General features: G+C 38.9%; 2 protein-coding genes and 2 pseudogenes across 5 annotated transcripts; 1 reads left to right on the forward strand and 3 right to left on the reverse strand.

Moving 5' to 3' along the window:
- Positions 1 to 38,256: 38,256 nt before the first annotated feature.
- On the reverse strand, positions 38,257 to 215,854 carry TTC27 (tetratricopeptide repeat domain 27). Its single transcript, XM_080812875.1, has 20 exons — positions 215,518 to 215,854; positions 214,208 to 214,385; positions 213,678 to 213,807; positions 206,525 to 206,665; positions 202,727 to 202,829; positions 190,569 to 190,733; positions 187,921 to 188,054; positions 181,314 to 181,426; positions 176,640 to 176,706; positions 153,051 to 153,164; positions 127,693 to 127,788; positions 123,089 to 123,211; positions 92,643 to 92,870; positions 73,634 to 73,732; positions 70,069 to 70,121; positions 64,855 to 65,020; positions 47,869 to 48,066; positions 46,493 to 46,604; positions 42,637 to 42,737; positions 38,257 to 38,496 (listed from the first exon to the last, which is right to left on the reverse strand). The coding sequence occupies exons 1-20, from the start codon at positions 215,603 to 215,605 to the stop codon at positions 38,374 to 38,376; spliced, it is 2,532 nt and encodes an 843-aa protein (XP_080669001.1). The 5' UTR covers positions 215,606 to 215,854; the 3' UTR covers positions 38,257 to 38,373.
- Positions 215,855 to 230,406: 14,552 nt separating this feature from the next.
- BIRC6 (baculoviral IAP repeat containing 6) lies at positions 230,407 to 465,103 on the reverse strand. Of its 2 annotated transcripts, none has more exons than XM_080814319.1 (74): positions 464,775 to 465,103; positions 434,005 to 434,186; positions 431,597 to 431,734; positions 422,827 to 423,020; positions 420,014 to 420,125; positions 417,970 to 418,052; positions 414,273 to 414,495; positions 414,034 to 414,194; positions 409,111 to 409,169; positions 402,748 to 404,142; positions 396,976 to 397,125; positions 393,735 to 393,960; positions 390,403 to 390,563; positions 389,206 to 389,337; positions 388,590 to 388,721; positions 386,177 to 386,355; positions 385,037 to 385,170; positions 384,119 to 384,280; positions 383,890 to 384,021; positions 382,897 to 382,994; positions 381,345 to 381,492; positions 380,158 to 380,291; positions 373,301 to 373,435; positions 366,492 to 366,679; positions 365,382 to 365,705; positions 365,044 to 365,143; positions 362,908 to 363,122; positions 362,523 to 362,731; positions 361,522 to 361,868; positions 360,701 to 360,920; positions 359,858 to 359,991; positions 358,998 to 359,135; positions 357,342 to 357,469; positions 353,643 to 353,774; positions 352,592 to 352,807; positions 351,518 to 351,701; positions 350,715 to 350,870; positions 347,556 to 347,689; positions 346,744 to 346,897; positions 344,918 to 345,034; positions 342,561 to 342,715; positions 341,928 to 342,054; positions 339,664 to 339,774; positions 337,470 to 337,603; positions 335,328 to 335,455; positions 330,959 to 331,521; positions 329,803 to 329,978; positions 328,320 to 328,416; positions 327,986 to 328,180; positions 326,853 to 327,053; positions 323,511 to 323,790; positions 322,368 to 322,624; positions 322,005 to 322,113; positions 319,381 to 319,602; positions 317,405 to 318,185; positions 316,008 to 316,151; positions 315,435 to 315,564; positions 309,896 to 310,027; positions 307,758 to 307,925; positions 306,352 to 306,525; positions 305,252 to 305,448; positions 303,535 to 303,835; positions 300,583 to 300,800; positions 296,260 to 296,424; positions 294,869 to 295,037; positions 274,949 to 275,159; positions 261,221 to 261,366; positions 260,429 to 260,539; positions 253,982 to 254,199; positions 252,178 to 252,339; positions 249,331 to 249,408; positions 242,286 to 242,474; positions 237,265 to 237,399; positions 230,407 to 231,559 (listed from the first exon to the last, which is right to left on the reverse strand). In XM_080814319.1, exons 1-74 carry the CDS (start codon positions 465,097 to 465,099, stop codon positions 231,380 to 231,382), a joined length of 14,655 nt encoding a protein of 4,884 aa, XP_080670445.1. In that variant the 5' UTR covers positions 465,100 to 465,103; the 3' UTR covers positions 230,407 to 231,379. The 2 variants fall into 2 exon arrangements, with proteins under 2 accessions (XP_080670445.1, XP_080670444.1); XM_080814318.1 differs by having other exon boundaries at positions 373,289 to 373,435.
- On the reverse strand, positions 348,421 to 349,669 carry LOC308349861 (large ribosomal subunit protein uL4-like; annotated as a pseudogene). Its single transcript has one exon. The product of its transcript is annotated as a large ribosomal subunit protein uL4-like (transcript).
- LOC308349290 (glyceraldehyde-3-phosphate dehydrogenase-like) lies at positions 427,252 to 428,233 on the forward strand (annotated as a pseudogene). The gene has a single exon. The product of its transcript is annotated as a glyceraldehyde-3-phosphate dehydrogenase-like (transcript).
- Positions 465,104 to 480,814: the final 15,711 nt, after the last annotated feature.

Below are 480,814 nucleotides of genomic sequence, written 5' to 3' on the forward strand. Positions count from 1 at the left end.
AGAAAGACAAAAAGGCAGAGAGAAAGAGAGAGAGTAGTGGAGGACAGTGACCAGCAGGGTTGGGCTTAGCCCTTCCCAACTCTGCAGAGTGTGAGGACTTGAACTCTTATCACAAATGTGAAATTTTCTAGATCAGTCTCTACAGTGTGCTGGTGGAGACACTTCACCCAAGATACCCAGCATGGATGTTAGAGAAAGACCAAAAAATGCTTATTAAGTTTTCTGGCAGAAAAATCCCCTTGATTGAGGAAAATTTTTCATGTTATCATTTCACTATTGTTGTGTGCAGTGAGCTGTGTCTTTATTTAAAAACAAAGGCAAAACGTTGCTTGGATAACTGGCCCATGAACTTTGCTCCAAAGAGACTTCGCAAATGGAGAAAACTCACTTCAGGTTTTCACTCCAAAACTTACCAAATAGATGTGCTTTCCCTTATAAAAGGGGACACGGTATCATGCTGTTTACAGCCCAGAGCACACTAATGGAGCTTAGATAAGAACCATCAGGATCTTAATCCACAACCACCGAGTACTCAGAACCGTATTGTCTTACTTAAGTTGGTGCTTTCAAAATCCCATCATCTCTGAGTGGCTGTGCAGAGAGGAAAAGCTCAAAACGCAATCTCCCCAGCTGGAGACTCCAGTCTCTCTCCTTGGTATCCCCCCGGGCCGTCGCTCAGCACCAGGCTTCCAGCTGGTACCACACAGACACAATGATAGCACCGACACCAGCCCGTCCTTGGCAGGCTGGGAGGGATTTCCGGAAAAGGCATTAAAAGTCTGTCTCCAAAACTTACTTGAAGGTCATCTTCACCCAGGCTGGGAAGGTACAAGATGGGGTTCTTTTGCGGGGAACGCAAAGAGAATTTTAAGAAATTCCCTTTAGCAGCTATAAAAAAGATTAAGATCCATCGCTTTTCTCTCTCTTCCAAATTAGTTCTTCCTGGAAATGTAAACAGATCCCCTTCAAGGGCCTAAAACAGAAAAGGAAACAGCTTTTTTCTGGAGTTGTCAAGCCATTCACATATGCCTGGGTCTAATGTGGCTAAATGGGGTGTGCGTGTGTGTGTGTGTGTGTGAGAGAGAGAGAGAGAGAGAGAGAAACCTATGACTGTCTCCCGGTCTGATGCCCCCGTCCTCAGAGCCGTAAGAGCAGAGCAGGAGATGCCGTGAGGCCCCAGCTGGGCCAAGGCTCCCTGCTAGGTGACTGTTAGCCGCTGAGGGCTCATAGCTGGGCCTGTCCCCAGGCCTTGCCCTTGGTTGAAGCCAGCGGCCCAAGGTTATCCCTCCCTAAGAACAGCCACCTACAGTGACCAGTCCGTGCGGGGGCGCACAGGCCAGGCCACCCCAGCTCTCTGTAGGATCATGCTGCCCCTCGTGTTGCCCTGCATGGTAGTTCACCTTCTCCCTCTGCCCCCCCTCGTGTCCCAGCTGCCTCATCGGTGTGACCCCTTGAGCATTCCCTGCAAAATTCCTGCTCGCAGACCTCCATCTCCATCTTCCCGGGTCACCTAACCAGGGACGCTGAGCCGGGACAGAGCACCTGTGACGGAGACATCAGGCACTAACCCACGAGGCACCTCCACAAGGGGGTGGTGTTTGCTTCATTTTACAGGTGATAAAACCCAGGCTCAGAGATACGGTGCTCTTTGCCTAGGATCACACAGCACGTAGTCCACAATTCAACATTTGGACGCCGGACTTCAGCCTTAAATTGCACATAATTCACTACTCTACTAGGCTCCCAGTGGTTCTGATCATATTTTTATGGAGGGTAAGTTTCATTAAAATAAAAACCGGGGGCACCTGGGTGGCTCAGTGGGTTAAAGCCTCTGCCTTCAGCTCAGGTCATGATCCCAGGGTCCTGGGATCGAGCCCCACTTTGGGCTCTCTGCTCAGTGGGGAGCCTGCTTCTCCCTCTCTCTCTGCCTGCCTCTCTGCCTACTTGTGATCTCTGTCAAACAAATAAATAAAATCTTTTTAAAAATAAATAAATAAAAACAATAAAAACTGTATTTTAGAGATGAATGGAGAACATCTATAAAGGGGTAACGTGAGGAAGTATAAATAAATAAGAATAAGTAAGAAGTGTTGTTTGGTTAATAGCACTGTACTAATGACAGTTTCCTGGCGAGGATGACAGACTGATTATAGAAGACCGGGGGACCCTGGGGGGCAGGTACAGAGGAACATACGCACCATACTGTTTTTGCACCTTCTTGTGAGTCTAAAACTATGTTCAAACAATATGTTTAAATATTATGTATAATTATATTATGGGTAATAATATGTTTAAAAATTTCTAAAGCAAAGAAAGAATGAGATGTAAGAGATTCTGATGTCTTAAAATGCTCCTTAAAAGGGGAATTTAAAAGGTATTTCAGAGTAATTGCTAAAGAGTGATCTTTATCAGCTCTCAATAAGAAGTTAATATAAACACTTGCCTATGACCCACTGATGGCTGAGAGACTTTTCCCCCTTTAAACTAATGATGTAAGATTAGGGCGGGCCCTAAGTTTCTTTCCTCATTGGAGCTTCAAATAAAACAACCTGCTAGACCATAAACCCTCTCCCCTAAAAGAGTGGAAGAGAATGCTTTTACGACACCTCTTTTTTTCAGGAGGGATTCTAGGCAGAAACAAGGGTGTGATCACCCGCATGCTGCGTTGTTTGCCTGTCCTTACCGTTCTCTCCGGACCTCGGTGGCGGGGAGGGGGGGGGGGACACGCCTCTACACATTCACCTGGCCTTAGCCTCCCACCATTAGAACCTGAATCCCTCCTGGACCCTAAACAAAGGGACCAACCAACCAGCAGGTGTTGTCTCCGTAAGGCTGTGGCACACAGGGCAGCTGTCCTGGAAGCCAGCTCAGCTCCACCCCAGTGAACGCTGCCCAATATGGAGTGGCCTTAGGTGTGGGGGGTGAGGAACCGGATGAGACGTGGGGGGAAGGGGCTGATGAGTGGGTTAAAACTCATGCTGGGAGTAGAATGGTTACAACCTGGAGAGGGGGCAGCACAGGTAAAGAGAGGCACGAAAGAGCATGGCCCAAGCCCGTTCATTAGTGTCTCCGGTCACCTCACGAGAAGAGCCTTGAAGTCGTGGGGAGCTGTTTTGCTCATGGTGGCATTTCCGTGTCTTCTGAAATTCTAATTTTTATTTGAAAGTCCAAAACTTATCTTTGGCAACAAGTACCGACAGTTATTTTCTTTGCCATGGCAAGCTCTCTTAATTCATTTTCAAGAGAATTTCTGCCAGCTACCCAAGTCTGAATAACCACCAGACGTCTGTCTGTCACTTGCTCCTTCAAGTAAATATGGTGCTGCGTGGACAAAGCAGCTCATTCAGCCCGCAGTGTGTGTGCACAAGGGCCCTTCCTTGAGACAGCCCTCCTGCTCCCATACACTCGAGAAGCGTCCAATGTGTACTCCCCATCTGATCACACAGAAATTTAAAAATACGGGCCTTCACAGGTCATGAATTAACAATTTTACTGCCTAATCAAAAGCATTCATAAGGGAACCGGCTCTTTTATGAGTACATGATGATGAAGAATCCAGTGTCTAGTCCTAAAGTTTGGTGTCATTGCCTTGACCTGTCTGACCCATGTCACTGAGCATGATAACTTCGAGGTTCATCCATGTTGCCACAAATGGTAAGTTTTCCTCAGGTTGCTTCCATGTCTTATGAACAGAAGAGTACAGGTATCTTTTCGAGTTAGTAATTGTGTTCTCTTCAAATAAATACCCAAAAGTGGAATTACTGGATCATGTGGTAATTCTATTTTTAATTTTTTAATTTTTGAGAAACTTTTAGTTTTTTGAGAAACTTCCATATGGTTTTCCATAGTGGCTGCACCATTGTGGCTGCACAATTTACACTCCCACCAGCAGTGTAGGAGTGTTCCCTTTTCTCCATTCTCGCCAACACAGGTTGTTTCTTTTCTTGTTGATACTAGCCATTCAAACAGGTGGTAGGCAGCATCTCGTGGTGGTTTTGACTTTCATTTCCCTGATGATGAGTGATGTTGAGCATCTTTTCATGTGTCTGTTGGCCATCTGCATGTCTTTTTTGGAAAAATGTCTGTTCAGATCTTCTGCCCATGTACTAACCAGATTGTTTTTCTGCTACTGAGTTGTGAGCTCTTTATATACTTTGAATACTAATCCCTTATCTGATATATGATTTGTGAATATTTCCTCCTATTCAGTAGGTTGCCTTTTAATTTTCTTGATGGTACTATTATTGTTGTTGTTGTTATTATCCCCTTTTAAAGATGAAGAAACTAGGATTGAAAATGAAGACATTAAATAACTTATACCACATACCTTAGCTAGGCAGTGACACAGCCAGGCCAAGCACAGATGGTATGACTCCAGAAAGACTAGTTCCCAATGAGGAAGAGAGATACTATCTGCTTCCAGTTTGGGAAATCCCAACTGGTCCACCTCAATCACATGCCCATCCAGGGACTGTTAGGGGACACATGGCCACCTCCAATGGGGATGGCTCCAATCACAACAGACCACACAATGATACTACTCAGCATGAGAATGATCTATGACAATTCTCAGCAATGTAGATGATGGGCTTCCTAACATAATCTTGAACAAAGGCAGACCCCAAAGAGCATGTACTATAGGTTCCATTTACATAAAGTTCAAAAACAAGCAAAATAATTATGTGCTGTTAGAAGCCAGGGTTGTGTTCACCATTCTGGGGGTAGTTAGTGACCAAGGATAGGGGGAGGGGCAGGGGAGGATGGTAACATTCTGTTTCTTGATTGGTCATGCTTTGTAACAGTTCATTAAGCCTGACGCTTGTACACTTTTCTGCAAGAATATTTTTTACTTTCATTAATTTTAAATTTTTATTAAATCTTTTGTGTAAAAAAAAAATTGGAAAACTAGGACAAAAGATCCACAAAGGAGTGTCATTTCACCCGAGTGGCAAGTGGACCTCTCAGGCTGGATAAAGATTTATGTCCCACATCCTAATGGGTACTTGGAATAATAGTGAAAACCCAAGGATGGGGGCGCATCGTGTTTCAAATGGTTTTAATGAACATTTGTTCAAGTTTCACTCATTAGCATTAGAAAGCAAAAAGAAGGGTCCAGAACACAGAAGCACCCTGTGCATGTGCCAGCTTTTTCCAATGAGGCCGACAGGGAGGCTGCATGGGCGCTGCCCACCCCTGGCCACCTTGGGGATGGGTGGGCACTTGGCAGAGCAGACAGAAGGAGCAGAGCACCGTGTTTTCCTGTAGCTGGAACATTCCTGGGAGCTCTGCCGTGCTTTATAGGTTATAGATGGCTTCTCAACCTTTTAAACCCATGCCCCCTTCTTTGAGAGATGTAAATATCTCACACTTTCCTTTCATGTTACTTGAAATTTCAAAATTAATTAAATATTATGACCAAAAGCCAAGCCAAGCCACAGGACAAAGTGCTGCTTTGTTTTCGAGTGGCGTGCACAGACCCCACGAAGCCCCAGAGCGTGGGTTCTGACCCTCCCCTCCGCTCCTCTTGCCCCCTTGAGAAGCCTCAGTTTATAAATTACAGGCCTTTTCATTTCCTCCAAGGTTTTTGATGAGAGACCTGGGGATGCGGCCACCAGGTGGAAGCCGCACTCAGCATTTATGAGCTCGTGGTGTGGCTTCCCAGAGGGATGAGGGACGAAGCAGCAGACGGACCTGCTTTGCTTCTAATAAAACCCACAACTCCTTACTTATTAAATAAGCATCATTTCATAGCGATGGCTAATATTTATTGGGTGCTTCCCATGGGCCACACACAGTGCGAGGTGCTCCCCCCCCCTACCCCGCCCCGCTCAGCATTGTATCCCTCGATTCTTACCGCAACCCCAGGGGAGGGGGACATCAGCATCTCTGTTTTGTGGCTGAGGAAGCCTAGACTCCAAGTGATGCTGGGCCTGCCTGAGGAAGAGGAGGATCTGGAATGGGAGCCCCAAGGCACATGCCCCTGGTCAGTAAGTAGGCCGTGAACTCTCTGGTAGAGCTGTGATTCAGCCCTTGCTGCTCAACGCCAGAAGCCCTGTGTGTGCACCTCCAATGATGAGAGTAACGGGCCATTGCTTGGACCCAACTTCTAACCAGCGGGTGAGATCAGTGGGTGAAAATGATGCCAAGGAACCCCCAACCAGAACGAACTCACTATGAGGGGAGAGGGGTACCAGCTGAGTGACCTCTGACCCCAGGCTATACCAGGACCTTGATTGTCCAGGGATGACCTATGATGGGGACCCATACAGTAGGGCCTCTGAGTGGTGCATTAATGACTGGTGAGAGAGCCAACCAAGTAGAGACTGAGCCCTGGTCCTGGAGGTGGAGCCATCTGCTGTCCCTGCCCCTCCAACCCTGAGAAGCTGCTCCTGTCCAACAGGGCCTCATAGCCACACCATGCAAAGCCAAGGGCTTCTGTAAAAACCCCATGTGACAGTGAGGCTGATCCCCCAGCTCCTGCAAGGGCTGAAACCCAGGATGATGCTCTGGCCATGGACAACACTGGGCATGGGTAGTGCAGGGGGACCTCAAGGCCCCCACCCCCACCCCATAACCCCCACCCCCTGTGCAGAGCAGTGCCCAGGCCTTGTCCAGGCCCACTGGGTCTGGCTGGAGCTCTGGCTTCAGAGGCGACACTAGGATGCTATTCCAGGAGAGGAAATAAGGATGTAAAGGTGGCGCAAGTTGGTAGATGATGGTTGAGAGTCCTACCACTTTGATTATTAAGAGACATAGGACTTCTTTGTGGCCTACGATAATGAAGGGAGATAAATAGTTCCCCTATATTCGTAAGTGGATTTGGCTTAGGCACCTCCTTGTCAGCTCCACGAGGAGAAGCTCAAAGCTAATTTTTTGAGGGCCGGGGGTTCCTGCTGCCAGAGGGCTGGCACAAAGCTGAAGCCGGTCTCCCCATAAATGAAGGGCCTCGTGCAGTACCAGGGAATGAGCCAGCAGCACCCCTCAGAGCCATGAAGGGCAGTTCCAGACATGGGGGCCATCCACCTGCACGTGCCATCCTCAAATGCGACCTTGCCTGCTTTCCCGCCACCACTTTGGTCCTGACCCACCAACACTGCCTTGAGGTTAACCCCATTCCCTCCCAGACAGCAGACTGACTCCAGAACACTGGGGCTCAGGTCTGTTCTCTCAGAACTGGACTGAGCCTGGTTCCTAAACCTTGGGGAAGACCAAATGGGATGGATCCGGCTTGAGGACCGGCTGCCTCTGGGCGATTATCTTTCCTTCCTTGACTTCTCCTCTTTTCTATCCCAAACACAAAAGGGAGGCTTCTGTAATAATGAAGAGATCTCCTACCTGAAACTAGGGCAGCCACTGAATTATCTCGAAGGGATGCTCTCCCCTGAGCAGATTCTCCTTCGAGACTTCGAGAGCCACAAAGGCGTGTTCACACACCCTCCTGGGAAGAAGGCCGCGGTCTGGACAGGTCTCGCGAGAACCTAAAAACCACACACAATCTAACCACACGCCAGCTTCCTGCCACATTTAGCAGGAGATTTAAAGAAATAAACATACTCTGAAACAATAGGGTTCTCACAGATTTTGAACGCTTGTAAATCACTTCCTAAAACTAGCAAAAGTGAGTTACTCCAGCTCTTTGCTGCTCACGACGTGGGCCTCAGACCAAGAGTCTGAGCCTCACCTGGGAACTTGTTAGAAACGCAGAACCTCAGGCCCCGCCTGAACCTGCAGATTCAGAATCTACATTTTTACAAGATCCCCAAGTGGTTTGTGTACACATTAAACTTGAGAAGTGCGGCTCTAACTCACCCAGAGTCCTTTTTCCCTGGCCAGAGTGTTCTGCTGGACCCTTGCCACACACATTGTCAGATGCCAGAACCCTCCCCACGTGGCCACAGATCTCCGTGGACAATCCCCACCTCCTGCACTGGGGCCTGCCTGGTTCCTTCCAAGTGCCTTGCATTCCTCGTGTTCTCTCTACACCCCCGGTCACCCCCAGCCTACTCGTGACATCACATCAACTCTTCTGATCATACTTCCCTACCTCAATATTCAGATTCAGCCCACCATCTCCTAAGTGATGTCCAGTCTCTCTGGTGTAAGATTCATGGATCGATTTCTCATCCTCTCATCTCATTGTACACCCCTTCCATGCCCTCCACTCCGTTACCCTTTGCAGATTTCTGCTTCTGTGTTTTGCAGGCCTTCAACACAGCAATTTATCTCCACTATTCCAAAGCTTTGGTGTCCTTCAACCCCGGGTCTCCTTTCCAGCTCAACATAAACTCCTCTGAACTCCCCCATCAGTATTTTCTTCCTTAGCGCAGTTGTCTGTCTCTGCCTTCTATTAATGCTATCGGTATACATGCCTTCTGTCCCCTGCTAAGTGTGAATGCTTGTAAAGCAGAATCATGCTTTAATCATCTTTGCTCCTAACAAATATGTGAACATACAGTTAAGGTTGATCAGACAGTCAAACCTCAAACATGGAACACACAATTCAGTGGCCCCTGGTTTTCCTTATTTTTATAAGAACCTCAAATATGACCGCATTTAATATATAGTTAATAACTGGCCTTTACAGAAAACACCAAAATTTCTTTCCATGGAGCTTTCTTGGAAAATCTAAACCATCTGATCCCTGAAGAGACATCCAACGGGTGGTAATTGAGTAACGAGCGTACGAGAACACATTCCTTTTCCTTGGTAGAGGGACATGTTAATCCTTAGGTCTCCCCTCTACGTAAGCTAAACATTGACTTTTGACAAGAGATAAGCATGTGGTTTGAAACTAACAGCCCAATGAAAGCAGGAATTAAGAAGAGAAGTTCCAACGTCAAGGAGACCATGGGACGGGGCTGGGAGTCACTGACGCTGGTTTTCCGGCGTGGCTGGAGGAATCCCTTTGTTGCTTGTAGTCACACGTGTACCCATCAGACCTCAGAAGCGAATGTGCCGACTGAAGGCTCCTCCTCCCACACTCATTTAAGTGCTGCCAATAACAAGCTGCCCCTGAAAACTCGGGCAATTTTCAAGCCGTGGAGTGTGTTCTGACAGATGAAGGAGGAACACCTACCAGATTTCAGCTGCAAGGAGAAGTGGGGGGAGGGGAAGATGGTGGGAAAGCCATCCTCGATCTGATTTGTGCTCAGTCTGCCTTCACAATTTAAAATCAGCCGTGTTTTCCCGTGACCCTGCAGAGGAGATTGTGTTTTGGAGCTCTAGGACACAGTTACCTCTGAAGCTTCTAGGCCTGGGACAGCTAGGGCTCAGGTCTATTCTCTCAGAACTGGGCTGAGTCTGGTTCCTGACTTGGGCGAAGACTAAGTGAGACGGATCAGTACCCACGCCTTGTAAATATTTTGGAACACGGGGCTGCCTCATCAGCTTGAACACTCCCATGGAAAACTCAGAAGAACACCCTTAGTCCACAACGATGAGCAGACCAAAACATCAGATTTTCAAAATCACTAAAGTCTTAATAAAATAATTAAGTAGAAAGTATTTGCTTTATCTTTTTTTTTTTTTAAGAAGATTCTTAAGATGCTAACTTCTTTTTTCAAACAACGTTGCAAAGCTTTAGCCTTATCTTAGCAGTAGATCTCCTGGGAAAAGCCAATAAACAAAACGCCTTCAATATTTTGTCATTGGAAATTCAGCTAGAAAAACAAAACTCAAGCAGTTTTAGTGTTTGGTCCCTGAATAGACTCTGGTTTTGATTATAAACACGATCAGTTTCAAAGATCTGTTTCTAGACGCCAAACATATCCAGGAGCTAGGAGAGCCAAATGCCCTTGCAGACGATGCTCTAGGAAGCAAGGGCGAGGAAAGCCCCACGTGTATCCTACCTGTAAGCAGCTACCAGCCGGGGAGGTTCTGGTTAATTAGCAAGGAATTGTTTCCATTAAAACCTTAATGGAATTCAAATCAGCTAAATTAACAGCCGGAGGAACAGCCACCACTAAATTACATTCCACTGTTTCCAATTAAGTTGGAAGCCTTGGGTGCGGTAACCACCAACATTACAAATTAGGAATCTTTGCCAAAAATGAACTCCTTCGATTTTTTTCTCAGACCGTCAACAACCTTTGCTAATAGAATTAGCTCACTGAACGTGTGTGGAGAAATGGAGTTTAGCAAGCCACTTGAAAGTGTTATTCATTGAAACATTTCATGCCAAAGGCTGTGCGTGGGACAGGTAAGACCTGAAATACAAGCGTCAGAGGGGAGACCACCACATAAGAAGAAAGCAGTGTCTTGTTTATGGTTTCCAACCCCAGCACACTTGAGGAATCCCTGGCCTGCTGAAATCCCAGAAAAGAACTCTCAGACTGGCTAATCACATTGAACCCTTGGCTCCTCTGCCACTGTTGGTAGCTTTGGGTTACTGAGGTCAAAATAACTATGATGTCAATATTTATAAAGTAGCTTATAAAGACTCTTATGTGCTCTGATCTCTAAGTGAAGCATCATTCTTGGGGAAAAGGAGAGAATCTTTGTTCTGTAGTAACTGTAGTTTGAGTTACAAGGCTGTCAACGGACCACACTGCAGAACTAATTTGTGTTTTTAGGGGCCCTGGAAAGGCTCTGATGCCCCCAAGCCCATTCCTTTCCTGCTGGTATGTGTCCAAAACTGTGCCATTATAGATTCATGGCATTGGACTGAGATTCTTGCTAATGCCACCCGCCCCTACCCTTGAAAGGCGACACTGCTATCACTGTGTATGAAGTACTTAAGCAGGACCCGTACAAAGCAAACTTAAGAAGCGAGTGAGGTAACTTTCCGATTCCAACCTTGCCATCCAGCCTGTCCCACCCGTCCGTCAGTCAACTTCCATTCCTCCCACCTTGAGTCTTAATTAGGCTTTGAAATATCTCCTTTTAAAAAAAAAAAAAAAAAAAAAAGAAATATCTCCTTTTATCGCAACATTGAATATCACATCTCCCAAGATCTTCGTTTATACTAAGATGTAAATGATTGCTATAAATTTAGTGTGTTACTGCTTCAAGGGGCTTTGTACTTACTGAGATGCAAAGCCCGAACATGGAAGATCTCCAGCCAAAGGAGTTTCAGGAAGCAATGGGCTACATGCCCAAAACTGTCTGCTCTTTTGATCTATCATCAGATTTTGCACAAGGTGGATTTTGGTAGCTGGTCTCCCAAGATGATCCCCAACGAACACCTGGTATTCTCTGTGATGTAGTCCCACAGGGCTCACCTGGGATCTGGAAGAGTTTGTGAAGAATTGGCACTCATTCTTATTTAAATGTTAGCTAGAATTTACCAGTGAAGCCATGTAGCCCTGGCCTTCATCTGTGGGAAGTGTGGTGGTGGTGGTCTTATTATTATTATTACTAATTAAATCTCTTTATTATAATCATGTCACCCAATTCCGTATCATAAATTTATGTATTGGGTCTACACATTACACAAATATAATTTTATTATTATTGTTTATTTGTTTGAAAGAGAGAGAGAGAATACAGAGGGAGAAGGAGAGGGAAGAAGCAGACTCCCCACTGAGCATGGACCACCCCCCCAATGCCGGGCTTGATCCCACAACCCTGAGATCATGACCTGAGCTGAGATCAAGAGTTGGATGCTTAATCGACAGAGTCACTCAGGCACCTCAATATTATATACATATATGTATATCTCATATAGAGTACATATGACATATGTATGTAATACATGTACATATGCATATATGTAATATATACATCTGTATATACATCTCTAAATAGTGCACATCTGATTGGTTCTGCTTCTCTGGAGTCAGAAGTGGTTCTGAACCAAACATTAAGATAGCCTAGCCGCTTCCACTAGTGCACTTTTAGGAGTCCTGAGCTACCGTCTGAGAAACCACAAGCGGAAGAAGAGGACTTGACAGCATATGGCAGTGAGCGAGGCCCAGATATGAGCCTCCAGATGACTCTGGCCTTCGCCAACACCTAATGGAAACCACAGGAGACATCCCAAGGGAAACAACAGAAGACCTGCCGCACCGAGCCCAGCCAACACACAGAGATAATGAAACGGCTGCCGTTATATGGCGATAGGAAAACAACAAAAACCACCACGAAGAACCGTTATAACCACTGGAGCCACATTTACATTTTTTTTTAAGATTTTATTTATCTATTTGACAGAGAGAGAGATCACAAGTAGGCAGAGAGGCAGGCAGAGAGAGAGGGAGAAGCAGGCTCCCCACTGAGCAGAGAGCCCGATGCGGGGCTCGATCCCAGGACCCTGAGATCATGACCTGAGCCGAAGGCAGCGGCTTAATCCACTGAGCCACCCAGGTGCCCCCACATTTACATTTTTGTTCTTTATTGCTCGCATCTCGGACTTTCCATTCAGGATAACTTTCCTTTTGCTCTAAAGTATAGTCTTCAGAATTTTTTTCTAGAATTTTTTTTCTAGCTTGTATCTGCTAGGAGCAAACTACTGCTTTTGCTTATCCGAAAATGTCTTTAGTTCACCATCATTTTTAAAAGATATTTTCACTGGGTACGAGTTCTAAGTTGGCAGTTGGGAACCGGGAAAAGAGGCATTCTCTCTTCTACTGTGCACATGAGCCTGGGGGCTGGAATGTTGGAGTAAACAATGCAGGTAATGGAAGCCATCTTGCCAGCAGGTGGTTTAAACCCATCTGATACTGGCGGTAGCATAAAGGAAGAAGGAAGACAGAGCAGGTCCTACGACCCGCCCTGAGCTCCTGCACCCAGACACGCATGAAAGTTTACCCCTGGACTTTAGAGTTCACGAACCTCCCCCACTGACCATGAGAACACACAAACTCTTCCTTTCCTTAAACAAGCTTACTTGGGTTTTCAGGAACTTGCAACCAGAAGTCCCACTCCCAGTAGAATCAGTAAAGGACCTGAGTTATATTTTTAAATTATTCTGGTTGAATAGACTGTATCCTACTTGACTGTGGCTCAATTCTGGGACTGAATCATCGTGGCTTTAAAAACATTACAATAACTTTACGAGCAACCTGCTCAATTCACACGTTGGCTGGCTTTCATCCTGATGGAAAAGGTCCTACAAGGGAGTATCTGTCTTGGATGCTGAGATGGACATTTGCACGTAGGAGCTCTACTGGGGAGTGTGCTCTCCGAAGCAACGCCTGTTAGGGAGTGAGGAAGCAGGATGGGACAGATGCTGAGGTTGAACACTGAGGCAGTCCCAAGAAAGGCTCCTGCCGATCCCTTGGAAGCTCTGGAGCTGGGCTCCCTTCGGAACTGCCCTGAATGGAGGGGCAAGCACTGGGCTCTGAACCCTTGCATCAGGCCATTCTGGGAGAGGTGTAACTTCGGTCCCTCCGTCATGGCTGTTCTAGGAGGGAACTCAGCTGTGAGGCTTCAGCAGCCAGTCTCCTCAGCAGCTGGGAGAATGAATGCCTTGGCTGGGAAGGGGGACCTGGAGGTGCCGGCAGCCTCCGTTTCAGTCCTTGCTCATTGTACAGCCTGATTCAAATCCTCATCTTCCTGGCTCCCAAGTCCTAATCATCCCTACTGCACATCTCTGTGACCGCCGCTGTCAGGTTGGTGGGTCCGTTCTGGGAAAGCTAAGACCCTGTCCCTCGGTCCAGCTTCAACTGCCAATCAGTTTTCATCCCACTCATGGCTGGAGTTCATCACGCAGGACAGGCTGGAGCAAGTAAACAGACGCAGCTACTACTGACAGGGTTTTCTTTTTTCTTTTCTTTTCTTTTTTTTTTTTTTAAAGATTTTATTTATTTATCTGACAGAGAGAGATCACAAGTAGGCAGAGAGGCAGACAGAGAGAGAGGAGGAAGCAGGCTCCCTGCGGAGTAGAGAGCCCGATGTGGGGCTCGATCCCAGGACCCTGAGATCATGACCTGAGCCGAAGGCAGAGGCTTTAACCCACTGAGCCACCCAGGTGCCCCGACAGGGTTTTCTGCCCTTTGCATCCCCCGACCCCCCACCCCCGGTCGCCAACTAAGAAAGGGATCGTATTGGGTAGAAACTTAGAGACAAAATGAAGAGAGCAAAAATCGTCATGGGAGTCTTTCCAGCTATACCAAGCACAAAGTGTTTTTATGCTCTGCCAACTAGCTCAGACAGAATTTAAGGAGGAAAAGTTATTAGTTAAGGTTGAAAGGAAATTGGCAAGAAAAACGTATGGCCGGAGGCATCTTCATTCAAGAGTAGAACTGAATGTCCTTTCAATTAGCATACCTACGCTCCAGAGCCACCCTGTCCCTCACTCTTTCCCAGCCCTGCTCTGACCTGTGTTCTATTTCTCTCTTTCTCTTTTCTCCCCCAAGCCTCGTGCAAACTTAGAATTTAGTCTTTGGCTTGGTATCGTGTTGGATCTCTGTGGGTATGTGCTCCCTCCTTCTTCCTGGGCTCTGTTCCCCGCTCCACTCCAACCACTGAGGGACGGGCTGCCTGTCTTGGGGCGGGGGGGGGGGGCAGTAGGGGGGCGTGCCCTTGACCTAGCCCTTCTTCAGAATATTTTGGCCTGGAACCAAGGAGAGAGAGGCAACTCCTTTTTACTCCCTTTACTAAAGCCAGGTCTCTCAAGGGTTATGTGTTCTGCTGTGTGAAAAAAGAAAACAAAAATCCAAAGGCAACACACAGACAAAGGGAGAGAAGGAAGCGTGCAGGGGGTACACCACCCCCTGGGGCAGGGCCCTCAGACCGACCACAGCCTTGCCCCACTAGAGACTGGTTATGTGAGCCCTACCTCTGCCCCTTGACTCAGGCTAGCCAGGAGTGGATTTCCATCTTCAGACTTCTAATACATCGCAGATTCACTAAAAATAGGCGGAGCTTTGAGAGAATATCTGGTATAGCCCTCTGACTCCAGGAAAATGATCCTGAAAATGAGGAAGGTGGCTATCATTCTGAAAACTCCCCAAGGAGGGGCGCCTGGGTGGCCCACTGGGTTAAGCCTCTGCCTTCAGCTCAGATCATGATCTCAGGGTCCTGGGATCAAGCCCTGCTTCGGGCTCTTTGCTTGGGGGGAGCCTGCTTCCTCCTCTCTCGCTCTCTGCCTGCCTCTCTGCCTACTTGTGATCTCTGTCAAATAAATGAACAAATTAATTTAAAAAAAAAAAGACTCCCCAAGGAAAGAAGGCCTGCTCTTTCTTTCATAGAACGTATTCAATAGTTAATTAAACTTAAGATTGAATATTTCTTTCTTTCTTTCTTCTTTTTTTTTTTGGCCACCAGGTCTTTTGAAAGCTCCCTCACGAGAATTCTCCGTCACCTCAGGTCAGCAGGTAGGTTCAGGAAGCACCGGCGAACCTTGGCAGGCCCTTGTTTGCATGGCCCGTGGGGTGAATCTGTTCCTCATGTTCCCTCCCCAGAACTGAATCCTCCGGATCTTCCCTTAGAAGACTTTCTAATTCAGTGCCTGCACTGCCCAAGATGGAACGTCATGGGTAACTGGCAATAGAACCACTTAATTAGCTGACAGGAGGAAATAGATCAGCACTGTTCCTGTAAGCAACCTCTTTTCCTTAAATACAGAGATTTCATTGTCCTGTGGCTTTCTTCCCAATACATTTAAATACATTCTACATAAGACCTAATTCCATGCTTGCTTTTCATACTGTTTTATTTTTCCTTCTTCTTGGGACCGCTTTGGATACCTTAATCTTTCTCAAAATGTGGAGTCCTCACCTCAGAACGGTATGTGGGTAAGACCTTGGGCAGCAGCAAGGGGAGTAAGGACTTCGTTCTCAACCCCCGTATGCCAGGCCATTAATACATCCAAGTACCAAGTGTGGGTTTAAAATAACCTGGTGACCTTTCCTTCTACTCTCCTAGGACTTTCTAAGTCAAAACATGTAGCCCCGGGCTCCCTGACAGTCTCTCAGGAAACGGGTACCACCTTGTTCATAAATGGACATCACAGCCACTTGCCTGCCCCTTCTATAGTTCTCGTGTCTCCCACGCTAAGACAAGGGCTCAGTCCGGGACTGAAAATGCTGCCATTCTTCTAGGGGGCCCGCCAAAGGCCCAGAGACCTCCTCCAGAGCCTTTGGGTTTTTTGAGGAAGTATACTCAGAGCCTCTGATGGGTCCCTCGTTCTTTGGGGACTAGCCAGAGATGGAAGAGACCTGTTTGGGCGGCTGTGACCCCCAAAACAGTAATTCATAATTTCCTTCAGTTGAGCGTTTTTGATGCATCTTTGAGTGTCCTTTCTGTGCTAAGACTGGGCCCTTCCTTGTTCCCGGGAAGGAAAGCTTGGGAAGCCTTAGTGAGATTCGGGTTTCCACAACCCTCCCATCTCCTACGCCTCCACCAGTTTTCTCCACCCATGGTGAGGAGGAGGGTCACAGTCGTCAAGAAGCAAAAGATGGTTCAGCCGGGAAGACTGAGAGCGGCCATTGGCTTAGGCAGTACCTGATGATTACGGGAGCCGATCTTGGTAATGTAGTCTGCAGAGATCAGGGGTGGGTTCAGTTTCTTTGGTCCAACAAGCTCCTGGGAAGTTAAAAATGCCTGAGGCATGTGAGTATCTGACAGCCATTAACAAAGGCCCCCAACAAAGCCAAAAGAACGACGTGACCAGTGACATTCTCAACCTCCCCAACACTCTTGGTACAGAAGGGCTGGGAGAAATGCAATCTATTTTAGGGGCTTTGTCAACGACAAAAATAATAATAATACATTGGATTTCCACTTAGATTATGTATCTAAAGAGCTCCTGGGGGGGGGGGCGATTATGAAATCGTTGGTAGCACAGTAGGCCGGAGGTCAGTGTGGGACGGCTGGCCCTGGGAATTGGGAACTCCTTCTCCTTCCTCACTCTGGCCCCTGCTACAGCTGCCGCCAAGATCTGTGAGCCCTTGTCATTTATTATGTTGAGTTTTCTATATTTGGAAACACTTTGGGGGAAAATTTTCCACACTTAGGAAGTCATTAACCCTGCGTCTCTAACACATGCATTCCTCCATGCCCTTACTTTATGCACTGAAAGGTTTATTGTTGAGAATGTTCATTCTGGACGCAGCGGAACTAAGGCGACGCGGGACACCCCCTCCCCAGAGGTTCTGGTCCCTGGTGTAGGAAGGTAGCAAACTGCAGACTGAATGGTCTGCTCCAAGTGGTGTGTTCTGTCCTTCTTGAGGGTCATTTGCTGTGACTTGTAGAAGGAGAGGTGGAGATGGGCTCTTTTTCAGAGTTGGGGTAAGTGTCCTCTGTGCTTCTACAGCAAGGAGTCGCCCAGGTTCTGAAAGGGTTCTGTCTTTCTCTCCCTCGTGCTGGGAAGGAGCAGGTCATATGAGGCACTCATACAAGCGAGTCAGGAGGGATTTTATAAATGACAATTTCTGACTTATTCTCCCGATGAAAGAAAGACATTAATTTCAGGAAAATACAGACAAGAAAAAGCATCTTAAAGAAATGACTTCTGATACCCAACTAAGGCCACATCTTCTCCAACATTCACCTGCGCAAGGACAGTATTGAAAGTCATCACTTCCTGGGGGCTCAGGTGCTGCCTGGGGGGCTCACGTCCATCCTTCTGCTTGCTCCCCACCTCTCTACTGGTCACTTGGTGGGGTCCCCAACATGGGGCATGGACAGAGTGTGGGCTCACTCTGCTGTGCGATCACCCACGAGCTGTGTGATCTCCAGCAAGCCGGTGAATGCCTCTGGGCCCACACCTGTCAACTGTGGGCAATGGGTTGTCTGCGACTCCGTGAGTCAGTATACGTAAAATGTTTCCTGCTTGCTCCCTGTGAGTGCACAGCTCAGTGGAGTCATGGATCGTCTCCTTTTTAGAGAGACGGAAACCTGTTCAGAGAATTCAGAGACTTGGCTGAGGTCCCACGAGTATTAAGTTATTCCATGACAAAGCCCGGCGTGAAACTTCAAATGTCTTCTGACTCCAGGCCCTTTATGATATCACATACGTGTGTGTGTGCGTATGTCTATCTGTGTGTGTGTCTATGGGTCCGCGGGGGGCGGGGAGGGAAAAGAGACCCCCCTGCCCCGTCACTCTGCCCCTTTCGCTCCAACTCCATCGCAAACATCTTTAGGTCACTGTGTAGTAGATACTCCAGGGCCCGGATGTGCCCTGGACCTAGTCTGAGTCAGCAGGCAGAGGCCTGTCCGGCTTCAGTCGGAACTGTGGCGCTCAAGCCATAAATTCACCAGAATTCCCCAGAGGTTGGTTCTGCAGACTCTGAGTCAGGAGGTCAGGGTGGGGACAGCAATTCTGCATTTCTCTCTCTCTCTCTCTCTCTTTTTTTTTCTTTTTTAAGATTTTACTTATTTATTTGATAAAAAAAATTTTTTTTTACTTATTTATTTGAGACAGCACGACAGAAAGAGAGCACAAGTGGGGAGGAGGGGCATAGGGGGAGCAGAGAACCCGATGTGGGGCTCCATCCCAGGACCCTGGGATCATGACCTGAGCCGAAGGCAGATGCTTCACTGACTGAGCCACCCAGGCCCCCCAGGCATCTGCATTTCTAACATGTCCCCAAGTGATGCTGGTTGCTGCTGGTCTGGGACCCAGAACACAGCAGCAGGTTTTCAAGAATGTTGGCCTGTGAATGGGCCTTATCCTGCCCCTTCCTCCTGCTGACTTTTTTCTTACACCGATCCCCTCCAAACTCCCCTCACGCCCTGCGTCCAAAATTCTGAGTCCCTCACAGCGATGACAGAGCTCCTGAGGCGGGTTCTGCTGAAGCACGGGTGGGCCCACCGGTAGTGCTCAGTCCCAGCATTCCCCGTCCACTTTCAACCACAGGGACTCTGCACAAACCCTCCTGGACTCCCGCTGGTCCACGTCTGAGACACGTCAGGGGGGCCACCTGTGTTTATGAATTCCAAAGAAAACGAGTCTGCACTCTGTGCCCAGCACTGGGGGTGGCAGGAAACAAACATGGCGGCAGCGGGGGGCACATGGCGGTGAAGGAATCATCCACGTCCTCCAGGAGGCCCAGAGGCTCTGAGCTCATCCCGCAGAAGTCTCTGCAGGCCTGATGTCAGGGACAGCTACACAGATCACGACTCTCCCCGCTTTTCCATCTGGCACCATCTGCAAGCTCCTCCCTCAGACAGGACATCCTTCAGAACTAAAGAGGAGGTGACACCTGACAACTCCACAGGAGTCCCAGGTAGGGCCAGAGAGCTTGACGGACACACAAGGAACTCTGGGTGTGGCAATCTGCTTGGGGGTTTGGGTCATGTGAGTGGAACAATCCCAGCTGCCTCAACCTCATAAAGGAAAATTCTGTCTTAAAAAAGTCTCTCAGCGTGATTTTTCCATGATGTGACCAATTTTTCACTCAGTTGTTTATTCCAGGTGATAGCAGGTAGGTCCTGACAAAATAAGAAGGGTGGGGAGCATCACCCCGGGAACGAAGAGTCTCTTTCCTTTCTGCCTCAGGACACACTCGGTCCCCAGCAGGTGATATCTGTTGGCGCTGCTTGAGTTTGCTGCTATTTTCACCATTTTAGAATTAGCTCCCTGTCTACTGGGAATTTTCCAGGCTGACATAAATCTTCAAGCCTCATACTAGCCTCCGACTCACTGCTACCTCAATTAGAACCAGTGAAATATTTGGAAATTCCCATGGCCTCGGCCAAGACCTTAATGGGGTGGGTTTTAAAAAGTTCTGGAATCCCTTCCTTCCGTGCCAGCCAAAGGCACATTTCCCTGGGCACCACATGACACCCCCCTTCAAAATATAAGCCCCCCTGGATTGCGGGTCCCTGTAAGCCTGCCCAGTCAGGGCGTAAGAACACTCGATGCACAAAATGAGCAGAGCAGGGGGTCATGTATTAGAGCTCCACCTGCCAGTGCTGGGGGCACTTCCTGTTATCAGATATCTGAGAACAGGGTCAGGTCTGGTCCCTCCAAGCCCTTGTGGTCAAGACAGTGACTCAGAGCCAGACAGCTGACCGCAGGGCCGTGCCTGCCGGGATAGGAAGCGCACAGCTGGGAGTCGGAGGTGAGGTTCAGGTCAGGTCCGTCCTCCTCACTGTGTGACCTCTCTGAGCCAGTGTCTCTTTCGAATGAGGATAGCACTACTGCCCCAACTTACTCTCGTGGGTTATTGTGACAGGAAGGCAACACATTTCAAAGTGGTTAGAAAGCAGTCGAGTGTTACTCCACGCATAGAATCTGGGCTTATTACGGAGACGAAGTTCCACGAGACCATATATACGCACGTATGCACACTGTGGTGTTTCAGGAAATGTTTACCAACTGGTTTCTACAGAGGAAAATGCTCTTTTTTGCATTTGCCAGCTTCCCTGGTGTAGACCTCAGAGTAGCCAGTGCGACACCTGAAGGTCAAGTTGAGAGGAAATGGGCCTCACTGACCACTGTGTGCTGAGCTGAGCCTCCTCTGGACATGTAAACCTCCATTCATGTATTTTATCCCCTATCATCCGAGGCTCTTAGCCTAGTGCCTGGAAGACAGGGGCGCTCACCACCTCTCCTGCTCATGGTTTCACTAGACGCAGGTTCTCAGGTGGGGAAATGGCAGGCACACACCCCTTGCGTGGAATCAGAATTGTGCAAGGTGCAAGGTGCAAGGTCCGGGGTGACTGTGAGGCACAGCCCGGGGGAGGAAGCCCAGCACAGGGGCTGCAAACTCCACAGCAGTGACTGCATCCTGGTTTGGTTTGTATCCTCCTTTCCAGAACAGCACTGGATGCTTCTCTCATTCTCTGTAGCCAGATCCACCCAGAAAGAGGTCAGGTGTGCAGAGATGTGTGAGAAAGAGGCCCCTACCTACTGCCATTTGCACCAGCGGGTTTCTGCACTGCTCCCTGCTCCTCTGCACATCACCCCTACTGACCTGTGTTTCTTGGAAGGCTACCCACGTGCGTGTCCCAGCCCCATCACTCATTCTGCCTGTGCTGACTCCCTTCTCGGCCCTGTGGGGCCTGCACCCCCTCACTCCACTTCTCTGAGTGATTCCCTGCAGACCCTCGGGCCCTGGGGTCCTTGCCTTCTCCCCTTACCAAAAGCCTCCGGGCCCGATGCACCCCACTCATGCAAGGAGTGGAGGGTGTGAGTATGCGTAAGCCTGTTCCCCTCCCCCCACCCCCACCGCGCCCCCAAGTGTCCTCTCATCCGGTAGCTCTGCCCTAAGACAGCATACAGCCCTCATAAAGGTCCTTTGAATAAAGGGAAAAAAAGTCACAGAGAAGGCATGATAGGAAGGGAGGAGAGGAAGGCATTCCAGGTGAATTAATTACTCCGGGAAAGACCCAAAGTAATTGGCGCTTCCTTGGCCTAAATACAAGAGCAAGGGAAAACTGATTTTTAAGCCAAAAAGGTTCACATCCTCATCCATCACTGAATATGTGTTCCACCCATTTTTATGTTCTCTCTCAATCCTGCCAATATAAACTACCAACTCCCTTGGCTTTCTCAAGGTAAGCGGGAGAAAAATGAGACGGTGGTGTTCTCCCAGAATGGAACAAAAATGTCCAATCACCTGTTTTAGGTAACAAAGATAATGACCAATTTCCCTCTGCTCAGACAGAGAAGGCTACCAAGGGTAACACTTGCACTTGCTGCGAGAAAGGGGCCACCTACTTGTCCCCAGGGTCCTCGTAGGCAAACTCAACCTGGGGGCGCCTGGGTGGCTCAGTGGGCTAAGCCTCTGCCTTCGGCTCAGGTCATGATCCCAGGGTCCTGAGATCGAGACCGCATTGGGCTCCCTGCTCAGTGGGGAGCCTGCTTCTCTCTCTCCCTCTGCCTGCTGCTCTGCCTACTTGTGATCTCTGTCTGTCAAATAAATAAATAAAATCTTTAAAAAAAAAAAAAAGAGAGAGAGAGAGAGAGAAAAAGAAAGAAAAACTCAACTTGATGACTAAGTTCCTGAACTGAAAATCAAATGTTCTTCTTATACACTCAGAACAAATGTGACTTCCTATTTTCTTCAATTAAATTTTTTTCTTGTCATAAAATTAGAATATATTTAAGGAAAATTAGAAAATAAATTTGAGCACACACATACACAAATGTAACCATGAGACGATGGAGGGATTGACTAACCCCAGTGTGGAGTCATCTTGCCACAGTCACGCGAAGCAGACGTCACTCTGCACACCCCAAGCCCCCACAAGGCCATATGCCACCTATACCCCAACAAAGCTGGAACGACCTCCTTGATTTAAAGGAAAAGAGGGAGGGGATTCGCATTTGTGAAGCACCTCGTAGAGCCCTTATGAAGACAGTGTGCTTGGCACAGAAGTACGAATCCACACACAGCCCTGTGAAGACTGTCTTTTCACCCCATTTTACAGATGAGGTAACCGCACACGGAGCCTTAGGAAATGCGCCCACGGCCACACAGTCGATGAGCAGCAGAGTCACAACTACCACCAGCTGTGCCCGGCTGCAGCCACCGACAGAGACATCGGCTGTAGCTCTCACTGTGACCATTTGACTGTAGGCCTTCCACGATGAACCCAGCAGGAGTCATCAAGACCCCCGAAGGAGGCAAGCACCCATCCTCTCCCTCCCTTCTCCCGTCCGATGGCCCCCTCGTGGAGGTGAGGCACAAGAAGAGAGGCAGGGAGGAACAGGGAAGAGAAAACCAGTGACCTGACAGGAATTCTTTAGTTCACAGTGATCGGGTCCTAGGTCTACAGGCCTAAGATGCTCAGAGGAATGATGTTTGCTCTTTAAAAAACACCACCAGCAGCCACAAAAGATTAGAGGCAAGAAGTGATTGTTAAATTAAAACGGAAGGTGTGGCGTGTGCTGGCCGTCGGCCTTATGGTCCTTGGGTTCCCCTGGTCCCCAGGAATCAGGCCCTGGGGGCCTCACCGGGCCGCTGCCCCCACCGCCCTCCTAAGCTCCTGGAAGGAAGGGAGTGTCCCGCATTCATCTCAGATCTCGCAGGACTCGGCAGAGAGCTACTGGCAGAGAGGGAGCGTTCAAAAACAGCTCTGCTGAATTGCACCTTCTGTTTTTCCACCTTTATTCCCAGGGTGACCTTCCAGCACCTGTCAGCTCCCCTGCTAGGCTTCCCTGCGCTTCTAGGCCGAGCGTCCCCACCCTCTGGCTTGTGTGCCACGCAGCAGGGTTTCAGTGCTCAGAGAATTGTACTGAGAGAACCTATGTTCTGAGTCAGACGAGGCATCCTTTAGGCCAGGGCAGTCTGTGAGCGAGCTTTGCACCCTAAGCACCCAGCACGGTGCCTGACACACAGGAAACGCTTATCCAATAACCCGGATGTAATTGGTTACATCCAATAACCCGGCAAATGTTGGTGAAAAAAAATGAGTCTCTAACATCTGAAATCTTTAAATGTTTCAAGCAGGAGGGCTCATAATGACAAGGCGCTGCCAGACTGGTTACAAAGAGGGTCTTCACACGGTGTCGGTGGCTTGGTTCCTAACGGCCCAATTTGTGTATCTGGGGAGTTGAGGATCCATTCAGAGCATCATTAGAGAAAAGCATCTAGAATCGCCTGTGACTAAATAAGGGACTGGATATAGAGTGTTCAGCATCGTAAACTCACAGCCTTACCAAGGGAAAACCAAGTGTACGGCCATCACTGTGAGTGGAGCTTGAAATGGGCAGGGATCCCACATTGCCTGACCAGGCTCCTTCCAAGTCTCCTGCCCAAAGCACAGCATTACAGAAAGCTGGGGCTGGAAGCTACAACCTCCGTTTCTTTACCACAGGAGACTTTAACCATCTCATGTCCATGGGGACTCTTTGTGTGGAGACAGGCATGCCTAGTCCCCCAGCCTTGTCCAGCTCTAGGGTCCCTCCTTAGCACCACTTCTCTGAACCCCCTCTCAGGAAGGCTGCACAGTCTGCCTTTCAATTATATTCAACCTCACACGCATCAGAAGACCACCACCTCTCCATGCCCAAGGTGACACTCTAGGTGTGGGAAGGGCCACACAGAGAGTGATGAACAGTTTGTGCTGTCACGGAGACTTTAGTCTCACATAGGAGACCAGAGAAGGCAGAAGCAGAGATGGGATGGAAAGCAAAGCAGGATAAAGTTGAGCACGTGCGAGGTACTTGAAGCAAGGCCAAAAGTGGTGTGAGGGGATAGAGTAAAGAGACAGGGCTCCGGGGTAGGGTAGGGTAGGGGTAGGCGTGTGATCTTGGAGAGGCTCCATAGAAGAGAGAGGCCTTCCACAGGGAGACATGAGGTGGTGGAGGGAGGGGGGCACTATGACGGGCAGGAGGAGAGAAGACAGACATGGGAAGGGTCGGGCCACAGTGTGGGAAGGGTGACAAGGAGCCATATAATGAGGAGAAAGCCTGGAAAGGTAGTCTGGGGTCACATCATGGGAGTTTGTATTTCCTGGAGCCTTCTAGAAGGCCTTTAAGTAGAGGAATGACATAACTAGAGCCACATTTTAGACCAGAGACTTCTTAATGTTTCCTCTTATGTGATCTGTTGGTTCACAGATAACTCTCTAAAGAAATGACTGATTTCAATACAGTATGGGGTATAACTGTATGTCCGCCTACTATCTTAGAAATAGCAATGGAAACATTTTCCAAAGTGAATATTAAGTGAATATTTACGTTATGGAAAGAAAAATGACAGGTGAAATCTACTGTATTAGTGAACCCTTGCTATATAACAAATTGCCAACATAAAGCACACATTGATTATTTGACAGTTTTTGTGAGACAGGAATTCAGGGATAGCTGAGCCGGTTCCTACTCCAGGTTCTCTCATCAAACTGAAATCAGGGATTTGGTTGGTCAGAACCTCACCTGAAGGTTCAACCGAGGAGGAGAAACACGTGCTTCTCAGCTCAAGTGTTTGTTAGTAGGATCGTTTCTGGAGGGTTGTTGGACCAACGGACTTCCTCAGAACCCTTGCTTCCTTCAGAGCTTTGCCACGTGTTGGCCTGAGGCCACCCTCAGTCCCTGACCACACAGACCTCTCCAACATGGCAGCCTGCTCTATCAAAGCCAGCGAGGAACAGGATCTGCTGGAAGTCAGAAGCCACTACTTTATGGAACCTAATTATGGAAGGGACACCCTTCAATGTTGCCAATATTTTATAAGTGAGGAGAAACTAATTATTGAAAAGAAGGAGATTACAGAAGGCCATGACTATCAGGAGGCAGCCTCCTCCAACAATCGTGGAGGAGAGAGAGGGACCCTTACCTCCGTGGACCCCTCTTGCTGCGGGCCACATCTATGTTCTCAGGACGAAGCTCAGCCAGTCTGCTTTTATCCAAGTCCCCAGACTCAAACGCAGGCACTGCAGAAGGAAAGACACTCTTTTGTTCTGTCCAGATGAAATAAGATACTCTTCATTCTGTCTGGGTCAGACCCCTCCTTAGGATTGCCTCTTTCACGTAAAGAATGTACCAGCTACATTCCTGAAGATGAGAAACCGAATGTTGTCAGGGCTGATTTGTGATTTTTATGGTTCTCAGAGGAAGAAAGGACAGAGAAGGAAGGGTTTATCTGGATGCACGTAACAGAGGACAGTAGGTTTGGCCGGGTCAGGAGGTGCCTAATAAAGCACAGAGTCTTTGAACTGGAAGTCACCAGTTTATTTAGGGTTGCCCTGAGATGTTCCCTTAAAATATGCCTTTTTGGAATTCTTCCAGAAAAGCTTAAAACCTTAGGGTTACGTTTTTTCTGTAGTGTGCTGGGTTTTGATTTATTATTCCCTATCAAGCTGCGGACGAGATTTCACTTTTATTTATTCAAAACCCATCCAGGCACACATAAGTACTCTCCCTGACAGTAGTGGTGCGGCAATCCTGTCAAGATACGACTATCGGGATTCCTGTTACAGCTTTGAGGGAAATCACCACCCCAGCCAGAGCTGTGAAGTGGGTCGTCTCAAGGCCTTGCTTATTCAACTTGGCCATCAGACATCAACAGGGACTTTTTCCATCATACTGTGGAGCCCAGAGGAAATGCCACAGGATATTAAACATGTCAACACCATGCTTTTCAAGAGGATATGTGAGAAGCTGGCTTTGGTCAACAAGATGGCCACACTCTATCAATGACTCAAAACTGGCCGGTTTCCCTTACATTAGTACCACACTATTTATCCAGAGAGCAATATGGGACGAAAGGCACAGGATCTTAACCGTGTGAGACAAAAGAAATAAAGCATTTAGAGCATAGTGTAAAAGTATCCACATTTTTGTCTTAGGGTAAAGCCACCGGAGGGTTGTAAAATGTTATATTTTGTTTAAGGTGTTTGTGAGTGGGGGGTGGTAGTTAAAGTTACACAGGGTAAGTTTCAGTTTGTGATGCCAAATTTTGCCTGAAAGAGCAGTATGCTCTCTCAAAAGTCAATTTTATGATTTGCAAGGAAAAGGAGTCAGGGCTCCTCCAAGAAAGGAAAGGCCCAAGAAGTAGAAGAGTACAAAGATCCAGAAGAGCCAAACAGACACTCAGGTTCACATTAGGGGGCCTACACTGTTCCTAATATTTTAAAGCTTTTTACTACGAACTGTAACGTACGTTCAGAAAAATGGATAAAACAAAAATGTACAACTCAATGATTTGGCGAACGAACCATGTCAGCCATGACCACAATTAATAAAGGCTACTGCCAACCCCCCCAGAAGTCCTTCACGCGCCCTCCCCGGTCATCATCCCATGTGCCCACAAGAGTAACCACTGTCTTCTGTGGTATTCAAGTCCTTACTTTCCTTCCCAGTTTTAACACCCCAGCATGGACCATTACGTTTTATAGTTTAATTTCATCTGCTTTTTCAGTTTTATATTATATACATGGAAACACGCTGCACGCATTTTTTCCCCCTCACATCTGCTTCCTTTGCCCCACGTAATGTTTGAGAGATTCACTCACAGTGTTGCTGTGGTTTAGTGCAGGACATTCATTGTCACTGATGCGTACAGTTCCACTGCATGGCCATCCTGCCATTGATGTACCCATTTCACTGTGGGTGGATATTTGGAGGGATTCCACTTGGGGGCCATTATGGATAACGCTGCTATGAACGATCCTGTAGGAGAGTTGGCGTGCATGAATGCACACCTGTGTTTGTCTACATGCATGTTCACCGTAGAGTAACACTGATGGGTACAGGCTATGCTTATCCTCAAAATTAGTAGATATTGCTCAACTGTTTTCCAATTTTTATACCATAATCAGCAATGTGTAAGACTTGCTGTCAGTCCACAAGCTCACTGACACACCGTCATTTCAATATTAGCCATTTTGTTGAGTATGTGCCCATCTCCTTGCGACCTTAGTTTGCATTTCTCTGAGGACTGAGTCTGAGCATGTTTTTGTAGTTTTATTGGGTATTTGGTTATCCTCTTTTGTGAAGTGCCTCATTTTTCACTTGTTTTTTTTTCTTCTTAATAGTTTTTATTAATATTCTGAGTCCATATCCTTTTCCAGTTATATGTATTGCAAATATTTACACTTACCTTTTAGCTTTCATTCTCCTTGTCAGGTCTTTTTGATGAACAGAGCTCTTAATTTTAATATAGTTCAAAATTGTCTTTAAATTTCCTATGAAGTTAGTGCTTTTTTGTATCCCAAGGGACACTTTACTTTCCCCAATGTCATGAAGATATTCTCTTATATTATCTTCTAGAAGTGCTATTGTTTCATATTTAGGTCTACAATTCATTTAGAATTAATTTTAAGAAAAAAAAGAATTGATTTTTATGTATGGTGTGAGGTAGGAGAGGTCAAGACTCACTTTCTTCTATACAGATATCTAAATAACCCAACACTATTTATTGAAAAGATCACCCTTGCTCTGGTGTTTGGCAATGCCACCTTTATCATAAGTCAAGTGTCTGCATATGTGTATTTCTGGTCTCTATGTTGTATTCCATTGGTCTATCTGTCCTTGCATCAATATCATACTGTCTTAATGACTGTCATTTTATAAGTCTTCATTTCTGATATATAAATCTTCAACTCTGTTCTTCAAGATTGTTGTGGCACTCTCAGCCCTTGAATTTCCATATACATTTTAGAATCAGATTTTTAATGATATCTGCCATAATTTTGATTAAGACTATTTGGAATCTATAGGTTGATTTGGGGAGAAACATCTCTGCTATACTGGGTTTTCCAATTCATGAACACAGTATTTCCCACTATTTATTTATTGAGGACTTCTTTAATTTTCCCAAAAGTGTTTCAGTTTTCTACTGAGTATATAGGATATTTAAAAAGATTAATTCCTGGGGCGCCTGGATGGCTCAGTGGGTTAAAGCCTCTGCCTTCAGCTCAGGTCATGATCCCAGGGTCCTGGGATGGAGCCCCACATCGGGCTCTCTGCTCAGTGGGCAGTCTGCTTCTGCCTCTCTTTCTGCCTGCCTCTCTGCCTACTTGTGATCGCTCTCTCTGTGTCAAATAAATAAATAAAAATCTTTAAAAAAAAAAGATTAATTCGTAAGTATTTTAATTTTTCATGCTATTATAAATGGTGCCATTTAAATTCTTTTCCTTTTCAAAATCCCTGCAGGTTGTGTGTATGTGTAATTTGGGAAGTTGATTTTTAAATCTATATGAAAATTCTGTATGTGAAAAATCAAAATTTTTCACCCCTTCTGAAGAAATTTCAGTTGTTAACTCTTCAAATGCCCTTTCCCCATTCTCTTTAATATCCTTCTGAAATTTTTATCAAAACATCCTTCTGGAATCTATGTCTTCTAAATTCTTTTCTTTTTCTTTTTTTCTGGTATGATGGGCTTCATTATTTCATTCCTTCACGAATCGTCTTCAGCTCTCTTTGAGAACCAGTGGTTCTCAAAGAGAGTGATTTTATCCATCAGGAGACAATTACTAATGTTAGAAATATTTTTGGTTTTCACACCCGGGAAAAGCATGCTACTGGCATCTGGAGGATAGAGACAAGAGATACTAGTAAGCAACCCACAATGCACAAGACTGCCCCCTACAACAACTACCCAGCCAAATGTCAGTAGTATCAAGGCTTAAAGCCTAGGTTAACCTAACTACTAAATTTCCAATTTTAATTATTATATTTTTCATTTCCAAAAGTTTAATATGGTTCTTTTTCAAATCTTTCTGAAACTCTGATAGTCTTCTATGTTCAAAGTTGGTTTTCTTTTTTATTTCCTTAAACATAAGAATGTACTTTTCCTATATCCTGTAATTCCAACATCTGTGGCCTTTGTCAATCTTACTCTGTTTGTTTCATCTGATTCTTTTTTTTAATTAAAGATTTTATTTATTTATTTGTCAGGGAGAGAGAGAGAGAGCACAAGCAGGAGGGAGTGGCAGGCAAAGGGAGAAGCAGGCTCCGTGCTGAGCAAGGAGCCCAATGTGGGACTTAATCCCAGGAGCCTGGGATCATGACCTGAGCTAAAAGTAGATGCTCAGCTGACTGAGCCACCCAGGTGCCCCTCAACTGATTCTTCTCCACGGTGCCATACCTACTGGTGCACTTCTGATATTTTACTACATGGAGCCTTTTTGGGATAGTGCATTGAGGTCTATGTTCAAAGCATTTTCCTTTAAAGAGATTTATTCTATAAACTATCTGGTAGCACATCAATCTGGGTGAGCCAAATACAAATTTTTGGCTTTCGGCCACCTAGTATATATGAATTCCAGTGTAAGAGCAGACTTACAGTTAGGAATGATCAAAAAGGAGATTTTTCTTTTTCCCCTTAACCCAGACCCAAGCCTGAGAAACACAAGTCTTCCACCAATGTCCCTCTATTGAGTGAGTTTTTGTTGTGACTGTTGTTCTACTTTTCATGGAGGATGGTCTTGGATATAAAGGATCCCTGAGCCAACATCCCACTTCGATGGATCCTGGGTTTCTCCTCAAGTCTCCAAATATGCGTTTATACCTAATTTCACTCCCTCATGAATTAGTATGTGCCTGCTGGACACGCACCCCATTTGGCATTCACTAACCACTCTCAATTCATGCTTTATGGCCACCAAGAATGTCCCTATTTCTCTACCCATTCAGCCACTAATTTTTTTAAAGATTTTTTTTAAGATTTTTATTTATTTATTTGACAGACAGACATCACAAGTAGGCAGAGAGGCAGGCAGAGAGAAAGGGGAAACAGGCTCCCCGCTGAGCAGAGAGCCCGATGTGGGGCTCGATCCCAGGACCCTGGGATCAAGACCTGAGCTGAAGGCAGAGGCTTTAACCCACTGAGCCACCCAGGCGCCCCTTAAATATTTTTTTATTATTATTTATTTGAGAGAGAGATCACAAGCAGGGTGATGGAGGTACAGGGAGAAGCAGACCCCTCACTGAGCAGGGAGCCCAATGCAGTACTCGATCCCAGGACCCTGGCAGGACCCTGAGCAGCCAAAGGCAGATGCTTAACCGACTGAGCCATCCAGGTGCCCTCAGCCACTCATTTGAAGGGAAATCTCTTTTTTTAATTAAAAAAAAAAAGAAATCTCTAAAAAATGCTTTATCCAATATATTTAGTTGTTCTAAATATGTTCTAAATATATTTAGTTGTTCTAAATATCCAATATACTTTGTTGTTTCTTAATCTGGCAATTGAAACTGATATTTATTTTACTGTATTTTGCTCCAAATGTATGTTATTTAGTAGCTGTAGTAATTAACAATACTAGATAATTATTCATAATGAAAGTAACAATACTTTATGCAGAGACCTTCAGTTTTCAGTGCATTTTTTTTTCATTTAATCTTTACCATCAGTCTATGACAAAGCAATCTAGGTTCTGTTTTCATTGTATAAAGCTCAGTTATGTCCAGTGATTTTCAAATAAGTATCAGAATCACCTTTGGAGCTTTTAAAATATATTCTTCTCAGGGCTAATGGATCAGAAACCCCAGGATTTAAATCTAGGATTTTATGGTTGTCTTTTTTTTTTTTTTTAATTCTTTAGATGGCTCTGATTCACAGGCCTGGTTAAAAAAAAAAAAAAAAATCCACTAGACAACTCAATGAACACAGCTAGGGCTTGAGTCCAAGTAATTAATCACTCTTTCCTCTCCTCTCTGGACTGATTTTGAAACCAATTGATGTATACACTCTGAACTCCAACAGATGGAAATCAAAGTGTTCATTTTATTTTTTTGATGTGTTATCACACGTGAGCCCCCAGATACTTTGCCTGCAGTGTAGCTCTTGGACGGATCCATAAAGGGAGAGTTTGGAACTACAGAGCAGATGCCTACCTCCATCCAGAACTACAGCCCCATTAGGAAGAGAGAGAGAGACAGGTCAGCTCTCAGACAAGCCTTAGCCTGACTCAATGGGGAGACTAATGGGGAAAGCATGGGAGAGAAGAGAGCACTCTCTTCTGTTCGGAAAGTCTTGAGACAGGCAGACACACAGGGAGAGTCAGCCTGGTCTAGTTCCTTCCGTCACGCTTCCGGCACTGGATGAAATGCAGAGTAAAGAGAAGCTAAATTGTTCCTGCCATTCTTTTCCTTCCTAGGACGCCAACTAGAAATTCTCTCTTCTAGGGAAAATTAGGGAGAGGGGAAGAAGTGTATCTGACAGCACTCTCCCATCAGCACCATCCTTAAAACCAGGCGAGAGATGCCTCAGCCCTGAGCCATTTGCTTTAAAAGGTCCATCTCTCATCATCCTCCAGACGCCCCTTGCTCATAGGACCAAGGGCTACACACCCACCTGTACTAACCTCACCTTCTAGACCACAGCTCAGGTAGAGCTGCTCAAAAGCCCAAAGCCTGCAGCCAGGGTGGCACGGCCTTACCCCCAGACCACACTCCCGAGGGCAAAGTGGCCTTGGGTCCACACACTCCTAGGTCTACAGGATGGCATTATGACTATCTCTGGGTGGCGTGACAGACTGAGACGGTGGCTGGGTGTGCACCCCTGTGCACATGAGGCCCCTGCAGAAGAAGGGCCGCTGAGAGAGGGCTGGCTCTCCCTGCACCACCCTCTTCTGTTCTGGAATTCCAAGGTTTTGAGAATTCTAAATCAAGATATGCCTTTCCAAGTCACTATATAGGAACATTTCTTAAGATCCAAAGCATAAAGCAAATTTTCACAGTTTCTTAGCTTGATTTACAACTTTTAAATATTTAGATATGTGAGCCTTCATCTGCACTCTGGGTCTGAGCCCCGCCAGGTTGAAGGGATGCCTACTTCCATGTGCTTTATTAGAAAGCTTAATTAAAAATTTTTTTAAAAGCCTATCTCTTGTTGGGTTATGGACATTGGGGAAGGTATGTGCTATGGTGAGTGCTGTGAAATGTAAACCTGGCGATTCACAGACCTGTACCCCTGGGGCTAATAATACATTATATGTTAATTTAAAAATTAAAAAAAATTTTTAAAAGCCTATCTCTTTATTTCAAGTGCACACACACACACACACACACACACCAGCAGGAAAATGTTAACATGGTTATTTTCTACAAGGGTGGGGATTTGGGTGATTTGACATTTTTCTAGGTGGTTTTTTTTTTGTATTTTCTAACTTTTCCACAATGAACATGGGCTGGAACACTTGTGTAACTTATTAAAGGGGAAGGTCAACATGGATCAGGGCACACCCCCCCCCCAGAATAACCTCTATCTTACTGGTTATGGCCAGGGGACCCAATCGAGTCCGTAAAGCACACTTTAGCTCTGTGGCGGATACACACTTCTTGTGTAAAAGAGAATTGTGGAAGCAAAAGCAGGTTTTCTGGCCAGACAGCTATAAAAATACCAAGACAGCTTTATCAACACTGGCACCAGACATCCTATAGGCCAAACTGATTTCGGTCAGTAGAGCGACGAAGGGCACACGCACAAGGCTGGAAAAACTTCTGCAACATTGTCTCTCAGACCACAGGGTTGTGACCCCCGCGGGGATTATGGAAACTGGAGCCAAGCAGCTGGATGCCCCCGTCCAGGGACTCCACCGGTCCCTGGGACCTGAAAGACCATCCACAATGCCCCTTTCTCTGGATCCTAACAAGAACGAATTGTGCACAGTTGCTCACAAAATACTCCCCAGACAGCATCCAACACGACGCCCACAGCAACTCTGTCTGGTCTGTAGGGCAGTGATTTGCATTCTAGCGCTGGGGAAACTGAGGCCCAAAGTGGTTTCAGGGGCTCAGGTGTGGTCACAGCTAGGAAGTGGAGAGGCGGGAACTTCCATCTGGGGCAGCTTTGCCCTGACTCACCTCGTCCGTCAGTACCTCGGGTCGTCCTTTTCCTGCCTGCTGCTGCTTATCACCATTTCGCTTTCCTTTTCCTGGCACGGGTCCAACTGGAGAACGCGCGATGATATAAAAATCGACCGCCTCATCAAAATCCATCCCATTCTCACCGTCTTCCCTTCCCCCATCCACATGTGCAGCCCAGAAACGTGGGGAGGCTGAGACCAAATGAAGACATGACTTCGGTGTCATGACCCGGCAGCACTGAATGTCATCAAGCTCCCCACTGAAGAACAGAAAAGATGGTGGCCGTGCTTACTCTCAGTGGTTCCTGGACACTCTGACATGTATTCCTGTTAAACTGTCTCATTTGCAAACCACTTCTACAGGGCGCCTGGGTGGCTCAGTCAGGTAAGCATTTGCCTTCAGTTTGGATCATGATCCCAGGGTGCTGGGATCGAGCCCCGCTTCTCAGCAGGGAGCCTGCTTCTCCCTCTGCCTTTGCCTCCCCACCCTCCTGCTCATTCTCTCTCTCTCAAATAAATCAATAAAATCTTTAAAAAAAAAAAGAAAAGAAAAGAAGAAAGCAGTTCTACATGCATCTTCCGATCGATGTGGTCCTAACATCTCTGTCTGTGGATGCTGACAGGCTACAGAGTGGTTAGGGCTTCCTGAAGCCCCGGGGCAGCGCCGGCTTCGAGCAGCCCCCCTCGGTTCGGGAGCGGCAGTAACTTCTGCACATCCACAGATACCGACGTTCACGTGAGCCCTCAGTCTGGAAAAAGTTAGCAATGCATGGGTTAGCTCCTTAACAACATTACCGTGATTTACTTCCTCCCACCCCTTTCTGGCAGTAACACCACCGGAGACTCAAACATGGCTGATCCTTACCGTTCAGAAGACCTCTTTTAATACTATCAGTTTTCCGCCTCAAAGTCCTTGGCAGGAGTCCCCTTCCATAGATCACCCTGCTGGCACAGGGCCGAGAGATGGTGTGGTTGATTCACAGGTCACTGCGGTTTATAAGAAGTCAGAATAATAAAAAGGAAGACAGGTCTGACATCATGGGCAAGGGGAAAAATGTGAGCGCTGTGCTAAGTGAATTAGAGCTAGCTCTGAATGATGCGGGAGGGGTAAAGAGCCCAGCCCAGGGATAAGGTCCACATGAAAAGTCCAACTGCTCTGCTGAGTCTAAAAAGCTCAAAATTGACATTAACTTATTTATCCGAAAGCCAAAGGAAAAAAACAAAATCTGCCCAAGCGAACTCCTTATTAATCACTTTATTAACGAGGGGGAAAGAGGAGGGGCTTTATGATAAAGCAATGAGGACACAGTGGGCACAGGCGCGCACACACACACACACAATGCACACACAATTGCTCTTGAATTGGTTTTGCTACAAGCCGTGTATACAGGGTAAAGAGTACCTCTTTGTCCACTTGAGCTACTGCAGTTAAAAAAAAATAAAAGAAAAAATTTCAAGATAAGCTTGGCTTTATAATTCATTTGCTGAAAACCTAATGCAGCTACAATTATTATTAGGCCTTGGTCTGCGAAAGACTCTATAAGAGTTAAAAGCAAGCCAGCACTACCTTGAGCCCATAGGGATTACTCTTTTATTAGTATAGTCTTGGGATTAGTGGAAATGTCTGTCTAATGAATGCAGCTACTATATTTGAGCACATGCCTGAATAAGCTACTTGTTGATTGAAACCTATCTATTTATAAGCACTTCTGCACGTTGTGAAAAATCCATCTGTATCGCCACAGCATGGCGCCCGCCCTTTGAATAAAGGCTCTTTGCCATTTCACTATCGGGCCTGTCGAGTGAACAGGCAGAAAGGAAGTGTGTTGCATCTACTTAACAGGTTTTATTCCTCACTCTTGGCCTGTAAAGTAGAGTTACCTTATCTAAACAGTGATTTAGATTGATGTGGATGTTAAGAAAACAGAAGTGGAAAAAAGTACTTTTCATGAGACTCACCCAGGGTTCTAACTTGGTAGATTTACCACAGTTTGGATAAATGGTCGCAAAGAGCCCAAACTAGCCCTCCCTTTGCTTATGTCACAGTCTTTGAGTGGCGTCTGGAATGTAGGTGCATTTACTTACTATACCTACTCGGTATCATTTCTTCCTTAAATTTCTGCTTATGAATAGCACCCTGATAGCACGTCCAACAGAAACAAGCAAAGCATGAAGAATAGCCTTGATACACAAATAAGTCAATGCTCTCAATGTTTGGGATCCTCCTTACCACACTGAGGCTCCATCTGAGGAAAGGCCAAGCACTCACCATAGAAAGGAATCTCAAAGTCCAACTCAAACTCCAAGTCCAAGTTCTGCAGTTCTGAACCCTACGAGCACTTGACACACGCCCCATGGCTCTGCTTCCTGGACTCAGCATCAACTCCCTAAGCTTCCTGAGTTTGAGGTTTGGGTATAGAGAAGGTGTTTCTTACTCCATTGGGGCTCCACTCCTCTGCAGTTATGGCCCCCATTTACTATGTGGCTTCTTTGGAAACAGGCTAATGAAACTTTACTAAATTTTTTAAAAAGATTTTTATTTATTTATTTATTTGACAGAGCTCACAAGTAGGCAGAGAGGCAGGCAGAGAGAGAGAGGAGGAAGCAGGCTCCCCGCGGAGCAGAGAGCCTGATGTGGGGCTCGATCCCAGGACCCTGGGATCATGACCTGAGCCGAAGGCAGAGGCTTAACCCACTGAGCCACCCAGGCACCCCTAAATTTTTTTTTTAAAAGGACTATAATAAACTTTACAGACCACAGGCTATTAAGAACTGAGATTTCACAGAATTTCTCTCCTTGAAGAACTTATAAACAATGACAGGCAAACATTCCAGGCATCCCATTGTGATAAAGAGAAGACAGAAATCAGCTGACCCCTGGAAGCTTCTTCCAGCCCTAACATAGTAAGTACAGAGAGGTCTGGCTATTTCTCTTTCTAGAGTCTGTGAGCTTTAGTTTCCCAGTGGTATCACAGACCTACGTAGTACCTAGCAAGAGCTCCATAATTTGTAGCTATTGGCAGGATTATTCATTCATGCTATGGGAACTCAGTAAAGAATCACATCTTTTATATTCTTCTAGCTGATGACACATAAAAGTAATGCCAAAAACAAAAGTAGTGATACTCAAAAACCAAAGCTGAAATTTATAAAAAGATGTTTGGAAATAGCAGATATTTAAATCATAATATAGTAATACAAAGCACCAGAGACCCTCTAGTAAGTGAAATACAGCATTTTAAAGATACCGTGTTACACTCTGCAGCTGGGTGAAAGTGCTCTAAGAGATGTTAACAGCTTGATGGAAGGTACTATTATCACCACACTCACTTTCCAGATGAAGAAATTAAGCACCTGAGTGTTAAGTATTAAGTGTTAGCCGGTGAGGTTTTGATAAAACCCCAACTTTTCCAACCTTACCATAGTACCTCCCCATACATTTTCTTCAGTTATGTTAAACATTCACATAAGTAAGATTATTAAACATAATTAACAGGTCTATGTCTTTAAAAGAAGACATTTGAGAGCTCTCCTTTTTGTGGGATCATTCCAAGATAAAAGACGGTGTAGGACACTGTCCTGGAGAATTTGACTCAACATAGCATTTGACAACAGGCCTGGATGGAGACGATCCTTTTGTGACTTGGTTTGTGATAACTCAGACTCACTCGTGTCTTTCTACCTTGAAGCCAAAGGAAAACAAACTGAGAACTAAAAACTTCTAATCCTTGGAAACTCTTCTTCAAGCTTCCATTTGATTCCTGAAATCGTTGCCCTTCCAAGTATTTGTCTATCCATCTTCCATTGGGGATCCCAGCTGGGTACTGATAAAGAATTCATCTTAAAACCTCACTCAGGGGCGCCTGGGTGTCTCAGTGAGTTAAAGCCTCTGCCTTCGGCTCAGGTCATGATGCCAGGGTCCTGGGATTGAGCCCCACATCGGGCTCTCTGCTCAGCAGCGAGCCTGCTTCCCTTCCTTTCTCTCTGCCTGCCTCTCTGCCTACCTGTGATCTCTGTCAAATTAAATAAATTAAATAAAATCTTTAAAAAAAAAAAACCTCACTCACTCCATCCATCCATCCACTCATCTACTCTCCAACAACTTCTGTAAAAGATTTGAATGGACATTTAATGTTAACTCAGGCTACGAGCTCACTTTACTGGTCTTTCTCATAGCTACTATGTCTCCTATAAAACATACTGCTTTAGGGCAGACATTAACTTTTTTTAGACTAGTGTACTAGCAAAGAGAAGCAGCTGGTTAAAGAAAGGAAAAGCATTGGTAAGCATTTGTAACTAAAATTGATCCATCAAAGCTTTTGAAGACTTTTTTTTTAAATGTTCAGAAAACTTATATTTGTGGAGTATGCATTTTTAAATTTCCAATGGCAGTTGAAACTCACAAGGAAGCCAGAGGTAAAAATTATTCAGATTTTATAAATGAGAACATAGATAAAAAGCAAGGGTCCAATGACTTATACATGGGACCCAAAACTCAGCAACCCAAGCCAGGGTTGGCTTGGGTTGGCTCAGTTGTTGCCTTCAGTATTTGTTTCCACAGACATTACGAAGAAAGCTTTTTACTTTGGCATTTCTGTAATATGGCACCATTTGTGGCTGTCTTCACTTATAATAACCTTATTAAACAACCATTTTTAGAGCTGGCAGTCTACAAAGTGAGGAGAGTCTGTTTAGTAGTGGTTAATGGCCCAATCAAAATTTGAGTTATGTCACTTTTTTCTTGCATTTTCTTGATTTAGAAACTAACATATGCCCACATTTCTAATTTAGCCAAACATATCTTTCTGACACAAATACAAAGTCTCAAGAAGGAAAAAGATTTTTGCCATTCAATCTATCCTTTTATCATTTTTGGATAATCATGCAGCCGATCTAATGATTCCACAAACTTGCAGTGTGCCGATATTTTTTCCTGTGGCAGACTAAGTCTTTCCAAAGGATGATCTAATTCATTTTAGGCTGAGAGAGAATAAACCCTATGCTAAAAAAGAAACTATAATTTTTTGCTCTTTGTGCTGAAATGCCTCGGCACAGAATACAGAAGAATATATTGAATTCAACAGCAAGTAAGCCTAAAGAAACAGGGAACTTTTAATTAATGTACTTTGGAAGGTCCAAACATGTAGAAAAACACAAAACAAAAATGTTAGCCATTAAAGAGAATTTTATTTTTTAAAAAAATCATTATCTTGTGTTTCAGATACACAGGTATAAGAGAAATTCAGACGGTGAAAGCTCCTTTTCCAGCTGCTGTTCCCAGGATGGTCAGTACTGGTTTCGAAACTGGTTGCTTAGGCCTTGCAGCTCTGTGACGAGGGCGTCTATCGCTGCTGCTTCATCAGCTAACTCCCGGGAAATTTCTCCACTTGCCACATCTATAAAAAGTTGCTACAACATAAAGAACAAAGCAGAACTATCAAAACAATGACAATTTCTTTAAAGTAAAATAGGTACAGAGGATAGAATTAAAAATTCCCTGTATCAGGGCGCCTGGGTGGCTCAGGTCATGATCTCAAGGTCCTGGGATCGAGCCCCCGCTTCAGGCTCTCTACTCAGTGGGGAGCCTGCTTCCCTTCCTCTCTCTCTGCCTGCCTCTCTGCCTACTTGTGATCTCTCTCTCTCTCTGTCAAATAAATAAATAAAATCTTGAAAAAAAACAAGATGCTTCTTTAAAAAAAAAAAATTCCCTGTATCTAATAATACCACATGATAGTAACAATGGTTAGTGTTTGTTCTGTTCACCAAACTGGAAATGCACAAGCTGCAAAGTTAAACCAGGCATCGAAAACATGCCTGAGCTGGCAAATTCAAATGAGCTCTGCTCTTCAAAATGGTTGCCCTGAACACTGGTTATTCATTTTTTAAAAAAAAGATTTAATTTATTTATTTGTCAGAGAGAGAGAGAGAGAGAGAGCCCAAGCAGGGGGAATGGCAGGGAGAGGGAGAAGCAGGCTCCCCGCTGAGCAAGAAGCCCGATGTAGGACTTGATCCCAGGACTCTGGGATCATGATCTAAGCTAAAGGCAGAGACTTAACCAACTGAGCCACCCAGATGTCCTCTGGTTATTCATTTCAATGTTATATGATGGTTTCAGGATGAATGGACATTCTTCATCCAAAAAAACCCCAAATCTATTCATTGTGTATACAAGCAAAGTGAATATATTTTATATTCAAGCTCATACACACCATACCCCTTATGCTAATTACTGGACAACTAATTATTGCTTAGGACTCAGAGGCTGCAAAGATTATCAGGATTTGGTAAAAGCAAAGAAGCCCAGCATATTAAAGTAAAAATAAACGTTCCCTCTTCCTGTAAAAGGACTTGCCTTGGGAGGCACACTGCAACATACTTTGATAAAGCTGCCATAGCGGAGGCATTCTGGAGAGCCTCTCTACCCGGAACCGCCTGCTAAGCCAGGACAGGCACCCAAGAAAATGAACTTCAGGATTTTACGACCACACTGTGTATGTGTGGATGTGTTGATCAGAAATTTAATTTACTCAACACACTGTCTTTTTTTTAAATTATACTGTTTATTTATTTATTTATTTGAGAGAGAGAGAGAGAGAGAGAGTGCGCACATGCGTGCAAATGGTGGGGTGGGGATGGCACAGGGAAAGAATCACAAGCAGACTCCATGCTGAGCGCGGAGTCCAACACAGGGCTCGATCCCACGACCCTAAGATCATGACCCAAGCCAAAATCAAGAGTGAGCCGCTTAACTAAATGAGCCACTCAGGTGCCCCACTATTTATCTTTTCCATCAGACATGACTAGATGACTTGCTTACCATTACCATATGACTATTTACTATCACAACCATAGATGATAGGACAAGTGTTCTGATGGTTGTTCTAAAGAGAGCCCCAGAGATGTTTTGAGTGATGGTATGATCACTGGGACAAGCTTAGAGTTTCACACAGTGATTTTTAGAGCCAAGAGCATTCACTGAATGCAGGACTTCATCAATGTTCAGCAAAGATCTGTCACATTACCGTGGAGTCACACCGTGCACAGCACTTCATAAGAGAGTGACTTAAGAACTGTTACAATGTGATCAGTAGAGAAAACACCTTTTAGAAAAGTGACGTAGGGTGCCTGGGTGGCTCAGTTGGTTAAGCAGCTGCCTTTGACTCAGGGTCCTGGGATCGAGCCCTGGATCGGGCTCCCTGCTCAGTGGAAAGCCTGCTACTCCCTCTCCCTCCGCCTGCCACTCTGCCTACTTGTGCTCTCTACCTCTCTATTAAATAAATAAATAAAATATTAAAAAAGTAACCTAGACTCAGATAGCATATCTGACTCAGATAACATATCTCAGATAGCATATCCTAAAGAGGAAGGAGAGAGAAACTGGGGCTTAGAAAGAATGGATTATTTGCTGAGGATCCCAAAATGTGCAAGCAGTAAAGTCTGTCCTGTTTCCAGGATTTCTGGCATTTTCCCCAACAGCCCTCATGCCCACTGCAGCAGATCTGTGCAGTGACCCCAGTAGGCGGTGGGTGGAGGGGGGGGGGACGATGCACTGGATGATGTCAGGTGAGTCTCTAGGCTCTATGTGTTTATTTCCATGAAATCCCTCGCCTGGAAAGAAAAGATCAGAGATTGGTACAAACCAAGCTTACTACAAACTATTTAATAGAGCTATCCGATTTTGTTTTCACTATTTAAAGTGCTCTAAAAAAGTGTTTGGGGGATCCCAATTCAGCTGAGCAAACCCAATCTGTTTAAAAAAAAAAAATTGGAAAGGCATATGCTCTACTACAAAATCAGAGACTCCCAAATATTCTAGCAAAAACATGGTTTCAAAGGAGGTGTGGGGAGGCAAGTTTTCCCAGTTGGGATCTAATGAGAACAACATCTAAACCTAGATGATGCTCTGAGGCCTCCTTTTCAATGTCGGGGAATCTTCCACAAAGGGGAGACAGGCAGTACCTGCACAGACTAGACTACTTAGGTAGGTACAGATTTATGTAAAATTATTAACTTACAAGAAAAAGCTTTGCACAGAGATAAGGAAACTAGTAGAGAATCTCCTGAGAAAATAAACAATTGTAGGTAGGTTAGTGATCTAACCAAAACTCGGAAACCTAGCCCCCCATTTGAGAGGGAAAGTCACAGGAAAAGCTGGCTACCCTGACCTTCTTTGAGCGCTCGTGCAGTTTTCTGAGAGATACAAAATTCTGAAGTTATCCTACCAAACTGGGAGGAAATACAGTTCTTCCTGGTACGGTCGGGTTCCAGTTTGCAGATTAAAAAGGATAGTAAAGCAAGTTAATATTCTGAAGAGGCAAAAATGATGCCCTCATCTGAAAAGATCAAGCAATTAATAAAAAGCCATACATACTCTGGGAAGGTTTTTACATGTGTCCGGAAGTGACCTTCACCTACCATAGACTTGCTCTCAGAAGTGTTAGAATTCATTTGCAACCCAAGATTAAATAGTGAAGGCAAGCAAAAATGAGAAAAGAAACCACCGAATCGTGCTAGAAACTATATTCCTTGGGGCGCCTGGGTGGGTCATTTGGTTAGGGGCATCTGCCTTCGGCTCAGGTCATCACCCAGGGTCCAGGAAACAAGCCCTGCTTCTGGCTTCCCTTCTCTGCTGGGAGCCTGCTTCTCCCTCTGCCTGCTCTGTGCTTTCGAAATCCCTCGCCAATAAATAAATAAATTAAGAGAAAAGAGGAGAAAAAAAAAGGAAAGAAAAAGAAAGAAAAAAGAAAAGAAAAAGGAAAGGAAAGGAAAGGAAAAGAAAAAAAAGAGAAAACTATATTCCTTTACGGTTTGCTTCCAGAGGTATAATCCACACCTGACCACGCAGATCTCCCAAGCTCCGCCCCATACCTGACCGGCCACAGGCAGACACTCCGGGCTCCAAACCAGTTCCCTCAGGGATTCCCAGGCGTCCCTTGCCCGGCGATAGTTCACAAGGTGACATTTGTAGATCGACGGTAAATGTTTCCGTTGTCAAGCCTGAGTCACTCACCTACCTTAGTCTTTGTGAAACCCATATACCACCTACTTAATATTTGTCTCTAAATCAACTTTTTAAACTTAAATAGAAGTCTTTCTTTTTCAGAGGAAACATTACATTACTGTAAGTGAAAAATAAGCAGTAACGTTCATGAAGATGTAGGTCTGAGGTGCTAGTTAAACTTTTTCTAACATGTGTTGAAATAAATATACATGAAAATCAAAAGTTCAGCCAAGTGCTATCAGTGGCATATATGCCACACTCTGGAAAAAGTGACAATCAGGAGAAGAGCATAGTTTTAATTTAAATTCAAGAAAGCAGTAGGGCTGCGTTATTAACTTCAAGGACTCCCGAGTTACCCAGGTGAAGGGTGGTCTAGCCGTGGGACCGATAATACCCCCACCAGTACAACCGACCACCTGGGGGCCGACGTCTAAACCGTCACGTGGCCCGAATATTACCCCTGATGTAAAGGAAGATTTAAGAGCAGCCGCTCATGGCACAGAACGTCTTTCCGGGGGCACCGGGGTTAACTCACACCGCACTCTCACCTTTGCCTTAGATGACAAGCCCTGCAAATTGAGTCGAACTGAGGAAAGCACCTGCACAGCCTCCTGGGGACTGGACTTGTTTTTACTGTGTTTTATAGCCACTGCAACATAAATATGGGAGAAAACATGCGTTAAATGCTGCTAACGATCATTTACAAGTACCCAAAACAAGTACTTGATTAGGATTTTACAGTACAGACTTCGGGAATATTCCCACACGGACAGATTTTGTTTTGGTAAAAGGACAACAATTATGTGCATAATTCCCCGCACTGTCCTTCTTCACACTTACTGCTAACCAGAGAATTCTGAGAGGAAGTAGGTGATTTTTGGTAAGTTGCAGATCACTGGGAAGAGACTCTAAACACACACACACACACACACACACACACACACACACACACACGTGAAATTACACATAAAGAGACGAAATCTAACTGAATACAAGGTACATGGAGGGCAAAACCAGAGGGAGCAGATCTTTCGTGTGGCTCCCCAGGAAAGGCATATGCTCTACTAACAGGGACTCTACTAACAGTCCCTAACAGGGACTCACAGTTGCCAATGACACCAGCCCAGTGAAGTGAAGTATTTACAGCTCAATTTTCACTGCATTCTCCTACTCAGGGTTTACTCCCCATTCCAGAGGAAGTGGCTTCAACAACCTACGTGCTTGCGTTCGGCAAAGTGACCACACCCGGGCTCTCAGGTGGCTGAGTGGCGCTTGGCATCAGCAGGGAGTGGGAGAGAACCAAGTCACTCACGCGTGACAACCCCGCCCCCTGCCTCCCACGTGCCAGAGCCCATCTTCCTAAATGGTGAAATCACGCTAGCACAATAATCCTAGCAGAAGGCCTCGCTATTAATGCTTCGTAAGAACAAGTGAAGAGCTCTGTAAAAACACAGCACCTGACGTCTCTCCACTGGTTTGTGTTTTTGTTCTTCTAAATTATGCTTGCCACAAAGCACACCGATGACCAGATCCTATTTTAAAACTACATGAAACAGTGCAATGCTGAAAGTCGCTTGGTACCCCAGACCTTAGACCAGGAATGGAAAACGGGTGTCTCTCATGCATGTAAACTCTCATCAACGGGTGGGGATTGCCTGTGCCTGGCAAAATCACTGTATCATTAATGAATATCTTCCATGGTTGGTGAGAACCAGGTTTGACATTCTCATTTCAAAATAATTATTAGACTTTGACGTTTCTCAGCTAAGGGTTGAAGCAATGCACGGTCACCAACAATGTACAACTTGTCTTCAAAGTGCACAGTCAACCTGGAGAGAGTGAGGATTATGACATCTGTGTCCCTGAGGAGAAGAACGTTGTAACTACCACAGCTGGGGTCGCTGGCCTGTTAAATACGTAGGAACGTATCAGAAACAGCCGTGACTCTTTTTTTAAATCCTTATTTTCATTCTGGAAAGAAATTAAGAAAAAAATAGAGCAAAAAGACAAAAACACTATTACACCCCTCGCTCAATCCCATTTCCAAAGAGTACTAGAGACAAAGGTAAGGGTTCTAGAAAGGGAGAGAAATAAAATGCTATTTCAAATCAGCAGGAAATCCAAGAGAGCAGGCAGATGCTAAAGTGCATTAACTATTATTTTGAAAGTCCCTGGATGGCAAAGAAGGACCCAGCTTTTGCCCACCCTTTCCCAGAAAACAGAATAGCAGAAACTGTAAATGAATAGCCCCCAGACAATACAAATGGGTACACAATGACAACACTGTCACAGAAAGGTCTCGAGCCCTATGTACAGAGATTGCAGTGTCTTTCTTCCGAAGTACACGGCTACTCTTCAAAATAGCAGCCCAAAAGGGAGAAAATCATGCGGAGATTTTTTTTAATGTTACATTTCTGTTTTCAGAATGTTGGACAACAGTGTTGGGGAGAAAGATTTAAAAAAAAGAGAGGATAGAATAACAAAGACACCCAGCTCATTCCTCAACTGAGTACTGGTCTACAAAAGCAACAAAGAAAAGGTGAAGTTTTATCTTCATAAATCTAAAATATCACCAGAAACTAAAGCTGAGCATCCACACACAGATGCTTAAAATGCTTCGGGAACACCAACGTCTAATTTGTTAAAGTCAGAAGGAACTTAGAAGAAGAGAAACTTGTTTTTCTCCCAGAATTGCCATGATGAAAAAATGGTGCCCAAAATAGCTTAAAAACAACTTTTAGTACAAAATGAGGATTTTATTCCCATAGTACTTATTTCTTTACCCTGTGCATTGATATTTGACAGGTTTAATAGCATCACTTAGTGATAACAGAAAGTATCTTGGCTTTGACTGTTACAAAGCTAGCTGCTCACAGAAATGTTTAGGGTTGGTGAGCTCCAGTAGATAAGATAAATTCTTCCAAGGAGATTGCACCTTGCTGTAATTATGTACATAATACACCCAGGTATGGGTTTCCTCAAACATGGTACTGTATTCACAAAGGTCACAGGCATCAGGACTGAACTCCATCTGAGCCCACCCACCATGAGGCCAGTACAAGCCGCATGAACTGCAGCCACATTCCACAGGTCTATCAGCAATGACCTCCACCTTGCCTACTCTGAATTTCAGCTGGACAGAGTTCAGCATGTCTCCCTGATCTGTCAAGGGGTAGACGGGTCAGATAACTGGATATTTATATCCTTTTTGTCAGTGATATCAAAGAATGTAAGTAGATTATCAACTACTAAGCCCATTTCTAAACTATTCGAATATTCTGTGACTTCTTTAGAAACGCAAACTTTACTCTTGTTCTCCATTTTTTTCTTTTTAGTTTTGAGTGCCTTATCAGACAGCTCAGCTCCTCTACCCTAGAAGGAATAGAGTTGGGGTGAGAAGGTCAGGGATTTACATTTCAACCAGGTGCAAGATACTTTTAAGTGTTTAAATACATCTTCATTTATTCTTTCTAACAAGAAGGTAAGCATTACCCCCATATTACTGATGAGGGAACTAAGGCTCAGAGGAGGTAAGTGATCTACCCAACACCACACAGCAAGTACACAGCAGAGCTGGTTCTGGAGTTCAGGTCTCCCTGATTTCAAGGGTCTGCCCTTGTTGGTTCCCCAATACTGTAACTGTTAGTTGCCAGAAAAGTTAGAAGAGGACTTTAGGATAGGTTCATAGCTCTGTGATTCAGTTCTTAACACAGTGGCTTATTTCAACTGCATTCCCAGGGCATCACACATCCATACTCAATTCTAAATAGAAAAGTGCATTATTAAATTTAACTGGCATATTTTTCATTAGTGCAAATAATGAAAAGGGGCCTTTATCTGGAATATACCCAACAGGCATGCAACCTTATATGTAATGTTCTCTCTCCCCTCAAATATCACCCACTTAAATTTCCCAAAGGCAGGGATAGAATTATATTTTTTATTTCTTTTGCATATGCCATAGGTCTTTGTACATTGCTATTGTCCAATAATCTATGTATTTTGGAGAAAAAATATTTTCATTTATAAAGGAAGACTACAAGTCAAGAAATGTTAGCAGATTTCCTTAATTCTACACAATCAACACAAACAGACGGTGTGCTTAAAAGTCGGACACAGCTGGGAAGGTCCTTCCCATCTTGAAAGCTCCTAATACTGGTCACTTACACTCCAGCGGTACTTACGTCTCTGTCCTTCCTACCATCCCAGCCTCTATTTGCTCCTATTGCTCCAAAGTGCTTACCCAGTAGCTGGTCTTATAAAGATTCGCAGCACGGAATACGGCAATTTCCATATAACGAAGTAATCTGAACTTATCTGCAATGGAACTTCACTTTTGACAAATTCTGTTTCAGTAAAAATACAGTAAGACGTGGCAGGAATATCGAACGTTACATCAAGTACCATGTGCGAGTCCTAAGGCTCTGTGCACCACTTCCTTAAATGATGTCATGTCTTTCTCCCAACAATTGGACTGTGTGTCACACTTGTATGCCTTAGAGAGATACTGGAACGCCTGAGGACAGAAAAAGAGCAGTGTTCAGAATAACAAGGAGAATTCACATTTCCAACTTGGTTTCCTGGAGGCCATGTGGAAATAATTCCAACTTGAGAAACACGCATCTGTGTTATGTAGCACGATCTTTATTATTCTCATCAAAGAAGGGGTACAGACGCAATCAAGTGGACGTATCCGGACAGAGAAACTTCCCTCCAAACAGAGAAACAGAGAGGCCAGGTTTGGAAACCTAGAAGAAGGGCACACACCTTTGCTCAACACCCGCAGCCATCAGCTTAAGAGCCCGGTTTAGAGAATGAGGCATGAACTTGGTAGCACCTACAGAATCACCAAGAGGCGTGTGTACTCACAGAAGTTTAAAACACTTTCACAGCCCCAGCCCTGCAGATTCTTGAGGGAGAAGTCACCGATCAGAGAATTCATACTTCCCTTGAGTCCATACATGCAAGAGCACATCATTCAAGAAGAAGCGGAAGGACAGAAAGTAGGAGCGTGTGCACGCGCGCGTGTGAGCGCGCGTTCTCCAGGCCGACAAGCAATGGTGGAAGCCGGCTGGGTGGACTGCGGGAGGAGAGATGGCCAGGAATCCCACAGACGAGCTGGACTGCAGTGAATTCCAAACTCACGCAAGGAGTACATTTGATTTGTTGTGGATGTTTTGAAAAGAACAGAAAACAATGATTTCAGCCTTGGAAACTCTGGGGGCTCCTTTGGGTTCTGCGATAAGAGGCCAAAGGCATAAGTTGAGTGTAACTGGTGCTCTCGTGCACTTTCAAGAAAGGGGCAGGGTAACCTCTGTAAAGCCTTTTGTGTTTAGACTTCAAAGCTATCTCGTGCCTTTTTCTCTTTCCCTTCCACAGCCCCCATCACAGATCTAAACCCTGTTTGGTCGCTGCGCCTCATCTACCTCAGTCTTCAGCAAGGAGCCTGCAGAAAGGGCTGAGAGCAAAGCATGTGAACAGCTGCTGCCCACAGCTCTAGTGGGGGGAGCAGGCTGGAGAGACCCTTTTGCAGGAAATGGAGAACAATTATGTAAGAAAAACTCATGGAAAGAAAAAAAGATGAATGCTTACAAGTCTTAACCTGCCCGCCATTCAAAGTGCTTACGTTAAAGATTCCGAATAAAGATTCAGAAAACCTGAGCATATCCATCTTCCTTTTCGAGCTAATTTAATTCTTCCCCCAACCATCAAAGGAGGAGATCTGCTACACGTAATTCAAACAAAAGGCAAGCTCCCGCGAGGACTGAAAGAGGACTTACCTTTTCAATTTCATCAGGCTTTTCACTCTGCCCATTTCCATACACTGCGGCATACAGCCTCCAGATTTCTCCATCATTCGTCACTCTTGAAGTCACTCTGCCAAGTAACTCCTGCAGCTTTCCTCTGAGGGCAGTTGCAGCATCTCCACTTCGATCGGTTACCCCGTCAACCACTGCCCTGACCAGAATTTTAAGGACCTTAAAAAATGCACAGAACAAACGGTAAGCTAGAAACAACAAAAACAGTAACAAAAAACAGGGGGTTACCAACACTATTATCAAGGACAGTGATGGTGAAAAACCTCCAGACCCACTGGAATAGCACCTTTACACTTTTTAAAAATAAACATGGGGGCACCTGGGTGGCTCAGTGGGTTGGGCCTCTGCCTTCGGCTCAGGTCATGATCTCGGGGTCTTGGGATCGAGGCCCGAGTCAGGCTCTCTGCTCAGAGGGGAGCCTGCTTCCCCCCTCTCTCTCTGCCTGTCTCTATGCCTACTTGTGATCTCTGTCAAATAAATAAATAAAATCTTAAAAAAAAATAAAAGGGATGGTCTATTAAAATAGCTACTGTCCAGTACAAATAAAACCTACTAAATGAGTAAAATACTTTGCTTTCTCTGGGATCAGACAATTGGCCCAACCTCCCATCCTCTTACTTTACCCAGAGGAGGAGATGGGGGAGAGAACTTTAAGCTTTCTTGCCAATAAAAATGGAGAGTGGCAGTGCAGGTGCTGGAGAAGAGCATATGTGTGGGTATTTGGTGGTGTGTGAAGGGAACAGAAGGGTAAAAGGGTAAGGAGGGGGCGCGACTAGATTAACAGGGGCCACTAGGACGAAGGGAACTTCAGACAGGTAGATACCAAAGCCTCTACAAAATTCACATGCAGATGTCACAAGAAGAGAGTGGGACCTTGAACAGGAGTGAAAGCAGTGACAAATGTCTTCATACTCTCTACCTATATGTTCAGCATCCAGTTAAATGAGCTTACAAGAAAGTTCTATAAGGAGGAACAGATAACAGAAGTCATTCCTGGCCATGACAGATATTGCCTAAAGACATTCTGTTGGTTAAAATCAGATCACAGATAGAATCCTAGGGAACACTACACTTAAAGGAAGGTAAACAGGGGTCTATGCATAAGCAAGACTAAAAAGGAGTCCACGGAAAGACGGGATAAAGTGACGTCATGGAAACCAAGGAAGGAGGAAGTACCAAGAGCACAGCTACAAAGTTTAGGGATGGAAGACTCAGCTGAATTCAGCAATTACAAAGGATTAGTGACCGTACCCAGAGTTAAAGCCAGAAGAAAGGCAGGAGACATCGCGATTTCAGACAAGAGGCTTACAAAGAGAGAGAAAAACATGAAAACCAAGACAACTAATAGCATCATAAAAGACAGAAAGTAAAAAAAAAACCCCAATCATAGTAGCCCGTAACACTCATTTTGAATATTATATGTATGGGCATAGAATGTTAATAGAGAATATTTATTTAACCAAAAACTTTAATGTAAATATACTGGGAAGATAAGAAAGAGAAGTAGCACTTGGGGTGCCTGGGTAGCTCAGTCAGTTGAGCATCTGACTCCTGGTTTTGGTTCAGGTCACAATTTCAAGGTCATGAGATAGAGCCCCACGTGGTCGAGCTCCACGCTCAGCTCTCTCCCTCTCCCTCCCCCTCTGCTCCTCCCCACCACTTGTGCTCTTGTGCTCTCTTAAATAAATAAACGAATGAATGAATGCATGCAGGAATGAATGAATAAGTAAAATCTATTTTAAAATATATCCTTTAAAAAACAAAAAGAAAGAGAAGTAGCAGAGATGTTGATATAAGGGAGTTAGGTCCTTCATTACTATAACAGTCAACAGATAATACCTAAATTTGGTTAATAAAGAGTAGCAGTGTATATATTATGAAATACAGAATGTACAAATGGCAAAAGAAACACTACATACTACATACTAAATACTATATACTCCTTTAGAGAGCAGGACCTTTAGGACTAGAAAGGGGTAGAGCAGGAAGCTGCTATATTTTGTTATAAGCCTTTGACTACTATTTAAGTTGTGTGTATGTATGTACTATTTTCATAAAATAAAAATCTAATTTAAAAATAGAATAAAAATAGAGAAAAGGCAGGAATAAACATTTAAAAATTGGTAAAACTGGAATGAAAAATGAAGGCAACATGATTACTGATTTATTAGACTTTAACATAATGTCCTTGGCATGTGCAGGGAGGGGCTATTGATAAAAGGGCTGGTGAAGGCTTTGGGAGAGCCGCAAGGCAGTGATCTCACTCACTCATGCTCCAGGGGCTGGTTACACAGGTGTGTTCCCTTCATGCAAATTCTTGTATTTACTTTACTGTATTCTTTTCTATACATAGACTGTATTTTAATAAAACATTATTTTAAAAGTTATTTCCTGCAGTTAAGAAAGCCATATACACTAAAAGGAATAAACAGAGTGATTAAAATACATTAACAAATGGAGTTAATTTGTAAACCTAAAAAGTGGTCTTAGAATGATAACAGGATAACTTTTTAAAAACCATTAGAGTACTTTTATAATTTACTAGTAATATCCCCATTTTCCTCCCACTAACTGGTGAGAAAAATCACATTCTAGTTATTCAGACCAACTACAAAACAGTAACTTTGAACACATATTTAAACCCTTCTTTCAAAAATTAATACTTAAAGAAAAAAAAAGGAAGAAAGTAAATATTTGTAACTTAAAAGGAGAAAAGCCTGTTGCAGTAAAGTTTCTCTGATTAAGTGAATCACCAAGCAATACAATTTCCTCTTGGGCAGTCTATAAAGTTTATCAGCATCACATTCCTTTGCGTTACTAAAATCTATAGAATTTGTTGCTGAAGTCCACTATAAATGCAGGGACTATGACATTGGTAAACAGCAGTGATGAGAACGGGCCTCCAGTCTACTACATCACAGAATGGTTGTATCAAGGAGTCAACGTAAAATATAAACCTATAAACTATTATGATGATCATTGATCCTCAACTTCCTTTACTCCATCAGAAGTGGACAGCAAAACCCTCATTGTTAGCTCACTCACCATGTGCCCCTAAATTTCCTTTTGGCTCAAAAGAGACCTAAAGAAAAACAGAATCCGTCACCATGGTAGCTGCCCTCAATACCTCCCCACCACCTCCACCATGAGCATCACTATGTGCCAATTCCTGCGTGGAGCACATGACCAACCTGATCGCATTTGGTTCTCACAGGAACCCCAGCAGGCAGGTACTTCACTCTCCCCACTTTACAAATAAACTCAGACAAGAAAGGCAAAATGTACTTTCTCTGGGTCCCATGGCAAGTGAGGCACAGAGAACGCCAGTGGTATCTAACTCCCGACCTTTGATGGAGATGATGGGAAGACAATAATGGTAGATAACACTTCCAAATATATATGTAAGAGAGCAGAGACACAGAGAGACAGAGACGGTGACAGAGACAGAGAGACGAAGAGAGCATGTGAGCATGCTCGAGAGCCAGGGCCTCTATGAAGGCACAATCCTCCTGACAGTCCTGTGAGGAAGGTGCTCTTATTATCTGCATTCTGCAGATGCAGACACTGGAGCACAGAGGAGTCAAGTAACTTGGCCAAGGTCACACAGCTGGGGAAGGCACAGTTGGATCTGAACCCACAGTCCAGGTCCTGGATCTTGCCTCAAGCGTTCGTTGTGTTCATTTACAAGGTACAGCTCCTTATTCCTGTTATTTTTTCCCTTCTAATAATAAATTCTTTTATACTGGAAAAACTTCTCTTTTATGAAATATGTATACTAGTGACTTTGATCATTTCATTATTTCTTTGCCAAATCCTGAATAGACCAAAACCAAACAGGTTTTTGTAGTTTTTCTGTTTATTTTTGTTACATCCCCAAGACATCAGAGCTAATAAAAAATAGAAAGGGAAAAGAAAATTCCCAAACACAAGCACTACTAACACTGCAGTGAATTTCTTCTAATTTTTTACAATGCATAAATCTTTTAATACTATGTAAACAGTCTTATCTTTCCTATTATGTCATGGAATTTTTTCATGTTTTCATATACTCTTTAAAATAGATCATTTTAATAGATTCAAAATATTCCACTGAGTTGACAGACGGCAGTCTGTTTAACAATTTCCCTGTAGTCAGATAAAGAGGCTGCTTCCATGTCCTGCCACTGATGTTATTACTATGATAAATAACACTTCACTGCGTATCTAGGCTAGATTTCCAGAACAGGAGCACCTGGCTGGCTTATTCGGTGGAGCATGAGATTGGTGATCTTAGGGTTGTGAGTTCAAGCCCCAACCTGTGTGTAGAGGTTACTTAAAAAAATAGAAAACTGTTAAAAAAAAAAAAGAAAAGAAAAGAAAAAAAAAATTCTAAAAACAGAAGTCTAGAATCAAGGGAGTAAACATTTTAAGACTCCGATGGTGAGTCTGATACTTTCTAAAAGGGCTAAATCAAATTAGATCCTATCAGTGGTATAAGAAAATGTGTCATTTCATTGAATACAACCAGCACTGGGCAGATCATTATCTTTTAAATCTTGGACATTTTGTTCTACTAAAGGCATATGCAGCAATTTTTTTGTATTTTCTTTCTTTCATTAGTGCACTTAAATCTCCCTCTAAACGTTTGCTGAGTAAACGTATTTCCTTTTAAAGCTATTTAAATGTTTTCTTAATCTGTATTGAACTCACTTGTTTCCAGTGTGAAAACGGCTTTACTGTTAATCTTCATTACGGAAACAATACAGCCCACAAGCTGATGCACTAATCCACTGCCGGCTCCTCTTTCTGAACCCAACACCATACACGGCTTGAGAAAGGAGAGAGCGGATGAACCTGAGGCAGAAGCAGCAAACACGTGAGAATGGGGGAGAAGGCAGCGGAGGGTGGAAGACGGCCGGGTGCCAGTGTCCACAGGTGGGCGCTCTACATGCCACGTGCCATCAGCACGGAGACACTGCCACACCGCAGCGCCAGCCCAGGGCAAGCCGGGGACCTGCGGGCACAGCTGGGCAGAGCCCCGGCCGCCTGGCGGGCCCTCCACCTGCGGCGGTGGTTAGAGGGCTACTTGGGAACACGGGCACGGGAAGAAAGCAGCGCCTGGCAGAAAACCCGGAGGTTCCCTGAGGAGCCAGACCACCTGCCGGTGGTGGGAGGTGGCTGTCGTGAAGGCACCCAGGTTCCCCTAAGGTCCAGACTCACATGGAGGGGCACCACTTAGGCCCTCCCACCAGCACGTATTACCAGTGGAAACCCAAAATCCCCCGGGGGATCATGAGCCAACGGAGAAAAAAAGAAGACATCTGTAAAGTGCGGCCCTAACGAAATAAAATGAATGGTCTACATGAGAAAGATTTAAATGGTCGTGTGGACGAAAACTTGTTACCTTGTCTCCCTAATACATACCCTCGGGAAGAAAAGAAGGAAAACCAAGGTGACGGCGAGACCCCAGGGGTAGTAGCACATGCGGGGAAGGAAACAGAGGTTGGGCTGAGCCTGGAGGGGCTGTCACCAAAAGGGGCTCGTCTCACTGGCTGTCACCAATGGGACGAGGAAGCCACAGCTGGTAAGGTAAGAAGCACGAAATTCTGGAAGACAAGTGAAAGAAGCATTTTGTGGAGGGAGATCTGTGGGGTTCGACATCGCCAAGAGGCTGAAGAACTTGAGGACTGAGGAGTGTCCCCTGGAAGTGGCAGTAGGGACCTTGCCAACAGGGCAGTTCAGCAGACTGGGAGAGAACGCCTCATCGGCTTGGGCTCCAAAGAGGCCAGGAGGAGGGCAAGTGGAGCCCATGGAAGGCGCTTCTCCTCCAGAGCTAAAGAGCCGCAGAGAAATGGGGTGGCGGCTGGGGGATGTGGGTGTGCACAAGTTACTCATGCGCACTTGGAAGGCACTGAGGACGTTCACAGACTAGAGCAACAGATAAATGCACTCGGTAGTCATGTCCCACTTGTCATGCAGCACAAGTTCTAGAGGCGTGTCTTAATCACAGTGATTATAAGGGAGGACCAACTAGGCTTTTTATCTGAAAACTAATCCTAACAGTTTACTCCAAAGATGATTCTTCAGTCTGTTTACTTTCCTCAGGTTCTGGACACCCACGTGGTAATCTAATGAGAGTTCAGAACCCTCTTTCCAGAATGTGTATATCCACATACACAAGTCTTTTTCACAGTGTTGCTAATCATCATATCACAATCTCCTAAAACCTAACAGTGGATCCTTCTTAGAAATTCTACTTTGTAAGAGAGAGACAGAAAAACCAAGACTCTTTAACTACAGAGAGCAAGCGGATGGTCACCAGAGGGCGGTGGCGGAGGGAGATGGGTGAAACAGGTGATGGGAATGAAGGAGGGCACTTGTGACGAGCGCCCGGTGCTGGACGGAAGTGCTCAGTCACTGTATTGTACACCTGAAACTAATGTAACACTGTATGTTAACCATACTGGACTTGAACAAAAAAGAGAAATCCTAGTTTGTCCACCATGGTGGGGGATTCTGGGCTTCTCTCTCAAAATTGCATATGACTGAGTTCTATCTGAAAAGCTTTATTAGTTTTCTATCCACTCCCTCCCTATTCGTACTATCTCCTTCGTCACTTCCAGATGTTCAAACATCTGGTGTTGCTGGCTAATGGCAAGGCCTTCACATGATGAGCGGCGACATCTCTGGCCTTGGTGTCGCTCTGTGCACGTCACCTCTGCCACCACAACCGCCACCAGGGAGGTGAAGCTGGGTGTCGGGTGCACCGCCGGCATCCACCAACCCCGCTAATCTCACAGGCACTGCCTTCTCCCTGAAAAGGGAGCAGAACAGTTGTGGCAGGTCAGCTGTGGTGAATTTGCATCCTCCCCAAATTCATGTCTAAACAGAACTTGACAATGCGATCTTCTTTCAAACAGATATAATTTGTGAATATAATTAGTTAAGATGAGGTTATACCAGGGTTAGGGGTTGGGGTTGTCAGGGTTAAAAAACAGACAGAGGTTATACCAGATTCGGGTGTGTCCTAAGTTCAGTGACTACCATCCTTCTAAGAGGAGAAGGTAGTGCAGAGGCAGGGGAAGAGGGAGAGACCGGAGCGACGCCACCACAATCCAAGGAATGCCAGGAGCCACCAGCACCCAGAGGAAGCAAGGAAAGACTGTTCCCCACAGCCTTCAGGGGGAGCACTGCCTGGCCAACCCCTTGATTTCAGCCTTCTTTGCTCCAGAGTTGAATGGTGAGAATATACTCCTGTTGTCTGGAGACACCATGCATGTGGTAACTTGTTAGAGCAGCTGCAGGAGACTAATTCGGGAGTCTTGAGTAGAAAGACCCAGACAATACAGGAATCACTGAAACAGTCTCTCCCCAGGGCATTTCCCCAGCTTCTCCTAATCATCTTCCAGGTTCAGTTCAAGAAGCACCAAATGAACAACTGTCACCTCACAGCCTGTCCCTTCTAGGGATGGTGACCTCTGGCACCCCACTCCAATGGCATCCTTTCCCCATGTGTAGAAGTTTTAAATATGAAGTCTCTCAAACTTTTCTTTCCTGGGGTGTGGCTTTTGTGTCACGATTAAAAATGGTTTCTCCAACCCCAAGCTTGTAAAAAGTATTTGCCATACTTTCTTTTCTTTCAGTGCCTTTATGGTTTTAACTTTTTTGGTGATGATGATGATGATGAAGATGGAAGCGGCCACACTCAGAACACCTGTATGTGCCAAGCGCTGTTCCAAGCCCTTTCCACAGATCAACTCATTTACTCCTCACAACAGTCCTCGAGAGGCAGGCACTATTTTCATCCCCATCTTACAAAAGTGAGGCATAAAGTGATTAAGTTCCCCCAGGCCGTACGGCTGCAGGCAGGCAGAGGTGGGCTGCAAGCCCGGACTGTCTACCCCCAGAATCTCTGCTCGTATCTACAATGTCATCCTCGTTCTCAAGGCACTCCAATTTAAATATCTGATCCAACTGAATTTACTTTGGTGTAAGCAGTGAGGCAGAGCTTAGTTTTTTATCCCAGATGCTTGGCCAACTATCCCAATACATATTGAATATTCTATTTTTATCCCACAGACTTAAAATGTCATCTTTATCATGGACCACATTCTCATAACTTACTTGAGTCTGTTTCTGAATCCACTGTTCTGTCACATTTCACTCCTGTAGCAGATAATAGCTCTTTATATAATAAGGGTATTATTAGCTTTTAATCTTTCTTATTTGCTACAAATATTCTGTCACATACTTTTTAAATGTGGTCATAAAAATTCTTTCAAGTTTTCTTGTACTGCTTTAAAGTTCAGAAAATTTGGGAAGTATCCATTTCTATTCCCGATTTTTTTATGAGATGAATAAAGAGTATGCGTATAGTTAGTCCATTTGGAATTCATTTGATGTATCATAAAATAATCTAAGTATATTTTTTAAGCCTGGAGGCTTAGAAGGATTTCATTCTCATCGCTATAAACAGCCCTAAAGCTCCTCACATCGTCCCCAAACCAACGCCAGGCCCCGGATGCCCTGCAATGACCTCTTAACCCTCACTCACATCTCTCATTCATTTAGGTGAGCCAGAACTTTATTCTCTATCCTGAGCCTCTCTCTCCCCTCTGTCCCAGACTGTGCCTAGGGGATGCGGCAGCAGGGAATGACTGTGGGGAGCCACCTCCAGACCCTGAGGAGAGTTCATGTTTCCTCACATGGACGAACAGTGATTCCATCGTACATGCTGAGAAACCCCCACAAAGAGAAAGCCCAAACTATCCCCTTTCCCAACACTAACCTTGGAATCCTTGGCCAAGTCTCACCAAAATCTTGGCCGAAAGCACAAGGTGTTGGCCCTTTGCATTCTGGAGGTCTTCAAAGCCCGAAGGGATGGGATTGCCTGAGGGCCGGTCACAGAAACTTCCAGGAGGGCTCCAGGCCAGGAGTGAGGCCATTTTCCGCCTCCCGGCTTGGCTACCTCCCTGCTCCACTTGGAGCTCTTCACAGGACTTGCTCTGTTTCCTGGCCTGATAACCCTGACCCTTGGCTTCCCCAAACCTTGGTTATTACAGTGAAGTAGGCAGTTTAATATTTGTTTTTTCACGTCTTCAGGGGAAAAAAAGAAATGTCTTCGAATGTGGGAAAGGCATGCCCAGGCTTTTAGGTTAAAAAGACCAGACTTTGGGCTTCAAGTCCTGGCTTTACGACCACTTGTTCACTCTGAAACATGAGACTTACTAGTTCACCTTGCTAAGCTGCAGATACCTCAGCAAAAAAAATGGAAATAATACCGACTTTACGGATATAATTTGTGTAAGATCTGTCCATGCCCTCCCCTCTTTTCTTTCAGGCAACAGCTAGCCACCACTCGCCGCAGGACCGCAGTCTGGTTGGCAGGCTGCCCCAGTGCCCGTCAACACCACCTCCCCCCTTCCCAAAGAAAACACCAAAGAGAAATCCACACAAAGAACAACATCAATATAAAAGAACACTCTGTGTATGATTCTCCGTATATGACATTAAAGACAAACCAAACAATAACGATGGTGCTGAAGTCAGAAAGCAGTAGCCTGGCCTGGGGGGTAAAGAGTGGTGGTACAATGGACTGGAAAGGGGCCGAAGAGGACTTTCTGTGGTGATGAAAATGTACCTTGTCTGTTTTGGGTATTGGCTATATAAGAACACAGAATGATCCAAACACATCAACTAACACTTTAGATCTATACATTTTAATACACATAAATTATGCCCCAATTTTTTACTGACTGAGCCACCCAGGTACCCCCCATGCCCCAATTTTTAAAAACTTTGTCATATATAGTTCACATACTCACTTATATAATGTAGAAATGGGTTTTTTTTTTAAACATAAATCTTCCCATAGACTTCAAGACATGATACAAAGAAGGAAAACAGGCATACCTAGATGTGATTCCTGTCTTTGGTTCCTACTATAGCTACATGGCTGGTCAAATTATATAACCTCCTTATGTGTCACATTTATCCACTGTAAAATGAGAAATATTTAGTATCTACCCGAAAATACTGAATGCCCTATAAAAGATAACCCATGGTAAGTGCCAGAAACATAATGAGCACTTAATATATGTTAATCCCCTTCCTTTCCTCTTCCATTTATAAATAGCAAATGAGGTGTAATACTGCAATACTTAAATTCTTTCCCTGAAATGACTGCCCCAGTCATCAAAGAAGGGGAGTAGGCAGGGAGAAGGAGAAAAAGAAAAAAGAAAAAAACTAACAAATCAACATTAGAATTTACCTTGAGGAAAGAAGCATGGCTATACACAAGGATTTATCTATAAGGATACTCATGGCATTATATTATATTATTATTATACTCATGGCATTACGCAGGAATATGAAATTTTATTTTATTGTAACTAAAATATATACAGCCTAGACATAAACATAAATATGTACTATGACAAAAAGTATTTCTAAGTTTTACTAGGCTATGCATTAATCAAAATCAGGACATAGAAAAAGGAGAAAGTGATAGAGATAGTACTCCTTTTATTACAAATACTGAAAAATACAGAATAATTTGTAGCTAACTTACTGCATCTGTATTAAAAGGATTATAAATTTACACATGTACACACACATAAGAGAAACAACTAAAATGACAATAACCACATTTATAAAGAACTATAAATAAATTAATTTTTTTAAGCAAACTAAAATAGAATGAGGTCAGGTAGTGTCAAAGATAGAATATCAGAGTTTTTTTGAAAAACACCTGTTGTGTAGCATCAAATGAAGTAAATTTTTTTAGCCAAGATAAAAATATTCCAGAAAACCTACCAATTGTCTTAGTCCACACTAATTGTAATAAAGCATGATGACAGACAGAAATATTCCATGAAGCTAAATACGACCAAGTCCATCAATAGCCTTTAAGTCTGTCCTTCCATGCTGATGACATCACTACAGAGCGATTCTCCCCACACCTGCCAGATACTAAACACTGCCATCAGCATTCTAAGACACTTGTAAGGAAAGCCATTAACAGGTCCTGCCACATTATCTCACTGTGACTATTTCTCCATTACACAGGGTGCTCCAGATGATAATTTGGCCTGAGCAAGTTGCTGGTTATCTGGACGTTATGTTCTCAGTAATATTTCTCCAAATCCAAATGTAAACATTAAGCTAAGAGCCTTAAGACATCTTCAAAAGTGCCATTCAAAGAGCTCTGTTTACAAGCAATATTTCTCATAACAGAAACAGTTGCTGGGAATCCTGTGTATCAAAGGCGGGGGGGGTACAAAAAGGAAGTCTCAAGAACCCCAAAGCTGCCCTTGTTTCTAAAACCACTGAAGTCTTATAGAAACTAATTTCAAACTCACTGAAGTATTCATGTGCAGATGAAATAGTGCTGTACAAAAGGAGGAATGTTTCATATTCTGAATCTGAGGAACAAAGAAAGAGTGAGAGGAAAACTAGATTAAAATACTAGCTGGCCAGAAATTGTTTAAAGCTTATTTTCCTTCCAGTGCAGTTAATGCACAGTATTACCCAGACTCAGGTGCACATTATAGGGGTTCAACAGCTCCACATATTACAGTACTCGTCATGGTAAGTACACTCTTAATCCCCTTCCTCTATTTTACCTATCGCCTGACACATCCCCTCTGGTGACCATCAGTTTGTTCTCTGTAGTTAAGAGTCTGTTTTTTCAACAGGTAGAAAAGGCAAAGAACAAAACTGTCTTTAAGGAATATCAGTAGATCTCCCAGGGTTGCGTTCTATGACAAGTCATCAATTTCATCTTCCACTTAGTGATGCTGTCTTTGGTGTTCTCCATTCTCCTTGTCAGTCCATCTACACATTTTTATTTTAAAAATCAATATGCTGAATTCTAAGACCTTTCACTGATTATTTTAAAAAGATATGTTATACACTCATTTCTGAGTATATAAATTTTACTTATTAATAAATTCTTGTTCTGGTTGATCATTAAAAAAAAAAGAGTCTGTTTTTTGATTTGTCTCCTTTTTTCCCTTTGTTCATTTTTTTTTTTTTTTTGCTTCCTAAATTCCACATACGAGTGAAATGATACGGTATTTGTCTTTCTCTGTCTTATTTCACTCAGCATGCATTACACTTTCTAGAATCCATCCACGTTTTTGGAAATGGCAAGAGTTCATTCTTTTTTATGGCTGCATCGTATTCCATCGTGTGTGTGTGTGTGTGTGTGTGTGTGTGTACACACAAATACCACATCTTCTTTATCCATTCATCTATCGATGAGCACTTGGGTTGCTTCCCTAATTTGGCTATTGAAAATACTGCTACAATAAACACTGTTGTATCTATCCCTTTGAATCAGTGTTTTTGTATTCTTAGGATAAATACCCAGTAGTGCAAATACTGAATCACAGGGTAGTAATACTTTTAACTTTTCGAGGAAGCCTCATACTGCTTCCCAGAGTAGCTGCACCAGTTTGCATTCCCACCAACAGTGCACGAGGCTTCCTCTTTCTCTGAATCCTGGCCAACACTTGTTGCTTAGCTGGCCATAAATTTAAACTAAATCCTAGTAATTTTCTTTAGAAAACCAAAAAATTGTCACTTTAGTTCAGGATTAGAATTTTAAATGGAAATCAGAACGTGATTTTTTCCATGGGTAAAAATTCCTCATGATTAGATTTGCTGGAAGGAGTGAAAAGCTCCATGAACACCAAAATATGTTTGAAAAATCTAAGATAAAAGTTCAATCAAAATATCTCAATTTGTGTTACAAGAAGTTTGCGGGGGGGTAGGGTGGGGTTTCTCTTAAGACTTTTTTTTCCCTTTTCTGAAAAATGTTCAAAATGCATCTCTATGCATTCGGAACTAAGGTTGGATAAATGGAAAGAAAAAAAGTAATCCTTTGTTATAGAATCATTCTTTACATTAAATAAGCTTTGCTTCCTCTTTAGGTCTTCATTACAAACTTAAGAAAAAACATTTTTACTTCAAAATGAACTGTATTGACTGAGAATTGCCCAGAATTCCACAGAATACACTATTGTGTGAGTCTCTTCTTTTTCAAGCAAGGCTACTGAAGGATTTCTAAGCATGTGTTCTTAATTTTCCAATGAATTAGTTTCAGTATACAACATGGAAAATCAACAACTGAAAGTTTCATCCTCAGAATCAAACACAGGTTATTTTTGCCCGAGTTTTCTCCTTGGTATCTGTCACTGTGACTACCAATATATTATTCTAAATATCACTTCTCTCCTATACAGTTACAGATACTCAAATACACCAGTATTATTCTAGACATGTATAAGAATTTATTTCCATCCTGAGAGAGAAGGAGATTCCTAAGCTGGGAATGGTGGGAGGAAAGTAGAGACAGAAGAAAAACTCAAGATTCTCAATACATTTCCAGCTAACTTAATTACAAGAGACTGGAATGATCAAGGCTAAACCTATTTTACTCTAAATCATCTTCAGTAAAGCAAATGTTTCAATTTGTCTTGCCTTTCTTTTGGAATAGAGTCCTCTCGGGTCCAACATAGCTGATGACATGGCATATTTGATACATGTAAGTCAACTGAAATCAGCAATATCTTGATGACTTTATAATTCTTTATGATGTGGAAATAACAGCTTTCAGAACACTCTTTGAACAGTTATTTTGTTTGATAGCATTAGCTTCCTTAAAACAATGCAGGAAGATACATATATATGTTCCAGAGTCCAACACAGCTTATGAATGTCCAAATCTATCCCATAAAGCCATGACGAGAAATTAGTTAATACACATCAAGTGCTTAGAATAGTGTCTGGCACACAGCCAGCCCTCAATACATGTTAATTATTACAACTCTACCATGCCCCACCTTGACCTGCTTTATGTGCCTTGAAAAGCACAGGAGAATAAGTGAGAGATAAAACAGAAAAGACCCCCCCCCCCACTTTGTGCTCATGTACCATAACCACCCAAGTCCATCTCTCACAGAAGAGGGGCCTAAACCTCTTCTGTTGGGTTCCTTATAAAAAACCAACTCCAAGGGTGCCAAGCATAGAAGGATGATCAGTATTTTCTCAATAAAATCCAAAAAGCCAGTCTGGTAAGTCAATTATTACTAATCCTTAGCAGATCTGAAGGATTGCTGTGAGTTAAAATATAGATTCAGAGGGGGAATTCCACCAGCAACAGAAAGGAAAGCAGATCAGTTAGAAAGCAGGGACACACGAGAGAAGATCAATGGGATGAGTCTGACCGAGGAGTCAATTCTCAGACACCTCAGGCAGACATGACATCCCCGGCAGCAACGCCGGCAGGGCGACAACTTGGGAGAATCAACCCTTCCAGGACTTCGCACCCCTTTCTGATGTGTGTGTGGTTTATTCAGCCGAGCCTACAGGACTCCTTTAGGGTCCCTTCCTGCTCTTACGGTTTGTAATTCTAAAGAGTGCTGGGATTGAGCCAGCGGTGGGTGGTGTCTAAATGAGGAGTACCGGATTTGAATGTTTTGTGCACATTTGTAAAATGTGAAAGAAAAAGAACCCAGAATTTATTTCAAGTATAAAATGGAATAAACTCCCAATGTAAACTATTTACATTCCCTCTGAGACTATAGGAACGGGCTTCAGAATGCTTTCTAGTAAAGAAGGATCTTTTTTAAAATTACAGTTGAAGTAAATAGGAGACGGGCACTTTGGAATCTCTGCCCCATCCTCAGTGGTTTGGTAACATACCAAGATCTGTTCAGAGCCTCATCCGTACCCTTTGTCCACAGGCTAAGTGTAGAAGAGAAAAAACTGCCTCCACTGAGAATTTCAGCTCTGTTTACAGGACTGGCAGGAAACCATGCAAATAGATTTGCCAGGGTTCCTAGCTTCTCTTGGATGTAAAATTCAGCTCTGCCTCCATTCATGTTTTAATTGATCTTTATGCTATAGAATTCAAGTCCCTTCTTTCTATAATGAAAGGTCAATATACAGTATTTAGAAAGGATAGAAGGGTAAAAGAAAAAGAGAGCTGATTTAAAGGGGTCAACATATGTCCTGGAAGTAGGTACATCTTTCTACTCGAAGCCAAAGATCTTTCAAGTGAATGGTCCAGAAGCTGAGCCTTAAAGTAACATGGCCAGTCATATGGTTGGGCTTGCAAGACCATGCATCCAGGTCGAGGGCTGGGGCTATAGGACAGGGCCCAAATAAGGTAAATTTTGGAACAGCTGGAGTACAGACAATACTATGTAGAAATAGTAAGGTATTGTCATATGTCAGATGTTATTTTTGTTTTTTCATAATTTCAACTTCATCATTTTATTTTTTTTAAAGATTTTTATTTATTTATCTGACAGAGAGAGAAACAGCAAGAGAGGGAACACAAGCAGGGGGAGTGGGAGAGGGAGAAGCAGGCTTCCTGCTGAGCAGGGAGCCCAATGTGGGGCTCAATCCCAGGACTCCGGAATCAGGACCTGAGTCGAAGGCAGATACTTAACGACTGAGTCATCCAGGTGCCCCTCAACGTCATCATTTTAAATAGCATGTGCTGATTAATGCAAATAAAGTGTTGTATTTTCAAGCCCCCTGACTTTGTAACCCCGAGGCATCTACACAGCCTTGTCTGTGTACAATCCTCAACCACAAGATGACAAACACAATGGCTTCAAGTCTCCCATGTTTTCTGAAAGGATCTAATATTTTTTTGTACAGTGTTAGACTTAACCATTCTGACTTCATCTCACCAAGAGGACCATTTCACTAAACACTGCAAAGAAAACGTTAGTCTTCATTTCTGTATTGTTCAAAACATCTGAAAGTATGTAATAAATGCTTGTTCAATGAGTGAATAAATGAATATGGGATTTACTCCAGCTATTACATTGAGATAACCAAAGCAATGAATCACAACAAACATCATTCTATTTCATTTCTGCAAGCTAACTGTATGTACATAAACCACATATCAAATATTCTTAACTGAGTCACAATAACATTCAGTCTGTGACTACACAGACATATTTGCTATGGGAATGCCAGAATATGTAACGAAGAATATTCAACTAGAGGAAAAAAACACTCAATTTATATATCACATGTGTTTAACAAAATTTTCCTATGTATCATCAAGGAAACAATTTGTATCCCTCAGATGATTCTGGTCACCGATTCTGATGGGACACACAAGCGTGCAGGGTTGGGAGGTTCTCCAAACTACCAACTCAATTCTGACACTATTTCCCCAGAGAGAGCATCAGATCCCACAGACGGAGGTCTCAGTCCTGTAAGACTGCCGATCCCTCCTCCTCCCCACTCCAGATGCCAGCCCCGGGTCCAGGTTGTCACTTGTACTTTATAGACTGGAGGTTCCAAAACCCACCCTTTGGATTTGATTAATCTGCTAGAGCAGTAAGTTCACAGAACTCTAAGAAACATTTGACTTACTAGATTACCGGTTTATTATGAAAAGATGTAACTCAGGTACAGCCAGACGGGAGAAGTGCCTAAGGCAAAGTATGTGGGAAACGGCATGAGGCTTGCACGCTCTCTCGGGGTGCACCATTGTCCTGGCACCTCTATGTGTTCCCCAACCCAGAAGCTCTTCGAACCCTATCCTGTTGGGGTTTTATGGAAGCTCAGTTACACAGACACGACTGATTAAGTCACTGCCATTGGTGACAGAGTTCAATTTCCACACCCACTCCCTTCCCAGGAGGTCATGGGGGGAGAGGAGTGGAGGTTATGGGAATGAGAGTTCCAACCCTCTAATCACATGGTTGATACCCTGGCAACCATCCCCATCCTTAGTGCTTTCCAAAAATCACCTCATTAACACAACTCAAGACACCTTTACGGCTGTCTTTGCTTAGGAAATTCCAAAGGTTTTTGGAGCCCTGTGCCAGAAACCACAATCAAAACCAAATACATATTTAGTCAATATCACAATCATATAATCAAGCACTAACATCAATCACAAGTTGAAAAAACAAAATATGAATATTTTACCTGAACGTCTTTGTATTTGTCTCGTAAGTCCAAGAGCCGGTGATAAGCTTTAATGGCTTCTGAAAATTCCCCAACATCAGTGCTAGTGAGAATGTAGTTTTCCCAGATCTGCCAGTGTTCATAGTTGCACTTGAGAGCTTCTTGCAAAGTTCTAAAAGCTTTTTCTCTATTGAAGGTCAGATTTTAAAGAGAATAATAATGAGTAATCATAGCTAAAGAAACCATAGCTTCAGGCATAAAATGCTAATGTGAACGTCCTGTCAGTCCTTAATCATCCATGTTAGTAAATAGAATTTGAGACCCAAACAACCCCAAACCACCTCAAATTTCCCTACAAAATTTTTTAAAATTTTAAAGGAGCTTATACAAGACCAATGAATCACTGCCTCTGAAACTAATAATACACTATATGTTAATTGAATTTAAATTAAAAATAAATAAATAAAATAAAAATGTTAAAGGGGCAAGAAATTGCAAAACATAAACAGGTAGAAATGAAACAAGGACAGGGAGATGTAAATAAAAACCAGTTGGAAATTTTGGAATTGAAAGAGACATTTGAAACAAACAAAACCTCAGTAGGTGACAGAAAACTAGACTGTACACAAGGAGAGAACTGATGACTAGAAAGCAATAGTGAGAAATCCACAAGGAATGCAGATTAAAAAATAAAAGAGCAATAAGGAGAGGAAAGTATGAGAGGTAAGGCTCAAACATACATTTGATAGACATGCCACCATAAACAGATACAGAAAATGTCAGGACAAGGTATTTGAAAAGACAGAGCTGAGCATTTCACACAACTGAACAAAGATGGAAATTCTATGATCAAAAGTATATTTTTGTGGGATGCCTGGGTGGCTCAGTAGGTTAAGCCGCTGCCTTCAGCTCAGGGTCCTGGGATTGAGTCCCGCATCGGGATCCTTGCTCGGCAGGGAGCCTGCTTCTCTCTCCACCTTTGCCTGCCTCTCTGCCTGTGTGCTCTCTCTCTCTCTTTCTCTCTGACAAATAAATAAATAAATAAATAATCTTTTTTTTTTAAAAAGTACATTTTTGTACCAAACATTATAAATAAATATAAACAACACCTAGGTATATTGCATGAAATTGCCAAACAAAGATAATCCTAAAACCTACAAAAGAATGACAATGAGAATGGTAGGTATTTCATTAGCAACAAAAGATATAGAAAACAACAAACTGGTACATGTAAAGCACTGCATGAAAATAATTGTCAAGCCTAAAATTTTGTAACCAGCCAAACTTACTACTCAAGAGTAAATGAGAAGTCAAAGACTTTCAGATGTACAAGGACTAAGTTTATCATCTACTGTCCCTAACTTAAAAGAACTACTGAAGGACCCTCTCTTGCAAAAATAAAAGGGAATTCAGACAGAAAGAAAGGGATACAATAAATGATCAATGGTGAGAACAGAAATTGATGAAATATGTCATTATATTTAACAAATTATTGAGAACAAAAATTACTAGTTGTTTGTGGAAAAAAAGTATAACTGACCATAGTCTCTGAAATTAAATAAGAAATCAACAGTAAATAGCTAAAAATATATATGCCTGGAAACTTAAAGATGCACTCCTAAAAAAAAAAAAAAGAAGAAGAAAGAAAAGAAAAGGAAACCACAGTGAGGGAACAAAGAGACTCATATTAGAAAATAAAAAATATATATATTTTTAAGATTTTTTATTCATTTATTTGATGACAGAGATCATAGGTAGGCAGAGGGGCAGGCAGAGAGAGAGGAGGAAGCAGGCTCCCCGCCAAGCAGAGAGCCCGATGCGGGGCTCGATCCCAGGACCCTGAGATCATGACCTGAGCTGAAGGCAGAGGCTTTAACCCACTGAGCTACCCAGGTGCCCCAGAAAATAAAAAATATTTAGAACTTTGAAAATACTATATATCACCAACTGCAGGATGTAACTAAAGCAGTATTTTTAGAGGGAAATTTGTGATCTTAAGAGCATTTATTAAAAAAAAATGACAATAAACTAGTGAAAACATTCAACTTAACATTATAGAAAAACACCAAACTCAAGAAAGAAAAAAATAATAAATTAAATATAATGAAAGAATAGAAATGATTAACAAAACCAAAAGCTGGCTCTTAGGAAAAAAATGAGACAAATGTGTAACTAAATTCCATTTAGAATAAAAGAAAATGGCACAAATAAGATCAGTAATTTTTGGGAAAAAAAAAACCGAATGCTATGAACAAATTATACAAATGAGCTAAAGAAACAGAAAGCCAAATAAATCAATTAAAATTAAAACAAAGGTAGGCAATTTTACAGAAAAGGCATACCAAACCATCAAGGAATTCTTATACAAGCCACTTCAGAAAAGAGAAAAAGACTATAAATACTTGATACCAACAAAGGAATCAACAGAACTTCACGTCACCTTTTCTAGAAGTTTAACATCTCAGCAAACAAAAAGATGCTTAATGCTTTGCTCCCCTGTCTGGATGAGATTATAATTCCTTTACGGAACATGAATATTTTACTGGACAATTACAGTAACCTTCTTCAAATGTATGCTGTCAATCTCCTTTTCCAAAGCCATTCTGAGTTTGTTAATTTAGGACTACCAGGTCCACCTCCATTTCCTTGCTGAGCCCCACTGTTTCAACGAGGCATCTCCTCCTCCATGACTTTAAGGCAAATTTTGGAGGGGATAATGGAGATTGTTCTGGCCATCCCAGGCCACTGCTCTGAGAATCACTCCATGAAGCATTTAATCAATTTCTAATATACCTATGGTACCAATCACAATAACATCCTTATAGTCAAGTCCTTTTTGTCTTCTCATTAGCAGTCAATTCACTGCAGTTTAATTTTTTTATTCTCTACATTAAACAATTTACATAAAGTGGTTATGGAACCTACTGATTCATTTATTCCTTGGCCCACCACCTTTCAGAGTTAAAAATGAAGGTACCCTTGCTGTAACTCTTCTTCAAATTTAGCCTTAAACTGTTTTGGGGGAGAGAGAGAGAGAGAGAGAGAGAGTGTGTGTGTGTGTGTGTGTGTGGTGTATCTTTTTCCCTTTCTTGGTTCCACTCCCTACGCCCACCTCCCACGTAACAACAACTGCCCTCAGCAGCCATAGACCGAGACTGCAGTCCTCCCATCAGCATGGGGGTGGGTGAGGTTGGCCTGCTGGAAAAGAACTTGACAGGCAGCGATCTAGGCAGGAGGACTATCCTTTGTCCTACATGTCCTCTCATCCGTTGACCACAATCTCCTGGCCTTGAAGTTTTTGCTACGAATTCCTTTTTCCTAAGTGTGGCTTCTTCGTAAGGATCTTCAGTTCAGGATTCACTTATCGAGCCCACAATGGTCATGACACTGTGCTATAAAAGTTAGAGAAAGATGGAAGATTTTCCCAAAGGACTGGCAGGGATACGATGCCTGGGGAACCAGATGAAATAGCAAAACGAGCGTGTTAGTGAAGAACCCCGGGAGAGCAAAGGGACAGACAAGATGGTTTAAAGGGTCCCTCTACGGCATGGACAGGATTCTTTTGAGAGAAGCAGTCATAATTTACCCCCGAAGTAACAATCTCATGAGTCAAAACCGAGCTATGTCTGGAACTGCAGCAAAGAAAGGAAAGAGCAAAAAGGCAAGAATAAAGCGGTGATTCACCTTTGACCTTACAACCCCACTTTTACACAAAAACCTATTTGTGGAGTTGCAGGAAGACAAGAAAGCACCAAAAAGAAGTTGAACAATGCGCCGTACCCCCTATGAGGGAAAGCGGAATTCTTAGGGTTAATGGGCTGGAAAACAAGGTAGAGTATCAAAAGCCTCACTACATACAGAGTTATCAGGGTTACCAGAAAAACCCACTGAGATCACTCTACAACTATGACAGGGATTTCCCCTGCCCCTTGCTTTAAACCAAAAGGTCCCTGGGGGATTTTAACACAATCACTTGCAATCAGGAACATAATACTATTTTCCAAAGAGCGCAGTAGAAAAAACAGTACTTTATTTATGTAGCTTGTCATCCAAGAGCAGCAGAAGTATTTCAGTGTAATGTGGATTTAATGATATCTTCAGAAGTATCTTGTGAATCCACAAAGAAAAATTAAATTAGGATTGAAAATAAGGCCAAATAAAAATGGAAACAGATCCAACTTCTCCTTCATTTGCTAAAACTCTGGCAATACCAATCCTTGCTCTTCCCTTTCTTCGGCTTTTTATGGCCGGTCAATAAGGCCAGTTGGTTGTCCCCTTTATAAATTGGCATGTGCCCCTTTTTTTCCAGACTAGTTATCTCCCGCCTGGACTGTTACGAAAGCTGTCTCCTGACTGGGTTCCCAGCCCCCAGTTTCCTCTCCAGTCTGTCTCACACTGCCACCAGATAAATCTTCCCCAAAAGCTTCTTTCTTCATGAAACTGCCCCCATGGAAAGCTCTGGCATCTTACTGCCAACGGGACGGTCTCAACTTGTTAGTCAGATCATCAGAACACACTGCAATTTGACTCCAACCTTCTCTGTCTCTACAGACCTCACTATAATCCATGGCTGGTGTAGGTTACTCGCTCTGCGTGTGATCACATTTCCCTTTCCCTGAGAGGCTTTCCTCTGTCCCATCTACCCCTTCTTCAAATTTTAGCTTGAGCCCAGCATTCTCTCAGAGGCCTTCCGGAACCAGGACCGTAATCCTTCTCTCTTCTGAGACCCACACACAGTGTCTGGCATAGAATGAGGGTTCTACAAATATCACGTACGGTTATTATAGCTCTCCTTCTATTTCCCACTTGATATTGACCATGCACGACTTCTAAAATAACACAGCCTGATATTTTATTTTTTAAATCTATAATTCCTGAAGACATTGGTTCACATTTATATTTCTCAGTAATACCCAATACACAGCAAGCAATCAAGAAGAATCCATCAATTGAGTTGACCAACTACAGGTATGCATCCTCTTATCGTGTTAATGGAATTTAGAACACAAAACTTCAGTATCAAATGAAGATTCCAAATAATATTTCTTATTTTATTACACAGTAAATGCTTTCGAAAAATAAACCAACATTGAAAATTCAAATGGCTATAGTAAGCCATTGTAATTCAAAGCTATGGATGGGCCTGGGGGAAAGGAGTAAAGGCACTAAGTTCAGTGGAAGAAAATCTTGTTCATTTTGGAAACTGAGTTATTCATATTTGTTTGATGTACTTACTTTTGTTTTAATCGGATATAGGAAGTTGATAAATTGTTCCAAGCTTCAGCATTCTGAAATGATAGAGAACTCAGTTATAGGCTATTCTCATTTAGGTAATAAAATAGTTCCTACCACCCAAAGTATAACATGTTTTTCTAGTCCAAGAGGTGCTCTTTACAATCACAACTTTCATAAGGTATGTTTAAGGTATATGAGAAAATGAAATAAATTAAACTTAACTTTATAATTTAAAACAAAAGTACTCAACAAACTGACATAACTATTATAGCACTCAGTTGGAATTTAGCTAAGATTTTATTTCCAAATTTAAATTTCCAAAGTAACTGGATAATCTGCAATATAATTTACACAGTATATAGATTTGTTACAAATCCAAGGTGATGCAGAATATTATTTATCATATCTTAAAAGCCTTTGCTATTTTACCATCATCCTTCATCAGATAGGAGAAGAAAGGAGTATGTGTTCTCCAGTGTTATTTCTAAGTATTTCATCAATCAAACGTATTTCTCTACCTATTCCTCTGTGCAATGACAAAAATAAAGTTATAAATGCTGAATGATATGAATTATGTTTGTTCCTCTCTGTTCAGCTCTTTATAAAATATAGAGTATACAGTTTTCAAGTTCATATGTGTGATTTAAAAATTAAGCGGCAATGGACCTCTGCTTGCAGACATTGCATAGCTAGTACCAGACTAGGCTTATTACCATAAAAAGCTACAAGATGGACAAAATTTAGGGAATTGTTTTTGAAAAGTCACACAACAAGCAGCATAAGGGCTATGACCCTTGAGAGATGGTAAACTGAGAGATGTCTCAACAATCAACCTATACCTCCATCTAGAGGCACTTTCAAGGCTCAGCACAGAGAGGTAGAAACCAAAAGAAGCACAGCAAGTCTTGCTGGGATTAAGAAAGAGACCAAAGTTCAGGGCTCAAAAGCTCACCAGAACTTGCAGGGCAAAAAACAGGGAAGTGAGATCTGTGCAGAGAATAAGCTCCAGAAACATCAATAAGCTTCTCCTTAAGACCTTGGCTGAATATTAAGCTATATATGTACCAGGTAAAACTTGAGGCCAGGCAGAGGGCAACTACCAGAGAGCCATGAGCTGAAATGGAAATTCTGAAGGACACACAATGCTAGGAACTCTTTAAGTTCTAACCAACCGAAGTGGGGAACTCTTACTGTTCACAAATGGCATTAAGTTCAACCACCAAAACCACCAAGAGCTGTACTGTATCTTAAAAGAAGGGTGATTACAACCCTAGAATAAGGACAATTCAGGACCAACCCTAACAAAGGTTTAAAATAAAACTAATCCACAAGTAAATTAGCCAAATGCTAAAATAAAGCTCTACCTTCCTTAAGGGAAAGTAACAAAACCCAGAAACTCAACAACACAGCATCCACAATGTGTAGGATACAATAAAAAATATTGGTAGAAATGCAAACGAACAAGAAAATGCATCCATAACCAAAGAAAAAAAATCAGTCAATAGAAACAGACCCAGAAATGAAAGAGATGTTGGGAGTACAAGGACTTGAAAACAGTTATTATAAATACAAACAAAGATAGGAAGAAAACATGAATGTAATAAGGGAACAACTTGGGAATCTTAGCAGAGACATGAAAACTATAAAAAGGACCAAAAGAAAGTTTTTGAACTAAAAAAAATAATCATCTGAAATGATGTGTAGATTTTTTAAGTTGAGAAATAATATCAGATTATTCTCAGGTGTACAACATAATGATTTTATGTATGTATAAACTATGAAATGATCACCGTAAGTTTAGCCAACATGCACCACCACAGGTAGTGTGATGAGTTTAATGAACAGATTTAACAGCAGATTGGACATAAATGTAAGAGCTAAAACAATACAACTCTAAAACAGAAGTAATACTTCATGATCTTAAATCTGGCAACGGATTCTTACATATGACACCAAAGACATGAGCAACAAAGAAAAAACAGGTAAGCTGGACCTCATCAAAACTAAAAACTGTGGTACTTCAAAAGACACTATCAAGAAAGTGAAAAACAATTTACAGAATGGGAGAAAAAAATTTCAAATCATATATCCAATAATGAGGACTTCTATCCAGGATGTATAAAAAACCTCCTATGACTCAACATAAAAACAACTAACCCAATCTAAAAAGTGGGCAAAGGATATCAGTAAACATTTCTCCAAAGATGAGACACAAATGGCCAATAAGCACACGGAAAGATACTCATTTCTAGCCGTCAGGGTGATGGAAAATGAAACCACCACGAGATGCCGCCTCCTCAGATGACTTGAATCAACAAGACAGGTGATAGCAAGTGCTGGTAAAGATCCTGAGAAACTGGGACCCTGCACATCTGCTGGTGGGTATGTAAAACGGTGATTCAGAAAACAGTCTGGCAGTTTCTCAGAATTCTGAACACAGAGCTAACGTACCCAGGAACTCAGTACTAGGAGGTAAGTATCCAAGAGAAACAGAAACGTATGTCCACCTAAAAACTTGTAAATGACTGTTCATAGCAACCTAATTTATCATAGCTAAAAAGTAAAAACAATCTAAATGTCCATCAACTGATGATCAAACAGGTAATGTGTGATATACCCACATAAAAGAATATTATTTGACCATAAAAAGTAACAAAGTACTGATACATGCAACAGCATGGATGAACTGTGAAAACACATATCTAAGTGAAAGAAGCCACGAAAGACCACAGAGCATATGATTCCATTTATACAAAATGTCTAGAATAGGCAAATCTAGAGATAGAATGTACTTTAGTGGTTGCCTGGGGCAGGAGGCGGAGGGTGGGGAGTGGAAGGTGTTTGGAAGAAATGAGGAGTGACTGCTAATGAGTACAGGGGGTTCTTTTTACGATAATAAAATGTTCTGAAGTTGATTGTGGCAATGGTTGCACAATTCTGAATATATTAAGAAATCCTCCTTTAAATGGAGGAACTATATGGGATGTGAATTATTTATCATCTCAGTAAAACTATTAAATATTAAAAGACTGTAAATTAAAAGAACTTTCTAGGAATGCAATTAATATAGGCAGCACATGTTACTGAATGACAAAATAGATGTGATATTTTGCTATGTACCTCAGTTAAGTATAATTTTGCCTAAAAAACTGTTGTATCAAAATTATTCCCATAAGTAACTTAGCTATTATAAGAAACTTATTTCTAGATTTATAAATCATTTACCTTAAGGTGTGACCTTCTGTCAAAGGTATACTTTCTTCCAGCACAAAAGGAACTGCTGTTCTTTCATTTTAACATAAAATAATGGAAAACTGGAATTTTTTGCCTTCTTTTATCTTTTTTTTTTTTTTTGAGATCTACCCTCTCTACAAAATTTTAAGTATACAACACAGTACTGTTAACCACAGGCTCCATGTTGTACAGCGAATCTCTAGAACTTACCCATCTTGTAGAACTGAAACTATATGCCCACAGGAATTGCTATTCTGAACTACAGTATAATCCAAGTAACTCAGAGAATATCGAAGGGCTGTGAGAAGGAAAGCAGACCGAGCAAACTCACGTCGGGTTCTAGAGTCACACAACGCTGAAATGCCTTCGCTGAACCTCTGTAGTCTTCCAAGGCCAAATAGGCACAGCCAAGAGAAAACCACACCCCCAGCTGCAAGGATAAAAGGTCAAAGTTATTCAAACACATAGAGATATTTATAGGATATTTATTTTACACTTTACATTCATTTCCATTTGGGAAGTGGTGGCAGTGAATTTTTTCACACAATTTTCAAAACTAATACAACACCAAAAGCATGTGCAGTATCACTGCACATCTTTTCTGAGAAAGACCGTTCTTTGTGTTAACCAAACACCATGAATGCCCATCCAGAGCTCTGTCTATAAATCCTCACACTATGAATGCGGGATTAATCTAAACTTTTTACTGAGTGTCAGCTATCACAGTACCAGCAGATTCACAAAGGATAAATGTATGACAAACTTGAGAAGGAGAAAAACTCTTGCTTTCATCTTCAAGTCAGACCACAAACAATTCTGCAGTTTAACCATGAGCAACTCACATATCTGCTTAGGCATGCCTGAAAATAATTTGGAGAAAGCAGGCTGGGAATCTGGATTACCGAACAGCCGTTGAAAATGGAAAGCCCGACTTGAGTCAGCAAGATGTGTTAGCAGAGAGATTTAGAAAAAAACAGGTGAGTTAGGAAGTAGCTATTGAAATTACAACAGAATTCTTCATATCACAGTGTTTCCTTAAAATTCAATAGCTTCTATCAAAAGGAAGATAAAACTGATAAAAATTCAATGAAATTAGTCAGAAATGCAGCTGTGGGGGTCAAGTTTGCTTTCCTTTCGGATAGTTAGTAAGGGCAGCAGAAGGCCGCTGAGCTGCTGGCTGACTCGCAGGACAAAGGCAGGGAGCCGGCAGACAGGTTTGGTGGCACCCTTCAGGGTGGGAAAGGAAGTGAGGTGCTCTGTTATCTGTCCTTCGTGGAGGCAGTGGGGAACGCGGCCCACACACCCCTCCTCCCCCAGCCATTTCCACAAAACGTGTTCCATATGGCTAGTTGAGACCTGAATGGTTTTTAAGCAGATAAAGTTTTTTAGCCGATAATTAGAGATAAGGCTTAGAAAGCAAACATCCTCGGGCAATTTAACACTTTGCCTTGAATTCGGGAGAGGCTATAAATAACTGCTATCAGGAGCCTTTATGGAGAACAGATTTTGTCTGAGGGATAGGTACTGGCTGAAAAGGGGGTGGGTGTGTGTTTGGGGGGAGGAGGGAATGCTAGAGATACCAGGTTGAAGTGAAGTTAGAAGTTCACTTTTTCAAATCAAGGGACTACCAGAAACTGAAAAATGACCTCATCACACCTTCCTTCTGTCAATTATTTACAGAATGGAGAGACCAAACCACCCTCACTGATGATACGTTCTGAGTGGGCCTAAAGTCTGATGCTAACTTATAAACGATACATAAAACAAGCTCTCTAACTTCTAACCAAGGTGCAAGTTTCAACATCTGTGTGTTATATTTCATCAGATACAAGGTACACCTTTTTTTTCACCATTTAACATCTCTGAAATAGATCTGACCCCTTGTCAGAGTTTATTGGAGGCATTTTTTATAAAGGTGGCACTTAAAATAAATGTGCCTGTTACAACTGATGGCATCTTTTATCCCATGAATTGTGGTCACAAGTTTACTTGGAAGGAGGGATACCTCACCCTGGGACTAAAGCAAGAACAATGATAACTGCCCTCAAAGTTCTCTAAACGCATGTGTCGTGCTTGCTCTCGGCAAACAAACTTCCCACAAAACTATATCCCATATGTTGTTATTTAAAAAAAAAAAAGCAAGTGTAAATTCAAGATGTAAATAAAGAGCTTTCTTTTTCAATCCACCTGTAAAGACAAAGGTTACAAATGTCTAAAATTAGCAATTACTCACAGCTCTAAAACAAGCTGGTGATAAGATTACTATTTACCTTTAAGGTTTTGAAACAAGCCAATGTTTTCTAACCAGTGTCTTAAAACCAAAATAAATTTAATGAAAATCAGGCAGATGACTTAATTTGATATATAGTATTATGGCTCTCTTTTTTTTTTTCACTCTTGGCATTTGTGTTGTTGTTTTAATAATTTGCATGTGAAGGAAAATTCTAGGATCATTAATTGCTAGTAGATTCCATCTGTTGATAAGATATAATTACATAGGAGATGAATTTTGCACACACCCTATTCTTTGAAATCATGAAATGGCTTTTTAAAAAACAAACTCTAAGATCTTCTAATTGCTTTTGGCTGACCCACTAAACCATAAATAATGTATTCATACCTTGCTTTTCCATTGAGGTCCTCAGAATTTGGAGGATTAAGGAGAATATTTGGTGCCTCTTATTTTTTTCATTTTAAACTATTACTTAAACTATTACTCTCAATAGTGACTAGCATCTTGATTCAGGTCATGCTCTTAAGAACAGAACATCATAAAAGAAAAAAATCAAAAGCCTCAAAAAACTTCTCGGATGATTCCCCAAATTAAAATTGTGTATGCTTAAAAAAAAATAAAAATAAAAAAATAAATAAAATTGTGTATGCTTGAATCCCAGAGACCTCTACCTTCCAGTCAAGTGCAATCACGGGAGGATATGATGTTAGCGTCATCGCATTTTCTAGAAGCCACATTTAAAAAGTAGAAGAGAACAGATGAAATTAATTTTAGTGACATTTTATTTAACTCTACAAATCCAAATAGTCTCATTTCAACATGGTATCAGTATGCGGAATTATTGAAATATTTTATATTCATGGTTCCCATACCAAGTCTTTGAAATCTGGTATGTATTCTGCACTTACAGCACATCTCAGTTCTGACTTTAGCTACATTTTAAGTGTGTTCAACTGCCAGACTGGCTAGTGGCCACCACACTGGGCAGCACAGTTCTACACTGTTTCTACAAAACATTGACAAAGACCCCAGCATGTCTTGCATCCCTCCCTCCCTTCTTTCTTCGGTAAAAATCTAGCTCCTTGGGACACGTGGCTGGCTCGGTCAGTGGAGCATGTGACTCTTGATCCTGGGGTTGTGACTGTGAGCCCCACACTGGGTATAGAGATTACTTAAAAATAAAATCTTTAAAAAAATCTACTTCTTCTGGCTGAGACCCTCCCTTAGGCTCCTACCTTTCATATACTATAGTCTCTCCTATTCCTCTCTATACAATAGCAATCAGAATATTAGCACTTAATGAGCATGTACTACGTGTGCCAAGAATGGATACCAGGCGCTTTCCACACGTTACCTCATTTCTTCCTCACAAGAGCCTCGCAAGGTAGTAAACAGTACCCTCATTAGAGAGATGATAAGGGGTCACAAAGTCAGTCAGTGACACAGGAGAAACCTGACCCAGTCAATGGGAGTGCAGAGCCCAGGTCTTCTCCACGTGGCCACAGTGCCTCCCACTGTACCATTCTGCCCACATACAGCCACGATTGATGGCTATACCATCCTTGTCACCAATACAGTGAGAGAGGAACAAAAGAACTCAGTCAACAGGGGCTGGAAAACTCAGCAGATCAATTTTTTAAGAACTGGAGTCTATCTACCCCCTCAAAGCTCTCTTTAGGCAAGTGGACACTGATGAAGCACAAGAACGGATGACCATATTCAGGTGGAGGGAAGAGCTGAAAGGCAAACCTCTTATCAAAGAGACTGGGCAGTAACAGAGACAGAGAATCATCAGGCAGAGAAGCTGATTGGGATATCTGTAGAGCTTATTCCAGGGCAAACTGAAGGCAGGCTACTTATTGGCAGGGCAATCACCCTCAGAAGCTGACAGTCTAGCTTGTTTCTCTGAGGGAGCCAATACAGAAACACAAAAGCAGGACAACTACTTATTTTGAATGTGAAGATATATGAACTTAAAGAATAGTTTTAAATTATTTTAAAAATAGGGGCGCCTGGGTGGCTCAGTCGTTAAGTGTCTGCCTTCGGCTCAGGTCATGACCCCAGGGTGCTGGCATCAAGCCCCATATCAGGCTCCCTGCTTGACGGAAAGTCTGCTTCTCCCTCTCCCACTCTGCCCCTGCTTGTGTTCCCTCTCTCGCTGTGTCTCTGTCAAATAAATAAATAAAATCTTTTAAAAAAATAAAATTATCTTAAAAATAATTAGCAAAGGACAAGAATGGTTGAGAACGAGGTTTCTGTCTGAGTTCCCCTCACAAAGCCCCCTGGAAGAACAGTGGAATAGAGGGGAAGACAGGTGAGTGGATTTGAGAGGCTCGGGAGTAACTTAACCTCTGAGTCTCAGGCACCCAATTGTTAAATGGGGATTTGATGAAGCAAAAATTCCAAGGCTCCTTCAGACCCAAGATCTGAAAACCCAGAGGTGACTGGGTTCAAAGGTACATTAGTGCCATCTAGTGGCAAAGTAAGTACCCTGATGATACAAACTGGAGAAGCAGCAGGTTTGAGGGGTACGAGCCATTCAGTTAGGAGCCTTAGAAATCAATTCAAATGAGGCAGAGAGGAAAACAAGGCATGGAAAGGAAGTAATTTGCTTCAAGCCACACAAAGGTTCCTGGTTCCTGGTGTGCAATAGGTGTGACGAAGACAGAAAGCACAATATGTATTAACCTCAGTAATTAAAACAGAAATTAAACCATTAAAAAAAAGAAATTAAATAGTTTGCCACTCTGAAGGCTAACATACACTAAGCACCACTAGGCAATGGGCTTGGATTATTTTTACAATTAAAAAGTTAATTTTTACAAGAGTCTTAAAGCACATCTGCAATAGGCCCGTGTGCTTGTATATTACAATTTTCTTTCTTAAATGATGAATCTATTACTCAAATTTCCTTCCTCTTCAAGGTTTCTGCAGAACGAATGGTCAGCAGCCTCACACTTTTGCTAGTTTTCCTCACAGGACTGACTGAATTGTTCGGCTATCACGTACAATGGTCAACACGTTAGAAGCAATCCTCAAGGCCGCGCTGCACTCTCCATCGCCTCCTCTCACGTCCCTGACTCATTCCCATGACCCCAATGTAGATAAGTGGTTGAATGTGGTTTCCTTAAACAGGAAATGACCCAAGACAAATCCAAGAGCGATACCAATGTTCTTTGGTGACAGCTTTTCCTGAAGTGATGCCTGGGGCTCATATTCTTTTAAAATTCTTTTATAACCAAATTTCTCATTTACTGAATAGGCAGTTCTCCTTCTAAGGAAACACACATCCTCAGCTTCAAGCTTCTCTTTTCTCTCTAAAGGAAAAGCGTCCTCTATTGCGGTGTCTTGTTTAAACTAGAGAACCAAATAAACTTTACACAGACTTTTTTCCTTTTTACTAGACAGGCTATTAATTGTTTAATGCCCTCCTCTTACTCCTCCCCTCAATTTGGTTACCACCGGTATTTGCCCGCTCCTTCCGGTGAATACGCAACGTGAGGTAGTACAAGCATTCACATGTCATCTGCACGTGAGACTCTCCTGCTGGGTGTATCTCCCTTTTTCTCGGCTACAGATAATGGGGCAACGCTGATTTCCTTCCACTGCTATTCCCGCACAGCAACAGGGAGGAAAGAAAGAAAGTCCATGATGTACCATCCATGCCTGAGAACCAAGGGCCTGGAAACCTCTAGACACTGCACATACATTGGCTCGAATGTCCCCTGCGGCACGCGGAGACAGGTATTATAATCTCCACTTTACAAGTAAGGAAACTGAAGCTCAGAAACATGAGGTGACCGACCTACAGTCTGTTCTCTGTGGCCACCAGGATTCAGAACCAGGTTCCGGGCGCCAAGGCTCCCGGCCTCCCTGCTGCCCTGGGAGTCACAGCTACCACCCAGATGTTCACTGCAGCGCTCGTGTTTCCTGGCAGTTACGCAAGTGAGACTTTAAGAGGTTCATTTTTTATTGCCTACCAATATGAGAAAGGAAGAACAAAAAGGAAAGAATCTCTTTTTTCTCTACATATTACTCACATATGTTCATTCTGTCTTCTCCATCGGAATGTAAGCTCCAATTCCTCGAGTCTTTCCACCAGAGCTAATACCAGTTCACAACAGGAACTCTTTTAACCCCATTTCCAATAAAAACATTTTCTTTCAAAAACTTTGATAATGTCAAAAATGGACCGCTACGGATCAAGGACGAACATAATTCCAAAGATAATTACCAACTCCGCAAGAGTCTTGTGTCACATGTGGGGCCTTCTGTATAGAATGGGCTGGAAGGGTTGCCTCAGACCCTCTAAAGTTCCGCAGCCCTGCAGAGACACTCAAGGCCATGTGCTGGATCATTCCAAAACACCCAAGTTAAAACCTCTCTTTGCTCCTGATGAAAACCCCAGTAGTTCTTCATTAAAGGAAGAAAATAATTCAAATGACAGTTTTGTGTTCAAACCTTTCCATAACTTCTTTTTTTATTTTTAAGACTTTATTTATTTATTTAACTTTAGGTTTTATTTATTTTTAAGATTTTTATTTATTTCTTTAATTAGAGAGAGAGAGAGCCAGCTCATGAATGGGGGAGGGGCAGATGGAGAGAATCTCAAGCCGACTGTGCCGAGCGTAGGGCCCACTGAGGGGCTTGATCTCACGACCCTGACACTGTGACCTGAGTGAAAACCAAGAGTTGGACACAACTTACTGAGCCAAGCAGGCGCCCCTCGTAACTTCTAACCAGACCTCAACCAAATTCACCATTACTTCCTAACATAAGACAATGTCCTCTACAGACAAGAGGAAAGAGCTTAAGAGTCAGTGCTCTGGAACCACAAAGTCCAGGTTCAAATCCTAGCTCCACCTATTATAAGCTGTGGGAACTGGTGCAAATTACTTAACCTTCTGTTTCTTCATTTGTAAAATGAGGGTAAAAACAGTAAGTACCTCAAGGATTGTAGTGAGGATTAAAAATACATTAAAAATGCTTAGACTAGTACCTGGCACCTAGTAAACACTTGATAGTTAGCTGCTATCATCATCATCATCACCATCATCATTACAACTGAATAAAAAATAAACAGTGAAAACCAACAGTTGTCAAGAAATCTTTGTTGGCTCCACGGCTGGTTTTTGCATCTGCTAGTCTCCTTTCCTAAAACATGTTTTTCCAACTTTGCCTCCCATCCAAATCCCAACCATTCTTCCTAGTTCAGAACATCTGCATTGGGGCACCTGGGTGGCTCGGTCATTAAGGGGATCCCTTCAGCTCAGGTCATGATCCCAGGGTCCTGGGATCGAGCCCCCCATCGGGCTCCTTGCTCAGTAGGAGGCCTGCTTCTCCCTCCCCCACTCCCCCTGCTTGTGTTCCCTCTCTTGCTGTGTCTCTCTCTGCCAAATAAATAAAACCTTAAAAAAAAAAAAAAGAACATCTGCATGAGGCCTTCACATCCCCATTCATACTGCCATCACTAGGCATCCAAAGCATGCTGTCTATTTACTCTACTCCCTGGCCACATACAAAGTTATTTCTGCCGCCTCTCCTCAGTTAGCCCATAGAAACCACAGGAGGGCAAGAGGCCATGTCTTAACACAATTCTTCCGCAGCCTCCTCAATACCTCAAAATGGTTTACACTTACATTCCAGCTTAGACTACAGAAGATGGTTAATAGAAATTGCTATCATAATAGTAATCCTCTCATCTTCTTTCCAGTGTCATTAGAAGCATTATTCCTTTTCCAGAGCTAATACCTTCATCTCTTCTGCTCATTTCACTCTTCCTTAGAATGATCTTCCCTAGTCACCTTTCCCTGTCTATGTAACATTTACTCTCTCCTCCACCCGCTGGATTCACTTTCTCCTTTATCCACTGCCCTCAACCATGTAAAGGTCTCCAGTATCCTGCTAAGATTTACCTGCCTCTTCTGCCCTTGTACATGACATTTTGACTCTTATCTCTTCGACATGCTCCCAGTATGAACAGTCTATCCATGCTATATCCTTCTCCTCCTGTGCCGCCCACTCTAAACCTCCTGAAGCTGGTTCTGAAGGTCATTAGTGAGCTCCAAATCCAGTGACCTCTCCTTGGCCCTCTCTGGACTTCATCACTACAATGTGACATTACTCACTAACACTTTTTCCTTCAGTTTCCATAAATCCCTTCCTTGAATCCCTACCCCTCTGACCAAGACTCTGGTATATTTTGTTTGAATCTTTTTTCACTGGTGCTATTTCTTCTACCTTCCTCCAGCTGCTGCTCAAAGGTCAGGATTTTGCTCAGTGTTCTCTCCCAAGATTTTGTGTAAAGAATTCATTCACTTGCATAGCTTTATCTTACTTCCACAAAAAAAGCCCCAAATCTGCAAGCTCAATTCTGGCCTTCCTACTGGGCTCAGTCTCTTACGTCCAACGAACAATCAGCCATCTCTGCTTAGATACAGTGACATGCATTCATAGTGAATATCCAAAATCACATCACCTCCTGTAAAAGATATTTTTCCTTCTTCTGAAATCTCTGTATTTTATCAACAGGGACATCTTCCTTTTTCATCAGACAAGTGAGAAAACTGGCATCCTCTCGGATTCCAAGCTCTCCCTCTATCCTGCCAGTCCAAATGATTAAGTCCCAGGAGATCTCCCCCTGTAATGAGGCTTCAACCTGTTCTATCTTTCCACTCTCACTGCCCACTCATCCGTAACATTCATTCCTTATTTAAACTTCCTATAATACCATTTTTGTCCTATCACTCTTTTATTCAAAACCACAACAGACTTCCACATCTACAGGGTTAGATAATCCTGAAGAGGGACATGTAGGTCCCTTCACAGTCTAGTTCTAGCCATATCACTCCCTGGTGGAGTCCCTCCACTCTCCACTGACAGGATGACACAGCCAAATTCATTCCCACATCCGTGTCTGTACGTGGTAGGTTCTCGATAATGCTAAGTTAGGCAGCCATGTAATATACTGTCCAAACTGCAACATTTTTGAAAATGAAACAGAGCATTAGAAAATAATTAAAGTTACATATCTTTAAAAAGGCCTTATTTATTGACCAACAAATTGTTGAGCAACAAAATTGGTTTTATTGTATCAGGGGACCTTTGAGATTGTTCTATTCAAAATGAAAAATAAAAATATGTTAAGGCAAAAATATTTAAATGCTGATTACCTGAAATTTAGATATAACAAAAGGAACTTAATCAAGCTATGCATCTGCACATTTCTGTAATATATTACAGAATTAAAATAACTGAAATTTTGTTAGTAGATATTCATAAACTTTAATCATTTCCTTAGTCATACCTAATCTAATATCGTATCACTGTTCTTTTTCTGGTTAATTCCTGTTTTTGATACGATCTTAGCACTTAGAATTTTCTCATAAAAGTACCTGTCTACTCCAACATTCTTCATTGTTAATTGTCATTATTTATTATTAATACATTTAATATTACTAAAACTAATCTTATTAATACTGAAACTTCTAAGTATTTTTCTTAGGAATTGTCTTTTGGCCTCTGTTTAGAGGGCTTTTTTCCTTTTTTTTTTTTTTTTTAAAAAGTAGGACCCTGGGATCAAGACCTAAGATCTTGGGGTGCCTGGATGGCTCAGTGGGTTAAAGCCTCTGCCTTCAGCTCAGGTCATGATCTCAGGGTCCTGGGATTGGGCCTGCATCGGGTTCTCTGCTCAGCAGGGACCCTGCTTCCTCCTCTCTCTCTCTGCCTGCCTCTCTGCCTACTTGTAATCTGTCTGTCAAATAAATAAATAAAATCTTAAAAAAAAAAAAAAGACCTAAGATCTTGAACTAATATCAACAGTCAGACACCTAACCAACTGAGCCACCCAGGCGCCCTGAACAAATATTTTTAATAAGACAAAATTCATCAAATAAGTTGTCTCTATTTATGATTCTTTGTTAAGTTTCACTAGATCTAGAGACTGCTAAATTATAGGCCTAATTCTAATATAAAATATAAATTTATTGAATTAAATTCAAACCTCAATAAAAGTTTCCTGCAGGGGCACCTGGGTGGCTCAGCTGGCTGCGTCCAACTCTTTTGATTTTTGGCTCAGGTCATGATCTCAGGATTGTGGGATTAAGTCCGGCATCCGGCTCGGTGTTGGGCATGAAGTCTGCTTGAGATTCTCTCTCTCTCCCTCCCCCTCTACCCCTCTCCACTCCCTCTACTTAAAAAAAAAAAAAGAAAAAAGCTTCCTACAAATTATTATTGATGTTTTAAATACAATGGTATTATGATTACTTTTTTTTTTAAAGATTATTTATTTATGTGAGAGAGAGTGCACAAGCAGAGGGGAACAGCAGTGTAAGAGAGAGAAGCAGGCTCCCCACCAAGCAGGGAGCCTGATGTGGGGTTCAGTCCCAGGACCCTGAGAGCATGACCTCAGCTGAAGACAGATGCTTAACCAACTGAGCCACCCAGGAACCTCATTATGGTTATTTTATAAAGTCATTTCTTCAGAGATACATACTCAAACATTTAAAAATTAAATGCTTTGAGGGGCACCTGGGTGGCTCAGTCCTTAAGCGGCTGCCTTTGGCTCAGGTCATGATCCCAGGGTCCTGGAATCACGCCCCGCATGGGGCTCCCTGCTGAGCGGGGAGCCTGCTTCTCCCTCTCCCACTCTCCCTCCTTCTGTTGCCCCTCTCACTGTGTCTCTGTCAAATAAATAAATAAAATCTTTTTTAAAAATGTAAATGCTTTGATATATTGATTTGTTTCAAAATAATATGGGGTAGAGTTAGGGAAATATTGACGAAATAAAATCAGCCATAAGTTAGTAATTGTTGAAGCGGTTTATGCATATGGGAAGGGGGCTCACTATAGTAGTCTCTCTGCTATTTTATATTTTATATAGTTGAAATTTGCTTAATAAAAGATTACAAAGAAAAGATTCCTCCTAAGTGAATGTTATAAATTGAATTAAACCCCCAAAATTCAAAATGTTGATACTCAACCCCCAGTGTGACTATGCTTGGAAATAGGACCTTTAAGGAAATAATTAAAATTAAATGACATCATAGAGGTGGGGCCCTACTCTGATAAGACTTTTGGTGTCCTCATAAGAAGAGAACTACAGGCACACAGAGGAAAAAGCCTTGTTATCCAAAAGCCAGGAAGAGAGACCTCACTAGAAATCAACCCTGAAGGCACCCTGATCTTGGACTGTTATCTTCCAGAATTGTAAGAAAATAAATTTGTCATTTCAAATCACCTAGTCTGTAGTATTTTGTTATGGCAGCCCTAGCAGACTAATACAGAAAGATATTCAAAATTATAACTTTACATTTCAAAATTAAACCCTGAGCTCTCACTATTCTTTTTTATGGAAAATTTCAACATCTTCCTATTTGAAAGTGTTGCCTTTAATAATTGCAATTTAAAAATTAAAAATTTTTTAAATTTTTAAAAATTTTTAAAATTGCAATTTAAAAAATTACCATTTACTTAAAACTGTTTTTTAAAAAGCTGCAGTTTTTGGAACTTCATTAATTAACTACATAAAGATTTCCAATTGATTATGAAAACAATACAGCCAAGATGCAAAAAACTCTTTTTCTTAAAAGTTCGTATCATTGTAGGACACCTGTAAAATAATTCTTCAAAAACTCAAACATTTTGGGGGCGGGGGGAGAACCCTCAAACATTTTTAAAGTCCACTTGATGGGAAGAAACAGAAAAGTATATACTGCTACACTATAGAAATTTTAATTCAACATCAGATGTGTCACAAGAATCTTATAATTCAATTCTCAAACTGTGTACATGAAAATATTTGTAAACGACAACAGCCAGTTTTTATATCCATTAGTAGAAGCCTGTTTGGACCACATCATGTCTACCACTACAGCCAAATCCCAGTATATTCATGTTCCACAGGTTTTCTTAATTTAGAAAGAGCATTCTTTTTACCATGTTGCCTTGTTTCACCAAAATTTATAACCTTATTATCGCCACTAAAAAAGTAGTACTTTAATCTGTTACATTAACTTGTGAACTGAATTTACAACAGCATTCAGAATAATGTCAGATGTTTCACCTTTAAGAGAATGAATTTCCAAGAATTTTACTTTGAATCCACTAACTGGATGGAAGAAATTAAAGCATTATGTGAACAGAATTAATGACTTTTCTATTTGAAGCATCTGCTGTCACTGATACTAAACTGATGAATTCAACTGGTACTGAACTAGTTCTACTTAAACTGATGAACTCAACTGGTACTGAACTAGTTCTACAAAATGAGCTAGCACATTAACACCTAAGATCTCAACTTTTCATATACGTACATTTGTGCTCATTTTCATTTGCTCTAGATAAAAAGTCAAGCCTCACAGAATGACATGAAAATGCATCTCCTATAGCCACATATTAACTCATCAACTTTGGACATGACTTCTTAAAAAAAAAAAAAGTACTAACTTTTGACGTAAATGTTAATGTTTCTTCAAAAGACATAGGTCTTGTGGTTTTCACGTTGTCAGTGATGCCACCATGGCCCCTGAGGTGGAGGGTACATGTCAACTACATTTTGTGCAGGCTCATTAACTCTCTTGGCAAATGAGAACTAAGTTCCTACTGTCCTCTAAAAACACACTTTTTTGGTTTGTTTGGTTTTTGAAGGCGAATGCTGCCAAAGGGTTTATTATAAACTATAAAAAAGTTACCAAGCCACATAATGCAAAAATAATGGTACATTGAAGCCATATGATAAGTGATCAAACCACGGCAGCAAGAGAATTCAGACTGTTCCCCATGCACTTATTTATGGCAGGCCTGCTCTGCTCTGCTCGCCATACGTCTAGCCTCTGATTCCCCACATTTCCCACTAATCCTGCCAACTGGTAGCCAGGCAACGTCATGCCTCACGGGGGCCGCAGCTTGGCACATATGTCTGATATATACCAGGGGGCTTACAAAGACACTGGCTCCAGTATTTCTCCTACTACCACCCAGAACCCGAAGAAGGTGGCGGTTCTCAGTACCTGTGAGCAAGCACAGTAGGTTGTACCAGCAAGCACCCCGCATGCAGTCCTTAAAAGGGTAATGTCAGCAACCCGTGTCCGGAAAGGGTTGGAAAGAAACAGACAGGCTGTTACTAGTCATTTTCAGATCTTAGCAAGGCCTCAAATATAATTAATACTAGATGAGCTTATGGCAGAAGATGGAAGTACAAAGTATATGTCTGTGAAAACCACTCCAACGGCTGTTTATGCAACAATTAATAATACTTCATTTAGAAATGAAAAATCTTGAGACAAATGCTAAACAGGATGGCTTACCAGGATAACAAGCATAAAGTGGCCATTTATATTTAATGAACACTCAAACCCATGGCTTTCTTCATGCTCTCCTCCCTGGGAAGTCAGTTCCCCTTCTGAACATCGACCCACCTTCCACCATTTGGGGCACACTTGAGCTAACTCCTGCCCCATCTCCAGCCGGGCCTTCCCTGACCCCATCAGTCCTTGGCGACCCCCCGCCTCCTCTCCACTCTAGCTGTTCTGCCTACATGTGTCTCTGGATGTAATCACTGCAGTAATATCATATAACCCTACAGAGGCGGATGACCAGCTCAGTGAGGAGGAGAGTTCAGGAAAATAAATGGGGGGTAGAGGGTGCATATGCTGGGGAGGGGCTGACAAAAGAAAAGGAATACGGTGTTGGTACTGAGAAAAAATAGTAAGTTGTATTTTCCTTTTTCAGAGCCACACCTACTGGTTTGATATCTGAGCAATATCCTTGTTTTCACTTCTTTTTTTTTTTTAATTTTTTTTTTAAATTGTATTTATTTATTTGACAGACAGAGATCACAAGTAGGCAGAGAGGCAGGCAGAGAGAGAGGAGGAAGTAGGCTCTCCGCTGAGACAGCCCGATGTGGGGCTCGATCCCAGGACGCTGAGATCATGACCTGAGCCGAAGGCAGAGGCTTTAACCCACTGAGCCACCCAGGCGCCCCCTTGTTTTCACTTCTTACCTAAGAGTAGGGGATAATGGGGGGGGGGTGCCTGGGTGGCTCAGTGGGTTAAGCCTCTGCCTTTAGCTCAGGTCATGATCTCGGGGTCCTGGGATCAAGCCCCACATGGGGCTCTTTGCTCAACAGGGAGCCTGCTTCCCCCTTTCTCTGCCTGCCTCTGCCTACTTGTGATCTCTCTCTCTCTCTCTGTCAAATAAATAAATAAAATCTTAAAAAAAAAAAAGAGTAGGGGACAATGGGAATAATAAGGAGACACAAGGATTTCTGTTTTAATCCTGGTCCTGAGACTGCAGATTGTGCTTGGGGGGGGTTGGCTACCACTTCCTCCCACTTTCTTCGGCTTCCAACAGCCCACACACTCAAGTCTAAGGATGAATCTCAGTCATTTCAGAAGTCGCTTGGGAAAATGAAACATGTAGGTATGAGTGAACAACAGCCGGCAATCTCAAAGCACAAATGGAAATGGTACACACGTCTTCTGGTTCTCTAACAAATGCACCGAAGACAGAGCATTTGGTTTTGCAGATCCTCCCCGATATAAAACCAAACACTCCTATTTTATACCAATGTGGTTTCAGAAAATCACTGCAATGCACAAAAGCCATTCAAGCATCACTGTCATTTCACCTCAAGTTTGTTATTAAACCTGTTTGGAAATGGCTGAAAGAAGAGGATATATTTCCTTAAATTCCTTTTTCTCTTAAATTCCGTTCTATTTTCCTTCTGTCCCAGGACTTAATGGAGACGATGGCATGTAGGAACGCTCCCTCTCGAGAGATAGTTCAAACCTGGATCCCATGTACTAACATCTATAGGGTCCAAGTTTGCATCCTGTAGTAGTTCTGTACAACTGGAGCATCACACGCCTGCATACTTCGGCATGGCTCACAGCCTGCCTCAATTGGATCCATATGACAAACTACAAAATATCCTCGCATAACATCTGTTTGTGCTGTGACGCTGCTTTGAGCAACTGTCATTTCTTTGTCTTGCTAAGTAATTAATTCAAAATTATATAATGAGACCATCAAGCCCTGTCAAGTCCTCCCTCACAGATTCCCTCATACCCATCCCGTTTTCCTCTTGCCCCTGCCACACTGATAAGAGTCACGCTAGGCTAGGACTGGCCTCCCAAACCTGTCCACATCCAGTATTTCACACGGCCTCAGTGCTGCCAGGACAATAAGCCTAAATTACCTCCATGCAAACCACATTCCTTCATTCAAAATAAAGCCAAACACATATCAGCCCTTCAGTGGCTCCCAATCTGCTAAATAAAAAGCCAAAGAACTTAGCCTCACATTTAAGACCTTTTATAATCTGGCTCCAATCCAGATTTCCCACTGGAACTCCCTATTCCCTTTTACTCTCCAAAACTAGCCTATTCACTAACTCCTCTGTTCCCCCCAACCTACACATACACACACACACACACACACACCCCTTCTCTTCCTGTTTCCAGGGTTTTGCTCATACTGTCCACCTGCCTGGATGCCCTCAACCACTGCCCTCCTCTTGGCCTATTCAAGTATGCCCTCCAAAGCCAAATGCAACATCTTATCCTCACTATCTACCATCTTATCTCTACTACCTCTTTGACCTCTATGTAACTAGGGCTTTACAAGTAACTCACTTGCTATTTCTTTGATGCCTTGTACTCTTGGCTAGTTTTGCTCATGTTTGCTTCATTATTTTTTTTTTTTAAGATTTTATTTATTTATTTGACAGATCACAAGTAGGCAGAGAGGCAGGCAGAGAGAGAGAAGGGAGGAAGCAGGCTCCCTGCTGAGCAGAGAGCCCGATGCGGGGCTCGATCCCAGGACCCCGAGATCATGACCTGAGCCGAAGGCAGAGGCTTTAACCCACTGAGCCACCCAGGCGCCCCCCATGTTTGCTTCATTAGACTGTACTAGAGGGTATATATGAGCCTCTCTGGTGATCTGCTGCTCCTGTGTCATCCTCTGACTCGGAGCTATGTGCACAGCAGACAATTAGTATCTATATTTGATTGACGAACTGGTTAAAGATATACATTTTCTCACTCAACAAATAATTATTGAATCCCAATACGTGCTAGGCACTGTTACAGGCGCCAGGAAAATATAAACGAGCCACACAAATTAAAAACTTCTGCCTTCATAGGACTTACATTCTCGGGAAGGAGAAATAGAATTTTCTTTTCAAAGTAAGCTGTAAAAATGTTAGAAAGTGCTAAGTGCTCTAGAGAAAAATCAGGAAAAGAAAGGAGTATAAGGCAGGGTGGAAAGTGGGCTGTGATTTTACATAGAATGATGGTGGAAGGCCCCTATGAAGAAGTAAGATTTGAGCAACAACTTGAATGTGACAATAGAGTGAGGTATGCAGATACCAGGAAGAAAGTTCTGGACAGCTGGAGAGCAAGTGCTAAAACCCTGAGGCAGGAACTCACCTAGAATATTCAGGGAAGAACAAAGAGGCTAATGTGGGGTAAGGGGTGGTGGGTGGTGGATAGGAGGAGTTAGGCTAGGAGAAGCCCTGCCAGCCTTTTCAGGGATTTGGGCTGATATCACTAGGGAATGGAGCAGAGGAAAGACAAATCTGACTCACATTTGAAAGGATCCACTTGGATGGTCATTGAGAATAGGCAGATGGGAACAGGACAGAGGAAGAAAGACCAATCGGGGTAATTTAGGATGGGGATGACCTTGGGAACAAAAGTCTTGAGGAGGGGTAGAACAGCATCTCAGACACAAGATGTTAAGTTGGAGTGACACATGGGGAGACTGAGGGAGCAGTCAGACAAAGGGGTCTAGAGTTCAGGAGAGAAAATGGGGCTGAAACCCACATTGGGGAGTTATCAGTGTACAGACGGTATCAAAACTATGGGAGCAGATGAAATCCAGGGAGCCACTCTAGACAGATAAAGTCCAAGCACTAAACATAGTAACCCACCAAGACTGAGAAGGAGGAGCCTGTGAGGCAGGAGAAAAACAAGGAAACCATGAATGCGTCTGTTGGGAAGAGACTGTGTGCTTGAGAGAGTAATCCATGTTTGTGAGGAACATGGCATTGACTTAACTTAGATTACAGAGGCTAAGGGAGGGAGTTTATTTTCTCACTCCTTAGGGTAGCCGTGGTTGGGCAAATTCTAGGCAGGGGTGCTAAGATAAACAAGGATAGGATACAATTTTCCTAAAAGTAAAAATAAAAATTTGACAACACAATATCGAGTTCTGTTTTCTACCAGGGCCCAAAAAAAAGAAAAAAGAAAGAAAGAAAAAAGCCTCGCGATCATCAAATGAGAACACGGTTTGTCAATCTTGGCACTACCAACATTTGAGCATTTGAGGCCGGATAATTCCTTTTCCTGGGGGGCTCTCCTGTGCATTATGGGATGTGTAGCAGCAGCCCTGGACTCTAACCACTAGATGGCAGTAGTAGACCCCTTCACCTCCCCGTCACAAAGTGCCAAATGCCCCTGCAGGGCCAAATCCTCCCCACTTGACAACCACCAAGTTAGAGCAAGAGGTCCATGAAAGCCAAATCTCAGTATACTTGAAACATCCTAGCTGCTGAACGCATCTGTTAATTTCTGCTGATCATTTAATTCTGCTGATAATCTCTTCCCCAGACTTCTTAACAACCGGCTGATTTGGGAGGTTCTCACTGTATTCATTACCCAGAGTGAAGAAAGCAAGCAAGTAGCTCAAAAAATGTACTTCTAATTTTTTTCAATATAAAAGATATGCCCCAAATCTACCCAGTTCAAAAATGATCATCTCTGCCCACGCTTGTTCATAGCAGCACTATTCATAAGAGCCAAGAGGCAGAAGCAACCCAGTGGTCAACCAAAACAGATAAACAAAAGGTGGTATATCCATCACAGTGGAAATTCTGACACATGCTGCAACATCGACATTATGCTGGGGAATTTGCTAGTCATAAAGGGACAGATACTGTTATGAGTCTACTTATCTGAGGTACTTACAGGAGTCAAATGCAGAGAGACAGGAAGTAGGATGATTGCCAGGGACTAAGGAAAGGGGAGAACAGGGAGCTACCATTCAGTGGGCACAAAATTTGAGTTCTGCAGGATAAAAAAAAGGTGTAGAGGCAGCGGGTAGTGATGGTTGCACAACGATGGGAATGCACTTCATGCTATGGGACGGTACACTGAGACATGGTGAAGATGATAAATTTTATGTTATTTGCTTCCTACCACAATTTCCAAAAAAAAAAAAACCAAACAGCACACAGGCACTGCGGTCAGACTGTCTTAAGTTCAAATACTGACAAAATGCCCAACAAGGTATCTGGGTCATAGTAAGCTCCTCAGTAAACAGGAGGAGCTGATTACAAAGTAGTATTTTCACCAGAATTCTACCAAGTCAGTGTGCATGTCTGTCAGGACCCATGGTTGACAGTAATGTGTGCATTTGATTGGTGAAATAGGAAAATAGTTATAAAGAAAGCATGGTTTAAAAAAACAATGATCATTTCTTACAATAAAATCATTTTACCAACTGAATATCATTAAGCATGAAGTAAGGTTAATTTCTTCCCCCTCAAAATTAGGCTCTCTCCTGTGGATCTGTCTTGTCACTTATTTTAAAGATCCAGACTCTTTTTATACTATTTTTTCAAACCTCAAAAAAAATTTTAAACATTAAAAAATGTGTATATATATAGACTTTTTCTTAAATGATCAATAATCCATTCTAGATGTTACCCTGTTTATATGAGTTTTGCTTCCATTATTGATTTCCAAATCCCCTGCCCAGTCCTACAGGGGCTGTAATTCAGACTCCCATTCATTTCATCCTAACATATCTGCTGGAAACAGAACCTAACTTTCACAGCTGCATGTGTATTAAGGACAGTTAAAGGAAAGAAATAACAAAATAAAACAGATAAGTCAATAACAGAAACACAACAGAAAGCATCTAAAAGAAAACCAATGTTTTTGATGACGAGCAAAAATCAGTGATCAGCAGAGGCTCCCTTCTCAGCTTGCAAAGCGAAGCTCACCAGGTAGGAGGACAGGAGACAGGTACTCGTTCAGTTAGAAACCAAAGCAAAGAAAAACCTAAGTGCCCAGAGCAGATGGGGCTTTCCTAACGGTCTCACCTGCATGGGGTTGATCTTCACCGAGCGCTCAAAGCACTCCACACATTCTCTGAACTCCTTGTTCCGCAGATGAAGGAGGCCTTTGGAGCGCTGGGCCCGAGCGCTGCGGTGGCGAGACAGCTCCCAGGCCCGGTCGTAGCAAGATTGGTCTCGAAGGACATCTCCAAGCAAGCAGTATAAACTCGGCGTTTCTTTTTTCTCCAGCTCTTGCCTAAGGATTTCTTCTGCCTAGAAATAATAAAGAAATAACTGAATTGCTTAGAGTGACAAATGGCTATTTTTTTTTTTTTAGCACATATACATCTTTATCCCACAGGATCCAAATGTTTGTTTTCAAAGTTTGAGATAACCCACTTATTTCCTGCATCTGAGACACAGGCAGAATAAGAGAAAACAACTATGGTACAAGTGAAAGAGAGGAACAAGAAGAGGCAAATGCTGCTTTACTGGCGTCTGGAATTCTCCAGAATCCTCCAGGAAAGAAAGGCACCAAGGAGAGGTGAGAGCAGCCTCTTGAGTTCACCTCTACCCAATAGCAATGAAAAGTAGGTTTTTCCTTTTTTATGTTATTTACCTATTGTTTGTTTTGTTTTTCCTTTCTTAAAATGGCATGCTCAGGGAGCCTGGGATTGCTGAAATATTTATAAAAGAAGGAGGGGGGTACAACTTCATAGTCACTGCTTTTTCTCATAGATAAAACTTGCCATCATGAGGTCGGCTTCCAGACAGTCCACTCACTTTAGGAATTAAAGACCATCCTCAGTATATGGCACAAGCTTGGGTATAACTCGCAAAGGTCCACCTCATCAGCTGAACTAATTCTGGACTTGTTACCCCTACTACTCCACGTCCCCCCTGCCCCTTTACCCCTTGTTTCTGATCAGTTTCAATAGCATGCTAGCAGCTCTGCTTTCCATCCTCACACACACACCTTCCCATAAACAGCAGTGGAGTCACCAAAGATGCCAAGACTGCCAGGAAGCCATCCTACTGTAGTTAACATGATACTTTAGGATTCGTGATTTATGTAGCTGGCAATCTTAAAGTCGATATAGTTGATTCGCTTTAGGCTGCACACTGCTAGAATTCTTAAACAGTCCAATTTTTGCAAAGTCTTTCTAAAAGATGGTTGCATATGGCACTGTATGTTAACTAAAATTTAAATAAATTTTTTAAAAAGGTGGTTGTGCTTCTCAAAGCATCTTTGGATGCTAGCTCCTCTGCACCTCTGCAGGGGTTATGGGTTATGTAGGCTTTTTAGGCCTAGTCTGGAAACAGAACCAGATTTTATTAAACAGTTTCCAAGGAAAAAGAGTTCTAAATCCCAAATAGCCAAAATACATGACATTTTCAAATAACATCCATGTAATTCCTCTATAACAGATGACACAATAGCTATTGCTGTATTTAACCATAACTCTGTAAGGTCATCTAAGTGTCCAACACATGTATATCTACAAATACGCCTATAGTATCCAACCGAATTATGTGTACCAGACTGCAGCCATGGCAGGATTTTTGCTGAAATGATCTTACAGTGTAGTTGAAGGCATTTCTCCTGGTGATGTGGCATTGAAACCTGATACCCACACCCTCCCAGAAATTCTGAAGGCTACCCCTGCAGAAAATAAATATTTGTGACTAGCTATCTGATCTAGTTGGATTTGAAGACAAGAGGAGCCAGCAATCATTAGCGGGTGTAACACTGGTAGTCCATGATGTCCAGGGACGAAAGAATTTCTTAAATTATCACCTGTGGGAACTCAGAATAAAGCACCAACCTAATATAAGGCTTCTGTGAATTATGTGATAGGACCCTGAGGCTACCAGATTGTGAGGTGAGCTGGCCGCTTCTAAGTTCACTAAACAGCTCAACAAAGAAAACAATGTTCAGTATTTTAAATCCTCAAGGTCAGAAAACCAAGGAATGTCTATGATTCCTAAAGGAACTTCTTTTCCCTTGTACCTGCCAACTTAGGACAGCCAAAACTCTGATGTAGACATTGCTCCTGCATGACTGCTGACTGACAATACAGGACAAAGTCAGTTTCACTAGATCTGTGTGCAAGTTAAGGCATTTGATTGGGTTAGTCAATTGTTTTAGTCATTCATTTTTCTCCCTCTATTGCCTTTTAGCTATAAAAGGCATTTGATTATTTTTCAGTGATTGCTCTGGTGCTAATCACGCACATCTACAATTTGTCAAAGTTCATTTAGAGTTAACATTGTATTACCTCACCTTTTTCATGTCACAAGTGGCCCAGTCAAGTCCTTCCTAAATTTCTGTTCCACAGAAACAATGAAAGAGAAGTAAGTGATTCCTGTTGTTTTCAGCCACTAAGTTTTGATGTGGTTTGGTTCACAGCAATAGTAACTGCAATGATTGTTTAAAACAGGAAGGTGATTGTTTAAAACAGGAAGGTTACTCTAGTACTACTCCCTTCATCTTGGTCAGGAGAAGAGGCCATCGATCATGAAAGAGAAAGACCTAAGGATTTAACTAAGGACACTGGGGATGAGTCAGATAATAGAAATCTCCAAACCCTACTGAGTTTCCAGTACCAGTGAGGCGGTCCTCCCCTATCTGTTAAGACTCGTGCTACTTTGCTTAAAGACAACAGAATGACTTACTGCACCTCAGGGAGGTACCCTGCGACAGAATGCCAAATCCCTTCATATCTTCCCTTTCCATACCTTATTGCCTCCATACAGGTAAGTAGACTTACACACGAAGAGAAACACAAGATTTCATTATTTTCTATAGGGGAAAATCTTGGATCGTGGGGAAAAAGAGATTCAAAGGGGGAGAGACCATAGATAAATTGTGGATCATGATTATAAGCAATTAAGGTACTCATCAGAAATTTCTGATTCACAGGACTAACTCAAGCAGCTGACGATGGTTCTAAATTATTTGCTCAACTGCCGGACTAAAACCTGGACTCAAATGTGGCCAAAACTAAGCTGAGATGCTAGGAATTCATGTGGAGGAAAGAGTCCAACAATTTAGGAAGAAAAGGCTGTTGTCAGTTTATTATTTACAACCTGTTCACCCATCCCAATGTCCTCCAAGAGGGCCCAGGGGATACTCCTTTCATCTTGGCATTGAGAAATACATTGTATACGGAGTATAAGCGTTCTTGAAAAGTGCTATATAGATGTCCTGTGTAAGCTGGGGGAAAACTTGGAGATCCCTCAGTTGAAATGAGCTTCCTGAGCTCAGTGGGGATTATCAGAATTCAAGGTAACAGACAGCTGATAGCACTTAACCCCTGGAAGCAAGATGAGTGCAGTTGCTTGCAACAGTCACAGCCAGAGTAATAACGAAAATAGTGCAACAAGAATGGACCTTAGGTGGTGGCTGACTGACCAAGAAGCCTTAGGACCAAATTATACGTACAGCCAACTAAGTCCAAACTTGATCTATATAACATTAAAAAAAAAATCTAGGTTTGGACACCAGACATCTGACCCAAGTCACCATTCTAAAACACTATTTCTCACCCAACTGGGAGAGAAATCCTTGAGGGATTTCAGAGTTAGAGCCTCTTTAAAAAATTAAGGAAGGGGAGTGGAGGAGTCAAGATGGCAGAGAAGTAGCAGGCTGAGATGACATCGGGTAGCAGGAGATTAGCTAGACAGCTTATCTAACCATTGTGAACACCTACAAATCCAACGGGAAATCAAAGAGAAGAAGAGCAACAATTCTAGAAACAGAAAATCGATCACTTTCTGAAAGGTAGGACCTGCGGAGAAGTGAATCCAAAGCGACGGGAAGATAGACCCCGGGGGGAGGGGCTGGCTCCCAGCAAGCGGCAGAGCAACAGAGCACAAAATCAGGACTTTTAAAAGTCTGCTCCACGGAGGGACATCGCTCCAGAGGCTAAACCGGGGGGAAGCCCAAGCGGGGTCAGCATAACCCCAGGTCCCGCGGGGTCACAGAAGGACCGGGGGTGTCTGAGTGCCACAGAGCTCACAGGTATTAGAGCAGGGAAGCCGGCTACAGTGACAAAGCCGAGGAGTGAGCTCTCAGCCCGGGGTTACCTTGTGCCAGTCGCAGGCTGGGTGGGCTCCGAGCGCAGCCAGAGGCCACAGAGATGGAAGCGACCGGGCGCTTTTCTCCAAGTGCCAGCAATTGACTGCTTTCCTACAGGTGTGACCGCGGGCCAGGGAGGTGGGGCGGTTGGTCGCTTTTGTCTGAGAGCGCACTGAGGAGTGGGACCCCAAGCTCTTGGCTCCTCCAGGCCGGAGATTGGGAGGCCGCCATCTACATTCCCGTCCTCTGGAACTCGGAACTCTACGGAAAGCGCTCAGGGAACAAAAGCTTCCAAAAGGAACCCGAGCGGATTACTTAGCCCGGCCCCTGGCAAGGGCGGTGCAATTCCGCCTGTAGCAAATACACTTGAGAATCACTACAACAGGCCCCTCCCCCAGAAGATCAACAAGAAACCCAGCCAAGACCAACTTCACTCACCAAGGAGAACAGCGGAATTCCAGGGGAGGAGAAAGCAAATCTTATCTGGATAAAATGACAAGGCAGAAAAACTCACCACAAAAAAAAGAAACAAGAGGCAGTACCGAAGGCTGGGGACCTAATCAATATGGACATTGGTAATATGACAGATCTAGAGTTCAGAACGATGATTCTCAAGGTTCTAGCCGGGCTTGAAAAAGGCATAGAAGATATTAGAGAAACCCTCTCCGGAGAGATAAAAGCCCTTTCTGGAGAAATAAAAGAACTAAAATCTAACCAAGTTGAAATCAAAAAAGCTATTAATGAGGTGCAATCAAAAATGGAAGCTCTCACTGCTAGGATAAATGAGGCAGAAGAAAGAATTAGTGAAATAGAAGACCAAATGACAGAGAATAAAGAAGCTGAGCAAAAGAGAGACAAATACTGGACCACGAGGAGAGAATTTGAGAGATAAGCAACACCATAAGACGACACAACATTAGAATACTTGGGATTCCAGAAGAAGAAGAAAGAGAGAGGGGAGCAAAAGGTATATTGGAGAGAATTACTGGAGAGAATTTCCCTAATATGGCAAAGGGAACAAACATCAAAATCCAGGAGATGCTAAGAACGCCCCTCAAAATCAATAAAAATAGGTGCACACCTCGTCACCTAATAGTAAAATTTACAAGTCTTAGCGACAAAGAGAAGATCCTGAAAGCAGCCCGGGAAAAGAACTCTGTAACATACGAGGGTAAAAACATTAGATTGGCAGCAGACCTATCCACAGAGACCTGGCAGGCCAGAAAGAACTGGCATGATATATTCAGAGCACTAAACGAGAAAAACATGCAGCCAAGAATACTATATCCAGCTAGGCTATCATTGAAAATAGAAGGAGAGATAAAGAGCTTCCAGGACAAACAAAACCTGAAAGAATTTGCAAACACCAAACCAGCTCTACAGGAAATATTGAAAGGGGTCCTTTAAGCAAAGAGAGACCCTAAAAGTAGTAGATCAGAAAGAAACAGAGACAATATACAGTAACAGTCACCTTACAGGCAATACAATGGCAATAAATTCATATCTCTCAATAGTTACCCTGAATGTTAATGGGCTAAATGCCCCAATCAAAAGACACAGGGTATCAGAATGGATAAAAAAACAAAACCCATCACTATGCTGCCTACAAAAAACTCATTTTAGACCCGAAGACACCTCCAGATTTAAAGTGAGGGGGTGGAAAACAATGTACCATGCTAATGGACATCAGAAGAAAGCTGGGGTGGCAATCCTTATATCAGATAAATTAGATTTTAAGCTAAAGACTATAATAAGAGATGAGGAAGGACACTATATCATACTCAAAGGGTCTGTCCAACAAGAAGACCTAACAATCTTAAATATCTATGCCCCTAACATGGGACCAGCCAACTATATAAACCAATTAATAACAAAATCAAGGAAATACATCAACAGTAATACAATAATAGCAGGGGACTTTAACACTCCCCTCACTGAAATGGACAGATCATCTAAGCAAAAGATCGACAAGGAAATAAAGGCCTTAAATGACACACTGGACCAGATGGACATCACAGATACAGAATTCAGAACATTCCATCCCAAAGCAACAGAATATACATTCTTCTCTAGTGCACATGGAACATTCTCCAGAATAGACCACATCCTGGGTCATAAATCAGGTCTCAACCAGTATCAAAAGATTGGGATCATTCCCTGCATGTTTACAAACCACAATGCTCTGAAGCTAGAACTCAATCACAAGAGGACATTTGAAAAGAACGCAAATACATGGAGACTAAACAGCATCCTTCTAAAAAATGAATGGGTCAACCAGGAAATTAAAGAAGAATTGAAAAAATTCATGGAAACAAATGATAATGAAAACACAATGGTTCAAAATCTGTGGGACACAGCAAAGGCAGTCCTGAGAGGAAAATATATAGCGGTACAAGTCTTTCTCAAGAAACAAGAAAGGTCTCAAATACACAACCTAACCCTACACCTAAAGGAACTGGAGAAAGAACAACAAAGAAAGCCTAAACCCAGCAGGAGAAGAGAAATCATAAAGATCAGAGCAGAAATCAATGAAACAGAAACTAAAAAAACAATAGAACAAATCAACGAAACTAGGAGCTGGTTCTTTGAAAGAATTAATAAAATTGACAACCCCCTGGCCAGACTTATCAAAAAGAAAAGAGAAAGGACGCAAATAAATAAAATCATGAATGAAAGAGGAGAGATCACAACCAACACCAAAGAAATACAAACAATCATAAGAACATACTATGAGCAACTCTACGCCAACAAACTCGACAATCTGGAAGAAATGGATACATTTCTAGAGACATGTAAACTACCACAACTGAACCCAGAAGAAATAGAAAACCTGAACAGACCCATAACCAGTAAAGAGATCAAAACAGTCATCAAAAATCTCCAAACAAACAGAAGTCCAGGACCAGATGGCTTCCCAGGGGAATTCTACCAAACATTTAAAGAAGAATTAATTCCTATTCTCCTGAAACTGTTCCAAAAAATAGAAATGGAAGGAAAACTTCCAAACTCATTTTATGAGACCAGCATCACCTTGATCCCAAAACCAGACAAGGATCCCATCAAAAAAGAGAATTACAGACCAATATCCTTGATGAACACAGATGTGAAGATTCTCATCAAAATACTGGCCAATAGGATCCAACAGTACATTAAAAGGATTATTCACCACGACCAAGTGGGATTTATTCCAGGGCTGCAAGGTTGATTCAACATCCACAAATCCATCAATGTGATACAATACGTTAATAAAAGAAAGAATAAGAACCATATGATACTCTCAATAGATGCTGAAAAAGCATTTGACAAAGTGCAGCATCCCTTCCTGATTAAAACTCTTCAAAGTGTAGGGATAGAGGGCACATACCTCAATATTATCAAAGCCATCTATGAAAAACCCACTGCAAATATTATTCTCAATGGAGAAAAACTGAAAGCTTTTCTGCTAAGGTCAGGAACACGGCAAGGATGTCCGTTATCACCACTGCTGTTCAACATAGTACTAGAAGTCCTAGCCTCAGCAATCAGACAACAAAAAGAAATTAAAGGCATCCGAATAGGCAAAGAAGAAGTCAAACTATCACTCTTTGCAGATGATATGATACTATATGTGGAAAACCCAAAAGGCTCCACTCCAAAACTGCTAGAACTTGTACAGGAATTCAGTAAAGTGTCAGGATATAAAGTCAATGCACAGAAATCAGTTGCATTTCTTTCCACTAACAAGACAGAAGAAAGAGAAATCGAGGAGTCAGTCCCATTTACAATTGTACCCAAAGCCAAATAAATCTAACCAAAGAGGCAAAGAATCTATAGTCAGAAAACAATAAAGTACTCATGAAAGAAATTGAGGAAGACACAAAGAAATGGAAAAATATTCCATGCTCATGGATTAGGAGAACAAATATTCTGAAAATGTCTATTCTACCTAAAGCAATCTACGCATTTAATGCAATCCCTATCAAAATCCCATCCATTTTTTTCAAAGAAATAGAACAAATAATCCTAAAATTTATATGGAACCAGAAAAGACCTTGAATAGTGAAAGGAATATTGAAAAAGAAAGCCAAAGTCGGTGGCATCACAATTCCGGACGTCAAGCTCTATTACAAAGCTGTCATCATCAAGACAGTATGGTACCGGCACCAAAACAGACAAATAGATCAATGCAACAGAATAGAGAGCCCAGAAATAGACCCTCAACTCTATGGTCAACTAATCTTCGACAAAGCAGGAAAGAATGTCCAATGGAAAAAAGACAGCCTCTTCAACAAATGGTGTTGGGAAAATTGGACAGCCACATGCAGAAAAATGAAATTGGACTATTTCCTTATACCACACATGAAAATACACTCAAAATGGATGAAGGACCTCAATGTGAGAAAGGAATCCATCAAAATCCTTGAGGAGAACAGAGGCAGCAACCTCTTTGACCTCAACCACAGCAACTTCTTCCTAGGAACATCGCCAAAGGCGACAGAAGCAAGGGCAAAAATGAACTATTGGGATTTCATCAAGATCAAAAGCTTTTGCACAGCAAAGGAAACAGTTAACAAAACTAAAAGACAACTGACAGAATGGGAGAAGATATTTGCAAACGACATATCAGATAAAGGGCTAGTATCCAAAATCTATAAAGAGCTTAGCAAACTCAACACCCAAAGAACAAATAATCCAATCAAGAAATGGGCAGAGGACATGAACAGACATTTCTGCAAAGAAGACATCCAGGTGGCCAACAGACACACGAAAAAATGCTCCACATCACTCGGCATCAGGGAAATACAGATCAAAACCACAATGAGATACCACCTCACACCAGTCAGAATGGCTAAAATTAACAAGTCAAGAAATGACAGATGCTGGCAAGGATGTGGGAATGCAAGCTGGTGCAATCACTCTGGAAAACAGTGTGGAGGTTCCTCAAAAAACTGAAAATAGAGCTACTCTATGACCCAGCGATTGCACTACTGGGTATATATCCTAAAGATACAAACGTGGTGCTCCAAAGGGGCACGTGCACCCGAATGTTTGTAGCAGCAATGTCCACAATAGCCAAACTGTGGAAAGAACCTAGATGTCCATCAACAGATGAATGGATAAAGAAGATGTGGTATATATACACAATGGAATACTATGCAGCCATCAAAAGAAATGAAATCTTGCCATTTGCGACGACGTGGATGGAACTAGAGGGTATTATGCTTAGCGAAATAAGTCAATCAGAGAAAGACAACTATCATATGATCTCTTTGATATGAGGAAGTGGAGATGCAATGTGGGGGCATTGGGGGGAGGTAGGAAAAGAAAAAATGAAAGAAGATGGGATTGGGAGGGAGACAAACCATAAAAGACTCAATCTCAAAAAACAAACTGAGGGTTGCTGGGGGAGAAGGGACGGGAGAGGGTGGTGGGGATATGGACACTGCGGAGGGTATGTGCTATGATGAGTGCTGTGAAATGTGTAAACCTGGCGATTCACAGACCTGTACCCCTGGGGATAAAAATATATTATATGTTTATTAAAATAAATTAATTAATTAAAAAAATTAAGGAAGGAAGAAGGAAGGGAGGAAGGAAGGAAGGGAGGGAGGGAGGGAGGAAGGGAGGGGCGGGCCAATACTGATGAAGAAGGACCCCACTGTAACGTAACTATCATATAAACTAATTCTTCCCTTGTCATCCCCAGACATAAACTTTAACATTTGCCAGGTAATTCTTTCCTGGGGGAGAAAAAATACCTGTCTTTTCAGGATTGGTAAGTTCTTATTTAATGCTATTCCTCTGGGACCCAGAACATCACCATGATGAGTCAGTGGGTTTATGGGAGTCAGTAGGTCCCATGGTAGGCCTAGTAAATCATATGTACCGCTATGTCAACTTGCTTCAGCTGGAAACTATGATTTCCCAAATCCCTTTCCCTTCAGACTTTGCATTACAGTTGGTCAGTGGGCAATCTGTTGGGGATCTGAAAGGCAGAAGTAAAGCAACAGCCTTTACTCTTGGAAGGTGGTTGTGGTTAATTATGGTGTCACACAAGATGCAAAAGATGCCCCTTAGATTCCAGCTTGTCCTTTGCTCTATGTATCCAGCTTATGCTTCTGATTGTGGACCCTGTCAACCAAAAGCAGTCCCAGGAACACCATCAGACATTTCACTGGGGACCCACAGGACTGCTAGCTACGTACAGACAACAGCTTTCCACAGATCTCTCCACAAGTTCCTCTTTCATGCTTCCATTTCAATGGCTGGAAGGCCTCAGCTTCTCCAATTCCCTGGTAAGTTCTGACTTAGCCACTATGCCAGTGCTTCGTGTGGTCTGGGAAATGATTTCTTTCCCTGATAACTTCTCTTCCCTCTTCCACAGCTTTAGTTCTCCAGCTCTCTCCATGTCTGCATAAGATCTAATTCCTTTAATATGCCCCTTGATGACATCCCAAAACTACACAAAGTGGCTCTGCTTCCATCAACAAAACCTGAATGGTACAATTTTTTTTTTCATTTTTGTCTTTTACACTCCTTATGTGTCCTCCCATTTGATAATGATTTACATATTGGTTTTTATCCAATATGCATTAAATGTATTATCTCAATCCCTATAGTTAAGTCTGAGAGGTAGACATTAATATGCCCATTTTTAATACAAAGAAATAGAAGCTTATATTCCTTGGTCAGCTGGTCATTCCAAAACCAAGAGATACTAAGTTGAAAAATGGGACCTTAATTTCAGGTTCCATACTTTTCCTATATTCCACGGGTGGGTATCAGCAAAAATGATGGTCTAAGGACCTCTGAAAATTCCCTACTCCATAAAAGCAACAAGAAGACTAGCAAAAAGTATTAGAATTGACTTTTTTGGTAACCCTGGAACTGATCCTTGATAACCCTGGAAATCAACCAAAAACTTGAAATAATCCAGACAATGTTTATTCTACCCCTCCCCTAAAAAATGCTGATATCTTGGTAAGATTACCAAGTTTGTGTGATTTGAACTTGCACCATTCTTATTCCATTCTCTCCAATTCTGCAGTAGCCTTGAAAACCAACAGCAGGCAATCATGGTGATTGGTGGCCTGGCAGCCACCAGCGGGAAAAGAGTGGGATTAGAGCTCTTCTGAAGTCTCATTTCCAAGGAACTGTCATTATCTGACCTGGCTGGTGGTCGCCTGGAAGAATCCACCTGCAAGGTTGTCTATGACTGAGTTTATCCAGTGATAAACCTCTGAGTTCATCCAGTGAAAAGCCTTTGTCAAAAACAATTACAACTGGTTAATTTTATAGCTGTCTCAAGTGGTAAATAAAATGTGGGACAAACAACAGGCTAACCAAAAAACTTAAAAATGAAAAAGGAAGTAAGGAGTACCTAAGGGCTTTGAAAGGCTGCAACGTATTCATGGGAATCCAGAAGGCATGTGTAGGGTGCTGCACATGTTCAGGATAAGACCCGAGAAAGCCGTAAGCTCTCACCTCAGGCTGACTCAGAGGCTTCGCACCAGAAGTCAGTGAAAGCTAAGACAGGGCTGTTGATTGCCTGCCTCAGTGTTAGAAGCATGCTCCTATACACACACACACACACACACACACAGAGCCCATCAGCAAAGACTGGGAGACCTGTTGGTTCTGGCATTCAAGGAATATTCTGTCCAATCATTAGTTGACCATTAAGCTAACGAACCTGAGACTTCAGTGGCTGCACAGGACAAAGAACATAGATTTTACAGAATTAGTCAAGAAATATCACTATACAAACGAACAAAAATCACAAACAGCAATAACAAACTGATTTCTAGAGTTGTCACATTATATTATTTAAAATGTCCAATTTTCAACAACAATTTATAAAAATATGCAAAGAAGCAAGAAAGTATGGCCATAACGTAAGAAAAAAAGCAAGAAATAGAAACTCACTGAGGATTCCCAGATGATGGGCGTAATAGGCACTTAAAACATACTATCTTAAATGATCCCTCTGATCCCTCTTACAAGGACTAAAAAAATAACACAAACACACACACACACAAAGTAGTGATACCTGCCTGGCTCAGTAAGTAGAGCAGGCAACTTGACCTTGGGATTGTGAGTTCAGTTACTTAAAACTAAAATCTTAAAATAAAATTTTAAAAAAAGTAAAAATGACAAGGGAATTAAAATGGCACAGTAAAAAAAAAATACCCATTTAACCAAAAAGGCGGCAGTAATAGGGAAAGAGAAAAGACATAAGACATATAGAAAATAACAAAATGACTAATATACATCCTACATTATCAGTAAATAAATTAAATGTAAAAGGATTAAATACAACAATCAAAGGCAGGAATTGGCAGAAAGGATAAAAAAATGATCTAACCAAATGCTTTCTACAAGAGACACACTTTAGATTCAGACACACAAAAGGGATGAAAAGGAAGGAAGGAAGGAAGGAAGGAAAGAAGGAAGCAGGGGGTTAAGTACACTGGAACCAAAAGAGAGCTGGAGTGGCTAAATTAATAGACAAAATTCACCTTAGGCAAAAATTGTTAATAGGACAAAGAAAGTATATTTTAATGATAAACATTCAATCCATCAAGAAGACAAAACTATGGGGCGCCTGGGTGGCTCAGTGGGTTAAAGCCTCTGCCTTCGGCTCAGGTCATGATCCCAGGGTCCTGGGATCGAGCCCCGCATCGGGCTCTCTGCTCAGCAGGGAGCCTGCTTCCTCCTCTCTCTCTGCCTGCTTCTCTGCCTACTTGTGATCTCTGTCTGTCAAATAAATAAATAAATCTTTAAAAAAAAAAAAAAAAAAAAAAAAAGAAGACAAAACTATAAGTAGACATTCACCTAACCATGAGACCCAAATCACACGAAGCAAAAACTGACTTCTCTAAAGGAAGACATATACAATTCATCAATTATATTTGAAGACTTGACTTTCCAACCTTGGATAACAGATATTACAGTTATATAGAAGAGAGAAATAGAAGACTTAAACAATGTTATAAACCAACTAAGCCCAAAAGACATCTAAAGAACATTCCACCCAAAAAAAAAAAAAAAGAACATTCCACCCAACAGCAGCAGAACACTCACTCTCCAGGATATTCTACATATTAGGCTGTAGACAAGAATCAATGAATTTGAAAGGACTGAAGTCATACTTAGTATGTTCTCCAACTACAATGGGATGAAATTAGAAATCAGTAATAAAAAGAAATTTAGGATGGGTATCGAGGAGGGCACGGCTGAGATAAGCACTGGGTATTATACTTAACTAATAAATCATTGAACACTACATCAAAAATTAATTATGTACTCTAAAGCTAACTGAGCATAAAAAATAAATTAAAAAAAAAAAGAAACTTAGTAAGTTTAATAAGTAACAAATTCATGGAAATTAAATAACACAGTCCTAAATAACTAATAGGTCAAAAAAGAAATCACTGGGAAATTAAAAACATTGAGATAAATGAAAACATAATATGACAAAACTTACAGGATACAGTGAAAACAGTGTTTAGAGGGAAATTATAGCTGTAAATACCTATTTTGAAAAAGAAAAAAGATCACAAAGCAATAATCTAATCTTTCACCATAGGAAACTAGGAAAAAAAAAAAAGAAAAGTAAACGCAACCCAAAGAGCTGAAGGAAGAAAATTAGAAAGATTAGTGTAAGTTAAAAAAAAAAAAAAAAACCAGAAGTTGGTTCTTTGAACTGAAATTACTAAAATCAGAAATTAAAGATGAGAAATTACTACCAACCTTATAGAAATAAAACAGATTATAAGGAAGTACTATACTCCACAGGCATCCAATACAAAAAACAGGATCCAGGGTCCAGAACATCAGGTCATACCCTTTAAACACCTGCATGACCTAAAACTACCATTCTACAAATACTTACTCTACTTCTAACTGCACTGTAATATAGATCGTAAAGATCATGTTGTATGTCCAAAGACATACGACACAGACCTAGTGCTGGCAACCTTGCAAAGACAAATATACAAGTGAAAGATTAAGTAATAATCATGAAAATCTTCACATTTGAAAATGCTAAGTTACTGAGGATTTCAAGTACTTCCTTCACCAACTTGTATCTATCTCAAACTCTTACAAAAATGAGGAACACAGAGAGTGAGTGGTATGCAACATCTTGTTACCAAACAATATCAATTCTGGGTATTCTATTCACTGGAACATGGGTCTCAAGGGCCAAAATGTGGTAGATTCCTGAAGAAATTAAGAAACACAAGAGCAGCTTCCTGGGCAAGATGGCAGAGGAGTACCAGACTGAAATGACATCAGGTTGCAGGAATTCAGCTAGATAGTTATCAAACCATTCTGAACACCTACAACTCAACAAGAGATCAAAGAGAGGAAGAGCAGCAATTCTAGTAACAGAAAATCGACTAATTTCTGAAAGGTAGGATGTAGGGAGAAGTGAATCCGAAGCAATGGGAAGATAGACCGCAGGGGGAGAGGCTGGCTCCCGGCAAGCAGTGGAGCAATGGAGCACAAAATCCCAACTTTTAGAAGTCAGCTCCACTGAAGGACATTGCTCCAGAGGCAAAGCGGGGGTGGAGTCCTCACGGGGACAGTGTGGTCTCAGGTCCCGCGCGGTCACAGAAGGATCGGGGGTGTCTGAGTGTAGCAGAGCTCACAGGTATCAGAGCGGGGAAGCCGGCTACAGAGACAGAGCCAAGGAGTGAGCTCTCAGCTTGGGGTTACCTTAAACTGTGATCCAAGGCACAGTCAGTCCACTGCTCTTTGAGCAGGGACCCCACAAGTAGCAGATCTGGGGAGACACCCCTGGAAGAGCAGAGTGGCAGATCAGCTGGGTTTGGAGACTCCAAACGGGGCTGTGTGCCAGAGACATAAACTCTCGGTCACAGGTTGGGTGAGCTCGGAGCATGGCCGGAGACCAGGGAGACGGGAGTGGTTGAGGACTTTTCTCCAAGGGCGTACTGGGGAGGGGGGCCCCGAGCTCTCGGCTCCTCCAGGCTGGAGACTGGGAGGCTGCCATTTTTAGTCCCATCTTCCAGAGCTCTATGGAAAGAGTTCAGGGAAGAAAAAGTCCTCAGAGCTAACTCAAGCAGATTACTTAGCCAGCCCCTGGCGAGGGCAGCGCAATTCTGCCTCAGGCAAAGACATCTGAGAATCAGGACAACAGGCCCCTTCCCTAGAAGATCAGCAAGAACATCCAGCCAAGACCAAACTCACTGATCAAGGAGAACAGTGGAATTCCAGAGGAGGGTAAAGCAAAGCATGGAATCCATGGTTTTCTCCCCATGATCCTTTAGTCTTGCAAAGTTAAATTAAAATTTTTTAATTTTATTTTTTTCTTATTCTAATATTTTAAACTTTTCCTCTTTCCTCTTTTAACATTTTTGTAACTAGTTTATCTTAACAATACTTTTCTAAAAAAAAACTTTTTAAACCTTCATGATTATAGTTATATTTTATCCTTCATTGTATTTAACCTTATTTTTTTGTATACATATAGAGTTTTTTTCCTTAAAAATTATGGGAGACAATTTCTCCTAATAGATCAAAATATACCCTAAACCTAGCACACGGCTTTGTTCAAGTCTCTAGCCTGAGCACATTCTCTCCCACTTTTGTTTTTCTTTCTTTTTCCAAACAACTTATCTTATTAATTCTTTTTTTAGAATTTTTTTAAAATTTTCATCATATTCCATCCCTTCAGTGTGTTTACCCTTATTTTTGTATATATATAAGTTCTTCTTTCTTTAAAATTTTTGGAGGTAGTTTCTTCTAAGAGACCAAAATATACCCAAAATGAAGTAGGTGGCTCTGTTCTACTCACCAGTCATACACATATAATTATGTGTATTATAATTATGTATTATTACATTATATAAATTATAATATATATATTATATATATATAATATATACATGGGTTTTTAAATTTTTTACCCCTTTTATTCTCCCCCCCCCATTTGGGGTCTCTTCTGATTTGGTTAGCATACATTTTTCTGGGGTCTTTGCCACCCTTTTAGTATTTTACTCTCTCGTTCATATATTCTTATTTGGATAAAATCACAAGGCAGAAAAACTCACCACAAAAAAAAGAACAAGAGGCAGTACTGATGGCTAGGGACCTAATCAATACAGACATTGGTAATATGTCAGATCTAGAGTTCAGAATGACGATTCTCAAGGCACTAGCTGGGCTCGAAAAAGACACAGAGGATATTAGAGAAACTCTGTCTGGAGAAATAAAATCCCTTTCTGGAGAAATAAAAGAATGAAAATCTAACCAAGCTGAAATCAAAAAAGGAATTAATGAGGTGCAATCAAGAATGGAGGCTCTTATTACTAGGATAAATGTGGCAGAAGAGAGAATGAGTGATATAGAAGATCAAATGACGGGGAATAAAAAAGCTATGCAAAAAAGAGACAAACAACTACTGGACCATGAGGGGAGAATTGAGAGATAAGTGATACCATAAGACAAAACAATATTAGAATAATTAGGATTCCAGAAGAAGAAGAAAGAGAGAGAGGAGCAAAAGGTATATTAGAGCAAATTATAATAGAGAATTCCCCTAATATGGCAAAGAGAACAAGCATCAAAATCCAGGAGGCACAGAAAACCCCCTCCAAATCAATAAAAATAGGTCCATAACCTGTCATCTAATAGTAAAACTTACTAGTCTAAGTGACAAAGAGAAAATTCTGAAAGCAGCCCGGGAAAAGAACTCTGTAACATACAATGGTAGAAATATTAGATTGGCAGCAGACCTATTCACAGAGACCTGGCAGGCCAGAAAGAAATGGCATGATATATTCAGAGCACTAAATGAGAAAAATATGCAGCCAAGAATACTATATCCAGCTAGGTTATCACTGAAAATAGAAGGTGAAGGAGAGACAAAAAGCTTCCAGGACAAACAAAAATTAGAAGAATTTGCAAACACCAAACCAGCCCTACAGGAAATATTGAAAGGGGTCCTCAAAGCAAAGAGAGAGCATAAAAGTAGTAGACCAGAAAGGAACAGAGACAAATACAGTTAACACTCACCTTACAGACAATACAATGGCACTAAATTCATATCTTTCAATAGTTACCCTGAGTGTAAATGGGCTAAATGCCCCAATCAAAAGACACAGGATATCAGAATGGATAAAAACACAAAACTCATCATTATGCTGTCTACAAGAAACTCATTTTAGAGGCAAAGACACCTCCAGATTTAAAGTGAAGGGGTGGAAAACAATTTACCATGCTAATGGACATCAGAAGAAAGCTGGGTTGGCAATCCTTATATCAGATCAACTACATTTTAAGCCAAAGACTATAATAAGAGATGAAAAAGGACACTATATCATACTCAAAGGGTCTGTCCAACAAGAAGATCTAACAATTTTAAATATCTATGCCCCTAACATAGGAGCAGCCAACTATATAAACCAATTAATAACAAAATGAAAGAAAAGCATCGACAATAATACAATAATAGTAGGGGATGTTAACACCCCCCTTGCTGAAATGGACAGATAATCCAAGCAAAAGATCAACAAGGAAATAAAGGCCTTAAATGACACCAGATGGACCAGATGGACATCACAGATATATTCACATCATTCCATCCCAAAGCAAAAGAATACACATTCTTCTCTAGTGCACATGGAACTTCTCCAGAATAGATCACATCCTGGGTCACAAATCAGGTCTCAACGGTACCAAAAGATTGGGATCATCCTACTAAAGAAAAAATGGGTCAACCAGGAAATTAAAGAAGAACAGAAAAAATTCATGGAATCAAATGAAAATGAAAACACAACTGTTCAAAATCTGTGGGACACAGCAAAGGCAGTTCTGAGAGGAACGTATATAGTCATACAAGCCTTTCTCAAGAAACAAAAAAGGGCTCAAGTACACAACCTAACCCTATACCTAAAGGAGCTGGAGAAAGAACAACAAAGAAAGCCTAAACCCAGCAGGAGAAGAGAAATCATAAAGATCAGAGCAGAAATCAATGAAATATAAACCAAAAGAACAACAGAACAAATCAACGAAACTAGAAGCTGGTTCTTTGAAAGAATTAATAAGATTGATAAACCCCTGGCCAGACTTATCAAAAAGAAAGGACCCAAATAAATAAAATCATGAATGATAGAGGAGAAATCACAACCAAGACCAAAGAAATATAAACAATTACAAAAACATATTAAGAGCAACTATATGCCAGCAAATTTGACAATCTGGAAGAAATGGATGTATTCCTAGAGACATGTAAACTACCAAAACTGAACCAGGAAGAAATAGAAAAACCAAACAGAACCATAACCAGTAAGGAGATTGAAGCAGTCATCAAAAATCGCCCAACAAACAGGAGCCCAGGGCCAGACGGCTTCCCAGAGGAGTTCTACCAAACATTTAAAGAAGAATTAATACCTATTCTCCTGAAACTGTTCCAAAAAGTAGAAATGGAAAGAAAATTTCCAAACTCATTTTATGAGGCCAGCATTACCTTGATCCCAAAACCAGACAATGTCCCCATCAGAAAAGAGAATTACAGATCAATATCCTTGATGAACACAGATGCGAAAATTCTCCTCAAAATACATTAAAAATACTATTCACCATGACCAAGTGGGATTTATTCCAGGGCTGCAAGGTTGGTTCAACATCTGCAAATCAATCAATGTTATACATTAATAAAAGAAATAACAAGAACCGTATGATACTCTCAATAGATGCTGAAAAAGCATTTGACAAAGTACAGCATCCTTTCTTGATCAAAACTCTTCAAAGTGTACGGATAGAGGGTACCTTTCTCAATATCGTGAAAGCCATCTATGAAGAACCCACAGCAAATATCATTCTTAATGGGAAAAAACTGAGAGCTTTTCCGCTAAGATCAGGAACATGGCAGGGATGTCCACTACCACCACTGCTATTCAACATAGTACTAGAAGTCCTAGCCTCATCAATCAGACAACAAAAAGAAATTAAAGGCATCCGAATCGGCAAAGAAGAAGTCAAACTCTCACTCTTTGCAGATGATATGATACTTTATGTGGAAAACCCAAGACTCCACTCCAAAACTACTAAAACTTGTACAGGGATTCAGTAAAGTGTCAGTATATAAAACCAATGCATAGAAATCAGTTGCATTTCTATACACCAACAATGAGACAGAAGAAAGAGAAATTAAGGAGTCGATCCCATTTACAATTGCACCCAAAACCATAAGATACCTAGGAATAAACCTAACCAAAGAGGCAAAGAACCTATACTCAGAAAACTATAAAGTACTCATGAAAGAAATTGAGGAAGACACAAAGAAATGGAAAAATGTTCCATGCTCATGGATTAGAAGAATAAATATTGTGAAAATGTCTATGCTACCTAAAGCAATCTACACATTTAATGCAATCCCTATCAAAATCCCATCCTTTTTTTTCAAAGAAATGGAACAAAGAATCCTAAAATTTATATGGAACAAGAAAAGACCCTGAATAGCCAGCAGAATGTTGAAAAAGAAAGCCAAAATTGCTGGCATCACAATTCCAGACTTTAAGCTCTATGACAAAGCTGTCATCATCAAGACAGTATGGTTCTGGCACAAAAACAGACACATAGATCAATGCAACAGAATAGAGAACCCAGAAATAAACCTTCAACTCTATGGTCAACTAATCTTTGACAATGCAGGAAAGAATGTCCAATGGAAAAAAGACAATCTCTTCAACAAATGGTGTTGGGAAAATTGGACAGCCACATGCAGAAAAATGAAACTGGGCCATTTCCTTATACCACACACAAAAATAGACTCAAAAGGGATGAAAGACCTCAATGTGAGACAGGAATCCATCAAAATCCTTGAGGAGAACACAGGCAGCAACCTCTTCCACCTCAGCTGCAGCACCTTCTTCCTAGATACACTGCCCAAGGCAAGGGAAGCAAGGGCATAAAGGAACTATTGGGACTTTATCAAGATCAAAATCTTTCGCACAGCAAAGGAAACAGTCAACAAAACCAAAAGACAACCGAAAGAATGGGAGAAGATATTCACAAATGACAAATCAGATAAAGGGCTAGTATCCAAAATCTATAAAGAACTTACCAAACTCAACACCCAAAGAACAAATAATCCAATCAAGAAATGGGCAGAAGACATGAACAGACATTTCTACAAAGAAGACATCCAGATGGCCAACAGACTCATGAAAAAATGCTCCACATCACTCGGCATCAGGGAAATACAAATCATAACCACAGTGAGATACACCTCACACCAGTCAGAATGGCTAAAATTAACAAGTCAGGAAATGACAGATGTTGGAGAGGATAAGGAGAAAGAGGAATCCTCCTACACTGTTGGTGGGAATGCAAACTGGTGCAGCCACTCTGGAAAACAGAATGGAGGTTTCTCAAAAAGTTGAATATAGAGCTACCCTACGACCCAGTAATTGCACTACTGGGTGTTTACCCTAGAGATACAAATGTAGTGATCCAAAGGGGCATGTGCACCTGAATGTTTATAGCAGCAATGTCCACAATAGCCAAACTATGGAAAGAACCTAGATGTTCATCAACAGATGAATGGATAAAGAAGATGTGGTGTGTATATATATACTATGGAATATTATGCAGCCATCAAAAGAAATGAAATCTTTCCATTTGCAACAATGTGGTTGGAACCAGAGGGTATTATGCTGAGTGAAACAAGTCAATCAGAGAAAGACAATTATCATATGATCTCTCTGATATGAGGAATTTGAGAGGCATAGTGGGGGGTCATGGGGGGTAGGGAAGGAAAAAATGAAACAAGATGGGATCAGGAGGGAGACAAACTGTAAGAGACTCGATCTCACAAAACAAACTGAGGGTTGCCCGGGGAGAGGGGTATGGAGAGGGTGGCTGGGTTATGGACATTGGGAAGGGTATGTACTACAGTGAGAGCTGTGAAGTGTGTAAGCCTGACGATTCACAGACCTGTACCCGTGGGGCAAATAATACATTATATGTTAATACAAATAATTAAAAAAAAAAAAAAGAAAGAAATGCAAGAGCAGTGATCTTGCTTGGTCTGAACCAGCCTTTTCTTTCCTCAAATTCCTATCCCACATTTTTTATTAAATAAATGAGTTCTTTCTCCTTGAGATCTTTTACCTCTTCATCCTGCCAACAGAATGATCTTTCCCAAGGGCAAAGCTCGTAGGCAATATATTTCCTTTCTTCAATTAGTCACCCTGCATTCCTCAGTCTTCTTCCTCAGCCTCTCCAAAATGCTCTATTTGCTCCTCCTCCCTCCACTTAGCCACTCAATTTATGTAATTTATTATCAAATAAAAAACTGTAAAAGATATGCCCAGTGAACATAAATAAACACAAGGGCTTACAACATCCCTTTTGCAACATCAGAATGTGGGTGGGCAGAAATCTTCACAGAATGCAAAAGGTTTGGTATTCCTGGCTATGGGCTGCTACTTCCCTATGGGAAAATAGAGATGCACGTTTTTATAGACTACAAGAAATTTGTCATCTAAAGATCTATTAAAAAGGATAAAACTGGGTGCCTGAATGGCTCAGTCAGTTAAGTGTCTGACTCTTGATTTTTGCTCAGGTCTTGATCTCAGGGTTGTGAGTTCAGGCCCCATGTTTGAGCCTACTTAAAAAAAGGTGGGAGGGGGGCACCTGGGTGGCTCAGTGGGTTAGGCCTCTGCCTTCGGCTCAGGTAATGATCTCAGGGTCCTGGGATCGAGCCCCGCATCAGGCTCTCTGCTCAGCAGGGAGCTTGCTTCCTCCTCTCTCTCTGCCTGCCTCTCTGCCAAATAAATAAATAAAATCTTAAAAAAAAAAAAAAAGATTGGGGGGCACCTGGGTGGCTCAGTGGGTTAAGCGTCTGCCTTTGGCTCAGGTCACAATCTCAGGGTCCTGGGATCGAGCCCCATAGTGGGCTCTCTGCTCAGTGGGGAGCCTGCTTCCCCCTTCTCTCTCTTTCTACTTGTGATCTCTCTCTCCCTGTGTCAAATAAGTAAATAAAGTTTTTAAAAAAAAAAAAAAAAAGGAGGGGCACGAGGGTGGCTCAGTGGGTTAAAGCCTCTACCTTTGGCTCAGGTCATGATCCCAGGGGTCCTGGGATCGAGCCCCGCATTGGGCTCTCTGCTCGGCGGGGAGCCTGCTTCCCCCTCTCTCTCTCTGCCTGCCTCTCTGCCTACTTGTGATCTTTGTCTGTCAAATAAATAAATAAAATCTTAAAAAAAAAAAAAAGAATAAAACTACATTCCCAAACACAAAAAGGCATACATAAATGGGCAACTGGCTACAACTAAACTGGGTTGCTTGTGGGAATCCTGTTAGCTGCAAACCCCGAAGACTATTTCTCTACCCAAATACACACACATATCTAGGCTGTTACAACAATCTGTTTTATTCTGAAACTGATTATTATTCTAATTATTATTCTAATCATAACTAATTATTATTCTTAATACAATTTTGTGGCAATAACTACACCAAGTGAATCTCAGTATAAAATGACGTCAGCTGAGGCTTAAGTAGAACCTACAGTTATGGCTGAATTCACGCTCCCCCTCCTGATAATGGCACTGGTAAGCCACGCTGCTTAGAGCAAGGGTCCCACACTCAAATGCCCAGAGATTCTTGCCAGTTTTTGAGATTATGAAGCAGGCTGGGGAGTGAGCCCATACAAGATGGAACCAGGGCTGAACTCCACCCACGTAGTACAATGATGTGGGAACGTGGCCTCGTGTTTCCACATTGTTTGATCCTTTAAGAGAAGCCAAACAAAATACTTCTAGCAATGTCAGATTTAGGGTATTAAATTTCCACCTTTAGTGGACAGCAAGTGTGCGTTCTCCTGCCCTGCGAGCATTTAGGGGCCATTAGTCAGAAAGGCAGTTCAAATGCGAGCAGTGCTTATAAACGTAGGACTCTGAGTAAGGTAACTAATATCTTGAGAGTCTGTTCTTCATTTGTGCCTCACCTACAAGAATGAGGTGTGAAATCCCCTAACTTTTTGTCCGGCGCACAGTAAGCCCTAAGTGAATGTTTGTGTTCTTTCTCAACTCTCTCCATTGGAAAACCAGATTAGAAAGTAAGATGCCTGAGGTTTCACTGCTAGAAAGACAGAAGTAAACAGAAACAGCTTCTAGGGGTATTACAATTTTCTGTAAATAGTCACATTGGTCGACTGTGTATAGTTCCTCCCACAGAAGAAATACTGTTGTCAACTGCTGAGTAAGTGATTATGTACCTGAGTCGAGAGGACTAGAGGAAGTGAGGTCAAAGTGGAAAGCTTCTGACCACTACAAAGTTAAAGTTAAATTTTTCCGCATAAGCTAATTTTAACTAAACATCAGTTTTTTTTATGAAAGTGTGTAGAGAATCATGGGAGGAGATCCTAGAGATCTCAGAGAAAAAATCTGTACAAGATACAAACTGAGTGGACTACTGCTTTAGAGAAGGACAGCAGAGGGAGAAATATTTAGCTCTCAATATGATGGCCAGATAGAATCTGGAATCTGGACATAATTCCATCTTAGCACCTGCTCTATTATACTAAAATATTCTATTCATGTGGCTCTGTAGTATCAGGCTATAAGCTCCTTGGAGGTAAGTTCTGCCTCTTACTTCTCTTTGGTATACCACTGCTGAGCACACAGCAGGTACTCTGTAAGTGTTGGATAAATTCAACTGAAAATCACACTAAAGTCACAAAAGGCTACTCATGTTTCCTAAGGATCTTCAGATTCTAAAGACATAAAACATTCTTCCCATTGGGAATAGAGGGAGAACTCCTTCAGGGGACATGACCCAGCTGACATCAATACTGAGGATGACTAAGATAGGACATACCTAACAACAAGTTAGTTCTAGTGAACATAGAGGTCATACAGCAGAACCTGAATTTCACAGCCCTTATAACTCAAGTGGTCATACCTAGGAAATGGTCGCACCTAGGAAATGACTTGTTAGGACTAAGAACATTGAGAAACAACTTTTTTTACCGATATGTGTAAAAATGAAGTTCAATCTCTGGTGAAAAGGGAGATAGGGGCGCCTGGGAGGCTCAGTGGATTAAAGCCTCTGCCTTAGGCTCAGGTCATGATCCCAGGATCCTGGGATCGAGCCCCACATCGGGCTCTCTGCCCAGCAGGGAGCCTGCTTACTCCTCTCTCTCTGCCTGTCTCTCTGCCTACTTGTGATCTCTATCTGTCAAATAAATAAATAAAATCTTTAAAAAAAAAAAAAAGGGAGATAAAACAGTTCAGGAAAAGTATTCATCCTCCAGTCAGAGCAATCATCAAAACCAAGTGCCCTTGTTGGCTGTGATGTATGCCCTGATTTTGTGAATGAGCAGAAGTCATTAATAACTAGAATGTGTGACAAGAGTGGCCTGGTCCTCATCTGATGTGACGTCTGCTCAGTAGAGAGGGACTATGAGCAGCAACCAGAAGAAGCCCTCCTGGCAAAGAGTGGAGGCAGGAAATGAGCTCTAGACCCAGATACAGCGCTAACTACAATAAGTGTCTTTGAGGACTGCAGAAATGACAGCATCAGGCTTAACGGCTAGAGGCTTGTTCCGAGAGGATGGAAAAAAGGCAGGCTAAGAATTTAAGGTCCCTCTAGTAGTCAGATCTGGCCACTTGACAATAGCTTTAGGTTTTAAAAAGTGTGTTTGTGTGATTGTGTGCATACAACTCAAACAACTTTGGGTGTCATTTATTCCAGTCTTCTCCCCAGTGGCTGAGCAAAAATGCATCCTGATGTTTGCAATTATAGAGGCTGGCTCCCAAAGACAGGCAGAATGGGGGCGCCTAGGTGGCTCAGTCGGTTAAGTGTCCGACTCTTCGATTTCCGCTCAGGTCATGATCTCAGGGTCGGGAGATCAAACTCCGCACTGGGTGTGGAGTCTGCTTAAGATTCCCTCTCCTAGCAGAACGGCAGTTTGCTCCTCGTCTAAATTCTGGTCCTATAAGCAGTAAATGAGAGGTGAAAAGCGCAGAACCCTTCATCCCACCCCAGTAGTTCGCCCCCCAGTAGCCTTCTTCTGTGTGGCGGTGCCTGGTCCTATCTACTCTCTCACTGAGCCAAGAGCTCACTAATTGCTTTTTACATTGATGTGTCTGACAACACCACACTCTAGCTTGACTTTCCAAAGGGAACTTGCCAACATAAATAATCCAGGTCCAAGATAAAACAGAATAATTAAAAACAGGCCTAGTTATCCAATTAGCTGCTCATCTCCTAGTTGCATTACCAAGTGACAGAGTATATTTTGCCTCTTTTTCTCATTCAAGTGGGCACAACAACAGGTTTTGGCTTAAAAACTGAACATCTAATTTCTATTTTTTTTTTTAAGATTTATTGTGTGTGAGAGAGAGAGAATGTGTGCATATTAGTGGGGGGAGGGGGGCAGAGGGAGACGGAAAGAGAATATCAAGCAGACTCTGCACTGAGCACGGAGCCCAAAGAGGGGCCCAGTCTAACAACCCTGAGATCAAGACCTGAGCCGATACCAGGAGTCAGCCGCTCAACCGATGCGCCACCCAGGCGCCCCTCGAACATCTAATTTCCAAAGAACGAACAACGGCCCCAGTGAGAGGCAGGTATGGAGAAAGGAGTGTAAGTTTAAGAGAAAAGGAAGGTCTAAGCTCCGATTTCAAAATGTGCCACTTACTAAGGCTAATCAGTAAAGTGGTAAAAATAATTCAGACTTTGTATGTTGTTACATTAAAGAGATTATTAGAGTAAAAGATTAAAATGGGAGGGGAGAGATCTCCTAATTTGTTTTTAGAGAGAGAATACATGGCAGGAGTTGGAGAAGTTTCTTTTGTCATATATAAAGTGCAAAGGCAGTATCTACTTGGAGATTTGCTTCAGTGCAATAACTATTCATAATGAAAGACTACAGGTCATTTAGCAAATATTTTGAAGACTTACCATGTGCCATGCCTGTGCTACGTGTTGGGGAGACCTCTGTAAGTACTATAGCTTATATACTATATAAAATAGCTTACAATTTATTAAGTGAAGTAAGTCGGCAAATGGGACATCACAGTAGTTTGGGTGCCACAGGAGCCCAGGGAAACACCCCAAATCTGAGAGGGAGGTAGCCGGGAAAGGTCACTATGGAAAGTAATCACCAAAGAAAAATTTGAAGAATAAGTAGGAGTGAGCTGTAGGACAAGTTCTAGACAGGCAATAGCATATACAAAGGTCCTGAGGTGAAGCAATGCTGCAAAGTCAAGAAATTATAAGTAGTTTCAATCTTGTGGAACTTTGAGCACAACCTCAATGAGCAAGTACTAAGGGGGATGAAGCAGAGATAAAAGAGTAAGGGGATAATGCAGTTAGCAGCATAAGCAGGCGTCAGATCATCAAGTGGTCTATAAACCATCCACGCTAAAGAGCTTAATCCTGGAGACAAAGGGAGTTACTGAAGAGTGGGAAAGACCTGATCAGATTTATTTTTCAGGAAGATCACTCTGACTGCAGTGTGGGAAAAGAGTGTGGGAAATCTTTTACATCACATAAAGAAACTAATTTAGAAGAAACCTTCGCCGAGGTGCCTGGATGGCTCAGTCAGTTGAGCATCCGACTCGTAGTTTCGGCTCAGGTCATGATCTCAGGGTCCTGGGATGGAGTCTGAGTCAGGCTCCATGCTCCTCGAGGAGTCTGCTTGAGAATTTTTCTCTCTCCCTCTCCCCCTATTCCTCCCCCCAGCTTATATGCTCTCACCCTCTCTAAAATAAATTAATTAAAAAAAAAAAAAAAAGGAAACCAGGGTGCCTGAGTGGCTCAGTCATTAAGCATCTACCTTCAGCTCACGTCTCCTGGGATCCAGCTCCACATCAGGCTCCCTGCTCGGCGGGAAGCCTGCTTCTCCCTCTACTGCTCCCCGTGTTTTGTGTTCCCTCTCTCGCTGTCTCTCTCTGTCAAATTAATGATAAAATCTTTAAAAAAAAAAAAAAAAAGGAAAGAAAAGAAAAAAGAAACCTCCCTCCCACCTCCCCGCAAAACCCAAACCAACTGCTAAAAGAATCTCAACTGTTTTAGAAATAAAACATTTACTTGTAATGTAAAGGAAAAATTTTAAAGAGCTAATGGCTACAATGATCTGCAAACATAGCAAAATAAAAGATAAAGCTATGTAATCTCAGGTAAGCTTGTTTGCTAGGAACAAGAGAAAAAAAAAAGAGAGGTCCTCCCCTTACCATTCCATTCCCTTTATGCCTACCTCCAGCAGGCAGTTCATACCAGCTCAATCTTTGTCTTTCATTTAGGGACCAAATTTGTGCACCAAAACAAGAATTTGTCCATAGGCTTGGGGAAAGTGCTAGAAGTGTGCCAGACAACTTTAAAAAACTAAATGTTAAAAAAAAAAAAAAAAACTAAATACTAACAGATGAGAACTAGTTCTGATCCCAAGGTCAAGCAAAATTAATCAAAGCTATTTTGCCAATGGTCATTAAATAATGAGAATTTCTGTTAAGTAGCGACGAAATTAGAAAGTCTGAGACCCCACAATAACAGGGTGCAAGCACCAGAACACGATAATTAGAATTAGATACTTTCTTGAATTTGCCTTTTAAAAATAAATTATGCCATTAAGCACTAAATGCAAGGATTAAAATTTCGCAAACTTCTAGTTAAATCAAATGTGGTGACAACTACTGGCACATGACCAAATACTAAAAGAATCTCAGCTGTTTTAGAAATAAAACATTTGCTTCCAGCTTGAAGGAAAACTTTTTAGGGTCTCTGGTTAAACTGATCTGCAAATATAGCATAAGAATAACAGGTAAGGGAAGTCTTTTATGTGACAAATGAAATGCTAAATCAACCTTTAAAATAAAAAATTGGGGGGATGTTTGGCTGAAACTCACAAAAGACTTTAGGACAAGGTAAATGACTACACATTCTTAAAAATTAAGATAAGTACATTTTCTAAAATAATTAGAAACATGGAAATTAATCATTTTCATAAGACAATGCTTAGAAGATCATGTGCCAATTAAAAAACAGTAACACTACAATTACTTTAGAGGAGAGAGTCAAATCTATTCTTTGAAAGGGATCAATTCCTTACTTTTTTCTTCTGCAATTAGAGAAAGTCTCAGTTTTCCACACTTTCTAAAAATAATTACATAAATTTAGTATTTCAAAACATGCTTGGGAGCTTGGGGGCTTGGGATTCAACAACTTAATTATTTCAAAAATCACTATTTCCAAAACTACTGTAATTTTATATACAGTGCATTCATTTAGTGACCAGTGTAAAGGACTAGCATAGTGAAGAATGACACAATGGGAAACACATCAGATTGAAAATCAAGACACTCATTCACCCACTTATTCCTTTGTTAAGCAGCTGAATCCTGCTTTAGTGCCAAGCTTACAGACAATAAAAAAAAAAAAAAATTTAAATCCTCAAAGAAACATAATACTATATTTCATCAAATTTGGGACACTATCAATCATAAGACAAACTTCTAACTAATAAAGAAAAAATGCTTTCAAATAAATGATGACATAATGCCTTGAATGAATCACATCAGCATCTCATTGCTTTGATATTTTTAAATTCTATTCAGAAAGTCTGGTAATTTTTCCTGCCTTCAATACATTGCTTGACATTTTAAATAGCAGAAGTTTATACACACACACACACACACACACACACACATCTCTCTACAAAACACAGCTTCATCTACTAGGGGTGTCCTTTCTTGGCTCCCATAAAGCACTTAGTTGTTATTTTTGAAGAAAAGCAAATGAAATTTTGATGATTTCCCTAAAGACAAATGCTCACTTCACAAATACAAATTTACATCTCTCTACTTTGTTTCTGTCCTTTTCTGTGTATTCAGTGACTTTTTTGATTCAATGCCAAATCATAACAAAATCTTTCATGAAGATATTCTAAATGGCAATTATATCTACCATATGTAGCAATGATACCAGGTATATAACTGTTGAAACGACAACACTAAACAGAACTGGGACTAAGTGTGGACAAGCACAGGCAATGACAATCGGTCCACACGGCCACCTGACAGCCAGCAATTGGAAGATACCATCAAGTGTGAGACACATTCCAAATTCAGAGTGAAAAAAATGTATCTTAGAGTCACAGCAGTGAGAGCAGCCAACACACATGGAGGGCTATGAGGAAAGGACCATTCTACCTACTTGACAGATGTTACATCATGAAAACCCGTACAGAGGTAGATGAGGAAACTGAGTCATGGGGGGGGGGCAGGCAGGGGTAAGTTGCCCAATACCACAAAGCTAGCACGTGGCAAGGCTAGCAAGGGGCCTCTGGAGTTAATAATCAGGAACCAGCTTTGTGACCTGAGGCAAATCTCTAGAGATGCCTTTCCTTATTGCCAAACGGAGGGAGCTGGAACAGATGATTATGGAGTTCTTTCCCGGGATGAAAATATTAAAATTCTATAATCTTCTACAGTAAAACTTTATTCCCATGCTGGCTTCTCCTTACACTAATACAATGCAAACCTTCACTGCCGTAAGTGATTAGTGAAAGGAATGTAACTTTTACTACTGGTCTAAAATAAGACATACTTAGGAAGGTATTTCAAAAACAGACACACATGTACTTGTACCACTATTTCTTTTTTTTAGGGAGATGGTAAAAAGTTGACTATAGAAATAAATGAGCCAATGTGTGAGTTTTACTCTGCTTGTGTACTACACTTAGGATAGAAATTGAGTCAATTCAAAATTTAATCCAAAATTAACATATGACTTCAATGTGTCAGTTTCAACAGATACTCACAATGCAGAACTCCTTATTCTTTAAAAATTTTTTTCATTTATGATGGGGAAAAAACCAACAAATTAATAACAGATACAAATATTGCAACATTTTTCCTCTTGAGCCAATTTAAGGGTGGAATTAAATGTGCATTACACACTTGACAACTCTTCTGCCCTAAGGAGGGTGGGGGGCCACACCCTTGAGATTTCCTTCTAAAGGCCCACCCAACTGCTCTCCCTCCTAGGTAACCCTCCCTTCAGCCCCACAAAGTGATCATCAGGCAACCCAGTGATGCTTAAAAGAATTCATAATATTTCACATGGAAGTTGTCCTCAGGAAGAGAGTTAGCAAAAGAAAGAAATCAAAATACAGAGTCTTTAACACTGCCATTATTCATCCCCAAACATCATACGTCATATCAGTTTTGGCTTGCTTTTCTCTTTTACCTATACACGTACATGTACACTCATAAAATTATTTGCCCCAACAAAAATCAGAGAAAACATTAAAAAGATTTCTGGCAGAAAAAGTGAAAAAAAGAGAAAGTAAGTGAACTACCAGCAAAAGTGGGCTTAGAAAAACAAAGCAAGCGAGAAAGATGCCCCAAAATTGAAGGCTCTTATCAGTACTCAGAATATTCCTATTACGTACCTTCCCGTGCTGCCCAGCTCTCTCGTAACAAATGACAACATCCTCCCACATTTCCAGCTTCTCAAATACCTGAAGGGCTGAACTCGTGCATCCCAGTTCAAAGAGAAAACTTGCAAGTTGGCGCTAGAAGAATCAAGTTAAAATAATGAACATTTCTTTATGTAAAGAAATTCCTGTTTCACTTGTGGGTGCGCTAACCTGCCATTTTAAGGGTCTGCTTCCTGTAATAAATACATCATTTCTACAATTCCACCTCATCTAATTAGAAATTTGCAATGATTCAATCTTTACCTTTACTTTAGCAAGTTTCTTTATATAGGGTAAGGAATTAAAAAACTCTAATATAGGAACTTTTCAAAACACTCAATGTATCAATTTTTTCCTAAGAACTCAGAAGAACTTAAAAAGCAAAGAAAGTCAGCATTTCTTTCTTACCTGCAGATTCTGTGACCATCTCTGGATTGTAAAGCTGAGATGCAATAAATCAACTTTAAAAACTCTAGTTAGAATGCCTGGTATCAAAAAGATAAGTGTTGGTGGGGATGTGGAGAAAAGGGAACCCTCGTGCACTGCTGGTGAGAATGTCAGCTGGTGCAGCTACCATGGAAAAGAGTACGGAGGTCCTCAAAAAATTAAAAATGGAACTACTGAGTGATCCAGCAACTCCATTTCTGGGCATTTATTCAAAATGAAAATATCACTTGAAAAAATATCTTCAACCCCATGTTCGTTACAGCATTATTTACAATAACTGAGACATGGAAGCAGCCTAAGTATCCACCAAAGGATGAATGGATAAAGAAACTGTAGTGTGTGCATACACACAACACACAACACAACACACACACACACACACACAGACACACACAGGAATATTACTCAGCCCTAAAAAAGAATGAAATCTTAACATCTGTGACCAACACAGATGGACCTGGTAGGCTTATGCTAAGTAAAATAAATCAGATGGAGAAAAACAGAGTATGATCTGACTTACATGAGGAATCTAAAAAAATCAAATTCAAGAAACAGAACAGACTGGTGGCTTCCAGGGGTTGAGGGGTAGTAGTGAGAGAAATGCGTGAAGGTGGTCAAAAAATATAAATTTCCGGGACGCCTGGGTGGCTCAGTTGGTTGAGCAGCTGCCTTCGGCTCAGGTCATGATCCCAGCGTCCTGGGATCGAGTCCCACATCGGGCTCCTTGCTCGGGGGGGAGCCTGCTTCTCCCTCTGCCTCTGCCTACCACTCTGTCTGCCTGTGCTCGCTCGCTCGCTCTCTCTAACAAATAAATAAATTTTTAAAAAAATTCAAAAAAATATATAAATTTCCTATTATAAGAAAGTTCTGAGGATATAATGTACAGCCTGATAGCTACAGTTAATAATACTGAATTATATACTTAAAGATGCTAAGAAAATAGATCTTAAAAGTTCTTATCACAAGAAAAAAAATCTAATTTTGTGAGGAGATGGATATTAATTAACTAAACTCATTGTGGTGACCATTTCACAATATACAGATATATAAAACCATTATGTTGTACACCTAAAATTAATACGTTATATGCCAGTTATATCTCAAACTGGGAAAAAATGAGATTGAACTCAAATAATAAAAACCCTAAGCAGTTGACATAAATGATAGAAATCTATACATTAGCACTTGTGTACTTTATTCATGAAAGCATCTCTGGGTCTTCCCACTCAGATCTACCTGGATTTATTTAGAATACATTCCAAAAAACTTAACTACTTTATTTCCCAGCCTTGGCAGATAAAAAAGGGGGCAAGTTGTGGTAAGGTTACTGAAAGTTAAACTATTAAAAAGTAGATTTATGGGGCTTGGGTGGCTCGGTGGGTTAAAGCCTCTGCCTTCGGCTCGGGTCATGGTCCCAGGGTCCTGGGATTGAGCCCTGCATCGGGCTCTCCGCTCTGCGGGAAGCCTGCTTGCCCCTCTCTCTCCGCCTGCCTCTCTGCCTACTTGTGATCTCTGTCTGTCAAATAAATAAGTAAAATCTTTAAGAAAAAAAAAAAAGTAAATATATTATGGTTTATAAGTGGTCCATCCTGCAGGAATGGAAAAAATACTAGAAAGGTTTAAAAAGTGAGGTTCAGAGTGGTTGGGTGGCACAGTCAGTAGAGCATGTGACTCTTGATCTCAGGGTCATGATATCAAGGGCCACATTGGGTGAAGAGCTTACTTCAAAAAAAAAAAAAAACGTAGGTAAAGTTCTTGCATAACGCATGGAGAATGCATTGTTTTATATTAGTGGAGAATGCACTGTTTTCTGTTAAATTTTACTGCTCTTTCAAAATTCAATACATATTTAAGAGTTAAGAAGCCAATGGATATGGAAAATCTAGGTTGACAAAATTAGAAAGTAAAACAAAATATATCTGAAAGTTATAAGCTAATATTTTTTTTTAAAAAATAAAGGGAATGATCTAATTCTTCAGTATGCCATGGATCTGGGGGTATTTGGCTATTTTAAGTTATTTGTACATTTTAAAAAACTGAACATAGCATATGGGAGCTGGAATAAACCTTAGTGCTCACATGGTAAGTAGTTTAATCTTTTCATTTAATAGATGAAGAAAGTTATGGCATCTATGATGTTAGGGCTAGCTAGAGGTATTCTCTTTTTATGATAAATTACGCTACTAGACTCCTATTTTTATCTTTAAAAATAATACATAAAGATATGGTCATTCCCTATAATGAAAGAAAAAACAATTTAAATTGTTAATGAAAGACGATGTTTATCTGCCTAAAGATCCTAAAATCCACAGCTTCCTAAACAGATAAACATTTTGGCTAAATTCAATTTGAATAGTATTTAATTTTCCTAATGCTTCTATTCAGAGATAGACTGAAAGCTATACCCTCAACATACATGTTTGTCATAGTAATAGCTCAGAATCTGAGATGCTGATCCACCACAAATCACACAGGACAAGGCACTTAATTTCATAGATCAGGGTCAAAAACAAGCCAAAGTTCCAGCTGTTAACACCTACTTGATGAAGGTACTCCTTTTGAGATAATATAACAAAGCTTTCCATTTGCCTATTATACTGAGACTCCTTCAATAAAGTGAATTCCAACGTGTAATAAATCCCCTACTTTACTCTGTGCTTAAGAATATGACATACGTGGGGCGCCTGGGTGGCTCAGTGGGTTAAGCCTCTGCCTTCCGCTCAGGTCATGATCTCAGCGTCCTGGGACTGAGCCCAACATTGGGCTCTCTGCTCAGCAGGGAGCCTGCTTCCCCCTCCCCCACCTCTCTGCCTGCCTCTCTGCCTTCATGTGATCTCTCTCTCTCTGTGTCAAATAAATAAATAAAATCTTAAAAAAAAAAAAAAAAAGGATATGACATACTCAAAGAAATCTAACAATGGGGATTCAGAGTCATTGAACGGTGGGTCGGCATTTATAACTCTAAATCACTACCTAGGTGTGTACTCCACAAGAGAGGACAGGAAGCTAGCTGAAATGACAACAGTTACTAAATCATCTAGAAATTTCTGCCTGTCACCATTTCACTCCACTTAACCTCTCAGCGTCACAGCTTCCTCAACTATAAAATGGGGATATTTCACACAACTGTTACAATAAAATAAGATAATGTGTGCAAAATGCAAAACAAAATGCATGCGTCATACTAAGTATGCAGTCAAAGCTGGTTGTTATTAGCTGGCATAATTACAACTCAATGAAGAGATAAGGAAAGGAGGGTAACTAGACTACAAATTGGGAAACCAGAGATCTACTTCATGAACAGCTATGTGATCAACATTGGAAAAGTATAGTTAATTGCCCTGGGCCTCAGTTTTCTTCTCAGTAATACTAAGAAACTAGACCTGGTACCTAAGTTGCCTTCAGGGCCAAAAAGTTTACAAAATAAGGGGACCACACCCGTAACACTGGGGCCTTAATCTCTATCCCAGTATGGAGCCTTAGGAGCTACACTAGGTATTCTCACATCTCAGAAAAAGAAAGGTAGTCAAGGGTTATCTCACCAGATAGAGCAAGAAACAAACACTATAAGTTGTTTTTGTCAACAACTTGGTTAAAAGGTTCATTCTCAAGTAGGAGGTCAACCAGCTTTTACATATAAAGTTATTTCAAAAATGAAAGCGTCTGTGGTTCTCTCACTACTTAATTTCAAGGATTCTATTTAATCTTGTCTTGAATTCTTAAAGAAAAATTTTTTTAAGATTTTATTTATTTATTTGACAGAGAGAGACACAGCGAGAGAGGGAACACAAGCAGGGGGAGCTGGAGAAGGAGAAGCAGGCTCCCCACTGAGCAGGGAGCCCGCTGCAGGGCTGGATCCCAGGACCTTGGGATCATGACCTGAGCCAAAGGCAGACGTCCAACGACTGAGCCAGCCAGGCACCCCTTAAAAATGCTTTAAAAGTTTAATATCACTTTAACCAAAGGAGCATTTTGAAGTAACTGGCAATCCCCAGCTAGATACTTTTGTTCTTTTCACTGAAATATTTGAAAACTGAAATATTTGAAAAATCATTCCTTTCTAATGTACTTAACTTTCTTTCAAAAGCAAAGTAGTTTCCATACCCAATGACAAACAGCAAGAAAAATACCTGAATGGCCCAGTGAGGGGGTACTTGACAGCAATAAAAAATCTTCAGACGTTCCAGTACAGATGTAGTCTTATCTTCAAACTGGTCTGCAAGAGCCTTAAGAGGATACAGCATAATCAGAATCCATATGTGTAATAAACTTTTTAAAAGATTTTATTTATTTATTTGACAAAGAGAGAGAGAACACAAGCACAGAGAGCAGTAGGCAGAGGGAGAAGCACGCTTTCCACTGAGCAGGGAGCCTGATGTGGGGCTTGATCCCAGGACCCCAGGATCATGACCTGAGCCGAAGGCAGACGCTTAACTGACTGGGCCACCCAGGTGCCCCCACAAATCACTTTGATGAGGTGATGAAATGTGTGAATTTTTTCTTGAATTTCTTCAAACATTTAAAAAACTTTAAGATTAACCAACATTAACATAAACGTGTACATTAAAGACTTCTCCAGAAAATGGTTTTTAAAACTAAGACTTCCTATAATGACTCACTCAAAGAACTAGACTTAATTAACTAGGCTTTTTACTTTTTCTAAGAAAAACTGTTCTTTAGCCTATTTCACAACCATAATTCACTCTGACAATGGCACTTGCTAATATAAATCAGAGAAAAATTATACGAAGAACTTCATTTAGGACTATCCTCTCAGGAATAAAATCAAAGCAAAAGGTGGGTTGGTCTGTTTGGTCACAGAGGGCAAGTTTTCTTCCTCTTCAGCAACAGAGCTCTAAGGCAGGACATTCGTTCACAGAAGACCATCCTTGAGCTACAGTGGACAGCTACAAGCCGCATGCACTGAAGAGGCCTCCTGCTGTACGGCAATACCTGCACTGAATAACTGAATTTCTGAAGCTCCATCAGGAAGCAGATCATTAAGACCAAGATGGCAGACTGTGAGAAAAGGTACCAAGGCCAACTGCAAGGTCAAAGGCTGGCACCATCCAGCGGTCAAATGATCGGTCATCAGAAGAGCTCATGTATTCAGCATTAAAGTGAATGCAGCCACACTCTGGAGTTTCTAAGTAAATGCACGGACAATGGCCCCGTTACCCTGATCGTCTTCACCTGACTTTTAATACGTCATTTAGTTTATCGTAAGTATATATATTTTGTCTGACATATACTTAGACCTTCTCTCAACTATGAATTATCATGACCTTTTCTGCATAATGCAATACTCAAATTTTCTTTCTTTTCTTTTTTTCTTTTGCCAGTTGACTAGTTTTCACAAGGCTATCTTAGGAGGATTTCACGGTAACGAGAGGTCAGTGTTAATTTTCTGAGGTCATTGCACATAGTGCGGTCATGTAGGAGAAGGTCCTTGTATTTGAGGACGAGAAGCAACATGTTGGCAACTTACTTTCCAGTACTTTAGGACACCAAAAAACAGTTGCAGTGTACTTACAACTTTTCTATAAGTTTGATATTGTCTCAAATTTTTATGAATTTGTAAAATTGGAAACCTCAAAAAAAAGTAAGAGAGACCAAGTCTAACTTCCTCAGAAGAAAAAAACAACAAGCGTCTAACATATCCCAGTACAAACCCAAGACAAGGAGATCAGTTTCTAAGCAGGGAAACTGCTCCCAAACTGGAGGTTTTCTATAGTTTACTAGGTGGGAGATACATTTGTTAGCCGAAGAATATCCTGCAGAATGAGAGAATACTCATTACATCACTTCTTTGACAATCCAAGATGTTATTCAATCAAGTCTGTCAGAACAAACTGAGACATAACCAGACTCTTAAACCATCTTGGTCAAAATATTTTTAAAGCTTTCTGGCCTTACTTCAGAGGAACTTAATAGTAAAAAGGTTGCATGCTTCTGCCCAAAGCTGTTTAGTTGTAAGAGGGAGAGAAGAAAAACTTCTGGCTGAATACATATGGTTATAATACACAAATAAAAGGTTCACAGAATTAATTCATCAACAGGGGGGCAAATGTTTCCTTTTATCTGTTTTTTTCTTAAAAAGAAAAAATAACCAATTCTTATTTAATAACAATAACACAAGCCCAAATCAACATCATAACACCTACTTTTATGAAACCCTAATTACATGAAAATACTTTATTTTCAAACAAAACTCATGTTGCTTGCTGTAGGTATTGCTTCTAGCTAAAACAGGCCAAGTGCTCAATCAAAACTTCCTAATATATTAATGGCCAGATGATCTCAGAGTATCTTAGTATCTCTGATATTCTCAGATACTCCCCAAAATCACAAAGACCACAGGAGAGAGATCAGAAAACCGACACTTACCTGAGCTGGATACCATGAATTAAGCCCCTGCACGAGTACAGTCACGCTTCATAGGAACGTGATTAGGCCATAAGTATGTAATGATTATGACAGAATTCTCACCTATTTTCACTCCTGCACAAAATATACTTCTTCCTACTTTAAGTATGACAGCCACCTAAATAAGATCTACCTACCCATAAAATTAGGAACATTAAATTAATATACAAAAGAAAGGGATGATGGGGTGCTGCTGTTTGCCTATAACCTCTACTGAATTCAAAGGACTCTTTTCTATTTGCTAATTCACTACAAAGACAGGGACATCTTTACAATATATCACTAGATTTCTCGGAGCAAGATTTTTTTTAGCAACTCATTCTGAAATAATTCCATTATATCTAAACAAACTGGAGTCCTTTGTAGGCATGGTAAATAATTCTACCGTACACAGATAGACTCAAGTGTTTTATAGGAAAAACCAGGCTAGTAAGTGACCTGGATTCTGTTCTAGGTTTATCTCCCAATAAGCAAGTCGTTAAACCACAATGGTACTCATATGTGAAAGGATCATTGTGCTTCCAACGTTTGATGGGTATATGGCTCTATCAAAAGAGTGTTTTGTTTCATTTCAAGCATTTGAAGAGGTTTGTTGCTTAGTTATAGGCATCATTAACTGAACACAAGTTTTCTTAGAGGTAAACCAAAGGCCCAGATAGTTTGGAAGACAATGGTAGGACGGTCTGTAACAGGCGATGGGACTGAAGGAAAGTGGAGTCCCAGGTACTACTGTGTGGATCTATGTGCATGAACATGGACGTGAACAGTGCACTCCGTGAGAAACTGGCCCTTTGCAAGCTTTCACATACTCCCAGAAATGTAGGCAAATGGTCTCTAATGCAGCAGCCTACCCTTCTACCATTTTCTCTTTCCAGTTTCTAAATTCATGATTTTCACACCTGAAAGTCATAGGCATCTGGTGAAAAGTTAAAATTGGTATGAAGAGGTGGTCTTTAAGGAAAGGTGGCAACGCCATAAATGAAGAGAGAGAAACAAGCAAATATACCCTCAATCAACCATTAAGAACTGGATCATTGAGAACTGAAAGCAAGACAGTATTCTCCAGGTGGGTGATGAAATGTAGATGAATGGGAAAGATGATGAGTAAGGAGCGAGGAATGGTCTAGGGCTCCATCCAGAGGTGGGGAAGAGCCAAGTCACAGAAAATTCACGTGTACCTGCTGGGACAGACCAACGATGACTTCATGATGTATACATTGTTAAGATATGACACTGTTACCGAGTTTTAAGGCTCCCTTTTAATGTATTTTCTCCCCAAATGCCACTTCAAAGCATTTATACTTTGAGTATCCTTTGAGGAGATATACTTGTGCATACGGATTCCCTAATCTCATGCAAAAACCATTCTGAAACCTTTCAGGAACCACAGTACCACAGGTCAGGAGATATTTTACAGAACAGGGAACAAAAGAATATGACCACAGAAAGCAATGATGTGTCCTGTCTTCTCACGGCTCTGTTTTCAGTAGGGAAAGAACTTCCACAAAAAGCTAGGGAAGATCAAGCCTACATTTTAAAATTAGCACATGGAGAATGATTTAGTATAGAAGGATAATTCTGAACAAGGTCTGGTATGATTTAGACTTTATTTATGTGCTCATATCTAAAAGTATGGCACACATATCTTCAAAAGAACAGAGCTAGTCCCTAAGGACCGACCCTTTCACTGAAGGCTATTCATTCTTGCTAGCGTGATATCAAAGTGTTTATCATCTTTCTGAAGAGCCAAGTAGAAATTAGCCGATAATCTAAAAGGTACGATTGATCATATGCCAAATCACCTTGCTTTGTTGTACAATCTCTGTGCATGTGTGTGTATGTGTATGTATGTGTATAAAGGAGGGTTGGATTTATTATAAAAATATGCACTTAATCAAATATATCCAACAGTTGAGCTGAAGAGCTTCCTCTGACAGGAGTCTGCAGTCATTCAGCTCTGATTTACAAACCCCCAAGTCCGAGAAAGTTGCCAATAAAATCAAGGGGAATGAGAATTAGACCTATTACAAACAGCACGTATCGACAACACCATTAACCTATTGTTAGATCAACTGTACCTCAGGTATAGGAAACTGCAGCTCAGAGAAATAAAAATGACTTGCCCAAAGTCATAATGCTATGAAAAAAATAGCCCGCCTGATTCCAAAGACCAAGTTGACAGCTTTGTTAAAAACTTACCTTCTAACTAAGCGTAAAATTATCAGAGCTGTGAGAACAAAAAGCACCTTCTCAGTGGTAAAATATTCAGAACTCCATAACTGGTTTTCTTCCCCCCACTTAAATCCCGTAACACAGGAGTCAGGGCATGGCCTGGTCAAGAACTTCACTTACTGCTTCCTGTTCTAGACACAGAAAAGAACTTAGTGGGTGGGCTGGTAGAATCTGGGTCTACTAATGGGGGCTGGGAGAACCTAGATGTCTTCTTCTATGATTCCAGAGCAAGTAGATGAACATAAAAAGGCAGTTCCAAAGGAAGCCCAGAGAGCCACCTGGGAGCACTCCTTAGTCAGACCTTAGGTCAGCAGTTCTTAAACTATTCGGTTTCAGGATAACTTTAAATGCTTAGAAATTATGTGGGACTCCAAAAGAGCTTTTGTTTATGTGAGCTATAACCTATCAATACTTACCATATTAGAAATTAAAACTGAGAAACAGTTAAATATTAATTCATTTTAAAATAAAATAATAGATGCATTGTATTAACATAAATATGATGTTTTTAGGAAAAACAACTTTTTCAAGTCTTGAAAAAAATTGACAATGTCTTATATTTTTGGACATCTCTTTAATGTCTCACATTTTAATAGATGACATCTGGATTCTCATACATGCTCCTATAATCAATCTGTGGCAATATGATATTTTGACTGAAGTCTAGGAAGAAAATTTGGCCTCATACAGCTATGTGGTTAGAACAGGGAAGAGTATGTTAACAGCTTTTTCAGTTAATTGCGACATGATTCTTTGATACTACACCAAAATTCAACACGTGGTGACTTCTTAGCATTACCTGCAATGTGGAATTTTAAATCCTATCAATGAACTTTTCTTTGTTACAGTAAAACCCACTGGTAAACAAACAAAGAAATAAACAAAAAAACACTCCCTTCTCTACCTTGAACCTTGAATGGATCTTTTACAGATGCTTGATTTTTTAACATCCTATATTAGTCATCTGGAAAATGCAGATCTTCCACATGTTGACATATTTCATAAAATATCTAAAAATTATATGCCTTAATATCACCAACAATCTCAGGAGAAAACTCTTAACCAAATACCTAAAGTACTGGGAAACTGTCAAGTTTCATAGTTGCAGATACAAGTTTCCCAAAACTCATTTTTTCTTTCTTAAAAGCTCAAGATTTTATCATTCGTAACAAATTACGGTCACTTATTCTCCTTGAAGTGATGAGCTCACTTCATGGTTTGTTTTTCTGAGAAAATTTCTGCCAAATACCCAAGTTTGAATACCCTACGTGTGTCAGACGTTCTTTCAAGAAAAGAGAATGTTCTAAGAGCCAAGCAGGCAGCTCAGCTGTTTCCTAAGACAGTCACAGTACTTCAGCATGAGGCCCAAGTGTTTTCTAAGTGCTTCCCACTTCACCACATAGAATATTAGGAAAAATACAGTGTCAAGGGTAAAGACTTAATAACATAATATTCACTGCTTTGTCAAAGGCATCCATAAAGACAACTTTTTTTTTTTTTTTTTTTTTTTTTTTGGAAACTGATGGCGTGGTGGTGAAGCATACGATGACTCCCAGCACGGTTTGGAGCTCCCACCTTGATTCAGGTGAAGGGGCCGAAGTCTGACGCGCCCCCCACCCCCCCGCGCGCCCCCCCCACACACACACACAATGCTTCTGCTGATTCAGCATGCACAGACTGGAAAGGTAAATAATATCCTCATATTGTTAGGGAGATCATTTTGACCTGCGGATATTCTGAAGTGGTCTGGGGACCCCCAGGGTTCCACAAATCACCCTCTGAAAACTGCTGACTTAGAATTAGCAGATTCGCTGTCTCAAATGCCATCCCCACATCTGCCCACCTCCAATTTTCTCCCCAAACTTCCCCTTGCCTAGTGTTTAAAGAAATATTTAATAGGGGGGAGGGGAAAGGGGACAGGTAGAGAGAGAACCTCAAGCAGGCTCCACGCCCAGCGTGGAGCCAACACGGGGCTCAATCTCACAACCCTGAGATCATGATCTGAGCCGAAATAATGAGTCTGATGCTTCACCAGCTGAGCCACCCAGGCGCCCCAGGAAATACTTACAAGTTCTTTTTCATTATCTTTAAAAAATTAGGAAATGAGAACACAAGTCAGCCTGTTTATAATCTACAAGGATTGTGAGAGTGCAAAGGATAACATATTTGTAATTAAAACCTAAGTTTTAAACTCCAAGTATCACCTTTTCTAAAAAAGTTAAAGTAGTTAAGTTGAATGATAATTACACCCTACCTTTCTCAGTAGGTGTCAGGACTAAGCTCCTGTTCCTCAGAGCTCCATGTCCATTGGCCCCAGACTCTGACAATAACACTCTCATCTAAGGTTCCTTCTGGTACATGGTCTCCTGTTAAATCACAACGCTGGCCTCCAGACCTTATAAATGGCCTTTTAGCTCTGCTCTCTAAGCACTGGGATGTGAAACAGAAGAACATCTGGAGCTACTAAAGACGAACAGCCGACCTCTGCCCGAGGTGGTCTGTCTCAGAAGCGCCCATAATCGCCGACCCTGGATCCCTGAGGGCTGGGCTGCAGACCTGTATTTTAACAAGCACCTCAGAAGTGGTTCACATGTCCGGGCAAGTTTGGGAAATGTTGCATAAGGCTGTTAGGATGTGCACAGGGTATTCTCCGAGGGAAAACTGATGTGTCCGTTGAGTCAACCCAGTCCGACTCCGTCTATACAACTTAAATGTGTCCCTGCCTGGAATCTAACCAGAGTTATCACTTAGTGTCGCTTTTGGGAGCTGGCATCCTTTCTTCCATCCCTTTACTCAAGTTCCTTTGCTCTTACCTATTTTTTACATTTCTATAACTGTCTATGGTTTTTAATCTCTGTTTTTACTGTTAGTAATAAAGTTCATTTTATGCATATATCACTTGTCCCATTCTTATCTCTGAACTAACCAGTGCTTATTTTGTACAAAACTATTACGATGAAACCCATATCCTGGTTTTAGCCTTTCAGCCCTCACAGCAGCCCCTTTGCCTGGCCTTGGCAAAAGCCCCTTCTCGCCCGTGTGTGTGTTCTCCTCCGTCCCGGCACCTCATCCAAGAGTGAGCAATCCATTTCCTTCCCCATCCACCTAAACTGCTGGCCTTGAGAGGGAGAATTCTGCAACCCAAGCCTTTCTCACAAAAGCCTGTATTCACTGCTTCCTGCCTGTGTTCATGTAATTCCTCTCCTCTAGATGATGCCAGGTCTTATACGGATCTTTTGTCTTTTTTAAGCCAGTTCTCATAGCTTCCTTAGAACACTGCAGCATGATGGATTAACTTGGAAAGCATGGATTTCGAAATCCAAGGGAGACCTGGTTTGAATTCTAGCCCAGCTACAAGACCTTAGGTAAGTCACTTAAAATCTCTGTCCTTCATTTCTCTCACTAGTAAACATATAGATAATGCCTACAGGCTAGGATTATTTGGCACCCAGCAGATAAGTGGTCAGTAAACAGTAGTAACTATGCACAATTCTAAATAAACAGTAGTTAGCCGAAATCATTCCAACATATAAAAGCACAGTAACAATCACACAAGCAAATCCTAGTACACTTTTCAGTAACTCTCAAATGCTGCAAATGGTGACTAACGCAGGTGAAGTACAGAGCTAGAATGGACATGTTGTCAACTTTCGGCTTTTTAAAAAACTCAAAGGCACGTCTCAGTATATTAAAGGTGAAGCACTGTAATTACCCCAAAGTTTTTCAATTTCCAGATTGTAATGACTGCTTTTAGTGAGTCATATGAAGGATCATACTGCTATTATCATATGATAATACCAGTCAAAACTTATTGAGGGTTTACTATGTACCAGGCACTATTCCAAGCGTTTCACAAACGTTAACTCTTCTAATCCGCTCCGCATGTGTGTGCGGCAGGCACTACTTACTGCTCTCTCCGTTCCACAGACAGGAGGAGCGAAGCACAAGAGGCTAGGGGGCTTAACCTTGGGTACGTTATGTGATCTCTCTTTCCCCCTTGGATTGTGAGGTCTGTGGACAACGGAAGCTGGTACTTTTCAGAAAACAGACCTGATACTGAAGCAGGCAGAGAAAAACAAGAGATGGGAGAATGCGGGCGAGAAAAGACAGAGAGAGAAAGACCTGATGATCTGTTTGAGCCCCTGAATCCAGCTGGCACTGAGACTGGCATACCCCAAGACTTCCCAGCAATAATGGTCAGGACATTTCCTTTCTTCCAGCCAGTCTGAAAGGGGTTTCTGTCCCTCCAATGAAAAGATTCTTACTGAAACCTGTTCTTAAATTTTAATGAAGTAGAAGGGTAAAGGGTTTGAAAGACTCTAAACTTCAATCTGTCCTTCACAAGCACCTTTAGGAGAAGGATGTTCAAAATAAGTATAAAAATCAAATGCAATTTCTCAAAGTTTAAAGCCATACCCACTCATTAGGCAAGCCCAGTACAGCCATAGTCAGAGGGAATTACTAGACTCTGTGTCCCACAAGGGCCCATACTCTCCCACTCACACAAACAGTTGCACATCAAGGTCAATACTAAGCCCACCAAGTACAAAGCATGAGGATGTGCTTTTATGAAGCGTGCTCTCTCTCCCTCTCTCTCTCTCTCTATATATATATATATATAACAGAGCACACACATATCCCAAGGTGCTAAAATATGAGAGAGAAGTCTTTAATGCAGAACAAATGACTAGTCTGTGATACAAAGAAAAAGCTTCGGTTTTTTGGGATGTTGAGAAATACAGAGTGAACGTATTTCTAGTTAATTAAGTAAATTCGTGGACTCAAGTGCTCTTATCATTTCTAACGACCTCAACAAGTAGTGATTTATCCATGTAATTCATCATTTTTTAGGAAACCCTGTAAGGAAAAACTAACATTCCTTTATCTCTTTTCCCTCCCCTTAAAAAAATACAGCCAACCAAACTGTGAATTACTGCCTTCTGGGAATGCTACGTTAACCTCTGTGATCATGGAGGTCGCTCTGTTCCTGTTAGCTCTGGCACTGGGCTGAAGGTCTGGCCTGGAATGATATTAGAAAGGGTGGTCTCTACAGCTCGTGGATTACTCAAGTGCCAGATGAAAATTTAATCTTTAATTTAGCCAATTCCCAAATAGTCCTGCTAATAAGCAGCTAATTCAAACATGATTTTTTTTTCCAAATTCAACATTCAGCAAACATCCACTGAATGCCTATTCTAAGAATACAAAAATAAATGAAATAGAGAACCTGACCCCTCAAGAAGCTCACATTCTGGATGTGAAGATAGAAAGGTTTCCAGACAAAGTATAATACCATTTAGTAAGTGCTAAAATATAGTTTTGGAAACACAGTCTGGGGCATCCGGGTGGCTCAGTTAGTTAAGCGTCTGCCTTTGGCGCAGATCATAATCTCAGGGTTCTGGGAAGGAGCTTCACATCGGGCTCCCTGCTCAGTGGGGAGTCTGCTTCTCCCTCTGCTGCTCTCCCTGCTTGTTCTCTCTGTCAAATAAATAAATAAAATCTTAAAAAGATAGAAGGAAAAAAAAAAAACACAGTCCCAGAAATAAACCACATAAGTGTGGTCATTTGATTTTTGATTTTTCAACAAAAGGTTGAGGAGAGAAAGGAGAGTTACGATGGTCTTGGTAAGAAATGATGAAGATATTAAAGTGGTATAATTCTCTTATTAGTTATGGGATAAAACAACTTCAGAAATCCTTTCTCACAAAACTCAGAAAGAAGCTGAGATGGGTCAGAAGTCTGGGTCTGCTGGGGGACACCTTCCCCTCACGATCATTATTTGGCTGAAGGATGGGAGGTCCCAGGTGGGCATAAAATCTCTCTCACCCCTGTGTCAACGCCAAGGGGAGTTTCTGGCACTGGATGCCACAGGATGCCATCCTATAAAGCTGGACATCTTGCTGGGAAACTGGAGAGTACTAGGGAGCTCTTACCAGCATCTGAGAACATGCATCCAGCATAGTATAACTAAACATTATAACCTATATTTGGGTCCCTCGCCTTCTTTCTTGCAGTCATAGCCCCACCTCTTTAAGAGAACCACACACTTACATAACTATTCTAAAATTGAGGGGCGCTGGGTGGCTCAGTCAGCTGAGTGGCTGGCTCTTGATTTTGGCCCAGGTCCTGATTTCAGGGTCCAGAGATGGAGCCCTGTTTGGGTTGCTCGCTCAGCAGGGAGTCTGCTTGAAGAGTCTCTCTCTCTCTCCCTCTGCCCCTTTCCCTGCTCATACACAGGTGTGCTCTCTCTCTCTCTCTCTCTTTCTAAAATAAACAATTTTTTAAAAAAAATAAAGTTGAGATGATCCACATAAGCTGGCTCTCTACCCCAAACTCCTGCCCTCCTGCCAAGTGCTCTTGATGACTACAGGCAGAGGGCAATTCTACTGTGATGCCTTGACCCAGGGTCTGGCTTTGGTCTAGCAGCAGAAAGGGAAGCTTTGTATTAACATATTTGATTCAGAGCTAATTCTGCATATTATCAACCTCATACACATTTTCTGAACCATTAGATCTTTTTTCTGACCCTGCCATCCCTTCCTCAAAACACCTGAACCTTGTTCTTGATGAACAGGTGTCTCTATGAAGCACTTTAAGCCTTTTGTATCTGTTGCAGTCTCCTTAAGTTCAAGGGTCCAAGAAAACCTCACAAATTGTTTAGTTCACCTATTGAGTTGTCACTCTGATGAAGATGACCCAATATTCCAGGCTATGACTTCTGTGACTTACTACCACTGGCTGATGCTTCAGACAACAACTGAGAGAAGGTCTTCCTCACAGAGTCTCTACATCTCTTGTTACTGGCTCTTCACATGGGATCTTGGCGCTGCTACCAGCTCCTCTGGATACCTTCTCTGGCCCCTAGGCCAAAGCACATTGCTTGCCCACACCATCTAGGAGAGGCTGTTCAGACCTTACATGTCTTGTCAGAGGAAAGCAATCAGGGAATAAAGCAACAGGATATACAGGGCCTATCTGAAAAGAGAAGCAACTCTGTTACAACATCAGTTAACTCAGATCCAGAGTTTAAGGCCCTAGGGGAAGGTGTAGAGGGAAGATTCTTGGCAACCCTAACGAAGTCTGCCAGTTAGACACACCCTGGCCAGGTGTGCAGTATGTAGTCAGCCCTTCCATTCCAGGGAAAGGCCTCTCAGACAAAGAAACCCATATAACCACAGACAGAGCTCACATTAACCACTAGTACAATGAACACTGGTGATCATCAGGAAGTTAAGGAAAAGTAATACCAAGAAAAGAAGGGCCAAGATAAACATATAAGATAATTTACTATTGAGGAGAGAGAATTCATGGAAAGAAGAGAATTTTTAAAATTCTAATTAACAATGTGCAAAGATATTAAATAAGGTATCACATCAATAAAACAATTAAAGGGTATCAGAAAGAACAATCAGAAAAATACAGAATTCCTGAAAATTAAAAATTGTCAAATATTATTTTTAATGAAATAAAGGGAATTAAGAGTAGACTAATCTTGATGAGCACTGAGAAAAAACACAGAGAATTGTTGAATCACTATATTATATACCTGAAAATAACTGTTAAAAAAAAAGGAGAGAGAAAGAAAGGAAAAAAAAAATCATCAAAATAAAAAATTACAAGGATAGGCTCAATAATATTAGGAATTAAGCTAATAACCAAAACTAGTGATACAGAAAAAAAAAGGTCAAAGAAATCTCCTATTACATCTAGCAAAAATACAAAGAAAAAGAAAGCACACAAAAAAAGTTAAGAGTCATACAAGGTAAATTCAGTAGGTCTCACAGAAGTTTACTAGAATTCCTACTGCAGAACTGCACTAGAGAAGAAGGCTTTAAAAAAATGAAGAAGTGGGCCGCCTGGGTGGCTCAGTGGGTTAAAGCCTCTGCCTTCAGCTCAGGTCATGATCCCAGGGTCTTGGGATCGAGTCCCACATCTGGCCGGCCCTCTGCTCGGCGGGGAGCCTGCTTCCTTCCTCCTCTCTCTACCTGCCTCTCTGCCTACCTGTGATATGTGTCAAATAAATAAATAAAATCTTTAAAAAAATGGAGAAGTATAATTAAAGAAACAAATGGAAGAAAATACCCTTGAACTACAGAACATGACTGATCACATTTAAAGAACCACTGTGTACTCCAAGAGAATAATAAAAGTTATGACATTTGTTAAGCACCTCCTTCCTGAGAGACATTGTTCTAAATATTAACTCATAAAATCCTCATAATAAGTGTATTTATCTTATTATACACATGAAGAAACTGAGGCACCGAGAGGTTAGGTAGCTTGTGCAAGACAGAAGCAGCTTGTACATGGTAGAGCTGGGATCTGAAAACATGTGGTACAACTCCGGAACACATGCTCACATTCAAACATCCACAATCCCTAGCATGGAGAGAAAAGTCTAAAAGTGTTCTAAAAGACAAGAAAAATGTCACTTAAAATGAACAATAACGGGGTTCCTGGGTCGCTCATTTGGTTAGGCATCTCAAACTATTTCAGCTCAGGTCATGATCTCAGGGTTGTGGGATCAAGCCCCATGTTGGGCTTATTACTCAGCAGGGAATCTGCTTGAGATTCTCTCTCTCCCTCTGCCCCTGCCCCTGCTTATACTCTCTCTCTTTCTCTCAAAAATATATAAATAAATCTTTTAAAAAATGTAACGGTAATCAAACTGCCACTTATCAGTAAACTGGGATGCTGAACGATATTAAAGAAATGATCTCATTTACAGTCTGACAGAAAGATGATTTTGAAACTAGAATTCGATAGCCAACCCAACTAATAAATTCTGCTGGAAAAGTACATTCACAAAGACTCAAATTTTACCACCCATGTCCTTCAGATGAAAATTACACAGGAAGTAACACAAAAGACAAGGAAACAAGGAATGCAACAACAAAGGTCAAAGAATGGTGGTAGCTGACTATGACCTAGAAGGAGTTTTAAAAAAAAAAAAAAAAAAAAAGGAACAAATGGAGAATCCCCCAGACCCTGATTGTTGTGACAGCCTTTGTCAAGTAGCAAAAGTTCAGAGACAAAGCATATGATTTTTTCTCTATAGGTACAATCACAGTATTTGACTATATAATTAAAATAGTCAAATGTTCATAATTATAATACTATAAAACTGATTTAAAATTTTAAAAATCAACATATGACTGAAAACAGATGACATAGGGCACCTGGGTGGCTCAGTGGGTTAAGCCTCTGCCTTCGGCTCAGGTCATGATCCCAGGGTCCCGGGATCGAGTCCCACATTGGGCTCTCTGCTTGGCGGGGAGCCTGCTTCCTCCTCTCTCTCTCTCTGCCTGCCTCTCTGCCTACTTGTAATCTCTCTCTGTCAAATAAATAAATAAAATCTTAAAAAAAAAAAAGATGACATAAATTACAGAATAAAACGTAGAGTAACAATCCCTAACCATCGCCAAAAAAGTCTTAAAAATGGAAGAGGGGATGAGAGATGTACTGACTTATCCATAATTCACAGCGTGGAGGCAACAGATTCTATCTAAAATTGATAAATTAAGGGGCACGTAGGTGACTCAGTTGGTTAAGCATCTGACTCTTGGTTTCAGCCCAGGACATGATCTCAAGGTCGTGAGATTGAGCCCCACATCAGGCTCCACACTCAAGAGTGGAGTCTGCTTAAGATTTTTCTCTCCCTCTCCCTCTGCTACTGCCCCCTGCTCTCCCATATAAATAAATCTTTTTTAAAAAGTTGAAAAATCAAGAAAAAGAGTATAAGCATTTAAAGAAGTATAATAGAAATATAAATATTTAAAGTTATAATGGAAATCACTAGAACAACAACAAAAAAGAAACTGCTAAAAAGTGAACTGGGAATTGGAGGAGAATTTACATCTTGCATCTGAGATCCTTCTGAGTAAATTTTTTTTACTATGTATAGTATGAAAGTTCCTAATATGTAGTATAAAAATCAAAATACATTAATTAAAGGGCACCTTCAAAAATAGGGGATAGGTTCAATAAATTACAGTGCCTCCATTTAACAGAGTGACATAGGGCTGCTGGAATGAGTGAGCTAGAGCCACAGGGACTGGCACACAGAGCTGACCAGGCTGTTTCTTAAGAGGCAAAAAGGTATAAAGTAATATAGGCTGCACGATCCCACTGAGGTTTAAGTGTACCATTTATTTATGCAGAGAAATAAGTCTAGAAGGTCACCAATTGAGACTGGAAGGTAAGCAAGGTGGGGGGAAAACACAGTTTTTCACTGCTTACACTTTTTATAATTAGCAGGTATTACTTCTATAATTAAGAGCAATTAAAAACAGTGACATGGGTTAAAAAAACAAAACATACTTTGCCACTACTAACCACGGACTTGGTCCAGGTGTTACATATAATGCCAGCAGTGCGGTTTTCCCTCAGTGCTAAAAATAATGTGAAGGACCCCTTTATGAAATTATTCAAAAACAAGTACGAGGCTCACTGTATAAATCCTGACATTATCAGTTTTTCCCTAATTAAGGTTTTTGTTATGACATGCCTTTAATCATCACTAGAAATTAAACAGGCATGTAAAGAACGGGCTATTGCTTGTTTTCTATCTTTTTTTTTTTTTAATTTATTACTTTAGAGAGAGAGGAGGAGAGAATTTCCATACTGATGTGGGGCTCGATCTCACAATTGTGAGATCACGACCTGAGCTGAAACCAGGAGAGGGATGCTTCTCCGACTGAGCCACCCAGGCTCCCCAGGACTATCAGCTTTGAAAAGAGAAGTGTTTTAGCCTACACGGGAGCGATACTCTCCACAACAGCACCAATCATTCTGCTCCGGACCCTTTTCCCTCCAGAATCAAACATGATGGAAAACATCTATTCCATCAAAGCATGGATACAACTCTAGTATTAAGAACAGATGTTCTTGGAAAACTAAAACTCATTTTAAAAATGTTAAAAATCAGTTAACTGGAGCACCTAGGTGGCTCAGTGGGTTAAGAATCTGCCTTCGGATCAGGTCATGATCTTGGGGTCCTGGGATTGAGCCCCAGATTGGGCTCTCTGCTGAGCGGGGAGCCTGCTTCCTCCTCTCTCTCTGCCTCCCTCTCTGCCTACTTATGATCTCTGTCAAATAAATAAATAAAATCTTTAAAAAAAGAATAATTTAAAAAATCAATTTACTATAGTAAAAAAAAGTCAAATGCAGTATAAGAGTCTCTAGTGACAGAAAACTGCTATAATCTCCAATTCCCAGTTCAATGCATTGTCTTCCCAGAAATTCAAAGGTGAAGGAAAAGATCCCTATTGGAAAAATCATCTTTAGGGTCCCAGGTATCTGAACACGGGCAGGCTGTCTTTACGAGATTAACAGGGTTAAGAGATAGTTGAGTAATTAGAATTTGTTAGCAAGATTATTTTAATAATAAACATAAAATAATCAAAAGCAGGGTATGAATAAGGACTAGAGAATATAATCTCACTTTAATTCCTACTTCTGAATCCTAACCACTCAGTGTTTCCATAAACATCATTTTCTTCATCATGACCATCAAACATGCAGTCATTAAAGAACTCCAGCCTAGGATAATTTTCACAAGATAGGGTATTTTAAACAGACTGTCCTCAATTTGCAGCTCCTTCTTCCTCGGTGGATCTTGGTTTATTTACTTTTCGGTGGGATGCAATATTCTCCCTTTAAATCTGGCCTGTCTCAGAAATCCCTCCCAAATTGCCATCTTCGGGACCTGCCATCACATCGTTCAAGGTAGCTGCTCATCACTGTGCCCATTAGTCACAACTCTGTCCTTAAGCAGCCAGGCCAACGGGGCAAGTCACCTGACCTCATCCCACCTGCACTTCCTCAACTTGTAATATGACAAGACTAAGCTTTTCCCTAAACAGCTCCTTCTGGCTTATTTTTCTTTCAGCCTTAACAGCTTATCGTTTTATCACGTTATAACAGCTGAGGAAGGAAACAGATTTTCACAGAAACTAAAACAGAATTTCTTCTAAACATTGTTTTATATACAGGTATTTAAAAAACCATTTTCCTCTTATTCTTCAGGGATGCAGCAACTTCAACAAACACAGTAATATCAAACGCTGAATCAGAGAATTGGCCAGAGTTCAGATGATGAGGTAAATGGCTCAAGAAGGGACAGAAAATTAGACAAACCCTGCATTCACCCAGTCACATGATCTGGTTGATTTCCAAAATTTCTGAGTTGGGGCGTGAAGTGATTTTCTTTGCGGTATCTCCCTGTAGAGGCAGAAATAACAATTCCTCATCTTGTTCTAGAGGCAGAGAAGTATACAACTCTATTCAGAATGCAGGATTTGGATGGCAGACAGGGAAATATGAGACATACGATGGCCAAGACACGGCAAGATGTGAGAGAGCATGGTGATGCAGCTCCTTCTTTAAATCTATTTTCCTCAAACACATCCTTTTGTTATTTGATACCCCAAAATATAATGTGTATAATTTGATACCCCAATATATAATGTGTATAATAATATAATTTGATACCCCAATATATAATGTGTATAATTCAGAGAATAATGTAGGTTTCAAATTTAAAAGATATGCTATATACTTATAGACAAATTTACCTATTTTTTGAGTTTAACTGCTGCTCCAAAAGAAAACTGAATGACGACTTAGTTATTTCCTTGCCAAAGTTAATGTAAGAGATGAAAGCAAAGCCAATCATTTCCAAGTCAGTATGTCTTTCATTAATAACTCAAAATGGATAAAAGACCTCAACGTGAGACAGGAATCCATCAGAATCCTAGAGGAGAACATAGGCAGTAACCTCTTCGATATCAGCCACAGCAACTTCTTTCAAGATATGTTTCCAAAGGCAAAGGAAACAAAAGTGAAAATGAACTTTTGGGACTTCATCAAGATCAAAAGCTTCTGCACAGCAAAGGAAACAGTCAACAAAACAAACCCACGGAATGGGAGAAGATATTTGCAAATGACAGTACAGACAAAAGGTTGATATCCAGGATCTATAAAGAACTCCTCAAACTCAACACACACAAAACAGGTAATCATATCAAAAAATGGGCAGAAGATATGAACAGACACTTCTCCAATGAAGACATACAAATGGCTATTGGACACATGAAAAAATGTTCATCATCACTAGCCATCAGGGAGATTCAAATTAAAACCACATTGAGATACTACCTTACACCAGTTAGAATGGACAAAATTAGCAAGACAGGAAACATGTGTTGGAGAGGATGTGGAGAAAAGGGAACCCTCTTACACTGTTGGTGGGAATGCAAGTTGGTGCAGCCACTTTGGAGAACAGTGTGGAGATTCCTCAAGAAATTAAAAATAGAGCTTCCCTATGACCCTGCAATTGCACTACTGGGTATTTACCCCAAAGATACAGATGTAGTGAAAAGAAGGGCCATCTGTACCCCAATGTTTATAGCAGCAATGGCCACGGTCGCCAAACTGTGGAAAGAACCAAGATGCTCTTCAACAGACGAATGGATAAGGAAGATGTGGTCCATATACACTATGGAGTATGATGCCTCCATCAGAAAGGATGAATACCCAACTTTTGTAGCAACATGGACAGGACTGGAAGAGATTATGCTGAGTGAAATAAGTCAAGCAGAGAGAGTCATTTATCATATGGTTTCACTTATTTGTGGAGCATAACAAATAACATGGAGGACAAGGGGAGATGGAGAGGAGAAGGGAGTTGAGGGAAATTGGAAGGGGAGGTGAACCATGAGAGACTATGGACTCTGAAAAACAACCTGAGGGTTTTGAAGGGGCGGGGGTGGGAGGTTGGGGGAACCAGGTGGTGGGTATTAGGGAGGGCACGGATTGCATGGAGCACTGGGTGTGGTGCAAAAACAATGAATACTGTTACACTGAAAAGAAATAACAAATTTAATAAATAAATAAATGAATAAATAAATAAATGTAATCTACTACTATTTGTATTAAGGCCAAACTTTTGCCAAAACAAACAAACAAACAAACAACCATTTAAACTGTTTCCCAAAATAAAATTTGAAAAATTCATGTGTGGTCTCCTTGAACAAAAATCTATACAAAAATATGCATATTTGATCACTTTAACACTTGGTTATTTCAACATTCTGCTTAGTGTGAAATGAGCTTTTAATAAATAAACTTCAATACAATAGGAACAATTCAGCAAGAATAATTTAAAGTGCTAGTCATGAAACCACATCTTTACCTTCTTCCTTTGCTTGATACTGGGCCCAGCTGCAGGGAGTGGGGTGCACACATGGTCCCCGGCTGTCAGCTGTCTCAGCATCCCCCACAGCCACTGACAGCACCTGGCCTGAGGTCTCGCCCCCCTCCAGGGCCGCCTATATCCAGCGGCGGGGAAAGGAAGGTAGAAGGTCAGGGGGACACTCAGCATGGCAAATAACCTAGGCCGTCTTGGGCCTGCACCTCTGGGTAACTTCTTCCTTGCCCCGATCCCACTCCCTCCTGCTGCTCTTCAAGTGGCACTGAACCCTGGTCTCTGTGTCTCACTGTTTTGGAGAAAACAACCTGTGACAATAACATAAAGGGCTCTGAGATACGATGTTACTCAGTGAAAAGAAGTAAAATGGTTAAAATAGTATGTGACAAACTGTAGAGCACATAGTAGGCCCTCAATAAATTTGAACAGTGAGCAGGAAGAAAAGCAAAAAGGACATGGTAACTGCAATGTATTTTGCAGACAGAGGGAGGGGCTGAAAAAGTTGAGGTAGAAAGTAATTCCAAGACTAAGAATCTGGCCCTTGGAATGTAAGCTCCTGAAAGCTTGCATATTAATTATCTTAGCATACCCAGGGCCCAGTACAGTACCTGGTACATACTAAGAATTCGATAAATATTTGCTAACTGGGAAGTTAATAGCACTGACATTTATATAGTAACTTGGTAACCCTCTTGTGAGTTTGCCAAACTATGCCAACACAGAGAAGTTCTGGAAAGGAACGTGGGATTTTTGTTTTCATGGATTTTTTGTTTGTTTTATATCTGCATGGATTTTTTTGAACAAAAACTTCACTTAATTCAAATAAAGGTCTGCTTTTACATGGCAACTAACAGACTTTTAAATGCAGGGGAGCTATTTCTTTAAAAAAAATTTTTTTTTTAAGTTCTTAAAGACTTTTTAAAGTGCTCACGATACCTTTCTTTGAAAAATAATCTTATTCTGCACATTTTCCCCCTAAGAGTTTAAATTTAAGCAGCCATACCAAACAAATGTTAAAAGTCTGACCATCTTTCATTTTACCTTCAGTTTCTTTGAAGGCAAATTAACTGATTTCTCTATCTTAGAACAACTACACAAATCATCTCTTGGATCTGTGTTTCTATCCATACTAACTCTGCTCCCAGTAAGCAGACCTATGAAAGTAACCCCCAATTGAGGTCTCTGCTTCTATTATCACCAATAAATGCTACCATACCCTAAGACTCTCTTTGAAACTCTGACTTCTGTCATGTTACCCACAGTTCCTTTTACTCCGAGGGGAAAATCCACACTCTGGAGCCTTATACCAGAACTAGAACAGTTAGCCCTTCCCAGCATTCTATCTCATGCTGCTCTCCGGCTTGAACCAGACTGAAGGACTCTGTACTCCACACACTCCAAATACGCTCTCCCTAAGTCACCTTCTCCTCCTTCCTACCAGCCTTGTAGACAGTACCGAGCTATGCTTATGATTATTTGGTAAACTGGAACATAATTTACCCAGTATTTACATCTCATTATGTATTTCCTTCCCACGTTCCCAGTTAAAAATCTAACTCAAACCTCATTAAAATAAGAAACACCTGGACCTAGGACATGCGCTGACCTTCCCCACCCCCAACCCTTTCATCGTTTAGGTGCTGGGCAGGAGCTGCCTATAGACCTGGAAACCAAACAAGCATCAGTGATCTGTGTACCTCCAGGAACATCAATAAAGTGCTCTCAGCTTAGTCCATACAGGTTAAATTACTATAAAAAGAAATTTTAAAAATATACTTATTAAGCAAGATACAATTTTCTTTCTCGTTTATAAATCCACTGGTAAGTGATCCAGAGCTGGTAAAAGAGCTCTGCATTCCTCAACACATGGCATCTCTGATCTAAGGTGGCAGCCCACTTCTCCTGACTTTCTAAGCGACAGGAAGGGATAAAATACCAGGCGAGTATACACGCTCCCTTGTAAGGACATGATCCATAAGTGGTATACATCACTTCTACCCACATCTGTTATTCAGAACTGAATCACATGGTCCCTCCCACCTGCAAAAGAGGATGGGAAGTCTTATGTCTGGATAAAACTAAGGTTCTAAAACCAAAAGAAGAATGGATAAGTGGGTATAATTAGCATTCTCAGACACAGAGAATCCACTTCTGCTTTTACTATAGCAACAAACAATAAACTCTATACTGAAGCTTATCTTATTCACATGAGCTGAAATTCCATCAAAACAAAAAACTAACAATAAAGTAAATAAGTAATGACAGCATAAGATTATATCCCAATGAATAAAATAGAAACCCACAAGTCCACACTCTAATCAATAAATAAGTGAATGAATAAGTAAATAAAAAGAAGATAAACCTCTTACCTATAGCAGAACACCAACTAAGATATACAATCATTATAAAATAAGAAAATTGCCACTTGGCAATCATCATGATAACTTCCCCTCTAAAGAAATATCAATAAAGGGGCACCTGGGTGGCTCAGTGGGTTAAAGCCTCTGCCTTCGGCTCAGGTCATGATCCCAGGGTCCTGGGATCGAGCCCCGTATTGGGCTCTCTGCTCAGCGGGGAGCCTGCTTCCTCCTCTCTCTCTGCCTGCTTCTCTGCCTACTTGTGATCTCCGTCTGTCAAATAAGTAAATAAATAATCTTTAAAAAAAAAAATCAATAAATGCTAAAACACGTGGATGAAAATTGGATGATAATCTCAAAGTAACTCCCCCCAGATGTTTACTATTTACAAGGTAAAGAGTAAATAACTTTACATTGGGGAGAAAATCCACAAACATGACCTTATTCAAGTGATCAAAGAGCATCCCGGGACAACTCACAGCATCCAGTCCTCAAGATGGATGCAGTGAGAAGAGTACACCACCACCTCGGGAAAGTTACTGTCAAAATTGTGTAACCTGAATCTAATCATGAGAAAACATCACAGTCTCCAAAATAACTGGCTGGTAACCTTCAAAATCATCAACCCCGCAGAAGTCAAGCAAGGCCGGAGGAAATGTTCCAGACGAAGGAACCTGAAAGGGCGAGGCAGCTCCATGCTGTGCTTGGATACTTTTGCTACAAAGGACATTATTAGGACAACTGATAAAACTTAACTGGGGTCTCATCAGAAGGGTGGATGGGAGTTCTTCACATCACTCTCTCTTTTTTTTTAGAGAGGGAAAGAGGGGTGGGGGGAGGGACGAGAGGGAAAGAGAGAATCTTAAGCAGGCTCCACACCCTGTGCAGAGCTTCACACTGAGCTTGATCCCATGACCCTGCAATCATGACCTGAACCGAAATCAAGAATCAGATGTTTAACCATCTGAGTCCCCCAGGGACCTCTCTTCACATCGTTCTTACGACTAAATTGTTCCAAAGCAAAAAATACATTTTTAATAGTACCACTGTCATTGATTTCATGAAATCCTATATCTTTTGCAACATTTCAAATTTTTCTTGGCAATCAATCTGCATCACAGTTAGGTTATTAGACAATTTGTGAAAGAGACTAAATGCTATTTCATCAACAGATGAGAAAAAAACGTTAGTAATAAATGGAGATGATGCCTGAATGCAGATTAATTTTGATTATTTTTGCATTAGGATGAATTCTATTTCCTTTTACAATCTGTACCTGTGGAACCACATCTTATTAATTCTTATATTGTCTCTTTCAATACTCATGACAAACCTATGCTATAAGTACTATTACTATCGTCTTTTGCAGATGATGAAAATGAAGCTTAGAGATGTGATGTGATAACAATATTTGATCTCCATCCCTGGTTCCTGGTATAGAGCTTTTAAAATTCTCATAACTTCCTGAGTGGTAAGGGTTTAAAGGAGCATCTTTAGTTTTTTGTAATAAGCCCTTTGCCCCATTCTTCAGTTCATGATACTAAGATGACTCCCGAGGATGGGGTCTAATTGACATAGGAAACAACCAGGGGTTAGAGGACTGGAAGTTTCAGCCATACTTCCAACCTCTGGAAAAGGGAGCAGGGCTGGGGATTGAGTTAATCATCAATGGCCAAAGACTTAATCAATCATGCCTACATAATGGAACCTCCGTAAAAACCAGAAAACAGGTTTACAGAGTTTCCAGGTTGATGAACCAACTGCATGTTGGGAAGGTGATGTACCCCAAACTCCACAAGAACAGAAACTCCTGTTCTCAGGACACTTCCAGACCTCATCCTATGTACCGCCTCACCTGGCTGTTCATCTATATCCTTTATAACATCCTTCACAATAAACCAGTAATAGTAAGTAAAGTTTCCCTGAATTCTGTGAGCCATTTTAGCAAATTATCGGACTCCAAGTGGGGGTCAGTAGAACCCCTGATTTTTAGCCAGTGAGTCAGAAACAGACCTGAGGTTGGCATCTAAAGTAGAGGGCAGTTGGGAACCTGGGTGGCTCGGTGGGTTAAAGCCTCTGCTTTCGGCTCAGGTCATGATCCCAGGGTCCTGGGATCGAGTCCCGCATCGGGCTCTCTGCTAAGCAGGGAGCCTGCTTCCTCCTCTCTCTCTGCCTGCCTCTCTGCCTACTTGTGATCTCTGTCTGTCAAATAAAGAAATAAAAAAAAAAAAATCTTAAAGTAGAGGGCAGTTGTGCAGGGGCGGTTCAATATTTGCAAATCAATCAAAATGATATACTACATTAATGAAAGAAAGGATAAGATTCTCTTAATAGATGCAGAAAAATCATCTGACAAAATACAGCATCCATTCTCGATAAAAACCTTCAACAAAGTAGGTATAGATGGAACACACCTCAACATCATAAATGCCATATATGAAAGACCCACACCCATAATATCATCCTCAATAGGGAAAAAACTAAGAGCTTTCCCTCTACGGTCAGGAGCAAGACAGGGATGTCCACTCTTACCATTATTATCTAACAGAGTACTGGAAGTCTTACCTCGGCAATCAGACAACAAAAAGAAATAAAAGGCATCCAAATTGTCAAGAAAGAAGTCAAACTTTGACTATTGAAGACAACATGGTACTCTATATAGAAAACTGTAAAGACTCTACCAAAAAATTGCTAGAACTAATACATTAATGCAGCGAAGTTGCAGGATACAAAGTCAATATACAGAAATCTATCGCATTTCTATACACCAATAATGAAGCAACCAAAAAAGAAATCAAGGACTCTATCCCATTTACAACTGCACCAAAACCCCTAAAATACCTAGGAATAAGCCTAACCAAACAGGCAAAAGATCCGTACCCTGAAAACCATAGAACACTTATGAAAGAACTTGAGGAGGACACAAAGAAATGGAAAAACACTCTGTGCTCATGGATTGGAAGGACAAATATTGTTAAAATGTCTCTACTACACAAAGCAATCTGCATATTTAATGTAATCCCTATCAAAATAACAATAGCATTTTTCACAGAACCAGAACAAACAATCCTAAAATTTGTATGGAACCATAAAAGACCCCAAATAGCCAAAGCAATCCTGAAAAAGAAAAGCAAAGCTGGAGACATCATGATTCTAGACTTCAAGTTCTATTACAAAGCTGTAGTGATCAAAACAGTATGGTACTATTTCAAAAACAGATATATAGATCACTGGAACATAATAGAAAACCCAGAAATGGAGACACAACTATATGTTTCATAAAGCAGGAAAGAATATCCAATGGAAAAAAGACAGTCTCTTCAACAAATGGTGTTGGGAAAACTGGACAGCAACATGCAGAAGAATGAAACTGGACCACATTCTTACACTGTGGACAAAAGTAAATTCAAAATGGATGAAAGACCTAAATGTAAGACCTGAAACCATAAAAATCCTAGAAGAGAGCTCAAGCAGTAATTTCTCTGGCATCAGTCATAACAACATTTTTCTAGATATGTCTTGTGAGGCAAGGGAAACAAAAGCAAAAATGAACTATTGGGAGTTCACCAAGATAAAAAACTTTCTGCACAGTAAAGGAAACGATCAACAAAACTAAAAGACAACTGACAAAATGGGAGAAGGGTTAGTAATGATAAAGGGTTAGTATCTAAAATCTATAAAGAACTTATCAAACTCCACACTGAAAAAAAACAAATAATCTAGTTAAGAAATAGGCAGAAGACATGAACAGGTACTTTTCCAAAGAAGACATCCAGATGGCTAACCGACATATGAAAAGATGCTCAACATTACTAATCATCAGGGAAATACAAATCAAAAGCATAACACCTGTCAGAATGGCTAAAATTAACAACATAGGAAACAACAGTTGTTGGCAAAGATGGGGGGAAAGGGGAACCCTCTTGCACTGTTGATGGGAATGCAAACTCATTTAGTCACTCTGGAAAACTATGGAGATAGCTCAAAAAGTTAGAAACAGAACTACCCTATGATTCAGCAATTGCACTAGCAGTGTACTTTATCCAACTGCACTACTAGTATCCTTTACCCAAAGGATACAAAAATATAGATTTGAAGGGGTAGGTGCACCCTGATGTTTACAGCAACATTATCAATAAGAGACAAATTATGGAAACAGCCCAAATGTCCACTGACTGATGAATGGATAAAGAAGATGTGGCATATATATGGAATATACACCAAGAGTTGGAAGAATAACAAAAACTGTCCCATTAATTCTTACCTGTGTCTGCCTCATTGCCCGTTCCACTCGGCGTGTGCTTCCTCGCTCAAGTTTTGTCCGGAGGATCAAGGCTGAAGTCTGAATGGCCCAAAACTTTGGTTGTGAAAGCAGAAACTGATGGAAGAGAATTTAAAAAAACACAAAAAGAAGGGGTAAGTGCAGTGATCCCACTCTGATTAGTACAAAATTAATTCTTTCAAAAGTATCAGAATACAGCTGAATGCAGCTCTGAAAATCTTCTCAGTGAAAAATAAATAAAACATGGGCTGTCAAATATTTTTGTGAATAATTTGTTCACTTAACCTAGTGGATCCAATCTATTGAATAAATCCCTTAAAGGAATAAATCAAAATCTTTCCAGATAATCAAAACAGTAGGCAGACTATATCACACTAGAAATTCATAAATCTTTTTATCTCATAGGTTATAAAAAATGTAAGAAAATAAACTACCCCAAAATATCTTTTCCAAATTTGAAATAAATCTTTAAACAACCAAAATCATACATAAAAACAAATCATTAGAAATCTGATAACTTTTCACTTAAAATACATCCTAATTCATAAATACAAATCAAACTTCAAGTACACGGAATGCCCAAGAATTAAGTATTTGTTCTCTTAAAGGCAAAAGATTTTTCTTTTCTTCAATACATATTACAGAAATCCATTCTAAAATGTATGAGAATGCTTTCTGGCCTTGGTTAGGGCAGTGAGTCTCGGATTCAGCTAAAATGCTTTCCCAGAGGGGATATCTTAATAAAAACTGGCCTAAAACAAAATATCGAATACGCAAGGACTATGTCCTAACCCGAGAAATCTGTGAGTGCCATGAGCTCAGAGAATGTAGTAGACACCATTGACTATGACTGCACATGGAGTGGGGGAAAGTAAAAGTTCTGGGTGAATGAAAATGGGCAAAATGCATGATGACACAGTAGGGACCGCACGGTGTAATGAACACAGTTTTCGATCTCGGCTGATAATCTGGAATCCACACTATTTCCCGGAGATCATTCACACCTTCAGTAACATTCAGTCAAGACTGCTGCAAAACAAGGGAAAATGCCTGTTTTTCAGAAAGCTGACTATAGCCTTAATCAGTTGCTTGTTTCTAAAAGTCAGCGCGGAAACACCCTAGTTAATTAAGAGTCCAATTAATCACTCAAAACCTAGCTGCACATTAGAAGCACTTGAGAAGCTCTTAGTATTTTTTTTAAAGTAAATCAGACCTCTGAGAGTAGCATCTGGCAACTGTGTTTTTTAAAACACTCCCCAAGTAAGTCAAAACCGTAGCCAAGTTTAAGAACTATGAGGCTAAACCAAGAAAATAACCATCAAAAACCACAAAAACTCAATGTTAACAGCAGTTTTTGAGTGTTTGTGACTCTAGGAATGACCGACTACTTCACTGAGTGACTGCCACTAGGATTTTCCAAAGACCGAATCATTCTAAACCCTTGATTTATTATCAAAAAGTAATTTTTTTTTTTTAAGTAGGTTTCACACCCATCATGGAGCTCAATTCGGGGCTTGCATTCATGACCGTGAGATCAAGACCAGAGCCGAGATCAAGTCAGATGCTTAACAGACTGAGCCACCAGGCGCTCCTACCAAAAAAATACATTCTTTATCAGAACTACAGAACAGAATGGGAACTGTATTATAACAAGTAATTTTTATTAGAACGGTGCATTTATTTTAGGGTAGTCTTCTTAATATTTCTTATCAACTTTGTGCCTTACACTGAAGGAAAATTTAAAACTGAGGCCTTGAATTTTTTTTTTTTGAAACTACTGTGTCAAATATTAAAGTATAATTTGAGGGAGGTAAAAAGTCACAAGAAAAAATGATCTAATTATTTTAAGAAATTGTGATACACATTACAATGAAGGAAATTCAAACTGAATTCATGTAGAAATACAAGTTACAGAGTCCTATGTACTTGCAGAAATGGATCTTAGAGTGAAAATCCTAGGTACTTATTCGAAGAGCATGTGTATGTGTTTGTTGTCAAAGTTTCTGAACACCATTCACAAAACTTTATCAGCAAAAGTTAAATGACTCTAAGAAGAGCTTTATTAAAAAATGTAAAGATAGGGGCACCTGGGTGGCTCAGTGGGTTAAAGCCGCTGCCTTCGGCTCAGGTCATGATCCCAGCGTCCTGGGATCGAGCCCTGCATCGGCCCTTCTCTCTCTGCCTGCCTCGCTGCCTACTTGTGATCTGTCAAATAAATAAATAAAATCTTAAAAAAAAAAAAGTAAAGATAGAATTAATTTTAAAAAAAGATAGAATTTATGTGTTGTATGTAATCCCCAGTTCCACTCTTTTTTTTCAAAAAGAATAAAACAACCTCTTTATTTCTGCTGTTCCAGTCTCTGAGATACAAAAGCACACAAAATCCTTAATGATTGGCTATTTTTTTCATAAATATTTTTTCATAAATTTTTTTTCATAAATAGCCAATCATTAAGGATGTTGAGTACTTCTGTATCTTGGACGGTGTGGAACAGCAGAAATAAAGAGGTTGATTTATTAAGTTCCACTTTTTACTACAGAGTGGATAAGTGGTAAATTTTTCCTTTCTTAGAATTCAATTCTTCAATAATATCTCTTGAATAAATTTTGCATCAATGTTAACAAAAAAAAAATAAAAAGCTAAGATAACACAAGTATTTGTTTTTGGTCAAATTCATTTATCACTCCAAATTCTTATTAAGAGTTAGCAGGAGGGGGATGCTTGGGTGACTCAGCCTGTTAGGCGGTTAGGCGTCTGGCTCTTGGTTTCAGCTCAGGTCATCATCTCATGGTCCTGGGATCAAGCCCAGGGGTCGGGGTCAAGGTCCATGTTTGGTAGGGAGTCAGTTTCTTCCTTTGCCCCTCCCGTCTGCTCATGTTCATACTCTCTTTCTCTCTCTCTCAAATAAAAAATAAAATCTTAAAAAAAAAAAAAAAGAATTAGCAGGAGGTCCTTCAATCTCAGTCCGTTACTGTACCACTGTGAGTTACCTGCATGGCCCCATAGACATCTGAATTTTCAACTCTGGATCAAAGCCAACACCTTTACAATAAAAGGGAAAACGAAGCACCAATAGGTTACCTTCATTAGTAGCAAAAGCTGATTCTAATACTTGGGTCTCCTGACCCCCAGCACAACATCTTTATAGCATTTTTTCAACACTTTCCCCAGATATGATAACCTCCCGGAAGTGATGATACCACCCAAGAAATTCTGGTAGAGCAATGTAACCATCAGACTCAGGAAAGAACACTGGGAAACTGCTCTGCTAAGGGGAGCAGGAGTAAGGAAAGAATGCACAAATAAGGGAGGAGAAGCATCAGTAGATGGAGTCTTCCCGAAGTGTATTCGTTCATTAATTCATTTGAGCAGCTACTCTGTACAAGGTCGTGTGCACAAGGCCCCAGGGACAAACTAGTAAGCAAGACAGACAAGGTCCCCACCATCACAGAATTTACATTCTTTTTTTTTTTTATTTTAAGATTTTATTTATTTATTTGACAGACAGATCACAAGTAGGCAGAGAGGCAGGCAGAGAGAGAGAAGGGAGGAAGCAGGCTCCCTGCTGAGCAGAGAGCCCAATGCAGGGCTCCATCCCAGGACCCTGGGATCATGACCTGAGCCAAAGGCAGAGGCTTTAATCCACTGAGCCACCCAGGCGCCCCCAGAATTTACATTCTAATGCAATGTCAATTAGGCAATCTTATCCTTCTGTAACTGTGCAAATTAAAATATTTTATCTCCTTGAAATATACTTTACTAGATTAACCTATGACCATATCTTATTAGCCTCCATTAACTAAAATCTACAAGAAAAATGGCTTTATCAACACAAGTAGGTACATGTGGCACTATAAAAAGATACATGATAAAAAAAAAATACATTAAAGAACTTCTTAGGGGCGCCTGGGTGGCTCAGTGGGTTAAGCCTCTGCCTTCAGCTCAGGTCATGATCTCATGGTCCTGGGATCGAGCCCGGCATTGGGAATCTCTGCTCAGCGGGGAGCCTGCTTCCTCCTCTCTCTGCCTGCCTCTCTGCCTACCTGTGATCTCTGTCTGTCAAATAAATAAATAAAATCTTAAAAAAAAAAAAAACTTCTTAAAATGCATAACATTGTCTGAGCTAAAGAATTTTCAAAGGAAATAACTCTTTTCATAAAGTAAATCTGCAAAGCAACTCTACTACCCCCAATGGGTCGCGTCACTGCCTTCTTTTTCTCTTCACCTGATTAAAGGGACTATCTCTGTAACCTCGTGACAGGACATGACAGGACGGAAGAACGTGGAGGGAAGGGCTCTACAGCACAGTGGGAACATTCTCCAAGCCAGCCAGAGCTTGTGCAGCATCCCAGCTCCACCACGTGAGATGACTCACAGGGTGACCTCGGGAAATTACTTGACCTCAAGGGTCTCACTTTCCTCCTCTCTGAAACAGGTAACTATCTCCCACAGGTTGTGAGGAGGATTAAATATGAATTACGTAAAACTTAACAAGCCTCTCAGAGTACCCACTGAAGTAGCCGCCTCCGGATTGCCCCTCCTGTAAGGCTTTATCTCGACCCTAACAGAAAATCACCACCCCGAGTAAGCACAGGTTGTTGGCACAAACCCCTGACAGGGTTCGGGATACACTATCCCCAAAATGTGGCAGCTGGCTTATTGAGCATTTTAAGACAAAGAAGTCTGAGGAAACAGCAGAAGCAGGAAGATCACTCCAGCCTTCCCCCTGCCCCTCCCCTGAAGCAGGTCATAAACTCTGGTGTGAGAGGGTCCTCCCTACACCCTCTACCCGGAGGAAAGGAGCATCCTTTACACCAACACCTCACGCTCTCTGACCTATCACATTCCTCCATGATGCCCACTCGTCATCAAACCGAGCATAAAAACACTCAGGTTTAATTGCTTCTTCTGGTCTTTGTTTTCTTATGAAGCCTCCCATGTCACCAAAAAAAAAAAAAAAAAAAAAAAATCTGTATTAAATAAATCCGTGTGCATTTCTCATGTTAATCTGTCAGATTAACTTGCAGACTCAGCCCTAAGAAGGTCAAAGAAAACTTGTCCTCCCCTACAGCTCCCAACCACAATGATGATGGGCTTGTCAGAGTTAAAGCCCAGTTTTAAGCTTTGCACACCAAATAGGGGAGATACTTTCCTCAGAAAAACAACAAAATCAGACTGTTTTCTTCCCTGGCATGAGAACAAGAGTTTGCCTGAGACTTTAATGCGAAGGTCAAGCAAAACATTCTCACTGAACACTGAGAGCAAAATGCAATCTGACAAACAGACATTTGAAAAGCTTTGCAGAAGGAACTGGCCAGATAATGGCATCACCTAAGAATGCATTTATCTTCTATCTGTTTGGCCGGGAGTCTTGGAAAAGTCTTTCCAAAAGGAGGTAAATTCAGATAGGCTGGGTTTAATATGTTTTTAGAACACTGCTGCCCACAAGGTAAGCCAATCATAATTAGGTAAGAAAAAGAAAATTCAGTGGGGGATATCTGCTAAAATTGCTTTACCAACTTACGAAGAAAAGGCTATTTTTAAGAAATATCCGATCTAGGAACGCCTGGGTGGCTCAGTTGGTTAAGCGGCTACCTTCAGCTCAGGTCATGATCCCAGCGTCCTGGGATCGAGTCCCACATCGGGCTCCTTGCTCGGCGGGGAGCCTGCTTCTCCCTCTGCCTCTGCCTGCCACTCTGTCTGCCTGTGCTCGCTCGCTCTCTCTCTCTAACAAATAAATAAATTAAAAAAAAAAAAAAAGAAATATCCGATCTAGTAGTTCAGCAAGCAAACCCAACTGAGGGAGCACCCACCCACCTTCGCAGGCAGCAGGCCCGCGAGGACTCAAGCGCGTCTGTCCAGACAACAGGCAGAGCTGACCCAGTCTCCACCACATCCCCGGCCAGAGTTACTCTTAACCCCACTCAATTCAGGAGCTGAGAATAACCACCTCACCGCCTCCTGCTGGCTCTGCCTCACCCTCCGGGTGTCTGCTCAGATGGCACCTCCTTGGAGAGTCTTTCTCAACCACTTTCCCTAAGTATCTCCATCTCTGCCCCGTGATTCTCTACCCAGGCACGCAGGTTGGTGCCTTCAGTTCCCTAGTACCTTTCCATCCCCTAGCACCTTCCCTACAGCCTGGCACACTGCGAGCGCTCGGAGACAGAGAGCACTGAGAGAGAGAGTAAAGGACAGAGAATGGATTTTATATTTGTCATTATGTACCCAGGGCAAAATGGTATGTCCAAAGATGCTTCTTCTGAAAAGGAAATGTAAATCAACAGTGACTGGCCCTTATGAAAATCAGTTGTCATGTTTTTCTTTTTTTGGTTTTTTTTTTTCTGACATTCCCCGAATAGATTTGGGAACATACTCTCCTCCAAGGACATAACAGAGTAAATAATAATGGTGTATCATGAAATAATATTTTATTACTTATCTTAATAAGATAATAAGATAATAAATTACTTTATTATCTTAAAGGCTAAAAGGCCTAATCCTGGCTAGCTCTGCTTACCAGCAAATAACAGCTGTGCACGGCAGTAAGATTTCCCTTGTACAAATACTCAATTTATTAGAATTCTTCCCAAATAACACAAACCCAAGTAATGTTCCACTATGTTTAAACCACATCCTTGTAGACTTCAGGGAATCTGGTAGCTCCGTCCTGATACTTGGTGAAAAACTGAGACAGCATTAACTTGCCAACAACTGACTGCACAATACAGCACACTGTTCTCTCTCTGTGCTCCCAAAGAATGCCTTACAACCGAAAACGTTACATTTATTTGTCTCTGTTAAGATAAACAAAAACATACAAAATCATCTAGATATACAGGAAAAATGTGTTGTGAGGGACACCTAAGTGGTTCAGTTGGTTAAGCATCTGCCTTTAGCTCAGGTCACAATCTCAGGGTCCTGGGATTGAGTCCCACATTGGGCTCCCTGCTCAGCAGGGAGCCTGCTTCCCCCACCCCTCTGCCCTTCCTCCCACTCATGCTCGCTTGCTCATTCACACTCTCTCTCTCAAATGAATAAATAAAATATTTTTTTTTAGAGCGTGTTGTGAGAACAAAAAATAAATAAATAAAAATAAAAACAAAAATGTGTTGTGAGAACAAGCTGTGATTGATGCTTCTAAGTTTTTTGCAAGTAACTGTCACTTTTTTCATACAGTCATGAGTGGGTCATTCTGCATCTTGATGCTTTCTAGCATTGGTAGGCTTAAAGAAATCAGATTATTCCCAAGCAAAGCCCTAATACAAATGGTAAGTCTGGAAGTTCATAATTTTTCTTCATGTAGACTACATGGAAGAAAGATTGAAACACTTAAATAAACTTAACACATCCCTACAAGAAATTGTAGGGATGAAATGGAATGAAATTATTAACAGAAAGAAATATTTTATATAAGAAATTCTAGTTTGGTTAAAATGTGCTGAGAAAAACATTCATTTTCTTAAATATACTGTTCTTTCAGGATATCAGAAATTACCATTACTATTCATCTGACTATGAATGTAAATGCCTTGTGTGACTCTTGCCATGTATTTTTCAGTTTGATGTAGTGAAGAAATGGCTACTAGATACAATTTTTTAAACATTTTATATATTATATGATATATAAATGCACAATGACTTTTCACAGACTGAACAGACATCTATAACCAGCACTCAGATCAAGTAACATTACCAGCATCCTACTGTCCCCTTGTTCTCTCTGGTCACTTCCTGCCCCTCTGTAAGGGTAACCACTCTCCTGACTTGTACACAGATCAGGGTGCATGCTTTTCTACTTTATACAAATGTGATCACAGAGTTCCCTTTTGTCTCTGCTTTCTTCTGTTCAACAGTATGTGTGAAAGATTCAGCCACATAGTTGCATAGAGTTGTAGAATATTCTTCTGTTGCTGTATAATATCCCACTATATAAATATAGTTGCTAAATAAGTAAAGTGTTGCTAATGGGCATTTATGCAGCTTCTAATTCGAGACAATACAAATGTGTTATGAACATTCTAGATGTGATACCAGAATGTGCGTTTACTCACCCTTTAAGACATGTTCTTTTTTTTTTTTTTTTTTAAGATTTTACTTATTTGACACAGAGAGATCAGAGATCACAAGTAGGCAGAGAGGCAGGCAGATTGGGGGTGGGATGGGGAGCAGGCTCCCCACTGACCAAAGAGCCCGATGTGGGGCTTGATCCCAGGACCCTGAGGATCATGACCCGAGCCTAAGGCAGTGGCCTAACCCACTGAGCCACCCAGGCACCCCCTAAGACATGTTCTTTAGGTGAACATGCGCAAGTATTTTGTTGGGTATATACTTAGGAGTGAAACTGCGAGGTCACAGAGTATGAATATATTTAGCTTCCATAGTTCCTCCCAATCTTCTGAAAAGTTATTCCACTCAACACTCTTACTAGAAATATAAGAGAACTCTTGTTGCTTCACATCCTTACGACACTCAATGCTGTTTTGCATTTTAGCCATTCTCGTGGGTATGCAGTAGTATTGCATTATGGTTTTAGTGTGCATTTCTCTAATGACTAATAAAGTTGAGCACCTTTTAATATGTTAATGGCCATTTTAATACCACTTTATTAAGTCCCTATTGAAATCGTTTGCCTATTCTTTCTACTGGATTGTCAGAATTTTTCTTAGTAATTTGTTAAGTTTATATTTTCTGAACATAAGTACTTTTGTGGCAGGAGGGTAATACATTATTTATACTCTTGACAAACATTCATGTAACACATACAACCTGCTGGCAAGGCAGTGGTCTAAGTGCTTTACCAATATTAATGACATCTTTTGATAAAGAGAAGTGCTTAATGTTAGTGCAGTCCAATTTATTTATATTTTTGTCTTATGGTTAGAGCTGTATTGTACCATCTGTCCTAAGATCTCAAAGACATTCTCCCATATTTTTTCCTCTAAAAGCTTTACAGTTTTGCTTTTCACTTTCATATATCCAGTCTGGAATTGATTTTTGTATATACAGCATGATATAAGGGTTAAGATAGCTTTTTCTATATGGACATAAACCATCTAGTATCATTTATTGAAAAGCCAACTCTCTTCCACTGTACCGCAATGCCAGCTTTGTCATCAATCACATGACCCTGTGGGTATGGATCTGTTTCTGGACTCTCTATTTGTTCTACTGGTTGGTTCATACTTTCTTATGTCAAAATGTCGTAATTTGGTGCTTCTCAAACTTTCAAGCACCTAAGAATAACGTACAGAAATTGCTAAAACACAGACTCTTGGGCCTCAACCCCAGAGATTCTGATTCAATAAGGGGTTGAGATGGAGCCAGATAACCTGATTTCTAACAAGCTCCCAGGTGATTCTGATGCTGCCAGTCCAAGGACCACAAGAGGATAAGCAATAATGCCGTTAAATAATACAGTTTCATAACAGGGCTTGCTGTCTGGCGATGAATATATCCCTTAGTACTTCATGACTGTCTTAGCTAATCTTGGCCCTTTACATTTCCATATGAATTTTAAAGTCAGCTTGAGCTCCACAAAACCAAAAAACAACAGCGACACAACTCCAAAACAAAAAATTAAACTCCAGGGTTCTGTTAGGGATTGCATTGATTATATAGGTTAATTTGAGAAGACTTGAAATTTTAAAATATTGATTCCTCCATGAACATGGAGGAATGGGAGCAGATGCTCCCATTTATGTAAGTCTTCATTGCTTTCTCTCATTATGTTTTGTAGATTCTAATATTGAGGTCTTGTAAATCTTTTTTTTTTTTTTTGAGGTCTTGTAAATCTTAAGACAGATTTATTTCTTGGAATTTCATATCTTTGACCTTTATTGTACATGCTATCTTTACTTTCCCTTTGTAATATTTTTTTAAATTGTGGTAAAATACATATAACATAAAAATTACCATCTTAACCTTTTCTTTTTTTAAGTCGGCACCATGCCCAGCACAGAGCCCAATGCAGGGCTTGAACTCCAGACCCTGAGATCAAGAACTGAGCAGGGATCAAGAGTCAGATGTCTAATGGACTGAGCCAAACAGCTGCCTCACCATCTTTTTTTTTTTTCTTCTTTTAAGATTTATTCATTTATTTGAGAGAGAGAGAAAGAAAGAAAAAGAGAAAGAGAGCACACGAGTGGGGCAGGGACAAAGGGAGAGGGAGAATCCTCAAACAGACTCCCCGTCAAGTGCAGAGCCCGACTTGGGGCTCGATCCCGGAACCCTGAGATCATGACCTGATCAGAAACCCAGAGTCAGACACTTAACCAACTGAGCCACCCAGGAGCCCCAAGGCAGCCCACCACCTTAACCATTTTTTCAAGTGTATAGTTCAGTTAGGTACATTTACATGGTTGTTCAACTAATCTCCAGGACTCTTTCCATCTTGCACCTGAAACCCTGTATCCATTAGACATCAACTGCCCAGTACTCTCCGCCTCTGGCAGCCACCATGCTACTTCTGTTTCTATGCATTTGACTATCTTAAGAATGTCAGGTAAGTGGAATCATATAGTTGTATATGCTCTCTTTTCTTAAGTCCATTTATTTTTACTTATAGTCTGCTAAGTCAAGTAATTTGATGAAATAGTGCCTCACAGAAGTAAGACTGCTGGCTGAAAATCCAGTTTAAAAAAAAAAAAGAAGCTTAAGAAGTTTGGTGTACACAACTTGCAGCACTTTGAGAATTAGGACAGTGCTAAAGAATGCTGTGTCATGGGGCACCTGGGTGGCTCAAACAGCTGCCTTTGGCTCCGGTCATGATCTCCAGGTCCTGAGATGGAGCCCCAGGTCCAGTGCTTCTCCCTCTCCTGCTGCCTGTCGCTCCCCCTGCTTGTACTCTTTCTCTCTTTCCCTCTCTCTTCATCAAATAAATAAATAAAATCTTTAAAAAAAAAAAAGAATGCTGTCTTATTTGCAACCATATGCTGGTATATGAGATGGAATTCTCACCACTTTCACACTTCAGGGCAAAGGTGAGAAACCATCTAAATATAAGTGACAACATCCCTCCCTCTCTCTCTTTGCCTGCCTCTCTGCTTACTTGTGATCTCTCTCTGTCAAATAAATAAATAAATAAATCTTTTTTAAAAAATAAATAAATAAATAAATAAATATATATAAGTGACAACAGTTATGCAACTGTCTTTAAGAAAAGTTCTCTCATTTTTCAACTCTTATTGACCAGAATCTATGAAAGGCGATTCACTGATCCCAGTAAGCTTTTATAAGTGTACAATGTCCATATACTCTATAATATTACTTATTAATAATATTACGTATTAATCATAAATTTATATATCATAAATTTATGATTTTATTTATATTTATTTCATAATATATAAAATATCACATTTATATCAATTTATCATATACCCTCTAAATTTATACCATAAATTAATAATTTATATCATAAATTTATAATACATGCTCTAAATATTATTACTATGAAAGTTGAAATAAACTCTAGTAATATCTCTTTTCCTTACAGTTACCATGTTTTATACGTTAAAGAATCAATCCACTTCAGCAAGTGTTGACAGATATTTTGAGAGTAAAAGGAAGACTGCTCGGCACGCCTCAGTGAGCTTATCATCACCTGGGCTGGGGCTCAGACTCAAACTAAAAAAAGAACGGTAATAATGTAACATCTGAGAAAACTCAGTTAACTGAAATGAAATAGCCAATGAATACCCCTGTAACTCAGCCTAAAAAGTAAATTTCAATATCATGACGCGCTCTATATACAGGCATTATTTTATGCAGCTAACAATTCCAACACATGAAACATTGCCATCATTCCCAGAAGAGCAGCAAAGAAATTTCTGTAACACCCTCAAAGAAAATCTGGAGTGTTGTTTCTATTAAAAACAAATTTCCTTTTCACTCTTATCACTGCACATTTCCAATAATCTTCTTCCAGAGGTCACTGGGATCCTTTATACGACAGCCAGCCTGTCTGCTCCTTTAAACGTGAAGGAAGGGGCTTTCAGATAGCTGCTTTTCCGCACATAAATCAAAGCCAACTCAGACCTCTCTTTGAGAGTCCATAATGCTTTGGCTACACTCAAGACATATCAGATGATGCCTACCCAGGTCAGGCTGACCTTACAACACAAGGAACAAAGAAATACTATAAAAAGCAGAACTACTCCCTCTTCTTAATGAACTATTTTTCAAAAAGCATCCATTGTCAAAATCTGTATCAGATGACAATAAGTTTAAAATTCCCAGTTTAGGCTATAAATTATCCCCAGTAGAACTGCAGTCCAAATTCCCAGGCCTTGCTCCGTAGACCATTTAAAATCTGTCCAGAATCTGTTTTCCCATAAGTCTCACTATTGCCCTAACCAAATCTTCCAGCCCAGCTAACTGAACCCAGTGCAATCACACTCCCCCATCTCCTTGCCTTTGCTCTTGCTATCACTCCATCTAAACCCCATCTGTCTTTCAAGGCCTGATTCAAATCCTCTCTTAGTGAACAAAGCCTTCTTTGCTCTGTCTTAAACATTTTATTCTTTTCTGAGCAGTTAGGGGATTCATTTACCTGCGTGATCCATTTGTAGCTTAAACTGCCTGGTATTGCTAATTACATTTCCCTAACTTTATCTGATGTGAGCTAAATTAAAAATTCCATGAAGGCAAGTCCTATGTTTTATACCTTTATTTCTTCCACACTATCTAGGAGCACGCTTGGCAAATCCTGAGATCCAAATCTCCTGTCATTACAATATTTTCAGAGCTCTGTTCTCGGCTCTGCAGATTTTCGTATAGAAAGCAGACACCAGAGAGAGACCAAGCTGTTGGTCATTTGTCTGCCTCAAAAAAAATAAAAAATAAAAAAAGGCCTTCTACATTCTGCCAGTTCATCAGCACCGCCAGATTCGCCTTTCACACCGTCATGAGAAACAGACCTACTTAACACATATAAACTATTTTAAAGCTGAATTTTTCATCCTTGAACACCACGTTAGTTCACAATGTCAAAACACCTGCAAGAGCTTTCTTCAGCTTCAGTGATGGCCAAAAGCAGAAGCACAAAGCCACAGGTTGGAACAAGACTCCTTAAGATCAAGTGTATTACCAACTTAGCTCTAAGTTGCTTAGCTCTATATATTTCTGTATTGGGGGCTTTTCTTACTGCTTTTTCCTCTACTTCTTTTTTTTTTTTTCTTTTTTATTTATTTATTTGAGAGAGAGAGCGCACGAGAGAGCATGAGCAGGGGACAGAGGGAGAATCAGGCTCTCCGCTGAGCAGGTAGTCTGATGCGGGGCTTGATCCCTGAAACCTGGGATTATGACCTGAGCCAAAGGCAGACACTCAACTGACTGAGCCACCCAGGTACCCTTCCTCTACTATGAGTGTTCTCTATCATCACTGATTCTGCTTCTCACCAGCCTAATGAATAACAATAAGATTCACTTTAAAATTAAAATGTATGCTATCAGAACTGCTTACTCTTTAAAATGGTTTATCAAATAACATTTCAATGATCTTGTCATTGCTCAAGATAGTTTTTAGACTTCATTTTTTTTTTTAAGATTTTATTTATTTATTTGACAGACAGAGATCACAAGTAGGCAGGGAGGCAGGCAGAGAGAAAGGAAGGGAAGTAGGCTCCCCACTGAGCAGAGAGCCCGATGTGGTGCTCAATCCCAGGACCCCAGGATCATGACCTGAGCCGAAGGCAGAGGCTTAACCCACTGAGCCACCTAGGCACCCCATAGACTTCATTTTTTTATTATTTGATGTATACAGAAGATTATAAGTAACTTAAGTTACGAAGTATAATAATATAAACACCTGTGAATCTGGGACTAGTTTTTTTTAACTGATCACTGTATTTATGAACTCATCCATGTTGTTGCTAATAGCTACAGTTCATTTATTTTCACTTTACTGTTGTATAATATTTCATAATTGTGACATAAAATGTCACAATTTATGCCTTCCCCTGTCAACAAAATTTAGGTTGCTTCCAGTTTCTCTGCCATAATGACAAATGTTGCTATTATGAGGCATTCATACACATATCTACTGATGCAGACGCCAGAGTTTCTTAGGTATACTTCTAAGACTGTAATTTCTGAAATACCTGCTACACACAACTTCTTAGTGTTTTACAACATCTCTCTGCTGTGGAAAAGCGTGGGTTGCATTTTTATTATGGTTTTTAATTTCAAACTATTTCTGGGGCACCTGGGTGGCTCAGTCAGTTAAGCATCAAACTCTTGATTTTGGCTCAGGTCCTGATCTCAGGGTTGCGAGATCGAGCCCCCTGTCGGACTCGCACTGGGCCTGGAGACTGCTCAAGATTTTCTTTCTCTCCCTCTTCCTCTGCCCCTCCCCACGTAGCTCCTACATATGCGTACGCACATTCTCATTCTCTTAAAAAAAAAAATTCTAAAAGTTACATTTCCCCTCCCAAATCATAAAAGTCTACTAACAAAGGTTTTTCAGCTATCTTTTGATTAGTACCTGCTCTATTTCTTTAAACATCCCATATATAGCTGCTCTATATTATGAATCAGAGAACTGTTGCCTTTGTTGACTCTCAGTCACGGTGGCTTGCCTTCCCTTCTCTCTTTCGATCTTTAATTGTGAGCTCACTGCTCAGTTTTAACTCGGGACTGTTGATGTTTTCCTCCAGAGAAACTGGTTTCTGCTGCCACAGCAAGGCTGCACCAGGAATTCAGGATTCCTTCAGACTTGCTTGAGGGTCTTGGCTTAGTAGAACGTTCTGACAGTCCCATTAGGTCAGAAAATTCCATCCCTCACAACTGCCTCTGAGCCTCTAGTCTCTGGTCCATGAATCCTCCTTTATTTTAACCTATGTGTTTAGGTTTATTTCATAATGCCTCCCATCATGCCTGTTTCCTTGGCTACTAAAGATAGTACACAGCACACTGCAAGGGGGAGACACAGGCAGGTTGAGAGAAGTTTAATGGTGGTCTGAACACCCCCAGAGAGCCTGCTTTTATCTGCAACCCCAAATAAGGACAGTTGGCTAGCCATGAGGCAGTGATGGGTTTTGCTCATTTTCTGTATGGTTTTGTGCCAGACATTTTTTCCTTTAATTTTTTATTTTCAGACTTATTTTTCTCCTTCCGAAAAATTTCAGGGATACTACAAAGAATTCCTATATACTCTTCAACCAAGTTAACTGTGCCACACAACCCGTGGTTTAATCTCCAGACCTAATACAGATTCTACTAAAAATGGCATTTACAGACCTAAAATAATTAAAGTCCAATTAGCCGTATTTTATATCCACTAACACAAGAAGTTGCTTGAAATCCTCTATTAATACCTCACTGTATTTTAGAAGATGTCAATTACCTATGCTATTTTTATACATAAGTTTCCTGCCACCTGAATTCTTAAGGTTTTACATTCATCCTAGCTATCTTTCTGTTTGTTGTTTCTGGTGACTCTCAATCATGAGGGTGTATAATTCAACTCAAGACACCTGTGTTAGATGCTAAAGGTCAAAATTCCCACCAGTGGAGCTCTAAACAGTGTATTTCTCCACCTAAATCTGGAGTTTCTTTTGAACAGAGGTTTCTAGTAATATTTGAGGAAAACAAGCCCGCTTTGGCCTTAAAAAAAAAAAAAAGGTAAAGATATTAAATATGGATAATGAGCAACATCCTTTTGTTCTACATCTACATTCTTTCCACTTAACAGATTAGTTAGGCTGTGAGTATTTCTTGTTGTGCTTCTGAAATTGATGACAAGCACTAACCTACACTGAAACCAAAATCTATCTTAATAAATTCATCTTAAATATTATAGCTCTAAATAACACATGCATTTTCCCTTTTAGATTATTCTTAGTGACTTTACTGAAATATAACACAGGTACAACAAAATAAACCCATATTTAGTGGAGAGTTTGCTGTTTCACAAATGTGTACACCTATGTAACCACCATGAAAATCAAAATATACAAATGTCCATCAGCCCAAAAAGTTCCCTGAAAAGCAATCTGTGTTCTATTCTCTGTCATTACAGTTTAGTTTCATCTATTCCAGAATTCCAACTAAATGGAGTCTTTCTTCTTTAACTCAAAATTATGTTTTTCAGATTCACCCACACTGGTGAATGTATCAGCACTTCATTTCTTTTCATTGCTCAGTACCCTTTATTTAGCTGGATGTACTGTAGTTTATCACTCACTTGTTGATGAACATTTGGGGTTTTCCCAGTTTTAAGCTATTATGATTTAAACAGGTATGAACATTTGTATACATGTCTTTGTGGAGACATATATTTTCATTTCTCATAGATAAATACCTAGAGGTAGCACTGATGATCAGCCCTATGGGAAAATACCAAACTGTGTTCCAAAGTAGTTGTATCATTTTGCATTACATTACATTTACAATGGATAAGAGTTCCAATGACCCCACACAGTATCAAGTCTTTTAAGTGGTGGATAGTGGTATCTTGTAGTTTTAAAATGCATTTTCCCAGTGACTATTGGTATTAAGCATTGTTCATATTCTTGTTGGTCATTCATAAATCTTTGGTGGAAGATCTATTCAAATCTTTTCTCCATTTTTAATTGGTTTGACCTATTATTATTGAGTTGGAAGAGGCCTTTACTTACTCTGAAAAAAAGTCCTTTGTGAAATGTATGTACTGTGAATATTTGCTCAGTCTGTTCGTATATTTTCATTTTCATAATGATGTATTTCCAAAAGTAGATTTTAATTTTATGCAGTCCAATATATCTTTTTTTTTTTTTTTTTTCAGATTTTATTTATTTGACAGACAGAGATCACAAGTAGGCAGAGAGGCAGGCAAAAAGAGAGGAAGGCAAGCAGGCTCCCCGCTGAGCAGAGAGCCGGATGTGTGATCCCAGGACCCCGGGATCACAACCCGAGCCAAAGGCCAAGGCTTCAACCCAATGAGCCACCCAAGCGCCCCAGTCCAATATATCTTTTAATCCAATTTTCCTATTATGGTTCATGCATTTAGTGTCCTAGCTGAAAATTGCTCATTACCCCAATGTTACAATTTTACCTTAAGGAAATGTAGGAGATTTAGGTCAATGACTGACTTTTATATATAAATTCCTTTATAATTTATTGATCTACAGACTAAGTATGCTGTTTAATTATTTAGTTTCCAAATATCTGGATGTCTAACAACTACTTATGTAAAATTAAATTCCACTGTGGAAAGACAGTATTTTCCATACGATATTCCTTTTTTTTTATTGAGGCTTATTTTGCTGGCCCAGTATATGGTCCTGCTGAACATACCATGTGTACTTGAAAAAAAACATGTATTCTGAGTATATTATTCTGTAAATATACAGAAACGTAAGAATCCTCATCTGTGACTCTTTCCTTTATGAAATGTTCTTCCTCACATTCCAGCAGTCATGGTAGCCCCAATCACTATCTCAGAAAGACTGCTGAATTGCTTTTGGAGTTTTAGCTTCCTTGCATTTAAGACACTGATTTTTAGCCATTGGGATAGAAACAAGAAAACTACCCAATGTCATTCCTTTCTTCCAACCAATTAAAAAAACAAAACAAACAAACAACAACAACAAAAAAAAACCCTCCAGAATCTTTCTCCATTTTGTCTATAATCTGTCATTTTTATCTGCAAAAGGATGGTTCCAATCAGAGCTTACTTGGCCATCACAAAAGCAGAAGTCCTCCAAATTAATTTTAGAATCAGCCTGTTGATTTCTGCAAGAAAAAAGCCTGCTAGGAATCCAATCGCTATTAGATTTAATTTATAGCTCAATTTTTGGGGGGATCTGTCAATTCAACACTATTGAGTCTTCCAATCTATGAACATTGTAATTTTTCCATTTATTTAGATCTTCTCTCAGCATTATATCATTTTTGGTATACAAGTCTTACACGTCAATTAAATTTATCATTAAACATTTGCTATCTTATGCTATTCTAAATAGTTTTAAAATGTCTTTCCCAATCATTCATGGCTAGGAAAATATAAACACAAATGATTTTTTTTTTTTTAAGATTTTATATATTTGAGAGACAGCGAGAGATTGAGAGAGCATGCGCGAGAAAGAACATGAGCAGGGGGAGAGACAGAGGGACAGGGAGAAGCACAACACACGGAGCTCAATCCCAGGACCCTGGGATCATGAACATGCATATATTTGGGAAGCTGAGCTGAAGGCTCAGCTTAACCAACTGAGCCACTCAGGTGTCCCACAACTGATTTTTTTTTTAAATTAACCGTGTATTCTTCTGAGACCTTGCCTATTACTCCCAGTAGCTTTCATGTCAATTCTTTAGGGTTACCTACATATACAATTGTGTCATCTATGCATACTGATGGTTGTATATCTTCCTTTCCAATCCACATACCTTCTGCATCTTCTTCAGGTCTTACGGCACTGCCTGGGATTTCCAATTCAATGGAAAACTGAAGTGCCATTTTCCTGATCTTAAGGAGGAAAAACTGTTTTTCATCGATAATGATTTTAATTAGAGATTCTTCATTGATGTCCTTCTATTCCTAGTTTATTAATATAATTAATATATATTAATATAATGTATTATATTACATATAATTCCCTTCTATTTCTAGTTTACTAATATATACTATACACACATATTCTATATTATAAAGCAAAATTATAATATAAAGTCTGTTGAATTTTTTTCAAATGCTTTTCTTCTTTCACTGAGATAATCATTTGGCTTTTCCCTTTTACTATATTAATAAGATGAACTGCATGGATTGTTTTATATTAATCCAGTTCTTCACTCTTGAGATAAACACTATTTGGTCACGAGTTACTATCTTTTCTTGCACTGCTGCTTCATATATTTTGTCCAGTTTTGTAACTGCTTACAGTAAAAGTTCAAAGCCAGTACCAGTTACTCAAACATGGCTAGAAGTAAACCCACAAGTAAGTATTAACCTTAAGCCATGATTAACAGTGAAGAAGTAAGTCAGGCAGAAAAGAACCTTGATCCCACTAATCCCATTACTCATTCTGTCCGTTCCTGAAGTAGGATATATACAATGAACTCAGTTCAACTACAGTCAAAAAATACTTAATACACCTCCATTTAGGGGTGCCCAAGTGGCTCAGTTGGTTAATAAGCCTCTGCCTTCGGCTCAGGTCAGGATTCCAGGGTCCAGGGATCGAGTCCCGCATCAGGCTCCCTGCTCAGCAGAGAGCATGCTTCTCTCTCTCCCTCTACTTACTTGTGCTATCTCTCTGTCAAATAAATAAATAAAATCTTCAAAAAAAAAATCCTCTGTTTAGTAACAGTTAACCTATGAACTGGTACAAAAAAATAAAGCATGCCTATCTCTTACACTATCACAGCTATCTCACAAAGTTGTATTGCCTATCTTATAAAATTAACAATTCCTGAGTATGCCCTAAAAGAAAAATAGGCAATCATTTTAATCTGTAAAAATGGTTTGCAAACTATTTTATGTTCATAGATAAGCATTTATTAAATAGCTTTAAAATTAACAGCAGCAAGAGAAGATATATACAATATAATGTACAACTTCCAAAGGTCTTTTTCCTTTTTTCATTTACAGAGACCTTGGGGCTTCAGGGCAGACACTCAGAAGGCAGGCTGCCAGTATCAATTCACACTGAAGCAAAACGCCTGCCAATGAAAACTGAAACACCTGTATGAATTAACTAAATTGTTCCCATTTTCAACAATGAAAGGAAATTAAAAGCATTACCGAATGTCACTGACTTGGCCCATCTGAAAGGAAATAACGTAGATAACAGCTAATTTTAAATTATCAAGCCGATACGACATAAATGGTTCTCTAAAACAATATGGTTATTTTTACTATGAGTCATTCAGTTTTCCTGAAATGTGTGGATCAAGTATCTCGGGAACAGCACTACATTATGACAACCTTAACAAAATAAAGTATTCCTTTTAGGATAAGCTTCTGACACTGGTGAATGAAAACATTCTCCCAACATATATCACATATATTTCAACATGCTACACCAATAGGAAAACACTACTAAGAATTTCTCCAAAAAAGAGATTTTACCATTTTAGTCAACTTTAAGACAGTTCACTAAAACTGAACAAAATTCAGGAATAATGAATCATTCATTTGTTTATCCAATAAATATTTACCAATTATCCGAGAATAACTACGGTCCCCACCCCTTCAAATGCTTACAGTCAACCGGCAGGAGTATGAAGACTCGTATTATTTTTGCTCTTCTACTAACAAAAGACACTTCCTAGTCTCCAGAGTGGATACCCCAGTTCCAGGCCAACACACCACTGCCACAGAAAGGAAATGGCCGCCCAGCAGCAAAGAGTATGGTGTTTCTTTCCTCTCTGCTCCCTTCTTCCCCACATCTACAGTCAATTTCAAACAGGTCTTACCTACTTAATAATTCTTATTCCATGAAAGCAGGATGCTCTCCTGCAAACCAGTGAGCAGGTGGCTCTGCTCATCCCTGAAGCTATGGGTGCGCCAGCTCTACCTACTCAGAGGTACTTTCAGGACATTCTCGAATTTGATCTTCAAAACAAGTTTTCAGAGCTAAGGAGGGGGCACAACCTCCCCCTTCCCTCATTACAGGGAAAGAGAAGATAAAACAAGTGGTTATCCTTTACATCATATAGCACTACCTAAAATTATAAGACCAAGTGCAGCAACGCAGCATCGAGTTATAGGGCAGAAATGAATCCTCGCCAGGGTTCAAGCATGTTTCATTCATTCTCTTCTTCTGCATCCATTCATTGAGCAACAGCTGTGACTGAAGCATGGAAAAGACTAAATGGGGCCTTGGTGAAGACCCAGAGAAGAATAGAGCCCAACCCCTGAAATGGGGAGTTCATAGTTTTGGGACACTGACATGATATATATACAAATAATTATAATGTAAAGCCAAATATGATCCTTGTTAAAAGGAAGACACAGAAAGAAGTTCAAGAGTTCAGAAGAGGGATAGCACCTGAAAGGGTTCCCTTTTGCCTCAAATATTCTTTTGGAGTAACAGATAAAGGTTATTTATATACTGGATATTCAATTATATAGGATATAAATCTCAATGAAATTCTTCATTGAAACCAGGGCCACGTCTAATTCATCTTACTATCTGCTTCAGTATCATGCACAAAGAAGGGATATTACGAAGGACCGATAATCGCAAGGATGAGTTGACAAGGGCCCATCTGGATTTTTCTAGTGTAGTCTGTATGCTTCCTTTGGGATCAGCAAAAGAAGGGGGTGGTGCAGATCACAAAGTATCCTTGGGCCTTCCTCACATATAAGCTCCTTGCCCTACTTCTTATGATTTAATATTAAATGGAATTAAAATACTCATCTCCTTAGAAGACTCAGGCTTGGCGTTATACATCACTGTAATGAAACAGCTTTCCTCCAAAGATCCTCGGGTCAGTTCTAACTTGGATGAGAGTTGGAGAAGGACAGAGAACAAAGAAGTATGTATTATAAAGCTCTTGGGGGAAAAGTAGGAAACGCAAATTTATGACCTTCACTGCAAGTTAGGAGAGATGAGTTACCCACCCCAAGGTTACCAGAGTTAATGACTTCAGAAGTACTTCACAGCAGAGCAGAGAGGAACAAGCAGCCGGGGGGGGGTGGGGGGTGCTGGGGGGGGCAGGGAGGGAATAGGGTAAGTAGGTGATGGGCATTAAGGAGGGCACTTGATGTAATGAGCACTGGGTGTTGTATGCAACTGATGAATCACTAAACTCTACCTCTGAAACTAATAACAGTTTATGTTAATTAAACTGAATTTAAATTTTAAAAATTTTTAAATAAAAATAATGAAAAAAGAAAGAAACAGGAAAAAAAGGAAAAGTTTTTGAAAAAGCAAGAAATATATCCCCACCAACTGGAAACGCTAAAAAAAAAAAAAATGAACTGCTTGAATATAGAGTATTTTAGAGTCTTTTTAGGATAACTATTGATAACACATATACCTTGATAAATTGCTAAGTCCAGTCCCAAGAAGATGTTATTACTGACCGCCTCCCTATAAGAGGCCAGGGGAACACCTCCTAGCACATGTTACATCCTGTTTACCCCAATCATCAGAAGAAACCCAGGCATCCTGGTCACATTCATCATCTAGACACTTGTCCCCATTCAGCTCTGCCCTTCCCTATAGTAACTCAAACTCACCACCATTCCAGACCCTCCACATCCTTCCCACTGAGATCCTCCCCACCACCTTGTATAAAACAGCCCTCCCCATGCCATCTGTATTCCCTTATCCGGCTCTATATGTCTCCAGAGTACATCTGTTAGATACATTATTTCTCTCCCGGTATACCGTATATTGTCCCCACAAGAATGTTAATCAATGTAAACGCCAAGAGGGAAAAGACTTTGTTGACACGGTATCCCCAATGACCAGCACGATGCTTGACACATATTCAGTATTCAACAGAGATTAGCTGGATAAATACAGAATAATTTTTTAAATTAATCTTTTTAAAAATGTTTAACACTTTACTTGTCAAATTCCTTACAGCATATGTAATGACTAAACAGGGACATTTCCACATAGTTACCTAAAAACAGATAAGCTATCATCATAAACACCAAAGATTTCTAAGATACTCAAGTGAGAAAATAGAATAGGCACCCAAAGGACTCAAGGGATTAACATTCAACTGACTCCAAAACCGTAGGCAGGAAATAGTAACTCGCAAAATTGACATTACAATCCAAAGTAAGCTAGCTTTTTTACCAGATAAAAGTACTTCATTTTTGCCTTTTCCGGAAAAATAACGAAGAAAGAAAACATCAGAATTCTCTCTTGATTTTAACTATGGTAATAAAAATGTCTTTGAAAAAATTATCTTAAGCAACTTGTGCTCATCAAGGACGTGCATTACCTTTTCATCCATAAAGCTAAGAAGATACTGACTGACCCTGTGGTCTTTATCAATTTCATTTTCTTACACCCCGTTCCCTCCTTAATTCCCTGTAATGAGGTGACTACACAATCCTCTGCCCAAACTGTCCTAGAGATAAGCAGCACCCTCCTGATTATCAGCACCCACAGCCTTTCTCCCCACGGCTCTACGGTGCGGGATGCCGATGAGCACCTCATGCTCCCGACACTGCCTCCTCCCTCAACCTCAATAACCCACACCCCCTCTCCCGCTTCTGGTCCTCGCTCTCCGACATCCTCTTTCTTGCCCCATTCCTGTAGGCATCACCCTCAATTTTAGACAAAAGAGGTGCACACTACAGTGGCTTCACAGTAATGATTCAGACTCCTGCTTTGTCACTTCATTTATTCATTGAACATTTATGGCGCCACCTACTAGATGCTCCATTAGACAATGAACAAGAAATATTTGGCCACTGCACTCAAATCCAACTAAGTACAAAGAAAAATGCTTATGTTTACACCAACACCAAGATATATGCAGTTTGGAAACTAAAATGGTGAGGTTTTTTCCTCCTGAATTTCCTAAGTGGCAGTGTTTCATCATGAGCAATCAGAGGCAAGAATATATCAGAAGCAAGAGAATGTACAAGGAAAAACATGCAACAGAAAGGACAAGACATTACTCACTGATGTGAATGCCAGCAGCTCCTCTTCAGTTAACTTATGCACTGGGTTATTCTTCTGGAAATTTGTGCTTTAAATTTAAAAAAGGGGGGGGGGGCAAATTAATCCTATAATGCATGTTGTAACGAAATATAATTTTTAAAAGGCAGCATAAATTTTATTTCAAAGCACATAATTTAATATTACTGCATTATATACAAACATAGATATGAGTTTACCAAAGATAAGTAGGACAATAAATAATGTAATAAATAAGTAAGTAATAAAATGCACAAATAGGGGTGCCTGGGTGGAGCATTCGGTTAAGTGCCCAACTCTTGGTTTCAGCTCAGGTCGTGCTCTCTGGTCATGAGATCAAGTCCTGCATCAGGCTCCACACTTAATGCAGAATCTACTTGGGTTTCTCTCTTCATCTCCCTCTGCCCCTTTCCCCACTCTCCGCAACCCCAGCTCAAATAAATAAATAAATAAAATCTTTTTTAAAATGCTGACAAAATGTGGTTGGTGTACTAAATATCAACATAATCCATTTTACTAGGAGAAGGAAATACAATCTATGCCACTTCACCAAGAAAATGAAAAGAATTAATATGGCACCAGCTCCTATCTATCAAACTCATGCCAAAAGAATTAAAAAATTACTGTAACCGTTAGGCAAAAATTAAGAGGTGGTCCAAGAGGCAGAGCAATGGGAATTCTCAGATTCTGCTGATCCAAGTATAATTTGATAAAACGGTTTTGTTAAACAATTTAGCACTATCTTGTAAAGTGAACCTTCACATATCCTTAGTTCAATAATTCCACAGAGCCCAGAGAAATTCTTGAACAACTGTACCAGGAATCATATACACAAATATCCATAGTAATATTGTGTATAACAGGAAAAAATCTTGAAATATTCCAAATGTCCAAAAGGAGGCTGATAAACTGAGAAATATTCACCCAATGGAATGCTATAATCCAAGTAAATTGTAGCTACATATAAAACATGGATGAACCATAAAAACATAATAATGAGAGAAAAAAATCTCAGAAGACCGCAATATAGTAAAAGATACCACTTTTATAAAGTTCAGAAAAAAAAAAAAACAATTGACTCAGAAGTACAAAAACGTGAGTAAATCTATTTTTTGAAAAGGCAAGAAAATGACAAACAGAAAATTCCGGATAGTAGTTACTTTTTTTTAAATTTCAAGTATAATTAACATACAGTGTTATATAAGTTTCACGTACACAATATAATGATTCAACAATTCTATATACTTCTCAGTGCTCAAGGTTAAGTCTACTCTTAATCCCCTTTATTATTTCATCCTTCCTCCCCACCAACCCCACCCCCTCTGGCAACCACCAATCCGTTTTCTGTATTTAAGAGTCTGGTTTATTTGTCTCTTTTTTTCCTAGCCCCACTGTTTCATCAAGCTATCATCCATAAGAATTCACCTTCTCTGTGTTTCCTTTCTAAACTAACCCAGCCTACTACAATGTCCAATTCACCTCTCCATAGGGATTATTGCCATGGGGGTTAGAGAGAGATCAGGCAGTGTAACAAAATCACTATTTACAACCCCCACAATAATTCAGTTCATCAATTCACTAATGCTCTTATCCATTTATAAACACTGCATCAGGTGCCCAGGAGTCAGACAATAAGTAGTTTCTACCAAACAGGAAGATTTAAATTCCCTATAAAATCCACTCAGGACTTCTAACTGTTCCATTTATTAAGATTCCACCAATACTATATTTGGGGGAAAAAAAACAGTATTTGAAAGCAAGCGTTTTTGTTTGTTTTTTAGTCCTCTCTCAACTGTGAAGTCCAACTCATTATTTTAAGCACAACTGAAAGAATGCCTGGACATACGTATATTTTGTTTGATTTAACTTTCTGATGAGTTGACAATTATGAATTTGCCAAAATGATGTTTTAAAAAACTACATAAAGGAGAACTCAAAACTTGGGGTCAGTAAAACCTGGATTCAAGTCCTAATTGCTGCTTTGTAATTCTGAGCAAGTTATTCATCCATTTGAACCCCGACTTCCTATCTGAAATATGGACAAAGTAATCTAGGGCTGCTAGAACATTAGTGAGGGGTCACGTGGATAGCGCATGGTGCAATTCCTAGCATGTGGAACCGCTCACAAACAGTCGCTATTTAAACTATTTACATACTAAGAATCATACGAATTGGACAATTTTTCATTAGTAAGCATGAAATCTGTCACTGGACTCAAATCATATAACACAAGAGATCCAGGCTTAGAAACAGAGCTACCGGGGCACCTGGGTGGCTCAGTTGCTTAAGTGTCTGCCTTCGGCTCAGTCATGATCCCAGGATCCTGGGATCAAGCCCCACATCAGGCTCTCCACTCAATGGGGACTCGGCTTCTCCCTCTCCCTCTGCCCGCCCCTCCTCATGCTCTCTCTTGCTCTCAAATAAATAAATAACATCTTTTTATTTTTTTTTAAAGATTTTATTTATTTATTTATTTGACAGAGAGAGAGAGAGAGACCACAAGTAGGCAGAGAGGCAGGCAGAGAGAGAAGAAGGGAAGCAGGCTCCCCCACTGAGCAGAGAGCCGGATGCGGGCCTCAATCCCAGAACCCTGGGATCATGACTTGAGCCGAAGGCAGAGAGGCTTTAACCCACTGAGCCACACCCGCACCCCAATAAAATCTTTTTTAAAAAAGAAAAGAAATAGAGCTCTGTGTGATCCCTTTTACCCAAGCAAGAGGACTGGAGGACTGCATTCAACTTTTTTGTAAATGAAGTGTGTAAAGGGGGTATAATGCTATGAAGCAGAGACAAAAGGGTGAGTTCTACTCAGTTAAGAGACTTTTTTTTTTTTAAACAAATCACCTGTTACTACTTTGACTATTCTACTAAATATTGGAACTTTGTGAAATACTCCATTTTGAACATTACTAAGTCTCCAGATGAGAAATGAGGTATTTTTATGTAGTCCAATAGTACCTTTCCTCTAAATGTTAATTACAAGGGTGAAAAAGCAAAACTTTATGATGGAGAAGCCTGGCAAATACCGCTTCAACCATGTGATCAAAGTGAACATCACCAGTAGGGGGACAAATCAAATTGCGTTCTACTGCTAGGATGCAGTAAGAACCATAAAACATGGGGCGCCTGGGTGGCTCAGTCAGTTAAGCATCTGCCTTTGGCTCAGGTCATGATCTCAGGGTCCTGGGACGGAGTCATGTCAGGCTCCCTGCTCAGTGGGGAGTCTGCTTCTCCCTCTCCCTCTGCCACTGCTCCCCTGTTTGTGCTCTCTGTCAATAAATAAATAAAATCAAGAATAAAAAAAAAAGAACCACAAAACTTCCCTTCTCTGATATCCCTGCTAATGATGCATAATGAGAATCTAATCAGAATTTTTTTTTTAAATAAGTCAAATTCACAAGGCAAAGTCTACAAAGTAACTGGCGTATGTCAAGACCATGAAATGTCATGACCATGAAAGCCAAGCATGTATGAGGAACTATTCCAAGACTGACAGTAACTGGAGAGACATGACCTAAAAGAAACACATATATTCTACAGTGGGTCCTGTGCTACAAAGGAGATTACTGGGACAACTGGAAAACCTGAATGGGATCTGAGCATTAAATAAGAGCATAGCATAAATGTTAATTTCCTCACTTTGATAGCTGTATCATCGCTATGTACAGAAAATTTCATAGTTGTTGGCAGCACACACTAAAGTATTCAGGGATGATATAGTATCATGTCAGAAAACTATTCTCAAAAGCTCTCTGCAATGTCTTACCCTTGCAACTTTTTTCCAAATTTGAAATTATTTCAAAATTGAAAAAATAAAAGGAAAAACTATTTCCATCACACATAAAGTTCAATAATATTAAGAAATAATTCTATCCTGGGGCACCTGGGTGGCTCAGGTGGGTAAGTGTCTGCCTGCGGCTCAGGTCATGATCTCCAGGTCCTGGGATCGAGCCCCACATCAGGCTCCCTGCTCAATGGAACGTCTGCTTCTCCCTCTGCCTCTCACCACTGCTTGTGTTCTCTCTCTCCCTCTTAAATGAATAAATAAAACCTTAAAAAATAACAATAATTCTATCCTTTGGAGTGTAAGTATCCTCAAAGGTCAAAATAATCATTCTTAATTCTCTATTAATAAAGTTTATTCCTAGCTAAGGCTAATCAAGAAATTTTGCTTATGAAGGAAAGAGAAGGTGAAGTTACACTAATTCAAAGGAGATACCTGAGATTCCTAATCTCTAACCCTTTACTTAGTTGCCCAGCGGAGAGCACTGGTGGTTTAGTTTAGAAAAGTGACTGCCCCACTATTCTTTTTTTTTTTTTTTAAGATTTTATTTATTTATTTGTCAGAGAGAGAGAGAGTGCACACACAAGCAGGCAGAGTGGCAGGCAGAGGCAGAGAGAGAAGCAGGCTCCCTGCTGCGCAAGGAGCCCGATTCGGGACTCGATCCCAGGACCCTGGGATCATGACCTGAGCCGAAAGCAGTGGCTTAACCGACTGAGCTACCCAGGTGTCCGTGCCCCACTATTCTTGATCCTTGTAAGCATATAAGATTCTCTATTCATCCAGAACTTGGGGCACCTCCTGGGACAAAGTTTTCTGCAACGCAAGAAAACCAATATGCAAAGTGTTCAAAGTAACCAAGTAAGTAATTGACTTACCAAATTCCAAGGATAACAGCAAGCTCTTCTGCACACAGGTCAGGTATCTGAAACTGTTCACAATCTGCTAACTTTATCTCATTTAGAACAGTATCATCATTGAGCTCAAGATTCTGGTGCAAGACAAAAGAAAATATTTAGACCAAAAATTAAATTTGATTCATTCAACACACTATATACAACTGATTACTAAGGAGGGATAATTCACCTTTTTGTTTAAAGACTTTCCGATGCCTACATATGGTCAGTAGGCTGTTTCTTGTGAAACACACACTTAGGGATAAATTACTGTGTAGAAACGGAGGACATGCCATCTGTACCTCAGGAATGCACTGACAATATCAGTAAGAGGGAATAACAGCTATCACTCAGGGAGCCCAGTATGCAAATGCCCCTCTACCGATGCATCAGTTGAGTTTTAAAGAAATGAGCTGTCAAAAATAGTAAAACCACAAAAATATATCCCTACACACACCCCTAACACACTAGAACAGCAAAATTAAGAAGACTGACAATGCCAAGCTTTTGCAACTGGCGCTCTCATGCACTGATGGCTGGAACATAAAATAGCACAATCACTTTGGAAAAGAGTATGGCAATATCTCATCAAGTTAGAAGCACACTGGGATGCCTAGGTGGCTCAGTCCATTGAGCGACCAAGTCCTGATTTTGGCTCAGGTCGTGATCTCAGGGTCATGAGATAGAGCCCCACATGGGGCTCTAAACTGAGCGTATGCCTGCTTAAGATTCTCTCTTCCTCTCTCTCTCTGCTCCGCCCCCCCAACACATGTTCTCTCCCCCTCTCTTATTCTCTATCTAAAGGGGGGGGGAGCGGGGGAGAACAAACCTACCACACAATCTGGCCATTCTAATCCTAGGTATTTACCCAAGAGAATCAAAAACATATGTTCACACGAAGACTTATACACAAATGTTTCAAGCAGCTTTATTCATAACAGCCAAAAATTAGAAACAGTTCAACTGTCCACCAACAGGTGAGTGGCTAAACACACTGTCCACTGATGGACCTGAGTGTACATGATGGATGAGTGGATTAAAAAGATACGGTACGTATAATGGAATATTTTTAGCCATAAAAAAACAAACGAACGAGGAAATCCTACCAATGGTGACAACTTGGATGGACCTTGAAGGTATTATGCTAACTGAAATATGTCAGAGAAAGACACATATTGTATGATCTCACTTATATGTGGAATCTTAAAAAAAACAAAAAAAATCAAACTCCTAGAAAAAGAGATCAGCCTTATGGTTGCTAGGGGCAGAAGGGGGAGGGGGAACTGGAGGAAAGTGGTCCAAAGTACGAACCTCCAGTTACAATATGCGTAAGCACTGGGGATGTGATGTATGACACAATGAGTGCACCTAATGCTGCTGTGTGACGGACAGGAAAGCTGTTAAGAGAAGAGACCCTAAGAGTCCTCATCACAAGAAAAAAAAATTCCCTTTCTTCTGCTTTTCTTTTCTTTTTATCAATATGAGAAGATGTTAGCTGAACCTACTGTGGTAAACTTTTCACACTATATGCAAATCAAACCTTTGCGCTGTATGCCTTAAATTTATACAGTGACATATGTCAATTATTTCTCAATAAAACTGGAAAAAAAGAATTGCTATAGCTTAAAAAAAATTATACTAAATGAAAGAAACCAGACACAAGAGAGTCATACTGTGATTCCATTTATTTGAAATTCTAGAAAAAGCAGCTCTAATCTGTGACAGAAAGCAGACCAGTGAGAGGGAAAATGACTGACTGTGAAGGAGTATAAGTGACTTTGGGTGGAATGGAAATGATTCTATACTTTTATTATGGTGGTGGTATTCCATGGGTCTATTTTTCAAAATTGAAACTGTACATTTAAAATAAAATCGGCCCTTTAAATTTTTTTCTAATTCGGGCGCTTGGTGGCTCAGTTGGTTAAGCAACTGCCTTTGGCTCAGGTCATGATCCCAGAGTCCCAGGACTGAGTCCCACATCAGGCTCCCTGCTCAGCAGGGAGTCTGCTTCTCCCTTGTACCCTCTCCCTTCTCATGCTCTCTCTCACTCTCTTTCAAATAAACAAATGAAATCTTTAAAAAAAATTTTTTTCTAATTCAATAAAAATAGCTAAAATTGAGAGCTAAATGGACCAGAAGTCTGGAAACTGCCTATGGCTAAAAGGTCAACCTCTTAACTGGTAACCTCTTAACTAGTAAGCAGTAAATCTGCCCAAAACACAGCCCAGAGAAACAGCTCGCCTTGTCTATCCTTACATGCACCCTAACTGTAGGCCTAGCTCTGTCTATAGCATTTTAAGAAAAATGTACAGCAACCCCAACAAACTGCTGATAGGAGGAACACAGAACCTTAGGCTGCTGCTCAGAATCCATTGAAAAAGTGGCTCTTCCTCCCAGAATGGGCAGGGTGGCAGGTGCACAGCGCACCCTGGTGGCCATCATTTTCAACACAGGCCTTTCATAACAAAAGACAACTACATTTGTAATAGTCACACTTAAAAAAGTAGACTTTTAAAAATGATTTAACCTAATACATCAAAAATACTATTTTTGTAATATGTGTCAAGAGCAAATTATTAATTCTCTATTATTCTCTACTATACATTCTTTTTTTTCATACACAGTCTATGAAATCTGATGTGCTTTTTACACTTCAGCACATCTCAAATTGCACCAGCCAACTTCCCAGTGGTTAATAATCACACATGGTTGATGGCTACCATACTGGACCATGTAGCTCTACAGAATCCCAAAATGCTCATCTTTTTATATCCCTTTAGGTTGCATCAACCTACTTATTACTACACAATGTTTTCTTTTGGGGTTTTTTTGCTTGTTTTTTTGGTGTGTTTTTTTCTTAATTTCTTTTTAAAGATTTATTTACTTGAGCGACAGAGAACACACGTATGAGTAGGGGGAGAGGTACAGGGTGCAAATCTTAAGCAGACTCCCCATGGAGTACGGAACCAGACTTGGGGCTCTGTCTCATGACCCTGAGACCATGACCTGAGCCGAAACCAAGAGTTGGACATATAACTGACTGAACCACCCAGGTGCCCTTAAAGATTTTATTTTCAAGTAATCTCCACACCCAATATGGGACACAAACTTACAACCCCGAGATCAAGAGTCACCTGCTCTACTGACTGAGCCAGCAAAAGTTGCCCCTAATACACAATGTTTAATAACACATCCGTACAATAGCTTTCCAAATCTAATCTGTTCCTTTAACAAAGTGTGATGTGGGAAAAGCAAATGAGGAAACTAAGACTATAATAATTGTCCTAGATTCTCACCCTAGGCTAGACAATAAGGATGGGACAGAGACCCAAGTCCCCCGCCATCCCAGGACCCCTCCCCTCCACCACCAAAGACCTGATATGTCAGTGTTGGCAACACGGCATTATTTATTTGCCATACACAAGCAAGTAATCAAAACAGTTTTGATCTTCATTCAAAATCCTCTATGTTCCTATTCAACTCTTTTGAAATTAAAACGGGTCTGCTGCAGTACCTACTTACCTAACTGTTCTGCAAGTCCCAAATTTAAAATACGGTTCTACCTCATTCCCACCTGGACCTCATAACATTCTACTGAATCAAGAAACTAGCACATAATTTATCTCCAATATGTAGGACACACCATAGTTAGCATTAAAGTATATTTCTCATCAGTGACGCTGATTCATGTATGCATTTGTATTTTCTGTGAATACACAATTGCACAACTAAGAACAGAGACAGTCCTTTTTTCTTAAGACTTTTTTTTTTTTTTAAGTAAGGGGGGGGAGGAGCAGAGAGAGAGAGGGACAGACTCCACACTGAGCGCAGAGCCAGACATGGGGCTCAATCCCAGGACCCTAAGATTAAGACCTGAGCCGAAATCAAGAGTCAGACGCTTAACCAACTCAGCCACCTAGGCGCCTCAAGAACAGACACTGTGTCTTTCATTTGCACTCTGGGGTTGTTCCTAACTGTTAGCTTATTAAACCCTGATCTCCAGCGGCTTGAGTCTATGTGATTTCCCATTAATAACAGATTAAAAATCTAGGAAGGTCCAAAGGGAGATATGCTCCTCACTGGCAATAAAATTTCTGTTTCCTCAATTTTAAGATAAACACTTTCACACTGTCACATTTCTAATCAGGATATATTTTGCAATAAGTAATATTGATATAATAGTGTTCCTTTTTTTCCCCCAAAGGATTGGTTATTAAAAAGACAGTGTACTTTAGGGACGCCTGGGGGCTCAGTCAGTTAAGCGTCTGCCTTGGGCTCAGGTCATGATCCCAGGGTCCTGGGATTGAGCCCCACGTCAGGCTCCCCGTTCAGTGGGGAGCCTGCTTTTCCCTCTTCCACTTCTCTGCTACTCTCTCACCTTCTCTCTCTCTCTCTCTTTCTCAAATAAATAAGTAAAATCTTTAAAAAAAAGATAGTGTATTTTATAATTTAATAGTGCCTTTGATATCAGGAAACAAGATATATAACCGATTAAATAAGCAATCGCCTTCTGCTCATAAGTACAAAGCTATTTCTACCTAATCAATACCTACATCATACAATTTTTACCTTTTACCTCTAAGTAGTAATTAATGAAAATCATAAGATTATCTCAATGTATTTTATTTCAAATATGAAAGATTCAATAAATTCTATATTAAATTGTATATCTTTTTTTTTTACATTCCTCATAATAGTCATCATATCCTATTTATCATCCCAGGAGACAATTTTCAATAAAAGAACTCCATATAGAAAACCAATAAAAGATGGATTACTGAATCCAATGTGTGGACTGCAGAATGGAATCTCTTTTCACTGATGCTCATCCAATGGCCTAAAGATCAGGTTTATGGCAGTTAAGCCAAGACTTTGGGAGGGACTTGGGTTACATCAAAAGGCTTAGAAAAGGGGCGCCTGGGTGGCTCAGTGGGTTAAGCCTCTGCCTTCGGCTCAGGTCATGATCTCAGGATCCTGGGATTGAGCCCCGCATTGGGCTCTCTGCTCAGCAGGAAGCCTGCTTCCCTCTCTCTCTGCCTGCCTCTCTGCCTACTTGTGATTTCTGTCAAATAAATAAATAAAATCTTTAAAAAAAAAAAAAGGCTTAGAAAAAAAGAAAGAAAGGAGGGGGGGCTTAAAGAGGAGACTCCATACATGTAAGGAGGGAAGAAGAGAAGTGTGAGGCAGGTAACAGCACCATGTTCCCTGACCAGCATTAACACAGCAGTACAAACCCACTTCACTACAGCATCAGGAAGTATAGGCAGCACCCTGTGTAGTCTTATCCCTGAGTTTCTACATCTCTCCCTCCCTTCCCTCCTTCCTCCTTCCTCCTTCCTTCCCTCTCCTCTTAGAATCAATAGCAGTTCCTCCCTGAAGTTATCTCAAAGCAAACAAGAAAGTGCTTGGAACAAGCCCAGAAGTGTGCGATATCTCATGAATGGCTTTCCTTGGGACTCCTGACTGCTGTCCCTCTTCCCTCCCATCCCGAGTCCCTCCTTTTGGCACTATTTTCAGTACAGAATAGAATTTCAGTGTCTGGTGTACTCAAGGTAAATTTGTGTAGAGGCTCAGGAAGGAAGGGTAGGGCTTCAGGGACAGTAACATCAGGCAAAGGACAACCAAAAATGTTGGCTTGGAAACTCCGCAGTAAGAAAATATAAATGCTAATAAATAACCTCTATGGAAGCACATGGAAAAACATCTAAGCAGATGAAGTGACCAAGAGCCATAAGTTTAAGCTACAAGAAGAGAATGCATGGGGGACCTGGCTGGCTCAGTTGGTAGAACAAGTGACTCTTGATCTCAGGGTTATAAGTGAGAGCCCCCACTGGGTATAGAGATTACTTAAGAATAAAATCTTAAAAAAACAAACACGAAAGGGCATCTGGGTGGCTCAGTCATTAAGCTTCTGCCTTCGGCTCAGGTCATGATCCCAGGGTCCTGGGTTCGAGCCCCACATCAGGCTCCCCGCTCAGCGAGAAGCCTGCTTCTCCCTCTCCCACTCCCCCTGCTTGTGTTCCCTCTCTCACTGTGCCTCTCACTATCAAAATAAAATCTTGGAAAAAAAAAATGAAGAGAATGCATTAGCCAAGTGACGAAAAACATACTAATGCAGCAATCAGCCCAAAGACAGTAACAAAGGATCAGAATACTGGTAAAAAGAAGTTCTTATCATCTGTTTATATATTTTGAAGAAGCCCTAAGAAATTCAAGTCTCATATATTCAAAATTATCCACAAAAGGCAAAAGTTAAGGCAACAAATACAGTAGCCAATAGAAAAATTAGGTTCTACCCAGTCTGTCTTTTGAATTTTTTCAAGGGGAGTAATACATAACTGACTGCACTACTAATTCATATTACTGATGTCTAAAAGAAAACAACACTTTATCTCTATCTCAGGGTAAAAAAAGGCTTAAATACATGTTAGTTTGCGTGGGCATTTTCTAAAACCCCCAACCACCAAGAAAAAGCTTGAGAAGGAACAAAATGAAGCCTCTTCCCACCCCATTCGGTATTTTGACAAAACTCACCTAATGAACCTGTTAGATTTGGATGGAAATTTAAATAACTCATGATCCTACTTACCTTGATTAAATGTTCCTGAGGAGTAGGTGCTGGACTGAATTCACCATGTGAAAAGGCATCCCCTTCCCTTCTTACATCTAGAATAAGTTGTGCCACATAATTTTCCTGGAACCGTGTCCTTTTCCCCAAAGCACCTGAAAAAAAATATTAAATTGTACTTATTGATTTGTCAATCAGATCTACTGTACAATCATGAAAAGTAATATTTTCAGAGTACTTTAGAGTCTGTAAAGGTATTTTCTCCATTTCACATCAAAAAAAAAAGAAAAAAAAGATCTGAGGGGCACCTGGGTGGCTCAGTGGGTTAAGCCTCTGCCTTCAGCTCGGGTCATGATCTCAGGGTCCTGGGATTGAGCCCTGTGTCAGGCTCTCTGCTCAGCAGGGAGTCTGCTTCCCCCTCTCTCTCTGCCTGCCTCTCTGCCTACTTGTGATCTCTCTCTCTCTGTCAAATAAATAAATAAAATATTTAAAAAAAAAATCTGAGACTCGATGATGATCCTAAAACTACTTATAAAATTATAAAGCCAAGGGCAGAAAATAAAAAATAAAGATAAAAATAAAATCATAAAGCCAATAAGCTATGGGGCCAGAACTCAAACCCAAGATTTATCCCAATAGATTACACATACTCACTTTTGCATCAAACCTCCTCATTCCCCCCCAAATTTTCATAGATATAAGAAGTATCATCATCCTCATAGAGCAGATAAAAAAAAGATGTTCCGAGGTGTAGTCACTTCCTTAAGATCAAGGGGACTTTCAGTCTCAGAGCCAGAGCTTAAACTAGGGTCTCCAGGTTCTAAATCCCACAGTCTTTCTGTTATTCTATCTGGCTTCATTTAACACCAACATTTTTTCCATTTTGTATCTGAAATAACTTACTACAGAATTGCTTTAATAGAGGCAACAGTCCTGATAGCCACTCTTTGGCAAGTGTCAGATTACAAAGACCCTTGATTGTAAAGACCAGTCTAAGAAGTCTGGATTTTATCCTGCAATGAGTCTGGATCTAAATTATACATCAACCTTTTAAACATGCTATACATAAATAGCTACTGAGATGGTCTAACACAGCTCACTTTTTTATAGAAGGGCTACAGTTGAATGGAAAAAAATAATAATCTGATTTTCATTTTATATTTGTGAGTACCACAATTGTATTTTTAAGCTCTTTGCTCTTAACTTGGAAAAAAATATGAAGAACTAGCCAGTAAATATACCAGCAGTTAAAAGCTGACTATACAGAATACTGTGCCATTAGCTTTTAAATAGCCCAAAAAAAGTCCCCAAGGGCCAAAACATTTAAAAACATAATCTCTGAAGCTAGCCTCACAAGTTATATTATATAGAACTGTATTTTCCTATACAGACAAGACTCTGACTTACATATGGCCATTGTTCCAAAAGTTCTAAGCTGGATATTTAATAATTTTCCCCATACAAACAATGCAGCAAAAGATGGCTAAGATCCCAGACCAGGCCACAAAGTCATATGTAACTCATACTATAGTTGAAAGATTTTACTGACAAGACCAGCTCAATAAGCAGCACAGAATTTAGGGGCGAAGAACGGACCTTAGCGATAATCCAGACCGAGTCCAGGAAAGACAAATAGGTACAATCACTTTAACCTTCACAGACACAGCCTGGAATGCTGAGCTCAGGTTCAAGAGGTGAAAGTGGTGTGCTCGAACTGACCCTGTCGACTGTCGTGAAGGTAATCATATTGAATGCCAATGATATTGTAAGACTCCAGGGATAGAGCAAGATGTAAAAAGCAACCAATGTTTCTTATTTTGTATTTGGAAGAAATACAGAGGTTCTTGGAGAAATTCTGTAACTTATTTGTTCATCCAACAAATGTCTGAGTGCCAACAATATGCCAGTGTTCTAAGGCACTGAATCTCAAACAGTTGACATTTTGTGCTCTGAAGACAAAGAAAGCAGATGAAAGCCATAGGTGGGTATTTACAAGAAAGGGCAATGAAAACGTGGGTAAGGAAATCCACACCCATAAACAAATGGTCGAAAGTTCATTTATGGGGGCGCCTGGCTGGCTCAGTCAGTAGAAAATGCAACTCTTGATCTCTGGGTCTTGAGTGCAAATCCCACACTGGGCACAGAGCTTGCTTTAGAAAAAAAAGAGAGAAAGTTCATTTGTGTACTGCCTGGGTGCTCTATGTGTATCGATAACATATGGCTTACCAGACTGGAAAATAAAGGGGAATCTCTGGGAATAAAGAAAATAGTTCATTTCAGACTTGTTCTAATACTGTCAATTTTTAAAATAAAATCTTTAACACTGATTTTTACAAAGCAAAGAACAGAAAAGAAAAAAATCAAGTACAACCAAACAGTAGAGTCAAACTGCCAACGTCTCTATTAGTTTTATCATAAAAATAAGTCAATCAGGGCGCCTGGGTGGCTCAGTGGGTTAAGGCCTCTGCCTTCAGCTCAGGTCATGATCCCAGGGTCCTGGGATCGAGCCCCGTATCGGGCTCTCTGCTCAAGCAGGGAGCCTGCTTCCACCTCTCTCTCTGCCTGCCTCTCTGCCTACTTGTGAGCTCTGTCTGTCAAATAAATAAATAAAATCTAAATAAATAAATAAATAAATAAGTCAATCATCCACAAAAGGTAACAAGTCTTACCTGTCAAATCAACTTGTAATTTGCTGATATCTTTAGCAATGCTGAACTGATCTTTTGCTTTTGTATATTCGTAATAATATAAAAATATATATGCACACTCCAGATGGAATTGAATAGCCAAATGCTGACCGGAAGCACCTACGAACAGATCCTCTAGTTTCGTCACTGCAAGACATAAACATTAAAAACATAAACATTAAAAACTAGGATGAAAATGAAAATCTATGATCAAGTAAAATGAGCAGTTGAGGAAAACGCTGAGTCCGCAGTACGTGAAGTATATACATTGCATAGTTCCTGCTCTTAAAGACTATAAATCTGGAGGATGAGGGACACCAGTACAGCCACGGCTCAAGCCAGTGTTCTCTGAGCACTTGCATGTTCCAAGCAAAGACCTAAGGGCATTACATACGTCCCTCCTTTACTCCACACAATCCTAGGAAACACAATTCATAAACCTGCTCTAATTTTAGAGTGCTTGTCTTACTGGTGCTATGAAAAAATACAACAACACAACATGAAGATGCAAAGTACCAAGTAAATCTCTAAAGAGTGAAACACTCCAGAAAACCTACGGAAGAGATCAGCTTACGGCTTCCCTCATAAGTCCTCCCTTCAAAGGAGAAACGGATACACAGAGATATATATGACCCTATGAATATCCAATACAGAATGAACATTGCTTTAGCAGTCAGATTCTGAGTTCTCTAAATACCTGAGCTGAAATGACGGGAGGATAATAACCTGATAACACAGTGTCTGAAATGAAATGATTGTCAAAATTAATTATAGGTAATAGCCTTGTTGACACACACCAACTTGCAGGGGGCATCCACGGGCCACCCAGTCCATACCTCTACAATATCCCTGACCAACTATCCTGCACAAATGCTTTCTGTAATGGGTCAGTCAGCATTTCACACAGCAGTCCACAAGAATTAATGCATAATGTGAAAGTAATACAACAGTGTATGTTCATTATACTTCAATTAAAAAAAAAGACTTTCTAAAAATGTTAAAGAACTAATGCATAATAAGTACAGAAAACGCACTTCCAGGGTCCGAAGATGGGAGAATCCGTTCTCTACCATTTGATCTGAAAGGGGAGGGATAGGCACAGAATGCCCACTCTGCCTGGCGTGAGCCCTTTTACACATCGTGTTGTAATGCTCACAATGATGTCTTTGACGTTGACACTATCCCCATCTGATTCATTAGAAATCTGAACTCAGATCGCTTCCCGACTAGTCACCTCAGTTGCTTAGTGGCAAAGCCAGAATTTGAATCGATGCTTATTGGGAAAATGGGGGCGAGGAGGGAGTTGGCAGAGGACGAGTAAGTGTGTAGAGGGGCTATTACACAACCCAACCCCCTTCATCATCTAGTTATCTGACAGAAACACAGCTATGAAATAGATATCCTTTATTTTCTTCTGAACTGAAATTAAAATGAGTCTGAAAAAAAAAGTGTGTTTCTCGGGCACCTGGGTGGTTCAGTCAGTTAAGCATTCAGCTCTTGATCCCAGCTCAGGTCTTGATCTCAGGGTCATGAGTTCAAGCCCCACACTGGGCCCCACACTGGGCACAGAGCCTATGTAAAAAAAAAAGTGTTTTTTAATATGCTGCCAGCCCTTTAAAGAGATTCTCTGGACTCAGAGTAAGTCAAGATGTACAGGTCTTACTTCAAAAGGCAGAGAGGTATCTAAGTATGAACTTCTCACAATGAAACTCCTTCAGTAGATCTCCTCCACACAAACCAAACTCAAGAAAAGCTGTAACGGATAATGTCCAGTGCTCTTAGTGCTTTTAATTAACCTTCTTTCTCTTTGACTGCCCGTTACTCCTGAGTGTCTAGTCACTTTTCTCAGAAATACAGTAACCTTCTATCATGTTAGCACGGTTCACAACCACAGTTCTTCTTAGTCATCGATGACAGTAAAGTAAGGTTCTGGATACAAACATGTATCAAGGGATGTGAAGCTTGGCCAAGGTTTTTTAAAATCTCTCAATGAACACAGAAAGGCTGTTTCTGCATTTAAGTAGACTTCTGATGTTGTGATACCTCATATAAGCCTAGGGAAGGCTATCAAATTTATACAGTCTTAATAACACATAAATAGGGAACATAAATGCCCAAAGCTGGCTCTCTGTATCTATATCTCCCCTCCTACCTACCTACCTACCTACCTGTGTGTGTATGTGTGTATATTTGTATAATTAATTGGCTTTGAGCTTGTACTTCTGTTTCTTCTATATCTTATGTGTTCAGGGGTCAAACATTGTTAAATAAAATAGGAAAATGAGTCCTAATCTTTTTTTTTAATAATTAATCTTTAAATTCATACAGCATGTCAAATTACTTTTCCAATAAAAACACCTTTAAAAGGCTGGATTTAGGGGCACCTGGGTGGCTCAGTCAGTTAAGCATCTGACTCTTGGCTTCAGCTCAGGTCCTGATGTCAAGAGTGAGATCGAGCCCCACGTTGGGCTCTGTGCTGGGTGGGTAATCAATTAAGATTCTCTTTCCCTCTCCCTCTACCCCTCCCACTGACGCACGCGTGCACGTGCTCTCTCTCTCTCTCTCAAATAAATAAATAAATCTTAAAAAAAAAAAAAAAGGCTGGATTTAAAGTCTGAATTTAAAACATTTAATATATAGCACAGGCCAGACAAGGCCCCAGGCACCCACTGGAACCCATGGCTACAACACTGAAGCCTGGCGAACCTGCTAAGGGGAAGCCCTTTGCTTATTTATTTATTTATTTATTTTTAAAGAGTTTATTCATGGGGTGCCAGAGTGGCTCAGTCGGTTAAGTATCTACCTTCAGCTAAGGTCATGATCTCAGGATCCTGAAATCCAGGATCCTGGATGGGGCTCCCTGATCAGTGGGGAGTCTGTTTCTCCCTCTCCCCCGACCTGTGCTTTCTTCCTCTCTTTCAAATAAATAAAAGCTTTAAAAAAAAATAAAGACTACATTCATTTATTTATTTGAGGGAGTGCACACACATGCACAGGGGTTGGGGGGTGGAAACAAGTGGCAGGGAAAGGAACAAGCCGACTCTGTGCTGAGCATGAAGCCCACGGTAGGGCTCAGTCTCTCAACCTTGAGATCATTACTTGCGCCCAAGCCAAGATTCCTACACTTAAGTGACTGAGCCACCCAGGCACCACTAGGGAAAGCCCTTTAAGCTCCCAGGAATTTCAGGTGCCAAAAACATTCCCTGTGCATGGGACTCGATATTATATGGCTCATTAGGATCTGCTGTGGGGGCTTGGACATTTTTTGTTAACTAGCAAATATAGATCATGTGATGTTGGAGTAAGAGGATTAACGTTGGTGCCTTTAGGATACCAGCTCCATCACAGGTATAATTATGCAAAGCTAAAAATCCAGTAAAGAAAGAAAAAAAAAAAATCCAGTAAAGAATTGTCAGAGAAGGAATTAAAGTAAGATTTATATGAAAGTTGAAATATAAATATGTAAGTATGAGAATACCCATGCTGATCCTGAAAGAAAACAAAACAAGGGCAACGGTGGCAGCTAAGCAGAGTCTCAAGCAGAGAAAACCCAAATATAATTCTTTGGAGTCAGTGTGGACAAAGCCAAGGTCAACTATATTAAATGCTGTAAGTACCACAAGGCTTTCAAGCAAGTAAGCAAAGTCTGTGTATTAATAAATAAATAAATAAATAAATAAATAAATAAATAAAATGCGCAACATATTTTTATGTTACCAATTGTGCTGAGAACAAAGGAATACTCAGAGAACAAAAACTAAATGAAAACTGAACCTCAGGAATTAAGCATTACTGACACAATATTCTGCCCTAAAGTGAACTACCAAATCTTAGGGTCCTGAGAATTTCACTTTTTTTTTTTTTAAAGATTTTATTTATTTATTTGACAGACAGAGATCACAAGTAGGCAGAGAGGCAGGCAGAGAGAGGGAAGCAGGCTCCCCGCCGAGCAGAGATCCCGATATGGGGCTCGATCCCAGGACCCTGGGATCATGACCCGAGCCGAAGGCAGAGGCTTTAACCCACTGAGCCACCCAGGCGCCCCGAGAATTTCACTTTTATGGCTGCAAGGAACACCAAAGACAAAAGATGAAGAGGCCTGGACCACCCAGAGTGGTCCCTCTAGCAGGAGACTCCGTTTGAAGCTGAAAGCCAAAGAACTGTATCTTCACTGAAGGTTAAAAGGAGGTAAGTCGGCCATGCAGAAGAGGTCAGCAAGAAAAATGGCACTAGGAAAAAGGGGAAAATGTATCCTAAGAATTCATAATCATAAGCCAGCCTTCACAGATTTGTGACATCATGTCAAAACAGGAAAGTGCTAGCCAACTCCAACTCATTTCCTCTAAAAAATAAAAATTTAAAAAAAAACAGAAACAACTCCTCTTCTCCCGGACCTCCATACTTCTCAAACTGATTTCCTACTGCTGCCCCTCCAATGTTCCATCCTTCTCCTGCCTCTCTCCCCAGCTCAACGATTTCCCTCTATTCCATCCAACCTTAAATCAACATCTACTGAATTATTAACAGATGCTCACAATTGTGCTAGATCCTAAAGCAAGGTTTAAGTCTGATCTTCCCTAATGAGAGGATGGGGAAGAAGAGCTAGGAGGGGAAGACACATAATCATTATTCAATACACGGTTACCATGATGTGTGACTGTGTGGTACTGACCATAAGTACCAAAGAGGGGAAATCCGTAAGGCTGGGATAGTTGAACAAACCTTTTCAGAAGGACGGGCCTTGAAAGACAGGTAGAAATTTGGCTCCAATTCACTTCTATTCCATAAGGCTCACAAAAGAGGGTCCACAAGGTTCTTGTTCACTGCCATATGTACACCACCTATCATAGCTGGTGCTCAGTGAATATCCCAGGAGTGCACAAGGGCACAACCCTTTGATGGCTACCATCAAGATGAAAATCCCACGTCCCAGTGACCTAGCTCCTACCTACCATTCAACTCATCACCTGACATACAAACCACCCTCATACTTACTCCGGCAATTCGGAACTACCAGAATTCCGAAATGCACAAAAATGTTTCAAGTCTCTGTGTCTCTCTTTGTACATGTTATATGCCCTTTCCAACTTCACCTAATAAATTCTTATTCATTCTTCAAAAGTCAGTTCATGCACGAGGTACCTTGTGAAGCCTTCTCTGCTCTCTCAAGCTTAGACTAACCACATCCTCTGCTTCACTCCTTCCTCTTTACACCCTTGTTTCTACTTGTACTTCTGCCCCTGCCTCCTGCATTCATTGATATCCCTAGCACCTAGCACAGTGACTGAAACATGGCAAGCACTCCAAAAACAATTTTTATTAAATATGAAATTGAGTGGAAAATATAAAGTCAAAGGTAAAACTGGAAATCATTAAGGGCTTCCCTAACCAAAAAAAATGACATGATGAAACCGGTATCTAGAAAAACCAATCCAGTACTGATGAGGGAGAAGGAACGAAGGCCAAGAAAGAGCCTACAAGTCAGGTGCAACCCTTGAGATATGAAGTGATAGTGACAGCAGCCTTAAGTAACCAGGTAGGGGGGGCGGGGGGAGGCAGGTGAGATAGAAGAAAGGACAGACCCACCCAGTCACTGTTGCTCAACAGCAGTCCTATCCAATACAATTTTCTCTGATGATGTAAGCATTCTCCAGCTGCACTGTCCAAAATGGTAGCCGTTAGCTACATGTGGCTTCGGAGCACTCCAAATGCGGCTAGTGAAACTGAGGAACTGAACTTTTTATTTCATTTATTTTACTTTATTTTGATTTAAATATTCACAGATAGCTAGCGGCTACTATATCCGGCAGCCCAGCTCTCCACCTAGCAGTTGTTAAGTGAGGAAATCACAGGTTTTTTTTTTTCTTTAAAATAAATATTTTATTTATTTATTTATTTATTTGGCAGAGAGACAGAGAGCACAAGAAAGCAGAGCGGCAGGTAGAGGGGGAGAGAGAAACAGGCTCTCTGCTGAGCAGGGAGCCTGAGGCGGGGCTCGATCCCAGGACCCTCGGATCATGTCCTGAGCTGAAGGCAGCCGCTTAACCTACTGAGCCACCCAGGCGCCCCCACACAGCTTTTTTTAACTAATAAAAGGCAGCACTTTGCAACAATTATGGATCCTAACAATGGAATGCATTCTCTCTCAAAGTAATTTCGGAAAGTGCCCTGGGAAAGAGGAAATAATTCTTTTGGATACAATCTTCCAGTGGATTACAGCATTAGGATGAGTGGAAAGCTGGCCTAAGAAGAATCACATTATTCTATACCTGGAAAGGATTCAACGATCATTTTACATGGAAAGAATCCTGGTTTGGAAGTCAGATGAATTGCCTAAGGTCACACAGGGAGCCAGTGACAGAGTAGAAACTGTAAGCCAGATCTTAAAATACCATGTTCTGTTAATTGTCTTGATTGTGATCATTTCAGAGGTGTATACATATGTAACACGTCATCAACCGCACACTTCAAAATATGAGTAAATACTATAGGTTAATTATACTTCAAAAAGCCATTTTAAAAGAAAACACATTATAGCCACTACCCTACCATCCTCTGTCAACTCTTCAGTTCTATTTCATAGAGTTATTGTGAGAAATAAACTAGTTAATGTATTTAAAGACTCAGAACAGTGCTTGGTATGGAGCTAGCACTATAGAACCATTAACTGCGTCATCATTATTAGCTACTAGAATTCTGCCCTACTGACTAGTTGCAGAAATGTAATGGAGAGAAGAGTAGGCAGGATTTGGAGTTACAAACTCTAGATCATAAGTCTGAGTCCTGGGCAATCTGAGTCTCAGCTTTTTGTAAAATGAGTTAGTTAGGTGAACAAAATAATCTCTAAAGGGACTTTCCAAACTAAAGATTTTGGACATGGCCTAGGATAAGACTTGTAGGAATGGAAAAGGCTGCACATGGGACCCTTAGGGAAGAACTGATAAGATTTAAGAACTGGCTAGATGCACAGTATGATGGAAAACAATGAGTCAACTATGAACACACAGTTTTGAGCTTTGGATGCCTCAGGGTTTAAATAAAGAGAGGAACATGTCAACCCAGTAGATGCATATTTACTATTTTAATAAATCAGTAGGTTCTCCATGGAAATGAATATTCATGACCTTCTGGATGCAAATGTCACCAGTACATTTAAAATGTGTGCTAAAACCAAAATCCCTTTCATAATATTATTTTAATGCTACGTTAAAGTGAAATCCCTACCGATAATTATAATTAATCACACTTGGTATATTTAATAACATTCATTCCCAAGTATCAATTTTTTTTTTTTAATCAGTGCAGGGGCACCTGGGTGGCTCAGTCATTAAGCATCTGCCTTCGGCTCAGGTCATGATCCCAGGGTCTTGGGATGGAGACCCACATCGGGCTCCCTGCTCATCAGGGAGCCTCCTACTCCCTCTCCCACTCCCCCTGCTTGTACTCCCTCTCTCGCTATGTCTCTCTGTGTCAAATAAACAAATAAATAAAATCTTTAAAAGGATAAAATAAAAAAATAAAAATCAGTCACCAAGAGACTAATCTCTTGATCAGCTCTTTCAATGTGGAAACAATCCAACCCTAGAGTCACAGAGTTGCCCCTGTCGATGTTACAGCAGAACTCTCAGACGAAGCCTCTCGACCCACTCATCCTACACAGACTTCTCCGTAAGTTCATCTTCAAACAGCAACACTGCAGTATGACACCTCGTGCGCTGTATGGAATGCATGTGCCGTGTCGGCTCCCATGCTAAATGGCTGTGTACGCACCTAAGCAGCCTTTCAGAGAATCGTGCTTTCCCTGGTGTGACATCCAAAGGAGTGCCTCAGTCACGCTGGGGAGCGTACTTTTCGAGGCTCTAACTCACTCCTCTCATAGATGTGATCAGTCCAGCAACGTTATGCTGACATTCTGATGGGCTCTATTCCATTACATTGTGCTGATGGCACATTCCTGGACAAAAATATAAAGATCACTGTTGTTCATGAAGTCCTCACTTTTGTTTCATGGACTGAAAAAAGTCCTGCCAACTTTTTCATGATCCTTCAAGGGCAACATTTCAAATATAATATCCTTCTCTGGACACTGAGCAGTATTTCAGTTATAAGTGACGGCTTGGTCAACATTTGGGCCAAATCCCAGAACAAAACTTTTTTTTTTTTTTTAAATAAAATTGTTTATGAAACATTGCAGTTTAAGACTATCCGCAGGCCTACCTAAACATAGCCAAAATGGGCCAATTTATGACTAGATAAAATGAAAAATGTCGTTGATTAGCCTAGAACAGCAACATAAAAAATGCTTAGTTGTAAGCAAAGCAAATGATATGCTGAAATATAATACAGAAAAGAATCAAGACCACTTGGGGAATGAGTCACTTAAGAGTCATATTTTCCAGATCTTAGTTAACTCTTTCTATTTGGAAACCTAATTTTACCCCATAGAACAGAATTCTCTCTAAAACACACCAAACTATTCTTCTCTTTTAAAATGGCATATAAGGAAGGGTATTTTTTTCCTTTTCTTAATAATTAATAATTACAAACATTAGTCACCGAAATGTGGTAAAAATGGAGCCATAAATGCAAATTTATATAATATGAGATTAAGGAAAGAAATGTGACTTTCCCGATAGGAAATGTATCAAATCTGATTTCCTATAAAAGAAAAAAACAACTCCCAATGACATCTTGTTTTTTTGTTCACTTACCAATTTTCCATAAAAGTATAATAAAGCATAGGAAACTGTATAATATCCTAAGCAGTATAATGTAACTACCTTTCTGCAAAATCAAACCATGGGCTGAACTGTGATGTCATCTTATTCCAAATGCTTTCACTATCCTCTGGAAAAGGCAACTTTTTTCCCCATTACTAACGGTGATGTTTAAGTCATCCCTGACTTTCAAAACTTTACCCAATTTCATGAACCAGAGGCGCATCCTCACTCTTCTTCCTCCTCTGTACTAAGTTCATTTATGGAGCATCTCCCACATCATTTCAAAAATATGGAACAGCACGAATGGAGGAGACTCAGGCTACATAGGCTTCATTTTACTAGAGAAGACAACACGTCTGCTTATCAGGTCTTCATTTTCTCCAAGGTTCGCTCCGTATTTCATTTGGAAGAGCACTCCACCCCTAGGCAACGCTATTAGGAGAGATTCAAAGTCCATACGGCACCCAAGTAGGGTCAATTTTGTCCAAACTCCTGTATAATATTCCACTCTTGAAAAACTCTTCTATAGAAATTAAGTCAGATACAAGTTGTTGCTACTGAGATGAAGGACAAAGAGAGGAAGTTCTAAAACTTCTTCCCTAAAAGTACATATAGAAAGGCCTCAATAAACCTTAGCTGTATTGTTCAACAAACATGTACTAAATATTTACTATTTTCTAGGCACTATGCCAAGCAGAAAGAGGTTAAAAAAAAAAAAAAAAAAAACCCAGCTCACAAGGAACTCACAGTTTAGAGAATCTACAGTCTTAGTGAAAGCAAAGATGGTTTAGTAGGCTAAATTCACTTAAAAAATCTTTTATAACCCAAAAGCATTAAACCGAAGACTATTGTAGGAGAGAAGGATGGAACGTTTTTCAGTTCTGTTACTTAAGAAACATCATCGTATAGAAAAAGTTAACTCCTTATATGTAATAAAACAACTAATCTATCATATGTCAGGTTTAAATTCCCTAGCAGAATATATGTATGTGCAAGGTCTGATTTAACACGTCCTTGCTTATTCCACAGCCCTGCATTACCTAAAATCCTAAAAGAATATAAATGGTCAGGGCGCCTGGGTGGCTCAGTGGGTTGGGGCCTCTGCCTTCAGCTCAGGTCATGATCCCAGGGTTCTGGGATCGAGCCCTGCATTGGGCTGTCTGCTCAGCGGGGAGCCTGCTTCTTCCTCTCTCTGCCTGTCTCTCTGCCTACTTGTGATCTCTGTCTGTCAGATAAATAAATAAATAAATAAATATAAATGGTCTAAGTCTTGGCAAAAACATAATATAAATGAATCAATCCCTGTACTCACTGAATAATATTTTCCTTTTTTGAATCATGTACCAATGTTCATTTTATCTAAGATTAGCATATGCTTGAGTATTTCTACCATAGAAGAGAAAAAGTGAGAAATTAATTTCAAATTAATTTCAAATTACCAAGCTTAGTAGTATTTATTACTGCACAAACTAATGTCCTCTCCCATGTATCTGGCCCAGTTTTTTACTACATAGATGTACCTCGAAGGAAACAGACTAAAGAAAGGTATGGGAACCTCTTTCAAGGACACATGCACACGTTAAGAGCTGTTTTATGCTTTCGTGAATGTCTACTCCATTAAGTACAGAGCACTGCTTCTCTACCCAGAGGGATGCAAACGACTCCTTCCCACACACATTCCCCTTTATCCACGGGAGATATGTCCCAGGACCCCCAGTAGATGCATGAAACCACAGTGGTACTGAACCCTATATATACTACACTTTTTCTCACTCTCAAAATCCCTTACTGTACTCTACTCACCTTCATTGTGATGACATGAGATGATAAAATGCCCACGTGATAAGAAGAAGTGAGGGGAATGATGCAGATATCATGATGTAGCATAAGGCTTCTACTGACCTTGTGACAATAGGTCAGAAGGAGGAATATCTACTTCCAGACCACAGATGACTGCAGGTAATGAAACCACGGAAATCAAAACCCTGGGTAAGGGGGAGCACTGTAGCACACATGCACAAGTACACACACTCATGCCATACATGCTCTCGCTACGGGAAAGGAGTATGGGCTTTGGAATCAGACATCTAAGGTCAAACTCCTTCTCTGTAACTCAGAAGTTCGTTACCAAGTCCAAGTTCATCTGTGTTTAACTGCTTCTTCACTACAATGGAATCTGTTTTTGTTTTTGTTTTGCTTTGTTTTGCAATTTTTGCTAAGAATAATCATTCCAAAACCCCAAGGAAACCAAGTGTCAAGGTACCCAAGATTTTTTCCTCTTTTCAAAATGCCTCCTTAGGAAATGAGAAGGGAACAAAGGTAACAAAGGCAGTGGGAAGCACTGACAGAGGTGTGTGGTTTATACTTTCGCTTACATTTTAGGTACTTTTGTATATGTATATTACATATAATGAAAAATAATATAAAATGTAAAAACACCTCTCCACCTATTGTCATCCTTAGTAAAATGTATTTTCTGCCAAATGTTAAAAAAACAAAGGCTTTCTTCATGTGCTCAAAAGGACAGCAGATAAGTAACTGTCTACTCTGCATGTAATTATTTTGGCACAATTTACTCCAACTGGAGTCTGTTTCCTTGAAAGCAACATGCATGTGGTAAGAGGCTAGGCCAGAATACATTAGAGAGGATGTTAGTTTGTGCCGTAATAAATATGACTAAGCTAGGTAATTTGGTTAAAATTAATTTCTCAATTTTTTTTGTTCTGAGAGAAATACATAAACATTGTAATCTTAAATAAAACAAACATCTGTACATGATTCAAAAAGGGAAGGTAAGGAAAGCTAAGGAATTTTTTTTAAATAAAGAAAGTTTACATTTGTTTCCAAAGAGGCTTCTCAGATTAAAGAACAAAGAAAATACTAAAATACTTTAAAGCAATTTGTGAGGGGTGCCTAGGTGGCTCAGTTGGTTAAGACTCTGCCTTCGGCTCAGGTCATGATCTCAGGGTCCTGGGATTGAGCCCCGCATCAGGCTCCCTGCTCTGCGGGGAGCCTGCTTCCCCCTCTCTCTCTGCCTGCCTCTCTGCCTACTTGTGATATCTTGTCTATCAAATAAATAAATAAAATCTTTAAAAAAAAATAAAAATAAAAAAATAAAGCAATTTGTGATAGAATCATGGTAACCTGCATAGAACAAATCATTTTCTAAATAGGTAATATAAATGATAGTGATTACCTCTTCTAAAATTCAAAGGCAAAAAGAAATTCTATAATCTGACACCCTATTAATTTGTGATATTCCACACCCAGAAATATAGGGGGAAAAAAAGAAACAACCTCAACCAGAAAGTTACTATGACCTATTTAAAAAAAAAAAAAGACTCAAACTGAAAAGGACTGTCTCAGCTGAGAAATGAGCCCGGAGCTGCGTGCCGGCCTCAGACAAAGTCTGCTCCGTACCTTCCTCGATACAGTCTCCAGCAAGAGCAGAGAGCTGCGGGGAGCGCTCCTCCAGTAACTGCTGGTGAACACTCACACATCGCAGCGTCCACCACGGCAAACTCTAGGGAAAGAAAGTACCACGTAAGTTGAAAATAAAAGCCTCTTTGAAAAACAATTTTTACATTAACTGCCATTAGTGTTTAGAATTTTTTTAACATATACTTTTTTTTAACATCTGTGAAATTAAACTTACTCTTCAACAAACTTACCCATCCACTGTTGGGTCTTCAGTAGTGATACCCAAATCCGCTTCTCCCTCTTCCGCAAGAATAACCCGCCTCCTCCATCCTCTCCGAGTCTCTGTTTCTAGCCAGCTGGGCTTTCTGTTGCCATTTAGAACGTACTATCTCTTTCTTTAAAATGTCTGCTGTTGTCACCACCCGTCCGCTGTGGCACCCCCTCGGTGCCGTAACCCACACAGCGGTTCTTCCGGGAGGCAGAGTGAACAAGGGGCCGGGGGTGGGGGGGGTGCTTATTTTTTCCCTCCCCTGAAATTCTAGCACACTGTCTGTACCGGTGCAAACACATCCCGCTGCGTTCACGGAGGTCAGCTCTCGGTGTTGTCCACCATCTACTCAGTAAGATAAGAAGTCACATCCTGCTCATCTCTCTATCCTGCTCAGAGCAATATTTTGCACAAACTACACTGTAAGAATTACCTTGGATTCAAATATTTTCCAAAATTAAGACAATCCCTTCCACATCCTTGTGAAACCCTCCTGTGAAGCCTTCTCTCATGAGGGTAGCACACATTGGTGTCTCACTTCTCGGAACTTGTACGCTGTTCCTGGAAGTCAGCACCACATTGGACAGAGCTTGTGTTTCAAGAGTTTAACTCCCCCTGACTCCAACATTTCTGAGGACAGAGACTACATTACATACATTGTCTTGATTAATGCAGAGGCTGAGGTTACAGTAGGTTTTTCTCTATTGTCAGATGCTGTTCTTACTTGATCACAGTTTTTTTAAAAAGGGGGGGAGTGACTGGGTGGTTTAGTCAGTTAAGCATCAAGTTATGGTTGTCCTGGGATCAAGCCATTCAACTCCTTGCTCAGTGGAGAGCTGCTTCTCCCTCTCCTTCTGCCTACCATTCCCCCTGCTTGTGCTCTCTCTCTGTCAAATAAAAAAATAAAATCTTTTATAAAATAAAATAAAATACTTGATCCTGGATGGCTCAGTTAAGCATCTGACTCTTGGTTTCGGCTCAGGTCCTGATCTCAGGGTTGTGAGATGGAGCCCCACATTGGGCTCCACGCTTTCACTGCAGAGTCTGCTGGACAATACCTCTCTCCCTCTCCCTCTGCCCTCCCTCCTGCTCACCTACATGCTCTCTCTAAATAAAAATAAAATCTTAAAAAAAAAAAAAAAAAAGCCTTGATCTTTATTTAAAAAAAAAAACAAAACTACCTAGCAACAAGCCAATACAGAAGCCCATAAGGAAAGAGCAAGTCTGTCCTCTGCTGCCTCAGTGCCATTCTCCGCCCCAGCAACAAGCGACTCAGGTTTGGCAGCAAACCCTTTCCTTTTTTAAGACATGGGAAGTTAGAGCCAGTCAGAGATTGCCCTTTTAAGAAAACATACATCATCTCTGCCTGCTTGTGCGCTCTCTCTCGCTCTGACGAATCAATAAATAAATAAAATATACATCAGGGGCATCTGGGTGGCTCAGCCAGTTAAGCGTCTCTTTGTTTCGGTTTCGGCTCTGGTCGGCATCACGGGGTCGTGGGATCAAGCCCCGCATGAGGCTCCCCACTCATGGGGAAGTCTGCTTCCTCTCCCTCTCCATGTCCCTCCCCCTGTTCATGCACTCTCACTTTCAAGTAAATAAATAAACCTTTTAAAAAAAAAAATATATATATATATATAGCATCAGATACTGAGCCTTTAAACAGCAGATCTATACATTAACTTTTAAGCCAAAATCTCTACCTAGGGGGAGGAAGAGTGTAAAAAAGATAGAGAAAGCATAGCCTATTTTTCTATCAGAAAATAAAAGGGCCCTTTTCTATTTGTCAGGAACTGCTTAATAGAAAATCTGAGGCTTTAATAAAAAAGAAACTTGAAGCCTTGCTCTAGTTTCTAGATCCTGTCTCCTGATTTTAGCACTTATTACAGAATGTTCTGATTAGAAAGTCACTAGTCAATAACATCCTAGAAGGCAGGAAGCATAAGTGTACTAAAAAGGCACCCAAAAAATTTTGTCAGCTAATTCCATTTTTTTTAAAGATTTTATTTTTAAGTAATCTCTTACACCCAACGTGGGCTTGAACTCACAGTCCCAAGATCAAGAGTCACGTGATCTACCAACTGAGCCAAGCAGGCGCCCTCCATTTTAAAAATAATTGTAAATAAGAAAACTGATATTCCAGGGAAATTAACTAGCATAACGTCACACAGTTATTAAGCAGCTGAGCCAGACAAACCCTGGTCTGATTTCAAAGCCAAGACTCTTTTTACCCAACATTTACATCCTATTCATACTAACCTATATAACACAGATTAGAGGACTGGGCAAAAATCACCTTCTTCTACAGTTCCACAAAAATATCATAATGAACAACTTGATACATGGTTTACAAGTAAGCCTACTCAAAGCTAACTTAAAAAGGTTAAAATTAATTTGGATAGAGAGAGGACACTTCTTTCATTTTAACTTCACTTATCAAAGAAGTCATTTTTATATCATCATTTAGAAAATGACATATTACAGACCCAAAGAAAAAAGAACTTTTGTGACTTCACTGAAAGGCAAGATTTCAACACAAAGCGATCTTGGCATGATGACGTGTAACAAGAAAACAGGGTTGTAAGCCCAGCTCAGAAGTTGTTTAGTGTCTGCCAAGCAATTCAAGTACCTGTCTTTCCAACTCTACCAAGTAGGACATCTACAACCAGCAGTTAGCATACCCACTTGTTCTCCTAAGTTGACACTACATATATCTTTTTTTAAAAAATGCTTAACATAGCGCCTGGGTGGCTCAGTTGGCATTCAAAAATGCTCTACTAAATCCAACCCGAATGATGAACCAAGGTAGGACGTGAGCCAGGAAACAGTAATTACAATCCACTATAAGAGTACTGAACATTTGGGGCACCTGGGTGGCTCAGTGGGTTAAAGCCTCTGCCTTCGACTCGGGTCATGATCTCGGGGTCCTGGGAACAAGACCCTCATTGGGCTCTCTGCTCAGCAGGGAGTCTGCTTCCCCCTCTTTCTCTGCCTGCCTCTCTGCCTACTTGTGATCTCTGTCAAATAAATAAATAAATAAAATCTTTAAAAAAAAAAAAAAGAAGGGCACCTGGGTGGCTCAGTGGGTTAAAGCCTCTGCTTCGGCTCAGGTTATGATCCCAAGGTCCTGGGATCGAGCCCCACATCGGGCTCCCTGCTCGGTGGGGAGCCTGCTTCCCCCCCTCTCTCTGCCTGCCTCTCTGCCTACTTTTGATCTTTCTCTGTCTTTCAAAAAAATAAATAAATAAAATCTTTTTAAAAAAAAAAGTACTGAAAACTTATATTCACACACACACACATAAACATGATCTACAGAATCCTTTAAAAGGGTCAATACATCATTGTGTATTAGATGAATCTCACAAAGGGAGAATGTTTTTGTTTATTTTCACCAGATTTTAAACTGAAATACCTAAAGAAGACTTAGAAAACACACCAAAACACTGTCAGCATCACTCCTGAAGTGTGATGCTACCCAGCACAAAAGTCATGCCTGGGCGTGAACCAACTGCCTTCTTGTCTCTCCTTACCTGAACAGCTGTCAGTTTCTGTCTCACATTCACTAGAATAACTCGTGCTAGTAAGAGCAGAATAGGCTTTGAGGTCAGGCTGTAGACTGATTCACCATCCAGAACAAGCAGATTCAGAACAACTGCATCCAGTCCTTTGACCTGAAAAAAATACATAAGCCAAGATGACCTAATTTAACAAAATATTAATCTTTATAGGTCTTGTAGTAACATATTTTCCAACTAATTCAGCTTTGAAACAAAGACATCAATCCAGCACACAGCAATCGGCACTGGATAGAATCCTAACATTATAAATGGCCCTAGGGACCCACGACTGCGGGCCTGGCAGACGGCCGCCTATATGCCTGCACTTTAGATGAACCGCGAAATCGAGAAAATGCTAGTATCAAAGAGGCTTCATTCTTTACAGATTTACTTATAACAAAGTATCATCTCAATAAAAAGCATGACTCTACTAAAGTACTTATATTAAACACACTTCACATATGCTTCATTAGCTGGCAAATGTCATTACAAAGGAGGTCTGCTCCATAATTCCTAAGCCAAACAGCCAACAAGGTCTCATATATCAAAGACCTTGTTGAGTGGCATGGACCAGTGGGAACAGAAGGCTACCAAAAAAAGGGATGCCTTTGAAAAGTCCACTCCTTGGCTGAACAGAGATTTTCTACAGTGGACAAGGCACCTGTGTTTTCTTATTTTTTATTTTATTTTTTACTTTTGCAGAGGGAGTGGGAGAAGCAGGCTCCCCACTGAGCAGGAGCCTGATGCAGGGCTTGATCCCAGGACCCCAGGTTCATGACCTGAGCCAAAGGCACCACTTAACCGACTGAGCCACCCAGGCGCCCTACCTGTGTTTTCCAGGATGTGTACTGTACAATTTTGACAGCTGCCACAAAATAGCAGGAATGCTTACCCACTAGGAACACGGGCTCTAACGTCACAGACACAGGATAGCGACTTTTTTCTGCCTCTTATTAGTTTGTGGGCATCGGTAAATTTTTTACCTGAAGCCTCATTAATTATAAAATAAAATAACAGAACCCAATCTTTCTTGTAAGGATTAAATTAAATAATCCAAATAATGCCTCTGTCAGTATGTTGTTGAAGTACTCAATATGGCCAAGAGAGTAATAGCTGTGGGTTCATCCACTGTCCTACCTTCATCATTGAGGAGTATAACAGAGGAATAAAGACTTAACATGAAAGAGAACCACCAAACCACAAATAAAGTTTATCATTATCTACACTAAGAGCAAAGGAATTTTTTTTTTAACTTCAATAATTAAGAAACTATTGTGAGGGACGCTTGAGTGGCTCAGTCGGTTAAGCGACTGACTTTGGGCTCAGGTCATGATCCCAGGGTTCTGAGATCGAGTCCTACTTTGGGCTCCTGCTCAGCGGGGAGCCTGCTTCCTCCTCTCTCTCTGCCTGCTCTGCCTGCTGCTCCCCCTGCATGGGCTTCTCTCTCTCTCTCTCTCTGACAAATAAATAAATAAAATCTTTTTTAAAAAGAAAAAAAAAACTACTTTGAAATTATTACAACTACCTCAATTTTAAAAGGAAATAGATATAAATGTTAAGTGCAGTTGAAAATCACACAGAAGTCAGTGTCGGAACAGAGGTCCCAGCCTGTATTCCAACTCCCCAAACAATGTTCTTCCTACCACCCCACGCTGCTTTCCCCAAAGATCTCTTCCTGCCCCTGGGCAAGGTTCAGGACCATGCCAAGCACCAGGAAAGGCTGCAAAGATCACTTCTAGCCTTCTGACTGGGACCACGACCTTACAGTGGCACGCTACTGACATAGGGACACTAGACGCCCCATGTAGAGGAGACCCTCACCAGGGGCCAGTCTGAGGGACAATGAGCCCGAAGTGTCTTGTGAGAGCTCCAAGTGGAGGTGCTGAACACACCAGTGGATATTCTCACTTAGGAACTTGAGAGAAGAACCTGCTTCATGTGCCCAGACTGTCTTACAGCCTCAGCGAGTTCTCTTCTCATATGAAGATGTCAAAATAAAGATTTAGCCACCTTTATTTCCCAAAGTCCAAACCAAACTGTTAAGTACAAGAAAATATGACACGCCTTTAGGAAAAGAATCCGGGGGGCACCTGGGTGGCTCAGTGGGTTAAGCCTCTGCCTTCAGCTCAGGTCATGGTCTCAGGGTCCTGGGATCGAGCCCCGCATCAGGCTCTCTGCTCGTGGGGGAGGCCACTTCCCCCTCTCTCTCTGCCTGCCTCTCTGCCTACTTGTGATCTCTGTCTGTTAAATAAATAAATAAAACCTTTAAAAAAAAAAATGTTAAAGATCCAGGGCGCCTGGATGGCTCAGTCGGTTGGGTGGCTAGCTCCTGACTTCAGCTCAGGGCATGATCTCAGGGTCATGGGATCGAGCCCCTTGTCAGGCTCTGTGCTCAATGGGGAGTCTGCCTAAGGATTCTCTGTGTCTCCCTCTCCCTTTGCCTCTCCCCTGCCCTGCTCTTGCTCCCTCTTTCTCTCTCTCTAAAATAAATAAATCTTAAAAAAAAAAAAAAAAAGAATCCATATTCCAATTACTTTGAAATGAGAAACACATCTAACTGTTTTAGCACAAATTTAGATCATTCTCTTCTAAATGAAATCCCTAATGATAAATAACAATTTAGTATACAAAAAAATTACACAGAGAGATAGCCCATGGTATACCATGAGGTATCATTACCTCTGATACTCAAAGCCAGGGGTTGGTTACTAAACCTCCTACTCTTCGGTTCAAAATTCTCTGGAGATGGGCAGCACCTGGGTGGCTCAGTCGGTTATTAAGTGTCTGATTCTTGATTTTGGCTCAGGCCATGATCTCAGGGTCATGAGATGGAGCCCTGCCGTCTGGCTCCACACTCAGCGGGGAGTCTGCTTAAGATTCTCTCTCTCTCTCTGGCGCCTGGGTGGCTCAGTGGGTTGGGCCGCTGCCTTCGGCTTGGGTAATGATCTCGGGGTCCTGGGATCGAGTCCCGCATCGGGCTTTCTGCTCAGCAGGGAGCCTGCTTCCCTCTCTCTCTCTCTGCCTGCCTCTCTGCCTACTTGTGATCTCTCTCTGTCAAATAAATAAGTAAAATCTTTAAAAAAAAGATTCTCTCTCTCTCCCTCTCCTTCTGTCCCTCCCCGCCCCCAAACTCACATGCTCTCTCTCTAAAATGTATAAATAAAATCTTTAAAAAAAAAAACTCTCTGGAGATGGTATTAACAAGACAATAAATAAATGAGTGAATGTAGGAGTAGCCAAATACATACACTTCTCTTCCCAGTGCTACCTTGCATCATCATGAAAAAATGAAATGCTTTCCTATCTTCTGCTTAAGTCAGTCAGCCTCTGCCTACCCCCGAGATATAACAGTGATATTCCAACTGAGTTCTAAATCTGTTTCCAGAGGTTTGGAGAAATGGTCTGTTTTTAAAGAGGATTACTTATACCTTCAATAAAAACAGACAAAGCAAAGGTTACAACTCTTAGGAATAATTCCTCAGTCAAGACAGCATATGACATGTAAATATATAAGTATTTATCACCATAATAGTGAAAAAAAATTTCAACATCTGGAAGCCGGAGATAAATTTGCCATAAAACCAGATTACTAAGATCAACCTTGCTGTGTGGGAGGTGACCAGTATTGCTCAGACATGGACCTTCAGTGCTATTCCTCTGAGACGGGTTAAGTCGCAGATGTCAGCATTAAAAATGACAAGGCCGTAAGTTAAAGGCAGGGAAAATGAATTTGGCTTTGGTCACCATACTCCATGACCATAAAGTATATTCACAAATATTTGTGCTTCACAAGAGCTGAAAAACATGAATCAGCGCAGGAAAATGACAATTAGAAAATACTGACGTGGGGCGCCTGGGTGGCTCAGTGGGTTAAAGCCTCTGTCTTCGGCTCAGGTCATGATCTCAGGGTCCTGGGATCGAGCCCCACATTGGGCTCTCTGCTCCGCGGGGAGCCTGCTTCCTCCTCTCTCTCTGCCTGCCTCTCTGCCTACTTGTGCTCTCTGTCTGTCAAATAAATAAATTAAATTAAATAAATTTAAAAAAAAAAGAAAATACTGACGTGTTTAAAACCTTCAACTCCCCCATCTTCCAAATTCTCAGACTGCTGGTAAAGAGGATAAGTTGAATATTCCTTTTAAAAACAACCTGACAGGGGCCCCTGGGTGACTCAGTGGGTTAAAGCCCCTGCCTTCGGCTCAGGTCATGATCCCAGAGTCCTGGGATCGAGCCCCACATTGGGCTCTCTGCTCAGCAGGGAGCCTGCTTCCTTTCCTCTCTGTCTGCCTCTCTGACTGCTTACAATCTCTCTCTGTCAAATAAACAAAATCTTAAAAAAACTAAAAAAAATGTAAACAACCTGACAGGAGCACCTGGGTGGCTCAGTCAGTTAAGTGTCTGCCTTGGGCTCAGGTCATGGTCCCAGGGTCCTGCATCAAAGGCCCTGCTCAGTAGGGAGTCTGCTTCTCCCTCTGCCTGCCACTCCCTTTGCTTGTGTTCTCTCTCTCTTTCTGACAAATAAATAAATAAAAATCTTTTAAAAAAAACAAACAAATGGACATTACCAAGAAGAGCTGAACATGCATAAACTCTAGGGCATAGCAACTCCTCTCACAGCTCTATATACCACACCAGAGCTCTTTAGCTCTGGGAAGGGTTTACACATGTATTAAAAGATCATCCTCTCAGCCCTCAGGATGTCACCTACAGCCCAAGGGCCAGTAAAAATAGCCTCCTCCGTTTAGTACACCAAACAGTCATTTTTTCAGTAGGCTGTGCTTTGAAATTCTAGCAAATGATTTCCAGAAGACCTGTTCCTGAAAGCACTGTAAGTAATATATTGGGGGAAAAAAGGAAACATACCATAAGGCCATCAAGAGTAGAAGAGACATATACACTCCAGTACCGTCATACAATTAGAATACTATACAACAGTAAAAATGAGTAATGGTCTCACTTCAAAAATACACCATTTAGCAAAACAAGTCACAGAACAATCACAGTTTGTTTCATTCATTAAAGTTCAAAAACTGGCAAAACTAAACAATATGTTTTCTAGAGTTTCATAGGTGCTGAAACTATGAAGAAAAGCAATGGAAAGATTAACATGAAATTCATGGGACTGGTTCATGGGAGAGGGGGCTGGGGACACCATTAGGAAGCACACACAGGGGACCTTCTAAGACAATACTCGCAACCCTTTCCAAGTCACAGCATACGCAGAAGACACTATGATTAGTGGGGCACAGCAGGGAATGAGCAATGCTGCCGACCAGAAGAGGCCAGTTCAAAGGCTGTCCCCACCCCAGCCAGGCCCCACACAGACACTGCAATGGAGAGGGGCTCCACATCTGGGGAACAGCGTTCAGGAAGCTCTGTTCTACAACGCTGCTAATGTTTCTCTCTCAAGCTGGGTGGTAGAAACAAAGGAGTTTTATTATTTAAACTCCATATACCTCATATGCTTTTTTTGAATGTATGAAGTAGTTCTAATAAATTAAAAAAAAAAAAAATCAAGGTCTCCAAGTTTTCTACAATCTGGCCTGAATCCCATAAAGTCTGACCTGTTGGTGCTTCTCCAGTAGGCTCAAAACATCCGGCACCCACCGCACTCTTCCTGCCTCTGAACTTCTGCTCAGGGGACTGCACCCAGACTGCCTTTCCCACTCCTCTCCACCTGTCCGTTTGCTCAGCACCCTTCAGTTCAACTCCCTATCCACGGCCAGCTAAACTGTCTGGCAAAATTCTCATTCCGCACATCTCTTGGTTAATTTCAATATTCTTACAGTCCAGACCTCTCATGTACCTATTTCTGTAATGCCTTGAAATGTTATCTGACTTTACAGGTGCTTCTACCCAAGTATAGCAGAGGAAGGCTGGATTTGGACCCAGAAAAAGTGGCTTCCAAGCGCCCAGCTATAAGATAACACCTCTGACAAGTTTCCTTCACCACTGGGAGCTTCTGTGTTCTCATCTCTAGGATACTCAAATTGACAGAACACGTGAATTAAGCACTTGCTCCACATACCTGTGTTCAACAAACACTAGGACTTTGACTATTTGGTGAATTTTTAACCTACACTACAGGGCTGAAGAGGCAGAAACCGTTTCATCCACAATAACAGAGGGAGTGAGATGTTCCATATAAGCAAATTTCTAGGCAACTGAAGCATTTCTCTTTAAGGGACATAATCTTTGGTATTTTACTTTAATCACTTTGGATGAAAACCTTTGTAAAGTGCAGATTCGATTCCCTTCTTAGACATAAGATACAGAAGATCTTTTAGCCTTTCAATAATGATTTAGAGCCAGGATTATAAATTTCAATTATTCTACTGCAACATAATACAGTGACTCACTACAGTGATGTGTACAGAGCTAATTACTGTGGCTGTCAGGTTATGGGTGCTTTCCTACTTCTTTTTTCCACCTCCACCATCAGATTTTTAAAATATAATTGATTGATTGATTGATTGATTGACTGATTTTTAAAGATTTCTCTATTTGAGAGACTAACCCTGAGATCATGACCTGAGCTGAAAACAAGAGTCAGACTCCCAACCGATGAGCCACCCAGATGTCCCTACTTAATCTTTTTAAATAAGCTCTATGCTGGGACACCTGGGTGGCTCGGTCAGTTGATAGCCTGCCTTTGGCTCTGGTCCTGATCCCAGCATCCTAGGATTGAGTCCACTTCAGGCTCCTTGCTCAGTGGGGAGTCTTCTTCTTCTGCCTGCCACTCCCTCTGCTTGTACTCTCACTCTCTCACTCTCACTCTCTCTCCCTGGAAATAAATAAAATATTTTTTTAAAAAGAGTAAGCTCTATGCCCAACATGGAGCTCAAATTCACAACCCTGAAATCAAGAGTCACACACCCCACCAGCTGAGCCAGCGAGGAGCCCCTCTACCATCAGATTATTAACACTTATCTCTAATTCCATTCCTGACAGTGGACCTTCTGGAAATACTTGAAAATCTGATCGATGACCAAAGATTCTTAGTACATTTTGTACAAGCTATAAAGTCATATTTTTTTCCTATTTACTATTAACTCCAGTTTATAAAGATGAGTTCCTAAAGAAAAAAGAAAACCACAATAACTATATACGATATTTCTAAAAAGCATACCTCACTGAACTGCTGGAACAAAACGGATGGCAAAAAATCCCGAGGCTGTAAATCAGTGAGAGGCCCCGTCCAGTTACTCTGAACAAAAAGTTGCAAACTGCTTACACCAATTAGGAATACCAGCTGTTGTCTGCATATAAGAATAAAAAAATAAATATGAACCACTATATAACCACAACCAATTTCATTTCAGTTTTACTAAGAAAAATGTAAAATATTAACCAACATTTATAGAGATTATCCAAGTACCACAAAACAAAATTTCTGAAACCCAACAATTTGTTTCGATGTCCAATGTTATAACCATGAGCCACATACAGCTCTTTTAAATTTAATTACAATTAAATGAAATTTAAAATTCTGTCCTTCAGTTGCACTATCTCAAGTGCTCAACACCCACATGTGACTAGTGGCTGCCATACTGGAGAGCACAAGTTTTCCAACAACTAAAACCACTCTCTTATGCTGGGCAAAGCACTGTTAAATGTATTCAGTCTGTCACTCTGTGAAAATTTCAAACAAAATTCTACCTTTCAGTTGTGTCCAAATCTGTTGAGTAATCCAGGAATGTTACAATCTGCTTCTCCAGGTAGCTGTCTATCTTTTCTTCAGTCATCGTTGTTGAGTTAAAAATATTTTGAGTCAATGAATTTAAGAATATGGCTTCATAGTTCCCTTCTAGCAGCAATTGTAAGAAAGATCCACTCTCTGCAATATAAACAATTAGTTCAATAATCTAAAAAGACCAATTTTTTTCATACTGTAAAGGATAACACTACTAGGTAAATCTACCACTTTACATTTTAGTATGCAGAAAGAAAATGTATATCCTTAGAATGCTTACTATACATTAGTCACAAAGCACTGAGCAAATTCCCAGTATTCTATGAACAACACTTCTACCATTAGAAGTTCGTCCATATAATGAGCAGCAAGTTAGAAGTTAGACACAGGAATAATATTCCTCGATAGTAAATATTACCATCCTTCTGAGAATTCAAAAGATTCTTACTGACAAGAGAAAAGTTTCCACAATCAGGGATCTAAGACCTTTCATAATCTGGCTTCTCCTATCCCCACTAGACTCCCTGAGGACATTTGGTTCTCTCATTGTCCCTGAAATATCCCATACACATTCCTGCCTCCACACTTTTACACTTGTGATTTCTCCTGCTGAGCTCTTCTCCACGTCTTCAACTCACCTGATTTCTTCCATGAAATTACCAGATCACCAGACTGACTTCAAAAACTACCTCTCTCCAGAAGCACCTACTGCATGTATGTATACACACAAACACACACACACCACTTAGTTACTGAACTAAATTGTTATTTTTCTGCCGGGTCCAGTCTAAATCTCACAACCAGGTGTGCTTTTATCTCACATTTATCACTAGTAAATATGCTTTTAACACCTCCTCTCCAGTAAATATGATACTGTTCACAAGAATTTTATCTTTGCTGCCTCGTTTCAGCTTTTACGCTTACCAGCTATGGAACCTGGAATAAATTATTTAAACAATCTGTCTTTAAACGTCTTCACCTGCAGAAAGGACCTAAACGTAGTATCTATCTTAAATGTCTATTATAAGGATTAAATGACATTAAATGTTAGGGACTTAGAAAAGTAGCTGACATCGCCATCGTTATCACTGAGCCTAAGCACTGAATCCAGAGGACCCCGCCCACCACATCGAGGATGCAACAACCCAAAGTGTTAAGGGATCAGCTAGATTTCGGCAGAAAAACAAAACCAGGAGGAATGAGAACGCAGCCGGCACCACCCTCCCCTCACAGTCCACACGCTGGCCTCCGTTCCTGACAGGTTCGCTTTTCTCACCTGAACCGATGACTCCCTCCTGCTTCCATTGCTGCCGCTCAGCCTCAGTGGGGAAGCCCCTCAAAACTGCTAGCTCGGGTATCCACATCACCCTGGACAACGCTGCAGCCAAAATGGGTTCTACGAGGGTCACTCGGGAGCCAACAAAAGAAAGTGAAAGGAAGAGGGTCCAAAGATGCCGAAATCTAGTGGCGACAGATCCTATGAATACACCCACAGCTCTAAAAGTCCATGTGCAGACATCGTCACATGGACGCGGCCATGACAGCAGCGCGGGACATCCTGGGAAAAACACACACGACGCGGGTTTCCGCCTAGGAGACCGACTCAAATCCTTAGTACTGAGCATGCCCAGTAGAGATGCCCCGCCCCGAGCCGGGAATGGGCGGGTTGGAGGGCGCGGTCAATCTCAGTCCCGCCCTAGAGGGGGCGGTGCCAAGAGGTGTAGGGCTGGGATTAAAAGGCAGCTGGAAGGCATGGTCTTGTGCTGCCAAGAGGTTAGAGGAATTGCCTATGGCTTGGGTTCCTCAACTTTTTTGGATCAGAACCCCCCTGACTACCTAACCAAGGTCCTTCACGCAGAATGCATGTGGGCCCTTGCTACCAACATTCGGGTACATTCCAGGAAGTTAGAGACCCTCTGAAGTGGAGTCGACCAGCACACAAGAACCACCTGTGCAGAGAAGAGGTCTTCATTCTTAGAATGAAACTGTAAGGAGAGTTTTGGGACTCCTGGCTGGCTCGGTGGAGGAGGACGCGACTCGAGCTCCGCGAAGTGAGTTCAAGCCCCAGGCTGGGTGTAGAGATTACGCACATACATGACTAACTAACTAAATAGAATAAATAAATAACTTTTTAAAAAAGTGTAAGGAGGGGGGCGCCTGGGTGGCTCAGTTGGTTGAGCAACTGCCTTCGGCTCAGGTCATGATCCTGGACTTCCAGGATCGAGTCCTGCATCGGGCTCCCAGCTCCTTGGGGAGTCTGCTTCTCCCTCTGACCTTCTCCTCTCTCATGCTCTCTCTCACTCATTCTCTCTCAAATAAATAAATAAAATCTTAAAAAAAAAAAAAAAGTGTAAGGAGGGGCGCCTGGGTGGCTCAGTGGGCTAAAGCCTCTGCCTTCGGCTCGGGTCATGATCCCAGAGTCCTGGGATCGAGCCCCACATTGGGCTCTTTGCTCAGCGGGGTGCCTGCTTCCCCTCCTCTCTCTCTGCCTGTCTGCCTACTTGTGGTCTCTGTCTGTCAAATAAATAAAATATTTATAAATAAATAAATAAAAAGTGTAAGGAAAGTATCCGGTTTTGACGCTGCCATCACATGAATCCTGACTGAATGGGACCTGTGGCCCTGTGGCTGGTGCCGGGAAGCTTGTGGAGGACAGGCTGAGTCGCAGCCCTGCGCCGGCTGCGTGCCTGCCGCTGAGCCCCCAGCTGGAGCCTCGTTCGCTCCTCCCTTCTTCATAGCCCCGCCCCTCGGCCAAAGGAGCCAAGCCTCAGCCAGAGGGGACACTGCCCCAAAGGGCCTGAATCCTGCACTGTGAAAATGTCATGCACTAGTTAGGGGAGCCCTGACCACGCAGCATGCTTGGAGAAATCAAGGGCAAGCGATCTCTGAAAGAGCCTAGCCAGTGCCGGCTCCAAGGAGGGAACTAAATTCTCAATCCACTTTCCTCCTCCATAGACTGTGCAGGGAATGGTGCTCAGCCTCTGCCCCCAGGAGCCAAAGGAAGCCAGACCTGGACTGAGCGGAGAAGAGCAGATGCCCTAGAATGCCTTCTAACTGAGAAGTAATTTATCACCATCTGTGCAGGAATGGTATTTAATCAGTGTGTTCTCCTGGGTGGGTTTTTTTTTTTTTAAGATTTTATTTATTTATTTGTCAGAGATCACAAGTAGGCAGAGAGGCAGGCAGAGTGGCGGGGGGTGGGGGGGGAGCAGACTCCCTGCTGAGCAGAGAGCCCGATGCGGGACTCCATCCCAGGACGCTGGGATCATGACCGGAGCCCAAGGCAGAGGGTTTAATCCACTGAGCCACCCAGACGCCCCCCTCCTGGGTTTTTTAAGCACAAAATCCAGCACTGTCTAAACCATTTGACGGTAGTTAGAGCTATTAAAACAGAAACACCCTGGCCACCCAGCCAGGTTCCTCACTTGCCTGTAGAGCTGCGTTGTCCCACACAGTGAACCTGGTGCTTTCTCTATGATTCAAAGTTTGTTTTAAGTGAGATATGCTTGACAATGAAAATAAGTATATTCAACTCTCTTCAGGCAAATGGACTCCAGAATAAAAAACAGAGAAAAAAACATGGTATCTACTGAAAAAAACAAAAACAAACAAACAAAAATGGAGTGGATCCTGAGCTGGGGAGTGGGATATGTCCACTTTGGGATGAGTCGAGTGGCTTGGCTGGCCGGGAGTCTCAGCATTCAAGCCCCAGTCTGAATAGCAGACCCTGTAGAGACCAGGAGGAAGGGGTTCCGACTGACTGACTCAGCTTTGCTGGGTTCCTCCTCAGCCCTTCCTCTTCCCACCCCAAAACCTTCAGTCCCAGGGATATCTAGTGCTCCCAGCTGTGTCTTTCAGGGATTCTTCAGTGTAGATACAAGTTTGCCTCAGCTTTTTCCGTTGCGTTTTTAGGATGGGGCTTTCTCTGGTCAGCTACATCAGTTACTAGCTCCCAAACAGGGCATCTCGTCTCGTCTTCTCTTTCCCTGTGGGTCATGTCTTAATTTTTTTCTTTTCCATAGATTTAGTGGGTTTTGAAGAAGGAGAGATGGCTTATGTTCAACATGCCATGTTTACTCTAGAATCTTAAACTGTATTGTAAATGACACCTTTCTCCAAGTAGCTTTGGGATTGATACATTCATGTGTTTTTACTAATCCTATCTCATATCTTTCTAAGTGGTAAAAAGGAGGCAGGATTGTAACCAGCATTTCATGACCCTTCAATTCTTTTTCATATTCATTAACAAATCTCATGTATGATAATAATAATTTTTAAATGTTTGTAGCAGCATTTTTAGTAATAGCCAAAACCTGGATACAACCCAAAGGTCCATGCACAGATGAACGAATAAACAAAGTGTGATCTATTCATACAATGGAATAGTGTTCAGGTATAGAAATGAATAGACTATAGATACATATAATATACACAAATACCAAAGTAATTATGCTGAGTGAAATAAGCCAGAAAACCAGAGAATATACAGTATGAGTCCATTTATATAAATCTAGAAAATACACACTAATCCCTAATGACAGAAAGCAGATCAGTGGTTGCAGGGAGATGGGAAAACGGAGAGGAAAGCAGGGACGAACCGGACACTTCTGGGGAGTGAACAGATACATTCACTATCTGATTGTGCTGATGGTTTCATGGGAACATACAAATGGAAAAACTGTTTGGTTAAAATATGTGCATTTTTTTCTTTGTTCTATGTCAGTTATACTTCAATAATGCTGTTTTTTAAAAAAATGTCTGTTGTATAAAACATAAAATCTGATCTCCCGAGACTAATATTCAAAAGCCTTCACCTGACATGCTGGTCCTCTGCATTTTTTTTTTTAAGAGAGAAAGTGAACACAGCCAAGGAGAGGGACAGAGGGAGAAGTAGGCTCCCCGCTGAGCAGGGAGCCAAATGCACGACTCAATGCCAGGACCCCGGGATCACGACCCCAGCAGAAGACAGACGCTCAACAGACTGAGCCACCCAGGCGCCCTCCTCTGCACTTTCCAAGCACTGTGACTCTCAGAACAGAGCCCCACAACCACCACTAACCCTCAAGAGAGTTAGCTGGGCCTCTGTCCTGCAGCAAATAAATTAACATGGATTGACAGTATAAGGTAAAGCCAGTATGGTCTTAAACACGGTTAAATGGATATCTCACTTAACTCTTATAATAACTCTTTTTTTTTCAGATTTGTTTTTATTTATTTATTTGAGAGAGAGAGCATAAGCAGGGGAAGCGGGGCAGAAGAGAAACTGACTCACCACTAAGGAGGGAGCCCAGCACAAGGCTCAATCCAGGGATTCCAGGATCATGACCTGAGCCAAAGGCAGATGCCTAACTGACTGAGCCATCCAGGCGCCCCCAAAATAACTTTTTTTTAAATTTATTTGACAGACAGAGATCACAAGTAGGTAGAGAGGCAGGCAGAGAGAGAGAGAGAGGAGGAAGCAGGCTCTCAGCCGAGCAGAGAGCCAGATGCGGGACTCAATCCCAGGACCCTGAGACCATGACCTGAGCCGAAGGCAGAGGCTTAACCCACTGAGCCACCCAGGCACCCCCTACAATAACTCTTTAAGGCAAATATTATTAAGCCAATTTTCAAATAAGGAAACTGAGAGGTACGTACCTTGCCTAAGATTACACTAGGATCTCAACCTAGGCTGACCCTTATGGCACCATGTTCTGTACATCTGGTGAATAAAGATGATGAGAAGTATGTGACTGGTATGCAGGTCCGAGTAAGTAAGTAAATCAGTGAAATGACTTCCCTAGCGAACATACTGGAAACAACCCCAGAGCCAAGGTCAGTACAGATGCTGAAAATCCCCAACAGCAAAGACTCGAGAAGCAGAGGAAAGAAAGGTTGGATGTGGTTGAGGTAGGACTGTTGATAGGAATGTAAGTCAAGTGGAACAGAACAGGACAGCAACCAGATCCTTCAAAGGTTTCCTTCTTCGAAAACTGTCCTGGTAAGTGGGGACTGAAGCCAGGCAGCCCTGTGGTGTCCCCCTAGGCTTTACTTTGTCCTTGGGGCTCCTAGATTTGACTCTAACCACAGCATGCTTCCCCTGAAAGGTGTTGTTTGTCCCACAAAGCAAAATAAGACCCTTCCCTCAATAGGTCTTCAATCAGGTGAAAAAACTATAAGGCTTTCAACAAGACTTCACTACATGCAGTACACATACAAAGGAGACATAAATGTAGATACAGAAACAATGCCTCTGACTCACACAATCTGGACTCGATCCAACCAGCCCTATTTAGAGAGGGCCATTCCTCCCTCGATTCTAGAACTCTTCTAGATTCTTAGAATCATAGAAGGGGGCCTCGTGGTCTGGGTAGGAAGCTCTACAGGTATCCATAAGTTACAAACACCAAATTAATCAAAGAATACATGAGGGTTTCTCTCATTCAAGATCCAAGGACATAGGGTGACCTTGAACAGCTGCCCTCTTGATTTAGGCTATTTGGACTCTAGAGAAAAGGCATCTCTACATATTACTTGTTAAATTTCCCTCTTGGCATGACTACAACAGATTCTTGCATAATTCAGTGACCTTTCTCAGTAGTGATGCTCATTCGTTTACTATTTGTGTTCTATTTTTGGTTCTGGAGGTACTCCTGAAATAAATTTTATTTACCACAGATATGGACAGTGGCTAGAAAGCATTTCACAATTTTAAACAACTCAGATGTACCATTCAAATGAGAGTCTTCACATCAGCCATTAGATAACATCAAATGCTACAACTGTTGAATTTTGTTTGTATAAAAGATTGGATTAAATATTTTGGATATTTTTAAAGTTTAGCTTTCTTTATTTTTTGGAAAAGATTTTATTTATTTGCCAGAGAGAGAGAGAGAGGGAGAGAGCAAGCTCACGAGCAGGGAGAGCAGCAGGCAGAGGTCGAAGGAGAACCAGGCTCCATGGTGAGCAGGGAGCCCGACACGGGGCTTGATTCCAGGACCCTGAGATCATGACCTGAGCTGAAGGTAGACGTTTACCCAACTAAGTCACCCAGGTGTCCCGGGTCTAACTTTCTTTAACCAGCATTGATTTAAAGTTTTGATAGTCATTGATTATAGTTTGTATTTTGCTTTTAATTTTAGTAATTTTATTTATTTATTTTTTAATTTTAGATGTTTTAGAAGAAAAATAGAAAACATGATACTTAACATTTACCTAAATTTACGTTTTTGATGAAAATACTTTCAAACTTTATATACTTGGAATGAAATTTATATACTTGGATTAAATTACATTATATAACGCGGAAAAAGAAGAGGCAAAGAATGGATTCTTTCTCCCCTTGACTTCAGTCTTTTGGTCTCCAAAACTGTGAGTGAATAAATTTCCGTTGTTTTAAGCCCCCCTGTTGGTGGTCATTTGTTACCACAGCCCCAGGAACTAAACACTAAAACATCAGTAAGATTTTGTAGAAATAAAGTCAACATAAATAAATTCTATGGAATAAATATATAATCTAATTATGTATGTCTTTATTTCATTACTTATGCAAACAATACTTGTCAATCAATAGACCTCAATATCCCCAATAATTTAATAATTTTCATTATTTTGATGATTAGCTCTTATTATAAGAAGCATGGTTTAACACATTTTTGTGAAGGGAGGCACCAGGGTGGCTCAGTTGGTTAAGCATCCAATTCTTGATTGTGGTTCCAGTCATGATCTCAGAATTGTGAGACGGAGCCCCACATCAGGTTCCACATTCAGTGTGGAATCTGCTTAAGATGCTCTCTTCCTCACCCTATGCCCCTCCCCCAACTCTCACAGTCGCGCATGCGCTCTCTCTAAATAAATAAATAAATCTTAAACAAACAAACAAACAAAAGACCCTCATAAGCAACATTCCAAGGAACCTGCGGACTAACACTGGCGCCCTGAGCTGAGACTCCCATTTGTCCTTCAGCTCTGCCGTCAGGTGAGTTAGCGTCAACAATATGAGCTATCACTAGTTACATCGTGTTCCCCCCTACTGAACTTATTCTTTTCTCCTACAGTTTGCAATGAAGTAAGTTTTCATCTAATGTCATTGGGCCTAGTACTTTAAGAAATCAGACCTTTTGGTAAAGAGGTGTAGCCCCATTTGGCAATCAGACCTATATCTTTCATAAGACAATTCCACTTTTTTTTTTTAATTCTTTTTGGGAAGTAATCTTTTTTTTTTTTTTTAAGATTTTATTTATTTATTTGAGAGTGAGAGAGAGCATGAGAGGGGAGAAGGTCAAAGGGAAAAGCAGACTCCCCGTGGAGCTGCGAGCCCAATGCAGGACTCGATCCCAGGACTCCAGGATCATGACCCGAGCCGAAGGCAGTTGCTTAACCAACTGAGCCACCCAGGCACCCAACCATTCCACTTTTTGATTGCAAGGTACATCATTTGACAAATACTCATGCCATCCCTTGCTTGTATGAGTTGTCTATTGCTGTGTAAAAAAATCACTCCGGAACTCAGCAGCTTCAAACAACAAGCATTTATTATTTCACAACTTCTGGGCTTGGCTGTGTGGCCCAGGCTCAGGGTCTCTCACAAAGAGGCTATCATAAACAAGGTTCACCTAGGAGAGGATCCTCTCCAAAGCTTATCGTGCGGCATGACTTCCTTTCTCGCTGGCTGTTGGCCAAAGACATTGGTTCCTTTCCGTGTGGCCTCCCTGTAGGGAAGTCCCCAATGTGGCAGGAGGCTTCTCTCCAAGGGAGATCCAGTTCGGGACTACAGTCTTTTTGCAACCTCATCTCAGAAGTATCCCTTCACGAATCCGTCCAGCCCACATGCAAGGGGAAGGAGGCAGGGACCACGGGGGGCACCGTGGACGTGGCCTACCATGCTCCTTACCGAGCTGCTTGCTCCACTTTGGCTGATGTTGGTCTATATGTACAAAGTCTTGCTGCATGTGTTTTTCCTTTGTCCCGAACTGTCCTTCTCTGCGGGATGTCTAAGGGAGTATTCCACAGGGAATGTGAAGAAACACATGCCCAGTAAGTCTCCACTCCAATCCAAGCTGGCCATGAGGTTGTTGGCCTGATACCTTTGGCCAATGGATGACGGATCTGCGAAAAAAAACCATGGATCAAACTTTGAGTGGATTCCCTGTACAATATTCACAGAAGCACTCACTCCCTACCTTATCAGTTTGTGAAAGAAGGTCATTTTGTTTAAGCTAAAGTCTAAGATCAATGATTATTGGGTCACTAGTCATACAGCCTAGAACTAGTAGGCCTCCACTCAGTTGGAAAATTTGAGATATGGTTACCAACCATACACTGTTAACCTCACTGGCCCCCTTCTTGGTGTGTTAAAGTTTGTATATCTCAAAGTCTAAACTGTTTCCTGGAAGAACTTCTGTCTCCTATATAAAACCATACCACAATCCTAATTCTTGAATTTTCCCTGGACATTGGAAAAATTAAACAAACAAAAATGGAAAAAAAAAAAAAGGAAAGAAAAGGAAAAAAAAAAAACCCTGCTTTATTTAGTTAGATTAACAATGATCACTGTGGGAAGCTTCTGACAGAAAAAAATAAATTGTATGTCTAAAAGGCATTCTAAAAAATAGGGAGACAAAGCACCAAACAGTTTCTTTACTTGGAAAAATGAGGTCTAAAAAAAAAAAAATTCTAACTACAAGATAGTCTCAAAGTCTTTGTAACTGGGGCGCCTGGGTGGCTCAGCCTCTGCCTTTGGCTCAGGTCATGATCCGGGGGTCCTGGGATCGAGCCCTGCATTGGGCTCTCTGCTCAGCGGGGAGCCTGCCTGCCTCTCTGCCTACTTGTGATCTCTGTCTGTCAAATAAATAAATAAAATCTAAAAAAAAAAAAAAAAGTCTTTGTAACCTTTTGAATCCTATTTTCCTTGAGTTTCTCTCATTTTACTCAGATTTACCTGGTTTTCCAAATGAGCTGTTTCCCCCCCAGAGTTTTCACAGAACACACACACACACACACACACACACACACACACACACTCTACTGGATCCACTCAACTCGGTGAATGGTCCGGAACTGAATGTATGGCTTCCTGAAGAATAAAGGCAGAGGTTAATGAAACTTAAGGTTCACGTATCCCCAACCCCCAAGGCTCTGGCAAAGGTTCTAACAACATAGTCACTTGATTATAAGACTATGTAAAATTTCCTAAAGTAACAGAAGGTAGTAGATTGCTCGTCCAGGGCAGGGGCGGGGGGGGGGGGGGCGGGCAAGACAAGGAAAGAGGGGGTGAAAGATAAAGCTAAAAGATACAGATTTTCTTCTTGAGAAAATGTTCTAAAATTGGCAGTGGCAGGCGCCTGGGTGGCTCAGTCACTCAAGCGTCTGAGTCTTGATCTCAGCTCATGTCCTGATCTCAGGGTAGTGGGATTGAGCCCCATGTCGGGCTCTGCCCTCAGGGGGACTCTGCGGGAGATCCTCCCTCTGCCCCTCCCCCAGCTCACACACACACACACACACACACACTCTCTCTCTCTCTCTCAGATAAATTAATCTTTAAAAAAAATTGGCCATGAAAAATGTTGGCAGTGGTGATGGTTGCACATATCTGTGAATATACTAAAAGCCATTGAATTGTACACTTAAAATGGGAACGTCGTATGGTATGGGAAATATATCCTAATAAAACTTTTTTTTAAAGTAAGATATTTTCGGAGTGCCTGGGGGGTTCAGTTGTTAAGCGTCTGCCTTCCGCTCAGGTCATGGTCCCAGGGTCCTGAGATCCAGCCCCGCATCAGGCTCCCTGCTCAGCAGGAAGCCTGCCTCTCCCTCTCCCACTCCCCTTGCCTGTGTTCCCTCTCTCGCTGTCTCTCTGTCAAATAAATAAAATTTTTAAAAAGATATATTAAAGTAAGATATTTTCAAGTCAGTTAAGTCTATCCTGCCTTCCACTCAGACACACTTCTCCAGTCACATGGCATTAGAGTGGCTGTGGTAACAGCCACTTAGGGGTAACATAGGGGGTCTGGGGAGTTGGGGATGTGTTTGGTTTTGGTTGGGTGAGATAGGTTAATGTAGTTTGCGGTCGATTCTATAGATAATTGAGGGGCTCCTAACCACTGCAGTGTAGACACGGCTTCTGAGGATGCACCTACAGCCAGCTCCTGTGCTCCCCGGATCAAAAATACAGGTTGAGGGTCCCAGGGTGAAGTAAAGAAGTCCTATAGTGCTCTGCACCAGAGGGAGGTGGCAATGGACGAGACACATGGCTTGAAATGTATAGAGTCAGAAGATGCCTATGGAAAATTCTTCCAGTCATCAGGTATCTGGAATTGTGAGATTCAATCCTCATTTTGGCCTCCTTTACCTGGCCGAAATGGCAATCTACTCCTGTCAGGGATCTATCTGACTTCTACACGCTGTTTGTGATGTGCCGCCCACAAAGACGGGGTGTGTCTCATTTCGGGTTTGCTGTGAAGCGCAGCTGGGTGAGGATCAGCTTCTCAGCGCAGTATTTGGTGTTTTTTTTTTTTTTTTTAAGATTTTACTTATTTATTTGACAGGCAGAGATCACAAATAGGCAGAGAGGCAGGCAGAGAGAGAGAGGGGGAAGCAGGCCCGATGTGGGGCTCAATCCCAGGACCCCGAGATCATGACCTGAGCCGAAGGCAGAGGCTTAACCCACTGAGCCACCCAGGCGCCTCGACCCCGCAGTTCTTTAGGCACCGATCACCTCGAATTCCGTGCTTAGAGCTTGTCTTCCACCCAGACTTGGGGCACCGTGAGCGGAGGGCTAGTCAATCTGTTCATCACTGTGTCCATAGAAATACAACACTTTGAGCCTTTTCTGCCTCAAATCATTTTTTTTAAACCGACAAGAAAGGAGACCATTTATAAAAAAGTTTAAAAATTAAACCAGTATAAGAGAGAAAATTCAAATAAGCCAAAGGATTAAAATATCTTCATTAACCAATAAATAAATAAATAAAAGGAAGGAAGGAATTACAAAACCACCTGGTCTTTTCTTAAAAAAAAAAAAATTATTTATTTTAGAGAGAAAGAGTGAGAGAGCATGAGTGAGAGGGGTAAAGGGAGAGAGAATCTTACCCAGGCTCCATGCTTAGTGCAGAGCCTGATGTAGGGCTCAATCTCATAACCCTGATTATGACCTGAGCTGCCCCTATGAGTCAGTCGCCCAACCAACTGAGCCACCCAGGTGCCCCATTTTTCTTTTCCTTTTTTTTTTTTTTTTAATTTTATTTACTTGAGAGAGAGAAAGAGCATGAGCAGGGGGAGGGGCAGAAGGAGCGCAGACTCCCTGATGAGCAGGGAGCCTGATGTGGTGCTCAATCCAAGGACCCTGAGATCATGACCTGAGCTGAAAGCAGATGCTTAACCGACTGAGTCACCCAGGCGCCCCTTTTTTATTTGAGAGAGAGAGAGAGAGCATGAGAGACAGCACGAGCAGGGGGAGGGGAGGGACAGAGGGAGAGAGAGAAGTAGACTTCCCACTGAGCAGGGAGCCCAATGTGGGGTTCAATCCCAGGACTCTGGGATCATGACCTGAGCCGAGGGCACATGCCTAACTGAGCTACTCAGGCGCCCTGGTTCTTTTTCTTTCTTTTTTTTTTTTTAATAGGAATAACGAAACATAGAATTTATGGGTTGGTGGGACACCAACCTGTTGGAATACTATAAACAAGGGTGTATATCCGTGGGTGAGGTTAGGGTTAGGGTTATGCATCCCTACCATCAATAATAAAAAATAAAATTAATCAACCATGCTGGAATAATGAATTGTTTTCCTATTTAATAGTTAGACAATATAAAGATTGTGATCTATGAAGAGGTGATCAAAAGATTACAACCAAGGAAAAAACAACAGCAAAAAAATTGCAGTTAAAATATGTAAGGAAAAGTGATTATGAAGTTTTATCTTTACAAAGATAAAGATGCCTGCGTGGCTCAGCCAGTTGAGCATCCAATTTTTTTTTTTAAAGATTTTATTTATTTATTTGACAGAGATCCCAAGTAGGCAGAAAGGCAGGCAGAGAGTGGGGGAAGCAGGCTCCCCGCTGAGCAGAGAGCCTGACGCAGGGCTCGATCCCAGGACCCTGAGACTATGACCCGAGCCGAAGGCAGAGGCTTTAACCCACTGAGCCACCCAGGCGCCCCTAAGCATCCAATTTTTGACTTCAGCTCAGGTCATGAGATCGAGCCCTGAATCAGGCTCCATGCTCAGCGGGGAGTCTCCTTGAAATTCTGTCTCCTCCTCTCTCTGTCCCTCCCCCCAGCTCATGCTCTGTCTCTAAAGTAAATCTTAAAAAAAAGATTTTTTTTAAACTTCACAGTATTATGAAACCAGATGAACCCAAAGCCCTGCCATGCCCTGACCACCTTTCCCAAGACTGGAGGAATTCGTGGAGCAACTTGGGCCAGGCTCGAAGCGCCAGTCCTCTGGTACCCCAGCTGCTGCTCCCTCAAGGTCTGCAATCGGCTTTGTACCCATGTCTCAGCTGACCCAGTGGGCAAGTCTGTTTCCATCTTGGAGTCTTTCTAACCAGTCTCACACCTCCCAAGATTCAAGGCTTATGTTTCAGCAAAATATTATTCCAGCACCTACACAAGGTCATGCCAGAGTACTAACTTTAGGTGTGCATATTGCTTGATTTAAAAAAAAAAATGCAACTGTAGAAATTTGTCTCCTCAGATCATCAGCTTTAGTTTAAGGAATAAATGGCCAGTGAGAACTGCCTGGCCAGGGGCCCAGCCTCACTTGAGCTGCTGAGCATAGGGCTGCTCAGGTCATGGTCCAGACGGTTCCCAGTCGGCAATGGTCTAAGTTCGGAAAGTGAGAGGAAGCAGTGTGACAAAACGCAACCTTTTTATTGTATTGCACAAAGTGTGCTTCTCTAATGGAAAGGAAGCACAACCAAGAACCTTACTCTTCACCAGTTTACGACACACTAACTAGAACATCTCACCCTCACCCATCTCATCCTTCATAAACCAAACTATAGGACATCAAAAAACTTTTATAGTGCTTTCTACATTTGTCGGGCTTTGACAATATTAGCCTTAACGCTAGTGATATCTAAGCAGTTTATATTTGTACTGGAAGACTTCATAGTTGGTGGTTTTACCACTAGACCAATTGTCTTTACTGCCTTTTGCAAGGCCTTCATGCTTACCCTCCCCATCTCCCTGCCACACCCCAATCTCCTGCCCTAGGTACCTCAGCCAGTAAACATGCTGGTTATTCTTATACCAAAAAATTGGTATTTCCCAACTCTTCTTCTCTCCCTTTGTCCTAGTTGATGACCTACCACCTGGGCTCTAGTGGGCTCTTAACTCATTTCCTTGCCTCCCCATAGTTGGTAGAATCTTCCTGAAACAGAGTATGACCAGGTTGCTCCCCTAATCTCCGTCACCCACAGGATGTTAAAGCTTCTTAACAGGACAGCCTTCCATGATTCAAGCCCTCCTATCTAACATTACAGCCTACATTTCATTTGACTATCGTACTTTCTCTTATAATCCAATGTGCTATTGAGTTTCCCCCTTGCTCTCTTGTGTCTGTAATAACTTCTTTCTGCCTGGCTAAATTTTTTTTTTTTTTTTTTAAGATTTATTTACTTTGGCGGGGGAGGGGCAGAGGGAGATCTCAAGCAGACTCTGGGCTAGTGCAGAGACTCACACAGGCCTTGATCTCATGACCCTGAAATCATGACCTAAACAGACATGAGGAGTCAGACACAAGCAACTGAGCCACCACGTCGCCTCTGCCTGGCTAACTTCTTCTTCCTCATCCTTTAAGACTCAGCATACCTTCCTCGAGGGTCTTTCTTGACCGCATCACCTCAATGCCCATTAGCATTTTGCCTGAGCTAAGTGTTCCTCCCCAGTGTTCCCAACAGTAAACCCTGTAAACTCTGTCAGAGAACTACTCAATTGTACCGACATCATATTTCCATGTCTGTCATCCAACCCTCAAGTGCTGGAAACCATACCTACTACCAGAGTGAGTACTCAAGTCAGCATCCCAGAGGGAACCATGTTAAAGTAATGTCTTAAATCTAGACTTTCAGGTCTTGTTTTTGTTTTTTTTTAAAGATTTTATTAGAGAGCAAGAGCATAAGCAGGGGAGCGGCAGGCAGAGGGAGAGAGAGAAGCAGGCTCCCTGCTGAGCAGAAAGCCCGATGTGGGGCTCAGTCCCAGGACCCTGGGATCATGATCATGACCTGAGCTGAAGGCAGACGCTTACCCGAATGAGCCACCCAGGTGCCTCTAGGTCTTGGTTTTTTAAAAACATGAATTGGACCTTATGGTACTAATATTTTTACTTTCCTCTTATAAAGCTTTCTGAAGACTAGTGGTGTGAATGAGAGAAAAAACCCAAACTTACTTCAGTGATTAAAAATAAAATTCCTGGCGGCTGGTTGGGGGGAGGGAAGGGTGGCTGGGTGATGAACACCGGGGAGGGTATTTGCTATGGTAAGAGCTGTGAATTGTGTAAGACTGATGATTCACAGACCTGTACCCCTGAAGTAAATAATACATTATATGTCAAATAAATAAATGAATAAATAGGACTTGGGGGGTGGGAATCCCAAGTTGGAGGCAAGCAATACACTTGATATAGTTAGTAGCTTTTATCTTCCATCCCTGACAGGACCTTGACAGACAAAAAAGGAAAAGCCTAGAGGACTGATAACTGTCCTTTTATTCTCATTGCTGATCATTTTGTAGCTAGATTTTAGCAAGCATGTGTGTGTATGACATATAATTGACTCTTCTTTCTCAGAAATTGACTCTGTTTTGTCATTCTTGGTGTATGGAGCTTACCACCCTCCGCACCTAACCGTATGTGTTAGAACTTTTCATTCCCCCCCCCTTTATAGTACCATAAACCTTGAATATATCTTGTACATCAGACAGTAGCATGCTCCCTAGTCCCCCCTTTTCTTCAGAGAGCAGCTCACTGTTCACAATACCGCGTCTCCTTCTGGTCAACTCCAGATTCAAGGTTCCCAAACACCAGTTCATTTTATATAAACACTGTCAAAAATCACCTGAGCTTTTTGTGATAACTGGTGTTAGAAATATATCCCTTCCTTCCCCATGCTTAGGTCTTGAAAGTGTCCAAATTTTTGTAGAAACAGCATTTCACACCATGGCAAACTGTTTTAGAAACAAGACATACTAATACACCTAATTCTTTATTTATTTGGCTCTAAGAAGAATTTGCATGAAAATGAGCCTGTATGGCAGGTACAGAATGTACTGTAACAGCACCAGAGAGGTCTCCTCTCTGCTCTACAGAGCCTCAATGTTTTCATACATACATGTGACTTTAGTAGTAAAACCAGAGTCCAGGAAAAAAGGAGCCCTTTAGGAAAAAATCAGTTTAGAGTGACTTTTCAAATTGACCATTCCTTCTCATATACTTAAATTCAAATAACGGATACATTCACAGGCCCAAATGTTGGCATAGAATAAAATCATGTCCATTTATTTTTTCTGCATCTTAGAATTAGAAGGCATAAAATTAAATACGTTGAATGTAATAAATTCATCCATACAAGTGCAAGTCTCCAGCTATAATGCATTTTATGGCATATTTATCATTTAAAAAATGTACCAGTAAATCAAAAAAGAGGGAGTATGTCCATTTAACTTTTATTTAAGTGTATGTAGGAGGTCTTCAGAAATCAAAGATGAGCATGAAGATATGGCCAAACATAAAACCTATCAAATTCAGTGAAAAGTTGCTGACTTTAAATAGTAGTTGTAAGAATGACCAATATATATTCTTTGTTAACAACCCCTCACTCTACAGTAAAAAAAAAAAATAAAATAAAATAAACATTCAGTAAACATTCTTTCCTAAGGTAGTTTCCCTTATATATCAGTGATTTATCCATTTCTTTGTATACACAAATTTGTTGAACATACCAATCAGTGGTTCTCACAATTGAAAAATAAAAGCACAAAAAAGTTTACACTCTTGTACAGGTAAATAAAAGATCACCTTGAATTAAACTGGATCTCCTTAAGGGCATAGTATAGTTTCAGTTTCAATAACTATTACATAATTAGTTTCTTACATACAAATATTGACATATTTGGCTTGTGCTTCAAAGCCTTTGTGTCTATGAAGTCCATGTCAATGCAGCTCATAATTTGAAGTCACTGGGGAGTTCTTTACTGCTGCTGGGTTTGACCTGATCGTGCATCAGAGTCTCCTCAGCACCTGCGGTGGCACTGCACATCTCCGAGGCATCATCAGCGTCAGGGTCCAAGCCTTCGGGACAGGGAAGTTTTAGCAGCTCTTCCCGGAGCTGAGCAGTGTGACGCTACACAGGGGAAAATAAGCGATAAAAGAATTACAAACCCTGATTCTAACATAACATCGTATGAGGGAGGAACTGAGTTTAAAACAAAACCCAAAGCGTTATGCCTACAAATATTTATTTTTATTCATTTTTTTTTAAAGATTTTATTTATTGATTTGACAGAGAGGTAGTGACGGAGGAACACAAGTAGGGGGAGTGGAAGAGGGAGAAGCAGCATCCCCCCATCCCCCGAGCAGGGAGCCCAATGCAGGGCTTGATCCCAGACCCTGGGATCATGACCTGAGCTGAAGGCAGACACTTAATGACTGAGCCACCCAGGCACCCCAGGCCTACAAATATTTATTGAGCACCTTCCTTATGTTAGCTACTGTAAGAAGCAGTGAACAAAATGGGCAAAAAAACTGATGTTGCTGAAAAGCCCTAAGTAGCATGTGCACTGACCCTACCCACACCCCCAGCATTACTGATGATTTGTAAGAACTCACGTATGGTAGATACTCTTAAATTAAAGAGAGTAAGCTCTTCACTTATAATACATCCTGTCTCTGGCTAAATATTTTTGACAGAAAGTCCATAAATTAAAATAAACCCACAATTATTTTAATGAATGCAAACAAGTCTTGATCAGGTACCAAGTCTTGTGTAGAACATTTGCAAAATGTTTCGATCTCAGTTTCACTTAATGCTCAGAAAATACCTTAGGAACAATTTTATCATATAATTTTTATGTGTAAGCAGGCTCCATGCCCAGTGTGGAGCCCAATGCAGGGCTCAAACTCATGACCCTGAGATCAAGAGTCGGACGCTTAACCAACTGAGCCACCTGGGTGCTCCCTAATTTTTTTCTAATTTAAGCAAGTGAAAAAGAAGAATCAGAGAGATTATATAATTTCGTATTCTACCACACATTACATATTTAGAGAAAGATGTAGAGATGTTAACAGAGAGGGGATAGTTGTCTACAAATATAAAGTTTTGGTTTATAATTTTCTACTGGGAGAGAAATGACCTCAAGTATTGCATCAGGGCTTTGAAAATTTGTTGTTGTCAACATCCAACTTTGAGAATTAATTAACCAAGATTTACAGAACACTTTTTAAGTATGAGACACTGACAATATAAAAGCAATGAGCAGAAAAAGGAAGATACAAAATCTCTGACTCACAGAGACTAAATCTGGGTTAGAGGTCTAAGACAAAATAACAACTACACACTTGTAGCCATTTGTAAGGTTTCAAAATATATTAACACAGTGGTAACTTGTAATTTCTCCAGCCCCAATTTACCTTCCACTGTGGACAACAGGACAAAACCTTAACCAGGGAAGGAGAAAGAAAATTTTGATGATTATAAGAGCTCAGCTAAGGTGGGATCCTATGACTTTACTGCAGAATTATTAAGCTAAGTAGCTGCATACTTTTCTCAAGCAGCATTCAGCAGCAAAGATATAGCTGAAATGATATAAATCTGGGCTGAAGCTGATTCAGGGATAGAAATTTCTAGGCCAGAGCAACACAGAAATAACAGAGTAAAAGAATTTGAGATATAAGCAAGACACCACTGACAAAACAAAGCCAAAGAAGGGTAGACTTTCGTCCCTAAGATTTTGTTTAAAAGAAAGAGATCTAAACATACGTTTGGGGAAGATCAACTTGGTTACGGACTACAGAAAGACCTAGAAGTGGAGAACTAAGTCCAAGGAAGGTGGTCAAAGAGACTAAGCTGTGGGAACCGAACAGAAAAACTGAGGAGGGGGGGAGGCAGCATCCCCCTGAAGGCAGCACTGATAAGACCTAGTATTGACCAAGTATATTAAATGAAGGAGGAGATGAATTATATCTGAAGATTTTAAGACAGAGAAAGTGATTTAAAATGAAAAATATGGGGCAACTGGGTGGCTCAATCAATTAACGTCTGACTTTTTTTTTTTTAACTGAGTACTTTTTTTTTTTTAAGATTTTATTTATTTATTTGACAGAGATCACAAGTAGGCAGAGAGAGAGAGAGAGGGGAAAGCAGGCTCCCCATCAAGCAGAGAGCCCGATGCGGGGCTCAATCCCAGGACCCTGAGATCATGACCTGAGCTGAAGGCAGAGGCTTAACCCACTGAGCCACCCAGGCGCCCCAACATCTGACTTGATTTTGGTTCAGATCGTGACCTCAAGGTTGTGAGATCAAGCCCTGTGTTGGGGTCTGTGCTGGGCATGGAGCCTGCTTAGGATTTATTCTCTCCCTCTCTAAAACAAACAAACAAACAAACAAATAAACAAATAGCTTTCACACAGCAAAGGAAGCAACCAATACAACTAAAAGACAGCCTAGCGAATGGGAGAAGACACTTGCAAATGACATATCCAATAAAGGATTAGTATCCAAAATATATAAAGAGCATATATAACCCAACACCAAACAAATAATCCAATTAAAAAATGGGCAGAGGACATGAACAGACATTTCTCCAGAGAAAGATGGCCAACAAACACATGAAAAGATATTCATCATCACTCATCGTTAGGGAAATTTAAATCAAAACCACGATGACGTATCACCTCACATCTGTCAGAAGGGCTAAAATAAAAAAAGAGATAACAAGTGTGACGGTGAGGATGTAGAGAAAAAGGAACCCTCATACACTGTTTGTGGGAATGCAAACTGGTGCTGCCACTGTGGAAAATAGTATGAAGGTTCCTCAAGAAATTAAAAACAGAACTACCCTATGATCCAGTAATCACCCCACACTGAGTATTTACCCCTCCAATATGAAATGACTGAATTCAAATGGATGTATGCATCCCTATGTTTACTGCAGCATTATTTTACAAGAGCCAAATTATGGAGGCAGCGAAGTGTCCACCAATAGATGAGTAGATAAAGAAGATGTGACATATATATATTATTCAGGCACAAGAAAGAATGAAAGCTTCCCATTTACAACAAGGGATAGAGCTAGAGAGGACAATGCTAAGCAAAATAAGCCAGAGAAAGACAAATACCATATGAGTTCACTGATATGTGTAATTTAAGAAACAAAACAAACAATGGAAAAAAAAAAAAAGAGACAAAGCTAAAAGAGAATCTTAACTACAGAGAACAAACAGTAACCAGAGGGGAGGTGGGTGTGGGGATGGGTGAAAAAAGGGAAGGAGATTAAGAGCTCACTTATCATGATGAGCACTGAACTGTAATATACAGAACTGCTGAATCACTGTATTGTACACCTGAAACTAATATAACACTGTATGTTAACTACACTGGAATTAAAATTAACAAAATTTAAATAGCCAAACTCAAAAATGAGAGTAAAATGCTGGCTAGAAGGGGTAAAGGGGTAGAAAAATAGGAAGAGATGTTGTTTAAGGATACAAACTTGCAACCAGTCAACAAATAGGTCCTGGAGACCTAATGTGCCAAGCAGTGATTACAGACAATATTGTATTATAACCAAATTTGGTACCAGTCTAGATCTTAACTGTTTGGACCACAAAAAGAAACTGATTATCATGCAATGCGATAAAGATGCTATGGCTACAATGGTAATCTCATTACAATATGTAAAATGTATCAAGTCAGCATGTTGTACACATTATGTCAACTATATCTCGATTAAAAAAAAAAAGAAAAGAAAACTTGATTGGAGGAAAGAGGTTTTAATTTTACACCTTCACTTTAAGTAATGTCAGGGCATCCAAGTAAAAATGCCATTAGATAATTTTGAGAAAGGGGAGCCTGAGTGGCACAATTAGTTAAGTGTCTGCCTTTGGCTCAGGTCATGATCCCAGGATACTGGGATCAAGCCCTGCATGGGGCTCCCTACTCAACGGAGAGCCTGCTTCTCCCTCTTCCTCTGCCTGCTGCTCTGCCTACTTGTGCTTCTTCTCTCTCTGTCAAATAAATAAATAAAATCTTTAGGGGAAAAAAAGGGTAATTTTGAGAAAGCAAAAACCAGGCAATAGTTGGAAAAGCTGCTTTTAAGAAAAAATGGCCCTGGGGCACCTGGCTGGCTCAGTTGATAAAGTATGCAATTCTTGATATCAGGGTTGTGAGTTCAAGCCCCATGCTGTGTACGCAGATTGCTTAAAAAAATAAAATCTTAAAAAATAATAATAATAAAGAGCCTTTAAAGCAAAGAGGCAGAATTATCATGATCACTTGTAAGGCATATAAATATGGTATCACTATGTTGTACACCTGAAGTGAATATAAAATTTTAGGTCAACTACACTTAAAAAAGAGAGAGGGGGGTGCCTGGGTAGCTCAGTGGGTTAAGCCTCTGCCTTCGGCTCAGGTCATGATCTCAAGGTCCTGGGATGGAGCCCCACATCGGGCTCTCTACTTAGCAGGGAGCCTGCTTCCCTCTATCTGCCTGCCCCTCTGCCTACTTGTGATCTCTCTCTCTGTGAAATAAATAAAATCTTAAAAAAAAAAAAGATAGAGAGAGAGAGAGAGAGAAAGAGTAAATCGCCAAAGTTAAGGGTATAGATACAACTCAGAGAAAAGGAGAGTAAAATGGCTATGAGGGCCAAAAACATAAGACTTCAGGTATATAAACCCTTAGAAGGGTGAAGAAAAAAATTCACTGAAAGAATTAAAGAGTGTGAGAAGAGGAACTACGGTGGTCTACAAATGAAAATTGTGGTAGAAAAGACAAACACTTTTTTCTTTTAAGATTTTATTTGTTTATCTGAGGTAGCGAGAGAGAGAGAACATGAGTGGAGGGTAGAGGGAGAGGGAGAAGCAGGCTCCCTACCAAGCGGGGAGGCCAACGAGGGGCTCCATCCCAGAACTGTGGGATCACCACTGGAGCCGAAGGCAGATGCTTAACCGACTAAGCTACCCTGGTGCCCCCAAAAGACAAACATTTAGATCAGTGCAATGAGAGGGTTTTTTTTTAACTAGTGAAAAATGAAGTTTTTAACTTTTTTTTTTTTTTTGAAGTAAACTCTGTCCCCAGTGTGAGGCTTGAATTCACGACCCTGAAATGAAGAGTCACATGCTCTTCCCACTGAGCCAGGCAGGCACCCGGAATGAGCGTGTTTTAACACACATATGGTGTTACAGAAGCTTAAACTGAAGTAATCTAAGTCAGGGCAGGTTTCCATAAAGCTAAATTTAAGCTGCAGTGAGCTAGCAAGAGCAGGTGAAATGAGAGTAAAGGCCTGGAGGGGAGAGATACGGGAGAAGAGAGGGGAGCCAGGGTCACGGGTATGGAGAACTGGGAGCAGGGACCTTGAGCAGAATGAAAAATAAACTGCAGAACAGAAAAGGGAAAACAATAAAAAAAAGTAATTCACAGAGCACATGCTGTCAGCATCCTTTTTAGGAAGTGTCAACTCACTGTCAAAATTAATGTACCTTTCCTTTTTTTTTTTTTTTTTAAAGATTTTATTTATTTATTTGACAGACAGATTACACATAGGAAAAAGAGGCAGGCAGGGAGAGAGAGGAGGAAGCAGGCTCTCCACGGAGCAGAGAGCCCGATGTGGGGCTCGATCCCAGGATCCTGGGATCATGACCTGAGCCGAAAGCAGAGGCTTTAACCCACTGAGCCACCCAGGCACCCCTAATGTACCTTTTCTATAGACTTTTGTAGCAATTTAGGCCTCCGACCTTAAAATAAGTGTTTTTTTTTAATCTTTCAGATTCCCTTACCATCTGGTGACTATAGCTCTGTCGCCAACAGGGCCCCGTTCGGAAGGCTTACTCACCTTGAGAGCTGCGGCATGGTGAGACATAGTTCTGCCTACCCGCTTATCACTGCTGTACTGCTGGATGTCTGCGATCCACTCCTCACACTGGGCCATGATCTCAACTCTTTTCAAGTAAAAGTGTTTGTGTATAACCTGAAGAATAAAACAACCAAGGGAACAAAAGGTGTTCAGGTCAGAATTTAAAAGACAAAACAAGTGGCCATTACAAAGAAATGAAAATTAAAAGACAACTGCAATGTTTTTGTCTCCACAAAACTCAATTAGTGAATTTCACATTAACAGGGAAGAATCCGGCTAATGACTTCTGATGGCATGTGTTGAAATGCCCAGCCCTACAGCAGAAAATAATGTCCAATAGCAACCAGACATTTATATAGTTAAACCTGTCAGAGAGAATAAAGACATGTATATTGCAATACATTCACAAGGTGAGCACTGTAAATAGATAACCAGGAGAAAATAATTAGGAGAGCACTGACAACAGAAACACTGTCCGATTTTCTACCTTTAAAAGAGAACTCTACAAATACCTAAATAACGAAAAACATTCCAAATGTCAAAGATATTGATACGGAAATCAGAACAGAGGCCTAAAAATAGGCATTATTACTACTTTCTTAATTTTATCTTCTGGTTAATTTCTGGTTAAGATTATAGTTTATAAAGTTAACTTTCCTTGTTTGCTTGTTTATTTATTTGAGAGAGCCAGTGAGCATGCATGTAAGTGGGCATTCCTGAAGGGAGGGGCAGACGGAGAGGAACAGGGAGAATCTGAAGCCGGCTCCAAGGCCAGTGTAAAAGCCCCATGTACGGGCTCCATCTCACAACCCTGAGTCTGAAACCAAGAGTTGGATGCTTTACTAACTGAGCCACCCAGGTGCCCCAAAGTTAACCCTTATAATAATTGTGGTTAGCATACGGAATTTTAAAAATTTAATTTTTAAATTTTAAAATCTAATAATTTTAATAATAATTGTCTTTGAAAAATTATAGAATTTCTTCCTGTATAAGCAGTAGGAGTCTACTTCTAACAAATTTAACTTAGAAATTTAGATCAATTTGGAAACATTGAATCAATTAAAAAAATACTATTCTGGGGGCGCGTGGGTGGCCCAGGGGGTTAAGCATCTGCCTTCAGCTCAGGTCATGATCCCAGGGTGCTGAGATCGAGCCCCACATGGGCTCCTTGCTCAGCAGGGAGTCTGCTTCTCCCTTTTCCTCTGCCCTTTCCCCTGCTCATGCTCTCTCTCTCCCTCTCTTTCAATAAAATCTTTTTTTTTTTTTTTAAAGATTTTATCCATTCATCTCTCAGAGAGACAAAGAGAGGGAGGGAGAGAGGGAGTGGCAGGCAGAGGGAGAAGCAGGCTCCCCACTGAGCAAGGAGACCAATGCGGGATTCGATCCCAGCACACTGGGATCATGACCTGAGCCAAAGGCAGATGCCCAACCAAGTGAGCCATCCAGGTATCCCTAAATAAATAAAATCTTCCAAAAAAAATACAGTATTCTGTATTTTGGGTGAGTCACTATTCCAATGGGCTTATCCTCCCTACAGAAAAGGCAATAATACCTAGAAAGTATTATTAGGAAAACATGGGAATGGATGTAAAACTCCAGTAAGATCCTATCACATTTAACAATTACTGCATTTGATGCCTACAGGGACACAAAAGACAGACACAGCCTGACATGAAGAACCATGACAAGCACAGAACCAGAGGTGAGCGCACCGGGGAAGTGTGTGGAACTGCTGGGTCACTATACTGTTTGCCCGGAACTAGTAACGCGGTGTGCCAACGACACTGGAGGCAAAGTGAAATGAAATGGAATAAAAAACAAAAAGCAAAAGTAAAAAATAGACAAAAAACCCCCAGGGAATTCAAAGAGTCACATCTAATCGGGAAAATCAGGAAAGCGTTTATGGACGGGGTGCCCCCTTTAATGTGAGCTAGGTTCTAAAGGATGAGAAAGACTGTTTCAAATTATACTTATTTGCTTTTTGTAAAAAGTCATCCTCCCCCTCTGAGTTGCTTGTGTTAATAGTTTATTTTTCTTGCAGAAAATAATTTTTATGTGTGAACCAACAACGTATACATTAACTGAGTATAAATCCTTACGCGTTATTTCAATACTTTTTAAAAAATATTTTATTTATTTATTTGACAGACAGAGATCATAAGTAGGCAGAGAGGCAAGCAGAGAGAGAGAGAGGAGGAAGCAGGCTCCCTGCGGAGCAGATAGCCTGATGCGGGACTCGATCCCAGGACCCTGAGATCATGACCTGAGCTGAAGGCAGAGGCTTAACCCACTGAGCCACCCAGGCGCCCTATTTCAATACATTTTAAAAGTGAAGTTTAACATATACAAGTACACAAATCACACGTACAACTGAATGCATTTTCGCCAAGTGCACACCAATGTAATCCCTACTCAGAGGAGAAACAGAACATCACCAAGCATGCCAGAAGTCCCCTTTGTGCTACCTCTTAGAGTTAATAACCCTCATACACAGGTATATACTGTCCTGACTTCTTTTTTTAGAACAAGATTTATTTATTTGAGTTAGAGAGAGAGTACATGAGTGCATACACATGATGGGGAGGGGCATAGGGAGAAGGAGAGAGAGAATCACAAGCAGATTCCCTGCGGGGGGTGCAGACGGTGAAACACGGCTCAGTCTCATGCAGGGTTCAATCTCATGACCTGAGCTGAAACCAAGAGCTGGAAGCTTAACTGACTGAGTCACCCAGGCGCCCCTATCTTGACTTCTTTAAGCATGTTAGTTTTACTCATTTCTGAGCTTTTTATAAAAGGAATCATGAGATGTACTCGTTTCTGCCTGCCCTTTTTTTTTTTTAAAAGATTTTATTTATTTATTTCACAGACAGAGATCACAAGTCAGACAGAGATCACAAGTAGGCAGAGAGGTAGGCAGAGAGAGAGGAGGAAGCAGGCTCCCTGCTGAGCAGAGAGCCCGATGCGGGGCTCGATCCCAGGACCCTGGGACCCTGACCTGAGCCGAAGGAAGAGGCTCTAACCCACTGAGCCACCCAGGCGCCCCTCTGCCTGCCTTCTTATGCTCTAGAGTGTATGGTGTTTATCCACATTAACGGGCACAGTTCATTCATTTATGTTGTTGTATTCCACTTTATGAATATTCCATAATTTGTCTATTCTTTCTGTTGATAGACAAGTGAACTGTTTGCAGTTTCTGACAGTTATGAAAAATGTTATGAACATTCTCTATACCCAATTTCTATGAAGCACAGACCAAGTAGTGGAACTACTAGTCATTCAGCATATATTCAGCTGATGACATCCTGCTGAAGAGTTTTCCAAAGCGGCTACACTGATGTATATCCCCATCAGAAGTGCATCCGAGGGACGCCTGGGTGGCTCAGTTGGTTGAGCAGCTGCCTTCGGCTCAGGTCATGATCCCAGCATCCTGGGATCGAGTCCCGCATCGGGCTCCTTGCTCAGCAGGGAGCCTGCTTCTCCCTCTGCCTCCGTCTGCCAGTGCTCGCTCTCGCTCTCGCTCTCTCTCTCTCTGACAAATAAATAAATAAAATCTTTAAAAAAAAAAAAAAAAAAAGAAGAAGTGCATCCGAATTCCAGGTGCTGCACATCCTCACATTTGGTAGCAAAAGCCTTTAAATTCCTAGATATGCTGAAGAATAGGAAGAAAGGGGACAGACTCTGTAGGGCTTTTGTAGGCTGTGGGAAGGACTCTGGGTTTTCTTCATCATATACCGGGAATCAAAGGAGTGAGATGATGAGATTACGTGTAGAGAATCTCTGGAGAGGGACAAGAGTGGAAGCAGCAGGACCGGTGAGGAAACCACTTCACATATCCAACAAGAGGTAACGGTGGCTTGAAATAGGCTGGTCATGGCAAAGATGCAGTTTTAACCACCAAATTTTCATTATGTTTTGAAGGGTGGAGCCCAACAGGATTTGTCATTAGACTGAATGTGTTATATCAGAAAAAGAATCAAGTCACAGGTGGTAAAGGTTTGGGGCTGAAATAATGGTGCGTTTACTAAAGGGAGTGAACAAAGGAAGAATCAAGAGTTCAGTTTTAGTGTTAAGATGACTTCTGTAAAATTCAGTGGACCTGTCTAGTAGTTTATATATCTGGATTCACTGTTTGAGCCTTAAGCGCACAGAAAAAATTCATGATACAAGAGGAGGAATATACGTTTTTCAAAGGCAGGAACTGAGCTTCCTTTATCCTTGAGTTCTGAGTACTTTAGGGCAGTGGCTAGTAACAGCTTACATTCGATATGGGTACAAAATTGATTACTTAATATAAGTAACCCAAGCTTGGGATGCCTGGGTGGCCCAGCCCATTAAGCATCTGCCTTCAGCTCAGGTCATAATCCCAGGGTCCTAGGATCAAGTCCCACATCAGGCTCCTTGCTCAGCGAGAAGCCTACTTCTCCCTCTGCCTGCCGCTCTTCCTGCCTGTTGGCGTGCTCTCCCTCTCTCCCTCTTTGACAAAGAAAATCTTTAAAAACAAATAAAAGAATACAATCATATTTTAGAAAGATTATGGAGAAACAACTAACCCCAAGAATAGTCACTTTTCAGGATGTGGTAAAATAAAAGCATTTGTGAATATCAAGACAGGTTTCAGAAAGTCCAACTTTTTCCTAAAGAAAAGAAAATGTCTTTTCAATATTCACACATGGATATTAGTGTAAGGGCAAACCTTCTATTTGAAAGACAACTTTAGAAAGTACCTTGACCTCTAATAAAAAATATTTTTTTATGAGGACTACTTTAATAATGCAGTTCATGAGTAGAATGGTAACTGTTAAAAATAAGAAACTAGAAAACTGTCCCAAAACAGAGTCAGATGCCTTTTAGGAAGTAGGTGGTTTTAAAAGTCACCTCTATTATATTAGTACTCATCTGTTATGATTAAAAACTAAAGTTTAGTATACTACAGACTGTCCAAATATAAAGGCAGGTACAGTAATGTTAATAAAGTATTTCATTAATTTTACTGAACATACCTCTTTAAAGCATGGTGAAGGGTTTCTGATTTGTTCTAGCATTGCCCACTTAACCGTTGCTTGTCTAATGTTTCCATCATATTCTCGAGAACTCTGTGTGCCGCTGGGAGTGCCTCTAGACCGTTCATATCCTGGTTCATTAAAATAAGGCTCAGCTACTAATATAAGGGACTGAACAGACACCAACACCTGAGGAACAAAGAAATAAAGAGAAGTTATGATGAGACATTTTTAGTACCAGTAAACTGTTATCTTCTAATATGTGTTTCCACATATTTTTATCACCATAAAATTGATGTTAATCGTTAGACACTGAAATACTGTATTATTAAAAGTAAAATTAAAATAGGTATAGTAGTGGGGCACCTGGGTGGCTTAGCCGGTTAAGTGCCTGCCTTTGGCTCAGGTCATGATCCCGGGGTCCTGGGAATGAGTTCAGCTTCAGGCTCCCTGCTCAGCAAAGAGCCTGCATCTCCCTCTGCCCTGCTCCACACTCCAACCCCACTCATGCCTTGCATGCTCTCTCTCTCTCCCTTGCAAAAATAAGTAAATACAAAAAATCTTAAAAAAAATAAAAAAGGTACAATAAAAAAAACAATAAAAAAATTTAAAAGGTACAACAGACTGATACAGTATTTGAGTATTTTATATTTTACATTCTTGAATCCTTGAAAAAATAAAAAGAACTAAAGATTGTATTTCCTGAAACTGCTAAAAAAAAAAATCTGTTTATAAACATCCCACAACAATTTAAACATTATTGTGCTCCAAGTGTCCTGACTCTCAAAGAGCATAATGCTAACCATGCACTCCTAATAATACTCACTTGTAAGAAAAACCAGGAATGACGCAATCTTTATTTTTATTCCAAGGAAAATACTTTTAAAAGGCATCTTATATTTGCCTTTTAAAAAAAATTTTATTTATTTATTTTAGAGAGCGAGCGAGCGAGTGCGCACAAGTGTTAGGGGCAAAGGGAAAGGGAGAGGGAGAGAATCTCAAGTGTACTGTGTGCTGAGTGTAGAGCTGGACATGGAGCTTGATCTCACGACCCTCAGATCATGATCTGAGCTGAAACCAAGATTCAGACACTTAACCAACTGCTCCACTCAGGTCCCCCTATTTTATAAATCATACACCACCTTGCAAGTATACAAATGCTACTTTATTTTTCTTCAGTGAACTTGGCTATGGAGGGATCACAACATTCTTACGGAACTTTCTGGAGATTTGGATTATCTGTCTCGTTCAGTCATTTTTATTCATAGCACACATTAATGTAACCATAAAACTGGGCATGAAAAAAACAGTAAATTAGTAAATCCTTGAAAGGAAAAGATTTCTCTTTTTTAAAAGCACTTGATTTTCAATATTAAAAATTATCCAGCTCTGAGAACAATGTAAAATATTTAAGTGAGAGACCAGAGTAGGCAGAGCAACTTACCCCCTCAGAACCCATTTTTTGGTCAACTGTAAAATGAAGATAACAACTACTTAAAGAATGGCTGTACGAATTAAATAAACTTTTGTTGGGACTTAAGTAGTAGTGCTCATTAATTAAGTTTAATTCACCCACAGAAGCTATTATTTCTTAGAGTAAAAATGACAGCAGGCATCCAGAAGACAGTAAAATGCAAAACAAAATGATTTGTACTCCAAAAATAGTCTTTTTATTTATGTAACATGGGCAGAAAAGCAGTCAGCATGAGTTTCATTTTGATCAACAAAACTTAAAAGACCAACGTGGATCAAACCAAAATGTAATGTTTATCATAGCTACATCTGGCTGAAGTGTTTTCCTAGAATATGAGCTGACAATGAATTGGTAATTAACAGAAAAACATCCATTACATAGCATAGTATATTATATACATACGGTTATATTTAAGTTTATAATAAACAATATATTTTTATTCTGTAATGTAGGTTCACTGATTCCTAGTCAATCCTTTGATAATTTAACAAGGTCAAGAGTTACAGACTTTTATTCATAGGCTCAATTTACAGTCTCTCTCCTCTTCAGTTTTATATTAGCATCCACAAAAGTACAAGAAATTTTCATTTTAATTTGTTTGGAACTGACCAAATCAAAAACCATGGAGCAGCTTCCTTTCACTATGTGTCAAAACAAAAATTTTAACCCTATTGGATGGTGTTCTACCAGGCCACTCAACTAGTCAGCAATCAAGTCTCCTACAATTTTATATATTCATTTGGTCACTATATTCCTACTATTACCCATTTCTGTGACTTATTCTTATCTTTAGAATATCTACTAATTGGCCATATTCCTCCCTCTACCCCATATCCCTGAGGAATTACTGTTGATTTCCTGTATTTTCATGTTGTATCTAAAATGTTATTATAGATATTTCAAACATAGAAAAGTACAGAGTATATAATCCAAAATACTAATGTGCAACAAGAAACTCTATTAGAAGAAATAATAACATCTATGGTGTAAGGGAAACTCTTAATTAGTAAAATGTTTTTAGCCTTTTAAAAGCCTTTTGTTTTTAAAATAGTAAGTACCTGCCTCTGGAAAATGATGCTGCTATGATTAGGACTGTAAACAGTGGATGATTTCCAGAACTTTCCATTTTAAGAAAAATTGTCTCAGGGTGCCTGAGTGGCTTAGTTAAACGTCTACTTTTGGCTCAGGTCATGATCTCAGGGTCCTGGAATTGACTCCCCACGTTTGGCTCCCTGCTCAGTAGGGAAACTGCTTCTTCCTCTCCCTCTGCTCTCCCCACCCCACTCATGTTCACACACACACTCTCTCAAATAAATAAAATCTTTGGAAAAGGAAAAATGGTTTCATATATACATATACATACATATATATATATATATATATATATATATATATATACTGATTTTATTTATTTATTTGGGAGAAAGAGAGACAGAGAGAGCACAAGCCGGGGGTGGGGGCATGCAGAGGTATAAGCAGACTCCCTGCTGAGACAAAGGGCTTGTCCCAGGACCCTGAGATCATGACCTGAGCTAACATCAGACGTTTATCTGACTGAGCTAACCAGGTGCCCCAATGGTAATATATATTTGTTAACATTTATCAATGGTTGATTACATGAACCATAAATTCTGTTTAATTCCTCCTGCACATGACATCTTTATCAACATCCAACTGGAAGAAACTATTTACAAGGCATTATAATAGGTTTTTTTTTTTTTAAAGATTTTTATTTATTTATTTGACAGACAGAGATCCCAAGTAGGCAGAGAGGCAGGCAGAGAGAGAGAGAGAGAGAAGAGGAAACAGGCTCCATGCTGAGCAGAGAGCCCGACGTGGGGCTCGATCCCAGGACCCCGGGATCATGACCTGAGCCGAAGGCAGAGGCTTTAACCCACTGAGCCACCCAGGCGTCCTATAATAGGTATTTTAAGTACATTATGGCAACATTAAAAACTAGTTATAGCAATGCTAAAATCTGGTGCTACTGTAATAATTCTGGTTAAAGTTTTAATGATTAATAACACTTCTGATTTTATTTTTTCAAGGCTTTTTAATTTTTTTAAAGCTTTTATTTATTTATTTGACAGAGATCACAAGTAGGCAGAGAGGCAGGCAGAGAGAGAGAGGAGGAAGCAGGCTCCCCGCTGAGCAGAGAGCCCGATGCGGGACTCGATCCCAGGACCCCAGGCTCATGACCTGAACTGAAGGCAGAGGCTTTAACCCACTGAGCCACCCAGGTGCCCAAGACTTCTGATTTTAAATTGTGCTAATAGTTAAGACTATTATTATGTTACTGCTGGATATGAGACCTACGGCATAAGACTACCTATGTGATATTTTTATACAAATTACCCTTATTCTTTTAAGAATCTCACTATGGAGAAACCAAGCAATTCTAATAAAGCTTACCACTGTTTAAGATATTTTGAATTGTTTTTAATTGTATACAACCTTCAAAAAATTTTTGTGGAATACTTTCAATCTGGCAAAAGTACTTCTACCCTTTGTGCACATGTGATAAATAAAAAGGCAAAACAATGTTGGGTCCCAAAATCTAACCAAGAAAAAATTAAGACATTTTCTCTGATCCTCTCAAGTCTGCCCCTGAAGAAAGTTTCTAACAGAGGACAAAGAGCAATGTTTTCCTGCCTGCATGCATTTATTTCTTGTATAATATTAATACAACAATCTCACAAAGAGAACAGTATTTCTTAGGAATACAGACGCCAAAATCCTTAAACTAAATACCAGCAAACTGAATCCAGCAATATATAAAAAGAATTATATATATCAAGAGACCAAGTGGATTTGTCCCAGCAATGCAAGGTTGGTCTAACATCCAAAATTAATATAATACATTGTATTAATAAAATAAAAAACCAAAAATAATAGAATCATTTCAATAGATGCAGAGAAAGCACCTGACAAAATCTAACACCCATTCGTAATAAAAATACTCAATATGCCAGGAATAAAGAGGAATGTCCTCAAACACGATGAAGAGAATTTATGAAAAACTCACAGGTAACATGACACTCAATGGGGAAAGACTGAAAGGTTTCCCCTCTAAGATCTGGAAGAAGACAAGGCTATTCACTTTTGCCACAGAAAAGAGAGCCTCCTTTTGCTCCTGCCCAAGTCAGTTTGTCACAAATCTGAAAACTAGATTCAGGAAACTATCTAAAATAAAGAGAATGTCTGTTGATATGTGGAATTTGAGAAATAAGTTAGAGGATCATGGGGGAAGAGAAGAAAAAATGAAATGGATAAAACCAGAGAGGGAGATAAACCATAGGAGACTCTTAATCTCAGGAAAGAAACTGAGGGTTGCTGGAGGGGAAGGGGATGTAAGGAATGGGGGTGGCTGGGTGATGGACACTGTGGAGGGAGGGTATGTGCTATGGTGAGTGCTGTGAATTGTGTAAGACTGATGAATCATAGACTTATACCCATGAAACAAATGATACATTATATGCCAATAAAAAATAAAATAAAGAGAATGTCATATAGTAACTGTTATTTATAAATCAGAAGTAAAATAGTCAATAATGGAGAAACAGTTCAATTATAATATATGAACTCAAAAGATTATTATAGTAATTAGAAATTATAAAAATATAACTTGAAAAAATGGATATGCTCTAATGTTAAGTGAGCAGAACAATGTACAAATGATATATCTAATACGTTAATTCTTATTCTGTGAACTATGTATAACACCAAAAAAAAAAAAAAAAAAAAAACCACCCAAAAAGGAATATATAGGAAAGAAAATTTTTATGTACGGGTACTTAAGTTTCTAAACTTGTAAAATTTAAATCCCTGAGGATAAGTTGCTTTATTTCACAAAATTTTGTGTGTATATTAGGGTATACAGGCAATATAAAAGTTAAAAACAAATTAAATTTTAAAATAAAAACTTTGAAAATTGATTATAAATTTATTTTAAAAATTACATAAATTCAACACAAAATTCAATTCTCAGCTAAGTCTAATCTACTTTACGAAAAATAGCATATCTCTGAATTTCCTTTTGTAGTAAAACTGATCATAAGCTTAGTTTGTGTTGACAAGAGTAGTATACACGTAAAAAAAAATATTTTAAGGTTTTTGGAATCGAACTGAAATAATCATTTCTAAAATGTAGTAGTAGTAACTTGAGAGAAATATTCTAGTAGCTTTCTTACAGTTCTCTGCATGAATCATGTAACTTTTTTTCCCTTGGTCTTGACATTAACAAAAAGGGAAAAACAATTGGTACTATTTTTTTTTTTTTAAGATTTTATTTATTGGACACAGAGAGAGAGAGAGCACAAGTAGGCAGAGAGGCAGGCAGAGAGAGAGGAGGAAGCAGACTCCCCACTGAGCAGGGAGCCCGACGTGGGGCTCGATCCCAGGACCCTGAGATCATGACCTGAGCTGAAGGTAGAGGTTCAACCCACTGAGCCACCCAGGTGCCCCAGTACTTTTTTTAATTATTTTATTTATTTATTTGACAGAGAGAGCAAGCATGCACAAGCAAGGGAGCAGCAAGCAGTTGGGACAGGGAGAAGCAGGCACCTCGCTCAGCAGGGAGCTCAATGTGGGGCTTGATCCCAGGACCCTGGGATCATGACCAGAGCCAAAGTCAGATGCTTAACTGACTGAGCCACCCAGGTGCCCCTTGCTATTATCTTCTTAATTCATGAGGATACTGCAAAGTCTTCCCAGAGAACCAAAAATGTGACATCCTAAGGCATTATTTTTCATATCTTCTTTCCTAATTCAAACTAAGAGTGCAGAGGAAGAATCTTTTCAGGGTAGGTTTATCTGGGGATAATTCATGGTGGTTTCTCTTAAAGACTAAACTTTAAATGTGAGTTTAAACTGTCATGAGCAGTAATGATTTGCTTTTGCTTCCTCAATAAACAAGGAAAAAGTTAATTCATGTTATTAACATGCTTCCCAGTCTATCTTTTAGCTGGGATTCTGAACTACTGAGGTAAAGCATCAACAGAAAGCATTCGATGGGATATTATATAACATACTATGTGTTCAAGTGGTATGTGGAAATTAATTTCCACAATCAAGACTATGAAATACGTTGGTCAAATGCTCTGCAAAATAAGAGCTTCAATCCCAAGTTTTATGAATTCTAGGCCAGTGCTTCTGAACCTCAAGTGAGTCCCATTATTAAGGAGATTACAGAAAAACCATATTAGATGTGGAAGAAACTGTAATACCAGTAGTTTAATAATTCTACTCATGTGAGTTTAAGCCTTGTAAGTGACTGGGAGATGGGAGAAAATTATCTGTCTTATGTTCTCTTTTTGCACCACGGTGTACTTTAAGGGCAACTCAGGAATTTTTTTTAAAGGTAATTTTGGCAAAGTGCAACTTTTGTCTTATGCCCTAACTTAAGATTCTAAACTCCAGGTGAGATGACACTTGAACTACCTGTTCACCTATAAGCTATTTAGGATAGCTTTGTTTAGTTTAATATGTTTATTCTTGGTCACTAAAACCATTTTTTTTTAAACATAGATAGTTTTTTTATTTTCTAAGTGAAACTCAGAGAAATGTGTTTACTTGCAAAAAGCTTGAGGTCTGAGGATTCCACTTCTCTTCTGGTCTTCCATGCCATGTATTTAAGATGCTTAAACAAACCTGAGGAAGAAGGGAAGAAAGCATAAACAGAAGTGAGTGCTTTTTAAAAGCAAACTGTTGCAACTAGAAGCAAAACTGAAACGTTATCATATCACAGTATTTCAGTTTTATGTCCCCCAACAAAATACTAAAGGTCAGTCTGTCATAACAAATTGGCATCTTCAGATGTGATCCAAATCTGTATGGCATTACAATTCCTTCATAATGAAAAATGAAACAGCACCTATTAAATGTTAATATATAATAATGTATTTTTTAGTGAAAAATAACTCTTCGCCAAACCTTTTAAAAAGTTTCAGTAGGAAAAAGTAGTACCATTTTACATTTAAAAAATCTCCCTCAGGGCACCTACGTAGCTCAGTTGGTTAATTGTCTGCCTTCAGCTCAGGTCATGATCTTGACCTGTATGGGGCCTCGAGACGGGCTCCCTGCGCAGCGAGGAGTCTGCTTCTCCCCTCTACTTGTGTTCTCTCTCTCTCTCTAAAATAAATGAGCAAAATCTTAAAACAAAACAAAACAAAAAAAACCTCTCTCTAAATTTTGTAAAATTTCAAAATGGATATGGTTTAATAGAAGAGGTCTGACTGCTTATCTGCCTCTACATTTTATTTGTTATAATATATTGTTTTGGTTGAAGTCTATGGATAAAATCTAGCTTTATATAAACATGAAGTTGGAAAGAGGAAGACTTACAGACCCCTGAAAGGGCCTTAAGGATCTATCTATTGGGGTCCTCACAACAAACTTTACAACACAGATACCTGTTCACTCAGACAGCAAGAATGAACTCAAACTATCTGCCAAACAGAAGTCACTCTGGGAAAAACAGAACTGGGGACATTTAATCTGTACTTTTAAACTAACAGTGTCATAAAACGGGCAACAGAGTTGGAAAATAAGCAGTCCTTAATAAAGCAGAGAAGTCTATCTCCTTGCTATTCTTGCAATCATTCTGTGACAGCAATAATGCAAAATAGACTGTTCATTTAGGACACAATTTCATTAATAATTTTAAGAGACTTGTTTCTGAATAACCTTGTATACTATTACTAAAGGTACTAATACTAGTACTTAATGTCCAACATTTCATTTTTAGAGCATCCCTGTGACTACCAAATGGCAGGTATTCTTACTCCTACCTAGAGATCTGGAATCCAAGGTTGAATGTTTCTAGTGTACAATATAGCAAAGATTATATAATTCAAGATATTCAACTCTCAGGCCCTTACCTGCTTCTCTATACCATTAAGTCCCCCCACCTTTTTTGGGGGGGGGAAGGGGAGAACGGGACAGAGGAAGAGGGAGAGAGAGAATCTTAAGCAGGCTCCACAGCCAGTGCACAGTCTGACATGGGGCTCAATCTCATGACTCCGAGATCATGATCTGAGCAGAAATTAAGAGTCTGAAACTTAAATGATTGAGGTACCAAGGAGCCCTTATGCCATTAAATCTTTTAAAGATTTTTTTTTTTTAAATTTATTTGACAGAGAGAGAGATCACTAGTAGGCAGGTAGGGGGTGGGGGGTGGGAAGCAGGCTCCCTGCTGAGCAGAGAGCCTGATGTGGGACTTGATCCCAGGACCCTGAGATCATGCCCTGAGCCTAAGGGAGAGGTTTAACCCACTGAGCCACCCAGGTGCCCTATGTCTTAAGGAAGTAATTTCTTAAATAAATTTTAACATTTTACACTTAAACTCTATTTGGAGTCTAGTGCCCTCTTCAGTAAGTCAACACTGCTGTATCCTCTTCTCTGCTCAAGTGATAAAAGACGTGTTCTTTGCTCTTCCAAAGAAAGTAAGGTCTATCTCTGATTAAATCTTCTGCAATAAACTCACAAAGCGAATTCCAGTTAATGATCTGAATTTATGATGAAGACAAAACCAAGGGAAAATTTAGTCCACCTTTAATGAACCAGATCAACTTCAAGCACTTGCTCCTCTCATATCATCAAAAAAGTGTCTGCTTATGAAGTCTTAAATTTCTTCTGATCATCTAGTAATTTTTAAGCTTGAAATACTTCCAGCATGGAATTTACTGCTGAAATTCCATCAAGCTATCTAAAATTAGTTTGGGAAGTGATGACTGTTCTTTTAAATCTTATTTTAAAAGTTTATTGTCATATGAAATGCTTTTTTAATTATACCTCTTAGTCAACTTCTTTTTTAGACAGAATGCATCTTCCTATTTATTAAAAAATATAAAACATTTTAACATAAATGTCAAAAATAAATTCACAATTATATGTATCATGGAAAACATGGAGAGCTATGAAAGCAAAAAAAAAATGATGATATGGTGCTCGCTTCGGCAGCACATATACTAAAAAAAAAAATGATGATATGAAAAAAAGGAATATAGAGTTGACAGGACGATGCTTTTGCCATTCACTATCCTGAGGCACTTGTGAAAAGATAACTGGAACTGGAGATATGGAAAGTAAAAGAAAGTGAGAGGTAAAGACAGACATTTGGCTCTACTACCTCCTGAGTGAAGAAACTTCTCAACTGGCCAAGGAATATGTTGAGTAAGTTAGTCCCTCAGTAACTTCTTAAGACTATAAGTGCTTCTCAACACTGTTGTGTTTCTGCCCTTTTTGGTTCCTTCTCTCTCATTCCTCAGGCTAATCTTTGCATATAGGAAAGAGAAGCATGAAGAAAGCCAGGTAACTCTCGGAAAGAAGATAACCAAAAGAAAATTTTGTTTAAATTATAAAGAACCTTTGGTTACAATACTTTGGCATTAGAAACAAAAAAGGTCGAAATTACATTACCTTGCCATCATTATAAAGGTTTGGATTGAATCGCACGCTATGACCACCAGTTGTCTCTAGATTCACAAGAGGGGGTGAACTGGGATAATCTTGAGGAAAATATACATCAAACTCAAAGCAGCCATTTGCATAAGGGGTGTCTGCTGGACCAGTTATCAGAACCTAGTATGCATGTACAAATACACAAAAGTCCAAGTTACTCTTCCTAAACACCGTTCGCAATTTAGAAAAAAACAACCCAACATGAAGTAAGGACAACCTTCTTACATCCTACCTACAGCTCTACCAGAATGTGTTAAAAATGAGGTTAAAAGTTTAAAAATAACAACATAACTAGGAAATGGTTTTAGATTAGGATTAAAGTTATTTAGTTTTGGTGAAAATGGGCTATTAAAAGAAAGATGCCTTACTGGCAGCAGGAAAGCTTACCTTAATATCAAATACCTTTTAATATTAAGTTACTATTTTTCTGAGAGCTTTCCTTCATGGTATTTTCTACAGTATTTAACAATTTGAGATTATAGGTATACTTGTTATCACATCCAAAAGGTATGAGGGTAATTTTCTGCAATACATCTTCAGATAAGTTAACATTTGAGAAGTAACTTAGTTTTAAAATATTTTTCTCTAGGATAATGAGACAAGCAGTTAACAAAAGTTCTCATGTAACAACTCAGGATAAAAAGGTTTTGAGAGAACAGGTGTTTCCTGTAGGGTTATTAGTAATCTAAAAAATAGCAGAGAACCCAAGAGTGAGTATCAGAATTATTTAATGAATTTTGTTTAAGTCGATCAATAGATGCTAATTGTGCAAGGTCTGAGCAGCAAAGCCTCTGGTCCTGAATAGCTCTGTGTGGAGGCAGGCGGCACCAGAGTCTCGATCTGTTGACAACTCTGATTTATGGTTGGGAGTCCCATGCTGGGCTTTTTAATTTAGGTACAGCATAATGTTTAGCAGAGACAAAGTCACAAGTCTGAACTTATATGGCCCACTTAGTGATAACAATACTTCCCAAGGCAATCATTCTGTATTTGGCTATTGTTTGTAACAAGGAACAGATAAGAATGTGGTCAAATAGGTGAAGTCTATGAGATTTTTACTGAAAAATTATCCAAAAGAGCAAAACAAAAACGTAAGCAAACAAAAAAGGTCTTCAAATCAATGTGTCAATAGTTACAGCTGTGTATCTAAGGAAGACAGACTATGTAACCCAGAATAAAATAACAAATGTAAAGAAAGGTTTGCCACCATTCCTGTCCCTGCTGGGTGTCCAATCTTTATAATATATTTTCTTGCTGCAGCAATGGCTTAGAACTTAAGGCCAGACCCCACAGTGTTAAAACATAAAGGTGCAGTGATTTATTACTGTACTACCACTATTTAATTCACAGATATTATGGTTCTGTAAATACATGAATTTCCTAGAAAAGAAAAAAAAAAGAGTAATTTTGAAGACTGATAGTATAACACAAGAGAAGTATCTTGGATGACAAGGAAGAACTCTTACAACTTTTTTCTACTGACCAGCATTAAATCCTTTGAGGCTAAGCTCTTAAAACTACAGGCTGCATACAACCTTTACTCAAGGAAGGCATTTTGGTATTTTCTTTTAAATCGTTATTTTGAAGAGCAGTCTCATACACATACTATAACATTAAAAAAGGACTCCTTTCATCAATATCCAAAATGGTCAACAGAATTCTTATTTGATTTATTAAAATTCATGCTATTTTTACTGCTTTGTATGAATATTTGAATAATGACATTAGCCGGAGAGACAGAGAAACAGCTGTTTTCTTTTACCTTCATGATGTCAAGTCGTTCCTCATCACAGCGCACAAACACACTCGAAGAGGATGAAAGAGGCAGTGACGTTGACAGTGTCACGGCTTCCTGGGCAAGGCGGCGGGCACGGGCAGCACTGTTTGCATCATTTGCATTTTTCACCTGAGACATGTAGTGGTAATTTACTTTAAAACCCAATTTCCCATCTTCATCCTCAGAAACCATCTCAAATGTATCTAAAAGAAGAAGAAGAAAAAAACACTGAAAAAAAAAAAAAGAAAGAAAGAACTAGAATGGAGGATAGTTGTTATAATGACAAAAATCACAAAGAAACCACTAGCCCTTCTTCCGCCCCAAACAGAGGGGACTGAAGCACAGCACAGGGAGTACAGTCAGCGAGACTGGAATAGCGTTGTGTGGTGACTGATGGCAGCTACACATGTGAGCACAGCAGAAGGTACAGAGATCATGAATCGCTGTTGTACACCTGAAACTAGTGCAACATCGTGTGCCAAATATACGGAAATAAAAAAAAAAATTTAAAGCCCCACAAAATGCAGAAGACTGAGAAAATAGCAACTAGACATGTTTATGTCGTACCTGCTGCTGGATGGATGAACTACATAATGGAAGCAAAAGCAGGAAATGATTTTTAAAAAAATATTTTTTTTTAGGGCACCTGGGTGGCTTAGTTGGTTAAGTAACTGTCTCAAGGTCAGGTCATGATCCCAGAGTCCCAGGATTGAGCCCCACCACTGGGCTCCCTGCTTAGGGGGGAGTTTGCTTCTCCCTCTGAACCCCTCCCTTCTCATGCTCTCTCTCACTCCTGTCTCTCAAATAAATAGATCACATCTTAAAAAAAAAAAAAAAAGATTCTATTTTTAACTAATCTCTACACCCACTGTGGGGCTTGAATTTACAACTCTGAGATCAAGAGCCACATGCTCTACCAAATGAGCCTGCCAGGAACCCCCAGGAAATGATTTTTAACCTACAATGTGGACACACTGACAGATTATATCAAGTAGCTATAAACAATGTAAAGCAGAAGACAATTTATTTTTAAAATGAGTGGTGTAATATTTTTGCTAATTCAGAATATTAAATGCCAAAAATTATTATTATATTTCATTTTTAAAGACAAGAATAGGTCTTTATATATTTGCACTGATTTTGGAATCAGAAAACAGAAGTTTCAGGCTGAAGTTTACTCTTGCATTATTTTTATAATTTAAATTAATGGAATAAAAGATTATTAGGGTAATCTAAATATAATTAATGGCTTAATTCTTAACCATCTATTTAGGCAGATTTAGAAAAGACTCCATTATACTTTACTTATAAACTCTGTACCCAAAAGAAAGAAAAAAAGGGATTTGAATTTTATCTCAGTTGAGATTACTCCACCCTAACCAATGGGTTACAACAAAAAGATTTATATAAATTGTTACACTATTTAAAACCACATAACAGGGGAAACACTGTCATGAGAAGCAACAGTAACATTTGATCTTGCCTTTATATAATTCTAAATATATGGAAAAACTTTAATGCTATATTATAATTAGCATTAATGCACTAAATCTCACCAAAAACTTAAGTGCAAGGCTCTAGGCGAGGTTCTTTGGCTTAAATGATAAATAGGAAACTAAATCTGCCTTCAAGGAGTTTATAATCTAGAAAAAAGGGAAAGACCTATAAAGTGGCACTGGTCTGTGCACTCCATATTTTTAAAACAGGAGTGCCACAATCTTTTTTTTTCTTTAACAAATCTTTCAGAGAGATAAAGAAACTTTTGGTGGATTTCTTGTAGAAACTATTCATCAGTTCTATACGAGTAGAATCTAATTTAAGAAGAAATGCTGAAAGCTGACTTTATCATACAGTATATATAACTGTTATTGATCAAATGTACTATCACAGCAAAATTACTTCCTGTCAGTAAACCTGTGAACTGGAGCTAACTTCATCTGCCCAATTCCACTGCCTTTCATATACTACAGAGATAAATGTCCTTCGAATTTTCTAAACAACAGGCCACCAGAAACACAAGAACGCATTCCGATGCCCGGAGGAACACTTTTCTATCATACATGGATAAGAGACCAGGGTCTACTAATACCAAAAATTTATTACAATATTCAATTAGGGGTGCCTGGGTGCTCGGTTGAGTGCTGGACTCTTGGTTTCAACTTGGGTCATGACCTTAGGGTCACAGACATCAAGCCCTGCGCTCATCCTCATCCGGGAGTCAGCTTGATATTCTTCTTTTCCCTCTGCCCCTGCCCCTACTTCTGCATGCATGTGCGCTCGCTAAATAAATAAACAAAATCTTATCCCAAAAAACACTTTTACAAAGTCTTTGACACCCTTGTCAAAAGGTAGAAATTAATTCCCCTTTCCTTGAATCTGAACTAGATTTAATGACTTACTTCTGAAGAATAAAGCAGAAGCAATAGTATACAACCTTCAGAACTAAAAAATAAAAGGCCTTGTGTGGCTTCCTGTTTGCACTTTCACTCAGAGAAGCTAGATACAATGCATGAAGACCTCAGGAGGTGCTATGGAGGGGCCCACACGGCAAGGAGCTAAGGCCTTCTATTAACAGTCACACGAGTGAGCGTGAAAGCCCAGCCCCCAGAGCCACTCAAGATCTCACATGACTGAAGTTCCAGCCAATATTCTGACAGCAACTTTGTAAGAGACCCTAAGCCAGAATCAATGAATTCCTGAATTCCTGACCCATGGAAATTTTTTGAAATAATAAACATTTTATTTTTTTTTTGTTTTTTATTATTTTAAAGATTTTATTTATTTGTTTGTCAGAGAGAAAGAGCGGAGAGCACACAAGCAGGGGGGAGCAGCAGGCAAAGGGAGAGGCAGGCTCCTCGCTGAGCAGGAGCCGGATGTGGGACTCCAACCCAGGACTCTGGGATCATAACCTGAGACGAATGAAGGCAAATGCTTAACCAAGTGAGCCGCCTAGGCACCCCAAGTTAATAAATGTTTTAAGCACCTAATTCTGGGAGTAATTTTTAATGCAAGAAATAAATAATATGGAATAATCTGATAAAATCTTATAGAAACTAACCAATGTCCAAAAAAGATATAAACTGTCTTAGTAATGTTTAATCAAATTCACACAAACCAAGCAAACTACTTGTCATAAATAATTACAAAAAGGAATTTCCAATAAAATGTTTCTTTACAAGTATTGTTTAAAAAGAAACAAAAAACAGATTAACAGAGTAGAAGAATGGATTAGATAGTCAAAATGAGTGAGGCAAAAGACCATAATATCATCAGAAACTAACCAAACCCCTAATTAAAGCATGCAAAGGAGAAATCTACTTTGCAAAGATTATGGAAAATTTTTAAGAGAAATCAAAATGGTATTGCATAATATCAGAAAACAAATGATAGTTATATCCCACAGTGTCTTTACAGGATTCATAAACTTTAACAGTAACAACAGAAGAGAAAAATTGATCACTTTTAAAAGATTTCTACAGCCTAAACCAGCTTTTCATAAGGTTATATAAAATAACTCAATCCATATAAATTTTTGCCCATTGGGAAGAATGTTTTCCCAAGTAAAAGTAAACTAATTTTTGGTTAGAAGAATTATCTCTTCTCTCTCCACTACCTTATTCCTGACACCTCCCACTCCTGGCTAATATCCTAAACATTGAAGAGGAAATTAAAGTTTGCAAATTACCCCAAAGAAGAGCAAAATAGTAAACAAAAATCCAAAATAAAGAACCCAAAAAGCAGATTAAATCTAGTTATATCCAAAGCGTCTGTGAATTATTAAAGATCAGTAAATCCAAAGTTCAGAAGTAAGAGCAAATTGTATGTCGTTTATAAAATGCTACTTAAAATCTTGAAATATGACTATGGACCACTTTTTCTTCCTCTTTCTATAGTTCCAGCAAGTATTAGTGCTGTGTCTAATGGCATTGAGTGGGAAGCAATCAAATGATGTCCTTCTGACACATCTACCAGAGTCACACTAGAAAGCTCTTAGTTTTTTCAGATTTATTTTTTTATTTTTATTTATTTATTTTTAAAGATTTTATTTATTTATTTGACAGAGAGAGAGATCACAAGTAGGCAGAGAGAGGAAGGGAGAGGAAGGGAAGCAGGCTCCCCGCCCAGCAGAGAGCCCGATGCGGGGCTCGATCCCAGGACCCTGAGATCATGACCTGAGCCGAAGGCAGAGGCTTAACCCACTGAGCCACCCAGGTGCCCCTTCAGATTTATTTTTAAGTTAAGCATGCTTTCAGGGGTTTCCCAACAAAGTTACTGTCCACTGAGTTGAAACTCAAAATTCCATTCCAGAAATAGACATTAAAAGTTTTGGTAGATATGCATTGTTACCTAGTTGGGAAAACTCACAGACTAAATCTCATTCAGAATAAAAACAATTAGATAATCAATAACGAAGCAGAAAAAGTTTCTTCGGGCTTTTGAATCTGAGGTGGGTGAAGTGAACAGGGGAATGCTTTTATGGAAAACAGCTGGTCACAAAGTGAAAAGTATACAGAAATGTGAAGCTAAAGATAGACCCATCTAACATCTGATTTTTGCTTTTCGCAAAATGGGTGGAGATATATATCATTTCATTTTAATGCAATGCTACTGACAACTCTTGACATATCTCCAGTCTACTTCAGCTGTTTTATTCTACATCATAGTGAATTTAATTTTTAAAAAGATTTGCAACAAAATACATTAATCAAGTTATAATTACACAAAGGCTTTCATTCGAGAGATTTTAAAAATTAAGTCCATTTAAACTCTGAGAATCCTTTTCCTGCTAACTGTGATGCTGACTGTGGCTATAAAGATCATACTTGATCCTTGTGTGTGTGTGGCTTTTCCCAGTAATTCTGATCATTCCTTTGTATGATGACCCTTGGAGGAGGTCTATGATTCATGCTGTATTTGTATAGCATTTATTCTTGGTGTCTTGTAACTTTCAAATTACAGCAGACAGGGGCGCCTGGGTGGCTCAGTGGGTTAAGCCTCTGCCTTCAGCTCAGGTCATGATCTCAGGGTCCTGGGATCGAGCCCCGCATCGGGCTCCCTGCTCAGCGGGGAGCCTGCTCCCCACCCCCCACCTGCCTCTCTGCCTACTTGTGATCTCTGTCTGTTAAATAAATAAATAAATAAATAAATAAAATTACAGCAGGCAGTATTTCTGTTACTTTCATAATCATTTATAATTATTATACTTTACTGAATTCAAGAGTTTACTTATTTTTTAAAGGTTTATTTATTATTTATTATTATTAGAGAGAGAGCGCGCATGTGTGCACACTTGCACGTACATGAGTGTGGGGGAGAGGGAGAGAATCTCAAGCAGACTCTCTGCTGACTGTGAAACTGGTGAGGGGCCTGACCCATGACCCTGAGATTATGACCTGAGCTGAAAACAAGAGTTGGACACCTAACCAAATGAGCCACTCACGAGTCCCCTGATTTCAAGTGTTTATTAAACAAAATGGTCACAACCTACAACGGCTGGCACAATTATCCAAAAACATGGATCCCTTGGCAAAACTGTTACATTCTTTCTGAATAACAGTATATACACTTCACTGCAATTCTTCCAATCTTAAAATGATGAACAAGACCTTTCAAAGGTCTGCATGAGTGCTTTATCATTTTCAGATATATTACTACATGTGATTTTTATTGCAACCCTGGGAGGTAAGGTAGAGCAAAAACTAAATGATTTATACAGAAGTTTCAAAGACAGTATGAACAAAAATCTATGTATTTTTACTCTTGCCTTAGTGTTCTTTTTCATACAGTTTAAGTCCTTTGGCTGGTTCTCAAGGGTGGAAAAGAGGCACAGACAACAGCAGTTAACAATGGTCACCAAAATTTAGAATTCCACTGTTTATTTATAGGCTAGCTATAACCTTATGGGGGAGACTGAGAGGCTCTTTTCTTCAGTTTTTACTTGTCTGGAGTTTTGGAATAGGAAAGGCTACAAGTGAACTCTAGGTAACTGTATTTTCCAAAGGCAAATCTCTAAATGGAATTCTAAAGTGGCAAAAGTAACAGACTTAGTTCAAGGTCCCAGGTCTGAGCTTCCTTTAGGCCAAGATATAAAGAAATGGGGAGGTCTTAAAGAAAGAAAACCACTTTCTGTCTGTTCATTAGACATCTGATTTGGGTTTTCTTCCCCCCCTTCATTTCTAAAGAATCATGATTCCCCAAATATAACTAAAAATATATAATTCCAGAGATAAAAAGATAAAAATTTTTGCACGTGTGTGCACATATACCTACTCTATACATACGGGGCACACACACATATACCCAGGATATGCATGATTCATAGTATGAGCAACTTTTAAAATCTTTACTTCACTAGAGTGAACACATTTCAGTAGCACTATTACACAATGTGAAAGGAGATCTCAAGAAACGAAGATTAAAACTTCAACTTACCAAACTGCAACTTCTTCATAACAGCCACATATTTTTCTTCAAGTGACTTCAATACTGATAAAGGTTTGGGTTTCATAGCCACCTTCTTTGAATATTCACCTAGTTTTTTTTCTGTTGTTTAATATTTCAAGATAAATAACATAAGCATACATTTTAAAAGATTAAAACAAAAACAATTAACTTCAAGAGTTCAAAGTTTGAATTCCAAAAAGTTACCCAATTCTTCACAATTATCTTCCCATTGTACTCATTTAAGAATAAAAGATTTCTTTTTATTTCACAAATAAAACTAAGAGGGCTAAAACCCTTACCAACGTTAAAACTTAAATTCTTAAAATGTTAATTAGTTTTATCTAATCAGGCAAAACAGAAGTAAAATAGATAATAGAGAATTATTTGTATCTCCTATTGCTAAGACACGAAAATACCGATTTGAACTACAACCTCACACTGTCTTCAGTGCTCTTTCCTATCTAAAATGATGGCATTTTTCAATTTCACAACTAGCAACAGGAAGGAGAGAAAATCAGGATACATGTTCATAGCCTACAGAATCTAGTACATTAGTAATCATACATAATAGTAATAAATTAGTAATTATACATAATAGAAATAAATATTTTAAAATTAGAGACTATTCATGATTAACTTAAAAACCTGGCAATGAAATTTTCAGGTAAAGGAACTTGCTTGAAAACCATTACCACAGAGGAAAGAGAGAGGCAGTTTCCAGAAGTAAATGAAACATCTCCAGATCAAAAGAAAAGTCGCAGAGAAGGGGCAGTGCTGTACCTTGGTTGGCCTGCCGCAAACTTGTAGTGGCTGCATGGACGATCTCAGCAGTCTTCTGGATGTCCGGTACCAACAGCGTAAGTCCTTCCGGTTCTTGATCAGATGCATCTGGTTTTACTCCTGTTTTAACATTTTCCCTTTTAGATCTGAATTTTTTTTTAAATATGGAAAGAAATGCAAGGAAAATTAAGATTTTAGGATTGAAAAGTAAGTACCTCCATAAGCCAAAAAGTGGTTAAAAATCAAAAGGATAGTGTGCATTTCATTTGACACACATATGATATATAGCAGAAATAGTTTAAACTATATTCATTGTTGCTTTTAAAGTCATACAATAATGCTTAGTATAATAAAGAGTTTTGGGTAGGTTTTCCCTTCAAATGCAATAAACAAACAAACACTATAGAAATACCATACTGTAAGAAGACCCAGATACCTGATACGTCCTTGGATTCACACTTCTATAGTAACTTACAGTATTTATAAATACCTAGAAGTAGAGAAGTCACTTTTACTGTCCAAAATTGAGAGAGGTCTATCCTCGTCTTCTAAGACTTGGGAATCAAAGGACCATATGTAGTTTTTCACTTTAATAGTATTTGTATTTCACTCAGAGTAAATGTGTTACTTCTCAAGGGGAAAAATAAAAGAACTATCCCAGAGTAAAATGCAGGTTCACTGCTAGGGATTTAAATATAATGTGCTTTTATACATCAAAACTGTATTTTACACTAAGTTTTAGGGCATATCATTTCAGAGGCATTCCCTAGTCAGGGTCTAAAATGTAACCAACCTTTTATCAAATTTTATATAATAATAGGATGTACTACAACAAAGTCTCAGTCTCTAAGGCATCAAAATGTTTCTTTAAATTTTCTAGATGAATACAGAATTTTATAAGTCACTGAAAATAACAAGTGAATATCAATGTCCTTTTTTCTATTTCAACTTTCAGCACATATTATTTACATAATAATCATTACACTATTGCTTAGATACTAAAAGTTTACATCATATATGCTAACATTTACATATTTGTTAATTCATTAAATAAATAATATAAACTGAAATCACATATAAATAAAGGTGTTTAAAATATTCATGCTAAGGTATCATCTAGACTCCATATCACTTATTTTTCTAGTTGTATACCTACCAAGAAAACGACTTGGCAATTTTATTAAAACAGTATTTCACAAAGTGGGCATGGAGCTTTAGAGAACTATACAAAGACTAACAGAAGGTAGAAGAGTCCTTAACAAAATAATATTGCTATTTATGTATAAATGAACTGTTCCTTATCACAAAGTAAAAAATCTGCTCAGAAGCAATTCAGAGCTTAATTTTAGGGAGATAGTAAGAGGTACATTAAGAAGTGCCACTCAGGCGGTAGCAAGGGTAAACATATATAGTATTATGCATGTGTTCTGAATTAATCCCCATAGTGTGTGAAAAAACGAGTAGCCACAGATATTTTTAACTATAAGGTATATATTGCTTAACCTGGTAAGATGACTTAACTTAATATGTCTACTGGGTTACTGCCCTTTCTCCTATGCTCCTCTTATCTTCCCTGAGGTATCAGAAGTCACAGAGAACACACGGCCAACTTTCCTTTGCCACTCAGGACCATTTGGTAGATGTTATATGGTACATTATTTCAGTCATCAACTCCTGCATGTGTACCCGTGTTATGAATATCTATGTTTGCATGTATATGTAAGGAGAATAGAGTGAATGAATGTTTTAAGACTGAAATAGCAGGCATTTTAAATGTTAGAATCAAGTAAGTTATTGGGTCTTCTATAGCTATGAAATAAAGTTGAGATTATAAGCTTAATTGTCTGTCTGCTAATTTTCTTAAAGATACAATTCTGGTAGATAAGCCCAAACAGATTCTCAATTTCTGAATTTACCAACAGCTATTCACAATCAGTGACAAACAATGAGGGCCAAGAAAAGTACATAAGCTGTTTGACAGTACTCCTTTTGAATTTAAAAGGATTCTCTCCCTGCCAGTTGTAAATGATTCTCCCTCTAATACCAGGACTTAAAAAATTCTTAATAGGGCTACTGACTGTAATAGGAAAACAACAGTAAGTAGTGTGAAAAAAAAAAACAGAAGAGTTATCGTTATAGCCATAATAAAATAAAGATGGTTTCCTAAAACCCGTCATCAACAGTTGAGCCACTGTGTGCTCAATGAAGATTTCACTTAAGAAACACATCTTGCCAAACAGAGAAGAAAGATACGGAAGTGAAGCTCATTTTTCCAGAATTAGGGTATTTTCTCCTTGAAGAAATAAGAATGTCTGGCATGGAGAGTGCACTGCATCCGTGCAATTTAGAACAAGTTATGCTTGGAAAAAGTACTCATTCCAGATTTCAAGCCCTACACATGAATACCAATTTCCTAATTCCAGTTTTTAAAAGATGATTAGTAGGAGACATTCCTATTATTAAAATAGTTCAAATAGTCAGGATGGTAAATTTTATATATTTTTTGACCACCAAATAAAAAAAAGTTAACGAAGGGCAAAAATTTACAAAAGTTTGAAAAGTATTATTTTTTATATCAAATGTGTGAAAGAAATGATCTTGTATATCTCATTTTGAAGATACTGATTAGCTCATAAAACAGATATATTCTAGACCTTTACACAGGTTCAAATGAGAAATTTTTACGTGAATCATCTTCTTGACAAAAACATAGAGGAGAAAAAGGGATAATGTCCAAAAGGCAAGAGTACTTCAAATTTATGAAGAACACACACTCCCTGCCTAACGGTGACTACAACTAGTCATTGTCTAATATTAAACTACAGCCGGCAGTCTCTTTTCTATAAAAGTTGCAGGTTACTGTCAACCCATATGTAGGCCCAGCTCATGAAAAAAGGCCATACCTTAGCTCACATCCTGAAGTCTGTGGGAAAAGCTATTTGAGTTCAAGGCACCTAGCTGGAAGTAGGTCTTTGAGACTGACAATGGATCCAACATGGTAAAAGCAATCAGCGACGGCCGCTACCATGGTATCCGCTGCTTTGTGCATACGTTGAATCTGGTTGTGATCACTGCCCTGAAGAAATACGAGGAATCAACTGAAGTTTCTACTATTGCACAGAATTATCTGCAAACATTTTCCACTATGCTGTGAATTCCAACTAAATGGCTAACAAATTAGCAAATGTTGGCTCTGCGACATATAATCTGAACTAGGATGTGAGCAGAATGGGTAAATCTTTCTTGTAAAAACAAAAGAAAAAAGCCCGTAACTCATTCAGTTATAGTGACCTGCTTCTGCTAACACTATCACCCAAAATAAGTTGGATTTTTGTTAAGACTAAATGCAAAATATCAGAATTATGTTCTTTCATAATCTATAAACTGAAAATAGCTTAATATAGCTATTTTCTTGGTAGAACATTAGGAAAGATCACCTCCGTTCCCTGCGCTCCAAATTCTGAAGTCAAAACTATCACACAATTGAAATAAACATTTTAAAAGTAGAACCATGTTGAAGAAGTAATCTGTAGACAACATGCTGACATGTCCAGATTCCAGAACTATTAGCATCTTAGAGGAAGATTCTAAAACTGTAAGCAAATGAAACTTCCACATTTTTCTGTAAACGAATGCATCATATAATACTCCATAGTTCTAAAGCTCTTTGGCAGGGATTAAAGTCCGAAACAAATTAAGATTAAAAGTAAGCAGGAAGATTTTAAAAAATATTACTGTGGAGAACTATTTGCTTCTAATTATCTCCAGAAAATATGAAAATAATTCTTGAAATGCATCAGTAAGTGGAGCAAAGACCTATGTAAGATGAATGCTTTTCACTGTTAGCTTAAAGCTTAGTTTTTAACTGATTCCCTTTTGTTTTTATTTAAACTTTTTCCAAATGGTGAGTACCAATTTTAGTTTCCAATTCGATTTAAAATTGAAAATAAAATCTTCCTTGTCTTGGAAAGCATAAAAGAGTACTGTAAAAGAAAGAAATATTCAAAACAGAGGTATGAGAAGCCTTTAAAAATAAGTCTTGATTTCTAGGTTAGATAAAAATATAATTTTTATGTCAGATTAAGTATCACAGGACAAAATGAAAGTACTGTGTGCTACTATGGAATGGAAAGCCACAAATAATATGCTTCACCAAGGGAAAATCCAATGGAGGCAAATAAAAGATAGTAAAATAAATGTTAGTATTGCTGTCTCCATCACCAAGTAAAAGACTGATGAACTACTAAATCTGTTCAAGGTCATAAAAAAAAGAAACTTAAAAAAAAAAAATGTGTGTATATGTATGGTTACAACAAATGCTTCCTGGCTATGAAACCAGGACTCTTTAGTTCTGTAGGTGTTAGAGGTAGAGGAAAAAGAGGAGAAACTAGGAAATGTTTTTCAACAGAAACAAAAGTAGGGGGCTGGAACTGAAATTCTTTATTAACTGACTGAAGCCCTAGTGGACTAGCTTAAAGAAGTTATAGTAAGAGAGTCTGATAAAAAAAAATATGCCTTTTTAGCAGGAGGTCAACTAAATCTTAGTGCTTAGATAAAAGGGAACTGGATATTTCTACAAGAGAATTCAGGTACTTTTAAATATGATGAACTTCTTTGCACTAGGAAGACGCTTTGAGCTAGCTAAGGGAACCCGCAATGAAGCACAGCTGCGTCCATGCTGCTAAAGAGGAGTACCATGTCCACAGCATCTTGAACTCTCAGCACAGAGGCATCTGTGTCGCATTCGCGTTAGCGATTCACATTACTTGACTGATAGCAAGTCCCTCTTTCAAATTTTCGGAGAAGTATACTACATATGATTATTTGCCTACTGGAATCCAGCAGGAAAAGTCCACATAGAAGATTAAAGATAAAATAACTGCCTTTGTTCCTGCTCCAAGGAAGCTGTGAGGTGTCACACTTACTCAAAAGTGAAACCAAACTACTATGGCTATAGTCTCACTTTGTTCTGAGAGAACACAGGCTGGAAGAGCCAGCAGAAACTGAATTTCACCAGGACCGGTATGTAAAAGCGGAAGGGGTCACATCTTCACAGTGTGACTATTTTGTGGGCAAAAGACTGAATTTTCACAGTAGACAATTATATTTCAAGTGGAAATGATTATATGTGTATGTCTGTGTGTATAAGTTTATATATGTGTGTGTGTATACACACATATACATACATATATATGTGTGTGTCTAAAGTATTATGTTACCCATCCCTTTATTAATAGAGGTGAGTTGATTTCAAGTTCTTTCATGTTGAAGTCTATAATAAAATGTTGATCAATAATCAGTCATAAAGTATGTGGGGGTGTATTTTTGCTTGTTCTTTTATTTTATTTATTTTTTAAAAATTTATTTATTTGTTAAAGAGAGAGAGAGAGTGAGCACAGGCAGACAGAGTGGTAGGCAGAGGCAGAGGGAGAAGCAGGCTCCCCGCCGAGCAAGGAGCCCGACGTGGGACTCGATCCCAGGACGCTGGGATCATGACCCGAGCCGAAGACAGCCGCTCAACCAACTGAGCCACCCAGGCGTCCCTTGCTTGTTCTTTAAAAAAAAAAAAGATTTATTGACTTATTTTAGAGACAGCAAGTGGGGGGAGGGGCAGAGGGAGAAGGAGAAAGACAGAATCTCCAGCAGACTCCTTGCTGAATGGGAGCCTGATATGGGGCTCGAGATTATGGGCTGAGCAGTAATCAAGAGTGGGAGACTTAGTGGACTGAGCCACCTACGCTCAGATATTTAAATATCAAGTATTGCTATATAAATTCTTTCCTTCTTAAAAAAATTTTATTTACTCGAGAGAGAGCATAGTGGCAGGGGGTGGGGGTAGGGGGTAAGAAAGCGATGGCAGAGGGAGAGGGAGAAGTAGGCTACCCGCTGAGCAGGGAGCCCAAGGGGGGCTGAATCCCAGGACCCTGGGATCATGACCTGAGCTGAAGGCAGATGCTTAACCGACTGAGCCACCCACCCAGGCGCCCCTAATTCTTTCTAGACAAGGCAGTTAAATATACTAGAAATAAAAAGGTATATTAAGACAGCAATAAAATTCAGGAAATGGAAAATTAACAGGGTGGGGAGAGGCTTCGTTTACAACATAGAAAAAACAATGTTATCACCTACCCACTGCCCTAATCTATGCAAACTGATACCAAATCAGCCTTAAAAGACAGCAGAGGACAAATACATCAATAACCAAGAAATTTTCAGGAGTGTTTTTTATTAATTCTTTTGAGCAAGAAAAATATCTAATGTAAAGCTGACTCACTCTTCACCTAAGTGATAATTACATAAAGTTGCTCCCTGTCCATGTACTAGAGAGACCAAAAAACAGTGAGGCTTAGGTTTACTTCAGTAATGTAATTACTACTTAGGCATAACTCAAATGCTATGCATAGCTAATGAAATATGCTGCCTTTTAGTGGCCTATCGTGACTTGAAAATTCTTTAGGGTAATGAAAAAAGATAAGTAAAAGTAATAGCAGAAAAACTCTAATTGGCATTACCATATATAGTTTTATAATTATTAAAAGCAAAATTTTCAACTAGAAAGTAATTTTACTTCACTGATAACATTAAAAAAAATCATGTGTCATAAATATCTAAAGCCAGCTCAGAAAAAAGTCACCTCCCCACTTTCTAATTATTCACTGAGGCACATACTGAGTTGTTATTGGGAGTTAAGTTTAATTTAGTGGATAAAAGTATTTTTTAAATTTATTTTTAATTTTTTAATTATGTTATGTTAGTCACTATATAGGACTTCATTAGTTTTTGATGTAGTATTCCATGATTCATTGTTTGCATGTAACAGTAGCTAAATATTTTTGACTGGGACAGAGAAGGTACAAGTATTGAGCTCTGCCATTAAGCATCAGAGGACCTAAAACAAATCACACCTTCTTTTCCTCATTTATAAGAAAGGAGGACCCGAGCTACCTGAACCCCATAGAGTTCCCCACAGCTCTGAAACCTAGAGATAATACGGGATAGGTTGTGATGTGCGCAAGATTTGTTACAAGCTAATCTTTTTTTGTTACAGGTTAATCTTTTTTAATTTGTTACAAGCTAAATCTTATTTAGCAAGACACTTCAAATTCTGCAATAATTCAGAGTGCTTGAAATATTGTTTGGGATTAAGATAATAGACACTGTCCTGATACATAAAGCTCATATAATATGATCTGATAAGGAATAATTTCATACTGTTATGTGATGCTACAGAGATAGAAGTATAAAGTCAATTTCTAATTTTGTATGAGTCTTTTTGTTAATCATTTAAATCATAGGATAAATTGTATTTTGGCATTTGATCAATTTGTTTTTCAAGAACCAGCTAAGCCTCAAGTCTAGCCATTCTACACACATGAAGCCTAAGTGATCAGTGAACTATTTTGATCAGAGGTAGCAATGGTATATCTGGAGTAATGGTCAATTGACTTGTCTTTCTTCATTAAAGTTTTGTTTTTAATAATGAAGATCACAGCCATCAGGAGACTGGTGAGCAACAGGCCAGATTTATAACCTACTGCTAAGTTTTTCATGTTAAACTCTTTTAAGCAGTGGTTTCATTCTCAAACCACAATAATATATCTTGCCTACTGCTCTGAGCAGGGAAAACTAATACATCTGTGAAATTTTGAAACTAAATGTATTACAGAGAATTAAGGTTATAATATTACCTCCATATATTTTTTATATAACTATATGCTACTATATATCTACTATAACTTACCCTACAATTTAAAGCAGCTTCTATAACTCTCAAGAAAAAAGAAAGGGAAAAAAAAAAAAAAAGAAAAAGGAAAGGAAATCAATTCAAGCACAGAGCCAAAACACAAATACTACACTACTCAAAATTGCTTCTAACTGGCAGAACAAAAGGAATGCAAGAAATGCCCTGGTGCTCTGCCTGCCTAAGTCACTGATCTGACAGGTATGGAAATTCATTTTCATCTGATTCTGACCCCTTGTAATTGGTATAAAATTAAGTGGCAATGAGTCTGGACTTATGCATCAATCAACATCTAATCACAGGCTGTCTCTGGGCTGTGGGTAACTCTGCTGATACTCTGCATGCGTCTTTGCATTCTATGTGATATGTTCTCTTGTTCTCAATGTGCTTTCTCACCATCTCTCTAGTTCTCTTTTGTCTCTGTGGAACTATTTCTTTCCCCTGCTTGTAAGTAAAATTAAAAAGTATTAAACACAAAAATCATTAAATCATGAAACTGAAGAAAAAAGCCAGAAATTAAGACTTTGTGGGTAAAATAAAGAAGAAGCCAGTAAATTTTTTCTGCAACTGGCAAGAAAGAAAGGGTTAGTACTGGTACACTGAGGGCACCAGAAAGAGGGAGTGCTTATGAATGAGGAAAATTCACCAAGAGAGTTAATTCCACTTAGAGTGTAAGTCCTGTGTGCATAAATATTCAACTCTTTGTTCTTCGCAGGTGCCTCGGATGGCTGTGGACAAGCAAAGGAAATGGAGCTCTTTATCATTTTGGAAGTCCACTCTTCTTTCTACTGAAGTGATTACTAAGGTGGCTTTTGAACAATATCTCTGAAATAAAGTAACAAACTACCGTATATTCTGGAAGCAAAATTAAACAGAACAAATATTTACAGTTTAATTAACCACTTCCCCGTTTTTGTTGAAACTATTACCAAAAATGTCAAATGAAAAACAAAAAAGTACAAAATTTCCTGATGAAAGCCTCCTGGAATGCTCCAATACTATTTAGGTTTCAAGTGATAGATCATGGAAGAAAATGGCCTGAGTAGAGAATTATATTTAACCTTAAAGGCACAGCTGCTTTCAAACTGATATACAACTAAGGTACAAAACATGTCATCTGTATTTTAAAAACCAGATTCCTGAAAAAATCCTGATGACTAATTACCTTTCATCTTGTCTATTTCAGGCAAAAGTTGGAAAACGTTGAATATAAAATTCTCTGTTCTGAAGTGATACAATTTTGCCTATTCCTTTGTGCTTCTAAAAGGAACGTTATTCCTTATTTACCTTAATCTAAATGCTTACTAATAATCAGTCCACAGCAGTATTAATCAGTTCATCTCTGCTACCCACGGGACTCAAATAAGCTCTATACAGTTCTACACTGTGAATCTTGAAAGGACGGGTTAGGAAAGGTGATGATGGATAGTAAAAATAAAGAATCATGAATAAAAGAATATTAAAATAGTATCATCTTTAGGAAGCTCTTAATGCAATTTGGACAGTGAATATCATAAACTAGGAGCACTACATTCACTCCTTAAGTGGTGTTCTGGCTTACACTAAATATCAACTCTATCTGAGTACTACACCAGTCATCAAACTATCGCCACCCGTAAGAGGTAATCATTTTATTAAGGTATAATTATGATTGAAGGAAATTCGAAACATGCCTTAGAGTCTATTATTTCAAAAATTAAAATTCAGAAGCTACTTTTCATATATATGTATGTGTGTGCATTGACGTATACATGCATCTATAATTATATCTCATACACACAATAGCAAAAACTCAGTTATTTACAGAACTACGAGGCATACAAGGCATTCCATCGTTGTGCCGCCACGGCAACAACTCTAGCTCCTCCTCTAAGCAGTCATTCTTTTTTTTTTTTTTTTAATATTTTATTTATTTACTCGACAGAGACATAGCAGGAGAGGGAACACAAGCAGGGGGAGTGGGAGAGGGAAAAAGCAGGCTCCCGACTCAGTAGGGTGCCCGATGCAGGGCTCTATCCCAGGACCTCGGGATCATGACCTGAGCTGAAGGCAGCCGCTAAACAACTGAGCCACCCAGGTGCCCCTAAGCAGTCATCCTTGCTCAAGCCTTTGAGTACACAGAAAGTTGCGTAATGAAAATCTGATCAGATCTTTGAAATCCTTTCAGTAGCTAATCACACTCTTAAGAGCAAGTAACTATAAATACACCCCCTTTCACCTTTGAGCTCCTGCTTTCCTCTCTAGCCTCATCTCCCACCCATATATATACTATATCCAAGTCATAAAAAATTTGTTTAGGTTTCCCTGAATATGTGATACTTTCTTTCACTGCTAACATTATTCTCAGTTTCATATACCAGCCCACTGCCCCACTTCATCTAGGTAATTCCTACTTACTCTGTAGGTCTCCAAATCAGGTTTGATTTGTCAGTAATGTCTTCTACTTCTAATATGCCGTGTACTATGTAATTAAAACTATCGAGTTATTGTTTACCCCTTTTATCTGTCAGTCCCTTAGAAGAAGGCCCCAATTTTCTTACTCTGCTCCCATGAACATTCAATACACATTTGTTAAATGAACAAATCAGGCATGCTCTTGTGATCAAGCCAGCTCTCCCCTATCTAAATATAATCACAATGTCTAATGTACAAATTAGGTAATAGCCAGGTACATGATCTGCCTCTTCAGTTTCTTAAGAGTATCTTTCTGTCTCCTCTGACAGAAGGTTTCTAGCATGGCTGGGGGAGAGTCAGCCCACCCACACAATCTCCTTCATTCTTTGAATTTTGAGATCAAAATCAGCTGGGACAGAATAATCTCAATCGGGTTATTCCCAGCAGAAGAGTGAACTTCCCTTCAATACTGGGACAAAACTCTCATTTGTCTCATCCACAAAAGGAAGATTAAACATAATTAGCAAACAAGAACTTGCTCTTATTTTAAAAAAAGGAAAAAACTATACTATAAAAAAAAAAAACTATACTATAAAAGCTATACTAAAAAGATGTACTTTATTCACCCTTACATTTCTTACTGAGATACACGTACACATTATTTCTAAAGTCACATCTCCAAACCCTGCTAATACAATGAAACATATCTTAAAAGTGATCAATGAACAAAATATATTTGCCCTGACCATTCTTTTTTTTTTTTTTTTTTTTTTTTTAAAGATTTTATTTATTTATTTGACAGATAGAGAGATCACAAGTAGGCAGAGAGGCAGGCAGAGAGAGAAGGGGAAGCAGGCTCCCCGCTGAGCAGAGAGCCCGATGCGGGGCTCGATCCCAGGACCCTGAGATCATGACCTGAGCCGAAGGCAGCGGCTTAATCCACTGAGCCACCCAGGCGCCCCTGCCCTGACCATTCTTAAGAGTACCCTTAATTCTGTATTAAAAAATACAGTTGGGCTGGGCTGGGCAGGCGAGGGGAAGGGAAGTTTCATACTTTCAAATAGTGTTAAAATTGAACTTAGCTGATTGCTATAGGTATAAACACTAAAAGGAAACTGGACTACACTGCTCACTTTATTAGAGTTCTAGTATAATGAAAATATGAAAAGAAATACATCGTTAAGTCCTGACAGGCTGGAAGAGAATAGATTTTATCGCCTCTCTCTGTGAAGTGGAAAATGAACTCTCAGTGTGTCAAACCTCAAAAGGCAAGTAGGGATTTTATAAAATGTATGTCTTTGCTGGTTTTTTCTAACAGATGCTATAAAACAACAGATATCATGAACAATCCTAAGAAGAATATTCAAATCCTAATGTAAAACTATCATTGTTTCTTCATTACTAAAACAGTTATTAAAAATAGTTACTGTACAGAGTCACCATAGAGATAAAATAATGTAAATAAAATGAGCTCTGAACAGTCATTACAATCTTTACATGTATGTTTCACTGGTACAGAATTTAGAGGTGCGAAGTGCTACTTTTCTTACTGAAGAAGGAAAAGAATTTGAAGAATAATTTTTTTCCAGCAGAAAAGGTAGAAAAACAAAAAGCTCCAATTAAATGAAACTCAGTTATCCTCTAACTGAAATTATACTTTTGTAATGAATCATCAATATATTAGACAGAAGTCAAGTTTACTTTTTAAAAATACGATGTATGTTATGGAAGCAGGAAATATATTAACTTAAAGAAAGCAACAAAAAAGGTGCTTTAAATATACAAATTCCATTTCCTGCAGTAAGCATCTTCCATGATTACCTTAGAATTCAACACACTGTAACTCCATTTTTGCAGGATCCAACAGAAATTACAGATTAAGGAAATATGTAATATAAACAGTTATTCTTATTTTAATGGTCTTATTTTCACAGTTATACCACCATAAATTTGTGATATTTTTAATTAAAGTGGTAATTATGACTACATTCCAAATTGTCACACATTTTTTTTATCTACGAAATAAAATACTCCTGGGAAAAAACACTCAAGGTTTCATAAATTTTCAATTTTGTTATCAACGAATACACCTCAAAACACAGGAAGATGAGGTACAGAAACACAGGGCAAGATTCCCCTAAAAATACACAAGGGCAATTTCAAAGCTCTGTATACTTTATATTAACTGCTTTGTCAAGAACTGTATGTTTATTGTACAATAAGGAACAGAGCTGGCCAGGGTAAAGAGATGGGATGTTCAATTAGACGTTTCTCAGTGAGACATTAGCCCAATTAGAAAATTAGTCCTTCAGTTCAATTTTGACAGGACACTATTTTTAGGTATGCCAGCTGCCTATTTACCAGTTAGATTTCTGCCATGATGAAGGATGGGGCCATACAAAATGTTCTCTTCTCTACAACATAAACAATCTAACTATCAAAGATTATATACCTTTACCTTTCTCTTCCCTGGTAAGAGTAGAATGAACCTACAGCTTTTCATGTTTCTACCAAGTGGCTCTTTTTAATGCCTTATCCAATTTATGATCCTAAGCTGCTTGGCAGTGAGCCATTAGCTTTTAAAGTGATAGATATATAATACACTAAGAGAGTCAGAATTACTGCAGCGCTGATCTCTCCCTGAAAAAAATTATTCTTTCAGTGACCAATTCTCTGCCATCATTTGATGTGTTTCTCAAATTTTAGTATCTTAAAAAAATAAGTGAGAATAGGTAGAACAAATATAAAGATGCTAAAGAACATTAATTGACTCAAAAGACCAGTGACAAAAGAGTGAATTTCCACTGGCAGTATAAATGCCTTAAAAATCAGAATTTACATAAAACGCACAACCACTGAACAGATTCTGCTAAGATAAGAAAAAGGTTTACTGCATTTCTTAAAAGAGTTTTTGTTAACTCAACATCTGGATCTAATGAGGTATAAACTTAAGCCAAAAATTCACTGAACAATTATATTTACCAAGAAGATAAATATGAACTTTATTATAACTACAACAAATAAATACTGAATCCTCTCACTTCTAAAAAAGATTACAGCATGAATAATAGCAGGTATCAAAATGAAACACAAGTAATACATAAACCCAACAATTCTATTTCTATGAATCTACTGGGTGATTTCTACAAGCCTCAAAAGATTACATATGAGGTTATAAACTGAAAATAACCCAAACATCCACTAATAGATGGTTAAGTAAAATACAGCATCTACAAACAATGTGTAATTGGAAGTCTGAAATCCGCCAATATGTATTTACTGGCACTGAAAGGTGTCTTTGGCACCAATACTGACTAAGATTAGCATCCATCTGTGTAACAGGTACAAAATGACAGAATTTAAGATAAACTCCATACACCTATAGTTGTAAGACTGCACAAGGAGAAGTCTGATAAGTCATTGTGAATAAATGTTTCTGAGTGTAGGATTTGGTGGATACTTTTTCTTTGTATTAGATCTTGCTTGTATGCATGTGTGTTTAATCAATATATGTCCTTTTAAAAAACCCACAAAGCTATTTAAAAAAAGACAGTTAGGGGACACAATGAAGAGAAATGAACCAAGTATACTACCTTAAACGGTTGGTGTAGGTATCAACACAAGTCTTCATTTTGGCTAATAATGTACCAACGGAAGTTTGACATTCTGACTGTTCTTCTTCCTCTTCACCATTCTCTGTAGAAAGAGGCAACAGTAGGGGCACCATGGACGTACAAGAAGCAATGGCCCGGAGCAATTCCAGCAGAGCTCGATAGAGTGGCACATGTCTCGCCATGTCAAGAACTGTAAGGAGAAAGCATAAAATGAGAACATGTGCAATACAAAAGTCAGTCTACAGCCATGTGACTTCTACTCAGATCTTTTCTCTTAAAGATTTATTTTATTTATTTTGAGGGAGAGAGAGAGAGAGAGAGAGCACGCATGTGAGCAGGACTGAGGGGCAGAGGGAGAAGCTCAAGCAGATGCACCGCTGGGTGTGGAGCCCAATATGGGGGCTTGATCTCATGACCTGAGCCGAAATCGTGAGTCAAACACTTAACTCAGGGAGCCACCCAAGTGCTCTGCTTCTACTCAGATCTTTTTTTTTTTTTTTTAAGATTTATTTATTTGAGAGAAAAAGAGCGAGAGAGTGAGTGAGTGAACGAGCAGGGGGAGGGAGAGAGGGAGAAAATCCTCAAGCCTACTCCCCACTGAGTCCAAGCCCGACGTGTGTCTCAATCCCAGAGATGACAGCCCCAGATGAAACCAAGAGTTGGATGCTCAACTGACTAAGCCACCCAGGCACCCCTTTACTCAGATTTTAAGATTAATTGATATCCGACTGAAAATGTGCTGGACAGGACGAGAATATAGCAGCGAAGAAAAGTTTAAACAAAATCCCTGTCCTTATATAGCTTACATTCTAGGCAGAGAAGGACAAATGAGTAAAACTTTTTTTCAGATGCTAAGAAGTACTCTGACGGCTACAGAAAAGATTGAAATGGGGAAGGAGAATTGGGGGGGGTACCTACTGGAGGCAGGCCTGCTTCACTGCCCACAGACCTATACTGGGATTAGAGTTATGGGGGATGAGGCAAAGGATTCCTGAACTCTATGTAGCAACTGATTAAAACTTATTAAAATTAGTCGTGATGGTCTGACAAACAGGGAGGCTGTTTAAAGTGACAGAGGTATAGGGGCTCATTTCACACCTTCCAACAGTGATGGGGAGGACAGAGGTAGAAAAGTACGACTGCTTGTCCTTGCTGTACTTGAAATTTTACCCTCCAACATAATCATGTATACAATTTTCATTATACTTGTTTATGTTTAAAGCCACTTTTCCAACCCATGACCTAATATTACTACTTACTATAATTTTATATTAAAACATAGTACACTCCACTTTTCAAGAAAATTCAAGTCAAACCCCAAAGTTACAAATCAACAAGCATAAAACCCAATGTTAATACTTGTGGGAATACAAGAAAGCCAGACTTATATAAACAGGTATGTATGAAGCTTGACAACCAATACGGTATTATTTAATGCCCACATTCTATGACCCAGCAGTACCACCTGTTCCTACACATCTATAAAACACAACATAACACTCTTCTTAGGGGCACCTGGCGGGCTCAGTTGATAGGGTATGCAACTTTTTTTTTTTTTTCCAAAAAGATTTTTATTTTTGAGCACATGACTCAATCTCAGGGTTGTGAGTTCAAGCTCCATGTTGGGGCCTACTGTTGGCCCCTGAGCTTATTTAAGAAAAGATAAAATAAAGAAAAAAATGTATATATAAAATACTGTTTTTAAGTTGGAAGCACCCAAAGAGCAATAAATTAAGGGTTAAATACACAATAACATCCAAATGATTCTATCCTATGCAGCATTTAAAAAGAACACAGCAGATCTCCTACACCTACATCTGAGTGAAATAGTTTGCCAAATAACACATAAAGATGACATTTATGTAAAGAGACTCAAATATATTTTTTATGGCTGGGGAACTATGTAGGAATACTTAGAGGAAAAGATGAATTTCTAAACATTAATGTTACATACATGAGTTACATCTCACACTAATTATCTTGACAAATCATATATCATTCATAAGGCTACAGTCTACTTTTTTAAAAAGTAAGCTATAAACCCAATGTGGTGCTTGAACTCACGACCCAGAAATCAAGAGTCACATACATATTCTACCCACTGAGCCAGCAAGGCGCCCCAAGGCTACAGTCTATTTTGACCATTTCTCTCTTTCGACTCCTTCACCAGGCATATCACTTTGGTAATATATATGTCTAATCCTTTTTCTAGACAAATTTTATTTCTGTGTGTGGATAACTCCTTGGAGAAGGAACTATTGCCCCCACTGTGTGTATGAAAAGCTAAGATTTAGTAATCTGTACAAGCAGCTAAATAGAACGTAGCAAGACCAACACAGACACTGAGGTATATCTAACTCTAGAGCTTTTTCGTTATACCATGATGCCTCCTAAGTTGTCCAATATAGTAATCACTGGTCATATACAGAGCTATTTAAATTTAATTAAAATATAAAAGAATTAAAAATTCTGTTCCTTGATTATACTAGCCATGTTTCAAGTGGTCAAGAGTCACATAAGCCCGTGCTGGACAGCACAGATACAGAATGTTTCCATCATAACAAAAGTTCTCCTGGATATTGTCATCTTCAAAAATCAAATTCCTTATATTCTGTTCACATATACAAACTGTGAAAAGTTAAGAGGGTATATGGGCTCTACCCAAAGAGATGGGTCTTTCTCTGGGAATTGTAGGTTATCACATAGCGTAAAAAGAAACAACCTCTAGACTATATTCAAAACAGGATGAATACTTCGCTTCAAAATCAGTGATATATACATATATTGGATATACTTGTATAGTTAGACATAGAATACTGAGAATAATAATCATTAACTAGTAATGGTATTTTCATGCAGAAAGAAGGACTAAGGTTGGAAAGGCAACATTAGGGTGAATTACTTTTTAATCATATGTCATTTTGAACTTTTTTAAAAAAAGATTTATCTACCTGAGGGACTCCTGGGTGGTTCAGTCAGTTAAGCATCTACCTTTGGCTCAGGTCATGATCTCAGGGTCCTGGGATCAAGGCCCAAATCTGGCTCCCCACTCAGCTGGAAGTCCGTATCTCTCTCTCTGCGCCCCCCCCCACTCGTGCGCATGCACATGCGCTCCCTCTCTCAGATGAATAAAATCTTTGTTTTCTAATGTTGTTTTATTATTTTTTAGAGGGGGGAGGGCACGGGAGAGAGACAGAGAGAGAGAGACAGACTCTTAAGCAGGCTCCATGCCCAGCACAACCCTGAGATCATGACCGGAGCAGAAATCAAGAGTTGGACGCTTAATGGACTGAGCATCCCAGGTGACCCTGTTTTCCAATGTTATTAAGTAATATATATTTACAGAGTTTCCTCAGAGTTTGGTGTTTTTCCTAACACTCTTTTGAACAGAATTCTATGAATGCAATTTTTTTTTTCTAAAAATTTTATTTCTTTATTTGACAGACAGAGATCGCAAGTAGGCAGAGAGGCAGGCAGAGAGAGAGGAGAAAGCAGGCTCTCCACAGAGCCGAGAGCCGGATGCAGGGCTCGATCCCAGGACCCTGGGATCATGACCTGAGCCGAAGGCAGAGGCTTTAACCCACTGAGCCACCCAGGCGCCCCTATGAATGCAATTTATGCTTCATATTACACTTCCAGATATCTACCCTCCACTGCTCTGCAAGATTCTATTGTTGAAAAAATTAAGCCTAATACAACAAAGCATGCCTTTTTATAATATAAGTAATTAGTAACACATAATCTCACATTAGAGAAGCAGTAAAATAAATTATATGCTAAACCTCATCATATTAAAGTGACTTCAAACATTAAAGTGACAGGAGCTTTATTATATATATAATACAAAAACTATCTTAGAGGTTTCATAACAAGACACTTTGCCAGGATAATCAACAGGATTAAAAATAAACACCAATTTTGCCCTTACAACAAAACAGTTGGGGCAAGATCATGTCTTTTTTTTTTTTTTTTTAAAGATTTTATTTATTTGACAGAGAGAGAGTACGCAGAGAGGCAGGCAGAGAGAGAGGAGGAAGCAGGCTCCCCGCTGAGCAGAGAGCCTGATGCGGGGCTCGATTCCAGGACCCTGAGATCATGACCTGAGCTGAAGGCAGAGGCTTAACCCACTGAGCCACCCAGGTGCCCCAAGATCATGTCTTTTTTTTTTTTTTTTTTTAAAGATTTTATTTATTAGAGAGAGGGTGCACAAGCAAGGGAACAGCAGAGGGAGCTGCAGAGAGAGAGAGAGAAGCAGGTTCCCCACTGAGCAGAGAGCCTGATAATGGGGCTCCATCCCAGTACCTGACCCATCCCAGGACCATCCCAGGATCATGACCTGAGCCAAAGGCAGCTGTTTAACTGACTGAGCCCCACAGGTGCCCCGAGGAAACACTGTGTTTTTATTAAAAGACAATAACCCTGCCGAATTAAACCTAAAATGTTCTGATATATAAATTTTTTGATCCAAAGAATATGAAGAGATAATCTGACAAAGGACATTTAAAAAAAAATGAAGAAACACATCTCCAAATGGTATAAAATAAGCTTCTCACTGATCAATAAAGAATAAATGTATAAACCAGAGCATACGGACTACGAATCCCCAAAGGGTAAGAGCAATTATAAGCTGTGCAGTCATTTTCCTCTCTAAAATTGGAAGACAACTAAATGATACAGGAAACGTTTCTGATTGCATTATCAATAAATCACTGAAACCTCTAGAAGTAATCTCCCTCTAAAGGTAGCTTCATGTAAAATTTATATAAATTTATATATAAATCTAAATATGATATTAACTAAGACTTGTAACTGGTGGTACTTAATTGATATTACCATAAAACTTTTAATAATGTCTTTTATTATAGGTAACTAACAACAAAGCACTAAAATTTGTTCCCTAAGCACCCAAAAATGGACTTAGAAAAGGACTGAAATATCTGGACTTCTAGTCTAATACTGTTTTCCTGCTGCTTCTGCTTTATAAGAAAATAAATTTACACATTAAGGGAATAATCATGATGTTCTAAAAACAAAGAAAACTGGACCCTTCTAAACAGAACACTACTGTATCGAAGGTAAGTCATGATTATGACAACAGTAATAGCAGCTAACACTGGGAGCACACATATGCCAGGCAGGAATGGTTTTTACATAAATATTAATCAACTCAATTCTCACAATTTCATTAGGTAAATATTATCTTCATTTTCCACATGAGTAAAGTGAAGCACAGAAAGGATGACGAACTTTTTCAAGGCTGCATAATCAGTGATGTGGAAAGGACTGGATTCACAAACAGGTCATCTAGCTCCGAAGCCTAGACCCTTAAGCACTCAAATATAATGCCACTCTAAGGTCACAATTTCAGAGAAAAGCACTAGCATGATTTACTAACACAGAGAGAAAAAGTACTTTGGGCAAGGGGAAAAAAATTTATATGGTTTGAAATTCATCATAATAGTTTCCTTAAAGCACACTAACAAATTGCCTTTAAGCTTTAATACTATATTATTCATAATCTTAAAAATTTTTTTCAAGATATTTTTATAGCGGTCTCAGATTTAGCTAACTGCATTCACATGGTAAAATGAAAAACTGAGTTCTTTATTTTAATTCTCAGGAATCTTAAAAGTATCAGGATTTTCTTTTTTTTTTCTTTTTTAGGTTTTATCTTTAAATAATCTCTATAGCCAATGCGGAGCTTTGAACCCACAACCCAACACCAAGAGTCGCTCACACCACTGACTGAGCTAGCCAGGAGCCCCAAGTGTCAGGATTTTGTAATCGTCACTTTCTTACCAAAAAAACCTCTAAGGGGCACCTGGGTGGCTCAGTGGGTTAGAGCCTCTGCCTTCGGCTCAGGTCATGATCCCAGGGTCCTGGGATCGAGCCCCGCATCAGGCTCTCTGCTCAGCGGGGAGCCTGCTTCCTCCTCTCTCTCTGCCTGCTTCTCTGCCTACTTGTGATCTCTTTCAAATAAATAAATAAATAAAATCTTTAAAAACAACAACAACAAAAATCTCTAAGGAACGCAAGAAAAATCATGGAATCATTTCCAGATAAATTATTTATAATTTTAAAAATCAATTTATTAAGGCATAAGTTATAACCAATATACAAATGTGCCTTTCGTGCCTTCTGACAATGAACATTCCTGTGTAATCACTGCCCAAATGAAGATACAGAATACTTCTATCACCCCAAGCACTTCTTATGCCTCTTTCCTCCTATGGCCAGCTTCAGATAACCACTCCTATGCTCTCACTGTAGAAAGCAGATAAATAGGAGAGAAAACCAACACTACCAAATAGGTTCTTTAAAAAGAAATAGAAAATCTGAATAGCCCCTCATTAGTTAAAGCAACTGAATCAATCAGAAACCTTTTCATTAAAAAGCTCCAGGTGGTTTTACAGGTAAATTTTATCAAAACCATTTATTAATCTTTTAGGATCTCCTTCAGAAAATAGAGGAAGTGGAAATAACTCGTTTTTGAGGATAAAATTAACCAATACCAATTTGAGACAAAGACATCACAAGAAAAAAGAAAAACTATGAATCAATACCTCTCACAAGTATGGGGCGGGGGGGTGGGGGGGATGATAATAAATCACAACCAAATGGGATTTTTTTTCCAGGAATGCATGGTTTACTTAACATTTGAAAAGTCAAGATAATGCAGCACCATATTAACAGACAAAAAAAAAAAAAAAAAAAGAAAAGCCATTATGAGCAGCTTAGCAAATCGAAATAAAGCATTTAACAAAACTCAAAACTCATTTATGATAAAACTCCAACCAAACTAGGAATAGAAGAAAACCACCCAACTGGATAAACAGCTTCTAAAATATCCCTAGTGCAATCATCACATCTAATCTTTTCTCCCAAAGTGACAACTTCTACAGTATGTAGATGTACAAGAAAAGAAAAAGGCATACAAATAGAAAGGAAAGAAAGAGAATGGTCTTTAATGTACATGGCATGACTGCCTATACAGAAATCCTACGAAATCTAGTGGAACTAGTATATGAATTTCACACGGGAGGGGGATATCAGGTAAATAAATAAAAATCAACTCTTTTTATATACTAATGGTAGGAAAATGATATTTTAAATAAAGCAGTACCATTTACAATGGCATAGAAAGTGGAATTGGGATAAATCCGACATAAATTCAAGGGTACAAAAATGGTACTGAAAGACATTAAAGGAAATCTAAACAGATAAGATACACAGTGTTCATAGATCAGAAGACTCAATCTTATTAAGCTGTCGGTCTTCTCCAATTGCTGTAAAGATTGAATATAATTACAATTAAATTTCCAATTTGCCAACAGGCGTTTTTGTGGGGGTAGAAACTAACAAGATGACTTTAATATGTATATGGAAATATAAACATCCTAGAGAATCAAAACAGTTACAGCTGAATTTTAATGCCATAATTACAAATTTTATTTTATTTTATTTTTAAATATTTTCTTTATTTATTTGACAGACAGAGATCCCAAGTAGGCAGAGAGGCAAGCAGAGAGAGAGGGGAGGCAGGCTCCTTGCTGAGCAGGGAGCTCGATCCCAGGACCCTGGGATCGTGACCTGAGCCGAAGGCAGAGGCTTTAACCCACTGAGCCACCCAGGCACCCTAGATTACAAATTTTATAATTAATGCATCTAAAAAGTAAGTAAACTCTTAAAAGATAGTAACTGGCCAAATGCTTGCCTTTTCAAACTGTTTGTCAGGACAAAGTAACAAGAAAAAGAAACAAATAAAAATCTACAGTGATACTTTGACAAATTAAATCCCTAAAGGCAGAAATCCTCTGGTAAGAACAAAACAGAAATACTTCACATAAATCATGCAAAGCCTGTTTGGCTTAATAGCTATGACTGGCAAAAACATTACGACATAAACTTTCTATTCCTTCCAGCTATAAGAGAAGAAGCTATAAGAGATTAGCTAATAAACTCTGATGTCCCTACACTAGCCTTTGTCTCTTCTCTCCATTTTGGCAGAAACAGTTAAGCTGTTTAGGTTCCAAATACCTCCATTAATTTATCTTTTTTTTTTTAAGGTTTTTTAATTTTTATTTTTTTCACAGACAGAAATCACAAGTAGGCAGAGAGGCAGGCAGAGAGAGAGGACGAAGCAGGCTCCCTGCTGAGCAGAGAGCCCGATCCCAGGACCCTGAGATCATGACATGAGCTGAAGGCAGAGGCTTTAACCCACTGAGCCACCCAGGCGCCCCATTACTTTATCTTCTATCACCAATCTAGATACCTGCTGATACTTCTAGCTATACACATACAATTATTAAATGCTACTGCTTGTTATTTCCAGAGGATGGTACATGAGGTAAACTATTTTTACCTTCCCCTTTGTATTTTCAGGCTTTGCTTACGTTACTCATGGCATGCACAAAATGATGTCTTAGATTTGCTTTACAATAACCTACTATGTGTACATATGTGTGTGTTTGGAAAGAACAAAGCGAAGATATAAATAAAAAGCACAGCCAAGGGTTAATCACTGATGAAGCTGAGCGATGAAGCTCACGGACGTTCATTATTCTACAATCACTAGTTTCACCAACCTCAGATTTTTCCGTAATAAAAGATTTTATTAAACTGTGATAGAAAAGGCAAGAAAGCCTGAGAAATGCTCCAGATTAAAGGCAATGAAAGAGGAACATACGTAACATGTGATCCTAGATTAACTGTTGGACAAAAAGCAATTTTTTTCTTTGCTATAGAGGACATGATTGGGACAACAGATGAACTATCAGTGATATCTGTGAATCAGATGATTAGATGGTTGTATTAGATCACTGTGAACTTCCTGTATTCTGATTACTATAATGTGGTTATGTAGTAGATTGCCTCTGTCTTTTAGGAAATAAATCCTAAAACACTTAGGGGTAACAGGGTTATAATGTCTGCAACACATGTCTCACAACTGGTACAGAAAAAATGTGTATATATGTGTAAAATTTATGTATGTTTGTATGCAATGTATAGATAGATAAAAGGAGGAAGGAAATCGATATCAAACTTTTATAAAGGCATCAAACATTACTGACTAACATCTACAGAGGACAAGTTAAAATATGGCAAAATAACAAACTGACACACATTTTCAATCACCAGTTCTAGTAATTCTAAAATTTAATGCTAACAAGGTCACCAAAATTAGTCACCACAACATTCTTTACAACAGCAAAGGAACCAATTTGTGCTTATCAGTATGGAGTTGACTTAATTACTAAATATCAGTTGTGTGCTCATAAAAATGAAGATATGACTTATGATGCACTGGAGTAAATTCCAGAGTATGTAATCTTGGGGTATGTAATCATGGAATCTTTTATAAAAGTGATAAAAATGTTCTACACATGACTATGCCCCAAATCACCAAATGTGCACTTTAAGTGGGTGAGCTGTACAGGAAGTGAATTCTCTTTCAACAGAACTGTCATGAAAACCTTTTTCTTCTTAGGTAGTACTTATTCATATACCATTTCCACTTTTTTCTTCTGGGATGTTTATTTTCTTCAATTGCTTTATAATACTACTTTGTGTATGAGGAAAAGAAAACAATAAGTTTTATAAACACTTCACCTAATATGTTTTAATTTTTAAACACATGAAAACATAGACATAAATGCAACTTCTAGAGCCTGTTTCAACTTGGGAACAGCAAAAAAATAAAGCTTCAGAAAAACTTTCCCTCTTCCATTAAAATTCTGAATAGCTTCCATTTCTACATTTAAATATCTGAAACACTATAATTTATATTGATATAAATGTAGCCAGTTATCCAAAAATTTCCATTTGTACTATTTTATAAACTCATTTAATAAAGTACTGTACAATGTTTTATTTTTCCCAACTTGCTTCCATGTAACATACAAAGAGAAACAGAACAAAGCACAAACCACCCCAATAAAAACCCCAGTAAGTTATTTTGAGGTTATCAACACCCATTCTAAAATTTATTTAGAAAGGCAAAATACTCAGAATAGCCAAGACAATATTTAAAAAGTCAAAGGACTGCTACAATCAGAATTTAAGACTTACTATAGAGTTACGATAATGAAGATAATATAGTATTGGCAAAAGAACAGACAAATAGATCAATGGAACAAAAACTGGAACAAAAATCTGAGCATGAAGGTTTCTAGCAGTTTTATTCATAACTGTCAAAACCCAGAAACAATCAAGATGCCCTTCAAAAGGTGAGTATGTAAGTAAACTGTTGAATATCCAAGCTATCAAGCCACCAAATGACATGGTGGAACCTCAAATATACACTGCTTAGTGGAAAAATTACTTAGTGAAAGAAGCAAATCTGAAAAGGTTATATACTCTGATTCCAACTATATGACATTCTGGAAAAGGAAACAATGGAGTGTGTAAAGAGATCAGTGGTTATTAGAGGTTTCAGGGGGGTGAGAGGGAGGTTGGGATGAATAGGCAGAGCACAGGGAGCTTCTTAGGGCGGTGAATCTATTTTGTGTGGTACTATAATAGTGGAATGCATGACACTATGCACTTGTCAAAACCCTCAGAACTGTACAAAACAGAGTGACACTATATGTAAACTACTGTCTTTAGTTAAAAATAACATATCATTATTACTTTATCAATTGTAACATGTACCACACTAACGCAACATGTAAGTAACAGGGTATGATATACTAGGAGTCGAAGAGAGAGGGAGTATGTGGGAAATCTGTAAAACCTACAACTGCTTTTAAAAAAATAAAGTATATGAAATAAAAAATAAACTACATAAAATTATAGTATTTCAGATAAAATTATACAAGAATATAACTAATCCAAGGCACAATGGTTTTCAAAAAGTAATTATATGGTCATAAGTTATCAAAAACAACAAGAAAAAGCGCAAAATGAGAAGTATCTGTCCATGATAAAAATAATGCTGAGGACAGCCTGGCAAGCTAAAACTCAATAAAGCGGAATTGGGGGAAAAGATATGACAAATCTGCAAGCACTGTATGACTGACAGCTGAAATTTTTTTAAATCTAAAAATAAATGGGCATAGAGAAAATATGAAACAGGGTAGTTACCTTTATTCAAATGGCATTTATTTCATTCAACTGAGTTAGTAGTAGGAAGGGCCAATTGGGAATCTTAAATTATGAAAATAAAATATATTCTCTTCATATAAGGAATGGAAGCAAAAGCAAAAGCTGTGGAGACAGCGTAATCAGCAAAGGACAATGAGATGGACAACAGCCCGAAAAGCGTGATACATAAAACTCTGGGTCCGATTTATAAATAACTTTACATAAATTTCATAATTGTATCGGGGCGCCTGGGTGGCTCAGTGGGTTGAAGTCTCTGCCTTCGGCTCGGGTCATGATCCCGGGGCCTTGGGATTGGGCTCTCTGCTCGGTGGGGAGCCTGTTTCCCCACCTCTCTCTGTCTACTTGTGATCTCTCTGTGTCAAACAAATAAATAAAATCTTTAAAAAAATGTTTCATTATTGTATCATTTCTTATCTATTTTGCACTTAAAAATGTCAAGGTTTTGTATGTTTGCATTTCCTAGGAAATAGTTATTAATATATAATTTTGCATTATTTGTGTTTTATTAAAAAAAAGATTTCTGAATATAGGCAGAGAGAATTTGGAAAACTAAGGAAAAGCTCATTTATGTTCGCTTTTTCAGATATGTACTTTTAAACTAACATGGATGGGTGTTCAGTGAACAAAAGGAGTCAATAAATGTAACAAAGTCTTAATGAAAACCTGCCTGTTAAAACGTAAAACAGAGCTATTGTTTCAGTCTTGAATTCCTTAATCACTGTTTTTGCCCTAAAGAGCTGCATCAGAAAACCCTTAGCTGTCTTTTACGCTTTGGTCCTTTTTACATGCACACTTCACTGTTGTAAAAGGATTAAATGTGACCAGCTGACAAAGAGCAGGGGCACAACACTGTTATGCAACGCCATGTCTGCAAGGGGGGCTTACAGCTCCTTTATTCAGTAAGTACGAAGTGCATGTTCAGTGCTACTGCTTACTACTATGCATGCCAAGTCACTGCCCTCCTGATGCTGATGTTTCCTGGTTGCTGAATTATGCGATACCTGAAAAATACCTTGGAATTTTCAACAACTGCGGATACAAATATGTGATAATACTACAGTTATTCCCATAAGAGAAATTTTCTAATTTAAAAGTAGTAACTAGGGGCGCCTGGGTGGCTCAGTCAGTCAGGCGCCTGCCTTTGGCTCAGGTCATGGTCCATGGATCCTGGGATCCAGCCCCACATGGGGCTCCCTGGTCAGTAGGGGAGTCTACTGCTCCCTCTTCCTCTCCCACTGTCCCTGCTCATGTACTCTCACTCTCGCTCACTCTCTCAAATAAATAAAATCTCTAAAAATAAATAATAAATAAAAAAATACAAACAAAACATGGCTCTGCAATTAAAATACTTAAAAATGAAATTACTGAAAGGACTTTTTTTTTTTTTAAAGATTTTATTTATGTGACAGAGAGAGAAAGAGAGTGCTGGATCACAAGCAGGAGGAGCGGCAGAGAAAGGAAGAAGCAGGCTCCCAGCTGAGGTGGGACCCTGATGCAGGGCCAGCACCCTAAGAATATGACCTAAGGGGAAGGCAGGCACTTAATCAACTGAGCTACCCAGGAGCCCCACTGAAAGGACATTTTAAGTGAGGACATATCATGAAGAACATTGGTCCATTAATAAACAGAAGGTATTTTATGGCTATGCTATGATTTTTATATATAATTAGCACTAACTCTATCATATATAAATGCTAAGATGGAAACATCAATGAGTTTCATATAAATACACTGATAAAAATAACTTCTGTACCTAACAATTCATACACAGTATTTCATCTCCCTTGCAATTTTCTAATTATTTAATTTACTGATTTTATACTCCTCAACCAAGCCTTAGCCAACAAATTATTTTGGGGATTCATGTCAACCCTAGATATGCTGAAATGAACTGAACTGAAGTTGGCAAATAAGCCAGCAACTAGACAAGAAGAAGAAAGAGAGAAATCTACATCAAAGTATCAAAGATTTCCAGCAGAGGATCAAAGTATGTATGTTTTTTTACCCAAGTCAGGGCCAACTTGTTCTACCCAGCCAGAAGGGCATTGTATTGTACTGAGGATCTCTGTGTGTGTATGTGTATAGATCTACAAGTGTGATTATGGCAAAATCAACAAGAAGCGAATTGCCCTGACAGATAACACATTGATTGCCCGATCTCTTGGTAAATATGGCATCATCTGCATGGAGGATCTGATTCACGAGATCTATACTGTTGGAAAACGTTTCAAAGAGGCAAACAACTTTTTATGACCCTTCAAATTATCTTCTCCATGAGGGGGGATGAAGAAAAAGACCACCCATTTTGCAGAAGGTGAAGATGCTGGCAACAGGCAAGACCAGATCAATAGGCTTATTCAAAGAATGAACTAAGATATCTACCATGATTATTTTTGTAATCGGGCCAGTTAATAAAGGACTACTCTCAAATGGAAAAAAATAAAATAAAATAAAATAAAATATATATATGAAATTTTATATATATATATATGAAATATTTTATAGTTTGTCAGTGTAAACCTAATTAGCTGCTTTAACCAATTCCTTTATTATAGGGTCTTTTTTTTTTTTTAAAAAGTATTCTACTATTTATCATATAAACATCTAGTTTATATAATATTTAATCAGATAATGGTAATACAAGCAGCATAAATTTGGAAACAAATACAACTTTTAATAGGTTTACAATTTAATTATTGAGAAAAGAAATATACATATACAAGTTGAGGTGTTTATAGAAGAATTGGAGAATTATGTTTAACTTGGCAAGTTGGTTAGGTGAAATTTCATTAAGAAAGTTCATACCATAACAGGACTACAATGTGAGAAGTGAAAATATAAGCATGAGCTACACTGGCAACTAACAAGAAGGGAAGGATCACTTTACTTTGGTTAATCAAGGAAGGTATCTCTGAAATTTAGCAGGTATTTTAATCTTACAAACTTGTACAAATGAAGTCAACTAGAAACCCACTTAAAATGTAATTAAAGCAACCTCTTCCCTCCTTTAAAATTTACCAATAAAATTATTTAACAGAGTGATGTATTCTGTATCAAAGATATTTATTCCCACACAGGATGCCTTTGACAAATATGAGAATTTCAGATAAAAGGAACTAACATTTTTTGATGAACGCCTATGGGCAAGACACACTAGGTGGATACTAACATGATCAAAATTTTGGCTTTCTTTATTCTTTTACCACAAATGAAATAAATGGTAGATAGGTCCTAACAGTATCTTGTTTTTAAATCGCATATAGAAATAAATACTCTAAATATAGGCAAATAGTTCAAATTTTTTGTACCCCTCAACTAATCTTCAAGAAAACTAGGGCCATATTATAATACAGTTTGGGATTAAAAGCCAAATGACATAAAGCAGAAGAATCTTTTAAAATTTTAACCCGTTTCTGATAGACTGTTTACTAAAACAGTGCAAAGAAACATAATACAATTCAGAAGTTTCAAATAAACCATTACCAAGAAAACTGTAAGATACAAAGTTAAGTACTATGTGTCACAATGGCTCAACAATTTCTACTTATTTGTTCCCAGGCAATGTGTATCAAAAAAATAACCAAAACTAAGTTTTCATAAGTGATGAGATTACTTATTTTCTATTGATAAACCACTAGGTTTTCATGGCACAACACTAATATAATCTCCATGCTCTCAAAGAATGCTAGACCCTCCTGAATTTGCTTCCCTTAAGACCAGAAAGATGGGTACAGGGGGAGGTGTAGGGCTAGGGAGAGAAGATGAATTAACTTTTTAGTAATAACTTCAGGTTTTAAAGAATGTGGTCATGTTTAAATTCAGACATTTACCATAACAACAATTAACTTTACTCTCAAAACAGTGTACTCATGAAATTAAAGTTAAATCCTGACTTTTTGAGAAGTATAATGAAAAATAAGATACAGTAAGAACATATAAACATATGAAATCTGAGTGAGGGAAATCAGATGGTGTAATACAGCTTGCAATAATGGGTTTTGTCCCACTATAGCTAGCTCTGGAACTACCAAGTCAATACTGTGAAAAAATGAGAAAATTTTAATACCTATATATACACCATTATTTAGCTAAGACAAGTAGACAAATTGGTAGATACTCTATAACGTTCCCAACAAAAAAGTCCTGTGCTTGTTCTCTCATTTCTACCTTCTAACTTATGTTTATTCACTTCTCTTTTCCATAATGAAAAAGCCATTTCTATCTTGCTTTAAAATTTGAAAATTTGTGGGGCACCAGGGTAGCTCAGTCATTTAAGCCTCTGCTTCTTGGTTTTGACTCAGGTCATGATCTCAGGGTCCTGATATGGAGCCGTGCAGGAGCTCCACTGCTTGAAATTCTCTGCCTCTGCCCCTCCCCCTAAACCCCTGCCCACTTTTGCGCTCTCAAATAAATAAAATTAAAAAAAAATTTTTTATTTGTGAGTTTAATAATGGCCATATTACTGATGAACAGTTAAACCTGGGCAAATGAATAAATTTCTCTGGATTAATTTCTCTGGATTTCAATTTTCTCATTTGTCCCTTCCTCATCTTTAATTGGCAGGGACTGAACAGGAAAACTCAAATTTCCCTTTCTTTTTTTTTTTTTTTTAAAGATTTTATTTATTTATTTGACAGATCACAAGTAGGCAGAGAGGCAGGCAGAGAGAGAGGAGGAAGCAGGCTCCCTGCTGAGCAGACAGCCCAACGCAGGGCTCGATCCCAGAACCCTGGGATCATGACCTGAGCCAAAGGCAGAGGCTTTAACCCACTGAGCCACCCAGGCGCCCCTCAAATTTCCGTTTCTGAAATTATATTTACCTCCATGCTATGAAACCATCACTAAAATGGTAGAGTTTTTATGACACTTTGATAATTAATGGCAAGTAATTTAATGTGCTCAGTAATGCTGCTTTCTGAAAATATGAGCATGTCATTTTTCAAAATAGTATGGAGACTAGGGGACGGTGAGGAACCCTAGAGTAACATTCTACATTTACCCATTTTTTTAAAACCAAGTATTGCTGGCAATGAAACAGGATCCCCACCTAGTGGCCAGTAGGGGAACTGCATGCTCACTGAAAAGCATATATGTTATTAACCACCGCTTGAATAAAAAAATGATCCTTGTTTACAAGGCAGCATTCAAAATCCATGGCAATGAGAAAACGAAGTCAGACTGTTGAGAGAAGCAAGTTAAAATGAACATGTTCTTTATACAAGGATTTTTCTATCTACCTAACTACCTACTCTAAGGGTTTTTATTATTCCTTTGAAAACTAATAATTGAGATAAAACATTTAATTCACTTATTTGAATTACCCACCTTGAAGCTCTGGCTTTAGATTTACTGTTTTATAATTTTTCTAACAACTCTCTTATAAATTAGCTTCTGAAATTAAGTTCTTTCAAGAAAAATTTAAAAATACATACACAATACTGCTTTGATATAGTTGGCCAACACCGAGTTATGTTACTGATTTCATGTTAATCTAATGTACAAAACCAAATAAGAACACTAACAGATGCCTTTATTTTAGTTAGCATAAAAAGAACTATTTAAGCTTCAAATGTACTCAACTATTTCAAGCAACTGGAACCATGCTGTAACATTTGACAAATCTGATTAACTTAGCTAAATATGAAGACTTATACTGCCCCTGTGATGCCGCCAAACCAAACACTCCAAAAATTTCTCCATTCTTTCACTTATAACAAGCTTTTACATTTTCTTCTCCACCCATTTTCAGGCCAACAGAGAAAAGCCAATATATGAAACGGTTATAATAGGAAAACTACTATTAGCTATTAAAAATTCCTCCTGAAACAGTTAATTAACAAAAAAAGAAATATTAGGATTTTTCTCCTAACAACCATAAGAAGGAGGAAAAAAAGGAGGTGGGAAGGGAGTAAGAAAGCATATTCTATAGTTAATGGCAGACCAGTGAAAACCAGAGTGTAAACTACTATATGTTTCTATATTGTCTTGTCTTGATCACCTATCATTTAAAAAACATGTAACAGGGTGCCTGGGTGGCTTAGTTGTTGAGCGTCTGCCTTCGGCTCAGGTCATCATCCCAGGATCCTGGGATCAAGCCCTGCATCAGGCTCTCTGCTCGGTGAGAAACCTGCTTCTCCCTCTCTCACCCCCACTTCTTGTGCTCCCTCCCTCACTGTATCTCTGTCAAACAAATAAATAAAATCTTAAAAAAAAATATATATATATATATATGACAGAAAGGAAATGTGCACTGCTTGACTATAGCTCTTAAAAGAGCCTACTGCATTATGTCTGTGTTTCTGTGTATTATCTGCTAGCAATGTAAGCAAATCATCCCTTAAATATAATGTCGCAAGTGAAATTATTAGCACTGTTGTCACACTTAAATACCAACTTGCCAGATAGGCAATGAAATAAATGGTGTATTTTGTAAAAATGTCGATATTATGAAAGACAAAGAAAAGCTGGGAAATGTTTCAGATTAAGGGAGAAGAGATAGGACAACTGAAGTAGAAGATGCTAAACTCGATACTTTACCCTATCCCACCACCCCAAACTGCCAAAAATAATATTCTATAGGCAAATGATAAAATTGGAAAATGAACTATAAACTAGTTTTCTAAAACTAGAATTTTCTAAAAGATTTTATTTATTTGAGAGAGGGAGAGAGAAAATGAGAGAGCACAAGTGGTGGAGACGGAGAAACAGGCTGCCCATGGAGGAGGGAGCCTGATGCGGGGCTCCATCCCAGGACCCTGGAATCATGTCCTGAGCTGAAGGCAGCCACTTAACCACTGAGCCACCCAGGGGACCCTAAAACTGGAATTTTACTAAGTTCCAAGAAAAATGACTATATAATTTGTTCAGATTTTAAAATGCTACTTAAAAAACATTTTAACCAAAATTGATTATATAAGTAACATTTATTAATGTAACATTAAGCTATGTTTTCCTCAAAAATTCATATTCAGAATGAATTTTAACACTCATCTTAAATGCGTATACTTTTCTCACCAACTAAAGATCAGACTGCATCACAAACTCGAGAATAATTTTCTCTGATCACTGAAAACATAATTTAAGAGGTGTGCTACCAAATTATTGACCCATTCATCTTAACTAAGTCACTTTAATTTATCTAAAAACATAATTTCAAAATAATTTGTTACCACATTCAAATGTGAATGTATCGATTCCAACTATACCACTAGACAAGGTACCAGCTTAAACACATAAATCTAAACATTGGGCTGGGAAAAAAAAAAAAATCACCTTTTACAGGTAAATAGTATGGCACAAAGGAAAGGTCAAACTCTGATTTGTTGTATTAAATTTCTAAAATAGCTCCAAGATAGAGTATCAAAGTCTCTGTAATTCCAGATGGTTATCAAAATCACAATGTATTTATTAACATACTCAGCAGAAATTACACTTTACATGAATACATTATTTTAAGTAGTAAACGTAGATAATACTGGATTTCCTTTTTAACCCTGAACCATAAACATAAAAGCTCAGTGTTACACAAAGAGTGAACTATAGAACAAGTTTTTAAATTTTTGAGGATATAAATTTTGAAAGCAAAATGATTAATAAAATATTTTAATAATGTGGAAAGAGATAAAGAAAAACCTTATCTTATTCTATTCAATTTCTCTATACAATCCAATATTAAATTTTGGCACCAGTATGTTTATAGCTTTAAATATTTTACTTAATCAAAAAATATACTGTTTATTTGATAACTACTTTTAAAAAAAGACAAATGTGATATATGAAATAGGTCAGTGTAAGAACAAAAGCAATCTAAATAATGTATCACCTCAACATTTTTATGAAGAAGTTTAAGGTAGACTAGAGAACCATCTGTTTTTAAGCCCAATAACCTCCACAATGGTAGAAGTTAAGGGGCAATTACCTCTTTTCAAATACAAGTAGCTTTTCCATCCATCCAATTGTGCATTAAACTGCTACCAAGTACCAAACAGACTTCAAGACTTATTCCCATCACTTTCCTTACTTATCCTTTCTTAATAATATAATTAAATGGGTAAAACTCTATTTTTATGAGCAAGAATATGAATAAAGACAAAGATAAGAAGCAGAGCAGACAGTTGAAAACAAAAACAAAAAACCTAAAAGTTCTTAGCTAAAAGGAGGAGATGTTAACTGCTTTGGGTTTTTTTGGCAATATCTGTAAACAAAATAAGTATTATTATTTGGGAAAAGAATACCAATTCTTGGAACTAATTTCACAACTATAACTAGTTTCAATTATCAGTTGCATACTGGCAAAGTAAGTAACTATAGTACTTTTCTTATTGAATTTGTAAAAATTAGTACTTATTATCAAGTACCTATGGATTAGAATAATTTGTATATCTGCCTTTCTTTAATTTACCAACATCTGAAATTGGACAGTGTTTGAGAAAAACATTAAGATGCACAGAAGTTCAATCAACCATATTTAGCTTAGAACACAGTCAGGAAGATGCCAGCCTTTGCCCTATTAATTTCCGTTATATGTTATTTTTTTAATACAGTACATTCACAGGTTAAAACAAAGGGATAAGGAAAACTTTCATTTTGTGTTCCAGAACAGGTCACAACACAGTTATCCAATTAGGAGCCCCTGAAGACAACTAGGTATCTCCAGAAAAATTTTTAAGAAAGAAATCCATTAATCTTATACCTACATATATCGGGGAAGACTAACACCAAATACTTCAATTGTACCTTATTATTTTAATAGATTATAAAAGAAGTCAACAAAGGACTAACAACAATGTGATTTACCTGAATCATTTCGTAGATAAGAGGACATAGCTGGGATGAGGCAAGACTGACTGAGCAGCTCTAGAAGTACAGAAGGAAGGGCATTACTGTTCTGAACTCGACTCTCGTGAGATGACTGGGCTTCTCCATCTACTGCACCACTCACAGGATTTATATAACTTGCAAGAACCTAAAAATGAAAATTGTTAGGTTCACATTGGATTTTAGATTCACACACTTCAAAAGCCCACATTTTGTTAGATATTCACTGTTTATATTTTCAAGTCAGGCACAGTCTATCTTTTAAAAATAAGATATTCTTTTCTTCAGATTTTCAAGAGAAGGATGTGCTTTTAGCAGATGGTACACTGTATACAGTTAGACACTAAGAAAAAGTCCACCTGAGAACACATACTTCAAAATTTAGCAGCAGCCCTCAGTCAGACTCCCTGCCTTGGCAGCACGCCTGCTTCTCCCTCTCCCACTCCCCTGCTTATATTCCCTTTCTCGCTGTCTCTCTCTAAACAAAAAAGATCTTAAAAAAACCCACAAAAACCAAACCAAAACAAAAAAACTTAGCAGAAATTCTTACATTATTTATTTTCTGGACTGGATTCAGTTTACATTTTGAGGATGATCTTAGAATTCTATACTAGAATGAGCCTATCATTCTAGAACTGCAGAAAATAAGGCTCAAAGATTTGACCTATTTTAGGGGCACCTGGGTGGTTCAGTCATTATGCATCTGCCTTCAGCTCAGGTCATGATCCCAGGGTCCTGGGATTGAGCCTTGTATCAGGCTCTCTGCTCAGCAGGAAGCCTGCTTCTCCCTCTCCCATGCCCCCTGCTTGTGTTCCCTCTCTCACTGTTTCTCTCAAACAGATAAATAAAATCTTAAAACAATAAAGATTTGACCTATTTTAGTCAATTAGTTGATGCAGGGACTAAAGCTAGTATTTAAGCATCTCCCCCTTGTCATACTGGTGCTGTGGGATTTTCGGTGTTCGTTCAACTTGCCTGATTCTAGAAAAGTCATAAAACAATATGAAACAAAGAAACAAAGATATTAAAAAAATAATTTTTTTCCCTTGAAGAGTCCAGACACAGCACTTTAGATGAAAAGAGGACTGGAAGGAGGTAGATATGGTACATTTTCCAATTACTGGGTAATTTCATACTCGTCAATTTCCTCTCAGTGAAGAAGCTAATTGAGAGGGAAGAAATTTATAGTTACAAGTAGGGAAGAACAATCTTTGTCCAGTGCTATCTTCAATGTACTGAGAGCAAGGAGCATAATGTGTTTTATACAAGTAGCTGAAGATGAGTTGGAGAGTCATCAACACTTAACCAATACAAATATAAAAAAATAATTTTAATTATTATCCCCGACAGTATCAACGTTGTAAACATACCTGCAGAAGACAGGTAACATGTTCCTCTTCCAGCCTCTGTTTGGTTAAGGCTTGTTCCACATCCCATCCAGAGGCTGTAGAGCCTGTTCCAAAGCCAGTCCCTTTGGCCCAATACAGCTGCTGTTCTTCTGTTGATGTAGGGTTATGAGAGCTTGATACCTGTGGCTTACAAAGAAAAAATGAAAATTTCTTAATATCTGATTTTAGTTGCCCTCAAAAATATTTATCAGTGCAAAAAGAAAGAGTTTAGCTGCTATAGAAAACAGTCTGAGAACTCTTCAAAATATTAAATAAAGGAGGCACCTGGGTGGCTCAGTGGGTTAAGCCTCTGCCTTCGGCTCAGGTCATGATCCCAGCGTCCTGGGATCAGGGAGCCTGCTTCCCCCTCTCTCTCTGACTGCCTCTCTGCCTACTTGTGATCTCTCTGTCAAATAAATAAATAAAATCTCTTTTAAAAAAATTAAATAAATGATTATTATGTGACCCAGCAATTCCATTCCTAAGTATATAACCAAAGGAAAAAAAAAAACGGATAGGCAAATACAGGTCCATGTGTTTTCACAGCAAGACTGTAACAGCCAAAAAGTCTAAACAGCCCAAATACCCTTCAATGAAAGAATGTATAAACAAATTGTGATATACATATACATAGAAAACAATTAGTCATAAGAAGTAATGAAGTACGATACATGCACGCTGCTTTGTAAATGAACCTCGAAAACATGCTAAGTGAAAGCAGACAGACACAGAAGATAACATACTGCACCATTCCACTTATATTAAATACCCACAGTAGGTAAATACAGAGACACAGAACACAGACTGGTAGCTGCCAGGGACTGGGGGAGGGGGAAAATGGAGAATAAATGCTTCTATTTAAGAATAAATAAATAAATAATTTAAATATTTATCAATAAAACATGGGGTAAGGACAACAGAGTCAATGACTTAAAATTAGAGAAAACAGTGAAAGCAATAGGGATATGAGCCAGATCCCTTAGGATGAATCTAGTACAAGCATATCTTAGGAGAACCCTATAATGGTGTCATATGTTTTCAATCAAGGTAAGAAAGATTGCTTCTATTTCTAGAAGGAATAATTCTCAATTTCTTTCTTTCTCAGAATGTGATGTGTAGAAAATTCTCTTTTGGCAAAAGAGGACATTTAAAAATGTGAATGGTGTAGAGACAGAAGAAATTACTTAGAATCAGTGGCCTTATTAACATAACCTCAAACTCTGTAAAGGTCAATTTTTATTATTATTTTTGTGGGCAGTAAAATTAAAATTAATTCTATAACAAGAATCCTCTTGGGGCACCTGGGTGGCTCAGTGGGTTAAGCCTCTGCCTTCGGCTCGGGTCGTGATCCCAGCGTCCTAGGATCGAGCCTCATATCGGGCTCTCTGCTCGCTCGGCAGGAAGCCTGCTTCTCCCTCTCCCACTCCCCCTGCTTGTATTCCCTCTCTCGCTGTGTCTCTCTCTGTCAAATAAATAAAATCTTTAAAAAAAAAAAAAAAGAATCCTCTTTTAAAGAATTTTTACTAAATATACTATGAACACAAAAGAGATTTGTAACTAAAAAAAAAAAAGGAAGATTTGCAACTAAGATTAGTTTTAAGGGTTATTTAAAAATAATACCAGTGCTTTTCATTTCTCTTAATGGGAATATTTTCTAAGGAAGAATATTATGTATACTACTTTCATAAACTGACCTGCAATTTAGTTTTATGGCTCTATGATTAAAAATGCCATCTCTCACATTTTATAAGATAAAGTGTTAAATGAATGACAACTTCATTACCATATAAACAGTTAAGAGTAAAATAACATTATTGATAGAAATTTATTTTAAAAAATTCTATAAAGTGTAACATATATACAGAAAAAACACAAAACAAATTTAATGAACTGTAAAAACTTATTTAACTGTGCAGGTCAAGAATTAGATTACCGCACACAAGAATTTGCTCCTACTCTACTACCTATTCGTCAAACCTTCAATTCCTCCACAAAGTTAATTATAATTCTGATTTTTTGTACTCATTACTCTTCCTTACTCTTCTTTATAATTTTACCACTTAAGCATGAAACTCTATCCACTATAGTTTCAGTTTGTTTAATTTTAAACATTATATAAATAGAATCATGCCATATATATATTCTATGTGTGGCATTTTAGTTGTGCTTGAGAAATGCACTGCTATTGTGTATAGTTCACTGTAGCTATTTACTTTCATAGCCTAACAATATTCCATTTAATAGTAGACTATAATTTCCTTATCCTTTCTACTGTTTCCACATTACTTTATCCATTCTACACACTTTATATTATGACAAATGATGATGGGACAATACTTGGTATTGTGGTTTTGGAATTTTACACCTTCTGATGGGTGTATAGCTGTAGTGTATTAAAGGTTTTCATTTTGTACTTTTCCAGTAACTAATGAAACAGATCTTCTTACATTTATTGGATATTTAGGTAGCCCCTCTTGTAAGTGCCCATTCTAGCCTTTCACATATTTTTCTACTGGGTTTTCTTGCCTTTCCCTTCTGTAATTTTGTAAGATCTCCAAATATTCCTAATAAAAGTTTTTGATCAGATACAACCAACTATAGTCTCCCATACAGATTTAGGTATGGTCTCCCATTCTGTGACTTCCTTTTCACTATCCTCAGTTTTTTTGAAGAAAAGAAGTTCTTAATTTTCAAACAGTTGTTTTTTTTCTATTTTTTTCCCATACGGGTTAGAACTTTTCTAAATATTCTTTTCAAGAAGTTTTTGTCTACTCCTAGATCATAAAGGTATCTGTGTATGTTTTTTGTCAAAGGGCACTGTTATATTTTGTATATATTACAAACATTTAGATCTATCATCTGGTTAGAATTAATTTTTGCATATAGAGTACATTAGGGTTTAAAGATTCGATTCGTTTTTGTTCCACAAGAACATTTAAGTGACCCCCACCATCATTAACTGATAAGATCGTACTTACCCCTACCCCATTATGTTGCAGAGTTACTGTTATCATAACAGATAATCAAACATATGGGGAGTTAAGTCTCTATTGTTTGCTGGGCTTCTAATCTATCCTTGTACTAATACCACATTTTAATCAATTTTGATACATGATAGCATAAGCCTACTAGGTATACTCTTCTTTTGAAACTGCCTTAGCTATTCTTGAGCTTTTGCATTTCCCCAAAAAATGTTAGAACTGGTTTGTTAATTTCCTCCAAAATAAATCAGAAATTCCATCAAACATAAAGATCACTTTGATAAGAAATACTATTGAACTGTTCTATTTTCTGTGCCCATGGAAATAAACATAAGCAAAGATCTCAGTTTACTGAAGACTAGTGTTTAAGAAAACTTCAAGTATTTCACACACAAAAATCTTACACATTTATTTTTAGATTCATTCACAGATATTTTCTCTTTTTGATGCTAAAAAAAGTATCTTTAAAAAGTTCATTTCATAAGTCAATCGGAGAAAGACAACTATCATATGACTGCCCTGATATGAGGAAGTGGAGATGCAATGTGAGAGGTTTGGGGGGTAGGAAAAGAATAAATGAAACAAGATGGGATCAGGAAGGAGACAAACCATCAGAGACTCTTATTAATGTCACAAAACAAACTGAGGGTTGCCGGGGGGCGGGGGGGGGGGTCGGGAGAGGGTGGTGGGGTTATGGACATTGGGGAGGGTATGTGCTATGGTGAGTGCTATGAAGTGTGAAAATGTGGAGATTCACAGACCTGTACCCCTGGGGCTAAAAATACATTATATGTTTATAAAAAAATTAAAAAACAAAAAAGTTCATTTCATGTTTCTTGCTGGTATACTTATTTTAAATACTGAACCTGGACACTGTATCCTCATTAAACTCACTTATACCATTAATTATTTTTGGATTTTCTAGAAACACAATCAAAACATCTTGAAATAATGAGGTTTATTTTTTCTTTCTTTCTTCCCTTATCTTTCTGAACTAGCTAGAAGCTCCAATTAAATAGTAAGATTCTCTAAAGTTCAAGAAAAGGATGAGAGATCACAATGTAAATTCAGCATATCCTGGTAAATGGGAAAGCTTCTTTAGCTATTACATCTTTGTTTTTCAAGTAGATGGATTAACTTATGGCTTCTAAAAGAGCCTAATAGAGAAGAAACACTTAGTTCATAGTTTCTCTTTTAAATATCCTTTTACAAACAAAAAAGGAATACACAAGTCTCTGAAATACTATTTCAGAAAAACCCTATTCTGTACTCCATGAATTTAACTTAATTTTTTCATAATCTAAATAAATAAAATTGAATTTACCTCTGCTTGATTGAGATTAGAGTTTGGAACTCGTGGGGCATGGTGGCTCAGAGCAGAGAGGCAGACAAGAATGAGGTGTAGTGCTCCAATTTCCAATGCCATCCGCCTTAGAAGCACACCATCATCAGTCGTCAATGGTGTCGTACTAAACAGACTACGAAGGACATGGAAAGGAAGAGTTGGAAGCACATTGGCTGATGGAGATTGCAGAATATGACCTAGATCAAGAAAAGAGAACTCAAAGTTAAAAATACTTAAGAACACAATAAGGAACAAGATACAGGGTCACAAATTAATAGTGACAACACGCCATATATCATTAAATTTATTTAAAAAACAACACAAAGACCACAAACAGAGTAATACCTGAAAAATGTAATAATAAGAAGTGTCTGGAAAACCTCTTTAAGACATAGTATATGTAAACAAATTAAAGTTGAAATATATTCATATGATAATTAATAGTTATAGACTCTGTCATGATTATTATAAATCAGAAATTGAATGGAAACCTAAAAACTAAAATAGAAGCACTTAAAATACCTGATTGCCTTGGGAATAGTTTCAACCATGAATAGATAATGAAAGAGTGAAACCATTTTATCTGTCTATGATATTACTTTGGTATTACACCCAGCTTTAGAAAGGAATGTTAAGGTGTGCCTGCGTGGCTCAGTGGGTTAAGCCTCTGCCTTGGGCCCAGGTCATGATCTCAGGGTCCTGGGATTGAGCCCTGCATCGGGCTCTCTGCTCAGCGGGGAGCCTGCTTCTTCCTCTCTCTCTGCCTGCCTCTCTGCCTACTTGTGATCTCTCTCTCTCTCTGTCAAATAAATAAAATCTTAAAAAAAATTATTAAAAAAAAAAGAAAGAAAGAAAGGAATGTTAAGTGCAAAGAACCCAAACCAAACCAAAATAAAAACCACCGCTATATGAACAGTGGAAGTGACAATGGATATCAGAATTATACTTTTTAATAAACATTCAGCATATATTGACTAAAAAAGGGGGGGGTGAAATGGCATAAAGACGATTTTCTGCTGGGTTACACCTACCATTGTGTGATAGAGTGCCATAAAATGTATCCTTTTATCTACTTAAATTAAAAAATCAGATGAAATAATTAGAATAATTAGAAATTCCTGATCTGGGGTACCTGGTTTCCAACTCAGGTCATGATCTCAGCTCATAGCCTGCTTGAGATTTTCTCTCCCTCCCTCTCTGCCCCTCCCACTCTTCTCTCTCTCTCAAATAAGTAAATCTTAAAAAACAAATAAGCAAACAAATCTGATCTATTAAAATAGGCATATATAGTTTATACATGAAACCAAACAACCAAGACTATTTAGGATGTAATTTAATAAGTTATTACAAAAACATTTAAAATAATGTCACCATTTTTTAAAAAGATTTTATTTACTTATTTGATAGAGAAAGAGCGTGTGGTGTGCACAACAGGGTAGTGACAGGCAGAGGGAGAAGCAGGATCTCCACTAAGCAAGGAGCCGGGTGCAGGGCTCAATCCCAGGACCCTGGGATCATGACCTGAGCCAAAGGCAGATGCTTAACCGACTGAGCCACCCAAGTGTCCCAATGTCACCATTTTTTTTTTTAAAAGATTTTATTTATTTATTTGACAGAGATCACAAGTAGGCAGAGAAGCAGGCAGAGAGAGAGGAGGAAGCAGGCTCCCTGCTGAGCAGACAGCCCAATGCAGGGCTAGATCCCAGGACCCTGGGATCATGACCTGAGCCGAAGGCAGAGGCTTTAACCCACTGAGCCACCCAGGCGCCCCGAACAATTATTAATCTTCAAATGGAATGGTCATTAACTGAAGAATCATAGGTTAACTGATTGAAAATCTACTTGCTAGGCTACCCTCAATTATGACTTTTCTTTAATGTTCCCTTATATTAAATAAAATTGCCAGCCCAATGGAAACAAATGCCATAGCTTTTTATTATTATTCTGTAATATTATCACATTACAATTATTCTATAATGTTACTTTCTACATTCTATTCTCTTCAGTTGAAACAGTGCTTCCAGATTCATTGTCTTAAGAAAGATTATCATGTCATGACTTGGTTCATATGTTTTAGTGAATTTTTATTACTATTCAGGATAAAATCTCAAGTTCTTAGTAAGACTTTCCATGATCTGTTTTCAATAATAGTTTTTAGAATGAGCTCTCAGTGCTTTTTATGCAAGTTTTCATCAGCTAACTTATCCTCTCTCATATAATCTGAGCACACAAACATTACTCAAATCATCTTCTTTCTAGCTCATCTCAGCCTAAATAGACTATCCTTCAAGGTCCTACTAAAAATTACTCTGCCACTTTATTCACATAGCTGGGTAGCAAGGAAACAGTCTCACACCCGTGAGCCTTCATAATACTGTACCTCTTGCAAGTCTTTTGCAACTTGTTAAGTCTATGCTTATCTATACCGCTTGTTGCTACTACTGGAGAACATTAGTGACATGAGGGCAAATCTAAATAGCTGCTTCATTTCCCACTGCTTCTGATGGTGCCCAGCAGTTATGTAAACAGTGAATACATTTTGAATGAATAAAGTAATGCAAATGAAGATTCTTGGGGGCGCCTGGGTGGCTCAGTCGGTTAAGCGTCTGCCTTCGGCTCAGGTCATGATCCCAGAGTCCTTGGATCGAGCCTCACATTGGGCTCTCTGCTCAGTGAGAAGCCTGCTTCTCCCTCTCCCGCTTCCCCCTCTCTCGCTGTGTCTCTCTCTGTCAAATAAATAAATAGAATCTTTAAAAAAAAGAAAAAGAAGATTCTTTAGGACTTGTTATATGTATCATTAGAATGAAACTACCAGCAACAAAGGACCTAGTAACTTTACTGTGAAATAAACAAATAATGAGTAACAGGCACTGAGCTGAATAACTTTTACACAACCTATGCTAAATTTCATTACTAATTCTAAACACTTACTTCCTTCTCCATCATCCGTCACTCCCAACACCAGTCGAAGAAGGCACTGGGCATGTTTTCTCTCTTTCAGTAGCACTTCAGCATAGCCCGGAAGACGAAGAAATAATCCGAAAGCAGCCAAAGAATGGGCAGGAATGGGAGACATGGTCTGTACTGCTGATTTGATAGGTGGAGGCTCAGCTGCAATCGTTTCTGGTGCTTCATAAACTAATTCCCCTGACTGTTCAATGGTCACCCACTCAAACTGATCACTATCTTTTGGCTTTTCCTGAGTTGTAGAAGTTACCACTGGAGCACTCACCTGAAGAAAAAGAGAATTTTTGCTCCGCTATTTGTGTTTTCAACATCAGGTTCAAATTAAAGATGTGACTTTAAATAATCTCTTTAAAATACAGGAATAAAAACACCAATAAAGGGACATATTTTTAAAAAGCTTCCAAACATCAGGAATTAAATGATATCATGAGTATGGTGGTATCTGCCAAGTATCTCTAAAGTCAGATACATACATCCATACATTTATTTATTTATAAATAAAGTTACTATTTTATCCTTTGTCATTAGTTAAGAATCTGTAGACAGAGTCTTTGAGGTTATGTAAATATCGTTTCCCCCCAAACTTTGATCAATTAGAATTAGCATTTTAAGAATTCTTGCCTAAAACAATAATTACTACACTGGCTGCCAAATGGTGACTTTCTATCATTCCTTCTACATTTATTAGTTGGCCTGAACTATAAGTAAAAATGTTCCCTTCTTCTCCTCTCTTATTTATTCATTTATTAATCCACATCAATTTGGAACTAGGGTCCCTGCAGATGATCAGGGTGGATCCTAAATCAATGACAGTTGTCTTCAATGTCTTTGACAAGAAAGATGGCCGTGTGAAAATATAAGCAGAAACTGGACTGATGCAGCTACAAGCCAATGAATGCCAAGTGCCAGCAACCACCAATGGCTAAGGAGACATGGATGCATTCTTCCCCAGAGCCTGCACAGGGACCATGGGTCTGCTGACAACCTGATTTCAGACCTCGAACTTCCCTACACAGTGAAAGAATAATTTCTGTTGTTTTAGGCCATTCAGTTTGTGGTCCTTTGTTACAGCACCCTAGGAAACTAATATATATATACTAAGTATATGAAATTACAGAGAATAATTCCTCTACTTCATTCAATAAACGTCAAGTGCTTTATAATGAAAACTTCCCATAAGTCATACTCCCTCCTTATTAATGAAAGAGCACTGAAAATACACACCTCCCCAATAGCAACATTAATTAACAGTAAAGCAGTATGTTTTTTAAAACATACTGGTACCTAAAACAGGAAAAAAAGTTAAGCAGAAAGACAATACATTTGGGTAGCAGTATACACTACCATCTTACTCTCCCATTGCCAGTAATATCCAAAATTAATATGCCTAAAGAAGCACAGAAATAAAAGTGCTACAGTGTGACGACCATAAAGTCAAAGTAAATGCTGCAGCGTAATCAGTTTGGCAAATGTGCTCGGTCTTCAGCACTTCCTTGGAACCAACTAATTCATAAAAAGCTCTGTACAGGCTTACCTTTGAAAGACTTACACAATGCTCAAAGACTGTAAGAGAAAGGTACTCCCAAAAGGTTAACACAAGTGAGTTTTTTCAAAAAAGCAAAAAAAGAGAACAAAGGGCTTTGTCGTGGAATGATATATTCAATGAGGAATCTTATCTTACTTGTTGAATTACTTCTGGATATAGCATGGGCAGTCTTTCTGCAATAAGAGCCAGTCCACCCATTCCTGCAAAAACTTGTAATGGTGACTGAATGGGGCAGGTTTCAAGTAAAGATTCATCCAATATCCCATCCATACATTCATCACTTGGAGTGAGAGCCTCATCTTCTGGACAACTACCAAGTAAGTCTCCATGATCTAGAATAATAAAGTACAAGTAACAGGTAAGAAAAGGTCTCTTTTTATAATAATCTTTCATTTACAAAGCAGATCTTACTGTTGCCTCTCTACATAACAAAAGAGCATAAATATCTTAGGTTACTCAGATCAAGCTTTAAGGCTAGATGCTACAATAATTTTTAAATTATTTCTGATGTTGCTTCCTAAAGTCCTGCTACGCAAGGTACGGTCACTGGCACAGGAGCACCGGCATCATCTAAGAGCTTCTGAAATGCAGAATCTCAGGTCCCATCCCTAACCTACCGAATAAGAATCTGCATTTTAAGAGTGTTCTAAAGGTAATTTATAAGCATAATTTTAAAGTTTGAGAGGCACTGTCCTTCAGGGTGTATTTGTAAGTTATATTGTACATAAAAAATAAGTCAGCAGAGTCAAAGCAAATACTAACATGCGTACATCACGTTCTGAAGAAACCAACTAGGAAAAACTTAATAATAACAAAGACTTCTTGTACTGAAAACTAAGAATTACACCATACTGATTTAACTTTGAATCACGCACAGAAGAAAACCAAAAGGCTAGTGTGTTTATACGTAACCAGATTCTATAAACACTAAAAAAAAAAACCCCAAATAATCCTGCTGAAAACTGAGCAAAGGAAATATTCTAAATCTACTAAAGGATGCAAAAGGCTAATAATAAAGCATATGTGCTCATAAAATAAATGATGCTGTTAAGAGAAATTAAGATTAATTTCTAGTGAAAACAGCGATTTTTTGTATTTATAAATTATTCCATCATAAAGAAAAATATTTTGTTAGCTTGATATAATAAAAACAAAGTAAATTAAGTCATCAGCTACAGAAATCCTTACTTCCTTGGATCATGCACTGTAATTTTAAAGGAATATCACATACATACCTTTTTCAGGGTGTAACCTTTTAAAAGAGTCCGTTTTTGACAGACTTGGGTCTGTGATAACTCTAGATCCCAATTTAACAGTCAGGTCTATTGAATGGTAACCTTGAGGAAGTTTTCGGTCATACAGGAGAGTTAAGAGTTGGGCAAGCGTCATTTCTGCTGGCAATGGCTGGCCTAAAAATGATATAACTAAGTTAAATCTAGAATCCAAGAGGGAGACATTTACGTGGTTTGATTTAGTCAGTTACTGTTTTTACTAAACTGCACCTTAAGCGTCTGATTCTGACACTAATTTAAAAATAATTTAAAATCAGCACATGGGAAGTTTACAGAAATCTATTTCTGATGCATGTGAATAATACTATCTATAGAAAGTGTTAGTCACTAACCAAATCCCACTAAGATCTTCTGAACCAAATTAAGAAACAAAGAAACAGAATTCCTACAAATCTGGAGTTGGCAAAATCTTTTCCCTATAAGGCCAGATAATAGATATTTTAAGCTATGAAGACTATACGGTCTCTGCTGCAGCTACTAACTCTCCCACTGTGGCACAAAAACACCTATGGACAACACACAAATAAACAGGCATAGCTGTATTTCAATACAACTTTTTTTATAGAAAGCGGGGCGCCTGGGTGGCTCAGCTGGTTAAGCGTATGACTCTGGATTTCAGCTCAGGTCATGATCTTAGGGTCATGGGATCGAGCCCTACGTTGGGCTCCGCACTGAACACAAAGTCTGCTAGAGATTTTCTCTCCCTCTGCCCACCTCCCAGTTTGTGCTCTCTCTCTCTAAAATAAATAAAATCTTAAAAAAATAATAAACTTTAAAAAATATTTTTTAATAGAGAGAGATCCAGTTTACTGGCCATCCTTGGTTCTTTGCTATAAAGCAGTAACATAAAGCTAAGAAGGAAAATCCTTTCAAAGTTAGGTGGCAACTTGATTGTAACAATATAGCACAAAAATGGAGATAAACTGGCTATCATCTTGACCAACAGGAAGCATACTGGTCAAAGAATGTGTACCACCCGAGGAGAAAACACTGCATAACTTTTGGTGGTATGGCAAAGAACTCCACTGCTATAACCAGTTCTTCAAAATCTGCCTCACACTGTTTCCTGGACAACTTGTTATGAACTTTTTAAAACATTAGTTTTACTGACTTTATAGCACACTGACAGCAAAATTTAGGAAAGTACTAAGCTGTAAATATCAACATTATAACGTTAAAAAGAATATGTAGAAGGTTACTCCTTTTCTTCTCATTTTTCTTAGAGAGAACTGTATGGACAAAGCCTCACTAACTCATTTATCTCATCTCGAGCACTTGATTAAACAGGAGTCTAGCAAACATGTCTTCAAAAAAAATTTTTTTTAATTTTTAAATATTGCGAACATTACCTGCCAAGAGTTTGTGGAACAGGTGAAACACTGGGACGGTAATTATTTTGTTGGCAGTCTCCGCTCCTGAAGAAGCACTTCCTATTTTATCAGGCATTGTTCTCCCTCTCCTGGATGGCGGACGAGGTGGTGTAGCTGACACAGCCCGTTTAGACTGGGATTTCAGCCCTAAAAGAATCAGTAAGATTCTGTAGCTAGCCAACACATTAATGAAATAAAAGAACACTTTCACAATATTTTTAAAAAGCATCACATTTCTAACTAATGCCAAAAGAGAGAAATATTTCTTCTGATCTTTATCTCCCAATTTTATTTGCCCTTTATGACACATCATTAATTTTGGTTTCATGTTTGTAACTATTTTCAAGAAAGTAAAAAACAATACTAAATTCTACTGTCTCTGAGATATAGATGACTGCCCGTTTTACTAGCAAGTATTGTTGTGCGACTATGTGCAGGAAATCTCGCATTAATTCTTCTCAGAAACAGAATAAATTCCACCAGTACAGAGATCGCCTATTTGAGGAGTGAAGTAACATGGACTAAACAATCTTCTTTGAACTAAAATCATCTCACTTATGTTAAAGAAAATATCCTCCAAATAATCAGTTATCTGGGACATTTTGTCATCTTCTTCAGCTGACAGTATGAGTGCAAGTCTCTGTACATTGTCAAGCTTAAAATGAGTACCTAAACAGTTCACAAATGTTCAGTATCTGATGAAGTATATTAAGGTTCAGATATAAAATAAGTATAATAATTACACTGCCAATGAGTAATGGATTTCAGGTGCAACGTTTTTACGTCCAGTATTAAAACATCACTACAAGACGTTTGCATTAATACTTTGCATTATATGCATAAATCATGTCAAAAAATGGGCAGAAGACATGAACAGACACTTCTCCAATGAAGACATACAAATGGCTATCAGACACATGAAAAAATGTTCATCATCACTAGCCATCAGGGAGATTCAAATTAAAACCACATTGAGATACCACCTTACACCAGTTAGAATGGCCAAAATTAGCAAGACAGGAAACAATGTGTGTTGGAGAGGACGTGGAGAAAGGGGAACCCTCTTACACTGGTGGTAGGAATGCAAGTTGGTGCAGCCACTTTGGAGAACAGTGTGGAGATTCCTCAAGAAATTAAAAATAGAGCTTCCCTATGACCCTACAGTTGCACTACTGGGTATTTACCCCAAAGATACTGATGTAGTGAAAAGAAGGGCCATCTGTACCCCAATGTTTATAGCAGCAATGGCCACGGTCGCCAAACTGTGGAAAGAACCAAGATGCGCTTCAACAGACGAATGGATAAGGAAGATGTGGTCCATATACACTATGGAGTATGATGCCTCCAGCAGAAAGGATGAATACCCAACTTTTGTATCAACATGGATGGGACTGGAAGAGATTATGCTGAGTGAAATAAGTCAAGCAGAGAGAGTCAATTATCATATGGTTTCACTTATTTGTGAAGCATAACAAATAACATGGAGGACATGGGGAGATGGAGAAGAGAAGGGAGTTGAGGGAAATTGGAAGGCAAGATGAACCATGAGAGACTATGGATTCTGAAAAACAACTTGAGGGTTTTGAAGGGGCGGGGGGTAGGAGGTTGGGGGAGCCAGGTGGTGGGTATTATGGAGGGCACGTTTTGCATGGAGCATTGGGTGTGGTGCATAAACAATGAATTCTATTACACTGAAAAGAAAGAAAAACAAAAAACAACAAAAAAAAATCACTACAAGACGTTTGCATTAATACTTTGCACTATATGCATAAATTTGCATATATGCATAAATTTGCATCAATACCTTTTATTACCTGAAGTTCCTATTAATACATACTGTTATAATTTTATAAAAACCCAAACAAAATCAAGATTATAAAAAACAGAAAGCTGGGGCGCCTGGGTGGCTCAGTGGGTTGAAGCCTCTGCCTTCAGCTCAGGTCATGATCTCAGGGTCCTGGGATCAAGTCCCTCCTTGGGCTCTCTGCTCGGCAGGGAGCCTGCTTCCTCCTCTCTCTCTTTCTGCCTGCCTCTCTGCCTACTTGTAATCTCTGTCTATCAAATACATAAATAAAATCTTTAAAAAACAAACAAACAAAAAAAACGAGAAAGCTTACCCGAAGCAACAACAACGCTGTAATTGTCCTGAAATCCATTTTCCGCCTTAACTTTTTCTTTCTCTTCATGGTTTTTCTTTTCTTTGTCATCTTTCTGTTCACTAATTAGTTTAGCAGTAATACTTGGTGTATCTGTAAGAAAATATTACCTAAAATACACTGCTTTTCAAAGTCATTAAGGAGGAGGCTACAAATATTTCAAAACAAGTATTACACAAGACATTATCACTAATGTGGGTAGAATGTAAATGTATTTAGAAGAAACTGATGAGGTAAAGCCTGATATTTAATCCTTGCTGATATCAATTTAAGGGAATCACCACCGTTCATAAGCCAGGATACTTAAATTCCCATCTCTAGAAAACATTATAAATTGCAGTGGTATTTATTACCTCTCAAGGCAATGAAAAGCTATTACCACTAAATTTCCTTTATTTAAGGCACAGTTCAATGTGCTTGCCACCAACACATAATCTGGTCCTCACAACATGCATATGAAGAAGGAATATTACTCTCAGGATAAGGAAACAGCCTTTAACAAGTTACTGATCTAACCTATTAATGGCAAATATGGAATTCAAGCTCAGGACGCTCCTAAAGCATTATATTAGACTTCTTATTCTACAGACAGGAGTAGAAAGGAAAAAATTTCCATAATGAAGATTCGTTTTGCTATTTTTAACTTAGGAAACTTAGATACTTTAAAAACAGATACTAAGGACTTTAATAAGATAAACTATTTGAATTAATGTTTTCTTTCATTACTCTGGAATATGGCATGCTATTAAAAACCATGAATTGAATGGATGACTACATAATGATCTGATCTGGCCATTAAGAAATCCAAAAACCTAGAGGAACTGTTTTTGTTTTTTAACTGTTTCAATATTAGGAATGACTTTCACTAAATAGATATGTTGATACTGATTCTCTTTGCACTTTTCTAACCTAACACAATTATGATCTAATGCTTCTTCATAATTTAAAAAGGTGAACAACAATCAAATGATAAAATAGTATTATGTTTTGTATTATCTCCTACTCTTTAGCTTTCCTTGAATGTCTAAAAATATCCCCATGATCTCAATTTCCGGCGTTCCTTCCTAACTGCAGACTGCCTTTAGAGAGTTCCGTTTTTTTTGTGAAATTTAAAAATTCTGTAAATACTATAAACAATAAATACAGAATGCAACAATACATTTACTTTCTTATAAAAAACCACCAAGCAATCCCAAATGGCAAAATCGTAACAGAAGTCAGAATTAAATACTTAAATAATACAAAAATTCACACAATCCATAGCATTATCAGGAAAACCAGTAAAGATCATTAGGTGCTAAGAACTTAACATAGTGTTATCCCAGTAAACCCCAAATACTAAAAGACACCACTAAGAAAAAAATTTTCTCAACATTGTTTAAAATTGTTCTAGTTTGTGTTACCACTTCTGGTCAAGACGAAATAACAAAAACCAGATTTACTCTCCTATCTGAAATAACTAAAAACTAGGAAAGTACATCAAATAGTTTTCAGACAATGGCTATAAGGAAGGCAGGAGAGGGATGGCTGGGTGATGAAAACTAAGGAGGTGAGCCCAAGGACTTCTACAGTTGCCTGCCTAGAGTTTCCCAGGCCACAGATGGCATAGCACAACTCAGGAATCACCCAAGGTGAGGACAGAGACTTGGAGCCCAGGAAGACAAGGGTGGCTGGCTGCAGTTTTCAGGTCACATTGCCAGGAAGGAAAAATCTGCACAGAAAGAGAGCTCCAGAGACCTAGTGTCGTCTCTGAGCATTTTATATGTGGTTTCCTCACATAGGAAAGGCCAAGGAAAGTGCTTCTCAAAAGTAACAAGGGGACCAACCCCAGGGTCTAAATTGAGGGTTGTAATATGTAGCGTTCTCAATGCGTACTTAATTCTTAACAGAGTTCTCAGAAGGGTATTACCTCATTAATAAGGTCAAAGTAGCCCTCGACCTTAATTTTCAAATGTGGTACCCTATTTCTACTCCGATGTAGCACTTTTTAAAAATTAAATTCATTAAAAATTTAGTTCCTTAGTATCACCAAACATATTTCATATGCTTAAGAGCTACTGTACTAGACAGTGTAAGTTTATAAAAAACTTCCATCATCACAGTGAGTTCTGCCCTAGATTAAAAGGAGCTCTTATCCTACCTAATAAAACTTAAAAGCTGGCTCTAAAAGCAACAATCTGTTTTCAGTTAATATAACTGCATCCCAAAACAAAATAAAAAATATTTATTAAAATACAAAAATATCAAACACCCAAAAGAAGTAAAAAAGAAGTCACATTGCCTGGCATCCAACAAAATTTTCTAGGCAAATAAAGAAGCGATAATATAAAATCCATAATAAGGGAAAAATAATCAATATAAACACACCAATGTGTTTAAGATGATAGACAAAAACTTACACATTTTAGATAAGGACAAGGAAATACAAAAAAGAACCAAAAGACCTTCTAACAAACAAGACACTACAGAGGAATAGACTTTGAAGACAGCAATATAAATTATACAAAAATTATAAAGAGAGGGGAAAAAAGTTGGGGGGGGGGTGAACAGAGCTTCAGTGAGCTGTGGAAGAACTTCAAGAGGCCTAATAAAAATGTGTAACTGGGGGCGCCTGGATGGCTCAGTGGTTTGTTAAAGCCTCTGCCTTCGGTTTGGGTCATGATCCCAGGGTCCTGGGATCGAGTCCCGCGTTGGGCTCTCTGCTCGGCGGGGAGCCTGCTTCCTCCTCTCTCTCTCTGCCTGCCTTTCTGCCTGCTTGTGATTTCTGTCTGTCAAATAAATAAATAAAATCTTTAAAAAAATATGTGTAACTGGAATTACACAAAGAGAGGAGAGAAACAGGAAGAAAGCAAATACTTGAGACAGCATTTATTTAAAAAATGTTTTTTAAATTTAAAAATTCCAAATTTGATGATATCTATAAATCCGGAGTAAAAAAAGTCAACAAATCCGCATGATAAGAAAACTACAAGGCATATAACAATCAAATTGCTTAAAAGCAATGAAAGAAATTTGTAAAAGCAAATATACTGACATACGATCTTTATTATTTGGAAGCAATGTGGTGAAAAGCTATGGGAAGTGGGTAAAATTATTAGGTAATTTTGGGTTACTTGTTTTTATTTTTATACACATTGATAAAATATATACACACATAGGGGCGCCTGGGTGGCTCAGTGGGTTAAAGCCTCTGCCTTTGGCTTGGGTCATGATCCCAGGGTCCTGGGATCGAGCCCCGCATCGGGCTCTCTGCTCAGCAGGGAGCCTGCTTCCTCCTCTCTCTGCCTGTCTCCCTGCCTACTTGTGATCTCTGTCTGTCAAATAAATAAATAAAAATCTAAAAAAAAAAAAAAAATACACACACACACACACACACACACACACACACACACACACAAACATGCCACCAGGTATGGCTAAAGATCATACACATGCCTTAAAGGACTAAAGCACTGCTAAACAGAGGTTAAATTCAGCACTTGCATAATTTCTGATACTTGCTCAGGAAGACTCTTTGTTGGACTTTTTAATACGAGTAGTATTCTTACAAGGCAATCAATTTTTTTAAATATGTAAGTAATAAAGGGAAGTATTTTTTATTCTTTTTTTTTTTTTAAATTTTTTTTAATTTAAATTTATTTATTTGTTAGAGAGTGAGCGAGCAAGCACAGGCAGACAGAGTGGCAGGCAGAGGCAGAGGGAGAAGCAGGCTCCCCGCCGAGCAAGGAGCCCGATGTGGGACTCGATCCCAGGACGATGGGATCATGACCTGAGCCGAAGGCAGCCGCTTTACCAACTGAGCCACCCAGGCGTCCCAGTATTTTTTATTCTTAATGACTGAATATGACATTTTAGAAAACAGCATTCCTTTATAGTAAAGAAAAATGTTAAATTTCCAGTTATTTGGGGCACCTGGGTGGCTCAGATGGTTGAACAACTGCCTTTGGCTCGGGTCATGGTCCCGGAGTTCTGGAATTGAGTCCCGCATTGGACTCCCAGCTCGATGGAGAGTCTGCTTCTCCCTCTGACCTTCTCCCCCCTCATGCTCTCTCTTACTCTCTCAAATAAATAAATAAAATCTTAAAAAAAAATTTCCAGTTATTTTGCAATAATGTCTACTACTTTTCCATGATCAAGTTAAATATAAGAAATCACAACTGAACTTCAGTACTCTTCCCCACTTGTCCTTTTTTCATTTAATTAATTAATTATGCATTTTTTTCTTCACCATGTAGAACGAACAATTCAAGGCTATGATAGGAAAAAAAAAGTCTGTAAAATCAAATTTTCAAAAAAGTTTAGTTGTAGCAGGATAAGGTGGACATCTTCAAATAAGAACAAATGTTATTTATGCAGTTATAATAATACTCTTAATATTTTACTGGATAACTTGTAAAAAGAAAAGAATTAGAGTATTATATACACACTTGGGTTAGATGCAGTGATTAAAGCCAAAAAAGATTCTTTTCTACCTTATTTTCTCAAAGCAATCACATCCGTTCTCATGGTTTAACCTACCTACTATCTATGTGTAGTGACAACTCTGAAATCTCTTCAATCCAGTTTTTTATTCTAAGCTTAGATTTCTATTTCCTGCCTTTAGACATAAGTTTTTTTCTGAGATATTTACTCCTAACTTCCTACAGTTGTAAGCTTAGGTATCTGGATACAGACAGAAGCATACTTATATTTGTATTAGAATGCGAACATTCTTAAATTTCATTTATTTTTTAATCTGACAGCATACATAAGATCATAGTACTCTGAGGGGCAGAGTGTGTGCCCTGCTTTCTCTTCTAACCTCTGGGCTGATTACTGTGCTTAGACAAAGAAGATACTCCATCAACTCATCACTGATTTCATTCACAGGATTTCTGAGAGGCAATAAAATCAAACTGTCTAGAGTGGATTTGCATTCTGCCACCAAAAACTATTTTTATTTTAATAACCTATCTGCCCTTCAAAGGCATCATCTTAGAATGGCTTAGAATCATCATCTTAAAATATAGGCAAGAACCTAAGGGAAAATTTCTCTCTGTTTTTTTCACTACTACAAACAGTAAGGTCACCAGTCCGATCTACCTATTTCATTTTCACTGCTTGACCATTCATTTCGTCCTGAGATCTGTAAATGTCTGTTAGAGTCCTGTCATTCCAACTTATAGCCTGCAAATCATCTATTATAAGACAGCCCTTACTGCAAGAAAAGTCCATCATGGCGTCCTGAGGCTTGTCAACATTTCTGACTGTACATTCTGTCATTACCTCACAGAACACACACCACACCAAAAGAACTATGGGTGCAAGAATGTATTGTACATTTTGTCCCCTTCATCAGCTTCCTACTCATGCTTCAAAATGTGAAGACACACTGACCTTTTCTGTTCATTAAATGGTTGCTGAGTGAGTAGATGCAGTAAAATAAAGTTACAAAAAGTAACAAAATTCTGTATAGTCTAACATAAAGTGAAAGAAAAATTAATACTTAAATCTGACTTGCCTGACACTCTGTCAAGAACTTCCGATAATGTTGTTGAGACTGGCAAATGAAGTGTTCGGAACTTATGGCCTGCTCCATACATTGGATGCTGGATGACATGGCTTGTGGCATTAATTCTACCTTTATACAGCTGAAAATTCAAAAGAAATCAAGAAGTGTTTTTTTTTTTTGATACATGTATCATTATAAAACAATTTCAAAAGCAAAAAAAAAAATTTTAAATGCACACAAAATATAAAGCATTGCTTTTGTATATATCTTAAACTGTGGTGCATTTGGCATTTGCTTTGTTGGTCAACTTTTGTACTAGTACCACTATACCCAATAATCAGTCACTTTTCCCCCCAACAAATTATACTCTTCATGGTAGGGTATAATCAGGCTATTCATCACAAGGAGGGTAATCCAAAAAAGATTTTTTAAGAACTATTATTACATATAAAGGTTATTCTAGTTTTAGTTTGTTATGTTAGAAATTAAGATGCAGAGGTGACTATAGGTTCTGATATGAAATTATGAAATATCTGTGCATACAGCTAATTATTAAAATTTATTTAACTGTTAAATACTCACTGGACAAGGAGACTGAAGAAACATTGTCACTTTCTCATCTTCCAGCATCAATTGCAAAAATAATCTACGTATAAACCCTGAAATGTTCCCTGATGTTGGAAGGTTCCCTCTTTGAGGAGATGTCTGAAAAAGTTCACAGAGAACCTGGCAAGTAAAGAGATTTAAAAAGTTAAGTGGACTATTTACCTGCAGCTTTGTACTTTCAAGAATAAAAAAAGACTATCCTCACAGAAAATTCCTCTGAATAAGAGAAATCACAGGATTTTCACATAATAAATACCTAGCATAACCAAGTTACCTTTAACTTTAGTCAATATCAATGTGGTTACAATCCAACAAAAATTATGGGGAAAAGGGTATTAAAATATAACACAAAGCCTTAATAAGAAGCTGAGAGATGAAAATTAAGCCAGAAAGCAACAAGTCACAAAGTTTTCATGCTATCCAGAGGCACAAGCCAAATTTTCAAATACTCATGGCCTTGGTTAAAATTAGTAATCTAAGCATTTCCTCTAATTAGGCACACTAAGCAGATATAGTTTCAAAATAATTACTTTTGACAGCAAGATATCTTGTTATTCTTCTCAATAGATCATTTCACATTTTTTGAAAATTATTGTAACTATCCCTCTAGATTGTAATAAAATCTGTTCTGAATAGGCACTCTAAATTAGGGAGTAAAAAAAAAAAGCTGATTCCTACTTATTGGTGCCTACCAGATCACAGACAGGATCTATGGTAGTTACTTTATATACATTACGGTATTTGTCTCAAAAACAATCTTTGAGGCAGGTATTTATCATTCCCATTCTATAGGTTAAACAACTTGATGAAAGTCAAAACAGCAAGAAAGGAACAGAATCTGGCAAAAATCAACTAGAATAGAATTATTCTTGAAATTAATTCTAGCTTTCAAGATTTTGGCCCCATGGACTTACTATAATAAAGTCATTTCTTGTGTTTTGTCAAGAGTCTCCTATCTGAAAACTACCCTAATGGCGACTTCATTAGAAGCAAACCAAGAGTTGTAGCAATCCAGTTACAACAATGTACAAAGCCTCACTGCAGATGAGATGCTCAATGACCACCCTCAAGTGGTCACTCGTCTTTCAAAGCTGAAGTGTTGTTGTTCTTGGCTTGTTCTTTTTACTGGATGGGGACAGGGGCTGGAGGGGAAGGTGAGTTTAAAAGGAGCAATTTATCAATTATAGCTAGAATCACCATGAATTTGCCCATTATCTCATCAAAAGGAATATGTGACACTTGAGGGGAGAAGGGAGCAGATATGGTCAGGACTTTAATTATGGTTTAAATTTCTCAACTAATATCATTAATGTTATTTAACAGTGTATTAAAATAAGATGCCTAAAACAATAAGCCAATTTTTCTAATCTTACCTGGGCCATCAGTTTTTGATTATTAGGGTGGCATGAAATGCACTGCAGAAAGAATGCAACAGTCGCATTCTCAATTGCTGTCCTCTGTTGAGTGGTCAATCCTGTTGGAGCAGCTGAAGAAAGAGAGGCTGATCTTGCACTAGTCTGCTGGGCACCTAAAGTATGTCCTCCAGAAGTGGACCCAGAGTGACACAGTAAAAACAGAAGTGCTGTCCATAGAGGATTGACTTCAGACCCACCGAGCCAGTCTTTCATAACATGGCTACTGCCAACTTCTGTCAAAAACCTAAGAATAGGAGCAACCAGGTCTGCTGTGATAGGCATCTTATTACATTGCTGTGCAACATGATGCCGCCTGAGCTTGTCCTGGGAAATATCTATTGACTGAGCAATGCTTTCTGAGTAAGAAATGTGACTAAAGCAAAAACTTGCCAGACTTCTCACAAGAAGAGAAGGCAAACCTGAGTCCAATAATTGTTTGATCGCTTCTGGAGATTGAGAAGACGAGGCAAGGGTCGCCAAATGTGATTCAGTTAGTGCAAGAGGTGCTTGTGCATTTTTAGAGTCATCTGTTAAGGATGAAGTAAGATCTTGCTTTTTGCTATCATCAGTCATGGACAGTCTGTGATGACACTGCACTGGAGGAGGGGTAATTCCCATCCAGCCCATGAGCAAAGAAAAATAACTTGGGTGTATATGACACATGGAGCAAAGTAGACTGTCAACAGCTTTCTTCAAAACCATATTGCAGGGAAGAGACATGGACCAATTAAAAAGTAACCTAGGGGAATAAAAGATGCCAGGTTAACACTACATATGTATCTTTAGAAAGACCTCATTGTTTCTAATACTTCTATATGAAATCAACCTATACTCTATAAAATTGTAAAATCTATAAAATTATACATTTTATTTGACATAAAATATTATGACATTGTAAGATTTCAGGAAGACTGCTTGTGATATATATTATTTACGTATTTAAGAAGAAAAAGTCAGACGTGTAAAATGAGTTAAAAAAAAAACAAGAAATCTATATTAAAATGGATCTACCATTCTCTGTGTGACCTCAAAAAAGTCACATAAAGGAACATTGAAAAACTATACAAAGAAATGTTTAGATTGAATTTGATATGACTGATAGCTTAAATTTACATGTGCAAATCAAAAACTATTAGGGAGTTTCACTAGTAAGTCCTGGGTTATGCCAACTGAGAAGGCCAAATATGAAAATGACAGACTATCTAAGGACCAAAGGCCAATCTTTTAAGAGTCATGGAATTCCTCAGAAATAAATATGATATTCTATTACAGACTTAGCACTTATCAAGCAGTAAGTTCAGCAAAGCTTTAGCTGAGTATGGTAAAGAAATGTGGGTAAGTGGAAACTTCCAGAAGAACAACTGTATCAGATATCTAAAAAGTAGTAAAAAAAACTAACCATAAAAACTCTTTGAAGTAGTAACTCATTCAAAATTACCAGCTATACTTTTTCTCCCTAGTTGTATACATTAAAGATAAAAACAAAACAAAAAAAACAAAAACTGATGGGTTTGGGGCCCGGATGGCTCAATCAGTTAAGCATCTGACAATGGATCTCAGGTCAGGTTTTGATCTCAAGGTCATGAGTTCAAGCCCTGCACTTGGCTCCAGGCTGGCCATGGAGCCTATTAAAAAAAAAAAAAAAATTCTGGTGGGTAAATTTGCAAAAAAGCATAAACACTACTACAAACTGGAGGAACACATACATTAAAACACTCTGTTCTTAGGTAGGAAAAGCAGGCAATGACATGAATATAAATTAATTAAATCTGTGTGACACCTAATTTCAAAACTATACCTGACTATATTCAACTACTACTTTCAAAGTATTATTATTAACCAAATAGGCATATAAAATACTGTTTCATCAAGTGAAAACCTATAAAGCTTTATCTAGTACTGGGGATAAAAAGGATTTAAAAAATAATACTTACTCAAAGAGCTCTCGGTCCAGCAGTGCTGGTAAATCATACTCTACAAGCAGTTCATAACTATGCCAGAGAATGGCTGCCACACAGTGAAGATGAGAAGGAGATGGCATAAGAAGACCATACTCTACTGTGGAAGAATTAGGGCACATGTAGCTCATCCTGCCACTTCTCCTCATAGCAGCCACTCTTGCAGAATCACTGACCCATTTTAACAAGGCCTGGATTCTTAAAAGAAAATGAATTCAAATAACCAATTATACCACAACCAACATTTAATTTGGATAAATATCACCATTACATGTAAGCAACGTATATGTGAGAATAATATACTGTTTTCGGTAATTTTAATCTAAGATAGGAAGGAAAAGGAAGTTATATAAGGAGAAAGAATGTGGTAGTTCTAGTTTTCCCATAACCTTACTAATCTCAACTGATGAAAATGTTTGAAATAACATAATATTACAAATTTTATAAATACTGATTAATTTCTTAACTCATTTGTTAAAAAAAAAAAAACCTATCACTATCTGAAATTATAGGATACAAAGCTTAACAAATTCACTCTTGTAAATTTTATTTTGTAATGAATCCACACAACAGAGAGCAGTAATCTGATGCTTATTCTTCACTATGCAGAATCTCATGCAATACGGCATGTGCCATAGCTCTGGCCCCCAACTATTAAATACCAGTAGTAGGCACCCATCCCCCTTCACTGTGAAAACAGAATAAAGCCCCAACATATGTACTTTTTTTTTCAAGTGCCACCCTACCCTCAACATCCTGGAGCAGGCGGCTACTGACTGAGAACAATACTTTTTAAAGCAATAAGGCTTTGGAGTTTATGTAAAATACAGAAAATGATAAGATAAGAGTTCTTAAAGCATGGTGTTTATATTTTTGTTTGTTTTCACATTTCTAGTTTAGATCAAAAGATTCTTTGCTTCAGGGTAAAAGAAATGGGGGTAGTAAAGTAAATAATGCTAATTAATTTTGTATGACAGGAAATTAAGAGAAGACAGAAAAAGAGAAGAGAGATAAGGCAATTAGGGAGGAGTAAGATTTTCTCAATCCATAGAAGCCAACAATCTTGTTATTATGTCAGTTCTAAAACAGTTACATTTTTAAAAGTATTATGCAGTAAAAACAACTCTGTTCACAGCAATTTTCTTATGATAAAAACCATAAAACTATTAAAGAATCAAATAACTGTAAGAGATTTTAAGAAAACTATTTTTCCAGAAAAATATTTAAAACTCACTTTTTATATTCTTTTTAACCCTATTAATCACTGTAATTCAAACTTGGCACAAATTTCTTTTATCAAAAAATATTTTTTTAAAAATTTCTATTTTTAAATATAATGACCACGTAATTTATGTAAGGGAAAAAGCTTAATGGAAATCAGCTTATTTAATATTTTGAAGTCATGCTGAAAATAAGTTTACTTGGCTAAATGTCATTTAAACATTTTTAATCATAAAATATGAAAGCAACTAGCCTAAAATAAATAAAAGTCATTACATTATCAGTGGTTAAAGTATTAATATTTACGAGGCATCTTCCACGCCTGACACTCTCCTATATACTCCCAAGTCTGATCTATGTAAATCTTCCCTTGTGAGTGACGGTATCCTGACTCCTCAAACCAAACGCTGGATTCAATTAACTTGGTCACTCTAGTATCTGGCCAGGCATACAGCAGCTACTTAGTAAATACTTATGAGTTAAGTACTCACAAAAATTAATAATTTGGTAATTTATATATAAATTAATAAAATATCTAATGTTCTCAAATGCTAATCAAAATATTAAAGGATGATATAACTCAGAAAACAAAAGATTATTTGTTTATAGAGTTAGGTACTCTATAAATGTTCTTCTGATATAAAGGATATGTATCAAAGAAAATGCCAAATCATCACTCAAAAATTTACCAATAAAAACATGTTTCAAAAATACTTGGGGATTCTTATCAATTTGAAGGTAGAAGACATCAAGGAAAAGAACTACATTAGTAAAACTCATCTAGAAATTACCTACACTAAAACATCACTAAACATCTAGGTGAAATGTTTAGATGTTATTTACTTGGTATGATAGTGTTTAACTTTGTGGTAGGAGAGAGAAAAATGCAGAGTCTAATGAAAAGCTGTCAATGAATATTATAAGTAATAATAAGTAAACAAAACAAATACTATTACCATGGTCAAAACAGTCTTCGCACCTAATATGGACACAATATTCCTATATTCAGACAGTTAGTAAATACTACCGAAGACAGAAGTATGATTATGAGACCATTGCAACTTACAAAGATCTCATCACAACACTGTTCACATAGAAATATCTAATATTTTATTTCATTCCAATGAAAACATAATATTAAAAATTCTATTTGAGTTCAAATTTGCTTAAAATATGTCCTAATACATAAAGATTTATGTTAAATGTTCACAAAAATCTCTAGAAGTAGTATCAGGTAAAGCACACAGGTAAATGTGCAATGTAATCAACAGTCTTAACTTTTATGAAATGCTCTAAGGAGAAAGAATTATAAGTAATACTGACTACCATGTGACTGTGTGTATGTGTGCCCTTAAACAAAAAACAAGATCAATGTATACCTGTCCTTTGTTCCAGGATCCTGAGTTGTTCCAAGCTGGTAAAGAATATCTATTGTAGAATCGGAAGAGAGTCCATTCAGTCTTCCAAAAAGTAAAGGGCTGTTCAAATCTTGCCATAAAGAACCAGAAGAAAGTTTGTTCAATCAGCAAATGGGATAAGAAGATTTGCTCAATTTAATTTTAAATTGTTAATTAAAAATAACTCTTCAATAAATTACAACAAAAATAACAAACCAACCCCTAAAACATTGAAAACATAAAGGAAATTAATTTCAGAAACAAGCTGAATTACAGAGATCACATAATTCAACTGTCATTATTTGGCAGACAGGTATAACTTAAACTATCAAAGTTAACTGTCACCTGTAGGATCACTGCCTGATGCTGCACAGTTTCTCAGAAGAATGTCTATAAGCTTCAGGCCAATTCTAGTGGACTGCAGTCCTATCTTTACAAGCACGACCTCGATGTTAGGTGAATGCATTCCACAGTATGGGGACATCAATAAGGCAGCACAAGTCTGTAGCAGATTAGCAGTGGGAGCAGCTGCACTGGCCATCATTCCTTCCAGATCACTGATGTGAGTAAGGCAATGATGTAATAACCGTAACCATCCAATACTGAAATATACAACACAAAATGGCTTATGTGGTAAACTTAAGTAGCTCAGATTATTTCTGGGGTAAAATAAAACAAATCAGCACACGTTGTGTTTCATAAATAACAGCAAACTGTGTAAAAAAAAATGCTGTAATATCAATAAGGAATTAAACACAGTAAGTTTTCTCCATAACAGAACAAACGATACTTAACCACTAATTCCATTTAGGAACTACACGCTTCTCTTTTAAGTTAGTCAGAAAATGTTTTTATGTATCCATATATTTATATGTTTAAATACAAACTGCGTAAAATTAGAGCTGTACAAAATTATAAAGTCTTGGCAGCTTGAGAATAAAACAAAAACCTTAAATTTTCTTATCAGGCAAAACTTCCAACAGAACCAGTCTATAAAATTTTCAACCATCAAAATTTACCAGATGAATGTGAATAAAAGGATATATTCAGGTCTTGGTTTACTTGGTCAATTTATAGAATTCCAAGCTAATCCTTATATATCAATTGGCATTTAGGAATTACCATATGACTAAGTCTCTTGTCCATATGGTCAATTTGTATGGCCCAGATGTATCCTAGTGACAGACACTAGGGAAGTCTTATATTAGACTGTGATCCAAAGAAGAGACACCCATACCCATATATACCACACTGTAAACCTACAGTCTAAATCTCAAGAATTAAACACACATAAATCTCAATTTTAACCAGCCTCAAGTTCCAGTTCTACAGAATTAGTATCTCTATTGCACCAAATAAAACTATGGTATTATATAAATTACCTATGGAGCAAAGAACTTCCTAAGCCCTAAAAAAAAGAAGCCACAGAATAAATAATTTCATAAAAAGCTCAGAAAGCTTTTTTAAAAAATGAGATACATAACATACCTCGTTTTGGATACCTGATCTTCAGATGGAAGAAAGGGATTATTAACTGTTGCTGAAGAAGTGGTACCAAAAGCAGTGAGGCCCAGTAATTTAATTTGTGAAAGGCCTAATGTGCTGGCATCTCGTGGGCGATGAAGTCTAAGGCAGACAGCAGAAGCTACTTCAGCTTTTACCAGCTGAATTTTTATGTAGGTGAGACCACTTGTGACAACAGGAGTGGACAAAGGTAGCATGTTTACCCCATCTGCACTCACTTCAACAGACACTGAGGATGGGCAGGCTGTAGGAAAAGAATATTCAAAAATTACTAAAGAAAATGTGAACTAGACTTCATGGTTGAGTGGAAATCCCAGTACAACAGAAGCTTTTAGTTATATTCACTATGAGTTTGCAAAAAGAAAATTTATAAGCCACATCATACTTTGTCAATGACCTTCAAAATAATTGATTTTGGAACGATTTTCTAACATAAAATATGACATCTACAATATAACAGAAAGAGTATTTTAAAAATTCTAACATTCACCTAAAAAAAAAAATTAACTGAAAATACACATGTACACTCTACAGTCTTTACAAGAAAGAAACCTGCCAAATTGGCAATTGCTCTATTATTTCTACTTCACTCAGAATTAGTACCAGCCATGTGGGACATTTTATTAATATGCCATGGTTTACTGTTGTTATATCATTTGGGAAAGAAAATATAAAAAAACAAAGTGCTTCTCTACCAACTCATATTTCAGTACTACCACACTGCAATGATTTTTTTTTTTTTTTAATTTGACAGAGAGAGAGATCACCAGTAGGCAGAGAGGGGGGGGAAACAGGTTCCCTGCTGAGCAGAGAGCCCGATGCGGGGCTTGATCCAAGGACCCTGAGATCATGACCTGAGCAGCGGCTTAACCCACTGAGCCACCCAGGTGTCCCTGCAATGATTTTTAATACAGCTGAGTTAAGCTGCTTTTGCCTCTAATATTTTATTTCCCTTTCAAAACTTAATGAAAACATCCAGATGATTTTATTTTAAATCATTTTCTGCTAAAATTTAAGTAGACTCAACGAAGTCATATGGGAAAATTATTTCTAACATAATATGGTACCCCATATAAGAAATGTAGCTATGGGAGATGCCTGGGTGGCTCAGTCATTAAGCATCTGCCTTCAGCTCAGGTCATGGTCCCAGGGTCCTGGGATGGAACCCCGCATAGGGCTCCCTGCTTGGCGGGAAGCCTGCTTCTCGCTCTCCCACTTCCCCTGCTTGTGTTCCCTCCCTCGCTGTCTGTCCTCTCTATCAAATAAATAAAATCTTAAAAAGAAAAAAAAAAAGTGTAGCTATTAACTAAAATGACCTTTGAACATTTATCTTAATTTTAATTTCAATTATAAAATTAGGAAGTAACTTTTACTATATGCCAATTACATGCTAGGTTTACACCGAGAACTAGACATGTCTTACCAATTTTGAAATTTAATCTTCACTTTTGAGAAAAGTATTATCCAAATTTTACACAAATTGACAAAGGTGAAGAGATTAAATAATCCAAATTCTCACATGAACAAATGGCACATTTTATATTCAAGCCCATATTTGATTCTAAAGGCTATGTTATTTCCAGTGGAACAAAACATATCTTCAATTTCTGCTCCAATCCAATATTAACACCAAAATGTTTTATTAAGCACAGTTATAGTAGGCACACCTAACCTAGTGATTTTTTGAGAGAGAGTGAGTGTGTGTGTGTGTGTGTGTGTGTGTGTATGCGCACGTGCGTGTGCATGAGTAGGGTGGGTGGCGGGTTGGGGGAAAAGGAGTGGGGGCGTCATGGGGGTATAAGCAGAGGGAGAGGAGGAGACAGAATCCTAAGCAGACTCAAAGCCCAGTGTGGAACCCGACACAGGGCTCAATCTCATGATCTTTGAGATCATGACCTAAGCCACAATCAAGAGTTTGCTTAACTGAACTGAGCCACCCAGGTGCCCCCAAAACTAGTGTTTTTTTATAATGAACAGAGTTCATCCCTGTAACACTCTTCCTATCCCAGTTCCCATGTGCAAATTCACTTCAAAGCCACGATGTACACGGACCACTCTTAACTCCTTCTAAATAAAATCAATTCCTTCCTCATCTTAGAGGAATACATCTAATACTTATATTTTACTATGTAATACAGTAGTTTTTGATCTGCTAAAACACTATGAATTCACGCATTTTCCTTCTGCCATTATATTCATTATACTGGTTTTTATCTAAGCGTGAATGCCACAAGTATATTAAAAAATAACAGTAGTCTAAAAAAATTAACGGTAGTCTAATCTTGCAAGTGGAACATTTCTTCTTCCACGTATGCCAGGATCTAAAAAGTTTCCCACAGTTCTTCATCCAATTATTGAGTGACATCTGACAATAATGAGAATTAATCAGCAACATAAATGAATGTGACAATTTCAACAATTCTGTAAAAATCACTATGTTTATACTGAAAGAATGTGGGGATAAAAAAATGCAAAATAGTATTTCACATTCCTTTATGAATACTTGAAAGAGTTGTTGCTCCTCTTAATGTAGAACTTGTTTTCTAAAAATTCTTTTGAATGACTTACCTTGGAAAGTGGCAAAACTTATCAATGGAAAAGCATCAAATGAATGATATTCAAAATAGTACAAAGTGAAAAAATTCACACTGTAATATGCAAAATATTACAATAAAATATCCTGTACACGTACTTATAATGGGAAGGGGGGAAAGACCAATACGTCTAATAGATTTAATTTCACATTATAGGACTAGCACCAAGGACAGGGATAGAGAAAATAACATTGCTATCTATGGGTGTATAAACTAATCTCAACATTACAGCTTAATTTAGGAAGAAAGGCAAGGCAAAATTATATATAACTGAAAGATATCTGTTTGGATTTCATGAAACATTCTACTTGTTTGAAGGGAACAGCCATGACGATTTAGCTCATGAGAAATGATTTCGTGGTAATGTTGAGTATTATAAAAAAAAAAAAAACCTTCAAAAGTAAGCATTCGGGGAATCATAACAAAGTGTATCACTGTTTGCCAAATATTTTTAAGATTTTATTTATTTATTTGACAGACAGAGATCACAAGTAGGCAGAGAGGCAGGCAGAGAGAGAGGGGGAAGCAGGCTCCCTGCTGAGCAGAGAGCCCGATGCGGGGCTTGATCCCAGCACCCTGGGATCATGACCTGAGCCGAGGGCAGAGGCTTTAACCCACTGAGCCACCCAGGCGCCCCTATTTTTCTTATTTTTAAATGTTTCTCAATTATAGTTTATTTTCATAATGCTTCTTTACAAAAAATATGACTCACTTGCAAGAGATGCAAGATGCGGTTGGATATGTATCTCTTTCAGAAGCACTGCTGCAGGAAGGTGAATGGTAAGGTCGCACCAAGCCTCCTCTGGCAGAAAGATGTAGGACCAAGCAGCAGAGCGAGCTCTTCTATGGGGTGGCGTGGCCTGTAAAAGCACCTCAGCTGGTTGGGCAGTAGGACTGCTAGATGTAATTGTACCTACAGAAGAGATTTTAAATATAAAAAGAACTTCATAGAAGAAACCAAATAAAACACCAAGAAGTTTCAAATCATAATAATTAAAACTAGAAAAATTAGCTAGAACCATGAACATATGATACTACGAATGTACTTATTAGTACATTTAGTGTGAGCTAGTCAACTTGCAAGGTGACAAGTTCATTACTGTTGTCTAATTTCTTTGTACTCACATGTTGAATGAAAATTAAAGTAGCAGTAACAACAAATCTAGCACAACTCTCAAATAATTTAAGTAAAAATACTATGTTCAAGAAAACCTTCAACTTGAAAAGAATCACCTTTATCTTAGTTGTCACTACTCTTGAGTCAGAAACATGAAAAGAAATATATATAAGGAAACTATCTAAACTGGGAAAAGGAGTAACTAAATCTGAGGCTACTTAAAAAAATCATTCAAAATAAGAAGGAACAAGTCCTTTGAACATTTTTCATTTACATTTCATTTCATTTTCATTTACAATGAAAACTGACGTAAGAATGTGCTAGTTTGACAAACTGTTTTACTATTTAACTCAGAAATAAAAACAAATGTGATTGCTAAAAAACCATTAAAAACTTGCTTCTAATCAACCAATTGTTTGTAATTGGCGTTACTGTAACATGATCAACTTACTTCAACAACTATTTTTGCTTCATACCAGCTAAATAAACTCTAAACCAATACCAATAAGATTTAATAATCCTTGGGGCACCTGGGTGGCTCAGTGGGTTGAGCTCTTTCAGGTCATGGTCTCAGGGTCCTGGGATCGAGCCCCGCATCGGGCTCTCTGCTCAGCAGGGAGCCTGCTTCCCCCTCCCGCCTGCCTGCCTCTCTGCCTACTTGTGATCTCTCTGTCAAATAAATTAATAAAATCTTAAAAAAAAAAAAGATTTAATAATTCTTTTCTTACCCAGGGGTGCAAAGTTATGGATCCCTTCTGCATTGTCAGGCTCAGAAGCTAGTATTCTTGTTTTCAAACTGCTATCAACAGCTTTATTTGGACCAGAGTCAAGGAATTTCATAATAGTCGATACCATACTTCTTGCGGTGTTTACAATAGCCCTTGTACTAGTAACCATATTGTTGCAAATCAGCTGAACACCACCTAAATTTACAAAGAACACCAAATGAAAATTATCTTAAGATAGTTTGACACTAAGTCACCTTTTGCAGAGCACTACAAAAACGAGATCATACCTTATCACATGATTATACTAAAGGACAATTTTTGGAACTTATCTTACCCATATCATGGAATGCTTTCAAGGCATCACTAGTATCTAATACTCTCAAAATAAACCACAGTAATGGTTCAGATAATTGACAGGTAGCAAGAGAGCCCTAGGGGGGAAAAAAAAAGTATACTGTGACTTTAAAAATCTTAATTATGAATTTCCTGTGAATCAGAACAATAACTTATTAAATGTAATATTCTTTTATAGTTAATGATTCGTGGCAGCCTTAATCTAAATCACTATATACAACATATCTGCCAAAATACCTAAGAAATCTTACCTGAATCAGAAAGGAAGTGTACAGTGTCCTCTCTGAACTCAGAATATTTTTTTTAAAGCATCTGTCTGTACCTACTACTTTCATTTTTGACCTTAATGTGCATTTACTTTGTTTTCCATTAGATGCTAATTTCATTTAAAAATGAATCCTTCTTGGGGCACCTGGGTGGCTCAGTGGGTTAAAGCCTCTGCCTTCGGCTCAGGTCATGATCTCAGGGTCCTGGGATCGAGCCCCGCATCGGGCTCTCTGCTCAGCGGGGAGCCTGCTTCCTCCTCTCTCTCTCTCTCTCTGCCTGCCTCTCTGCCTACCTGTGATCTCTGCCTGTCAAATGAATAAATAAAATCTTTAAAAAAAAAAATGAATCCTTCTTAAATCTTTCTATCTACTCATGGAAAAACACACACAAATGCAATAAATTTTTAAGAAAATGGTAATTTTACACTAACAAAATACTCCTTGAAGAAGTATATTTTAAAACCTATATTTGAAAAAAATTGGTAAATAGACTAGAAGTTAAAATAATCACTCTGGTTCCTACAATTTAATTTTATAAGGAAAGATAAATAGCAATAATAGGAGCGCCTGGTGGCTCAGTGGGCTGGGCCTCTGCCTTCAGCTCAGGTCATGATCCCAGGGTCCTAGGATTGAGCCCCGCATCGGGCTCTCTGCTCAGCGGGGAGCCTGCTTCTCCCCCTCTCTCTCTGCCTGCCTCTCTGCCTGCTTGTGATCTCTGTCTGTCAAATAAATAAAACCTTTAAAAAAAAAAAAAGCAATAATATTTTAACCTAGTTTTCTTTTAAAACTACCCAAATCCCTTTCAGCTGAAAGGAAACTAAACATGCAATGTATCTTGAAAAAAGGGTGCATTAAATTTTCATATGTAACATCTACAGAGAACATTTTGGTATTCAACTATGCTATTTGCAGGGGAAAAGAAAGAACTATTTCTTCAGACAATGGGGGAAAAGTCTAAAATGTAACAATATGTTAAATGTTTTTTATTCTTCTATCACTGTAGTCATTTTTGACAATATCAACTCTAGCAAATATTACATTCTAACTTCTAGGAATAGTCTACAGTTCTCACCTAATGCTGCTGCTCTTTTTACAATATATGATATGAGTTCTCTCTTCTCTGTTCTATAAATAATTCTCTATTTCCACTGCTACAAACTATTTACATTACTGAAATAGTTGCTGGATTGAACTTACTTGTCTGCCCATATATCCACAGGCCATGTAGGTTAAAATTGGCTGCAGCATCATGTGGACTGTAGAAGCTTTTTTACTGAGGGTTGTCAGTATGGTAAATAATCCATCCCCAACTGATATGGCATCTAACCCACCATGAAAGTTCTCATGTTTGGTAAGATGTAATCCACTTGCTCCTAGTTTAAATAAAAGATTATACACTTTTTGAAAAGTATATCCTTAAAAACCAGTAATTAAAATAGAAGCTTAGAAGTCATTTCTCCTGAAACCACTGAAGGATGGCTATTTACAGTTGTGTGTGTGTGTGTGTGTGTACATGTATGTATATGTTTATATATCTATCCGTTAAACCGAGGTATTTATCATAGCATTCAGTAAAGTGTATTTTTGGATACCTTCTTACACGAGATACCTCTATTGTTGGTGACAATAAAAAGAAGTTGCTCTGTGACTCAGCAACGTCATCTTACACATTAGCTATGTACGGAGAAGAAAGGAAATGGAGAGACAGTGATGTGGGTACATAACTACACTTCAAATCATCTAATTAAAAAAAAAAAGATATGATGACTGTTTCCCTAACACAGAGAATTAAGTAAAAACAGACTGGAATGAACTTTTTCACAATTTACAGAAGTTTAATTATTTGAAAAAAATTAACACAAGATATTATCTTTCAAATAGGCAACAATATAGAAATTTTACATTGGTATGTAGTCACAGAAATTGTTACACTTTGGATAAAATTTTATATTTCACTTCTTAATAAAATGTGAATAAATAAACCTTACTGGTTCCCTAATACAAAATTTGATGTAGAATCCTTTATCTATAAAATATTAGAGATGTACAACTATAAATTGTGGTACCTTACTTAGAAGACTGTTTTTTTTCCTTAATTTAACAAACTGTAAGTTATTTGGCTAGTAATTTCCAAAATTTCCATAATTTCCAAAACTCACACTCAAATTCTTCCTAATTTCAGTTTCACTTATTGACAGAAGCCACTCTATAAGTTTTCACTTACATAATGCTAAGAAGTTTGCAATAAAGTAGCTTTATACTATAAGGTGATAAAAAATGAATCTATATGTTGCTCAAGAAAAGAGATACAATACCAGGAATAAGCATAAAATTAAATATTCTCAATACGTACCAATTATCATCGCCATGGCACTGCTATTACACAGGCCCAGAGCAGACAAAATCTGGCTCATAATCTGTTGGTTGGCTAACACTAAGTCAGCGACATATGCAGGTGATCCTGGAATACTACTACTGCTTCCATTACCATCTTTGCCTCCTGAGACTTTCTCTTCATCTGAAACACTGTCTGTTGTATTGGTGGTCACAGACACTCTTGCACTGTATTCTCTGTTGTCTGAAAGAGGCAGCTGTACTAAGATGTTTACCAGTTTTAACAAATCGAACATGAGCTGATCTCTTGTCATTTCGCCACAAACTGCTTTTGCATCACCTGGACGAATGAGGTTGGCAAAGAGTCCCCCAAAGCATGCTCGAGCACCCACTGAGCTATCAGAGCCACTTCGAGACATGACTTTGTCTGAGCAAGTGATATAGTGGTGCACTAAAAAGGTGACGGACTCTATGACAGCAGAAATAGTACTAACGGAAACAACTTCAAAATTCTGCTCCAGAGTAAATTCTAAGAGCTTTACTTGGGCATCAAGAGGTCCTTGGCCTGTCTGGAAAGCACCCCTGCAAAAAAGATAAGAGGATTAAAAATTAATCCGGTTAAACTTTTTAGAAAGTAACCATCACAACACCAGAAAGCTAGCAATTAAACTCTCAGTATTCACACTTTCATTTTGCAGCAAATGGTTTCCATCTCTTCCTGAGTCATTCGTACTCTCTTCTCCATTTTACACAAAATAAAAAATGACTTCCCTTCCAAATAAAAAAGGAAAAGACAAGTAAATCAAAGAGGTGATTTTGAAACCCCAGACTAAAACATTTCAGCATCACATGGCACTCCTCATAATGGAATAAACTCTGGTTTTTCATACCCTCAAATGGTGCTGTTTTAAACATTCTCTACTGACTATGATTTTTAAAAATTAAGATTCGGTCAAATAATTCTTATGCATCAAAATTAAATGCTCTCTGGTTTTGCTCATGTCTAAGACATAAAAAGCTGGAAAGAACAGTGCCCCCCAAATTAACAAGAGAAATTCAAAGTAGCTATAAAGTCTATAAACCCATTAGACAGCTTAAAATCCATGAGAAGATAGGCACCTCCAAGGAGCATAGGCTCTCCTGTGGCAGAATTTGAGAAGAGACATTGGCAACATTCAAATGAGTAAGAAGAATTCAGCTAAAATATTTAACAACTTGGTACACCCTGGTGTATGCAAGGGTAATAACACAGAACCCTTGGTGTTCAAACCCAATCACAAGCACCCAACCTCCTCAACCCCCTTGCCACACACAATGCCCTATACATCTATTCTATTTGGCTGTTCCTGATTTACATACTTTATAATAAACCAGTAAATGTAAGTAAAGTGTTTTTCCTGGGTTCTATGTGTCATTTTTACAAATTATCAAAACTGAAGAGAGTGCTGTGAGAACCTCTGGATTTGTACCCAAATCTGACAGAAGCACGATAGCCTGGGACCTAGGACTTACAAGTGCCCTCTCAAGTGAGGGAAGTCTTATGGGACTGAGGAGTTAAACCTGTGACTCTGATGCTGACTTTGGAAAGTGTCAGCAAGGGACTGAAGGGGATGGCAAAGCTTTATGTTCATTCTCTGAAAATATCAGTAATACTGATAAACTTCTAGCAAGAATGACCTATTTAAATATATAAAAATTATCAAAATTAGAAATAAAAAAAGGAATCAAACTAGAACCTATCAACATTAAAAGGATAATAAGGAAATAGTACCAATATTTCAACATAGGAGAAATGAACAAATTCCTTCAAGATGCAAACCGCCAAATATCACTTAAGAAGTAGAAAACCTGAATAATCCTTCACCTATGAAATAAATGGAATATTTTTTCCTAGAAGAAAACTCCAGACTCAGTATGCCTCAGTGGCGAAAACTATCAAATATTTAAGTGAGCAATACTACCAGTTTTACACAATCTCTTTCATAAAATAGAAAAGGGATCCCCCAATTTATGAGTCTGAAATATATATAAAAGATATATATAATATATAATAATTATATATATATAATATATAAAAATGCACTTTATATAAAAACTGGACATTATAAGAAAATGCAAACATCCCTCAAAAAAACATAGATTCAAAAATCAACAAAATGTTAACTAATTCCACTCAGCAAGTATGAAAAGGATAAAACCTCATGACTCAGTGAGTATATCCTTCAGTACATATTGATCAATACTTAAAAAAATAATCGATGTAAATTCACCATATTTATAGATCATTCAAGAAATGACACATGATCACTTCAAAAGATACAGAGAAAGCATTTCACAAAATCCAAGTGTAATACATGATTTTTTAAAGCCTTAGCAAATTAAAAAACACAAAAAACCCTCCTCAACTTGGTATGAGGCATCTATAAAGGAAGCTACAGCTAGTAACATTTCTACTTCTGAAAGACCTCTACTTCAAGAAAGAGAAAAAAAGAGGGCAAATTTAACCACTTCGATCAATCATGTTGGAAGTACTAACCAGTACAGTAAGAGAGGAGGCAGGGCAGGGCTTAGGGGCTAAGCATACACACTGGAAAGGAAGAAATGAGACTGTTTTCATTCACTGACCATATGACTGTATATAAAGAAAAATCCAAAGAGGCTATGTAATTTTTCCTACACTGATCTGTAGATCCATGGATTCTCAATCAAAGCCCAGAAGGGTTTTATTTTGTTTTATTTTGAGCAATGCAGACAAGAATCAGTAAATGTATTCTAAAATTTATGTGGAAAGGCAAAGGAACTAGAACAGCCAAAACAATTCTGAAAAAAGAACAAAGTTGGAAAATCTGCACTACCAGATTTCAAGAAACTATGGCGGTACCAAGGCAATAAGGTATTGGAAAAGTATAGACACAAACATCAGTTCTACAGAATAAAGTCCAGAAACAGTACAAATCAAATATAGTCAACTGATTTTTAAAATGCATACAAAAAGAATTCAATGAAAAAAGCAGTCTTTACAATAAACAGCATAGGAACAATTGGACATCCACAGGCAAAAGAATAAACTTCAACCCAAATGCAACATAAACTTAAATCTAAGAACTAAAACTATAAAATTTCTAGAAGAAAACTATACCAGATCATTTGTATTGTACTGACCTTGGATTAGGCAAGGATTTTTTCTTAATCACACAAAAATAATATACAAAAGAAAAGGTTGACAAACAAGTAAGACTTCATCAAAATAGAAAACTTGTTTTTTCAAGGATATTGTTCAAATGAAAATACAATCCACAGATTGATAGAAAGTATCTGCAAAACACTTACTGATAAAACTGAATGCCCTCTTTATAATAAGACTGGGTATTTCGTTTCAGTCATGTAATTAAGTTACCGAAAAGCTCCTAGCTAATTTATCAGGAACTAGAGACTTTCTCAAGAAACAGAAAATATGGGGCTCCTGGATGGCTCAGCTGGTTAAGCATCTGAATTTTGATTTTGGCTCAGGTCATGGTCTCAGAGAAGTGAGATCGGCCCATGCTGGGCTCACTGAGAGGCAAGAAGCCTATTTGCAATCCGCTCTTCCCTTCTGCCCCTCCCACCTGCCCCACCCCCATGTGCTCTTGCTCTCTCTGTAAAAAAAATATTTTCATCAGAAAGTAATGTTGATTTTATGAAATATCTTACAGTATAAAGATAATGATTCACTAATATGATACATATTACGGTTTTTAACCACTCATGGTCACAATTTATTCTTCTAACATACTGCCTGATTTTGTTAATAAATTTATTTAGGATTTCTCTATGAGACTGGTATGTAATTATCTTCTTTTTAAAAATTTTATTTTTTTATTTGAGAGAGAGAGTATGGGTGGGGGGAGAAGCAGATGCCCACTGAGTAGGGAGCCCAGTGTGGAGCTGAATCCCAGGACCCCAGGATCATGACCTGAACCAAAGGCAGACACTTAACTGACTGAGCCACATAGGCATCCCTGTAATTTTCTTTTTTAAGCTATTTTTTTTCAGGTTTTCTTACATACTGGTTTCAAGTAAAATCCTTGGTAGCTTTAATACTCTCTCTGTATTCTAGAACAATTTAAACAGCTTCAGTAAATTTCAGTAATCTACAAAATCATTAAAAGCAAGTAGAGATTTGATGCACTGTGTATCTTTCATAGAGTTCAGGAATCCGAGAGAGCCATAATAAAATGGAATGAAAACAGTCAGGAGAGCAATGGATAAACCCTTAGCCTTTCCCCCTTAATCCCTACTATACTCCTTATCTGTTCCGGACAAACCCCACAACAAATGGTAAGGGAGAGTTAATCTAAAGGATCACATATTACTTCTATATCAGGATCTAAGTATCCACTGAAATTTACCTTTCTGTTGAAAGTATATGAATTAGCTTGAGCAAAAATTCACTGAATATTTGAGGACATGTTGAAGAAAGATGCACTTGTAACCGGGTAAGAAATTCTTGCATAGCTTGTGTAGCTGTTGGACCAACCTGAAGAGAATGGAAAATGTTTTACTTATAATTTTTAATGAATAATTCTATAAATGTTATCAAGTGTGAAATCAAGCACTATACTCTTTTAACTTTTCATATAAAGAATAAAAATATAAATAGTGATAGCAGAAAACCAATTAATTTTTTTAGGTCTGAACATATTTAAACTGAAAATCATAAATTCTAGTATCAATAACTTTATCACTATGGTTTAGAACTTATAGTAGGTTTATAGAACTCAAAACAGAAAAAAAAAAAAACACCCGAATTACACAAGAAATGCCTTCATAATGCTTTCAAAAGTACAAAGAACTTTTGCACTGATTTTCCCAAACACCCTTATTATCCATTTCAAAACAGAAGCACTCAAAGAGGTTAAGTGATCCACAAATGGTCATGCTTCTAATACTACCATGAATGAAAAAAACAAAAGCACAAAGAAAAAGCTCTAAAGGTAAAAAAAACAAACAAACAAACAAAAAAAAACTGTACCAATTCATAAAAGAATGCTTTCCCAAACTTCTGTCTCATCAAAGAAAGAAATGGTGAGAGCCACACTAAGTGATATGAGGTATGTTTTTGAGCATTTTGTAACAACTCTCCATGTGATTTTATTCTATTCCTATTTGCTATGATCATAAAAACTGGCAGGAGTTTTGGTAAAATAAAATGTAATATAATTCTTGAAACTGTTTTAAAGTTAGATAAACTTAATTTCTAATACTGAGCACATAAATCATAGCATGCTTAACAAAACTTCCTGCATACAATGAAGATATCAGAGGAAAGTTTGATTTTCAGTAACTTTATTCTGCCTTTAAAAAAACAAAAGCGCGAAGAAAACAACTCTATTTTATACAATAGCATGCTCTCCAACACCTAGATCTACTGCTAGTAAGTTGTGTAATTGTGGGCAATGCAGATAATGCATCTTTTCTTATATGTAAAATAATGAAGTTATTACAATCAATGATCCCAGGAATCTTCACATTCCAAATTCATGTATCTCTATGTACAATAATCCCTTGATAATAGGCCTCTGCTTCCACCAACATTCTGGCCCCACCTAACTAGAATAGTTTCTGCTCTTATTTTCATCCTTCTGTCATTTGTTTTATTGTGATCTGCAAAATGAAAAGTATATGTAATATGAGAGTACTGACTAAACATATCCAACAGAATTTAAGCTGTAAGAAGTTAGAGACTTGGTTTGGTATGACTTACATCACCAGCGCCTAGAACAATACCTGGACCTAGCACACAGTAGCCTCTTTTTAAAAGCTTGCTGAATAAATGAAACATTAGAAAGGAAGGTACTATTACAGAGTAGATAGCTAAATGAGAATTTGTCTAATGGCAAATCCAGAGAAGAATTTAAGAAGGTAAGTTTAAAAAGACAGTAATGTTGCATAACCTGCATTGAAAAGACACCATCAACACAAAATATGTATTTTACATAAAAAGAAATAAAATGAAGTAGAAATATTTTACAAACAGTACAGTGTAGCAAGACATTAATTGATATAAAGGAAGCTTATAGTAAGATTAAAAATGTCTGGAAGTTCTGAGCAATACTTCTTGTTATTTTTTTGTTCAACAATATATTTAATATTCCAAAATAACTAAGTTAGGTAAATTATCAATCTTGACATAGAGGTCATTAAAATGGTACATTATTTGTAAAACCTTTATTCATTCTAAAATTTCTGAAATGCTTCCCTTTCAGGTATTTTTTTCAGAATGTTTCTTAAATCATCCAAAATTAATGCCAAAAATACATACCTACATAAAAATCCAGTAAAAATTCAAAAGAAAATTTACTACTTCCTATGCTTCAGTTTCAATATAGCTATTATATATTATACAAAACATTTCATATTACATTGATACATAAAATACTAACAATACCTTAGCAATGAAAATTTTACATATTAGGCGCATTAAGTTTTTCTTTACGAAAGTGTTTATTGAATAATCTGGGCCTATCACTAGTTTTCAAAAGTCATCGTACCTGCGGACTGTGTTGATTTGTTCCATGTGGACTGGTGCCGGAAAGAAATTTCACTAAGACATGAATCAGGTTTGGATCTGAAACCAGCAGATGAGCAGTACTCTCCTGAGTTGCAATGGCATTGCTTGAACCCGCTGTAAAACATAGGGGGAAAAAAAAAGCTTTTTACAAATGGACCCTTAAACAAAAGAAATACAGTATATAAAGTATCTTTTGGTTTCAAGGAAAACTCACAAATTCCTGGAAGTTAGGGGGTTTTTTGTTTGTTTTGTTTTGTTTTTAAGATTTTATTCATTTATTTCAGACAGTGAGAGAGAGGAGAGCGAACACCAGAGAGGCAAGGGGGAGAGGAAGAAGCAGACTCCCTGCGAGCAGGGAGCCAGATGCAAGGGATGCAAAGGTTCACGACTGGAGCCAAAAGCAGACACCTAACAAACTGAGCCACCCAGGCACCCTGGGAGTGGGTTAGATTATTAAAAGGGTCTGATTTTCTACTGTATTTACTAAGTTGGACTCCTTCCCTATTTTCATCCATCTTCCTTCTCTTATCTATTAAATGGCTGGCTTAATGTGCATCTTATTTAGTATACAGTCAAGTGGAAAACAAGTAATTAAATGCTTACTGACCTTTTGATGAGCCTGTTCTTGGTAATTATTTCCCTCTTTCAGAAATAGGGATCTACTTATTGGGCAAATCTTTTTTTTTTTTTAATAATTTTTAAAAGATTTTATTTATTTATTTGACAGAGACAAAGTGAAAGAGGTAACACAAGCAGGAGGAGTGGGGGAAGGAGAAGCAGGCTTTCTGCTGAGTAGGGAGCCCCATGCAGGGCTCGATCTCAGGACCCTGAGATCATGACCTGAGCTGAAGGCAGACACTTAATGACTGAGCCACCCAGGCGCCCCTTTTTGGGTAAATTTCAACCCTGCTTTCTAAGATAAATCCAGGCAACAACTACTCACTTCTGCAAGTCAGTAGTATAATGGCTGTACACTGTTAAATGATACACACATAACACACCAGTTTTCTGAACGGAATAAAATATCCTTTGAGTTAAACTGATCTTCAATATGATGAGACAGTGATGTTTCTGACCCCGTATTTGGAAAACAGATTCCAGAGGAAAAAAAGGAATAGCATTTAAACTGACACATTTTATCAATGTGACAGAGCTTTCTATTTAATGAAATTAATTTCAAACAGATGAAATTTACCCACCTTATCATAACGTATAGACAGAATGATTTCAATTCATAAATGGCTAGTCTTTACTGTCTACTGTCAACTTTCATCCCTACCTCACAACAATCTCAAGAATCCCAGATAAAACCCACACCTAGGGGCACCTGGGTGGCATAATCATTAAGCGTCCGCCTTTGACTCAGGTCATGATCCCGGGGTGCTGGGATCGAGCCCCACATTGGGCTCTCTGCTCAGCAGGAGGCCTGCTTCTCCCTCTCTCACTCCCTCTGCTTCTGTTCCCTCTCTCTCACTGTGTCTCTCTCTGGCAAATAAATAAATAAAATCTTTAAAAAAAAAAAAAAACCCACACCTAAATGTGAAAAATAAAACCAATAGGCACTATAGAAGATAATGTGGGATAATCTTCATGACTTCAGGATACATAAAGCCTTAGAAAGCACTAAAAGTTCTAACTAAAAAGATGCAGAAATTATTTTACTATCTTAATTATAATGAAGAAAATGGAGTGGAGTAAGGAAAGTAGAAAACCTATTACCACAATCTGAGAAAAAGCAATTATATTCTATGAATAGAGCTTTTAAATGGGGTAAACTAATCATGCATGTTCTTAATATAATAAATCATTTTTTAATGATTTATAAATCATTTTAAGCACAAAGCTACTTTAAAAAGAATAACATAAAACAGTAAACATTTGATTTTTGTACTCTAAAAGCAATCAGTTTCATTTTAAGAAGTAGTAAGCTTTTACAAAGCAAAACTATGATAGAACTCATGATGGTAGATGAGAGTATATTATCAAAGTAAGAACAAAGCCTAAGATACATAAGAACAAAATCAGAAGAGGTATAGTCAAATAAGGAACTTAATCTTTTCATGACTGCATCACTTCTTGGAAAAATCTTAAGAATCTGAGAGTAAGAATAAAGAGGTATAGGTCAGAGATTTAAAGGAATAATCAGATGTAAAGGAATAAATGTTTACACTTACGGTTAAGCTGCATATTTGTCATGAGTGTTAGACTGTGAAGCACAAGGCACCATGTCCGGAGCAAAGTGTTGGGATACCAAGCTAACACGGTGAGAAAGCTGGTTATTGAGGCTATAGAAAAAAGAAAAAGGGGAAGAACTTTTAATTAAGGAAAATCATATGTTTATTAAGAATTAAAAATAAAACAAATAAAAGTAAAATTATGACACTATTTCCTTCAATCAATTCACTACCCAGTATCCTCAAAACAGAAATGAAAAGAATTCCCCATTAAATATCACTAAAAATTAAGAGTTAATAATATTTTATGCCTAAGTTTAAAGCTCAGCCCGCAATATATAAACTGTTATCACTATAAAGTGCTGTCCTTTTCAAACTACAGGCACTTCTACCACAACATAGTTTACTTTACTAAAAATCTTCAGATTCTTCAAGACCAAAACCTGAAAATAGTAGAGTGGATTGGAAAAACAAGGATGAGGTAAGACTGCTGAAAACCAATGCAACTTTGCAACAAAAGCACAAACTAGAATAATTAGGTCACTTGCAAGGCCCAAGTCGAAAGTGCTTATGGCAGCTGGAGAAGCCAAAGAAGTTATTCAAAATGCACGAACGTAATATAGTGCCCAGATTCTGCTCTAAAAACACCCTTTAAAAATGGCTGATTCCAGATTTCAGGCTGAAATACACAAAGACTGGAATATTTATCACACTAAAAACTAACAAAAGCATAATATGTATATAAAGACAAGAACAATTAAGAAAGGAGCACCTCACTGGCCACAAATGGCAAAATTTCAGCATCAATAAGCACAGTTATAACTGAAACAAAAAAATATTTTAAAAACCATAAACTTATATAGATATTTATTAAAGAAACTAAATGATCATGCATGTAGGCTGCTTGTGAACCAATTCAATTTAAAAACTAAAAAAAAAAAAAAAAAAGTTCTGGCATTTACGCTGTCTCTATTATACAAACTACCAACAGAGGGTGACATAATAGCCTATGAAAGGGATTTTCTCTTTATGGAAGTATTTCAACTAAAATAAAGTGATAGAATTAGACTATCATTTTGAAGCTCTAATGAATTATTAATGGCATGAGCATCACTGTCTTAAAAATGTAAAAAGAGAGGCAACTTAGGAAACTGCCTTTAAAAAAGGTCAGATTAAGCTCCAGGTCTAACTAGCAATTTATAGGAAATCGACAGAACATCATGAAGATACAATCACTAAAAATTAGGACCCTGGAAATCCTGAGAGACAAAGACCAAACTTCTTTGATAAATGGCTTTGTTTAAGGGGATAAAAAAGACATGGAGGGAACCTATACACATTAAGAGGGATTAAAGAAAAAATTAAAATACACAGATCTTATATGGATCCTATTGCAAATTTTAAAAATTTTATAACAGTTGAGGCAACTGGAAATTTGAATATGAACCAGACATCTAACGACAATAATGAACAGTTACCTTTTTGCTCATCAACTCTTATTTATGTGTAACATTTTCACAATAACAAAGTTGAAAATAACAATGGGAGCACAGTTTATAATTATTATTAGTGCAGTGGAAGAGAGAAAAACCCATTAATTACCAGGGCTGGCTCTTGCCAAGACAACACAGATATAAGTGGGATGGTGTGAGCCATTGGGGCTGTCACTGGGATGAAAGACTAGGCTACGAGAGCCATGCAAAATATAGAATGCACCCCTGAAAGGGAGAAAGCACCAGAAACAGATGATCGCTTACACTTTTCTTAAAATGTAACAAAAAGAGATTCCTGCAGCCAGAACTAAAGGCTAATTCTATTTCTGCAGAAGGATATTATTTTACTCCCATTATTTTCACTCTTGCATTTGTCAAAAACAAAAACAAGAAAACCCCAAAAGCTAACTAATACAACTTTCACAGGAAATGGGACATCCTTCTCCAAGTTATCAATTCTCTTGGGGCTGATTCACATTTTTACGAAATACCAGTCCCAACAGAACAGCTCATGAACAAGATGGTATTTTCTGGAAATACAAAGATTAGCACTGCAAATTTTAGTTACACATGGGCACAAGATAATACAAACCAGAGAAAAGGTTTTTTGTTCTCTTTCCTGATAATTATTAAGTCAATGTATAAAGAAAAAGTTTTTTTCCCACTAAAACATTATAAACCTAATGACAAACAAAGATTAGGTAATATTAACCTGTTGCCTTTTAAGTTTATTTATGCTATGTTAATAATTTTCCTTCTAATAAATCTTACCCTGATTTAATGAAATGACAGGTACTCGATTAGCATTATATAAAAAAATGTCTGCTCCATTTTCTTTGTTTCCAGATGAACTAGAATTCAGGCTCAATGTGAGCCACAACTGGAGAAGTGATTCCAACTGAAAAAGAATAAAAATTGACAGGGGGAAAAAAAACAAACAAAAACACCCATTATAAATGAAATACTATTTAAACAAAAATCTTACGAATGAATCCCTTTGAGTAATTAATTTTTCTATTAAATATTTCCTCCGGTTACTTCAAGTCAGTTGGCAAGCAAACATATCTTAAAATTCTTGATGAAACAAAATTTAAACTGATTTAAAATTTATAATTTACCTAATACATATAGTTTTCTAAATTAAAATAAGTGATTCAAATCTTTAAATACCGGTGTATGTAAAACATATAACCGGAACTACAGTAATAAATCTTAAAAATCATAAAAATTATAAATAACCTATCACTGAGGATCTGTGGTTACCAAAGGATATCCAATATTTTTCCATCTGAGATAATGAATAAATCATCCCTGTCAGGTTGAGAAAGAGCTCCCCAGTTATTTTCATCTTTTACTAAGCTGGCAATAACGTGTAAAGATACACCATTTCTCCTGAAGTCATACCTGCACATGATGGACTTGAAGCATGGAAAAAAGTTTGTTGAAACAAACATTTAACATTGGGACAGATGATAACTGTATAATAAGCTGGTTGGATTGGTTCGCTGCTTGTAAACCCCCTAGAAGTGAATCATCTGTTCCAGTGGGAGACTGTGATACTGAAAATTAAACACAATTATGATTTTATCACAAAGTATCAGGAGAAATGCTCGCTAGCTATTAGTATGTACAGGTAAGTGAAAATCTTAAAAAACGTTTTTTTAATTGCATTCCTAAGAATGGTTGATGATTATATTATTTGAAAATTTGTTTTTACAACATTACCCAAAAATCAAAAAGATAATCACCAATGAGAGAAGTTCCCCAATTCACAGCATTGGTCCATCAAAGGAACAAAACCTTACTCTATAGCAATTTTCATTTTCTATGTTTTTCTAATTAATAAATTAGGAAAAGGAAGAAAAATAAGATTCTAATTCTTATGGAAGTAGTTTTAGAATAATTTAGACTCAAGTCCATTGATTCTTAACTTTGATTATACATTAAAATTATCTGGGAAGCATTAAAAAATTCTGATGTCCAAGTCACACACCAAACTAATAAATGAGTATACATACATTCATGGGGAGGAGAGAACTACATGAGCTCTAAGAGAGGTTTTTCATATATTTAAGAGTTATTATATTAAAAGGGGGACACAGTTCCGAACAGGACAATAATCAGAAGACATAATATGAAGAGAAATGTAAAAATTACAAAATCATCTTCTAATAAATTGTTTTAAACAAGAAATGTCTATCAAAGAAAAGGACTACTTAGGTCAGTAGTGAGTTGTCTGTGGCTGTGGAGAGGCTGGCCCAACAAAAGAGATCCCTCCATTACATAAGAGATAAGATACAATAATACTAGTGTACCAATACCAGGATCATAGAACACTAGACCTTTTCTTCAGTTTTTCGCCCTTCTATATACTGCCTAAGGTAAGAAATAAATGAATATCACAAAGTGAAAGAACTCAATTTGACACAGAAACGTCTAAAAACCCAAATTTCTCTAATGCAGCATGAACTCCCTTTCACAAGGGAAGAACATGATGCTCTTCCAAGGTTTTAACTAGTCTATCTACCCTTTTACTCACCATGCTCCAGAGAAGATAAAGTAATTTGTAGGCCTAAGAAAAATAAAAACACCACTATCTCCTTAGCACAGCTCCTCAATCTTCTGTCTTTGTGAGACAGGCTGCTATCTATCTTAACTGATAGGAGGTGATCTACCCTAGTCTAGCGTTCTACTTCAGCAAACGACTGCCTAATGATCCAAACAGGCAGGCCGCCTGACTGCCTCACAGTTTCTGTATCAGGCAGGCCCACTGGTTTAGATATGGACTATGGCTACTTTATTGCTACAAAGTCAGAGTTCTGTAGTTACAACACACATTGTACAGCTGAGAAATATTTACTATCTGGTTCTTTATTAAAACATTTGCCTTCCTTTGATGTACATAAAATTAGGTAGTAAATCCTCTTAGTTCAGCAGTTCCATGAGGCCCATATATATCTCTTCCATCCTAGTCTTTGAGGATGATAAAGATGCCACTGCAGTAGTGCCCCCTTATCTGGGGGTTCCACTCTCCATGGTTTCTGGTTTCTGTTATCAGCAGGCATTGCAGTCAGGTCAAGAGTAGCCTAACACCTCATCACAACACCTCCATCATTTACCTCACTTCATCATCCAGGCTTTTATCATCAAACATCACCACCAGAAAGGTGATTTTGAGAAAGACCACATTCACATCTTTACTACCATATATGATTATAATTATTTTATTATTGTTGTTAATTTCTTACTGTGCCCAATTTATAAATCAAACTTAATCACAGGTATGTACGTAGAGAAAAAAATACGGTATATATAGGTGTCAGTGCTATCTGTGATTTCAGGCATCCATTGGGGGTCTTGAAACGTCTCTCTCCCAGAAAAGAGGCAATTATTGTATGTAAAATCCCTCCCACTTTATCATAAATGTGGATATAATGCAATGAACTCCCAGGCTAACTGCTAGCTAAGCAGACAACTCATTAACCTCACAACACAATAACAAAAACATCATTCAGGTTTTTGGACTGAATGTAAGCATACTACTACATGGAGGTATTTTGTTCCCCCTCCACTTTCCCAATTTATGAATACTTTGTCTTACTTCTCAACTTGCTACTAACTAGGTGAGGGAGAAGTGCTATATAAGTAGCCCACTCAGACTCACACCACACATGGAATTTAAAAATCTGTCCTTGCTGAATGCACTTAAAAATTATTAAGAGATAAATGATTCATGGCAATGAATGGTGATTTTCACTTACAGGTAGGAGATGTATTTGTTAATGCTTGTAAAATGGAATCTGCTTCCAGGGTAGACATCATTTTCAACATAAGTTCTGCTTGCTGTTCAAGTCCAACTTCAAGGCGAGCATCTAGGGCTACAAAAAGCAATTCAAAGAAATAGAGCTATTTGATAATTGTTACTCATGGCCTACTTCCTACAATAAAATTTTGACATCGAAATGCAAAATAGGGTCAAGAGTGTGTCCTCATGTTAGAAAACCTGTCAGGGAGTATCAGCCACAGCAGGTACCAACATCTGTGCAAAGGAGGCTAAATGAAGTAATGATAATGAAATGAAGTAAGTTAAAGATAATGAGAACCAGGTTCCTCAAGGTCAGAGAAAAGAGATACAAATATGGAAAGGGAGTATGTTAAAATGAATCTAGGTAATATTACACTGTATGTTAACTAACTGGAATATGAATAAAAATTTTTTAAAAAGTAAAGAAGTAAAATGAAGCCTATAGAGTTAGATTACAGCCAAATATATTGACATGAACTCAAGGCATTCTAGATAAAAAGACAGATATAGAAATATAGATGCAAATGTGTGTAAACACACATGTTCCCTAGATCTGTCCACCAAGAGGGCAGAGAAACAGCCACCAAAATAGTAAGTATACCTAGCACCCAAATTTTGGTTTCTTAATCACATTCTTCCATTAAAAGGTTTTTGAAAAATCCTTCTCCTTGCTGAAGTAGTTAATTCCCAGTCTGGGGAAGGAAAAGGAAATGATGAGCCTGGGGCATCTTGTTGTGCCAGAAAACAAGGAAGTGCTCAAAGAAAGAGGAGACAGATAAGCAAAGGGAGATCCATCCCACTGGTCAAATCTGGGCCAATCGGAACATCAAAACAAAAAATGAAAACACTGTGAATGTACTTAATGCCATGGAACTGTATACTTAAAAATGGTTAAAATGGTATATTTTATGTTATATTTTACTTTAATAAAAACTAAGCAAAATAATTAACAAATTATGACCCACTGAATAAAACAGGAAACCATGGATCTACTTAAAAATCAATGAATAGACTAATTAAAAAAAAAAAAAAAAAAAAGAACAGTTTCCAAGTATCATTCTCCCACTTCCACAGAAGTTCTTTACCGAGGGGAAAAGAGTAACTTCACAACAGAAAAGACTGGCACACATCTCCCTAAATCAAGTAATTAAACTTCAAATCACTGATCAGGGAAAAAATTTAAATCATAAACCAACTAACAGAATGCATTAAGAAAACCTGAGCATTACACTTCAAATACTTTTGGCAACGATTCATGACCACAATCTAATCATGAGAAAATAGAACACAAACACAAATTTTGAGGGACATTTTACAAAATAACTGGCCTGTAATCTTCAAAAGCATTAAGGCCATGAAAATGAACTCTGAATTGCATGCAGCAGGCTGAATGAGACTGAAGATCTATGACAATTAAATGCAAGGCATCATTTTGCTTTGAATCCCTTTGCATAAAGGACTTTATTTAAACACAACTGCTGAAACCTGAATGAGGTATAAGTGTTATAGTACTGATGTTAATTTCCTAATTCTGAAAGAATGTGCTTCCTGGGGCGCCTGGGTGTCTCAGTGGGTTAAGCCTCTGCCTTCGGCTCCCGTCATGATCTCAGGGTCCTGGAATCGAGCCCCACATTGGGCTCCGACTAAGCAGGGAGCCCACTTTCCCCTCTCTCTTTGCCTGCCTCTCTCCCTGTCAAATAAATAAATAAAATCTCTCTAAAAAAAAAAAAAGAAGAAGAAGAAGAAGAGTAGCACATGACTTAAAATTTAACACACACTTACCCTGAGATACTGAAACACTAACTGTCTGTGATCCATTCTTCTCTGTGTTTGCAGGTGGCTTTGCTACAGGAATTCCAAGACCTCCAATGTAAGGGTTGTAATTGTAGGTGCCATAATCAGCACCCCAGTAGTCATACCATGTACTGCTTATTGGCTTAAAAGAGTGGGAAAAAATGGTGGTTTATTTTTACCTCTTCACCAAGAGTGACATTATTCACACTTTCTAAACTCAAATAGGGCTACAAAATAAACATTCTCCTTACCCTTTAAATCACTAAAACATATATACGATCTTAACGATCTATTGGAATAGAACAGTAATATTCTCTTCATTTTATACCAAAATTTTAAAATACCTTATTTATTGAGAACCTGAGAGATAAAATCAGCATCCTTAAAAAAAAAATCTCTTACACAAAAAGCAGCAATATGAAGTATTAGGGGTATATCTCTTTCAGAAAACATCAAAGCTAATACAGAAGTAGAATCTGAAATAAATTGGGCTTAGAGGGGCTTAAATGCTGCTTGAAATTTAGTCACCTATAACTAAATTTCCCCATGCCTATTACTGGTTCTTACTAATATATAAGACAATAATAGTGGCAACATTAATAAAAGGGTACAATTTTTCCTTATACTATTCTATTGGTATTATTAAAAAACTACTATAGGACCTATAGCAAAATAAGGAATTTTGAGAACACTGAATAATGGATTACATTACATGATAAATATGTGTACTTTCTGTTTTAAGTGATTAAGCCAAAAGTATAAAATGAAATATTTTAATTGCAAAGAACAGCGAATCATACCTTAAAAACTTTGGCTGCAAGAGGATCCTTTTCCAAATCAATATCTAAAGGATCAATGTCAACTTCCATTAGATCTTGAAGTAGCTCAAGATCAATTTCTTTATCTTTTTCCAAAGAAGAAAGAGGAGGTGCACCTTCAAATAATTGAAAATGATTTTGAGAGAATATGCAACATAAAATGTAACCAATATATTGCTTTTATTTATAGAAAAAGTTATTTTACTTGTATGTGACATGCTTCTATTGCTTTAAAAATCTCTTAATTTTTATACTTGACAATTAAACATCAGTAAGTATACAAATGTATCACTCTAGAGCATACAAGCAAAATCACCAAGCAGTAATATTTGATTTCCCTGGGAAGAAGACCATGGAATTAGCTCTTACTGAATTAGGCTGCGTAAACTTTGTTATTAAAAATAATCATTACCCATTGCTAGAATGAACATTACTCATTTTACTGCCTCCAATATGTAAAGCACTATGTTACATCCACAATCAGAAAATTATACCCAGTATTAAAGTGAAAAGCAAAGAGAATTTAAGTCATATGACTGTTATTCACCTTTTTTTTCTTGCCTTTGATCATCTTTATTCAAAATTAGCTATCCAAAATGATTTGACAATTATACAACAAACAAATTTCAGTTGTTTTTTTTAAAATATTTTATTTATTTACTATTTCAGAGAGAGAGAGAGAGAGAGCAAGCAGGCATTGTGGCAGGCAGAGTCAGAGAGAGAAGCAGACTCCCTGCTGAGCAAGGAGCCCAATGTAGGACTCAATCCCAGGACCCTGGGATCATGACCTGAACCGAAAGCAGCAGCTAACCGGCTGAGCCACCTATGCATCCCCAAATTTGAGTTTTTATACAGCAGGCTTTTCTTCTACGGTAGGTTTCTTTTCTGCAGGTTTCTTCGCAGCTGCTGGTTCCTTGGTAGCTGCAGCGTTTTTGTTTTTGTTTTTTTCTGCAAAAGGTTTCTTCTGCTTCTTCACACCCTTCACACTAACAGCTTTCTTTCCCTTCTTTCCCCTCATAGGCTTCTTACCTGGAACCCCCTTCTCATCTGACTTGGCTTCTGAGGCTGCTGCCACCTTATCCATCCAGAACTTATGACTCTTGGCCTGGCAAGGAACGGTGTTCTGGCACATGGTCTTTGCACAGGGGTTTAGCTTCAATAGGATTCTTGGGTTTTTCAGTGGATTCTTCTTCAGGATTCTGTGATGAATCCTCTGTCATGGTGCTCAGAGGGCTCTTTGGATCTCTGGGCTTTTCAAGATTCTGCTAAGTAGTGTATTAAGCATCTTGTGCATGGGAAGGTTGTAATTCCTCTTGAAGGAGGCAGTCTTATGCCAAGTGCCATACAGATGGTCTATGTGCAGAGTACTTTCAGTCCAAATGCAGAAACATCACACATGCCCATCAGGGGCAAGTTTCAAAATGTTCAATTTGCTTACATTAAGTAAAGTAATTCCAGAGATGGTTCTGAAGGCCTGGATGATACCAGTGTCCTCATTATAGATGATGCAGATCCCCTATGCTGGATACAACGATGGTTTCTCATTTTGCTCTTGCCAGCTCTCATTCATTAAGAGTCATAGACTTTTCCGATACCATTCTAGACTTTAAGTTTTTTAAGCAATATAAACTCCTTGGTCTTCTTGCAGCCACCATCTTTATCTACAAACACCAAAGGAAGTTCAGGAACTTCCTCAATACCATGACTTTTAGAAATGACCGATGCTGGTAAGGCCAAGGCAGCCTGGACAGAGCAGATGGCATATCACTTCTGTGTCATGTTCACTCTGTGATGCCAATGGCACCAGATTTTGTCTGGTGCAAACATGCATGCCCACAACACATACTTCTAAAAGCACCCTTGGCAGAACAGTGAGTCCCACTACCTCGAACTCTGCCAGTATCTTAAGACTCAGCACTGGTTTATGACTTGTTAATTCACTAACCGCTGTGTGTAGTTTTTGCGCAAGATGGTATGAACAAAGTTCACAAGACCAGGTCAAATGGGAGCCTTGAACACAGGAGGCAAAGTAACATTCTTGCCAGATGATTCCCCCCTTTCAGAATACGCTGATATCAGTGATGAGCACACGCCATCACAGGGTTAGGAGAGAGTCACGCTCTCAACCTGGTAGCTCCTATAGGAAAAGCTGCTAATCACCTTATTTTTCTATTCTGAATTAGAAATTCTTTTGCTCTCAGATGTCTCAAAGTTCATAACTAAACTTCCAGGCCTTAAATTAACCTTACTTTCCCATCCTTCTCACCCCTTATTCAACATATATTTATAGAACACCTAGCACATGCCAGCCTGTACTAGGGTATGAGTACGTGAAGATTAATAAAACAAATTTCTGCTCTCCAATAAATTAATCGAAGTCCAGAGTGAGGATACACTATAGAAATTAAACCAACTATACAGCATGATGAGTGCTATCAGAAACCATCTAGAGTAGAAGGCAGCACCAAAGGCAGTCTCCAACACTGCAGCTGGAAGGGGGTGGAAAAAGCTTATTGCAGAGGGCAAGCTTTCTGTTAATCACAGATGAGGAGTTCATCCTGCAAATAAGAGAAGGAAGTCTATTCCAGATAAAGAGAGTATCACATAAAAAGGATAAAATTATGAGAGAACCTTAAGACTGAGAAGTGACCAATGGATGAAATAAGCACAGCCCCAGCAACACACACAGCAGTAACTAAAACACTCTCTTCAAGAAATAGGGAGCAAAGATTGCATATGCTAAGATACACATACAGTTTTTAAAAAGGCAGAAAAGAAAGAAAGAAAATACACCAAAAAGGCTGGATCTTAAAGAATAAGAGCCTTTAACTTTGCTATCTTCACCAATGCGTATCTTTAACTGTTTTCTAGATTTTCTTGAACATAGCCAAATCAGACCATATCAAAATAATTAGGACATTATGAAAGGACAGTGTTTTATTGTAACAAGCATTCATTCAGAGAATCAAACTGAAATGTATTTAACATATTTAACTAATCTGGTTACTAAGGCCAAAGCCCTAAGACAAAAATGTGAAAATTATCCACTTCACTAAAATTCTTAATTTTGAAATATATTTTTATTAAAAAAAAAAAAAACACTCAGACTATCTTAAATAAAACACAATTTAGGGAACGTACCCGTTATATCATGTGTCAAAGGTTCATCTATAGTTTCCAGCAACTGAACTGAAGACTGCTGTAGGGAGTCATCAGAGTCCCCGGCTATTGCAGCCACGTCATCGCTCACTGCTCCCTCCTCCATGGCTTCTGCAGCTACTGGGGCCAGCAACTCCCCTGTATGAAAGAAAAGAGTCATAGCTGTCTGAGTAAGTTACTAACAGACCTCCAAAACATATGACAATGACAACATATTTTTCCTCCAGTTTAGAGAATGACGGCATGTATGTGCTACCAACTATAGAAGAGTCTGAGGCAAAATACTCCCCACCTACCTAAGGAAATGCTAGGACCCACTGCATGACCTTCAAATGTTAAAGACAAGTAATAGTGTGCTTACAGAAAATGTGTAATATGAACAGCAGTTACTGTAATTACTTTACATATACTAACTCGCTTACTCCAAACAACTTTAGAAGGAAGGTACTCTTATTGTCCTTATTTTACAGATGAAAAACCCAAGGCACGTAGAGGCCACAAGGCCACATAAAGTATTGATAAGCAGCCCATTATTGATATTAATAATGAAACCAACTAGCTATAATATTCCTGTGTTTTAACAACCTAACTCCTCCACAAAGACTTAACATTTATACAACTGTCAACATAATTAAATACAAAAGTAATTCTAAGTAATTGCTAAGGCAGTAACATTAAACAGAACTTTTCCACCTCGGGGGGTTATAGTTCCTTTTAAATGTTACTTATTCAAGCTATGACAAGCTAATTTGGACATACCCTTTAAAAAATAAATCCAGACAAACCTGCTAATATATCCTGTAGCATACAAGTTAAGGAATACTGAGCCCAAGCACCACCCCAAGATATATCTCCTCTATTGAAGTCAGTTCCAACCAAAAGTAATAGTAGTCTTTCCAGCTGAGGTTCATTGACAATCTCACACAGATGTATAGTCGGCCTCGTGGCATTTGCAATACGTGCAAGAACCTGCAATACAATTTATGAAATTATAGCAATTACAGCAATTACACATGTTTTCTCCAAAACCAAACTGTTGGAATAATACTTTTCAATGACAAGATATGTTTCTGGCGTCAAAATAATTGCTTGAAAAAAAAATAATTGTTTGAGAGGGAATACAAAGAAATGTATTTTCATGATCAAATATTAAAATCTCATTAAAAATTGTGGAATAGTGGGGTGCCTCGGTGATTCAGTCGGTTAAATGTCTGACTTGTGATTTCCACTCAGGTCACAGTCTCATGAGTCTGGGCTCCGAGAGCAGCTTGCTTCAGGATCCATGCTCAGGGGGGAATCTGCTTGAGCTTCTCTCCCTCTGCCCCTCCCCCAAACGTATGTGAGAGCTCCCAAGTGTGTGTCTCTCTCAAAGAAGGAAAAATCATTAAAAACAAATGAACAAAATGAACAAAAAACCCCCAAAAATCCGTTCTTGGTGGAATAGTTAAAAATAATTTTTTAAAAATAATGAATATGCTACAAGAAAGCCTTCAGGGTATTAAAACCCTTTCATTACCATAATTTGAAACTTATTTGTATATTTCCTATTTTAATTAAGAGGAAAAAAGGAGCTTGCAGAAAGACATACCCACCTTATATACATTTCAAATCTACATTAACTTAGTTTTAACTAGGTTAAAATATAAATCACATCTCCTAAGAAATCATCTCTCTTAAGAAGTGTGACAAAATATTTTTTAAGCCTTTCAAGGCATAATAAAAAAAATCTGACTTACATAAAGGAAAACCAATAAAAGCACTATTATTACTCTTAATCAAAAACCAACTAAAGAATGCATTCTTTCTTTTTCTTACCCTCTCACTCTGTAATTATAAATTATGCCTATTAGTTTACTTACCTTACAAACAAACAGTAAGAGATCTGCATGACATGTAAAATCCATGGAGAGGAGAAACAGAATAAGTTTCTGCACTACTGAAATACAACGTTCATGGGCCAGGGTAAATGGAAGTGGTTCTATCTCTGGACTTTCTTTTGTTGTTGTAACTTCTGTGTCTAAATTAGAACGGGACCATTCTGCTGTCCGACGTAACCTAATTAAATCCTTGAAGTGCTACACAGAAAAATTTACAGTATTTAAATCAGTGTTTGCCAAATGAAAATTCTTCCAGTATAAATTTATTAATGGAATGAAAATATTCACTCAGGAAATTCACAACTTCTAAGGAATAAAATTTTAGATAAACCATAAGCTTCAACATAAGATTATTAAAAGCTATACTGACCAATATGCCTAAAGTCCTGTTTAGAGTAAGGTACTGGACTTACAACAGAATTTCAGAAAAGTGAAATTCTATATTAAAGCTACATTAGGTCAAATCTAACATCCTGAATAAAAATTACCAAAGTATTCTAAACATAATTCATAAAACATGGACGGATAAAGAAACCTATGTAACAGAACTTTAAGTATAGAGTATTAACTCAAGTTATCTCAAAATCTGATGGAATAAGTATAACCTCATATTTATAGAAACACAATAAACAAAACTAGTTGCTACATGTGTTATTCCCCCAAATTAAAAAATACATGTTAAGTTGTATTTTAAAATTTTATTTACAAATCAATGGATTTAATTTTCACTTAAGAACACATTAAGAAAACTGTACATTTCCTTGAATCTTTTATTTTTAATTTACTGGCACAGAATCCACTTTAAAGGGAGCACATTGGAAACATAATGTAAGTCCACATTTATTATATATTTCCTTGAGTTAAAAGCTATCTTCCCTCAAAAAAAAAGGTTTAGAATAGATTTTTTCATTGATAGGCAGAATAACAAAACCTTAAGTTTCTTAATTATTATTAAAAATATTTAACTAAATTGAAATATTAAAAAGGAAAGTGACCGTCTGAAAATAATTACATTAAAAAGCAAAGATCATACCTTTGAGGTAGCCTGCTTTAGTTTTGCTTGCTCTACCAGAAGTTTGTATGATGATCCCTTGTTACTTTGTATTTTTTCTTTTTCCATCTGTTCCACCAAAGCTTTCTGTTTAGCTTTTAGTAGGTTAAGTTGCTTTAAAAAAAAAAAAAAAAAGGAAAATTAATCTAACTTTTTAACCTAAATTAAGCTAACATTGTTAAAAACAACAAAGTAATTATATACCTCACAGATTTTATCCATCCAACTGATGGAATAAATTATTCCCTGATTTAGTTTTAACTGTATTGCTGATAAGTCATTTCAAATCCCAAATGATCTCTCCATGTTCTAATTAAGACTTAATTCCTCACCCATGGGAAAAGGGAAGTAAGTGGAAAACTTTCTTTATGTAAGCCACTAATGAGAATGATAGATACTTTCTAGAGGAAAGTAAGTGTTCTTAAATATATGGGGAAAATATTTTTATTACACAATATTCTTAGCTTTATTTTTATGGCAATCTCCCTTAAGAGTAGTACATTTTTTAAAATGTCTTTGTTCTTTATTAATTAAAATTTTATCCAGTTAACTGTAGATATATAGTTCTAAGAAATAAGAGAAATCTCTTAGACACTTTACCCAACTTCCTCCAATGATAACAATTTGTAAAGCTGTAATACTGCAACAGAGTACTGACATTGTAAAATTCACCAATTTTATTCAGATTTCTCTTCACTTCTACTTGAATTTATGTCTGTTTGTGTACTAGTTCTACATATGTGTAGACACATGAACTGCCACGATAGTACCATCATCTCTAGGTTCTCTCATGATGTCCTTTTATATTGCCCTCCTATCCCATGGGCCCAGTCCCTAATCCCTGGCAACTACTAGTTAGTAGCAATGAAATCAAAACAAAAAAATGTCTGCACAGAAGACCTTAAAAATCCATTGAATGACTTAACCACAGCCCCATATAAGGTAGAACATTATTCTAAATAGAAAAAAGTCACTAAAAAGTGATAGCCATAATTATAAATGAATACTTTAGTTAAGAACGTAATAAACCTACTTCTTCAGAGAACATTTCCTTAATTTCTATTTTTGATAGCTGTTTTTGTTATCAGGAAAAAATTAACTAACGTAAAGGAAAAAACCAACTAACATAAAGAAATAATCACTGGGCTGTAATCTCCATATATAAGAAAAATGTATCCTAAAATAGAAACAGCACACAAATTTATTAGATAATGAACATATGTGTGTGTAAGAGCTACTATAAGACAGAATTTTCAGAAAACTGTCCTAAAAGTTCAATGATAGAACGGGACAATTACAATAAAAATTTTTTAATTTATTTCAAACCACAATCTTTTTTTCTTTTAAAGATTTTATTTATTTATTTGACAGACAGAGATCACAAGTAGGCAGAGGCAGGGAGAGAGGGAGGAAGGGAAGCAGGCTCCCTGCTGAGCAGAGAGCCCAATGCGGGCCTCGATCCCAGGACCCTGGGATCATGACCTGAGCCGAAGGCAGAGGCTTTAATCCACTAAGCCACCCAGGCACCCATCAAACCACAATCTTAATCAGCAACTTTAATTACTATAAAAAGACATTTTTTTCCTTAAACCATTTGAGAATAAGGGGGCAACCTGCTGACCAGCCACCCTTGAATACTTTAGTGTCCATTTCCTAGAAACAAGATCCTTTCGTGCAACCATAATAAAACCATCAGAAACAGAGAATATTGATACACTACTACCAACTATGCCTCACATCCCACTTTAAGTTTTTCCAGTCCCAATAGTGTCCATCATAGTAAAGAATAAAACAGTAATATTTTGTTAAGAAAAATCTACTGGGTTTATACTCTAGGTTTATTTTCCAACTTCACATCCTAAATTAAATACAGCAAGCATAAATGTTAAGTGTTCAATAAAATCAGCTGATTTTTTAAAATGCAAATTATTACCACATAAAATTAGTTAAGAGTTTAAAAAAAAAAAGAGTTGAGGGAAAAGCTTCACATCATTTTTCCTGCAAAAGATCAAATAGCTCACAGCTGAAAAACTTTTAAGTGAAAATAAATAATTCAGTGCTAAGGCCATGTTTTTAAAAAGGCCTAAAGCTGGGGCACCTGGCTCAGTGGGTTAAGCCTCTGCCTTTGGCTCGGGTCATGATCTCAGGGTCCTGCAATCAAGCCCCACATAGGGCCCTCTGCTCAGCGGGGAGCCTGATTCCTCCCCCACCCCCCCGCCTCTGCCTGCTTGTGATCTTTCTCTCTGTTAAATAAATAAAATCTTTAAAAAAAAGAATATATGTTTCCTTAAAAAAAAAAAAAAAAGGCCTAAAGCTTTCACAAACTTGTCAGATCCAATGGATTTTCATATAAACTCTAATTACAGTTCAAATCAATTATACAAATATTTATTGACAATACACTAGGCTCCATACTATATATCAAGGATGTAACATTTAACCCTGTATATGCTGTAAAAGAAAGAGAAAGACCCATTTAAAAAGGTAGTAACAATAAAGTAATGGCTCCTAAGAATCTGATATCAGGTATAAATTCACTATTACACAGTAAAATGTGTATCGAACAAATTTTACGTGCAATTTCAAAAGCGATCATGGAACCAAGTGAGAAAAAAAAAACCAGATATATGCACAAGTGTCCTTCCATAAAAACCACACTCTAATATATGACTTTGTGTGAAAGATTTAGTGTGTCTGCATGCAAATAGAAGAAACATATATGTGCATCTGTGTGTATTTCAAAAAGAAAAAAACCAACACTAAAGGGTTTATCTATAGGCAAATGGATTAAGAGATTCTGGAACATTCATGGAACGGTGGTCAAGAATTAAAAAGAACCACTGATACACTCAATATGGATGGATCTCAAAAAAATCATTTTGAACAAAAAAAGCCAGGTATAAAAGAGCACTCTGCATGACTCCTAACAATACTTTAAGAAATGATTTACTCACCGTGACCTGCACAAATTTCATGTTAACAAAATAAAAGAATCCCTACCAAAATTTATGATGAATATAATGAAAGGATAAAATATAGGACACATGGGAAATATATTGTATGGGATACTATCCTAATTTGGAAGGCAGCTATGCTCACCACTATACCACCAACACATATTACCCTGATTTGGGAAACAGAGAGGTCCTCTTGGAGGAAATGATTATAAACTCATGCCTATTAAGTTAGGTTATCTCAGCAAAAGAGTAATCTATGTGGCTGGGCGGGGGGGCATGGGGAGGAAAGGTACTTAACTACATGCAAAAGTCTTGGATGAGAAAACTGGGGCTGGTGGTTCATAAATTCAAATTCAATATGGCTAGACTAAAACTCAAACGTGTAAGTTACAAAGAGGGACCCATGATAGAACCCTGAAGTCCTGTACAGAGCAAAGAGAGACACCTTGTGACTAGACAAAAAAAAAAATGATGGCCTCTTATTTAGAACAGTATTAATAGAGAGGGGAAGAGGTAGACACTTTAAAGGACCTCACCAAAAATCTGTAAACTACAAATTGTTGCCATCTTACAAATAAAGAAGCTCAGTCTCAAATCTGTTAAACAATTTCCCTAAGTACCTCATTAAACAGCATACCTAACACCTGATAATCATAAGTCTGTCTTATGCAACTTAAAGCAATGTTCTCAAACATTAAAATTTAAAAAGCATACTGAAAATTACCTGTTTATGATGAACTAGCTGCTTTCTGATTTTCCTGGAATATAATCTATCAAGGCTACTGCTGCCTTTGGAAGACCTATTTATGCTCTGAGTGTGCAGATTATTGTTAATAAAACTCCACTGGTTACCTGGAAGAGCAAGAAAACGTTTTATTAGTAATTCTATTAAATGTGATTTTAAAGTACTTTCTATACCCAGAAAACACAAATTTATAAATGTGTCAACCATGACAAAGTAGTTTTAAAGACAATTAACCATTATTAGGAAATCGCTAGTAAGATTTGACCCTAGAAAGCTACTCTAGACCCTAAATGACTCTAAGATCAGAGTTTTCTGTCTCCAATATTTCCTTTAAGATAACAGCTATTTTCATCCACAGTTGTTTAAGATTAATTTTTAACAACACACCTCTGATGTAACTCAATTCAAAAACAACAAATGGCTCACTACTGCCTACTTCAAACCCAAGCTTTTGTATAAGGACCTAAAAAGAGGATATTCAATAATTTGACTTAATGAATGCAAAAATAAGTTAAAAAATCATGCTGTGTAGCTCTACTTTTTCTCATTTTTAAAAATGTGTCTAGACTATTACTTCAAGTATCATTCTTCTGCTCAACATCACACTTGACCCATCTCCAATTACTTGTTCATACCTGCTTAACCTAAGGACATCTTCTCCTATTCTCTACTATCCCATTTGTTAAGTCAGTTCAAATTTTTCAAAACCTATAAAAATTGTCTTCCACCAATGCATTTCCACAGTATCTGAATGATATAAATAAAAACTAAGATCTCTGATACTGTAATATTCCAACTTCATGTGGTAGTTATAGGTAACTGTATAGATACCTCTATATCCTATGAGTAAACTGGCCCATAGACTCTAAATATTTAAGACATATTCCCTCTACATGGAAAAAATTCCCCATCCTTTTCCCAAACGTAATGTGCACCAAAATCAATTGATTCACCGATCTATAACACACCTTGAGGGACCTTTTTTTAATACTAGAAACCTGACAATGTGTAAAATTCAAATTTATGGCACTTAATGACTGTATTTAGATATAAGATGTAGCTATTTCAAAATCTTTATGAAAATTGTTGTTAGCCTGGAAGTAGGGGAAGAAAATAATCTGTTTTGCAGTTGGATAGCATTTAACTTGAAAATTTTTCTATGCCTCAAATTTTATGAAGACTGAAACTCAAAAAAACAAACAAAAAAAGAACACCAATCTGGGAACTTCTGTATCTGAGCATAAAAGCTCTTTATACTTAATTAGAACTCTACATCTTCATACTGATAAACAGAATGACACACTATACTCAAAGAACATAAAGAACTCTTCACATATTTCTACTCATAAATTTACTTACATGTATGCCATTAGAAAGTGTTTAAATGAGCATGAGGAAAATAACCTCATGAAAGACATGCTTGTATGTAGACACTAAAAGTCATGCTCAAATAAGGGGCCGGTCCATAAAATCCTTCAAAAATAAATTTTATCCTTAAAACAGATTCCCAGCAAATTTAATTCATATTTTACATAAATTACATACAGCTGGAACCTCCAGGCCAATAGCCAGTTCTGGAACAACCGCATAGTCACTCAAAATCCCCACCAACAGATTATTATAAACTTCTGATACCTGTCAGAAACCTCTCCCTGTCTTTACCATTCAGAGGCTTTTTTGCAGCTGCTGCTTCATCTTCAACAGTGGCCACATAATCCAGCAATCTGGACACCAGCATCACAACCCAACTGATCATGGGAATATCTAGTACTCCTATACACAGATGACAGTGGAAAAAATAACCAGGTGACTCTTAAGAGTTGTAATGAAGTCTGAGAAGATAATTATGAGATAAAACTTTTTATAAATTAAAAATATACCATATCACTATTAACATTAATATTTACTTATAATAAGCCTCAGAACTGGAATCTGTGGCACACACTGAATCTAATGGAAGACAAATGTTTTATGTTATGAAAATAGATTCTTGACTATAGGTTGAATCCAAGAGACAATTATTTATAAACTAGGAAACAGGTATAAGGTCCAATTCTCAGACTTTCGGGTAACTAAATAAAAAAATCTCTCAACTTCCTAATCATATATAAACTAAGTTCTAAAGTTTTTGTTCCAATAACAATTTTGTTGTTCGGATGAAATACATTATGAATGACCAGAAAAGCAACCGTACCTAAAATTGAGACTTAATGAAGAGTCCGATTTTAGTTATGACAATACAGAAAAAACATGTTACAATAGTTACCAGGTTCAAAATTCAAATAATGAAAAACAGATTTATAAAGCAATAACCATATGGCAATCAATCATATGAAAGTCTACATTCTAAATTCTAAAAAGTCTACAGCATGAAAGTATTAGCAAAGTGTACAGTGATGAATATTTTAAAAAGTACTTCACAACTAGACATTTTATAAAAGCAGTATTTATAGGAATCTTATGTTTTTACTAAAGACAACCACTTTAAATAATACCTTCTGTTCTCCTATGCATGGGTAACTGTGGCTGAAGAGGTGACAACAAATTATCCAGCAGATTAAGTAAGCTTTCTAATACTCCACTATTACTAAGTGATCTCTGACCAATGCAGGAAAGTAACATGAAGACCCTAAAAAAAGAGATATAAATAAAATACCAGTATGAATCCATTTGCTCATTTAAAAAATAATTCACACTGAAATTTAACAGACAAATGATATGATATGGGGTTCTTTTTTTTTTTTTTTTAAAGATTTTACTTATTTATTTGACAGAGATCACAAGTAGGAAGAGAGGCAGGCAGAGAGAGGAAGGGAAGCAGGGTCCCTGCTGAGCAGAGAGCCTGATGCGGGGCTCGATCCCAGGACCCTGAGATCATGACCTGAGCCGAAGGCAGAGGCTTTAACCCACTGAGCCACCCAGGCGCCCTGATATGGGGTTCTTAGCATGATTTATACCTGGAGCTACAATGTTAAAATTAACTCTTTTCAAACTCTTGGTTATATTTCGTAACTATATCCGTAAGAAGTCCAGCAGATAATCTTATCACAGTCTCAAAAGAATACATGTAACACATAAAGTAACATAATCTATAAGGAAATACTTGTAAACACAGATCTATAAACTCCATAGATGCAGTCAGGAAACTAAAGAATGTAGTCTATTGTATCACCGTATAATCTTCGTCAGTATGTGTGTTGCTGGGCATTCCCAAAACCTGGAAAGATGTGCTTCATTTAACCACTCAGGATCAATCTACATGCACAGAATTTCAAAATCTGAACCCGAACTGTGAAAAGCAGAAATTACTAATAAAAACTCCATATTTTCTGACCTACCTATCTTGTGGAAAGATGAGAAGCTGCTCTGAATTGTACAATTCCTGAAGAACATTAGAAAGAAACTGACCCCACCATCTTTCACCACCACAGAGTTGAACAAGTAGAAGACCAGTATGCAACCGTATCTTTGGGGTTCCACTGATGCACAAGTGTTTAAAAAGCTCTTCACAGGCCTGGGCATGAAATGTGCTCTGCAAAACTGCAGGAACAGAGTGTCCTATTACAAAACAGAAAACAGTAAAATTTCCTATTTAAGCATATGCTGTAATATCAGTATCAGCATAGCTAAATACGCTTTTTTCTTACCAGCAATCAGTAACCAATTATAATTCTATTTATTTTGCTATTCAGTTATTTATTCTTTGTATGTAGAATTTTAATTGTTAAATGCTGAGAGAGGAGAAAAGCTAGCATTTGAATCAACTATATTTCTTATGTATGGGGTTGGGTGATTCAGATAGTTGAGTGTATATATCTGTGTGTGCATGTGTAATGACCAAAAAAAGCTCTTGATTAGAAAATGACAGTATATTGTTAGCAATTTATTAAGTTTTCACAATAACCATATTTAATATTTTGCCAGATGAAATGATGTACCAAATCCATAGTGAAGATTCGAGTTGAAAATCCATTTAAAACAAAAAAAGTAGAAATATGGGAGAAAAAAGGAGTTAACCAACAAACACATCTCATAAGTGCTCACACACAAAGAATATCAAAATGAACAATACTAGCAAATACTAACACAACAAAAAACAAGAAACAAAATCATATCAAACACATTTCCAGCATTTAAAGAACTGAAACCAAATACAAACCATTGGAAGAGTGAAGAAGACTGAGCAAAGTGTCCAGTAAGTATCTGATGATAGTCCGCAACTGCTCTGTGGAAGAAGTCTGAATTAAATCTTTTGGATCTGACGTTTCACTCAGTATCTTCCGACTTGCACCAAGAGCTACTTTGAGCCTCTGCACTGCATTATGAGCCAAATTCAGCTGAAGCTGTAGCTGAATACAGTCTTGATAGGCAGAAAAAACTCTACTGTCTTCTTCAACTGCCTTGTCTGGTTTTCGCAAAAAGTACTGTGCATTGTTAGCACTGTTAAGAGGAGGAAGATCGATACTTTGCAAAAGAGTTTCCAGTCGATGACAAGCTAAGTTATACCTGTGAATAAAAAATGTACAAAACAATTCCTGCAATGTTCCATTTTACATATAAGTACAAATGCACACTAAAAATTAAATCTCTAAAACATGTTAACAACCATTAAAAAGAACTATTCCCTTGATTGGGCGCCTGGGTGGCTCAGTGGTTAAAGCCTCTGCCTTCGGCTCAGGTCATGATCCCAGGGTCCTGGGATCAAGCCCCGCGTCAGGCTTTCTGCTCAGCGGTGAGCCTGCTTCCTCCTCCTTCTCTCTGCCTGCCTCTCTGCCTACTTGTGATCTCTGTCTGTCAAATAAATAAATAAAATCTTTGGGGGGGGGGGGAGAACTATTCCCTTGTTAAGTACTAAATGAAGTCAATTATCTAATCATAATATTGTAATTTATCAAATATTGTAACATTTTAGCTTCCTACTTCCTTCTCTTTTTCTTTTTTAAAGTTTAGTTATTTTTTAGTAATCTCTACACCCACTGTGGGGCTCAAACACACAGCTCGAAGATCAAGAGTCACATACTCCTCTGACTGAGCCAGTCGGGTCCTCCAACCTTTTGTTCTCTATACATCTATGCAAAGATATCTCTTGAAAAATATATATAAGACATACAAAATAAAGGGTTTCAGTATGATTAAAATATACTGCAATTTTCTAATAACCTGCACTGTATATCCTCCTGTAGAGCAACCATCATTGCTAAATGCTGGTCAATTTCTGGTTGGTTTGCAGATTCACCCTCTCCCCTTAAAGGATCATGCATTAACTTCAGTTCGCTTTCCCAAGGCAAGATATACGTATGACCATAGTAAAATCCTAGGGGGATTTTGGCTCTGGCATTTGTACTTCCATAACGTCCAATGACAGTGATCTGAAATTAAGAGAAAAATGAAACATGAATATACATACACATCCATCTGCAAAAATAAAATTCGGAGCAATGTATTTAAGAAGATAGTTATACTTTTTAATTATATGTCTGAGTATCTCTCATAACTTGTCGGAAACATGGAAAGCATATCAATTCACTGTCTTGCAGTTCTTTACCTTCATAAATCTACACACAGGAGGTGGTATCAAATCATGCAGAATTAGTGAATGGGTGCTTATATCAGTTGCCACTACCAGTCGCCTCCCATCCACCTCTTCTCCTAATGTCCAAATGTCAATTGACAAGGAGGCCAAGTCTCCGCAAGTGGGAATCAAGACATCTGTCAACAGTATTGGTCTGCCAAAATCCAAGGTCACAAATCTCCTTGCTCCTATCAGAGAGAGATAGCAAGAGTTGACTAAAACTACCATTGTTGCAATTAACCGAAAGATACATTCACAAAAACAGTTGGGAACATGCATCCTAAAAAATGAAATCAACTTATTAAACTACAAACAGATGGGAAGAAAGTAAATAAGCAGCCTTCAAAAATTCTCTGAAACCTCAATCCATGCTAGTTAAGACTTAAGGAAAAAGTATACAAGAGTAAGTTTGTTATTGCGACAGCAATCAACTGTACATACAAGCTTAATTTAATACTTTAGAGTTCAAAAACTTTATTACCAAAAATAGTATATGGATTAATTCTAAAACGTATCTATATAATCTTTTTCAGCTATCTGGTCACTTCCTAAAAATTGCCCTAATAGATGCATTAATGATATCAAATTGTACTGCTTGATTTTACTTTTCTCAAGCCTTATTCATCTTCTTACAAAGTGAGATCTCACACTGTGGTTATGATGTAAAGTAAAAGTACAAGGCAGAAATCACACAAAGTCACTACTACCACTAAAAAAATCCCTCAGGAAGGTCCTCCAATAAAGAGAGACACAGCTTATCCCAAACAGTGTTTCTGCCCAGGTACCGACACATCACTGTCTCTTCAGCTACTTAGTACCAAGTGCAGTTGATGGTTTACTCTCAACGACCACACTAAAGAGGCAGGAAGCCCTTCTGTGTAAGCACTCGAATAACACTCAGTGTGGCGGAGATGCTCACACTAACGAAAGGCAAAAATGATCTGAGAGGAACAGAAAAAGAGCAGACTTGCATCTCTCATCTCAGAATAAGCCTGATTAGTGAAACAGTAGACAGAATCATTAACAATAGAATTCTTTTTCTTCTTCACCAGGTTGGGGTGAGGAGCACTTAATAAACCTAAGAGCTGCATTTTAACCCAGTGAAACTGCTAGAACCCATGCTATTTTCAATGGAACTGGTTTCGCAGAAAAAGGTAGTTACCAATACTTTCCTAAACAGAAAAAACATTAAATAACAAAGAACATAATTCTATAATCTACAGTCAATTCCACTGCTAAAAAGCAAACTCCAGTGTAAACAACAGCTCATATTCCATAACACTGCACACCAACTAGTCACATTCTAAATGTTACAGACGCTAATGGTAACACCAGTGAAGGATCAGTTCAACGGGAAACACCATTAAGAATTTTTGTTTGAAAAAACTCTCTCTTCCAAAGAAACAGCCTGATGCAATAAAGCAAATCTGGTTCGACTATTCATACGATGAAAGGTGACACAGTATGCATTATATTCATATTATTCTCTGCTATAAAACTCAGAAGGATTCTGTTGAATTCTGCTGCAGCCCACGCCCAGAACTAACAGTTTGGTAGGATTATAAGGTTAAAATTGCCCATAGTTTACTAGGTAAACATGCTCTAGTTGAAAGCACCTATCACAGTCACAGGTAACTAGCATAGAAGTATGGCCACAAAATTAAGTAAAATTTGAATTATCGAGACCAGGAAGTGTTATTAATGTTACTCAGTTATTAAAATCAGCTGTAATTCTGTCTGCTATCTTCTGGCAACAGTTTCAACATCAGAGTGCTGGTGTTAGGAATACTGAAGCGTAATTTCCAGTGTCATGATAACTGAGCAGCTACAATGGAAGTCGACACTCCTGTCCATCCCAGCTCAACAGGCAAGATTCACATACAGGTCAGATACAGGGTCTGGATAAAAATTAGCCACCCTACCCAGCAGCACGCCTATGTTCAACCTAGTGAGCACAGAGCTAAGCCTTATGTAGTGCTTATTCTTGGTAAAATGTGCTTACCTAGGAACAGATGGGATTTACTCGCAAAAGAAAATCAAACTACAGATTAAGACTCAAAGGGCTGACAGACCAGGCAAGAAAAATATTTTAAGAAAGGCAAATATTACCTGAATGCATTCGCTCTATAATAATGGACTGGTGGGGTGGAGGCTGAAGAAAATGTGAAGCATGAGAAATTGCAAGAGCTAGGCCAGAACCAAGTGGATTCTAGAAAAGAAAAAAGTGTAACTCTATATTGATATTACTCTTGCTCTATACAAACTAATAACTGTAATACCATATTAACAAGTCCCATTTCCTGATGCATATTCTATAATACTTTATAAAATAATCTAAGTTGATGTATCTAGTTGGTATAAGAAAAGTTTGCCTTCTCAGGTTAGCATATACATTAAAATATTTTTAAATGTCTAAGCGAACACCTATTAAAAATATAATAATTTACCATTCTGGACTTGTTGGAATTTTTGTTATGTGCAGCAAGACTGACTGTTGGGGGATCAATAACTGAGCCTGGGAAAAGCTGGGCAAGTTCGGCATTAATCACAACGGAAACTGCTTCATTGGGTGGGGTGAGTGGTGGAGTCATAAAAAGTGGTGTTGTTTTTGGAGTGGGTGGAATAACATCGGATGGGTGGATGAAGAAGCCGGGGGCCGCCGCCGGGTTGGAAGGCACAGAGTTGTGAACAGGACCTACTGCTGAGGCCGCCGACGCCGCGGCAGCTGCTGCAGCCGTCGTCTGATGTAACTTGGCTTCCAGCTTTGCTTTCTGTAAAAGAAATAAAAGCGCAAGATATAGACTAGGCTTGCCTGCACAAACTGTGGGGAGCAGTACACAGGAAAAGAGCATACAAAGATAAACATGGTCTGATTAACTAGATCTCAGTTCAATAAAAATGAAATTAAACTAAAAAATGGACTCAACATGAACTGAGTATTTCTTCACTGTTATCGACTTCATTAAATATCTGATATACAACTTCCTGTGCTTGGGGGAACAAGGACTTCCACAAAGCAAAGGTGGAAAGGAAGAACAACAAATAAATGTAAATAAGGAAACAAAATTCTCCTCAAAGCAAAATATTAACAAGAGGAGGTAGATTCTCACGGTGCCTAACCTAATATAATGTCACCTACAATCACACAGATCACAATTAGACCACAACGAAATTGCCAAAGCATCTGTCATTATTACTAAATTTTAATCCACGTGAATTCAATTCATCTCTAAAATGTTTCAGGATCTCCAACCCATAAAAATCCTAACTGGTAACTGTAATGTTTGACCAAGAGTGTTGAGACTAAATGGATTTTACTGAAGAGACTGCCCCCCAAAATATTAAGTATAGTCCCGCAGATGTTTATCAAATAAAATTTGTGGTTTTTTTTGAATTTAGATATATCACAAAGACGTTACCTCCATTTTTGTAGAAAATGATTAGCTCAGATCGGTCAACCTACTTTCCTTTATGAAAATAATGGTCATTTTTTACAGTACTTTTTCAGCTTTTGAAGTTTAGAGACAGCATGAACAAAGAGCCAAAGAGTCTCCAACCTGTTGCTGAAGCTTCAAAAGCTGCTGCTGTTTCTCTTGCAGCACCTGCAGCTGTTGCTCGGCTGATGCCATTGCATGAGAGAGAGACTGCAAAGCTACCTGGGCTGCTGAACTCAGGGCTGTCGAAGCTTCCCCAACTGTCCCCGATGACAGTCCACCTACTGCAGGAGTAACCCCGAAGGAACTCACTGGCATAAGACAAGGGGGGAGAAAAGGGATGAGGAAAAGGTTCACATAGAAACATATTCCAAGTATACTATTTTGACATTAAAACTCCAGTTTCATTTTAAAAGATAAGAATCTATAGAGTATCAATAGGGAAATCTTAATGGTAAAAGCATACTGATTGATCCTAACAGTATTCAAGGTTAGGGAATCTGGGGAACTACTTATAAATCAAAGAAAAATTACTGAGCTTAAAAATATTTTCAGTATATAAAAAATTTCATTTAATGGGGAACTACTTATAAATCAAAGAAAAATTGTTGAGCTTAAAAATATTTTCAGCATATAAAAACTTTCATTTAATATGGCCAAAATAAAAACACAAAACAAGAGTAATCAATTTGAGCATAACAAATAAACTGAAATTTGCTTTACTAAGTTCTCCTATAGCAATACTCCATCCTACTCCATCCCCCAAGAAGGTCCAAAAAAACCTTCAATTATAAGAACATCATTAAAAAAATCTGATACCTTATTTCCTCATTTTAAAGCATAGCCTAGACAGAGTCTGGCCCCCAGAGAATATGTAAAGCAATGTTTCCTACCAGATGCTCCCCTGAACTCTAATATGGAGAGAAACAAGCCCGATGCTCCCCTGAACTCTAATATGGAGAGAAACAAGCCCGATTTGACTTATGTCAAATAATTATTGTACATACTGCTTAGCCATGAACACTATCACCCTTAAAGACTACGAAATTCCTGTAAGTTGAATAATTTCTTTGACTTTCTTTTTCAATGTTACTCAAATATACATTATAAAAATCATTCTTGCTTTCCCCATTAAATATTTACCAATATTTGTGGAAAACATTTTAGAAAAACCTAAGATAAAAGCTTAATTTCACAACTTAATGAAACAGGTCACCATAAAATAAGAAGTAAAAGCCAAGTTTAATAAGAGCATTAACATTTATATTCTAATAGGCTAGAAAGTTTACTGAAAAGTTATATTGAGGAAGGATAACTGCTACAGTAGTAGCAAATGTTTAGTGTGCATTACCATGTGACCCTGTTTTAATTAATTACATATTCAACTGATGAGCAACTCTAAGAAGCAGATACTAGAACTCTGTTTCTTAGTTACCTATAGAGCTCATAGTGGTAGAACAAAAGCTGGAACTAAGGACCATGTGGAACCAAAGCCAATGGGAGGGCAGGCACAGTGCTAAGCATGGAACTTATATCAACTCATCTCATCTTTGCAAGGGCACACAGGTAGTTACTAATGTTATCCCATTTTACAGGTAATGAATCTAAAGCTGAGGGAAATCATTTGCTCATAAATACCTGAAAAAGTGGGCAGGAAACACCACCCAGGTATCTAACAGTCTATTTTAACATCTAACAATGCTGTACTGGGCCACGATTCAAAAAACTACTAAAAAATTAAGCTGTAATCAACAAGACAGCAATAAATGAAACTGTGCATAGCCTTACAATTAAAAGTGTCCTCAACTTACACACACACACTTATACAACACCCATACTATGACTCGTTTAACTTTCAAGAATTCAACTACACAAGCATAGTCAAAAAAAGAGCAATCATAATTCACATAAGCTATGTGCCCCAAAATGAAATGCATCCACTTCATCAAATGGTCCACCAAAGAAACAGCTAACAGCTATTCCAACTCTAGAGGGCTAATTATCAGACTTACTGAAGCACTGATATTGCATTTGTACTTTTTGGATCATTTAAAGTACTTTTCAATATTAACCATGCAGAGTTTGGTCCTTCACTCACTTTAAAATCCAATGCTTGAATAATACTTATGGGAAAATGAATTAAGTCACCAAAAACACATAAGAGACATAAACAATCCGAAAGAAATAAGTCGCCTTACTACCACAAAATTTTAAAATCTTTTGCCAAGTCTGAGTTTTCAATATCTTTTTCTATTTTTATCCTAGGAGCATCAAAAACCAGATATAAAAATAATGGAGATGAGAACAAAATAAAAATGACTTATGACCATCATTCCTATTCAGTATCATGTAGGAAGTCCTAGAAAGCACAAAAGAGCAAGAAAAAGAACTAAATGATATGATTAGGAAAACAGTAAAGTAAAACTCTTAACAGATGCCATCATGACTGTGTCTATAAAAAGTCCTTAAGAATCTACAAGCTATTAGAATGAGTAAACTAATACAGCAGTATCACCACATGAGATTAATATACACAAATCAACTGTATTTCTATACACCAGCAACCAAAAAAATGGAAATGAAATTAAGAAAAGAATCACTGATAGTAGCATTAAAAAAATCAAACAGGGATTAATCTTAAAAAGATGTGCAAAACATCAACACTGAAAACTAAAAAACATCTCCCAGGGTAACTGAAGACCTAAGTTTACTAAATATACCATGTTAATGAAGTAAAAGGCTGAATATTAAGATGCCAATTTTCCTGAACTGATTTATATTCAAATTCTTAAGAAAAAAATGCTTTTTGGTGTATAAATTGTCAAGTTGATTCTAAAATTTAAATGGAAATACAGAGATCTAATGTACAGCATCCTGATGGTAACTATAATGCTGTATTATATACCCGAAAGTTGGTAAGAGTAGTCTTAAATATTCTCGCCACAGGAAAAGAACTCATAATTACATGACAGAACAGAGGTATTAGCTAATGCTATGATGGTAATCATTTTATAATATATAAATGTACCAAACCAATACACTGTATACCTTAAACTTGCTCAGTATTATATGCGAATTATATCTCAATAAAGCTGGGGGGAAAATGGACGTAAAAAAGACACAGAAGGGCGCCTGGGTGGCTTAGTTGGTTAAGCGACTGCCTTCGGCTCAGGTCATGATCCTGGAGTACCGGGATCGAGTCCCGCATGGGCTCCCAGCTCCACAGGGAGTCTGCTTCTCCCCACTCTGACCCTCTCCTCTCTCATGCTCTCTCTCAAATAAATAAAATCTTTAAAAAAAAAAAAAAAGACACAGAAGCTTTAAGAAAAACTATAAGAAGAAAAATGGTGGGTTCCACTTATAAGTATATACTCAAGAACTGAAAACACGAAAATGAACACAAATTTGCTGCATGGCAGTATTTTGCTTAACAGACAAAAAGAAGTAACAACCCAAATGCTTGTTAACTTCTCAGCAGATAAACAAAAGAAGGCATATAGAAGTTGTTTCCAAAGTGATATGTCCATATAGTGGAATACTATCCAGTCATAAAAGAAATGATGTACCGGTCCATGCTAAATGGATGAAACATGAAAACATTGTAATATTTTTAACCTGGTCTGATACTTTGTCTTTCAGTTAGAGTATTTATTTACATTTAATGTAATTACTGATGTAATTACTTGATACTGATGTATCTATATTTAAATCTGCTATGCTATTAATATATTAGATTTCTCCTTTTGCCAGTTAAGTGTTTTTCCCTTTCCTTATTTTTTCTGGGTGATTATATTATTGGGCTACTTTTCTACTTTTTACTATTTTACTATTTTTTCTACTATTTTACTATTTTTTTTACTATTTTTAGCAGTTATCCCAGAGATCACAAGATATACATACCTTTGATATTTGTACAATACAAAAACCAGTTGCACCATACAGTGCAAGTATCTAGAACATTTGTCACCTTCCTGATTTATATGGTGTTGTGTTTATATACCTTAATTTTATGTGGTTTTATTCCCAAATAATTATTATAGTTTTTTATATTTGGTATTCATTTGGATTTATCTCATAATTCCATTTCATTTCTCTCTTTTCTTATCTTTGTTTTTGAACTGGGGAAAAAAAAAAAGCAACTACCACCTGCTTATGAAAGAGTAAGTTCAAAGTAAAAGAAGGAAAAAAGTGTATCATACAAATAGTGACCAAAAGAAAGATGACGGAAAGTATATAAATATCAAACATGGTAATTTTAGGAAAAATAGCTAGCAGAGATAAAGAGGTAATTCCTAATGATGAAAGATTAAATTCACAAGAAAGATAAAAAGCATTCTAAACTCGTATGGTAGTTTCAGAATAGAGACTGATGAAACTCAAATAGCCACTTCCACAGGTGCAGAAAAAGAATTTAACATATTGATCTTATGAACTAAAAGAAACCAAGGAGTTAATAAAGACAGAATCTGAGGAACACAATTAGCAAATATGCCCAAACGGATAGAGTACACTTCACCAACAAGTGCAGAGTAAACAATTATTGTCATGTATTCCTGGAATACTTAAAAATAAAAACTGATCCTCTGCGTTTCCTAACATAGTATACAAGACTGACAGAGTAATTTCTACCCTACAGCAATTTAAATAAAAATCAATAGCAAGTAACTAGAAAATCCTCAACCATCTGAAAATTAAAAAGTACATTTGTTTAATGTTACTTCCTAGAGTTGAATATATGGAAAACCTATGGAACAGCACGTCAACTTCTACATTCATATCCAAGAAAATAGTATATCCAGTAGCACTAAAAGCATCACAATGGAACAACCCAAATATCAATCAATAGTATGCTAATCAACAGTAGACACACAAATTTTGCTTTATTCAGACAAGAGAATCTTAAATAGCAATGGAAAAGAACCAAGTAACTGCATGCACTGATACAAATGAATTTAACAATCGTAACGCTGAACAGAAGGCAGATCAAAAAATACATAAAAGCAGTTTTATATTATAAAGGCTATATTCAACCAGAGATCAGACATATATAATTAAGTGATTATACAATGAAACAAAAAAAAACCAAGCAATGACTACACTAAAAGTGAGGACAATGTTTATCTTTTAGAGAGCAAGAGAAAAATAAGAGGAAGGGGACATGAATATACCTTTTAGAGTGCTGGATATATTATTTCTTGATTTGGTGGTCACAGGGATGGTTTGTTTTGTCATAAATTGCCAGTTTCATAATTGTTATTGTTATATACATTTTTATATATTTAAAATATATAAAAATATATTTTATATATATAAATATATATATATTTTTATATATATATTTTATATATTTATATATATATACATTTTTTATATATATTGTTATATACATTTAACATAATTGTCATATACATTTTTTCATAAGAGCATCGTATTTCACAATTAACATGTTTCAAAAAAAGTAAGAAATTGAGAGACTACAGTCACCTTTTAGCACCTTATGACCACTAGTTAAGACGCTGCCCTAACATTTGATAAAAATCCTTCTCCTGGTGGTGGTTTCAGTGTAGGCAAAATACAGATAGGATTGCAGGTATAGGAACAATATCTTTGAAAAAGAAAGATGGTGGTTCCCTTGCTTGTTTATAGGAGAGGAAAGGGAGTGTGAAGGAATACTTCTCTTTTTCAAACCTGCTCTTACATTTGTTATAAAATTTCATACCTTCTAATGCATTACTTATTCAAACACATGAATTTTAGACCCTTACTTTCAAAACAGTTCCAAGAAAGAGTGTGATTTATAACGAAAAAGTTCTCTGAAAGTTCAATTTCTTGTCACGCCTTTTTCTATTCCAGTATACATGTATGTCTCTACAAAATGACTTATAACAGTCCAAGAGAGCAAACACAAAATTTCATTCTTTTGGCATCCTTATTTAACAGAAAGATTAGATTTTATTTGAAAACTCTCATGTAAATTACACAAGCCAAAGATTTCACTTAGTGGTTACTTCCATAATTAGAAGATATAAGATAATTCTGAATAAGAAGGCACTTGAAAAACTGATAATTTCCTTTTAAAACCCTGCTTAAGTTTAAATTTTTTGTAGCTTCTTAAGCTAAATGTTTACACTTTCTGTTAAACTGCTGAAGATAACAAGAAGAAATCCACAAAGCACAAAACCACCAACGGCAGAATTAATTCAAGACACTATTCAAACTCTTCTGTGACTGTAATAAGATAAAACCATATCCAATGTTTTTCATTATAACAATTTCCATTATTTACGCCAAGACAGAATTATAAATACTGATCCTATGACATGAGGGGAAAAAAAAATCACAGAAAAGAAGGTATATAAAAAAAACGAGAGTTCCCAATTGTTCATTTAAAACACCAATACTATGACATATTCAGCACACTTAAATATTACTTCATATATCTAAAGGTGCTTATATCTGGAATAATAATACTCCCCCTACACTCTTCTCAACCTTCTCAAAGATATTATATATTGTGAGCTTTAAACGCAAGAAGTAACATTATGATGCCAAAACTACATACACATAAGACTGGCCAATAGTTGAGGAGAGTTGAGGCTGGGTAAAGGAAATGTAGTCTGTTGTACTTTTCCTTTTCCTTTTGTTATGTTAGATATTTTCCAAATTAAAGGGCTTCTAAAAATGCACACACATAAAAATACAGTGTTTTAGAAGGTAGGAAAAAAACTATGAACGAACATAGAAAAATATGGAAAACTACTTTTGCTTTTTCCCTCCTACTAGTAAGTTTCTATTTAACGTAACACCAAAGGCACTTACACATAATATAAACTGATATTTAAGTACTTACACATCACTTTGTTTTTACTTCAACATAAAACATATAATAAAAAGAGTGAATAATAAAAGAAGGTATATACCAGTAAACGTACTTGCATCATCCCTTTCTATTCTGGTGCCATCACTAGTTGACACACAAGTAAAGTGCAGGGGTTCAACTTCTAGAAGTCCAGTGAGAGATGTGAAACTACCTTCGGCAGCTGTGCAACTACTGACCTTTCCATTTCCTGTTAAAGAGACAAGTTTTATGCTATGTAAGTCAATTTTTAAAAGGCAACAGTCATATGGAAAATTATAGCTGCTACTTCAATTTCAATTAGAGCAGCTATATAAACACACAACCCTACGCAGTACTTCCACAATGGACATGGGATTAAGAAAACTCACAAACAGAAGATACTTGTCTCCCTGCTGCAAAAGCAGAGTTGCATAAAAGCAACTTACTGGCCATTAATATAAAACAGTAACAAGTGATTCAGATTTTAAATGAGGAAAAAATAATGAACCACTACTAATACTAGCTATTTTTTAAATAGAGTATTTTTTTTTAAGATTTTATTTATTTATTTGACAGAGAGAGAGAGAGAGAGACAACAATAGAGGGAACACAAGCAGGGGGAGTAGGAGAGGGAAAAGCAGACTTCTGGCTGAGCAGGGAGCCCGATGTGGGGCTTAATCATAGGACCCTGGGATCATGACTGAACTGAAGGCAGATGCTTAACCACTGAGCCACCCAAGTGCCCCAGTAATATTACCTATTACACAATCCGTTAAGAATGCATAAAATCAGAATACTTTCTTTCACGTCACCTGTATAAATAGAACCCTAAGTAAAACTCAAGAAATTTTCTAAAATACTATCAAGATTCTTCTATAAATATGCCTTTGTATTTTGCATATATTATCCATTTTAGAATGAGGCCTATTACTTTATAATCATAAAATACAACATCTGACCTTTGAATAATGCTGAGGTTGAGGTGCCAACCCAGTGCATGGTCAAAACTCCACATGTAACTTTTGATTAACTTAACTACTTCTATCCTACTGTCAACCAGAAGCCTTACAGATAACATAGTTGATTAACATATAATTTTCCTGTTATATGTGTTATATACTGTATTCTTACAACAAAGTAAGCTAGAGAAAAGAAAATGTTAATAAGAACATCATAAGGAAGTGAAAATGCATTTATAGTACTGTACTGTATTTATGGAAAACAATTCCACATATAAGTGGACCTGCACAGTTTAAATCCATGTTGTTGAAGGGTCAACTGTCGTTTAAGTTAGCACATGGAGTTGGAAAAAAAATTAAAATAAAATAATTCACATGATCATAACTATGTGAACAATAAAACCACAGCAAGATGATAAGACAGGAGAACACAAAGAATTTAAAGTTTTATGTAGTATGGGGGAAAGGGGTTATTTTCAGTGCTGTCCAAATTTTCTGGAATTAGCACTGCTTTAAACATCATTTTTTAAAAGATAAAATTAAACAGAAACCAAAGATGGAATGGGGAGATATAAAAACTATCAACATCTGAAGGACTAAATTAAATGCTAAATTGTCATAACCCTGTTCTCCAACATTTCATTGGTGCACAACATAGGACCTCACACATTAAAAAAAAAAAAGTATTTACTAAGCATTTAATACTAGACATGGGAAATACATGAGAAAGGTCAGGCTCCAGTTCTCATTAAACACCTACTCTGTGTTATAGGTTACTGGCACTAAACTACTAATCATACAACTGAACTTAAAAAAAAAAAGTGCTTGCCCTACAATCTAGTATTTGCACTACTAAGTCTTTACCCAAAGAATACAAAAATACTAATACAAAGGGATACACACACCCCAGTGTCTACAGCAGATTATCTACAACAGCCAAATTATGGAAAGATCTCAAATGTCCATTGACTGATAAATGGATAAAGAAGATATGGTGGGGGCGCCTAGGTAGCTCAGTGGGTTAAAGCCTCTGCCTTCGGCTCGGGTCATGATCCCAGGGTCCTGGGATCGAGCCCCGAGCTGGGCTCTCTGCTCAGTGGGGAGCCTGCTTCCTCCTCCCTCTCTCTCTGCCTGCCTCTCTGCCTACTTGTGATCTCTGTCTGTCAAATAAATAAATAAAATCTTAAAAAAAAAAAAAAAAGAAGATATGGTGTCTACAATGGAATATTACTCAGCCATAAAAAAGAATGGGATCCTGCCATCTGCAATGACATGGATGGAGCAAGAGAGTATTATGTTAAGTGAAGTCAGTCAGAGAAAGACAAATACCATGATTTCACTCATGCGGAATTTAAGAAACAAAGCAAATGATCATAGAGAAAAAGAGAAAGGCAAACCTAGAAATAAGACTCTAAGAGAACAATGTTACCATATGGGAGATGGCAGGGGGGATGGGTTAAATATGTGCTGGGTATCAAGGAGGGCACTTTCGTGATGTGCACTGGATATTGTATTAAAGTGTTGAGTCACTAAATTGTACATCTGAAACTGATATTACGGTGTTATGTTAACTAATTGGAATTTAAATAAAAACTAAAAAAAAAAAAGTGCTATGTTTTACTTAAAAGAAGTTCAAAAGACCAATAAATCCAGGGGAAATCAGTCTAAGTAGAGGAGTAAAAAAATACTTTCATGATGAGGTGACGAGATTTATGGGAAGAATGACTTATATTTTTTTTAAAGATTTATTTATTTATTTATTTGACAGACAGAGATCACAAGTAGGCAGAGAGGCAGGCAGAGAGAGGAGGAAGCAGGCTCCCTGCTGAGCAGAGAGCCTGATGCAGGGCTTGATCCCAGGACCCTGGGACCATGACCCGAGCCGAAGGCAGAGGCTTTAACCCACTGAGCCACCCAGGCGCCCCAAGAATGACGTTTTTATGTATTTATTCCAGGCAGGGAAAACCTGACAAAGGAAACAACATGAGTGAAATCTCTCCAGTACAAAGAAATACGGCACATTAAAGGAACTAAAGAAGCAAGGTGGCTGGAGGAGTATCTGTCAATCCAAACACCCCTCTATGTATCTTTAAAATGATTAAGAATTCTTAAAGAACTTTCACCTATGTTGGTTGTATAGACAGATAGGTAGATATATATATATATATATATATATATACACACACACACATATATAAAAATATAGATATTCACCACAGCAGAAATCTTAGGATGAGAATATTTTAAACATTAACTCATGTAATAATAATACATTCACTAGCTAAAAATAGTATGATGAAAAATAACCGTCTTCAGACAAAAATAACTTTATGAGAGTGGAAATGTATTACATTTTTGCAAAATACCTTAAAATCCGGCTTATCAAAGAGGATAGTTGTATTGTCTTACCTGTCTCCATATTCAGTGTGTTGCAGGATGTTGTTTTGGTAGAGCTTTACAAAAAAATCTGGCCTATCACAGATGAGTAGTTGGAAAAGGAGTATTTTAATAGTCTTACATATTCAAAAACCTTGGCAAGTGGTAATTTTTTTTGAAGATTATCTGTAAGTGGTGTCTGAATTTTTTTCTTTTTTTAAGGAGGCTCCACACAGTTAAAAGTCACTACAAGGCCTGAACTCACAACACTGAGATCAAGACCAGAGCTGAGACCAAGAGTTGGACACTTAAGTGACTGAACCATCCAGGCATCCCTGGTCTCTGAAACCTTACTGATGAACTTCTCAATCTCTATAACATTAATATTAATTGGATTTCCTGTACTTTTAAGGAATCTCTTATCCACTTGGAAAATACTAGTTGACCACCATATACATATGTTAACACACTCCATTATATATTTCAGAAAATGATATTCAGTAATACCAACATAGGCCACCAGAAAATGATATTCAGCAGTTTCAACACAGGCCATCAAAAAGTTATATACTGAGAAGTTATCAAGCTCACTGGATGATACAAGTTTTCTAAAATTCTAATTTTTTTTTCAAAGATTTTATTTATTTATTTGACAGACAGAGATCACAAGCAGGCAGAGAGGCAGGCCGAGAGAGAGGAGGAAACAGGCTCCCCACCGAGCAGAGAGCCCAACGTGGGGCTCCATCCCAGGACCCTGAGACCATTACCTGAGCCGAAGGCAGAGGCTTAACCCACTGAGCCACCCAGGTGCCCCTAAAATTCTAATTTTTACTTAAAAGCTCTTTTAATAGCAAGAAATACTATCAATTACATGGATACTGATAGGCTTTTTCTATTCATTTGTTAAAAAACACCTACCAAGCAATCAAGTATGAAAAAACTTTTTGCAGATCAGTCATTCTTGCAATAAAAATGGTGTTCCATAAAATAAGTAGCTAGTTCAGCTTGTAACTCAAACTGTGTAAGTGTGTTTTCTTAAAACAACCATGGTACTTCAGTATGCAGCAAAAGTGCCTCATGCCTATTTCCCATTTCATTACAGAATATGTTCAAGATGAGTATCAAACAGGTTCAAAACTTAATAAAATCAACAAGTTTTACTGCCTCATCAGGGACATTTTTAAGTGAAACTGGCATATTTTTCATTCCAAGGGCAGAGTAGTGAACATCACACTTTCGCACAATTAGTATAAATGTCAATGCAGTGAAAAAGGCAAATACTGTTCTATCACGAAGACAGTGGGCCCATGATTTCCCTGAAAGTATCTCAGAGACCCTGAATGGGTCTATGTACCACACTTTGAGACTCACTGGAACAGAGAGAGGAGACTAACAGAGGCAATGGTACTAGATTAGATGGCAAGGAAAGAGAGCCAGATCATATAAGATTTTATATGCTGCAACAGAGACTTTGGACTGCAGAGTAATGGAGACAGGAAAAGTATTTTAAGGAGAGAGGTAAAGTGATCAGGTTTGCATCCAAAAACAATGGCACTCAGTGCAATGTAGAGAATGTACTCAAGTGAGGCAAGAGCAATGCAGAAAGACCAGTTAGAACACTATTACTGTAGTCCAGATTCAAGACGACTGGCTTTCCTGTAATTATGTGATCACGGGAGGTAAGAGAATACGTTTGAAATATATGATGGTGTAAAAAAAGATAGGATCTGCCAACAGCCTCAATGTGGAGGCTGAGAAAGAGGTATCAAGGATGACACTCAGATTTCTGACTTGTGCCAGTGATGCCATTAACTGAGAAAAGGGACACCGTGCAAGGATTAATGGTGAGAAGTAAAATGACATTTGGATGGAGACTTACGTCATGATTTTTAAGTCGCTTCTTTATTGAGTGTGCTGCTCTTGTGTATTTTAACTCCTTGGCCTGACTTGAGCTTTATGGTCTTTTCCTTACACTCTCTCCATAATGAATTTCACTCTAACCTAAGGTATGCAGAAGGCATCTATATATCTAGTTCTAACCTCTCCTCTGAGTTCCACTCATAAATTGATGGTCACTTGGATAGAGAGATCAGCATAAAGGAGGCAGAGCCTAAATCATCAAACAGAGGAGGTAACGCATACCCACGATAAAATAAGCCATTAAAAAGTAAGTAACAGATCAGTAAGTAGACACCCTGATCTCATCCATTAAAAATGTTCATGAACACATGAAGCACACAAGTCTAAACTGCTAAACATCCTGTTAACAAAGGTAATCTAAAGATGGAAAGGTTGTAATTAAGGTACTTTACGTTTTATTTATATTTCTGTATTTGATTTTTCTGTTGCTTTTTTCACAATTCATAATTTACTTTTTTTAAAATTTTATTTATTTATTTGACAGAGAGAGAGATCACAAGTAGGAAGAGAGGCAGGTGGGGGGGTGGGGGAAGCAGGCTCCCTGCTGAGCAGAGAGCCCAATGTGGGGCTCGATCCCAGGACCCTGAGATCATAACCTGAACCAAAGACAAAGGCTTAACCCAGTGAGCTACCCAGGTGCCCCCATAATTTACTTTAAAGTGAAAGAAACTGAAGGGGTGCCTGGGTGGCTCAGTCGTTAAGTGTCCGCTTTCAACTCAGGTCATGATCCCAGGGTCCTGGGACTGAGCCCTGCATCAGGTTCCCTGCTCTGCTGGAAGCCTGCTTCTCCCTCTCCCTTTGCTTGTGTTCTCTCTCTGGCTGTCGCTCTCTCTCTCTCTCTGTCAAATAAATAAGAAAGAGAGAAAAAGAGAGAGAGAAAAGAAAAGAAAAGGAAGGAAGGAAGGAAGGAAGAAAAGTAGATGGGTTGGAGGGAGGGAAACGGAAAGGAAAGGAAGGGAGGGAGGGAGGGAGGGAGGGACAAACGAACTGAAATTAACTCTCCCAACTTACTTATATTTAATGTGATAATTATTTTATTATGTTTACCCAAAATCCTAACATTGTGGCTTATGGCAACACTTATAGTAAGTTCAGTAAGACGGAAGAAAATAATGGTCATTGTTTTCATTAACAAAACTAGATAAACACCAAATCATAGCACCTGAAAAGGTTATACATTCAATCTTAAAAGCATATTCTTTCAGAAATGTATACAAGAATACATGTAACACAGTACAGAGTTTAACCGAGTATGCTAGTAGATACAGAAAATTTTTTTCTTTCTCCATCTTATTATAATAAATATATACTCATTTTATTTTCTGAAATATGAAATAAAACATTCTTTGATTTTGTGGACATCAAAGGCACACCAAATAAAACAGAAAAGGCTACAATAAATAATCAACTGTTAATGTTTCTTAAGAACATTAAAGCTATACTGACATGCAATGAAACAGACAAAAAAAACAAGCAAAAAACAAGTTTGCAATCCTTCCAAAAATAACTTCATTTTTTTTTGAGGGAGAAATTATGAAATAAAGGCAAACAGTTTCATGACTCACAGATGTTAAGGTTAAGTTCTGAAGAATGTAGTTGTTAGAGACAGAACATAGTAACTACAACTTTTAAGTCAATGGTAGCTTAAACCACATATATAAAATTCAGAAATTCCTTTAAGAAAAGATGTTACTACCTGAAAGGACATCTGACAAATCAATTTCATCTGACTGGACACCAATGCTGCTGTTGTATACATTTTTACAAGAAGAACCGCTCATCTCCAAATCAAAAAGGACTGGATCAAATGGTGAGCTATATAATCCATATCTGAAAAATAAAATAATGTCCTAACAATTTTCCTGTCAGCCGTCTAATTAACAAATTACCTATTTACTTAGTTTTGAAAGCAGTTTGACATAGGGCAAAAGGAAACACTAACCAGATTTAAACCACTAAATTCAGTGAATCTCAGTTGTGTTCCCCCAGAAACCTATACTCTAAAAGATGTGGCCCAGAGGCTCAACAAATGTGACTCTAATAAACTGGTAGGTAATGAACCAAGACTGTATCTTCAACTGCAGATTGAAGCAAGGGAAAGACAACCAAACAACCTTCCCTCAACTCCACCATTAATTACACAGACTCAGTAGAAAATACAGTATTAGGACTAGTAGTAGTAGAAAATACAGCTTTGAGTAAAAATTTTTATCAAAATCAAGATTTCTCATCTAAAAATATTACAAAATCACCATGTTAAGTAAAAGAATACTTCCAACACTGAAGATCAGGCAAGAACTCAAATCTAACCTTCAGCTATTTATTACATTATGTTAAAGTTTTAGAAAAATCAACCAGCAGATGAAAAATACTGGTTAAGACCAATAAGTGATTTACATAACTCCAACCACAAAATTCAAACAACAGAGAAACAAATTATCTTTCTTTTTGCCTTTTAATTAATTTTTTCTCACCATAGCACATACCCTCCCCAATGTCCACCACCCAACCACCCCATCCCTTCCAACCCCCTCCCTTCCAGCAACCCTCAGTTTGTTTCCTGAGATTAAGAGTCTCTTACGGTTTGTCTCCCTCTCTGATTTCATCTGAGAAACAAATTATCTTAACTGCTTCTTCAATTAGCAAGAAATACCACTTTTAAGTACTTTAACATAATTAGCCCTCTGAATAACCATTTTCAGGATCTTCAAAACTGTTAAAAGGAATTATTTCAGAGAAAATGGAGGGAAAGGAAACCTTAGGCTAATATTTAGAAAAAGGAAATGCATAAATTTATTTTGCAAGCAAATACATAGAGTTCAGTGCAAAGCTGGTATCATAACATGAAAGGCCCACTGTTAGTCATTACGTATATGAAAATACCTTGTCTGAAGTAAAGCTTCCATTGGTGTTAGTCTGTCCTGTAACTGTTTGGACACAGCAGTAAGCAGAGATGCACAAGATGTACTGCACCCAGCCAAATCTTCATCTTTAACATAATTTAGTAAGACAAAATACCAATAGACAGAACCTGAAAACAACAAAAACAAATCAATGTTTTTTTTCCTCATTGCTCTCTAAGAGAACTTCAGATTACATATTTATCAGTAAGTCCCCTTACAAAGCAACTTATAAAGAATGGACCAATTCCTTGGAGGACACTAAGAGGACAGTGACAGAGAATTTGAAATATATATTTTTAAGGAGTATATAAGTCAACCTAGTCATTTAGGTTTTCAATAACTTGATATGACTCAGGGACAGAGATGTCAGGTCTTCCAAGCCATCCTTCCTGAAATACTGTTTGATTTATACTGAAATTTTCAAAAACAATGGATGGCTATGAGGTACAAATAACACACTGGCAAGTGAGCATAGTTATGCTCTACTGCCAGTCAGATACAAACCAACACGGTTAAAAGACGACCATCATGATGTATTTTAAGACTTTAATAAAATAGGAGATCTCAAAGTACTAAGCACACCCCAGAATTTAAACATCTTACCTCTAAAAATATTCTCAAAAAAACTATTTTAAATTCCAAGACTAGTAGAGTAAGCAATCGGGTCCAAAATATTCTACTCTATATAACACAGAGTTAATAGTTCCACCCAATTTATGTCCAAGGTAAATATAAACAGATTCTTTATCCAAATTAAGATATTGATAAAATAACCATTTATCAACTAACTTTGAGTAGGCTCTTTTTCTACAATACCATAAAGATCAAATCCTTGTGAAATATATAATCCTTGTTGAATAAAGTTCATTATTTATTAAACAAAAGACTGTAAGAAATGTCTACAGAAAGATAACATCAGTTAAGAAGGACAAATTAGTAGCTCTTTATAATAACAACAAAATAGTATTAAGAATATTTTTAATTATTTTTTAAATAGTCATTACTTCATATACGTCTATTTTAGGGGACTGCTTTGTAAAGTGCTACTTGATAACTACGTTCCTTCCTTTTATTTAATACCACATTCACTCTTGAATGCCATTTCTATAGTCTTCAGGTGCTGAAAAAACCTACTGGCCCCTTTTAGAGAGTTCAAGTTTGCCAAAGTGCCTACCAATCACACATAATACATGCATGGAGCATTCTACGTATGTCATCTCTCTGGCACTTGCTGGAATTTTAGCAAATGTGTGGTATCTGATCTATAGTCAGTCAGTGAACAACCAAACAACTCAATAATTTTAATGAAATATAAAAATATATAAGAGGACTTGCTATTTACTTAACTCTCCCACTTTTTTCAAGCAGTACTATTGAACAGAATATCTGCCCATCTGATAAATCACAATTTATTAACTCCTTAGAAAAAAAGGGAATAACCAAGGAAAAAAATACTTACTAAATAATGCTGAATATATTGTGAGATATTTCCTATGACTACTGCTATTTGTGATTAAACTAATTTCACATACCACCAGTTGCTGCTGCGGGTAAAAATGACATATTATCAAGTAAGGCCTTCAACAGAACACATCCAAATCCTGGTTGACATGGGTCACATTTGCCATTACTGAAAAAATTTTAAAAAAAAATATGTGAATATATCACTCAATATCTAACGTCAATCCTAAACATGGTGTAGTAGTAGCTAAGAAAACCCTTTAAAATGTATTCAAAGAGATTACAAGAAAAATTTGCCCTAAAGCTCCATATACACACAGAAAGATAACAGACTGATTATACTAAGGGTCTTTGTAATGGTTTTCTTAATCAAAAAGGGTTAATAAGCGCATATACACAATACTAATAATCAGTTTTTAAACATTTACTAGATGGTTTAAGTCTCAGGATCTAGAAAAAAGGTCTCCACAGTATTACAAATAAGCCTGGTATGACTGTCATGTAACAGGGAAGAAGGTCTTAGGAGAAGAATCCAAAGACAACCAGGGAAGATAAAAATAAAACTGAAGGAAGGGCTCCCTTTACCAAACTCCCCAAACTGTTACTAATGGGAAAAGAAGCCTATTTAGACTACTTTCATTAAGGGGTGCCTGGGTGGCTGTCAGTTAAGCATTCATCTCTTGATTTAGGCTCAGTTAATGATCTCAGGATGGTGAGATCAAGCCCTGCATCAGGCTCTACACTTAGCAGAGAGTCTGCTTTAGATTCTCTCTCTCCCTCTGTCCCTTCCCCCACTCATGCATGCTTCTAAATAAATAAATAAATAAATAAAATCTTTTTAAAATTCTGAAAAAAAAAAAAAGACTTATGCAATATGACATTTTCTCCTAAAAACCTTAAATTCTTTCTTAGAATCTCAATACCCTCATCAACTTTTGAAAATCCTCTTGTTATACATTCATTCAACAAGTAGCAAATTATACTACGGACACAGTCATCACCTGCTGAACTGCAAGTGCACCTTCAAACTGGACTTTCAACAACAACAACAAAAAAACACCAACCTAATGCACAAGGCTAGAAATCGGGCACACTTATGGGCTATGCTTCGTCCTGCCTCAAAGAAGCAGACACGCACGATGTCAGAAAGACATTTTCGTGTTTTTGAAAGCAGGCTCTCATTTCCCTCTTTGGAGCTGCAAAACAATAGCAGACACTCAGACTCATCTTGAACTTCTATTTATAATATCCAAAGGACAATCATTTGTGGTAAGTAAAATCTTAATTATTAACCTTCCAGGTCCATTCGAATGTACTCCAGCTAACCAACAAAGGGTATCCAACACAAGGCTCTGGGCATGCTCTGTGATTTGGCCATCATCTGCTTTTCTACAAAGAGTGTTAAGAAGCTTCTCATGAAATTCTGAAAACTGTAACATAGCACATCGTTGCACTCTAAAAAAAGAAAATATAAATACATTAACAACCAAACTAGAACAGTTAGACTAAAGCTATCACAACCTGGTTGGTCACATGTTTCATTGTGAATCATGACTATCACAATTAAAAATATCTTTTTTGAAAATTAAATACTACAATGGCATGTTAATCTCATAACCTTATGGTATTAAAAGATTTAAAAGAGCACATAAGCAAAACTTGGTTTAGACAAAGTTTTAAAAGAAATTAAGTTCGCAGCGCCTCGTTGGCTCAGTTAGTTAAGCGTCTGCCTTTGGCTCTGGTCACGATCCCAGGATCCTGGGATCGAGTCCTACATGGGCTCCCTGCTCAGCAGGGAGTCTGCTTCTCCTTCTGTCTCTCCCCCACCACCCCACAACGTGCACTCTCCCTCTGATAAATAAAATCTTAAAAAAAAAGAAATTAAGTTTAATAACATATTCTGACAAAGAGTGAATAAAACTTCAAATTATATTCCTTTCCTTATTCTACAAATACCATTATTTATATAAATACAATTTGTATGAATACAATATTCCTGGTATACTCCAAAGCACTGTACATATACCAGGTATAAAACAATCAAGTAGAAAGGTAATTCATACCTTCACTGAGATTACAAGTACTTTAAGTAAAATGAAAAGCAAACAAAAATTTTCAAGACTTAAAAAATTTCATGTGTGTATGTTTACTAGAATTCTTCCTTCATACATTTATTACTATAAGAATAGTAGGAGAAAGAAATGAGGTTACCTTTCCTTAGATACTGAAGTTTTCTTAAATCTTCGAATGGTGACTGAGACCTCTTGCAGTAAGTCACAGCCCCGGAGGTTCTCAGATTTGCGGGCACCACCTGCATTTTCATTCTTAACATTAGATGATTTTTCCTAAACATATAAAATCAAATAACTCAATGAACAAACAAATGAAACTAAAAAAGTATTTACTATTTAAAGTTCTTAAAAAAGAAAATAACTGAATTATGACTATCAAAACATATATATCAAATTAAAATGACAGCTTTTACCCTCATATTCAGTAAATGACCAACTTCCCCCAGACTATAATGGGGGAAAAAACAAAGTCACTGTTTTAAAGGCAATAACCCAATGACTAAAGATTAGAAAGCCAAAGTCCTGAGACCAAGTCCCAGCCACAGCACTTATAAGCAATATGAAATATGACCGTTCCCCAATCTCTAAGGTTCACTCACTTTCAGTATGAAAAATGGAGACAATAGTAGCACCTGCTCTGCCTACCTCAGAGTTATTTTGAGGATTAAATCAGATAAAGTACACAGAAGTCCTTGAGAAAAATTGGAAGACCTATACAAATATAAGATGATTGGTGTTACTGATATTGCTATTGTTGCTTATAATGATGATAGAGAAACAAAAATCTCCAGAGTTCAGGAAAATCCAAGATCAGACAATTATGCAGAGACTGCATGGTACACAGCTACTTGTAGAAAATCAACCCTGGAATTAGAATTTATCTCTAACATTATTCCCCAGCCTCCCTTCCTAAATCCTCCCAAATTTTACCAAAAAAAAAAAAAAAAAAAAAAAAAAAAAAAGTTGGTGAGTTACCAGTAAAAGACACAGACATAGACTCTAAAACGTAAATAAATATTATGGCCTAAAATAATTAAAAAGTGAAGTATCTGCTAACAATTACTCTCTCCTAAGTATACTTTATAAACATTTGCTTGAAGTTAATGCAAAATATATTCTTAATTACACTTTTAAAATCACTGGAAAGAAAAATTATGAACAAAACCAAGTGTCTACTGAAAAGTCAATGAAGGGTCATACTACTTCCAATTGTGTGTCAAATCTTATCCATAATGTTTGTAACAGCATTGTTGTGGTTCAAAATGACACAGCTTCATACCTTGCCTGCTGCGACTTTTGCCAAGAGTGAAGCAAGTGAATAACCCTTGTTACTCTGGTGTTTTAGGGATGGAAGTCTTACTACAGGGCGTATGCCACCATTACAAATCTCATCTGTTCCTCTTTCATTCACTGCCTTGACGTGGATTAAAAAGGAACGATATTTTCCTCCTGCCATACCTGAGGAGCAGCACAGAATGGGAAAAATAACTTAATCACCAAAAGACCAAATGGTTTTTCATCTTCGTAGAGCAAGTTAATTCCATAAGAAATTTTACGCTTGATTGGGATTTTCAAATTACACCGTTTGAGTATAATCATTGAATAACCTTCATATGTTGGCAGCAAAAGAACAAAAAGCACAGGAGTTGTACAAACACCGTAAGACAGAAAATTCTGACTATTAGTTACAAGCATTTGGCATATATTCCCCCAATGAAATTCTTCTTTTTTTTTTTTTTAAAGATTTTATTTATTTATTTGACAGACAGAGATCACAAGTAGGCAGAGAGGCAGGCAGAGAGAGAAGAGGAAGCAGGCTCCCTGCTGAGCAGAGAGCCCGATGCGGGGCTCGATCCCAAGACTCTGGGATCATGACCTGAGCTGAAGGCAGAGGCTTTAACCCACTGAGCCACCCAAGCGCCCTGAAATTATTCATTTTAATAACAGACATTTTGTGAACTACAGGAAAACATACACCAAAAAACTATCTTTAAGGCACTACCCGTAGCTAATAATGGTACCATCATGTGAATCCATCTAGTCTTTTTATGCATGCACACATATATTCACACACACGCGTACGTAAGCACTGTGATATTAACAGATGACAAAGCGCAGGCTATGGAGTCACTACCTGGGTTTGAATAATGGATCTGCCATTTATCAGCATGTGACAGATCAATCTCCTGTGGTTTGGTTCTTTCAAATGTAAAATGGGAGTAATAACAGGAACTACCTCCAAGACAACTAAAACACAACTGTGCCTGACTCAAAGACAGCACTCAATAAATATTGGTTATTACCACCAGTACATTTTATTTTCTTTTAACTAAAATACGATCATACCACACAATCCATAAGTAAAATATACTGTAAAAATACCCTCAAATTAACACACTTACCAGTAAACCATCAGCCTATTAGTACCTTGCAGGTATTAAATCTTTCTCTAATTCTAAACGCTACCTTTGTTGTTGCCCAGTGACTGGCCAGCCTACTGTGCTAGCATTACACTGTTATACTCTCCTTATTGCTGTATTATTTTTCTATGTTCTAGTACCTGACAAGACCCTCTCTCTCTGTTTTCTTTTTCCAAACATTTTTGATCCATATCATCCTTTCTGTCTAAAAATTTAGCCACCATTTCCTCTGGTTCCAAAGATTTTTGAAGAATTTGGTAAGAAAAAAAAATCATTCTTGGTAAATGCTAGAAAAATTAATACTTTTAAACTGAGTCTTTGGAAGTACATGCCATTTATTTGCACCCTCCATTTTGTCAAAGTCAACATTTTTATTTTCATATACAAATTTAAGTTTCACATTCTCATTCAACAAAAGTAACTTATACTTTCAGCAATATGAGAAATTTTATTTGTCTTGCTGACTGCTATACCCCAGTATATAGCATAACACACTAAAGGATCTCATAAACTTAATAAAAGAATGAGGTGTAGTCAAGAGAACACATTAAAACTTGTACATATGTCTGCAACTAAAGGTAAATATGTAAATGTGGACAACTCATATGAAGGGAATATATACAAATTAAAATAATTGTTATAAAGGTTTGAGGAAGAACTGCACATCCCACGCACCTCCAAAATAACTTCAATAATGGAACTAGGTGTTTCGTTTGTTGGCTTTTTAAATTTACCCTGGGATACAAAAGCTGCTATATAAAAGTCCTACTACTGCAATAGCAATCCTCTACATAATAGCCTATTATTTTATACACTAGTTATAATGTGTTTGTTAGACACTCTAATAATTACATTTGATATTATGAAAACTCTTCTATAAAAACCCTCTTAAGAGAAAATATTCTAACAATATACAACTAAAGACACAGGACTCTAATTTGATGGGAAAGCCAACCAACCATGCCAGAACATGTCAGCTGGTTCAAAAAAGCTCTGTGATTTCACATTAAGTTATCATATATTCACTTTTTTTATTGCCTTCTCAAAAAGCACTGAGACCTCCAAAACAGAGAAAGTAGTATGAGAAGTTTCACATAAAAATAGAGTCACTTCTGAGAGGAAATGAACTCAGCTACCAGGACACTGATGGAACTGCTAATGCAAATCCCAAACAAAATAAAATCTTAGTTTTCTGAGATCAATTTAAAACAAAAAAATCTATTTTTCTAATTGTGGTATTATTTATTCTGCTTTTGTAAAATGTTACTTTACCTTTAACAAGTTTGGGGCTTGTTAATGTCAACATCCCAGCATGCCCTGATAGATCAAGGCCACTAGCAAGCCATACTGGTCCACACAGAATGTCTTCTTTATGATCTTCTAAAAATGGACATAATCTAAGACCTAAAAAGAGAAAATACATATTTTCTTTTAAATTAGTTTATAATTTAAAGATATGAAATAAGCAAATATCCATCCCATACAACCACACAAAATACCATACTTAGAATGTATTCAAATAAGAATTCACTACCATACTAAGGAACTATAATCAAAGATCTGATATATTTTCAAGTATCTGATATATGTTGCTTTCCATTCCCATATTATTTACATTCACCTTGATCATCAAAAAATATAAAACCATGACATGATTTTAAATCCCAAGATATTAAAAAAAAAAAGAATGCGAGTATTAGCGCAGCTGTGTTCAGAAAGATGAGCTGAAAGTTAAAGCATATTGCCAAAGCAGAATTATAGGTTATTTTTTAATTGTGTTTTTAAAACCAAGTTTTTGCAAGCCATAAGGAAATCTCTGCCCAACATGATGCATTTGGATCACTACTCCTTTTACTGTCATGGACAACAGCTCTATAATTTAACTCACACTGTGATTCCTCTACATCCATGTGCTGCATTTCTTCATTCAAATCAATCAGGGACGGTTTCCCATTTTGTTCCACTTCAATGTTAAGAGCTGGAGACAAAGGAAAGGTGATCTGCCTATCTACTGCTGTTTCTAGAGGATAAAAATATTAGTAAACTTAATTTTGCTTAATATCAATAATTTATGTGCCTGAAATTCTAAAATTTTCTGTTAAATTGGGAACTACTGTGATTGTTATCACAGTTGCTACGAAATGGTTGTCAGAAGAAGAAAAAAAAATTAGATTCCTTTAATCATTTCATACATTCCTCTCTCTTAAATGGCACTAAATATTCACCTGAGAAATAATTTGCTGGCAACTAAACTGGAAGTTCTTACCCTAGACTGCAGAGTATAAGCACCTGCAAAATTTTTTAAATACCAATGTCTAAGCCCTAGGCCCAATTAAATCAGAATCTGCCATGATTCAAAGGAATGGACCACACACACAAACACACACATATACACAAACACATATATCTGTATTTTGAAAACAAAAATTTTTTCAGGTTTCACTGTTTCTATTCCCTGATATAAAGCAGCCATTTTACTCTGAAGTTATCCCCAGCCTTTTAAATTAAGCTCTTAAGGAGAAAACACTGATGAGTATGTCTAGTTCGCAACATACTAAATGTATACAATCTACTTAAATAACTCAGTATTATCAAATTCTGAACTTGTAAGAAAAGTAAATAAAGTTGGGTATATTTCTGGGTGTGTTTCTGTACTACATGAAAGGCTGGGTTTTACCAATGATTTTAAAAGAATATGTGACTTCCATTACCAAAGTTCCTTTCCCAATCAAGTCTCTGCTTAGGAGAACTTCTTAGGAAGAAAACGTGTATGTCTAGGAATGATGACAGTGAAACTAATTCAAAAAAGAACCAAATGAATTTCCTAAATAGCAAAATTAAATTACTCCAGTTTATGCAATTCTATACAATACTGAGCTACTGAAACCTCTAAAATACTCTAGAATTAACTCTTCTAAGTAAAACTACCAAAAGTAAAGCAAAGAAGTATAAGGGTGGAGGAGAAAGTGGATAGGAGGGGGGAGGCAAGGGAGGGACATGAGACCTAGACAGTCAAGTTGGAAAATTAGTTTTTTAAAGAAATCAATTGCAAAATCTTCAAATATAAATTTTGATTCATTCTTACCATTGACTTTCCCTAAGCCTGGAGCTTTATTTTTCAGCAGTGTCACTTGTATCTGTGGAATATTGGTGATGTTTGAGTTCAAAACAAATTTGAAGTCCACGTGTCCAACCATACAAGCTTTAGGTAGAACCAATTCAAATACATGTTCATCCCAGCTGTTGCTGTCAAATAAGGGGGAAAATGCTAAATACAGCAAAAGTCTTTCTTTGGCCAAAACCACATTATCCTTAATAACACTTTTCATACTCTGATTTGTAGCCTCCTACAAAATTCAATACTTCTCAATGGGATCAGCTCCCAAAAGAGAGGTTAAACGTAGGGCAATAACTGATCTTACCTTAGAAATCTATCTTAGAGGGCGCCTGGGTGGCACAGTGGGTTAAAGCCTCTGCCCTCGGCTCAGGTCATGATCCCAGGGTCCTGGGATCAAGCCCCACATCGGGCTCTCTGCTCAGCCAGGAGCCTACTTCCCCCCCACCTCTCTCTCTCTCTGCCTGCCTCTCTGCCTACTTGTGATCTCTGTCCGTCAAATAAATAAATAAATAATCTTTTAAAAAAAAAAAAAAAAAAAGGAAATCTATCTTGGGAACTGAACATTCCAATAAATGCTGTTCCTTATACTAGGGACTATTAGCATGATTATCTGCAGATTCCTGAGCCCTAGCCCAAATCTATGAGTGGGATCCCAGGAATCTGCATTTTAAAGTAAGAACTTCTTCTACTTCTTAAACATGTCTATTCTGATTTTAAATTCTACATAAAGGTTGAAAAATAAAAATCTCCAAACCATACTCCACTAGTTTCCAGACTCATTCAAATGTCTACCAGACAGGGTGCCTGGGTAGTCAGTCTCTGGGTGTCTGCCTTCAGCTCGGGTCATGATCCCAGGGTTCTGAGATCCAGTCCTGCATCAGGCTCCCTGCTCAGTGGGAAGCCTGCTTTCCCTCTCCCACTCCCGTGCTTGTGTTCCTGCTCTCGCCGTCTCTGTCAAATGAATAAATAAAATCTCTTTAAAAAATGTCTACCAGAGGGGCGCCTGGGTGGCTCAGTGGGTTAAAGCCTCTGCCTTCGGCTCTGATCGTGATCCCAGGGTCCTAGGATCGAGTCCCACGTCGGGCTCTCTGCTCAGCGGGGAGCCTGCTTCCCTCCCCCACCCGCCTGCCTCTCTGCCTGCTTGTGATCTCTGTCAAATGAATGAATAAAATCTTTTAAAAAAAAAAAATGTCTACCAGACATCTCCAGTTTATCATAAGCCAAACTTCTTAATTGCCCACTCTCATCTCAGTAAACAGAAACTCTTATTTTTTTCAGTCAGCTCAATCCAAAACCCTAGTCATCCTCAACTCTTCTCATGCCAGATGTTCAATACATCAGCATATACTATTCTACTCCAAATTACATCCAAAATCTGACCACTCTTTTCACTACCTCCAACAACTGATATCACTCCAAACTATCATCAACAAACTGTAACAGTATCCAAACTAGAACCCTCACTTCTATCACTGTCCTCCAACACACACAACCACTCATCATCTATTGTCATCACAGTAGTCCTACTGTAGCCTTCTAATATATAAATTATTCCTGTATCCAAAACCCTTTATTATTTCCCTAATCTTATACCACATAAAAACCTCACTATGGCCTCTAAAGACACTTGTCCTCTGGTGACCAGATACCTCTTTTGACCTGGCCTCCTCCCATTCTCCCCTAGCCTTACCCACTCTAGCAACACTGGTTTTCTTGCTCTTGCCAGAAATCATAAAACATCCTCCTCAGGGTCTTTGTACTTATTATTACCTCAGAATAATGTCTTCATGGAGGTCTTCCTGGCCCCTTACATAGAAAGTACCATACTGGGGCACCTGGGTGGCTCAGTCGGCTAAGCATCTGCTTTTGGCTCAGGTTGTGATCCCCAGGTCCTAGGATTGAGCCCCGTGTCAGGCTCCTTGCTCAGCGGGGAGTCTGCTTCTCCCTCTGTCCCTACCCATGCTCATGCTTGCTCTCTCTCTCTCTCTCTCAAATAAATAAATAAAATCTTAGAAGTATCATACACATTTTCTCCTTGTCTCACCCTTGCACACAGGTATATACCCACCAACTACTCTGACACCATATTGTTTTATCACATTTCATAACTTTTATGACTACGTGGCATACTAGAGATTGATTGGCTTACTGTCTTTCTATCCCCCAAAGAATGTAAATTCCAGTGACAGCGATATTACTAGTGCCTACAGGTGCCTGCACAAAACAACCATTTAAAGATCTGTAAAGGGGTGCCTGGTTGGCTCAGTCAGTTAAGTGTCTGCCTTCAGCTCAGATCATGATCCCAGGGTCCTGGGGTCGAACCCTGCATTTGGCTCCCTGCTCAGTGTGGAGCCAGCTTCTCTCTCCGCCCCTTCCCCTGCTTATGCTTTCTCTCTATCAAATAAATAAAATCTTTAAAAAAACAAACAAACAAACAAACAAACAAAAAAAACTAGAACGCCTGGGTGGCTCAGCAGTTAAGCGTCTACTTTCAGCTCAGGTCATGATCTCAGGGTTCTGGGATCAAGTCCCACATTTGGCTCCTCCCTCAGGAGGTCACCTGCTCCTCCCTCTGTCTGCCGCTCCCCCTGCTTGTACTCTCGCTCTCTATCAAATAAATAAATAAAATCTTAAAAAACAACAACAACAAAATAAGTATCTGTTAAATAGGGGGGGTGGGATAATTAGGGGATGGACATTAAGGAGGGCATGTGATGTGATAAGCACTGCTATCACAGAAGACTGATAAATCATTGAACTCTACCTCTGAAATTAATAACACTCTATATTAATTCAATTCAAATTTTAAAAATAAAAAATATAAATAAATAAATAAATAAATGTCTGTTAAATGAACCTGTGAGCTGAATGCCCAAACTAACTGCAATGGCAGGTTATTCTATTTTATCCTACAACTAAGAATATAGAAATCTCCAAAATTGAGATGACAAATGAACAGTTATTAATATGCAAAGTTAGGAGAAACAATACTATATCTAAGAATTCTACGTTGTTGGGGCGCCTGGGTGGCTCAGTGGGTTAAAGCCTCTGCCTTCAGCTCAGGTCATGATCGAGGTCCTGGGATCGAGCCCCGCATCGGGCTCTCTGCTCAGCAGGGAGCCTGCTTCTCCCCCCCGCCCCTGCCCCCAAACACTCTGCCTGCCTCTCTGCCTACTTGTGATCTCTGCCTGTCAAATAAATAAATAAAATCTTTAAAGAAAAAAAAAAAGAATTCTACGTTGTTTCTAACAAATACATAACATGGACTTAAAATCAAATACCTTGGAAGAATATCTTACCTGTCAGTCTGTAGTTTCCAAGTTCTAGTATGCTGAGCAGCATCTCCATGGTGTTGCTGATGCAAGTGTTGAGGATGCCTCCTTTGCTGCTGTTCTTGTTGAACTTCTACCCAGCATGGAGGAACAGTAGCTGAAAACCGTGGAGTTAAAGTCTCAAAGCGTGTTAGCTCCACTAGAGACGTCAAGATGTCAAGGGTGAATGGCTGGTCCACCAATAAATCAACTCCTTAATAACAGTGAATACAGAATTTGAAACAGGTTTTAAAAATTAGTTTTAATTCACGTTTTCTGTCTAGTCAATTATAATACTTGCCAAATATCCTGAGAGTTACTAATATGAGCTCAGATATCCATATACAAATAAAGTAACTAGCACTAACTACATAACGGGCATAATAAAAAGCCATCTTAAAATATTTTAAATTATAGAGAGGGTACCCCTTACTGGAGAAATCCCAACTCAACTTGTTAGAAGAGCCCTGGCTGGGCTCTAACCAGCCCTAAGTTAAAAAGAGAAATAAAAGTAGTGCTGAAATACAATCCAAATTTGTATCAAATCAGTAAGTAACTTTTAGACTTCATCATTTACAAAACAAAGTATTAAACATCATTAAGTATATAGCACCTGCCCTTTTTTACTTTATATAAAAAAAAATTTTTTAAGTCAAAGCTATACTGGGATGCCTGGGTGGCAGTTAAGCCACTGCCTGGCTCAGGTCATGAACCCAGGGTTCTGGGATCAAGTTCTGCATCAGGCTCCTTGCTTGGCAGGGAGCCTGCTTCTCTCTCCGCCTCTGCCTGCCACTCTGCTGGCCTGTGCACGAACTCTCGCTCTCTCTCTCTGACAAATAAATGAACAAATAAAATCTTTTAAAGTCAAAGCTATACTGATGGCAGATAAATACATACAGAACCAAAAGCTTCACCAGTACTTTTTCCTACTTTTGTGATAGTTAAGAATATTTTGTAGGCATACCAATATTAAAAGAGTAACAATCTACTTCAGAGAGATTAGTTTTCTCTTAAAACATGCTCACATCTATGAAATTTCTAACATTAGAAAAAGGCTGCTGTGCTTGTTCCAATAACAAAAATAAGTTTTTTAAAAAGATTAAAATATGAAATCTGATAGGTTAAGAATATTTTCAAAGAAAATTTATACCAAGTTATAGCAAATTAAAAGTATATTTCAAACCACATCCCTCTTCTCAAAGCTTAGAGCTTTTTAAATCAGACTGAAACTGTTAAATATTGTTTGTAAACATGAACTATATGTCAATATACCTTCTTTATATTATTTACTTCCTTACAATCTAATTCATCTTTTCTCAATAGTATTTATGGACTATATTTGAAAATTCTTGGGGCTCCTGGGTGGCTCAGTCGGTTAGCATCTGCCTTTGGCTCAGGTCGTGATCAAGGGGTCTTGGGATCAAGCCCAATGTCAGGCTCCCCATTTGGCAGGGAATCGGCTTCTCTCTCTCCCTGTGCTCCTCCCCTTGCTTGTGTTCTCTCTGTCTCTCTCTCTCAAATAAATAATTTTTAAAAATCTTAACAAATAAATTTCTTTTCCATTATAACAGCAACCTATAAAGTAAGAAACATCCAGTATATTAGCTTTTTAAACCAAACTGTATAGTTAATCAAGACAATCAAGTCTTGACTTATTGTAGCATGAGACATGAGTCAGTTTGTCTCAACCAGGGGGACAATCTTGCCTCCCAAGGGCTACCTGGAAGGAGGTAATTGTCTGTGCTACTGTAATCTAGTAGACAGAAGCCAGAGATACTGCTAATACAGCCCAGGACAGTCTGCCCACAACACAGAATTATCTAGCCCAAAATGGCAATAATGGTGCTGAGGCTGAAAAATCCTGGCATGTAAGATAGCACAGATTATACTGACAGTCACTCAAGTTAGCATGTATTATACTAGTAATCATTAAAAAGGTTTGCCTCTGGTGCAAAGAAAAATGATCAAATACCCACATATTAAGTGTCCATAAAAATCAAATACCAACTTTACATATTATTTCTATTTGGAACACATCTGAGTTCAAACATACTTTGCATTACAGATTTATTAACCTTTTTTTTTTAAAAGATTTTATTTATTTATTTGACAGACGGAGATCACAAGTAGGCAGAGAGGCAGCCAGAGAAAGAGGAAGGGAAGCAGGCTCCCCACTGAGCAGAGAGCCCGATGCGGGGCTCAATCCCAGGACCCTGGGATCATAACCTGAGCAGAAGGCAGAGGCTATAACCCATTGAGCCACCCAGGCGCCCCTGGATTTATTAACCTTTTAATTGCTAGATTTAGGTAATAAAATGAATTAAGGACTAAGTAAAACATAAGAGCACTGTGGAAGCACAAGAGGACTAACTATAGTCATAAAGCGCAGGGAAAGAGAGCTGAAGGTAACATGTAAAGAGCATGAAACAGAATTATACACTCAAGAAATCATGCAAAGTTTATTGTAACAAACACTGAGAAGAAAACTAGAGTTATTTCATAAAAGTCCAAGATTTAGGAGGAATAATATGTTAACTACTACTTCTTCTGAAAAAATAGTTCTGGAAGGCAGTATAGAACACAGAGAAGAGGCAAAAACAACATACAAAAACAAACCTAACTAACGATGCACAATGGGGCAATGAGGATCTGAATATACTACCCCAGGGAGAGAATATTTTTCCAGCTTTTCAATTCCAGTAGTAGTATTAGTAATATCAGCCACTGCACTGACCTTATATTTATTTATTTAGTCAATTACCCTCTTTTTCTCTTTTCAAAAGATTTTATTTATTTATTTGACAGAGAGACAGCGAGAGAGGGAACACAGGCAAGGGGTACTGAAAGAGGGAGAAGCAGGCCTCCCATCAAGCAGGGAACCCGATGTAGGGCTCGATCCCAGGGCCCTGGAACCACAACCTGACCCAAAAGCAAATGGCCAACGACTGAGCCACCCAGGCGCCCCTCAGTTACCCTATTTCATGGTTTTTTCCATAACTAGACTAAAAGTCCATTAATGGCCAAAATAATGTTTCACCTCTTAGGTAACATCACCAATATTGGCCAACCTACCATAGGTGAAAAAAACATTTTTTATTTTAACTGTTCACAACAATTTGCCTATAAAAACTGAAAGAATGTTTAAGACTATTTAAGAAAGACTCAGAAAGCTTTAAATATCACAAGAATTTCCACTATTAAGAGTTCATTTAAAAACTTAGTATCATACCTGAAATGCCAGGACTTGAAGGATTTGATAAAGGTTTGGAACCTTCTGAAGATGGTTCTATTCCTTTAGAAAGAGATCCATCCACTAGTATATCAGCTTCATCAATATCATCACAAGTTCCTCCAATTTGGAGAAAATGAAGCTCACCACCTACGGTGTAGTAAAATTTTATCAACATAGGTAGACGGCATATGGATAAACATACAAATGCATACTACTTAGTAAGTTAAGAAACTCATTTATTTTAATATCACTCAACAGGCAGATAAACAGGGCTGCCAAAGTGACATATCTTCCAGAATTTAGAAATTAAATGGACAAGGTATTACAAACTGAAAATTAAATTTAAAAAATGGCAAATACAGAAACATGTGAAAACAGTTATTTACCTAGTACTAACTATGTGTAAGACATTATTTTAAATGCTTAAATTAATTCATTTAGTCCTCACAAAAACCTCTGAGGTAAGGACTATTATTGTGGCCACTTTACAGATGAGGAAACTGATGCACTAGCTAAATATCTCAGCAATAATAAAAATGAACACAGATTCTTAATTTTTTGAAGCATTCACAATGAAATGAAATTAAACTGAAATTGTTTTTTTTTAATTTCTCACAGAAAAAAAATGAAAGCAAAGTTAGCAAATATTTAAGATAAAAATCAATGGATAAAAGAACATTCTAAAAAGAAGTATTTGGAGATTCACTTTCAACACGACAGAATAAGGAAGATGACAACTCCTCTTCCTGAAAAGCAACTATAAAGCCAGACAAAATGGTCATTCAACCAGGGTGGAGCAAGCAATGAAAACCAGCAGAAGGGATGCTACTGCCAGAGGGGGCTCAATGGATTTGGACAGCCATCAGCTGAAAGGGCTCAGAGGCAACAAAAATGAAGTACATCCTAAAGACATGACTCTGCCCTTAATACAAAGTTAAAAGAAGTGAAAGAAACATAAGGGGTTTGGTAAACTCTCCACATAATCCACAATGACCAGAAGTTGTACATATGTATTACAAAACCAGATGGGGCCCAAGCCATCCACACATTCCCAGTCAACTAAGCCTCATGCATATGCAGAAGAGTTGTAAGAGGGCATGACAGAAAATAAAAATAAAGCAAATAAAAGCCAGGACACACCTGAATACAGCCTTTCTGGTGAAGTTACTTGGGCATAATCACTTATCAAAATCTTTGGCTGAATATTAAGCTAAGTGGACACAGAGGCAACAAATAAGAAACAAGTTTAAAAATTAAAACCTTGGCGGGGGGGGGGGGGGGGGAGACAGAGAAATGACTGGAGACATCAGTGACTGCACACTGCAAAAGAAACAGATTTCACAGATATAGTCCTGAGGGGTTACCAAACAAACAAAGCAACAAGACTCTCCAAAGAGGGGAAATCAGAATTCAGAATTCTGCAATGTTATTTAAAATGTTCAGTATTAAATTAAAAATTGTAAGACATCTGAAGAAAGACTGACCCATGCTTAAGGAAAACAAAATCATTGAGCAATATTTCTGAGTTCCCAAGATTTAGGTTTGGCAGACAAGAACTTCAAAGAAGCTACTGTATTTTTATAGAATAAAAGGAAATCAGGTATGGAGAATTAAAAGAACAAATGGTGGAAATGACTCAACAAGTAAAAAATCTCAACCAAAAACCAAATTATTTTAAAGAAGAAAGGGAAATTCTGGAGTTGAAACATAAAATAGCTAAAACGAAAAGTTCATTATACAGGTTCAAAGTAGATTTGAGACGGCAGTAGAAGGAATCAGTAAAATAAAAATAGAGCATAAGAAATTAACCAATCTAAAGAAAAGATAAAGATCTTTTAAATGAAAAGCATTTCAGAGACCTATGGGACAGATCAAGTATAAGAGCATACATGTAATGGGAATTCCAGAAAAAGTGAGCAGAAAAGGCAAAGAAAAAAAAACTGATGAAATAATGGACAAGAACTTTCCAAATCTGAAGAAAAACATTACGCTGCAAATCCAATCAATTCAATAAACCTCAGGTAGGATATATACAATAAGATTCACAGGTACATATGCTATGTTTGAAAGTTAGTAAGAAAACCTCAAATGCAACAAGTTAAAAATGACTCATCAGATCTAATAACCATGATATAAATTAAGAGCGGACTTACCAGAAACAATGAGGCCAAAGGAAACTGAATGAGATGTGAAGAAACAGTCAACTAATAATTCTATACACAGTATTATTCTTCAAAAATGAAAAGTGAAATAGAAATGTTTCAGGATAAACAGCATCTTTTACTAGGAGATCTGCCTTGTAATAAGTACTAAAAAAAGGCCTTCAAGATGAAAGAAAGCACTATCAAATTCTCTCTCTCTCTCTCTCTCTCTCTCAGATATCTCTCTCTCTCTCTCTCTCACACACACACACACACACACACACACAAAATACCAGAAATGAGTGCGTAGGTGATGAAATGAGTAAAGTAGATGGACATAATATATATTTTTTATCTCATTTCTTTGTAAACTTTTTTAAGAGACAAAGATTGTATAAAACAACTCTTTTTGGTTGGGTTTATAACTTATCTAAATGCAACATCTAAGAAAATGGTAGCACAAAGGACCAAAAGAAAAAAGATGAGAGCAAAAAAAAAAGATTAGAGCAAAGTGTATTTTACTAGTAAATTAGTATTATTCTAAAGTAGTCTGTGACAGATTAAATCACTAAGAACAGAACTCCAAAAAAATTATTAAAAATATATATATACACCAACAAAGGCTCCAGTAATGTCACACCAAATGGCGGAGTAGGAAGTTCTAGGTAGGAAGCTCTAGAGGTCAGCTACTGAACTAGAAAGTGACTGATAACAACTATTTCTGAACTCTGGAACCTAACAAGAAACAGTAACCAGAGGAAGCCTGATAAAGGGAAAGGCTACTGATCTTTCATAAGTGGCCTGCAGGAAGCAGCTGCCATCCCCCGTTCCTCAGCCCTGAGCCAGCTGTGGGGAAAGTGGCCCATATTTCTGGAGCTGCTGGCTAGTGGCACAGTGGCCAGAAGGGACCTTATTTCCTTGTTTCACATCTAGGTATATATGTATATGTATGTATATTCTAGTTCCAAACTTTCATCAAACATAACTGCATCAAATCTACCTTTAGTATACTGTTAATACTATTTGAAATTAACATTTATTATAGATTTTTATCAAAATGCTCAATGATTCTCCATGAGAAAAGGAGTTTTATCCTATTTGAATACACTCTTACAACATAATGGAAATGTCATGTCCTTTTGGGTCAGAGTCTGTAATCCTTTTTAAAAAATTTTACAACTGGGGCGCCTGGGCGGCTCAGTGGGTTAAAGCCTCTGCCTTCGGCTCAGGTCATGATCCCAGGGTCCTGGGATCGAGCCCCGCGTCTGGCTCTCCGCTCAGCGGTGAGCCAGCTTCCTCCTCTCTCTCTGGCTGCCTCTCTACCTGCCTACTTGTGATCTCTGTCAAATAAATAAAAATAAGATCTTAAAAAAAAATTTTTTTTACAACTACTTTTTTGGACTGTCAAATATACATGATATAACATCAACTTTTCTTTTCTCTTTTTGGTTACTAATCTCATCTTTTCAAATCTATCTTGATCAGTCAATCCTTGAAGAACTAGGGGATAATTTTCAAAGTGCTTAACTTCTCCGGCTTTTTCTTGTCCTTTGATCCATCTGGATAAATTCCCTATATAGGAGAAGTTCCTAGAACTTTTCTTCCGTTGTCCAAACTCCAAGAATACATTAATCTATTTAAATACTACTTCTTGGGGCACCTGGGTGGCTCAGTTGGTTAAGCCACTGCCTTCAGCTCAGGTCATGATCCCAGGGTCCTGGGATCAAGTCCCACATCGGGCTCCCTGCTCAGCAAGGGGCCTGCTTCTCCCTCTTCCTCTGCCTGCTGCTCTGCCTACTTGTGCTCTCTATCTCTCTGTCAGATAAATAAACAAATAAATAAAATCTTTAAAAATAAATAAATAAATAAATACTACTTCTTTATCTCACAAAAGCATATCTCATCAAACAATTAAAACCATTAACCCCTGACTGTACTTCTGGAAAACACTGGTATCTTACACAGATGTATACTGGGGCTAGGTCACTCAGGTTCCAAATCTACCTCCATTCTGGATGGCCTATGGCATATTAAACTGTTTTCGTTTTTTAAATCTTTCACATTAAAACATTCTTTAAAACTCAATGTATGACTCTTCTTTTTTCTTTTTCTAAGTGAGGTTCATTACTTTTTTTTTTTTTTTTTTAAAGTGGGCTCCACACCCAGCATGGGCTTGAACTCATGATCCTGAAATCAAGACCGTAGCCAAGACCAAGAGTCAGAGGCTTAACCAACTGAACCACCCAGGTACCCCTGCAAGTCTTGTGCTTTTGTTACATTCTGGCGGCAGTATAAAGTAATTTATGCACCCTGACGACAGATGCCCAGGTATGAATGCTGACTCTGTTGTTCATTAGCTCTGTGACTTAGGCAAGTTACTTAACCTCTCCTTCCCTCAGTTTCCTTATCTGTAAAATGAACACAATAATAGTATACACCTCATAAAGTTGGCATGATGACTAAACGAACTATGAGAACTGAAGCTCTCACAACAGTGAACAGGCACATACACGATCGAAAACTTCAAAATCATCCTTCACACCACATAGTATTTTAATGGTTTTTCTAAACTTTATCAACTCTAAATCAAAGTTTAATTAGCCTGAAGTTATTCTGCATTGCTCATTTTTAAATTTTAATTTAATTAATTTTAAATTTGGGTTTGATGTTATTTGAAGATGTTTCTTCCCCTTATTTCACTAGATGTATTCCAAAGAAGGCCATCTGAACCACTACATTCACCACTACCCTTCCTGGCCAAACTCCTGCAATTTTAAAGTGAGGAAAAACTCAGGTTAATTCTTCCCAAGAACCACAAATGAGATGTATGACTCTCCTCACACCCAGTTCTTCTCCTAACCAGTGGCTATAGTTACCTGGGCTTCAAATATCTCCTGGCCCTAAACTCTTACTAAACTATCAATAAGACTATTCATTTTGCCTGACATTGTCAGTAATCCTTTTCAAAAACTACTTTAAAAATTTTTCCAACTTAAAATATATAATAAGAAAAGTAGAGGAAAAAAATGCACACCATGTGTTACTCTGTACGGGGCCTAAGATGTTGCAAAGCTGATTCAACCATTAGCCAAAGGTCAGGAGTAAATTAGACAAAAAATTTTATTTGGTAAAACTAGTAATCATTTGCTAAATAATTTTCTTTCAAGAGGAAGTAATGATCAGTATATATACTCTGTGCCCAAATGTTACATACTTTATTTCATTTCATTCTAAGAAGCCTGGTAACAGGCCTTCTTATCCTCATCTATAAATAAAAAAAGGTTTACTGAGTTTAAAGTAACTTGCCCAAGGCCACAAATTTGAGCAGATGCAGAGTCAGGACTCACAGAAACAACAGCAGGTTATTTTCTTGAGGTTAAAGCAGAGAAGATACTTTCTGAGAGATTTATTAACTTATTTACAATTAGAATCCTTACCTAGGGCAGTAGAAAAAAGTTTCAAAAAGTTAAAACAGTAGAAAGATTTACCGCTTCATTATAAAAAAAAATAAATAAATTTCTCTCCATCTATATGGATCTAAAATTCATACTAGGTATGCATATAAATGAATGCCATATACACTGATTTTATAAGATTTGTAGGAGACCCAAACAAACCAGTATCTTACCTTTGGTGCATGCACACAGCCTGTCTGTGCCCGAGCAGTAAATGACAGAAACAAATGTGTCCTGTTCCTCAGTGCCCTCCTTTTTGGGAGGTTCCACTTTGGCCAAAATTTCAAAGTTTGAAAGATCTAATATTTTTACATATCCTCCCTGAGTGGTTATTACCAGGTGTCCAAGAGTAGAAATATCAGCCTTTTTTTCTCTTTCAATGCCATTCTTTGAGGTTAACTGCATTTCCTCAACAGGCTCCTCACAGTCATCTTCCCGATTATCCAATATATCTGGTGGAAGCAAAATGAGCGAGGTAATTGTGTCCTGGGGGTCTTTGATATGTTGGATTTTTATTGGCTCCTCTTCTAAAGTCACTATCCGAGTGGCATAATTCATTTTATAAAGTATTAAATATCCACCACTAACATTCCTCTGCTCAGGCTGAATTATCAAAGGAGTTTGTACATCTGCTGGTGATTCATGTTGGATTACACTAATATTCGCACCATTCACTACAGCAAGATTTGATTCCAGCTCACCTTTCCGTCTATTACATAGTGCAGAGTTTAATTTATTTAAATTATTCAAGGCCTCTACTTGATTTATTGCACTCAAGGATTCAACAGGGCATGTCCGCAGTCCTACCAACAAATGAATTCCATCAGCACAAGGAGTTAGGGAGTCTATACAAAGATTCTCCTCCTCTGCAAACTTTGGCAGCCTTAAGCACTGAACCAAAGTCCCAGGCTTGGGAAACACAGAGTTCCACTTCTCAGAATCTGGAGAGGTAAGGTTGGCCGCTGCGTCTGCAAATTGCTGAATGTAAGTCACAGGAGGATCCTGCAACAACAATTGCTCCTGACTGTCCAGCTCCATTTCAATGATCTGGGGAACTGTGAAACCATCATCATGCAAACTTTTGCTCATTATATTGTTCATCTGTGAAAATATTTTTCCTGCTTTCTCATCAGATTCCTTGATGCTATAAAGAAGCAAAATAGGTAAAGTCCTCCTTACCAGAGGAGAATTTAATTCTGAGTTAGTGCAGGATTCATTGTCAGTTGACCCTTGTTCTGATATACTTTCACCCTGAGTTCTGCTTAAACCATCCAGTGACCTGTGAGAATTACTACTAATGGGTGAGGTAGCGGGAGATTTATATGTTAATAAACCTCCCGCTAATAAACATGGAAAGGGAATGTTGTGTTGTTCCTGGTGCTTTTCCTTTGTCTTTTCACTCTTAGAGTTTGTTAAGCAAGGATTTGCCCCAAGTTCTTCAAGATCCTTAACAGTGTCTTCAAGCACATTTGCCACAATCTCCCACTGAAGTTTCTCAGGCTGCTGCAGAATGCTGAGTGCTGTTATATCAAGGCTCACTTCCATGGCTTCCTTCTGGGACGTATGCCCTTTGAAAAGGAACAATATTCATTAGAACTGGCCTCGAGATTGGCAAGTCACAAATCTTTAGCATAATGCTTTCGTTAATTTCTTTTCTTACTCATCCAATCAGTTAGTGCATTATAATTACATCAGTGGAAGAATTTAAAGTATTTTAAAGGGAAGTTAATGAAATCTAAGATAAATCTACTCAGGAAAACCACTGAGGTATTCAAGAGAGTCAAAATCATTTTCATTTCAGAATATATTCTCCTGGAACTTTATGAGCAACGCACCCCCACCCTTTTAAATTTATGAGAAGGACTAAAGAATGAGACATTATTAGTATAAAATAACAGGATTTCTGTCCTTCCATTCTAAACCAAAAAACACTCAATACCATTAAAACTGTCACTTACGCACTTTATTGAATATCCATGAAACATGATTATAGTGTCAGTTTCCTACCTTATACCATTTAGAAGTAGTCATAGCATGCTCTCCTCTCTCCTACCCCACCATACTAATTATCAGTTGATTATCATAGTACACAATGTAATCTTAACCTCAGCTTAGAAAAAAATTATAACCAGGAAGGAAAAATTCCCAAAATTTGCCATTTTAAAGTGAAGCAGAAAGTGTCTTCTGCATTACCTGCTAATTTATAGCTTATTTAAAGTGAACTACATTACCCCTTAATGACCTTTCATTGTGTGTTGTCCCCTTATAAAGAGTACAAAAGTCATTTCTCAGTCTCAATGCTTGAAACATGCTGTCTACACAAAACCCTGCAACAGATGTCACTCAACCCCTAAGCCAAGTAAAATCTCTTGATACTGAACTGAAGTCTGAACCGATTTGTGTCTTTCTCAATAGCAATAAATCCTATCAGTCAGCAACAACATTATTAGCAACAATAATGTCTAAGTATTTCTTAAGGGAGAAAAAAAAAAAAGAACATTGGAATTGGCTTTATGGTTTAGGTAAGAAAAATACAGAAGAGTAAAGGAAATAAACATAACTCAACAACTGCATGAAAGTTTGAAAGGTGCCCAAGTAACATAAAACTGAGATTCATGGAACGTCATACACATAACACGTACTCAAAGTTCTATTCCCACCATTTCTGTTAACTATTTCATTAACTATTTCTTTAAAATGCTCACTGACAGTCTTATTAGAATTTCCCATTTTTTGAGGATAATCTTCTCAGTTGATATAATGTCGCTATTATGACCTAAAACTGAAATCATTTCTAGTTAGATGGAAGAAAACTGTAATTATACACTCAACAGTTTAATCATTTAATGAAGCTGTTCATTTATGCAACCACTCATCTGGCTACGTTCACATGCAGTCTGTCTGTGCTGCCATGTAATAGTTATATATACTAACTCTACTAATTTAGAATCGAAATTAAAAGTTGACAATAAGATTTTGATAGCATGTAGTACACTGTAATAAATCTTGAGGATGCTCAACTGTTTACTGGACTAAACTGAAACTTCTATAAATGATTTTTTTAATGATTTTTTTTAAAGTTATGGTCAGAAATTGCCAGGAAAAAGCTATTTTAGTTTATTCATACAGAGAAAGAGAGATAAAAACAAAATAACCATAAATTACATATATTAACACACATTTAAGAAATGTTCAAAGTAAATAGCATAGAAAGTGGGACTATTCATTAAGAAGGGCAGCATGACAAGTGGCATTACTCCTCTGCTTCTTCCCAAACATTTAAGTAATATCTAAGAAACAGCCCATGCTGAACATTCTACTTCAGACGACTGACAAAGCACAATGAAAACTGTCAAATACTGCAGTAAGAAATCTGTTATCTCAGAATTTCTCAAACCTACTGGACTTACAAGTTTTTACATAATATAGCTACAAACGGACTGCAACACAATATTCCCCAGATAATCATTTTTTGGGAAATCTTCTCTCCTCTGCTTACCTAGGTGGTGTCAGCCAACAGTTCTCTCAGGCAAACTCTCTGAGGTAAGCAAATAGGTTTTTTGGATTTTTTTTTTAAAGATTTTTTTATTTTATTTATTTGAGAGAGAATGAGTGAGAGAGAGCATGAGAGAGGAGAAGGTCAGAGAGAGAAGCAGACTCCCCAAGGAGCTGGGAGCCCGATACGGGACACGATCCTGGAAGTACGGGATCATGACCTGAGCTGAAGGCAGTCGCTCAACCAACTGAGCCACCCTGGCGCCCGCAAACAGGTTTTACTGAGCACTTTTCAAAAACTAAGAATTTCAATCTGAACCCTCCTTCTCTCTCCTGTCATTCTTCCCACTCTTCACAAGAAGCAAATGCATCCTTAATTCAGTTATCTGACCCCAAAACCAATCTTCTCTCTCTGACGTCATTTTTTAATAGATTTTATTTATTTATTTACTTATTTGACAGAGAGAGAGCGAGCAAGAGAGGGAACACAAGCAGGGGGAGTGGGAGAGGGTGAAGCAGGCTTCCCACCGAACAGGGAGCCCGACGTGGGGCGCGGCCCCAAAATCCTGGGATCATGACCCAAGCCAAAGGCAGACAGACACCCAACGACTGAGCCACGCAGGCGCCCCTAGAAACTTTCAAAAGCCATAAAGTTTAAATGAAAAACAAGTAAAAATCTCTTAGTTAAGAAATACATTCCCTAATTCTTCAGACTGTCATTCACTTTGATGGGAATCACCTAGAGTTGGTAAATGTAAATTCTGAAATAGCATCTACGACTTATTTTAGATGCTTCAGGAAAGGAACACATCTCCCATTCATATCATGAGCCTCCATAAACTCGCCAATAAACTACCAATATAACAGAATTAACTTAGAAGATATAGTAGTCCCCCACTTTATAGGCAGGGATACGTTCCAGGAACCCCAGTGGACACTGAAACTGCACAGAGTACAAAACTCTATATGTACTATGTTTTATTTGTATACATATATATGATAAAGTTTAATTTACAAATTAGGCACAGTAAGAGATTAATAGCAATATCTAATAATAAAATAGAATAATTATAATAATATACTGTAATAAAAATATAAAGTTATGTCAATGTGTTTTCTCTCCCAAAATATCTTGCTATACTGTACTCACTCTTCTTGTGATGATGTGAGATAAAATGCCTACGTGATCAGATGGAGTGGGGTAAATGACACAGGCATCGTGTCCTAGCATTATGCTACTATGGACCTTCTGACCATACCATGCCAGAAGGAAAGTTACCTGCTCAGGGCAACAGTTGACCAAAGGTAACTGAAAAATTGTGTAAAGTGAAACCGCAAGTGAGGTAGACTACTATACATATTTTACTACAAATGAATGAACTACTTACAAATCCTAAAAGGAGGGAATTAACAATTTTTAATCAGAAGATTTTTTTTCTTTCCATACCTACCTTTTAATACTACATAAGGACAAAAGCTCCAACCCTAAATGAGATATCACAGAAAAAGCCAACAATACATGGTGACTTTCTAGATACTGGGAAGTGAGATAAATAGGACTATAGTATCTAAAGGAAGTGAAAAATCAACTAAGCATAGAAGAAAAAGATAAAAGAAGAAAAGGGATAAAGAAATAGACCAAAGATAGATATTATAATTACAAAAATACCTACTGAGATCATTGGACCCAGAGAAAAGAGCAAAGCTACAGCATACAAAGGAAAGGTTATGGTTAGAATCAAAACCTTTAAGAACAGCATAAAGGAACACTTAGTTCAAACACTTCACTTTACAGAGGAAAAACTGAGGCCCAGAGAGTTTAAATGACTTGACAAGACCAAAGAGTGAATTGGCAGAAGAATTCAAGCTCTAACCAGGTCTTCAAGTAACCTGTGACCAGTTTATTATTCTTTCCCAGACTAAGAAAATGCAATTGTATCCCTTATCCGTTTTTGCAAAAAGACAACAAAATGGGAAAGGAGCATTATCTTCATCAGACTAATTTTTTTTAATGAATCTGTTCTTTATTTTTCTAGAGCTAATTATACATTTGTAAATTATTCATATTTTCCTACTTTAAAATGTTTTTCATTGTTAAAAACTACTTCAAAATACCACTAAGGTTTGACCCCGAATCAGTCTAGTGTTGTCTGGGGGCTTTAAAAAAAATTTCATGACAATTTAGAATTTAGACAGCACGTGCTATTCTATACTCAATTCAATTTTTGACAACTGTACTATATACAAAGCTGTGTCTCTTCCCCCAGAGATTTAACAAGTTATGTATGTCCTCAGTTCCTGAGATAGGACATTACAGAACAGCCACAATTTAATAACAGTCACTTTTTAAAAATACTGGCTACTACCCAGGTACTATGCTTTACATATTTTTATCTTCATCAGTTGCCAAAACTCTATTAACAGATGTTAACATACCTCTTTTATGTATTGGGAAAAGTATTCAGCCTATAATAAATGACAAGAATTTGAATTCTGATATGGAAAAACTATTCTGAGATGTACTATTAGCCTTGCCTGTTATACAACTACATTAAAATTTGAAGCACACGCTTTCACCTTAATATTTCATAAGACAATGAGTAAGGCAGCACTTACTTGATGCCTTAATGTCTATGATTTTATACTTTAAAAATTATTCTCTCTTTCCCCATTTTATTTTGGGAATAAAGAATCTTAATTTCAATATTACTTTTATTTAACAACAGAATAAATTATGCAAATAAACTAACACATTCTAAAGAGCTTAATGTCTATTCCTTGACATCTGTGACAAAAATTTAGTAAAACTGTCATTTTAACTTGTTTGGCTCAAATAAGTACCATTTAAAATTTAAGTATGGGACTCTACGTATACTAATTCAGGATCTCTAAAGTTCAACATTTGAGTTTTCTGTGTATATTAGTGAAAATGTAGAGTCTGCATTAACTAAGAAATTTAGAATTAAGTAATATTTAGCTCTTCCTATGACTGTATAAATGCAAGGATTTAAACAACAGATTATCTGACATTTTTAACATACCTGTCACAGAATCTGATCTGGAATGCTCTTCACTGTCTGAATCCTCCAGTAAATCATCACTTAAAGACAAAGTAAAAAATAATTTGAATTTCAAAAAAAGGTATACATATTATGAGACTAGAACAAAGTTGCAACCACCAATGCTCTGCATCCCAAATATAAGTATCATACAAAACTATTAAAACTCACTTAAATGACATGTAAGTAGTCTGAGATCATAACTGATTAACAATGCTGGTATTGGATTACCTTAAAATCATGAAATAAGTGTCTGAAACAGAATGTGGAAACCTCTAAGAATCTGTAATAAAATTTGTAGGGATCTGAAGACTATTAAGGTATGACTGAGAACAGTCAGTTAAATAAGCAGATAAAAGAGTGAGGCAGCTAATAAAATAAAAATAAAAAGCTTCAGGTAGTGAAGTTTTAATAATTATTGTATTACTGAATTCTGGAAAGCTGTCCTAAAACCAAATAAAAGAGCTATATAAGTGTGTGTTTATTAAAAAAAAATAATAATAATAAGTGTGTGTTTATGTACACGTACTCTCTCTCACACACACACATACACAGACACCCACACGCATTTCATTCTTATTTTGTGTTTGGTTTCTTTGTTTTGGAAGAGGTAATAACAACTCCCTAACAAGCAGGGAAACTAATATAACTCAGTAGTTAGGGTTGAAGAAGAGAGGAGGTCCCTCATTTACTCTCTACTCAGATAGTTAAGACATTGCCAGCCTCCCTCTTTGCATCCATCTTTATCCTTACTCTCATCTGTTAGCAAACAAGAAAAAAATTTAATAAAAGATCGCTCTAGTATAATATGAGACTGTTTGTACTCTAACAAACAGCACTTCTACGGCAGTTCTAAAATTCTGATGACCTCAAATAAAAAAATTAAAAGAAGCATTTTGAAGGAAAGAAAATATTAACTCTCCCTCTTTGAAACAATATATTTCACTTACAACTGAAATAATCAGGCACTTCAGTAATTTTAAATTAAATACAAGTTAGTAATCTCTATTTAAAAAAAAAAGTTTGAAATAAGGGGCAGGGCCAGGGCCAGGGCTCAGTTAGACGTTTCTGACATATTTCTATGTTTTAAATTTTTCAAGTGGAAATAACTGTCCATAAAATAATTCTGTGCTATAATTTAAATAACAAAAAAATATGCAAAACTTCAAGATCAGTTGTTAATTAGCTTAAGGCTAATTAGCTTAAGGCTAATTTTTTTTTTAAGATTTTATTTATTTATTTGACAGAGATCACAAGTAGGCAGAGAGGCAGGCAGAGAGAGAGGAAGGGAAGCAGGCTCCCTGCTGAGCAGAGAGCCCGATGCGGGACTTGATCCCAGGACCCTGAGATCATGACCCGAGCCGAAGGCAGAGGCTTAACCCACTGAGCCACCCAGGCGCCCCTAGCTTAAGGCTAATTAACAGCTAATTGGCTGATTTCAGAGAATTAATAAAGAAAAATAAATAAATTGGAAAAATAAACCTCAGAGGAAATATTAATCATTGGGAATTATCCAAAATAAAGAACTCCAAACCAAGACACAACAGCTTTCAAGTATGGAAGGGTTTTCACATTAAAAAAAAAACAAGGGGGTGCCTGGGTGGCTCAGTGGGTTAAAGCCTCTGCCTTCGGCTCGGGTCGTGATCCCAGGGTCCTGGGATCGAGCCCCGCATAGGGCTCTCTGCTCAGCAGGGAGCCTGCTTCCTCCTCTCTCTCTCTCTCTCTCTCTCTCTCTCTCTCTCTCTCGGCCTGTCTCTCTGCCTACTTGTGATCTCTGTCTGTCCAATAAATAAATAAAATCTTAAAAAAAAAAAACAAGTATTACACAGCTATCAGGAAAAAAGGTGAAATAAAGTAGTTGTATGTTTTGTTTTATTTTTTATTTATTTTATTTTTATTTATTTATTTAAGTAGGCATCGCACACACCCAATGTAGAGCCCAACACAGGGCTTGAACTCATGACCCTGAGATCAAAACCTGAGCTGAAATCAAGAGTTGGATACTTAACTGACTGAGCCACCCAGGTGCCCCAAGCAGTTGTATATTTTAAGAAGGTATTCAAGGTGTCTTGATATGAAATTACAAATAATGTTACAAAGCCTTGCCAGATAATCATCTTAACTGGCAAAAAAACAAAACAAAACAAAACAAAAAAGCTCTTTCTAAAGTTTTTCAAAATACAATCTTTTCTTTAAAATATTATGTGACAGAAAAATTCTCATACCATTACATAATAAAATCATATGAGTAAGATGGTTGAACTGTACACTGACGGTAAATTTTATGATCTGTATACCTTAATAAAATGAATATGGGTTAAAAACAAATAAATACATATTAAAAATTTTAGATATATAAATGTTAACATAACTGGATGATGTGACTATGGGTTCTCTGTTTCTTCAAGTTACTTCTCCATCTAATTTTTCTACGTTAAGCACGCATTAGGTTTATAACAGACATTGGATTCACTAAAGCCTTTTACATGTGCAAAACCTTTTGCAGAATAACAAACATGCAAAATAAATAAGACATTATGACTAAGTTTTAAACAGTTAGTTATGATCATCTATTTTTGAAAACTGAAGATACTAGTATCACATGGATACCTTAGCTTTGATATATCAATACTATATACACAACTTCAAAGTTAAATGCAGGAAATTTCTACCAATTTAAAAAATATAACATACAAAATGAGACAAAAATGTTAATGCATTTAAACATGTTCCCAAATAAATAATCTTCCTTCCCAAATATTCTTCCCTAAATAAATTCAGAACAAAGACAAACGTTGCCTTTCCAGTAGAAATGGTCAAAAACAATCCATAAGCAAACTATACTGCTAATTAAGCTTCTTGGCTAAGTTTTAACTTGTTCAATTAACATATTATTCTTTGAGCTAATGAAACTCACACAGTGTATTTTAAAATAAATACACTGTATATTGTGCCACAAATCAGTATTAGTCTGGTTCTGTATATTCAATACCAATGCAATAGAAATCCTGCTACCTTGGGGAAGGGAAAGCCAGAGGAGACGACTGAGTTTTTAGAGAGGAAGTTCCACCTCTACAGCTTCCTCCTACCACCCCAACCTAAGAATACTCTTTCTGTATGAATCACTTCACTCTCTAAGAAAAGGGTCTTTCTACCCTAGAAAGACCACCTCTTAGAAGCACACAGAGATCTATATCTCAACTCCAGCACATTACCCCAACATAGTACCTGTCCACCCGACATACATTTTACCCAAGAATATGTGTGTGTGTGTGTGTGTGTGTGTGTGTGTGTGCACGCATGTATGTAATCTTAAAAAGTATGTCTTGATTCAATTTTTAATCCCCAAATTACAAAACTCCAAGACAAACGTTCTAATTAAAAACAGTGTTCAGGGGCCCCTGGATGGCGCAGTCCGTGAAGCATCAACTCTTGGTTTCAGCTCATGTTGTGATCTCAGGGTGGGCTCCGCACTCAGCACACTGTCCACTTCCGATTCTACCTCTTCCTCTACCCCTCCCATTTGTGCTCTCTCTCTAAAATAAGTAAGTAAATCTTCAAAAAAAAAAAATTAGTGTTCAGAAGCACATACCAATTTCATTATCTTCTATTAATTTTCCACTAACTTCTAAGAAAATCACAGAGCTCAAGCACACTTATTTTCTAGTCCTATTGACAAATGTGGTCAAAACTCAGAAAGAGGCCACCTGCTTTTCCATCAAGCTGGGGATTTATTCACAGGATTTATAATAACTGAGAACAGCCATGAAGCTTTAATTCAGTCTGTTTCAGAGCTCAGCCACATTTACCCCATAATTTATATTTACCTACCCATAATTTATACGTATCATTACCAAGAAAGACTAGACAGAGGTAACCTTCCCAACTAATATACTGTGAATTTTCCATTAATTCCATTAATGAAACAATTTGCACTAATAAAGTTTTACATTAGTTCTTAATGAAAGTACATGTCACCAAACAGACTGTGAAGTAAAATACTGTTAAATCACCGACTGTGGTCTAACATCTATCACACATCATTAACTAAGAAGCCCCTGCAAGTGAAATGACAGATCGCCTCAGCATCAGGACATCTGATCACAGTCATGGGCTCCATTTCACACTGCTACCTTCAAAATCTTAAAAGAGAGTAGCTTCTACTGCTAAAGACAAGCTGAGTGGTTTTTGGAACCCTTCATTCTGTCTGCTTGAGAATACTGCGTATGTTGCTCCTATAATCCTAGCCCAGTTTAGAGTTAACAACTGTAGTGTCTTGGGAGATGAGTGGGTAAAGTAAAATTATACTCTGACTCTCCAGCCACCACAGAGATCAAATACAACTACAGAAATCAAGATTGTCAGAAAAGCTGAATGGAAGAGAATCCAACACACAACAATTTTACCAAAATGTCTGTACAGCAATAATTAACATGCCTCAATTCATGGCTGACTACTGATAAATTGTTTTAAATAATCAGGTCATCTTGCCTACCCACAGGTTATTTCACTATTCATTAGCACTTCTACAATTTGAGGTGCTAATGAAAACAAGTGGAAACCAAAATCATTTGGTTCAACTGCCCTAGGAAAAGATTTGGAAGGTAAAATAACAAGTTTAATCCAAGGATTTTGTTTCATTGTTTAGACTTTATTCTTCAGTGCAGCAATTGTTTCCAATTGGCATAGACTGAGACAGAAAATAAAGTACATTTTACAGACAATGGCATTTCTGAATGAAAATTTTTCTCAAGAATCACACAGCTCTTCCAGATTTTATAACTAAATGTTTGTTCTATACTCTCTTGAACTAATAATTTTTCTGCCCCTTTAATTAGAATTAAGAGAATATAAAATTCAGGAAAACAGTAACTTTTATAAATGCCACTAAAAAAATTCACATACCTATCTCCTTCCAATTTTGGTATGTCTGAGCAGCTAGAGGAGTCTTCCAACCACGCCAAAGTTGGTCTCCTTGATTCAACTGCCGAGCTTGGTTCTCCCGACAGAATAAGCTGTTGTACAATTGCTGGGTCATATGCATTAATTTCAAACTTCAAGTGCACCTAAATGAATGACAAGCCTAAGTTTAAGACTGATTTTTTCCTCAATGACTAATCTGTTACTTCATAATTGAAACATACCTTCATAAGTTTGGAAACATCCCATATGCAGATCTTTCCTCGTTTTGTTGCAGCAGCTAGAAAATGAGGGCAGCTCCCCGAGCCAAAGCAAGCTATTCTGTCAGTTCCATCCGTACAGGGAAACTGTGCAGGACTTGTTGCAAGAGTGACGGACAACGGCACATTCTGTGTGTGCTCACCTTTCACAAACGGGCAGTTTGGAGAGTGTCTCTCGTGTTCGGACCTTTACATAGATGAAGGAAGGAAAAGTTTACTGAACAAGAAAGCTGTCAAGTCTGTGGCTTAAAACAGAACTCCAGATCATCTTTCCTTTTTTAAAAAACAACTGAAGTATGCTTTATTAAAAAGACTTAAATGCCACATTATTCAATCTTATCAAGATCACTCTAACATATCCAACCACTTACTGTAGCAGCAGATTTTATTCCCTTTAATGGATTACACATAAAATCAGTCTCTGACGAAACAGAAATGCTACAGTATAATTTATACTATATTCATGTATTGATTAAATTGTGTAAAGTCTGGTATTTCCTCACATGTTTCAGTTTAAAGTTCTCCATAAAGGTACAGCATGGTGACAAAAGGTAACAATATTCTATTATATACCTGAAATTTGAGAAGAGGATGTATCCTAAATTAGATCAACACAGGTACACACACAAAATGGTAACTGTGTAGAGGTGATGGATATATTCATTAGCTTGATTGTGGCAGTCTTTTATATATACCAAAACATCAAGTTGTACATCTTAAATATATACAATTTTTACACATCAAAGATACCTCTATACAGCTATTTTTAAAATTACATATAATTATATGCCTATCTATATTTATCAGCGGCCACAACTGTAAATGACATACAGTAAAAAATAAATGTCACATCACAAAGAACTTTTTAGTAAAGATCTGAAAGCAAAAAGATCTACAGAGTATGGATAAAATGACCTATACTAATAACAAGAAATACATCTTATACATGCACTACAGGATCAGACCAGATAAATAATTTCAAAGCAAAATATCTTTCCAAAGAAACACAGAAAGATAATATTCATGGACTGTACATTATTTCTTCCACATAAATGCTTAATGAGCAAAAAGAAATGTTAAATTTGTTTACCTAGAAAATCCTAACATGTTTAATAGAAATACAACACTAGGAATTCTCAAGACTAGTATAAGGACTCTAAAAATCTCAAATATTGAAAGCAGGATCAACTTTAACACTTAAAAATTATGTCTCCAACTTTGCGACTACTTTCTTTCTGGTTATTCTTTCTTTTTTACTCTCACTAGCTGTAATTACAAGGCATTATCTGAAATGTCAGGATGCTGCTACCAAAAAAAGAATTTCCATGGCAAAGAAGGGACAACTATACTTACAAAATATGCCATTCCTTAGAGCGTGTATGTTTCTCTTTACAAGGCACCTACAACTTACCTATATCCAAATGTAAGCTCTGGACAATCTTACAATATGCAAATGTCTTAAATAACTGTTTTTACAGGACATCCCCAAACACATATTTTGACTGGATTCCCTCCCAACTAAATCCTAGGGTATTTTCCTCTTTCCATCCTTTTTTCTTCCCTGAGTTTTAACTTTTTAATTAAAATATTATTTAAACAAGTGACATATAACTATATAAAATAAAGCTAAATACACTCAATTATAATATCCAGTTCCAGTAATCTCTTTTCCCACCTCCAAATAACCACTTTTATTAATTTAAGTGGTATACTTCTAAAATATTTTTTTAAGTTTTCATATACATGTACATAAAGATTTTTTCATTTTAAATAAAAGTACTACTGTATGAATCATCCTACAACAAACTTCTTGACACAATAACATAAACTCAAAGTTACTGACGGTGAATAATAGCAAACTATTGATTCTTTTTCATTGTTGGATAATAGATTATATGAGCATACCACATTTTATTTGACTATTCCATCCTGATAAACATTTAAGATGATTCCAGTTTTTCACTGCAGTTAACCATTCACTTTATGCCTCTTTGCATATAAGAGGAATTAATTCTCTCTGGTAAATAAGTAGAAGAGGAATTGCCAGATAATAGGGCATGCTCATTTTATTTTTTAAAAACTTCAATCTCCCTCCAACTAGCCCTATCAACTCCCGCCATCAAAATATGAGAGTCCCATTGTCTACTTACAAGTCCTCCTCTCCCCCCCACAGCCCCGTACAGATTCACAAGGTACCTAGGCTCAGCTTCCCAACTCCCTTCAATCCTGTCCCCTCCTACCCATTTAGAACGATGTCCTCAAGCCCTCAGAGATGCTACCAATTGCTTAAATTTGAGGAATCCTGAATCCTGGGGCAAGAAAAGAGAGAATCCTTGATTCCCTGACCATGTCAAGAAAAGACAGGTTTTGGAGCAACAGGGTGGCTCTGCCTTCGGCTCAGGTCATGATCTCAGGGTCCTGGGATCAAGCCCCACATCGGGCTCTCTGCTCAGTGGGGAGCCCACTTCCCCCCCCCTGCCTGCCTCTCTGCCTACTTGTGATCTCTGTCAAATAAATAAATAAAATCTTGGGAAGAAAAGAAAAGACAGGTTTTGACAGCGCAAGCTGAATATTTGAGTCAATTTCCTCCCACCAAAATATTTATGAATAAAGTTACATTCTATAATGTCCTGGTAAAACTCTTCAGGGATGGGTGAAATAACTGAGGATCAGTCCGAGAAACTAAAAAACACATGTTAAAATGGTTTCTACATATATAAATAGTTTCTAGGGGAAAAGACTGAGTTCCAAACAGAACCTTAACCTACACTGAAAACTGCACATGTTCAACTCTCAGTCCACAGATAGATGCAACTTCAATTTTTCATACAGTAAACCCCACTGCAAGCTGGAATCCGTATGTACACTCCGACAGGCTTTAGCTAGTTCCCTCCATACATATCAGCTGATTAACATTCAGAAACCTCAAACTAATTTTATTACAAATCCTGGCTCCATCACTAATCAGCCATATGCCCTTTGGTAAATTTTATTTTCCTTATTTACAATGGAATAATAATTTCTATCCCTCATATAAAATGAAGATAGTAATACCTAAAATATGAGAATTAAACAAGTCAAAGATATATAAAGTGCTTAGGATGATACCTGGTACATAGCATTATATAAATATTTGCTCTTATTATTACTATTTCTATTTCTATTAATAAGGCCTCAGTTATTTTTTTAAAAATTAGGTTTCAATACATGATCTCTAATGTTAACCAAATTCCAAACGTTCACCTATTAGAATTCAAAATCACCACCAACTCCCTAAAATTACTTCAAAGTTAAAAACGTAACTCATAAGGCCCTGCTCCGTGGATTCCTTACTGACAGGCTGCTGGCAACTGACCAAGATCACACTACTGAAGTTAACCATGCTGTATCAACTTACTTATCATAACCTTCTGGTTCACGGCCCAATTCTATTCTTTGGCACTTCTCCCATGTGGATTTTAGGAAGTCAAAGACCTTGGCTACTATACGCCAAGTGATGTGACAGAGCAAAGACAGTGTTATCTCGTTCTCTTATGACAAAGGCAAAAATACAGATGGAAGAAGACAAGAATTTCATTCTATCTAGATGAAAAACAGAAAATTCAGAAGCTTACTTATAGGATGAATTTAGCCTATTATGTCCAGAAAAAGCAACACTCACCAAGGTTCATCAGTAGGTTCCCAGCAAACAAGACACACACTGCAAGTAAAGCACATGGCTCTGTCGTCTCCAGATGAGGCAGGCTGCAAATTCATGACGAAGACAGTTATGGTTAATAGTAAAATACCCTTTTAATAAAAACTCTTCTAAAAACGTTCATAATCTTGGGTAAAAAAGTACACTGAGGAAAAGACAATTAGCCTATACACTGATTCCAAAAATATAGTGAATGCCCAAGTGTTTTAAAAATTTACTGCTTTACTTGAAAAAGTGTGTTTTATCAAAAAATGAGCACTAAAACATGGAGGCACACATACTCAATCTCTAATCTTAGCATCTTCTAAATGTGTTACTGAAATGGTTGAAATACAGTCTAATGTATTTTATTATTAAAAACTGAATCTCATACAACTGCACATGAAAGGCCAAATAAAAAGGAAAAGCAAATTAGTGAACCTAATTCATGTAGTATTCTTTAGTTACACAGGACAAAATGTCATATATATAAAATAATACATCAAAATCTGAACTAAAATACAGTTCTGATGACAAACATTACTATTTTTGAGGACTCACTCTACTTAGCACCTACTATTCATATAGATGTAGATTCATTTACATTTTTTTAAATTAAGAATAATCAATCCCTAACACAGGCAGAAGATTCTAGACAATCTATGACTTGATCTCTTTGCAAGGATGGAATACAATGAACAATAATTCAACAGGAAAAATACCAATGCATCACTTCACAGAGACTGTTTTAGAAAATGACATCAAATAGCAATGAAGACAAATTATCAGGAAAAATGGTCCATATTCAAACTTTAAGTTACAAAAATAATTTCAGTAATTCTAGGATTAGCCAGCCTCCAAATTAATATATCTTTATTTTCTTTTTTAAAGATTTCATTTATTTAACAAAGATCAAGAGTAAGCAGAGAGGCAGGCAGAGAGAGAGGGGGGAAGAAGGCTCCCTGCTGAGCAGAGAGCCCGTTGTGGGGCTCGATCCCAGGACTCTGAGATCATGACCTGAGCAGAAGGCAGAGGCTTAACCCAGGCGCCTTAACCCAGGCGCCCCCAAACTAATATATCTTTAAATGCAAATCTGACAGACCATGAACAAAACAGTCAAATATATACAAAATTCTAATTTAAGATATTCCAAACACTTCAAGACAACTAAGGAATAATCACTCTTCAGATTCTTTACAATAGTTACTTCAATGTATTCCAAAGTTAAGTTGAATTCTAAAATTAAGTAAGCACGCTTTAAACTGACATGTAAGTATTAAATTGCTTAGATTCCTTAGCAGTGGTAAGCCATTCTACCCCACCCAGTTTAAGCCTCCTTTAATACATAATCCCCATCTGAAGTCATTTTTCTTAACTTCCCTCTACTTTAGCTCAGTGAACCTCTCTCTTAATGTCCCACTCTCATCTTTTTGTCACATGAATCCCTATCCTGTACACTCTCCTCTTTTCCTATATAAATCTCTTTTCCTTGACTAATCATTCCCCTTTCTGTGCATTTTCTTAATCGGTTCTCCAACATATATATTCAGACTGCACTGTATCACCTGCAGTGCTGATTCTACAGTTACACAGAAGTATGTGGGTTAATTTATACCCCGACCAAAATTAGAGTCCGACCAAAATTAGAGTTTCAGGAGTAACTGCAGTGTTACTTTTGTTGCCTTATCCTCAGTATCTACTACTCTGTTATGAATGCAGAAATCAGAAGTGAAAATAAACACACATCCAATGAGAATACTTTCCAAAAAGCAAATCTGAAGAGTACTGCCTGGCTTCTGAAAGAAAACAGTTATGAAGCATTAACTCAGTTGTTAGTTACCTGTAACAAATATTTTTTTCTCTTTTTGCAAAGGTACAAGAATAAAACAAAACTCACACAAATGCATACACACAAGCACACAGTGAGGCTGCATGAAGCAAGTTTTTTGAGAAAGTATTAAATGTTAATGATTTTACTGAAGACTACAAAAGCATACTGAAAAAAAAATGTTTTTTGAGTCTTTTTTACCTGATGATAAAATCCAGCTTGAGCCATGGGATCTGGCTGTGCCCATCGATAGCCTACATGAGGCCATGAGGTAAACGTCTCCCGTCTGTTGGCTTCACTATACATCAGCGATCTACAAGTAAACATATTTTATGTAATCGAAGTTAGGTATCAAATTATAATGGCACTCCTACTTAACAATGAAGACAAATTTTACTGGATTATCAACAAAATCTGGGAATGGTCTAATGACTAAGTTCAAACGTGTATTTTAAACTAAAAACTGATCGCTTTTAGGAATTTCCCTTAAACACTATAGGGAAAAAGAACCTATTGATGGCTACAACTGATAATTTCCAGGCATAGATTAAATTAACGAATATTGCATAATTACCAAGCAGAGACCACAAAATCTGGAGACATAAAGACAGAGTCATATCCTATTATCATGTGCCAAGTCTGCATAAATGGATAAAACCACAACCAAAGGAACAGTGGTTTTATCTCAACCATGTTGAGAAAATGTCTTCCAGTTTAATTTTAATTTCTTTTTTTTTTAGTTTTTTAAGTAGAAAGCAGTTTTCTTTCTGTTCTTTCTCCAGAGAAATCCTTTTCCAGCAAAGCTGTACTCTCCAGGGAATTACAAAAAAAGAAAATCTTCATATATGTTCTCATATTAAAATATATTACCTCATTGAGAGTAAACGTATAACCTAAAGTATTTTTTAAATGAGTTGCTTTAAAAAATTTTTTTTTAATTTACTTTAAGTGAGCTCTATGCCCAACATTGGGCTTGAATTCATGACACCAAGATCAAGAGTCACATGCTCTACCAACCGAGCCAGCCAGGCACCCAACCTAGAGCATTAGTTCAAAGAATGATACCAAATTTAGAAAAAGTCCAAATGCTTTCAAGAAAGAAAGGACTGTAAGCAAAGGTTACTCTTCCAAACACAAAAGTGCAAATGATAACAGGAAAGGAGAAAAGGAAAACAAAGTGGTAAAGGTCATCATAGTGAAATCAGAAAAATACTTTTCTCTAAATTCTTCCCTAAATTAGCACATAATTTCCTGTACTATTGCTAGTGAGCTTAGGTTTAACTCATAGTTGTGTTCTGGTTTGAAAAAAACAAAAGTTGTTGGGTTAGAAAAGCCTTACCATTTACAGGCTATAGATGTCTTCAGGATTTGTGTCAGACAGAAAACCACCCACTTATTTGTATTACCAAACAAAAGAGCAATAGCATCTAACAGACCCTAACTCAAACCTCCAACAGACCTAAGTTCACGAACGTCCTCCTAAGTTCCTAGGTTCATTCTTAATGAAACAAATACCACAGACTACAGCAAAATTAGTATTTTGAGACATTTAAACACCTCCAGAAACACAATATCCTAACCAGTGAATGCATTTCCTAAAATAAGACATTCACCACAGCTTGCAAAGATTTCTTTAGAAACCCAGCTACTATTTGCAAAGAAAATAGCTCTGAAGGGCTGTTTTATAATCTCAAGACACACACAGCTCGAGGAAAAGAAATACTTATTCCAGGTACATTTCCCCCTCTCCAGATATCTTCTAAGGAATAGTTTAATAATAACCATACCCCATATCACCTGGTAGCTATTCAGATTAAAAATGATAGTCTCTATATTTACCCAAAAGACAGACAATGCAGTATTACTATACAATATAAAAACCCTTCTCAAATGTTAATACAACCAATAGAAATTATTTACATAATAACAGAATCACTCGACAACAAAAAATAGGCAACTAGTCAAGGAAAAGTCTCAGTTTACCAAGAGCTAAGCTATTAAGTATCACAAACTAATATAAGAGCCACACTTAAAAGAAGTTAATATATTCAGCAGGGGCTTTGCTAATATCAGCATGAAAAAAAGCATAAGAAGTTATAATTTACATCCAGTGAAAATGTGAAACGCTACGTGGGAAGGCAAATGTGAACTTATCAGAACTGCTAAATTTAATATTTCCTTATAGCATTTCTAAACTTAATACTTTTGGTAAGACTCTAATGTTATGGGGCGCCTGGGTGGCTCAGACGGTTAAGCATCTGCCTTAGGCTCAGTTTATGATCTCCAGATCCTGGGACTGAGCCTGCGAGCTCCTGGCTTAGCGGGGAGTCTGCCCCTCTGCCTCTCTCCGCTCTCTCTCAAAATGAATAAATAAAATCTTTAAAAAACAAGAATCTAATGTTATTTCAAACAGAAATCATTTAAGTTTTTAAATGAACATATTACTGACTTTTTAATTAGTTTTATACAAAGCAAGACCACAATGAATCTCTACTGAAGAAAATAATGGTTGAGGTATGATTTCTGTAATACACTGTTTAAATCCAGGGCAGGCAGCATAAAAATCTTAATTCAAAATTGCCCTAACTGATTTAACTCTCTTCTTTTTTTAAGTAGGAAATAATATATGGCTCTTATATACAGGTTCTGGCACAGCTTTTCAATTTATGAAAATCCACCTCAAAGGTGACAAAATTTCACCAAGGCAAAATAATTCTTATCTATTGAATAATTACATTTTTAAGGAGACTCAAATATTTACGAAGTACAGAGCTGGAATTTTCAAAACAGTTTTATGACCCCTTTAAATACCTTCCAAGCACCAAGAGAAATTGTTTAACAGCAATTCAAGTACTAGTTCACTTCAGTATTTTGTATGAGAATCTGAATGGTTTTCCAAAATACTTTGATGAAATACATTTTGAATCATAATTAAATTTTTGTTATTCTTGGTTAATCCAAAAACCTAATCAATTCAATTTCACTGTAACATCTCTTTATAAGCAAGTTTATACCTGTCCACAGAACGGCCTGGCCCCACTCCAAGTTCTGGACGAGCACTAGGTAAGAGGTAAGACAATCTGTCCATCACTGAGGATGCCACAGGTAAGGCAGCAACATTTTGATTTATTTTCTTGAGTTCATTCACAATGGCACTGGCAATGGACTTCAACACATGATGAGGAAGATGAAATGTAACTGTGGCCCACTGAAATAAATTGGGAGTGTAAGCAAAGGAAAATGTACTCATCAGTTTAAACCAAAACTGTAACTTATACATTATAAAAGAAAGAACTATTCAGCAGTCTCGAGTTACTCCACTAATTCATCATTTAAAGCAGGAGCTTGCAATTAGTAAAAAAAAATGAAACTTCAATTAGAAAAAGACAGCTTAGAACCTGATGGTAACACATCTTTTTACACAAGCATCAATGATTTAGGATAACAAAACTCATCCATTATTTTTTATATTCCTCCAGCACATTTACAATGTTAAGCACAAACTAGGCATTCAAACCTCTCTGTTTATAAGAATGTACTTGTACAGTACAGTGCTACTGTACACATGCATAGCTGTATGAGGATTTACTTCAGTTTAGCAGATGCTTGTGTATTTATTGTGGTCACTATACACAGAGTAACGAAAAGCACAGATCTTGTAGTCACACAGACTTGGATTCCAAGATCATCTTCACCATCAACTATGTGACCCAGGTCAAATTAATTTCAGTCTCCAGCTTCTGTAATATGAGGGAAAACGGGGTGCCTGGGTGGCTCAGTTGGTTAAGTAACAGACTTCAGCTCAGGTCATGATCCTGGAGACCCAGGATGGAGTTCCACATCATCTCCTCATAGGGCTCACTGCTCAATGGGGAATCTCCTTCTCCCTCTGACCCTCCCCCACTGTCATGCTTTCTCTCCCACTCAAATAAATAAATAAGATCTTTTTAAAAAAAGAGAGAGAGGGGGGAAAAATAAATACCTACTCACACAATGTTTTGGGTTTTTTTTAAAGATTTTATTTATTTGACAGAGATCACAAGTAGGCAGAGAGGCAGGCAGAGAGAGAGAAGGAAGCAGGCTCCCTGCTGAGTAGAGAGCCCAGTATGGGGCTCGATCCCAGGACCCTGAGACCATGACCCGAGTCAAAGACAGAGGCATAACCCACTGAGCAACCCGGGAGCCCCCCTACTCACACAATGTTCTTATGAAAATTCAAGTGAGAACTGGTACAATGTTTAATATAGTAAGCATTCAACAAATATTAATTATAATTACTTAACATTAAAATTATTTTAAAAGAAAGCAAAGATGCTAAGTATTATCCTTCTGGAGAAACAAGTCTATAAAATAATTTCATTTCTATATCCTTCCTTGCTCACCTATGGTTTCCACTCTGTCTAGTACACTCTAGGCAGCCTACTAAATTATAACTTATCTATAAAACTAGAAAAACTTTTAGACAGAAACAGGACTTGAATTGCTAGAAAGAAAGAAAGAGTGACAAAGAAAATGAAAGCCTCTTATTTTGTTCCTAGAACTAATCCATTCATAGATCCAGAGCTCCCTGCCTGAAACCCCTCGAGAAAGGGCACTGCAGTAATGCCCAGCATACACTGTAAATCGTACTCCAAACGTTCCACAAAGGTACCTGCAGACGTGCACTACAGTCATGTCGACTGGGAAACAGAAAATAGTGTGAGCTTTCAGGCTTTACAAAGAAGTAGCACTGAACTGATGTAAAACATCACTGTGGTCCACCAGTGCAATTAGGAACTTATGATGGTCGGATGGTTAATGGAGTTTTGGCCCAAAGTTATCTCCGTGAGCTCTGGGGATCCCCGTATATATCTTGCAGTTATTTGTCCAGTTCCCAAAAGCATAACTGGACAAGATATAAAACAGGCAACCAGAAAAATTTCCACAATGTTTCTCTAGCCCTCTCTAAGAACTATGAAAGGAAGAAAGGCCAAGTGGAAGCCCCTTGAACTTCCATTCTCTACAAATCTACTAAACCAGAGCAATACCACATTCCTGAGGAAATTTCTGAGATTAACGCCACTGTAAGAGACCCGAAAAATACAGGGGAATTCAGACTATGTCACCTTTGTTTAACTGGCCTGTTTGGCCTATGCAAAATGTAAATGGGTCTGAGAGAAAAACTGTGGACTCTAAACCATCAGGAGACGTTAACTGCAGCTGTTATTCCAGATGGGGTATCTTTACTAAAGCAAATCAACAAATCCTTGATATCTGGTAGGCAGTTACAGTTCTCTGAAATACTTCTTTTCTCTATACTAATTTTTAAGAACCATCCAAAAGCAGACTGCTTTTATCTGGCAGTAACAATCAATCTTCGGTCCTACCCTGGGACTGTTGCTCATGTTCTCTACCATATGTAGTCCGTGGAAATCTTGATCAACTTAACATCCTGCAGACCACCACACCGGCCTACTGCATCATGCTGTAACACACTCTAACGTCACACTGACAGGTCAGATAAGGAGTAAGTAGCTAGGAAGTCACATGCCTTAGTAAGACATATGCAAGCCAGAGAGGATAATAATGCCCAAAAAACTCAAGAGTCTTACAACCATTGTGAAGCTCCTGGAAGTCCAGTGGTCTGAACATGGCAGAATATTTCCTCCAACGTGAAAGACAAGTTGCTACAACTTACAAAAGCAAACAGTGAAAAAGAGGCATAATGCTTGGTGGGCCTAACTGGATTCTGAACCCGCTCTCGGCATATTTCAACGCGCTACCCTAACTCAATTATCTAAAAATACAGGCACAGACCAAGAAGCTCTGCAGCAGGTCCTGGCTGCACGCAAGATGTTCAATTTTACCACTGACATATTCACTGACACTAGAAGTGTGTACGGCAAGTAAAGATCCTGAAAGGCCTGTCTGGCAAGCTGAATTAGGACAATCACTGGCACAATGCTAGGGTAAAGCCACACCATTCCCTATAAATGTAACTGTTCTTTTCAGAAAGTTTCTGGCTTCTCAGTCCCTGACAGAAATTAATACCAACCCATGATCTATGTGATCAGAGGCAACTGGGGGGCTCAGTCAGTTAAGTGTCTGACTCTTGATTTCAACTCAGGTCTTGATCTCAGGTTCATGAGATCAAGTTCCGCCTGAGGCTCTGCACTCACTGGGGACTGCGGGAGATTCTCCCTTTGCCTCTACTCCAGCTCACACATGTGCGTGAGCACTCACTCTCTCTTCCTCAAATAAATCAATCTTTAAAAAAAAAAGCTTGTGTGATCAGAGCTGTCCATCATAAACCAGATGTGACATGACATACCAAACCATAATACTAGGAACAAAAGACAAGTCTCTTTTCACTGAGTGGTTTATAAGAGATCAATCTTGAGAAAGTCCAACAGGCCAGTTTTGGACAAGCTGAATAAACAAGTAACTCAGCCTTCTATAATACCTACTCTTGTTTTAATCCCTCCTTCTCATTCTACACTGATGGCTTCACAGAGAACTCCATACAAGGTACTTGTGGAAGAAAACTCTTGGCTCTCTGATGCACAGATGGTTCTGCATATTTGGCTGGTACCACCCTAAAGAGATGGCTGCAACATCAGAGCCCCAATTAGGACAGTGGTGAAGGTAAATCTTAGCAGGCAGAACTTCGACCAGTATATGAGGCGGTGCTCTTTGTCTGAGAGCTCTTTGTCTGAGATTGAGAACTGCCCATCAGTGAAGATCCTCACTGATCAACAGATAGTAGCTAATGTTTTGGCTGGATGGTCAGGCATTTGGAAAGATCAGGACTGCAGTCAAGGGTAAAGGTCTAAGAACAGACCTCTCAAAATAAACAGACTGGGAAAATATTTCTGAGGTACACAAATGCCAATTCAAAGACATCTGCTTCCGAGGAAATGGGCAAATTACACACACTGTATGAATGTCACTTACCCTCTCTCCATAGCCACTCCCAATGCTTTGCTCAATGGACCTGTATGCAAAGTGCCCCATGGCAACAGAGATGGAGATATGTACAGGTCCAACAACACAAACATCCCAGCACCAAGACTAACCAGGCTACAGTATTACTGACTGCCTAATCTACCAATAGCAGATACCAAAGCTGAGCCACCAATGTCACACCATTTTCCAGGGGGAACAGCCTGCTATCTGATTGTAAGTGATTATATTGGATTCCTTCAGCCATGGATTGGGCATCAACTTGTATTCACTATAATAAATAAATGTTCTGAATATGCATTTACTCGTTCTTCCTACAATGCTTCTGCCATTCTATTAAACTACTGCCTGTGGACTAAGAGAATGGCTTATGCACTCTCATGGTATTCCACACAACTTTGCTTCTGATCAAGAAAACACTTCAGGCTCTCTGCTCTTCCCCGTTCGACAGACAGCCGCATCTTCAGATGCAGTGCCAGCCACGTGCCTGAGACAGGATGGTGAAGGTCGGAGTGAACGGATTTGGCTGTACTGGGCGCCTGGTCACCAGGGCTGCTTTTAACTCTGGCAAAGTGGATGTTGTCGCCATCAATGACCCTTTCATTGATCTCAACTACATGGTCTACATGTTCCAGTATGATTCTACCCATGGCAAATTCCACGGTGCAGTCAGGGCTAAGAATAGGAAGCTTGTCACCAATAGGAAGTCCATCTCCATCTTCCAGGAGCGAGATCCCACCAACATCAAATGGGGCGATCCTGGTGCTGAGTATGTTGTGGAGTCCACTGGGGTCTTCACCACATTCACCTGAAGGGTGGGGCCAAGATGATCATCATCTCTGCTCCTTCTGCTGATGCCCCCATGTTCATGATGGGTGTGAACCATGAGAAATACGACAACTCCCTCAAGACTGTCAGCAATGCCTCCTGTACCACCAACTGCTTGGCTCCACTGGCCAAGGTCATCCATGACAACTTCGGCATTGAGGAGAGTCTCATGACCACCATCCATGCCATCACTGCCACCCAGAAGACTATGGATGGCCCCTCTGGGAAGCTGTGGCGTGATGGACGAGGAGCTGCCCAGAACTTCATACCTGCTTCCACTGGTGTGGCCAAGGCTGTAGGCAAGGTCATCCTGAGCTGAACAGGAAACTCCCCAGCATGGCCTTCCGCGTCCCCACCCCCAACGTGTTTGTCGTGGATCTGACCTGCTGCGTGGAGAAAGCTGCCAAATATGATGACATCAAGAAGGTGGTGAAGTAGGCATGAGAGGGCCCCCTCAAGGGCATCCTGAGGTACACTGAGGATCAGGTTGTCTCCTGCGACTTTAACAGTGACACCCACTCTCCTACCTTTGATGCCAGGGCTGGCATTGCTCTCAATGACCACTGGCAAGCTCATTTCCTGGTATGACAATGAATTTGGCTACAGCAACTGGGTGGTGGACATTATGGCCACATAGCCTCCAAGGAATAAGAGCTCCCTGGACCACCAGCCCCAGCCAGGGCAAGAGGAAGAAAGAGGCCCTCAGCTGCTGGGGAATTCCTGCCTCAACTTATCCCCCAAAACACTGAGAATCTCCCAACCTCGACTGTTTCCATCCCAGACCCCCTGAAGAAGGGGACGGGCTTGGGGAGCCCTACCTTGTCATGTACCATCAATAAAGTATACTGTATCCAGCCAAAAAAAAAAAAAAGAAAAGAAAACACTTCAAAGCAAAAAACAAAACTAAACAAAACCAGCAAGAAAAACAAAGCAATGGGCACTTGCCCATGAAACTGACTGGTCTTACCATGTTATCCTAGGAGCTGGCCTGACAAAAAAAAAGTGTAGTGCCCTACCGAAGTCTCACTGTCAGTACTAACTGGAAGAGAGGTTCTACCTTACAGGGTGATGAATATGTTTAGACTCAAAACAAAACAAAACCACAACAAAAAACACCTAACAATTTCTCCCAATAGGGTCGCTATTACACTTAATACCCCATTCAAAGATTTTTTTCAAGCTTTAAGTTTTAACGGTCCTACATGCCAAGGGAGGAGCATTCCACGAGGAGTACAATGATTCCATTGAATTATGTGTTGAGACTGCTACCCAGCAATATTGGGTTCCTCCTGTCACTGAATCATCATGCAAAAAGGTGGCTATTCCGCTGCTTGGTATGATTAAAACTGACAAGGGGAAAATGGACTGACACTAACAGGGGCAAGGAGAACTTAATTAGAAACCAAGGTGGGCGCCTGGGTGGCTCAGTCAGTTAAGCATCTGCCTTCGGCTCAGGTCATGATCTTGGGGTCCTGGGATCAAGTCCCACAATGGGCTCCCATTTCAGTGGGAAGTCTGCTTCTCCCTCTCGTTCTGCCCTCCTCCCTGTTTGCACGCATTTTCTCTCTCTCTCAAATAAATAAAATATTAAAAAGAAAGAAAAAAACAACCAAGGGATTCTTTAGCGTGCCTCTAAGTCCTTTCATATCCAATAGTAAAAGTGCATAGGTGATTACAAAAACTAAAACAGCACCACTGAGAATTTAAATCCTGCAGAAGTGAAGACTTGGGTGGGTCACTCCACCATGCAAAGACATCTGAAAGCAAAGTGCTGCAGACAAATACAAAATAGGGACTAGAGGGAGGCTGTAACTAGCAAGTATATCCTTTTGACCATTAAAGAACTGAGGGATATAGTGGCTATGAATATTCTCTTCCCTTCTTAGTACACATAATGGATGAATATAGATTCAGAACCAGACACACAGATGCAGACAGACATATAGACTTATTTTATGCAAGAATTTTGGATGTAGTTAGTCTTTAGGTAGCACAGTTCTATTACCTAAACAGTTGAGACCTAAAAATAACTAAATTCTAGTAGTTAGTACCACCTAGGGACAGGTAAATTATCTATTAGAACTTTGTGTCTCTCATCTCTGGGCATAGAGAGAAGGAATCTTCATTTGTAAAAAGTAAAAACATAGTATTTTTGTTGTATTAAAAGTTCAAATATGCACAGAAAGTATGTATGGAGATGCTGAGTAGCAAAAGGGTACACTGTGACAATTATGAAACTATTATCTCTCAGTTTCAAACTGACCCTTTATTTCTCTTCCCTATCATCTTAAGGCTGGGACTCTGCAAACTGCATTTCTTCTTTCCCAGCCAGTTTCCTGGCTGTCAGCTTCTCACAAAAGGAACACAGGATGGAAACTGGAAAGCATCATGAGGGCGGAAAAGACTTCCCCCGGCTATGACTTGTCACAGCTGTTGATGCTGAGTCAGCACAGGGCCTGGTGGCAGCTAGTCTCCGGCATTTTGTTCTTCTAGTCTCCTGCGTTTTGTTTACTTAGCATTCCCAGAACCTGTCTCACAGAGCTCCTCAGAGGTGATAACACCAGCCAAACAGCACTCTCTTCAGAGATCCATGTCTCAGCTCCTCAAGCTCTGCTCCCTAAGCTCCTGAGGTACCATCTGGACAGCGGCTCCTCCTGAGAAGCCTGGATCCCAAACCCACAGAGCCTATTCTTCAGTTTGTAGGTGCTGACCACCCTAAGCTCTTTCCTTCAGACCTAGGTGACAGCTGCTTCCCAGCATTACTCTCTGTGTGCTTCCTCAAGGCTTCCTTTCCACTTCTTCAGTTCTCAAACACATGTTAAAATCAATTCCTTACGGTAAATTCTTTTTGTTGCAGTATGGTTTCTGTTTTACTATATAAAATGTTCCGTCAATGGAATAAAAGTTAATATCATGGTAAATCTATATTAAAAAATTCAGTATTAGGAAGGATGCAGCTGATCTGAGGAGTAATATGGAAGATACTCAAAGATACATGCTTAAGCGAAAAAAAAGCAAGGTGTAAGTTATAGTCTGAATGTGTGTGTCCCCTCATCCCCAAATTCATCTGTTGAAATCTTAACCCCCAAAGGTGACGGTATTAGTAAGTAGGGCTTTTGGGAGGTACTTAAGTCAGGAGAATAAAGCCCTCTGAATGGAAAGAATGCCTTTATAAAAGAGGCTCCAGAATGATCCCCTGAGACCTTTCCATCATTTCAGGACACAGTGAGGAAGCAAGTACGAAGGATTTTACTAGAAGGCAGCCATGCTGGCACCCTGATCTCAGACTTCCCTGCCTTCAGAACTGTGAACAGTAATAAATTTCTATTATATGTAAACTACCCAGTCAGTGGTATTCTGTTAATAGCAGCCAGAACTGATGACAGTACATCGCATTTTAGTACAGTTACAATTGTACTTAAGAAAAGAGATACTTAAAAATGCAAAAATTATTTTTATTATTTATTTTTTTTGCAAAAATTATTTTTAAGAAAATGGTTTTTACCTTCTACCTTACACCCTTTGGTACAGAAATTTCTTATGTATTACACTTATAACTTAGAAAAGGAAGAAAAATCAGTAAAACATATCCAAGGATTTAATTCAAAGCACCATCTCACACAAACATCCTAGTCATGCCTAACAAAAAATGTCAACGAAAGCCCAAATGGCCCCATTTCCAAAGACGTATTCCATTTCTCACTGAAGCTCATCACCTATCAAGAAATTCTCTTTCATCAGCATTTCAACCAATATAGAGCTACCAAGCACAGAAGCTTTAGGAACAAAGTAAGCGAAATAGTTCCCACAAACTGAATTTAGACTTCAGTAAAAATAGTTTCAACTTTTAGGGGACTCATAAACACATTTTGTTCTCTGGAAGAGAGAAAAATCTAGAACTGGATTATTTCCAAGGGTAGGTGGAGAGTGGGGGAAAGACAGAGAAAGTGAAAGTATGGAGGTGTTCTTTCTCTTATAATCGAAAGAAGGTAATTTTTTTTTTAAACTTCTTACCTTAGCAACTTTGTGGTTGGCTGCAGTCTCATGGGATGTATTTTTTAAACCATCTTTGAGCTGTGTGATGAACAAATCATAACCCTCCGTACTAGAAATATCTACCTTTTCTAAACATGCTGATAAGAGCTGTTGTGCCTAAATAAAAAAGATGATCACAGAAAATTAAACACAACAAAAAAATGTTACATTCAGATCCTTATTCAAATACTTTAATTTGTTATGATACTGACAGGCACTATAACTAAAGTTTACTACTTTTACTTTTTTTAAACAAACTAAATCACATATAATCATATACTGATTTGAAGGGCTGTTATAAAATTACATGAGATAAAGCGATATATGTGGCGTAACACCACAGAGTAAAGTTTAAATACATGGAAGCTATTATAAACCAAAGCAAGATTAAAAAAAAAAAAAAAAACTAGATAAGCTGACACCACGAACAAAAATTAAAGGTAAAATTTTAAAGAGATAAATGTAAAATCCTTCAATAAGTTTTAAACACTCAAACTATACAAAACCGTAAGAGAGAACATTCACTAAGTCAACAGGTAATATAAAAAAGCCCTCTGTATTTTTACCCACATATTCAAAAAGAACTACCTTAAAACAGAAATACATGGTTGACATATGGAAAAGAATACATCCACACTGATCCAACCAAACCCAGGACTCCATACTTAATTGAAGACAGTGACAAACTAATGGGCTGTAGTAAATGGTATCTGGGATGGTGGAAGGTCTACAAACAATACTATGCAAACAAGAGTTGTGATTATTTAGGTACATAGAAAATCAGCATCGGATGTTAATGGCCAACAAGGTAGAGGAGGAGATAGAAGCCAGGTAAATACCTAACCCTTCAGACAGCACAGTATGAAAAATACTGATTTGAGGGTCTATTTCATCATAAATATTCCAATATTTTATTGTAATTCTCTACAGGTCTTTGTAAAACCTGAACAGTTTGATACCATCTTGCATGACATATTCTGTGATGAAATATATATGTGTATACACACACAGACACACACGTACATATATATATCCTTTATTAGGATATCAGCCTTATTAAGTTATCAGCTAGTATAAATTCCTCAAATTAGGAGGAAAAAATGTCCAATACAACTAAAACTAATTAATTCTCTATACAAATATTTTAGACATGACCCCAGATCCAAATGACAAAAAGAGGACTACTCTCTTTTCAGAACTCAAATTTTCAGCAACATACTTTCAATAATAACCTAACAGACAACTATATTAGGACACTAAATGTAAAAGCTAAGTGGATACATGTTGGTATCCTTTTTCTAAAATAGTCTTCCAAAAAGAGAATAAAAACATTTATATTGCACTTCCTGTTTACCAACTGACAATTTTCATGCCCTAAAAATGGGAAATATGCTATACTGTTTTTTATCAACTAATCATACCACCAAATGCAAAACAATTCATAATTAACAACTTGGTATGAAGACAAAAATGGTATCTCACTTTATTAGGAAACACAGCATTAAAATCTTTTATATTTTATTTAAGATGATTTAAAATCCAGTAACTTTGAAAAACGTACTTTCAAATTACACCACATGAACATCAATGTACAGGTAAAGACTTTAAATTAGGGTGCACCTACAAATTAAGTAATGAATATGTAACACTACAGAAACATATGTATGACTAAAATTTTAAACTGGGATTATTAAAAGGTATGACACATATAAGCAAAGATTACTGGCTGTTCACTAATATTCATTCTTCCCTTCCATCTAATGTTTAAAAAAGAAGAACTACCTCTTTCCAGGTCTTCTCAGCTTGATGTGACCATGTGACTGAATTCTGGCCAATGGGATGAACATGAAAAGGGTGTGTATGAAAGAGTTTGGGAAAGAAAGCAAGAAAGAATGAAGGAGAGAAGGAAAGCAAAAAGGAAGGAGGGGGGAGAGAAGACAATAGAAAAAGGGGGGAGGGGTCATACCAGTGTGCTTCCCTGGACTTTTGCTTTCCCTTTCACTATGACTGGGAAATACTAATGAGACTCGGAACAGCTGTCATGAATTCAAGAGATGGAAGCTAAGTGTTGAGGTAAGCAGTTACCTCTACGCTTAGCCCTGTACTGTTACTGAAAAAACTATACTGTTTAAGCCACTGTATTCTGGTGTCTCTGGTAGTTTCACCTGCATGGTTCACACTTAAAATACCACTCTGATAAGCATCAATTAATTACAAAGAGGAATTAAACAAATGTGATCAGTAAGTCAATTCTCTGTTTTTATAGGGGCACATATAAAAAAAAACAGGGGTACATATACAATGTCCTCAAAGAACAACTTAATTTAATAGCTAATAGGTCTGAAATTACATTAAGTGGGAAAGTACACTGATTTATTTCAACTTACCTCTGTAACAGGTAATTCAAGCTGAACCACATCATCCTGCTTTGAAACTGGAGTTTGCAGAGCAGTGTCTAACAACAAGATTCCGTTAAGGTCCTTCCTACACCCTACTGCAAAATCATCCACAAATATAACTTTATCCACCGCAGATATATACTGACATTTCACCTGTCCACCTGGTTTAGCTGTTAAAAGAACAAAAATTCAACACTTAAGATTTAAAAATAGTCCATTAAAAATAAATGTTTATATGGAAACTAAATACAGTATTTAATCTTGCACTGGAAAACACTGCTCTAAAAGACATTATTAAAACAACTGATAAACTTCTAATATGTATTATAAAGTATCACTGTGAAACTGTCAGAACTTAACAACTCCAGAGTTATTATAAAAGAGAATATAGGGGCGCCTGGGTGGCTCAGTTAGATGAGTGCCCAACCCCTGGTTTCAGCACGATCATGATCTTGGGGTCCTGGGATCAAGCCCGTGTCAGGCTCCATGCTCAGCAGGGAGTCTGCTTCAGGATTCTCCCACTGTGCCTCCTCTGCTCTCTTTCTCTCAAATAAGTAAATTGAAAAAGGGGGGGAGGGCCTGGGTGGCTCAGTGGGTTAAGTTCTGCTTTTGGCTCAGGTCGTGATCCCGGGGTCCTGGGATCAAGCCCCTCCAGACTTTCTGCTCCGCGGGGAGCCTGCTTCCTCCTCTCTCTCTCTGCCTGCCTCTCTGCCTACTTGGGATCTCTGTCTGTCAAATAAATATATAAAATAAAATAAAATAAAATAAAAGGAGAGAGAAAGAGAGAGAATATGATCGTTCTTAGAAATAAACAGGGCGCCTGGCTGGCTCAGTTGGAGAATCATGGGACTCTTGATCTCGAGGTCTTGAGTTTGAGCCCCATGTTACGTGTAGAGTTTACTTAAATACACAAAACTTTAAAAAAATAGAAATAAACATAAAAAAAGAAACAGAAAGGGGCGCCTGGGTGGCTCAGTGGGTTGAAGCCTCTGCCTTCAGCTCGGGTCATGATCCCAGGGTCCTGGGATCGAGCCCCACATCGGGCTCTCTGCTCAGCGGTGAGCCTGCTTCCTCCTCTCTCTCTACCTGCTTGTGATCTCTGTCTGTCAAATAAATAAATAAATAAATCTTTTTTTAAAAAAAAAAAGGAAAAGAAACAGAAATAGTAAAGGGTAAAGGGGCAAAGAATGCAACCCATTCTCAATAGAGCAAAAGAAATAAAATGTGTATATATGTGTGTGAATGACAAGCAAATGTGGTAAAGGTATTTCAAATTAAAACTGACAGAACTAGGTAAAGGGTACAGGGAAGTTCTTTGTTCTATTATTTCAGAATTAAAATATTCAGAACAAAAGTTTTAAATATTCAATATTTGTCATTTTTTTCCAAATTCAATAAGCATAAAGTCAGTATGGCCCGTTTCTATAATTACCAAAAATGTTTCTCAGGGCTTTTATAACTGAGATAAAATTTTGAAAAATGTTTATAACCTAGGTTAAGAGAAACAGTAAAGCCTCTAGTTCAATCCCCACTGAGAAAACACAGTCAACTACCACTAATGATCAACTTACCCTAAGGTTTCTGCTGAGTCAGTATCAAAAGAGTATTTTTTTTTTAAGATTTTGTTTATTTATTTGAGAGAGATTGAGAGAGAGAACAAGCAGAGGGAACAGCAGACAGAGAGGGAGAAGCAGACTCCCCACTGAGCAGGGAGACCGATGCAGGACTCAATCCCAGGCCACGAGATCAGGACCTGAGCTGAAGGCAGACGCCCAGGCGTCCCATGTAAGAGTATTTTAACGCAAAAAGTCAGTGAATACATGAACCATAAAATTTCTCAGAATAAGTTAGAGTGGAATTTCAGAAGTCTTATAAAAAACAATAACAGGCAAGAGGCTTTAAATACCAAGAAAAAAAATTTTTAAAGATAACACCAGTTTATATACTTAAATTTACAGACTTATAAGGAGATTAATGTTAAGTGTTTCTGCCACAAATAGAGTCTCTGTAAGAAGACTTGAAAGAATGATCAATTGTGAAATTTTATTCTATTAGAAAAGATAAACCCCTGTGGGCAAGGAATCCTCTTGCCGGTCCACCTGATTCTCAACTCCCAACACAACTTTACAGAACATCCCAGTAACTAGCTCTGCTACTACCTAATTATACAAAAGTAGAAAAATGGAAATAAATCAGAGTCCTGGTTTTCAATCCTAGGCCAACTATAAAACATGTTATAATCAATGAATACTGGGGTGGTATTCTTAATCTCAGATTATTATAGTTCTTTTGAACGCTAACAGACAGCTTGGAGGCATTACAAAACTGACTGGAACAAATTCATTATCTACATAAAACAAAATAATCTATAGTTCAGTCTCAGAATTCAAAGTTTGAAATACATGTTAGCATATAGGAAAATAATCTCTGTAACACAATAACAGGCATATTTACCTAGCACTTCTAATATCTAGGTAAAACCACAAGAAAGACAAATTATAGAAACTCAGTAAAATTGTATATGAACTTGCACAAATTGTTTCAAAACTCCAAAACTCATTAACTGTAAATATTTTTAAGGACTATTCTTTATGAGGAGGCTGGGTATCTCAATTGGCTGAGCAACTGACTCTTGCTTTCAGCTCAGGTCATGATCTTGGGGACATGAGATAGAGTCCCACATCCTGCTAAAAGCTCAGCCGGGAGTCTGCTTGAGACTCTCCCTCTCCCAATGTCCCTCCCCAACTCACGTTCAAGTGAGATCTCTCTCTCTCTCTCAAACAAATAAATCTTAGGGGGGGAAAAATTATTACTTTTTTAGAACCTTTTTAGGCTTCCAGCAAAACTGAGTAGAAGGCACTTAGAATTCCAATATATGCCCTGCCCCCCCCATTAACTATAAAATTTTGAAAAACAAAGTGCAAATTCTGCTTTACTGTTTTAGGTATGTGCATTTAAATAATGCATTATTGAAATTATAATAGAGTTATAATAGATTCCTCAACAGATCCTGACTGAAAGAAAGTCAGCACTGTTTTTACAACTTTTTTTTTTTTTTTTAAGATTTTATTTATTTATTTGACAGACGGAGATCACAAGTAGGCAGAGGCAGGCAGAGAGAGAGAGGGGGAAGCAGGCTCCCCGCCGAGCAGAGAGCCCGATGCGGGGCTCGATCCCAGGACCCTGAGATCATGACCTGAGCCGAAGGCAGAGGCTTCAACCCACTGAGCCACCCAGGCACCCCTGTTTCTACAACTTCTTATACACTACACAATACTAGCACTCAAAGTAATGCACACTGATCAAGGAGTCTTGTTGGCAGTTTCTTCAGGCCAGTATACCAGCATGCATTAAGACTATGTTCATTAGGATGAGTTCGTTCCCAGTTTTTGAACTTAGGGAAGGTCATCCATAAGCAGAGGGCTGTACTGCACAGGAAGTAGAAAGGAGGGTATTATCAGCCATATCCCTCTGAAGGACGTTCTGGCACAGTCTGAAGTTTCACATAGACATGAATTTTGAGGTAAGATTACTAAACCCACTACAGACACTTTCTCTCAATTTTTTTTACTCAGGCTGAAGACTTTATTTTTGAGAGGAGAGCTTGGTTAATATACCCTGACAACATGCTCAAGATGAGCTTTACTCATCTGTCCCTAGAAAAGTCCTAGATGGAGCACCTGGCTGGCTCAGTCAGTACAGCATGCAACTCGATCAAGGGCTGTGAGTCTGAGCCCCATATTGAGTAGAGAGATTATTCAAAATAAAATCTTGGGGGACGCCTGGGTGGCTCAGTTGGTTAAGCGGCTGCCTTCGGCTCAGGTCATGATCCCGGCGTCCTGGGATCGAGTCCCACATCGGGCTCCTTGCTCTGCAGGGAGCCTGCTTCTCCCTCTGCCACTCTGTCTGCCTGTGCTCGCACTCTCTCTCTCTCTCTCTCTCTGACAAATAAATAAATAAAATCTTTAAAAAAATAAATAAATAAATAAATAAATAAAATCTTGGCACCTGGGTGGCTCAGTGGGTTACGCCTCTGCCTTCGGCTCAGGTCATGATCTCAGGGTCCTGGGATCAAGTCCCACATTGGGCTCTCTGCTCAGCAGGGAGCCTGCTTCCCTTCCTCTCTTTCTGCCTGCCTCTCTGCCTACCTGTGATCTCTCTCTGTCAAATAAATAAACAAAATTAAAAAAAAAAAATCTTAAGGGCGCCTGGGTGGCTCAGTTGGCTAAGGAACTGCCTTCGGCTTAGGTCGTGATCCCAGGGTCCTGGGATCAAGCCCCATGTCAGGCTCCTTGCTCTGCCGGGGGGCCTGCTTCTCCCTCTCCCTCTGCCAGCTGCTCCACCTACTTGTGCTCTCTTTCTCTCCCTGCCAAATAAATAAATAAAATGTTAAATAAATAAATAAATGAAATCTTGAGAAAAAAGCCTAGATTTCTGTGCAAGAAAAGTATCTTGCAATGAACAAAGAATATTTTTGGAACTTTTCAACTTCTTACATGTTTGAGCAAGTCTTCTCTTACCTAGGAAGCAACAAGACAAGACAGAAATCCTCTAATGTCAGTTAAAAACAAAATCCATGGGTGTTTAAGTCTGACCCACAACTTAGTGTTTGTACAGCCAAAATAAACAAACAAACAAAACAAAACAAAAAACACAGGTTTCACAATCAGGTAAATTCAACATTTATTTTTAGTCATAAGAATAGCCATTTTAAGTACAGAAAGAATAAAAGAGATGAAGAGACCTATAATAGAGCTTGACTGTGTCACTCAGAAAACATGTTTTCAAAGTCTTGTAAAATATTATGAGTTATACTTTTATTCATGATGCTCTGATTCATGATTTTAGTGGCATTACTATTAAACACTCGATATATTTTAATGTTACCAATAATACTGATAAACTTACAACCTATACTTAAATTATATCTCCCAAGACCACCTTTAAAAAACTTAAATCCCATTTTGGCATGAACCATTTATTATTTCATTTGCCTTATGAGTTTAAAATATCTGAAAATAAATTTCTCAAAGAAAGATAAGCTATGCTTAACCAATGTTTGTTATGTTTTCCAAGAAGAGTTGGCTAAAAAGTTATTTTTGGCTTTTAAATAGAAGGAAAAACCCATGGCACATATCCTGTACCACATACTGCACCTTTTTAGAATTCTGTGAAGAAGTAATCTGTAAGGGATGCCTGGGTGGCTCAGTTAAGCAGCCTACTCTTGATACTGGCTCAGGCCACAATTTAAGCCCCATGTCAGGCTCTGTGCTCAGTGGGGAGGCTTCTCGAAATTTTCTCTCTCTATCTGCCCCTACCCCTACTTCTGTGTGCCCTCTCTCACTCTCTTTCTCTCTAAAATAATAAATCCTTTTTTTTTTTTTAAGTTATTTGTGAAGTGACTTTTAAACCTACATGGATAAAGTTTTAAAAAATTGAGCAGGAAATTTTAATAGAGGAAAAACTCAAATTCCTCCATCTACAACAGAAATCAGCAAACTTGTGAAAAGGGTCAGAGAGTAAATATTTTAGGGTTCACAAGATAAATAGCCTCTCTCACTATTACTCACCTCTGCCACTGTAGCACAAAGGCAGCCATAGCCAACATGTAAATAAATGGTTGTGGATGTGCGCCAGTAACACTTTATTTATAAAATTAGGAGACAGCCTGAGAGCTACAAGGGTTTGCAGACTCCTTTTTTTTTTTTTTAAGATTTTATTTATTTATTTGACAGACAGAGATCACAAGAAGGCAGAGAGGCAGGCGGGGGGTGGCGGCAGAAGCAGGCTCCCTGCTGAGCAGAGAGCCCGATGCGGGGCTCGATCCCAGGACCCTGAGATCATGACCTGAGCTGAAGACAGAGGCTTTACCCACTGAGCCACCCAGGCGCCCCTGCAGACCCCTTATTGACACTAAAAACCTGCATTAGTGCAGATATTCTTTCCCAGAAGGGAAAACTTCACAAAACAGGTTAAAATTCACAGCCAGACACAGTAAGTTTCTCAAAACTAACAAAAATCTTGAAAGCAAACAGACAAAAAGGACACATTACTTACATGGAAATAATAATACAATAAAAACATTTATCATTAAAAACCATAGGGTTCATTAGGAAGTAGACCATTTTTTTAAGTACTAGAGAACAAGAATTTTGCAAACAAAAATATCCATCAGAAATGAAGGTGAAATACATTCTTGGATGAAGGAATACTAGAGAGAAATTTTGCCAGCAAAGCTAATCAAAAAGAACTGCAAAAGAAGTTCATCAAATATAAGAGAAATCATTTCAGAAAATTTAAGAGTATGAGAAATGAGGGAAGACCAACAGATATAGTAAATATAACCAATGATTTTTAGCCTCAGTTCTTTTAAAATATATTTGACAACTGAAAGCAAAACTTATTACATTGTCTGAGAAGGTTTCTAATGTATGTAGATGTAATATACAAGTAAACTAACTTTTAAAAGAGGGGAGAGCACAATATAGTAAAAAGGTTCCTACATTCCATTTAAAGTGGTAAAGTACTAATTCTAAATACACTGTGAAAAGTATATATATTGCAATCCCTCAAGTAACTACAAAAAACATATACACATAATTACAGTAAAAAAATAAAAAGTTGAGGCGCCTGGGTGGTTCAGTGCGTTAAAGCCTCTGCCTTCGGCTCAGGTCATGATCCCAGGGTCCTGAGATCGAGCCCCACATCGGGCTCTCTGCTCAGCAGGGAGCCTGCTTCCCCCTCTCTCTCTGCCTGCCTCTCTGCCTACTTGTGATTTCTATCAAATAAATAAATAAAATCTTTTAAAAAAATAAAATAAAAATAAAAAGTTAAAATAATTAAAAATATCAAATGAGGGACACCTGGGGGGGGGGGCTCAGTCAGAGGAGCACGTGACTCTTTATCAAAGGCTTGTGAGTTCAAGCCCATGCACACTGGGAAGACTCTATTTAAAAAAAAAAAAGAAAAAAATCAGGGGCGCCTGGATGGCTCATTCAAGCATCTGCCTTCAGCTCAGGTCATGATCCGAGGGTCCTGGGATCAAGCCCCTCATCAGGGTCCCTGCTCAGTGAAGAGCCTGCTTCTCCCTCTCCCTGTGCTTTTCCCCCTGCTTGTGCTCTCTCTCTGTCAAATAAATAAATAAAATCTTAAAAAAAATCAAACAACCAAAAAAAAAAAAAAGAAATAAAGGAAAAGGGAGGGAGTAATTAATACAATAGAATATTTAATTTAAAATATCAATTATATTAAATATAAACAGCCATATATATATATGCCAATTAAAATACCAATTGTCACAATGAATTGAAAAACACATATACAATCCAATTCTATGATATCTATAAGAAACTTTTACCTTTCTAAGAGAATAAAGGTAAGGAGCACCTGGCTGGCTCACTTGGTAGTGTCACTCTTGATCTCGGGATTTTAAGTTCAAGCACCACCTCCGGTGCAGAGATTACTTAAAAATACAAAAAACACAGGGCACCTGGTGGCTCAGCGACCAACTTTTGATTTCAGCTGGGGTCATGATCTCAGGGTTGTGAGTTCAAGCCACACACACACACACAGAGAAATCAGAGGCCCAGTTAGTTAAGCATCTGACTCTTGGTTTCCGCTCAGGTCATGATCTCACGGTGGTGGGATTGAACCCCATGAAGGGCTTCGCACTGAGTGTGGAGTCTGCTTCAGATTCTCTCTCCCTCTCCCTCTGCGTCTCCCCCAGCTCTTACCCCACAGGCGCATGAGCGCTCTAAAATAAATAAATGAAATATTTTAAAAATAAAAATAGGGGCATCTGGGTAGCTCAGTCGGTAAGTGTCTGCTGCCAGCTCAGGTCATGGTTCCAGGGTCCTGGGATTGAGTCCCGCACTGGGCTTGCTGCTCAGGAGGAAGCCTGCTTCTCCCTCTCCCACTCCCCCTGCTTGTGTTTCCTCTCTTGCTGTCTCTCTCTTTTCTCTGTCAAATAAATAAATAAATAAACTTTTAAAAATTTTATTAAAAATAAAAATAAAAATTTAAAATACAAATAAATGAAAGTATAAAAATGAAAGGGAAAAAAGATATTTCAGGCAAACATTAATCAAAGAAAAGATGAAGTAGCTATATTTATATTAGACAAAGATCAGAGCAAAGAAAATAACCAGAGATAAATGAGGTCATTACATGATAAAAGGACCAATTCACAAAGAAGAAAAAGCAATCCTAAATACATATACACCTAACAGAACTTCAAAACACACACAGCTGGCAACCTAGATGACTCGGTTGGGTAAGCCCTCTGATTTCGGCTCAGGTCATGATCTTAGGATCCTGAGATCAAGCCCCACATGGTGAAGCCTACTTAAGACTCTGTTTCTTCCTCTCCCTTTGCCCCTCCCCACTCTTAAAAAAAAAAAAAAATCACATACAGCAAAAATTAATGGAACTGAGAAAAAAAAGGCATCCAAATTACAGCTGGAGACTTCAACACTCCCCTCTAATAGAACAGTAGATAAAAAACCACCAGCAATATAGAGAAACTGAACACCACCATCAATGAATAAGATTTTTAGAATACTCCACCTATCAAAAGTAGAATACACATTCTTTTCAAGTATACATAGAACATTCACCAAGACAGACCATATCCTGGGTCATAAAACAGACCTTAACAAATATATAATAAGTGAAATTAGGAGTATGTTCTCTGACCATAATGTATTTAAGTAGAAATCAATAACAGAAATATAAGAGGAAATACCTGGAAAATAAACAACATACTTCTAAATAATCCACATGTCAATAAACAAGTTTCAGATAATTCAGAAAATATTTTTAATTGGGATGAAAATGAAAATATATCAATGTGTCAAATGCAAATAAAGCACTGCTTAGAATGAATTATGTAGGAACTAAATTCTTATACTGGGGTGGGGAAGAAGGTCTCAAATCAATAATCTAAGCGTTCTATTTTAAAAAAAACAAACAAACAAACAAACAAACAAACAAAAAACCTAGGAAAAAGGGTGCCTGTGTGGCTCAGTTGGTTAAAGCCACTGACCACCTGCCTTCAGCTCAGGTCATGATCCTGGAGTCCCAGGAATGAGTCCCGCACTGGGCTTCCCTTCTCTCATGCTCTCTCTCTCTCTCTCTCTCAAATAAGTAAATAAAATCTTAAGAAAAAATAAAAATAAAAATAAAAAACTAGAAAAAGAAAAGCAAAGTAAATAAATAACAAGCAAAATAAAATTAATAATGATAAGAGCAGGGATTAATGAAAATAACAAAAATAGAGAAAACCAAGCAAAAAAGGGTTCTTTGAAAAGATTAGTAAAATTAGTAAATCTCTAGCCGAGGCTAGCAAAGAAAAAAGACACAAATTACCAATAACATCAAGAAAGAGAAAATATACTCTAGATCCTGCAGAGATTAAAAGGTAATAAATAAGAAAACACTATGAACAACACTATGCACATGACAACTTAGGTGGCCAACATAAATAAATCTGAAAACTCAGGTTGTCAAAACAAACAAACATGATACTACAAACTTAAAAAGATAACAGGGGAATAATAAGTACAGATCTACACATATAAATTTGAAGGTACAGGTAAAATATATCAATTGCTTGAAACCACAAAGTACCAAAACTTCCTGTGTATGAAACAGATAATCTGAACTGAGGAAACTGAATTCATAGTTAGAAATATTCCAAAGAAACCTCTAGGCTTATCTGACTTTATTGCAGAATTTTATCAAACATTTAAGTAACAAGTAACACCAACTCTACACAATTCTTCTCCAATAAAGAGAAGTGGGAATACTTTCAAACTCATTTTATGAGACCAGCATTAAACCTGAAGCCAAGTCTAGAAAAAGATAGCACAAAAAAAAACCCTATATACCATTATCCCTCATGCATATCGATGCAAACACCCTCCACAAAATAAAAGCAAATGGAATTTAGCAAATATAAAAAGAATAACACGCCAGGACCAAGTAGAGTTATAGCAGGAATACTGAACTGGTGCAATATTCAAGAATCAATCAATACAAGCTACCACACATTATAGCTTAAAGAAGAAAACCTACATGAATAGATGCATTTGGCAAAATATAATATCCTTTCAGGATTAAAAAAAACAAACAAACAGCAAATTAGAAATGAAAGGGAATTTGCTCAACCTGATAAAGGACAGCTACAAAAATCCTAACACTATCAACATAATTAATGGTAAAACACTGAATACTTTCCCCCTAAAATCAGGAACAATCCAAGGACACACTCTCACCATTCCTATTCAGTATCATACTGGAAAATCTAGCCACTGCAATAAAAAATGAGAATTTAAATGCCATGAAGATTAGAAAGGAACAAATTAAACTGTCCCCAATCACAGACAACATGAGCAACCTATATAGAAAATCTAAAAATAAAAACAAAACTCCTAGAGCTAATAAATGAGTTTAGAAAGGGTATAGTAAACAAAATCAATACATAAAAATCAATCAACTGTACTTCAATATACTAGAACTCTGAAGCTGAAATCTACAAAAACCAGTTTACGATAGATTACAAATATAAAAATAAGGGTGCCTGGGTGGCTCCATTGGTGAAGAATCTGCCTTTGGCTCAGGTCATGATCCCAGAGTCCTGGGACTGAGCCACGCACTGGGCTCCTTGCTCAGCAGGGAGCCTACTTCTCCTGCCTGCCATTCCCCCTGCTTGTGCTCTCTTTGTGTCAAATAAATAAAATCTTTTTAAAAAACATTAATAAAATACTTAGATATATACAAAAAGTATGCGGAATATGCATGCTGAAAAGTATGAAAGAATAGTTAAAGAAATCAAAGACCTAAATGAAACCACGGTTAGGGACTGGAAGAGTCAATATAGTAAAGATGTCGATATCCCCAAATTGCTCTAGAGATTTGATGCAATTTCAATCAAAATCCCAGCAGAAGAGGCACCAGGGTGGCTCAATCGGTTAAGCCTCTCACTCTTGATCTCCGCTGAGGTCCCGATCTCAGGGCTGTGAGTTCAGGCCCCATGGTGGGCTCCACAATGAGTGGCTCAGTCAGTTAAGCATCTTTCTTTGGCTCAGGTCATGATTGTGGAGTTGTGGGATGGAGCACCATGTTGAGCTCCCTGCTCAGTGGGGAGTCTGCTTCTCCTTCTCCCTATGCCCTTCCCCCTGCTCAGGCTCCCTCTCCCTCCTCTTGTTCCCTTTCTGTCTTAAATAAAATCTTCTTTAAAAAATAAAATAAGGCGGGGCGCCTGGGTGGCTCAGTGGGTTAAAGCCTCTGCCTTCAGCTCAGGTCATGATCTCAGGGTCCTGGGATCGAGCCCCGCATCGGGCTCTCTGCTCAGTGGGGAGCCTGCTTCCTCCTCTCTCTCTGCCTGCCTCTCTGCCTACTTGTGATCTCTGTCTGTCAAATAAATAAATAAATTCTTTAAAAAAATAAATAAATAAAATAAAATAAGGGGCGCCTGGGTGGCTCAGTGGGTTAAGCCTCTGCCTTCGGCTCAGGTCATGATCTCAGAGTCCTGGGATCGAGCCCCGCATCGGGCTCTCTGCTCAGCGGGGAGCCTGCATCCCCCTTCTCTCTGCCTGCTTCTCTGCCTACTTGTGATCTCTCTCTCTGTCAAATAAAATAAATAAAATCTTTAAAAAAATAAATAAATAAAATAAAATAAAATTTGAAAAGACAAAAGAACTGGAACATCTAACTGTTAAAGAATAAAGGTGGACAGGGGCACCTGGGTGGCTCAGTGGGTTAAGCCTCTGCCTTCAGCTCGGGTCATGATCTCAGGGTCCTGGGACAGAGCCCCACATCAGGCTCTCTGCTCAGTAGCAAGCCTGCTTCCTCCTCTCTCTCTCTGCCTACCTCTCTGCCTACTTGTGGTCTCTGTCAAATAAATAAATAAAATCTTAAAAAAAAAAAAAAGAATAAAGTTGGACAAATCACATTACATGATTTTAAGACCTACTATAAAACTTACAGTACCGGGGCACCTGGGTGGCTCAGTGGGTTAAGCCTCTGCCTTTGGCTCAGGTCTTGATCCCAGGTCCTGCAATCGAGCCCCTCATCGGGCTCTCTGCTCATCAGGAAGCTTACTTCCCCCTCTCTCTCTGCCTACTTGTGATCTCTCTGTCAAATAAATAAATAAATCTTTAAATAAAAAAAAAAAAACTTATAGTATCACAAGAAAATATGATAGTGGCAAATGGACAGACATGTAGATCTATGGAAAAGAAGAGAATCCAGCGATAGACCCAAATAAACATGGCCATTTGATCCGTTAAATTATTTTTAATTGTGGTAAATCAACATAACATGAAATTTAGCACTTTAACTATTTTTAAGTGCACAGTTAGTGGCATTAGGTACATTCACACTGTTCTGCAACCATCACCACCATCCATCCACACAGTGGATGGTGCAAAACTTGCAAAACTTGAGCTTTATAACCATCAGGCACTAAGTCCTCCTTCCCATCTCCATACCCCCAGTGCCCAGCAATCACTATTCTACTTTCAATCTCTAGAAATTGACTGCTTCTAAGTACCACATATAAGTGGAGTCATACAGTATTTGTCCTTTTGTGATGGGCCTATTTCAACAAGCATTATGTCTTCAGTTCATCCATGTTGCAGTGTCAAAATGTCCTTCCTTTTTACGTATTTTGTTTATCCATATATCCATCAATGGACACTTGGGTAGCTTCTACTTTTGACTACTGGGAATAACGCTGCTATGAACACAGCGTACAAATATTTTTTCAAGGCTCTGCTTTCAATTCTTTGGGGTATATACCAAGACGTGGAATTGTGATACCATAAAATTACCAAAGTAATTTCAATTGTTTGAGGAAATACCATACCATTTTCCGTAACACCCGCACTATTTTACATCCACCAAGAGAATACAATACAAGGGTTCCAATTCTCCACATCCTTGCCAACACTTATTATTATATTTAATGATAGTCACTCTAATGGGTGGGAAGTGGTATCACACTAGGATTTAATTTATATTTCCCAAAATATTAGTGATGTTGACCATCTTTTCATGTGCTTTTTGGCTATTTGTATTTCTTCTCTGAAGAAGTCTTTTGCTCACTCTTTAACTGGGTTGTTGTTTTTTTGTTGTTGAGATGTCAAAGTTCTCTATACAGTCTGGATATTAATTTTTTATATATACCTAGATATGTGATTTGCAAGTATTTTCTCATATTCTGTGGTTTGCCGTTTTAATCTGTTGATAGTGTCTTTCAATGCACAACAAGTTTTCATTTTGATGAAGTCCAACTTGTCTATTTTTTCTTTGGTTGCCTGTGCTTTTGATGTTATATCCAAAAAAATCACTGCCAAATCCAACGTCAAGAAGCTTCCCCCTTTGTTTTCCTCTAAGAGCTTTCTAGTTGTAGCTCTTCCATTTAAGGGTTCAACTTCATTCTTTTGCAAAGTGGACATCCAAGTTTTCTCACCACAATTTCTTGAAGAGATTGTCCTTTCCCCCACTGAATGGTGTCGGCCTACTTACAAAAATCATTCACCATGTATGTGAGGGCTTATTCCCGTGCTCTCTATTAGTCTACACCAGTACCACACTGTTTTGGTTACTGTAAAACTGTATTAAGCTTTGAAATGTGAGTCTTCCAACATTGTTCTTCTTCTTCAAAGAATGCTTTGTAGAATCCCTTGAGATTCTACATGAATTTTAGGTGGATTTTTCTATTTCTGCAAAAAACATCACTGGAATTATGACAGAGATTGCACTGAATCTGTAGAACACTTTGGGTACTATTGAATTTTTAACAATATACAGATAATAAGAAATGCTTGTAAGGATGCAGAATTAAGTGGAACTCATATATTTTTTATGAAAATACATAATGGCACAGCCACGCTAGGTTGGACAGTTTCTTGTTTAAGATTTTTTTTTAAATTAATTTGTTTGAGAGAGAGAAAAGACACAAGCAGGGGGGAGGAACACAAGGAAGGGGAGAAGCAGACTCCCCACTGAGCAGGAAGCCTTAGGAGGGGCTTGATCCCAAGACCCCAAAATTATGACCTGAGCTGAAGGCAAACACTTTAAACAGACTAAGCCACAGGCACCCTGGTTTGACAGTTTCTTGTAAGATTAAACATACACTTACCAAATGGTCCTGTAATCCCACTTCTACATATTTACCCTAGAGACATAAAATCTTACATTCACACAAAAAACTTTACTCAAATGTTTATAGTAGCTCTATCCATAATCACCAAGCTGAAAACATACAAGTGTCCTTCAAAGAGTGATTGACTAAACAAATGATGACACATCCACACAATGAAATACTGTTTAGGTATTTTTAAAAAAAAAAGAAAAAAATGGGGTGCCTGGGTGGCTCAGTGGGTTAAAGCCTCTGCCTTCGGCTCAGGTCGTCATCTCAGGGTCCTGGGAAGGAACTCAGCTCTCTCTCTCTCAAATAAATAAACTCTTAAAAAACTTGAAAAAAAAAAATATATATATATTTATATTTTTACATTTTTATTTATTTATTTATTTACTTGACACAGAGAGAGAGAGAGAGAGAGAGACAGTGAGAGAGGAAACACAAGCAGGGGTAGTGGGAGAGGGAGAAGCAGGCTTCCCGCTGAGCAGGACCCTGGGATCATGACCTGAGCTGAAGGCAGATGTTTAACAACTGAGCCACCCAGGTGCCCCTAAAGAACTTTCTTTAAAAATATATTCAACAGGGATGCCTGGGTGGCTCAGTTGGTTAAGCGGCTGCCTTCGGCTCAGGTCACGATCCCAGCGTCCTGGGATCGAGTCCCACATCCGCTTTTCCCTCTGCCACTCTGTCTGCCTGTGCTCGCTCGCTCTCTCTCTCTCTGACAAATAAATAAATAAAATCTTTAAATATATATATATGTATATACATATATATTCAACAATAGAAAAAAGCAAAAAGACATTGTTGCCCCAGGTAACAAAATCATAGGTAACTATTCTATTCCTTAGTCTATTTGATATGTCCTATAATAAGGTAAATCACTTTTTAAATGGAAATTCACAAAGGTAGGAAACTTTTTAATAATTATTTAATCCTAATACCCACTTTAAGAAATAGTCAATTCTTTACCAAGGCATTATCTATGTGTATCCCTACGAAACTTGCAAAACTATTATCTGAATTACATCATCTTTGCAAACTGATAGGACATTACTATAAAATTCTATTGCCACAGAGATAACATCAGAGTTCAATGCTTAAAATACTCTACAAATTAAACACAGTACATAAAAACATCATTCAAAGTCAATAAAGAGGGTACAAAATTAGTGTTCTTACAATGCTTTTAAAATATAATTTAAGTAACCAAAAACAAAATCACTTAACAAAAGTTGTTAGTACGTATTATTATTCAAAGCCAAAGTGAGTATTCCTATAAAACTAAACTTGGTGCAAAGCAAAGAAAGTTTAGGAAAGTTCAAGTGCTAGGCCATGAAAAAAGGGTAACAAATGGATGAAATGCAATGCAATGAGAGTATTATTCCAGGTAAGAGAACCCAACAACTGCCTAGGCGTGAGAGTGGGTCTCCAAAAGACACAGACTTATTGGAATTAAGAATTCCAAGTTCGAGGGTGGCTGGCTGGCTCAGTCAGTGGAGCATGTGGCTCCTGATCTCACAGTTGTGAGTTTAAGCCCCACATTAGATGTAAAGATCACTTAAAAAATAAAATCTTTAAAGAGAGAGAGAGAGAAAGAGTTCTAAGTTCCAATTCTCTCTATTCACTTTATCCTGAAGTTCCACCAAACCTCCTATTTAACTATAATCTTAAGTATATGACATCAACGGAGAAAGTTTCAAGAACATAATCCTCTCTGAAGTTTCCACAGATGGGACTCAATCTTTAAGGACCTATTCCCCGCAAGAAATTTTGGGGTCTATTTCAACATATATTACTCAATTTGTCACAGTTACATCTCCCAATCACTTTGGGATGCAATAGTTACATTTTTCCTTCAGGATTTTGAACTGGAGATAATTAAGTAAAATTTGGGAGCTACCTTCACTATCTGATATTGCTCAAGATATCCCTAGCCATCTACACACAAATTCCTGATGCTACATGAAGTTGTCCATATGAGAAGGAACTCAGCTATAAATCTATACAATCCTGTAATATGCAGCACATACCTCATGAATTTCTATTTGGAGCTCCTACTTGAAACTATTGTTCTCTGTTGGATACAGAAGGCACCTATAATCCAGACTAGCAGTCACACAGACCTTTCATCATTCCTCACATAGCCTAAATTTTAAATAAGTCCAAGTCAAATTCCATCCAAATATAATGAAAATCTGTCTAGCTGTTCAAGAGAAACTTCCCTGGATATCTGCCCGCTGCCTCCTCACCGCACTGGGATCTTTGCTCAAAGGCCACTTTGGAGAGACTCTCCCAGACCACCTCAGAGCACAAATTTGCCCATTTCCAACCTCATACCAGCTCTAATTTCTTACAGCATTTATCACCGCTTGGTACAGTGTGTGCGAAATACAGCTCTTCCTACCAAATCATGAGTTCTAGCAAAGCCAGGACTTTGTTAACTAATTTATCACCAGCGCCTGACACACAATAAATGTTTTTGAATAAATGAATCATTTTCTATGACTTTGAAGTACTTTTTAATATATTAATACTAAACTATGTGGTAAAATACAATAGTCTCACAGTTTGGTTTGTTAACACAATATGAAACAAAGACAGTTCGGGCATGAAACTAGTTGATCTGGTACAGATAACCCAGCCATCCCTACCCTTCATACCCCCATTTTCCCCTACCTTACTCCTGCCCTCGGTATGAGGTCACTGTCCTTAGCTATAGTGGTATTTTGGTAAATAAGTATCACAGCACTTAGCTGGTTCAAAAATCAAACAAAGCTGCATTACAGCAGAAAAGGACAAAATAGAAAGCTGGAGAAATTTGGTCCTTGATATATCCCTGCTGTCGACAAGAATATTTCATTATATGGTCATTTAATACAATTTAAAACACAATGAGGTAGATTTTAGTAGCAGACAAACTAACTTGGGATGTTTCTCTTACCCTTAAAATTAAGGCTAAATAGTATACTATTTAATTCAAATGAGACCTGTCTCTAGTGTAATCCCAGGCTTATCAAACTTACTTACAAACAAACTTACTCATGAAACTCATGAAGTTTGAACCTCTAAACCTAGAAACACATTAGAATAACCTGGCATTCTGTTTAAAAAAAAAATTTTTTTTTTTAAAATTAAAAAAAAAAAAAAAAAAAGTATGCCTGGGCTCCACTCCAGACCACTTACGTCAGAATTCTGGAACCCAAAGGGTGCCTGGGTGGCTGTCAGTTAAGCATCTGACCCTTGATTTTGGCTCAGGTCATAACCCTGGGGTCATGAGACAGAGCCCCATGTGGGGTACCTTGCTCTGGGTGCAGTCTGCTTCAGATTCTCTCTCCCTCTACTTCTGTTCTTCCCCCTCCCCTACACATACATGGATGGTCTCTCTCTCAAATAAATAAATAAATAAAATCTGGGGGGAAAAAAATACTGGGACCCAAGCAGAATATTTTTTTGAAGTTCCCCTGATGATTCTAATGAGCAACCAAGGCTGAGAACACACTGCCCTATACATTGCCCCAGTCTTAATTCTCTCCCACTTCATAAATCAAAGTACAGAAACAAATCATGAACTTAAATCATAACTTAAATTCTTGGCACCCACAATAAATCTCAAAGAAAACATTCCTATCTGCCCCATTCTAATACTTCTATCATTTCCCCTAAAAAGTAGGCATTAATGGGGCGCCTGGGTGGCTCAGTTGTTAAGTGTCTGCCTTCGGCTCAGGTTATGATCCCAGGGTCCTGGGATCGAGCCCCACATTGGACTCCCTGCTTTGTGGGAAGCCTGCTGTGTTCCCTCTCACGCTGTGTCTCTCTCTGTCAAATAAGTAAAATCTTAAAAAAAGAAGAATAAGCCTTAATATCTCTCCTAAATTATCTCTCCTAAAATATATCCCTGATTTAAACACGCAAATGAGACCACAATTACTCCTTTTAGAAGCACTGCCCTTGTCACAAGCTAGTTTATATAGCAATTACTTTATTCTGTAAGTATATATGCCTCTATTATCTCCTTTTTTATTCTATAAAGTATATATACCTCTACTATCTCCTTTTCTATAACCAAGGAGTTCATCTTTTATTTTTTTTTTTTTACGATTTTATTTATTTACTTGACAGAGAGCGAGTGCGTACAAGCAGAGGGAAGGGACAGAGGGAAAAGGAGAAGCAGACTCCCCACTGAGCAGGCAGCCTGACTCGGGGCTTGATCCCAGGACCCGAGGATCCTGACCTGAGTAGAGGGCAGACACTTAACCAACTGAGTCACCCAGGAGGCCCAAACATCCATCTCTTGATCTCAGGGTTGTGAGTTCAAACTCCCTCTGGATGTGGAGCCTACTCTACCCAAAAAAAAAAAAAAAAAATATATATATATATATATATATATATATATATATATATAAAATAAGTAAATAAAAATAATTTAAAAAAAAAAAGAATTACCAGCCCATTTTAAAGATGGTAACTCTCAGAAGTTATCTTGTCAAAGGCATAAGGCCATGGACAGTATAATGCACATATCAGAAAGGTACCTCCTGGGGCACCTGTGTAGCTCAGTGGGTTAAGGCCTCTGCCTTCAGCTCAGGTCATGATCCCAGTGTCCTGGGATTGAGCCCCACATCAGGCTCTCTGCTCAGTGGAGAGCCTGCTTCCTCCTCTCTCTCTCTGCCTGCCTCTCTGCCTACTTTTATCTGTCTGTCATATAAATAAATAAAATCTTTTAAAAAAAAGAAAGGTACCTCCTGCCTACTCCGCTGTTCTTACAAACTATATTACAGCAATCTATTGCTGTTTATAGTCTATCTGTAGTTACAGCCAACTGCTAAAGAAAAAGTACCAAATTTTAACAACTTAAGTATGGTTACAAGTACAAATTGCCAGTTAAACAACAAGGTTATAATGTTTACTTCTGCTCCCTCCCAAGTCTCACTAAAAAGATAATAAAGAGGGCATTAAACAAACCCACAGAGACAAAAAGAACAAGTTAGGAGATAATAACAAAAAAAAATTTGAAGTTGGAGGGCAGACAGAAGAGCCTTAACAGACTAATATGCCCTGGGAAAATCTCAAAGCTAAACCAGCAGGGAGGAAAGGCCAAAGTACCTGTGCTGTAGTGGGTTTTTCAAAGATGTATTTATTTATTTTAGAGAGAGAGTGAGAGATCGCATGTAGGCGTGCAAGTGGGGGGAGTGGCAGAGGGAGAGAATTTTCAAGCACAAATCCCTGCTCAGCAGGGAGCCTGCCATGGGGCTCCATCTTGCAACCCATGAGATCATGACCTGAGCTGAAACCAAGAGTCAGACGCTCAACTGACTGAGCCACCCAGGCGCCTGGGCACCCCTGTGTTGCAGTATTTTTCAAATTACGTAGTAGTAAGTCTAAAAGAAAAATTATTTCAAAGTAGTAGCCTTTTGCAGTATTTTTTCAACCAACGCTAAAAACATAGCTCCTCTAATAACAGATCACTAAATTTTTTACCTTAAACTAGGAGTTCTCGTACTGAAAATTATGGTAACCACAGGTCAAAGGGACCAAATCCAAGATCCTCAGGCTATTTCATCACTCCCACCCTTGTGCTCTGCGCCCTAATACCAATGTGCTTATAACAAACACTACCTGCTTCCCACCTCTCCTACTCGTGCTGTTCCCTCTACCTGGCTAACTCCTTTTCTTGCAAGAGTCAAGATGTCACCTCCTCCAAAAGCTTTCCAAATTGAGAGGCAGGGGAGATTTTAAATTCATCTTATTATCCCCATATGGCAGAAAAATACTTGTTGAATTAACTATATAATTAAGAACATTAATACAAAAGTAACACTTACTGCGTGCTTATGGTGGATTAAGCAGTACCTACATGTATCAGTTTATTTAATCTTTCCAATAACCCAATGAGTTAGGTGTGCAGAGAGAGGTTAGCATCTTGCCTAAGGGCACAGATAATAAGTGGTGAATCATGGACTGAAATGCAGTCTGGCTCCAGAACCAACATTCTTAACCACTAGGCTCAGCTTTCTCTTTAATTGCCAATGTCTTCCCAATCTGTGTTCCCAAATCCTCAAGCTTCAACTCTGAATTCCCAAAGCCTTCTGGACATCTCTACTCGGATGTCCTTCAAGAACTGCAAAACTAACACAACCAATGTCACTATCTCCCTCTTGCTCCCATCCTCCTCCAACAAAAACTACTCACCACATCTTCTTGTCTTACTACAGTTAATAAATACCATTCATCCAGTTACCCAAAGTAGGAACCCACACATGAGTACTTTTCACCTATCCATCTCTCTCATCCCCACAATCACCAAAAATTATGGTTCCTACCTTTCAAACTAACTTACACAAAGCTCTCATCACGTCTCATACCTGCACATTAATTTCAAACCTCTAAAAACAAATTTGATTATGAAATAACCTACAATGGCTCCCTACCACTGACATCATGTCAAATTTCTTTTTCTTCCTAAGATTTTATTTTATTTTATTTTGTTTTTTGAGAGAGAGAGAGAGAGAGAGAATACGTGTGTGCATAAGCAGAGGGGAGAGGCAGAGGGAGAGGGAGAAGCAGACCTCCCACTGAGCAGGGATGATGCAGGGCTTGATCCCAGGACCCTGTATTCATGACCTGAGGTGAAGACAGATGCTTAAAGCAACTGAGCCACCCAGGTGCCCCTCAAGTCAGATTTCTTAACAAAACATATTATGATCTTGTCTTTGCCTACCTCTCAGCTTCAACTCTAACCATACCCTCACACATCCTAAACTCCAACTGGTCTCCTTCAAAAACTTCTCTCTGTTCCCTGAATTTACCATGTTTTGAAAGACCACAATGTCTCCACACAAGCAAGTACCTTAGCTTAAAATGATGATCCAGGGGCGCCTGGGTGGCTCAGTGGGTTAAAGCCTCTGCCTTCGGCTCAGGTCATGATCCCAGGGTCCTGGGATCAAGCCCCATATTGGGCTCTCTGCTCAGCGGGGGGCCTGCTTCCTTCTCTCTCTCCCTCTGCCTGCCTCTCTGCCTACTTGTGATTTCTGTCTGTCAAATAAATAAATAAAATCTTTAAAAAATTTTTAAAAAAAAATTAAAAAAAAAAATGATGATCCATATAACGTTCCCTCCCACCATCTCATCTTTCAAAATGAATCATAAAAGCAACCTCCTTTAAGAAGTCTTCTCTAGGGTGCCTGGGTGGCTCAGTGGGTTAAAGCCTCTGCCTTCAGCTCAGGTCATGATCTCAGGGTCCTGGGATCGAGCCCCGCGTCGGGCTCTCTGCTCAGCAGGGAGCCTGCTTCCATCTCTCTCTCCGCCTGCCTCTCTGCCTACTTGTGATCTCTCTCTCTCTGTCAAATAAATAAATAAAATATTTAAAAAAAAAAAAAAAAGAAGTCTTCTCTATTTCCCTCAGGTTGAAGAAACTACCTCCTGTGTACTCACAGCACTCTGCATATCTATATTATAGTACTTATAACATTACACTAAAATGATTTACCTAAGGGCAGCCATTAACCAGCTGCCTTTGGCTCAGGTCATGATCCCAGGGTCCTGGGACTGAGCCCTGCATTGGGCTCCCTGCTTGGTGGGAAGCCTGCTACTCCCTCTCCCACTCCCCCCTGCTTGTGCTTCCTTTCTCACTGTGCCTCTTTCTGTCAAATAAATAAATAAAATCTTAAAAAAAGAAATGATTTACCTAAACACATCGCCAAACATGTATTCAAAGGCCAAAATGTTGCCTTGATTCTTTTGTGCCCCCGTGTCTAGCATATGTTCAATAAATGTATAAATAAATATAAATCAACTAGTTCTTCACACTACCTTGCTCTTTTCACAATTTCAAGTCCAAAATCAATTAACTTACATAGTTTATATTTCTCCTGTAATACAAAAGTTATTATAATTATGTCCATTATATTTCAGTCACATTTCCACATACACGGAAAACTGTAAGAATACTGCCACTTCAACCACATATCTGCAGCAAAAATGTCTGCAGTATTTAAATAGCCACTGCTACCAAAAGAATGAAAACACATTAAAAAATACTTTGAGTGTGTATATATATATGTATACAACCACTTTCTGGGGTAGACACTATTATTATTCTCATTTTATGGGATGAACTTCAAGATCAAACAGAACCAAGGTTTAATCCCAAACTGTTTGCATCCAGAAGCTGATCTCTTATAGAGACCCTCAGCAAGTCTATAACTACTAAAAGACTTAGACAAATTATTGTTGTTAGAGAAAAACCATCCTTGAACAGATAATACTTAGGAAAAGATCGGAGGCAAACATAAAAAAATTTGGATCAATTTTTCTTGTTCTAAAAACAGAGCAAAATATTTTTTTTAATTTTAATATAAATTCACTCTAATTAACTGTGGGAAAATGTTTTGTTAATAAAACGGCAAACTGGGGCAGCTGGCTGGATCAGTTGGTAGAGAATGCAACTCCTGGTCTCAGGTTTGTGAGTTCAAGCCTCACACTGGGTACAGAGATTACTTAAATATAAAATCTTAAGGGGCACCTGGGTTAAGAGTTTGACTCTTGGTTTCAGCTCAGGTCGTGATCTCAGGGTCATGAGACAGAGCCAGGCTCCATGCTCCCCGTACAGTCTGTTTAAGACTCTCTCCCCAGGGGCACCTAGGTGGATCAGTCATCAGGCATCTGCCTTCAGCTCAGGTCACGATCCCTGGGTCCTAGGATCGAGCCCCACATCGGGCTCCCTGCTTGGCAAGGAGCTAGGTTTCCCCTGCTCTCACTGTCTATCTCTCTCAGTCAAATAAATAAATAAAATCTTAAAAAAAAACAAACCCCTCTCTCTCCCTTTCTTTTTGCCCCCCCCACTTCAAATTAATAAATAAATCTTTTAAAAAATAAAATCTTAAGAAAGTAAATAAAATAAAACAGTAAATCTTTGACCTAAGGCAGATCACCACATAGCATTACTTTAAAGTCAGTCAACTGCAACATAAAGTTTGTACTGAGCCCACAAAGAGATTTGCCCAATTAAGTTTTTATAAAAAACTCAGATGCAGACACGCCTGGGCGGCTCAGTCCATTAAGGATCTGCCTTTAGCTCAGGTCATAATCCCAGGGTCCTGGGATGGAGCCCCACATCAGGCTCCCTGGGGCCTGCTTCTTCCTCACCCTCCGCCTGCCACTCCCCTGTTTGTGGGTGTACGCGCCCACTAGCTTGCTCTGTCAAATAAATAAGTAAAATCTTTTAAAAAAAGAGGGGGGTGGCGCCTGGGTGGCTCAGTGGGTTAAAGCCTTTGCCTTCGGCTTGGGTCATGATCCCAGGGTCCTGGCGCTCTGCTCAGCAGGGAGCCTGCTTCCCCCTCTCTCTGTCTGCTTCTCTGCCTACTTGTGATCTCTGTCTGTCAAATAAATAAACTAATTCTTAAAAAAAGAAAAAAAAAGAACTCGGATGCATTCAGGAGACGACTATCTTCTAGGGCTACTGAAATCCCAACTCTGTATCATGTTCATTATCTTTCATAAAAGAATAACTAGAAAGAGACTAGAAAGGTTTACCTTCCCAAGATAAGTCAGGAAATAGGAAGTTGTATGAATCATTTACAATTTCCAAAACAGACCTACAGGAAGATTTTACATTTTATCCAAATTAGTGCAAGCTTAATTTCAGAAATAGTAAAAAAATATTTTCTACCTCTAACAAAGTGATAGTAAGTATGAATTTGATCCCAAAAAAATATTTGAGAAATACACAGGGTAACCTAACTAGTCTTCTATGCTCCAAGACTTCTTAGAGCAGGCAGCTCTGGGCTGAACAAGAAGCTCAAAACAAACAAAAAATAAAGATGTAAAAATTCTCCCAATCTGAACTCTACCACAACTGGAGTAGAGTACAGTGATCTTTTTCTCACTTATGACCATCGTGTAAATTTCTCAAATCTAACCAAAGTCAATGTCAAAGGGAAAAATTCACAAAGAAATTTGAAACTAGATTATCTGTCTAAAAACACTGAGCAGGGGCACCTGGGTGGCTCAGTGGGTTAAAGCCTCTGCCTTCGGCTCAGGTCATGATCCCAGGGTCCTGGGATCGAGCCCCGCAGCAGACTCTGCTTGGCAGGGAGCCTGCATCCCCCTCTCTCTCTGCCTGCCTCTCTGCCTACTTGTAATCTCTGTCTGTCAAATAAATAAATAAAATCTTTAAAAAAAATAAAAACACTGAGCAGCTTTGGAGTTTCCTCCAAGTGACAGAAATCTGGAGCCCACTTCAGAAACTGTAGACACGATGTACACATATGCTACAACATCTACTGATTACTACCCACACACACTCATCTTCAGTTACTTATTTACAGACAGTGTATGAACAATCCGTGTTCACACAGAACTAGTAATACAAGTCTTAACTTCATTCTGACATTAAGCCACACCAATACACTGAAAGACATTCTTCCAAACAGAGATAATATTCGTCACCAGCATTTACATTTCCATATACACTTCAATGATATCTATCTGTCCTCTGTATATAAACACTAAGTCAGTGACCATTTTTTAAAGTAATAGTGAGGAGCATAGCAATGGCAAGTACCCATGAGCCTTAAGAGAATTAACATTCACTGTGTACATATGCCAAGCAGCATTAGGCACTTTAAACATGTTTACCACTTCATCTATACAACCATTCTATTAAATGTTCATCTTAATTTACAAAGGAAGAAGCTGAAGTTCAGGAAGTTTAGAGACTGAGTTACTAAGTGAGCTAAAATTCAAAATTCAGGAATACTTGGGGTGCCTGGGTGGCTCAGTGGGTTAACGCCTCTGCCTTCGGCTCAGGTCATGATCTCGGGGTCCTGGGATCGAGCCCCGCATCGGGCTCTCTGCTCAGCAGGGAGCCTGCTTCCCTTGCTCTCTCTCTGCCTGCCTCTCTGCCTACTTGTGATCTCTGTCAAATAAATAAAATCTTTTTAAAAAATAAATAAATAAATAAATTAAATAAATAAAATAAAAAATTAAAAAAAATTCAAAATTCAGGAATACCTAAAATATGAACACCCATTCTCTTTCTATGTGCCCTCAAAAAAGTTTATTAAAAAAGCAAATAATATAAAATGTACTATATTTAGAGGAGGAGGGCACTATTTCAGAAATCAAGAGAAAACACCACCAGTAATTAAATAAGAAAATACTGAATAGGTGCGCCTGGCTGGCTCAGTCAACAGAGCATCTGACTCTTGATCTCAGGGCCATGAGTTCAAGCCCCATGTTGGGTGTAGAGATTGCTTAAATTAAAAAGAAGGGAGGGAGGGGAAGGGAAAGGAAATAAGAGACGAAGGGTGGGGGGAAAGATAAACTGAAGAAATTAACAATACCTTACTCTTACATCAAAGCAAAAACTAGATGGATTTTGCTGGATGGTAAAAGGTGGTAAATAGGAAAAATTCCTAAGTTCAAATTTAGGGTGAAGTTCAAAAGATTTAACACAGAATATCAAAAAGGTTTAAATAAAAAAGAAAAAAGAGTATTTACAAAGATTTACAAGTAAACAGAAGAAATATTTTTGAACAGTAAACACACGTTCTGTTCTAAGAACTTTCCGTGTACTAACATTCCTAATAATTAGGACAATTATATCCCCCTTTTGCCAATGGGGAAACTGGAACAGAAATGTTAAGTAATTTAGTCAAGGTTACACAGTTAAATTGGGAGGTGAGGGAAAGCAGAAATTGGGATCTTAACCTAAGCCAACAGTCTCCAAAACCAGGCTCCTTCCTTTACGCTAAATTGCAGGAACAAACTATAGCTAAAGAGAGGAACAAGCCTAGTAATACAAACAATATGGTCAAGTGGTGTAAGGAGAGCTATTTTGATTTTCAAAATCCCAAGTACACAAATTAGCCTATGAAAAGATGTTCAGCATCCTATGTCATTAGGGAACTGCAAATTAAAACAATGAGATACCAGTACACACCTATTATTAGAATGGCCACGATCCAGGGCGCCTGGGTGGCTCAGTGGGTTAAGTGCCTGCCTTCAGCTCATGTAGTGATCTCTGCGTCCTGGGACTGAGTCCCGCATCAGGCTCCCTGCTCATTGGGGAGCCCATTTCTCTCTCTGCCCCCCCCATGCTTGGTCTCACTTTCTCTCAAAAATAAATAAATATACTTCATAAAAGAAAAAGGAATGGCCACAATCCAAAACGGAAAAATAGCAAATGCTGAGAAGGATGTGGAGCAACAGGAACTCTCATTCACTAGCACTGGGAAAACAAAATAGCGCAGCGGCTTTGGAAAGAGTTTGGCAGTTTCTTACAAAACTAAACATAATCCTAACACTCAATCTGATATTCGTGCTCCTTGCTACTTACCCAAATGAACTAAAAACCTAAGTCCACAAAAAACCCTGCACACAAATACTTATAGCAACTTTATTCATAACTGCCGCAACCTGGAAGCAACCAAGATGTCCTTCAGTAGGTGAATGGGTAAATGAATTGCGGTCCATCCAGACAATGGAATATCATTCAATGCTAAAAAGCAAATGAGCTACCAAACTATGAAAAGACATGGAAGAACTTAAATGCATATTCTTAACTGCAAGGAGCCAAACTGAAAAGGCTACTATATAATTCCAACCATATAACATTCCAGAAAAGGCAGAACTATACAGTCAAAAAATCAGGGAGTGGCAGGGGCAAGAGAGAGAGACAGGTGAATAGGCAGAACAGAGAGGATTTTTATGAAAGTGAAACTATCCTTTTTTTTTTTTTTTAAAGATTTTATTTACTTATTTAACAGACAGAGATCACAAGTAGGCAGAGAGACGGGGGCGGGGGTGTCCCGGAGGGAGGCAGGCACCCTGCTGAGCAGAGAGCCAGATGCAGGGGCACTGATTCCAGTACCCTGAGATCATGACCTGAGCCTAAGGCAGAGGCTTAACCCACTGAGCCACCCAGGCACCCCTGAAAGTGAAACTATTCTGTATGATACATCCATTTTTCACAACCCACAGAATGTACACCACCAAAAGTGAACACTAATGTCAACTACAGACCTGGGTGATAATGATGTGTTAATGCAAGTTCACTGATTATAACAAACACACTGATAGTGAAGGGAGGTTGTGTGTACAGAGGGAACAGGAGGTATCTAGGAACTCTAGACATTCTGCTTAATTTTACCATGAACCTGAAACTGCTCTAAAAAATAAAATGTATTTAAGAAAAGAAAGGGGGGAAAAGGTGTTTATTTAGCAGTTAGTATGTAAGAAAGCACTCATTTAACATACTCATTAGCCTCTACACACAACTGAAAAGTATTTATTAGTATTTTGTACTGGGCATCCTGAGGAGGGGATATAAACAAGAGGACAGGTTCCTTCCCATAAGGAGTTTTAAATATAGTTAAATGGACATTCTATATTCACAAAAAGCTAAATGGAATTTAAGTAGTCCAAGACAGAAAACATACCACAAACAGTAAGGTGCCAAATTACTAAAATAGACATTAAGAGGACAACATGTGCGTAGGGGTTCAATGGATCGCTTCAGACAAATAGAATCAGGAAGTTAAGATTTGCTCTAGGACCTAAAAAATGGCTAAGATATGCCTGGAGGGGACTGGTGCATTCCAAGAAAGAACAAAACTACCCAGTTAGGAAAGGAAAGGAAATGAACCAGTTCACAAAACTAAATAGGGAGACAAGACTAGAGAGATTGGTAGAAGTCAAAGAATGCCAGGCCAAGGAATCAGCCTAGGAATGCTAAATTCTTAACTCTTAAATGCTAAAAAGGAGCAATTTGCCTAACCTATGTTATACCGATGGCTCTTAATCTAACGAAATTGTATTTACAAACACTGTATATCAGATACAGAAATATGCTAGAAGACACAGTCAAAAATTCACCACCTCTGCTACCCAACTGAATATATATATATACACACAAGTCCTGCTCCCATCCTTCAGTTTTCAATCTACTCTAGTAAGCTACCCATAATCCTACAACCTGAACTCATTCAGAAGACACCTATCACCCAATACAACTCCATATGGTTACATCATTCTTTTTCCCTTCACACAAAGATGTCTTTCCTCTAGGGTAAAAAACAAAGTAGCTCCTTGCCCCTTAACTGGAAAGAGGGGTCATCTTAGGACCATGGTCACTACTGGCACCTTCTCCTCATTCTATTTATAGGACTGTCACCCTCTATTAATCATTAAAAGCAAACCTCCTAAATAAGTATGTAAAATACATACATATTACAGGCGAGACAAAAAAATGCAGCATTTGCTCCCCAATCACCCAAATAGATGACATACATAAGACTCTATACAACCTCTGGTAATTATCATCAATAACTGCAATTCTCATAAATGAAAACATTTCAGATTTTGTCCACTGTTACTTTCAAACCTTTTCTGTAATCCTTTTGTTTACCATAGACTCTTCCACATATTTCAAATCACATACTCAAACTTCAATGTGTGGGCATCTGCAACTATATCCAATCCCACCCTTCTCTAATTAACAAATTCCCCATCATATGCCAGCTAAGTTATCCCAAATCAATGATGTTCTATGCATGTACTTTTAATCTTGTGTTAAAATCCTCAAACCCTCCCCTTTAGGAAGCTACCACTAGAGTGACTATTTTCTCCCCTTTCATAACAGACACATTCATACATGCCCAATTTCCTCAACCATTTATTACAAACGCTCACACACGTTATTTTTCTCAAACACAGGCTCCAAGCATAAAAACTTCCCATTAGACTCCTTTCTATCAAAAACATTTTAAACCTTCCATTAATATGGCTTTTTGTAAAAAATTCAAATACATATATTATAACACCAATTGGTCGAAGTTTAAAATCATGAAAGACAGTATTAGATGTTGTTTAAAGATACAAGCATATGCTAAAAAACATAAAAACGTGTGAAAACAATAAAACCAAATTAAGGAGAATGCTCATGGGGGAGGGAGGATTGGAGGAATACAATCCAAGAGACAGAGAGGAGGCTTCAACTTTCTAATGTTTTATTTCATTAACAGAATCAGGAATACACGGTTGTTCATCTTATTCTTTATACCTTTCTGTATCTGAAATATTTTAAGTGAGTTTAAGAAGAAAGATATCCAATTACTAATTACTATCTCCCACTCATACATAGAGACAGGTTGTTATGTCCAAAATGCAGTTACTACTCATAGTTACATCTGGGACACCCCTCCTGTCTTTACCTAAGCCAAGAAAACAAAAATTACAAGACTACAATCCAAAACTTTCCCTTAGACATATCTTAGATATGGTCTAGGCTTATATTCTGTAGCTATATACAATCCATTTCTTTCACAACTCTCATATTGACAAAAGTTAAACTTCTTATTTTATTCTTCTATCCCTACACTACTATTAACTCTTACATGCCTTATTCCATAGCAAACCAGAATAACGAATTTGTGTTTGTTACTTGTGTCTGTTAAAATTTAAGTGAATTGTTTAGCCACATAACTAATTTACTTTGCTGAATGCAGTCATACACACCTCTGTGCACGAGTCTAACTCACTCATATACTAACTTTTCTATCTCAATTTTAACATCTAAATTAAACCATACATCATTCAACCGCAAATGAAATGTCATCTCACCAAACACAGTTTGGCCAGAGTTAATTCCAAAACACTCCACTCCAGTACACAGAGCGTTCACCTAATGCATAAAGTCCCGTCCCTGGAACAACGTCTACTCCACCCAGAAGTGCTCTCCTCCACTGGCGAGACTCACACATACCTCCTAATCCTAACTTTTCGGCCCGCTGTGGTAAAACAAGGAGGGCCTGAAGTTTCACCTCATCACGAACCCAAAGGAATCTATATTTCATACACCGCAGGCTCTGAGTTTCTCATCACTAGGGGGTAGAAGTTGGAAGCCCCGAGCTAAGGGACAAGGTCTAGTCTTCCATGGCGTCCGCCTGAGTCCTGAAGTCGTCGATGGTACAGTTCAGGCAGCCGGCCCGCCTACTTCCCTCCCCACCCCCACTCCAGGCGCACCCCACCCCCACCCCCGGCGCGAAGCCCGCCGTACACCCCTGCACCTGCGGGTCATACGAACAGCCGAGTATCCGCTTCTCTCCACCGGAGGGAAGGGCTTAGATGCCGGCTCCGACATTGGCCTCCGGCCACCAGGCTCTCACGTCGGGACCAACCGGGCGACCCGTTCGCTCCCTGATCTAGCATAAGGCAGCAGCGACACCTTCTCCAAAACCGACCCGGGGGCCTGCCCTTCTCAGGTGCCGGGCTCCGAGGCCTCCTCACCTATCCCAGAGGACCAACCTACACCGGACACTCAAGGCCCGAAAGGCAACTCCCACCACTCCCCGACCCGCCAGTCTTTTCTTCCCAGCTGCAGCCGCTGAAAAAGCCAAGCCCCGCGGTCCTCCTCCACCAGCTTCCGGGCCTCGGCTCACAGGCAGGCCTGAGCCCCCAGCCCTGCCCTCCACCACCCCATTCCCGTCACGCCGCTTCCCCTCCGCCGGAGGCCGAGCCCCGGGGCTGGGCGGCTTCCTTCCCCGGCATCCCGCCGGCCCGGCTCCTCCCGTGGCGGGCCCGGCCCCCGCCCGGCGTGCCGCACACTCACCGCTGAGCGCTGAGGCCTGCAGGGTGGCCCCCGAGGTGCCGTCGATGACTTTGATGGTCCCGCGACTGGTGACGGCTAGGATGGCGTTGAGCGCCGGGTGGTAGGAGAGGCTGTGCAGCCCGTCGGCGTCGCAGCGCATGCAGCCGTCTCGCAGCACCAGCCACTCCGAGACCCCAGCCGCTCCCGCCCCCGCCGCCGAGGAGCAGCCCGGGCCCGAGGCCGCCGCAGCCGCAGCCGCCATCTTCCGGCCTGCGCTCAGCACAATCACACTGGGAAGCGGCTCAGTGACAGTCCCGGGAGGTACAGCGCCGCCGCCAGTCACCATCCGGGGCCAGGGGGCAAGCGGAGCGCGTTAGCCGGAAGTGAAGTCAGGCGCCGGCACGCACGCGGGACGTCGGCCGCGCGCCCGGAGGGGCCAAGCTCGGAGGGAGGTTGGCGGGGAGGGGGAGAAGGAGCGAAAGAGGCGGGACCTGGGGAGGGGGCGGGTAGCGGGTGGCTGGAGCATGCGCGAGAGAGCTGGCGCGCGCCACGCGCCCCCGGTCCAGCCAGCTTCCCGTCCGCACTGTCCCAGTTTTTTTTGTTGGTTTTTTTTTTTTCCTGAGCCTGGGGAGTGGCCGCTGCCTGGGCCCCGCCCCACTCCCTTACTCCTGGAGGTGGGGGTTGGGCTCCATGTGTTTCCGCTAGGCGGGGATCCTGGGCAGTGGGGCCGCGCCGAGGTCCTCCGCGGCCGTTCCAGCTGCGCCCGCACGGTTTCCTGTAGGAGCTGTGCGGCTCTTCGGTTGTGCGCGGGAGAAGACCCCGGAGTCTGGCTCTAGTCTACAAGTAAGCAGTCTGAAAAACCTCTGGTCTGGATTGGGAGAAACCAAACGACCTCAGTACCCTGTGTCTGCTGCACGCCGCCATTCCCAGATCTTTTTGTTGAACAGAAGTGCCAGATTGGAGGTGCTGGAAGTATATCATTTAGCTTAATGTCTTCATCCACGTCACAAACAACTCAACTTATGTGAATTGTTAATAGATGTGTGCGGGTGTTGTGGGGCCAGAAAGAACTGTAGTCAAGTAAATTTACTAACCATATGGTTAATCTTTTCACTTAAAAATAAGTATTAGGGGTGCCTGGGTGACCCAGTCGGATAAACGTCTGCATTTGGCTCAGGTCATGATCCTGGAGTCCTGGGATGGAGCCCTACAGTGGGCTCCCTGCTCAGTTGGGCGATTCTCCCTCTCCCTCTGCCTGCCGCTCCCCTCACCCAGCTTGTGCTTTCTGTCAAATGAATAAATAAAATCTTTAAAAATATATAAAATAAAAAAATAATTATTATTAGATTCACACTTGTAAACACAGTACAGACCTCTGTGGTCTGCCTCTCCAAAAAATCATAATCCCTATCTAACTCAAAAAAACAGGGCCCTGGGACACCTCAGCTCAGCTCACCCAGTTAAGCGTCTGCCTTGGGCTCAGGTCAGGATGCCAAGGTCCTGGGATCAAGCCCCTCATCGTTGGGCTTCCTGCTTCTCCCTCTGCTTGCTCCCCCTGCTTGTGCTCTCTCCCTCTGTGTCAAATAAATAAAATATTTAAAAAAAACAAAAACAAAAACTGGACAAACTCAATTTAGGGACTTCTATAAAATACCTCCTCAAAGTTGGAACAGAAAGGTCCAATTTACCCAGTTTCCTTAAGAGTTACCTGTTACATAAGTTTAGTACAATATCAAAAGCAGGGATTTGACATTTAAATGGTGTGTGTATAATTCTCTGTCATTTTATCATGTGTAGATTGCTGCACCACAATCAGGATACAGAACTGTATGTTCTTGGGATCATCCCATTATCTTGGAAAGCCTAAATTCTTCTTCCTTAAAACCTCAAGTGCTGTTGAGAGGATTGAGAGTCATGTGAAATGTGTGGAATAGCATCTGGCATACAGTAGGTGCTCAATAAAAATTATGAAAGCTAATTGTCTTCTCACATTCCTGCATACTTCCTTCAGGAATCTTTGTAGATTATCCCAACAACCTCTTAAACCTGTTTATTTGTATGCAAAGTTGTATTTATATAATCTATCCATTCCATTTTGGGATGGCAAATATGCCATTTTTATCTGATGATGGGCAGCAACATAAAATAAAGTGGAAGAATACCCAAGTATTAAAGCATACATGAATATATGATTTGAATCACTGTGTCTTCATGTATCAGCTCTATCTATGAACCTGGGCAAGTCACTTAAACATTCTGAAACTGTTCCACCAAGTGTCAATTGGAAATGATAAAATTATTTGCCCTACTTAGGTTTGTTATAAGACTTGTAAATTGTAAAACTTATTAAAGTAGGGGCGCCTGGGTGGCTTAGTGGGTTAAAGCCTCTGCCTTTGGCTCAGGTCATGATCTCAGGGTCCTGGGATCAAGCCCCGCATCCGGCTCTCTGCTCAGCAGGGAGCCTGCTTCCCCCCCCTCTCTCTCTGCCTGCCTCTCTGCCTACTTGTGATCTCTGTCTGTCAAATAAATAGATAAAATCTTAAAAAAAAAAAAACTTATCAAAGTACTTGTAAACTGTAAAAATGAAAACACAGAGGTTAAGGCTTGTCCAAGTTCTCCAAGCTTGTGAGGAGGGCTTAACAGCAAGCTAGAGTTTGAGTTCAGGCAGCTTGACTCCAGAACCCAGACTCCTAACTTAACCTCCTGTTCAAAACTTCAGTGCCTTGAGGTTAATAAAGTATGAATATAGTCAAATTTAAATAGAATTGGGGGTATCATTCTTAAAGTGTTTTATATCTCAGGACACAAGCAGAAACTAAAAACTGCCATTTCAAAGTTTTTTCCTGTCAAGATTCATTTGTGCCCAATTTTTTCATTAATCCAAAAGGGTACCTGAATAGGACTTGAATGCAAATCGAGTCCTGATAGGGAAAACAAACTATTAACCTGAACACTAAATTTAAACTTAGTGTACTTCAGTGTTATACTATATTGAAAAGAATTGAGGCATCCTCTAGCCAGTGTTACATTTTTTTGATTAGGGAAAAAAATACTTCTTTTCTGTGAGTTCAGACTGCTTTCACCCGTAAACCAGCATTTTCCAAAGCTATCCAGAAGATCTTCTGAAATAAAACACTACCATAATCAAACAAATTTAGAAAAAACTCCCCCTATATTTCTCCTCTTGGGAGATTTATAATATACATTAGCATTCCAAAGGCTCTGAGACCTCCTATGATACATTTCACAAACTCCTGTGGCCATAGATTCCCCCAAGTCAAGCGTTTCAAAGAGCACTCTGTTGTGTAACTTGATTGTTTTTGTGAATATGTATTTTCATTTGAGCACTTACTGAGACCTCAAAAACTGCAGTTAAGTGTTTCAGGACCCAGGTTAAGGTTCCTTAAATTGAACTTATCATAAAAATGAAACTGGACAAGACTTGGTGATGTTCAGTATCAACTGTATTGATTTCTCTCTGCATGTGGAATTGAGAAATAACTAACTTTGAAAATACACTGACTTTCCTGACTAGTCTGTTTCGAAGTGATGGACTTTTGAGGCTCTCCAGCCAAACCATGTGGGGCACAGGTGGTGATTGCTAAAGAAAATAGAAATTCCCAATGACAATCATTTTGAAAGAGGAAATTTGTTAGAATCAGAAATGTAGACTCAGAAAGGGGGAGTGACACAGAAAAAGTATTTGACAAAACCCCACATATCTTCAAAGAGAAAAACAAGGGGCACCTGGGTGGCTCAGTGGGTGAAGCCTCTGCCTTCGGCTCGGGTCATGATCTCAGGGTCCTGGCATTCAGCCCCACATCGGGCTCTCTGCTCGGTGGGGAGCCTGCTTCCCCCTCTCTCTCTGCCTGCCTCTGCCTACTTGTGATCTCTCTGTGTGTGTGTCAAATAAACAAAATGTTTAAAAACAAAACAAAACTCTCAGCCAACTAAAAACTAAGCGAAATTTCCTCAACTTGGTAAAACGCATCTACCAAAACAAAACAAAAACCTACAGCTAACAAGCGTACTTAACAGTGAAAGACTGAATGCTTTCCCTCTAAAGTCAGGGACAAGTCAAGGACATCTACTCTCACTACTCCTTTTCAACACAGTACTAGAAGTTCTGGAACTTAATGGCAGTCACTGCAACAAGGTAAGAAAAAGAAATAAGCATAGAGAGCATTTCTCAGACCCACCCCTCTTTCCCTTATGCAGCCATTGGTGGTGGGGGCCAGTCTTTGGCAAGAAGAGTAGAAGCTAAGGCCTTAGAGGGGGCACAACTGCAGGTGGTGACTGGCTGAGCAGAAGCCTGTGTCTGCAGCTCCATAGGAGCAGAGAGAGGCAAAACTGATTCTAGACCTTACAGAATAAACACTCTCCCTAAATATTCCCTGGTAAATACTAGGGGCACTCTTGATGGGTGGCTGAAGTCATGCTATGGCAGTTAGAATTTAGACACATTCATAACACACTCCAGTAAAACTCAACACACACACATAATTGAGCCAGAAACAAACATTGCATAAAACAAACACCTGGGGCACCTGGGTGGCTCAGTCAGTTAAGCAGCTGCCTTCTGCCCAGGATCCTGGAATCAAGCCCTGCATTGGGCTGCGTGCTCAGCGGGGTGTCTACTTCTCCCTCTCCCTCTGCCTGCCGCTCGCCCTGTTTGTGCTCTCTCTCTCATGTAGATAAATAAAAATCTTAAAAAAAAAAAAAAAAAACGAAAACACAAATGCCCAATGTAAAAAGGAATCTAAATTTAGAGGGAGGAAAAAAAGTTTGGTGACAATAAAGAACTCTCTAAACTTTAAAAAAAAAAAAAAAAAATTAGAAACTATCACCCTAATGCCCAGAAGTTTATATGGAGATTTGCTTTATCCCAATGCGGGAAATGATGAAGTTCTAATGATTTATAATGGAAAAGCTGATCTCCTATAAATTACTTCTAACTGGCCTGATATTGACAGCTAGTATGTGTATCATTAAAATTCACTCTTGGGGAAGGGTGCCTGGGTGGCTCAGTAGGTTAAGCATCTGCCTTCGGCTTAGATCATGATCCCAGACTCAGCAGGGAGTCTGCGTCTCCTTCCTATACCTTTCCCCCCATGTTCATGCAGGCTCGCTCTCTCAAATAAATAAAATCTTAAAAAAAAAAAAAATAGTAGTGACTTTTTGGTGGAAGCAGCCATTGATTATGGAGAAAAGCTCAACATGGCATTAATTGAAAGGATATCTGACCCACTTACCTTTGACCCTTCTAGACAATCATACAAAAATTCACCAGGCTGTTCTGGAGTAAGGATATACACCTTGGAAGCTATAGATCTGAAAAGGGTAAGGATAGAATTGCAACCTGAGATCAAAGACGTCACAGACTTTAAAAAGAAAAAAAAAAACAAAACCAGTGGGAACAAACTGGAAGTTCATTAAAATTCCTGCAAAGTTCATTTGCTTTCCTTTTTGCTTTCATACACTATCTGAGCTACCTTTCTAATAATAATTTTGCAAACATTATTATGACCCAGTCACTGGGTTAGGTTTTTATTAAGCACGTACTACAGACAAGGCATGTGATAGAGTATAAAGATGACAGAAACAACAGAACAAAGAGACAGTCATAATCTCTGCTCCTTGGAATTTGCAATCAAGTGAGCAGACAGACATTGACCAAACCATCATCAAACTAAACACACGACTGCAAATGTGATAAGTGTATGAAGGAGAAACCCTAGCACCATGAAAAAGTAACAGAGGAAGCTGTTTTGGACTGGAGAGTCAAGCCAGGTTTTTCCACGGAAGTAAAAGTGCAGTTGACACCTGAAACCTGGAAAGGAATTACCAGTATTTAGGGGTATCTTGGAAAAGAGAATATTCTGGGCAGAGAATAGTCTGTATAAAGGTGGTAGGGCATTTGACTTATTCTAGCAAGTGTCCCTAGAGTTCGGTAGGAGATGGGAATGAGGTTCAGAAGCAAGGCAAGGGCCAGCCTTTGTAGGGACAGGTAGGTGTAGGCTACATTAAGAATTCTAGACTTTGTATTAAGTGCAAAGGACAGCCATTAGCAATGGAGTGATGGGACCTGATTTGCCTATAAAGAGACCACTCTGACTGTTGTGTGAGGAGAAAATTTAAATGCCACAAGCAGGGGCGCCTGGGTGGCTCAGTGGGTTAAAGACTCTGCCTTCGGCTCTGGTCATGATCCCAGGGTCCTGGGATGGAGCCCCGCATTGGGCTCTCTGCTCAGCGGGGAGCCTGCTTCCTCCTCTCTCTCTCTGCCTGCCTCTCTGCCTACTTGTGATCTTTGTCTGTCAAATAAATAAATAAATAAAATCTTTAAAAATAAATAAATAAATAAATAAATAAAAGCCACAAGCAGGGATCCACTGGGGAGAAACAAGAAGGCACTCACCTAGAATGCAAAATGTGAAGACCTGCCAAAACATTCAGTGAGCCAGATAAATCATATTTTAAAGCAAACGTTGAAAAAAAGCAAATCGGGGCGCCTGGGTGGCTCAGTGGGTTAAAGCCTCTGCCTTCGGCTCAGGTCATGATCCCAGGGGCCTGGGATGGAGCCCCACATGGGCTCTCTGCTCAGCAGGGAGCCTGCTTCCCCCTCTCTCTCTGCCTGCCTCTCTGCCTACTTGTGATCTCTGTCTCTCAAATAAATAAATAAAATCTTAAAAAAAAAAAGAAAAAAAGAAAAAGAAAAAAAGCAATGGCCTACACTCCCCCTCCCTGTTTCCGTAAACAAAGTTTTATTGGAACCAGGGCTGGGATTAGCTTGAGCAAAGTACAACAGAATTGTGGGAGGGCAGATGCTACCCTTAGTTAAAATTTTGATTTTTTTTCACCATTTATTCTGATTTTTAAAAACCATTTCATCAAATTATGATTTACTAAGGTTTTTTGCACCCAAGGCAAGTGCCTCATTTTCCTCACTCTACAAAGGCAGAAATAGGGGAAAAATTAGGAGATTATTCATCTATTTATTCACTCAGCAATGCCACATACTGTTCTACACCATGTAGGGGTATCGAGTGAAAAAGTCGATTACAGTATCTATACTCTCAGGGAACGTATATCCTGGTGTAATATCAAGAACCCCCAAACCAAGATGATTGTAGATTTTGTCAAGTACAATTAAGGAAGTCAAAGACAGGCCCTGATCTGGTGACCAGGAGGGGGCTATTCCAGAGCAGGTGGCCAGGGAAGGCCAGGAGGACTAAAATCTGAATGGTGAGAACCAAAGGAAGAGGGTCCCAGGAAGAGGAAAAGTCAGCGTAACCAGAAGTAGGATTCGGGAGAGTGACTAGTGACCTGAACTGGCATGGTGGCAAGGAAACAGATAGCCATGGCTGATGGGAGATGTCTGAAAAGTAGAATCAGTCATTGGTTCAACTATGAGTGAGAGAGAGATGTCAAAAGACTCCATTTCCTGACCTCACCGTTGGCTCAATGAAGGAAAAGTGGGACAATCATGGCTTCGATCGTCATGATGTTTTAGTCCAGCAGAATTTATGAGTCAGAGGAAAGAGCACATCAACATAGCTACAGACCACTTGCCCCGGAACCCATACTTTGACCCTGCACAGCCCCCCTCAAATGCCCACAGCCTCACTGGTTTAAAGCGGATCCATGTCTCTAAGAGATCCACTCCAGTTTTCCTGAATAAAAAATAATATGGGGAGAGTCCAGCCATCTGACGTGTCAGGAAGAGATGTGCTATTCCCCTCAGGATCCTTCTCTCAGCTAGCATGCTCTGTCCTGGATGCCTAACATTTTTCCGTGGCTGTGATCTCCTTTAAGTGGAGGGTCCCCTTTACATCACATTCACCCCTTATCTCTTTGGGTATCTTTCCACTCATTTTTTTTACCTGCCCCACCATGTCAAAATAGTCAATATTCTGGTTGTTCCCTGACCTTGCTAGTGAACTGCCCTTCTGAAGAACAGTCTTTCCTGTAAGGTAGCAGCTGCGGTGCTTTTTAATACAGAAGTCAATATCTGGGCAGTATACAGTTTGAGAACACTAAGGGAAGCAAATTAGTTTAACTATACCTTACAACGATCCTAAAGCGCAAATGTTGTCATTACTCTTTTATGGATGATGCCACTAAAGTCCTAAGGAGGGACAGGGATAAGGAAGATCATATACTAGGTAAGCAGGGGAGTCAGGGTTTGAACTTTGAATTCCCACTGGACTTCATAACCTGTGTTTTCAGCCACTATTCATACTAAACTTCCCCCAAAAGGGTATAACTTCGTTAATTTGATATTAGTGCCCAGAGGGAATGTGGTGTGGTGAGAGTAATGCTCAGGTCAGCAGACCTGAGTTGTAATCCTGCCTTTTCTGGGTGTTCCTCACTCTGACCCCCAGCACTCTTTCTCAATTGCAGGAGTCCCTAACGTCCTCTAGGGGAATCTCCTTGTCCCACAACAGATTTATGAGTTAGAACTGTTGCCGTATGGAAAGGCAGGATCAGTGTAGATAGACCTGATTCCTTTAAACAAAGCTATCAGTTTGGACTTTCTGCGTGCAAGTTTCCAACTTTTCAAAGGTAGCAAGGAATTCACAGTTGTTAAAACAACAACAAAAACAACAACAAAAAACCCTCTGTTTTGTCCTCTGTGGACAAATTACATCCTTGGACCTAACCTAGCTTGGTCTCCACTGTAAGAGAGCTGTCTATAGAGTCTTTCTGCTGAAGAGAATATACTTTGTTTAAAAACACATCTTTTTTTTTTGTTAATCAGAGAGAGGGTAAGCACAAGCAGGGGGAGCACCAGGCAGTGGGAGAATCAGACTCATGGCTTAACCAGCTGAGCTGCCCAGGCGCCCTAAAAACACATCTTAATGTAAATTTAAAAAAATTTTCAACCAGACTGTGAAGGAAACCCAAAATGGAATATAAATTATAAAAAATGACCCTAATGTATTATGAATCAATAACATAAGCACACTGCAGAGAGTACCATAGGAAAAAACGAACCCAAGTAAATTTGGAAACCAGTATTTGACTGTGTACCGTAAAGTCAAAGAAAAAAAGAACTGCACCAGGTACTATATACCCTGGTTAGTTAGTAAACTTGTTTTTCACAAGTGTATGTGTTAGTAATTCTGAAAATACTTTGTACATTAACGTTATGTACCCTCCAAAGGAAGTACATCACTTGAAATTTTTTGCTAAAAATTCATAGCCTCAATCTAATCATGAGAAAAATATCAGATCTGAAGTAAAGGTCATGCTACAAAAGGACTGTATACTTCACAAGTTCCAGTACTCTTCAAAAGTTTCAAGGTCTTTTTTTGTTTTTTTTTTAGATTTTTTTTATTTGACAGAGAAAGAGAGAACCCACAAGCAGGGGGAGCAGCAGAGGGAGAGGGAGAAGCAGGTTCCCTGCTGAGCAGGGAGCCCATGTGGGGCTTGATCCCAGGACTCTGGGATCATGATCTAAGCAGAAGGCAGATGCTTAAATGACTGAGCCACCCAGGCATCCCAGAAGTTTCAAGGTCTTGAGGACAAGGAAAGACTGAGAAAGTGTGAGAGAAGACTTAAGAAGACATGATACCTAAATGTAATGTGGGATCTGGAACTGGATCCTGGAACAAAAAAGGGCACCAATGGAAAATCTGATGAAATCCAAATAAAGTTTCAGTTTATAGTATTGTACTCATGTTAGTTCCTGTTTTTGATCAATGTACTATAGTTGGGGCGCCTGGGTGGCTCAGTGTGTTAAAAACCTCTGCCTTCGGCTCAGGCCATGATCCCAGGGTCCTGGGATCGAGCCCCACGTCAGGCTCTCTGCTCCATGGGGAGCCTGCTTCCTCCTCTCTCTCTGCCTGCCTCTCTGCCTACTTGTGATCTCTGTCAAATAAATAAATAAAATATTTTTAAAAAATTAAAAAAATAGACTATAGTTATTCAAGATATTAACACTAGGGAAAACTGGGTGATAGGTATTCAGGAATTTTCTGTATTATTTTTGCAACTTCAACGCTACGTGTAAAATTATTTCAAAATAAAAATCTAACGCATACACACACACACAAACACACACACACACCACACCAACTAACACGCTTTTGGTTTGGCTGATAGAGAGGCCTTCTACCTCGGACTGAAAGGCAAAGAGACAGCCACATTGCTTTGACTTAAGACATTCACAGAAATTTGGGGAGGGAAACTAGAGAACAGGGGAGAAGATCAAAGAGGAGACAAGTACCCAGCTATAAGTACCCATGACTATGGAGAGGTAGTTATGCAGAGGGAGTGACTGAGGGAAATTTAAGAACAAGATCTACATAGCAGAAGAGAGGTAAAAATGAAAGAAGATGGAAACCAGACAGGGAGACAAACCAAAAGAGACTCTTAATCTTAGGAAACAAATTGAGGATTGCAGGAGTGGAGGAGGGTGGGAGGGCTGCAGCGGCTGGGTGATGGACACTGGGGACAGTATATGTTGTGGTGAGCACTGGGTGTTATGTAGGACTGATGAATCACAGACCTGTACCCCTGACACAAATAATACATTATATGCTAATTAAAAAAAAAAAAAACAAGATCCAAATTGAGGTTGTTTGTGGACCATAATGTGCTACAAGCAGCCTTGTGTGGTGCTTTGGGGACTGAATGAATCAGGATGACAGCACAGTTGTGACACAGGATTGTAAAGGGACAACACTGCATGGGAGGTAAAATAGAAGAAAAAGAGAAGTCAGCAGAACTTGAAGACAGATGCAACTGGAAAATATATGGGAACCATAGGAATTTTGAGAGTTTTCAAAGGGATATGGGGTTTTCAGTATATTATGCTTCTGGACTATTTTACTCATTTTATTTTAAACTTTGTCTTTAAAAAATTGTTCCTTCTTCTCCCTTCCTCACCTCCCCACCCTGTTCCCCCATCCTTCTGTCTTCATTTGCCTGTCCTTACCTTCCTTCCCACTAACAGTTAACCACCATTGTTAGTTTTGTAAGTGTCATTCTAGGAATTGTAAACATTCATTTACAATAAAATGTAATATATATTACATATATATTACATAGTATATATTGTCCTTCTCTTTATTATTACACAATTAACATAGTCTATATAGTTCTCTGCACCTTGCTTCTTTTGCTTAGTGATGTCTCTAGTAGGTTTTTCTATACCAGTTTATGAACAGCTTCCTTATTCTTTTATACAACTAACAATATGTCATTGGCTCTATGCACCATAATTTTTTTTAAAGATTTTATTTATTTTTATGACAGACAGATCACAAGTAGGCAGAGAGGCAGCAGAGAGAGAAGGGAGGAAGCAGGCTCCCTGCTGAGCAGAGAGCCTGATGCGGGGCTTGATCCCAGGACCCCAGGATCATGACCTGAGCCGAAGGCAGCGACTTTAACCCACTGAGCCACCCAGGTGCCCTGCATCATAATTTTTTAACAGACCCTCTTCCTAGATATTTCGGTGATTCCAGTGGAATTGTTGTGTGAAGTGTACATGCATCTTTTTTTTTAATATTTTACTTATTTATTTGAGAGAGGAAGAGAGTGAGTGGAGGGAAGGGCAGAGGGGGAGGAAGAGGGAGAGGGAAAGACTCTCAAGCAGACTCCACGCTGAGCACAGAACCTGACATGTGGCTCAATGTCATGACCCCAAGATCATGACCTGAGCTGAAACCAAGAGTCAGATGCCCAAACGACCCCCACCCAGACACCCCCAGTAGTACTTGCTTTTATAGATATTGGTAAATTGTCCTGTGAAGGGGAATTTTATTTAATTAAATTTACTTAATTTTATTTTTATTTAAATTTTAGTGAACATACAGTGCGATAATGCCTTCTGTATAGAATTCAGTGATTCATCACATACATACAACACCAGCTCATCACAGCAAGTGCCCTCTTTAATACCCATCACTCATCTAACCCATCCCCTACCCACATGCCTCCATCAACCCTTAGTTTGTTCTCCATCATTAAAAGCCTCCTGTGGCTTGTTTTCCTCTCTCCTTTTCTTTTATCCCTTCCCATATGTTCATCTGTTTTCTTTCTTAAACTCCACATATGAATGAGATCATATGGTATTTGTCCTTTTCTGACTGACTTATTTCACTTAGCATAATACACTCTAGCTCCATCTATGTCATTGCAAATGGCAAGATTTCATTCTTTTTGATGGCTGAATATATCCCATGGTATATATACCACATCTTTTTTTAATCCATTCATCAATCAATGAATATTTGGGCTTTCTCCATAGTTTGGGTATTGTTAATAACCCTGCTATAAGCATTGGGGTGCATGTATCCTTTGAACTGCATTTTTAAAATATTTTATTTATTTGACAGAGAGAGAGTGTATAAGCGGGGGAGCAGCAGGCAGAGGGAGAGGGAGAAGAAGACTCCCCGTTGAGCAGGGAGCCTGATGTGGGACTTGATCCCAGGACCCTGAGATCATGACCCGCACCAAAAGCAGCAGCTTAACTGACTGAGCCACCCAGAAGCCCTGAATTACATTTTTTTAAGGATTTTTAATTTACTTATAGAAAGTATGAGTGGGGGGAGGGGAAGAGAGACAAACAGACTCCCCATTAAGCACAGAGCCTGATAGGAGGGCTTGATCCCAGGACCCTGAGACCATGACCCAAACCAAAGTCAGAAGCTTAACCCACTGAGCCAGCCACCCAGGTGCTCCTCAAATCTGCATGTTTGTATCCTTTGGGTAAATACCTAATAGTGCAATTACTGGGTCATAGGGTAGGTCACTTGACTGCTTTCCCCTTAATCCTCCAATTTACTATGATCAACTTGTCCTTTATAATTAAGTAGATTTGGGGTGACTGGGTGGCTCAGTCGGTTAGGTGTCTGCCTTTGGCTCAGATCATGATCCTGTGGAGAGGGTCTTTTTGTAGTGATATGGCATAATGTCCAAGATCTACTGGGAAATGATTTTTAAGATTTTATTTATTTATTTGACAGACAGAGATCACAAGTAGGCAGAGAGGCAGGCAGAGAGAGAGAGAGGGGGAAGCAGGCTCCCCGCCGAGCAGAGAGCCCGATGTGGGGCTCGATCCCAGGACCCTGGGATCACGACCCGAGCCGAAGGCAGAGGCTCAACCCACTGAGCCACCCAGGCGCCCCTGGGAAATGATTTTTTAAAATACAGGGCACAGCAACATACATAAAGGTCATCATTGTGTAAAAGGGGGAACAGAGACTATGATACACATATATACATATACATGAATAAAATAGCTCTGGAAAAATACAAAAGAGATATGATTGTTGGGGGTAGCCTGGCTGGCTCAGTCAGTAGAGTACTTGACTCTTGATCCCAGGTTCCTATGTTTAAGTCCCACACTGGGCATGGAGCCTATTTTAAAAAAAATGAAAATAAAAAATAAACTTAAAAAATCCAGAGTAGATTGTACTAGAATAATTAAAAACAAAAAGTTATGACTGTTTACTTTGAAGGAGAATAACTGAGTAGCTGGTGGACAGTTACTACATAGCTTTGTGAAACTTTCAAATTTTGAACCATATGGATGCATTACCCATTTGCAAAATAAAATCATCGAGTAAGTGTCCTGAAGGGAGAAGATTGACCGATTAGGTACAAACTGTTAAAAGCAAATCAAGGGGGGACCTGGGTGGCTCAGTGGGTTAAAGCCTCTGCCTTCGGCTCAGGTCATGATCCCAGGGTCCTGGGATCGAGCCCCACATCGGGCTCTCTGCTCAGCGGGGAGCCTGCTTCCCCCTCTCTCTCTGTCTGCCTCTCTGCCTACTTGTGATCTCTGTCTGCCAAATAAATAAATAAATCTTAAAAAAATTTTTTCTTAAAAAAAAGCAAATCAAGGCCATAGTAATTGTAAACACCACAGGAAAATGTTTCATCTTGAATTTGGTGACCCTGCACAGTTCTTGCCTTTAGCTGATACCTTGAGGTGCCCCTTCTGTTCCCACTCAGCTTATTTCTTTGTACTTTAAAATGGGTGCATCATTTCAGTGGATGATATGGATTGGCTCACTCAACCTGCATTCTGCCCTTCTCTAGGGTGCCTTCCTGTACAGGAGAGGCTAGAACACCAAAACCTGCCATCCTGGCTCCTTCGCAGGTCCAACTCTGGGTGCAAGATGGCCTCTGTCAGTTAGACACATTCACGTGAGATTTGGAAGGGCAAAAATCAGGTGAGAGAGCTCTTTTCTTGCTCCTCTTCACTTACCTCTCTGCGGCAGGTGAGGTCATGGAAATGTGAGATATTATTGTCTTATAGCAGCACGTCCGGTTTCTTCCCACAGCTTTCTCGGGATTGGAGTACAGTTACTGTGGTAACAAGAGCCATGTTGGATTCCTGAACCACGTGTCCATGAAGCCTGCTTCCGTGGTGTTGTGGTCTTGAACTCAGTCATTCCAAGTAGTGGCCTCAGAAGGCAGTGCCCTGGCGAGTCAGTTCTATATTTCTATAGAAGGCATTCCTGACGTCCCAGCCTAGAACACGCTCCCTCAGCCCTTTTGAAGATTTTTCCAAGCACCTCAATCTATATAATACATCTCTTCATGTTTAAGATACCTCCAGTGGAGGCACCTGGGTGGCTCAGTCGGTTAGCATCTGCCTTAGGCTCAGGTGAGGATCCCAAGGTCCCAGGATCGAACCCCACATCTGGCTCCTTGTCAGTGGGGAGCCTCCTCCCTCTCCTCTCCACTCATGCTCTGTCACTATTTCTATCATTCTCTCACAAATAAATGAATAAAAATCTTAAAAAAAAAAAAAGATACCTCTAGTGATTTCTGTTTCCTGCACTGAACCCTAGCTGGTACAATCAGTAAGATTTTAGAATACACAGAAATGTTGTGCGTGGACCCTCACGTTCTAATCCAGGTTATTCTCATTACTACTCCCTTTTCGCTCTATGGTCCTGGCCTGCCCTTCACTGTGATTCCAACCTGAACCCAGGCTAGTAAGATACACAGAACCCAAATTCAGTAGTCCTCTAGCTTTGCTGCTTATTCTAACCTTTGTTCCAAGTCCTTCAGCCTTGGGCATAAGCTCCCCTCTGGAGCTGAGTTTCTACAGTTGTCACTCCGTTTCTGAAGAACTAGACTTTTGCTTCATACCTTGGAAGCTGAGTTCCTGCATAGATGATTAGAAAATTATCTGGATCTCTGCTCACTGCAAGTTCTCCAGACTGGAAACCACCGCAGGGAGCCATGACGACCAGCATGGCTATCCAGGTGGTTAAAATACTGACACAGCTACTATCCTGACATGCCGGTGTTTCCTCACACTTCCCCTCCCACCTGGAGGCCCTCCAGGCCCTCTCTCCAATACATCCTCTCAAGAGTTAATGGTCCGCCCAGCAGGGTCTTCTAGGCACTGGTTCCACAGCCATGGTCAGCCTCAATTCTGATTGGTCTTTGACTGTTCCCTGTTGGTTGTCAAACATTTAGAGGAGCAGCTCTGCATACAAGCTTTTAGTGTCTTTGCTGATTGGGTAATCCTTTTTAGCTCTATTATTTCTTTGCAGCTGGGATGTTTGCCTTCCATTTACTTCATGAATCTTGACTGTTCAGCTCTGGGGACTATTATTATCCAACTCTGGGTTTTAGATTTCAGTTTCTATTGATGTCCAGGAATTTTATAATATCTATCGCATCCTTCTGACAGATTTTTTAGGTTTGATTAACGTCACTAACTCCTTATTGCAGGAAAGACTCTGAGATTATGGACACCTTTTAAAAGCCTCGATTTTTACCAGCCGTTAGTCCCAGGCTTTTGAATCAATCCTATTCTACGCTATATTTATAAGAAATAATATTTTAAAAAACATTTTAAATGTTAAAATATGCTTAAATTCTTTAGGCTAAATAAAAGTTTATCTCATGTCCATTATTAAAAAATAAAATTTCTGGTTAAAATTTTAGGTCTTCTCTTTAAAAGCTATAATAATTAAATTGTACACCCTTAAATTGAGTTAATCTGTGTTATTAGGAAATACTGTTAAAATCAAGACAATCTGGGGCGCCTGGGTGGCTCAGTGGGTTAAAGCCCTCTGCCTTCGGCTCAGGTC

The sequence above is a fragment of the Martes martes genome (assembly GCF_963455335.1).
Source record: "Martes martes genome assembly, chromosome: 9".
Lineage (NCBI taxonomy): Eukaryota > Metazoa > Chordata > Mammalia > Carnivora > Mustelidae > Martes > Martes martes.

What these genes read in the sequence shown, in the direction of transcription:
- TTC27 (XM_080812875.1), bottom strand. Translation starts at nt 215,605, where the DNA reads ATGTGGATACCCGAGCTAGCAGTTTTGAGGGGCTTCCCCACTGAGGCT. An exon ending in GGAGGGAGTCATCGGTTCAG is followed by an intron (nt 214,386 to 215,517) that starts GTGAGAAAAGCG and finishes TTTATATTGCAG; the next exon opens with AGAGTGGATCTTTCTTACAA. An exon ending in CCCCTCACTGGGCCATTCAG is followed by an intron (nt 123,212 to 127,692) that starts GTATTTTTCTTG and finishes TGATTCTTCTAG; the next exon opens with CGCCAACTTGCAAGTTTTCT.
- BIRC6 (XM_080814318.1), bottom strand. Translation starts at nt 465,099, where the DNA reads ATGGTGACTGGCGGCGGCGCTGTACCTCCCGGGACTGTCACTGAGCCG. An exon ending in GCAGGCCTCAGCGCTCAGCG is followed by an intron (nt 434,187 to 464,774) that starts GTGAGTGTGCGG and finishes TTCTTTTAACAG; the next exon opens with CTAAACCAGGTGGACAGGTG. An exon ending in GAAGCTTTACTTCAGACAAG is followed by an intron (nt 380,292 to 381,344) that starts GTATTTTCATAT and finishes TTTATTTTTCAG; the next exon opens with ATATGGATTATATAGCTCAC.